The sequence below is a fragment of the Lycorma delicatula genome, chromosome 2, assembly GCF_047948215.1.
Source record: "Lycorma delicatula isolate Av1 chromosome 2, ASM4794821v1, whole genome shotgun sequence".
In the NCBI taxonomy this organism is placed as follows: Eukaryota; Metazoa; Arthropoda; class Insecta; order Hemiptera; family Fulgoridae; genus Lycorma; species Lycorma delicatula.
Genome location: NC_134456.1, coordinates 191,493,012 through 192,069,727, shown reverse-complemented (window position 1 = coordinate 192,069,727; position 576,716 = coordinate 191,493,012). Strand labels below are relative to the sequence as shown.

General features: G+C 30.1%; 6 protein-coding genes across 12 annotated transcripts; 3 read left to right on the top strand and 3 right to left on the bottom strand.

The window, feature by feature from the left end:
- Positions 1-8,586: 8,586 nt before the first annotated feature.
- On the bottom strand, positions 8,587-47,961 carry LOC142319531 (uncharacterized). The gene is made up of 7 exons (XM_075356917.1): positions 47,561-47,961; positions 40,500-40,617; positions 36,920-37,081; positions 24,940-25,170; positions 23,286-23,417; positions 13,225-13,394; positions 8,587-10,320 (listed from the first exon to the last, which is right to left on the bottom strand). Exons 1-7 carry the CDS (start codon positions 47,704-47,706, stop codon positions 10,227-10,229), a joined length of 1,053 nt encoding a protein of 350 aa, XP_075213032.1. The 5' UTR covers positions 47,707-47,961; the 3' UTR covers positions 8,587-10,226.
- An 8,270-nt stretch (positions 47,962-56,231) lies between these two features.
- On the bottom strand, positions 56,232-89,665 carry LOC142319530 (uncharacterized). The gene is made up of 7 exons (XM_075356916.1): positions 89,318-89,665; positions 81,201-81,318; positions 78,572-78,733; positions 67,649-67,879; positions 61,370-61,501; positions 60,050-60,219; positions 56,232-56,498 (listed from the first exon to the last, which is right to left on the bottom strand). The coding sequence occupies exons 1-7, from the start codon at positions 89,461-89,463 to the stop codon at positions 56,414-56,416; spliced, it is 1,044 nt and encodes a 347-aa protein (XP_075213031.1). The 5' UTR covers positions 89,464-89,665; the 3' UTR covers positions 56,232-56,413.
- Positions 89,666-109,870: 20,205 nt separating this feature from the next.
- On the top strand, positions 109,871-356,255 carry LOC142319528 (aquaporin-like). 7 transcript variants are annotated; one of them, XM_075356908.1, is made up of 7 exons: positions 109,871-110,207; positions 223,793-223,946; positions 325,084-325,283; positions 327,914-328,057; positions 330,884-331,114; positions 350,865-350,945; positions 353,974-356,255. In XM_075356908.1, exons 1-7 carry the CDS (start codon positions 110,178-110,180, stop codon positions 354,172-354,174), a joined length of 1,041 nt encoding a protein of 346 aa, XP_075213023.1. In that variant the 5' UTR covers positions 109,871-110,177; the 3' UTR covers positions 354,175-356,255. The 7 variants fall into 7 exon arrangements, with proteins under 7 accessions (XP_075213023.1, XP_075213024.1, XP_075213025.1 ...); XM_075356909.1 differs by lacking the exon at positions 109,871-110,207 and adding an exon at positions 177,860-178,005; XM_075356910.1 differs by lacking the exon at positions 109,871-110,207 and adding an exon at positions 186,761-186,778.
- Positions 356,256-370,883: 14,628 nt separating this feature from the next.
- LOC142320018 (aquaporin AQPcic-like) lies at positions 370,884-387,517 on the top strand. The gene is made up of 5 exons (XM_075357699.1): positions 370,884-371,072; positions 375,419-375,581; positions 380,007-380,089; positions 385,379-385,459; positions 387,359-387,517. Exons 1-5 carry the CDS (start codon positions 370,884-370,886, stop codon positions 387,515-387,517), a joined length of 675 nt encoding a protein of 224 aa, XP_075213814.1.
- A 29,133-nt stretch (positions 387,518-416,650) lies between these two features.
- Positions 416,651-477,110, top strand: LOC142319529 (aquaporin-like). The gene is made up of 6 exons (XM_075356915.1): positions 416,651-416,772; positions 457,545-457,732; positions 462,963-463,106; positions 468,308-468,517; positions 472,501-472,581; positions 476,501-477,110. The coding sequence occupies exons 1-6, from the start codon at positions 416,754-416,756 to the stop codon at positions 476,702-476,704; spliced, it is 846 nt and encodes a 281-aa protein (XP_075213030.1). The 5' UTR covers positions 416,651-416,753; the 3' UTR covers positions 476,705-477,110.
- A 62,130-nt stretch (positions 477,111-539,240) lies between these two features.
- Positions 539,241-557,957, bottom strand: LOC142320017 (E3 SUMO-protein ligase ZBED1-like). Its single transcript, XM_075357698.1, has 4 exons — positions 556,298-557,957; positions 556,036-556,239; positions 554,263-554,281; positions 539,241-539,310 (listed from the first exon to the last, which is right to left on the bottom strand). Exons 1-4 carry the CDS (start codon positions 557,955-557,957, stop codon positions 539,241-539,243), a joined length of 1,953 nt encoding a protein of 650 aa, XP_075213813.1.
- Between the last annotated feature and the right edge of the window lie 18,759 nt (positions 557,958-576,716).

Genomic DNA, 576,716 nt, shown 5'->3' with positions numbered 1-576,716 from the left:
CAAATATAGAGCTAAGAATTTGACGTTTTGTGGCAGTGAAATGTGGTGTGGATAATGGAAAAAAACCAAGGGTGAAAAAATAGAGGAGGTATTTGTTACAGGATGTTGAAAATTAGATTGGTTGATAAAATTTAAAAAAAATCAGAAATACGCATGCAATTTATTGTTGAGAAGAGTAAATGGTTGGTGCGAGACAGAAAAATGGAAATTCAATGGACATAAGTATGAATGGTAGAAAAATAGAATGAAATAGAGTAGAAGCATTTAATTACCTGGTTATACATTTTTTCTATAGACGGGAGAGCAATAAGTATAACAGTAGAGAAAGTCAGTGGATTTTATCAGGGTGTAAGAAGTCTGGTCTGGAACAAGAATGAACTTTTGCAGTGTAAGAAAGTTATGTGTAAAGCATACTTCATGCCAGTTCTTAACTACGTGGCAGAAACTTAGACAAGTGGTAGAAAGATGAAATGTCGACTACAGGCAGCAGAAATGAAACTCAAAAAAAGCATGCTATGGAAGACAAGAAGATAAAGGAACAGTATGATTAGAAAGCCTTGTCGAGTTGACTGAAAGATCAAAGCTCATGTGGTTTGGGCATATTGAAAGGATGGATGAGGAAAGATTACTAAAAAGAATGCTGCATGTAGAGGAAAAGGTAGAAAACCAAGGGGTAGACCAAGAATGAGAAAATGTGACTGAACAAATATGTGAACTGGGTTGTGGTTAACCTCCTATATAACAGCAAGTACGTAAGGTCCTAAAGTGACTGCATCTTATGATTTGTAAATTCTTCAATATTTAAGGTGAATCAACTGCTCTAGGCTGTTGTCCATAGTAAAAATTCTTCGTTTCGTTTCGCCACTTATTTTTGTTGGTTCTTTGATTTTTCCCCTTTTTCTTTGTTTAGTTGGCATTTATGACTAATAAAACAATTTTTAGGTGGTTTCTTTGGTTTTTATGTTCTGAAATTTATCAATGTTCTGTGGACTCATCTTTGTATGTACTTATTTATGTTTACATATATTTACGTATACTATATAAGATATGTATACCTATAAAATTCTTTGAGGGATTTCAATTGAAATCTTACATGGCATGTCATTTTTTTTGTATCCAAATTCACTTATCGTTCCAGTAAATTGAAACGATTGTAAATTAAACATTTTGGCAAAAAAATTCTCTTCTGATAAATATATTACACTGTTTTTGTATTCTCAATTTTACGATTACTAATTCACGAATAATTTTACTAATTTTGCAAGTTTTTTTTTTTAAAAATATTTTCCATTAATATAATGTTAAATAACATTGATGATTGATATAACGTGGTCCTGGATTCAATCCAATATAAAATCTGAACTGGATGAAATAAAAATAATAAAATTGAATCGAATAAGATCTATCTACAATAGAGTGTGGTTTACTGGATTAAAGGATTCAAGGATTCAGCCTCGATTGTGATTTTGATACAATTGGTATATCAGAAAAATGGAATTCAATATATACCACCCTTAAAGAAAAAAAAGTCCCAAATCTAATAGGAAAAAGGGGGTTTAAAGAAATATAATACTATTTAATTATTTATGAAACAGAATATTAATTTAGATTCATATTATAATTTAGTTAAATATTGTATAAAAATGTATTACATGTATAAAAATTAACGTAAATTATAACGTTATTATTTTTTTAACAATAGGTACATTAATGTTAAAAAATACTCGTAAAAAACACGTTAATTTTTGTCCTTGATGTTAAATTAACAATCGATTTTAATTTACCGGAACGATAAGTAAATTTGGATACGAAATAAAAAGAAAAGCAGAGAAGGGTTTCCATTGAAATCCCTCTCTACAAGTGTATCGCTCTCTATATGTATGCATACGTATGCATACATATAGAGAAGGATATAGAGGGAACTGTATCTTATACAGTTTATATAAAAAAAATAATAAAAATTAATAAGGACATACAAAAGTGAGTCCAAGGAACATTGATAAGTTCAGAACATAAAAAAACAAAGAAACAATTAAAAATACTCTTATTAATCACACATAATTAAATAAAGAAACAGTGAAACAAATCAACAAATCGCCAACAAGAAGTGGCGAAACGAAATGAAGAATTTTGACGATGCACAACACCCTAGGGTAGCTGATTCACCTCAAATCTCGGAGAACTTACAGATCTAATATACGTAATCGCTTTAGGCGCCTTACGCCTCGTTGTTATCCAGGAGGTTAACCGCAAACCAGTTCACATATTTTTTTTTCAATCTCATTTTATATCTCATATCAAATCGCCGTATCTCCTTTCGAAAGGTTGGCAATCTCAGATAAAATCGTGTATTTCAGTGTTTTCACAAACCACAGATTTTCTGTAATATTTCTCATTAGTTTGTTCTGGAATTACTGTACGACTTTGATGTTACTTTCACTTGTCGTGCCCCATATTTGGATTCCGTAGGTCCAAATCTGTTTTAAGAACGTTCAGTATCTTTGCTTGTAGGTGAAATTTGTATCAGTACATTTTCTTGCAGTACGATTGCTTGTTAGGTAATAATAGTTGCGAGTCCCTGTCTAACAATCAGTAAATCTCCCTGAACTTAAAACACGTTAATAATGAACAAAAATGTACGATTAAAATATAACAAAATCTTAATAATAACTTAAAATTTATACATGAAATTAAAAAAGAAAAAGCTGTTATCTAAAATTACAAATTATAAAATATAATAAACTTAAATTTGACATTTTCAGAGAATTAAAAAAATTATTGCTTTTAAAAATAAATTCCCAATTTACTTCCTATTATTTAATGTTATATTTTTTTCATTCTTTAATCTATTTTAAGCGTTTTTAGAGAGATCTCTACTTCGTCACAACATATGAGAATATGAATATATGATTAAAAACACAATTAAAAAGTTGATATATAGAGTCACGGGACATAAAAATAGTCTGTCCGTGAAATAAAATGAACTTTCCTGTTACTATTACAATATGTGGCAAACTGCTGGAACTATTATTTATTAGAAACGTACTTTGAATACATTAAATTAAATACTGGGTTTCTACTTTCCTAATCCAATCACCATGTTCAAACTTTACTTGTTCATTAATTAATTAATTATATAACGTACTGTTTGCGAATACAACGCTGTTTAAATGTATTTTCTAGAGAGTACGTATTTAAATTCTATTATTATTTATTTCTGATACATGTTATTAGACTTGAAAATATATGTTTGTATCTCTAATAATATCGCAATAATTAGGTTTATGTTTATTATATTTATTTGATTGTAAATTATCCTGAAAAGGTTTTATAAAATTTATGTTTTACATTTATTTTACTCTTTGCATTCAACTTCATAAATTTCTGTTTTCTTTAATAATTACATGTGTAATTATTTGATAATTAAATTAAATTAGATTAATTAAATTTTTATTTTTATAATTACATTTATTAACTAATTATTTAATTTTTTATTGTTTGTTTTAACGTCAATTTTATGGTTATTTAATTTTTTTATACCTATTTTATTATCATGATTTAAAAGGTAAATTATTAATGTTATTAGAAATATTGTATATTTTAAAAAAATTAAGTTTTTAATACTGTTATTTAAAAATAATATAAAAATTCCCATTATTCAAATGAGAATAAACATTCCGCTGTAATATTCATGTTTCATAAAGTAAAAGATCACAAGTTTTGAAAAAAAAATTATAATGAAACATTACAGTGATATTAAAGTATGGATTCATATATCAAAACAGAGGATACTAGGAGATAGAAACATGTGGGGATCTACGTAGTTACAAAATTAGTACTTTATGGTGTGTTTGAAATTTTTGTTCATCATCTTGTATCCGCCTTATTGAATCGACCTGTTTTTTAAATCATTTTTAAGTAGATTTCATAACAAAGCTACCTATTGTAATGAAAACCATGATTCGACTTCCAGAAAATTTCGACATATCTTCGCGTTTCACTTTCCCCAGACCCCAAAACTACCCTCAGTTAAAACGTTTATATATATATATATTTCACTTTTTTGTGGATAACTACTGTAATTTTGCGCCAGTCATTTCCAATTGATGCATAAAATACAACGACCCCAAAATCTCGGTCGAGTTCGTTAATGAAAAATCGGACCATATGGAAATGAGGTGCTTTTTCGAAAAAAAAAAATATCGATATTAACTTTCTTATTAAGTAAAATATCGAATTCGTTTAAGTTCCTACTATTCTTTGGATAAGGGCCAAAAAATTATTTAAGTAAAGGTTTTTTGATATCATCAACCATTGGCCCGGGGGTAGAAAAAATTGAGTTTCGAAGACAAAAAAAAATCATACCTCTCTTAATAGGCACAGTATCGAATCGGTTTAAAGTGGTCGTTAGTCCTCTAAACATTAATTAAAACTACTGTCTGAAAAAATGTTACATTACCAACCATTACGGCAAGAGATGACCAAAATATTGCTGGAATTGTAAGGTGGGGCTTGTCGTAAGCTAAACAGGTGAAATGTTTTTTTATGCAACTATTGTCGTATTGAGTAAATTTGAAGTTTTTCTTTACTTTAAGGTGGAAATCTTTTTTATCTCCTTCTTAACACCGGTGAAATCCACCTTCGCCTTCCGGCGAGACGAAAGGGATTTTTCTTTTTTTAACAGCAAGGCCTTTGTATTATACATAATTGTAACTTAAACTTTTACGAGAAAATCGTTGGTAAAATCCGTTTCATTTGTTCACGAGTTATAAGAAAAGTTGAAAAAACAGAAAAATCGTAGTAGTAATAAAACGAGGAAGTAATTTTTGTATTTCGCATTACCTTCAGAATTACATCTAATAACAGACTTAAACAGTTAAAGTTGGAAATAATGGTTCAAACACTAATAATAGCAGCTTTAGCAAAGATAAATAACACTAGTAATAATTAAAATATTAAATAATAATACACAATATTCTATAAACTGCAACACTAATACAAATTAAATGTCTAGGTAAATGATATAATCACCAGTTTCTTGTTCACCTTCCTATTTAAAAATCTTTTTTTATAAACCCAAATCTGTGTAGATATTAGTACATGGATTAAAATTCGTGGATACGGTGTTCTTTAGTGGTTGGGTTTCAATTAACCATACATCTTAGGAATGGTCGACCTGAGACAGTTCAAGACTACACTTCATTCACATTCATATATATCATCCTCATTCATCCTATGAAGTAATACCTTACGATAGTTCCGGAGACTAAACAGAAAAGAGAGAGAGTGAGAGAGAGAGAGAGAGATTAAAATTCGTGTACTGAAATTATATGGGGGAAAAAACAAGTATGGAATTTCATTCCATAATTTAATATCACTCTGTATTTAATACAGCATTAAAGATTAATTTTTTAGAAATGAAATAAAAAAAATAATAATAATAATATGAAAAAATAATAGAATTACGAATTTAAAATTATAAAAAAAACAAATTACCTTTTATTATTTAATCACAATAATAATAATACTTCAATAAAACGATTGTTAAAAAAAACAAATACAATGTTCAAATGTTCATGTTTAAAATTAATAATAATAAAAATAAAATTTTAAACAAGAAGTAATTTAAACCATAAAATGTATCTCTGTGTAACTGATCTATTCAAATAAATGTATTTGTCAGGAAGGTTAAATCCCTTCTAGTAACGAAGAGATCCAGCAATAATTAAAAAAAAAAAAATATTGAACAAATCAAAAATGTAATTAACATATTTGGGTACAGTTATCGATTCCATTAAAAACTACAATACTGAATTTAAAGAATTGAGTAAGTGGAAGTAAGTTTCACGAAGATGAAAAAAATACGTTTTAGACATTTTAACTTGAATTTAAAGGTTCGTTTTGTGAGATGTACTTGTCTAAAAAATGGAGGTATGGTCCGTAATCTCAGCAATCCTTACAAAATTCAAGTGTTATTAAGGTTTACTATACTATATGTTATGCGTTTCGGAATAACTTCATTGACAAAATTTATTGTATCCTTAAATATTGTACCCAAAACTTAGAGTACAATAAGTTTTGGTAATAGATTATTCTGAAACGCGTCAACATATAATGAGAGAATGAAGCTAAGATAGGTGAACAATACTCAACATAGAAAACTTCAGGTATTTGAATATCAAGAAAATCTTGGTCAAATCAGGTTGTAAAGATTGAAATTTTAAGAAAAATTGGAAAATAAACATAAATTATAGAAATAGAGGCAGGTATTATATCTCAGTTACATAATTCAAAGGATAAAATTGACTACTGAAGAAATAATAATGCAAGGAAAGATACAAAGAAGAAGAAATTTAGGAAGAAGAAGAATATCGTGGATGTGTAATGTAAGAGAATGGTTTGTATATTTATGGAGTGATTAATTTCGTAGCGATTAACTTATAGAATTAACATCACTATGATCTATAGAAAGATATCGAGATTAATACAAAGCTTAGAAAAACAATAAGTGAAATTCATTTAATATAATTGAAATTCTATCAACAGTATTATAATACGGATATAATATCCTTAATATCGATTGACAGAATGATTACCATTGACAGGAAGTTGATGGTAAGTCAGATTTACCAAATTTTCTGTTAATAGTGAAGGATCTGAGGATCAAATCCTAGTAAAATTTATTTACTTTTAAATGGATTTGATAACTAGAGAGGGGATATCGGTGTACTTTGGTGGTTGGGGTTCAATTAACACACGTATCAGGGGTGGCGGCCTGAGTCTGTGCAAGACTACACGTCATTTACATGTTATATATATCTTCCTCATCTCATTGTCCGGGGGGAGGGTTGCTTATTTTTCACTAGTTGAACAGATTTTAAAGTTCACGTTAGGAAAATCAAAAAGTATTAAAAAAATAAAATTCATAAAAAATAATTGTTCACATTATTTATTTATATCATTTCTAATATTTTATCTACATTAAAGAATATACACAAATTAAAAATTAAACTAAATTTCTAGTCAATATATATGTTTCTTCACTACTCACAGACAATATGGTAAATGTGACTTTACCATCGACTTCCTCTCAAATCGTAGAGTAGAAACGTTTTTATTTTCCTTGAATTATTTCCTTTATGTACTTCACGATTTCTACGCAATATGTTTTATATATCTGTATTATGAAGTATTACTTAATAATTAAGGTTTTTTTTTATGAAAAAGTGGGCAGCAACAGCTATTAGTCCGGTGGAAATTGGTAGCATATGAAAAAATGTTATATCTAACCGAGATTACAATTGAAAGATATAATTAAAGTGTGAAAAATAAATGAAAATTATAATTTACTAAAATAAATTTCAGCGTGAAATAATAATACATTACCATAAACTATTTTTCTGTTTCCAGATTATTTAAACATATATATATATATATATATATATATATATATATATATATATATATATATATAAGCTACATTTCTATTTTAAGATATAATATAATCTTATTATTATCATTTAATTAAAAATGATTGTCATTAAAAAAAAATAATAAACAATTTTTTTCCTTTACCTTTTATATATTTAAAATAAGTGCGGTTTCTAAATGAAAAAAATAAAAAATAAAAATAAAAATAAAATTATTAATTTTTGATCCAATCATCATTTTTAAAAAATATTTAATATACTTGTATATAATCTGTTACACATAAAATAATTAAAATTTGTTTAAATTACAACAGGATTATTAATTAAAATCCGCATAACCTGATTATTACGTTTATTTTATAAGGTAATGGATTTGTACAGGAAATTAAAGGAAAGGATTTGTTATATTTTATAATTAATTTTATTTAAATATGCATAAAAAACAAATATATAGAAAAATACATTTTCGCTCTTTTTTTAAAATTCAATATACAGTAAATCTACTTAGAGGGATATATTTATAATCAGTTTTGATCGTTGTATATGAACATAAATACCTATGATCAAAATGTATTATTCTATTTATATTTATTCTTTTTTTGAGATTTTTTTTTAATATAAAATATATACCCAACTACCCATGTCTTATTTTATATATCTGGTTTAATATTTTCATGGAATTTTCAATGTTTAAACTTATATAATGTGTTTAATTGATTTTTCTAAACAAAAGTACCGTAAATATTTTCGGTCGCACGGTGGGATTCGGGAGCGAATCCCACCGTGCGACTTAAAACATAAAAAAAATGAACTTTTTTTATGTTTTTATGTACGTGATTACGGAAATGTCATTCATGTATAAAATGTTTTGCTCGAAAATCTCCAAAACTAATCAATTTCATTTACATTTAGATATGCTGAAGTTATGCTTATAAAAATTTGATGCTATTGGTTGATTCGTCCTTTAATTACGCTAAATTTCTTTTCCCTTTATGGTAAAAAAGCTTTTGATTTAGTATCACTTGCCCATTCCACTACCAAATCTATTGAAGCTTTACAGATATTTTAATGAAGGTTCTAAAAATATTCTGTGAAAATTTCAATTAGGATTTATAGAAACAAAATGACGGCTTTAAAATAAAAACATCAATTTCAGATAAACCACATTTTTTATTCATTAAAAATACCTGATATAATGATTAAAAACAGATGATAATTAGAACTAGAATAATTAAAAACTGATAACTGTCATGGTTATGACTAATTATTAATTTCTCTTATTCAATTTGAACAGCTGTTATATGTGAACAATGTATCGTCAACATGTGTGTGTGTGTGTGTGTGTGTGTGTGTGTGTGAACTCTAATAGTTTTATTATTCTTACCAGTAATCAGCATTAACCCAAATGTTGAGAGAGATGAAGTGATAGAAAAGAAATTAACAAATATACTCATAATGTGCAAACACTCCTACCCTGATACTATGATTTTTTTAATCATCTAGAAAGTATCAGTGTAAACAAAAATTACACATGCACATACAGAGTGTGTGTGTTTGTGAAAATTATTTCAACATCTTCAGTGAAGTTAAAAATAAGTGCGACTGATTATTTTTTTAATTTCAATCTAACAAAATTATAAAAATTGACATCAATCTCAGAGTTCATTTCCACGTTATTGATCCATCTTCTCCTTGGGCTAACTCTCAGTTTCCTTCTGTAAACTTCATACTTCTTGCATCACTCATCAGCTGCACATGTTCCATTTAACTTATTTCTTCAACTTCATTTCTGACAGTATTTCAGGCCTGCCATACAACTTCTACAATATTATAAAAGAAGGGAAGCTATCCTCCCTTCTCCATAACTGACCATAAATTTTCCAGAGGGTTTTCCTTTCCCAAACATTAAGAGTACTCTCTAGCTTTGTCAGAACTTGTGTTTCTGCCCCATACAGATCTAATGAAGATTCACGTGCTTCTTTATGTGCCTGGGCACAGTCCTTGATGAAGAAAACTGCTCTAACCATAAAAACTGTGATTTCCTATATTTACGTATATCATGTTTTATCATTTATAGTAGCTTTCAAGTACCTAAATTCGTACTTTTTCAAATTTTATCACCCAGTTCTATGTATTGCTTTGTTTTTCTGAGAGTTCTTTCTACTACTGTTTTTATATTACATTTGGTTTTCTGATTATTTACTATGAGATCAGAATTTTATTAATTTTTTACCTGATCAAAATCCTTTCTCAAAGCTCTGCTTTTAGAAAATGATACTAAATTAGCACGTAGTATAACAATGAGCAGTATAAAAATTCCTTTTTTTTATAGTATTCTCTGGCACATTTCCATTTCTTAATCCCATACTTGCATGAAAGTTACCTGAGAGTCATTTTTTACCCTTAGGTAGTGAAAACCTATAGGGAGACCCTTGAATTAGATAAAAATTCTGATCATTTAATACGATAGATATTTGACCTATTAGGTTATGTTGCTATATCCTGCTAAAGCATACGATATAAGTGTAGTTCATATTGTAATATCTAGTGTTATTTGTCAAACAAAATATTTTGAAGAAAAGGCTTTAATACGTAAAAGTTAAATGAAAAATATGGGATAATATAATTAACAGTTATTATTACAATACACTTTATTAGTTAGACATTGTGTTTTTGTAAATGAGTAATGTGTAGTAAGTTTTTGTGAATGAATTGTGAAATTTCATTATTTAAAAGTATAGACCCAATACCACCTTTTTATACAAATAAAATTAAAATATTAAGAAGATAAATTATTCAAGAGGTTTTTACATTTTCCAAATATTTTCTATATTTTTCTTGTTTTCCTTTTACTTCTTCCCAGTGGAAATTTTGACCAGAATTAAAAAAGCTGAAACATTAAATCCAGAATAATTATGTCTCAATTAAAGTTAACAAATTAAATCTTTTTGATTTATATTTATTATTCCTGGTTAATAAGACTTACTAAACCAATATACAGTTTGGAGGATCATCTCAAGAGCTTATTCCTTTTAACTGTAAGGTGAAATTTATAGCTTCCAACTTAATGTTGACTGGGCAATATTGAGTAAGTTTTCCTGCTGAAGCTACAAACGTGCAAGAGAAAATCAAATTCTTGAAATTTGATTTTCAAGAATGCTGTGATTATCTTCAATGCACAATAGTTAAAACAAATCTGGAATAATTAAAGTAGAGTTTACACATTGTAATGCTTTTCCATTTTATTGTTCTAACTTTTTTAAAAAGTTAATATGAAAATGAGTAATCTGTAAGTTTACAATAAACATTAAAATGTAATTATTTATGTACAACTGTTTTAATCTTACTAAAAGGTATACAAAAGGAGTTGACAAAAAAAATACAAAAAATAAACAATTATTTTAATCTATGTCTATGCCAAAAGATTAATTAATGAGCTGCAAAAGAAAAAAAACATTGAAATAGTTTTAATCAATCTTCAATTTAATAAACTATCTTAGAGTAATTAGGTTAAAAACAACAATAAAAAAATGACATAATGAAAGTAATAAAATTAAAAAAATAACTACACTTAACCCTCTAAAAAAAAAAAGAAAAAAACAAAGATTACTATACAAAATATTATGGGCCTAGTAAATCGGTTACATACAATGAATAAACAAAAGGTTGAAAAAAAACTCAACTCTAAATCAGCATTCTCAGCCTGAGGACTGCAGTGACATGAAAAGCGGGTTGTGAAATTAGCCTACAGCTTTACATGTAAACAGTAATGAAATCGTTTTATGAGAAAAAATCATTTATTATAAACACTTTACTCACATTTAGAAACATACAAAAGCAAATTGTTTTCAAGTAATAAAAGATGATTCCTTTTAGTACAACCATAGACGAAAAAACTTTTTCACACAGGTATGATGTGGTGAAAGGGATTAATATTCTCAATGCTTCTGTAACTAAATTTACATATTCATTTTGATGAGCAAGCCAAAACACATCTAAATCTTAGTAGCTGCAACAATGCTTTCACTAAATCGATTCAGTACCCATCTCTTTGAGAAATCATTTTTATGTTCTGGGAAATACTTCAACTGAATTTTTAGCACATCCAAATGCATCTTTATGTTATCCAAATTGTGGTGAATAATAGTGTCTTTTTCATCAAAATTTTTCTCTATATAATCGGAAATGAGTGGAAACATAAAAAAAATGTTTGCTTTGAAGGCAAATAATCCAGATATAAAGCTTCTTAATGAAAGAATGAACTTTGTGAATGAAATAAAGTGTTTTTATCATGCCCTTGTAAATTCACATTCAAGTTTAAATGTGAAAATACGAGTACATCAGCTTAGTAAGCCAACAGTAACATATACTCATTATTCTGTAAAAACATTGAGAATGGTGTTTGTTTATCCTGGAAATATATTACTAATTTATTTCACAAGTCCAAAAACTGGGTTGACATTTCCTCTGTGATAACTCAACTACAATTAAATATAATGTAATCAATTCAAAAATATACATCAGTTACACATATACTAATAAAATATATGGATTAATAACCATGTATGATAGAAAGAAAAATATGCTACAACTTTTAAACAAATTAATAATATATGTAAATATTTTAAAACAAATCAAATGAAGGATAAATGTATGGTTGTGGTGGAATGTGCAAAATAACATGTAATGATTGTAAGAAAAAATTAGGAAAATATGTGCGGCTGATTCAAAATGATTTCTTTTGACTATTTCAGTGCTATAAAAAAATTTTAAAAATGATGCATGCATATGAATAAAAATCTTTCTTTATAAAACTTATAAATTTTTCTCAATGCATGTGATAAAAAATTCTTTAAAGTAGTAGAACACTTTCAAAATAGAAAACATCTATTTTAACCTCCAGAATAATTGAGATATTCTATAAGTAAATAGTGATAAAGGAAAAGTAGATTTTAAGTATATATTTATATATGTACTTCAGAAGCACAAAGAAAGTTCAGCACAATCCACCAAAGTACAGAATCAATAAGGGTTTCTTACCTTATCTTATTATTTTTCGTTTCTATATATCAAGCGCTTTCAAGGAAATTCCTCATCAATAGTTGATTAAAATTAAAAATTAATTACACATTAAAACGCTAAACATAATATTACGTATATGACATAATATATACAGTCAAACAATTAATTAAAAAACATTAAAATTTTTTTAAACATCTGGTGGATTGTGCTGAATTTTGTTTTTTTCTTTTGGAATTAATTATTACAGAGAAAAATATGGGGAAAAAAGATTTTTTTAAAAAAATTAATATAAATTAATACAATGGTTTTTTAGTTTGTATATAATTACATTTAGTTGCTATAGGATAGTTCAGTCTGGTCCTAGACATAACAGTTTTAATTATGTGATGAAATATATATATATATATAGATATTTTTTTGTGTATTTTAATGTTATATTTTGAGATAATACTGCATGAATGCAGCTAAATGATGCTTGCTCATAGTTAAGTAATACAATCGCTCATTTTAGAATTATTGTGAATATTTAATTCATGTAATATATATATAATGAAATAATAAAATATATAAACAAAAAATTCCAAACAGCTGAAGTACAAAGGCAAATTAAAAAAGGGTTAAAATCTGCTGACTTCCAAGTCCTTAAAATACAACTAACATTTCTTATTATTCTGTCAAAATATAGAATGCTATCTAATTGTAACTAATTTAACTTAAACTACATAATGATTTATTCATATACATAAAATATATCTAGCAAAAATATACTTACATTTGTTTTATTTCTCTTAATATGTTTTTCTCTTCTTCTGAAAGACCTTTGAGTGTGTTTAGATTTTTCTGTAATATTTTTCTGTCATTCATACCTACAAGATGTGTTTGTGCACCTGGTTGTTGGAGTGAATATCCTACTGACAGATTGCCTAACTCAACACCTTTTTCCTACAACCAAATATTAAAAGTAATATAATTAATTAAATCTCAGTTTTTAACTTTATTACAGTACATTATATTTTAAGAAAGTTATAAAACCTTTTTTACCCAAACCAAGCTTCTTCAGAGATTGCGTGGTAGCAGTGTGTACTGTGTTGATGGAGATGGTGCTTGTATTCAGATTATGTTATTTATTTGTTACATTCAACAGTCTTACTGAGTACTTTTCATGTAAATAAGGATTTTTCTTGTTAATAAGTTTAAAGAAGGTACATGGTTGTTCATTGAGAACTTTGTTTTCGTAAGTATGGGTTTTTATATATTAAAGTTGTTCATTATATAAAATCCATAATTTTCAGTTATTAGATAAATAAATAAAATGCATGAAAATATATGGTAAATGGTAATGGGGGTTTATGGTATGGTATGGAATGGTGATGGTAATTTAATTTTTATTTTAATATCTTTGAATAAGAAAATTGTGGCAATCACATAAAAAAGACAAAATCAATGTTTATGTGTTGATAAACACATTTTTTGGTATGCAAAATAATATTATACATTAATTAATAATCAAGTTAAAAAAATTTAATGATAATTTGTCAAGGCACCTAATTTGATATTATGTAACCTTCAAGTCTTGAATCTAAAATAATTTCAATATCTACATATTCAGAAGGTTTCTTCAAACAGATCTTTTAATTCTGCACTCAATGGTTTTGTGTTTAATTAAATTTTTGCTATAAATATTTAATGTGATAAATTTAACCTAATCAGTAGAAGTACTGGTATTGTTTGTAAAAGAATGTAATATAAAATCTGAAAGCCAAAACATGTTTCACTTTTAATGGAGCTGTTTAGGTATGCTTAAAAAGACTGAAACTTTTCTAAAAAAAGTTCCAATCTTGTAATTTATGAGAGTATATTCATACATCAGTTATCTCTTGGAACTTTGGAATTAGAGTCTAGAGAATTGTGAATAGAAAATGAATATAAAATTGTGAATTGTATCTATAAATAGGAAATCCTATAATGGCCCAATTTCCTTGTATAAATGTGAACTTGTATCAGTAGAAGAATGTGACACCAAATTTCATTTACTATAAAAACCATACTTTTACTACTTTTTTCTGTAATGTTTATTGCTCATTCTTCTACTTGAATCATGATTTCAATTTCCTTATGGCTATCTTTACAACTTTTGAATACTTTGGTTGGCAGAGTTAGGTTTTTTGTTGCATATAATTAAGTTGTTACTGCTTTTGAGTGTTAATTATGCTTAGTTTTTTTACAATATTTTATCTAAGAAATAAAAGAGGGTGGTGCTGTCTATAAGAGATACAATTAGAATTGTAGATCATTTAAAGACATATTTAGCATATTGGCCTCCAAATTTAACATCTGAAAATAAATGATTTCAGTTTTTAAAAGGTGATAATGCTGAATTTTTTTAGTGGTAAACTAGAATATGAGGAAGAGGTAATTTAAGAAAGACAAAAGCAGCTGATAATACAAATTAGATGAAACAGTCTATACCGATGATTGTGGACTTATGACCTGCAGGCCACATACTGACCCACATAACTATTATGAATTACCCACATGTTAGATTTTAAAGAATTTTCAGAAGAGTTTACAATGGAATATTTAGTTTCTATGTGAATGCTAAGTTTGTATCTTTTCATAAATTATTTTTATAAATATTTAAATATTATGTTAAAATTTCTTCTTATAATTAATTATAAGAAGAAATTATACATCAATTATAATTGAATTTTTTTTAAAGGTATGTCAGAACCAGTAGCTAAGAAATACATAAACTGAAAGAAACAAAATCAAGGCCTTATCTTTCAGATTGTGAAAAATTTGGAATAATTGAGGTAAAAACAAAACACTTTGCATGCTTTATAATGAAAATGTTACACCTTGCTCTTACAACATAAAGAGATCTGTTGAAACAGTATACAAAAATCTTGTTTCTTTAACAGAAGAAGACAGAAACAAATTGTTTTCTCAAAAACTCAAAAAATATAATACGCAATGTAATATTTTTGTATCTTAATAATTTCTTATTCCTAAAAACAATATTACAGCTGCTAGTTTTAATGTAGCACCCAGTATTGACACGGAAACCTCTTTCAGGGGGTGTATTTTTAAAAGAAGCATCTCTGTAATGTAGTGTAACATTATTTGTTGATTTCAAAGATAAAGATTCAATAATGAAATGTATAAATGAGTTACCAATTAGTTGTAACAGTAAAAAACAGAGTATTAGCATTAGAAAAAAGTACTACTTATCAAGTTAAGTTAATATTGATTTAAAATGTGCTGATATGAATTCATTTGCTTTAGATGAGAACACAGACATTAGTGGCCATGTACAACTTGCTGTTTTTGACAGATATAAATCTAAAATTATAATTAAGGAAGAATTAGTAAAATTAATAACTTTAAAAGGCAAAACAACTGATATGGATATTTTAAAAGAATTTATTGGTGCATTTACAAAAATAAATATAGATTTGAAAAAAATTGTTTCTGTATCAAGTGATGGTACTCTGAGTATGGATGGGAAGAATGTTGGATTCAACAATTAAAAAATTATACTAAACATTCTTTAATTGAATTTCATTGCATCATTCATCAAGAAGTGCTATGTAGAAAGTGAGGATTGAAATGTTTTCAAGTATAATGCCAGTTGAAACAAAAATTGTTCATTTTATCTACGCAAGAGTTCTCTACATATGAGAATTTGCTCAATTATTGAAGGAAAGATAATCAATATTCCGGACTTTAAATGTAATGTTCAGTGATTGAGTCATGGTCATGTTATATGTCAATTTGTAAATTTAAATTAATTTAATTAAAATTAAATTATTTTTTAGTGAAATTATATTTTAGTGAAAATGATTTAAAAATGTTTGTAAGTGATATCACTCATCATTTTAATGAATTGAAAAAAAAACGTCAAGGATGTGATTAAATTGTATCAACCATGTTTGAAAATATTTATGACAAACTTGATATATACAAAAATGATTTAAAAATGAACATATTGAAATTATTTTCTATTCTTACAGAAACATTTTCAAAATTTGTGTATTTTTGGTAATGGATAATGATACTCAGCAAGTTGCATTAAATAAATATATTATAATTATGAAATAAATAAAACAGCCATTTATCAATAGATTTAATAAATTTAAATATTTGGAAAATACATTGCAATTTATTTTGTTTCCACATAAAATTGAATTTAAAAAATGGTGTTGACCTTCATACAGTTAGGTATTGATAATTTACAAATGTGATTAGTAAAATTCCAAAACAGTATTATACGGAAAAGCAAATTTGCATTTTAATATCAGAGTTTCTGTGTAATAGTTACAAAATATCAAATACAATTGATTATCATAGTCTAAAACCAACTGTTACTGATAAATCTAAGAAACTTTATTTCAAAAATATGAGTATGAATAATTTTCTGGTTAATAACATGACTGAAAGAAGTGTTTGGATAGACATGGAAAATTTCTTTAAATGGTTCAATGATGTATTTGTTCTTTCAGTATAGTAAATAAAATTAGAAAGTAAAATTAGTAGTTTATATTGTTGCTAGTAGTAGATATTGCTTCTGGACACCTTTAACTGACGTTATCTCAGCATAAGGATTCTGACATGATGGTTTTTCAACTGAACAGCGCTTTATTGCATACTGCTCTAGGATACATAATATTTAGTGAAATTGCCGAAGGACTCAAAGACTTAGCCTGAGGTAAAGTAAAAACCAAAAATCTGAAAGCATAGCGAGAACTTAATAACGTTTCACATAAACAATGTGTTTTGACAATGATCTGATAGATCACACGATAACATGAATTTATAGAATCTAATGCAAAAATGATATTCAGAAATTCATGCATGTTTTACCAAAAGGATAGGGTGATCTACCTTGTTTCATAGCATAGTCTAAAAAAATTATTCCAGCAATATCTGCCTAAGCATTTATTTTCTATGCATAATGGACACATTTTCATGTATGTAGAGAGGATTTCGATTGGCCCAGTACTGATAATTACAATAATTAACAGTTCCAAGTAGTTTTCAGAAAAAAACCTATGGGATTAATAAAGATCAAATCTTCTTCATTTGCTCAAATATTATTTAAATTTCCTCTAAGGATTGATTGATTTTTGATAATTCCTAGTACAATTGAATTTTATAGGGATGATTCAGTTTAAGGAATTTTTATAATGAACTTTTATAAATATTGTGTTCTTAGACATTTTTAAAGATATTTAGATTTTCAATAATAGCTTGGCTTTAAAGTTTGTCCTTCTTAGTTGTTATTGAAACTCTAGGGTTTTTATAAAATTTGTTTTTAAAATGCATTTTTAACAGATACACTATGTCTAAAATATCTAATCAGATCATCATTTAGATGGCTAGTAATTCTTTCTATTGCACTCTGAGGAATCTGACGTAAAGTTTTAAAGATATTTAATATAATATTCACAGTTATAGAGAACACATAAGAGATGAATAACATTTGGTTAAATTGTTTTACTGTAGGGAACAGATCTCAAATATTTGGAATAATCTAAGTGAAAAGTCTGTGACCACTTAGTAGGAAAAGGATTTACAAAATGTCAGTAATAATAAGTGCAAATAAATGTTAACACACTTAACTATGTTCCCTACGATCAGTGGAAAAAATAGTATTTTTAATTATACACCTTCAATGGGCTGATCAGTATATGATAGAATGTTAATTTTAAATGGATAAGCAGCATCTTGTCAAAGGTACAGACAAACAGTATGAGTAAATAAGGATTCTTGAAATCAGGATATCTTGGTTAACAGTTGGGTGGTGAAAGTGGAAAGAAAATGTAACTGAAAAATTTAAGTAATCAATTACGTAATTAAGTAAATGAAGTTAATATTTAAATTTCTTGTATTACTTCCAAAATATGCATGAGATAAAGTATTAATTTATTTCATAATCAACAGTTAAATATTTTTTATACAAGTATATTTTATATAATTTCAGTTTTCTATCTTTGGTCAATAAAATGTTGTGTAACAATTCTGGGACTATCTGGAGACAAAGTATACACATATATTATAAAAATGACTTAGGGTGAGGATGCAATGGCACCATAAACACGTGGCCTTATCATTGCATACATCCTCTTATCTGATTCAATCTTTCTTTTTATGAAAGATAGTAGTAAGAATATATGTTTTGCAAAAATTTGTAAACATTTCACCAGCCATGTAGAGAACAAAAATTCTTAAGTGAAACATTGCAAAAATTGCTATCAACTTGCATATAATAAAATTACTTAAAGCACACTAAAAAATGCATAAAATAGAAGAAAATAATACTCTTCAATTTTTTAGTTTTATCTTTTTGAGTAGGTACTAAATAAAGAATAAACTTTTAAAGAATTGAAAAAGTAGTTTTCTATACTTTTAGAGGTTTTATGTTATTAAAAAGTTTATTTACTTTTTTGGTTTTATTTATTTATATTTTTTTGCTTTATGATATTGTCACATAAACTTAAAGCTGATGTCTAGGGCATGGAAATGGAATTATTGTAATGTATAAAAAATGCTGTGACTGACTGGGATGCCAGATGGAGGGCAGAGACACTACGACTCTACCAGGGAGATCGGCAAATTATTTAAAATAAGGATGCACTTATAAGTTACCCACTTAGCAAAACGTCAGTCTGAAATGGAAAACATGTATTATATTTTTGACATTAATTTTCATGAAGTTTTGCATTAAAATACATTAAATAGAGAAAGACATCAGGGTGGTATATAATTACACTATAACAATTCAATGATAAGCAATAATTTTGCAAAAAAAGAAAAAATATATTTTTCAATTATCAATATAGACATATATATTTTTTGTTAAAAAAAATCCCATTTAAAAAAGAAAAAGAATTAAAACTGGAACACCTCTACAACATATCTGGTGTGTTTCGAAAGTACAGCTGGTACATCATTAAAAAAAAAGTAAAGCTGACAACACAGTTGTAGGACTTTCCCATCACATGGCTTTTTTCTGATGCACAGCTTACACATATACCTTGAGATATGAATGTCCTAACATACGAATGTTTTGAGATACAACATGAAATATTCTAAAATTTATACCTCGACATACAACGAAAAATTTGAGATACGATTTTGCGATGTGCGATAATTGCATAGGTGATCCCTAGATGGCAGAGCGTTCGCTCAGCTTTCCTCCCGCCGCTTCTGCCCGCTATGTTGAGACCAGAGTCCTCTGTATGGTCGCCACGACGTGTTATTCGCTTTGTTTGTGCCTGTTTTTCATGTCATTTTGGATAGTATATTTACTGTACTCTGCATATTTTGTTATTTTAACCATGGATACCAAAGTTAAAGATAAAACTGGTAAAAAGAAAAAGCCTAAGAAAATGATCTCAATGGAAGTGAAACATGGAATTATTGCAAAGCATGAGCGTGGCGTTCGTATCATCGACTTGGCAAATGAGTATGGCCGCAATCCTACTACAATATCCACGATCATCAAGCAGAAGGAAGCGATAAAGAAGCTGCAACCTTCCAAAGGCGTCACCATTATTTCAAAGCTACGAACTAATATACATGATGAGATGGAACAGCTACTTTTATTATGGATTAAGGAGAAGCAATTGGCAGGTGACTCTGTTTCTGAAGCGATTATTTGTGAGAAGGCTGGCACCATCTTCCAAGACCTCAAGCGTGATGTAACCGAGACGGAGGGAGAATCATCGCAAGGCGGTGAGGGGTTCAAAGCTAGTCGTGGCTGGTTTGACAATTTTAAGAAACGAAGTGGCATTCATTCAGTTATTCGTCATGGAGAAGTATCTAGTGCAGATATTAAGGCGGCTGAAAATTTCATTAAGGTTTTTGAAAAACTCATTAGTGAAGAAGGATACCTACTGCAACAAGTGTTCAGTTGTGACGAAACAGGGTTATTTTGGAAAAAAAATGCTTAGGCGCACGTTTATCACAGCTGAAGAAAAGAGTCTACCCGGCCACAAGGCTATGAAAGATAGGCTAACACTTGCCCTTTGTGCTAAGTAGGAAAAATACTTAAGCTTTGAAGGCCCTTGGGTTTTCCGATTCTACCACTCGGAAAACCCAAGGGCCTTCAAAGCTTATAAAGTTATGAAAGAAAAATTACAAGTTCTGTGGCATGCAAACAGTAAAGCATGGGTGACCCGTCAGTTTTTTATTGAGTGGATGAATACAGTTTTTGGGCCTTCAGTGAAAAAATACTTAATCGATAATGGTCTACCGCTTAAGTGTGTCCTGTTGGATAATGCTCCCGCTCACGCTCCTGGCCTTGAGGATGACCTTTTAGATGAATTTAAATTTATTAAAATTGTCTATCTGCCACCCAATACAACGTCTACCCTTCAGCCCATGGATCAACAAGTTATCTCCAATTTTAAGAAACTTTTCATGAAGCATCTTTTCAAGCGTTGCTTCGAAGTTACTGAAAATACGAACCTAACATTGAGGGAGTTTTGGAAGAATCATTACAACATTGTGATCTGTCTTAAGCTTATAGATATTGCCTGGCAAGGTGTTACCAAAAGAACATTGAACTCAGCTTAGAGAAAATTATGGCCAGATGTTGTTTTAAAATGAGAGGGATTCGAACCTATTGAGGAGGAGATTGTATCCATTGGTCGCTCCATGGGTCTAGAGGTAGACGAGGGAGATGTTGCTGATCTCATTGAGGAGTATGCTGAAGAACTCATGACGGAGGAGCTGAAGGAGTTACAGAAGATTTCCCACTCGGGGGTAATGATGGAACTCAGCAGTGAGGAGGAGGTCGAGCCAGAGGAGAAACTTACTTCACGTGAAATTAGTGATATCCTTGGCAAGTGGCAGGAAGTGTCTGATTTTGTGGAAAAAAGACACCCAGAGAAATTGTCTACAGGGAGAGCGAGTGTCTTATTTGATGATAGGTGTCTCACATTCTTTCGTAACATTTTAAAAAGAAGGCAGAAACAGACCTCTCTTGATCGTTACCTTGTGAAGGTCTCATGCAGTGAAAGTCAGGAAAGTGAGGCCAAAAAGGCCCGACGTTAAAGTGATGATTAATAAACATTGTGTGTTATTAATATATTAATAAATAAATTAATAAACATTATGCGTGTTATTACTTGTTTATTTATATACAAATTGTGTATATTATATGTAATTTAACTGTGTTTTGGGTTAGTTTCATATCGCTAGAACGCATTAATATATATTACATTATTTTAAATGGGAAAAATTGCTTTGAGATACGATTTTTTTGCCATACGACAATGATCACAGAACGAATTAAATTCGTATCTCAAGGTACCACTGTACAACCCAATTTAAAATATTTATCATTTTATTTAAATATAATATTTTTCTACAATAGTTGTACATTCAGTGCTACATTAGCGCTCCTTATGGTGACAGGGGTACTGTTGACATAGTATACCTACCTAGCCACTAGTTTAGAGGATTTTTTGGGGGGGAGGTGCGATTTTGCAATTTAGTTATTTTTTAATTGTTAACAAATGTGCCTAAGAAAAATAGAACCTCAATCAGGTGAAATCTCGAGATACTGAGAGTGTCCTAATTCTACAACCTCACCCCCTTGACCTTTTAAGTTGAAAATTTAATGGCACCATTGCCCCATATACAGAAGTAATCTGACCAAGTTTGGTCAAAACCAGTCCAGTAGTTTTGGAAATATAAGGTGTGTGACACTGAACACATACATATGAACATCTAGAAAATTTCCATCTGGTTTTTTGGGTTCCTTAGATGTCAAAACATACAAGATCTGGTGAAAACTGCATGTGCCCAAATTGGATCGATTACAATACTTTCCCTTCTACAGCTATAGCACTAGACAGGAAAGTAAAATCAAAGTAAGAAAATAAAAAAATTATTACACGTTATAAATTTTGTACATATCTATTTTATTATTCTACTTGGTCACCATTCTTTTTTAAGCATTTCTGGTGTTTAGGAGTAAGCTTTTTAATCATGAAAATCTGCTATTGGACATTTCAACCACTTCAACCTGCTGTTTTCACAATTCATCATTGTCTTCAAACCACTGAAAACCAATCCTTTTTTATGTGAAGGAAGACACGCTAGTTACTAGGTGTGAGATTTGGACTGTAAGGGGAATTATTGAAAAGTTCCCATCCATATTATTGAATTTTCTTGACAGTGCAGGCGTGTGTAATCATCATAAATGAGAACATCAATCATTGATTTTTATGTGGATCAGTCAGTACTCTCAGAACTCATTTTGCATACAGTTTACAGTATAGTCTAGTACTACAATTATAATCTGTGTATGGGTTCCATGAAACGTGTTACTGTAAGGTACTAATTTTATAAACCATCAATTTTTATAACTTTTGTATACACTTGTTCAATAAGATCATCTTTTTAAACAATACATCTCCCATTCCTCTTTTCATCATAAACATTTGTATAGCTGTCATTAAATTCACAAAACATTATTACTGCTTTAGCTTTCTTACAGTTATTACTGTAGGCCTGTAAATTTCACACAATTCACAATGAATTTCAGAGGCATTATGATCTTAAACATTGAAAACTTGAATCACACTCTGGATTTTATAACAGGTGTGATTTTTTATTGTAGCAGCCATTACTAATCACTCCCAGCAAAGAACAAGATAACACAAACAACAACAGACAGATGACAGTTGATGCTAATAGATGAAGTTACTGTATGTGTGTAATACAATTCATCATTGACAACCACTTTTTATTAACAATTCGTCTTTCTTTCAAAAAATATATCTTATAAAAAGATTCATCAAAATCAATCCACTAAATAACCTTAGCATATTCTGCAGCCTTTTTACATATGGCTATTAATTCTGTAGTAGCTGGGTGCCAAGCAGGAGGACCTTCTAGTGTTAATATGCCCATTCCTGTAATAGCAGCATTGATGATTCCAATACCTCTTGACTGAAAAAAATAAAGAAAAATTGTCAGTTATTGATGATAAAATTATTAATTTAAAGAATCTTTTTCAATGATTTTATTTCTTATGAAAAAATAAAAATAATTGTAACAAGGGGTTTTCCATATTTCTCTGTGAATCCCAAAATAAGGAATTTAAAAAAAATTATATTAAAATCTTGATTTTGTTAATGCTTTTAACTTATCTTCCATTTCAGTCTTCATAGGCACAATTAAGTTCAAGAAAAAAAAATCTTTGAATAATAAAAATTGTAATAAAGTCAAAATTATACATATGCCTATGTGAATTACAGTGGCATTAGCTATGAAGATAAGAAAATAATTACAGTGGCATTAGTTCATAAAGACAAAAATATTTATTATTTCTAGCAACAGGTTTATTCCTCAATCAGCTAATAGTATATATATATTATATATATATATATATATATATAATCTCTGTAGTTGGGTTAGTTACAGAAAAAGAACAACTCTTATAAGTAAATCTCAAACAATTGCCTCAGCTCTTAAATGAATTGTAAGGTCAGATTAAATTTTGTGATAGAGAAAAATTTCAGCAAATAGTGAAAGGTATACCCAAAACCAAGAATAAATTCGGTTTTAGTTCCAGTTAAAAGTTGAATATTGAAGATCCAACAACTATAATTATTTACTTTTTGTAGTATTACTAACAACTCAAGTAAATAATGTAGCATTCTCATAGCATTGGTGGCAAAAAAAAATAATAATTTTTTATTTAACTAGGTATTTGACTATTTGATCCAAATACCTAGTTAAGTAAAAAATTGTTCTTTTTGACCCATATATGTTGTATTAATTCATGTGCAAGGTTGGGAAGTGAAATCTAAGTTGTTTACTCGAAAGCAATAATCTCAACTGAAATTATGTAGCAAATATTTGTAACAAGTTATTTATTTTAAATACTTAAAAAGAAAACAAAACTAAATGTAAAAATTATTGTATTTTTTTTAATTTGAGCTTTGAAAATCTATCAAATTAAATTAACATCTCCAACAATTTATACTAATCTTAAATTTAGTGCAGTCTTGAAAAATTTGAAAAAATTATTAAAGAAAAACTTAAAAAAATATTCTCAAATTTTTAATTTTATTTTTAAGATTGATAAGTTAACAAAATATGCTGGAATGTTGAAAGGAATAAATATAAATTTTTTACCAAGTTTTACAACAAATTTTCCTGATTTTGGTTGCTAAATCATTCTTTGGCTACCTGAATGTTTATTTATGTCATTATTTATAACGGTCAAATATTAAGTAATAATGACATGAAACAAATGAAAACATCTTTAAATCATCAATGTAGGTAATGTAATTTTTTGTTTTAACATTACAGGGATATTAGTTAAAACAGTACTGTGAGATCAGATTCCTTTTTAAAATGAAAAAGTATCATCATCTAAGGATTAAACTTAGGATCTCCCCCTTTTTTTTAATGTTAGTTTAAAAGATACAAAAAAATTTTAAATAAAATTTGATTTAAAAATTACCTGAAAGAATGGGATGTATTCTTGTAAAGAGCTATCAAATATTACATCTCTTGAATATGATATGATAACTTCTATAGGAATGGCAGATTTTTCAATAATTTCACACATAGGAGATATAGGATATGCTGAAAGTCCAAGGTGTCTTGCCTTATTTTGTTTAATAAGTTTTGCCAGTGCAGGAATAAACATATTAAGAACCACCTCCATTGGGCTATATTCTACATTATGTACCTATAAATAAAATATATATTATCCATGTATTAGCATGAAAATAAGTATTACAATAAGTATAGTTAAATAACAGAATAAGTATTATACTTTACCTATACACGTACTACTTCAGACAATACAAAGTTTTTTTGTAAATTAAGGCATCTTATTTGTACTGTATTATACAAACACATTAAACACATACTTCCATGCTGATAACCATAAAAGATAAAGTTTTCCTAAAATTGTTAAGTTGATCAAAGAAAAAACTAATTTTTGAAGCTGCTCTTTTGTATCAAAATGTCAGAGGTATTCAAAATTAGACTTATCAATGCAATGATTGTTATATTTAATAATCAAAAAGATAAATACATTTTTGTAAGATATGGCTATTTGCCTGAAACCGATTCAAATCGGGGACCATATAAATAAAAAATTTTACTTCATAAAGAAAAATATCATCTTTTAGTAATAAAAACAACATTTTAAGATACATTGGTTTCTGGTAGAGCTTTTAGGAATAGAGGCTTATCAATCACTAATTATGTATGTCATTCTCCTCGCTAACTCAAAAATTTTCATTAATGTAATTATGTTTTTCATTTGTAACATTATAATTGCAACATTCACTTTGCAATGATATAATTATACATTAAACCTATTTTCACATTCTAGTTATTATGCTGAAATGTTATTAAAATTTTTTCTTCTTGAATAATTCAATAAACACTAGTGAGAATTGTTTAGTTGTGGTGGTTTTTGAAAATACTGTCATGCTGTTTGTTTTAACATACCTAGGATTGAACAATGAAGCTTAGAGACCAAGAATATTATATTCTAATGTTCTGATTATAAAAATGGTATTTCTCAGGTACATCACTTAATCAGTGTTGTTGAAATACTATCTACACAGTTAGCTAAGATAACTAAAAAAAAACTTAATAATAGTAACAAAATCTTAATGGGGATTAAGTATTGATCAATTCTTTGAAAAAACTCAACAAAGAATGTTAAGACGTAAAAAAAATAATTAAACTAAATTTAAATAACAATTATGATTTATAATATCTCATTATTCAAACGATTGAAATTATTAAAACCACAACTGTCAGTTTTAGTAAGAAACAAAACTCATGATTTTAACTTAGCCTTGCAGATTATTTTTGAAAATGAGGAGATGAAAAACTATTGTTAAAATAAGTAAACTTGTTGATAATGGATATATTGTAAACAAATTAATGGTTGCAAAAAAATTTTTAAGGATTTTTGTATTTTTTTTATGATGAACTAAATACAAATAAAGCCTTTGGTGAGAATGGTTGTAAGGTGAATAAAGTTTTCCTAAAATTGTTAAGTTGATCAAAGAAAAAACTAATTTTTGAAGCTGCTCTTTTGTATCAAAATGTCAGAGGTATTCAAAATTAGACTTATCAATGCAATGATTGTTATATTTAATAATCAAAAAGATAAATACATTTTTGTAAGATATGGCTATTTGAATAAATTAAAAATTCTAAACTTTGGATTACTGACAAATATGATGTGTTTTATTGCAACAAAAAGCTAGACTACTTTGCTCAATTTCTGAAATATTTGTGTTAACCACAATATAGATTTTAAAATTGATTTTTAGGTGTGTTAATGTGCCATCACATTCTAACCTTACAAGTTATGAATCTCCACATAATAATAATATTGATATTATCTTATCCAGGTGTTGATTAATTAAAGTTTGTTTATATGTTCAATACTATATTGAGCTTTTACCTGTAGACTTATAAGTTTATTTGGTAGCTCAATAATATTGACTGGTCTCAAGTGATGCATGTGACCAAACATGTTGATGACAGCACAAAGATCTTTCAAGAAATTTACATAAATTAATATCTAATTTTCTGTTTGCCAGATGAAAAAAAAATCTACTTTTCCTTCTTGGGCTGCTCAAGTCGATTAAAGAGATTAATGAAAGACAAAAATGATTGTGTATTTACAATTAAAAAATTCCATTTCTAGAGTAAGAACTTTCTGTCAGGTGTAAGAGGGAGGAGTAAAGAATTTTCTGATTATATTGAAGTGAAAACTTCTTTAGACACGTTGTGCAGAGATTTTGGGATAGACCTTTGCATGGGAAAAAAAGAGCTGACTCGTAATCAAAAATCGTCATGAGGTGCTAGAGCTATATATATTATAAATGTGTTAGTTCTCACAAAATACAACAGATGGTGCTGATGTGTGGCCATGTACTTTAAAATAGTGTAATACAGGTTTTTAAAAATTGTTGGTTTTAGCTAATTTAGAGATGAAATTTTTAACAATTAAAAATTAGTTTGAATTGATAAAATATTTATTTTTAGCAGTAATAATTTATTTTAATTAAATAAATACCTGCTTAATAATTTTTAACTCTATTCAAATAATCTCACATCAATCAACGCCATCTCTTGCATTTTAAGAGAACTAACCAAGACCAGCACTATGTATATTGTACATTCTAAAATTTTAATTACATGCAATACAGTACATTAGTACATAATAAAAAGAATGCAATAAATTATAGTACTATTAATATATATATAGGCATAGTACATGAAACGTAGTAGATAAAGCATATATTTTATACACCGTTTGGGATATTCAAAAGAATAAAAATTATTTTTTTACATTTACAATTCTGAATAATTTACTTACAGTTAATTCACTAAATTTTAATATATATTTTTATTAGGATAATTCAGTTATGGGGAATAATGTAGGTCAGAATTCAATTAACAGTCAGAAAAGAAATACAGGTGAAGAAGGCGATGATGATACTTATAAAATGAATAAAAAAGGTGAACATTCAAAAGTTTTACGAAGATTACATAAGCAGCGATATAGGGAAAGTCAAAAGAGAAAATTTTCTGAAACAGACATGTCCGATGAAAAAAACCAGACAAAAAGAATTATTGAAATTGTATTCCAAAAGATATAGAGATAAACAAAAATAAACTCTTGATCAAAAAAAAAAATATTGACAGAAAAGAATCATTAAAAAAAATTCTCAACGATTTCGAGATAAAAAAATTACAAACAATTCATACTTCACAGATTGCTGGTCCATCAAAGGATGTTCTAGTTATTTCAGAGAATATAAAATTGAAAACAATTCATACATCACAGATAGCAAGTCCATCATGTGTTAATATTTCATTTATATCAGAAAATACAAAAAAAGTTAAGCATTCACGCGTTCCAGAATCTTCAACATTCAATTCTGATAGTGATTCCGACTCATTTACGCAAAATATTAACAATTTTGTTACAAAAAATAATCAAAATTTCTATTCTAATCATATGATTTCCATAAGCAATTTCTTCAAAACGATTTTGGTCATGTTTATGATATTTGTAATAGATTATGGTTTAAAAATGAAGTTACATCAAATAATAATATTCAATTTATAAGAATGCTGCTCACTAAAGATAAGATACCACAATTTAAGATATGCTCAACTTGTATATCTGCAATTAATAAACAATGAATACCACCTTTATCTGTTTACAATGGATTCAAATACCCTCCTATTCCAGAGAATTTGAAAAAAATTTCCATTAAATTTAGTATCAGAAAGATTTATTTCACCAGGAATACCATTTATGCAGATTAGAAGATTAAGGCATGTTCAAGGACAATTTGGCATCTATGGACAAGTTATTTATTAATGTTACTATAGAAAATAATACAATGGTTAATCAATTACCAAGAGATGTTGATGATAACCATTCTATTATTGTTCATATAAAAAGAAAAAAAATCATAAGTCAAGTTATATATATGGATTGGTTAACAAAAGAGAAATTAAAGAATGGTTAAAATATTTAATAACAACTCCTCTTTATGAAGTCTACAACATTAGTATTAATGACAAATTGTTTGAAGAAAATTATCCAGCAGTTAATGAACATGAAATTATTGAAGATATTCCAACTGAAGAAAGTTTAATGTCACAACAACAGACATTAATGTGGGATGAGATGTATTTACGAATAGCTCCTGGAGAAAATAACATTCCAATTAGTATTTTGTTTGACGAACATACAGAGGAATTATCATTTCCACAAATACGCTATGGACAATTCCGCAATTTTAGAGATGGTATTAATGTTATGCCATTTATGATGGCAACTAGCAAATTAAGATGCTCAGATAGAAGGGGAGTTAGCCCTCACCACCTTTTATATATGGATATGAAAATAATAAGAATCAGAGTACGTGATTCACTGACAATTGAATTTAAGCACGTTGATAAAGATACAAACATTACAAAAGAACAGATTGAAAATGAAAATTACATTGAAAGTAATTTGGCTTTTTTGCATTCTATCCCAAATTCAACTTGGTATTGGTCTGAAAGGAAAAAAGACCTTTTTGCTAAGATCAGACAAGTAGGAAAGCCCACAGTTTTTTTCACAATAAGTGCTAATGAAATAGGATGGCCAAATTTACTTCAACTTTTGTATAAACTAAAAAATAAAGAAGAAATATCTCTTGAAGCTGTTGCAAATTTACACTATATGATAAAAAGTACATTAATTAATGAGGATGTAGTTACATGTGCAATTTATTTTAATAAATTAGTTAATGTAATTCTCAAAATATTGCAATCAAAACGGTCGAGTCCTTTCAAAAAATACAGAGTAATTCACTATTTTAAAAGAATTGAATTCCAACAGAGGAAGCCCTCATACTCACATTTTAGCATGGCTTGATAACGCTCCGAAAGGGGCAATTAATGAAGACTATAACAAGGCTATAGAACTTATAGATTGCCTAATATCCATATCAGAATCATCTGGTTATATTACATTGCAAACACATAAACATACTTTCACATGTTATAAAAAATCTGTAACGTAATGCAAGACGCTAAGTGTATATAGATATATGTGAAAGAGAAAAAGGCATAGAGTGAGAATATATATACGCATATGAGTGTATAGTATAATATGTAGTAGCAGAGGATGGGAGGTGATGAAAAACTGCTGGTGATTCACAATTCTTCCTCTCTACTGCTCATAATAATAAAAAAAAAATTATTGTTTAAATTCAGTTTAAGTGTAACATATTATAATATTTATTGATTTTGGATAACATATGTGAAGATTTTCAACACCTAATTTATATGCATTAAGAAATCATTAACCTTGAAAATAATGTCGGTAAAGATTGCTGTTTATTGTTAAAAATTACTTTATATGAAATATTTTGCTCCTGCAATTCTGTGGGGTTGAATTTCGCTCGCGCTAGTATCTCGTGAACGGTGACCGTTAGACGCATAGGTCTAGGACCTATCGTTCCGGGTGATCGCAAAGCACCCCTTTTGATCAAGCCTTTCAAAATTGCGTTAAAAATGCCCTAGGAACCACCGTTTTCGAGATACACCTATTTTTATTTAACGAAAGATATGTCTGAGAAATGCTCTTGTGTGAAATATAAATAAAATAACATAAGCTGTCAATAATTAGCTATCACAACTATAACAAATTAAAAATCCAATACACACGCTTTCGCTGAAAGTAATGATGACTGATTGATACAGAACATCATTATAAATGTACAGCTTTAACTGAGTAGCTGTTAGATTATAAAAACCAACAATAATTTTGAAGTTTGAATTGTAAATAATTATCATTGTATATATTAAATAATGATCAATGATACACACATATCGCTGAAAGTAGTGATGACCTACATCGTCATCATAAATTTAAAATTAATTATACTGTTTGCAGTTAAAACATATGTTTTACTATGAATTTTTCAGTACATCAACTGTTTCAACATGTGAACACACATTCATGATTGAAAGTAGCCGTTATTTAATGTATTCGAATAAACCCGTGAAAAGAGACGTGGAGGTTCAATAGCCAATTTCTTTGTTGTAATTTTGGGTGCATCTCAATCCGTGTTTTACTACATATTTTGCAGTAAATCCACTCTTTCAGCGTGAAAATTTAACTACAAACAGGGGATATTCGTGGAAAACACATGTTCAAATTGGTTCTAGGGGGCAAAGTTTAAAGTGGCTATTGAATGTAAACATTATATGCTACTTGTAATATATATCAATTCGAAATGATTGCGATCCCATACAAGTTTTCACTTCGACCGTGCGGTCTTAAGCATACACATTTTTTTTTTTATTTCTAAGGCTGAAAAATTTATTCTGAGTGATTTTTCTAAATTTTGGAGTTTTATCAGAAAAAAGAAACTTCTGAAAAAGGTCATGATGTACTTGTATTTTGACCATCATTTTGAAAGTAATTACTAGTAATAATAAAGTGAAATATACTAATGTTGCTTATACCTCTGATATTGACCTTAATTTTAATTCATGTGTGTATGTTTTAAATAATTACTATGGACACGAGAGTTCTTGTAGAGTAGATGATGTGTTCGGCCAAGCTCTGCGATTTGCTTCTGTTAACGTGATCTTTTTATATTATCCTTGTTTTGTTTTGTTATTGTGTTCGTCGTTTGCGTTTTTACTTCCTTGTATGAAGTAAAGGAAGTACTGTGATCGCGACAAAAATTTCGGTTTTCAGATTTTAATGAAAATATTCATTTTGACCATACCCAAATCCATTTTGATTAGTTTCGGCGTAACGACTGTACGTATGTATGTCTCTCTCATAACTCTAAAACGATCAGCCGAAGGATGTTGAAATCTTGGATTTAGGACTGTTGTAACATCTAGTTGTGCACCTCCCCTTTTGACTGCACCGAAAGTGTCCAAAAAAGCCCAAAATCTGAAAAATTTTGATTTTGGACTTTTTCTTAAATGCAGTAAGTCCTCATTGAGAGCTTTTCAACAATATATCATAAATGGTACTTATTTTCATTGGTTTCAGAATTATGCCAAATAAAATTTTAATTTATTAAATATTTGGATCTTACAAGGGGAATGTATATGTTTGGAGCATAGCTTTATATGGAAGTGAAACTTGGACGATCGAAGTACCTGAGAAGAAAAGATTTGAAGTTTTTGAAATGTGGTGCTAGCAGAGAATGTTAAAAATCAGATGGATGGATAAAATGACAAATAAAGAAGTTTTGCGGAGAATCGATGAAGAAAGATGCATTTGGAGAAATATAGTTAAAAGAAGAGACAGGCTTATAGGCCACATATTAAGGCATCCGGAATAATCGCTTTAATATTGGAGAGACAGATACAAGGGAAAACTTGTGCAGGCAGACAACGTTTGGAATATGTAAAACAAATTGTTAGGGATGTAGGATGTATATCGAAATGAAACGATTAGCACTAGATAAGGAATCTTGGAGAGCTCATCAAACCAGTCAAATGACTGAAGACAAAGAAAACAAGGGGAAGGCACATCGGTAAATCAGACTTCATCTACTTTTTTTTAATTTAAATATATTGATTTATTAATAATTATTATCCTCCGATTGTAAAAAAATTATAATAAATAATAATTAAATAACAAAAAAAAATATCAGAAATTATTAGCGAAATAAAATTTTACGTATTTTTCATTTAAAAAAAAAAAAAAAAAAAAAAATATATATATATAATTTAATAGGCGTACAAGGAAGTCATGTGGTGTACACATCAATTTTTTTCTTATTGTTTCGTTATATTTTTGATTGTTTAGAATAACCTAAATTGGTCGCCATATTAGCCATATGGGCTATCACTTTTTTCGTTATTTTTATGTAGTTAAGCAACGCTTTGTTTACAAAAACATACTGTGTGGTGATGAGCTGTGTGGAAAGACTGGGGTAAAGTCTACTCCCAAGAGTACCACTAAGCGGCGTAGATCGCCTCCTCTGAATTGCAGGGGACGGAATAAGTCAAAGCCAGGCAGTTCTGAATCTTTCTCTTTACAGGATGATGGGGGGGGCGGAACATCTGTCTATTGCCGAAAGGGGAGTGGATGATGATTTGGTTGACCTAATCACGGAACTTGGAGGACTTTCGAGGGTGTTCAAGAGGTCGATAGATAGGAACACCAAAAGGGAAATCCAGCCGGTCGAGATGGATATGGCTGGCTTGGTTGGAAGGATTGCGACATACAAGGAGGTTCTGGTAAAAAGGGTGCTGACTACCACCCTAGAATCAGCCATGAAAAAACAGGTAAAGGTAGATGATGGCAGAATCCTTCAACTAGAGGAGGAGGTGGAGGAAATCGTGGGCTTCATAATGCGGAGATGGCCCAAAGAAGCTTTTAAGTTTATGGTGGATAGGAAGGAGACATGCTTTGAAAAAGGGGAAGCGGACGTCGCAGTTCTGTTGGATCCAAGGAGCCCTTCTCATCTAAAAGTTTTAAGTGGGCACCTCACGTAAAGACCCTGGCAGAAAGGAATAAGCTGAAAGCGGGCCAGTTCTGGCTTGTAGCCCTTCCACCAAGGCCCTCATGGGCGAAGAGATTGAGGAGACTGAAAGAACCATCTATGTTGTGGTGATCGATTCGTCCTTCATGGTGAAGAGGTTGTAAGGTGACTTGACGAAGAACTGCCTGGGTAGGGTGTTCGAACTGGCACAAAGAAGAATGGTCTTTGGGGCTTTGCGGTTGGTCGAGCCGGTGACTCTTCTAGGAAGTTTTTGGAGTACACTAGAAGACAGAGGAAGGTCAGGATAGAGGTTCATCTCGATCAAGGGGCACAACGTGCTAAATCCGTGGAGAGGACCCCTGCACCGCCGCCGAAGATGGTTACAGTTTTGGCGCAGAATAAAACGTACGCTGATTTCCTATGGCAGGTCAAGAGCGGGGTAGGTACTGAACGTCCGTAGATATTGTATCTCAGGAAAGGACAAGGTGGAAAGGTGCTCATACGGGTGAGAGATGTAAACCATGGGGCAGAGAGGCTCTAGAGGAAGATTAAGAAAGGAGTGCAGGATGTTAAGGTTACCTGTCGTGGTAGTGAGAGGTCAAAGAAGGTGGGCGTGAAGGATATTGATGAGCTCGGAAGAGGAGATCAAGACGGCTCTCGAAACTGAGCCTGAATTTGATCCTACGACCGGCTTACAGTAACACCAAAATTGCCAAAATGGTTGTTCTGGCTGCAGTTGGGGAGATACTTTGCCGGAAAGGCAGGGTGAGAATTGGTTGGGTGTCTTGTCGAATGGTGCCTGACACAGAGGTTGACCGCTGTTACAGTGTTGGGTGACGGGGCACAAAGCTGCCAAATGTGATGGGCCGGACCGCAGTTGAGTGTGTTTCAGCCGCGATAAAGAGGGCAATTTTAAGGTGAATTGGGGAAACCGCATGGTTGGCCACACGCAGGGAAGCTGGCCACGTGGTAGTGTATGAGGCTACTCCAATTAAATGTTAAGAGGAGTAGGCCCTCGCACGATCTTCTTTGGGCGGCAGCGAGAATGATGGGTGGTGATTTCGTTGTGGTGAGCGAGCCAAATAAAACTGCCATTAAAAACAACGGATGGTTTGTTGATGGGACCGTGGACTGTGCTATAAGGAGGGTTTCTTCTACCTTTCCTATGTCTAATATTGGCCATTTGCCGGCGTGATTTGGGCTCAATTGGGGAAGTTACTGGTGTTCACTTGTTACATATCTCCTAACACATCGATAGATCGGTTCGCTCACTACGTGGATCAGCTGGCTGGGGCCGTTAGAGGAAAGAGGAAAACTGTCGTGGCTCTTGACACTTCAATGCCAAGTGCATTGAGTGGGAGGGTTCCTGCGACCAGTGAGAGATGGGCACTACTGGTGGAGATGTTTTGCATGCTTAGGTCTGGTCTGCCTTAACAGGGATGAGAGTTCTACCTTAGAATGTTGAGATCAGCAATCCTTCTTAGATCTCATCTGTGCAACGTAGGATATCGCGGGAAGGGTTGTTGCCTGGCGGATTCTCTGACCTGGTGATTGAAAATTTTAAAGCTGGCCTCAGGATTTCCACACCTGCAGAAGAGGGATGGATTACTGGAGCAGCAGAGGTTCAGGGAGACTCTGACTGCTATGGCCAGATGTTACGCCAGAGGAACTTGCAGACCTCATTTCCGAAATTTTCGGTTTAAGCATTGGCAATCTCCGCAGACCACAGGGAAAGCCAGCTTACTGATGGACATCAGAGATAGCCGGGCTCAACTGTGCTTGTAGGGCTGCTAGGAGGAGGTATCAACGGGGTAGACGTAGGAGACTGATGGACCAGGCTGACATTGCCCTGGACGGACTGAGGGATTCTCATAGGAAGCTGAAAGCAGCCATCCTGCTATAGAAGAGGAGACGGTGAAGGGGAATTTGTGACAACCTGAACAAGGATCCCTGGGGAATCGAATATATAACTTGGCGACCAGCAAGTTTGGGAGGTCACTACCTGTCCTAACAAAGGAAATGATCATCAGGGTGATGGATGCTCCGTTTCCTAGGGCCAGGAATAGATGGAGGGAGCTGAGCTGGTGGCAGACGACATACATGCATGGTAGTTGGTGCCCTTGGGTCACTGCTATCGATGATATGTGATGACTTCTGGAGCTGTTCCCTCAGTTAGATGTCAGAAGATTCTGCTACCAAGGAATAGGGTTGATGTTGTCTGCTGTAGTGAGTCCATCTGCCCCGTGGTGCCAATGGATTCAGAGAGGCCATCAGCAGTGTCTCTTCAGTAGTGGCTCCTCAGATTCTGCACAAACCCCCATGGATGAAGGCAATAGGGAAGAAATAGAGCCACAAAGATATATGGAGGTTTCGACAGTTGCAGTTTTGCCGGAATGCACGGTGAGGGCAGGATAGGGACAGCTTGGACATGGAGGTAGTTTGGGGCCTTCAGGTCACTGCTGCTGATGATGGATGTGTGTAGGACTCCTGAAACCATCCTGTGTAACCCATCGGAATACAGCATGCCCCAAGTAATGCCATTACGGTGGGTTATTAGGGGAGGTTGTTTACTGAGTCCCTGTCTTCTGTGGGAAACCTCACACACCCAGTAGTGGGACTGCTGGGCATCTGTGTCCAGAATTTTCCTTCTCCTGTGTAAAAAAAATATATGGCCTTTTATCATATCCATTAATTTCTTATTTAATAATTAATTATTTGTGATGCTGCTGTGTTCAAGGTTTTAACATGGTTTCCTGTTATCCTTCCAGGAAAATGCTAGGGTAGTTCTTTTCTTTTTACTCGTGAAGTAGCATATCTACCTATTCTGATGAGATATATATAAATAATATTTTATATATATATATATAATATATAATATTATTTGAACTAATCAGAATAAAAAATTTGTTTATCTATTTTTCTGGAACTAGTTTTAAAGGGGAGGAGTAACTAGAGAATGGGAGGTGTTGTATGTGTATTCTTATCATAGATTGCACTTATCAACATATATAATTATGTTATATGTACATGCTTGCTCTTACAACAATATCTAATCTACCACATATGTACTTACGTTTGTATATAATGTTTGTACATAGAGTGTTTTATTACCTAGTTGCTTTAGTGTTCTGTACAAAACTAAAGCAAAAGGATTTTTGCTTCAATGGCTTTTTTTTAATTTCCATTTATGTCCATTATCTAGATTTGAGTTATTTCTACCATTTGTAAAGGATTATACATATACAACGTAACCTACTATGAAAAAACTTAAAAATCAATTAATTTTAACTTGACAGCAGTTTACAAAATGAAATCTTAGTAATGGCTGTTAATTCTTCATCTGTAAAAAAATTAACAACAGTTTATTAGTAGAAGCTTAAAATTATTCTTAAATTTGTTAGTAATACTAAAATAAATTACTGCAATTAATCTTACAATTACAATATCAACATAATCCAAGCCTAGATTTTTAAGAGTCTGTTCAAATCCAGAAAATATGCTCTCCTCTGATTTAACTAACTCCTTGCTCCCAAGTCTTTCATACCTGCTTACTTTTGATGAAATATAATATGCTTCCCTGGGTACTCCTGCCAAAGCCTGCAGCCAGAGATGAAATACAATCATTTTAAAAATCATTCCATTTTATATATCATTACAATAAACAATACTTGACATATGAGTAAGAATAAATGAAGTAGAAAAATTCAATGAGGCTTACTAAGTCAGATTAAATGTATATTGTTTTATATAAAAAGAAAAACATTCCATCCTTCATAAGTAGAAATGCTTTTTAAATTAATATTATAGTGAATCAATTTTTCAGTTTCATTTTATTGACTATCATTCATTTTATTAATTATTTCATTTAATGTTTCATTTTATTGATTATTAACTGACAGGCATGAAGAAAAAAATTGAAAAATGATATTACATTTAATTACTTAAACATAAAATTCCAATTAACGATGAAAAAATATCTTATAATAAAAAAATCATAAGTACAAATACTGAATTAAAATTTTTGAACAAGAAATTTTTACATCCTAAAACATTATTCAAATTTATATTTATTAACCTGCAATCTCTGGAAATAAAATTTACTTTAGAACAATATTTCATATAATAATTACTTTAAAATCCCTCTACAGTTAACAACTATAGTTGTAACTAGGGAGTAATCCCAACGTTGACAATCTATGACAGTCAAATATGTAAAGTCTTTTAAGGAAAAATCTGCCATTAAGCAAAGACTTGAAGAGACTGCTCTCGGATTCGGCGGGCAGTCACTTAAGAGATATGGATGAGTCGAAGCATCTGAACAAACCCAAAAAATTGAATCCACGATAAATAAACTACCTAGCAACCTACAATGTTAATTCTTTAATAAAAGATGGAAAACTCAAAACACTTATAGATACATTAACAAAACACAAAATATTGATAGCAGGACTACAAGAAATGAGAAACACTTTCCCAGAACCATTGAATCACAAGGATTCAGAATATATAATGGATTTCCTGGTAAGAAAGTCATGAAAAACTGCTCTACCTTTGGGACTGGATTCATAGTAAGCACCAAAATCCTAAACTCTGTTATTGACTTCAGAGCAATATCCCCCAGAACAGCCACACACTTACAATAAAAGCATCTAACAAAATATACACAATAATAAATGGACACGCACCTATTAACGACAAAAACAACAAAGTAAAATCAAGACAAGAAGTGAATGAATTTTGGGAACTACTAGACCAAACAACAAACACATCAAGATACTGATAGATGATTTCAATGCCCAACTAGGCAGAGAAAAGAAATACAGAGATGTGGTAAGAGAACATACAGCATATAAATGTACAAACAAAAATGGAATGAAATTAATAGAATATTGTAGAAACCATGGAATGATATCTAAATCTAGATACTTTTTGTGAAAAACCTGTAAACTCAAAACCTGGAAACACTCTGACTGGAACAAAAAAGACCCACCACACATAACAATTGAAGCAATGAAACATGTAAATCATATCAAAGTAAACTGTCTAGGATTTGCAGATGACCTAGCGTTTCTTGTCAATAACATCGCAGAAGCTAGAATCCAAGTAACTTCATTGGAAGAACTAGCAGGAAACTGGGCCTAAGAATATCATATGAAAAGACTAGATTAATGGCAGTGGATCCCTTGGTATTGAACCACATAATCATAAACGGACATAAAGTCGAGCTAGTTGAACGGTTTAAATATTTAGGAGAAAATATCACACATGACCTCAAAGAAAAAATAAACTGGAATGAAAAAATTATCACAAAAGCTCAATTACGCAAAAAATACCACCAAAACAACGGATAATAAAAGATGAAGCTCAATAAATACCACATTACAAAACTGTAATCAGACCTATAATATCATATGGAAGCGAAACACTCTTCAAGCTAAAATCCAACATTTCCTACTCAACAGAGATGCAAAGAATAGAAAGAAGAATTCTAAGAACATGCATAAATAAAAGAAGACTTACTGATGGGGGAGAGTGGAGACTCAAACCAAACCAAGAGGTACATAAAGACATAGAACCAGCTCTAGGCTACTTTAGAAAGAAAAGAATCGTCTTCTTTGGACACATAATAAGAAAAGAACTGAACAGGCTCGTCAGGAAACTGGTCAAGAAATACTGAAAACTGTCCAAAACACCAACCTAGAGAACTGGAATTAAACAAGATATGAAAGAACTAGAAATCACAGTAGAAGATTTACGAAACAAAACTGACAATATAAAAATACTAAAAGAAGCAAACTCCAGATTTAAATTTAAAGAAAAGAAAACAAGGGTTTTGTTCAGAAGAACTCAAAAAAGCAAGATCTTACAGAATGGAGAAGTATTGGCAAGCAATCAAGAAAAAAAGAAAAAGTAAAGACGAACCAGAGTTGACTAAAGTGGTCCACTGTGACCTCAAACTGCAGAGATAAATATTTATGAGAACATATGTTTTGTATTTACTCATTTAAATTACATTTGAATTTTACTTGTATCAAACTTGTATGAGATATTTTCATTATAATTTGAATAACCACATGTAATACCATACACTACCAATTCTAGTTTACAAATTCATAGTAGACTGTTCAAAAGTAGAATCTCCTATTTTTACGTCAGTTGAAATGGAGACCTTATTCAGAGAAATCAATCCATAAAATATATAAATGTTCATTTATTTATTTAGTTTTCTTGATCTTCAAATTTGATTTCTCCACAATAAATAAAATAATAAAGAGTACAGAAAAAATTCTGGGAGGAATTAAACTATCCATCAAAATATCAAATGTGTAAATAATTGGTAATTTCAGATGAATGCAATAAATCTAAGTTATAAGTTGAATTTTAAATCATCATTTCATTTCTATTTTCATGAGCTTTTATTTAATTTTAATTAAAGTTATTTGAATCAATTGAATATGTAATAAAATGTGCAGTAAAGGGATGCAGTTCAAAAAAGGAAAAGCTTCAATCAAAATAACCTTAAAATAGCCTTGCTGAATCAAAATAACCACCAGAATTAATTTCAGCTAGAACAAATAATTTCAATAACTTAAATGATAGTAGCCCTAGTAACCGAAGAAAACTACAATACTTAATACAGATCATACAAATAAAACATTTAATGCCATATTTTAACTTAGTGTAACATGCTATTGTCAGTAATATTGTAAGGTTAATTGGAAAAAAGCCTTCACTTCTCTTTAAAGCTATAAAAATCTATTGTAAGCCAAAACACACTATTGGTGATCTCTAAAAAAATTATATTTCAGATAATCCTTAATTTTATTTTACTACTTTGATTATGAAAGTAAGTAACAATAAGGTTAATTGCCTTAAAGTTGGTTAAAGTTTTCACAACCACCAAATTCAAAGTCATTTTAAATATTCCTACAATGCAGATAATAAAGCTTTAGTTGATAGCAAATAAAATTAACTCACTCAAAAAAATAATGTTATTGGTTAATTGTCTTCATACCTTACCAAGGAGCTCCTCTGCACGACCCTGACCATAAACTGGAGCTGTATCAATATAATTAATACCTTTACGAATAGCTTCCCTCACAGTATTTATTGCTTCTTCTTCCAAATACTCTCTATAATTAATATGCAGTATTACACATAATAACTAAATCATAAACTAATCTACATATAACTAAATAATTTATATATAATGCAGTTTTTGTAAACCAATTAGAACTACATTATTACTTCTAACTTCAATTAAACAAGTGTATCCTGAAGTTCTCGTGGGACTTTCGTAATCTATTATATTCATGAAAATAATGGAAAAAGTTCATATAAACATAGGTCCTAAAATGCTTTGTTCGCGAGTTATGGCTACTTAAAGATTTTGCTCAGATTTCAGCTACTCTATGAAATGAAGTCGTACTGAAATTTTTAGGATGTTAATTAAGGGACAATATGGTGATTTCATAAGATCTTTGACCTGAAAAATCGAATGAAGTAGGTCCCAGAAACATATCTGCAGTAGTTTTTGAGAGATCTGTGGTAAAAACCAATAAATTTGGTAAAAAACCTATTTTTTTATATTTGACATATAATAACTTTGTTAAATGGATAATAAACACATAAAACTTTTAAACAAATAGAGAATTTAATTCTTGAACAGAGTCCAAGCCATTCTGGGTCATTCATGCCAAAGATATTCGAGCGCTTGCTACTGCAGAGGCTGACCAGAATTACTGAAGACTTTCGGATAAACAATTCAGTTTTCACAGAGGAAGATCTGCTTTGGACGCGGTATCAGAAGTTGTTGGTATGGCAAGGAGAATCATTGGAGGGAGGAAGATCTGCGTGCTCGTGGCGCTTGACGTTCGCAATGCATTTAACTGTATGACCCATGATGCTATTGGACTGCACCGGAGAGTATGAGAGTCCCCCCCTCCCGTATCTGAGAAGGATAATTCTCTCCTGTCTCAGTGAACACAAACTGATCTGCTAAGTGAAGGATGAGCGGTCGAACGGTGCGTAGATAGAGAGTTCCATAAGGGTTGATCCTTGGGTCGGCCCTTTGGAATATAGTGTATGATGGCTTATTTTGCACTCCTTTACCGCCGGGCATCACTCTTGTAGGTTACACAGATGACTTGGTCCTCGTGGTGGAGTCGAGTACCCTGAGAGAGTCCATCGCTCAGATACAAGGCTCATACACAACAATCAAAACTTGGATGGCCGGAGTTGGGTTAATTATAGTTCCAGAAAAGATAGAGATTGTTGTGGTTACAACAACCAAGTGAAGGCCAACATTGAAGATGGTACTTGAGGGCCAAAAGGTAGTTTCAAGGACTGCGATAAAATAACTTGGAATATGGGTGGATGCCAGGATGCATTTCAGCACCCACGTCTTGGGAGGCCTGCTTGAAGGCTGAAAAGGTCATGTGTCAACGGAAAGGTCCGTGTCTGTTGACTGTGGTGTTTGAATGTGTGGCAAGGTGTATTGCCCCCTTTCTGAAGTAATGCACACCAGCTGTACCAGGAAGGGTGTGTAGCCAGGAGTGAGGGTTTACTCGGTAGTGCGCAGAAACACATACGCATTTAATAACATCTTGCGAAACCTGTTAGCGTTTGGCAGATTATTTACAGACTTATATTTTCACAATCAAAAAATTTAAGTTATTAATGCAACACTGCCAAGACTATGATGATCATACTAATTTTTTCCTGTTAATGAAAATGAAGACCAAGAATAGGTGAGCAACTAATTTATATATAATGACACTAATTTTAATTTGCTATGCTTTGTAAAAAATAAAAAACGCCTGCTATTGATCTCCAAGAAAAGCTACAGTAAATGTTATGGAATTATTGTATCTTATGTTTATGAAATTGGTTAAAGGCTATGACTATCTAGAGGTTTTTAAGTTCATATGTTACATTCATTTTAGTCCCTGAATTTGTCATCCAATAAATGAGGAAATATTTTAACAATAAGATGACGCAAAACAAGTTTCCAAGGTATTTGGCAGAATTTTTTCTTAATATGAGAAGATCATGTTGTCTGCTAGGTCATCTGAATTTTCAGTATGCATTTCTTCCTCTGGGAGAGTATGTATAAACTTAAGTGTGTTGAGAACCAATAGCCCATACAATTCAGAAACGGAAACAATGAAATTAATCAAATTCCTATACAGTTGCTGCAAAGAGTGATAAATATATTGTGCAATACCAAATAACAGCAAAATGGTGATGATTGTTTGAAGGAAATTTTTAAGCAATATTATTATGTTGATGTAATTTAAACTCTTTTCTGATTAACATTTGTTAGTACATTTAAAAATTAAATATATGAAAAACTTATTTCATTACATTTTATAATTACCAGAATTACTGAAGCACTTTGTTATTAAAAACAGTACAATTATTTAAAAATTAAATGATTTTGAAAATTTTATTAAAAAAACAATTTTCTTTTTACAAATAATTTTACATAGAATTAAACATAAGTATTCAATCTCACTGATTGTATAGAACATTCCCTTAAACATGTTTCTCTTTTACATAAAATTTGGTTTACATAAAAAAAAAATTAATATTCAAAAGTAAAAATAATTTTTCACTTAATCACACACTCTGCCAATAAAGGGGAATCTGGATCTATCTTTCTCAATGATAATGTTTGTATTTTTTCTCAGGAACCAATAAAGATACAGACTTGCGGTTAGTATTATTTTAAAGTCTGTATTTTTAAACACATTCCGAATGTACAGTTTTAATTTTTAACAAAAAATAAAGTTTTCAGTAATTTAAAAAAAAATATATCAAATTTTATTTAGTAAAATTCAGACAAAACGTTTTGTCTCAGCAACTACAAGATATATCTAAAACCTGTATATTCAGTAGCTACAACTGGGTGAAATAAAACAAAAAGTTAGAGCTCTAACTCCTATGGAAGCTGAGAAAAAAGTACATGAAATTAAAAAACCAATGTTTTGAGAAAAACAAATTTAAAGTTTATTAGGAACATGTTATTACTGCAACATTTATTTACTTTTAATATTGGCCAGGACAGTACAAAGGATTTTCTGGGTCTTTTGGTTCTTCATATTTGTCTTTTAATCTTCTTTGACAAATAACCACTTTGGTTTTAGTTTTTCTCGAGACTGGTAACAGCTTTCTCACTTTTCCACACGTGCTCTTTGTCTAACTTTTTCAGAGCTTCTATCATGTTTCTGCCAGGATCTAATTTCACCTCATCCAAAACTAAATTTTTAGGAAATGCCCTTCATTAAATTTGCAAGCCGCTTTAAAAATCCTAAATGAAGAGTAGCCTCCAATAAAGGTACCAGAAAAATCACCACATATAGAGATACCTGAACAATCACCATTTTGCTGTTACTTTGTAATACTGTACCAAAAAGGAGCTTTGTTGGCAAAGGTCCTTTTTGGACCTTACAATTGTCTATTGTCATACCTTGTCATTTCCCTATACATTGTCCATATCACATTGTTTAAACTCTCATTCGGATTTTGAGACCTACCAGATAAACATTTTTCTAGTAATGCTGGATCTGACAAATGCTTAAAAATCTGTTTAATCTCTTGCATTACATATTCAGGCAAATGAAAGTGTCATTGTGGTTATAACTTTTTCCTTTCCTTCTGCATTTATTGTATTTGCACCAGCTATCGTCAGAATCTGAACACAACTGGTGCTTAGGTGCTGTGTTACTAGAAGAAACATGGAAATAATCAGCCCAGATAGTCTTTTGCACCTCAGAACACTGGTATTGCTTTTTCTGATACCATTACCATAATAGGTGGTAAGTTTTTAATAGCTTCATCAGTCAAATAGTTCCAACCTTCTACTTTAGGGAGTTTTTACATTCATCCTTTATTTTTCTGTTTTGTGCTCATACATTTTTCAATATGATTTATCAAGTTTTTTTATTCCATAAACTGGACCATATGGCTTGGTTTCAATGACACTCTTGAAAGCCCTTGAGTCACCATCTCCAAGATATTTATATATCTCACATCATTAAAGTTTTCTGAGTGTTGAAACATTTCTAATGCACCAGCAATCACCATCCCACCCAGTTGTGCCGATGTAGTTTGCTCTGCATACCTTTTAATTTTTCAGGGCAGTTTAGAAAGAATAGAAATATCTAGAATCTTACCCGTGCCAACAGAAGTTAGAGACACAATCCCATTGAGGGACGAGGCAGCTTTCTTCTGCTAGCTACCATCTACTGCAACAAATAAATTTCTTTTGCCTACTTTATTTACCAAGTCTTCTACTGCATCTGTCATACAAATTTTACAGATTTTTCCACAACAGCACTTAAATACACTTAATGATCATTGTATCTGTCAGGTGGGGTTGGCAGATTCAACATTCCGCAAACAACTATGGCTGCTGTATAGCTTTTTCAGTTGCTCTAAAACAATACGCTAATCTAAGATTTAAACCGTATAAAATTTTCTCTTTTTTATTTTCTTCTTCTACTATAATTTTACTACAATTATAAAATTCAGTTGAAATAGCATAAAGACCAAAAAACTTACTTTGGCTGAACATTTAGAGTCAACAAATCGCTAAACAATAATAATGATATTTACACTTATAAAACTTTAGTTGAGAGAGTTGAGAGGTTAATAAATCAGCTGATTCGTTGCCAACTATAGATTTGCAAAAATCAAGTCCTAGTAAAGCCAGTTATTTTTACACGGATTTGAATACTAGATCGTGGATACCGGTGTTCTTTGATTCTTTTAGGTTTCAATTAACCACACATCTCAGGAATGGTCGAACTGAGAATGTACAAGACTACACTTCATTTACACTCATACATATCATCCTCATTCATCCTCTGAAGAATTATCTAAACGGTAGTTACCGGAGGCTAAACAGGAAAAAGAAAGAAAGAAAGAAAGATTTGCAAAAATTAATTAATAGAAAATGTATAAAGGTATAGAAATTATTCATGCTTAATCTGCAGTATAGAATAAGAAATTAGACATGAAAATATTAAATACATGTGATCACAAAAAAAAGTCTAGTTATCATAGAAACATAGGTATCATTTTAGAGTGAAATTTCATAGTACATTTTAAGCAAAAAAACCAAAAATCAATAATTTGTTCATTCCAGACACCTATAAGAAAAAATTAATATTTAAAAACATCAAAATGAAACTGTCAAACAAAAAAATATAAAAACTATCACCTAACAGAACTACAAAAAACTATAAGAAGTATTATGATACAAAGTATTTATAAAATGTACGAAAATTAAGTTAATGTACATTAAAAAAAATAGAAATGGTCAAACCATAAGGAGAGTCTCTTTTTCTGTTTAGCCTCCCGAGTGATTTGTTGTTCATCCTCTATTAGTTCAGAGGATGATATGCAAGAATGTAAATGAAGTGTAGTTTTTATGTAAATGAAGTGTAGTTTCAATTAACCACATGTCCTGAGACATGTGGTTAATTGAAACCCAACAACCAAAGAACACCAGTATCCATGATCTAGTATTAAAATTTGTATAAAAGTAACTGCCTTTACTAAGATAAGGGGAGTCTAGAATGAAAAAATGACCCCCTTAATTAGTTTCTTCCTGATGTTTTTAAATGAATCTTTTCTTCTTCTGCTTCTTTTTATTTAATTTGAAATTTTCTTGCAGTTTCTTTCTTGGCTTTAGTTTTTAGTTAAACTTTAAACCTTTTTTGTTTTCTTTGGAGGTGTCTTTAACAACTTTTATCTTCATTCCTTAATAAACTTTTGGTTTGACTGAATCTGTTTTAGTTCTTGAGTAAATTTTAGAAAGTTTACTTTTACCTAGAAATTATAATAGAAGTGACTGAAATATTATGAATGTTGTTAAATTACTGATTAAAAATTGTTAAAGATTTTTATGTTATTTTTTATAATTTAATGCATACTCAGTAAGCATGCTAAAATTGTACAATCTGAGTACCTAACTGAAGGACTTTGTATGAGATTGCTATGTACCTTAAACAATTTACATTCACACTGTTAACCAAAATACTTAATATAAATATTGGTTTTAGCTTCAAGAATAATCAAATAATATATAAGTTTTTATTTATATTTTGTTTCATACTACTCTGGCAATCTCCATGGCAAGGTTTCTCTTTCAACAGGGGATTTTGGTTTGAGTCAGGCATGAGATTTTCTACAAGCCAAAAATATTCATTTTCATACATCAGTAACACTTACTGAGCATCAACCTTACATAATTGTTTTAAATTATTAAAATTTTGTAGAATAGAAAGATTGAGGAACAACTATTATAACATATTTTGTTAAACAATCATTGATAAATAAGAGTACAGAGGAAAAAGAATAAGAGGGTAAAGCAATCTTGAATTGCTTTCCAAGACCTCTGACTACATTTTCTTATTGCAACAATTAAACTCTGCATTACTATTAACATGTTTTCAAGTCCTGGGTGTTTGATAATCTATCAACTCAACTGTGAAAAACAACAGATATTATTATTGAAATAAGGTAAATATTATGATAATATTACACATCAAAAGAGCTTTCTAAAACCTATACTATAAACTGTTTTCTTATTTAATTAAAGGATCTGTTAGTTCATGATAATTACTCAGGGATACATTACAAATGACAATATCCATCTTTATTAATTAGAGTTGTTCTCATGTAACTTAACACAATATTTCAGATTGTGAGAAAGGGCCCTATTATGCCATTTCTAGTAAAATATCAAACAATTTAAAAAACTTTTTCCACCGGTTATCTTAAATATGATTAGAAAGTTTTCTTTAACTAAGCAATAATATTTTAAATGATAGTAATTAAAAATAAAAATCCTGAATTTCTGTACATTCAACATGTAAACAAATGTATGCTCAAATAATTTTCATTAATACCTTTTGAATTATCTCACAATTTAAAAAAAATTATATCTTTATGTATTTACCTTGACATTATTTCATCCGTTTAAATTTTAAATAATTTATGGTCTTATATCAAATTTATTTATTTTTTTTATCTAATTGTGTATTCTGCTTAATAAGTTTAACTTACCCATATGTTGCTGCACCACCCAAAGGGGCAGCGCCGAAAGCAAGTTTTGACACTTTAAGACCTGTTTTTCCTAAAGTAGTATATTCCATTTGAAGCACGGATTTCTTATCATGGAAACCTTCTACGTAAGTGGGCGGGAGAGACATCGAGGAAATTATAATACGAACAATGTTGTGTAATGAAAGAATTAACACTTTAATAACTATAATTTACTAGGCCTAGCTCATATACGCAACTATTGAAATGAATAAAAAAATTAACTTATCACAAATGATAAGAAACTGTCAGGCATTTTTAAAATTACAATCTTTGTAATATTATCCGATACTACAAAGAATCGATCTTCAAACCTACTCGTATCGACAACAAAGCGATCGGCAGCGCATTCATATAAAATACTGGTTATAGTACAACCTGGTGTATAATAATGCAAGGCTGCGATCGGCAACGCTGGGGACTATTTTTGTTGCAATCACCTCGTGTCTGTGCGTGCGAGTGCTCACGCAATGTTACATTGAATTCCCAAAACGCTTCGGTGAAAGTAGGTTTTCAATTCGATCTGTATGCATTTTTATTTTAATATATAAAGAGTATTTCTTTATACTTTAATGAACCGATAGTTCTTAATCTTTCTAAGGAAGTTCCTCTGGCGGTCCCGTAGTATTTTATGAATAACTTTCTTAGTGATGTTAGCCTATGTTTCTCACCTTGAGCGAAGGCGTTTTGTCAGCGTCCCTCTTCCACTAAAACTATGTATGTACAGACAGTTCATCTACATTTGCACAAATATACAAAGCAGAATGAATTTTAGAAGAAATGTACAGTAATAAAATTAAACATAATTGATTATTTCATACATTATTATGATTAATTTTGTTTTTTCAAGGATGTAAATGTTCAAAACTAACTGTTACTATTTATTTACAGTTACATGTGTTTTGTGGTCAAATGGATTTTCAGAGTGTTGTAAAATTTTACAAGTAAGGTTGATAGGTATAACGGAATATACTTAATCATGACAGTCAATAAAGCTATTTTGAAGGGCACCGACTGTGAGACCGAACTTACGGGATCGCCCGATGGCGTATGCTGTTTTGTACATACTCTTTCTAAAACAGCACCCTTTATTTATATTTATTTTAGTTAATATAGTTAAAATATAAAAAAAAAAAAACATGGAATGTATTGAAAGTACCTCCACGACAGTTAAGTAGTTACTCTGTAGGTATCCATGGAATCAAAACAGTAATTATGCCAATTTCGTAAGATATTTTTTTTTTGCACCGGATCATGACTCATAATCAGCTAATACTGATGTTCAATTTATATGTTATTTTAATTTTCACTTCATTAATTTAGTTTCATTTTAGACCTAAATTAAAACACAAAAAAGTTAAAAAGAAATGTCTCATACATTTTTTTTGTCTGCATAAGTATAGTAGGGTATGATAGAGAATTAAACTATACTTATGTTTCACTTTAAGTATGAATAAAAGTTAACTTCATTATCTTTTTCTGTTTTTTTTATGTCATAAGATAATATTGAAGTTAGCTCTTTTTCTATTATGACGTTATGAATTGTTATTTGTTTTCTGGGTTTCAGGATTATGTTTTTATAACTTATTTTGATAAAGCTTCATTTACATGAAAGAAACTGGAAATATTAGTAGAAAAATACAAGTTCAACAGTTGTGCTTCTTTTCACTCTAACTTTCTTCTGATATTTGACGTCAGGCGGTTTATTCAAAATTACTACATTCATTCTCCAATAAAATTTTTTTTCAAATTTTTATGTCTAAGGTAGTGAGTAAGAAGTAAATAGTTGTCCATGTACATCGAAGCAGGTATGATCTAAAATACAATAGCATTCTTAGTGAAAGTTTTGAGAATTGAAGGGTCTAATCTCACGTGAACTCTACTAGAAAATTTGTATACTTATAACAATGTATTTCTCTGCTTAAATATGAAGGTCCTACTTTCTTTTTATAACTTTCAACTGGAGATGCCAAACATCATATTATGTATTCATTCCTGTGTACGCATGTACATGAGTTCTGAAATATATTGGGTAGTTTTTTATAGATACATTTCTCCCCCTTCTCTAACTTTGCACTATTAGCACTTTTTCTCTTACAACTTATATTATCTAATGCTACATACAGAGTTGCAATAAAATAATTTAGTAAATCTAAATTGCACATGTAATGTCAGGGTAAATATATAGATCTATGACACTAAGTTGCAAAACTTTGGTTATTGGTTGTAAACCATCTACAGTCTTGCAATATAGTAGCTGGTGAACCAGATCAACCAACCTATGTTGGTAGTCTTTTGTCATCCTGCAAAGTTACATAGTACAATGTTGCAGAACTGTTCACAAGCCCGTATTCAGCAAATGATCAAAAGAATCTTTACGTTGTATGTTGTGCAATCTGGTTGCATCGTTTAAAAATACATTTAGTTGAGATAATGAGTATAAATAACTTTGAATGGATATAATTTTGAATGTCCATTCAGCCCTCTATGGTTGACAAAGACGCCTGCGGTCATGAGTTACCATGAATTAACAGGAGACAGTCCCAAAAATCTGTTGAATACCAGGTTCCATAGCAAGGAACTGAAAGTGAAACAATGCAGGCTTCCCCTGGTAATGGATTTCTCCACAACTAGGTGTGCATCCTTAGGTAGAGCTGTGCGATCAGACAAGTAGTCGTCATTTACTATGGCCTGGAGCTACGGGAACATTGCGGCATTCCAACTGATAGAGGACAGAACTGCAACACAAGGAAGCAAATGCTGCCTCTATGTCAGTAAAAATTGCCAAAACATATTTACAGTCGGCGCTTTCCACCTCGGCAAGAGCATTTAAGATGCAATCCTCAGTGCCAACTCCTTTCATGAAGCCATAGTGGCCTTGATTTAGAAGTGAGTATATATCGATGTTTTCTCAGAGTCGTTCCACAACTAGCCTTTCGAGCAACTTGCGAATTACCAGCAAGAGGCTGACGGGTCGATAACTGCTGACTTCACTTGGATCCTTTCTTGATTTTAAGAGCACACCAAAGCCACCTACCAACAAGTCGGAAAGCAACCCCAGTTTAGGCACCCTGAGAACAGCCTGTCAAGCGGCTCTCTTATGACAGGCAGCAGAAAATATCCAGGTCAAATTGGTCAGTCCCCAGTGCTATTCGAGAAACCACTCGATTTATATCTACAGGTTACACAGCCCCTGATTCCATCAGGGAATGGTGTCTCACCTGCCCTAACGCCGACTTTTGCTTCACCCTCCGGAGCTTCTTGAAACAGAGTATCCAGGAAGGCCTGGTAAGTCACCACAGATGTTAAAGTGTGGTCACGACCACCAAACCCGCATTGAACACTGGACAGGATGTGCAATGGCTTTGACCGGTAACATGACTTCACGAGCTGCCAGGGATTGTACTGCAACTCACGCATGGATCTTGTCAAAACGTTAGTCTGGCTTCCTTGATGACATAAATGTACTCATTACGGGCGTGCTGGCAGATCTGTAGACCCTCAGCGCTCACATTATCAACGATAATACACATATACCCATTAGTGGGTGACACTGGTATCTTCTCCTTGCAGACCTAACTCTTGCGCGCAGCACGATAAGGTCAGAGGACCACCACTTTTTCCCAGGTTTCTGTCTGGGTTTAACAGATGGCTCCCCGGAAGCAGCGGTCATGATGGCTCCAGGCATTCTCTGATCAGCAGATTGGCCACTACCTAGGGTCTGTCCACTGGCCGAGGCTGCTGTAGGACCCTATTGTAGCCAGTCTTGAAGGTCCGGTCAAATTGTTCAGCCATCAATTCCACCTCCTCCTAAATAATAAAATGTCAATACAGATAATATTTTTTAGTATTATTAGAAAATAACTTAATAAAATGTCTGCCTAAAAACACTATAGTCCAATGGTGCTTAATTTAAATTTCTATGTACACAGAAACAAATACATAATTAATTTTTACTAATTACCTTCTCTTTTCCCTTCCAGAGTGTTTTTGGACAGATTTAGCAATCAAAGAGCCTTTGCTTTCCGCCATCTTCTGATCATTACTGAAAAAACAACTTAACCACTTTCATATTCCTTCCACCTACTAAACTAGAAAAGGAAACAAACAAGGAACGTTCCATACACACGAGGAGTAAATAAAAAACTACCTTCCACCAGCAGTGGAAGAGACAGTGCTCTCTCTCTCTCGTGTGCGTGCGCACAGCAACCAAATTATGTGTGCTTCACAGTTCCATAAAAACTGTGAAGCACACAGTTTCATACAAAGAGTTTTGTATCTTTTTTATAAACTGGGGGATGGCTAATGACAATAAACTTAAGGATTATATATTGTACAAGTATAAAGAAAAAAGGACTGATGATATTAAATGTTATCGATAATATAAAGTTGAAATAGGGGGTGCTGCAGTTCCTCAGTGTCTGCGAGCTGCCACTAGATTCTAATCTTAAATCAACACTGTACACCTCATCCAAGAGATACAATGAACTAAAAACCCTGCTATTCTTTTTTGTACACCTGGTGTTGTAAATCAAATGGTTTTGTTTAGATCTGATTTGGGTTAAGTGTTGTTATTCAAGAGGTGCTCTATTAGTTGACGAGTTATAAAGATGATAGTTTTTTTATAATGTTATTAATGTGTAGAGATTGGTTATATTAAATGATGTGAATGTAGAGTATATTTTCTTTCATTAAAGATATCTTATATAAAGATTATAAGTTACAGCAAAATATTAATAAAAACAAATGGTGCTACTCCACATTTATCTTTTCAGAGATCTGTTGTAATATTTAATGGGTATTTTAAAAAGGTCATGTTCTTAGAATGAGGGTGTAAAACTTATGCACAGTTTTTTTTATTTAGGAGAGGCATACACATACATAACCTTTGAAAGGAAAATTTCTTTCCTTTCAAAATCCACTCATTTTTTGTGTCCGCTATTTTGTTACCTTTTCATGGATGTGCATATAGATCATAAATTTACTTGGTGTAAGAATAGTTCAAATGTATGAAAAACATCTTTTAGCTGAAACTTTTCCAGTTTTCAGTTCCATTAAGTCAATAAGGCCATGTTTAATTTGAAAATTTCATATGTATCAAATTAAAAGGGTTCAACCTGATTAGCAATGTTAACTGTGTGCATTTTTTGTAGAGATGGGAGTTATTTCCACAGATTGAAATTTTAATAGCTACTGGTATTAAGGGTATAATAAAATATTAACTGCATACATAACTACATATAAATGAATGAACAACCAGACAGTGAGAAACAGTTATACAGAATAGTTATTGGTTTCAATTATTAATTAATGAAAATAGGATTCAGATGCAATATGTGTATTTTCAGGAATGGGCTTGGTTTCACCTGGGTGGCTATGTGATCAGTCAAAAGTAATTGAATATGGAATAGCAAAAATCCTCATACATTTTAAGAATAACAATTATCTAAAACAAAATAGAGTAAGTACAAAATAGCACAATAGTAGCTCTTTCAACACAGGGAAATTTAAATATTAAAAATTTCCCATTTTATGGTTTTTATTCAACTCTATAACAGCTGTAATCACTTGATAGTTGCATAATTTGTGTTTTGTAATCTGGAAGCTTAATTCGCAAGTGATTTAATACAAAAATGTCAAATTTTAAAAGCAGATTAGGTGGAAGGAAAGTAATTTGTGACAAACAAGAGAGATTTGTCGCTTAAAAATTTCTTCATTAAAAAACCTGTGTCTGCAACTGGTATAAACACTGAAATATAGAAATACTGGAATGGGCACTAGCGTTAGAAATCCGTGCCAACAAAGATAGCTGATTTAGAGGTATACCTCTCTTTATCTACAGTCCGCTCAAAAAGTTTGTGACGATCTCTCTCATCACAAATCACAAGTTATCTTTCATAATTCAAGTTATTGTAGAAAGTTTTTATAAAAACATTTATATGATTCAATGATTAACTCAACATTTATTTAATATTCATAAGCATTGAAATTTTTCTATTAATTAAATAGAATTATGAGATTTTATCACTTAATATTAACTACAATTAAGTTTTATGGAATCACTTTCTGAAGGGACGGTACGTTAGGTACAATGCGCATGCGCTGCGCGACACTGAAAACTATACCTCTAAATCTATCTGTCTCACGTTCGTTTTCCGCTCACGTTGGACATAGGCAGTGCCCATTCCAGTATTTCTATATTTCAGTGGGTATAAGTGAACCCCTTTGTCTGGAGAATTATAAGTGAATCCTAAACAACTGGCAATTCATAATTCCAAATCCCACACATTAACAGAAAAAAGTAAAACTTAATTGATGTTCGGTAAATTTGATGAACAATAAATGAGATACATATTACAGAAAAGGTAAGACCATCTTTATCAAATGTTTACAGAAAGGTAGTTGCAGAGATAAATTTCAAAGGAAGCAAGTCATCTTAATATATTCTTTTGAAGAACTTGGTCTTCAAATGGAGTAAATTTACAAATATTAGTTGTTATTTCTTTGAAGGAATGAAATTCAAATTATTAGAGTTACAACATATAATGCAATATCGACATGACTGGAATATAGTTTATGTTGATGAAACTTACATGCATACTATACTGTAAGTAAAGGCTGGTCAGATGAGAGTAATAAGGGATATAATATATCAATTTTGAAAGTAAAGCGATTGATTATTGTTAATGCTGGTGGTGAAGATGGATTTGAATCAAACACTTTACTTATTTTTAAATTGGGCTATAAATCTGAAGATTACCATGATTATATGAATTTCTCAAATTTCAAAAGATAGTGAAAGAAAATTTCATTGTGAACCTACCAGATAATCCACTAGTTGTTCTTGACAATGCCTCATTACAATTTAGTATAAAACCCCTATCCAAATTATTATTATTATTTATTTATTATTATTATTATACTTAATCAATAAGAAGAAATTTCAATAAAAACGTATTTTAATTTATGTTTATAGTTAAAACTATACTGTTAATTTGATCCTACTTTTTTTTGTTTGTTTACTGAATTGTTTTTTGATTTGAAAATTAATTTAATTATTAAAAAAATAATTTGGAAACATCTTCATTGTTTAAGTTTTAAAAGCTATTGAAAAAATATCTAAAAGGAAAAATAAAAACAAAAAAAATGTTCATTGTTAAATAAATGATAACAACCATGCCAAGGGAATTTTAGTATCAAAATAATAACCAAATTTCCCTTCAGTGGTAGTATTGCTTGTTGAGAAAAAAAATTCCCTCTTCTTGACATCCCATTTAACTAATACTATTCTGTAAGTATTGTAGATGTTTAATGCAATCTTCTGTTATATGACAGGCTTATTATTTTTTTTATGAAACTTTGTATGATGAAGTTAATCTATTAATTTATTGCACTGTTAAATGAAAATGTATAAGAATGTTGGTTACAGCAAAAGTGGTGCTATTTGCCTTATTTCTAATGAAACAATAATCAAGTTTCAAGAATATTTTGGTATTGATCTCAAAAAACTTGTGAAACACTTGATGGGCTGAAACCTGACAATGAAAACGAGTTTTCAAACATTTGAAGTGGTTGTAAATAATATGAACTGGGTAAGAATATGCATTAAGTTTAGAGAAAATCATATTTAACACCTACTGTTAAGTACATGATGGAATAAGTAAATCACACATACATGTGATTTAAATATGTTTTGTAATTTGAGTCTTACATTACGAAAAAAGACACTCGTCACCACCAAAGGAAAACCCAGACAGGGATTGCTTTTGTTGAATTGCTTTGACTCATCTTCTCGTCAGGTGACCCCCCACTTCCTTATGTTGAATTTTCTCTGCGTACTTACTTCACACTTTGCATGCTCATCTACTCCTCCTGTCACATTCAACTTGTTTATCCCAGTTCAATTTCTATCAGCATTTCAAGCCAGCCATAGAGCTACTGCAATTTACACTGAAGACTTCATCTGTTTTCCATATCAGACCATAAATTTTCCAGAAACCTTTTCTTTTACATTTTTTTTCAAATTCAGAATAATCACATCTTTTATCATTGTTCACTTGTCTGAACCATATATCTTTTTTCCCATTTTTCACAGCCATTTCCCATTTTTCAAGTACCTAAATTTATACTCTTTCAAATTTACTACCATGGAATTCAATATATTTCTTTGTTTATTATATTTATCAGACAGTTTCTTTTACTACTGCACTTGTACTAATTTTATTTTTTGATTATTTATTATGAAATTAAAACTCCTTCATTCACACTTTAAATGATCAAAACTCTTTCTAAAATCTCTCTTTTTTTAATATGGCACTAAATCATCAGTTCATCAATCATCAATCCCACACTCATATGAAGATACCAGTGTCAAAAATTGACCCTCAGATAGTTGACAGGTTTTGGGTTAAACCTACATAAAAAAATCTCTTGAATTAGATAAAAATACTGATCACTTAATATGTAATAGATCTTTAACTTATCAGGCTGCCTTGCTGAACATTCTTTAAGATACTGCCAAAATGCAAGGTGTGAGTGTAGTGTAAAATTCTAAGATCTAGTGAATAGTATCTGTAAGTTGTCAAAGAAAATCTGATTTTAAAGAAAAGGCCATAACATCATGTAAAAGAAATAATAATATAACAATTGTAATTTTTATTATTTATACATTGCTTCTTGAGTAATATACATGAAATTTTTGAGTGAAATTTGTTCTTTTTTTAAAATCAAACTTCTTGATAAATAACAAAAAAAAAGAATATATTTAAATAAAAAAGACTATTAAAATATTATTTTAATATTAAGATATTCAGTTCTTCAAGAGTTGTTACTTTCCAAAAATTTTTTATACGCTGAGATTTCTTTTCCTTCCCAACAAAGATTTTTACCAGAATTAAAAAAGCTGAAACATCAAATCCAAAATAATTATGTTTCTGTGAAATTTTACATGTAAAAATTTTTAGTTTGTTAAATCAGTGCTACAGTGTTGCATAATAATACAAAAAACATGCATCTATATTCTGAAATAAATAAATACAGTTTAAATTATTAATCAATAAGAGATATTAGTTTTATGGTACCTTTACATAACCGTAAGTAAATCAGAAATATAACATTTTTTAATTGACTATTACCACTTTCACATGTGTTCTAGAATATTTGTAACAAGCTACTGATATAAGTGATTGAAATTTATCACTTTAGTATGCTAAAAATATATGTTCTCCCTTGTTCAATTATATAGATTTCTGATGACAATCTGCAATCATGATTGCAACAAGGGTTCAATAATGCACTAGTAAATGTGACTCAAATTGTACCACCATAAATAATGGTAATACCTTACTTACTCTGCTGGGCAATACATCAATGCCTGCTGTCTATTGTAGAGTTCTACAAAATTTGCCGCTATAATGTGTACCAAATCTTTGATAGAGGTAGTTTAGAAGGTGAAGTGTAAACAACTACAAGAGACTAGTGGTGAATCTATATTCTAAGATATAAATCTAAAAGTATAAAACTAACTGTATTTCCTAGCTAAAAATGTCATTGAAAATATTTCATTGTCTAGCAATGAAATATTTATAGATATGAAGAAACTTAGTAGTTGACAGGTTTTGTGTTAAATGTGTACAAAAAAAAATCTCAACTTAGATAAAAATATTGGTCACTTAATGTATAATAAATTTTTAACTCATCAATAATTATATTAACTATTCACCTTCTGTGAATAGTTAATATAATTCCATAACAGCACAATAATAATATTCAGCTTATAAGTGAAGTGCTGATTTATATATCTCTAATTTTTACTGCCTCAAGATTTAATGGTAATAAAAATCAAAAACAATAGAAGAAAAAATTAAAACTTAATATTTTGTATTGTTCCTAATCCTCAGCTTAACTTGTAAAATATTTGATTAGTAAACAGATTAGAAAAGAGTTTTAATTACCCTTACACAATCTAAAAGTTAGTAATGTTTTTTTAACTGAAAATGTTATCAGACTGTAAATAATACTGTTTACTTAATTGTAGATATATATACTTATGGTCAAAATTTTTAAGAATTTCTACACTTAGGTCCTGTCAGTTAGGTAATTATAGAAGGATAGAAATTATTTGTTAAATTAAGGAATTATGTTGTATTAGTTTATCAAAGAGCTTGTACAGTTTTATTGTATTAATAGTAAACAAAATTTTACTTTGTTCATAGATAAGAATACCTGACATTCATCTGGTAGAAAGTAATTTTTCCAACTCATGTTCTGCCAGATGTATCTACCAGAGTCACATGTTTCTACTAGAATGAATATGGTTTGTAATTCCTCATTTCCAATTATAACTTTCATACAAAAAATTGAATAAATAGTTAAGTATGAAGGAGGGATCAGGCTACTGAAAGATTCCATAGTTGAATATAGTGTTAACAAACATTGTGGCAGAGTCATAAGCTATGTGAAACACTACTACAATTGATTAGATTGTTTAAATGTATCTACTGTCAGTTGATTGAATAACTAATTTATAATTTTTCCATAATAATATTGATGTATCAATTTTATTACTGACAATTTTGATTAATTATATATGGATATTCTAAAGTGGTTATATCTTATGACAAACCATGCTTCATTGTATTCTTGCATCAGCATCATCATTCTCAAACAATATAATTTATCATATTCACTTATAACAATGATATAACAATTGAATACTAACAAATCAATCCAAAAAGATACATCAGTTACAGATACACTAATAACATGGGTATTTTGTTAACATGTAATGAACAAGACCAATTTAAAGGAAAAAAAGTGTAACTGATTCAAACAATTTTTTCTTAACAATTTAATGTATATAAAAAAATAATGAATATGAATTTGGGAAAAACATGCTTAATATTACAAAAACTACCCCTGAATAGTGATGAGAAAGAAATAGATTTTCTGGAAAATAATGCATCCTGTTTAATTATATTCATATTGTCAGACCTCTATCAATTATTATAAATACAGTATCAATGTAATGTAATTGGAAAGTAGGTTTTTTTAATAGTATTGTTATAACTCTGTCAATGTGCTAAATGTATATTTGTATAGCAATCTTTATTTTTATTACATTTTTGGTTAAAACAAACATAAGCTTCTTATCATACATTCTCAGTATCCCATAGTTGACACATATATTTAAAGATAAATACAAATTAATAAACCAGCAGAAAGATTATGAGACTGTTTGTATAAACATGTATGTGATATATCTAGATCAGCCTTGACCTAATACACACACTTATTTACTTAACCATCTAGGTTAGAATATTGAGATAAGACATATCTTATTTTAATTTTTCATAAAAGTATATTTCCAGGATCCTGCATCTTCAGTCATAATTGAAATAATTTAATTATTACTTAATAAGAATCTAAAAATAAAAATAATGAAAATTGTGTATTAATTTACATGAATGCTGCTATCTACTTAAGTTTTTATAAGACTGTGTTCCTCAAACATCCTTTAAAAACTGCAACAGGTAGCAGCTGTTGTGTAAATTAGTACACAATTTTCATTAGTTTATTTTTATTTTTAAATTTTTACTTCGTCATACGAAGTAGTAAATGAAGTATTGTAATCGCGAAAAATTTCGGTTTTCATTTTTCAATGGAAATATCCATTTTGATCATTCCTGAATCCATTTCGACTAGTTTCAGCATGACTTCTGTATGTATGTATCTTGCATAACTCAAAAACGATTAGCTGTAGATTGTTAAAATTTTGGATTTAGGACTGTTGTAACATCTAGTTGTGCACCTCCCCTTTTGATTGCAATCGACTTGACCAAAAACGTCCAATATCCAAAAAATTTGGATTTTGAACTTTTTCTTAAATGCAGTAATAAGTTCTCATTGAGAACTTTTCAATGATGTCATAAGTGGTACTTATTTTTATTGGTTCCAAACTTATACCCAAATAAAATTTTAATTAATGAAATATTTGGATCTAGGATATGAAATATTTGGGAAGGCACACTGATTCGAATCCGACTTCATTCCTTTCTTTTTTTAACTTTTTTTTTTAATTTAAATATATTGATTTATTAATAATTATTAACCTATGATGGTAAATAAAAAAATTACAGTAAATAATAATTCAATAATAACAATAAAAAAATAAAATGAAAAAAATCAGAAGGAAGTCATGTGATGTCCACATCTGATTTTTCATATGTAATAGCAGAATTATTTCAATTATGAATGAGGATACGGGATCCTGTGAAAGTAATTTCATGAAAAATTATGGTAAGATATTTCTTATCTCAACATTCTGTACTAAGTGGTTTATTTAATGCAATTTAAATATAATATAACAGTACAGAGGAATAATATGAATCTTAAAACGATTAATTTCAGAAAAAAAATGTGTATATATATATATATATACACACACACACTCACATTTGTTTTATTTCTCTTAATATGAATTTTTCTTCTTCTGAAAGACCTTTGAGTGCATTTAGATTTTTCTTTAATATTTTTCTCTCAGTCATACCTACAAGATATGAATGTGCACCAGGTTGTTCGAGTGAATGCCCCACTGACAGTTTACTTAACTCAACACCTTTTACCTGTAATCAATTTAATACAAAGAAGCAGTATTAAATCTAATATAATTAAAACACAGTTTTTAACTTGATTACACTACACACTATATCTTAAGGTAAAAGTTAAAACAGAGGTAACCCTCCATATTTGATGTTGTTCATGGGTTTGAAGAGCTACATGATTTAGTTGTGGTTGTTAATTAAGAATCTTGTTTTTATAAGTTTGTAAGTTTGGAGTTATTTGAACATTTTTGGAATGTTAAGGATAACAACATTTAAACTCATAGCTTCTAGTTTCATAGGTAAGATAACAAAATAATTAACTAGACTTATTTGATACTTGTTTAAATATTTCAAAATATAAATTCAAAAAGGTGGCAGAAAAAAAATCAATTTTTGTATTTTTGAAAAACGTGTGTTTTAATATTTAAATAAATAACATATAATAATCATAATAATTCATAATATTTTTTGAACAATAATTTGCCCAGGTGTTTAATTTTGTATCATGTTAGGATTCACCCTTTGAAGTTTAAATTATTTAATTATGGACATTTTCAGCATATTTCATACTTTGTATAAGTAGAAGTTTTAATTCTTGTAGATAAAGGGTTTGTTTAAAAATAATTTTGTTTTATAAATGTATTTTGCATGGCTGTGTTTTTCTAATTAGAAAAATTAATGGTTATTTATTTATGCGATAATGTAAAACAAAATCTGGAAATCATAAAAATTGTATAATTAATGGTGGAACAACTAAGAAATGGGCTTAATAAATATTGAATTAATTATTTTTAGTTTCTTTTTCTGTTTACTCTCTGCAACCACAGTAAGGAATTACTTCAGAGGATGATATGAATGATTGTAAGTGAAGTGTGTAGTCTTAGTACAATCTGAGGTTGAACATTCCTGAGATGTATAGTTAACTGAAACCCAACCACCAAAGAACACCAGTATCTACGATCTAGTATTCGAATCCATATAAAAGTAACTGCCTTTACTAGGATTTGAACCTTATAACTCTTGACTTCAAAATTAGTTGATTTGCGATGATGATTTCACTCCTAGATCAACCTGGTGGGTTCCTTGAAATGGACTCCAATTATTAAAAGCAGTCTTCAACTCATAAGAAGGTGATAATGATTAAATAAAAGGAAATTGTTAAGTAAATAACCTTAGCATACTCTGCAGCCTGTTTGCATATGGCTTTTAATTCTGGACTAGCTGGATGCCAAGCAGGAGGTCCTTCTAGTGTTAATATGCCCATTCCTGTAATAGCAGCATTGATGATTCCAATATTTCTTGTCTGAAAAAAAAAATTGATCAATTAACAGCGATAAAATTATTATGTTTACAAAAACTTTTTAATGTTTTTTATAATCACGTAAAGTAAAATATTTATAAATGCTAAAACATTTTTTCAAAATTATTCAGTGGAATCCATAGTTAATAATTTTCAATAATTGTAAAAACCTTTGGTTTTTTTCATAACTTTTTTCAATATGTTTTACCTGATATAACAATAGTATGGATAATACTAAAATCAAAATTATCAGTATCCCCATGTGAAGAATGTTGGTCATGAATAAAGAATGTAGGTAAAGTACATAATCACCTGCAGCCATCCACTGGTAATAAAGAATGACAATTCCCCAAAACAATTACTTTAGCTATTAAAATAAACAAAATCAACTTAAATTTGGTGATCAGAGAAAAATTCTAAAAACAATAAAATCGGAGAATGATTTCAATTATCATACCAGCCAAAATTTAAAGGTTGAAGAGACATGCGTTATACTGAGGTTATTAATATTAATAAAAAAATCTCAATATAGTACTTCACCAATCTCATTGAATTATTGCCTAGATAAATAAATGACCCAATATTTACTTGTTAGGTTTTAGGGTAAAATACATCTTTGTGTTAATTCATGTGCAAGTGAGTGTGATTATTACTTAAAAGCAATTATTTAACTTTCAACTAAAATTCTGTACCAAATGTTTGTGCAAGTAATAAGATTTATCTCTTTAGAAATGAACTAAAATAAAATTATGATAACTAAATTAAAAACAATACATTTTATCAAATTTTTATAGAGTATACAAAAAAGAATGCAGGTTTTTAATTTGTTAATAATATATAGATGAGGTGGAGAAGTGTTGATTTAAGGCTAGACTCGACAGTAAACAGGTCAGTTTTAGTTACATATATGGCCAAAGGTTGATTCCATATCTTTCTGTTTGACAGTGCTACTAGCAAAGATGGCAACTCTTGAACTGTGTTTTGCAGTTTGCTAAATGTGATCTGTAGTGAGTTCAATGTACATTCTGTACAAAGTTTAATTGTGATCCTCTAAATGTCAATAACATTTGTTGATAGTATAGTCAGTTTGAAACAACAGAATATAGAGGAAAGAGTACAGGATGACTGAAGAAAAGGTTGAACATGTCAGGGAGTCTTTCCTGTACAGTCCTGAAATATCTGTTAGGAAGACTAGCAACAGACTATCAATGGAAGTCAAGAGTTTCAGCGTTCAAGTCCTAGTAAAGTCAGTTATTTTTATACGGATTTGAATAGATTGTGGATACCGGTGTTCTTGGATGGATGGGTTTCAATTAAACACACATCTCAGGAATGGTCGAACTGAGAATGTACAAGACTACACTTCATTTACACTCATACAAATCATCCTCATTCATCCTCTGAAGTAATATCTGAACGGTAGTTACCAGAGACTAAACAGGAAAAAGAAAAGACTAGCAATGCCAGTGTGAAATGTTTTCAGAAAATACTGCTTGCACATGTGTTCAAATACCTTTGACAGCTGTTACAGGCTTTGAAGCCTACTGACTATGCTGTGAGTGCTGACTTCCTAATCAAAATGTGGCAGTTTGAAGATGATGATTTTCATGATTGTATTTTTTTTATAATACATCAACTGGAAGATGAACAAGAGAATTTTATTTAGTGTAACAAGATGGTGCACCTCCTCAATGGCATAACAAACTCTGTATGAGACTGACTGAATGATGTTTTCACTAATTGCTGGATAGATCGACAGAGACCCAATAATGACAGAGCTTGTTTGAGATGGCCCCCAAACTCATCTATCTGACCCCATGTGATTTTTTTTTCATTTTGGGTTTTATAAAAGATCTTGTGTGTGTGTGTGTGTGCCTCTGCTACCTACTGAGCTACTTGATTTCAGGCATAAAATTGATGAAGCTGTCACTTCCATTACTTCAGACATACCAGTTAAAGTATGGGACAAACTCTCCTATCGATGAGATGTGTGCTGTGTGATATAAGGTGCTCATATTGAACATTTGTAGGGAAAAATCTGTTAGAGTTACTCTTTAATTTTATTTATGATTCATTACTGTAAGTCTCATATAAATAACCCCAACAGGCCGGATCCAGCCCTAATCTATTTCAGCACAGTCTGGTTCATGGTGGGAGAAAACACAATGTGTTCTACTAACTCACATTAAGCTGATGTCAAATTATCTGCCCAAAACACACGTGTGTTTTCTCCCACCTTCTTTCTCACTTTGTCTACTGGGATGTGTGAACATACTACATGTCAGTTCGATACTTGCATTGGTGTTGTGCTTTATTCAGTGCCTGTATTGATATTGTGTTTTGTTCAGTGCCTGCAGAGTAGAAGACAGTTTTGTTTAATAGTTTTGAACATTGCTTATAAATCTGGAACAATGTCACAAGTTATGTCAAAAAAAGAAATAAGATACAGAAAATTATTAATTTCAGGACAGTTGAACAGAGGATTATTATTTTATTTTGAATAAGTTTGTCTGTTTGCTGTGCAACAAATCTGTATGTCAACAAAAGATACAACTTTGAAGAGACAATTTATTTAAAGACATGCTGATCACCAAAAACTGATTGATAACTACAAAAAGATGAAATAGAGAAGTTGAAGAAGAACTTGGGTATCTAGTATCAAATAAGCAAAGAACACAGTACCACAGAATTGTTAAGGCCAGCTTTGTGGTAAGTGAAAAAGTTGCTAAGCATTCTAAGTGATTTGATGAAGGAGAATTTATAAAAGAATGTCTGATGGATGTTGCTAATGTAATAGGTTCTGAAAAGAAAAAGGCTTCAAAATTATTAATTTGTTGAGATGTACTGTTTATCAACATATGAAAATTATGACTGATAATATCAAAAATAGTTTAAAAAAGAAGACTGTTAAACTGGAGGATTTTCAACTGCTTTCGATGAAGGACTAATGCTTTCGCCATGGCACAACTAACAAAATTTATTCAAGCTGATAAGGATTCCAACATCACAGAAGAATTACTGGTGCTTTGACTGATAAAATGAACAATTACTGGTGAAGATATATTTGAAATAGCCAACACAGCCTTTGACAAATTTGGGCTTAAATGAAGTTCACTATCTAGCGTATACGTTGATGGAGCCTCTGCATTGGTTGGCGAATGGAAGGATTTTATTGGAATAGTTCATGAAAGAACAGTAGAACCATCCAGAAAATTTAACAAATTTTCACTGCATTATCCACCAACAAAATCAATTAAATTCACAAATTTTACAGAAGTTTAGTAGTCAGTATTAACTTTATTAAGTCATACGCACTTAATTATTCCTTATTTAAACAGTATTTGGGAACTTATTTTTGGATTACCAGCTGGGTTAGTCTAGTAGTTAGAACTTGTCAGCCCAAAATCAGTTGGGCGTTCTAAGGTTCTAATCCTTGTAAAGGCTTTTATATAGATTTGCATGCTAGACTGCATGCATGGTGGTGTTATTTGGTACTTGGATTTCAATTAACCACATAGGAAGGCAATGGCAAACCACCCATAAAACCTGCCAGGAAAATTCCAATGGAATAAACATCAACCCCTATGGAATTGCCAAGGGTTGAACACAACCAAATGGTTAAATTTGGTTTTTGGACTATGAAGATGTGCTTTACAATTGTGAAGTGAGGTGACTAAGAAAAGGTAAAATGTTAAAATGATTTTACGATCTGAGATAAGAGATTGCAGATTTTATGGACATAAAAGGAAACAAAATTAACAGAGTAAAAGATGATGAACAACTGTGTGATTTAAGAGCACTCCTTGTAAATGTCATAAGTTGCCTAAACAAACTATATCTTAAATTCCAAAAACAAGGACAATTGGTTCATGAGCTGCATGGATATGTCAAAACTTTTTGTAATACACTAAGATTGTTGGAAAGTCAAATAAGAGCTAAAAATTATCTTTTTCCTATTCTATAAACTCATAAAAATATCCCTTATAATTGTTACGAAGATGAACTGAAGACACTAATAGAGCAATCTAATACAAAATTTGCTGACTTCTAAAACGAAGACTCCACATTTGCTATATTTGCTCGACTAAAGGATGCTGATGTAAATAATGTGTCAGAAAACTTGCAGATGGAACTTATTCAGCTTCCGGCAGATTTAGTGCAAAAATCACAATTTAACAACATTGATTTGACAGATTTTTGTAAATTTTATTATGTGGAAGAAAAACACACAAGTTTACGCACCTTTTCAAGAAAAATCATTTGACTTTTCAGCAGCATTTATAAGTGTAAACAGAAAATGAAATACAATACATTCTTTCAAGGATGAAATACAATAAATCAAAGATTCTGACAGGAATCTAAAACCTTGAAAATTCTATGTGATTATTCTTTTTCGTCAATATTGATAGTCTCATGGTTGAAGTACAAGGCCAATCTTCACATATTAAATAGATTATCAAATATTAAATAGCTTTAACACCCTGATATTCCTTTTTTTGTAAACCAAGTATTTTGAATTTTGTAAGTTAATTCAAAATTAAATAAACATCCACTAACCATTTGCTTACCTCATAAAAAAATTTTATTTCACTAATAACTTCTGATTCTGTTTCATATTTTTTTTATATTATTGAATAATTATTTATTGTAAATTTTTACAATCACAGGTTAATAAATTATTAATAAATCAATATATTTAGATTAAAAAAAAAAGTTAAAAAATGTAGATGCGGTCTGATTTGAACCGATGTGCTTTCCCCTTCTAAGATACAAATATTTAATAATTAAAATTTTATTTGGTTATAACTCTGGAACCAATGAAATACCACCTATGATATATCATTGAAAAGCTCTTAACAAGGGCTTATTACTGCAGTTAAGAAAGTCCAAAATCCAAATTTTTGGGGATTTTGGGCTTTTTTGGACAGTTTTCGTTCAGTCGGTTGCAATCAAAAGGGGAGGTACTCATGTACATGTTATAAAAGTTCTAAATGCAAAATTTCAACATCATACGGCTAATTGTTTTTGAGTTATGTACATACGTACGTATGTACAAATGTCATGCCAAAACTAGTCAAAATAGATTCAGGGATGTTGAAAATGGATATTTCTGAAGAAATCTGAAAATTAAAATTTTTCGCGATCAGAATACTTCCTTTACTTCGTACAAGGAAGTAAAAATAATGTAGGGAGAATATTTAATTATAAGGAAGTATTGTAATCATGAAAAATTTCGGTTTTCAGATTTCAACAGAAATATCCATTTTGACCATCCCTGAATCCATTTTGACTAAATTCACTGTGATGTCTGTATATACGTAGGTATCTCACATAACTCAAAGACGATTAGCTGTAGAATGTTGAAATTTTGGATTTAGGACTGTTGTAACATCTAGTTGTGTACCTCCCCTTTTGATTGCAATCGACTGGACAAAAGGTGTCCAAAAAAGCCCAAAATAAATAAAAAAAATTGAATTTTGGACTTTTTTTTTAACTACAGTAGTAATAAGCCCTCATTGAGAGCTTTCCAACAATTTAACCTAAGTGGTACTTATTTTCATTGGTTTCACAGTTATAGCCCAATAAGATTTTAATTAGGGAGGAAGCACATCAGTGAGAAATTGACTTAATTTCCTTTTTTTTTATTTAAATATATTGATTTATTAATAATTATTAACCTAAGATTATAAAAAAATTTTACAATAAATAATAATTCAATAACAACAAAAAAGAAAAGAAAAAAATATGTAATAAAAATATTTATGTAATTTAATAGGTGTAAAGGAAGTCATGTGATGTCCATATCAGATTTTTTTAACCTTGGATTTATTTTTTTTTTAATTTTTGAAGTCTGAATATATGAATGATATCATTACATTATATTAGTCCAATATTAAGCAAAAAATAAAATAAAAAAGCAGTCTTTATGAATCATCAATGTAGATAATGTAATTTTTAATAAAACAAAAAAAAATCTTCTACTTACCGCAATAAAATTTATAATGAGATTGAAACTTTCTTTAGAAAAAAAAAAATTAAAATTGTTCCAGTTGATAGTAAGTGTGAATATAAATAAGAATCATTTAGACTAAATTGAGAACTTCTTCCTTTTTAGTTTGTTTAAAAAATAAAATTTTATTTAAAAATTACCTCAAAGAACGGAATATATTCTTGTAAAGTGTTATCAAATATTAAATCTCGTGAATATGATATGATAACTTCTATAGGAATGGTAGATTTTTCAATAATTTCACACATAGGAGGTATTGGATATGCTGAAATTCCAAGGTGTCTTGCTTTATTTTGTTTAATAAGTTTTGCAGCAGCAGGTATAGATTCATTAAGAATCTGCTCCATAGGACCAAATTCTACATCATGAACCTAAAAATTAAACATACATTATTCAAGTACTAGTGTTAGGTAATTACTATAACAATTACTTCAGATAATCGCTTTTTAAACTAATGCATCTTACTTGTATATTATTCTATATATAAACCAACTACATATTTCTATGGTGGTAGCCTTATAAAATATATTCCTGCATGAAATTGGTTCAAACTAAGAGTTCATGTAACTGGAAAACATTATTATTTTAAAGGAAAATAAATCTTTTAATAATAACATTTTTTGATACAATGGTCTTTGTTAAGAGCTGATAAGGAATACAGGATTATCAATCACGAATCATTATGTTTCTCAATTCTCCTTGATGCCTCAAAAATGTCCATTATCATATTATCCAGAACACTGTAACAACCTAAGTTGTAAAATGAGTTGTTTGCACTAATTTTTATTATTTATTTATAAAATAAAAACATCAAATCCAGATAAATAATTATATACCTTGTCCCATATTGAATACTGTGTTCTGCAAAAATTTCATACCCTATGAATTAAATGGAGTGGTATTTTTGCAGTCTAAATCAAATTACCAGATAATAAGTTGGTTTCAATATTAATGTATGAAGTCATTAATTTTCAACAAACTGTTACCTAACCATTCCTTTAATTAACTTTTACGTTCAACATATTTTGTAAGTTCAGTCTCATCTGCCCCAGTTCTATGACAGCAGCTAATAGAAGTATATCCTACTGTAACATGGTCATTCATTCTTTGATCAACACACATTGTACCAATCTAATTAAACTCTATAAACTCTTTCAAACTTGATATTTTACACAAGTCCTAAATTAAACAATTATCAAACCAAAAAATTAAAGTTAAAGAAAAAAATTTTTACTCTGTTCTTTAATCTTGAAATATGGGGAGGAAAGACCCCTTTGTCTTGTAGCTGTGCCTAATCTTAATTTTTAATTAATAACATGTTACGTTACAGAGGAGCCTGATTATCAAAACCAGATAACTGAAAGAAAAGATTTTTTATAATTTGAAATAAAAAAAAAAAAAAAAAATGAGTTTGAATAACACATTCCAGTACATGAAGTAGACACAACCCTAGTTGGGGCTGGGTGGCTGTGAAGTTTGTGGCCAAGGGAACCTATTATTACATTTTCTGACTGGCCCTAAAGATAGAACATGTTTTGAAAAACAATAGTTTGAGTACCACAATATTTAATTTTTGTATATGAAAGGAGTTATGGGGATTGGGCTAGATGACCAAAAGCTAGGCAATATATGATTTCATACCTGTCCCTAATCAACAAATGTATTTAAAATAAAGAACAGTTTCAATATCATAATACTTTAATTTTTGTTAATTTAAGGCCAAGGGTCTAGAATGATTAGAGACAAATGTGAACCCAACTAATGACCATTTTCAAACTTTTTTGATCATTTGGACTAAAACTTATTTTTTTAAATAATATTTTTAATTTTAAATTGCAATTTTTATAATATATTGTTATTAAGTGAAGGAGCAATAAGGAACAGTGCTTGGGGAGTAAAGGACCTGAACTTGTATGCTATAAAGTTTCTTTTTGTGTCTGAAGAAGTTGTTTAAAAAAAAAAAATCAGTTCAAATGTTGCTGGAAGTCATTTTCTCCATCTCAATTATGAAGCATATCAGGATTTTGAATCCCCACAAAATTTAGAGATGATCTAATCATCATGATCACAATGTCCATTAAGAACTGATATTAAAAAAAAGACTCAAGAACTAATAAGCTAATCTGAATCATTCTTTTATCAATGCTTTCACCGAAATTTTGGGATGGTTTTAAGCTTAAATTTATCCAGATCACTCCATCACTAAGAGAGCAGTAGAGCTTAAGTAGAGTGTAATTTTATTATTATTTTTTTTGAAGTAATTTTTTGATTCTATTACTAAATCAAGTTCTGTAAGATAGAATAGTGAGTAAAATTAAAAAAAAAAAAACTGACTCTTGCCTTTGTATTTCATGTATAAAAATTGGACAAAGTTTTGTAGAAACATCTTCAGACTTTTAACTAAACATTTTGTTGTAAAATAAATTTTATACGAAAGCATATAGAAATAAAACAAAAGGGCTTTTGCTTTAATGGCTTTGTTTACACTGATAGACAAAAAACTTTTTAATGTTTCTCTAAGTGTGATACCATTTCTTGAATTGCTTTTTTGCGTACATTACAGATCTACAAATACAATTTTTCTATCCCCCGACGGGGAGTCTTATTCTTTAAGACTTTGGGGGTTGGCGTCCCCACGGGCCTAGCCTCCGCAGCTTTTCTTCCCACTATACAATGAGCTGCGGAACACTTTACATTTTACACATATACTACACCAAGAACACTACATAAATTACAACATACACACATACACAATTACACAACAACAACCTACACTGATATTTCTTACATTTACACTCGGTGGTGTTGCGACATCTTACGAAACGCAACCGTAACCCAAGGTGGGAACAAATCGTGCCGATGGGTGAATGGCTCTACGTAGTGAGTCTCGAACGATGTCCTCTGGGCACCAGGGCGAACCCAGTTGTATTTAGCTCTAGCTCCAGTACGCGTGCGCTCTGCTGGAGTGGTCCATTTTTCGCCGGTACTCGTGGGACCAAAATTTCAGTTCCAATAATAAACACTATGATGGTTGGTGGTCCATCTGAAAAAACCACCATTTTAAGTCTTGCGAAGAGACCTCGATCAGCTTCGTCTGACGAGGATAAAAGTCCTACTGAACAGAATTTCTTAAAATCAAAATATAAAAATATCAGATTCGTTGTTCTCAAAAATAGTCAGGAAGGTGGCTCCCTTCAAAAGGTCTCACCGTTTTTAATAAACAAAACCATAACAGGTGCAAGTGGCTCCCCGAAGAATATCAGGAAATTACGCGACGGATCGATTCTGGTTGAAACATTCAACGATGAGCAGAGTCGATCTATCTTACGTCTCCGTAGTATGGGTGGCATAAATATAAGCGCAGAATGCCACAAAACGCTAAATACGAGCCGGGGTGTAATTTTTTGTAGAGACCTTCTGGATATAGATATCTCTGAAATAGTTGACGAGCTGTGCCACCAAGATGTTGTTGAGGTGAAACGTATAATGAAACGGCAGAACGGAACAGAAGAACCGACACCGTCTCTTATATTAACATTCAGTCTCCCTGTTCCACCAGAAAAGATCAAAGTGGGTTACCTCTCGGTTCGGGTACGACCATTCATACCCAACCCACGGCGATGTTTCAGATGCCAAGGTTTTGGTCATACTACAACATCTTGCACGAAAACTGAGATCTGTGCTCGATGTGGTAAAGAAGGTCACAACGACACTAACTGCGAAGAAAGTGAAAAATGTGCAAACTGCAGTGGTCCACATACAGCCCGCTCCCGAGATTGCCCAACTTTTAAAGAAGAAAAGGCAATTCTCAAAATCTGTACGGAGCAAAAACTATCTTTTCCGGCTGCACGTAGAGAATATAAAAAGATAAACAACTCACGGAACCTGGTTAAACCAGACGTATCTTTTGCCACCGCTACAACTAAACAAATTCCTACAAATGCTAATAATCAGCAGTGCGGATCCTGCAATGAGCTTAAAAAACTTGTTCAGATGCTATCTGAACAAGTAGCTTCACTTACAGCCACTATCTCAGAGCTGACAAAAATGAATAAAAAGTCCTCCATCGCAGCTAGTGAATCAAACAGTATGATACATACGAAAGTTCCTATTCCCAAAATCGTACCGCCACGAATAGCGACTATCACAGCTGGCAGTAAGCCACCTAATAAGCTCCCCATAAAGGGAACCCATGTAACTATCTCTTCTGGGATGTCAACTTCAGCATCCCATTCAAATAAATCTCCTCCACCATCTCCTCATATACTGGAGGATATGGTTGAAGAACCACCCGACCCTAGGGCATCGGAGTTCTTTAAAATAAAAAATTCAAAAAAGAAAAACCGAATCACGTACAACTAATTTTTATTTAGTTTCCGAAATTCATTTTTTTATTTGCTTTTTACACTTATGAACATTATTCAGTGGAATGTTAGAGGTATTCGGTCCCGCATTGAAGATATTAGAGTACTGGCGCACACACATGATCCACTAATCATGTGTTTCCAGGAAACTCACCTCCTACAACATGACCGAATTACATTTAGAGGATACTTCTGCGAGAGATACGACTGCCTAGTAGACAGTAGGGAGAGTGGTGGAGTAGCGATTTTCATGAAGAATGGGGTGTCAGCTACAAGAATTCAACTAACCACTGTCATTCCTGCTATTGCAGTAAAGGTCACTATTCCCTTCAAATTGCATATCTGCAATCTGTATCTCTCACCGAACACTGTGTTCAGTGCTTTAGACGTCTCAAATCTCCTTACACAAATACCATCTCCATCGTTAATAGTAGGAGACTTCAATGCCCATCATATTTCCTGGGGCTCAACCTTCTGCTCCACTCGAGGAAATATGATAAACAGATTGAGACAAGATTTTGACCTTTGCCTACTGAATAATGGATCACACACATTTATGTCCTTATCAACTGGTGCTGTATCTAACCTTGATCTTTCCATATGCTCACCGAATGTACTCCCTCATTTTAATTGGTCGATTTGTGATGACTATCACGGCAGTGATCATAGACCAATTATTATTAGTTTCGGTGTAGACTGCGAGATTAAAAGAATGCCACGGAGATGGATTGTTGAAAAGGCAGATTGGAACGGATACTGTAAAGCATTCCAATCTCAGTATGACGATGGAGCGAACATCCTCGACCAATATTCTTCTTTTACGTCCATGATACTTAAGAATGCCAACAGGTATATCCCACAAACATCGGGTAATCCTAGACGTCCTTTCGTTCCATGGTGGAACGATGAATGCAAAATTGCTATTAGGAATCGACGGCAGGCACTACGTAAATTTAATCGTAGGCCCACAACAGAACATCTAAATTTATACCGCAGGGCTAGAGCGGTGTGCCGTCGAGTATTCTTGGACGCTAAGAGGAATTCATGGACGAAATACGTGAGCACTATCTCGCGCACTACTTCCACGTCTACTGTATGGAAGAAAATTCGTGCAATCTTCGGATCACCGAAACAATCTATTCTTGGTCTTATTGATGAAGGAGAACTCCTTTCATCATCCTCGGAAGTGGCAAATAGTCTAGCAAAATCTTTCCGCTCGGTGTCTCTCACCTCATCATATAATTACGATTTTCAACGGTACAAGATACAAATGGAGGTGTTGTCGTTAAACATTGGTGATTCGGTTGGTGAATTAAACACTCCATTCGTATTTAAAGAATTGTTACATGCACTTAAAAATTCACGGGACACTTCCCCTGGACCGGACAACATTCGCCTTTCCATGCTTTCACACCTTCCTAATTTGGCACTACAACAACTTTTGAATATTTTCAACGGTTTATTCTCCGAACAAGTCTTCCCACCCGGCTGGTCAGAAGCATTTATTATACCAGTACTAAAACCTGGTAAAGACCAGAAGAACCCCTCAAGCTATCGCCCTATTTCATTAACAAGCGTTTTGTGTAAAATAATGGAGAGAATGGTAAACCGCAGACTTACATGGTACTTGGAGAAACATGGCTTTCTATCTCCAGAACAGTGTGGTTTTCGACAAGGACGATCTTCCATTGACCATTTAGTGTCACTAGAAACAGCCATACAAAACGCTTTCCTCAATCGGCAACACCTCGTCGCTATCTTCTTTGATATAAAAAAGGCGTATGATACAGCCTGGCGACGTGGTATTCTTAACACTCTCCAAAAATGGGGAATCAAGGGCAATATGCTTGCTTTTATCCGGGGATTCATAAATCACCGAACGGCTCGTGTTCGTGTAGATGATTCGCTCTCAGATAGTGTCATCTTAGAGAATGGAGTGCCCCAAGGTAGTGTATTAAGTGCCACCTTATTTTCTGTAGCCATAAATGATATTACCAAATGTGTTCAGGCTCCTGTCTCATGCTCTCTATTCGCTGACGACTTTGCTATCTACATTGCAAGCCGTTCGGCACCCACAGCAGAGAGACTACTGCAGAACACTATATATCACCTAGAAGCTTGGTCCAGGATTACTGGTTTCACATTTTCATCCGAAAAAACAAAATGTGTAGTTTTTTCTCGGCTACGAAACCCTTCTATTCCGCAAATTTTTCTGAACGGTGAGACTATTACTATCTCTAATTACGTTAAGTTTTTAGGTTTAATTTTTGATAGTCGTCTTACTTGGGTCAAACATTTAAAAGAATTGAAAACAAAATGTTCCAAAATTTTAGACATGATGCGAGTCCTTACTAACACCAAGTGGGGAGCCGATAGATCATGTATGATACATTTTTACTATTCCTTTGTTCGCTCCCGTTTAGATTACGGTTGTGTGGCCTACTCATCAGCTCGTCAAACCGTGCTTAAAATGCTGGATAGTGTACATCATGCTTTCCTTCGGCTTGCTACAGGCGCGTTTAGATCAAGTCCTGTCGCAAGATTACTTGTAGACTGTGGTGAACCATCACTTTGGGATAGACGAGACCAGCTCTTATTATCTTATTTTGCTCGTCTCAGAGGACAGCCAAATCACCCGGTTCTTGAGTCAGTCCTTAAAAATCCTAATCTAGGAAAGTATGAGGATCATCCACGACGTACTGCACCTGTAGGTATCCGTACCTGGCGTCTGCTGCAGCATATAAATGTTGACACACCGTCATTCTTTCCTATGTACCCTTGCTCATATCCTCCATGGGGAATAAACCTCATAAATTTTAATTTTGACCTGACTACATGTAATAAACAATCAACACCATCTATCGTCTTTCAGCAGATGTTTCAATGTGTTCTCTCCAAGGCGAAACCAGACGCGGTTGTATACACTGATGGATCGAAACAAAATGATACAGTTGGGTGTGCATTTGTTGTTAATGAGAGAACTTATATGTTTGGTCTACCCGGTATTACGAGTGTGTTTACCGCTGAACTATACGCTATAAATAAAGCTCTAAACATCATTAACCCTAAATATAGAAAAATTCTTATTTGCAGTGACTCGTGTAGTGCTCTCCAAGCCTTAAAAAACTTTTATTCCAAACATCCTATCGTCATTGAAATTTACAACGCAATCGCTGAGTTGAATAATCACAACACAGAATTAAGTTTTTGCTGGGTCCCTAGCCACGTAGGGATTCCAGGTAATGAACATGCAGATTCCGCTGCCAAAGAAGCATGTAACCAGCCTCCTTTCACCACCCGACTTGCTACTTCTGATTTCATTAACTATGTAAAACAATTATTAAGAACAAGGTGGCAAGGTGATTGGAAAGCTACCGTTGATAATAAACTCCGTCACATTAAAGATTCTGTGTTACCATGGAACTCCTCATACAGAAAACCCCGGCGTGAGGAAGTAGTTCTCTGTCGATTGCGGATAGGACACACGAGAGTTACACACGAGTACCTCTTTACAAGAGGACAACCACCTCTATGCGCAAGATGCAACTGCCGCGTGACTGTGCGCCACATACTCGTGGACTGCATATGTTATGCGGCATTGCGTCGTAAATTTAAAATTCCTAGTAACATCCGTGGTATCTTGCGTGACGATAAGGAGGTTTTAAACCGGATGTTTATATTTTTACGTAGTATAGGGTTAATGCAAAAAATTTAATAAGTATGTATTCTTTCATAATTGTATGTATTGTCCTATGTATTGTTTTTGTTATCCGAGTAGGGAGCCTTTTACACTCCCTATCGGATTTTTTTTGTTTTTTTTGTTCGTTTTTTAAATTCGTCTGTGATATTAGTTGTAAGATTTTTGTGATATTAGTTTTAAGTTTTATCTCCTTTTTTAGTTTTAAGTTTTATTTATTTTTAATGTGATAGATTTTAACATAGTTTTAAGTTTTATTTATTTTTAATGTGATAGTTTTTAACATAGCTTTAAGTTTTATTTATTTTTAATGTGATAGTTTTTAACAGAGTTTTAAGTTACATATTAGTGTTTTTGTTATCCGAGAATGGGCCTTTTACACCCATTCCGGATTTTGTTTCTGTGATAGTAGTTTTAAGTTTTAATTTTATCTAAAAACCTAAAATTATTTTTATTTATTTATTTATTTATCTATTTATTTATTTTCCGAGCGATGATAACGTTCAACCGTTTTTCGCCCTTAAAAAAAAAAAAAAAAAAAAAAAAACAATTTTTCTATCACCCTTAGTTTTAAATAAATTATGCCTAAAAAAAATTAAGGGAAAATATAGTTAAAATCTGAAAAAATTTATAATTTTACATGGCCAGACCTGTGTTAGAATTATTTCACTGATGCTTTTCTTTTATAAATAGCCTCAGGCACATCCCAAATTAATGTCCAACAGTAATCGGCTAGCATGTTAGTATTCCATTTCTCTTTAAAGAGGCTTTCCATCACTGAAATGTCTTGGTGGAAACGTTCACTGTATTTGTCACTTACGTCTCTGAGGTTGTCCGGAAAAAATCCAGATGTGAATGGAGGAAATGTATTTTCAAAGACATATTACATCCCATAGCTCTGTATGAAGTAAGAAGTTGATTAACAATATTGTGGTAATTGTTGGATTTTTGCTTGCCAAGAAAATTTTTGCAAACATCTTTAAATGAAGCCCAAGCTGCACTATTTACACTATTCTTAACACTGAGTTAAATACATCATCTTTGACCAACTCAAATTTGAGGACTAACAAATATTCCTTCTTTAATTTTTCCTTTACTTACATTCAAAAATTTCTGCCTAATGTACAATAATAATTTTTTTTTTGGGTTCAACTAAGGGCTCATGAATAATATTTTAACCATTTAGAGTTAAATTGTCTTGTTTCTTTCATTCTTTGGTAACATAATGTTTATCCTTAGCTTAGCTGTCCCATTCACAAAGAAAACACATGTACTTAGTATAGCCTAACTGCATGCCTAAAAAACTAGTTATAACTTTCAAATCACCACATATGTTCCAGCTACGTTTTTTATAATTTATTTTTTCAAGAAGATCTTTCATCACATTGTATGTCTCTTTCAAATTAATACCATAAACGATTGGTGTTGAAGGATATTTGTTACCATTTTGTAGTAGAACCACTTTTAAACTATACTTGGACGAATCTATGAAAAGGCGCCAGTCCTCAGGTTTATGAACTTCTTCTAAGTGCAACATAAGCTCATGAATAGTTGTGCTGTAAACCCAAATTATTTTCATCAATAAAGTACTGAGAAAGTTCTTTTTGTCGGTTTTGAAAGCCCAAACTTTTTGTATTTTTTTTAAAGTAATTTCCAACCCTGCAGTCTTGATCCTAGCAGTTCAGCTTGATTTTTTTGATAAATTTAAATCCCTAACCAAGTCATTTAATTCACCTTGTGATATAAATGTGGCTTATTGGAAGATAATTCAAAATCAAAATCATTGTTGTCTTCTTCAGTACTTCCTGATTCTTCATTGCTGCTTTTGAAACATACAATAACAGGTGGCTCAGGAACTAAATAATTTCACTGTGAGGTACAGGCCTGATTGCAGATTGCAATGAAGGATGCTAATGAAGTATGTTTAGATTTTTTAGAAATTCCAGACACACTTGTTAAACAAAAGTAACAGTCGGTTACATGATCCTTTGGTTCACGCTAAATCGTAGGTACACCAAATGGCAAAGCCATCCTTTTAAATATAAAGAACAATTAATGCATACTATATGAGAAGCCCACATCTTATCCTGATCACGAATTTTACACTGAAAGAACAAACGATATGGTTTTTTAATTAAAGGTGTAATGTTTTTCTATCTGATTTTATGGTAAACTCACATACATAACAAAAGGCATCCACATCATTTACACAATTCGAGGCATTATGACACTGCACTGTTAACAAATTTAAGGCAGCAATAAGACTGAACAAAATTGATTCATTCCTAAATCCAGTGCTTAACATAAACAACACAGCTGTGTTTTCAGCTACATATTTTGACCTGCACAGACATGATTAATCTTGTCCATGAAGGCTCGATCTTCAATATTCGAAATGTCATAATATGTGTCTATGATATGATTTAATTCTTTGTCTAGTATTGCTTATTTATTGCTTACAAATTATGTTAACAAAGTTAAATAATAAAAAATGAGCTAAAAAATGCAATATAGGAACTTAAAATGCTAACTATTCACTGAAAAATGAAAAAAATTCTTTAATTAAAATTTAACAATTTTTCAAAAATTATGGGTGATGAAAGATTCCAAATTCATATTCGTTTTAAGCATAAAAAATCAGATTAAAATCATGTATGCATGTTAGGAAACAAAAATTATGTTTATCAGTGTTATTTCAATTTACCCTTAGAGTTGTGACTTTTCTGCTGTTTGCTCATCATAACTCATACATAAAATAATCTTGAATTAACCAAACTTGAAGTATGAATTATTTTTACTAGACATAGCAGTTTACACAGTTGAAATTTATCCATGTTTTGCTCTTTTACTATATTAGTGTAAAAGAGTAATATATACTCACACATACATATAACATTAACTAACTATAATTTAACAGTTAAAAATGTTAAGAAAAGTGTTCAAAGCAATGTTTGAATTTGTTAGTTATTACTGAAATATGACAGTACTCAAATTAATCTTACAATTACAATGTCAACATAATCCAAGCCTAGATATTTCAGACTCTGATCAAATCCAGAAAGTATGCGATCTTCAGATCTATCAAACATCTCACTCCAATGTCTTCCATATCTGCTTACTTTTGTTGAAATATAATAAGCTTTCCTGGGTACTCCTGCCAAAGCCTGTAGCAGAGATGACATATGACAGTTAAAAAAGAATCATTCCATTTTATTTACTCATTACAGTAAATAATCATAAAATATGAATAAGAATAAGTGAAGCAGAAAAAAGTATGAATTTAAATAATGTCGTACAATATAAAGTCAAAATAGATTTTTATATTCTCTCACGTATGAGTAAAGAGAAAATCCTTCCATTTTCTGCACGTAGGAATGTTTTTTATGACACAATCTTTATATAATAAATAAATTTTTCTCATTTAAAATAATCAAATTAATCTCATTTAATAACTTAAATAAAAAATTAAACAGTACTTAAAAATTAAACATTATGTACTTGAATGAATTTAATTTTTATGGAATAATTTTCATATGTTAAAATATAAATTCAAGTTCATATTCTATTAGCAATTTCCAAAAATAAAATTACTTCAACCCCCGCATAAAAATTAATTATAAAATACATAAAATTAATTTATTTTAAATCTAAAAGGTTAGCATTCCATGAAGCACAACTAAACCGTAAAATATTAGATGAACAGGAATGAAACAGAGTAAGTTTCAATATTAATCAAAGGTATATCCAAATATGTCATAGACTCATCAAAATCAGTTAAGCTTTTCTTAAATTACTAAATTAATACTGCAGACTTACTGCAACATCTAGAAGTTAGGTGAACGTCAAAAAGAAAAAAATGGACATCTACTTTTGAATCAAATAGGGTATATTCAAAAGCAGGATAGAATAACTGAAAATGAATTAAAAATTTACATTATTGCACATTATCTGTGGAAAAATAAATAAATTATATTTCAGATAAAAAAAAAAAAAACAGTCTTTCATTAGTCTTGAATCAAGGTTTTGTCAGAGGAGTGAAAATTCTGTACAACTGCAAAGAGATTAATATTTATGAGTACGAATGCAGTGGATTGTATCAGTTACATTAAACATGAATATGTTTCACATCAAAACAGTTGAGACTGATTGCTTGTGTGTAATTTCTGCCTTAAAAGTACACACAAACTGTACAACTTACTTAAGTTACAAAAATAAAGCAAACTAATCAAAAACAGAACCTACTTTTTTAAGTTAATTTAATTAAAGGATACATTTAGAGGAATAAATTTAGATAAAATATAAATGCTTATTTATTTAGTCTTCATGATCTAACCTATAACTCATCTATTTAGGACTATTGTCAATGAATTGAATTATCATGAGGTACATGTTTAAAATCCAACAGATACACTTTTGAATATCTGAAACCATTGCTATAAAGAATAAGGCAGAAATACTAAAGTGCAACAATTTAGGACAGATGTATTCCTACTTTATGTATAGATAACTATGAATATCAAACCTGATAACAGATTTACTTACTCATAACAAAAGACAAAAATATAACAAGACAATGTAAACAGAAAACAGGTCTAAATCATAAAAAAGTCTTTTCATAAAATTAATAAAGTAGGACAAAAATGACTTGCAGAGCAAAAAAAAACAACCACATAAACTTTTACTATCCAACAAACCCATTACACCAGGAATATACAAAAATAAAATATTAGTATTAGGTAAAAAGGACACAGGCAGAAATAAAGATACAATCAGCAAACAAAACACTCAGTTATCCTGATTTGGCATTAGTGATAAGCCTAGTAAAGCAAATAAGAATACACAATAACACACACATATATATATATATATATATTTAAATATACTGGAACAATACAAAATATCCTGCCATACCAGCAGGGATTCAGGCTTCCTATCCATCACAAGGCACCTTAGGACTACTGTATTTGAATAAGAATGCTAATTTATAGATTGTGCAATATGTAAACTCCTACAGGAATTCAAGCCATAACCTTCGAGATGAATGCCTTTAATGCGATCACTACCCTGATATGAAGTATTTGGAAGAATACTCAATGAGTAAATTTGATACACAGTTTTGGCTTCATCCTAAAAAAATGTCTTACAGACCCAAAATAACCACCAGCAATAACTTCAGTGGAATAACTAACTTTAATAATTTAAATACATTAATAACAGCACCTCCAATCACTAACAAAACAAATAAAAAACAACAAAACAGTTAAATCAATTAACACAAATAAAGCACTTGAATCACATGTTAAATTTAGTCTAACATGTCTTTATCAGTAACAATGAAAGATTTTTGGAAAAAAGGTGATCTCTTCCCTGCAAAGCTGGAAAATTTGTCACAAATCAAAACACACAGTTGGCAATCTTTAAAAAGTTATATTTCAGACATTCCTCAACATATTTAACTTTATTACTTTGGTTAAGCAGGGCTAATGTTAATAAGGTTAGAAGGTGTTTTCAAGACTATCTAATACAATATCAGCTTAAACACTCCTATACAGCTATAAAGGTTAAATTCAAAGCAAATAAAATTAGCTCATTGATTAACAAACAGATGTTCACTGTTCATTATCTTCATACCTTACCAAGGAGCTCCTCTGAACGGCCCTGACCATAAGCTGGAGCTGTGTCAATATAATTAATACCTTTACGAATCGCTTCCCTCACAGTATTTATTGCTTCTTCTTCCAAATACTCCCTATAATTAATTGCAGTATTATAGATAACAAACTACAAATGCAGTTTTTCTAAAGCCAATTAGAACCACATTAATATTTCTAACTTCAATATGCATTTTGTGTTTATGGATTAAGTTATGACATTTAAAGATATGCTACTTATAAGAAGTGGTTAAAGAACTGATTAAGAATAAAAAAGTCATTAAGGTACAAAATTATTATTTAAAAAAATAGTATTTATTTGAACTTTTGTGCTTATCTATCTTAAAAGTTGGATGTTCCAGTCAGACAGTAAAACTTACTTACTTCCCTACGGGTGAGAATTTGATTAACACTACAAAATTACATTATTATTTGGTAATTATACACATTAATTTACTCGCATTCAATTTTAATGAAATTTGGAATATACTTTACTTAGGACCTAAGTTATTCATTATAATTTAAATTATTTTTGGAAAGGCCTTTCACGTGAGTTAGGTCTTTTGTAAGTTATACAGTATCCTCACCTAAAATTTCATAGTTCAGCTCTGTACAAGCGTAATATATTTTTGGGTTAAATTCTGTTATATGCCTGGCAGACATTATACTAAAATATACTCTGAACAAAATGACATTTATTTTTTAAAATCGGTTAACAAATGGTCAAGTTATGACAAAAAATTTATGTAATTTTGTCTGTTTTTAGTCCTCCACTTTACGTTCAATTTGATTAAATATCGTTAATTCTAATAAAGTAATAATTTTCTCATAACAGACCTAATAATTAAAAAAAACAAAACAACTACATGTGATAATCTTACTTTAATTGTTGTAGAACATTAGGTATACTTTTTTTTTAAATAAACAGTTAATTGTTAAAAGTTATAAGAGATGTTCAAAGTGTCCACCATTAGAAATTACACATGTCTCCAGTCTTTTTCTGAGAGATTGTCTTAACCGTTCAAAAATTCCGGGAGTTTTCCAAATTACCTGAAATCCATTTTGAATCCTTTGCTGAAGATCTTCAATGTTGAGTATTGAGTTGAATAAACAATGTGTTTCGAATGGTCCCACACATAGAAGTCAAGTGATCGGGCAGGCCAGGGCACTGGCCCTCTGTGGCTTATCCATTTTTCATGGAAAGTTTCATGCAGGAAATCTGATACCGACTGACTGAAATGTGCTTGAGCTCCATTGTTATGAAACCACCTATTTCCTCTTAATTGAAGAGGTTCCAAAAAATGTGGAAGATTTTCAGCAAATGAAAAAGATAATTTTCTCCATTTAAATGATTTGGTAGAGTGACAAAACCCAAAAGATAGTCATTAAAAGTACCTGCCTTTCAGGAAAAACCTTGTTAATGGCTACTTTGGAAGGTACCATGAGGATTCTCATTGCTCCAAATATGCTGGTTGTAATAGTTTTGAACACCATTCCTGTTGAAAGAAGCTTTATTTTTACAGTCAACACGATCAACAGTAACAGTTGCAGTATAAAATTATTCCAAAGTGAAAAATTAATATAAATTGTTTTATTATTATGCAATGTTAATTTTATTTTGAGAAAATTATTACTTAATTTGATACTAATTTACAGTATTAGAATTAATATAAAAACATATGTATAACATACAAAAAAAAATATATTTATATTAATATAATATATTAATTAAACAATAAAAACAATTAATATTAGGTTCAATCGAATTTAACGTAAAAGAGGACATGAAAACAGACACAAAATTACAACATAAATTTTCTGGCGTAACTCGGCTATTTGGTAATCGATTTAAAAAAATAAAATGTAAGTTTATTCAAAATAAAAGGCTTAATATTTTAGCAAAAACACACTTTTGATAAAACTTATATCTATGGAGATATACGGAGATAACGGATTGAAAAATAAAAATGGCCGTCATTTTTTAATTTGCGAAGGTATTAAGTCCTGATTTTTTGGTAATTTTAAAACTTTACTACCAAGACGCTTACCAAATATTAATGTGATGTGTTTATCCGAACTTGAGGTATATATTTTTATATAAAAATAACAAAATAGTGGACAGGAGGGGATATCGCCATTTTTCCGAAGGATAATTTTTGCTTAGTTTTACCGAAAAAGTATAGCCAGCCCACCATTTTAGAAAAAGCCTGTATAACCTTAAAGCAAGCTAACCGTGAAACTACAGTCAGAGGCATTGTTTAAAACAAGTAGTGCAACAGGGATTAACAATTGAAAACTTGGATGATTTTACTAAAACGGCTATCAGAAAAAAAAATTATTCGTTTTATTTCAATAACGAGCTTCTTAACTCGAACAAAACATTAAATGCCGAGAATACCGACTCTGAACTGCCGAATTTTTCTAGAAGTACATCACGTCGTGCTTTAAAATCAATCAACTGTCGTTTCACGTCCAAAACCCCCTTTAATGGTTGAATGTGAAGTTATTTTATTTCATGGCACAGGGAATATTTAAGAGAAATTATGCGATATGAAGAGGGTAAGACAATTTATTATCTAGGTGAAACTTTGGTTAATGCGAGACATGTGCGGGAAAATATATGGATAGATAAAGAAATAAAGAGCTTAAAACACACTTATATGGAAGGTTTCTCAACTGGGTTGAAAACCCCGGCTGGAAAAGTAAACGATTAATAGTAACGCACGTAGGAAGTGAAAGTGGTTATTTAAACGTGGTTTATGGTTATTCCAGATCTTCCCAGGAGAAGAGTATTACGATGAAATTAATGGTAACAATTTTATGCAGGGTGTAAAAAAGTGTCGAAATTGTTGCTGAAGGATGCGTCACATTAATGTGATGAATAATGCGCCTTAATATAGCGGTAACGCACTTTCTTAAAATTTTAATGTCATTTTCTCATACTAATTTTTGTATTACAAATCATCTTCATGTTAAAAGTAAAGAGAAGTGGTTTTTTCTCGGATGGATAGAGCTAAATCAAATTAAAATCATCGTTTTGGTTTCATGAGACAAGGTTTACGCCTAGATCACATCTTAGTTTTGTAAGACTCGACTAGACTAGCGTTAGTCGAATTTTTTTCTGTTTAGCCTCCGGAACCACCGTGTGGTAGTCTCAGGTCGACCATTTCTGGGATGTGTGGTTAATTGAAACCCAACCACTAAAGAACACCGGTATCCACGATCTAGTATTCAAATCTGAATAAAAGTAACTGTCTTTACTTGGATTTGAACGTTGGAACTCTCGACTTCGAAATCAGCCGATTTGCGAAGACGCGTTCTTACCACTAGACCAACCCGATGGGTTATCAACATATATATTTTTTTAAACCTCTGGGTCTACCGTTAGGTATTGCTTCAGAGGATGAAATGAATGATTTTTACGTGTATGAAAATGCTATGCCTGACCGGGATTCGAACCCGGAACCTCCTGATGAAAGGCCGAGAGGCTACCACTCGCGCCACAGAGGCCAACAATATCAACATAATCTTTCTTTTTCCAGTTTAGCCTCCGGTAATTACCGTTCAGATAATACTTCAGAGGATGATATGTATAACCCACCGGATTGGTCTAGTGGTTAACGCGTCTTCCCAAATCAGCTGATTTGGAAGTCGAGAGTTCCAGCGTTCAAGTCCTAGTAAAGCCAGTTATTTTTACACGGATTTGAATACTAAATCGTGGATACCGGTGTTCTTTGGTGGTTGGGTTTCAATTAACCACACATCTCAGGAACGGTCGAACTGAGAATGTACAAGACTACACTTCATTTATACATATCATCCTCATTCATCCTCCGAAGAATTATCTAAACGGTAGTTACCGGAGGCTAAACAGGAAAAAGAAAGAAAAGTCTTGTACAGTCTCAGTTCGACCATTCCTGAGATGTGTGATTAATTGAAATCCAGCCACCAAAGGAACATCGGTATTCACGATCTAGTGGATAATAATCTATAATATCAAAATAATCTAATCAAACTTAACCTAACGCTTGCTAACTTCGTCTAATAAACATTAAATATACAAATTACATACAACTTATAAATAACAAAAGTGATATTTAAACTAAATACAAAATAGTATTGAATTATAAGATGCATTTAAAATTATAGTGAATAAACGACAAAGAACAAAGTTAAGTTTAAGTTAATTTTACCGGGTAAAGTAAGAGTCGCTAACTAAGATTGAATTACATTAATAAAACGTGATAATGCCATACCGTCGACAAACGAACCACGAGTCATTACTAGATGACTAATGCCATCTAGTGGAGACTAACAGAACTGAGATGTCTAGAAGTAGTACAATCTGCCGGTCATATAACGAAGTTAAACCTATTTTTGACTAAATAATTTGGTTTAAGTGAAATTAGATTACGAATGAGATTAGATTCGCTTACGACTTAATTACGTTAGATTAAGCTTAAAGTGTGGGATTTGGTAAATCTGCAATATACATTTACTGAGTAAATAACTTGGTTTATGAGAAATTAAACTGAGTTTAATTAGGTTTAGGTAACTAACGATTCCATGTACTGAACTTTTTTTTTACCTCTTAGACCACCGTTAAATATTATTTCAGAGGATGAGATAAATGACAATTTTGTAGCGTGTGAAAATGCCATGCCTGACCGGGATTCGGACCCGGGACCTCGAGGCTACCGTGTCCTCAAGGTCGTGCTTATGGACCACAGCTCGCCGGCCCTCTTAAGACTGCAGTCCACCGCAATCCCGCCGTACTACCATGAATTGCATTCAGTGCCGCAGCCCTGTCGGCACCATGCATTTGTAAGTATAGTTCGCCCCCACCGCCCAACCACAAAGACAGAATCACTCACTTCCTGATTCTCTATGGACTGTTACACCTGCTTTACGAGGTCAGCGGACGACCGAGCAACGACCGTACTAGTTTCCTTCTCGGCCGGCGTGGAACGCCGCAACGGGGTAGGAACCACAAATCGCTCTCCGGCAGGAGCTTGCTTCCCCACCACCATGACGCCAGATCCCTCCCAGCTACGTACAAGGCCATCTGTTCGAGGCACTTCCCATACCGACCAGGCGGAAGAAACATCGGGTCAACCGACTCAAAAGTTTGTAACATTAACTCTTGCTTTGCTTGCTAAACGCGTCTAATTAACCTCGAATATTAAATTGGAGAACTGTTAGGCTGGATCCATAACTGTATACAATAACCAATTATTTAGTTCGAAAATAATGTATATAACACTTGTACAGTGCTGAATTACGAAATTTTTGGTGTCGGTACTGCGTACCTTACGAGGGGCAACTCGAGTGAAAGGTTTTTCCGAGAATAAGTTCAATTGTATCGAATAACTTAGGTCCTAAATAAGGAACATTCCAAATTTCATCAATATCAGAAGTTGTCCATAATTGTGTATAATTACAGATTATTTAAATTACAGATAAATTTCTGAATTATAGCTTCACAAAAAATACAAATTTAATAATAACCACATTTAAGGAAACTGATAAAAATAGTTTTTACCAAATCCTGCAAAATTTTTTTGGTATCAACTAGCTTGCCACCAAAGTAGTGTAATAATTTTTTATTAGCTTTACAGAAATACAAATTGTTTTAAATAGTTTTAAATTTAATATGTAAATATCCAGTTTATAGCTGCTTTGAGCAATGGGATTTTCATTTCAAAAATAACAGGAAAACTATGAAAACCAATTCTTCAGTATCCTGAAAGGAGGTTTCCTTAATATATATATTTTTTTCCAAGAGGTTTTTTTAGCCTCTGGGAATCACCATCAGGTATTACTTCAGAGGATGAATAATTTGTATATTGAGTACATTTATCTACTTGTGTTAGGTAAAACTCACTGTACTCAATGAGTACAAAGGGTAAAAGGTGGGTAAATTAATTAATATAGAAATTATGCTGACCTTAGCAGAAAATGTATATTTTTTAATAATAATTTTAATTAGATTACCTTACTTTATAATCTATATTGCCTAAGATTTCTACAGCAAATAACAATTGAAAACAAAGTAAATTTAAAAAAAACACAGTCACAAATTTACTGCAATGAAAATATTTGGTTTAATAAATCTAACATTCAAAAATAATATTTGTTAAAATATTTCAAATAGTGCACTTTTTGAAATGCATTATTCTTATTTAACCTCATCTAAAATCTACGCATAACTAATTTAATTAATATATGAAAGATGTAACTGATTTTGTTGTATTATTTCAAATGATTTTTATGAATATCCAAGGTTCTTTATCAGAATCAGCTTCTGATAAACAAAATATTTAGTATATTTTATCACTTTAAAACAGTATTATAGCATGGGTGAGGAATGACTAACTACATGTAAGTTTTCTACCAGTATTAGAAATAGACTATAATAGGTAATAGAAATCATCACTAGTATAAGTAAAAGGTATAACTTAAAACCATGTAACAGATAAATTATAATGGATATATAAACCAGACTGTGATCTAGTAGGGTGGACTGCAATTGAATATATTTTGACTTTAGGGATAAATATTACAAGAATTGTCAGATTTTTATAGTGTTTATATATATTAAAAAAAAAAATAGCCATACAGTATTATATATGTTGAACACATTTTTAAAATATTCAGGCCCTGAAAGATTTTCCAGGTAAATTCAACAATTTTAATGCTCTGATTTCAGTTGTTGAACTTTGTTAAATATCTTAAACTGGACTATAGCTAGCAAATTCCATAACTAGAGTGTTTCAAATATTGAAGCATTATTTATTATAGTGTTTTAAAAGAATCTACTGAATCTCATATTACTTTTATATTTTTCAATTATTATTTATACTTTTCATGATGCTATACATCTTACCCCAACTCACAGAAATGCAGATAAATCATTCTAATGAATTTAGTTTTAAATGATAAATTGAGGTTACAATGAGATTTTTTAGTATTACATGGACATTGCCAGATTTTTTGAGCACCCAACTTTATATCTGCAAAGATTACATTTATTTTTAAACCTGAATTTTTAAAGCTGTAAGAGATTTAGTAATTTATGAACAATTAGAGGTAAAATCTTCAGAATCAGAGCTCTAAAAACAGTTTTTCTTTTCAGATTCAATTAAATCTGCAATTAATATCTGAAAAAAATTATATGCAATTAAATAAACATAAAGATGAACAGGCTAAGTGATGTATCGTATCAAGGCTATTGCGACTTCTTATAAGATTAATTAAGTTTTGCTGTCAAATCTTGAACCTAAAATTAGGTTAGAGATAAAGTTATTCACAAACTAAAAAACTGATCCAAAATTTAGAAGATTCTTTACCAAAAATTCTTTACCATTATAACAAGAAAATGCTTCTTTTTTTAAAGTCTTACTTCCAATAAAAGTTCCATTCTTTAAACAGCATGAAACATGATGGCATATAAATAAAAAAATTATAAATAATTTTTTTTCAGATGACATGGAAATTGTTCTTCCACAGGACTTTTGGAATTCCTTCAGTGGACATACCAGTGTGATACTGTAACAGTAGATTTTTTCAAACTCAAACATAAAAGCAACAAATTTATTCAATCTTATTTTTCCTATTAATTATAAATCTGAGTAATTACCACTGTGTACATCAGACTAAATGCGTATTACACGTAAAAAATTTAATTTCTGATAAATAGTAAATAACAAAATATAAATTTATTTAAAAAAATTCTACACAAATATAATCAGCTGTATAGCTGCAACAAGTTTTCAATTCTTTTATAAGCTCCAACTCAATTATCAATGACTTATAGACTTTACTGCTGTTAACATCAACGTAGTGAAAACTATTTGTACCTTATGAAGTATTCTGTTAGTCATCATAAGAGAATTAATCAAGCAGTATCTATTAGTTATTACAAGTGAATAACAACATAAGTGAATAAAGACCCAACCTAAAGTTGGTTCTACAGAGCGCTCACAAAATGGCCAAAGTGCTTTGCATTTCGTAAAAAAATACACATATAAATACTTGCATCAATAATTATAAATGATATCGAAACAAAATATGCTGATCAGTAAGTATTTAACTTACCCATAAGTTACGGCACCACCCAAAGGACCACCGCCGAAAGAAAGTTTTGATACTTTAAGACCTGTTTTGCCTAAATCAGTATATTCCATTTGAAGCACGGATTCCTTATCATGGAAACCTTCTACGTAAGTCGGCGGAAGAGGCATCGCAGAAATTATAAATAAAAACAATGTTGAATGTTGAAGTGAAAGCCAAAAGAATTAACTGCAGTTTAATAACAATACAATAACTACGCCCAACTCATAATAAAATACATTTTTACTAATGAAATCAATAAGAAATTAATCACGGAGAGAAGATAATGAACCGTTAACATACACAAAAAATAAATGATTACTTGTTACTAAGTAGCCTCCCACCATATAGAGTCAATGTCGAAGTGTCTGTAGGCGCATGCGCAACAGCGCTGATTAGTGATTGGATGTCGCATATGTCAACATCATACAAATCTGTTCAGTGAGTGTTTTGTATGAGATTATGATTCTTAACCGACTTCACAAAAAAAAGAGTTTTTTTTTCGACCCTTAGTATCTTTTGATAACTTCCTGGTGGTGTTAATCTTTACTCCCCAGGGCAAAGGCCTACTCTCCCCCCATAACAACATACATGCATGTAAACAACCGATTAATAATCACATATATACAGACCACAAAAATTTTTATATTGTATATTTTGTAACGTAATTACGACCAAATGAATTTAGCGATTTTCTTGAAATTGGTTCCTAAGAAATAGGCGGAACAAATTATGTTAATGATTTTTCATAAAATTTTCTGTTTCAAAATAGCAGCCCATTTAACCATTTTGAAGAACGTCGGTTGTGAGACATCTAATCATGGAGTCCCGCCTGAAGATTTTATTGCACATAATACGTACTTTATGAACTTTATGCATCTTAACTTTGTTAAGATTCTAATATTTATTGTAAATGCTATAGTTAAGAAAAAACAAAAAAACATACTGAATTAGTCGTCGTACAGCAAATATTAAGAAAACTTTTATTGCAATGTGCTAAACCTTCTACTATCGACTACGATTGACAGTTTCAGTCGCTAACTTATTCCAAATTCACTTTAATAATCCAGTTTTTTTGTAGATCTCATTTTGCTAAATTCAGTACGACATGAGTACGGTGTATACTGTTTATAGATCTAGTGGTAATAATTAATTATAATAATATTATTTTTACTTTATTTTATATTTATATAATTATGATCATTTCATAGATTATTATGTGGTTGTTAGTGAAGTTGAATTGTTTTTTCTCTTACGGCAAAAAAATGGTTTGGAACAATGAAGGACTTACTTTTTTTACTGTTTAGCCTCCAGGAATTACCGTCAGGTACTACTTCAGAAGATGAATGAGGATGGTATGAGTGTAAGTGAAGCGTAGTCTTGTACAGTCAGGTCAACCATTTCTGAAATGTGTGGTTAATTAAAACACAACTACCAAAGAACGTCGGTATCCACGATCTAGTATTCAAATTCGAATGAAGGACTAAATATTATTTAACTACAGTTGCTGCTTAATTACGAGTAGTCATGTGTTACTTTAAGTATGACTAAAATTTAACTTAACTAGCTTTTCCCTGTGGAAATTTGAATGATGTCATCAATGATAATATGGAACTCATTTGTTTCCTGTGGATACTGGTGACAGTTGTTAACCCATTGGTTTCGGTGATAAGGTACGTTTTAATCAACTTTATTTTGGTGAACTTTAAATGAAATAATGAAGAAAGAAAGAAAAAAGTTAAATCGTTGAGCTTCTCTCTATATTTGGCACCAACTGAAGACAAAAATACTGCAACATGGTGTCTAGTTACAGCAAGCTTCAAGCAGACTAATACGTCTTGGTCAACTGCTTCCTGATTACGACTGTACATTGCTAAACTAATAACCTATTGCTTCTTGATAGAATTAAAAACATGTCAATTGTAATACTTTTTATCTTACAGTATAAAATGGAAAATATGATTTCAGAAGTAGAACCCCAACTGAATATCATCACTATTGTTCTTGCTTATTCCCGTTAGTTTTATGTACTGCCTAGTGCAGTAATTTAAAAAAAAAGTCATGATCACTGTAGAACAATACAGGAGGGGTAAAATGCAATCAATTGACTTTACGCTGAAAATATATTGATTTCAACCAAAAGGTAGTCAAACTTGACCAGCATTTGTTCCTATTCTTTATTCCTTAAAAAAACCTATACAATGAAATTGATATTTTACCTTTATTTAATATTATGTCATTAAATAAGTTACCTGTCTTAACAAAAAAAAATCTTTTGTAAAACAAAGGCCAATAAAACATTCCTAAATTTCAATTAAGTGACTTGATTTTATCAGTCTCGGTACATTTACAGATTCTTTCAAATATACTATAATAAGCAGTTTTACAAAAGAAATTTAAAAAAAAATCAATATTCATCAAGAGAATAGAAAATTATTTTGAAATTTTGCTTAGATACTGAAATTTGTTTTATGCAGTAAATAAATAATCAATTACAAATGATAAAATGTAAAAACAGGCTAATGCCTAAGGCTCATGAGGAGTGTTACAATATTTTTATAATTAGGCAGTGACCGAGTACGGAAGTACAGTATACTGTTAAAGCGTATTTTCCTGATATTTTATAAAATATAAACTATGTTTGATTGCTTAAATAAATTCTTTATAAAGTAATGTACAAGAAAACAGCCTTTAATTTGACAAACAGTTGTTTCTTGTAGAGGATTGTTTTACAAAATCAAAAACTCAAGCTTGGGAGTTCTCATTAGCCAAACTATAATTATAAATTTCAGTTAAATTTAACACAATCAATATATTGATGAAAGCTATAAAACGTTCACTTCTTCACAAGTAAATCTTTTTATCTTCACAAGTAATAATTTCCTAAATGTAATAATGTAAGTGTAAGTAGTGATATAATAATAGAATTTTATTTGCTTGGCTATCAATACAAAGATAATATTAAATAAACAGAATTTTAAAAACATAATCAAGCTGTTTGTCCCCAGCTGAAATAAAAGTTGACTTGTTAATAGCTACAAAGAAGCCTACTTTAAAATTATATAAATAAAAATGTTTAATATACTACAAAAACATTCATGGTAGACGTTACCGTATATGGTAGACCTGAATGAAGAGTAATTAATTAATACCAGCGATAACTATATTTGACGTGAGGACTAAATGTAACAAACATAAATAAATCAAATATTTATTATAAATTAAATACTGGTAATGAAAATGAATTTGTTTTATGCATATGCATTCCACATAATCACAATCCGTAGATGAGGAATGAACGTAGGATTTTCCGTAATATAACTGATATAAAACACCACTGAAATAAAATTAAAGTTAATGCAACCCAAATATATGCATATATGCATTAATATAATCGAAACATACTACTGCAATATAATTCATACCCTTAGGCGATCTATAATCAAGGAAAACACAAGAACTCTTCTGTAAATATATTACTTCAAAATAAATCAGTTGATAAACAAATCAAAATAATTTTCTCCACACCATAGGTGGGTGTAAGATGGTAATTGATCTACATAAACACGCCTGTGTCACACACATATACACTCATTCCATGTATATATACACAAATTAGTGATACTGAAAAAGGGCCATTATTTTGTCATGGATGAATTGATATTTGTTGATAAAAAATGTAGTTGGTATGAACAATGTTCAGTAAGTCTCATAAGAAAATATCCAGCACTTTATTTTTATGAAAGTATTCCATGATAGTAGTCAATATTATTACATGCTCGTTATGTCATCTATGTAACTTCATAATTTTTCTATAGCATTTAATGTAGCAACTGCATTTAAAAAAAAAAATATATATATATATATACACATATTTATATGTATATATTACTCATGGCATTTTACTACTCGGGTTATCAAAACGTACATAGTTGATTTTCATTTTTTTAAATAATCATTCCTTACTAAAATACTATTATGTAACAAAAACAATTGCAGATAACTGGAAAACCGTTCATCAATAAAATGCCTAAATTGGGTGAGGACAAGGTTGTATATTATTAGTTAATATAGTTTTTTATTGAGCTTATTTTTGGTGAATTTTGTAGGGGTGTAAAATTAATTTAGATTAAAAAGTTCTCAAATTTTCTTTTGATCTTTTGAAGACAAACTTAACTAATGCAATGAAATTGCTGAAGGTGACAGAAAACTGATTGGGTAATAAGAAAGATGAATTATGATTTTTTACTGTAGTTTCCTTTTTTAAGCAAGTTATTAATCTATAAACTTATCGGAATAGATACAGCGCAACTAATATAGAACATGATTTATTTTTTTGTATTTTATGTTATCTTGAAATATTATGTTTTTGGCATTATTGGAGTTGATATTCACTCTCACTATGAAGCATGTCTATTTTATCATTTCTTTAATAATCATATTTTTATCCTAACTAAAAAACAAATAAACGTAAAATTTAATTCAACAAAAAAAAAAATGATCTGACATAAATGATGAGTAAATAAATGAAATTAAAGACTGTAATAATAACATAAACACAGATGTATTTACAAAGATTGAAATATGACACCATTTATATGTATATTTTAATGAGTTGATGTGATGACCTAACTGTTTAGGCATTTCATTTCTTCTGTCATCCGATAGTGGTATACATGTTATTAATGGGTATTATTACATCAAATGGAAAAAGATTATTAAAATTATTGCGTTTTAAAAACGGGTAATAATTTTAGAAATGAATAACAATGAGAAGAATCTATTTTAAAAATAATAAATTCTAACATTCTGCATTTGCAAAGTAATCACAAATACTAAATCATTATACAGTCTGATGTTTTTGTATACACACTGTAAACATAAAAATTTGATGAAGGCTGTCATTACATTGTAATTAAAAATAAAAACAAGATATTAAGCACAATTCCGACCCCAAGGGAAAGATCCCACCATGTGACGATTCCGATCGCCATGCCACCCTCTTCGTACCTGATGGGCTTTATTGGAGGTCATCTTCTGTACCCACAGGCTGAATAACATCTCTCAGTTAACTGCTTGGCCACCGTCAGGATGCCACCGATGTAAATGCCACAAATAACATTTTCATCGGTGTAAGAACGTACTAGCAGTAAACACAAAACAAAAAACAAACTATTCAAATGAACAGAACTGAGTAGAAATAAAATATTTAAATTTTGAGCTATAGCCCTAGCAACAAATAAAACGAACAACATCACAAAATAACAGAACAAAAATGAAACTACGGAGAGCCTATCTTGGCGGCAAGAGAACGCCCAAGAAGTTTTCTAACCACCCGGGTAACTCAAACTCCCCATCCTACACACCCTCCAACTCGCTGAAGAACCAGATATTTCATGAAGTTCTCCACAATTGACCATTCGGTCCGGCTTTTCCAGTTAACACTTAAAAAGTAGCTATGCATTACCTGCATTTCATTTTTGATATACCCATGTCTCTGTAAATGGAATAAAGCAGAAGGCCACCACAGATTGTTAGTACCCCGGATATGTCAAGGAAAATCCCCAAGACATACCAAGAACTATTAATTACCATTAATAACTCCATTAATAATAATTGCAATGTTAACCTCTCATTAATAGGCAGATATAGTAATTTCTGGAAGACCTTACCAATAACCAGCAATAACCTAAGAGGCCGATATGAGGAACTAACAGTGTGATCCTTACTGCCACCCTTAAACAACAGTTTAACTATTGGAAAAAAGCCCAAAAATAACATTTTGTTAAATACTTTATGAATATTTCCACACTAGCATTCACTGAACGGTTGCTAGGAAGACCTGATTAATGAATTAAAATTATGGTATAGAAGAATTGCATGTCTTGAGAAGGGAGACTAACCTAAACATGGGCGTAGATGGGTTAACTATGTGCAATCCCAACATAATGCCAAATATATTAACTTTGCTAGAAATACTAGCTGCAGTCCCAGTGGCCACATGTACAAATGAATGATATTGTTCAACATTACTTTGTCTAAAAACGTATTTGCATAATTCTACTGGAAATACATGTTTGAATGGATTAGCATTCCTTAACAAATATAGAAAATACACTCCAACTGCAGAAGTTGTGTTAAATGAACTAATGAAAAAGAAACGTATGGACATTGTATTGTGAATGCTGAAATTTCTGAATGTAGTAACATAATATTCTGTAGGTTACGTACTTTATAAATACTACATTAATTTAGCTACCAGTAATCCTTTTAAACAATGATTTTTCAAAACAATAACACACTATAGTAGAGTACTGATTTGAACATTTGAGACAACTATATTCAAGTCTTTATTCAAATTCCTTCATAGAATATGGATTCATCAGTGCCAGTTTCATTCTTCAACCTCGGTGAATTCCATATTGACATGTGTTTAATTAAATTTATTTCATTACATTTGATTACTTCCATAGATTTTATATGTTATGTAAAGTGTTTTACCTATCATATACAAATAACTGTTGACTAAAATATATGATATAGTGTAGCCTAAGTGTAATAATAGCATGTGGCACTGGCACAAGAATTTTTATTATACAAAATGAAATGGGGTAAAAGTTGTTAAGAAAAAATTGTAGCCTAAGGCTGTGAAAAAAAATATGTTATAGAAGATTTTATTAGGGTGTTTATGAATTTGTTATATTCAAACATTGTAAAATAAATATATCATAACATGATATAATAATAATGATAATAATAACACACAAAATTTAAAATACTGATGTCAATTGTAAACAATTTTAATAATGATCCCTTTAACAAAATTCTGCGTATGCCATTGTTGTGCATGCAGGAGGCAGCAGAATCTAGTTTCACACACCATTCATCTGAATGAAGATGAGTCCAAGATGCTAGTGGTATTAACTGGTTATTTATAATAGATATAAGTGTAAACTGTAAGTTATAATTCCTTCCTTTTCATAGTTCAGAGTTTAACAGATACACAGAAAAACAATGAATTATGGAGATAAACAGTTTAACTGTGACTTCATCCAATCAAATCATTTCTTACATATTTTATTTACCCTATTATAAATAATATTTGAAAAAAATAATATTGTGCTGAACTCCATACATCGCTAAAAATTCCTTTCATTTCACTATTATAGCATTACAAGGAACTAATATTAAAAATACAAAAGCAGAAAAATGGCTGGTCAACCTTGACTGGAATTACGTTATACATATCAATGTAAAAAGACCAATAAAGTGTCCCTGAACTCAACAGAAATTGAATGATTGTATTTTAACAGTCTCAGTATACTTCTACATACTTAACTTGTATTTTAGCAGTTCTAACATATAACAAAAGAAATTTGAGCAATTAGAGTTTAGCAATTTTAACTTAAGACAAAAAAATGCCAGAAAAGATCTGACACCCTTAATATCTATGATTTAAATATCAACTGCTAAGTCAAGGTTGACTGGCTTTTTCTGAGTTCCTTTATTTTCAGCATCTTGTTATAATGATGGAAGGTTTAAATCAGACAGCTGATCATCATTAAGATTAGCAGTTTACATCATTAATAAAAAAAAAAAATTATTAGTGATTTAAAGATATTTTTATTGTATGGATATAATGAAATAAATGATATTATTGGATCAAATTACAACTGACCAGATATCTTTGGAACATGAAAGAACAGTCTGACTTCTCAAAGTATGACAGAGGTAAAAATTAACACCAAATTACACAAATGTAGTTTAACATCAAGAATTGCTTTTACAGAGCATCATAACATAGTGCTTTATTTTACAAGTTAGAAATGTTACTTTTCATTTTTGAATTTGTTATTTTTTCATTATCAAATACATTTAGAAGACTAAAACTAATTTTTATATACAGTATTGGATTTCTGGTAATGGATTTTTGTAAATTATATCCTGATATCAAGTTTTGTAATACAATTAATTTTAATTCTAAAATTAATTTTAAATTTAATTGTGGTGCTATTACCTTAGTCATTTCCAATCATAAAAACAAAGATTTATTATTGAGAGCAGAATTTTTAACTTTGCTAGTAAATGTGTGTTTAGGATATTCAGTCTCATCATATAAGTAGGTAGTTTGATACTACTATTGGTTGGTCATATCATTGTTTCCTTTGCCTACTAACTAAATCAGAACTGAAGTCACATTTTCCAAAACTTAATAAGTAAACACTTGAGAAATAATAATTAGTCAATTTCAAAGAGGATTACGTTACAAAGCATTAATTTCCTCATAAAATATGAACCATACAGAACTAGGTGAAAGAGGTCACAGCACTGATTGAAAACAAATTTTTATACCTTTATTCAATCAGTTTGAGCTGACATTTTATGTATTATTTTATCTAAGAATAATTAATGAAGATAAAAATACAATTACACCATAATTTAATTATTTTGGTTTCTTGCAAAGTATGATCTTGAAAAGAGATGATTTTTGGTGATTGATCATAGAGGCAATACCGCAAATTTTAGTGATGTAACTGAGTCATTAGAAATGATAATTGTGGTTATGAAATGGTAATTCTATTGATAATTCATACATTGGATTCATTACAGTAATATAACAGGAACTATTTCTTTTACTGTTACATGAAAACAAAATCAAGATCACATTTACTGAGTGAGTTAACTGAAATTAAATAAAATGATAATCCTGAATTTTTCAACGTTTTTGAGAACCAAATAATTTTTATTATTTTTTTATAAATGTGTTATAGGAATATCACAATGCAATATTTTTAATTTTTAAACAATTTTTGTCAAAAGTTTCCTGATTAGCATTAATGTTAATGCTATTCATGCTATAAAATTATTTGTACAATTACTAATCAATAACTACTATGTCTCTTACAAATGTTTAATTCTATTACAGTAATTAATAGCTTTGGTTCTTCTTCTGACACGTCCACCAATGTTGAATTCTTTATTGATTAAGCCTTTAACAACATCTGTATAAAAAGTGTACAGTGCTCATCATTTGTCCATTTTCACCATATGATTTAGACAAGCATCCACCTCATAGGGCGTTGAAAAGCGATCAAGTTTTAGTTCTAAAAGGCATATGGGGAAACAAAGTGACAACAACTGCTAGTGTAAGTACCCTGTAACAAGCAAGGGTTCGCCCAGGTAGGGCTCACCCTAATCCTGCTTGCACTCTTTTTAGAGTAGGGGCTGTAATCAGGTTTTCATAACTGCTTGTACTTGCATAAACGATCCAGCAGTGGCGAAAAGGTGTAAAGAGTGAAAGGAGGACAATCAGGCCTCCAGCTGTCTGTATCGTGCTGCAGGCAATTGTCACATTTGTAGGCTTACCTGGTACAGTAGTAGATATCAGCAAGTAAGTAGATAGATTAGCTTAACTTATTTTATTTACTTATGGAAGCATTAGTGAAGATGTCTTCTCCGATAACAAAAGCCAAACTAGTCAGGCAGGTACGACTACCCAGGTACCAAAAAGTAGTCTGATTGGTGATTTTATTAAGGCTGGGGCAGGGTTGGTAGTTCTGTTCCTCTAGTAGCACAATTTGAGGAACAATATAAGCAGTTATTGGGGTTTCTTTAAGGCCCTTGAAATGCCTCTGCAGAGGTTCGCAGATAAGTGATCCTGAGGCTTAATGAGTTCAAGGCAATGTTCTCTGCTTTGGCAAATGGATTTGAGGCACCTTTTAATTTGCTGTATGGTTAAGTTTGGACAGATAAATTCTCAGGGTGTTTACATTGCTCAGGTTGAGTTAGGTAAAATTGTTAAAAGGAAGTCCCTCAATATAATACTTCTGCAACACCCATATATGGTACAAGGGATTGGCAGGTTTTAATAGTTGGCAAACATTTTGTATTGGAAGTAACAGTACATCCGCAGTTCTGTGTAGGAGAATTTTTGATTCTGTCTTTTTGAGGCAGGCTACTGATACTCATCATGTCACTATTAAACTGGTTATTCATGGTCTTGATTTCTGTGTTGTTAGTTTGTATTTTCAATATAGAGATCCCACTGAGGAACATTTAGATAGAATTCTTGGTCTTGTTGGTAACTATCGTATTGCTAGGTGCTGATATAAATGCTAAGTCTTTCTTTGGTATAATGGAGTCACAGATGATTTTAGTTAAATCATTGTTGTACAGTGTGGATTAGAGGTCTTTAATGTGTTAGGTGAGTTACCAACACATGCTGGAATGGTAGATGAAAGGAGATTGTTTGCTGGAACAAATATTGATATTACTGTTGATAGGAATATTCCTAGTAGGGTTGATGCTTGGTTTGTTGTTAGAAACAACAAACCAAGTTGTTTTTTTATATTTTTTTTATAATTAATTCTTAATTCTTTTATGCTTTTTTTTCCAAAATCTTGACTAAAAATGTTAATATTAATGAAGTTCCTATATAAATTATGTACATTACTGTTTAGTGTAGTTGTCACTCACTAATAAATAAACTATAAAAATCTCTCATCTTCTTTTTAACTTGAAATGACCATCATAGTACAAAGCATATGGATAATGCAGGAGATTAATAATATGATACTTAGTCAAATAATCGTAATGTGTATTTTATATCTGTCAGTCAAATGAGTAACAAATTGTATCAGCAGAAAAATATGTAATATACAGGAATTTAGATAATATTTAATAATTTACTGGGGAAAATACATTAAAAAAATCATATGTCATATAACCAGTAATAACAAATCATCAGAGGTGTGTTGGAAAGGATACAACTGGAGGCTCTTGCCTTTCTATTGTTGAAGATCAGTGCTTATCTATATCGGTTAAACTCAAGTTTAATACTGTCAGTTCTTATCCCAGCAATTTTTTTGTGTTCTAATTAAGAATGTATCCTGGCCGGGTGAATTTAGGATGTAATTTTGCTACATATTCATTGTCACAAGGGAAAGTACTAACAGATCTCTAAAGCTATATTAGATATCCTTAAAATTTTTTAGTTTTAATTTGACTCATTCACTCATCTTAGAATAAAAAATAAGAATTAAACAAATTTAATTTTAGATAATCATTTGAGTACACATTGCAAGTCTTTTGTGTATGATAAAAAAGTATGGTGTTAAATTAACAAGTGATTCATTTATTTTTATAATACTTGAACCAATTTCAACCAACTTTGCATATTTCTATCAAAAACGTTTTCAACAATAACATATTTTGTTGTTGAAAACTAACAAAAGAATTTAAAATGAGATTTAAAATGTAATGTTTATCATAGCTAAAAATCTAACTAGATTGTGATAATTTAATTATCAAAACACACACACACACACACACACACACACACACACCAAAAAACCCTATTATTGTGGGATTTCTCTACTGTTGATATTTTCTGTTTGTGGCAATTTTTTCTTGTTTTATTACATTCTTTCATTACACAGAAGTTTTAATTTCTGTATTGTTTTAGACAATTTTTTGTTTTTGTTTTTGTGGAAGGAACCTTCCTTTATAGCAACACATTGAAGCTGCTTAGCTATATGACTATCCACAATCATGTATGTAACATATAATAATCATAAGAAGAATTTTTAAAATTAGTGTTCTGAAGCAGAGAGTTTGCATTGTCATTTGATAATTGAATGAGTTACTATTCATTCAATAATAATTTTTAGGCATTACAAGTATGTAATCTCACATCCTCATTTTTCCAAAATGAATCAATTTCAATTTGTCAGTTGAGAAAAGAGTATGATATATTGATTTGGGCTTTGTGTGAGAGTTCCCTGAGGATCTGTATTACTTTAATATTACACTTTTCTTTTTTCTTATTGCATGGTCTCTTTCTTTTGTTCTTAGAAAAATGTATAAAATGAAAAAATCATAAATCAATTGTTATTTTCAGATAAAGAAACTAAGATTCTAAAATCTTATCTAATCTATTCTTTAGTTAGAGAAAGGTAACAAGTTAATTTTTGATGAATTTCCAATTAAGCTGATTAATCAGCTAAAATACTGAAATCTCAATTTCCAGATTCCAAAATTAGAATTTAAATTAATTGACCAAATTGCTCTGTAGTGGCTTTTGGTAAACACATTAAATGAGATAAAAACAACAAATAAACACAGAACATATCAAACGCATTATTTGATTAAATACTAAAAGGCTTTCCTAACCAGTTCAAAATAGTCACCAGTTCAAAATAGAATAGTCATTTTTCATCATCATACTTATTCCCATTAGTAAATTCAAAAATCCAATGTTACACCCACTGCACGAATATTATTTATTACGTTAAGGTTATAAATTGCTTCATAACAGGATAGAAGATTTAGTATTATGCTCCTGGAAGCATAATACTAAATATTTAGAGAAAAAATCATTATTTGAAATGTTTTATTATTATAAAAAAAAAAAAAAAAAAATACTATTTTACATGTAGTTACATTTATTAATGTATTATAACCTTGAATAACTACTGATTTATTATAAAAGAAGGGTGAGATAGATGAATTTATATGTAAAGAAATGCCAGAACCTTTACAGGAATTGAACTTAAGACAGTTGATCTAGAATCAAATAAAAAAAGAGTTTAACATTCACTCTTCTTGATTACTAATTATTCTTTTTTTTACTGGTTAACAAGGTGAAATCCATGACAAACTGTCCACTGTTTACTGTTACTGGGATGAGAGTGCCTGTTGATTTGATTTAATTTCTTAATTCTTCTTGCTGGCAAAATATGTGTATAATGAATAAATATTACTTTATTCTATACACATTTTCTCTTTTCTTTTTCTAAAAATAACAAAGAATTACTCTTAATTATCCTAATTTCATTTGCAAAATGATGGTCACAATGTTTCATTGCTTTATGTATCCTAATCAAGCTACTTCCCAGTAGCCAACAGCTGCTATACCATATTTTGCTTTCATTTTAACATTTTTAAAATGATGCTATCCTTCAATGTTATTCCTTAATGTTCATGTTAATTTAGGTACTTCCTAATATCATTTGCAAAATGATATTACAAAGTAGTTTGGTTGTTAGGATGTAGTTTGATTTTTATGTTTGATTGCAGTGAAAATTTTGTTTGATTTGTAAGATAATATCTACTTACATGGAAGATCACCTGCTCATTTGTTCATCCATTACACTTACTTCCACTAATAAATTCACAAATTCAATGTTACACCTACTGCACGAATATTATTTCTCACATTAAGGTCATAAAATGCTTCAGCTTCACGTAAATTTCAGTTAGTATTATCCCTTTTGTCCACATAAACTGAATAACAGATTGGAATTCTTTTTATGTAAATTTCCTCTACTGAATTATCTACCACAGAAGAAGGATGTGCTGGAAGTTTGTTAGTCACTGTACCTAGTTAACAATGCCTTATCTTAGTAACCTTCTGAAAAAATTCTTCAAAATGGCTTATGTAAGATATATATATATATATATATATATTAAACATTTTTATTATACATTTATATATATATATATATATATATATATATTGTATTAATTTCAGTAATATATATTCTGAAATTAATCTTTTAAGATTCATATTATTCCTCTGTGCTTTTAAGTTATATCTAAATTCTATTAAATAAACCTCATTGTACAGAATATTGAGATAAGAGATATCTTACCTTAATTTTTCATGTAAGTACTTTTGCAGATCCCACACCCTCAATCAGATTGAAATAATTCAATCATGGATGAGATATGAGATACCTCATCATAATGAGATATGTCTTATCTCAATATTCTGATATGAGATATGTTATATCTCATATATATCAAGTATACAAACTTGCTCCTCCTTTTTTCTATAATTGATCAAAGTTTATCTATCAGAGTCAGTTATTAGTTTTGATAAACATAACATGCAAGCAAGCTATTGACAACTGATTTAATCATTTATTCTCGTAACCTACCGTCTTGTTCCAAGAAACTGCACTTCTTACATTATTTAATATGTTAATTAATAGATATTTTATTCTTTCTCAATCTATCCATACATATAGCTGTCAAATCTACATCTTTCTCAAATTTTCTGATATTAAAATAAAATCTGTTTAAAAATTAAGATTTAAAAAAAATAATAAATTTCAAATAAACAAAATTTTTTACACTTTTGTGTACGTTACTTTCCTCTTAACTTATTAATGATTAAGAATAAAATTATCTTCAGCCTAAAGAAATTCAGGAAATTACCAGACTTATTGCCTTGTCTACTAACAATTTTTCCCTCTACAAAACAGAGAAAATGGTTGAGTTGAGGTAAGAATTATCTCACAAATAAGTAATTATATTTTTGACAGAGGTTCCAGTGAGTTAAGTGGTAACCTTCCCCGTAATGAAAAGAATAGTTCTATGAATATCAGGTACTTGTAAAGGTATCAAAAGTTAATTTAATCTTGGATTCATTCAATCAAGGTAATGGAGTGATTGAAGAAGAGAAATGTAAAAATTAAATCTTTGAAAATTTTATAGTAAACACAGCAACAGTCCCATCTGAATCACTCAGTAACAATTAAAACTATCTCTGAAACTTTGGGTAATGTTAATAATCATGAATGATGATGGATAAAAATGCTGAATAAATCGATGAAACAATTGATGAATCAATTAGTAAATCATTAGATACAGGATACTCATCCTGGTGTTCTAATAAGGCATTAAAAATGAATCTCTAAGATCAGATTACCTGGTGAATAATAATAAGATAAGATAGGAAAATGGCTTATAGAAACCATTAATAATGCTTTAATTAAATGCTTAAATTTAATGCTTTAATTTAATTTTAATTTAATGCGTTAATTTAAATGCTTATTTTTAATGCTTATAGAGAAGCATTAATGAAATCATCATTATCATGACTGATTATTTGTCACTCGCATTTGTGGGTGAAGTTAGCAATGTTTATCCACAAACATCCACAAATAATCTGGTTGACAACAGTATATATTGAATGCCATCTATGCTACTCTTTCAAACTAAAAATGCAATTTATCCACCCAAGAAACATTCTAATAAATTATTAAATCATAAGGAACTGCCCCAAAACTATTTGAATGATTTATTCACAAGACATTGTTTCAGAAATTATTTCTAAACAATCTTTAGTTAGTGTTAATTATGTCCTGCAGTATTTCTTTCTAAAGATCAACTTACTAAGCATATACATTGTCATTACAAAATGGATAATTCACTTAATTAAACAAAGTTAAAGAAATGTATAATAACAATTTTAAGAATACAGGATAGTAATTTAAATTCACATATATTTAAATAAAACAAGAAAAATATCAACAGATACCTTGCGTTTGTACTAAGAAAAGTACTACTATTACGACGCTATTCATTATAATAACAACAGTAATGATATTTTAAATATAGCTACTTCTACTATTACTCATTAGTAAAACCATTGTATTAATAACCATTGTATTAATACATTTGAATTCCAGTTTTATAATGTAGACATAAATAAAAGGTTATTAAATGGAGCAATTGATAAAGATAACAAATTATTCACGACAAATATATACAATAAATTTAAATAATAAAATAATATAGAATCTATAAATATTATTCAAGTTAATTAATTCATTACATTGAATTAAACTAGCTCATGATAATGATATAATAAGCAAGCATTAATCCATACATTTGATGCAATAATAAAAAATGTTAGAAATATGATGTACAGTTACACCATGAAACTAAGTGATTTGATGAACTAAAAACAGCATTTGATTATTTCACTGGAAGCTTAATGAATGCATTAATAAAATGTGTAATTAAAGATTTGATATCAAGGCTTGTTGCAACTATTGGTTTACCTATAGATCAGCCAGATTCATTTGATGTTCATAGATTCTTCCTTGCTATTGTTAAATCAAGATTCATTGATATAAAAGTATAGTAAAACTGAACATAATTCTGTACAATTGATTAATGATCTGTTTTCTAATTTACTTGAGTTTTTTATTTGTATTTATGCTTTGATTCCATTTAAGTATTTAAATATATTTATTTGCAATGAATTACTAGATAGAAATTCTTCTGATTCAAAGAATGACATTTGTATTATATTTTATTATTTTAATTCTGTACAATTGATTAATGATCTGTTTTCTAATTTACTTGAGTTTTTTATTTGTATTTATGCTTTGATTCCATTTAAGTATTTAAATATATTTATTTGCAATGAATTACTAGATAGAAATTCTTCTGATTCAAAGAATGACATTTGTATTATATTTTATTATTTTATGCACTTACTCTAATATCAAATACGATTATGTTTTATCAAAAAAGGATAATGCTAAAAATACTATAAAATGTAATCTTAAATTGCATTTCGGTTACTACTTTCTCAAGTAATTCCTTCACCAACATTTTCTGCTTACGCAGTAGTCTTAATAAACTAATAATAATTGATTATGGCGGGCAGAGTCTGAGACTTTGACTAACCGTATGATTCATTATAGTAAGCAGAGTTTGAGGCTTTGATTAAACCATACCATCACTCTCATTCCCATTTGATGATTTATGGAAGAATGCAATTAAAGTTTCAATTATCACTTAATAGGACAGACAATCTTGTCTTTAAGAATTATACACCATTGTTCCAAACAGAAGTCAGTTTCAACTTCATTCTACGTTCATTATTTATATAAACAACATGCAATTTCATTTGTTTGTACTCATTATATGTTATTCATATTTTTTTAAATATTGTATTAATGTATATTTTAAGATTCATAAGTATAATGATGTAACTGTAATTTTCACTTCATATTGCTCCCATAATCCTGTATAATATTCAGACTGTTGTACGACATACAGATACAAATACATACAACATAAAGATATGTACAAAATACATAGCAAATTGGCTATATAGCCTATGTAGGGTAGAGACTACTTTGGTTGCATTGAGGCACCAAGATGGTATATCCATCATTTGCTTGAGGTTGGACTCCCAAGCTTTTGTACACCTTGACACATAAGGCTTCACAAACAACACTGTTTAAGAAATACTTGTTTTGTGACTCTAGGTAGAATCTGCCACTGGCATCATGATTGCTCTGGTCAATGGATACATCTTGACGGATAAGGCTTCACAAAAATTACCAAACAAATCCTAGATCTTTGTAATGCTAGGTACGATCAATCTAGAGGTTTAGCCTACCCTAGAACACATAATTTGCTATTGCCATCACGATGGCTCTGGCTAATGGATACATCTTTATGCATAAGGCTTCACGAATATTACCAAAGAAATCCTAGATCTTTGCGATACTAGGTACCACTATTCTAGAGATTTAGCCTACACTAGATAATGTACACATAATTTCCATTGGCATCATGATTGTACTGGCCAGTGGATACATCTTAATGCATAAGGTATACAACATTATAGAGAAATCCTAGATTCGTGCGATGTTAGGTTCATACTGATTAAGATGATCAGACTACTTATTGAGTTATGTAGTTACATAACTATAAGTTATAACTTATAGTTATGTAAGTAGTAAAAAGGATTTAGAAGAAACAATGAACGGCATAGATGAAGTCCTACGCAAGAACTATCGCATGAAAATAAACAAGAACAAAACAAAAGTAATGAAATATAGTAGAAATAAGAAAGATGGACCACTGAATGTGAAAATAGGAGGAGAAAAGATTATGGAGGTAGAAGAATTTTGTTATTTGGGAAGTAGAATTACTAAAGATGGACGAAGCAGGAGCGATATAAAATGCCGAATAGCACAAGCTAAACGAGCCTTCAGTAAGAAATATAATTTGTTTACATCAAAAATTAATTTTAATGTCAGGAAAAGATTTTCGAAAGTGTATGTTTGGAGTGTCGCTTTATATGGAAGTGAAACTTGGACAATCGGAGTATCTGAGAAGAAATCGGAGTATCGGAGTATCTATTAGAAGCTTTTGAAATGTTGTGCTATAGGAGAATGTTAAAAATCAGACGGGTGGATAAAGTGACAAATGAAGAGGTATTGCGGCAAATAGATGAAGAAAGAAGATTTGGAAAAATATAGTTAAAAGAAGAGACAGACTTATAGGCTACATACTAAGGCATCCTGGAATAGTCGCTTTAATATTGGAAGGACAGGTAGAAGGAAAAAATTGTGTAGGCAGGCCACGTTTGGAATATGTAAAACAAATTGTTAGGGATGTAGGATGTAGAAGGTATACTGAAATGAAACGACTAGCACTAGATAGGGAATCTTGGATAGCTGCATCAAACCAGTCAAATGACTGAAGACAAAAAAAAAGTTATAACTATAGTCATAAGCAACTATTACATAAATTATTTTATATATGAGCTTTATGATTTATTGTATAACTGTATAATTGATTGTAAATAATATGATTCATTGTATATTTAATTAATTGAATGTAATTACAATTTTTATGTTTTGAACTTACATTTATTATATAATTAGGTAACTGTTACATACTATTTGTATATTTGTGATTGATCACAATTTTGTCTAAACAAGAATTTGGGTATTTATTTCCATGATATTGTGACAGTATGCACTTTGTAACTTTTTTATCTTGATAAATACTTATATTATGATCTTATAAGTTATGTAAAATTACATGTAATTTTACTAACATCATGATGTTAGTATATTTATTGTTAATTGTAATTTGTTTGTTATTAATATATGGTACTGTGTAGATTAATATTTTACGTTACTTCATTGTCTACACTGTACATATATATGTACAATTATATTATTTCAATTGAATTGCAATTTAAACGTTGTTGATATTGTTATCATTGTTATTACTTGTAAATTTTGATTATAAAACAAAGGAGGAAAAATCATGTTCGACTTTTTGGCGGGCAGTATGATCAGTCCTGTATGTTTTCCTCTCCACTTTATTTTCAATATAAAGATGTTTATTATTCTTTTCTATAAATATGAACAAGTTTGTTATCATGATGCTGGCATGGTTACCCAGCTGTTTATATTTATTGTATTATGTATTATTGTTTCAATTAGTTATTCTTTAGACATGAAACTACACAGACACGAACAGTAACAAGTGGTTGAAACGTTATAAAAAGAACTTACTTTTATCATTCACTTTTACAAATAGCATAAGCATTTCCAAGCTTAATAAACATCATATGTTAAACTTCAGGACTTCACCTGTCACATTCCATAATAAGTGATGAGAGAAATTGTTTCCTATTGTCTTTTTTGCTGAAATGAATATACTGTATTGTAACCCTAAAACTCTCAACATCAGTCTATATATCACAAGCTATGTAGTGAATATCATTACTCTCAGAGTTAACAACTCTGACTACGGCCACCTTGTATCTCACATCCTTCAGTTTGTTAAAGCAGTAAGAAAGGACGAGGCATATGGTGCAACCCATCAAATTAATGTACACCTTTCTACAGGAAATTATGTACAATGTATGTTTCCAATATGTTTGTTGAACACTATTTCCAATGAGTATGAAAAACCATTATGTGACACTCTTAATGTAAATTCATTGTTTAAATAAAAAATAGTAAATAACTTTTAAATTTATTTAAAAAATGAAAAATAAAAACAATAAAAATAGTAAATAAGTGTGCAGCCGGCTTCTGTGGCGCGAATGGTAGCGTCTCTGCCTTTCCGGAGGTCCCGGGTTCGAATCCCGGTCAGGCATGGCATTTTCACACACGCTACAAGTCATTCATCTCATCCTCTGAAGCAATACCTAACGGTTGTCCCATAGGTTAAAAAAAAGTACGTATATATATATTTTAAAAATAAATAAAAATAATAAAATAAATATTGAAAATAATGTTACAAGTATTAATAATAATGTAAATATAATTTTAAAAATTATAAATTTTTAAGGGGAAAGGTAAATTATTAAGGAATTATTTTTCCTATGTGAATTGCAGTTTCCAAAAATATAATGAAAAACTATCTCATAATTAAAACATAATATCAATTTTAATTATTCATTTTAAGTTTTATCAAAAATTATTAAAAAAATTCATGATCTACGAACTTAATTTGTAAAAAAAATCAAATTAGTAATCGGTTATTTGCTCGAAATATACTGGAACTTTAATGTAATTTTTTTATATTTTTGTAATAATTAGCAATAGCAAACAGAAATATATTACAACAGATTACTATAATTTTTGCAGAGATTTATGAAGTAAAATTCTTTTATCTAATCTGATAATATTGCTATTGATACTAAAATAAAAATAATATTTGCTAAAATAGTTAGTCAACAACTATATAGACTAAATACAAACAGTTAAAAATTAAATCACAAATATTTAAACAAATGAAATGATAACAAAATTATTTTAAATGTTTACAAACTTAACATAAATTACGAAGTATTAAGCAGTAGCTTGCTTTACTCTACCTTTGTTGCTTAGCAACCCGCAGTAGTGGTGGCAGATGTTTTTAAATCTGTTAATACTTTAGTTTCTGTTTCGTTGCTTATATGAGAAGGCTACTCAGCTTTCGATACAGACAGCGTGTGTAGCAGCACCAGCAGCTGAGTGCAGATGTAAAGGGCATGCGTAAACAGGATCAATGTGGGAATCTTGCAAATCTTAACTTGTACAAAATAATTATGTGTACATTATAATCGTTTAATAAACTATTTTTAATTTAATACCTTTATTTAGGGTAAAATAAAATATTATTTTTGTTTATCTACGTTATTGAGTTTTCTATAAATTTGGGTTGACGCCAGATCGAACTCAGTCTGTGCCGCGAAACTGTGACTATTGCCAGGACAGGTTAACGAAATTCTAACCTCTAAATAATGGATGTAAACCATGCTGGAATTCCACAGGTAAGAAAATTTCAAAGTAAATTTAATTTGAACAAATTTTTATATAATTAATCAATAACGGTCTTCTTGAAAAAAAAACTACCACAGAAAGATTAAATTTATTAAAAATTTAATGACTATATTTCTTGCATAAGGATCTGCTCAGCTTATCCTGAAGTATTAGCGAAACATTTACGTTAACTTATATTTCTCGAACGTTCACTTGAAATTTGAATATATGCTATATTCCCATTATCTATTTATTAACATATATTACTTTGACTTATATAAAACAACTTTTTGTAAAAAAATAGTATTAAGTAATATTATTTCATAATTACTATAAACGTAGCATTAGAAATAAATACCAGTGTAGTAAAAGTAACGTAATAGTTATATCTTTGTAACTTACACTGTATGAAGTTGCCGGTTCAGACATCGCACTTGACTCCTCGTCCTAAACGAGCATTGTTTATCTTTTATTAAACTAATTGGAGAATCGCAATTCTAATCCGTTTATTACCCAACGTACTGATCATTGTACCTTAAAGCTGCATTATTCATTTACAGTAAATCTAAAAGATTAATCAGGCCTTTCAGTAGACAAAATAGCTTAATTCATCTTAGTCTATGTTTTAGTTCAATAGCGATTGTATCACTGATATTTTGTTTTAGTAAAATATTTGCTATAAATGCAGTGGAATGGTATTTCAGTTTATTTATTGTACGGTAAAATAAAACAAAATGGAATTTACAAATTTTTACTATTTTATGGGTTTTAAAAAATATATATTCAGGTTAGTTATGATAAATATTGTGGTTTGTGATAATAATTTTAAAATATCCTTCACACGAAAATTATCTTAAAATTTATTTGCCTTACTACCTGATCACTACAATTTTTTTACTAAAATGTATCTAATATTAAACGAATCACGAAAAAAAAACAGTTGTTTCCATTAGAGAGGGTGGGTGTAGCCTCCAGTTGAAATATATATGTTTTATTTTATTTTTTATGAAAGTTGGTTAAAATTCTGTTTGCTCTAATTTTTTTCATTTCCGTTCTTTAAAATGCATAAATAAAAATTAAATAAATAAAAGTTGTAATTAAAATTGCTTTTTTTTCAATAAAAAATTAAAATTGTTTTTCAATCATACTTTCTGCTTACTAAATGAAACATAGATACACAGTAAATGTATCCAAGAAGGATGTTTCATATATTATAATCAACCAATGAAATATTTTGCCAACATGCATTATAAAGTTGTTTTTTTTTTGTGCTAGTAAATTTTTCAAAAAATAAAAAAAACCTTGCCCAAGAGATGAATAGATATGCCCGTTACAAATTAAAAAAAAAAAATTCGTATCTGCATCAGTTTTTGCAAAACCTTATTCTCTAAAATAAAATTATACCAAATTTTATAAGGTGCAATTTTTAATTATAAATACAGAATATAAATATTCAGCGATAAATATTACCACGCATACACACACACACACACACACACACACACACACACACACACACACACACACACACACACACACACACACACACACACACACACACACACACATTATTTATTTTAGTTTTTTGTTTATCGCTGCCTAGTTCGTCATTCAAAGGAAAATTATTTTTAAGTTTGAAGTGAATATAGTAAGAGCATTTAATACATTTTTGCTTTTTTTTGTATATCATTGAAGTTATTAAAAAGTATTACTTAGGCAGTTAGATATTTTGATTTTTCTACGTTAGCTTAGGTATAACAACATTATTAAAGACTGACTGTTTAGTACATAATATGAAAATTTAAAAACATTAAGATTATGAAAAATGTAAATAGTATTAATTGTCAAGTTTTACAGATATTACATTAAATAAATTATTGTTTATTTAAAATAAAGTACAATCAGTAATATTTTTTTACAAGTTTTTAACTTAATGTTATTTTAAATTAAAAATCAACTCTTAATGTAAAATACTGGTAACTTTAAATATTGGTACACCCACGAAAGTACAATAAGTAGAAAAGCAAAAAAAATGTAACTTGCGGAACGGATATATTTTAATAAATTGTTTAATGTACGTTTTCTTATTTATATAAATACCAAAAATTATTTTTAAACTTTCTTAATAAACCTTAGCTTTTCAAGTTTAACAGTCTACCTCTATTTATGTTCGTGGTTAGATTCCAAAGGTTTGAGCTTGAACATAAATATGTATCCAAGTAAGCTGCAACATGTAAAAGAATAGAAGTGTAATAGTTTTTATTACACAAATAAATATATTCTTTTTATTTATTACATAAATAAATCACATCAGCAATTTCCAAATTCAAACAGGGGATCTGAGAAAAGTAAACTGGACGTAATGGTATACATTTTTAAAAGATTACACTAATCTTTTACTTTTCTCTCAATTTTTTTTGTTAAATATGTTAGTAAAAAAAAATTATTTCAGTATAATTAAATAATTCGTATTAATTACTCAAAGTTTAATTTTTTAAATTAGTCTGTTATATCTAGTGGCACGTAGATTTTCTGAAAGTTTAAAATTGTGTATGTAAAAAAACAATACAAAAGATATTTTTTTTACAGAGCCGGTATATTGTAAATAGTTTGTTGATTTTGACATAATATACTTTTAACTAACCGATGATGGAAATTACAAATACACATGTTTAAATTGGGATTATTCAAACAAAAGCGAATAAATAATATTGAACATTTTTATACAAGGAACAATAATTTGATTAATAGTTACAGATGCGAACGTAGTTTAAAATAGAATAATGTAATATGAAGCTGTTTAACATCAATGAACGATTTACTCTAAATACGTTTAGAATAAATTAACATGGAGCGATTTGGTGAATGAGATAACGAAGTTTCGAGTTTCTAAACAACATAAATTATGAAAAAGATTGCGGATTGTAGTATTCTCCCTGTAATTTAAATCATTAAGAAAACTACTGTATAGATTACGAGAAGAAAATGTGAGTTTCAATTTTAAATTTTGTTAAAAAAACTGATGTTTAAAAAAAAAATACCAAAAAAAAACCATACAGTTTTCCAGTACTCTCATTTGGAGAAACTTGTTACTGGCCATTACTTCTGCGGCCAAAAAATAAAAAAATCGTGGGTAAGGTCAAAACTTAGTTTAGATTGTAGATCAAATTGAGAACCTCTTTTTTGCTGTCTGTTAAAAAGCATGTCATCTTGTTTAAACAAGCAGATACGATTTTTTTTTTGAGAAAAAAATAATGCAGCAAAACATTTTTACCTTGATATGATGTAGATTTTTAACCTCCAAATTCTATAAAACCTTTCCAAAATAAATATTATTATCGTAGTTTAATGAACTTATATATTAACAATTATAAAATTTCATCCCCTTAAATCTGTTTTTTATTCCTTGGTAGATCTTTAAAATAAAAATTTATATTTATATCCTAAAAGGAAAATATTGTATCAAAACGATTCTTTCAAAGTAATAACGAGTTTTACAATAGTAATCTAAAAAGAAGCTTATGTGGGGAATTAATTCATCAAGCAAAAAAATAAAAAAAATATATATGGCGATTCACAAAATAACAGTCAGTATTTATCAAGAAAGTGGAATTACGTTTTATACAATTTTGTTAGATTCTAAAGTTTGTTTATGTGCAGTTAAGAGTCAAATATACTCGATAAAAGCGTAAATATGGTAAAATTCTCTTAAATAGCATATCCATATTAACGAGCAGGTTTTAATATTTTTATCATTAGACAGATCTATAGATAATGAGAGAAAACGCTATGCTGTTATGACTCAGAAAGTTGGTGAGATTGGAAATCATGAGTCCGAAGAGACCTGTTTTTCTGTTGTTTAATTGAATCCTTTCAATCCTTTTAAAAGGATTCAATTAAAAGTGCAAAAGAATAGGCTTTAATTTCGTACAGAATATTACTTCTTGAAAAGATTTTTATAAAATTAATAATTTGTGTGTTATTGTTAGCAAAACTAAAATTATAGTTGTAAATTAAGGTCAACTCTAGTAAAGTCCCGATCATCTCCGGACTCTAGAGTTAACTGGAAATTTTAATATTTCTTTTATTGGTAGTACTGGAAAGAATAGTGTTGAACATAAATATTGTTTTACTATGTTACATGTAATTAAATATTCTTCGTTATCAAGATATGAAAGGGTGAGATATTATTAAAAAAAAAACGCAGATCCAACAAAAAATGATAAAAAAGAAAATCTATTCTGTAATATAAAATAGCTTGGTATATGTATAAATATAATAGTGCAGGTGGTTACGGCTAACCGTCTTACGCAAAAGGTTAACAGTTCGAACCCCGGCCTAACCATTTATATTTTAACTCTAACGGCTCTTTGGTACTGTTTTCAGCCACCATTCTGTTGTGAATTTTAACTAAAAACTCGTACTTGCCAGGTCATCCATACATGTAACAAGCTCATTACACAAACAAGCTCCAAACTAAAGGACAAGCTGCCTACAAGCTCCAAACCAAAGGTAGCGGCCATACATATCTAGAAAACTATCAAATTATTCATAAAATCAATGAGTTTATTTTTTTATTTTGTGTTTTAAATTTTGAAAATAAAATTATTTACCACTGTCCGAAAAACATTAACGAATATTTACCCTTACTTCTCAACCTAGAGCTTCACCCCTTATTTATTAATTTTCACCCAATTAATTAATCGATCTAAAGAAAATCAGTTCTATCCACTGTAAAATCTAAACCGAAATAAAAACTTGATTTAGCCGAACTACTTTATATCAATGTATTAATAAACATGTGCTTCAAATTCACCCTTAAAAAGTAGCCATTTCTAAATTTAGGTATAACTGATAAGAAAAACAAATATTAATACTTCGTGTATGAATTGATATTTGTGAACAAAAATATAACTAAGTATTGTGCATCGGTGTGGGCGATGTTCAGAATTCTCGTAAGAAAATAATTAGCCGTCAGTTTGTTTATCTGAACAGCAGTCAGCAGTTTTCAATGTTATTACTTGACCGTTATTCTAATTTTTTTTCTGCACAAAATTTAATGCAGCAGTTTTTAAAATAAAATAATTGATAAAAAATAACTTCAACAAACAGTAGTACTAAAATGTTACAAATAATTATTTTTTTATTTATTAATTAAAGTAAAAGTATTTACAACAAATAACTATTTTTGAAGTCGGAGCCAGCCAACACAAATTATACTTAAAGTTAGTACCTCAAACGACCGTTAGGCGGCTAAACGGAATTACTTCATGTAAAATGGGATTTCAAGAGCATATAAAAGCGTTTCACGATTATACCTCATCTTAAGTTCGCTAAGGCATACATACTTGATGATAATGTATGTACCTAAGCATAAAGTGCTTAGGTACATACATTATTGATGGTTGCGTAACCATTTCACCATTTTGTACAACATTCCAACCGACAAAGGGATACGGAGATGTCGAGGGCAGAATGCTACCTCTAATATTAAGCTGGGCTGTAACTGTTCACAAAGTGCAGGGTAAAACTCTTGACAGGGTAGAGATAGACCTGTGCAAGAAATACTTTGCCAAGGGGCAGATTTATGTCACTCTTAGTCGAGTTAAAACTTTAGAGATCATCGCCTTGTCTGATTTGGACCCAAATAAGTTCACGTGATGAGAAAGCTGTGACAGAAATGATGAGGTTGCGTAATCTATCCAATTTATAGGTTTAATTATTGCGAGTTTGGATAAACATTTGAACAAGGTTTGCTAGTATCCGGTTAAAAAGAGGTTTTTATAATAGCTATAGAAAATTATTTATTGCAAAATTATAATATTTAACTTGATTCATACAGAGTGATGTCGGTTGGGAGATTGTTTTGTGACTATTTATTTAATATTGCAAAATTAGAAGTTGTTATTGCATAATATAAATATTTATAATTTTGCAATTAGGGATAATACACTTTTTCACCATTTTATATAAATGTTAAATGCAGGTTTAATACTTACGTGGAGTTTAAAGGAAAGTAGCCGAGAAAAAAAGGAATGATTATTGTTTAAGGAAGAAAAATAGAGAAAGAAGTACTGTGGAGATCATGAATATCTCCCCAGTACTATGATAACATAGGCTAAACAACGATAATATATACTGTTATTAATATTCTAGTCATACAGGGAACAGAGCAACACGGACTAGTGCGAGCGAACAGCGGGTAAGGGTGTCGAGCCGTTCGGTTTGTTTTGGTATTTTTCCTACAATTATCATCGGATTTGATTAAAATTTATATGGGACCATTCCGAAAGTATACTCTTTCGATTAAAAAACATTATCAAACTCGGTTTACTAACGTCGGAGATATTGTGTAACATGCATTAAAAAAAAAAAAAAAAAAAATAGTCGAATTTATAACCTCCTCCTTTTTTGAAGTCTGTTAAAAATAGTATTCAATTACATATATTCCCTGTCGTTATAATGATTAATTTTGATTGCCATTTTCTCATTCAGCTTATTAAAACAAACATAAAATTACTTAATAAAAAATGATAACCGATATCTGGAAAGGTTTGATAACAACTGGTTAGGTTTTATGCGTGCTTCGAAAAACGACAGGTTTGAAGGGGACAATGAGAAATGGTCGGTCATTAAACGGTTAATACGATACATTTCTAGAATTTCTTGCGATTTTCACGCGGGTGTAAAAGCTTTAGTTTTAAATATAATCTATAAAGATTTTCTTTTGATTTTTTTGAAGACAAATTTCATTAAGTGTAATGAAATTGCATAACAGAAAACTGAATGGGTTATAAAATTGATGACCGTGATTTTGTACAGTTTTTTTTTATAAAGGAAGTTTATTAAGCTTCCAAATTCATCTATAAGATACAGCATAAATAGTAACTTTTATAGGTAGAACGTGATAATAGAATTTAATGTTTTTGAATTGTGGTTGGAATTCGTTGTGAATATGATTTATGTTTGTTTTATCATTTCTTTAATGGTCAATTTTTAGTCTTATCTTTGTTCCAAATTAAAAATAAATAAATGTACAACAGAATTTAAAAAAAAATGTTATCTGAAATAAGTAACGATTAAATAAAATGTTCTGCAATCAAAGAAATAGAAAAATATATATAAGTTACAAATACATCCGTATTCGTACAAAGGCTATAATAAAAGTGTTTATGTAATCTTTACACGACTGCCAAAAAAGGAGTGTTGTATATTTAGGGTGTATGTGTTCCAGAGTAGCAGCTCAAGCCTGAACCGATTTAGATGAATGACCCCGCGTTGTAATCCTTACGTTACCGGGAGTGTCATAGGCTATATTATATATATATATTTAAATAAATTTAAAAAATTAGAAAAAAAATTATACTACATACAAAATTGTCATCGCACGCTCTTTAATTATCCTATATTTGTAATTATCCTGTATTAAAGATTAATGTTATTTTTTGGTAATCGTTTTTTAATTTTTAATATTTACCCCTTGTTTAATAAGCTGCTGATATGATTTGAGTGCTTAGGAAGTGATATTATTTCTTTCTACTGTATTGTACAGTAGTATTACACATTGTGTTTTCTGTATTTTTTTTATTAATGTTCAAATTGGAGGTTAATGTTCTGGCTATTGTTGTGTAGAATAGAGGACAATTATTATAATTACAGTGTTTGATAACTGTAACATTTTTACAAATGAATAAAAAGTAATAAATTCTTTAAAATAATAAGTTCTGACATTCAGCAGTTACAAAGTAATCATATAAACTCATACTTAACAACATTATAAGTATGATGTTTATTCTCGTACATGTTGTAAACATAAATTTGACGAAGGCGGTCATTACATTGCAATTAAAACATAAAAACGAAGATTAATCAAAATATTAAATTTGATTTACGTTATGTAAAAGAGAAATATCACTCCTTCACTTAAGTTACCACTTTTTAATTCATCCATTACAGTAACTCTGAAACCTATAATAAATAATCTAAAATTATCAATTCATCCTAAAGTGTAAAATAAGGAATGACCTGACTGACTGAGTGATTTTTCATTTCTGAAACCGCAAGAAAGTAGAAATTTTGGTTAATATTTTGATCAATTTTTGATCAATTATTTCTTTGTAGTATCTTTCACGAATGAAAAAAAAATTGAAGATATATCTTTCAAACCGTTTCATAAAAAAACTAGGTTTTGTGCTATGTTAATTTTTGTATTACGATACAGAGTCTTATTTTATTACAAGGGAACTTGTTAGCATTATAGCAAATGACGAATAAATATTTCTGTTTTTTGCCAGTATTTTCCGGTTGTGCAGTTTTAACGCTTCATGAAATAATTAAGAGATCATATAAAGAATTGTGTTTGTAATTATCTTTACAAAAATAATTTTTTATGTAGTTTAAATACAAAAAAAAAAAATCCGATGATCGGTTTCATTATGATGTCCATTAAAAAATGTTTCACTTCTCAGTAAAAGCAGGATTTTTTTGCATAAATTGAAACTATGAATCTATTTTACCTACTGTAATATTCTTAAATCAAATAGTTAAGTGCAAAAAACATATTTTTCAGAGAGCCGAAATAGAATTAGACAGAGAGCGGAAATAGTGATTTTGGGGTCTGGGGGATGTGAAAAGCGAAGATATGTCGAAATTTTCCGCAAGTCGAATCATGGTACTCATTACTATGTACTACTAATAATAGGTAGCTTTCTTATAAAATCTACCTAAAATTTCATATCCCTGACTAACTTACTGTATTCTGAAAAAATGCTTGCACGAAAAGAAAGAAAAATTAGTTTAACTATTTTTTTTGTTTTTTATAATTATCGAGATGTGAATAATTAGTGGTCGGGTTTTTTGTCTTTTAATAGTTATTTTATGAGTAAGTTAAACGTTAAAATTCAAAAATTACAAATTTTAAATTCACTCAGATAATACTTAAAAAAATTTCATAAAGAAACTTTTGGTATTAACCTAATTGATTTAAAAATAGGGTATTATCATCCGGTGAAATAATTTCTTTCAGTCAATATGTTATGTGTACTAAAAAAAAATTGACAGTGAAAGAATACGATTAAGAAAACAAAGAGTCATTCTAATTTCATCTAAGTTAAAGATACTAACGTAATAATATTCCGAGTGCCGTCTGAAATAAGATTGTTTAATGTCTGCCAAACGGGTTTCCGACAATCTCTCTTTCATGGTGCAGTATCTCAAATGCTTTTTAATAATTACAACGAAAGTCTATTCAATTTGGGAGAGATTCTGTAAATTTTTTTTTTCTTGTATTACAGGTGAGAGTGCCACTTGCAGACATTAATTCAGATCATGGTACGCGTTTCCAATGTAGACTGTTAGAAATAAGTACTCCTTTCACCTACTATTTTATTTTTCGTTTGAAAAAAAATATTTGTTATTTATTAGAAACCCGTAGTGGAGAACCGGTAACTTTCTAGTTGTTTAATGCTTAACAAAATGTAAGTTATTTTTTGCAAAAGTTACAATCAACATGCTACTAAGATGCAACTATAAGTGCATCTATATTGTATGCCCGTGTTTTCAGTCTGTAATAACCTTCCAAGTTATTAGTGTCCGTAAAAGAAAATTGCAGTTTCTTATTTCAAGTGACCCGTATCATTATAGATAAATATATTGGATTGATAACCAAAATTTATTTACACCACGTATCCCGGTTTGAAAGAGAAAGACGATAAATACGTATGTTCTATCACACACATTATGGATATGATCTAAATAGACCATATTAAATATGGTATTGATTAAATAATCAATGCCATTTATTTAACTGTAGCGGTAGGTGTGAATGTTATAGTCTTTATCGCCAACTGGATTGGTGAAGATCCGGTTGCGTGATAAAAGTACAATTTTGAACGTATTTTAATTATAATTTATAACTTTTGAACAAAAACCATCTACGACAAATTTTTAATTTATAGCTTTATTCAACTAGTTTTAGATTCATGACAAAGATGATATATTTAATTTTTCATGAATTTTAAGTTTCTGGAAATTGTATTTATATTTGCTTTCCATCTTCAATATAAGCTTGTAAACGTATATGTTCGATGACATAACCAGAACGACTAGCGTTGATATTATTGTAACCGTATTTGTCATTAACCATGGTTGTTATAAGTGTTGTTGCGACCTAACATGAAATAGCAATTAATGACTTTGGAAAATGCCTCAGCCGTACACAAGTATCTTATGCAGGTTTATTAAGAAAAGCGAGGAATGAAATGTTTGCTTTTTTCACCGACTCGAACATATACTGAACATATAGTGTCAGTATTTCAAGTACATCGAAATGCCGTTGATATTTAGTTCTGTAAATAACTTCTTTCTTTTCACCATAGGGATTATTTTATAATGGTATAATGAACGTCATTATGAACTCTTACAGAAAGTTAATCTGATTCATATCACTTGTACATTAGATGCTTTACTTTTGTCACAGCCATAAGAAAAATAATTGTTTCAGATGTGTAATTGTAATTCTTAATCTAATTGAATAAAACCAATATTATTATCCCAAAAGATTTTTGTAATGTACTTCAAATTGATAGCTTGTTGCATCTTATACACACTCGTTTTTTTAGGTCAAGTGTAATTACGAAAAATGTACTTAGTTGTATAATAGCTATATAAAAAAAAAAACCCCCAAAAAAAAAACACTTAAATTTTAGGTTGTTTTGAATATAAAAATCGAATATATACGAGTATAATAACATAATCTTAGCGCATTAGAAAGATCTTAAGATTTACTCATTTTTTGTCAGTTGAACTACTTTGACAAAGTTTCCATTCGATCACAAAAGATTATAATTCGCCTTTAACAATTGAAAATTTAGAATTCCCCTTATATTCAACTTATTAAGTTGAACTTAATAAGTACATCTACTTTTGTTGCAGTTTCTAACAGACTCCTATTAACTTCTCAAAATGGAGAAAGGTTTTCTATAATTGGTCGTTACGGTAGTTAAAAACTTCTTTTGAGAAGTTAAAAAAAATTGTTGTAATAAAAAAAACAAAAAAAACTGTAACCCTTAATATTATTGGTTTTTCGGGACGTTTCTCCTAATAATGAATAAATGATAAATTTAACAACTAGTCTTCTTTTCTTTATTTATTTTACTTGTTCATAAAATACTATAAAGCTGTGAAAAAGATTATTTACCTAGAATGATTATATTTTTCATTTTCTTTTAGTATGTTTTTAAATTAGTGATTAAATAACACAAATAGATATTTGTTTGAAGTGACTAAATATAAATTTTTCCGATGGAAGCCCTCCAAGAAGTAATTTTAGTGTTTGTGGAAAATTATGATATTAATGGTAATTTAATCGAAGAAGATTAGGTTGTTTAGAGCAGTTACCTCTAGAACCATATGTATGAACGTGAAACTCTTCATATTTCATAAGAATTCATGACTAAATTGGTTAAGTGATTTTCAAGGTATCCAAAAATTGGATAGATTTATAGACGAACTAATACGTATGAGTATCTTTTATCTCGTAACTTAATTCGCTTCTATAACATATGATAACCGCACGTAGTTTAAAAAAAAAAAATTATTACTATTTTGCAATGGATTAAATTGCAAATAGGTAATTAACGTTTTAAAATCAATATAAAATCTCTATTTTTTTCCTCGTTGATTTTCTGTGAATAAATTGTAATCCCCTACCCGGTACGTTTGAATACATAATATTCTATTTCATCACAGAAAATGGAATCTTCATCGGTTGTTTTACATTCTATTTCCCTTTCCGTTTCTTAATTCTGTGACGTAGAATAACATTTGAGGTTAATCAGTATCTCTCATAGTTGCTTTTTCTGTGAACGTTAATTATAGATTCGTATTGTGAACAAGTTTCATATATCAAGAGAACTGAATAATACCAGCCAGCATTTCGGTTAGATTGGGACACTGTTGAACGGTAAAAAAAATACATTTTTAAAATTATATATATATATATACGGTGTATTTATATTCGAGGTGCGACAATAAAGTAATGAGACTGATTTTTCTTTGCAAGATGTGGGAACCCTGCAGCTTGCGTAGGCACACCATCTTTGACTTTGGTCTATAAGCTACTTCTAGTCCAAGCGGCACATTGATGCAACTGCTCAGTCGTGAGTTGTGCTGTAATAAGTGAACACGTGTTTGTGTCTCTCGTCACAGAAATGAAACCGCAAAATATTGCGCAACGGTATGCCATTTCTTTTTGCGTTAAATTGGGTGAAAACGCGACGACAACTTATGGTAAGCTTCAGAAGGCTTTTGGAGAGGAGGTTATGTCAAGAGTTCAAGTTTTTCGGTGGCATAAAAGTTTTAGTGAAGGCAGAACGAATGTTGAAGATGAAGACCGCAGTGAACGACCATCAACCTCACGGACAGAGGACAACTTGACCAGGGTGCGTGAAATCGTACGATCTGATCGAAGATTATCCGTGAAAATGATTGCAGAAGAACTCAACATCAATCGAGAAACGGTTCGTCTAATATTAACTGAATATCTTGGTATGAGAAAGATTTGTGCAAAAATGGTCCCCAAAAATCTCACACAACAACAGCGATAAACACGGAAAAATGTGGCAGCCGATCTGTTAGAGCAAACGGAAATCGATCCAGATTTGTTGAGCCGTGTTATCACTGGTGATGAAGGTTGGTTTTTTCAATACGATCCAGAGACAAAACGCCAAAGTTCGCAATGGTGCTCAAAGGGATCACCCAGACCAAAAAATGCTCGCCTATCAAAGTCAAAAGTGAAATGCATGCTTGTGTGCTTCTTCGATTCCAAGGGAATTGTTCATAAAATGTGGGTGCCTCCTGGACAAACAGTTAACTAATATTTCTACAAAGAAATTTTAGAAAGACTTCGTAAACGAGTTCTTCGTGTCCGTGCCAACATTGCTGATAATTGGATTCTGTATCACGATAATGCGCCATCCCATACTGCTCTGTCAGTACAGCAATTTTTAACCTCAAAACAAATTTCAGTACTACCACAGCCACCTTATTCACCAGATATCGCTCCGTGCGACTTTTTTCTATTTCCAAGAGTCAAAATAGCGGTCAAGGGACGCTTGACCGCTATCATCATCATCGTCATTTTCAAACAACACAAGATGTCCAAAAAGCTGTGACGAGGGTCTTGGAGAATATTACAGAAGATGAATTCCAGAAATGTTACCATCAATTGCAGAAGCGCTGGAATAAGTGTTGCAATCAGAGGGGAACTACTTTGAAGGAGACAACACTAAATATGACTAAAACGGTGAGCAACATTTTTTTTCACATTAGTCTCATTACTTTATTGTCGCACCTCGTATAATATGTGAGTGTATAATACGTGTCTCTCTTTCTCTCTGTGTTGTATGTTTTTTATACGTATACTTGATGTCTAAGAACTGAATTATTTTACAACAATAAGAGGTAAATTGATCTGTATGTCGTTTTAAATGTTTTTTAAGATGTGCAGAATCTGAGGCAATAAGAGGCACAAGTCAAACTTGAGTTCTTTATGAAAACAAGTTTGATTAAGTGCGATTATGAAATCAAGTTTACTGATATAGCCATTGTCTGTGTTGAATAGAATAAGTATAAATTGTAGAGTTAAATATCAACTTTTTGGTGGGATAGGCATACTGATATGAAACAGTAAATTCAGATTATTAAAAAAAAAGAGATCGGAAACTATTTCAGTTCTCAATCCCCTTAGCAAGCCTGCGTAGGTTTTTTTTATTCTTAAGAGTGCCTATATGTTTTTTTTTGGAAATAATTTGTGAAGCATAAGATTACGTAAAATCGTTACTATTATCAACTTAACATAGTTATACTTAATATCTTTGTTATTAGTGCTGCAATTCAATGTCATTAATGGTGAATGAATTGATTACTTGAATTTTAATATGTTTTTATCGAACATTTGTCCTTGGTATATTTTATGTTTTTCTTATCTAACAAAAGGACTGTGTTTTTAATCATTTAAATTTAGTAAGTACCGTATTTCTTTCAAATATGTTATGCTACATATTAACAAAAAAAAACTGCTTATCTTGTTATTAGATATTAAATAAGACAATTTTTATAAGCTGTGTTTAGCTAATAACATTATCTCGTAGTACTATTTCGGGACCAAATTTAGATTTAGTTAAAGGTATATTTAACTTTAATAACGTAATTTTCTATTTCAGCGATGAGACAGACATTAGAATTCAATTAAAACTCCTCTTTCATGTGTAGTCGATAAAATTTGAACCTCATGTGTTCAGGTCATACCTTATGTGTGTAAGAGATCATATTAATATGAATTGTTTAAAAAATGGACAGAATTTTACTAAAGTTGCCCTGCTTTATTAAACATAAAAACTATAATAAATTAAAGTACAGAAATTTATTTTAATATCCCTTAGGGTAACAATCACTTTTTACATGAATAATTACACGGTTTCACGTAGTGAATTTTTAAATATAGATTACTGTAAATATACATGTTCTGTAAACTAAACGTGAACTGAAAAAAAGTAAGTTAATCCATATTTCTTTCTTAAAAAATTTAAATAATGTCCTTTAAAGTGGTTGAATAAGATTCCTTATTTAAGCACTTTTATTAATAGAGTATTACTAATATTACGTCATAACTTATAAAGCACGCAAGTTAGCATCAAAGAATAAATAATTTGAAATTATAATAACTGGTCGTACTCAACCTAAAAATAATTTACATTATTCATGAAGCATTATTGTGTTTATTATGAAAAAAGTTTTGATGTATAAAAAATTAAAACCAACATTATCTCACACTGACGAAAAAATACAAATTTATTTCTAAAATTGGATATTACCGGACATTTTGGTATACTTTAGAAATTAAAAAAAAAATATTTTCTTACTTTTTATATATCTTAAAGAAAATAAATAGGAAAATAGAGATAAAATAATATTGATTCAAACTGGACGATATCAAAGTACTCAAATCATTGAGTTTCGAATCGCAAAAAGTTGTGTTAGAAGGTGTCATACACACTATACTATTCACAACCCAGAGATGTGAAACGCTAATCACTAAGATAGTTTCAACCTTACCCATCTAACCTACTATTGGCTTTACGGTAGTCATACTTCTTCCTTGGAACATCTTTAATTATTTACTTTATTAAGTTATGTAAGTTGGTTGTGATAGACCTCCTCCGCTCATAATGATACACTAACCTAAAAGATTAAGCAGAATGAAGAGGAATGGATCCGTTTAGGCATCAGTAGGATTTCCAGTATTGGTACTTGCAACAACAGAATCCTTACAATAATTATATTGATGTCCAGCGTTTCTTTCTAAGTACTTTTTATTGATCCAAAGTAAGTAATTTTTAAGTATTGATCCAAAGAATACTGGATCAAAAATCACTTTCAAGTTTTAATATGCTAATAATGCCAGTCGCTGTAAGACTAGATTTGTTGTATTCTTTATAAATTTCTTATTATTCTGCTTTTACTTTCCTGTCTATGTAGATTTACTGTAGGCCTATAGCTATATATTACACTGTACTGTCTACTATTTGAGCCAAATTCTTTTTGTTGGGGTTTTTCAGAGCTTGACATTTCATGACTTCCAACCCAAAGCACAATTTTAGCATTGAAAAATTCCGAAATAATGTATGTACGTACGTTAGTCTTCTTTTTTTTTGGTTTGATATCTCCAGACTGGATAGACTGATTCGAATGAAATTTGGCAGAATGATTTGTGCCTAAAGGGCATACTAATGATATTTAATTAATTTTGGCCAAAATTGGTCAACGGGAGGCGGACTTTAAAGGTCCCGTATCTTAAAATTTTACTCAAAGATTAGAATAATTTTTTTACATAATGCTTTATTTGCATATTTACGTACTTTAATGTCCCACTTAATTTTCCTCGTAAGTAATACGATGTGTGTCGAGGGCGGAGGCCTCGGTACCAGCTGCATAAAGTTTCAGGCTTTGCTAGAAAAGTTGTGCAACTCTTTGCCGGTTTTTTTATTTTCTGTAATATAACGTTTCAACGATTCTGAGGTTTGTGAATACGAAATTTGTTTTTCTTAGTTGAAGCCCACAGAATAATTTATGTATTATATTGGATCAGCGCTTTTTATGTGTAGCGTCTTGAGTAATACGTAAATTACTGATAATTTTCGTCAACTGAAAAACTGAAAAAGCTTTGTATTAAAAGATTTTATAGTCATAGAGATCATGAATTTGCTTTAGGTGATACTGTTGAAGTTTTTAAATATTTTTTTTTTGTTGTAATTATTCTTTTAAGGAATATAATATGCTTTCAAACAAAATAAAACACTTGTAAACAATAATGCAGGTAATTCGGTAACAATGATGTTGTTAGTAGTATAGTAATCCTTTGGTTTCGTGCATGTGTTAATTTTTGACATTTTAGAGTTACACAGTTAATAGTTTTAAAGATAACTTTTGTTTTACTTAATGTGAATATAATTTCTAGACTAGGCTAGACAAGAGTAGAAACATGTAAAAAAGAAAAGAAAGTGGGTCGTCTCTGTTTAATTGAAAATTTTCTTACCACTTTTGACAGAAATTAAGATGAATACCACTATTATCTAGATTTAATAAATAAAATAACAGTAAATTTTAAGCTCGCTTTGAAGTATTTTCTAAATTTATTGGAGTCAGGAACATACAAATTTACTTATTTGCGGACCTCGCAACACCTAAGGATTTGTATTTTTTATTCATGTATATATATACAAAATAAATAAATATATATTTATTTTCTAAACAACAACAAATTGGGCTCAGTTACTATCACTCTTGTGGTAGATGAATTTTATAGCGTATGAAAAAATGTCAAACCGAGATTCGAATCCAGAACCTGCCGGTCGAAAGGCAGAGACGCAACACAGACGACATAAGTTTACAAATGTATTGTTATTTATACATGATGGTGTAAATAATAGTAATGAGGTAAGAAAAAATTATTCAATTCTTTTTTTCATAACGTTTTCCTAAAAGGTACATAAGTTACTATAGATTTTTGAACTGATTATCAGAATTAAATTAATTGTTACAGAGCGAAATTTAACCTACCGTCGTTTCCTCCCACAATAACGCCTATTTCATTGTCCTGTTGCTTGTTGACTAATTAGGGCGTTGTGTATTGCAACGATGATAGGATCTAATTACCGGAATAAAAAAAAATTAACTTTCGAGTTACATGATACCATAAAACACTGGCAAATTAAAAAGATAAATAAAAATTAATAAAATAATGTTTTATCGAACATCTCTGTTGCTCGCATATAGGTCATTCAAGCAGAACAAAATGCTATACGTTTTTGTATATTGTACTCCCTACTTTGCCCTAATAAAAAATTATATGTAATTATGCGTACTTATTACATCTTAATTTAAATTTATGTAGGGTATCTTTTGCATATGGTACAATAACGACAAAAAAAGTATGTGTAATATCGACCAAACTTTTATTTTTATTTTGAAGCTTATAAGATTACATTATGTTCGAAAAACAGTATCATTCATATGGCCGTATCATTCTCTATCAGCAAATTTTTTCATGATTTTCGCACAAATCAGCTAATAACGCATCGAATATTTACTTTCATGTCATCAGTCGTTCATGATTTGTAGTCATAGAATTGTGATTTAACGTAACCCCAGAGAAAAAAATCTAAGGGAGTCGATCCGTCAATTTTTTGCGCTCAATCTGAAAGATTCCTTATTTATACTATTATAGAAGCTTATATATTTGTACAGCTAATATAACTACCACCTTGGACCCGGCTTCTCTCGGATTTATTATATCGTAATAAAGAAATGGTTTTATGTTGGATATTATCCATCGTATTTAAATGACTCTTTTATACAGTAAATGTGTAAAACACACTATTACATAGTTTAAAGTTATGGTAAAAATAAAAGTAAAAAAAAGTATATAGTGAAAAGACAAGTAAAGAGACTTAACTCCATAAATGAACTTAGGCACTCTGGAATGTGGAATCTATATTTTTTTCACTTTATTTTTGTAATGCACTAGATTTTTGCAGAAATAATTAAAATGCTTTACTCTTAAATGTAATATTTTAATGCAGTTAAGATGTATTTAGAAATTAATCAAAAATATTGTTATTGAAAACGACAAAAAATTAAATCTATCTGGAAATATATTTTAGAATAGATATTTGAAATCTAACTGTTGAAAGGAGAAATAATTACAAGGAAAAGTTTTTTAAAGTAACAATTTATTTGTTAAGAGATAAAGATTTTAAAAGAATAAAGGTAGATAAGATAGAATTCATTGTATTATATCGTTCACTAATTTATAAACTGTGTGTTTTTAAAATTCACGTACCGTTTCTGCAATTAATGTAATCTAGTTTTATTAAAATTTGAAAGATTTAGCGGGTAGAATTCATAAATAAATGTAGAATTCATTGTAATGTATAATATTCAGAAATAAATTCCGTAAATAAAAAAAAATTGAAATTAACGGGACTATGTGCCGTTGATGTAATTATGAAGAAATCACGTTTTTACACAGATTGAAGATATTCTGAAAGAATTAGATACCTAAAAGTTGTACCATGTACAATTATTATGTTGTCGGTTACAAATTTATTATTTAGATAATTTTTTATAAGAGCTAATCAAAATGCGGATTGCGTTAAGATACGCTGGAATCCAAGTTTATTGGTAAAAAAAACCAAACATAGGGATTGGATGATTGTGGAGAATCAAAATAAAACCATTTAATGTAAAAAAAAACAAAACAAGATAGTTACACGTGCAAGGTAACAGTGGGGTTGCAATATAGGAGGGTTGCAAAAAGAGTTTTTCATTATGTAACTTTATCTTCAAACAAGTTTATACACGCTTGTTAGTAGTCGAAGTATGAAACGCTAAATTATGTGCAGAGTGTACTATAAAAATTAGTAGTACAAGTATTTTCTTAAATTAAGTTGATTGTTTATGCAAAGATTACTACCGTTGTTGATTAAAGTAGCAACAGGAGCTGTCTAAACTAATCGTGCTTCTTCTTCATTGTTCTTGTTAAACTTCTATAAAGCACATTCTAATTATGTATTTAAAAAAAATACCAATTCATTCGATAAAAAATCTATCTATCTATCTATCTATCTATATATATATATATATTTTATTTTTTTATTATTATTATTGAATTATTATTTATCATGAAACTTTTTACAATCAGTGGTTAATTATTATAATTAAATTATAGATTAAATATAAATTAAATTATTATAATTAAATCACTATATTTAAATTAAAAAAATAGTTAAAAAAATTAAATGAGATAAGTCTGATTCGAACCGATGTGCCTTCCGCTTCTAAGATCCAAATATTTCATTAATTAAAATTTCATTTGTCTATAATTCTGGAACCAGTGAAAATAAGTATCACATCATTGAAAAGCTCTCAATGAGGGCTTATTACTGGAGTTAAGAATAAGTCAAAAATCCAAATTGTTTTGGATTTTGGGCTTCTTTTGGACTTTTGGATGATTGCAATCAAAAGAGGAGGTGCGCAACTAGATGTCTCTACAGTCCTAAATCCAAAATTTCAACATCCTACGGCTAATCGTTTTTGAGTTATGCCAGATACATAAGTACGTACGTACAGACGTTACATCGAAACTAGTCAAAATGAATTCAGGGATGGTCAAAATGGATATTTCCTTTGAAATCTGAAAACCGAAATTTTTCGCGATCACAATATTTCCTTTACTTTGTACAAGGAAGTAAAAATGATATTATGAAAAGAATTCTTATCATACAGACGCGATTTAAAAAGTTTGTTTTCTGTTGGATATTTCAATTTTTAAATATTGCTATTAAATTAGAATACTTCAGATAACCTAATATGCGTAAATAGTTTTTGATAAACGGGTAAGGAATATTAAGAAAACGGAGGATTTTTTACAGTTACGTAATATTTCTTGAATTGTTTGAATGTATTAGTTACGATTACACAATTATAGTATGTATAATAAAATAAGAAGTTTGACTTTAAACATAAAGTAAATCTTCATCGATGCAAACTAAAAAAAAAAACTTTTTTACGGTAAACTTTGAAGATGGTTTTACGTGTAAATCTAATGTTACCTCAATTATCGGATGCTTAGTAACTCTTAAACGACAAAACATGTCTTATTTTATAGTGTTATTATTGTTAAATTTGTTTGGATAGTCACTTTTATTGTAGCATAATTTTCATTGGTGGGTGAGGACTTTCGCTTTGATGGCTTCTTTTAATTTTTACCCGAGGGTTTCTCGATTTGTGTCTGTTTTTGTTTTGTTGAAATTTCATATGAACCGTAAAACCTGTTTTAATTAAAATGTAACCAACAGGAATTTAACCGATTAAAATGCCTGCTATTTTTTTATTTGTTATACTTACCAGTAGATTAACAAAAAAGCGGTTGGGAAACAAAATTTTTTACCGTCATTAGTAGTACAGTTGTAGATTTTGTGTGTTTTTAGGATTTGGTTTTTTATTATTTCTCCAGTATTTATTTTTCACCGCTCAATCTTTATATAAATAAATTATGAAATTTTCTTATTTTATAAGATAATCCCTTCACAAAAACGGTTGTTTATATATTTTTTAAATGCTTGGCTTTTTATAATTTCAATTTAAGCAAAAAATTTCATACTTCTTAAAAGATAGTGGCAATTAAGGCTTAAAACTACAAAACTTTCTACTGAGGTTTCAGGATTCTATTTTTTGTTATTTCACGTTGATTGCTTACAAAAAATACAAAACAATGGCGAAAGAAAAATATTAAAAAATGTTATAAAATTAATGTATTTCCAGAACGTATTTCCTAATTTTGGTAAATGGAAAAACAGAGAAAACTATTTTTAATTTCATTATCGGAAAAATAAAGACATCTCTTATTAGAATATCACAAATTAGTTAGTAATGTAAAGCGTGTAAAGTGTAAAGGGTTAGTAATGTAATGCAAAGCGAGGATTTTGTACTTACGCGTAATTTTTTCGTAAAAAATTACGCGTACGTACAAAATCCTCGCTTTAAAGTTTTGTTTAATTATTTTTTCTTTCGCTATCAATTAAATCTGGGTTAAATAAATAAATGAGTGATTTATTAAATACTTGTTAAAGATCAAATGTCAATATTATAAAAATACACATAGAAAATTGATTCATTTAATTTTAACCTAATTATAAATTTATTTTCTTAAACAAATATAATCTTTAGATTAGATTTTTAAATTTACGTGTTTTTAGTGAATTTTCCAAAATTTTTGAAAGGTAAAATTACACCAAAAAAATTATTTCTTTAAATGAGGCACTCAGAACCCCATTTTTCTGTTTTTATTCAATGAAATCTGAACTTTATGGTTTATATTTTTGTAGTAAAAAGTAAAAAAGTAGACTGCTTGAACCTGGGAGGGAAACAAAATGTTCGATGAAACGCTTAAGATTTTGTAAGATGTATATAAAGTTAGTTTGCATTCACGATTTGTGAAAAGCAATCAAAGCACCCATAAGAGAAGGTCTGAATGACTTGAATGTTTACTTATGGTGTAAATTTATAAATGAAAAAGGTAAATTCCCTGACAGAATAAACTGAGGAGAACCTCTTTATTAGGTCGATACTCTCACTTTGACCGAGGAATTACGGTCATTACTTTGATATGAACCGTAATAATAAAGTTATCTGTAAACATAACGATTTTGAAATAAGTGTAAATTTATTACTTAGCCCCATCCATAAACGTAGGTTGCCAACTGAATCAATAACTGGCTAGTCAGACGTAATGTTTGTCAAATCGAAAATAATAGTCAAAAAATAATTAGGTTTTACGTAACGTAAGGTCGTAACATTTTCTGAGTTCGGATCTCCTAGTTCATAATCAGTATATAAAAATTAAAATAGAAACATCAGATCGGGAATTCGTATTTGCATCAAGTCTATGACAACGATAAACTGAGGAGGTTCTAGAGTCTATAAAATAGATTCCAGGTTGAAAAATGAGTTTGCTGTAATAACATAAAAAGTTTGCTATGATATTTATTTTAAAGGATGATTTACGAAGAATGTAAAAAACTTTCAGGACATTTTGTACTGGTGAAAATAACGAAGAAAGTTCATATAAACGTAGGTTTGGTAACGCTTCGTTAGGGAGTGTCGTCAGCTGGCGAAAAATTTCGCCCTAATTTCTCCCCTTAGGTATAATTAAGCCAGACTGTAATTCTTTGGACCCAAATTAAGTGTTAAATTTAGTGGTTTTATATAAAATCTGATCTGAAAAATTGAAAACAAATAGTTCCCAAAACTGTATTTTTAGTAGTTTTCGAGAAATCTGATATAAAAGTCGAAAAATTAAGGTCGAAAATATACTACTTTATGTTTGGTGTAAAATAAATTTGTTAAAAATGGGTAATAAACAGATAAATATTAAAAAAAAAATTGATTCTGAATAAAATGAAAAAGTATGAAAAAGTCGTTGTGTGTAATATGATCTGTACCGGTGTGATGGATCACCGTGTCAGATTTATTCAGTTTTCATAATGACTTGAGCTAGAATACTGTATAATATGAAATTAATACAGAAATATCAGTAACAATTTTTAACATAATCAGTGAAACTAAAGTAATCGAATGACAAATTAAGCAAATAACGTAAAGAAGTATTAACATAATTTTTTGCATCAGTTAGGTAAATTGTTAAATGTTATTAAAATTTTCCGTAAATTCATGCATAAAACATATTATGTTATGAAGTACTATTGTCAAATGGAAGTTTATAATTCATTTTTTAACATTCAGCAGTCTTCTTTGACAGAGCTAAATTACAGCTAATATTTCTTTTATTGTTAATTACAAAAGAAATCAGGTCTATTTCTATTTTGCGTCATTAAGTGTGGGTTATTAGCTTCTATTTTGTTATTTAGAATTAATTATGTAGAAAAATCTTTAGATTTTCGCTAATAAGAATTTTACATATTATATTTTACATTTTTAGCAAAACTGATACATTCCCATGTTAAAAAACAGTAGTAATAAGTAAATTAAGAATAATAATAATAATAATCAGACTAGAATTATGCATGTAATTTTATGAAAATTAGCATTACAGTATTAATAACAATGTTGATAATTACAATGTTAATGGGTGTGTAAAAACCTATTAACTGTCCCCTCATATAAATAAAAAAGAAATTTCATAAACCGCCTAGAAACTGTGTTTTCATGGTAAGTTAACAGATTCGAGGCGGTTCATGAATTTTTTTTTCTAATTATATAGCCTATTTATTTATATGCTATCTAGAGATAGATACGCAAGCCAGCTAATTTTTATTTAGTGATAATGATGAAAAATCCTGATCGCTATTGGAAATTGAAACTAGGAACAGCTGATTAAAAAAATTAGTGTGTTGATCACTGTTAAACAAAGATTACTAAATTTTTTATAATAAGTAATAGAACAAATCATAGTTGAATATATTACAAAAGAAAAAAATAAATAAATAAAATTGAGGAGAATTAAAAGAAAAATACATGTTGTATTATAATATTTCATATTATGAATACACGTGTTATCTATTAAAAATAGTTCAATGAAACGGTAGACCATGCTTATTATGTACTGATTTTAACTAATTGTTCTCTATAACTGAATTGAAATAGTAAAGTGAAATGGAATTTTCGATTGATAATAATTTTGGAAAGTTTAGCCGTATTCTACTGCTACTTAAACCAGCACGATGCAAGAACTGAAAATTGCTAAATGAAGAGTGGGCAGGAGCCTAGTTCATACAAGAGTGAAATGAAAAGCACGTGTTCAGTTTCTTTTACCATTAACATCACGACGGAAACTTTCCTCTGCTTACATTCTTCTCCAATCCTGAAGATTTTATGAAAATTCGTTACAGTACCGGTCTTTTCGGCTAAAAGCAAGGAATCTTACAACAAAATTCCATGAAAATCGGAATACGCGTTTGGCCGTAACTCCCGTCACTATTTCATAACAGCAGAATATTATGTTAAAATAAATCTTCGCTTTTCTCAGTCAAATATTCGCTGATACGTAGAACACTACTATGTTGCTTTACGGCTAACATCTATAACATCTTTGCTTCTTTATTTACCGTAAATTTGCTAGTTGTAAAAATATTAAAAAAATCTGATATTAGTGAACGGAGTTTTGTAAGAAAACATTAGTTTAATTTAATAATTTATTAACAGTCCATCGATTTAAGTTAGATATAACATTAACAAAAATACATAATTATACATACTGATTACTTCTAAGAAAAATCTGTAGGAATATATTAACAATGAAGGAATTTATTGTTATTTTTTTTTTAATTCTTTGAAATTATACATTTTCCATTAATGCTTAGTTTAAGATATAACAATTAATTTAATTTAAAAAAGGATAAGAGTGTTGGGAGTATATCTTCCAGTTTAGTTTGCTGGGTAGCCTAATTTAAATATTATAATAAGGGATAGAAGTGTGAATTAATCCTGATTAATGCATAAATTTTTTTAATTTTTAATTGTTCTGTAAATTTTTATCAGATTGTATACAGATAAGTATAAAAAAACCGGGAATGAATTGGAAAACTTTTCCGGCTACGTAAGCCAGTTATGCAATTCATTTTTGAAAACAAATTCTGGTTTCAATTCAGTCATTTAAAACCGTATTTGTATCTTTAGGAGAAAACAATTATTGCTTTTAACTGAAAAACAATAACTAAATTTATGAATTCTTTTTTCTCACATTTCTATGTAAAAATATTAATATCTAATTTTATGGTAACATTTAAATAAATAAATAATACAAAAAAATATTATTTCTAATTTTAAGCACATATTATGAAGGTAAAATAATTCATCTGTATGACAGTTTGAATTATTGGCCTTGAGAAGATGGATTTAAAATTTTTATTCAAATCGAACGATAGAAATAATATGAAAACAACATGTCACAAAATTCAATGCCAAGCCAATGCTTACGATTATAGACTCTTTACTACAGCCTTTACGACGTCTATATGTTTTGGAAAAAACCGGAAGAGGAAGGTTATGATGAATCACAACATTCATAAAATATTAAACAAGTAATGCTTTTATAAGTATCCAAAAAACTCAAAAATACGAACTTCGATAGCCGGCAGAAAGGAAAAATACAACGTACGAGTGTGTCACAATATATTAATAAAAAGTGCTCAATTAGCCAGTTTCACTTCTTTCTTCATCGACATATTAAAAAAAAATAATAAAACCCTTGTAATAAATTTCAATGTACCTGATTATATATATATTATTATTATTATTATTATTAAAAATATATAATTATTATTTTGGTTATATTTGAATCTTTTAATTTTTGAAGTCGAGATGCTCAACAAAATAAAGCAATAACCAAAATTTGTAACACTAGTATAACATAACAATGCCGAAAAAATATGTTTTCGACTTTTTGAAAACTTGTGAGCTCATGAATAAGGGGTATTTTTTAATGATTAAATATTTACTAAAATAGATTTTAAATAAATTAAATTCGAAATTAAAAAAAAATTCGATTTTTTAAAAAAATTGGGAGTATCCCATCAGGAGAAGGGATTAAGTTATTTTTGTAACTTTATTGAATAACAAAATACATTTTTATCTTTAAAAATTTGAAAGTGCGAACATTTTTTTCATTTTGGGGTCCCCTTATACAAGGGGAAGCAGTCGGGTAAAATTAATACTTTACATACTTTCCCGATGTAGCTATAGCAGCAGCATATTATACGGTTACATCAGGGAAAGTAAATATATATTTTTATCTTAGAAGAGCCTCTTTGTCATGGAGTTCTTATTTCGATGACATTTCCGCGCAAAGATTAGTTAGATTCGGTTTTACTTGTAAACGTGAATGAGATTTTATATATAAAACTAACTTTCACCTACTTGAACATGTTACGAAGAAAGAATCCATTTTTCATGGAATAATTTTTCTGTAAGTTTCCTTTAAATACGTTATATAAATAAAGTTATATAAATTAAAATCTTTTTTAAAAAGTTATTTCATCAATTTATGTCTGCACAACCTGACTGAAATTAAAAAAATGCATTATATTTTTCTTTTTAATTAAAATTTTATCATTGATAAATTGAGAGATGTGAGTTTGAAGGGTATATTTAATTTTTTTTCCATTCTACTGCTTTTAAAACTACCATAAAACACTTTTTTTCCAGTATGTGAATCTGTTATTTTTCAAGGTCATTATTACATCATTAGAAGACTTTTTTTTGTTGAGTTAATTATTATTCTGATGTTTAGGGTATCTGACAAGTCACGGTATTTTAATGCATTTAACTGAAAAATTGTACGTGTTAATTAATTATCATTATTTCGATTGTAAATAAAATGCTTTGCTCATCATTTTCCACCTTTGCTAACCTTGCAGATTCAAATGCTAGTTTTATAATTGTTCGCAAGAACAGCACTGGCGAGGTTATTCCTCTTTTAATCTTATTAGAGTTTAGCGGAAAATTTTAATATGAAAGTAAAATACTGAGCGTAAGAAAGTTGAAGAAAAGAAATTACATTGACATCAGTAAACTCTAACCAATGAATAGGCTACCATCAATGTGTTTCCTTATTGTTTTTTTAGTTTTTTAAGGAAAGTACGAAAAGAAAAATTAAATATAAGAGATAATGTATATAACTAGTTTTAAAACGATCTGTAAACTTAGAATAACCAAATCTACGATAGTCTGCAGTCCTTGCATTTTGAGAGGATGTTAGGATGAGTAAAAGTAAACAAAGAAGGACCGTTAGAATGAGACAAATTTAAAATTTGAATAGATTTAGCACCTAAGTTAATCTTATTCTTAGAAGGAAACACAGATTGTGTTAATGAAACTATAAAGTGACCGAAAGTAAGTAAACGCTAAACGATGAACAAACGAATTAACCTATTTTCATCCAAATTTGATCACACTAGGGGCCATCAACTTGACGGAGATGTGTTTCACAAAATTGAAAAAACTATCCGTTGTCCAGAACGTCCAAAACATGTTTAATCGTTCATAATGAGTGATTCGTTCATTATAATCTTAATCGTAAGCAAAATGAGTAAATAAATGAAATAGTTGTACTGGAAAGAAATTCATTTTCAAATAATTATACGAATACTCGTATAAGAGATGTAATTTATTTATAAACTAGGTTTTGTATGTAAAATTATTAATTTTGATAAGTTAATTACATTAAAATCAGAGCGTGCTTATTACTGCATCTATTTTTCTGTTTAAAAATATTTTTCACTGACGACTTATCAGCCATATCTTTATAACTTAACAGCCAGGATAAACGAGATTACTCTATGTTTAAAAAAAGTTTATGTTTTAATTACGTTTTCACTGTTAAAAGGTAGATGTGTTTTTATTAATAAAAAAAACATTGGTTTGTGTGGAACTACGTTTCGCACGAGATTTGAGCGTGACAACGTCTTGCAAAGACCGACAATGTAAATCGACCCCAAAGAGCTGAAGGCATACTAGACGATTATTAATAAACTTCGTCATAAACAGAACCTTATAGCAAACTTAAGGAGTTCGATAAAATACACAATAGCGAAATCATAAATTTATAATTTATATTTACAAAAAAATGTTCATTTATTATGTTTTTTAATCAAAGCTATTATTATTTATAAAACTAACGCTGACAGATTTTAAATTAAACTATTTAAAAGAATGATTTAAAAAAAACTGTAGGTAATTGTTTTTATACCACACAACACAAATATACTGTAGAAATTTAATAGTAAATCAGGCTTTTGTTGAAAAATTACTGAACTGGGACAGAGGCAGTGTTTTTTAAACGGAAGTAACATATTTACTTCCGCAATTTTATATAATCACTATCAATAAGAAAATAGAAGGGGTTTTAATCTTGTGAACAACGGAAGTGGGTACTTTTCAAAAAAAAAGAAAAGAAGCAGTATCGGGAACAAATACTGTTTTATATATATATATATATATATATATATATATAATGAAAAATTGTTATAAAATCTCAAAATTTCTTTTATAATGTATAAGACCTAGAATACATAAAAGGCCAACCGCATAATCTGAAGAACTCTAAACTGAAAGAAAGCTATTTTATCTTCAATACTTTTCTTAAATTTTAACTTCAGGTGCTAAACACATTTGAAAAAATTTACTTTTTTTCGTAAAAAACATTTTTTTAAATGTTATCAAAATCTTATAAACTTTTTTTCAAGACGTTCATTTTAATATTTAGTATTTTCATGGAATGCATTCTGATAATTTTTTTTAAAAAATCGTTTACGGAAACTAAAAAATAAGTTTGATTGTTTAATTAGTTAATGAAACACGTTAATATTCCATTTTTCATTTCATTTAATAATAATAATAATAATTAATATTAATAATTTTTGCAAGTTTAAATTGAATGATTTGTTCAAAAATAATTATGAACAATTTTTTATAGAAATAAACTTTAATCAAATCAATGTTGATAAAGTGTCAATTTAAAACGATGAAATTGAAATCATAAATCAAATTCATGAAATTGCTGTTTTTGAAAAGCCCGCCAAAACTTGCATGACATGATAGTATATTCCATTGCACGACGGTTCGGCTCGGCTCGGCTCAGGCGGAACGGGACAATTTTTCGTGCGTGCTGCCGGCGTTCATCGATTTATAAGACGTTGTCACGTCAAAAAATTCTAGTATATAATATATTCGGAGTAACAGTTTGGTCAGTACAGGACCAAAACTTTGAGTAATCTGAAGAATGCTGGTTTCGAAATAGTAGGCGTCTATCTTAAAATAGTAATTATAGCTGGTTACCGTCCTTCGTACGAGTGAAAATGTATTTTGTCCGCTTCTTACCGTTACCCGACAAACACCACTAGGAGGTGACTGTACTTCGTTTCTCATTTTTAAAAAAAAATATTTTATTTATTTATTTTATGTTTATCAGTCATATAACAGGAGGTAAGTGCGTCGCAAATATAATAACACAGCCACTGCCGTGTCGCTGTGAGATGCGCTGCCATGTAGCTATGAGGTGGTGTACGGCACCGTCTCACCCCTTATCTAAATTTAAAAATACCCGAAAATGGTTATTATATATATATATCTGAAGAGTATCTGCAGTCCCAAATCTAGTTAATATCTCGTTTATTAGTGGGACATGGGGAAAATTTTCAAAAATTCTTAAATTTTTTTACCTTTCTTCACATGTTTCAAGGTTGAATTTTAAAAAATCTACAAATTGTTTAGATATTAAAATGAAAATTACACACAATAAAAATATAGTTGATATTTTAATTTATTCTGGAGAAATTTAAAAAAAACCGGGTTTAAAAAAAAATCAAAATCATCTTAACCCTTTTAAATTGGCATTTCAAAAAAATTCTTCTTTGTGTGCACTTACATCGTATGAAGAACGTATATACAAAGTTTCATAGATTTATCTTCAATAGTTTTTGCTAGGCATTGATTATAAGTCAGTCACGACATGTTTTGTAAAAATACAGATGAATGAAAGAATTCATTTGAATCAGCTGTTGTTTTGTTACAACTAATCATCCTCATTTTATTGGTTCGGGGAAGGGGTTGCTTATTATTCACTAATTGAACAGATTGCAACGTACACATTAGGAAGAAGAAATAAAAAATATATTTTTTACTTTACTTGTGTGTAATTATGGAATCTAGAAGAAGGTTGATGGTTCCTGTACTGGACAAGGACCACAGTACAGGTTCCTGTATTGTAAAAATGTATATTGTGCCGATGTTTTGATGGAAAATAAGTAATTGTTGTGAAATTAACTCTATTTCTTTTCCCGTCATTAACAAATCTTACATTTTTTTTTGTCTGTTTCACCGACGTAAAATTTTTTTAAATTTTGTTCGCTCTTTAATACACAAAAAAGCAGTGGGGAAAAGACTGTATACCTATTTTATTTCTTTCTACAGTCTGGATTACTTTGTTTTTCTACTTTTGTAGCCAGACATTACCTGATTCTAGTAAAAATTGTAATTATCATTTCATTCTCTATATTTCAATCCTATTTCTCTTAAACTTTCAAAAATTCTAATAATTTCTTAAAACTATTAATTTTTGAAGTCATCTGTCTTGTAACATTAAAAATTATAAAATGAAACTTGTAAATCTAGTTTTAGAACACTTTGTTCAGATAATTTTAAAAGGGGAAAACTTAACAGGATTTAATTCTGCATGGGAGTAATAGACTGGTTTAGACAAATTATAAAAAACAAAAAACAAATTGGGATGGAGTGTAAATAGATTAATTATTTAACCTGTTATTTACACTGACATTATTGTAAAAGTCAGTGTAAATGAAGTATAGTAATTAATATGAAAATAGTTGTGTGGTCAAAGACAACTACTTAATGATAATTGAAAAAATGAAATATTGATTATATCTCTTCATGTAAAACATTTCAGAACAATTATAGGGGGAGGGGTAGAGGAAATCGAGATTTCTAGATTCAGGTAATTTCATACAGGTATATTATTGTGTGGTTTATAAGAAATCTTATAAACCACACAATAATATACAACCCGCAACTGATGAAAATGTTGGTTATCCCAGATAATTTTTCAAAATACAATAGTCCAATTTTACTAATAAAACTACTAGTTAAAAAAAAAAAATGAAAATAATAATTTTACGCATTATTTTACAAGAAAATCTGTAATATATTGTTAAGTGTTATTTGATAAATGTACGAAAAGTTTTTATCATTGTTTATTTTTATAATTTTGTTTACCATAATCAAGTACTTTAGAATGTTCTTGAACAGATTTGTTTTATTTGGGTGTTGTAAAACAAGTAAACAGGTAATAAAATAATAAGTACTACAATTTTTTTTTTTTGCATTGCTCTTTAGTGTTATTTATACAGTTACAAAATTTTATATTATATTATTTTAATAAAATTTATATGTTTAAAATGTAGAATTAAATATCTGAAAATTTTTGATACCCTTCTTTTATTGTTCAGTCAATGTATAGAAAAGGTCAATATTCTGTGATTACCATCATTCATAAGACTCTTGTCCTGTCTGATGTTTGTAACATTCTTCGTCACGGAATAAAATCATTTTTCATTCTGGCAGTAAGAATTATTTATTAGAAGTATTACTTTCTTATAAATTTTCATCACTACATTAGTATGCTACAGTTAGTTTTGAGTTGAACTTTAGATTGTGATGTGTTGTTAAGTATAAAGAAGTGAATAAAATATCAGCATACATTTAATATTTAATATCACATTCAGCATAGGGGTAAGTAAATACTACCTCAAAAAACACAAGTTTTTTTTACGGTTGACAGTCAACAAATAAAATAACTTTAGTGTTGTGATTATTTTTTTTTTTTAGGTTCTACGTTCCTATTTAGAACTAACATTTTTTTAAAAATAACTATGCATGGTGCGCAAACTCAAAAACCATCGCTTTTAGCCAGACAAGTGATAGTTTAAAAACCACCCAACCACCGCTTGATGTGAGTGAAAAAAATGTCTTATCAGCAAAAGTTTTTTTAACATCACTGGTAACCCTGTAAAGATAAACCAGTGTAATGCGATTTCATACAGGAGTCTTTAAATACGGTAGAATAGTTCTCTTAAAAAAATGTTCATTCTTCTGAATTAATGACAAACAGGTAAAGTTGTATAAAAAGAAAAGAATTACGAGCGATAGATATTAATTGTGGGGTTAAAGGAAAAAGTATCAACATGTCAGTTTTCCTGGAAATTATTTTGCAAAAACCTTGAACGTGACCTGTCAGAACAAAACAATTTCAAGAAATAAACTGTTATTTGAGAGCGAGCATCGTACTGCTGACGTAAGTAAAACATGCAGAATTCCCATTGACTTTCAATGAGATACGATATAAATATTCGATAACGTAGAAGTGCGCGCGTGCAAACACACACACATGCACTCTCTTGACCGATACACCAGGAAGTGAGTGCTTGGGTGCTACCACAATAAAGCCAGAAAACACAGAATTAATGAATCACCAGCCTAATTTTTCGCTACAATGCATTTGTATCAGAAGAGAGTTTGTCTCCCTGTACAGCAAATGCCACATCAGATCCTACTTCTAAACTTTTTCCTGTCGACCTTTCCGCCCTAACCTGATAATACATTATATACAGTTCTGGCCCGATAAACTTTGGATTAAATATAAGTGCTTTTTCTTGTAATATTAACCATAAAACTATCTCATTTTAGGCCCTTTATTATTTAAACAACAATCTTACTGTTATTAAAAAACTCTTAAAAAAAGTGTAACTTTTAAGATGATTTGAAAATAAAAAGTATTAGAAAATTTCTTATTGTTATTAAAATATTTGAAAAGATTTTACATTAATTCGCTACGATGTTACGAGTTAATATATAATAAAAGATAAATTAAAAATACAAAAGCCTAACATCATTTTATACCAAATATTTTTTTTTTTACCAATACAGCAAATATACAATTTAAATAAATAGTGACTCTTTTGAATCGCGTCTATCGGCGCTGAACTCAACCGTCTTCGAATTTTCCATCGATTAACTACGCAATAATCATCAGCAACTATTATTTTTTTATTTTTTTTTCGAATTTTATTGCCAACTATGAGGAAGCATGAGACCTAATGCATGTGAAACCTGAACTCGGTTAAGTTAAGGCACACAAAATTAGGTTTGTAATATCATCCCAAGTAACATTCTTTAATTTCATGTTATCTTAAAATTATTAAAATTGCACTAATCTTACAGAAAAACAGGATTGAAAATCTTCTATTATGACCAACTAAATTTTAACGTAAATCTGATCGTTCAAAGTTATTTGGAAATTTATCAAAATTCTGATTTTGTAAAAGAATAACTCGAATAATCATTGTAGTATTGAACAAGCTATTAGAAAGCGGTGAAATTGCGTGTATGTATTGATGTTATTACAATACAGGTAAGAATAATTTTAATAAAGAAGGATTTTTGTTTATGCGTTTGAAATACAGACGGGTTTGTTTTCTCATGTAACACTATGAAATTTAAGGAAGAATCTACAATTTAAAAAATTATAAAAATATAATTACGTGAATATCTACTGTGAACTCCCTTTAAATCAGGTGGGTGGGCGATGGAGTAATGCAAAAATTTAGACGGACGTATTTTCATCTCTCTTCTCCTCTCGCTCACCCATTCTCTCTTTTCCACTTAGCTTTGTCTTTCTCAAATTGCGTGAATCGACAGAAATCGAGCCCCTTTAAAAACATATACGGGCATGTACTTTTCTTATACGTATTTTTGGCATTGAATATGATATCTTTAAACTTCGATTCCTTGGAAGACCCCCCGATGTTTCAATCCAAGTTGATGTTTTTCGTAAGACGTTCCCTCTATTTATTTTATGGAGAACCCGAATCAGGTCTTAAAACCCTCAAAACAGAAATTTAGTTCTGTGTAAAGAAATTAAGTTCAGCCGAACTTTAAGCACTGTGGAAAATTGCACGGGCTATAATTAAAATTTTCTATTTTTTCTTTGAAAGATTTTGATAAGGAACAAAAAAATAAACTATATTTTTTCTTGGTATATTTTTCTTTTTTATAAGAAAAAACAACCAAATTCACCTAAAAAAAAAATTAGCTGAGATTTCAGCAATTATTCTCGATAAAAGATGTTACAACTTCTACGGCGTTTTAAATTTTATTCATTTTATATTTTTTTTAATATTCATAATCAGTGAGAAAATGATAAAAAAAAATACTTTTCATTGAACAGGATGTAGTCTGGAATTGAGGTTTCAGAAGAATGTTCTAGAAAAATATTGAACATTTCATGTACTTTGACGTCCTACCCGACAAATGTTTTAAAGTAACGGATTGAAAAATAATTTATAAAGCGCTAGAAAACTATTTTTTATTATAAAAGGAGCTGAACATTAGTGGATATTTTTAGAACTATTTTAGATACAAGTTCTTCTGATATTGCATGGGCATTTTTTTCTGTAAATAGATCGATAAAATGAAAAATATTGTTTTAAAAAGAAACGACGCATTAGTCGGATATTTCAAAAAACACCTTTAGACAAAAGTTATTGCAAATTGTATTTATTTAATTTCTCCGGGGAAATTTTTTGTCGGATGAAAAGTAAGGGTAAGATGATAGAAAACAGTTTTTGTCAAAGAGCAGCATCAGCCAAGGCCATATTTTTAAAATGCTAAATACGAGTAGCCTATCATAGCTTCTGATCATAACAATTTCCATATATTAAAATCGGATCGGTGGTTAAGTTACTGTGTAACAGACAGGAAACTGTTGCAAAAATTCTAAAATTAGTGGAAATCCACTCATATGTGATAAGATGGCCAAATAAAAACTTGATGACTCAAAACTTTCAGTGCATAATATTATAGACTAATTCGTTTATTATTAGTAAATTCGTTTCTATTAGTATTCTAGATTAATACGAAGTACTTGTATTACCTTATAATACAAAATCGTATGAAACTTTATTTCAACATACTGTAAAAATTATACGGGTGTGTTCATCGTTTGTTGGAGCCTACCATGTATTTTACTATAATTATTATGGAATGAATGAATGGAAACTTAATTAGGGATAGAGAAAGAAGATAAAGTGGAATGATACTTTGGCCTTCTGCTTTTAATCAACATTAATGAAAAGTATATAATTTAAAAAATTGCTTGTTAACAATGATTTTCAGAATATTATATAATATAATGAAATTGGCCTTGAATTGTTTCAATTAAAAAAATAAATACTAAAAATGGTAAATAAACAATAGTAAAATTAATGAAAATTAAAAAAAAAAAAAAATAATTTACATTCATTAGTTTTACGTTGTATTTAAAGATGAACAAAATTTTAATTCCTATAATTTCCTGTTTGTTGGAGCAGCATTTTCTAACTACGCGCACATAATCATAAAATCCTTCTACCTGAAATATAAGGCGTTTGAAAAATCCCCACCAAAAAACTAAACTTATACAGTGGTACTCAGTTTATATGATAGTCATGTTTCGGTTATTTTTAACTAACTGAATTAAGTTGAATTTTATGCAAGCCGAATGTGACTTTCTAGTTCAATGGAAAATGTACTAATAAATGAATATTTGCGATATCGGAATTAAATTTAGGGTTATTTACTGTGTTAATTTTGCTTTATGTATCTACAAAATTATTAAGTTAATCTATGAACGCACAACATTCTTCTATTAACTTTCAACTATCTTCAGCGCATTATCTTTCAACATTTTTCAATTGAATGCCCTCTATCTTTCTTGGTTTTGAGTATCTTTCTAGGTTTTTTCAGTTTCTTCCTTTTATAATGTGAGGGCTGTGAGGCTGCTCAAAAGTACCCTGTTTTCTTTTACACACGCTTAGTGTCATTGCACACGTTTCATTCCCTTCCGAGCATTAGTAAGTAGAACACGCGTCAGAATTTAATGAAATTCAGATGTTTATTTTAGTATTTTTTTAATTTTAGTTAATGTAAAATAATAATTACCTAATGTTAGTAGTAAATGTGCTATATAATATGAGCTTCATTATATATTTATTGTATTAGGCTGATAAGAATTAGTCATATGAAACCTGAACTCCTTTAAGTGAAGGAACTCAAAATCAGGTTTGTACTCTCATTCTAAGTAACATCATTCTTTAATTTCATGTTATCTTAAAATCATTAAAGTTGCACGTATATATAACCTGAAACTGAACATGAAATCGTAGTCGGGGACATAGCTCGGAAAGCAAGTAGTACAACAGGCGTTAGCGAAGGAACAATTTTTAATATAATAAAGAAACATAAAATTTATGGTAAACATTTTAGCCTTAAAAGACTCAAAAGCGTGTGAAAACGATTGAAAAAGTTGGATAATTTTTCTAAATTTTCATTCTTTTTATTTCAATAACGAGCTTCCTAACTTGAACAAAGTATTAAATATCAGAAATACCGAATTTTTCTAGAAGAACATTAAACCATCTTTTAAAATTAATCAATTTTGGCTTCATGCCCAGAAAAAATAATTCTTTATTGATTGAACGCGAAGATATTATATCATTGCATAGGGAATATATATTAAATATTATATATATATATATATATATATATATTTAAGAGAAATTAAGATAATTTATTTTCTAGATGAAACTTGGGTTAATGCGGAACATGTATGGGAAAAGCAATGGGTGGATAAAGAAATAAAGAGTGCGAAAGACGAATTTATGAAATTTTTGTCAACTGGGGTGAAAATCCTGGCTGGAAAGATTTTTCCAGCAGTTTTCCAAAAAAACGATTACGCACGTAGGAAGTGAAAATGGATTTTTGAACGGTGATTTAAGGATATTTGAATCCAGATATTCCCAAGAGTATCATGATGAAATGAATGGTGGTTTCAAAAAATTGCCAAAATTGATGCTGAAGGATTCATACATAGTAATGGATAATTACTTGAAAACTGATAAAATTCCACACTCTTCGATCCGAAAATAAAAAATTGCGTACGAAAATACGCAACGATTTTCGATCTGAAAATGGTTAAAAACGAAGAAAATTGCGTACACCTTTAACATGTTAAAAGTAGAACTTATAAGAATAGTAAAATCAGTCAACAAAAATGCATTCATTATAAAGTAGATGAAATAGCAAAATTAAAAAAAATTGTGTCGTGTTGAATATGAAAGAAAGGATGCGGACACAAGTCAAGGCTACATTGGGACTAATATTTAAATTATGTGGTGCAAAAAATCAGTTGGCAGAAGGTGTTAATAGAGTAGATGCAAGTACTTGGGAAAATTGTATTCAACATGTAATTAAAGAAGAAAAATCATGGGAAGTCATGATTTCTGTCATTTCTCAAATTTTTCAAAATTTGAGAAATGACAGTAATTCAACAGACAGCAGTTTATCGGATAATGAAAAAATAAATCGAGGTAACATTTATTTCTTACTGTCCTATTTCATAAAATTTAAATATAGCGGTAACGAAAATGTTCGAGATAAATGAACCATTTTATCACGATATTCTAATTGTTTATTACAAGTTATTTTTACTTCATTTTTATGTTAAAATTAAAACTTTTTTCTCGGATGGACTGCACTACGTTAAATTAAATTAGTATTATCGTACTATTGTGTTTTTGTTGGCTGCACGCTTTCGTGAAACAGATTATAGTTTTCTTGACGAGATAAAACTGAATTTTCGTCAAAAAATAAACTGAAAATATGTGGTGTACTTACGAAAAAATTTCCACGGCCTCAAAGCGTGTAAAAAATATAACGTGTAGTACATTTATTATTTATTAAGAGATAGCTACCTTTATGTGATATTTAAATTGCGCAAGGAAGATTGTCTTAATTACACAATCCTTGACCTATTTGCAGTAAGAATGTTATTATTATTATTATTGATTAGATCAACTTATTTTTTCAGTTCACGTGTTTTACGACTAATTCTTCTAATAAAAAAGAAACACTTTCTCATTACTTCACACAATATCTACCTCTATTTTTAAATATTTCCTAAAAAAGCAAAAATTTGATGGATATAATCTGTGAGAAAGAAAATTTTATAAATTTTCAATTATTTAATATTTTTTCCTTCATAAAATTGACAACAAATTGTAAAACTCTCCTGGTCTTGTTTATGTATTCTTATATAGTGTTAAGATTAGTACAAGAAAAAAGTTACCAAAGATTTATTTTTTTGTTGGAGGCAATTTATGATCAAGTTTTATTGTAAAATTATCATTATATGTTTAAATAAACCAAAAAACTTTTAAAAATTAAAAAAAATCGGTATTTAAAAAATTTGTTTGCTCTTCTACCGTCAAAATCATCTAAGAATTTTTTCGAGTTTTCTACGTTTACCGTGTTAAATGAAGAAACGATAAAAACTATAAACTATAAAAAATTCTACTAAAAAAAGAAATCCAATAAAAATTTACCGGAACATTTTTTTTTGGGGGTGAATGAATTATGATGGTATTTTATTGTAATATTATTACTAAAAGTTTATTATTTAAACTTTTAGTAATATTAATTGTTAAATTTAAAAATATAGATTTTTCCTATATTTTTATTCAATAAATCAAAACCTTTTGAAAAATTGAAAAAATCTATATTTTTAAACTTTGATCGACTCCCCCATCCCTAATATTGCGCCCAAATTTTTTTTGAGATCGATTGCACTACTACTATGACTTGGAAGGCATAAAAAAATATGCAATAAATAATAAGATAACTTTTCGATTTTTTGGACAGGTGCAATTTTGGGACAAAATCTTTTAAAAGATGTAAAATAAACATGCAATCATGTACTGAGCTTAATATAAAGGGGGGGGGGGGTATGTGTTGCAAAATGTTTAGAAAAATTATCCCGAAACCCCCCACTCTCTGGAGATACTAACCCCAAAATTTTACCAAAAAAATTCCCCATATATACGAGTCTCTGTACAAAATTTCATCAAAAATCAAAAGTTATTAAGTTTCAAACACGTTACACACGTACGTATAAACGAAAATTTACCCCTCATTTTTATTTTGGGTTTCTGGATCATGAAAACGAGATCGAGAAATTCAAAAATACGTATATATCCATACCCCATTTTTTGACTGTTACCATACTTTCCTTCTTGTAGCATAGCTCTAGAGTTATGATGCCAGGAAAATAAAACATTACATTTTAAACTAGGAATTGACATCATCTTGTAAAACGTATATTTTTTGAGCCAATAATTTTGAGAACAGAAAAATTCCAACATTGGAAATTTTTCGAAAAAATGAAAAACTAATTTAAATCGATACAGTTATTTTCTCGATATGGTAAAAACACAACAAAGGAAAAATAAATGTATAAAGAAAAAATAAGATAGAAAATGTAGAAGGAGAATGGGAGAATGTTAAAAAGGAAATTCTTAAATCAGCAGAAGTAAACTTAGGCGGAATAAAGAGAACCGGTAGAAAACCTTGGGTTTCAGACGATATATTGCAGCTGATGGATGAACGTAGAAAATATAAGAATGCTAGTGATGAAGAAAGTAAAAGGAACTATCGGAAATTAAGAAATGCTATAAACAGAAAGTGCAAACTGGTGAAAGAAGAGTGGATTAAAGAAAAGTGTTCAGAAGTGGAAAGAGAAATGAACATTGGTAAAATAGACGGAGCATACAGGAAAGTTAAGGAAAATTTTGGGGTACATAAATTAAAATGTAATAATGTGTTAAACAAAGATGGTACACCAATATATAATACGAAAGGTAAAGTCGATAGATGGGTGGAATATATTGAAGAGTTATACGGAGGAAATGAATTAGAAAATGGTGTTATAGAGGAAGAAGAGGAAGTTGAGGAGGATGAAATGGGAGAAACAATACTGAGATCTGAATTTAAGAGAGCATTAAAAGATTTAAATGGCAGAAAGGCTCCTGGAATAGACGGAATACCTGTAGAATTACTGCGCAGTGCAGGTGAGGAAGCGATTGATAGATTATACAAACTGGTGTGTAATATTTATGAAAATGGGGAATTTCCATCAGACTTCAAAAAAAGTGTTATAGTTATGATACCAAAGAAAGCAGGGGCAGATAAATGTGAAGAATACAGAACAATTAGTTTAACTAGTCATGCATCAAAAATCTTAACTAGAATTTTATACAGAAAAATTGAGAGGAGAGTGGAAGAAGTGTTAGGAGAAGACCAATTTGGTTTCAGGAAAAGTATAGGGACAAGGGAAGCAATTTTAGGCCTCAGATTAATAGTAAAAGGAAGATTAAAGAAAAACAAACCAACATACTTGGCGTTTATAGACCTAGAAAAGGCTTTCGATAACGTAGACTGGAATAAAATGTTCAGCATTTTAAAAAAATTAGGGTTCAAATACAGAGATAGAAGAACAATTGCTAACATGTACAGGAACCAAACAGCAACAATAACAATTGAAGAACATAAGAAAGAAGCCCTAATAAGAAAGGGAGTCCGACAAGGATGTTCCCTATCTCCATTACTTTTTAATATTTACATGGAACTAGCAGTTAATGATGTTAAAGAAAAATTTAGATTCGGAGTAACAGTACAAGGTGAAAAGATAAAGATGCTACGATTTGCTGATGATATAGTAATTCTAGCCGAGAGTAAAAAGGATTTAGAAGAAACAATGAATGGCATAGATGAAGTCCTACGCAAGAACTATCGGATGAAAATAAACAAGAACAAAACAAAAGTAATGAAATGTAGTAGAAATAGCAAAGATGGACCGCTGAATGTGAAAATAGGAGGAGAAAAGATTATGGAGGTAGAAGAATTTTGTTATTTGGGAAGTAAAATTACTAAAGATGGACGAAGCAGGAGAGATATAAAATGCTGAATAGCACAAGCTAAACGAGCCTTCAGTAGGAAATATAATTTGTTTACATCAAAAATTAATTTAAATGTCAGGAAAAGATTTTTGAAAGTGTATGTTTGGAGTGTCGCTTTATATGGAAGTGAAACTTGGACAATCGGAGTATCTGAGAAGAAAAGATTAGAAGCTTTTGAAATGTGGTGCTATAGGAGAATGTTAAAAATCAGATGGGTGGATAAAGTGACAAATGAAGAGGTATTGCGGCAAATATATGAAGAAAGAAGCATTTGGAAAAATATAGTTAAAAGAAGAGACAGACTTATAGGCCACATACTAAGGCATCCTGGAATAATCGCTTTAATATTGGAAGGACAGGTAGAAGGGAAAAATTGTGTAGGCAGGCCACGTTTGGAGTATGTAAAACAAATTGTTGGGGATGTAGGATGTAAAGGGTATACTGAAATGAAATGACTAGCACTAGATAGGGAATCTTGGAGAGGCTGCATCAAACCAGTCAAATGACTGAAGACAAAAAAAAAAAAAAAAAGAAAAAATCAAACTTAGGACATCGTTTATGAAAACTGTTATGAAGACTGTTGAAAAGAGAAGTAATAAACAGGAATCCTTTATTTGTTTCATGAAATCTTTAATAAATTTGCTTCTCGCTAAAATTACGGTATATTCTTTCTGACTTCCGGTCATCGTGCAAAATTGTTTTTTTTTTATAAACACATAATATTATCAGAAATTACTATCATAATAATCTATATACAACACTCACGACCTACATTACTAAAAATTAGTACCTCTCTAAGTTCTAAAAGATGTTTGCAAGTATAATAATTTGTACAGAATTATTTTCTTTTTAATACATTAAGTACGTAGAAAGCGTATACATTTTCTACAGTAATGACTATAAATTATATGTATGTTTGGTGAAAGTAAGAAAAAATAATAAAATATTACTGGTTTGAAATGTTTTTATGTTCCAATAAAAGAAATATATATATATATCTTTTACCTTTGAACATACAATATATACATAACCACTTCGCTTAGAAGCCTTTTGCTAGACGTTTATAATTGTTTGTCTTTTCTGATCAAATTAAATATAAAATAAGAATATTAAATTATATACTGTACAATAAAAATAAGGTTTAAACTTTCAGGGAAAAGTTTTATTGTCTACAAACTTATCTTAAGAAACAAATTTTTTTTCACTATTACCCTTCCTTCTATATCATGGATATTTTATAATATTATTAAGCAAATATTTTTATTATTTTAATATGTGTTGAAAATATCTATACGAGTTAGAACTTTAATATGTATTATAGTAAAAATATGGTTTTTCCCAGACCTCATTAATATGCATGCTTGCAATTCCAGTTTAACTTCATATATATTTCTCCATACTTAGCCTATAAATTATTTATATACTTTCGAAGTATACGTAAATTACTATAAAAATATCCGAAGGTTAAATGAAACAACTTTAAAAAGATTCAACATTAAAACATGTAATTGTATTTAAAAAAAAAATAGTTTATTTATAAACCTTTGTCTTAAAGCTTAATTAAATTTTATTAGCAAAATATTCTGCTACGTGAATAATACATAATGACTAAGATATCTTAGCAAGGAAATAAAAGAATAATACCAGAATCAGATCAGATCTTAATTGGATGCACGTTGGTTGTTCTTGGATACAAAGGTTTGTACTTTGGAAACGTCCATAAATAAAACTAAACACAGGAAATAGGTACTTCATGAAGCCATAAAATTTTTTAAAAATATGATCGATCAATACGTTATTAATTATGGTCTAGTATTATAATATAACACAAAAATGCATAATCAGCCTAATAGAAAAAAATCGTAAAAATAAAATCGTCTAATTTGGCTGTTGTAATTTAAAAATAATAATAAAACATTTCTTAACTAGTGTATAAAATTTTATACAACATTAAAAAATTGACGGAGAGTTGGTAAGATAAAAATAAATTATAGGAAGGTGAGGGTAACACCATTTTCGTAAGGAATTTGTTGCAATCAGAAGAGATGCCCCCTTTTTCTTATTCCTTATTTCATCTTCTTCTTTAATGTTGTGTAATATACGTCGGAACCAAGGGCGGCGATGTTGAGAATGTTAAAACATGTAGTAAACTCCATCCTTTTTGTTATAAGAGGCAATCTGTTATTACTGCACAATTAAACTTCTGGCTGAAGTGTTTTTAGTGTTATTCACTGCGCCGTTATTCAATTTAACCTACCGGTCACCTGGCACTGACCTAGGAACTCTCATACGTAATTGTTCAACAAATATAGCACTCGCTTACGACGGTGCTTATTTTATTACGTATGCACACATTCTATTCTTCGACCGCGTCTACGTTTCCAAGGTCATAGACTGTGGTTGCCATACGAGTTAGTGGCGGCAGAGCGAAGAGATGGGTGTACAAGTCCTTTCTAAGAAGAATAGTAATAAACACCAGACCCTGGGGTTATTGTATAAATTTTTAGTAAACAAATCAATTAAATGAAGTAAGGTTGTCTTACATTTGAAAATAGTTCATGTGCAATTACAAGACGGTTTGATTTTTCTTTTAGTAAAAAAATTTAGATTTTTTTATTTTAAATAGTATAATATGCATTCAGGAAAATTATTTCAAGTATCATTTCATTATAACTTAGCTAATCACAAAAAAGATCTTCCCACCTATCAGTTTATTACTAAATTAAAAAAATTCTATTTTCCAAAACGATATGACTCTGTTGGGTTTTAAAATAATAATAAAAAAATACTTTTATTTTCTATATAATAATTTAAAAGATTACGATATATTTATAAGTTAATTTTCAATTAATACCTTCTAAAATGTTTCTTTGTTCTGTAACATTATATATATATATATATATTTTGTTTACTAATTTTATATTTTTTAAGCTAATATGATTGAGGTTTTTACCAAAGTTTTGCTTCGCCCTTGTAGGCAGTTTTCCGAGAAATTTCCTTTTGTTTTCTGAGAATTAACGCGTCGTTTATTTCCTGACAAGATTTATATAATGTGTAATTGTCTACAGATCTAAATAAAATATTTATTTATTAAATCAAATATTAACTTGTAACTCAACGATGTAGAATTAAAACAATCGAAGTGTTAGTAAAAATTGGTTGCCGATATAGAAAATAGAGGGGGAGAAATGAAAAAAAAATCAATTTTTTAGGTGATTAGGAAATTATATAAACAGCTAGGCCTAGTTATTAGTTAGTTTTTCCAGTTTAAAGAATAAACATATTTGATTCTATACCAACTTCAGTACTTTTAAAAATAATCTTATTTAAAAAAAATGAATATTATTTATACTTTCGAAAACTTGTCACTTTTGAAATAGAAATATTATTTTCTATACATGTGGCAAAATTGTATTTGCAAACAAGACTTTATTTATTGGTGAATGGTCAGATGCGATATTTTTTGAACATAACAGTTACATAAGCATCACTATTATCCATTCATTTACGCGAATTGTATGTTAAATATAGTAAAAAAATATGTTCGAGCTTACGTGCGATATGTTAAATAAAGAAATCATATAAAACTAATTAACTAATCAAAATATTACACAATAGGAAACTAAATTTACTATAAATACTTTATAAAAAAATTCATGAAATCAGAGTCTGTTTCCTAGTGGTATTTAATGGAACTTAAAATCTCTAACTAGATTGTCGTACGTCTGTCTCTTTTGGTTCGAGTGGTATGTGGCGAATTGCCAAGTGGATATTGTACGACACCGCATGTAATAAAAAATGCAGTATATGTCTGGATTAAATTTTTTTTAAAGTTTTGTTTACAAGCTAAAGAAAAAGGTGTAATGTAGTTTTATTTTAAAGAGCTTGTACATTTGAAGAAGATTAAAGAGAGAAACTAATTTTCCTGATTACTTGTAAATTAATAATGAGCTAAACAAAAAAAATTGCTATGAAAATTAGAATAACACCAAGTTCTGGAACGAAAATTGTTCTTATTTTTAAGAAAACTTTATCGTTTAATATTTTATTTATTATTTTTTATTGTATAATAACCACAGAAATCGTCTCAATCTTAGACGATTATTATTATTTATTATTTGTTTTAAGTAATTAGGTGCTGCATCAATTTCTATGTAAATTAAAATGCTTACTTCATGGTATTATAAAAAAAAGGTTATTTATTTAGCTTAAAATTTCAAAAGGAAAATAATCTTATTTTTTAACATCGGTTTAATTTATTTATATCAAAATTTTTATTTCATTTCTTTTTTTTTATCTTTTATCTCTATTAGTAATTTTTGCCTTCAAAGTAACGCAAGCCAAAGCTGTTGAAATAGTTCTGTGATTTTTACACATTTACCTGAAGATCTAAAAAAATAATAGTAAACATTTTTAGAATAATTTCCTTTACCTTGGAAATGCGAAATACATGAACGAAAATAAAATTTGGTCTTTCTTTCTAATCTCTTTAATCTGTTAATGTTTCAATTCTCTTCAGCTATTATGAGATTTTTAAATTCAGAATTTTCTAAATGAGTATTTCAAGATTTATGAAACCGCTACCTTTGTTGTATTTAGATAACCATCTAAAACATGGTTATTATAATAAAACCTGGCATCTCATGCTGTTTTAGACAACCTGACATGAGATGCCTGAAGTCTAAAGGCTGCTAAGTCAATCACAAAAATTACGTAAAAAAGATAGTAGTGAAAATGAGCAGGTAAGTGGTTTTTTATAGCTTCTTCTTAATAATAACATAACCATAGAATAATAGGAAGTAACAGATTAATATTTCGCTTTCTATCGTAAAATAATTCATTTTATATATACTATCTCTATTCATGAACTCGGAAAAGTAATTTTAGTTAAATAAAAATTGACCAATTGTAGGTTCGAACTTTTACCGAAAAGTTAAATATATATAATACTTAAATAGTTAAATATATATATAAATACTTGAAAAGTGTTCGAACACTTTTCAAGATTGGTTTAATTCTTAAATAAACTTCTAATTTTATAAAATTAATATGTTTAACCATTATAAAAAACCGTAAATTGATGCAAAAATTTTACAATTAAAAAAAAAATACTTATTAAACATTTATATAAGGAGATGATTACATTATAACGTACGGTTTTTTTTAAAATGAAATTAAAAAAAAAATTATTTTATTTTATTTTTCCCGTATTTCACCGATCTTTCTCTAAATAACAATGAACATAAATTACTTAATAGAAGATAAAATGTTTGTATTAAAGCGACTCCTCTTTACGAGTGCAAATTTATTTGCTTAGTCGTGGCGCCAGGCTATATTTACTTAATTTCATCGATAGACAGATCTAACTAAACGCTGCTGAAACGCCATATCTTTCCAGAAATTTTATAAAAACTGTTTTATAGTTAGAACATAAGGGTTATTTCATTACACATAAAATTCTATTGATAAAATGCTGAAATGTGATATTAATTATGTGAGTTAATAATATTTATACATTTCTTATTATTTTGTCGTCAAATCCATTTATGCTCAATGAAAGTGTTCATCCAGATAAGGAAGCTGCACTAGTCTACATATTTGTAAGAAATAGTCTTACAAAGAGTGTTGCCAGTCGTTAATGTTGCATGCATACGATTAGATTTTGTCTCAATCATTGGGTTTAATAAATTCTTTTTTTGTCCTGTAAAGTCGGTTTGTATTCTATATTCACATATAATTTTTTAATTGAATTTATGATTAGTAAATTATAACTTTCTATTTTGCACAATACTGGAAGAACACGTTATATACGTAAATAACGATTTAAAAACAATACGCTGATAAGTTTTTAAATTAAAAAAAGCGATAAATCAAATTATATGTTATTAATATTTGGAGTTTTTGAAAATAATGATTAGAAACGTATTGTCGCGTGTTCGCGGCTCGGATATTGAGAGATTGACAAATGAAAATGTTAACATAATTACAATTTATTGCGTTAATAACATAAATAAAAAAATCCAAATCAATAATAAAACAAATAATGAAAAAGTAAATAAATAAATATTAATCATAATAATAGTAATAATAATAATAACAATATAATAATAATTTTAATTTTAACAATATAACAATATAATAATAATTTTTTGCCCTGAGGTAGATAATCCCCACGTCCGGAACACAACATCTATGTTCCACGTCCAGGGCGGCAACAGCTGTACCTTTGTACATCACATATAGCTGGCTAACGGGGTTCCGAGTAAATTCCTCGGTTATGCCTTGTTAAGTTTGACCTGGTTCCAACTTCAGGTCACTAAACGGACTGGATTTTTGGCTACCTGCAGGAAATGGAACAACAAACGATTTTGGAAATGGATTCATACCATTCTTAGAGCTGGCGATGTGGCGGCCAGGGTCAATGTTATTGCAGGTGTAACGGAGACCCTTCCGTTGTCCACATGCCCCCTGCGATGGCAAGCATGTAGCAATGGTGCCCATGTATGTCGGTGCATGGGAGCTCTGAAAGCTTCGGTGAGTAGGAGCCTGGAGACAGTGCAGAGACTGCGCATCCGCTCTCTGCCAGGACATATGCCGGTTCCACCGGAGTACCGGATAGGACCTCCAAGGTTAGTAGCCCTGGAGTGGGGGTGTACCCCGGCGGCTAGCCTTGCTACAGAAGGGATCCACTGTTCATGAATATTGAACATTCAAACGTGGCAGAGGGTGCACGTAAACACCCTCGTTTAGAAACCTCCGATTCGCCGCAAGCGAAGAGGAAAAAAAGTAAAGAATCTGATAGGATAAAGAAAGATGCTGATAGAATCAGTAAAGAATTAAAGAAAAGTCTATTTGGCTATAGCGCACCTAAGCCAAGATTTTTAATTATTACAAGGGAGAATGGAAACTTTCAAAAAGTTAGTCCATTCCTTATCGCAAGAGAAGTTGCAAATTGTGCTGGTGGTCCTGTCAAGGATATTCGTAAAACTTTTAATGGATTGCATGTCGAAACCATCAACGACATGCAAAGCCAGAAAGTTTTGGCGTTGAAGAAGATCGGTGAATTTGCGGTTTCTGTCCAACCGCATAGCACACTGAACTCATCCAGAGGAGTTGTTGTTTGTCGCGATCTTCTTAATTGTACAGAAGAAGAAATTGTACAAGAAATGTCGAGTCAGGGAGTAACTCAATGTCGCAGACTTACTATGAGAAGAAATGGTGAGATTCTTCCTTCGGCCTCGCATGTTTTGACATTTAATAGGCCGAATCTTCCTGAAAAGGTACGAGCTGGCATCCATCGGCTTGATGTACGAGCTTTCATCCCGCAGCCGATGAGATGTTTTAAGTGTCAACGATTCGGACACACAGCAGCAAGATGTGAAGCGCAGGAAATATGTATATGTGGAGAGAAAACAAATGAGGGTTACCCATGTAAAGACCCTCCAACCTGCGTTAACTGTAAAGGGCATCACAATTGTCGTTCAAGAAACTGCCCTACATATAAATTAGAAACAGCAATTCAGGAAGTTAAAACGCTTCAGAAGGTAAGCTATCCTGAAGCAAAGAAGATTGTTAATAAGCGTACACCACGACCATCGACTTCTTATGCAGAAGCAGCGGCTGCCCCTTCCACATCTAAAATTAATGTGGAGCAGTTGCTTAACACGATGGCACCAAGTCTTGCGACGATGATTGAAAGAATCATTGATTCAAAGATTGAGTCGACTCATCAGAGAAAACAAAGTAAAGATGAGAAGGCTCATCCCCGGACTGACGCCGTTGACATGAGAGACACACCAGCGCCGTTTAAAAAACCAGCTAAATCTGCGATTGTAAAATCACCAACTTGTGTAAGAATTAAAAATCTTGATTTATCTGACAAAGAGAAACAGATCGCTCCGTCGTGTAGTCACAAATCTAAAGAAATTGTGACAAGAAAACCTGAATCTGCGGAAACAGAGGTGCAAGTTATTATAGAAAAAGCACCAGGCGCAGATGAAATAAAACCTGTACCAATAGAGCCTCCCAAAGCGCAAAGACCAGCTTCGGTGAGAGCATCTATTTCAGCCGGACCCAGTACTGCAGTAGAGATAGAGTCCGGCTCATCCGCCGCGGAGACATCATCGCACATTAATTTAGATTCTTTAGCAAAGATGCTAACAGTGCCGGTGAGAGTTTCATCAACTGACGTCAGCCGAAGAACGTCACTGGCATCCGAAATAGAGGAAGACGATGCCATGTCTGAGGCCTCAGATACGCTGTCATCAGAGGTTGAGGCCGTCAGAAGAATGGAGAAACGTAAAAAAGGTTGGCCGAAAGGAAAGCCTAGAAAGTAATTTTATTGGATCAGAAGTTATAAGAAAAGTAAAATATTGATCATTTTTTTTGACACATGAAAATGTGAAATTTTGAACCCTTTTTTTATTTTTTTTTGAAGTGGGATGGGGCTAATGACCAAAGTAGTCGATGCCCCTAAAAACCTCAAAAAAAAAAAAATAAAAAAAATAACAAACAATAAAAATCTCACAATAATAATTAGAATAATGCCAATAATGGCAACAGTAAACAATTATAATATTAAATGTTAATAATAATAATAATAATAAAAAAAAAAACAGAGATTACATACAAAACAGAATTTAAAGCAATCATCAGGATTTATTCATAGGTAGATAAATAATGAAAATCAGAATTCAGTTGTCCCATTGACAAACAACATAGCATGAACGCTAGTCTTAACACTTCTAGTCTTGTATTAACAACAATAGTACAATAGATAAGACAAGTATAAAATTCCTTCACAGCAAATACCTTTGCTGTTCACAAATAAAACAATCTTAACAGTTTATGAATAAAATTTAATACATTATCACTTTCACTTATAATCTTACAGTAACTCACCGCACCATTACTTGTGAAGTCACCTTAATCGCGTCGACTTAGTTCACTTTGAAATTCACTCCTTCACTCATCGCAAACTCACATCATAACATCTCGGTGAGACTGATTCGCAGGACTCACATCTCGCAGACTGACATCGCATACTCTCCTCGCGGAACTGATATCATAACGTCTCGCGTAGACTCATTTCGCAGTTCTCATTTTTAACTGGTCTTCCGCGGAGTATTTACACTTCCATCTTCTTGACCTGCTGGACCAGACCCCAGTTGAGCGTGAGAATGATCGTACGAGCCCTTTCGATCCAATGCATTCCAGACCTTGGTCCGGTAACTCTTCTCACGGAACGACATGTGTTTATTGTGTGTCGGTGGGCAGTATTACAAAAGACGATTGTTAAACTGACCTGTTACCTTTACTAAAAGGGTTTCTTATGGCCCCTTTCTGGATTTCTCCTATTATTATATTTTCTACTACTTTCTTCTTAACTGGCAGAAATCCGTTACTCAGGTCCGCTATACCGGTCTTGTTATAGTATAATAAAAAATTAAGTTGAAAATGATGCTGAGTACTAAAAGGTATCTCTTACAACAAATTTTGTAGTGGTCTACTTACCATGACAAGTTGTATTAGATTAGAAAGGGTTTGAAAAGAGGCCGGTTTGATGTTTGGGTTTATTATTTACATCGACTTTATGTTGAATAGAAAATCCTAAAATTGAAAAATGAATAACTCGAGAGAATAAGAGGTTATAAGCTGTATTTAAGATGTGATGCGGAATAAGTAAAATAATAATAATTTTATCGCGCAGAACACGTGAAAGTAGGGACATTATCCTTGACTTTGTAGTACTAAAACAAGGAAATATTTTATAGTTAATTCGAAATAAAATAAACTTTTCAAGAAAATATGTGGAATCGATTGTGGTTTGCGTGTAGAAAACAGCAATTTGAATATTTTTGGGAATGTTATTTCATTTGAAATACAATATATACTGTACGTAAATAGGGCACTAAAAATATATTAAATGTTGTACACAAGCATTTAGTTATGAACACTGTTAGTTAATTTTTTATGCTTCTACAACCTATTTTATAATTCATTGCTAGCATTTTTAATATACTTAAACAAACTGATCTTTATTTTCATTATTTTGTTGTTATTTATATTTTAAATATTGTGCTCACTTTTAAAGGGAGCTTACACGTGCAGCCAGATGAAGAAACTGACATAGATCTGGATGGAAGCACGCAGTGTTGGCATAGTTGTTACAATTTGGATAACAATTCTTGTTCACTACTCATATAATTAAGGCCTACAAGTTAGATTATTTCTGACTTTGGAAAAATTATCAGTACTTCAAATTTAGTCAATTAATTTCTACTACACGGTCATGTTATCGGTGTTATATCAAATTCTTGGCGGCATGAGTATTTGTTTATGTTACGAGAAATAAATTATTGTTAATAAGCAGTAGTTCCATTGTGAATCATGCATCGTTGTTAGTACTTCCTGTAATCAGCCAGTTACTTTATCAATTATTCTTATTCCTAGTTACGATTTATTAATATTGTTAGATGTCGTGGAACTCGGTAAATGTGTGAATATAAATTCTAAAACAAAATCTGACATATCTTCTTCCAAAGTAGACAAAATACCGCTCATTAGTTCACCGAAAATTATTAGACAATTCAAAATAAGGAAAGGCAAAATTGCGTGGAAAGTGATAGATATATAAAAACTAAAAAATAAACAAAACGCGATATTCACAGTTAAGGGGGAAGATTCCAGCTCTATTTATAAATGAGAAATATATCTGGTTCGTTATCTTTTTTAAAAAAGTTTTTATAGTTAATTAATCAAATTTTATCTTATTTTAATAAAAGCTTAAAATCATATGTCATATGAGTAAATAGTAATAAATATGTCATTCATACAATATTTATGTCTGAAGTAATATTCTATAAGTTCCAAATTGTATGTAGTTGTCTCGAAATATCAGGTTGGTATATTCATTTGAGAACAAATAAATGATTTTCCTAACCTGAATTTATAAATGGTTTTATACGCTTCTTTAATAAAAACTATCAAATTTTAGTAATCTATTTTTATAAAATTTTGATGATTTAAAAAAAATTAAATTAAAACAATCAAAATATTTATTACACTTGTTTCTATATTAAATAAAAAATTATATTCGGAATTAACGAATATCTGCCGGGTGTGATTTGCTGATAACCAATTTATGGCTTTTGAATTTAAAACTAGTACAAAATACATACAATGTAATAAATAATAAATAATTTTAGCTAATAAGATTGAATTTTTCGTATAAAATTCATATATGCCAATCTTAAAACGATTTTTAATATATATCAGAGAACATCCTGGTCATCAAGTAATAGTATGGGCATTCACAAGCTAGTATAGGTCATCACGCGGCTTTGTTGATTCTTAACCGTTTATTTTTAAGAATTTTTATAAATATACCATCACAGCTTATTGAATTTTGGTTTATTTAAACTAAATTGAAAACATACATAATTTCTATTTTGAAGGAAATGTTTGTTATTTGTGATTCCATCCAGGTCGTTCCTCAGCAATCTATAATTCATGAATCTTTTATAATTATTTTATAGATTCTGTTATAAATATCACCACTAAAAATACAAGAAAAAACCAAACAAAACAGAAAAAACTCGACATATCAATATCTAAAAATAAGATTATTTTTTTTTAATTTTAGAAGTGCGGCAATACCTAATTCATTTTACTAAAATCTTCGTTAGGTTTTAAATATTAAGTAGTTATGCAATATAGAACCCACCGGGTTGGTGTAGCGGTGAACGCCTCTTCCCAAATCACCTGATTTGGAATTCGAGAGATCAAACGTTCAAGCCCTAGTAAAGTCAGTTATTTTTACAGGATTTGATCGTGGATATCGGTGTTCTTTGGCGGTTGGGTTTCAATTATCACATCTCAGGAATAGTCGAACTGATACTGTACAAAAACTACCCTTCATGTACACTCATACATATCATCCTCTGAAGTATTACCTGAAAGGTAATTACCGGAGGCTAAACAGGAAAATGAAAGAAGTTATGCAATACTGATTGTATGATAAAATAGCCATTAAAATAAAAACGAATGTTCTGAATTTTTTATAAGGTTTGTTTTAAAATATCAAATTACATATTCGGAACAGAAGCTCTAAATCAGTTATAAAGAAACTACGTTTACCAAAAATATTGAACGACCTGAATACAATCACATATACCGAAAATATTTTATTGTTTTCATATTTTTCTTTAATTGAACCAAATCATACGTATTTTTTTATTTAAACGACCTACAATAACTTTATATATCGTGCCATTTTACAAAGATATTCAAAACCGAAGCTGTAGATAAGTAATTAAAGTCTTCAAGGAGTTTTGAGATGCGGATCATAAATGTTTTTAAATTATTAAAATGTAATCACTGTAATTTTATTTAATCAATTTACGTTTTAGTTAACATAAAATAAATAGGTGCTAACTATTTTTAAACAGTTATTTAGAATAACCTACTAATCAGTTGTAAACAAACGCTTGTTTTAAGACAGTTCAGATAAGATATCATTTATCTAAAAGGTTATTTTAGTTAATTATTTAAATAAGAACGAATGTTAGCTATTTATTTTTATGTCTGTGATTAAATGAACGGTAACTGAATTTGATTTTATGTATATTAAAAACAAAAAAATTGATGTTGACACCACATGACTTCCTTATACGCCTATTAAATTACACATACACATTTTTAAAAATGAAAAGTACAAAAAATTTTATTTCATTAATAACGTCTGATATTTTTCATATTCTTTTGCTGTTGTTATTATTATTGAATTAGTATTTACCGTAAAAATCTTTTTATGATCAGAGGTTAATATTACTATAATAAATCAGTATAATTAAATTAAAAAGAAAGTTAATAAAAAAATATGAAGTCTGATTCGAACCGATGTGTCTTCTCCTTTTAAGATCCAAATATTTCATTATTTAAAATTTCATTTGGCTATAACTGTGGAGCTAAAAGCTCTCAACTAGGGCTTATTACTCCAGTTAAGAAAAAATTCCAAAATTCAGTTTTTTTGATTTTGGGCTTTTTTGGACACTTTTTTCAGTCGATTGCAATAAAAAGGGGAGGTGCACAACTAGATATTAGAACAGACCTAAATCCAAAATTTCAACATCTTACGGGTAATCGTTTTTGAGTTACGCGAGATACATACTTACATAACGTACGAACGTCACGCCGAGAATAGTCAAAATGGATTCAGGGATGGTCAAAGTGGATATTTCCGTTGAAATCTGAAAACCGAAATTTTTCGCGATCACAATACTTCCTTTACTTCGAACAAGGAAATAAAAATATAATTCTGCTTTCTGTAAAATAAGTCTACCAATTACAATAGGACAACTTCGAATCAATCTTGTTTGTTAACCACATACAGTATTTCGTTTTATTTATTATATAAAAATGAATGTTATGTCGTAGTTTTTCTGCTTAGTATTTAATAAAATTTCATTAGACAATCACATTTACATATACCGGGTGAACATTTGAAAAGTTATTCAACAGTCATCAGTCCCATGGAATTTTTTTTGTAGGCATGTACACTATTCTCGGGGGTGAAACTTTTTTAAAATTATTCTCAAAGGAGTGGAACCCACTCTCTTCTCTACAACTACCCCAACTGAAAAATCTTAAATGGCAATGGTAACATTTAATTACATCAATTGGCAACCCGAAAAAAATAATGAATTTTGGTTTAAAGAAAATTAAAATCCGTCCACCCCTACGCTCGGTAGTTATGAAAAACTATTTGGAGTAGTACTTTTTTAAATTTCAGTCCAACTAAAATAACTATAAAATTACGTAATATTACTTCTTAAACCATTTGAAATAATCTTAATCTGTGGATTAAAACTGTGAAAATTATTTTTTAAATTACAAACTCAAAATTCGCCTTTAAATGTTTTCTAAATTCACTAGGGTTGAAAACCTATTTTATAAATGAGACGATGTAGCTTGTGATATTACATTGGAAGGTCCTTCGAATGACAAGTAGTTTGGTACAAATAAAATAAAAATTGGTTCATTGGTGTTAAAGTTATGATTAAAAATAGATCGTCCTCTTTGTAATGATAATTATCAACGGCAATAAATTACAGTTATAACAAAATTCTAGTGGAAATGATTTGTACGTAAATAAGTTTTTCTGTATCCATCATGAATTTAAAAAAAAACTTTTCATCAACCTTTATCTTTAATCACCCAATATACGAATAATAGAAATGTTTTAAAAACAAGTTTTTTTTTAAAAATTAACGTTAAATTTTTAATCTTATTTTTTAAATATTTCGAAGTAAAAATGTAATGTTTTATATGCATTGAAAAATTATATCACAATTAGTACTATATATTCACATATATTTATACATGATTAATGTAATTGATTATAATGAAAACCTTATTTTTTGGAGATCACAAATTTGTAATCCAAAAAAATTTTGTACGATTTTAAGTACTTCATTATTTGTGTATAGACATGTGAAACAGTTCGAATATCGAACTTTTTTATACTGATACAACTTGACAAATGTAGAATAAATAATCGAACCCAAACATACATACATGAATGTAATATTTTTAAATATAGACAAAGAAATATTGTCATCATAGAATCAAGTCGGAGATAGAAGTCACATTTTTTACTGTTTTGGCAACTGCTGAGTTATAAGCAATCAATATGATAACGTTTTACTGATAATAAGCTCGCAAGAGTTAAGCGTAGAGAGATGTTTACGCACCTATAAAAGTGGTGGTATTCCGTCATTTTAGTTCTTTTTGAAGTACTGAGTTAACAGTTTGTATTTTGAAATATAGTACACTAGTATAGTTTTTTTTTGTTTTCGTGTGAAATCCGAGTGTAATGTTTTATAATGTGTTTTGCTCATTTTTAATACCAGTAAAACAGTTTAATCGTCATATATTTTTGGTATAATATATTTTTATCATCTAAGTTCAATTTTACACGTATTATCTATTTTTTATTATTGCTGTAATAAAAAGTTTTAAATTTTATGGTCAATAAATATTAAAACATTTGTAATTAAAATAAATTTTTCTATTGTGACAGAAAGAGTTTAGCAAATAAAAATAGATACAATTTTATAAAAGATACAATTATAAATAGAACATAATTTTAATCATCTTGATTAAGATTAAAAATTGCAATAATTAAAAAATAAAATTAATTAAAAAAATAATTAAAATTAATAAAAAGGTATTAGTGAAATTAAAAAAAAACTAACCATTTGGAGTATTCGGTTCGTCATAGCGTACACAGTTTGGATTTATATGTATCTTTTTGCTGACCATTCTATTCCTGCTAATAGTAAGATAGTAATCATTGTATTAAAAAATAATAATTAGTACAATTTATCAAATATTCGGTATATTCTACAGTTATGATATTTTAAATAAATGGATGAAAAAATATAACTTAAAATATTGTTGGGCAGTTGGTAAATAAATAATATCATGTACTCCAATTTGTTCTGACTTACTGAGTATTTGCATTATTTTACGTAAGATTTAAAAATATGTATTATGTCCTTGAATGTATGAACTACTGTTATTATTTATTTATAATAGAAATCAATACAGAAGCGAAAAAGAAATCCATAAATCATTTAAAATAAAAGAATATTAAAAGTCAAATCGTAATAACTAAGTACAGAAAAAATAAAGCATCGCAGTACTTGGTATCAGTAATAAAACTTAAAATAGCTGAAGAAAAACATTTAAAAATGGAAAAAACATTAATTCAACTTTAACAATAAATCTGAGACCTTGATTAATTCAATAAATACGAAATTGTATTTCCTTATAAAAATCATTTACATTAGAAAAGTACAAAAAGAAAAACCCTGAAAATCTTTAGTGGTTCTTAAATTTAGGAAAAATATGATATGCAAAATGATATTATAGATACTCCTGTAATATTTGAAATGATTTGAATGGCCCTTACACTTATTCCTTCGTTCGATATAAAATTGGACGCTATCATTAAAATTGATTTTATCAATTTCACCGTTATAGTGATCTGAAGTTCATTTTGAAATATTTTATTAAAAAAATGTAACATTAATATCAAATATTACTTAGGATAAAATTCACATAACCTTTAAACTATTCCCTTTTTTCTCACTCATATCTAATTGTGATAATTGCATACAGTGAAAATTAGCACAACATACTAAATGATTTAGTTCGTTTATCCAGAATTCCTCAATATTGTAAATACTTATCAAACATTTAAAGAGCTTGTGTTTTTTCGTTTTTATCAAGAAAAACGTTTATTTTTATTTACTTTTAATCTATCTATTTGAAAATGATCGATGGGTGAGGTCACACACTAATATCCGTCCATTTTTATATCCCCTCAGCCGCTTTTAATAGAATTTACGTTAATATTAAAAATTACGTTTTTTAATATAATTTTTTTTTTATATATATAAAATGTATGATTTATAAAAATATTTTTTTTTGTCTTCAGTCATTTGACTGGTTTGATGCAGCTCTCCAAGATTCCCTGTCTAGGGCTAGTCGTATCATTTCGGTATACCCCCTACATCCTACATCCCTAACAATATATTTTACACATTCCAAACGTTGCCTGCGTGCACAATTTTTTCCTTCTACCTGACCCCCTAATATAAAAGCGACTATTCCAGTATGCCTTAATATGTGGCCTATAAGTCTGTCTCTTCTTTAAACTATATTTTTCCAAATGCTTCTTTCTTCATCGATTTGCCGCAACACCTCTTCATCGGTCATTTTATCCACCCATTTGATTTTTAACATTCTCCTATTGCACCAGATTTCAAAAGCTTCTAATCTTTCCTTTTCAGGTACTCCGATCGTCCAAGTTTCACTTCTATATAAAGCGACACTCCAAACATATACTTTCAAAAATGTTTTCCTGACATTTCAATTAATTTTTGATGTAAACAAATTATATTTTTGAAGGCTCGTTTCGCCTGTACTATTCGGCATTTTATATCCCTCCTGCTTCATCCATCTTTAATGATTCTACTTCCCAAATAACAAAATTCTTCTACCTTCATAAGCGTTTCTCTTCCTATTTTCACATTCAGTGGTCCATCTTCATTATTTCTACTATATTTCATTACTTTCGTTTTGTTCTTGTTTATTTTCATGCGGTAGTTCTTGCGTAGGACTTCATCCATGCCGTTCATTGTTTCTTCTAAATACTTTTTACTCTCAGCTAGAATTACTATATCATCAGTAAATCGTAGCATCTTTATCTAGAAAAAAAATTATCATAGTTAAAAATAAAACGTTAACTTTATTATCTACATTATTTTTCGTTTCATTTCCTTTATTTCTTTAAATTAAAGTTGTTAATTTGTAGGTCGTATACTTAAACGAAGAAAATCTCCAAATTACAAAAACAAAATTATAATGATTTATATATATTTAATTTCTCTATGAATTAATGATTTTAAGATACAAGAGAAAAACCGAGAAAACTATTTTAATAGCAGAAATATAATCGCAAAATAGAATAAAATTGTTACCATTATGTTTATAAATATATTTCGACGTTAATCCTTGTGGTACATAAGTAACAAATACAAGTAAATTTCGCTAAGCAAAATGTATTAAAGTTTTCTTAAGACTGTGTCACAAAAAAACATTGAACACGGATTGATCAGTATAAATTTGAAATCGACTGAATATAATTTTTGAAACCTGGATAACTGATATCATCCTGGGGTAATTGTTAATTGTACTATATTGTTACTTATTATATTGTTATTATTATATTTATTTATTTTTGTATTGTTAATTGTACGGTATTTAAACGGTACTGATTTCGAATTATGTAGATAGAACCGGTGTGAAGAAAATAATATATAATAATTGTTTTTAGTTTATACTGTATTTATTAATTTTGTTATCGCTTATCAGTTATCTATTGGAGATTTTACTTATTGAATTATATTATTTATAATCATATCTCATAGTTATATGAATGTCCACTATATATTCTTAATGTCTTGTTAGCTCCCAAATGAAATTAGGGTTGTGTAAAATGAATTCCGTGTAATTTTTCTAAAAATTGAAGATCTTAGCCGACTTTTATTGTATCAGATTTAGGAAGGGCTATTTTATACAGTGGAAGCAGTTTGTTAAATATTCATATTTTTTTATGCAAGTATTATCTAATCAATGCTTTTGGAGGAAAATCTAAGAGTTAGGTTTAGTATCAGAATATAAAAATACGTAAACGATCGTAAGTGTGTGGTTGCAGTGTATGTTCGGGTTGATTTATTTATAGTCGATGAAGGAAATTCATCGCACTCGATCTCATGCCTTTTGTTTGATAACTATATTGACGAAACTTGTGTAAAAAATAGAACGTTGGTGGTGGCAACGGTATCATCGTCAAAGTAAAAGTAAAACCTCTCGTATTGTTAAAAATACATTAAGAGATAAATTTCTGCGAATAAATGAAATGCAAGAGACCCTCTAAAATTCGTTAAGAGTATTTGCTACAGTTATAAAAAATGTTAGTTATATAGAACATACTTATAAGGGTTAACTAGCGTTTGAGTATTATTTGATAACTCAGTTTGATTTTAGTGTACAATCATTGATAAATGATTAAAATGACAATGAAGCTGATGGATAATCTTTTTCAGTGCTGTTTATAAGGTAAGCTATATCAATTTCTTTTATATTTTTCAATGTATTTACTACTGCCCCATCGTGATATAATATAAGTCCAAATTATAAACAAGCTATTTGAACTACCATGCCACCACTTCAGATTATTTGTTATGTTTCTGACATTAGAAAAAATAATTTTTTAGATTTAAAATAGAATAACCTTAACAAAAACAACGTCTATATGTATCTTAGTCTTCATAGAACAACTACAACAGAATAATCAAGTCAAAACAGAGATGTTTATTACATTGAGAAATGTTAATTAAATCTTTGAAAAAAAAAGAAGCAAATAAAGTAAAAGTAGAACTATTTACAACTAATATTAAGTAGATCAAGGAATAACCAGGATTGGTAGGGTTGTAGAGGGTGAGGAAGGTATGTGACCTTCAATCACCAATATTTCAAAAATATTATTTACATAAGAATATACGTACTTTTAAGTTAAGATCTTATTTTACGTATTTTTTTGAAAGAGTATACATATGTATACTCATTCAAACATGTTGATGTGTCTGAAATTGTCACAAGCATCAAAATATACTGAATTGTTACCTAAATCCTGTTAAATGCTATCGTTTAGATATTTAGATTCAACTTATCTATTACAATTTATAAGCTAAACCTGTTAATAGGAAGAAGGTGATGACAAGTTATTGTCATGTTAACAAACATCAAGAGTAAGCATCAACCCACCGGGTTGGTCTAGTGGTTAAGGCGTCTTCCCAAATCAGCTGATTTGGAAGTCGAGAGTTACAGCGTTCAAGTTCTAGTAAAGCCATTTATTTTTACACGGATTTGAATACTAGATTGTGAATACTATATCGTGTTCTTTGGTGGTTGGGTTTCAATTAACCAGATATATCAGGAGTGGTCAAACTGAGAATGTACAAGACTAACACTTCATTTACACTCATACATATCATCCTCATTCATCCTCTGAAGAATTATCTAAACGGTAGCGGAGGCTAAACAAGAAAAAGAAAGAAAAGGAGTAAACATCATGTTGTGATGTTAATTTAGAATACAACTAACAACAATTAATACATTAAAATATTTAATAGAAATGAACAGTTTGACCTGAAGGTAAAATTAAAATTACGAATTTAACAATTTAATTTAGATTTTAACTATGAGTTTACTAAACACATAATGCTTGTAATCTTTCGAAGTTAACTTATTTAAGTCGAAATAAACTTATAATGATACATTAAAAAATTTAATTCATTTTTGAATAATGGAATAAAAATACATTTTTAAATAAAGAAAAATATTTTCTGTAATTACTCATGCTGTTAATTGATACTTATTGCTATGTTTTGTTTTTTAATATTTATTACATTTTTTTTGTTTCTAGAATTAAGGTAACTATGACGAGTTATACGCTAACACGTTACATTTATGTGATAAATAAACACATTTTGACCAAATTTCCTTTTACGTTATCAGTAATTAATTAATATGTAAAAAATAAATTGGCTTCATAATTGATAAAAAAAAAACGTGATTATTGATTAACAACGTTTTTTTTTACTAAAATTGGTCTTCTGTTTTAGTTGGGTTTTGTTTAATTTGACCTAGAATTACAGATTTAAAATATCTAATAGATAATAGTTTGATTAAAAGTTGCCAGAAAATTTTTTGCTAACTACGTATGCTTGTAGTGCTTGTATTATTGTAATGATCATTTTTTTGCAAGAGTTTGGGAAGACAATTCAATCTATAAAAAAAATTCCATGAAGCAGAGAATTGTGCTTCTAAAATTTGTACTTCTCATGATGTGAGATTAAAATTATAAAAAATAAAATAAAAACAGATTACTGAATTTGTGAGAATATGCGAGGATCTAAACCTGATAGTTTGTACCATATACTATGGCTTAACATTAGTTTTCAATTTAACATTAGTTTACAAAACATTTGTTTTGTAACATGATACTTCGTCAATTTCATTAACGCGGATGGTTCCGACTGTCTTGAACTACAATAAGCTACATTTTTATTATTACTCTATTTAAGTAAAACCTACTTAAATAAATAAAACCAAAATCAAATTCATTATTTAGAAGTCTAAAAATAAATAAATGTAATCGTTATTGAAAAATTTGAAGATAGAAATCAAGCAAGAAATTCATTGAAATGTTTCAGTGGTTTTAAAAGTAAAATAAAACTGTCCAAAATAACTAATAGACAGAGGAAAAAGTGACAAAAAGTAAGTCAGAGGATGATAGATTACTGGACCAATAGGGAATCAAACAATCAGGATAAAATTTTCTCAGTTGTTCTTAGACGGCCATACAGAGAAAAAGTTTTCTCATCAGAGTTTGGAATACAGAGCATCTAAGTAACTTAATTAAAATACAGTCTAACTAATATTCATTGAATACAATAGATTAGAAAATTCACAATACTATTAGCATTAATATTAACGGAATTAATTCCTGTAATTAATTAGTTTTGTTAATTTTGCATTAATTCGCGAAGTAAATAAAGTAAACATGATCACTGCATTCCTTGTTTTAGCAAACAAAATTCTAATTATTTCTGAGACATTTTTTCTTTTAGTAATTAATTCACCACAAGCTTGTGGGCGGGAATATGAAATGGAAATTTTGTAGCTTCTGAAAAAGTACCATTTTACTCATGAAATAGTAAATTAATCAGATAATCAATAGTAAGCTAGCCCATCTTGTAAAATAACTTTACCTGTAGCAGTACAAAGACTTTTACGGTGTTGTAACCTGCGTTCAGATAGAGCTGTTTTCCGATGACTGATAATTACTTGATCGTTTGTTGACAAACGGCTCCAATTTTTAAATAAAATGTTGCACTAGCACAAATTACGTGACGTACCTTTTGACGTCGGTAATGCAGGAGAGCGCGTGGCGGTCTACACCTCAAAGTTTTCACTCAGCCAGAGACAATACTTATCCGAGGGAAGTGACAGAGCTAATTGTCTTGAATCAGCGTTTCAGAAGGCCAGAAGACAGGACTCGTTTTAATAGAACGGCGTGGAGACTGAGAAGGTTTTTGAGACTATCAGAGACATTCAAGGAGTATATAGGAAATCTTTCTTACCTGAATGGGGACGGATGCTCCATATGGAAGGCTACGAAGGGACCGCAACGGTCCCTAGAAACACTTCCCGACCAACAGAGGCGTACTGGATCGTAAGCGAGGACTGACAAAGAGAAGGCTGATCTGTTTGCTTTTCTCCTAGAGGTAACGTTGCGAACCCACGATGAAGAGGGCCTCTTAACAGATCTCTGCAAGGGAGATACCGAAATTGGTCAACGAAGGAAGGCCCCGGGCTTTGACTTAGTGACGCACAAAATGCTTGTCATGCTACCCCTTAAACGCATTGCGTACATTAGGAATCTGTTTAATGCTGTTCTGCGGACGTCTTAGTTCCCAGTGGAAGGAAGGTGTCGCAATTGGTGATGATATTGAAACCAGGGAAGCCTGCATAGGAAATTTCTTCTTACAGACCAGTTAGCCTATTACCGGTCTTGTCCATGTTCTCGACTTAGGGTCTCCGTAACAGTTTGGAGTCTGACAAGTTTAGTAGTATCGTATTTAATTTATTTTGTTTTTACTCTTTCCTTTTATTCTTTTTTTTCTTTTTCTTTTTATTCTTTGTTATCAGTGTTTGCTTTTGTGGACTATGTGGTGCTGAAATTAATGTTTTGTGATTTGTGACTGAGCTTCAAATTTCATATTGGACTTTTAAGTATACTTGCAACTATTTATTGTGTGTTACTTATTTTGGGGACCTGTGTGTTACTTAAGGACCTCCTTATTACGTGCTTTTGTCAGGAGACGTACTTATGGCTTCGCAGGAGAGTCAATTGTAATTATAATTGTTATTGAATAAAAAAAAACTAGTAGAAATTGAAGTATAATCGCAAAGTTATCATTTTTGGAAGAAATTTTTCAAAAGAAAGTATTTCAGTTTTCTCCAAAATAACTGTGCTTTTTACGGTTTTTTTTCAATCTCTCTGGAACGGAATCTATTGTAGGACTTGAATTTAAGTTGTTGCCTTTTTATTTTTTAATACACGGTAGTCTCTTTAAGGCTACTGTAGATATTTATACTTTTATAGGATTTTAGTTGTATTTTTTTAATTGGTATTTTTTTTTTTAGTTTTGTTTTGGAGTCAGTTAATTGAAATAAGTAACTTTAGATCGTGCTAAGAATATTGATTCGGCATCTTCCCAGATCTAACTTTGAGGACGGGGAACTACCCCAACGATCAGGCACTTTCTGAGAAAAGTACCTTTCCTACCCAGTAAATTCTAAAAATGTAGCCACGTTTTTCTTAGGGAATAATGTTGCCTAATGTCTTTGAATTTTACGAGACATATTTATAATTTTAACTCTTACTAATAGGTGCTTCAGCTATTATTAGAGATAACGCGTAATACTTCAGGGCCTATACTAGCAACCGTCTCCACCAATTTACATCAAGGAAGCAGTAGCTTTACATTTCCCTATATCCTCAGCGTCGACCTAGTATGACCTTTTCACCAGTAGAACCAAAAATGGAGGAGAAAAATCAAGAATAAAGAAAAAAAAAAGAAAAAAGAACGATTTCATAAACAAAACAAGACATAAGCCGAGAAGCCGTATTCAGAATGATTGCTTACAAGGACTTCTTTTTGCACCAGATAAACCCTTCGGAAAACTGAAAAATGTTAACCAGAATGAGCCAAATGATTTTTCTTTGGCTATTTTAAATAAGTTGAAACAAAATTTTTTTGTCTTCAGAAAAAATATTACCTGAATACAGAATCAATTTTTCTAAAGGAACACCCACACCGGACTTATGAGGAAATATAAGAAGGGACATGTAAAATTATCCGACTAAATCATCAATCAAAAACCGTTAAATATGTAATTTTACTGTAGGGGTCGCTGTCTTCTTAATGGTTCCAAAATAGTATCTGTTTATTTTCGAAGTTTTTGATTGTATTAACGAATAGATAAAACAGAATTTCTGAAATTAAAATGTGCTTTACTTTATCGAAGGTCAACGAATTTAAGTTTTAAAATTTTATTACTTGATATCAGTTATAACCTGTAATTAATTGTTAATTACAGTATCACTATTTAATTAAACATAATTAATGATAAGTTCATAGAATTAAGACTGCCTGGAGAGATCGGTTTTGATTAAAGTGTATACAATATGGGTATTGTCTGATTTAAACCGTGTTAATGACCTTTATATAGCGTTTACCTCTTCGAAAGCAGGCTTATCGGTTCTACGAGTAATAATTAACCAGTTAATCAAACGTAAGTCGGATCCTAATATTGTACTTCCCGATTATTAGTCATCGTAATTGAAAATTATATATATATATATATATATATGTTAGAGTATGGTATTTACAATACGTAAGCACTATAATTGAAATGTGTTCCTGGAATGTAATTTTTCTAAGAATTGTTAGCATGTTGAAGCCTTTGTCTTTTATGTAATTAGACTCATATTGTAACAATGCAATTCTCTTTGTAGTACTCAACCTGTTAGCACGTATGCTTAACATTGCATATAAATTTTATTGGAAGGTATATCTAAAAATAATTAATTAATAATAGAATGAAAAAAAAATAAGACATTTGAAAATCTTCCATTTCGCACAATCCTCAAATTTAATCTACGTTAAGGAAGAAATTCTTTTAAAAAATCCAAATTGAACCGAGAAAAAACTAAAGAGAAAAACACACGTTATAAACCAAAAAGCTGATATAGTTTTTTCCTTATAACCTCGGATTAGCTACGTGTGTATTTTAACGAATCAAGCGAATTGAATGAAAATGAACTGTATGAAAGTGTAATGAAAAATATCTGTCCTTGCCGGAAATCAAACCCGAGGTCAGCTAATCTGGAAGCCAGCATGCTAGCCACTACATGTAGTGGTCAGTTGTGAATACATTTTATAATTGATTTAAATAAAGTTTAAAAAAGTTTTCTCAATCTTACGAATAATATTTATATTCTGTTTTGAAAGAAAAAACTTTTAAAATGTAATTTAGTTGGTTAATCACAATATTTAGACAATCATTATTCATCATGTATTCCACCATTTTTGATATTTTTACTTATTTTTAAAAATAAATAATGATGATATTTACCCTTTCTGTGATTGTATTGGCTTAATTATTATGGCAGCCTGTTGTAGTTCTACGTGTATCTTCAGCCGTAAGCAGAATACCTAAATCTGGAGAAATTTTGTATTTACGGAATAATATTTTTGATAAAAGTTGCAAAATTTGTAAGAAAATCTATTAAAATTTCGTTAAATCTTTGTTAATATTTCACTAAAACGAAATTCAAGCAAAGCGAAAAAATGACAAAAAGCCTTTGTGAGGAAGATGAAGACCACATTCTCCAGTATATTTTAGAAATTTTGTCCAGTTTAAATTTGAAGAAGGCCATGACCAAACCAACCGTCGAGTTTCAGAAACAGACAAGCCGTTCAAAGGCAGGAAAAATTATAAAAATTTATAAAATTAATTTATTAAATTTTTTCACAAATAAGTTTTCATGAATGTATGATATGGTAATAAGACCGTCATCTGTTGCCATTAAGGTTAATAGCTCTCTAATTAATGTTAAGTAAAACAAATAATTTACGACGTGATATGAAAGACAAGCCATTTTTTATATAACAAGCATTACTCCGCGAAGGTTAATAATAAGCATTCCACACCAAATTCACTAAGGAAAGTGAGGGAGATGTGGTCTCCCGTTGCATTCTATACTTAACCCAAAATAGCGCTGTACTAAGCTATCAAGGCCACTGAAAAGCAGTCATCACTCCTAGATTCTCAGTAGTTCACCAAAGGTCTTCATAGTAGAGATTTCATTCAAAAGCTCTGATAGATCCTTCTCATCCTCGAGAGTGGTTTACATGTATTAGTCACAAGAAGCACTATGACATAGTTAAAAGCAATGCGTTGATGTTTTCTTGAAGCAAATACATTAAGTATTCCGAACTCCGTAGCGCGAGTGGTAGCGTCTCGGTTTTTCATCCGGAGATCCCGGGTTCGAATCCCGGTCAGACATGGCATTTTTACACGCTACAAATCAATCAACTCATCCTCTGAAGCAACACCAAATGGTGTTCCCGGAGGTTTAAAAAATGCATTAAATATATTTAATCTATATCTAAACAGTACTGGGAAATAGAAAACTCAGTTTTTCTATAAATCCAACACTAGAACCTAGCTTCTTTTTTTTAAAAATAAAACGGTTAAAACTTTGTTCAAAAAATAACGCTATGGAACATCCTAGTATCTTAATACAATTTTATTTTATTCTTATTATTCTTTGAAGATTGTGCCATTTGTTTATCTTTTACTCAGTTGTACTGATAAGCCGATAATCAAACGTTCAGTTAACAGGTAATGGACGGATCAATTAAGGAAAATATCAAAGCAGACTAGCGAGTTGAAAAACAATTTTCATCCAAGAACAAAATCTTCAGGTTTCAAACATAGTTCCAAAAATTAGAGAGAAATTTAAAAATGCACAAGCAAAAATGCAAATCCTTCTTCTAGAAAGTCAAAAACCTGAATATTCTATATCATTTCCGACTAGTCTTACTAAAATATAGGTGATACTCACTCCTTTAAGTGGTACTTTAAAGTTGAACCTGCAGTTTGAAATGAAAAAGGTTTGTCATTTTTCTAAGTGAATTTTTAAATTTCTTTCTAATTTTTATAACTACGTTTGAATCTTGGAGATTTCGTTCTTGAATTTTCAAGATGAAAACTGTTTTTCATCTTCTTAGTCTGTTTTGATATTTTCCTCAGATTTAAGAATTATTTTCTTTATTAGTTTCCTTATTATAGCTTACTGTTATTATTTTCCTTTTTAGCTTTATTTTATTGAATGGATAGAGAATTCTTCAAATTCTGCTAAATTATGTGTCTAAAATTATAATTCATTATTAGTTAATTTTTGTAATTATTCGTTTCTTTGCTTATCAGACTGAAATACACATTTTATAATTACATATTTATTATTACAGAAAGTAAATTTTAATTTTTAACCTGAGCTATATCAATGGTTAGTCAACGACCATATATCAGTCCTTTCTGTACTGAAAGTTTTTCTAAAATAATGCAATCTCATGTGAGTTATGGGTGTTTATGTGTGTATATTGTAAATATGTTTGCAAATGTATATACAGAAGTTTATGATCATTAATTTGTTTTTAAATTTATTTGAACGAAGTTATACTTCTTTCACATTATTTCCTTTCAGGTTTAGATTTACATTAATTTTACAACATTTCTACAATAATTCGTATACATTACAAAAGTTTGATTGCATTATAATAAGAACATAACTCTTTAAGTTTCACGGTCATCTTTTCACTTGTGTTAAGTTGCCGACAAGCAATCTCATCGATTGAGTTAGTCAACTATGAAGGAAAGCTATTTATGACTTGAGTACTGAGGGATCTTAACTAAACATATCAGTTGTAAAGCTGACGTAAAGAGAAGCGTAGCCTGTGCTTTAGTATTGTTCAGTTGTTCAATTTAAAAAGTACATAAAAAATGAACGGATACAACACACTTTCACTGTTTACATTGCCAAATTGATTATTTCCAAAAGGTACGTCTGTTTTATTAAATTACTATACAATTTTTTATGCTAATAAACTTTGCCTTGATAACAACGGAATTTATTAATATAAAAGAATAACTTAATAAATAAATAGAATATATATATATATATATATATATATATATATATATATACACTCCATTTTTCAGCTGCTTTCATTTAACAGATTATAAATAAGTTCACACTAATGCTTAGTGGAACAAATCAGAATTAAATATGAAGAATTTTCTAAAAAATCTGATGGGCATTACATGACTTCCTTTTACGCCTATTACATACACACATTTTTTTTAAAATGAAAGTACATAAAATTTTATTTCATTAATAAATTCTGATATTTTTTCATATTTAAAAAAATTTTTATTATTGAAATATTATTTATCGTAAAACGTTTTTTACAATCAGAGGTTAGTATTAATAAATCAATATATTTAAATTAAAAAAAAAAAAGGCTAACAAAAAAAGGAGATGAGTCTGATTCAAACCGATGTGCCTTCCCCTTCATCTTAATATTTCATTAATTAAAATTTTATTTGGGCATAACTCTGGAACCAATGAAAATAAGTACCACTTATGGTCTGTCGTTGAAAAGATCTCAATGAGGGCTTATTACTGCAGTTAAGAAAAGTCCAAAATTCAATTTTTTTTAATTTTGAGCTTTTTTGGTCACTTTTGTTTCAGTCGATTGCAATCAGAAGGGGAGATGCACAACTAGATGTTACAACAGTCCTAACAAAATTTCAATATCCTACAGCTAATGGTTTTTGAGTTATGCGAAATACATGCGTAGATACGTACGTACATAACGTACAGACGTCACGCTGAAACTAGTCAAAATGGATTCAGGGATGGTCAAAATGGATATTTCCGTTGAAATCTAAAAACGGAAATTTTTCACGATCACAATACCTCCTTTACTTCGTACAAGGAAGTAAAAATGTTTTCAAAATCCTTTTTTTCTGTAGTGGTTGTTATTTCTTTAGTTTTTAATTGAATTGTAGTTTAAATTTTACTATGAGATTTGGTTTATTACGACTAACTTTATAAATGATGAATATGAGAAAACATACTATGTAAAAATTACGTAATATGTATTGTATAAATAAATTAAAAATGTGGATTGTGAGAAATTTAGTAGTTCACTCGTACGATAGTACTAGTATTGTTACTACCTAGCACCAGCTTGTTTAATTATTTTATTATTCATATAACATGAGAATAATATAAGAATTTGGTCTTGCATGTTTTTCTGAATACGATTCAGCATGAACGGTATAATTGATTTCAAATAATATTTTCGAGATTTTTGCATAAAGTTTAATATGGAAGCAGTTCGTTATAAGAAAAAATCCGAAGGTTTCCTCAAAGTCATTCAAAAGGACGAGTTATGATTTTAAACAAGATTTAATTTCACTCGGTTTATATTAAATAAAATATTGAACACACTTGCAGTTTTTTTTTCTAGATTTTGTATCTTTTTATTTATTTATTTTCTTATGTGTACATCGCAATCTGTTCAACTAATAAACAATAAGCAACCTCCCCCCCTCACAGCCCAATGAGTTGTGGATACTATAAATTAAATGTTAATGAGGTATAATCTTGTATAGCCTCACGCCGACCTTTCCTTGTATACATGTGTGGTTGCTTGAATCCTAACTTCCAAAGTATACCGGTATCCATATTTCATATTTATCCATACTGTATGCAAATTTGTTAAAGAGCTACAAAAATGAACGGAAACTCGTAATTTATCAGATGTTTGCGTAGTGTTGATTTTTATTATAATAACAATAATTAATATTACAATACAATTAATATTATTGTCCATGACATTTTTCTAACGGGCCTCCACGTCTCCGCCCGCGGGGTTGGATTTTACTTTGCGCCCGCCTCAAACCCCAGAGTAGGATCTACCAGGCCCGGCATGGTGGATCCTATCCTATTCTGGGGGTTTCATAAATCATTATAGTACAAATCTACTCTGGGGGGACATAAGTTAAATGTCAGTGACATTTAACTTATGTCGAAAAACGTGGTAGAAGGGAATGTGTGATGTACTGGTATAGGTAATAAAGAGCGTTCTAAGCAAAAAAACATTTAACAGTAAAAATAGCTGAATTGAAAAATAATTACGACGTAATTATAAACTGATTGTAAAAACTGATAAATATTAAACAACGTCTATTTTTTTAAAAGCATGGGAAAATTATAATTATTAGGTTATTGATTTTACAAAAGAATAATTACGTAACTTTAATTTAACAATGCTATAAATATTCTGTTGAACTAGATCTATAATTTATAACATTTAATAAGTAACAATAATACATGTAATTGTATCATAAATTATCGTTAATAAGTATTATTTACATTGCAGAGGAATATTTAAAATATTATTTACCTTGCTTAGCATAATATGAATAAGTGTAAACTATATAAAATGAAAATGACTTTTGTAAATGAATACATCTTTTATTGATTAAATTTAACTTATAAACACACACACACACACACACACACACACACACACACACACACACACACACACACACACACACACACACACACACACACACACACACAATACAAACATATATATATATATTATCCTACTCTGATCAATACATATCTAGTTTAATTCAAGAAAATTTACAGTAAAGCAATTTTCTGCTCTCGTTGACAGATGAGACCAAGAAATTATTTCTTATGAGCAAATTATTTCTACATCATATTTATCTCATGGGAAAAGATAGATTCATCTATTTCGGCGTTCAAAATAGGTCCTCCAATTTTCCTTCAATTGTTTAAAAGAAAGGTAATGCAAACTATTTTTCAACCCAATGAATGCAAATCGGCATTGAATTCTAGAATAATAAATAGTTATTATTAAGAATAATTCGTTAAAAAATTGATAAATAATAAATCGGTCTACTTAAGAAAACTTATATCATGGGGAAAACAAAAGTCTCCGGTTCTAATTAATAAATAACCTAATCTAGTGAAAAAAAGTTTATAACACACGCGCGTGCGCGTGCACATTCAATTTACGAATAAAAAACGCAGCTTTTTGTGAATCCAGCTAAATAAAACTTTACCAGATATTCCGAAGATTCACGGATTTTTATGTGAATGAATTTGGCAAAACAAAAAGCGTTTGTTCTTTCTATCACTAAAATCAGCTTGTTAACAATGTTTACTGTTACTGAGATTTGTTTACAAAATGTGATATGTAATACTAACTCAAAAGATTTGGCTAGAAGCCAATAATGTTTTGAATTAGAAACGAACTCTACCTATTATAAAAATTAAAAATTATTACTGATGAAATCGCTGGGGAAAAGCATTAAGTTCACTACCGAAGTTAACGACGGGTTGCATGCTCTTACGAAGTGTTCTTGGAAAAAAAGGTCTTATAAAAATTCTGAGAATTTTCACGATACTTGCACATGCACTTTAAAGGATAATCTATGTACCCGTATTTTGATACCAGCCGATAAAATATTTATGCTTATCATAGTGACGCTCCTCCCTCCCAACGTAAAGCTTAAGAGCAGTACTTTTTTCAAAGTTTATTTTTTGAAGACGATTTGATAGATGTTCTACGCAAAGTGTATAGAAATACACATTAATTACATAATACTCATTAATTATCTAACAAAGCTAGAGTAAACAAACTTGTTCGGTATTCATGAAATAGATACTTAAAAGATTTCCAACTCAGAATGATCGACCTTGTCTGTTCTGAACACAATACGCGAGCTCTTGGGCATGTTTGTGAGTTTAGTAGCATATTGTGGACATTTAAAGTAAATTAATTATAAACCTTGAATAATTTCCCTTGAAATATTAATAATAATTTTAAAGTTAATCAGTCATTTTTAATTATAGTACAAATCTAATAAAATACATTATTAACAAAAAAAGTGATTATGATGTTATTGTTGTATATATATTTTGTCTTCAATCATTTGACTGCTTTGATGCAGCTTTCCAAGATTTCATATCTAGTGCCAGTTGTTACATTTCGGTATACCCTCCACATCCTACATCACTAACAATTTGTTTTACATATTCGAAACGTTGCCTGCCTGCACAATTTTTACCTGCTACTTGTCCTTCCAATATCAGAGTGACTATTCCAGTATGACTTAAAATGTGGCCTAGAAGAGATAGACATCTCTTCTTTTAACTATATTTTTCCAAATGCTTCTTTCTTCATCGATTTGCCACAACACCTCTTCATGTGTCACTTTATCCACCCATCTGATTTTTAACATTCTCCTATTGCACCAGCTTTCAAAAACTTCTAATCTTTTCTTCTCAGGTACTCCGATCGTCCAAGTTTCACTTCCATATAAAGCTAAGCTCCAAACGTATACTTTCAGAAATGTTTTTCTGACGTTTAAATTAATTTTTGATGTAAACAAATTGTATTTCTGACTGTAGGCTCGTTTCGCCTGTACTACTCGGCATTTTATATCGCTCATCTTTCGTTCATCTTTAGTAATTCTACTTTCCAAATAACAAAATTCTTCTACCTTCGTAATCTTTTCTATTCCTATTTTTATATTCAGTGGTTCATCTACATTATTTCTACATTTCATTACTTTCGTTTTGTTTTTATTTATCTTCATGCGGTAGTTCTTGCGTAGGACTTCATCCATGCCGTTCATTGTTTCTTCTAAATCTTTATATATATATAAAATGTTCCTTTTTTTGTGAATAGACCATCAAAGGATCACTTAAATATCAATTGTTTGGCTTTTTTCTCACCAGAATTTGTTCATCTGTTCTGATTTAACCATTTTTTATTTTTCAGTCCACTTCCTACCAATGGGTTTTTTCTGTTCCACAGGTGTGTTCAGATTGCACAAGAACATTCTAAATTCATCTCTGTTTGAATAACTTTCATGCGTTAGATTGAATTTTTGCTTTCATATTTACGATGGTCTGTTTTAGGTACGTATATTTTTCTGAGAATTCTCCCTTCTATTTTTAACATTTTCTCTAGATGGGTAAATTGTTTCCACACTATAAAGAATGACAAATTTAATTACTGTGCATGGTTACGGATCATTGGGTTTATATGGACTGTTGTTTGGGTTTCAATTAACCACATATCACAGAAATGGTCGACCTGAGACTGTAAAAGAGTACACTTCATATACACTTATACATATCATCCTCATTCATCTCTGAAGTATTACCAGACAGTGATTCCCGGAGGCCAAGGAGAAAAAAATAGAAATTTAATTACTGTATTATGGTATCTAATTTTTGCATTAATGGATGAATTTTTTATGTTATAATCATTTTTAGTTAAAAATGCTAATTTTGCCAGTTTACTTTCTAAAGAAATTTTATGTTCCATTATTGCCGATTTCCCCTAAATATTTAAAGTTTTTAGATATTCTAACATTTTCAAATTTGGTGTGGATTATTTTTTTGTTGAAGTTCTTAATGTTTCTCATGATTTCAGTCTCAGTAACCTTCAGCTATAATTTTATGAACCTAAATTTTGGCAGTTGCGTATTCTGATTCCTCTAGCAAAGTTAAATCATCAGCAAATGCTAAAAGGTTAACTGTTATCCCCCTCCTTTTTGGTGCTCAGTCTTATTCCTTTGTTATTCTTCTCCCAAGATGATTTCTTAATTTTATCCAATACAATATTGAAAAGTATGGATGATGATAGACCATCTCTTTGTCTTAATCCCGTTTCGATTTGGAATGGTTTGCTGATTTATATTTATTATAGTAACATAATTTTTATTTTTATCACATACCCTGGGGAAAAACTGTGTGTAATGTGAATACTTATATTCCCGTATTTTACTAAATGACGAGAGAGCAACGAAATGTAAAGTTATAAGCATGTATTTAAAATGTTTGGGAAGGGGATTAAAACACGAAGTTGTCATAAAATAGAGAGTTATAAATTGTGAACGCAGCTGCTTCGTCCTTGACTTTCGCAAGCTACAGTGCTGCTTTTTCATAGAGATTCGGAAGAATATAAAGTTGTGTGGGAAGAATGTGCAATCGATTATTTGTTTGCGTGCTAACATCAAGAAAAGAATTTTAATTCAACCGTTTGTATTTTGATTCTATTTTATACATTTTACTCTAAATATAAATATTTACATATATTAGCCTAATATTAGGAATCAATACATTATTGATTTAACAAACCTTTCTTGAAATTTAGCGATGCAATCGAATAAATCAAGCAGATTTGTTAAACAATTGACGTTGTAGTGACCTGTGTTAACGAATTATTGTCGTTGTAGTGAAGTGGTAGTATCTATGGCATTAGAGAAGGTAATCTATATTCTTTTGGAAGGTGATCCGTGATCGAATCCCGGTCAGACTTGGCATTTTTTTCATATACTACAATAACTCTTCTTGCATCCAAAGAAGAGTAAGAAAATTCTAATGGGTGTCACCGATAACTGAAAGCGTAGATAAGAAATAATTCTTATTGTTATTGTGTACGAAATGAAAAACGCAAAACAAAATACTAGTAGTTGTTTAAATTAATGATATTACTCTATAATTATGCCTACTTTAAAAAAAAATCCTTACTATTTTATTATATCAGCAAGAGTTTTCCTGAAATTATAAATTTAATGAAATAATTTTTTTTACTGCTGAAAGTTCCTTATTTTCAGTCAATAAAATTTGATCTTGTTTCATATTCGGATAGAAATATGCAACAATTTGTACCAAGTGTAATTATTATGGAAGCCTTTAGACGTCTAGTGCAGCTTTCTTGATTCTAGGTGCGCAGGCAGCTGTGTCCTTCATTAGTGTAATCCACTTTCCTCAGTGAGAAATCTCCAGAAGATTAGTGTTTATGTATGTGATTAGTACAAAAATCTCCTTAATTAATATTTGCTCATCTTTTTGTATTTCCTGTTCGCAAGGCTAGGATGTGTTTTTAACTCAACCGAGTGGTTTTTAATTTGAACGGAGCCGGGTCAATGTCAAGGAGTAGTTTGCGTTAAAATATAATCATAGGTTCGGCCGGTCTCCAAATATTAATCTTCCAAACGGCAAAGCTAGTGCTTAACCATCAGCACCAATCTGGTACAAGATCTGCTAAAATAAGAGTTTAGTTATAATAAGGACCATTTAAATCGTGAACTTAAGAAATTACACGATAATCTGATGTAGACTTAGTTTAAAACTAAAAATCATTTTTTTAAATATACTTTACTATAGACAGTCCTATCTTGTTTTATTATTCGCATATTTATTTAACAATCAATTTATTGTTTTTATTTTGACGGTCGAGAGTTCTCTATTACTTTCATCGCACAAAATATTCGAAACTTATGTGGATATTACTAAGTTCTAAATACTGTTCGTAGTCGTAAGAAGGAGATTTAGGAACTCAGTTAAACATAACACAAATTTCATATATATATATATATATATATATATATATATATATATATATATATATACACGAGTATATATGTTTATAATTAAAATCGGGAGGCCCATGTTTATAATTAAAATCGGGAGGCCCTAGACATATATAAAATCATCAGTAACAGTAAATCTATGAAAAATGCAAAAATTTCTGATATAGATCCGAATGTTATGTGTATTTGAAATTGAAAATTGACATCCATTTTTTCAACCAAAATATGAATACTCAAATGGAAAATAAAATAAATTTTAAAAAGAAATCAGAGTTACAAAACAGTAAAAAAACATTTGTTCACTCATCTTGAAATTTTGTTCGTAATAAAGTAAGTTAAGCATCGACTTTAAAACGTTGACGTTTAAATAAAAGAATAACTGAAAAACAATTGAAGTTGTGTTTAATGCTTTTTAAAAGTTTTATTTTATATTTTTAATTTAATTTTTATTCAGTGAGTGTACGAAAATTTTATTTTAAGGTTCACTATCTGGATGTGGGAATATGATTTGTTTTTTGTATTAAATTTTGTTTTGCTTAAAAACGTTGTTAATTCTTAGTTTATCTGATTTGAATATTAATTCGATTCATTAAATTAATTGCTAAAAGTTGATTAATATCTCATAAATTACATTTTACTAACAATAAAAACGTATACCAATTGAATTTTTATTTCATTGTTTAATATTGTAATACTTTCATTTGTTTTTACAAAAAAAAATTCTCTTGTTACTTCTTCATTTTTGAGTAAATATTATATTTGGGTTAAAAAAATAAAATTATAAAGTTAGTATTTACAGTTACAGTAATTAAGTTAATTAGTTACATATATTAAGGTTCATCTTATTACTATAATAAACGTTGTCAAAAAATATTGCAGTTTATGGGTATGATCCGTTCAGACAGATAATAAATTCTGAGCATCCGACAATGAACTTTCATCAAGTGCAAGGTTATATCTATTACTACTACTGGCTCTCATTTTTATTGGTAATTCATTTTTTTATTGCCTCTAACTGTATAAAGTTATTGCTGTTCCAATGTGTACAATAAAAATAAATATTTTCTCACTTAATTTTATGAGTTTTATAATAAAGAGAATACTTTTAACATTTTTGGAATTGCTATTAATTTAAATTCGTTATTGTCATATTCCGGTTTAGAGGTCTGTTCTAGGACAATATAAATAATCTAAAATTTACTAACGTCCACTTTAAAAATAAAAGTAATCTTGAATTAATTCACCGCCTACACAGCACTGGGCTTTGCACAATAAAGGTCGTCTGGTGTAGATTTGCATTCTGAATTCTCCAAAGGATTATCATTCAACTACAGGTTAGTCTTCTTTGGTTTTGTACGTAGGATATAAACATCTATTTATAAAAAATAATTCTATTATAAAAATACAACGTAATCGAATTAAAAGTGAAATTTCACTTTCATATTACACTATCCGCCAACTTCCGAAGAGAGTGGTTGGGACTAAGGTTTTTATGGTGAAGGTCACGGATTCGAATCCCACCAGGCTTCGCATTTTTCATACGCAACAAAGTTCTCTTATCACTGAGTGACTGTTTTCGGGATTAAGCGTATTGTTGGTTGTAGGATATATGAATAAATAAATGTATAAATATTTTTATAAATAAATACATATAAATTCTATACATTTTATACAAATATATGAATCAATATATATGTATAATAATAGTTTGTTTTTTATGATCAGTTCAGGGCGATTATGTTGAAATATTATACAGTAATAGTGTTAGTTACGTGCAGTATAATCAAATTTTAATCCAAAATAATAAGCATTACCTTGGTTACATACACAAACAATAAAAACAAGATTTTTTAATACTGTAAGGCTACATACATACATACATATATCGGTTGTCCTTAAAAGGTGAGACCAAACTCTAAAAAGTGATTCTACTTAACATTCAGAATTTCCAGTGAATGTTGTTCCGAAAACGCACATGCTTCTGTCTGTCTGCCGTTTTGTGTTTTTAAGAAAAAGATTATTTTTCAAGAAGGGTTGGAGATAACGCAATCAAATTCTGTACTTTATTTTGAACTAACATTTTTTAATAGGAAAAAATATTGATACTCTTCGTTGACTAATTTCAAAATGGCGGTCATTTCAATTTTTCAGTCTTAAATATTTTAGGAATTATTAGATTTATCAAATTGTGTTGTATTATAAAAATTATGAAACATTTTTTTTGTTGAAATAATGGATACCTTAGTAGTAAAAATCCGAAGATAAACAAAAGCGTTATTGCAAAAAGTAGGCCTCAACCGATATGGCGGCCATCTTGTTTTTTATGCCGCGACTCACTTGGTAACTAAATCAAATTTTCTGATTAAAATTGCTTAAAACTCAAAATTATTGAACTTTAATAATGATTATTGCAAGCGCTAACCTAGAAACAATTAATTTTCAGTAATAAAAAAATGTGAAAATCAAATGCATAATGTATTCAAATAAATTTTGAAAATGAAAAAAAAAAGTAAACTATTTATTCAAACAAACTTTATTAATCAAAAGGGCTATAAATAAATAATCTGTGATAATTGCAACTGAAACAGCTAGTTTTTTTTTAATACATCGTTTTTATTTCACTTGTAAAAATAACAGTTTCACGTTCTATTACTTCCATTGAATCGTTATATCTGTGCTTTGAATTTTGAAAAGCTTTGTTTTTTTATTGTTAATTGTCATTTAAAATGAATAAAAATTATACAATAATGAACTCGCTGATATGCATTTTACATACGGTCTTGCCAGTGGCAATGCGAGGGAGGCAAAAAGGCTTTACCAAGAAAAGTATGCAAACCGCCATCAACCAGATAAAAAATTAAATTTCACATCTTCATGCAGGTTTAAGTGAAACTGGGATATTTAAATCCGTCTTAGTTGGTAATAGTAGACCTAAAACGATTTCAACGCCGCAGGTAGAAGAAAGGTTTTGAACACGTTTGCTCAGGATTCAGAATTACCGTGCAGAAAAGTTGCTATCTAAGAAAACGTATCTCGTAATACAGTACCGAACAAGCTCTTCTAGCCAGGTGATAACCGATCAAGGAATGCATTCAGTCGGTGGCTAATTAACAAGTGAGCCCATAACCCGGAGTAGATATCTAAAATTCTTTTTACAGGCGAGGCGTCTTTCATTAAGGTTGGTATAAACAACTTCCATAACCGACATGTTTGGTGTGAGGAAAATCCTCATGAAGTATTTCAAGCAGGAAGTCAAAACAGATTTACTCTGAATTTTTGGGGAGCAATCTACATGGATAAGCTAATCGAGCCTTTCTTTTTGCCACATAGATTGACAGGTGACTTTATTTGGAATTCATAAAAAAGGACCTACCTGAACTTCTACAGGACGTTTCTTTGCAAAGCACAATGTACATATGGTTCATGCATGATAGTGTACCTACCCGCTTTGCAATTGGCGTTAGAGAAAAATTAACTGATCGTTTTCAAGGAAGATGGATTGATCGGGACGGTCCCATTCGTTGATCTGCACGCTCCCCAGATCTGAACGTATTAGACTATTATCTATGGAAACATGTAAAGTTTCTTGTTTATTCAACACTAATTGTCGATTTTCATCAGTTAGATTATAGAACTGTCCGCTTTTTTCAACAACCAGAAGTTTTTGAGCGTGTACGTCAGTCACTAAACTGGGATTGTTGATCCATAAACTGGGATTGTGGATTGTGTTAGAATGAATGGAGATCACGTTGAACAATTATTTGATTCTCATCAGAAAACAAACAGAATTTCACATGCTCTTACAATAATTATTATTAAATATTCATAATGTTGAATTTTAATCAGAAAATCTGATTTAGTTATCAAGTGAGACACGATAATAATAAAACAAGATGGCCGCCATATTGGTTAAGGTCTACTTATTTCAATAATTCTGTTGTTTGTCTTCGGATATTTACGACTAAGGTGTCGATTTGTTCACAAAAAAAGTTTCATAATTTTTGTAATAAAATTTGATAAATCTAATAATTTCTAAGATATTTAAGATTGAACAATTGAAAGGGCCGCCATTTGAAAATTTGTCAACGAAGAGTTTATTATTTTTTCCTATTAAAAAATTTCAATTTAAAATAAAGTACACATTTTTATTGCGATACCTCCTACCGTTCTTGAAAAATAATTTTTTTCTTAAAAAACACAAAATGGTGGACAGACAGGAGAATGTGCGTTTTCGAACCTATGTTCACTGGACATTTTTTTCTTTAATATAATAAGTAGAATCACTTTCTGGAATTTGGCCTCACCTTTTAAGGACACTCTGTATATATATTTATATGTATGCGCACACTCATACAAATTTATATATATTTCTGAAAATATCATGTAACTTTATACTTATATTTTTAGTAATGACATAAGGTCAATCCGACACCTAGAATTAAATTTTATTAAACTATTCGTATATATATATATATATATATATGTAATATACAGACGACCATAGGATGAATGAAAGTTGTTGAGTCCATTTGTTAAGTTTTCATTTACTGACGTCATCTTGTGGTAAAAATGTAGTAATTATATAAGTAATAGTAGTAATTATAATGTATTTATAAAGGAAAGATTATTTGTCGGTCAAGAAAAAATCAATTTCATATATTTACTTAAGGCGAAGAATAGGTTAGTACTAGTAAAAAAGAAGAAAAATATGACGAACCTGTTATTTTCTAGATTTACGAGTACTAGGTTTTAGATTATATAGATAATCTCAATAGATAATATTATAATAGATTTGAAATCATTTTACGGGTAAAGGTCACACGACGACTTCTTCAGTTCTCCACCCCCGATCTTATTCTGCAGGAGTGCGAAGCGCTTATGGTCAGTACATCACCACATCCATCGTTAACTGCGCATCAAAAATCTAAGTCCACACACAAATATAGTATTTTCAGTAGATAACTAAACCACAAAAATTGAAATCAAACTTTTCAATAACCCCGCTTAAGGTATTTTACGTACACAATCAGATTATCTCACTTTTTAAAAAATGGAAGCGTTTTCCCATATATATCGCGATTCCTACTTCATTCCTTTTTGTGTTTTATTGAGCAGCAGTCAAGTACAGAGAAATTTTTTGTTAAGTAAAGAACTGGCATAATTTATATTATTAAGTTTTATTGTTATTTTAAATAGTCTATGTTTACTATTTCAAGACGTTGTTACATCATTATTGTCTCCGTCTTCGCAACTTTTGTTTTGTAATATAATTTCGACTATTTTAAATTACAGTTTTTATATCAATCGGAAGTGCAGTTTCTTTGGCTGATCTTTAATTGTGAAAGTTAACGTTATTTTAGTTGTATAAGAGTATAAGTTAAAATAGCAGCAAACAGTACTCATCTTCGGAAACAATTTTAAAAAAATCTGATGTGGACACCACATAACTTCCTTGTACGCCTATTAAATTACATATACACATTTCTAAAAGTATATAAAATGTTATTTCATTAATAACTTCTGATATTTTTTTTAATTGTTATTATTGAATTATTATTTATTGTATTTTTTTTTACAGTCAGAGGTCTATTATTAATAAATCAATATATTTTTAAAAATAAAAGGAGATGATGTCTGATTCGAACCGATGTGCCTTTTCCTTGATCCAGATATTTCATTGATTAAAATTTCATTTGGCTATAACTCTGGAACCAATGAAAATAAGTGCCACTTGTGACATATCGTTGAAGAGCTCTCAATGAGGACTTATTACTATAGCTAAGAAAAAGTCAAAAACCCAAATTGCTTTTGGATTTTGGGATTTTTTTGGAAATTTTCGTCCATTCGATTGCAGTCAGAAGGAAAGGTGCACAACTAGATGATACAACAGTCCTAAATCCGAAATTTCAACATCCTACTGCTAATAATTTTTGTGTTATGCAAGATAGCTACGTACGTACATACATATATACGTACGTCACGCAGAAACTAGTCATAATGGATTCAGGGATGGTCGAAATGGATATTTCCGTTAAAATCTTAAAACCGTCATTTTTCGTATTAAAAATTCTTCCTTTACTTCGTTTAAGGAAGTAAAAATAATTTACAGAGTGTATACAGAGAACTTATGCATAGCAAACCTAATGCTACTATTAAGGAGGTGTTAATGCAACGCAGGATGTGGCCGCAAGCATGAGTGCTGTATCAGTGTGTTCTGTACAAATGTTTGTCTTGAAGGTAATGAAAGTGCATCAGCCCAAGACGAATATGCGAACATTCTTTCGAATCGCCTCGGAAATAATGTCCTCGTACAAACTGGATAACCGATCATGACGATTTTAATAAAGATATAGTTCGTTGTTCAATTCAAGAATTTTACGATGGAGGAGAGTGTCCAACGTGCAGTAAAATGAAATATTTTGAAAAAAAAATTACCGGAAGTGCGTATTCCTCGCGGAAAATTGTGAGACAATTAGGGTTCGCTTTCCTAAGTGTAATGGCAGAAAAGTTTTGATAGAGAGGTGTGATATTGTTCTTGCTCGAGTAAAATTCTTAAGGAAAATGCTGGAAATTAGATGAAATAATTCTTTAACTAGATTAATTGTGGGTAAACCAGAATCATTCCACGAAATACATTTGGCAGAATTCAACAAACAGTGCTGGTCTTAAGATTCCGGTTGAGAAAGGGTCCAGTTTAATTATTTGCCATGCTGGTTGCTATCAACTTGATTTTATAAGAGACTGTGTTCTCGTTTTTCAGTCGAAGCGTACGGGGGACTTCCACCAGAAATGAACGGTGGTGTATTCAGAGAGTGGTTTGTAAATTTGTTACGATCTTTGGAAGAAGGCTGAGGTATCGTGATGAATAACGTCAGCTATCATTCTGTGCTTAAAGAGAAAGTGCCAGTGACCAATATAGAAATTGTTTCATGGTTAGAAGAGAATAAAATGCCACACAATTCCTGAATTACTGTCTACCTTTAACGAACACAGAGAAAAATACAGACGGTATGAGATTGATGACATTACAACAGAAATAGGGCATAAAATCATTCGACTACTGCCTTATCACTGCCAATATAACCCAATCGAGCTAATTTGGGCGCAGATGTTTTATAATGTTTTATGTAAAATAAAAAGTTTCAGATGTGAGGTTTCTTATACGCACCAGAGTAATGCATTAAATATTTTTCTAATAAATACGTAGATGAGTTGATGAAACGATGGCCTGTGAAGAGAAAAAAATGAACGATTCAGTTTTATATTATTACCGTGGTGTAGGGGAAATGACGTGAAACCTTATGCTGTGAAAGGAGAAAGAGTGTGTGACCTTCACACGCAAGATGATTTCAATTCTATATTAGTATACGTGTTTTACCCTCAGTACCTCTTGATGGGAATCCTAATGTAGTTTACTTAATTATGAAGGTCTAGTCCGCTTGAATTATATTTTTGCATGTATAATTACAAATACAAAAAAATTACTTTAATTTAAGCATTAAAAACTTGCCAAATTTGTTGAAAAAAAATTAAACTTTTGTTTAATAAACATATGATATTACTGGTCTGTTACATATAGATTTTTAATCTTTTATTACTTGTATATTCTTTTATTTTGTGAAAAAATAAAGCTATTATTACAGTAAAAGAAATATTAAATGGATAAAAAACAAAAATCGTTATTTAAATTCATCGTTTGTTTTAAATATATAACTATTTAAGCAAATTTAGTTTAAAACCTAGGTATAATTCAGGGAGAAAAAATAATTCTTGGCATTAAATAATTCCTTCAATTTTTATTAAATAATCTTTTTTAATTAAGACTTAATTCCAATTTCCATTATTTTATTATATAGTGGGAAAATAAGTAATTTTAACTGTTTTAAGTTATGAAAATACATTCATAAATGTGTGAGAATAATTGTGATTATAATGAATTATATTAAAATTATTCCTAAATTTTCATGAATTCTATTAACCGATCCTAAATATGAGAAGGTTACATTTTAAACAGTTCTCATTCTTTCGGCGTTATATATGTGTAAGATGATTTGTGTTGTGTTTTAATATTACAGTACGTAATAGAATATGTTGAGGTTGAAAGGTCGGTATAAAACAGAAGAGAATAGAGAATAGCATCAATCAGTAACATGATTTACGACAAAAAAAGAAGTATATATGTATTATGTATGTAGCTAATAATACTTTCTAGGTAAATACGAAAGAAAGCTATGAATCTTGTAGTATTTCTTCATAAATAAAATGAAAAATCTTTTAGGAATGTACTTACTTAGATATAATTAAATTAGGAAATTCATAATTTACGGTAAAGATGTCAAGAGAATTCTCCTTTTAACTTATTGATAATTTCAACCTTGTGCTAGACAGTTTTACAGGCCCTTTATGTTGTATGTATTCTATTTATTATAGTATTAGCTGCAGAGGCGTGCCTACGGCACGCCCTGCAGCTAGTATTATAGTAGGGCGAGTTGCCCTAGCGGGCAGCGTCTCGGAATGGGATTATTAGGTGTCCAAAATTAATTAAATATTGTGTAAAAAATTTTTGTTTCAATGATGATAACTGATTTAATGAAAATTAAATTTAACTCTAGAAATTGATACTAATGAATCGGCATTTTCCGTTAGTGATCGGTACATTCCGGTGCCTACTTTTAGGTTATGGTTCATTATTTTATAAAGAAAAACAATCACATAAATAAAAAATTCTGAGGATACAATATGTCTTCCTTGTACGCCTATTAAATTACATATACACATTTAAAAAAAAAAAAAAATGAAAAGTACATACATAAAATTTTGTCTCATTAATAACTTCTGATATTTTTTTTATATTTTTTTATTGTTATTATTGAATTATTATTTATTGCAAAATTATTTTAAAAAAATCAGAGGTTAATAATTATTAATAAATCAATATATCTAAATTAAAAAAAAGAGTTAAAAAAAAGGAGATGAAGTCTGATTCGAACCGATGTGCCTTTTCCTTGATCCAGATATTTCATTGATTAAAATTTCATTTGGCTATAACTCTGGAACCAATGAAAAGTACCACTTATGATACATCGTTGGAAAGCTCTCAATGAGGACTTATTACTGCAGTTAAGAAAAAGTCCAAATAAACCAAAATCCAAATGTTTTGGGTAGGTGCGCAACTAGATGTTACAACAGTCCTAAATCCAAAATTTCAACATCCTACGGCTAATCGTTTTTGAGTTATCCAAGATAGATACATATAGACGTCACGCTGAAACAAGTCAAAATGAATTCAGGGATGGCCAGAATGGGTATTTTTGTTGAAATCTGAAACCGACATTTTCGCGATCACAATACTTCCTTCATTTCGTACAAGGAAGTAAAAAAAATATTTTTAATATATATTTCGCATATATATCGATGTATAATAATATAACAATTATACACACCTGAACACCACGAGACATGTACTAACCAATCGGGATTTTCCGCTAGTGATCGGTACATTCCGGTGCTAAGCTAAGGGGGACGGACACACACATACAAATTATTCCCATTAGTAGAGTATGATAATTATATACACAAAAAAGATTTATAAATTCGAATGTACACACGAACTTGTGAGATCGAGATCCTTTTATCTAAAAAATGTAATGAGAATACAGTTTATTTCATTTGGGATTAATTTTTATAATTTCTTACGACTTACTTATTTATTTATTTTTTTTTGCTGATAACATATCAAACACAGCATAACAAAGTAATATTGACTAATGCTTTGAGGTACTATATTTAATATTGTATTTTATTTTTAAATAATACTATTTATGTTTATTTAATAAAATAATGTCGTGTCGTGACGTGCCTGTTTACAGGAAACTACAATTTTACGTCAGAATTAAAAAAATACTGAAAACATATGCCGTGAAAACCTAATAGGTTGGATGAAAGAAAAGATTCGTCAGAGACGTAGTTTGAAGAGGAAAATAAATTATTGCTTATATCCACAATTAAGACATATTTATTTAAGAAAATAGTGAGGAAGAGTATGTCTGGGAAATTATCTAACTTAAGGAAAATAGATGAAATAATATAAACTGAATTTTATTGTATTAGAGAAAAAAAAAGCTGAACTGATAAATAAAGGCGTATTAAGACGAATTCTCTAGCTTTTCGTAGAAAATGAAAAGAACAACCAGATTTAATGCAAAAAGAAAATAACCCTCTCCTTAAAAAAATAAAAGCTGATAACTAATGAAAGAAAAACTCTATTAAATTAATTTTTTTTTAAATTTTACAATGTTTTACATTTTACGTGTTCCTTTTAAAGTGTCTGCAACATGTTAACACGTGAAAAAAATTCTTACCCATGACGGTAGTGTAAATGTAAAAATAGTTCTTTTTTTTACTAATTTCAAAATTAGACTTCATTATTGATTTTACATTTATTTTTTTGTTCAATTTTACTAAATTAAATTCTGTGTTACTGAACTTCGTAACTGGTCGTTTTTACCATTTTTTCTTTTCTATCTTATTGATAATGACGAATTATGAAGGTTCTACTACAAATATTCTCTTTTCCAAAGGCTTCCTTTATATCTATATGTATAATCAGCCTACACAGCTAAATATTAGAAGGGGAAAAAGTGTTCCCAGTTAGAATGACATCTAGGGCACGCTGTAACCACAATATGTTTGTCCTTGTAGCGTTTCCGTACAGACAGCACATTTTTGGCGATGGTGTTTACATTCATTCAGATGCTTTATCGCTGTCGTAATGTGTTTATTATTGTGTCTGTATGAGTTTGTGTCTGTCTGAGTGTATTATCTTAGTTTTATGAAAATACCGTATCGTGTTTTGTTTATGAAAATTATCGGCGTCGTTACAATTTTAAAATTTTTACCTTTTCTGTTGTTAACGGATTCTGTTTCTTTAGATGACAAGTTTAACGTAGGATGTATTATAATTCCACTCTATTATCATGAAAGGTGAAAGCAGTGAGGTGTACAAGAAAAGAATTGAGGAACGTAAACTTATCCAAAGCCAAATATTAAAAACGATTCAAGAGAATCGTTTTTAATATTTTAAACTTTATTACAAAGGAGACTAAAGGTGGACCGATCCTTCTTAAATAAGTTCAGAAATGTGTCGCCCAAGCTACAGGAATTTCGACTCAGTAGTGTTCAAAATGTTTTTAACAAAGCAAAAACTAATCCCGATAAAGGGTTTAGTACTCCGAAAAAAAATAACAGTAAAAAATTAAAACGTCCTGAATAACTTTGATAAAGTGTCATTCGTGAAACGATTTATATAATTTTCACATTGATAAAGGTGAACGCGTTACTATTCGATCTCTAAACAATCTCAAAACACTGTGATTTTGAGATTGCCCCCTGATTGTCCAGAATTAAATTCTATTGAAAAGATTTGGACGGTTTTAAAAGAGATTCGCACAAAAAAATGTTAATTTTAAATTAGATGATGCTATTTCATTAATTGCATAACAAGGTAGTTCAGTTACTATTGCCGAATGGAAATCAAGGTGTGACCGTGTTAGGAAAATCTGATATGTCTCGGGAACCTTTAATTGATAATGCAATTGAAAATGTCGTTATTACGGTAAATAGCGATAACGATGGTAGTGATTTAAGTGATGATTATGATTTAAAAGATTAGCGTGGTCGATATAAGCGATGATGAGTTAACCAGGAATTGAAACATTATGATTTGATTGGTAAGTAGCAGTTCAGATCAATGATCGTAAGTAGTATGGTACTTTCCGCGTCACTCTCCTACTTTGTTCTTTCTTCCTTCTCCTACGTCAGTCACTTCCCCTTCAAATCTATTGTGGTTTGCAACAAGCCCTACCATTATGGCCAGTACCCTAGATGCGATAGTAGTGATTGATGAACGACTGGAATCGTCACCAAGGTGGGGTTTTACCCCCTTTAAATTATAGATGGACAACTTTTTTCGGATAAAAATTATTTTTCTTCTGCTTAATAATAAGTGGTCTCTCATGAAAGCCATCAAGTTGATTAATAAACAAAAATATTCTAAACTTATAGTGAGATATTTCAAACTACGTCATTAATTTATTTCTCAAGCATCGAGACGACATCAAGTGTGCAAGCAATTCGAGTATCAATAAACTCAACTAACGAAACAATTGAAGTATTATCATCTTTTTGAAATAAAAAAAAAAATAATCACTCTTTATCATAAGAGTTGTTTTGATATCATGTTGATAATATACAGTTAAGAATTTCAAGTGTTAAAAATACAATTTTATTTGTCATTACATAATGACGTTATACTCATTCGATAAAATAGTACTTACCAGAGTTGCCGTATAGTAACAAAATAGGGATGGATTTATAAGATATGTATTGTTATTATTACTACATTTTAAAATTTATAAATAGATTTACTCTGTTTTGAACACGTTCTTTTCGTGTCAAGTGATACCGATTGTTTGATGCTTGTGGTAGTATTTTGCTACTGCTAACAACGATAATGTGGTTAAATCTAAATAATTTACTACGTAAATGTGCTAAAAAAATGTTTGCTATGTTTGTGCTTATTCGGTATATTGAGGTAATCAATTAAAAATTTTTACTAATATTATTAGGTTATTTCTTTTGTTTAATATTAATAACCAATTAAGAAAAATCGATATAGCTATGAAAAAAATAATTGAGTGTACTTTATAAGACTACGTTCAATCTACAGAATAATTTTTATAAAAAATTAAAATTTTGTCCGTTATATCTAGGGTACAATATTAATTTATAGCTTTTTATGTTTAAACGGAAATAAATATTTTAATGATATTGATATTTATATTTATTACATTTAAATATTGTGATTTAGTTTAGAAATGTTCTAATTAAAAAATGCTGAAGTAATCATTACTATCACTTTATAAAAATTGTAAGTTGCACAAGTGAATAATGAGTAAAATAACATATTTTTTATTTCAAACAAAAACATAATTTGTCACCTGAAATTTGAAATACATATTCATTTTTTCGGTAAATCTAAAAAGCTTTGAAACTGTGATCGATCCCTATTAATTAAACAATGTTTGATAAAAAAAAAATAACGAAAGCTAATTATTTATTAAGCAGTAATTAATCTGCAGAAAAACCTGTACAAAATTAATTTATCAGCGTTTATTTTATTTTATTTTTATTTTTTTTGTCTTCAGTCATTTGACTGGTTTGATGCAGCTCTCCAAGATTCCCTATCTAGTGCTAGTCGTTTCATTTCAGTATACTCTCTACATCCTACATCCCCAACAATTTGTTTTACATACTCCAAACGTGGCCTGCCTACACAATTTTTCCCTTCTACCTGTCCTTCCAATATTAAAGCGACTATTCCAGGATGCCTTAGTATGTGGCCTATAAGTCTGTCTCTTCTTTTAACTATATTTTTCCAAATCTTCTTTCTTCATCTATTTGCCGCAATACCTCTTCATTTGTCACTTTATCCACCCATCTGATTTTTAACATTCTCCTATAGCACCACATTTCAAAAGCTTCTAATCTTTTCTTCTCAGATACTCCGATTGTCCAAGTTTCACTTCCATATAAAGCGACACTCCAAACATACACTTTCAAAAATCTTTTCCTGACATTTAAATTAATTTTTGATGTAAACAAAATATATTTCTTACTGAAGGCTCGTTTAGCTTGTGCTATTCGGCATTTTATATCGCTCCTGATTCGTCCATCTTTAGTAATTTTACTTCCCAAATAACAAAATTCTTCTACCTCCATAATCTTTTCTCCTCCTATTTTCACATTCAGCGGTCCATCTTTGTTATTTCTACTACATTTCATTACTTTTGTTTTGTTCTTGTTTATTTTCATGCGATAGTTCTTGCGTAGGACTTCATCTATGCCGTTCATTGTTTCTTCTAAATCCTGTTTACTCTCGGCTAGAATTACTATATCATCAGCAAATCGTAGCATCTTTATCTTTTCACCTTGTACTGTTACTCCGAATCTAATTATTTTATGTTAAAATAAAATTAATTTGTGTTTCGAATTAAAAGAAAAATCTTATTCTAACCAAGAAGGATGAAGGTCCACACATTAAATTAAAAAAATAATTATTTTAACCGAATTACTAGTTATTATTTCAGGTACTAGTTTTTATGTTTTTAAACTAAATTACTATTATTTCCAGTTATTGAACAGCATAGTCTGAAAAAATTATGCCTTGGCGCTGTTTGTGTGTGCTTGGAGCATGCGTGGGTATAGGTTATGTTTAAAAGATTGAAAATTCAATCTTTTAAATCATAAAAAAAAAAAACGAAAATATGCGAGATTTCAGTATATTGAATTGTTTAATTATAAAGAGATAACATAAAAAAAAACTTTTTTAAATATCTAGGGTAGAAAAACGATGATGACGATGCGGGGGGCGTATCCAATTTTACAATAAATTCAATTTCGCGTTTAGCAAGGTAGTTTTCCGGTTTTGCGTTTAGTTAATCAGTTATTACAGAACATTCTGTGTTAGAATCATCTTGGTGAAAATTTTAGAATTTAGAAGAGGCTTGAAACGGCATTTATTTCGTATAAAGAAATTTTTGAGAAAATTACAAAAGGGAAGAAAAAAATTAAAAAATTACAAGCTTTTATCGGGAAGTCGATATTTACAATTAAACTATATTTTAATGTTTAGTGTAGGTCTAAATAATTTATTATTTACTTTGATTCGTTATTTTAACGGGGCTTCCATCTAACCCTAACCTAGTTGGTTATATTTTTTCGCAGAAGTTATGTTAATATTTTATACATATACAGTTATACGTTACTATTTATACAAATTGTTAATATCATTAAAAATTTGTATAAAATTATGTTAAAGTTATAAGTTATAAGTATTCCATAATGCCACTAATTTTAAATGTCCCATGTATATTGAAGTAGGCGTATAGAAGTATTGAATATAGAAGCGTTCTTAATGTGTGTATCTGAGTACTATAGTGATTAAAACTCTGTATACTTTGCACTCTCTTTTACTATTTGTCCTCCGGAACCACCGTAAGGTATTACTTCAGAAGATGAATGAGGATGATATGTATGAGTGTAAATGAAATGTAGTCTTGTACAGTCTTAGGTCGACCATTCCTGATATGTGTGAATAATTGAAACCAAACAACCAAAGAACACCGGTATCTACGATCTAGTAGTATCCAAATCCGTGTAAATGTGCTTTACTAGGATTTGAACTTTAGAACTTGGATTTGAACCGTACTCTGCATTCTGCTAACAAAATTTAAACTGTCTACTCACCAAAAATATATTACTCCGCTGGATCTTAAATCTTAAATATCGGCATAGTTTTCGTAACATTCTGATTGAGTATCAAAATTATATAATGATCACACGCTTACGCGCGTTTTCAAACATTACAGATACATATCTCCCCCCTTCACAATCACTATACTACTAGTACTACTTCCTCTCACATTTCATTTTCTAAATGTACCAAAACTTTTTTTTACGCTAATGCAAGCGCGAAGCCATACATACGAGGGATGTGTGCCCTCGTATTTTTGTTTCGTGTTTTTTGTTTCTATTTTGCGAGATGTGTGTCCTACACACCGTAACTTCAGTAGAGTACTGTAGTACTCTCTCTATTTAATTTATTTCATGAAGTCGGCTCATGCTAGTTGCCTTCTAGCTTCGCCGATGCATCATTATAAAAAATTTTAACATGGTTACTGTTTTGTTAAACTGATAATTTCTTCTGATTACAATCGTATATGGCCTTCTTTTTACACGACTGCCCAAAAAGGAGTGTAATGTATTTAGGGTGTATGTATGTTTGTTCTACCGTAGCTGCTGAAAGGCTGAACCGATTTAGACTAATGACCCCGCGTTGGAATTTTTACGTTACCGGGAGTGTCATATAATATAATATAGTAGTAGAGATTTTCCGCTTGAGCCTTTAGTGAACTGAATTAATGAACTGTGAACTGTGGCCTCTACCTGTATGTGAGCTGGGTTTGAAATGAATGATTCGAATCAATTGAATGAATAATACTTTTTCCCCCAATCATGTCTCCATTTAATATTTAATATAATTTTATTGCTGAAATTGAAAAAAAAAAAAAAACTAAAATAGGGCTCATGAATTAAAATATAGCTAATTTTTTATTATTTTATTTTTCGAATTTTGACATTATTGAATCAACATTTTTCAACTGTCAGCCATCTAAGAGGATTAGCTATTCCAGTTAGGAATGGATATTTCAATAATCTGTAATAAAAAAGTGGAGACTAATAAAACATGAAAAAACAGGTTTAAAATGGTACTTGTAAAAAATTCCTTTTAAAATAACTGCTCATTAAATCCTCGTATTTCATACTAGAACAGGCAACATATACAAAATCAGGTATGAAAATAATATACTCGGCGGCTTTTTTCTTGCAGCAACTGACATTTGTATTAAAAATCCATATTAAAACGTGGTGAACAATATTTCAATCCGTGCAGTAATCATTACATTCTTATCTAGAAATTTCACTTCAGTCACTATAACGGTTGTTTTTAATTACAGTTTTTTTTTATTATTTCAAAACTTCTTAGTTTGTCAATTTCAGTTAAATCATTACTGAAAATAACCAATACTGCATGGTACTTTAAATTTCCGCGTCTTTAAGTGATATGAAATACATTAATCGCTTTGTCTTTGTAGATTGGTTAGAACCTTGACAAATTTCTACGTAGTAACGTTACAAATCAAGGGAAGAGTCTTATTTCAGTTCTCAGTTTCATTTCTGTTAAGTTCCGCAAATTACTTAATTTCAGAAATTAATCGTCAAAAAACTAAAGGAAATACAGAAAAGTTTTTGTCTATATTAATCTAACTCGATGTCCTGTAAAAAACGCAAGAAAATTTTAACATTTACTCTTTTAATTTAAGTGATATTTTTTTAACTATTAACGAAATCTTCGTTCAGTTTTCTGGTTGTTAAATTAGTAAATATGAGAGATAGATTTCAATAAAGGTTAAAATAAATATATCTTGGTGGTATTATAAAAATTGTGTTCATCGATCTTGCTTATTTATTTATTTTTTTAAATATTTTTTTTATTCCTAGTTTTATACTACGTTTCATTCCTGTTGTTTACTGCTGACCTTCCTTGTCTAGGACTTGTTGCAGTTGCGTCGTAAGCGGTTGATACGGCGATCTTAGCAGTTGACAATATCCGGGTTACAGCTCGGAAAAGCTTCAGTCGGCGTTGTATGCAATCAGTACGTGGCTGTGCAAATGGAAGATTAAAGTCAATCCGGAGAAATCTACCCACGACTCATTTACGACTAGGATAGGAGACTGCCATCCAGTCTACTTGGATACAACTAGAGTGAGAGATACCTTGGCTTACACGTAGATCGATGTATGACGTGGAAAGATCATGTACTAAAGAAGAAGAAACAGATTGACTAGAAATTCAAGCGTATGTATTGGCTAAGAGTCGGGCTTCTCAGTTGCCTCTCTTTAATAAGGTCCTTCTATATAAGATCTTCTTGAAACTGATATGGACGTATGGGATTCAGCTTTTGGGGACGACTATTGACAGCAATATTTGAATGATCCAAGGGTCACAGAACAAGATATTGAGGAAAGTGACCTTGGTTCATCAGGAATTTTCAAATAAACCTGGAGATTCTGTTTGTTCGGGATAAGATTATTAGTTTCAGTTCTAAATACACGGTTAGGCTAAATAGACACGTAAATCTCCTTGCTTTAAACCTGCTAGACAACGGTGATTACAGGACGACTGAAAAGAGTTCATGGGCTGGGACCTTAGTAATGGACGTTGAAGAAACTCTATATTTATGTTTTTTTGATACTTCTGTACCCTGTGCATTCACTTGTTTCTGTTACTATTTTTGTTTCCATTGTTATTACCTATCTACTAATGTCATTATAATGCTATTACTGTTTGTCGTATTCTTGCTTTGCATTTAACTATATTTGCTTATGTTCAGTTTTTTTTTATATGTCTGTGTTTAAGTTTTCATTCCTTCATCTACTTGTATTCATATATGCATAAGGATTTTCTGTTTCATAAAAAACACGGGTGCAAACTGAATGTGTTGGACACATGTGGTCCATAGATTGGACAAGTTATAGAATCCAGTGATGATAGTGCTTATGATATAATGATTGTTTACTAGATCTTGTTACTTTAAGTATGTTTGTTAACATGGTCGTTGGGGGGGGTCATCATTGAATGGGCTTCTTTTATGTGGTATTTTAACGTATTATTTACTTGTGGTTTCATCAGGAGAAACCGATTTAAAATTTTTGTTCTACAGCAAAAAAATATACCTATTAGAAATTTTTTTACTAAAAATATTTTTTTTTAAAGGAGTTTGATTTTATTATTTTTAGTAATTCTACTGATATTATCTTACGTATTTTTCCTTTGGTTTAAATATATTAATTACTATTATTATTTTTGACTCGAATGGAATAATTAAGTGGATAATTTAATGTTGTAAATCCCTCAGAATAATTAAACTAGCTTGAGGGATAAATAAGTAACTTTTCGTGAAAAAAAATTATTGTAAGAAACACGCGGGGGAGTGATAGCGTCTCGGCTTTTATCCGAGAATTCCGGTCAGACATGGCTTTTCCATACGCTACAAAAATATCATTTCTATACTCCCACGTTACAAGCTTCTCTGTAAGGTTCTGTGGTGAATTAAATTAATCAAGAAAAAAATAATGTAGAATTAATGATGTTAAAAATTACTTATTACTGTTGTATGGAATTGGTATTTTTATCACTGTACAGAAAAAAAAATCAGCATATGTTAAGAAGTTTTTTGACTTGTTTGATAACTTGTACTTTACAGAGTGATAAAAACAGAGGGATATTAGGATTTAAAAAGAAATGCAGATCTATATAATTACAAAATTACTACTTTATGGTATGTTTGAAATTTTTGTCCACCATTTTAATCCGTCATATTGAATCAAATTCTTTTTAAGTAGGAAGTTGGAGGGATGAAAGATAATTTTAATTAAAAATTTTAAGAGAAAAATAATGGCAAAAAGCGTTCTCGATAAAGGTTTTCTAGTTGTAAGCAATTAAAATAGAAAAAAAAAAGAAAGGAAAATCCCGGTAATAATAAAATGAGGTAAAACTCTCCGTAGTATCGTTTTTATTTCGTATTACCTTCAGAAATACACAGGTGCAGGTATTACAGGTTCTGGCTGGACGAGCTAGAACGTAATGTAGAGATGCTGTGAATACAAATTTGCGACTGGCTAGCTAGTCTCGCAGTTAATTGGCCGCACTGCATAATGCTCGGAATAATCGGTAGCAAAATATAGTAGTAGTAAGCTACAATGCACGCCTAATGTGTAACAACGGGTATTTCATTCCAAATACTCGAAAAGTGTGGTTCTAATTCCTAATCTGTTTTTTTTTCTTATTCTATAACCCAAAATATAGCATTATTAAAAAAATTGCTTTATGCAACATAAAAAATAAAATTACGTATTTATCTACTTTAAATGGTTTTAAAAACATGTAATTTACATAAAAGTAATTTTTAAACAAAGAAGTGTAAACGCAGGCGTTACGTCATAGATAAAAAAAAAAAATAAATAGTAATTGATTTGAAAATTACGGTAGTTTCGAATTATTTGCTAATCAGTAGTTAACAAAATGAGTTAGAAGAAGGCATTTCGCGGTTAATACTCAAGTACTGAATTCTAAAGTTATGTTATATGTCGATACATAAATAACAACTGTACGTTAAAACAAACTCATTAAAATATTAAAAATATTATCAATTACCTTGTGCCTATGAGTAAAACGTACTAATTTTCCCTACTACATTGTTAAAGAAAGCATACCCTCCTTTTTTATATTACATTCAGTTTCATTATTTACAGTAAACTACTATTACCTAATTTTGCGAATGGCGAATAATTCTACAACTTTGGTCTTTATTTATTATAGAATACGCGATAATTACTATTACTATCATTATTAGTACTAATACGTATGCCGCATATATCTGATTTCATAAAATTTAAAAAAGTGATTTAAAAAAATAAACAAATGGACAACATTTTTTGGCAACATTTTTTTTGTTGATTACAGAATGACGTTTTACGAAGAAATCGTACAGTTTACTTTATTACTTTTTTTATTACAGTTTTTGGGTTTTTTTTTTTACTTATTGCCGATTATCGTTTTTCCTGTTCACATAAATTCAAACTTTGTGTCTCTGTGCGAGTGATGTAAAATTTAAAAAAAATATTTTATATTTTTTAATACTGTATTATTTAATTGTGAATATGTGGTGTGACGATGATCTTTTGGCAGCGGTTGCAGCAACTTATATCATTTTGGGCAAAAACAAAAGAAGAAAGCGTAAATGTTGAAAGAGACCAAGCCTTTCAGAGAGAAATCAACTCGGAGTTTCACCTTTCATGGATTCCTTAAAGAAAGATGACTCACAATTAGAACATATTGAGAATAGAAATATAGGAAACTTTATTCGAATGAACAGTAACGACTTAAAATGGTCACTCTCTAAAAGTGGACCGTTAATCCAAAATAAAAACACAAACTACAGGGCCTCTTTGTCTCCATTAGAACGTTTACTAATTATATTACGGTTTTTTGCAACAGGAAATTCATATACTAATTTGATGTACCTGTTTCGGATTTCAAAACAGTTTATTTTTACAGTTGTACAAGAATTTTTTGATATTGTTACGCCGGATCTTCAAAAAAAAATACAGGTAAATACAATAAAAATAAGTAAAATCTCGCTAATTCGGATTGTTTGAAGAGAAGATTATTCCTCTCCCATAAATTCGGTGTTAATATATATTAATATTAAAAAGAAAAACAAAATTTTACTTAAAATAACAGTTACGTTTAACGTTTTTTCTCTTATTTGCGGAGGGTTAAGAAAATTTCATATGTCTTTATCGCATAACTTAATCTGTAATGACATTTAGCAAAGATAAATTCCAAAAAATAAGTCATTCATATACTAAACAGGTTTCATTTATGAATATGAGGCATTTTATCATAATTGAGACACCTTTATCTCTGTATAATTGCATCAACGTATTTATTTATTTTTTCCCGCTACAGCTCTATTACAGATAGCTATAAAGTGAAAGTATAGTAATCAGCCACAGTTTTGGGTGGCTGAATTTTTGAAAATGTCAACATGAAGTTATGAAATATTTGTGACCTTTAGTTACAAAAAAGCTATAGAAATTAACAGAAGGTTTATGCGTGTACGTTTGTTGACTTTATTTTGATTAATATCTACGGATTGAGTCAACATAGATTCTTCGAAAGTTGTTAAAAAATTTCCATATAAAGGGCATTGATAGCATTAAAGTTTGGAAAAAATTAAAGAAAGGATGGGTTAGTTTTTCTTAATTTTTTGACTTTGTTAGTGGTCGTAGAAAATAGAAATTTAGTACAAAAAAAGTACTTATTAAGTTATTAAAATATCACTTTAGTTAGTTTTTTAATTTTATTTATTTATTTTTTTTTGCTTGATAAAATTTATTACAGAAACTCTTAGCTTGCGCGTTCCTACGCACAAGCTTCGAGTTTTAAAAACACATAAAACTACATTTCATATTCCTATATGAAATCTATTTTTTGTAGCGTATGAAAAATCCCATGCCTGACCGGGATTCGAAAGACCTCTGTATGAAATTAATATTAATAATATTCATTAAATAATATTAAATATTAATTGATAATATTCATTAAAATTAATATTAATATAATTAATAAATTAATATTTATTAAATTATTTAAAATTTAAGTCACTTAACGTTTTAATTTAATAGGATTAAAGGGTGGGGGATATCAAATTTTTCCTCATATCTCAAAAACAAGTTGACCTAAAAGGTTGAAATTTGGCTATATTATATCTCAGCTTTAGCCTGATTTTTGACCCATCGGATAAGGAGACATCACCGTAGCCATATTTTTATTTTTTTACTATACTATAATTTTTTTTTAGCCTTTTTCAATAAATTTCCATAAAATTGGCCAGCTTACTGAAGTAAACATAAATAAAATTTTAAATCCCTAAAAATGGTGACTTAATGGGACCCGTATTTAGAGTATAAATTTTTCCAAATTTAGTTTTCAGAATAGAAAATCGAGCATTATCTAGAATTAATATAGAAGACGACATGGACGATTTTTTTTAAAAAAGGGGACCTCATTGGACCTGACTAAAAAATTAATTTTTTTTTTTAACTTTTGATACTTTATATTTTTTTAAATTTGTGACTAATTAAAAATATTATGTGAGGTAATTTTCAACCAAGGGGATCAAATGGAACCCAAATTTATGTACTAAAAATTAAGATTTTTAGTGATTATACTCTAAACACAAGTAATAATTGTGATATTAAAAACGTCATTTTAAGGGAGCCAATTGAGTCAAAAAGGTTTCTATTGAGAATTGTATTTTTTCCAGAATAATACTAAATATGGCATTATTAAATCCTTAATATTTAAGAATTCTACAGCGTACTTGAAATAAAAATCTTTCAAGGGCAAACCAGGTAACTTATGGAATTCTGTCATAGTTTTATCTTTTTATTTACTTCACATCTGCGCCGTAACTTTCTCAATATCTCTCATGAATCGTTCTCTTTTACTGATCTTTGTAACTGGAATCAAATGGATTCCGTAAACACTCCGAATTTTTGTGCATTCGATAAGGTTTATTAAATTTTCCTTATCTCACATTAACGATATTAATTTCAATTTTATGGACGCAATTAGAGCTACAAATGAAACGACCAACACATACCGGATCAGTAAAAAGCAAATAAAAGGAACAGAAACGAAGATGTCCACACCTAGCAACAAAAATAACAGTAAAAAATATTTTCTAATTGTCCTATAGTTCCCTTCATCTTTGCTGCTTTTTTTGGAAACAGGTAACTTGAGAGCAGGTTTTTTCTGTACCTGTAAACAATAAGAATATTTAGGAACTTTACAATGATAAAAGAACAAGTTTACAGAATAATCAACATTAACAAAAAGTATATATATATATATATATATATATATATAGATATATATTTTTTTTTGTGGATATACCGTTTGATTTTCTACTTTCAAACGTTTTATAACAGAGAAAAATTAAATTCCTGAATTATTATTGAGCGTTTTTTATGTTGTCGAGATGTGGTATGAATTTTTGTAGCTCTTTTAAACTAAATTTTACTTCCGTAAGCAAAATACATGTTTGTTTCCATCAAAGAACATTTTAAATTCATTTCAAGTACTTTAATTTTGGTTAGAAGACTACAGTAATAAAATGAATTAAATAACTCCAACATTAAGTAAAAAGAAAGAAACAATAAAAAAGGAAAAAAGATAATTTAAACAAAATTAAAGTAGACAAAATAAATTTTTAAATTATTTTGATATTTTATTTAAATAAAATAAAAAAAATCCACTGTAAGTTTTAAACAGTAATCTAAAGGCTAATTGTATGCAAAAGATTAGTCTATTTAATAAAAAAAATCTAATATATGTTTGAAGGTTTTATATTTAGAGGTTAAGTTATACAAATTAATCCTTTTGTTGTTTAGCAAGTCTTTTAACAAGATAAATAACATTCTTTTGTGTGTTGCGTATTTCTGTTACAATATTCATTTTAATGGAAAAACGTGTTTTCATTTACGAACGTGCTAAAGAATGCGACTTTAAATTTATTGTTCGGTTTTAATCCTTTTTGAAGAATGCTTCAAAATGACCTTCTATTATTTTCCCCTTACGAATTTTTTAATTTTTAATTCAACCTGGTTTTCTGGAGATAGAATTTTCCGCTGACTTTATGATTTATTGATAAATTCTTCTTTAATTTTAATAGTTCTTTGTTGTAAGAGTAAAACAGTAATTCACACTGTTCATTTAATTAAAGATTTTATGAACTATATACATACATTATTACTTACTTGCACGAAGTAAAGGAAGAAGTATTGTGATCGCGAAAAATTTCGGTTTTCAGATTTCAACAGAAGTATCCATTTTGACCATTCCTGAATCCATTTTGACTAGTTTCGGCGTGACGTATGTACGTATGTATGCATTCGCATAACTCAAAAACGAGTAGGATGATGTAATTTTGGATTTAGGACTGTTGTAACATCTATTTGTGCACCTTCCCTTTTGATTGCCAAATGCCTTTTGATTGCTCTTTTGAATTGACTTGAACAAAAATGTCCAAAAAAAGCCCAAAATCCAAAAAATATATATATTTTTTAACTTTTTCTTAATTGCAGTAATAAGCTCTCATTGAGAGACTTATAACGATATATCCAATATACATACATAAGTCGATATATATAAGTGGTACTTATTTTCATTGGTTCCAGAGTTACAGCCAAATAAAATTGTAATTAATAAGATATTTGGATTTTACAAGAGGAAGGCACATCGTTTCGAATTCGACGTAATTTCCTTTTTGTTAACATTTTTTTTTTTAATTTAAATATATTGATTTATTAATAATTATTAACTTGTGATTGTAAAAAAAAATTACAATTAATAATAATTCAATAATAACATAAAAAATATATATATATATGAAAAAAAATTCACTATTTCTTAATTGTAGTAAGTTCTCATTGAGAGCTCTTCAACGATATATAATAAGTGGTACTTATTTTCATTGGTTCCAGAGTTATAGCAAAATGAAATTTTAATTAATGAAATATTTGGATCTTACAAGGGGAACGCACATCGGTTCGAATTAGACTTCATCTCTCTTATTTTTTTTTTAATTATATTGATTTATTAATAATACACGTCTGATTGAAAAAAAAAATTACAATAAATAATATTCGATAATAACAACCAAAAAAAAATATCAGAAGTTATTTGTGAAACAAAATTTTATGTACTTTTCATTTTTTTTTAAAATGTGTATATGTAATTTAATAGGCATGCAAGGAAATCAGGTGGTATCCATATCACATTTTTTTAAAAAAAGGAAAAAGAGGAAAATCTTCTCGTTCTTTAATTGCGAAAAATTCTTACCGAACATCTTACCGTACATCATACATCTATTGGGTTACATCTAGAAGTTTATTATTTATCTTTATTACCGTTTGATCAATAACAAAAATATTGATTGAATTTTCCCTATTCTTGGAATACAATATTATCTTCGTATCTTGTACTAAGAAATACTTAAATTTTTTTTGTTGAAATCGGCCTGATATGCAGTGAAAAAATTGTGACGTAAATTCTCTCTCATCACTGAACCATTAAACTCGCCTTCGATTGGACCTAGTAGAGCTATGGGCCTGAGTAGTATCTTTTTTATACCCTAAGATTATTTTCTAAGTTATCTTTACAATTCATTCAAAATAATTTATTTACCAGTATAACATTAGCATCATACGAAAGTTATAACCTTTATTTGTAAAAGAAAAAAAAAATAACGGTACGTTCCAGAACTCTATAACGGTTATGTATTATTTATTATTAGTAATATTCTCAGTTATTTATTATTAATGCTCCAAATTAACGTAAATAATTGTTTAGTGAAATAATTAAATTTCTTTTTATTTTTCGACTTAGAAGAAGATAAAAGGTAATTAGTAATATTATTTTTCCCCATTTCGTTCTTTTTTCGAGTTATGGGAAAAGAATCTAAGTCTATTATATGAAGGAAGGCACTTCAGATGTAGAATTTTTGTTATTCTAAAAAATGAAATTTTTATCCTTATCGAATCATGTTTTTCTTTCAAAGTACAGGTCTACATATGAACGTAAATCTTCTTATACTGCAATTACGTTCTCCTTCAGCAACTTATCACTGAACCCGGCGTGTTAGGGTTAAATTAAGTTTTACTAAATGAAAAGTAACCATTACTTTTTTTAGGACAGTAATTTTCTTTTTGTTTATTTGAATTTCTCAATTTCTTTTGCTTCTCATCATGAAATTTACTTTTTCCAAAGGTTGTGAAAAATCTTTGAAATGAGGCAGTATGATGCCTAGTACTTAAATATAGCGGGATACGCATCATTTCTTAAAAACGTTGCTGTTTTCAGGTCATCAGCCATGTTTAGTCATCATATTACTGAACATTCTGTAATTATGTTGTATAATGCAAAATTTCCATCGCTGGTTGCTAACGCTTTCCTTGGTTAAATGTTCTTCTCATACATCGCTTATTTAAAACATATTTTTAAAAATATTAAATTATGATACTATTGTAGTTGCCAGTCTTAGTAAAATATATAGCTATATAATGATATATAAAACTAAAATGTTTTGAAAGCATCAAGAAATACTATCTTGAAGATATATATCATAAAGGTTGAAAAATTAAGTAATGAAACAACAGACAACATACACGAACACTTTCTATAAGCGACTGATGATCAGGTGTATACGATCACTACTACAGAACGAGCAACATAAAACCGTACCTACAATGAAACCGTTACCCAACACTATTTATGAAAGACTCTCACACAACTAGCGCGACTAGTCGATGTATATGGTATATTACTACTGATTGTTGCTGCCGTTTGTCAGGTGGTTACGTAATAGTGCAGTATACGTTTTGTTGCAGTGCAATATTGCGAGTGCAGTTATGTTTGTGTAAAATGCCTTATTCAATTCAGGAGAGGATAGCTATAATTGAGGCCTATATTCGTTCTGGGTAATTTGAAGAATCACGTCGAGTTTTCGTAGAAAAATTTCCCTATGCTGTATCCCAGAAAAGAGTAGCATACACGATTTAGTTAAAAATTGGCATACAACTGGTTCGGTTTCAAATGCAAAACGAAATAGGCAACCTTCCGTTATAACTCCACAGGCCACTGCCTATATTGAAAGAATTACTGCCAGTCCAAAAAAAAAATCACTTCACAAGTTATAACAATAATCTGATATTAAATAACATCTTGTTGTAAAATTCTTCATGAATTAAAATTGAAACCATATTGCCGTTACAACTGTTTAACAACTGAAGGAGAGATACAAACCGAAACGGTTTAATTATTGCAACTGGCTTCTCGAAAACATTGTTGGTGGACAGATAGAATTGTCTACTCGCGATTTTTTCCTTTGAGGTTACTTAAAGGAGGAAGTTTATGCATCTAATTCTCACAATATTGATGAACTGAAGGAGAAGATACAACGAGATTCAACGTTGTTATCAACCAATTGACAACAACGTTTTGCATCAGACGACTCTCAATATGATCAGTCGAGCACAAAGCGGCATCGATGCCTAGGGTGGCCATTTTGAAAATCTTTTGTAACAATAAGGTAAATAAATGCTACATTTAAATTACGTTTTATGTTTTTCTTATTTAATTTATCCGTAACATTCATAAAATTTTATTTCAATATAACCTACCGGCTCCGCAGCGGTTACGTTATGGGTTCGGCTTTATGTTGCTCAATCTGTATGTAACAAAAAGATGGTAGCGAGATTATGCACGTAGACGTTAAGTACAGCAGAACCCGCTCCGGTGCTATGTGAGGCAATGTGTCCATTCCAACTACTTAAGTAAATTCAGTCATCTTTGCTTCTATTGGAAAAATAGAAGCACTTTCTTTCAACAAGGTGAAAAGATAAAGATGCTACGATTTGCTGATGATATAGTAATTCTAGCCGAGAATAAAAAGGATTTAGAAGAAACAATGAACGGCATAGATGAAGTCCTACGCAAGAACTATCGCATGAAAATAAACAAGAACAAAACAAAAGTAATGAAATGTAGTAGAAATAACAAAGATGGACCGCTGAATGTGAAAATAGGAGGAGAAAAGATTATGGAGGTAGAAGAATTTTGTTATTTGGGAAGTAGAATTACTAAAGATGGACGAAGCAGGAGCGATATAAAATGCCGAATAGCACAAGCTAAACGAGCCTTCAGTAAGAAATATAAGTTGTTTACATCAAAAATGAATTTAAATGTCAGGAAAAGATTTTTGAAAGTGTATGTTTGGAGTGTCGCTTTATATGGAAGTGAAACTTGGACAATCGGAGTATCTGAGAAGAAAAGGTTAGAAGCTTTTGAAATGTGGTGCTATAGGAGAATGTTAAAAATCAGATGGGTGGATAAAGTGACAAATGAGGAGGTATTGCGGGAAATAGATGAAGAAAGAAGCATTTGGAAAAATATAGTTAAAAGAAGAGACAGACTTATAGGCCACATACTAAGGCATCCTGGAATAGTCGCTTTAATTTTGGAAGGACAGGTAGAAGGGAAAAATTGTGTAGGCAGGCCACGTTTGGAATATGTAAAACAAATTGTTAGGGATGTAGGATGTAGAGGGTATACTGAAATGAAACGACTAGCACTAGATAGGGAATCTTGGAGAGCTGCATCAAACCAGTCAAATGACTGAAGACAAAAAAAAAAAAAAAAAAAAAGAAGCACTTTCACACAATTTTTAAGTAGTTGATGGAAGAAAAAAATCATAGTTTCACATGAAATAAATATTTAATTATTATTTCAAAATTTATTTTTTTAAAGAAAAATCAAAGAAAACATTTTTAAAAATTCATTTTTATAATAAAAAGAAAAAAAATCTGATGTGGATATCACATCACTCCCTTGTACTTCTATTAAATTACATATATTTTTTATTACCTTTTTTTTGTTATTATTGAGTTATTAATTATTGCAAATTTTTTTTTCAATCAGAGGTTAATAATTATTAATTAATCAATATATTTAAACTAAAAAAAGGAGATAAAGTCTGATTCGAACCGATGTGCCTTCCCTTTGTAAGATACAAATATTTCATTAAAGTTTTTTTGGGCTATAACTCTGGAACCGATGAAAATAAGTACCAATTATGATATATTGTTGAAAAGCTCTGAGTGAGGGCTTATTACTGCTGTTAAGAAAAAAATCCAAAATCAAAAAAATTTGGATTTTGGGCTTTTTTTTGACACTTTTGGTTTAGTCGATTGCAATCAAAAGGGAGGTGAACAATTAAATGTTATAACAGTTCTAAATCCAAAATTTCATCATTCTACGGCTAATCGTTTTTGAGTTATGCGAGATATATACGTACAGACGTCATATAAGAGACAGACGACACGCCAAAACTAGTCAAAATGGATATTTCCGTTGAAATTTGAAAACCGAAATTTTTCGCGATTACAATACTTCCTTGTACTCGTACAAGGAAGTAAAAATTAATTTTTTGTCTAAATGTTTAATCGGTTAAATAATGTATTATTGTTAAACAGATTTACAATAATTTATATAAAAATACACAACGCACCGCCCAAGTTGAATTGTACTGGCGACAGTATAGCCATCATGTAGACAGTTTTCTTAACCTTCATTAACGTCATTAATCTTATCAGTAAGACAAATTTTCTTTTAAGGCAAAAGATTTTAGATAAAATTATTGATCACTGGCTTTATTCAATATTGAATAAACTAACAACCCGTAAGAAAAAAAAAAAAAAACGGACACTTAAAGGAAAAAAAATTCCTGAACCCTGAAGATGATTTTATTATATTAAAATTTCAAATTTATTCTAGAAATTTTATAGGAAATAAATGGGGAAAATGGGAAAAGTAAAAATCAGAAATCATCGTGGGGTTGGGCCTCCATGATGATTACTCAATACTCATGACCAATTTTCCCGTCAAATAAATATTTTTTTAAAAATTCAAGGAAAAATGTAAAATTTCATTAAAATGAGTCCCTACTCTGAATTGCTGCAGTAAAAAAAATATGAAGAATGAAAATGGCTGACCTCGCCTCTGTCGGTAAAATTTAGTAATGTCGGTAATTTTACCGGTAAATTAGAAATCAGGGAAAGAAAAATTAGTAAAGTTGTTTGAGCTATTTTTGTTTTACTTTACAAAAAAAATAATATGTTTGTTCTGGTCTACAGAGCTATACCAGAAATACAAAAAGTAATTAAAAGAAAGGATGAAACCTTAAAAACTAAAAAGCAATACTTTTTAATTTGATTTGGAAAATATTTTGGTAAAAATTTCCTAAATTTTTAAAGAAGAAAAAATGATTCATTTTTAATAATTTGCATAATATATGAAATTTTTAGTTATTTTCAGCGTTTTCAAGTACCTTGCAACTGTTGAATATTTATAATTAATGTTGCAATAAAAATATACGTGTTTTATCTTTGACAGTAAAATGATAAAAGGTATTCAATAATAGGACAAGCGACTAATATATCTTAAACGTGCTATTTAACTATAAGCACGATCAGTTCATGTCGAACTCAGTGCATTTAAAGGAATGGTTACTCTTGTAACTTATTATGTGCACTTGAAGCCTCTACCCTAAAAGGAAGTAATCCAAGTATTTAATAATTAATTAATTTAAAAAAATCAAAAAGTCTTGAGATATTTATTATCTGAAAGTACATTTTTTAAATTAAACATTTTTATCAAAATCATTTTTAAGTCTTTATTCAATATTTACGAGGATAAAACATATTACGATATAAGATGATTTTTAAGTGTAATTTATATACGAATACTCCAGTTTTACCTCTATTGAATTAAAAATAATGTTTCGCAATATTAAAAACTATTGAATCGATATTTTTGAAAATTAAAGAATGCTGACTACAATTTAATTTTAAATTTAATGCGATGTTTAATTTGATTAGGATTTCCATGGCGGAAAGATGGCGTCTCAACCTTTTATTCTGAACGTTCCAAGTTAGAATCTAGATCAGGATTGGAATTTTTCTTATACTAATTTCCAGACCAAGAACGTCCACATCATATTTCACGCACAAAATTCGAGTTTATATGTTGACATACATATCTAGTAAAAAATATTTGGGTTTAGAACTACAGATCTAAAAATAAATATATGAATTGTTTTAAATTCTATCTACAGATAGAGATAAAACTACTGACCAAAAAATATCTTTTTAATGTATGTAGAATGATAATCAGTAGCATGCGTGACTACAGTTTGGCTGATCGACATTGTATGATATAATAACACAATATCACATAATTTATTGTTCCCGGTCAGGCTTGACATTTTGCGTCATATTTATCAATATAGGTGTAACCGTATTGATTTTAATAGAAACAGAATAAATGAGTGGACTAATTCAGCAATCATAAATTTTACCAACAATGATAGTCCAACTAAAATATGACTTGCCGATGTATCTAGGGAAGTTTTTTAAAAAAAATAATTTATATTCAAATCTGAAAAATTTTCATGTAAAAAACTTACGATTTAAAAACTAAAAAAAATATTTTTTCATCTCTTTTCAAATTTGAAAATTTTGAAGTAGAAGCTAAATTAATAAAAATTACCAACAATTTAATGACGCCTAATTTAACACCATTTCATAAGTCAAAATTTAAAGAAAAATTAATTAAAATTATACTTATGTGCAATACATACAGTGTTAATAAAGTATAGGAATCGTTAATTAACTTTTCAATTTTTAAACATAGAAAAATTAAATTTAGTAAATGCTTCTATCTAGAAGTGATGTATTTTTTCTGTATGAGACCACTGCAGCCCAAACCTCTAGGGAACCCTCATTGAGGGCCACTCAAAAATTTTAAATGGAATGTGTAGGTTTGTAACACACCATTTTAAAAGGCACTGAAAAAACAATTACATAAAACACATCTGGCTATAACACCTAAGAGAGAATTGAGACCATTTATATTTTTGGGTTATGACATCATTTTAAAGGGCGCTGAAAATAAATCGACATAAAAGACATGGGGTTGACAGCTCTAACCAAAACGGTGGCCATTTACTATTTTTCACAGCTAGTTCAAAAATGGTCCACAGTATATCCAAGTACTACTGATATCATACAAAAAAGGTCATTTTTAAGTAGTAGAATTTCCTAATTTCTATTGTTTTGGTGTTTCAATGTTGTGTAGCTATTTAAAAGATACCTAAAAAGTGTTTTATAATTGTATAGATTAATAATTAATTGTTGACTCTTAGCTGGATAAATATGTTATAAAAAATATTTTTGTGTGTATGTAGCCATCCAGTTTTCCATCAGATAAAACCATAAATAAAAAAGCGAAATTAGAAGAACTTCATTATGAAGAGGGTTCACTCAATTCTACAAGAAACAAATTGAAACAGACAGAATACTTGAAAGAGATTTTCCGCTACAACTCGGTTGTCAGAAATCAAATGTTATACAAATGAAGGGCGATTTTGCTTGTAAAAACTTGCTTGATAATTTTGACTATTATGGTATGTTTCAGCATATTAGCATGTATATATATTTAGCAGGTATATTCAGCATTTAGCATGGTATTAAACCATGCTTGAAAAATTGTATTTACTGAGATATTAAGGACTGAAATAGCTGAATATCTGCTGTTTTGAAATTTACTACGAAAAATATGAAATTTTATTTTTTCTGTTTAATATGTCGTTTAAATATATCAAATTTGATCGGAATATTTGAATTAATTCTCGAGGTATGAATTTTTATTGCAAAAAAACAAACTGGCGGAGAGCTTGAAAAAGAAGCGAAATGCATCTATTCATAGTATATTTGCTTTTGTATATTTTGAAGTTTCAACAATTTCCCAAAGTTTATTTGGAACCTTATTTACTGGAAAACCGATATATGTATAAACGTATTTTTGTGGTCTTGGCTTCCATAAAATTTCAATCTTGCTTAGTAGGAAGCATCTAAATATCTTAAACCAAAACATTTAATAAAAGGTAATATTTTTTGTGTTAACTCATAATAAAAGCTCGAAGCATATGGTTGGAATGTGAAATGAAAATTTATTAGCGTAAGAAAATTACCTAACCGGGATTCGAAGACAGGATCCTTAGGATTGAGAGGCTGTGATGGTACTACTCTGTATATTTTTTACTGAATAAGAACGATTAGGAGATAATAGAAATAAATAAATGAACAAATTACGCTGGTTAGGTAATTTTAGATAAATGAAAGTATTTTATATCAGTTTATTTATACGTATAACACAGATTTAAATAAGTTACTACTTTTCAAGATTAAACACTGTTTATATTTTTAGTATGTTTAAAAATAGTATTTTTAGACTATTCAATGAAACTGTATTCCTTAACTACATTATTTAATATAGGAGTTACAACTTTTCAAGATTAAACACTGTTTATATTTTTAGTATGTTTAAAAATAGTATTTTTAGACTATTCAATGAAACTTTATTCCTTAACTACATTATTTAATATAGGAGTTTTCACCCTTTTCTTTCTTTCTGTACATGTCTTACACGTTAAAAATAATTTTATCTTAATCTTTCTTATTGCTTTTTTACTATTCAAACAAACTGATTGTGTTCGTTGCTTCATATAACTTTGAAATGGAGCCTTTTTAATTATGATGAAAAAAGATTTTTTTACTTTTAAAAATAAACGTGTCTGTTAAATATATGAATATTCATTTGCTTCTTTCAATTTTAATTAAAAAGAGCAGACGCTGTGTGAAAACAAGACATCTGCCGTACAGATGATACGCTTTGTTGCCACTGTAAATCAGCTTTGTTTATAGCCACTCAAAACTAATCGGGTTTTTCAATTATTTATTTATTTCAAAATAAATAAAATATTTTGTTAGATAAAAATTGTTAAAACATTTATGGAACTACGTCGCAGTGAGAAGTTGTCTTTCCACTAATGTTTTAATGAAAGCAAATTAAATGATAAATGTCAGAAAACAATTTTTCTGACAAAGAGAAAGCGTGCTCTATGTTTATTTTTTTAAAAAATAAACGAATTTTATATCTATCATGTCTTCTGTAAATCAATATTTACTATTGTTAAGATTGCATTCAAACTGGTCAGTGATTCTGAAATAAAATATAAAAAAATTAAATAGATAATTAAATAAGTTCAGTAAATAGATAAATCCCTTTCGTAATTGAGTTATTACTTATCAAAATTTTGAGGTGTAAACACTTAGATACGTAATAGTTCTACCTGGTGTATCCAAAGTAATGTTGACGCTTCTAATAGTACAATGGAGGTTATAATGTACCGCGACAGAAAGTCGTAGGTATACTAAAACAAGTAGTCCGTCGGTCTAGCTAGCAAGAAGTTAGTCAGTCACTTGATTCCACTCCTGTTGTTAATTTTGCCTTTTTCGATTCCAAATTTTACAAAAAGTATTTTTCTCAGCTTATTTTTTTTTGCGTTTGGTAAGTAGTATTTTTCAATACTCATTACCAACTATCCTTTTTAATACTACTTTCTTACTCACGTTTACCTTTTAGTACAGGAGTACTTTAAAAAGTCAAAGCAAATGTGTAATTAATGAACGTTTGTAACAAAATAACTTAAGAAAATCCATCAATTTTGCGTTCATAAATTCAAGCACATAACTGATTTTTGCACATATGGTGCGTAAAATTATAATAGAATGAAATTAACTTGAAGAAAATTAAAATTTAAATACGCCTAGAAGATATCGTAAAAGAATATAAAAGAAAACATTAATAACATGCAAAAATATATGTTAAAGAATATTATTTATAATTTTCATGTACGACACAAAACACTGCCAACACTAAAGAAGTAAATAACGGTTTTAAAAAATGAACACCTGAATTTACAAAAAAATTTCACCCACGAAAATTTACGGAAAATTCTGAGGAGTGTGTGTTTTAGATGGAAGAAAACTGAAAATAAGACAATTGTGGTACAAAGCTAGATATTCGTTTCAGTTAAGTAAATGATTTAGAACAAATGAAGATATTCAGACGGGAAAACAGACAAATTATTTTTTAAGTCTTCATATATTAGCACAACACACGTAAAAAGTTATGGTCGGACTGATGACTATTGATTGATGACTGATATGGATTGATGACTGTTAATAGTTACAAAATACCATATCGAAGCTGATGTTGGTGCTTATTTGCAATGCTGCATTTTCTGAATGGACTTTTGCTTTTTAATTTGGCTAGAAACAAGGTAAGTACAGAAAAAATATTAATGGTAAAAATTTCAAAAAATAGCTGGAACAAAGTTAATACTAAACTTTTCACCTCGTTTTGTTCTATCATGCTCACTATCATAACGCACGCCCCAAATTCAAATTAAGAAAACAAGAGTTCTTACAATGGCTGAAAAGTAGAAATATACGCTATAACTTTCTTATTAAGTAAAATATCGAACTCGTTCAAAGTTTCTACTATTATTTGTCTTCAGTCATTTGACTGGTTTGATGCAGCTCTCCAAGATTCCCTATCTAGTGCTAGTCGTTTCATTTCGGTTTACCCCCTACATCCTACATCCCTAACAATTTGTTTTACATAATCCAAAAGGTGCCTGCCTGCACAATTTTTCCCTTCTACCTGTCCCTACAATATTAAAGCGATTATTCCAGGATGCCTTAATATGTGGCCAACAAGTCTGTCTCTTCTTTTAACTACAATTTTCCAAATGCTTCTTTCTTCACCGATTTGCCGAACACCTCTTCATTTGTCTCTTTATCCACTCATCTGATTTTTAACGTTCTCCTATAAGATTGAAATGTGATGACATTTCAAAAATTGTAATCTTTTCTTCTCCTCGCAAATTCCTACTACATCTACATTTATCCATTTATTCTTTGGATAAGGGCCTAAAACTTATCTAAGTAAAGTTTTTTGATATCACCAACCACTGGCCCAGGGGGTGGAAAAAATGGGGTTTCGAAGACAAAAAAAACATACCTCCCTTAATAGTCACAGTATCGAATCACTTTAAATTTAAAGTGGTCGTTAGTCCTCTAACCATTACCTAAAATCTTTATCTGAAACAAGCTTTGATATGATCAACCCTTACGGCCAGGGATGACCAAAATGTTGCTAGAATTGTAAGAAGATGGCGCTGTCGTATGCTAAACATGTGAAACGTTTTTTTACATACAACCATTGTCGTATTGAGTAATTTTGAAGATTTTCTTAACTTTAAGGTGGAAATATTTTTTATCCCCTACTTATCATCGGTGAAATCCTCGTCCGCCTTCCGGCGTGCCGAAAGGGATTTTTTCTTCTTCTTTTATTTAGTCATTAAAATAAGTAAATGGCCTTAAGTGCACTGAATATACGAGGGTTATTTTTTTTTCAAGATCCGATCAGTCACAAAATTAAAACCACAGTGAAAATAAAAAAAAATTATTTGTAAAAAGTATTTACATAGTTACGCTATTTCTCTACATAGTCGCTACTACGACTTAGACATTTGTTGTAGCGTGGTACCAACTTTCCAATACCCTCGTCATAGAACGGAGCCGCCTGTGTTTTCAGCCGTGTTTCTACGCTGGTCTGTAGCTCGATGTCGGTGCAAAAATATTGTCCTCCTAGCCAGCTTTTCATGTGAGCAAAGAGGTGAAAATCGGATGGAGCCAATTCCGGGCTGTATGGTGGGTGATCAAACACTTCCCAACGAAAACGCTGTAGGAGCTTCTTTGTTACAGCTGCAATGTGCGGCCGAGCATTGTTATAGAGAAAGACAATGTCTGATGACAACATTCACCTCCGCTTATTCTGAATTGCCCTTCGTAGACGTTGAAGAGTCACGCAGTATGAGGCTGCAGTGATGGTCGTGCCACGTTCCATGAATTCTACCAAGAGAACTCTATTCCGGTCTCAGAACACAGTAGCCATACACTTTCTGTTGGAGAAGGTTCGCTTGAACTTCTTTGGTTTACTGGGAGAATGAGAATGCATCCACTGTTTGGATTGTTATTTTGTTTCTTCAGTTTCGAAATGGACCCATGTCTCGTCCCCTGTGACAATTTTTTTCAAAAAATCTTCTCCTTCATTGTGGTAGCGCTGGAGAGATGTTAGGCTCATTATACACGTTAGGCGCTGGAGAATCGTTCATTCTCATTGTTTTGTGATGGTCGGACAGCATCTTGGGAACCCATCTCGCACACAGTTTGCGGTAATGAAGACTCTCACTCACAATGGTGTAGAGAGCTGACCTTGAAATTTCAGGAAACGAATCACTCAATACAGAAATTGTGAACCGACCATTTTATCGAATTGCCTCAACCACTCGTTCAACGAGATCATCGGTTGACACTCGCTTCCTTCCCTGACCGCCTGCATCATGAACATTTGTACGTCTTGCTTTAAAGTTCCTGCACCATTGTCGCACTTTGCTGTCACTCATTGAAGTTTCATCGTACACATTACTTATTCGTCGATGAATTTCAGCTGCATTACACCCCTCAGCCTGAAGAAATCGAATTACCGCACGCACTTCACACTTGGCTGGAGATGCTATAGTTGTAGACATGTTTACGCGCTAGCTGCGTGTTCAGAACTAAACGAAGTGACGCGGCGTGATTGAAGGCCATACTAGAGACGCTGCGCAACACATATGCGCAAAGGTTCATCCGATTTTTCGCGGGTTTTTATTTCGCGACCAATCGGACAAAAAAAAAATAACCCTGTAATTTCTCGCGCGATGTTAAAAGTCGCCACTACCAATTACACAGCTTATAATGTAAGTTCGTCTCAGAGTTACGTGACAACAGAGTAATTTCTTTGTTCCTCCGGCCGGCAACTTTTAGCTGACGAAATTATCACTTTAAATTTACAACAATCTGCGCACATTAGCGACATTTTGTCATTGTTCGCCTGCCAGTCTTCGTTAGGAAAATCGCACTTTTAATCAATTTTATTAGATATTTTTTTTTTTAAATAATGAAATTTTCTTGATTGTTTTATAGCTTGAACATAAAAAATACATAAAATAATAATATTATTACTTTTATAGGCAATATTCTGATTTGAGCGGTGTATTAATGCCGCTAACTTTAGTTTGTCCCAAGGCAACCTTTTCATCTGCAAACAATGAAGAATAAAAATAACCATGATGAAACCTACATTTTATTTTATTACTTACTATTTAGGCAATCAGTTTTTCAGTATTAAAAAATCAGTGTTTTTATGAAATTAGTATCTTAATTATAACGAAGTTCATAGACTATTTTTTCGTATATCTGTGTAGTAATTGTAAAAGTAAAGTATATATATATATATATATATATATATATATATATATATATATATATATACTTGTAAAAATAAGATAGAACTTTTATTTATTTAACTCTCAAAGTAAAAATAATATAATTTTTTGATTATACTGTTATATTTTTGAATTTTCCTAATAAAGTTTTTTCTTTTTCTGTTTAGCCTCCGGAAGCACCGTCAGGTATTAAGGTATAAAGGCAGAGTTACCTTTATACGCATTTGAATATCCTTATAAAGTTTAATTTTATTTTAATACTATAAAATAAAAATTAAATTGAGGAAATTATTTTTGCAGGAGAGTGCAGATACTCTTCGAGCAGGAGATATGTCAGTCGGGAAGTTGGGACCAATTCCTATGTTGATATCGTCAAAAGTTCCCAACAACGGACAGACTACTGGCATCACTTCAGTTCAAGTGAAGGCTGCTTCGAATGGTAAATCTCTATCAGGTAAGTGCTATTTTAATAAGTTTTCAAATTTATAACCTGAAATCAAGATATTACGGTTAACTGGGATGTCAGCTGTTTATAAAATAGAGAGACTGAACAACGTAAAAAAATTTAATTCTAAACATAGGTTTCATCATGCTTATTTTTATTCTTAATTGTTTGCAGATGAAAAGGTTGCCTTGGGACAGAGTAAAGTTAGCGGCATTAATATACCGCTCAAATCAGAATATAATACTTTCTTGGTGTTTTAAAATGGCAGAAAATTTAAAAAAGAAAAGGAAGAAGGCAAAGGATAAGCAGTCTTTTGGTTTCTTTAAAGCATCAAATTTTACATAACATAAAAACATGTAGTACTGATTTATTTTCTACTTAAAATTTTTTATTGGTAATCAATTAACCTTGGAGCCATCTTACCGTTAATATGAATGGGATAAAGTAGTGTTTGAAAAAGAATTCTTTTAAAAAGTTACATGATTAATAACGGAGAAAAAAGTACCAAGTCACTCTTGCAATAACAAACTATGTGTTTACTACCTTCAGTGAAAAAAAAAGTGTTTTAAAAATCAGTTCAACTGTGATATCGAGTCTAACAATGAGAAAAGATTTGATGTTAGGCAAAGGTTATGATAGGAAATTTTTAGAATATTTTAGATATTTCACGTGGGCTTAATGTCGAATTAGATATAAAAATATTTAAATAATTTATATTTTTATTTTATTATTACGATTATGTAAATTTTAATTTTAATATAAAAAAATGCTACTGTTAATACGTTACGTATGATGTTAAAGTTTATCAAGCTTCAGACTCATCGGCAAAGGTATAACATGAGTAGTGTAAATCGATAAAGTAAATCTATTTTGGAAAATAAAATAGTTAAATATTTTTAAACTGTATTTTTGACAAAAAACCATTATTTCATTTTTTAAATTACTTTCTGAATCCCTAGATTAAAATGGCAGCGATATTAAATTTTACTAATTTGTATGAAGTAGATGTGATCGTATGAAAGCACATAAGTCCAAAAAAAACATTATTACACTGAAAATTTTGAGAGAAATAATTTTACTAAGTCGATCTACAGCAAAGAAAATAAAACTAAGAAACTGTATAACATTATATATTCTGTAAAGTAAATGGTTATGAAAGAAAACAGTCTTTTATACCGCTGATATGATTGGTATTCGTAAATTGATTACACGTTTAATCAAAAGTAGAAATTCATTTAGGGCTTCTTTAAACATTGCAGTCTTCTTAGTAAAAAGTTGCAATCATTTGTTTGCTTTTTAAAAATTTTACAATGGTAAATTCACAGTTATTGGATATTACAAATGGAGTTGTAGACAGATGTCTGTTCTGATTGAAAGTAAATATTATACTTTAAATTGATTTATTATAAAATAAACTATGTAATTTTGCATCTTAACTCAGCATACAACAACAGTATCTACTGAAACATTTTTTAATAGCTCCTTCAAAAATGTTATTTTATTCTTTACTGATTTTCCCTCAGTTACATCGCTGTAATTGTTATTATGAACTATAATAACTTCTGACTTTTGTAAGTTTATATATATACATATAACAATACATGTTATATGTATGTGTATGTATGTATAATGTATATATATATATATATATAAAATACATATTTTACTTAAAAATATTACTTAAGCTTTCTCAGGTAACAATACACATTCATACACATATCATATAATGATGCTTAGAGAATTCTAAGTCAAATGTTATATATTTAATTTATAAATCTGTGTAATTGATTGGTTAACCCAAGAAATTAATGAAGGTAATATTTTTTAGTAAAATATGTCTTTTTATTATATTTAATTCTATCCAATCAAGAGGAAAATAAACTTAAATAAATTCATTTAAGTGAATATATATATATATATATATATATATATATATATATATATATACTCGTATATACAAACATACATATACCTAACCTAACATATATGATAACATATACCATATAACCTAACCTAACCTACTGCTCTAGTAAAGAGCACCGTTTTTCTTAATCCTTGCGGGCAAATGTTAAGGCAATCTATTTTTTGTCTCCTTCCTATTTCTGATGTGATCCAAATAATGTACCAATTATTTACTAATTAGAATAAAATATTATTATTATTAGCAAATAAAAATATTGACTGATAAAAAATAAAAGATATATACACATTTTTTAAAATTTAGCCAGATTTATTACCAGATTTTTTTTTGTCAGTTCATAGGTTAAATTGGTAATTTATAAATTGTTTAATTGTCAAGCATTGTTAAGCAATTGTTTAATTGCTTTTAAACAATTTAGATGTTATAAATACAATAAAATCAAATTACAATAATATAGCTGTAGAAAATTATACAAAATCCTGAATAAATAATAAAATGACAGTTGTTTATTTGTTAAAGAATTTATTTACTGGTATTTTACGGATTGGATCTTGAAAATGATAGACTAAATTTCGCTTTAAAAGTTTTATCCATTCTACACAATTAACAACCGAGATTATAAATACATAATAATTGGTTTGGAGAAATTATTTTAAGAGTTATGAGAATTACCGTAAAACTACAGAAAATTTAAAAACTCTATTTTGAACATATCTGAGGGTTATTACAAGTAATGCATTAACTGCTGCTTGAAAATTAAATATTTATTCGTAGTTTGCTGTTTTGTTACACGGAGCGCTGTTACACTGTTTCAATCTTCTTACCGATACTTTCATTGTAGTTCTACAATATTTCACTAGATAGCGTCACCTTCTTTATTTGCCATGTGTTTTTAAGTACAGCAGGTCTACAATAACAATACTTAGAACTTCGTGCAGTACTTGCGACTGCTGCTGCAATAACTTCTGCTTTATATTTATCTTTGCATTAAATATTTTAATTTCTACAAAAAATAAAAAAATAAATAAATAAACATATATGATAACATTTTTCGTTAATTTATTTCAGCTTGACACTTTAATTTGTATTCCTTTAAATATAATTATTTTATTGCTTTTAATTAATTGTCACCGCTAATAATGAATGGTGTGCAATTCTACTAAGTGTAATGTCATAATATTTACCTACCCCTAGTTCTTGTCATCCGCTTTTAAGTTACAATCAAGATTTATATTTAACTATAAATATAAAATTAATAATAAATAATTAAATTATTAATAAGATATAATGTATATCATAATTAATAACCATTACTTAATTAAATTTATGACCACACTTTTATTTTAAATCGTATTCTAAAACGTCATGCAAAAAAAAATAAATGAAATAAAATAACGGATTTAAAACTAAACGACTAATTAAAAATATAAATTATTCAATTTTCACCTTTTTCGTAAACACTGTTCAATGTTTCGTATAATTTAATGTTATTCGCTATGAAAATCCTACGTTCAAGTCACTGTCAGCAATACAACATCGAAAAATGAAAAAAAAAAAAAAACTGTGAATTTCGTGGATTTTCTTTTAATACGACAGATCATTGTCGAGAAGATTGTAAATCATTATAATTAGTCCACGATTTTTTTTAGATTTCTTTTTGAAACTTTAAAGAATCTTTGAAATACTTTAGGCAGCTCTGATAGTTTGTAGCAGGGAGAAATGAGTTTGCGAAAAAACTGATTTTGTTAGCATTTAATTCCGTTATTGAAAAATTTGTTTTAATAAATTGATGTAATTAAAAAAAATCGTTTTACTGTTATCTCCATTAACGAGAAAAATTTTTACCGAAGAAAATCTACGTCAGGACCCAAAATTTCATTTCTCCTCAAAGCAACAGTTTCCTAAAAATTTATTTGTTATAACTCAGTTTGCGTCATTCTCATCGGAAAAGAGAAACGCTGAACAATATCTTCTGAATAATATCAGAAACATAAATTCTTATTATTATTGATTATATTGTAGTGACTGCCTACATAAATTTAATCATTATTCGGTCGGGTGAATGGATAGAATCAACGATTTTTCAGTTGGCAAGTTACTTTAGAGAACCTTAGTGTAAATACAATTAAAATATGTACATGCGGAATGGTCATTAATCTGAAGGCCGTTCTCTCCACTGTTGCCTTTACCTGTTAATCTCATCTAAATGTCTATGTTTACCGGTCTACTTACTCAGGTTCAGTTAGTTGTCAGGAACGATTATCTTATCCAATTTTAATTAGGACTAAAGCCAGTTGTGAAAGAAAAATTCGAAAATAGTGTACGATGTAAAAAATAAATCATGGTTGAAAAAAATCATAAACAAATATGATTTATATAATCATGAATAATGTGATTAATATTCCCTCAATACTCCTACAGTAGGAATAATAATAATTCAATATTAAGCTAAAATTGACTAAGTAGATAATTATGAAGAAACTTAAGCCCTAAGTCGTCTTAAATGAGTAAATTTAAAGTGATCGAGTTTAAGATTTAAAAATTACTAATTTGATAGCTGCCACTTGAGATACATGATATATCACATCATTTCATCGTAATACAAAAAAAACCTTAATTATATTCTAAAAATAACTATTCTAAGGTGTGTAACCTCTTATAAGTTGTTAAACACGTTGATGATAGTAGAATAAAAAAAAAGAAGATTAATCATTTTATAAATTAATTTGTTTTATATATATATATATATTAAAAAAAACATTACAGATTGATATGATATGATTTATTGTACAAATGTACAATTATAAAATTATCTAAATAGCATCATAAAAAGGCTATCAAACCAAATCTACTTTATTATACATTTACTTACCTCACTTGGCGATCGTTTAAATTAATTTTTATTTGATTAAAAGAATCATGTAATAATGATCATTAATCTAGTCGTTAGCTGAATTCTTGAACACGACATTATAACATTTAATCATCACTATATATGCCGAAATAATTAACATTGATAGCACATAACTAATAGTGATGAATGCGCTGACAGTTGATTGTTAATAACTGCCTGAAATCCGTAATTATCTGATCCCTTTTAATATAAAGTTCCAGATAAACTTATTTTAAGCAGCAAGCCGATCAAATAGCCTGTTACATTTTAAAGATAACACAGTTTGCTCCAGCGTCGAACTAATAAAAGTATATTAATTGTTGTCTTACGTCTTGAATATGAGAAATTTTCTTACATTTTTGAAAAAAGCCGCTGGAGTTGAAAAGATAGACAGTATTCTTCCACAAAAATATCTAGTATAAAACTAGTTTGATAGGCAGGTATAAAAGTGAAAGTCCTTTTTTTATAATAATGAATAAACATTTTTATTGAATTTAGGTATTGACATTTGATGATAATAGTTACTGTATGCCAGTCTTTATGAATTTGTTCCATTAGATTACAATATTCTTATATTTTTTTTTAATTAATTTTTCTTTTTTAACTCCCCCAAGACGACCCGTCCACGCTAAAAAGCTTAACACAGTCGCCTCAGGGTTTCATGGCAGCGCCGTCTGCCCTCCATAGCTCGTCCGAACTCGGACATCCCATCGGGATTTCCCGTGCCTCCTCGAAAACATACTAATCACCTTTCCGGTGATCAGAATTTTTCTCCGCAGGAGAGCACCCTTCCAGTCCATATTGTACCTGATCAAGACACACATTTCGTTTGCCCTTCACAGTTACGCGTCCCCCCCCCATGCACACCTCTAGGGTCCCCCATGCCATCATCGGGGAGCTCCGACCCACCCACTCTTGCGCGTGAGTAGGCCCGAACACCCTAGGCATAGAGGCGCCTCCCTGGCCCCTACACGCATCAAGATGGACTTGTACCTGTCCTCGATCCCCCACGCATTCCCATGACCCCTCATTACTTGTTGCGCCATGTCTCGCTCGCCGTCAGCGGTAGAGCACCGCACATAATATCCCCCCACTCCATGTCCATCGGTATATCCGGCAGCATAATCCAACAACAACATGAGCAAAGACACATAGTAAAATCATAAATTCCTAACCTAGCAAAGTACATTAACAACTACAAAAACAAAACACATTTCGACGCCTCTTTTGACATCGAGGGCCGTGTGCACGTCAAGAGGGTTCCTCCTGCCTCTTCGCTGTTAGTACGAGACGAGCCATTCTCTCCATCCATTCTCACTCTGGAGCATGTGTCAGACGACGTTATCTGGTGTTAAGGCCACCGGAATGTGACGTCTCTCGTTCTCCCACCTGACACAGTCGAATCAGGTGTGTTCGGCTGTGTCAACTGTCGCACAGTACCTGCAACCCGCCGTTCTCCTCCTCTTGAAGCGATGCAGATAGCTATCAAAGTTCCCATGGCCCGTAGTGGCAAAGTAGTTGAGTGAGGCAGTATCCAACTTCACCATGCTTACTTCCCACCCAAGCACTCACGTCCGGAATCAGACGCATAGTCCACCGTCCTACCTGGCTCGCTTCCCACCGTTGCTGCCAGATGGCCATGATCTGCGCCCTTGCATTCTCTTTGTTTACACCTTCAAATCGCAAGCATCGTTCCTCAACCAATAGGTCTATTGGCGGCGTTCCCGTAATGACGCAAATCGCGCCATAGGAGACCGTCCTGTAGCCACATGTCACCCGCAGAAGCAGCCTCCTATGAGTGGCCTCCAGCTTCCTCCTGTACTTTTGAACTGCCACTGCCCTTTTCCATGCAGGGGCCGCATACAATAGGACTGATGTCACGGTTGCAGCTATGACTCGTCGACGTTTCTCTCGTGGCCCTACTGTGTTCGCCAACAGCCTCGAGATAGCCCTCAGCTGTTGTTCTGCCTTCTTTATTGCTTCCTCCACACGAGGTCCGAATGAACGGCGCTTGTCCATCCAGACCCCGAGGTATTTGGCCCTCGAGACTTGGCTTATCTCTGCACCATCGATGGTGAGGCGCATCTCCCTTAGCTGGCATCGACCTGCAAGCCCCAGCGCCTCCGACTCTTCTGGTGCTATTTGCAGACCGTGACTCACCATCTAATGGTGCACCATTGCCAAGGCAATGTTTCCCTTGGCCTCCACCTGCCTCTCATCCCTTCCTTTGATCAGTAAGGCCAGGTCGTCGGCGAATCCGAAGACTTCAACCCCCTCCGGATAAGCCTGGCAAAGAACTCTATCATATGTGATGTTCCACAAGAGAGGGACCAGCACAGAGCCTTGCGGGACCCCCGCTCGCATCTGAAACACCCGTTCGCCAGTATCCGTGAACGTGCACACTTCCCTGTCACTTAATATTCTTATATTACCGAATAATATCGAATAATTTTAGATGAAAGTATATCCGGATTGCCAAGACAATTGTTATACAAACAGGTTTTATAAACTTGAGTACAGACAACGATCTACCATAACTTAGGTTATTGTAATATTGTAAATTTAACATCTGAACTACAATTATCGTAACATCTGAATAAATTTACATTTTGCAAGTCTAAAATTTTGTACTGTAATAAGTACAACGGAACATACTATTTCCACGACTGCCCAAAAATGAATTTAATGTATTTAGGGTGTGTGTATTAATGTTTGTTCTACCGTAGCAGCTTAATAGCTGACCCGATTTAGATGTATGACCCCAGATTGGAATCCTTACGTTACTGGCAGTTATATGTATAGTAGTGGAGATTAGCCGGTTGAAGCACTAATTTTAATGAATTGAATTAATGAACTGTAACTGTGAGCCTCTGTCACTGTGATAGCTCTCTCACTCAGTGTCTCTCTCTCTCTCTCTTTTTCTGTTTAGCCTCCGAAACCACCGTAAGTCATTACTTCAGAGGATGAATGAGGATGATATGTATGAATATAAATGAAGCGTAGTCTGGATTTAAACTGAATGATTTGAATCAATCGAATGAATTATATTACAAAATTAATGTAATTAAATTTACGTTAAATAAAATAATATTAAATAAATTTAAAATTATGTTTAATAATAATAATGGGCTTCCCGTGGGGAAGAGCAATGTTTGTCAGCAACGTTTTTAATATGTATAACGGTATATATTTGTACTATTTATGATAAATAGATTTATGAATATCGATTGTTAATTATATTCTATCATAAAATAAATTTTGCAGCTCATTCGGCAATCATGTTTGATAAAAACTAAAGGTTCTTGCTTCGATTCTTACCAAAAATTTGTTTTTTTAGCGAAACTGAACTTCTGTCAAGAACCTTTGTTATTTATTAGTTTCTATAAAATATTGTGATTAAATACTAAATACTAATTATTTTTATTAAATTTTTTTCAATATTGCTGAGAAAACTTATGTTAGAAATTAAAAAAGTTATCAGATTATTTTAATTTAGAATAATAAAAGCTTTATCATTTAATTTAATTTCTGTAGATGCAAATTTTTAAACAGCCTTTTCCATAAATTTCCTTTTAATTATATAATAATTCACGTTGAAGATGAAAACTAATTCAAACTCCGATGAAATTACATCTATTGAGGTAACAGGATGTAATGAAAATTAACTGGCCTACTACCTACATTGTAACTAAATTCATCGTTAAAACAGAAGTGACCTACATTTCCGTATCAGAATTTTCAACGAGGTAATATTTGCCTATATTAATGTACAAATAGATTTTTAATGAGTTCATGAATAAGTACAACTAAAAGATAATTATTTAGTTCGTAAAAAATGTAATCTAACATGAAAATTACTGAATTTATTTTATTTTTTATATTTTTTAAATTTAACTTAGGAAATTACCTTTTTTTTTTTTTTTAATTTTCACTCATTATTATAAATTATGTTACAACGTTCTTTAATAATAAATTTAGAATAAAATTCTATTATAACGTTTGAAATGAAGCGAAATTTGTTTCTTAAAGACTCCTCTTCTTGCTTTTCTGCTTTTGTTAAATAAAAGTAAGAGTAATAACAGAAAAGTAATTTCCTCTTCGTGTAAAGTATTTTTAGGTTGACTTATGGTTAAAATAAATGATACATCTTAAATGTTTTGTTTGAAAATGAAAATTATGCAGATTAATTTTTCGTAAATTTTGACAGACGTATCCTTTCTTATAAATTATCGTATGTCTTGTTTCATTACAATTAGAATATGAAATAATATAATCGTTATTTAATAAAACAATGCAGGAAGTATTATTCAACGTTGTCATTTAAGTATACATATTTGCTTGAACTATTATTTTGTTTCACTGGCGATAATGATTTTTTTTTATAAATTTTATTACAGAAACTTTAATACATCAATTTAAATCTAATAATAATCGATTTGTAACGTCGTTACCTATAGATTTGTAATGTTTTATTCTCCAAATACTATTCTGTTAATCTATGCAATTTATTTATTTATTTTTTTTGGTGTAATTAAAAAAAGAATTGATATAAAACTAAATAAACTTAAATTTATTGATTGCAATAACCTAACTGGAATTAAATGGGTGTGAAACGAGAAAAATTTATAAAATCTTTCCTTTTTAATTGATCAATAACTGATCTTTCCTAAAAGTACTTTCTTAATTTAGGGGGATGTTAGATCAAATAAATGTTAGTTATCAGTCTTTTTGCGAATAACAGCTATTTTAGCCAGGAATGGATTTTAAAAATGGGGAAAAATTGTTACGCTTGTTTTCATTAGCTGAATAAAAAAAATGTAAAGTATAATTAAAAATATGGTAATTAATTATTACAACGAGGACGAAATGGCATTTAAAAAATAAAAACGAGTGCGTCGGGCCTGGATACTCGACGGAAGCGAAGCTTCTTACGCAATATAATTAATCATATAATATGAATTATTAATGTTGAAAATTTATGTATACGCAATATACTCAAATGATAATAGTTTTTAAGTTTTATTAATAAGAAATATGAACTAACAATGAAATACATTGTATACAACAAAAATATTGTATACTATAAGGAATGTACCGTTAATTGAAGTAAAAATAACAAATATGAGCGTGATCATAAACCGTTCACAGAGTAAGAGTATCGTTCTTTGAACACGATTCTTGATTGAACTGTGTTATCAGCTAGTGCGGGACTCTCGATTTTTTTCAGATGATTCCCCATCTCGAAGCCGGCGCTAAGAAGCTGAGAAATAAACAAAGATTCGATTTTTTTTCTTAAATTATAAAGCGAATTATTAACCTAAGTACATGGGAAAAATGTAACGCGACTCGTTTTCATAAGGCATTACCCATTCTATGGGAAATTATCGTCAACAAGTTTGTTTGTATATGTGTGCTGATGAATTGTAATTAATAACATACATGTATAGATGATCTTAAAGGTATTTTATAAAATTCTAACGAGAATAAAAAGAATTCTCAAGGAAATTTTACCGGGATGATTTGCTATAAATTATAATTCAGCGAATACTAAAACATAAGACTTGAATAAATTACATTTTCTCCAAATGTAGTCTATTTAAACACTGATAAATTGAATTTACTTTTATAAATAAAATATAAATATTTATACTTTTTCCTGTTAACTATTGACACATTTTTATTAATTATACCAATCCACAATTATTTAACATTGTTAGATAACAGAAATAACATTATTTTTTGGCGATTTTCGATTCTTCTTCTTCTTATTTCGCCTTTTAATTAACTGAGAGTGAAGTATATTATATATATATATATATATATATATATATATATATAATGATCACAAAAATGTTAACATTAAGTCATTCTGCATTCTCAACATTAAGAAACATCTCATGTCAAGATTTTCTCTTGAAAAAGTGGAGATAACAGGTGATTTTTCATTATTACCTTCTTCACAGAGTAGGATATATTAATGTATATCAGCAAACCAAGTTTTCAAAAATGCAAACGTTATATAACTTTAAGAGACATTTTACCTTGTCCACGATAGGAACTGGTGCTCAAGACATCATTACTCACAAAGTAAGGAACTTTTAAATAGTTCCTCTTGTATTTGAAATGCTTTATGTTCCTCACAGTCATAAGATTTTAATATTATTAATAATAAATGAGATTAAATCTTATTCCTTTTGTAAATGTGTAAAGTAAAATGGTTTCAATAAAAAAAAATTGTTTGTATTTGTTCAATTATTTATTATTTATAATTTAGCAGAAAATATACATAAAATGGGAAAAATACTAATTGGAGTTTAATACCAAAGGATGGGTTCATAATTAAAAATTTAAATTTTAAAATAAAACAACTGATTCCGACTACAATTTACAAAAATATAAAAATTAGTATAGACTAAATTGTATGTTATTAATATCATATGTTAAATTATGTATTTTACGTATTTATATAATATATAATGAAATAAAGTAATCCGCTCAGTGAGTAGAATAGAATTACAATAATGATATGAAATCAAGAACTAGTTGCTTTAGAAAAATTGAATATTATGAGATGAGACCATAAATAAATGATCACGTGCAAGATTTTATTTAGTTAATTCATTGTATTACTAATACCAATAATGATTTCAGATTGATGAATCTGAAAACAAAATAGATTATTTTTCTTGAAGGAACGGTTTAGGGTGATAGTTAGTAAAACAAAGTTTGAAAATTGTCTTAATGTAGAAAATAAGTATTTCGCTTACAAACCGTCTGCGTACATAAATAAAAGGTAGTTGATATTCTTTTGTAATTCCTAATTAATCCTGACTTGTTCTATATTATACTCCTAAATATTATATTGTTATCAGGTCTCCTGTACCCTTTAATTAGTAAAATTTTAAACAATTTAACGAATTATCTCGGTTCCTTAATACTTGTAAATTGAGCTCATTTAATTACTTAAGAACCACTGAAAAATAATTTAATGTAAGTAAAGGAAACTTAATTTAATTCTTTTTATATATATATATATATATATAAAAAAAAAATATTACGAGATATTATATGCTATTTTTTTATAATACCCATTATTTATTACTTTAAGAAAAAAATATTCTTACAGAATTATAAAGTAAGTACAACCATGTAATACTCGTATATTTTTCTTACATTTTAAGCCTATTTGAGTACTATAATATTCTGTCTCTAAATAATTTTAATGTAAATTATAATGTTTTGTTATCACTATATGTAACATGAACGCAAAAGTCTCAGCGCTGTATCATGATGTTATTTATTGTAATATATGGGAAAAATGGATTAAAATAAACGTATTCCTAGGAAACGAGATAAAATATAAAAGAGCGAAGATATGTTACTGTCCCGCAAAATTTACACACATTCATATAAATAAAAAATGAAGCCGAACTTATTTAAAAAACATACATCTTAACCATGCATGTCGTAAATAAAGAGCAAAAATGTAAGGGCTAAATTAATACCAATATTTAAAAATATTGTAACAGATAATGAAGTTGCTTTTTTTAAAGATAATTCATTATTATTTATTGAACCATATATTTTTGGAAGTTAGGTTTTACTATATATTTTTAATACTGCGTTGTTTTATTATTTTTATATTCTATTTTTCTGCGTCAAGATTAAAATGGAATTCCTGGTACCTATAAATATGGTGCTAAAAAGTACTGCTTATGTAATTTTATGTACCAATATATATATTATATAGATGTAAAATTTGTATATATTTATTATTGAAAAAAAAAATACCGCTGACTTCTTTAAATATTTTTATACCATAAATAAAAAAAAGAAGAAAAAAGCAACCAACAATCAGTAAATCTCTGCCTTATCTTGTTAAAGAACGTACTCGTGCGGTTAAGCAAACATCAATTAATTTAATTAAAAAAGAGTTAATATCTTACAAAAAGATTAATTAATATAAAACATTATACTTAAAAAAGTTATACAATTCTTTTTTACCTTTTCTTGTCTATTATGAACATTTTATTTTATGAGAATGTAAATTTCATTCACAAAGTTATCTACATAAAATACAAATCAAAAATTAGTCTAGTTCTCAGTTTTCAAATATCAGTTATCAATATCATCATATCACAAACATCTTTTTATTTATTATTATTTTTTAATAAATAAATAACAATTAATTATTAAATACGAGATTAATAAATACGTATATTCTTATTAATTAATATTTAATTAACTTTTTTATTAATAAATTAATAGATCTAATATACTTTTACTAGATAAAATATATTTTATCCGATAAGTTTGAAGATTCAAAATGACGGTAAAAAATCGTTGGTGGTCGAATTTTATTCCTCAATCACTTTTCTGTTTACCTATTTGATACTATTAGTCACATTAGTATTAAAAAAAATAAAAATAAAACCGAAGAAATGTTTCTTTTTAAAGTAAATTTTTATTTAAATTTAAACTCATGTCAAACGTGGAAATTTAAAAAAAATATATATAATGTTAACTACTTAATCTATACTATTATATATACAGGAAGAGGGTTTTTGTTTATTCGGGATAATAAAAAAAACTGCTCGATCAATCGAATCGAAATTTTTACCCATCTTTCTTGGCATAACTGAGAAGGTTTTAGATAATTCATCTCGAAAAATCTCAAAAAAATATTTATCTATATGTAGTAGTGGAGATTTGCCGATTGAACCACAAACTTTAATGAATTAAATTAATGAATTGTGAGTTTCTATGACTGTGTGAGCTGGGTTTGAAGTGAATGATTCGAATTAATCGAATGAACAAAATTTACAAAAGTTACGTTAAATAAAATAAATTAAAAAAAAAATTTCTGTTTAACAATAATGGGCTTCTCGTGGGGAATGCGTGTGAGGCCTAGAGTGGTGAGGTATGCGAGCACGTCGTGGGAGGCTAGACCAATCATCACCAACTGGTAACAAACAGGATGACCCTGGGGCACTATTTTGGGAGGTGCAATGTTGGGGTGCTTTTATAATATCTCTGCAAACAATCGTCCGATTTTCAAAATTTTATCGGGCAATTTATATCCTTTGAAACAATTTTTAGTAATCTTTTATTTAGTAATCACGTAATATTATTTCTACGATGTATTGTTAAGGATTACAGGCTTAGATACAAGCATAAATGTAGCCTAATGTATTTTACTATTAGTAATTGACGATATTTTAGCGATTTATGTGAAATTAAGTGTTCAATTTTATAAATAACATTTATTATTATCCCTATAATAAAAAAACTTCAACAGTATTCTGTAAATATTTTCTTAATGAGTAACTAAAATTGATTTCTTCAGACTAATTACCGTATTTATATGCGTAATTCACGCACCGGAATTTTTAAAAAAATATTCAGTCAAATAAATGTAATTTTCTCACTGATTATCACATTTTAGTTTCATTGTAGACCTACGTAAAATCGTTTCTTTGCATAAATCATGCACCTGTTTTAGATAAAATGTTTGTCAAAATAGTGCGTGAATTACTCGAGTAAATACGGTAGATATATACGTAAAAAATCTCTTCTTATTTAATTACATATTTATTTTTCAGTAAGATCTTCATGAAGATCTTTTCCTATGACAATATATTTTATATTAAGTATAAAACGTCATTAAATTTATTCTCGTCATTAATAATAATGATTTCTAACATTGTTTATTATGAATGATCATGCTGTAAGTTTGTCTAATCAAAAGTGATTTGAATATTTATATAGGCGTGTATGTTAATGTTTCTTGGTGTTGTATGAATGCTATACAGTAGTATGAATACTACCGCAGTATTACATTACTATGATTACGCTATTGATATTATAATACAGTAATATTGATAATACTAGTAATAATATTCACAAGTAACAGAAACAACAGTGATTTCATATCATTATATTATTCATATCATTCGACTGAAATCCGATTAATATAATTAAGTTGTGCTATATTTCCTTCTGTTTTCCCGTTATCTTCCCCGTGAAAAAACAGCTTCTAGATGTTTATGGAAGTAATAAATTACTAACGACTACCGAAGGCAGGTTACTGCTATTACAAAATTCGATTTTTTAGGGCGAAATTCAAATTTCCTGTGGCTATTACTCGTACATTTGGTAATTGTAAAAGGCTGAATGTGACGTTATGCAAGGAACTCTGCATTATCTTTTTCAAATTAACTGTGAACAAAACTGTTTAACAGTAACATTTTCCATTCCATAACGCTGTCTAACATTATCATAATTATGGAACACGTTTTAGCAGTACGATCTAGACGAAGTTCTTCCATTTCGATGACAATTTCAACTTATCCGTTGAACTGGTCTCCAAATAGTAGAACTCTTGCAAGTTTTTTGTTAGGTTTCCTAATACACACACACACACACACACACACACACACACACACACACACACACACACACACACACACACACACACACACACACACACACACACACACACACACACACACACACACACACACACATATATATATATATATATATATATATATATATATATATACACACAATTCTATATGATATAGAAATATTCATAATTTTTTTATATTTGCAACCATAGTAAAGAAAAGATTTATATTTTTGATATTTATTTTATATATTTAAATGCCATTAACATAGAAAAATCAACAAAAAAAATCTATAAAATGAACAAAAACAGAAAATTAATCTACGTTTAGGAAAAAATAATAAAAACAATGGTAATCAAAAGGCATGAAACAAGAAATTAGTGACTTTCTTGGCACTGAAGTTTGTCTGCTAATTCTTCGATTGCAGGTTCATACTTGGTGCACTTCAAGCCCAAGTAAGCGACACTAACTTCATCTGTTAGCCGGTTTATTTTTTTGGTTTAATATTGAGAAGCAAAGTCTCACAAAAATATGTTGATGAAAAAATTGTTAGCAAATAAATCCATCGCTAGATTTTTTTATGTCGCTAAAAGTGTCAGGTAATCTGTTCCAAGGACTCAAAATATCTTGATCATATTTGTGCTCTTTTTCATTATTCAATCGATTTCGTTCCAGATTTTCAAGTTTTAACCTTAAGTCGACAAACACATGAGTCCAAATGCTATCTTGAAAATTTGCAAGTTGCATTTTTAAATTGTCAATTTGCATCCACTGGAAATCCTTTAATTCCAACGTACTGTAAACAAGTGCATCCGGATACTTAATTATTTTAATGGTCTGTTCTAGGCTTCTAAATTAGTTGAATCTTTCGCTAAACTGATCAGGTAACGAGTTTACTATATTCTGGTACATAGGTATGAACTCCATTATACTTATTGTAATGGCCTTCCTGAAATACTTTTTTATCCGAGGAAAATACTTATATATTTTAGTTTCAATATCTAGCTTATAAATTTAAAGTTTACTTTCAAAAGATTTAATGTATCCAAACATAACTTCAATACTTTTGTCAAAACCTAATAATTTTAAGTTCAACTCATTCATATGAACAGATCTGTAAAAAACATCAAATTGCTGACCCACTTATGATTATTGATCTAAGGAAAGTTTTCCAGATTCTTATTCTCAATAAATATCGTAATTTCTTCAAAGCACTCCACAAATCGCCCAAATAGTTTATCTCGACTCAGCCATTTCACATTATTGAAATCAACTTCCTGTAAAAGTGCAGAAAATTCTCTCTTATGAAGAGGTCGAGCAGCTATAAAATTCACAATTTTTGTTACAAGTGACATAAGACATTCAATTCTGAGAATTCCGATTTGGCACACAACACCTCCTGATGGATAATGAAATGCAAAGATACAACTGGATGTCTAATAGCTTCCATAAACAAGTTCACGAATCCCACATTTTTCCCCCATCATATTTGGTGCCCCATCTGTCCTGACTGACACAATTTTAGAGATATCAATGTTTAGGTCACTGAATGTTTTAATAACAAAATTACATATTTCGTTTCCTGATGTACTTATTGATTCTAACTTCATTCTCTTCTCTCATCGTAAAACCATCAGAATATCTAGCAGTAATAGCCAACATTTGACATTTGATGTGACGTCAGTAGTTTCATCAAGAGAAAAATATTTACAACTATTTAAGTCTTTTTTTAATTGATGTAAGTTTTTGTTAAGATCTACTATTCTGTCTTTGATAGTATTTCTACTGAATGGTAACTCGGAAATTCTTTTAATAATATCATCTTTACTTTTCATATCGTGAAATAAAGCTGGTGCACATCTTAGAAATGTTTCTTTGATAAATTATCCGTCACTGAGGGCTTTTACATGCCGAGGTATGGAGTGCGCAATACAGTAAATTGCTGATGTTAAGTTTGTAAAGCAACTTACAAATTTAATGATGGAATTTGATTGACTTTTATAGAGGTGTAGCTAACTAGAAATATATTCCTTTCTTTCATCGATACATTTTTTCAAGAGCTGACAATGATTAGTATCAAAATGTCTCTTTACATTATAGTTCTGCTTACTACCATTTCATTACACAGTATGCACAATGATCTGTTGTTTCTGTCGACAATCCCGTACATCTTGGTCCATATGTCTTGAAAGGGTCGGCTACTGCTACTTCCACTTCCTTTATCATTCAATCTTTCTTTTTTAATTTTCTGATTCTCCATCACTAGGCTGCAAAAATAAATATATAAATAAATCACGGCGTTTGTTATAAAAGGTTGATAGGTTTCTTACTTATTAACTTTTTGCAGTGTTTTGTACTGATTCCTGGTACAAAACAATTCAAAGATTGTATGTATCACCAACAAATATATGGTGCTGTAATCAATTATCCGACACGCAGAATGTCTCGTCGAGCACTGTATATATTTTTCTTCTAATCCTCCCACTCCTGTCTCCTAACGAACATGTCGATCAAGTGCGTCCGTTTGCCGAATGCACGCGAAGCTTACCTGAGGCACATGTTGACAACGACACGGCCGTTTCCGGAATTGGGCATTTTGTCACTCCAATAAAAATAAAATGCCACGAGTAAAGATTAATCTCTTTATAGTACAATTCTTAATTTTTTTTTTTTACTTTTAAGACCATAATGGATCACTTTAGTTCATTTTTTTGGCAAGTTTTTTCTTTTCTTGCTGATTTGTTGTTTTTCAGCTTTTCTTTTTTGCCAGTAGTTTCTAAGGGTTTCAGATCTTCTCGTCCTTTCTTGTTCAGAGTACACCCGGCTTATTGTTTTGTTGGGTTTTGATAGGAATCTTGTTTCTTTATTTTTTAATTTCTCATAGTTTCCGGTTTTCGTTTTTAGGTTTTCACGGGTTATATCTAATTCTTCCATGTCTTTCTGTACTTCGTATAACCAGTTCGGTCTGCTTATCTTGTTCCAGAAAAGTTCGATTATCCGTCTGATAAGTCTGGTCTCTTCCATTCTGAAAATATGTCCTAGAAAGGAAATTCTCTTCTTTCTAAATTTATTAGTTATCGGGATGATCGTTTTGTAAATCTCTTCGTTTGGAATAATTCAATATTGGAACAATGTGTCTTGATTGTTTTCACTATGTATCTTGGCTACGCAACACATATTACTCGAGTGATGCTCAACTCTGGCCGTTGCGAGAGACAAATATTTGAATTATGCAATTTTTTGTCTCTGTCGGTGCGTATTACCCAAAATGAGTTCGTGTGTCACCTCTGACACGCGTGTCATAGATTCCCCATCACGGATTCTTTACTTAGAAAAAGAAATTATGGAACTTCTAGGTATGTGTAAATTGTAATACATCCTTCAAACTAATCTGTAGAGCAATATTCTAAGACAGTTGTTAGAAATGGAAATGAACTAGCATTAACTTACTGAAAATATAGTGTGGATTAATTATTTACATATTCAGTGCTAATTTTGCATTATTTTTTAACTTACTTTTATTTGAAAAAAATGTAATTCAATGATATTAAATAGAGAAAAAAACAATTCGAGAATATGAATATGTTAACTATATTTTAATAACTTAAATTGTAGAAAATTAAAAATTATATTCATGAAATTATTACAGAATTCGATTCATGAAGGATATTGGTTAGCGGGGTAAATTAACCTCAATATTTTTACAAATTATATAAAAATATAATATTTTACATCGTCATTTTTCTATCAGATTCAGTTAACTTGATAAATCAGTTTATTAAAAAAAAAAAAAAAAAATGGAAATATATAAAAATGTTTAATTTAGAAAATTTAAAAATCAGTTTTTAATGGAAATAGTTATAAAAAATTCTAATCTAGTGCGAAATTTGTTTTTTATTTCATTGTTTTTTATTAATACCGACGATGTTAATTGATAATGTATACTTAAGTCACTCTATCATTACAGATTATGTCGAATTGAAAATACTGTTAAATATTTTCTTACTTTACTAGATATGTTCATGATATTATCGATTAGGTGCTAAAAATTTATAATTAAAAAACGTATACGTGCTTGCTTGATTGATATGATTAAAAGGTTCCAGTGTTATGCTGTTGGAAAATTAATGAAATATAATAATTAATAAACAATTATGTCCTTCAAGTAGAAGGTTTTATTTTATATTTTAGAAACAGTGCCGAAAGTGTGGTTAAGGTCTGTATTTATTTGATCATGAGCCCTTGTAAGTGAAGACTATTGTTTAATTTACAATTAAATAAAATAATAATTATTATTTAATTATAAATTCTAAGTACTGTACAAATTAATGAAGAGAAAGTTAAACATACATACAGCAATTTTGTTAACATAAACTTCATAAATGAATTATTCACGCAGCTGACAGAGTGTGTATGTGTATGATAACGTATGCGTACACTAATAAAACTGTAATAATATGCAATTTAAATTATGTGCAAGGTGTAAACGTATTTTTCAATGTCATTATAGGGTTGTACCGTATATACTGTATTGTCATCAGTTTTTGTTTTATACGATAATGTTCGATACATTAATTGTTTGTACCTATTTTTTAAATTAGGCTTATAATTTATGTAACTATAATTTAAGAAGTAAAAGTGACTAAATGAATAAATTAGATATTATTACTGTTGATTACAATAGGATTTGATGTAGATGATAGTAAATATAAAACAAAAGAAAAAAAGATCACGTTTAAAATAAAACCAAATAAAAATTAAAATCGATAATTCATTATGTAATCAAATAAATACATTTTTAAATCTTTTATTGCAGTTGGTACACAGTAATATATTTTATAGATAACGTAGATATTTGTATTTAGTATCTTACTTCACGAATAAACAAAAGAAATTTCCCCAGCATTTTCCTAAATGGATCAAGGAAACCCTGGTAGACCTTTGATTTCAAGAGCATCACAAAATACAGAATGGGTTATAAAATAAAAAAAATACCTTTCGGCACGCCGTAAGGCGGAGGTAGATTTTATCGGTGCTAAGTAAGGGATTAAAAAGATTTCCACCTTACAGTTAAAAAAAAACTTCAAATTTACTCAGTACGATAATGATTGTATGTAAAATAGTTTCACATTTTTAGCATACGACAACTCCATCTTCTTACAATTTCAGCAAGATTTTGGTTATCCCTTGCCGTAAGGGTTATCATATCAAAACTTGTTTCAAAGAGAATTTTTTGGTAATTTTTAGAGGACTAACGATCACTTTAAACCGATTCGATACTGTGCTATTAAATGAGGTATGATTTTTTTGTCTTCGAAACCCCATTTTTTCCATCCCCTGGGCCAATCTTTGGTGATATCAAAAACTGTACTTATACTTGTCTTCAATATTTATCAATGCTTCGTTGTAAATCCCTTCTGTAAATTCCATGGTCATATTGGTATTTTCTTGGCGTACTCTATGCAAAATATCCTCAGCCATATGCGATCGATATCTTTCCCATAACTTTGTGGGAGATGAAGGGAAGCAAGCGGTCAGTATAATTGCGAATAATGCGCGAATTTGGTTTGCATGTGCAGTGTTGCACGCGTCAGTAATATATATATCCCACTGTTGGTCGTTTTCTAATAAATTCAGAGCTTGGTGAAAGGCGCAGCTCAATCACGACACGATCACACAAAAGTACCTCGATTAAAGTGAATATTTAATTCAGATTGTATAATAATCTGAATCAGATGCAAGTGGATAGGTTTTTTTTTTGTTAATAAACAATGTAATTGGGAACAGGTATTGTTTCACATGTGACTGCGGTTGTCGTTAGCTAGTATGGCGAGTGTTCCCCTCGCTTCCGGCAGATGGCGCGGTCACTGGTACACAGCTGACCGTTAAAAAAACTGTTTTCTCGCGTTCGCGGGTATGTGACTGATGCGAAAAATAGATAAAAACAATCTTTGATGCGGGTTATATATCGTGCCAAAATTTGAGCTCAATCGGTGCAGAACATTTTGAGATTTTTTGGTCATTATGTAGGGATATTATTTTCTGTGTATTTGGTTATTTCGATTTTTTTTGTTTGCATAGTCTTAAGTCTATCTGAGCTATAAGAAAGTTGGGTGTTTTAATTTATTTACTGTAAGTCATCCTTCTTGGTGGCTTTTCTTTTTGTTTTGGTGTTTTTTTTTAAAAATAAAATACAGATGTTTTAGCTGTTGAATATAATTCAATGAAATTTGTTACTTAATCAGTTGTGATTTTGTTTACATTGGCAACGGCCATACGGGCTCGTTGTGTTTGACAGCGGCCATCTTGCATTGATCTGAATGGTTTTTCTTTGTTTACATTTCCATCTGATTTATTAGCCTCTTATTTATTAAAAAAACTGTACAAATTAAAAATAGATAGATAGATTTATTAATAATAGATGAAAACAATCTTTGATGCGGGTTATATATCGTGCTAAAATTTTTTTTGTCGTGTTTTAAAAAAAAATAAAATACAGATGTTTTAACTCTTAAATATAATTCAAAGAAATTTGGACGTTGTGTTTGACAGCAGCCATCTTGCATTGATCTGATTGGTTTTCCTTTGTTTACATTTCCAAATTAAAAATGTACAAATTAAAAATAGATATTTAGATTTATTAAAAATAGATGAAAACAATCTTTGATGCGGGTTATATATCGTGCTAAAATTTGAGCTCAATCGGTGCACAACATTTTGAGTTTTTGAAGCCGTACACAAACGAACTTAACATTTTTATATATATAGATATATTTACTGTTATTTTAACGATAGTTGTGTACAAATTGCGAAGTAAATAATTCTTATAAGTTTAAAAATTTAATTCTATTAAAAAAATAAAAATAATAATTCTAATAAAAGAATTTAATAATTCTTATTCTAAGTTTATCGTAATCATTTAAAACTAAATTATAGATTTTTAAGTTTAACAAAAAAGTAATGAAAAACTTATTCCAAATGATTGAGTTCAATTGATCCTAATTATTTATTCCTATGATATTTAGGAAGTTAACCCGAATAATTTAGCGCAGTTATTGAATCGAGGTCTTAGGCAACTGCATCACTTATTAGTATAATGACTGTACTTGCTTATTACATCGCTTGATCACCAGCCCTGATTGTGATGTCAGTTAGAAAACAAACCAGAAGTGGACCAGATGACAATATCTAGGAACTGATAATATAAACTGGTTCAACTTAGGTAAATTCTTTTTTGTATAAAATATGGTCAGATTCAAACCGGTAACCAATTAAGTACGAGTGAAAATATCCAGGAAAAAATCAACGATGTTTACGGTTTTATTAGAATAATATGAAATGAAAGAATATCTTTTTCATTACATATGTGAAAACTTTTTTAGTTTTAAAAAGGAATTTTTTGAAATTCTGAGTTTAAAGGATTAAAGTGGAATAAAGAATTATCTTTACTATTTTAGAAATTTCTTTTGTAACAAGTGAGATATCAACTTGATTTTTGGTGTGTGTAATTTTAATGTAAATATTTAAAAACTAGTTTATAGATTTTTCACAATTCGACCTTAAAAGGGGTGAAGGAAGGTAAAACTATTTGAAGAATTATTGGTAGATTTCCCCATTTCCGACTTTGTAATAAAGGAGATAATTACTAGTTGTGGGCTTGCAAATACTTTTCAGACAAATATCTAAAAAAACATTTTCGGTTTTTTTTAATTTTGATTTTTTAAAGGGTGCTTGTATATTTCTTTTTTAATTCAATATATTTAAGATTTATTTTATTTTATTTTTTGTTACCCTTTATTTAAGGTAACAAGCAAGTAACCAATGTATTTAAGGAAAATAAGAGTGAACAGTTTGTGATAAATTTATAACAAAAGATGTAAAGTGTAAAGATGTAAAATAAAATTGCAAAATTTTATTTTAAAATATCAATAACTGGTGTAACATTTGTAAGCTGTTTTATAATGCCTTTTACGGAATGATTATAACTTGGCAGAATTACTACTTTGAATAATAATATTTTCGAGTAACACAACGTACATAATATATTCGAGTAACGAGGAAATCGAATATTCTATGAATTTGTTTGATAATTCTACATCAGCGAAACAGTATAATTTTCTTACAGTAATTATTAATATTACTCCGAAGCATTGTGTAGTGTTTCATTAATCATATTATATGTTGATAATAAACATTATATGTTTATTAAAAAACGTAGGTATTAAAATAATTGATAGATTATGGGTTAGATAAATTAGCTGTGAATATTATTTGTATAGATCAAGTTTCATTTTGTTGTAATTGATTTAACTGTGCTAGTGTAGCGTAATAATTTTCTAAGTTACGGAACCAATCGTTTTAATTTTTAGTTTCTCTTTCATGTAGATTATTTTTTTAACCTGATTAGTGCATGATTATCTGACGTCGGTGTGCCTATGGTTACTACAGAAGCATTTCCATAATAACAACATATTTAATTTGTCATATTCACCTGAGTATTATGTTTACTACATTATTTATGGGAAATATACCTATTATAAATTGAATGCTCTACTTTTCTAAATTTGACGCATATTTACGTTGATTTTAGACATATGATGAAATTAATAAGCAATATTAATATTACAGAAAGAATTTAGTGAACTGTAAATTCAACGTAGTAATTATTTATATGTAAAAACAGATTATATGCTTAAAATAATTAATTACAAAAATAAGATAATTGAACACATTCAGTTTTCTTTAGTTGATTATTCTCATTTCAATATGAAGTCATTATAAAATCTTTTATAATAGGTATTATATACCTTTACTACATTCCATTTTCAGATGAATTTTTTTACATCTTAGAATATAAAACAAGACAAAACACATTAAAATAAATAAAATAGGCATAAAATTCAGAATTCGGTTTCGACGCCGGTATTTTTATTTTTTTCTTATTACAATTAAATTATATTTCAGTTATTTGACAGTTTAATAACTGTCAAATAATAATATCTCACGAAAAACATCAATATTGTATTAATTGTACAAACTTATTTTAGTCGCTGTTACTTAACAAACGATAATGTAATTCTTTCTTAACTATTTGCTCTTCCCTTTTTAAGTTCAAATTAACGCTTGATTTAGCTTACGTTATAGATTAAGAAGGCATTACAAAATATTATGACCGAATCATCATGTAATATATGAAATATTACGGAAAAAAATATATTATGACCGAATCATTGTGTAGTATTTCATATATCAAAATAGAGTAAATTCATTACCTAGGAAAAAAATATTTAACCATTATATAGATAAAGTAGATTGCACTAAAATATATTCATAAGTAGATATTTAAACTAGATAGCAGTGATGTAGATTATTGATGGATGAAAAAGTTAAGTTAGGAAATTATAAAAACATTCTGCAGGAATTGCTAATTATGTAACTACAATCATAATTATTTCGTCGAATCTTATTTGATCAAGATTAAAATGATATTTGATTATGCAAATATATTAATCTTAAATTAATAGATAGCTAATAATAATGATAATAAGATAAAAGAAAAAAAATTGATAAAAATAATATTATGAATTGTTGCTAATGCAGTTAATAAAATTGCTGCTGGGTGCTATGAATATACTTATCAGTAATGAGAAGAGGTTATCTTAATCGTAAATTAAACAAATTAACCTAACTTCCTTGTAAATTACAGCTTAAAACATAACAAAAAATAAAATTTCATTTTTTTTGTTAACGTGATCGAAGCGCACGTGGGAGCAAGCGAAAAGCGGTTCTGACGTACATAACTTACGTGTAACCTATTTCACCTTATGTTATCCGGGATTATTTGCTCAGATTTAATTTTGGTTAGTCTTCCATTCCATTTCAATTGATCTGAAATTTGAAGCTAATGAATCTCTCATTGGTATCCGACTTGAAAGTACAATACAATTTTGTCCGATTATGTTTATAAGAACTAATATGTAATGATCTTTTTTTTAACATCTACCTTTTTTCATAAAGAAATCTTGGAAAATTGTTGTATCTCGCCGTGAAAATTCAGATGGACTCAGACGAATTTGTCGAGATCGGAACCTGGAGCAGGTTAGCAGTTTAACAATCATTGATGCGACTGACTGAACTACATTGGTAATCTGGATTGCGGTAATAAATAATTTAATAAACACATGAAATAAAAGGTTAAATTACCTTAACAAAACAGTGTTAAATTCCGTCACTTTGTTTTGTGTACTTTATACTTATAATGGTAATAATAATGAATGGAAATGTAAAATGAAGAGTATAAGATCGTAGTACACTTCAACAACACGTGTAATACAATTAAGATTAAAAAAAGAAAATGTTTGATTTTGTACGCATTAAATTAGGATAATAAACTCGTGTGGTTCAACAATATGGATCTCAGCTGTACACGATTTTTTAATTTCAAATTTAACTAATTAATATTATTTTATTTTTGCACATGCGTACTAGCAGTTACGTACGTCGTTATTTTATTTATTATTTTTATTTTTAGTTTTCCACTTGGGATATGATAAACACGTATTTTAACTAGGAAGATGAACCGGATGAACGATAGGTGAAAAATCTCAGAATTTAAAACCACATGCCCTGTAGAATGGACGGACTGAGTCTTGTGAAAATGAGAAATGTTGAGCTGTGAGACAGGAATAAAAAAAATAATAACATATGAAAGGCAATAATCATTAAAGTGTAACTAATACAAAAAAATATTTTGTTTGCGTGTACTTCCTCGCTCAGCCGTGGAAAAGTCTACTCCTCTTTGAAGATGATGGATGTTAGCATGTTGGAATTTAAAACCAAACTGTCAACTGGAAAGTACTTGAGACTACTCTGCAGTAGATACGACTCTGCGAAGGTGCTTTTGTACAGTTTGAAATTCAGAGGAGGTCGACTTAATGGGTAATTAGGATTAAGATTTCGTAGAGAATACCAGGCTTTTAGACTCATTTTGATATCGGAAAATTTTCACTGCAAGGATATTTTTGTTGTCCTTATTTTGTTATTAAATATATTACTTAAAAAGAGAACACCTCTAATTATTCAATTTTTTTACATTGATCTCACTAAATCTCTCTTCGTGATTTGTGTGGTTTATTTATTTTTTTTGTCTGGAGTCTAGAACAGGTAACCGATTAGCTTGGAGTTGTATTTATTATCTTAACCACGACGGAGATTTTAAAGTTCCGCAGTAATAAGTTATATCCGGTGATTTCTGTTTTCCGATATACTTGATGAGATTGTTACCTCTGAACTTTTGAAAGTAATAATAATAATTCACTTAAAAAAAGAGTTGTTCTGGGTATTGAAGATACTCACTTTTAGATCAGAGTGTGATCTAAAAATTGGTAAAAGATAGAGGGCAAAAATTAAGGTTTGTTAGAGATTAGCAGCTCCAGTATCACCTGTGTAATGAAGAGGAAAAAAGTGTGCTGTTTAGCACACCCTTGGTTTTTCGTATTTAGTCTATTACAAGTTACTTCAATAAATTAATTACTAAGTAATCACTGTAAAACTTTGATTCAACTTATGTGATGATTTCAAATATCGTTAATGATTACACAACAGTTGTCGACTATAATATCTTTAATATCAAATCTCGTAAATAATGTAATGTCTGAATTTTCCCCAAGGCAATTTGAATAAGATAGGTCTAAAACTATCCTAGAAGAATTTTCTCTCTCAGTTATTCCATACATCGTTTCAAGTTACGGAACAGTACAAGCTAAGTTGTACTTAATTGATTAATTTTTTTTTTTTAAGAATTTATATTGGTTTTTAATTGTCTGAACTGCTTTACGATAATTCAATGAAAAATTGCATTTATACTTTTTAAAATAACTTAATTCCAAAAATAAAGAGTTCCAAATGTTTATTACTTAATTAAAGCAGTTTGTAAACTTTTATAATGATTCCATTGTAAAGTTAATATAATCTTTAGTGAAAACTCAGTAAATGCTTTAATATTCATAATCTTTTCCGCTTTTAAAATTTATGAGATTGACAAACGAACTTTCACTGTAATTTATAATATCATAATTGAGTTACATTATAATCGTAGTTATATTAATTATAATATATAATCGTTAGATCTTTTACACGGGAATATATTTAGAATTCGAATCGGATGTTGCTTGGGCAACAGAATATAAATGCTACAGACAAGTTGATAATTTACAATAAAATTACATAGAAATAAAGAAACTGGGGATTCTTCTATTTCATGTCCAGTTTTCCTTGTTTTCTATGTTTAAATAACAGGGATTTGGAGAACATTATTGGTGGAAGAATTTCCTTTCCTGTCTTCAGTTTACTAAAGCATGTCAAGTCAAATCAATGAAGTCATTCAACGGATTTCAATCTTGTTTCTAATTATGTTCGATGCTACTTCAGTTCGTTATGTTCACAGATCAATAAATCCCAGGAAAATTTTAATCAAAAAATTAGATGTTACTAACATATTACAAAATCTAATATGCAGTTAGTTGTTAGGAGTATAAACAATCAATAATTAATTTTTCATTCATAATTCATAATTATTAATTATTCATTCATAATTAATTTTTTTAAGCTTAATTAGTAATTAAGAATTTAGTCGAGTTAACGAAAAAAAATTAACAAAATTTATTTATAGTATTTAATTGTTGTTTATTTAATACATGTTACTTAAGTTACTTGTTATTGATCTGTAAATTCGCTGAATACGATAATTTTGCTGACTAATTGCTAACTTAATGAAAGTTAACAGAAAAATATTTCTTAGATGAGTGAATCATCAAGTTCTATCTGTGAGTACTCAATGGAAATTAAATATAGATGTTAACAATAAAAAAGGGATTAAAATTAAGTTTCTTGTATTTTCAACAGGTTTTTCTAAAAATCGTTCAGCTTTCCTACTTTTACATCCTTAGCTTCTTTCAGGCAAATAAATTACTCTTTCAAATATTGTGGATAAAAACTCATCATATTTTATGATGTATACGTTTTTATTTCAAAAGTGTGGACACACACATACACACACACACACACACACACACACACACACACACACACACACACACACACATACATACCCACACACACACACACACACAGAGAGAGAGAGAGAGAGAGAGAGAGACGGATTTTTTTATTGTTTGAAATGAATCGGGAATATAAAAATTAATAAATTACTCAAGAATTAAACATAGAAGACATAGATATTAAAATATGTTATTTTAGGAAGAAAGTAAAAATGACATGGGAAATCCAGTGTAATAGTAATAAGTAGTACATATGCAATAGTAATTGCACATGCAATAGTAAATGTACAGTGTAATAGTGACAAAAATTGATGTAGATTCTACTACAAAAATACAATACTTAATAAAAAAATATGTCTCCGTTAATTAACTGATAGTGATTATCATGTAATTGATAATTACATGCAATTTTTATCTTGAATTGTAAATATTAGATTTTCTGCCTCCTTTGGGTAGTTCATATTTGGTTTTGTCATTTCAACAAATAAGCTTATGAACAACCTTTCTGGAATCTAGTAGATATATAATATTCCAAGGTTGCTCACAAGTATGTGACCTTTTCCATCACAGAATATTACTTTTGGATCGAGAAAATGGTTAGAGATTAGCTTTATTTGTCGTTAGCTATTACTTTCGTAATATGCCTTAAAGAATTAAATGTTATTTCGTTATGGTTATTCAACAGATAATTTATTAAAAAAAAACATTACATATTAGATTATCTTACATTAATTCAAAACCCAAATTGGTAATGCCAATCGACATTATCTTATTTTATATAGTTTTCGATAAAAAAATGTAAAATTTTCTCAATTTAATTCAATAATGTTTAATAATCTATTATTTCCTATGATAATAATTAAAAAAGCAAGTTGTTTGAAAAATAAGATTATAGATTTTTATGAGAAAAAAGGGAAGTTTTACTAGTTTTTATCAATTAAATATTAAACAATTTCACGTTACATTAAAATTTAAAAAAATCATTCATGACTAAAGCAGAACACAGCATTAAAGAAAATCTACCACCAACTTTAGATTGAATCTGTACAGAGTATACATTATTAAAAGTTTTTAAATTACAATGTTTTGCCTCGGTTCGTAATATTTGTTACGATTATTCACGTAGTCATGGAAAAATGACAAAATGACTGGGCTGTTCCGTTTAATTAGGAATTATTATTATTACTAATTGGAAATACTGGTTGAAAGTTTAATAATTAAATTTTATACTTACAATATTATCGGGCGTGATGCTTCATAAACAAGAACACTTAAACAGAATTCTGTAAATTGAATTCAGTAATGTATTTTGGCTTTTTATTTCACTTATCTTAGGTTCGATTTCTTTACGTGTATGTTTTTTCCATCATTCATTTCATTATCATTATTATTATTATCATCACCATCATCATCATAAAATAAAAAAAAACCTATATCGTGCATTAATTTGTGTCGATTATACTAATAAATAAAATTTTAAGTTTTAATTAGAAAATAAGAAAATAGTTTTAGAATTAATTTTGACACGTAGACTTAATAAATATTTTATATAAATTCTGATTAAAATTTACTGTTTCCTAATTTGCACATAGTTAATCTTCTCCATTAATCACGGAATACGTTGAATTTCAATTTTGTAAAATAATTTGGTATTCGTGATATAAGACAAAAGTAATAGCTAATAAATCTATCACTAAAGAATGGGAATAATTAATGTTTTATTCTGCCACTAATAAAGTATTAATGTACCGAAGATGATTCTTTATAAAGAATGGAGAGCCTGAAACATCTATTGAATTCTTATTGTTTTATTATACTCTACTGAAGGCCGTAATAAACGGCAATGAACTCGAATAACATATCATGAATTTTATATAATACATACGTGAAGAATAAAGGAGGGAAAAAACTTTACAAAGTAAGCTAAAAAAAAAAATAAAAATAAAAAAAAGACATTAAGAATGAATAGCAATCGTGGTCATTCACACATGAATTGCGATAAAGTATCGCGCTAGTTAGAACATACTACTGCAAAGATAAGAAGGCTGTTTTTCACAAAATAGTTGATGCAACTAATTTTCAAATTAAATAATCAATATTTAAGTAATAAAACAAGTATTAGATTGATTAAATAGCTAATTTTTAACATTATTTACAAATTTTTCAAGAATTTTATTTGTAAGCTTCCAAAAATTAAAAATCAGGTGTTCAAAAAAATGTACTGATAAATATAATATTTGATCTTAAACATGTGATTAATAAATTCAGTCTGTTTTGTATTGTTAAAACTATCAAAAGATCACAAAACAAAAGTCAGAATTCTTAAAATATTTTTTATTAAAAAAAAAGTAAAAAAATAACAATAATTTATATTAATCCTCTACAAAGCTGGAAAGTAAAACATCAATAAAAGACTCATACTTATTATTACAAAATATGCACCAAAGTATTTAAAAGAATCTTGCCAATATCTATAATGCATACGGTGTATGGATTAGTTGGAAATAAAACATCGCGTAAGCTATTTTATTTCTGATTAGGTAATATCTCTGCAATATTAAAGAAATCTAAACCTTAATAAAATAAACGATTCGTTTATATTCCGGGAGTGACGTCAAGAACGTGTAAATTTGAAAATAACAAAATGTAATCGGTGTACACTAATTTTTCCAAACTAAAATTTATTTTAAACTTATCGATTAGAATTTATTGAACCATTAATAAAAATATATCTATTTTAGAGTTTCGTAGCTATACAATGCGTAACAACATATCATAAATAAAAACCATAAAATATTAACAAATACAATTAAATTAATTTGAGATTGATAATCATTAAATCGATAATAAATATATATTTGTGCGAAAAGATAATTAGAATAGTACATTTAAGTAATTGAACTACAGAAAATTCTTTAGAGAAATTTTATTAAATTTAGACTAACCAAAAATAAAAAGTACCAAAAGCTATTAACCTATTTTATATACTATATATATATATATATATAAATAAATAAATCTAATAGTTTCTATAAGTGTGATGATCTTTCACATAAGAACTACTGTACCAATTAAGCTGAAATTTTGCATGAACATATTTTTATACCTGGAAAGAACATAGGACTATTGCCGTTACGAAATGTTTCGTGGTTTCAAGATGGTGGCCGTTTTAATGACTTTTGGTAACAACCAGATTATATTCTTTTTCGATATTCAATTTTATTACAGCTGGTAATAAAATTGGTCAAATCGAATTAAACACCAGGTTTGCAGGTTGCAGGTTTCTTTGTCTTTTTGCGGCTAGTTAAATTAATAAGTGTGACTTGAATATTGATTGATTTACAACATACAACATTTTTCATTAATAAAGTATCAAACACTTCCTATTAATTTATGAAGTGACTCACATCCTATGAGAGGCACAAGGAACATGCCTGCTAAAAAAAAAAAAACTTATTCATGAAACCTCTTTATCTCCGCACTTGTTGACAATTATTACTGGCATAAAAAAACAATCAGAAATTATTTAGTTTTATCCTATTCTTTATAAGAAAAATAACTTGTTAGAGAGAGAGAGAGCGAGAGAGAGAGAGAGAGAGAGAGAGAGAGAGAGAGAGAGAGAGAGAGAGAGAGAGAGGCGGAGGGAAAGAGAGAGAGTGAGAGAGAGAGGGAGAGAGAGAGAGAGGGAGAGAGAGAGAGAGAGAGAGAGAGAGAGAGAGAAAGTCAGAATAAGAATAAAATAAAGGAGCGATAATAGTCATTTGTTCAAGGTCTTTATGGCGACAACGGTGACGCCTAAATACATTGTTTTTAATAAACTGACCATAACTTGCAAACTGAATTATGTGCGTCTAATTCATTAATGTACAAAAGCAAGTTCGAAAAAACCGCGTATGAATTCTATGAAAACCGAGAGTGTAATGAATATTAAATTGTACATATTTGGTTATTTTACCTCAAAATTGGCAGTGATATTTTTCCTAAAATATTATGACATTTGATCTCATTTAAGATCAAAAATTACTGATTCACTTTTTAAATGAAAATCTCAACCAACAATTTGTTGCTCAGGCAGCAAGAAGTCCCTTTATTCATCTAATATAAAAAATATGGAATATCAATATCATTTAATCTTACATTTATAACGAGGGTTACGTTAAAAAAAAGGTTATGAGGGAAATGATAATGGATTAATGAGGGCTACATGGTAAGTCATGGTGATCAAGCGTACACAATTTATCTGCTCCACACAATATTTATGTCAATTAATGGTAAAATATAAAGACTAGAGTAGGTGACTGACTACAAAGTGCTGTGTCGAGTGATTTGACTGCGGATCTGGGAAGTCCCGGACCACTCCTTGCAATCGATAAAAAGTTTATTACTTTTAAAATTGAGCACACTCGAAGCAGGGAGGGTTACCTTACATTTCTGTCGGGTGGGCATGTTGAATGCGGTTGGACCTCTGATTAGTAATTGGGAATGGTGATAGCTGAACAATAAATCTTGTTTCGTGATCCAATGCAACACATAGGGGTCAAAAAGACAGTCACGACCAACGAAGGTGGCAACTGACGCTGATTTTGTCAGGTTTAATATTTGGAAATGTTAGTGATCACTTTCAAAGGTACAGAAATTTTTGTGGTTGTGTATTCAGCGTGAATCGTGACGTGATTTAGCCTGATAGAGCTAGGCTCTGTAGATAGTGTACCGTATTGTCGCCCGCACGGGAGCCTACAAGTGGCCATTCTGTTTGTGTATGTGTGTATGCCCCTCTTTCATTTACTTTTTAAAGATTATCTTAGCAAACTGTAATAGCGCTAATCTATTCATTTTATTAAAAATCCCTACAAAAGTTTTGCTTTAATTCTTTTAAATAATTAGCGTAAGCTACCCACTACAAAAAGTAAGAAAAAATTTATTTTTATTTTTTTCAGGGAATAATTTAGTTAAGGTATAACGAACTGCGGTAATGTACATTTATAGTACCGTAAACTATTTTTCTTTCCTAACAAATATTAAATATAAGTTTATTATACCTTCGAATAAAATTTTAAAACAGAATAAATGAGAAATATGGCATAATAAAATAATTATTATAAAAAAAATAATTAAATAATTTCATTAACATTATTTTTCCTGATAAGTCTTAGTTAAACATTTAATTTTTAACTACCATGAATATGCTTATATAATCCTGTACTTTACCACATATTTTGGCAATAATAAATTAAGTCATACAAGATTTTTTCCTATAAAGACAACCAGGTGACGCTCATATCGATTTGAATAAATAAACAACTACGTTAAAATATTTAAAATTGGCTCCAGGTAGGTTCGATCCAATTCAGAGTTAGTTAATTAAAAATTCTTCCTGCCGTTACTGTTCTAAACTGAATAACTGCTCTTTACCGCTGTTGTAAGCAATAAAAATAAACATTAAAAAATCATCAATAAAATAATACATGAAAAAACTGTTTTACAAAATAGTTTTTTTATGAAAATGCAAATCTGGATCTGTTTTTATCGTTAAGGCACCATTCCCTGCCAACATATATTGATTTAATGATTTAAATTAGATTTTACTAGAAGTGGCTTTAAAAGCCACTTCTGTATAATCATTTATTAACTATTGTAAGTCAAATAACTAAATAGATACAGTGATGTATCTCTTATTAAAAATAACATGTCATGATTTACATACTTTACAGCAGCTAACAAACAAATTCCTCGGATTTTTGTAGTATTCAATATTTGAAAAAAAAACGAAGAAAGTATAGTAGTTACAAACTTGTATGTGAATGATTAATATAGGCAATAATTGTTTTTTATTTCTCAATAAAAGAATAACTGACGATCATGAAATTTAAAGTAAAAGCTTGTGTGTAAAAAAATTAATTTTAATAATTTTTTAAAACTCGGGTGAGGTGATCCAGAAGGTATCTTAAGTTTTTCGAAGAAATTTTATTTGAATAGATTTCTTTTTTTAAACAGAAAAATTTGAGTTTATAAATCTGTTCTACAATTTACTCTCAGTATATCGACCTGAATGTTTAAAAAAAAAATATTAGAAAATAATTTTCAGTCTTTGCCACAGTGTTATAATTTAAATATTTTATAAAGTATTTTTTTGTTTTGTTTTCAAAAATGTTCATAGGGTTGAATTTTTTATATAAAATTTATAGAAATTAAAAAATGTTTTTCATATAAGAAAATGAATTATTAGAATGGCAAGGTCTAAGGTTAAAAAATAATTTTTAATTATATCAGTGACAGAAGAATCAGATACTGGTAACAAAAAAATTACAGAAGTATTGAAATGTTTTTTTATATTTTTTTATATATATATTAATGAAGTTTTATCTTTATGTAGTCCTGTGTTAAGGACCATTACAGTAATGATTGTAGGCAACTTGATACAAATCATATGCCTCTCTTGAACCTATTAAGTTATTCTTAAGATAACAAGCTCATATTATTCCATGTGAAAATGAAATGTGAGAAGGTTTAGATACATCACATCCGTAAGACAGGCTGGGAGAGTAATGTAAAGATACATAGTTATTTATTTACATTGAAAATGAAATAATTATTAAAGTGGTATAAGTAGAAATGAAAATACACCAATTTTTGGCGATATTTATTTATATTTTAGCGAGAATTTTTTCGCTTGAAATTTCCTTGTTTGGTACATTTTCTTTTTTCGAAGAAAACTGTATCAATCTCAGTCATTTTTTTATCGGTTACAGAAACTACAAAAACTTCGATTATATATATGTATATTATTAAATACATGATTGTGTGTTTTTTTTTTATAATACTTTTGTATACACCAATAAATAATCCTACCCTACTAAAGGGCATTTGTATGTGTATCTGTCTGTGTGTGTGTGTGTGTCCGTACCCCTTAGCTTAGCACCGGAATGTACCGATCACTAGCGGAAAATCCCGATTCGTAAGTACATGTTTCGTGATGATCAGGTGAATGAATACTTGTTATATTATTATATATCGATATGTCGTATATACATGCAACATATATATATATATATATATATATAAGATAAATATGCGAAATATATATTAATAATATATTTTTACTTCCTTGTAGGAAGTAAAGGAAGTATTGTGATCGCGAAAAATTTCGATTTACAGTTTAAACGGAATATCCATTTTGATCATCCCTGAATCCATTTTGACTAGTTTCGGCGTGACGTCTGTACGTACATACGTATGTATCTCGCCTAACACAAAAACGATCAGCCGTAGGATGTTGAAATTTTGGATTTAGGACTGTTGTAACATCCAGTTTGCACCTCCTCTTTTGATTGCAATAGACTGAACCAAAAGTGTCCAAAAAAGTTCAAAATCTGAAAGAATTTGGATTTTGGACTTTTTCTTAACTGCAATAATAAGCTTTCATTGAGAGCTCTTCAACGATATCAGTGGTACTTATTTTCACTGGTTCCAGAGTAATAGCCAAATTAAATTTTAATTAATGAAGTATTTGGATCTTATAAGGAGAAGGCACATCGGTTCGAATCAGACTTCATCTCCTTTTTTTGACTTTTTTTTTAATTTAAATATATTGATTTATTAATAATTATTTTTCTCTGATTATAAAAAATAAACTTTTACGATAAATAATAATTAAATAATAACAATAAAAAAAAGCAAAAAATATCCGAAGTTATTAATGAAATAAAATTTTATGTACTTTTCATTTAAAAAATAAGTGTATTTGTAATTTAATAGGCGAACAAGGAAGTCATATGGTGCCCACGTGAGATTTTTTTATTTTTGTGTATTGTTTTTCTTTATAAAATAATGAACTATAACCAAAAAGTTGGCACCGGAATGTACCGATGACTAGCAGAAAATATCGATTTTTTTATTATCAATTTCTAGAGTTAAATTTCTAAAGTAATTTCGTTATATCAATTTTCATTATTCAAAAAAAAAATATATATATATATTTTTACACAAGCGGTAATAAATTTTGGATAGCTAACAATCCCATTCCGAGACGCCGCCCATCAGGGCAACCCGCCCGGAGGGTCTAGCTGCGGAGGGCGTGCCTACGGCACGTTTCAGCAGCTAGTTAAATAAATAAAAAGTAATTGTTTTTCAGTATTATTTTCTTATAATCTAATATTACTTATTTCTTTAAGATTCTCGTATTGTTTTATTAAACTAATAAGCTTATTTTGCATAATTAACCGTATAGTATATTACAGTATGGAGGAGTTTTTATTATTTTTTTTTTTTTAATTGATAACATAATGATAAAAATACTGTTATCTCATTTACAGATGATCTCCTTGAACTCATCAGTGCTGTTGCAGAAGAAAAAAAATTTGAAACGGAAGTTATAAAATTAATAAGCGTTAATACAATACAACATTACACTCGGATAAACTCTTTTATGATATACACCTACGTGGATTTTATTCCGCAGGAATTATGCGTTAATAAAATAAACTGAAACATATTGTAACGCAGTGAATTAAATTTTTGTTAGCTTGCCCGCACGAATAAAAAACGACAAGTTGTACCAACTTAATAAAATAAAATTATCGTGTACACTGGTATACGGAATATAATTTTATACAATGCTTTGAAACATTGCCAGTAGGACAGTTAACCATATTCAATAATCCAGCCGGTGGACTGAACATTTTTGAAATATAAAACTTCGCGTAATTGAGAAAGTGCGCTCTTCCATATAACTAGCATCTATTATAATAGCGGTAAATGAATATTCAGTTCTATTCATTGTGTATTATTAATTCGAATCATTTGAATAATTTTTCTGTCGTTACATAAAAGTGTCTTTTTTTTTTAAATTATGGAAATCAACGCTATTAAACTCAATGAAAACAATTCATTTGCAGGTAAAAATATAATTACAAATAAATACAAAAATTAATTTTGTTTAACAAATTAGTAAATATATGTATATATATATATATATATATTTTTTATTTTTATTTTTAATGAGACGAGTAGTTAAAGATTTGTAAAATTTGCATTCCAATAATATTAATTGAATTTCAATTAACATGATTGGTATTACTTTATTTAAATATAATTGAATAATTTTAATTTTTTCAATCAATAAAAGGATATTGGTTCTTATTTTAAAATTGCGTCGGTTATTTTGCAATCTGTAGCTTGTTATAATAATAATAATAATCTAATATAAATTAATTTCTATTTAAGTTATTTATTTTGTTTAATGAACGTTTATTTAAAAATAGAACCGGTTTAAATTGAACTTAAATAAATCAGACTTAAAAAATAGCATTGAAAGTTTAAAACAAATCCTTTTTTTATTTTTATTTAATTTTGACTCTTAGAAATAGGCGGAAAATTTAAACAACTACTATCATCAACTTACTGGCCGATTACGAAAAATTGATGTTTAAAGATTTGAAAAATTACTTTTATAATTTTAGTACTGTGCGTTTTTTAAGCCGATTTTATTAATAAAAATCGCTAATGAAGCCACTATAATAAAATCGGCTTAAAAACGCACAGTACTAATATATATATATATATATATATATATATATATATATATATGCCTATGTATAAACTTGTGCAGAACTGCACAAGAGTTCTTTTAGTTATTTTATATATGGATAAGAGTGAAAAAGTCGTTTGGCTGTATAAAAAACACACCGTTCTCAAGTGACGGATAAACGAGGAATTAGCGATTTGATAAAAGCAAAACAAAAGTAAAGGTAGAAACGATGAATAGAGACTATTACCGAGAGAGAATTAAGGCTCTCTAAAATGCAGGAATGTGATTTATTTTTATCTTTTGTTTTCCTTTTCTTTAATTTATTACGAAAATAATTTTAAAATCAGAATTACATCTTTGTTATATATCGTTACGCTATAAAAACCCAGTACAAAGCAATGTAGACGACAAAGAAACTGAAAAGTATGTAATCAAGTGTGTAATTTTATCCTTAATAAAAACTGATCGATGTGATCAATTCAGTAAAAAGTAAGGAGTAAATCTATAAAAAAAGAAGAAAAATACGGGTAGGAATGAAGACCTATTTTGAGATCGGTTTATATATATATATATTTATTTTATTTTATCAAACATTTTTTCTACTGTATTGAATTATTATAATTTAATCAGTAATAAAATATGAAATCAAAATCACCAAATACAGTACATAAAAAAGTAAAGGCACTTACCAACTGTATTGCTTTCGAAGTCAGTACTTCATCGGCAGCAATTAAAATTAAAGATTATATATAAACAATATCCGCATGTAGGGTTTTGTCATTTACTATTAAATCCTCTATCCTGTACCATGACATGACACGAGTGATACTTCTTTTTGAAATATTATGATACTATGATATCAATTCTATCAATTTATATTTCGAACCATCGTATTCTATTGATTTATTTATTACTTTATATTTATTTTTAAATTTGTTGGTATAGTATTTTTGCAGGATATAAATTTCTCTGTTATTATTATTATTTATTTCTACTATATCAAAATTATTGTGTATATCAATAATAATGGTATTTTTTGATATTTTTAAAGATGATCCGTTACATTTGAAAATTGACTATTACCTCTTTTAAAATTATAAAAAAAATATAGAGAGATAGAGGGTTTAATAGTAAATGATAAAGCATTTTAGGCGGATATCTTTTATGTGTAATTTATAACTTTAACTGCTGACGATAAACTATTGACTTAGAAAGCGCTACAGATGGTAGATCTTTTACTTTTTAATGTTCTTTATCTGATGGATTTCGTTTTATAATTTTATTATTATTAAATTTTATATTTATTCGTATGTGAGTGTGTTTTCATTGTGTGGTTTCTAATTTCTTCTTGAGATTTTTTTTTAATTTCGTTTACATTGTTAATACAAGGTCAGTATTATTCGTATCTTCGTGAGTTGCTGATTAACAAAAGTTTCAGATTTCTGGTGTGTTGTATAAATAAAAAATTAATAATAATAATAATAATTAAACTATTCCGTTTAGTGAACTCCTGTATACTGGTTACAAATGTTAATTTCGACCTTACGGTGTAAAATATTCAGTTTTTATTATTGGATTATTTGGTGAATAATCAAAAATGAAAAAGAAACAATCATACAGGAAAAAGAAAGATAACATGAAGAAATGTATCTCAAAAATACGACAAGAAGATGAATATGAAGAGGAAGAAAATGTTAAGAAAAAAGGAAGAATACAAAGATTAAGGGAAGATGATATACATAAGAGGAAGAAAATATTAAAACCAAAGAGAGAATAAAAAGGAAGAAAATGTTACAAACAAAGAAATAATAAAATCATCAAGAGAAGATGATAAATGTAAAGAGAAGAAAACGTTAAGACCAAGAAAAGAATAAAAAGATTAAGAGAGGATGATGAATATAAAGAGAGAGAAAATTTGAAAATTAGAGAAAGTGTACACAAAATAAGATCAGAATTATATAAAACCAAAGAGCAATTTAATGATTGACGACAAAAAACAAATACACGAAATGGTGATCTACCATTTCGGGATTTCCCATTTAGGGATTGTCCAACAATATCAGAGAAGTAATGAACTAAAAGATAAGAATTTTTTGCAATTTATTAAAGATCCGGCATGTATGCCTCAGTATATGTTGTACTTGTGAGGATCTAATTTTTAGTCACTCTGTAGTTTTAATTTTAATGCAGATAAAAAATTAAACATAAATTTCAGAATAATTAAATAAAATTAAACAGAAATTAAACTAGAAAATCCAAAAATAATACGATTTTAATTATAGTTTTTAATTAATATTAAATAATCACTTGTTTCACCAAATCTATTACATATAAACATATGTAATATGCATATTAAATTACATATACACGTTTTTAAAAGTAAATAAAATTTTATCTCACGAATAATTTCCGATTTTTTTCATATTTTTATTATTATTATTGAATAATTATTTATTGTAAATTTTTTTTACAATAACGGGTTAATAATTATTAATAAATCAATCAATATATTTAAATTAAATAAAAGTTAAAAAAATAAACTAAAAAAAAAAGTTAAAAAAAGAAAAGGCGATGAAGTCTGATTCGAACCGATGTGCCTTCTCCTTATAAGATCCAAATATTTTATTAATTAAAATTTAATTTGGCTATAACTCTGGAACCAGTGAAAATAAGTACCACTTATATCGTTGAAGAGCTCTCAATGAGAGCTTATTATTGCAGTTAAGAAAAAGTCCAAAATCCAAATTTTTTCGGATTTTGAACTTTTTTGGACACTTTTGGTTCAATCGATTGCAATAAAAAGAGGAGATGTGCAACTAGATGTTACCACAGTCCTAAATCCAAAATTCCAACATACTACGACTGATTGTTTTTGAGTTTACGAGATACATACGTACGTACATACATAAATAGGTACGTAAAGACGTCACGCCGAAACTAGTCAAAATGGATTCAGGGACGGTCAAAATGGATATTTTCGTTGAAATCTGAAAACCGACATTTTTCGCGATAACAATACTTTTTTTACTTCACACAAGGAAGTAAAAATGGAGGTTTAATTTAAGGATCAACACGCAATCGCAGAAGTAAATATACCCGATGACGATAAATTTAACTCGAGCTATTTTTTTTGTCGGAGGAAGGAGGTGGAGGAGAAAGGAATAAGGTTTTGATTAAAAACAATGTAGCCGATTGAAATTTAACGACTTCCATATTCTGATTACATCCTATAAGAAATCAAAGGAAGTACACTACTTCCTCTGTAAAAGTATATGGGAAAAATTTAATAATCTTATGGGAAATATCCTCCTCTATGAATCATGAGACCTTGCCGTTGGTGAGGGGGCTTGAGTGTTCAGGGATACAGAGTAGCTGGACCGAAGGTGCAACCATATCGGAGAGGTATCTGTTGAGAGCCAGACTAAGGAATGATTCCTGAAAGAGGGCAGCAGCTCTTTCAGTAGTTGTTAGGGGCGTGAGTCACAATGACTTAAACGGCCGTATCAACATCACTCAGTTCTCTGAGTACTGCGCAGCTGAAAGCAATGGAAAACTACAGCTGCTTTTTTCCAAGAAAATGTGGCTCTCTGCATTTTCACATAGCAATAATGGAGGCGCCTTCCTTGGAAAAATATTCCGGAGATAAAATAGTCCCCCGTTCGGATCTCCGGGTGGGGACTACTAAGGAAGGGGTCACCAGAAAATTAAAAAATAACATTCTACGAGTCGGAGCGTGGAATGTTAGAAGCTTAAAAAAGGTTGGTAGGCTAGAAAATTTAAAAAGGGAAATGGATAGGGTGAATGTGGATATAGTAGGAATTAGTGAGGTTCGGTGGGAAGAGGAAGGCGACTTTTGGTCGGGTGATTTTAGAGTAATTAATTCAGCGTCAAATAATGGGCAGGCAGGAGTAGGTTTCGTGATGAACAAGAAGATAGGGAGGAGAGTGGAGTATTTCAAAACGCATAGCGATAGAATCATTGTAATAAGGATAACATCAAAACCTAAACCGACAACGATTGTTAACGTTTATATGCCTACAAGCGCCCATGATGATGATGAGGTAGAGTGTGTATACGAAGAGATTGATGAAGCAATTAAACACGTAAAAGGAGATGAAAATTTAATAATAGTTGGAGATTGGAATGAAAGCATTGGAAAAGGCAAGGAAGGAAATATAGTGGGTGAATACGGGCTGGGCAAAAGGAATGAAAGAGGGGACCGACTTATAGAGTTTTGCACGAAGTATAATTTAGTAATTGCCAACACCCAATTTAAAAATCATAATAGAAGAATATACACTTGGAAAAAGCCAGGCGATACTGCAAGGTATCAGATAGATTATATCATGGTTAAGCAAAGATTTAGAAATCAACTCGTTGACTGCAAAACTTACCCTGGAGCAGACATTGATAGCGACCATAATTTGGTGATAATGAAATATAGATTGGGGTTTAAAAACCTGAAGAAAAGTTGTCAGATGAATCGGTGGAATTTAGAGAAGCTTGAGGAAGAGGGGGTAAAGAAGATTTTTGAGGAGGACATCGCAAGAGGTCTGAGAAAAAAAGATAAGGTAGAAAATGTAGAAGAAGAATGGGAGAATGTTAAAAAGGAAATTCTTAAATCAGCAGAAGCAAACTTAGGCGGAATAAAGAGAACTGGTAGAAAACCTTGGGTTTCAGACGATATATTGCAGCTGATGGATGAACGTAGAAAATATAAGAATGCTAGTGGTGAAGAAAGTAAAAGGAACTATCGGCAATTAAGAAATGCTATAAATAGGAAGTGCAAACTGGCGAAAGAAAAGTGGATTAAAGAAAAGTGTTCAGAAGTGGAAAGAGAAATGAACATTGGTAAAATAGACGGAGCATACAGGAAAGTTAAGGAAAATTTTGGGGTACATAAATTAAAATCTAATAATGTGTTAAACAAAGATGGTACACCAATATATAATACGAAAGGTAAAGTCGATAGATGGGTGGAATATATTGAAGAGTTATACGGAGGAAATGAATTAGAAAATGGTTTTATAGAGGAAGAAGAGGAAGTTGAGGAGGATGAAATGGGAGAAACAATACTGAGATCTGAATTTAAGAGAGCATTAAAAGATTTAAATGGCAGAAAGGCTCCTGGAATAGACGGAGTACCTGTAGAATTACTGCGCAGTGCAGGTGAGGAAGCGATTGATAGATTATACAAACTGGTGTGTAATATTTATGAAAAAGGGGAATTTCCATCAGACTTCAAAAAAAGTGTTATAGTTATGATACCAAAGAAAGCAGGGGCAGATAAATGTGAAGAATATAGAACAATTAGTTTAACTAGTCATGCATCAAAAATCTTAACTAGAATTTTATACAGAAGAATTGAGAGGAGAGTGGAAAAGTGTTAGGAGAAGACCAATTTGGTTTCAGAAAAAGTATAGGGACAAGGGAAGCAATTTTAGGCCTCAGATTAATAGTAGAAGGAAGATTAAAGAAAAACAAACCAACATACTTGGCGTTTATAGACCTAGAAAAGGCTTTCGATAACGTAGATTGGAATATAATGTTCAGCGTTTTAAAAAAATTAGGGTTCAAATACAGAGATAGAAGAACAATTGCTAACATGTACAGGAACCAAACAGCAACAATAACAATTGAAGAACATAAGAAAGAAGCCGTAATAAGAAAGGGAGTCCGACAAGGATGTTCCCTATCTCCGTTACTTTTTAATCTTTACATGGAACTAGCAGTTAATGATGTGAAAGAACAATTTAGATTCGGAGTAACAGTACAAGGTGAAAAGATAAAGATGCTACGATTTGCTGATGATATAGTAATTCTAGCCGAGAGTAAAAAGGATTTAGAAGAAACAATGAACGGCATAGATGAAGTCCTACGCAAGAACTATCGCATGAAAATAAACAAGAACAAAACAAAAGTAATGAAATGTTGTAGAAATAACAAAGATGGACCACTGAATGTGAAAATAGGAGGAGAAAAGATTATGGAGGTAGAAGAATTTTGTTATTTGGGAAGTAAAATTACTAAAGATGGACGAAGCAGGAGCGATATAAAATGCCGAATAGCACAAGCTAAACGAGCCTTCAGTAAGAAATATAATTTGTTTACATCAAAAATTAATTTAAATGTCAGGAAAAGATTTTTGAAAGTGTATGTTTGGAGTGTCGCTTTATATGGAAGTGAAACTTGGACAATCGGAATATCTGAGAAGAAAAGAATAGAAGCTTTTGAAATGTGGTGCTATAGGAGAATGTTAAAAATCAGATGGGTGGATAAAGTGACAAATGAAGAGGTATTGCGGCAAATAGATGAAGAAAGAAGCATTTGGAAAAATATAGTTAAAAGAAGAGACAGACTTATAGGCCACATACTAAGGCATCCTGGAATAGTCGCTTTAATATTGGAAGGACAGGTAGAAGGGAAAAATTGTGTAGGCAGGCCACGTTTGGAGTATGTAAAACAAATTGTTGGGGATGTAGGATGTAGAGGGTATACTGAAATGAAACGACTAGCACTAGATAGGGAATCTTGGAGAGCTGCATCAAACCAGTCAAATGACTGAAGACAAAAAAAAAAAAAAATGGGAAATATAATCTTATAATATAACATATACATTAAAAGATTCTTGTCATATTTATATAATTAAAAGAGCTTTGTTAAAAAAATAAATAAAAAATTAATATCATCAAAAATCGTATACAACTTATTTGTATAAATATAACAGATTTCATCGTACTTTCTGGTATGGAAATATCTTTAATATTAAAATTTTGTCTAAAATTACGAATTTAAGAACGCATGAAAGTGGAAGATTGCTAATGCCCCCAAATACTGACAATTTATTATATGTGAAAGCTTAAAAAATATAAGATATTAAGCTAAAAGTATATTTTTAAAGAGAAAGGAAAAAGGATTCAGTAAGAATATTATTGAACTATACCTTACATGATGCACCTTCAGTATCATTTCCTCTTTCGTTGCCTCAAAACAGAATTCTGTGAGAGTATAACAAGGGAGGAGACTGGAACTTCCATTTCCTTTAGAACAGTTACGTGAATATTAATTAGCCTGCGGAAGAATGCGGGGGATAGAGAGAGAGAGAGAGTGAGAGAGAGAGAGAGAGAGAGAGAGAGAGAGAGAGAGAGAGAGTGAGAGAGAGTGAGAGAGAGAGAGAGAGAGAGAGAGAGCGAGAGAGAGAGAGCGAGAGAGAGAGAGAGCGAGAGAGAGAGAGTGAGAGAGAGAGAGAGAGAGAGATTGTGTGTGTGTGTGAGTGGGATAATGCAATTGTCTCACAGGTATCTGGTGCAGTTTGCACAGAGTGTTCTGTTATTTAGAACCCGAAATCTATGATGACCAAGAAAGAGAGAGAGAATAGAAGTCAAAATTTTAATGGAGTAATTATATTTCGAGTTCTACCGGAATTGTCAGTGATTAACTGCAGCATCTACGCTTAGGCATACAAATATTATTTTTAAAATGTGGATGGTGATCTACGCTCATCAACTAGCGATGTAGTATATACTTCTGTAACTTTTCAATAGTTAATCCCTTTTAAAATAAGTAAAAAGTTGAAGAATCCATTACCGAAGAATCTAAAAATTTCTTCAGGTATGAAAATGACATTGATAATTATAGATCTGTTCCGTCGACTTTTTACTATTATAATGAATCAGCTATCTTTTTTGCTAAGAAATTTAGAAGTCTCTACACTTCTAATGATATGATTTCAACAAAAGTAAATTTTAATTACGATTGTCTCAGTGACGGAACTGTAACAAATAACGAGGTTTTTTCAGCAGTTTCTAGTTTTAATGATGTGTGGTACGGGTCCGGATAATATCCATCCGACATTTATAAAAAAATGCTCTTCTTTTTACTTCTTTGTACAACGTAAAGGAAATATTGTGATCGCAAAAAATTTCGGTTTTCAGATTTCAACGGAAATATGCATTTTAACCATCCCTGAATCCATTTTGACTATTTTCGGCGGTATGTATGTATGTATGTATGTGTGTGTATGTACGTACCCTTGCATAACTAAAAAACGATTAGCCGCAGCATGTTGAAATTTTGGATTTAGAACTGTTTTAACATCTAGTTGTACATCTCCCCTTTTGATTGCAATCGACTGAACCAGAAGTGTCTAAAAAAGCCCAAAATCCAAAAAAAATTGGATGTTGGACTTCTTCTTAACTGCAGTAATAAGCCGTTAAAGAGAGCTTTTCAACGATATATCAAAAATGGTACTTATTTTCATTGGTTCCAGAGTTACAGCCAAATAAAATTTTAATTAATGAACAAGGGAAGACACATCGATTCGAATCAGACTTAAGCTCCTTTTTTTAAATTTAAATAGATCGATTTATTAATCCATTCATATAATTCATTAATCCATGATTGTAAACATTTTTTACAATAAATAATTATTAAATAATAACAATAAAAAATATATGAAAAAAATCAGAAGTTATTTGGGAAATAACATTTTATGTACTTTTAAAAATTGCGTATATGTAATTTAATAGGCAATATTACATATTTGTATATGTAATAGAGTTGGTGAAACATTTGATTATTTAATATTAATTGAAAATTATAATTAAGAATCGTATTATCTTTGGATTTTCTACTTTAATAATCTGTTTAATTGTATTTAATTATTCTGGAATTTCTGTTTAATTTTATGTACATTAAACTTATCTACAGAGTGACTGAAAAATAGACCTTCACAAGAACAAAATATGCACGAAGACTTACATACGCGATCTTTAATAAATTAGAAAAAAGTCTTATCTTTTAGTTCATTACTCCTGCTGAATTAATAATTGTATAAATTTTTGATGTTAATAAAAATTATTATTTCAGCAATTGTGTAATTGTCACACTTTATTAAAGAATTGGAGGATCGTATCTCACTTTCAAATGAAATAAGTTTAAATGAAGTGCAGCAAAAAATGTGTATATGTAATTTAATAGCCGTACAAGGAAGTTATGTTGTGTCCAAATCACATTTTTTTGTATCATTTTTAACAGAACTATTTAATCTATGTCTTTCAACTAGAACATTTCCTTAATGTTTAAAAGTTTAATTTATTACTCCAATACATAAAAAAGGTGGTATTTGATATTAATAATTACCGTTCCCCATTAATAAGTGTAATGTTTTTGCTAAATTAACTGACTACCTTGTTTGCAATAAAATTAAATCATATAAATCGAAATTGTAGCACAACATAATGGATTTCTTGCACTTCGAAATTTACTGGTACGAATCTAAGCAAATACACTGAAAGTATTGTTAACTTTGTTACCAATGGTTATAAATTGGATACAATTTATACTGACTTTAAATGTACCTTTTATGTGGTTAATATTGATTTACTTGTAAGAAAGATAGATATTTTTTGTATTCGTACATGCTAATTTACTGACTTGGTTTGCTTCTTTTCTTGTTATTAGAATTCACTATGTTAAATTAAATAATTTCATTTCCGATCCAATAAAAGTTACTTCAGGTGTTGGGTCAAGTCCACTCTTTTTCATTATTTGTATAAATGATTCTTGTCAAAAACTATAACATTCTAAATGTTTATTTTTTGTCGATAACTTGAAAATTTATTAGGAGATTGCTAATCTCAATGATCAACAATTTTTACAAATTGATTTAAATTCGTTAATTGAATGGTGCAGAGAAAGTGGACTTTTATTGAATGTTAACAAATCCTTTAACATATCTTTAGGTAGAGATACTTCACATTTTAATTATAATTTAGATATGTTTCACGTGTTTCGAATATCAAGGATTTAGATGTTACTTTTGATAGCAAATTTTTTTTTTAAATTCACATTGAATTTACTGCACCAGAAAGTACTAAAAAAATTAACTTTATCGAAAATTCTCTAAACATTTAAAAAATATCGTTACATTTAGGACAGGTTTTCTTTTGAGAATAGATTACTTTTTTAAAATAACAGGTCAAATTTGTATTAATAGCAACTTATTGAAGGTTATAGAGATACCGGGGTTTATGGAATTTTGGTACAATAAAATTGTTTTAGACATTTCCATTTCTGGTGACCTTGTTATTACTTGAGAAAAAAAACGCCAATAATGGGAAAATCATTGACCTAAAACTTAAAAATTGAGGGAAGGTATTGAGAAAAGATTGGTTAGTAATTATTTAAGAAGGCATTTTAGGTTTTTTTTTTGTGCGGATATAAATTTAAGTTAGTTGATAAAGCTGTCAACCAGGATAATCTTCTTTAACCTTTTTTCGGTTTTTTGACGAAAATTTTCAATTGCGTAATCAAATTATGTTGGTTACCTAAAACCATAGTTGAAAAAGGATCACCACTCAACATCTTACCATTATTATGCGGCGAGTAATAAACGTCAATCTGCAAACACATTGTTACTTGTCTTAGGTACCCGTGTATGCTATATGAATTATACAAAATAAATTTCATTCGTATTTGAAAGACTGAATGATACATTTACACCAATTTTACTACGTATTACAATATGCAACCGTATATATGTTTTATGTTTATATGTATATATGTGAATTAAATTGTATGATAGTAAATTAATAAATTGTCTTTTATAATCATATTTTTTAATTTATAATATACATTTAATACGAAATCAAATGAAATGTTATTTACGAAATGATTTATTTCACTTTTCTAAAAATGTTTACTGTAATAAGTAAATCACTAAAGCAGGCTAATTATATTTAAACAGTATCAATAAACAAAACTAATTTACAAGTAAAAATGCCTTAAATTTTTATACCTTTTAAACATGAAATTAATATAAATACTAAAAAAAATGTTATGGGAATTATGTAAATAGTGTTTAGTACGTGCTTACTATCATAACCAACGGCATAGTTCTATTTAGCGTTAAAACTAAAGTAAATAATTAAATTAGTCGTTTAAATGATAATTATTTTTTTATTGTTTCACTTACCGGAAGTGGATTTACAAAGGGCTTTTTTAAGACCTTGATGCTTTTTGTTCAACGCTATTCTTTTCAAAAATATTGTCTTTATTGCATTACTTAATTCAGTTACATAATTTATTGAAATTAGTTATGGTATTTTAAAAATTTTTTACATCTTTTTAACGGTTATATCCGGTTATTTGCTGTTTAAATATGCTTATTTCTTTCTATAAAGAATGGTGCATATAAAATTGAAAAGTAATTTTGAAGTTAAACTGGGGTTGTACGTACATACACGCAGGTGCGCATATGTGTATTTATATAAAAAAAGATCTTTGTATTCCTGTCAGGAAGAACATTTTTAATAGCTTTTGACTATTTGGTTTATGTCAGGGTTATTTTTTATATTTTTTATTTATTTATCTTTTTTAATATAACTGTTATCAACAGTTATCTTACTTCCGTTCTCTGATATATTTCAAAGCTGGTTCAAGTTCGTGTGGACTAAAAGGTTTTCTTATTTTACAGGATCCGAAGGAATTTTTATAATTTTTTCTAAATACACCGAAAGAGCAAGAGGCGAATATTTTAGAATATTTTTATTATAATACAATGTATATTTTTATAAAATGAATTAAAAAAATAATTAGCTGCATTCTATTTGTACTTGGTTACCAATAAGAATAAATAAATAATTTATCATTGACTTGGTTGAAACAATCAACCGTTTTATAAGTAAAAAAGGAGTATTTAGATAAAAAATAAGTAACCTAATATTTACATATTAGATTCATTCTAGCTTCGGCTATGAATCAGCTAGAAATTTTTCAAGGTAAACTTAAGTTTTTTTTTCTTTTATATTACAATTGCTTTTATAGTAAAATTACAGGAAAGGAGATGACAATAATTTAGCTTAAAATTTTATTTAAAAAATAATTTAATATAAAGTATGGTTTACACCAAAAATAATGTATAGGCGCGACTACCTTTGGTAAGGCGACATTTTACTGTACATTAAAAATATTAAAATTATAAAGAATAAACAATATTAAACAAATCAATTAAAACTCATTATTTTACTGAAATTAATATTTTAATAAATTAAAATATACTTATTAAGAATTAATTTCTAATATTTCTAATTTTAAATAGGATAATCTAAAATAAATATGTAATTTATAGGAGCCAATTGTCATCCTTGAAATTTTACTGCTAATTTTATTGTTGATTAATTTTCGTTGTTGATTTTTTTTTCTATTACGTACAATTTTTCAAGGGTATAGATTTGAGAATGTGTTTATTTTTCTTAATGTGAACAGAGTAATTCGATTTTTTGTAAATCTATATTACTTTCAACGAATATAGCTAGAATAGCTATATTAAAATCGGCGATCATGTCGAAAATGGGGTATCGGGTTTATTGTAAATGTTTACGTTTTAGGGTCCAATTACTTCATCTAGATCAAATAAACATATGTATGTGCGTACGTATGTTTGTCGCACTGCTTTGGCCTTACATCTTAGAATTGGTCCGAACCGATTTTCTTGAAATTTGGCTCAAATATTTTATATACTTGATCATATTAATTGATATATAAATGAATATATATTGATCATATTAATTTTTTCAAAAAACTCGTTAGGTGGTGGGGAATATCACTAAACCCGATTTCGTTTTTCTTCAGAGGGATTTTGGAAAAAAAAATTATTAAAAGAAATTTGTTACCTACAATGCATAAATAAATAATCCAAAAACATAAAAAATATCAACCCTTACCTCTTAAAATTGAAATATATGTTTTTTTACCTTCGGTTTAAGTACTTTTCAATAATTAGTTGATACTTTATACTTCATATCTATAGCTATCAAGAAATGTCCACAGATTATTTAAAATTAAAGACTCCGGACCTAAAATTCAGAAAATTCTTTTGCAAAATTTTATTTTTCTTATTTATTCGCTATTGAAAGAAATGTTAGATTTAGAGAAAACTCTACTTAAGCAAATTTGTTAATCTTAACCGATATATGAATAAAAAGTTTTCATAAAATTTATTTCCCACCTCTAAAATACATATAATCTTTTTTTTTTTGTTTTTTGGTTCTATTTTAAATTTTATTATTAAATTTTGTTTTTTGTTTTTTCTTCATTACTTAAGGGGCTATTAAAATTAAAATAATCTTGGCATCTACACTATATTCCGGACCCAAAATGAGAAACAATTTTTTCATTATTTTCATAAAAGTTATACTTTATTTTTTCAATATTATTAAACAATTATCTTTTAAATTAATTTTTTTTTTTTGCTAAGGATGACTTCTTTATAAATAATGTTCTCTAAATTTTTCCCACTGAGTAAGGAAGCTCCTAAAACAATTCTTTTTTTTTTTTAATCGAAATTTGGGATTTTTGATGCTTAAATCTTATTTTGGTTATCATAGTTTGATCGGAGTAGCCGGGAAATACCTGAATATATATTGTCATCGCATACTTATATATACAGTTTAAAATCTACGATTTGGTATTTTATACAGCGATCAACTATTGCAGGCTACGAAAGTATGTAATATTAGGAGCGATCATGAGATTATTTTTTTATGCTATTTATTACACTTCAGGATATAAAAAAAATTTATTTAAAACATACTGTAATCAATTCTCAAACTATATTGAACAGAATCACAATTAATGACATGGTTTTTATTTGAGATTGTAGTAAAGGATTTTTTTATCATCTTTTAATTCTTTTACTCTTTCTTCAGTTAATGTAATTGATGACCTTTATGAGAATAGAAATGTGAGTAAGTTAAAAACTTTAAAAAATATAGTTGAAATTCTCAGTAGACAATGCCGGTAAAAAGGACAAACCCTCAAACCATGAAATATTGAAAATTTTTACTAATGGCAAATCGTGATATTTGATATTACAGATGAACTAAGGGTGAAGAAATTAAAAAAAATATATACAATAAATCCAACATTCTTAAGCTGAGGGGATCCTTACATAAGAAAGTAGACGAGCTAGTTACTAATATAATATTAGGTTGTACGATATCACACCTTAAAAGGTGTGATCTGACAAATGTTACATGCTTTCAAAAAAAAAGAAAGAAAAAAGCAGTTGTAATACTATCTCCGCCTACTTAAAACAGGCCTGAAACCTTTTTGTTTAGGAGGTATTAAATTTTAAATAATTAACTTTGTATAAAGATATACTGACACTACGAAAACTGTGTTATTACAAATACAATATTGTAACTAAGTTTATATTAAAAAAATTAAGTATTTAAAAAATAAAATAATTTAAAAATCTAATAAGTGATACTGACTTCTGGATGAGTCAGTTTCCTAAATTAAAAATAAACGTCCCTGGTATAATCTATGAGTTTTATTACTTTAAAAAGAAAAAAACAATTTTTTTACATTCTTTTTATAAACTAATTCTCTTTATGTTATACATTTTTTTATTTATTTGGCTAGTTCTGAAGGATACTGTCAGAAAAGTAGTTTATATTAGCTGGTCTAATGTAATCATAATAATAAAGTCCAAAATTAATTATTTTGAACGATAATTTTGTAAATACATGTAAGAACTATTTTTATTCTTTGAACGCCATATTTATGTATAGTGACGTAAATCCGTGCGGTGCGGCGTTTAAAAATTAAATTCAGTAAACTGTATAAGAATAATAAATATATAACTTCATATATTTTTGTTTGAAAATAATATTAATTAATGATTAACGAAATAATTAATTATAATTAACTAAGTAATGTTTATTTTAGTATGGTCGATATGAACTGTTATTAAATATTAAAAATAAAAAGTTTATTTACTAACAGATAAACAGATAAGATTTACTATTTGCCAAGTCTTAAAAATAAATAAATAAAAGAGTAAATAAGTAAGTATAATCAAGAAAAATTAATATCAAACACTTTTAATTATTATTTTTGTATTAGAATCGACTTCAAATTCAATAAGTAAAATCAGATTGAAAAATCAATAACAAGGACAAAAAAATCATGTATGAATATTTCTGTACTGTTAAATCATATTATATTATACCATTTATTAATAGACATACACACACATATATATATATAACAAGAGGAAGAAAGATTACAGAAATATTTTACGGCAAGAAGTTTCCTCACTCAAAAAACGTATAACAATAATATTACAATGCGCACTAAATATACGATAAATATATCTATTTATTTATGTTATATGAATGTGAGTACGAATATTAAAAAAACTAAAATTCAAAAGGCACCATTCAAAGTGCCTTTATCTGAGAATGTTAATGTCCACTACATCGCAAATATCTTTGGTAACAAGACTGAACATTTCACTTTTACAGCTAAAAATCATTTGAATTTCGATAGAATTGATATAATGCTACACAAAACTGTGTATCATTCTCACAATCCTTCGTAAGGCCTGATACGGTGAATCTATTGTTACAAATTACTTAAGTACTTAAAGGGTTAATTTTACAAATAAAACATAAATCGCATTTAGAGTTTTTATGTTATCTATCGCAAAAGTTGATTCGGCGGTGAAAAATATTTGTTTAAATCGACTTCAAAATGGTAGAACTTAATCATCCAATTAGTGTTTCTTCTATCTGATTACGGAGGTGTTTGACGATCTTTTTTGGTATAAAATTGTTCAGTTTTTGGTCAAGGTCGCAGACACAACGTTGTTTGACAGCCATGTTTAATTTAATAGTGTTCTAAAATACAAATATTGTTTCAAGTAAACCACACGGTAACTCATGTCGTAACTACATGTAAATTAACTCTCACCTGATCTCAGTCCTGTAAGATAGTAATTTTTGCTTTAAGTATGAAAAATGAAACTAACTTATTCATTTTTGCTTATAAAAGTATATTTTACAAGTATAAATGTTACAAAATATGAAATGTTCACATATATTAAACAAATTTCTACAACAACGATATTTAGTCACCGTTTGAAGACATTCTTTATCTCTGCTTTCAAGTAAAAAAAAGAAGTGTAGTGTAACTATGGACACATTCTCAGTTTGTTTATTTCGTTATAAGTAAAAAAATATACTTAATTCAAGACTTATTTTTTGTGTTTCAAAATGACTTTAACTGTTTTCAAGTATATATATTTTTTTGTAATTGCTATCATTGAATTTATAATGTTATCTAACATATATATATTAAATTATTTTTCTTTGTGTTTACATTTGACTTGTGTTACGTAACCTAATAACTGAGTTTTAATTTAATTTAACTGAGTTTAGTGTTTTTTAATTTATTTTCAAATCACTACCTCAGGCCAGACTCTCGATTTCTCTCAAACATTTTTTGGTCCCCGGGCCGGATATGGGTAGTGAATTTTGAAGACAGTAATCGTGAAATTGGAAATAAAACACAGTTACCTGACAGCTTGTGTATTCGCGTCAGCGCTAACGTACTTACTACGTAGTTCGCCGGTCGGGTTTTGCTCCAACGAAGTTGGGCATCATTTATTCAGTTCGTGGCCAATGAAACCAAGTCGGTCACTTTTCTCACAATGGAAGCGTCGGAATACCAATCCAAATTAGATGTGCTGAAATCCACGTAGTCTCGATTCTACGACCTCCACGAGACGTTGCTCTGTTCAACTGAACCAGCTATCACCAACGTTGCGTATCTCAAGGACAAGGTTTATGAGACCTGCATGATTAATTATTCACTCGCTCGGGCCTCGCTCATTCAAGCTAACACACAAAAGGGTGAGAATGTTGACCTCTCAGAGCCGTTTCGGCGGGATAACACCCCCTCTCCGCAGTTCAACAATCCGGTGATTAGAGGCACCCTTCCGGACATCGCTCTACCTCAGTTCTCAGAGGAGTTCTCAGGATGGCTCTTTTTGCGGGACCTTTTTAATTCATTAGTGGCCTACAACACGGAACTGCCCAGAGTTATAAAAATACAGTATCTAAGGACCAGCCTCAAGGGCGAGGCAGCTCAATTGATGAACCAGCTCAATTGTGATCGGTAGATCACAGTTGACTTATTTAATATGGCCTGGGGATTAGTCTCTGCTTGCTACGACAACCCACGCCTGCTCATCTCTATTCAAATCACGAGGATGCTCGATTCTCTACCCATGGGCATACTTATCACCGTCGACAGCTCGCATCACCAGGTAAGAATTTTACTGGACTCCGGTTCAGAACTTTCATTTCTCAACAGCTCGCTTAACGCCTGACTCTTCCTCACATGCAGTCCTTGGTGTTGATCACTGGAGTTCATGGTGTCTCTTTTGGGTGCTCTTCTGATTTGGTTCAGCTCACTCTTTAATCCCGCTTCTCGAACTTTTCCTCATCTGCACAGCGTTCACTCTCAACAAGGTCACTTCTTCTCGTTCTCTCTCGCTCTCGCTTGCACAGTGTGTACATGAATGTCTTCAATTACTTTTTATTAATGCCTTCTGAATTGAAGCTCATGATTTGGCTGCATCATACATCCAACAATGGACATGTTTTATCATAAGCTTACTGAGTCAACTCCAGCAATTCATAAGCTGTATGTTAATAAAATTCCTTACCTTTTCTCTACTCAAGTTTTTCTTAGTTTACTCGGTTTTCTCAGTTTGCTCAGTTTTCTCTTTTTGTGCCAAATCTCTAAGGATTAGATGTCGTGGATTCTGGATTCCTTTGGTCGGTCTATAAGGTCTCTTCCTCTCTGCTCTCTTTCTCGGTTTTCTCTGTTCCTCGAGGTTTTCTCAGTTTGCTCGGTTTATTCAGTTTTCTCGGTTTCTTTAGCTTTCTCAGTTTGCTCAGTTTTCTCTTCTCGTGGCCATATCTCCAAAGATTTCATTTCGCGGATCCCAGATACCTTCCGGCTTGCTCAATGAATCCACTCATCTCTTTTCGGTCCGCTTCATTCAAGCCACTCATTTCGCTTCTGAGATCAAACTTCTCGCTCAGGGCCATAAACTATCAAAGTCGCACCTATTCACCCGCCTCACCGCGTTTGTTGATCAGAGTGGGATACCCAGAGTTGGTCGTCGTCTCCAGCACGCTCCCATCTGGGAATACTCTAAGCATGTCATCATATTACCTCGTCACGTTCGACTCTCTTATCTGCTTATCCAAGATGCTCATCTTCAGACTCTCCATGCAGAAACTCAGCTCACTGTAGCTCAACTTCGTCGTCGTTTCTGGATTCATGGTGGCCGCGTGCCGGTTCGCTTTTTCATCATTAAATATGTGGTATGTGTTCGCTTTAGGGGTCAGAGAGCTCAACGACTGATGGATCAACTTCCTGCTTGCAGAGTGAATCCCGTTCGTGCCTTTCTCTCCACAATTGACAATGCAGGTCCAGTTTTCATTAAGTCTGTGTTGCAGACCGAATATCTTAAACTCCGTTGCTGACTGCTGGGGGTAATGTTCAGTTTTTGGTCAAGGTCGCAGACACAACGTTGTTTGACAGCCATCTTTAATTTAATAGTGTTCTAAAATACAAATATTGTTTCATGTAAACCACACGGTAACTCATGTCGTAACTGCATGTAAATTAACTCTCACCTGATCTAAGTCATGTGTAAGATAGTAATTTTTGCTTTAAGTATGAAAAATGAAACTAACTTATTCATTTTTGCTTATAAAGGTATATTTTACAAGACAAATATTACAAAATATGAAATGTTCACATATATTAAACAAATTTCTACAACAACGATATTTAGTCACCGTTTGAAGACATTCTGTATCGTCTGCTTTCAAGTAAAAAAAAAAGTGTAGTGTAACTATGGACACATTCTCAGTTTGTTTATTTCGTTATAAGTAAAAAGAATATACTTAATTCAAGACTTATTTTTTTTTGTGTTTCAAAATGACTTTAGCTGTTTTCAATTATATTTTTTTTTGTAATTGCTATCATTGACCTCATAATGTTATCTAACATATACATTAAATTATTTTTCTTTGTATTTACATTTGTACTTGTTACGTAATCTAATAACAGAGTTCAAATGTTTTAATTTTTTTTCAAATCACTACCTCAGGCCAGACTCCGAGGTTTTAACTCTGTGGGGTTTTAACTTCATATTCAGATCATTTATAGGATTTTTTTTGTTTGCTTAGAATTTCTCCCGCCACCACCCTATTCAGTCACCCTAAAGCATAAGACCGAATATGTGTGCCACAAACGGCTACTGAACCTCGAAAAAGTTTAACGACCAGTTTCCTAAATAGCTCTAGAGCTTCCCCTAGAGCTTACCTAACAGCGTGAGCGGACTAAGCGCGATGCCATACACCACCGGCTTACGTGTCCCAACCGCTCACTTGTCATATATTTACTAAAATGGGTAGGCGCATCCCGTCAACTAATAAAAATATACTAATTAAAATTTACTTAAACAGCTATTCGCTGTCACGCCTAGGTCGCTGAATTCCAACAAGTACCTGTACACCATATTAAAGCGCTTGGAGCATTAATTGGCTGGTGTTCAGCCATATATATCTCTAGGTTAGCTTCACACATTTATAGGTATGAAATGATATGTTTTGATCGGGAAATTTACACTGACTTTATTTTCTTTTACAGCATTAATCTTTTCCGCCTCAAAAAAACTTTGTTTTTTCGGGTCATTTCAAGTTTCTGTTTAACTTAGTACTTTTCAGCTACTCTTGAAAGACGAAAATTTTTCATTTTCCTCACATGTGAAAACCATCTGTCCTTTTCCCTAATAGTCATCAATAGAAGAAACGTTCAGATAATTCCTAATTCTTCAATCTCTCACTCATTTACGTATTTTACTTATTTTCTTTTTATAAATCAAACGAAGGAATGTAAATATCACTTTTTATAAACTGAGAAACAGAAAATTTTGCGTCTTTTACGCAGTGCGTAGAAGTAATACTACATAAGTCTCTTGAAAAGTATTTGAGAATAGGACTGTGGTCTATAATATTACTCACCATTCAGAGTTGTTAAAAATAACATTAAAAGAAAGATAAAAATGTATTAAAATAATCACGAAAATATTAAAAGTAATTTAAGCAAACTTGAAGAACGTTTGATCTAACTATTACATTTAATAAAAATCGTGGTATAACATTTTTTACACGCTTCTCTAACGTTGTCAGAGGCGACTCTCTCCGGCGAAGAGAGTGCATTTCATCCTCCAATAAATAAAGTCCCATCAGTCGCATTCCTACAAGACCGATAGACACTAGGGGTACTAGAACTGACAGGACTTCAGTGGACGAAATGAAGGGAAATCGCAAATCGGAAAAAGAAGAAAATACATTGCTAGACTCGCAAGGCCAGTTCAAGTCAAGATTTTAAAATTGATCTGAAGGATAGGAAGCGCAATCCACAATTCCGTTCATAAACAAAGACAATGTACAGATTGTCCCAAGAAGAAAGTGAGAAACTTTTAGACATGTTCTACTGATGAAAATAATGAAAAGAAGTCCTATACTGGTCTGGAAATGCTTTGTTTTCGAGTTACGGCTAGTAAAACATTTCGCCCGGATTTCAGCTCTTAATAAAAAGAAGCCTACTGTAATTTTTGGGACATCAATTAAGGAGTAAAGTTGCTGGTTTCTTCTGTAATTTGAGCTTTGAAGTAGGATAAAACAGGTCTCAGAACTGTAATTCCAGTAGTTAAGATATCAGACGAGTTTGTAGTTAGTACAATAGTTTTATTAAAAGATTAATAAATGTGAAAAATTTAGTAACAAAACTTGTGGAGAATTTAATTATGAGAAAATTGATGTAAATTCAGCCAATAAAAAGTAAACAAAAACTTTTAAAATCGGTTTTTTTATTGAAGCAAAATAGGTAAAAAAAATGGACAGACAATCGAATTATTCTTTCTGTACCTAATAAACATTATTCTTAATATAGCAAAATAAAAAAATACATGATATCATAAACGATAACAGAATAACAAACTTCAGTTTAGAGTAACTGTTAGGAATTACCTCTATCACAATTTACACAGCACTCTGCCCGACGTAAAATATTTCCGGTGGCTTTCCGTATCATCTCAGGATAGTTTCGTATAAATTCAGTATCACTTTGTTGGTATACTAAACTTTGTTGGTTCATATAAACCCAAATGGAATAATCTAGTGGCGTTAAGCCAGGTGATCGTGGTGGTCAGTCGATTGGTCCATTACGGCCAGTCCAGTTTAAGAAAATATCAAGTGATATAACTACTAAAGAAAAATCTGGTGTTGCACCATCGTGCTGGAAAATCATTACAATTTAGTTTGTAAAGGTACATCCTTCAAAAGAGCCGAAAAATTATTCAAGAAATGAACGTATGCATCTCCTGTAAGGTTTCATTGAAAACAGATGGTCCCAGATATTTTTGTCTTAAATAATGCCACACCAAACATTAATTTGAAATCTATGTTGTAAACTAGTTTCCACAGTACCATATGGATTGTCTTCGCTCCACAAATGACTATTTTTAGAATTGAAGACTCCGTTTTTCGGAGAAGCGGCTTCATTATTCCATAAAATTGAATCTACCTTATCAGCATTGTCTAGAAGCCAGGTTGACAGAAGTTTAACCACAGGGGGTAATCCGTTGGACGCAAATTTTGAACCTTGTGCAGGTGGATTTTCTTTCTGTAGGATGCACTACACTTTGTTTTTTGACAAACCAGTGCGACATGAAATTTGACTTGTACTAGTGCTACTGCTACAATGAATATGTTGAATCGTACAATCTTCAACATTAATACAATGATTTATTTGGCGTTTAACAGAAAACGAACACGTTGGAAACGATCCTTTTGTTCGTAAATGCTGATACACCAAGAAAACGTTTTCGTATTTGGAATCCGCCTTCCAGAAAATCTTTCTTGGTATTCACGTCGAGTAGCTTAAGAATTTTCGTAACACAATCCATAAACAAAAATTATACTGGCATATTCCTCGTTAGAAAACTGAAACGCTATTTTTACAGTATAATGATAGCTTCTTTAACATTATGATAATTTATAAAAACAGATTTAAATGAAGTACTCAATTTTCATTGTTGACCAGCTGTTAGAATTGCGAACTAATACAATAAAACGTTTTATAAATATTTCTAAAATAACATATAATTCAATTTATTTTTTACGTAATTATTTTATTTTTACCTGTGTAAATTATTCAATATACACAGCTAAAATATATTTCATACGTAAATTTCATTAAAATTTAATTTCATTATTTAGCGTTTTTGTTCTTAAAAATATTAGGTACAGAAAAAGTAATACGATTTTTGGTCTATTTTCGTTTGTTTTGCTTCAATAAAAAGCCGATTTTTAAATCGAATTTTGTGTTTACATCAGATATCTAATAACTACTGAAGCTGCAGTTGTGGGACCTGTTTTATCCTATCTCCTAACTTAAATACATAAGAAACCAGTGTACTCCTTAAGTAATTCCCAAACATTATACAAGAGTTTTCTTTTAATAAAAAAATATGAAATCGGGGCGAAATCTTTGGCTAGCCGTAACTCGTAGACAAAGCGTTTCTAGACGTTTGTTTAGACAATCGTTTTCCATTAGTTTCATCAGTAGAACATCTCCTGAACGTTTCTTTTGTTTCTTCGTGGGACACTTTAACTGACATTAAAAAAATACCCGCTCGATAAGAGACCAAGCCGCAAGGAACTGTCCAGATTCTGCAATTAATAGGACATGTATCCTCCACCATTCTTAGTTCATTTCCGTACACGCTTCAAGTATCCATCCTGTAATAAGTTTATTTCCGTAAAGGCAACAGACCAATAAAAGACTGTTGGACCCATCCACCTACCTCGTAAAACTAGAAAAAATTGTGAAAGGTAAAAAATAGTTAAATAAGAATATAAAGTTTAATTAAATTACTGGTAATTACTTGAAAAATAATTTCTAAAAAATAGTAATTTGAAACATTTAATAATGTTTATTCTTATTTTTACAACAGTTTTTTTTAATTTTAAAGATTTGTCCAAAAATTTGTAGTCTTGATAATGGTGTAAAACCCGAAGATGCTGAAAATATATTTTATACTTTGTTGGTAAGAAGAGGTAAATTTTTTTTTTTATTAATACTTTTATGTTACGTAACCATCCAATTACGGCTATATCTCAGAAATATTTATATTTTTGCTTTTAAATAATAATATTATTTTAAAGGTGTGAGATTAAAATAAATAAATGTCATACTTTTTATAATAGTGCATAATAAAATATAAATATTTATTTCACAACACTAAAATAATTACATTATAAGAATACGTGGATACAAGGACATCGTCTTGGTTCATTGCTTAAATACTGGATAAATTCCAGCAAATAATTTTGTCATTAGTTACAAATAAAATTTAGTTGTAAGTTAAATTAAATATTTAAATTCATTTAGAACCGGTTATTAAAAAAAAGAAAATCATAAACATTTCGGTTACTGACAATCTATGCACCTCTTTAGCTACAAGAAAAAAAATATGTTAACGTTAAAATATTATGGTTAGTTTAATAGAAATAGTCATGTTATTCGAATTAAATGTTAACGATTTAAAGTACTTAAGTTTATAAAATTTACTGAAAATAATGTTCACCACTCTCGTAGTACTGCAGTTGATTTAAAAATGCCGGGTTGTTTCTGTTGGTAGTACTGACCGAGATGAAGTAGAATAATTATGATGCGTTGTGTTGGCAACTCGAGGTGAGCATGTGGTTCAGGTTGCCTGTTGTACAACAATGTCTGGAGTGGGTCGTTATTTGATTATGCCGTGACCGTGAACTTCTAAGACTAAATAATTCCAGTTTTCTTGTAATTTCTTAAGTAAATAGTGAGATGATTACATAAATGAGTGCTCAGAGACAGTACAACACGTTTGATTCGACTGGAATTATGCCAGAGTTAGAAAACATTAAAGAAAATTTTCCATTAACTGTAAAGCGCCAAAATATATCGATTGAAAGTGAGTATTGTACTCTATCTCTTGAAGTTTTACAATGGGCTTTTTTCAGTAATAATTATTTTTATTTTCTTTTATTATTAGTTGCTTTATTCATATTTTTGTTAAATTTTTATGTCATGCTTAAATAGAAAATTACATATGCAGATAATGGCGATCTCCCATGACGGAGAGGTAGCCTCTCGGTCTCTTTCCGGAGGTCCCGGGTTCGATTCCTGGTCAGGTGTGGCATTTTTCTTACGCTACTAATTCTAATTTTCATAGTCTCACGAAAAAGCTTCTTTGTAAGCTTTTGTGGCGAATTAATAAAGTTAAAAAAAAGTTATTTGCTTTGGAAAATATTTTAAGGCTTCGTATATGTTTTATTGGTGTTTTTTTTTTTGTTTTGTGATTGTTATATTTTCATTTTAAAGCAATTTTATTTCAGCATAAAATTATGAGTTTGAAGGATTGTAAATCTCTAGAGGAATATCTAAATATATATCATGAAATAAAAAGTAAAATAAAAAATAATTAAGCGAAAAAAACAATTTAATTGAAATAAATTGAATCATTACAGAATAAAATAAATTGCACGAAATAAATAATAAATCACAGGAGGTTAAACTGACTAATAGGCTAGTTGACATTTTTTTTTTGGTTTTTTCAATTAGAGTAAGTACCGAATAGGTTAATGTGGGAAAAACTTAATATTTATTTTTAAAATATTACTGAAATGTTTATTAACAATTTAGCAATATCATTTTCTTTTATATAATCAAATTTTAAATAAAATTAATTTAAAGAAAACTATTAATTACTTTACTGCAAAACTGTAAAGAGCGATATCAGTGAATTATTTTATGCTGTTGTGAACACACCATCTCAGTTCTATTGATATCAAAATACGCAATTCCTTCAGTTTCCGCTCTAGTGGTTATATCGAGAGGAAGTAAAAAAAACTGTTTAAATCTCGCTCAATTCAATTTTACGCAAACATTCATTAATCTTCTATTTACAGCAACGTATGACGTGTGAAAAAACTTTTATTACATGTTATAAATAAATTGGCAATCTCTTAAATATAGAAATAATGAATTAGCTACTTTAGATTAATTAAAATTGTGATTGGGCAATAAATAAATAATCTTATCTCCAGACAGGATTTAATATTAAAAATAATGCAAACAAAACACCTACGAATGGTATATTTCCACAAGTAGGTTGACTTTTCCTATTACGTTTTCAACTTTCCATCTGTGAAATTCGTTCGAGTTTTAAATAATAAACTCAAATTATTATTTAAATCAAATAATTGTCTACGACTCTAAAATGTTTCTACAGTTGGGTAATTATATGAGATTAATTTTATTATAATATATAAATAATATTGTTATCTTTAACAAGTTATTAGAAAAAAAATCTTCATAAAAAAAATGTAGTTTTTATGAAGATTTTTTTTCTAATAACAATTAATCACAATTAATGAGTTAAATTTTTATAAAAATATATGATGCAATAGATTTGCTAAAATAATGTTTTGATAAGTTTATTAATCTTTAAATTATAATAAATTTTAATGCTGAAAAAATTGTTGTATTACTACAATTTGATAAGTGGAAATGCTACTAATAATTGTAAAAATAAATATAAAATAACATTCCTCCAGTGAGTGGGAGAGCCACTCATTGCTTGTAAGCGATACATCTTTTCAATGGCAAATAATACATAAATTTTGGTTTACACTATCTGTCTTTATTATGGCTTTAATGCGTACGCGTATAAGGCATCTGAGATACAAATGGCATAGATTGGAAATTAACGGTGTTTGTCATATACCCATTCCCTATGGTGAGAGGAGTAGTGGTGTCAATGGTCGGGGAAGGGGAATGAAATTGTACATTTGGCACAGTGAAGGAACCCACTCTACTACTCACATTCCATTGTTAGCATAACATGAGGTACAAAATATTCTTGGGAGTGTCTGTGCCGCTTTCGGGAAGAAGTTTTAATATGCAGTAATCGTTTGACAAAACAAAGCCATACATAAAATCAGAAAGAAATAAGTTAATCAGCAAATTATAGAGGAGTAGAAATTGTGTGTGTAGGATTACGAAATTGGTCTAAAAAGATCTAGTATCAATTCTATCTGTTAAAAAAGAAAACTGTTTTAACTTCGTTTTTACAGTACATTTACACAGCGAAAAGTATTTTTATTGTATAGAAAAATAACACTACGATTTTTGAATTTCCTCTGTCTCAAAGAAATACTTTTGGTTAAAAAAACCTTTATAAAGTTTTAATCTATAGTTTTGAAATTAGATTTTAGGTAGCTTGATGTTAAGAAGATTAAACCTATTAATTATTTTGTAAAAACCAGATAAAAAATGCGAAGACATTGAGTGAGTGAGTGTGTGTTTAAAAAATATATCGTAGGAAATACCATCATTAATATTGTGTAGTAATATGAAAAAAAAATATGATCATTTCATAAATTTTCCCCAATCTCTAAAATATGTTTTTTTCTAGCTTTTCATTGTTTTCTGTCAATTTCGATTAAAAATAATCTAAATTAAAAAGATTTTTAAAGTTTCCTCGCCGATGTCTGTAGCAGAATGGTAGCGTCTCGGCCTTTCCTTTGGAGATCCCGGGTTCGAATCCCAGTAAGCATTTTTCATACGCTATAAAAAAATTAAAAGGCTATAAAAAGGTTCGAGCTTATGTGATTTTAGTCATAAAAAAATGAGGCGTTAACAAGTTTGAATAATTTTCGATTCTCTGAGACGATTAAGGTGCTAACACATTACTTTCAACCAGAAAAGTAAAATTTCTAAATATTTACAAATTTCAAAAATAAAGAACTGTTAACAAAGAAACAAGACATATTTTCAATATTTGAAAATTTTATTCAACGTAATTTTTTATTCCAATACAAAATATTCTAATTAGAGAGGCTTTAAGTATTAAGGGGCTTTTCGATAATTTAGGAATAATAGCTTGGAATAAGTTTGAATTAATGCTAATTTTTATAAATTTGTATTTAAAAATTTGTTATAAAGAAAATATGTAAATATTTTTCATTTTATAAAGAAAATATGTGAATAAATACTTAATATAATGGTGTAATTAATTACAATATAAGTGATAATAATTTTCAATTTTATTATTTGACGAGTGTTAAATGCGAGACAAATGTATCAGTAGTTCAGTATTATTATTAAAAAAATGATTTTTTAAATAAGTATTAACTATAAATAAATTTTATCGTATTTTAAAAGGTATTTTTGTAAACCTTTTGAAATAAAAAATCACTTATCGAGAAGTAGTTTTGGAAATAAAAAATTTTAGATTAAAGGTTTTCTACTTAAGTGAAGTGTATGTCAGAATGAAGTACCAATTTAAAATATTACAATGCACATTCTAAATTAGTGAAATTATGCTTCTTACACAAATACACTTTTTTAGAGAATCAAAAATTTATTAAGAAATAAAATGTATTACATTTAAATTAAAGGTTTTCGACTTTAAGGTTCGAAAACCTTTAATGTCATACACTTTGTGTCAACTTGGAATGAAGTACCAACTCTTTTGGAATACTATAACGAAGATTTTAAGTTATTGGAATTGTGCTTCTCGATTCAGAGTTTCCTAATAGAGCGATCTGGTACAAAGTACTTTTTCTCTTCCTGTTTAGCCTTCGAAACCACCGCAAGATATTACTTCAGAGAATGAATGAGGATGATATGTATGAATGTAAATGAAGTTTAGTCTTGTACAGTTTAAGGTCGGCCTTTCTTGAAATGTGTAGTTAATTGAAACCCAACCACCAAAGAACACCGGTATCCACGATCTAGTTTTCAAATCCGTATAAAAGTAACTGTGTTTACTAGGATTTGAACCTTAAAACTCTCGACTTCGAGATCTAGTTAAAGTATTTAAAATATCAATGAGGGAATGGTTTTTCAATAAAGGTTTTGACTTTTCGGTCATAAATAGAACAATGGTAAAATTTCTTTGTCGATATACGAGGAATAACTGTGAGTTTATTGTCAAGACATCGTTCCTCTCCCATTTTCTCAAGTCTGCTAAATTCTTAAAGGGTATAGATATCGTACTCTAATAATCATTTCTGTATTTCATAATCCCATTTGACGAAAAAAACGTCGGGTGTATGTTTTCAAGACACCTTCCAAGATAAACTAAAATCTCACTGTATTAAACATTTTTTTTTTAAATGTCTATTATTATCAATGTTTTACAGCTGAAATTATTGATATTTTGACTCTATCAACGAACATTCACACGTACACGCGCGTACGCGTTGATAGTTTAGTTAAAGATTAAATTCATTTATGGATTCATAGACCACTTTCTTTTATTTCTTATTGTGAGGTAAGAAAAAAATACATTTTATTTATTTCTTTAAAAGCTGGAAGTTAATGATAAAAAGTGTGTGTGTATAATGAATTAAAAAATATGTTTATAAAATACTTCTATAAATACGAGATGTATTTATCTAATAAATATTTTCTCCAAGACCATTGAACTACAATTATTATAACAAATTAATCAAAATGTTTGTAATATAATTGTTTGTTTACAATTATGCTTTTCAACGCAATAGTTAATAAGATAATTCCGTTAAAAGTAGATCTTGCATACATTTCATATAATTTTATGTCGTATGATATGGTATATACTTATCAGTATAACCGATCGTAAAAATCATGTAACAAAAAAATTTATATATCGTAGAGGAGATAACGTCTTCTCTTCGTAATTTTTTAATTACCAGATACTTTCACGAGAAAGGCTTATTTATTTTTAAAAGGGTTTAATGATAAATCATATTTGAACGAAAATAATAATAATAAGCGAAATAATAATAATATTGGTAAAAACATGAAATTGGAATAACATTCTTTATACACAAATCTCTCGTATTTTTCATCTCGAATCAGTTCATTAATTCAAAGAACAGTCCTTCAAAGTTACCTCGATTAGTTGTTTGAAGTATTCTCTATAATGCAAGATATCTGATGTTACAGATACCTGTTAGATACCTATACATTTCGTTAAATGTATAGTTTCTTCAATTGAAATTTATCAGTTTTAGCAACTGGGATTTCATCTACTACCCGAAAAGTAAATTACTTTATTCGGTCAGTGTTAGATGAATTTACAGCTGTATTATCTATTAAAATAAGATAAAGGAGTGCAAAGTGTGTGACTTAAGTTTTGGCAAAACCCAAGTTTTTTTTCTAACTGTTATTTTTTTTTTAACAAATATTTTTACGGTTATTATTAGAATGTAATATTTATTTTGTTATACATGTTTTATTGCTGCTGATAGTATAAGCGTAAAAAAAAAAACAAATGATATAAAAATCGAAGAGGGGTTTCAGTAATATCTTGTGATCTTTTTGTTGAATAGAATTTTAAGTGGAATATGGTTAGATACTTCAGTAATTTAAAAAAAAAATTATAACAGGCGGCTTAGTAATATTAGCAAAATACTTAAGGTTTTACTGATAGCTGGTACTGATGTTCTATTCTCTTAAAAATGGAATTTATAACAACTTGATTTATTTAAAATTATTCTCACATAAAGTACTATAAATAAATAGGGAGTTTATTAACAAAGATCGATTAATCCTGTAATTCGATTTCAGTTCTTTTGTTTTAAGGTTAATATTTAGTCAAACTGTTATATCTATTCTGAATTATAATCATGATTATGATGGTGGAGTGTCACTCCGATACTTATTATTGCTTAGAACACTGATTGTTCAACATTTTTCTGTTCAGCATTTCATTAACAAAGTTGATAATTTATTTTATAAATAAAAACATTTTACATTTTTAATAACCCCCCCCCCCCTTAACAAAATTCTGCGGACGCCACTTTATGCATCAGATCTTAATATCTTTTTATTATAACAAAATTGACGAAATCATTTTAGCTGAAAAGAGAAAAAAACCCTACAAAACATTTAAGGCAGACAAAGATGTAACGAAATCACAAAATTTTTGAAGTTTTATAAAATGTTTTATAAAACATTACAATTGACATGTAATATGTTATATGTTTATTTTACAATGTTTGAATATAACACATTCATAAATACACTATAAAATCTTTTTTCACAGCCATAGGCTACAAATTTTTTTTAACAACTTTTAATATCTTTCATGTTTTGTAATAAAAATGCTTATGCCAGGGCCACATGCCATTATTAACCCTTAGGCTACACAATAATCATATATTTTAGTCTACGGTAATTTATTTTTGTCAACATTATATTAGGCAAATTTTTATATAATACTAAATTTTTACACTATACTAATTAGTACTATATACCCGTACTAATTATTATGTAATTGGTTATTATGCGTATGATATTTATAATTTTATTAAGATTCCAGTCTGTTTAAATTTCCCCATAAAGTTCCGTATACCGCAACAACTGTATAACGACGTGTACTGTTTGATTGTACGCCTAACCGGTGGTACGAAACCATAACGACTGAGATGAGTACTCGGCCCGTATTTATAAGATATGTGATCGATTCAGTTGCATTAATAATTTGACGGAATTTTATAGCCGGACATTGATTAATGTAGTAGGAATAAATTCGTTATATTTTCATGGTTTTCTAATTGACAGGCAGCTAGCTATTAATTACTTGAGATAATGGATAAATTGAAATCTGATTGTCGGCGATATATTGTTTTATTTTTTATTTTCATTTAGTGTTTATGACATAAAATTTAGTAAACTATACTCGACATGAGAAAAGCTAGTCTATATTGAAAATATCAATTATTAAATCTGAATTCATTAAAGTTGTTACTGAATTAACGTTCAAGGTCGGTAATAGCTGACGTATGAACTTTATTCGTTAATTAAATAATTTTTTTAATGTCATTATCAATTTCGGCTTACGATGCACATCTTATAAAAATAAATAATCCACCATATGTCTAGTACTTGGTAATTAACGATACAATGATGTACAGTCAACTTGACAATTTTTAATATTGTCATTTAAAAGTCTGGATGATGGGCGTAAACTTTTATATGGACTGAATGAACGGATGAGACAATACATTATCTCATTTTATTCGGTCAGGTAATTATAATTTGGCTTTAAATTGTGTTGTGTGTTGTAGGTATTTTGTAACGATCGTAACGGATCGTTAAAATCAGTTTCATACAGTTAAACGTTGTTTTTTAACCTCTACGATAAGTAAATGTGTGTAAATTATCCTCCAAACATTGAATATATCCCGACATAACGTTAACTTTAAAACCAAAGAAGGAAAAAGTTTCCAAAAGAGGACTTTCCTTTCATTTACTTCGTTCCCCAATATAGATGGACGTAAAAGTAATACAAAAAAGTATAAGGAATTAAAAATATTTAGTAGGTAAGCTAATATGATTGGTGCCACGATGGTGTTGCTTGTCTTTATATTGTGTATAAATTCAGATTTTTGCATTATTCTTATGATTTGCAATTTATGCGAAGATATAATTGTTGGTAACATGGAAAAAAATTAAAGTATCCTATTTTGACAGTTTTCCACGACAATTCAGTGTAATTTTAACGTAATATAACTTCGTTGCTGTCCGTGGCGCGAGTGGTAGCGTCTCGGCCTTTCATCCTTTACCACTTTTCACACGCTACAAAAATCTCATTCTCTGAAGCAATACCTGAACGGTGGTCCTGGAGTTAAAAAAAAACTTCGTTAAGAGATATAACGAATAAATATAATTAAGGAAAATAATTTTAATTATCTTTTCGGTATTTAAACAAAATACTCTTTACTTGTTGGCTTCATTATGGGATAATTAAAAAAAAATTGTGATAGTTTGATATTATATTATTTTGTAGTACTGTAGTACATCCACAATCTGTTCGGAGAAAAATAAATCGATGAACTGGATGTTGTACATTTTAATTCAGAAAATATCATAACTGATTTTCATCCTTAGTGAATGTATTTGAATAGTTAAAATAAGCCTGAAGGGTGTATTCATTTCAATCTTCCAGGTGTTCCACTGTTATCAGTGAAGTTTACAGCTATTTGATTTTTTAGTTTTCTTTCAACGAGTATATTCTGCTGAAGAGTCTAATTTGTTCATGAATAGTTGGAATGTTCATACGTCTATATGCATTATTGTATTATTTATGTACCAGTGATTTTCGACTTAACCTGTGATTTTCCAAGTATTTTCGACTTAACCAGTGATTTTCCAAGTATTTTCGACTTAATCTCTGAATCCAGTATGCCGTGACTTGATGTACCCTAAATCTGTATGGCTTACTTCCAGACGGATAAATGAAAATAGGATTTGTTTTTAACATTGAACCGTATTTTAGTAATAGTATTATGTTAGTAATTATGCAATTTTAGTTAACAGGATGTAAAAAGAGTTGTGGAGGAAAAAAGTATTTCTATTAAGTCTTGAGAATCTCTGTTTTTTTTGTTTGTTTGTAGAAAGTAAAAAAGTTACTGAATTCTTTTCAAGCCTAAATTAGTTTTAGTCTTTGTAATTATAAAATAATTTAAGGAATAAAATCGTAAAGTATTATTTTTGATGCAAATGTCAATAGTTTTTCAAAATCACATGACATCGATTTAAAATAAATTATTTGTAAATATTTAATCCGTTTAAAACCTTTTTTCGTAACTAATACTAACTGAACAGTGGAATGTTCCATACATTTTTTGCAACTGTTTCACAAATAATTATATACGCACATTATTTGCTATATAATTTCTTAATTATTTTTTATCAAATGAAAGATTCGCGGATTCTTTTTTTTAAATTGTTATTCCCGTTATAATTTTTTCCATTTAACAAATCTGGAAGATTTTTTCAACAAAAAATTTTTTTTTAAATTTATTTTATGGTACTAAGTTATTGGGTTGTTATAACATGATTTTTATCCAGAAGTCATTCTGATAATTAAAATATTGAGTTCTTTTAAATCGGCTCAGACTTTCGAAAGTTGCAATATAAATTACTGAAAATTATTTATTATTATTACTTTTTTCCTTTCAAGTCGGTTTTATATTAAAAAAAGGTTTGTTTTATTTGTAATGAAAAAAGGGTTTAATGAATTTGTCTTTCGATAAAACGCGCTCATTTACTATATATAGTGTACAGTATCATGTAGATGTATCAGACCCTCGCCTGTTTCTTTCGTTAAGGTAAATTAATTTCACTGTAGAGGAAAAAACTTTAAAAAAAAGTTGAACCTGAGGTAACTCTAATTTAATTTATTTAATACGTAAACTAAGATGATCCCCCTACATAAGTAGTATCTTGTATATCTGATGCTGAAGGAAATAATTTTAACCGTACTTCCAGTAGGATTAGAGAATGGGTATAGCTTGAGGCAATCCCTTGTGGTTTACAAACGTTGTAAGGGATTATCTAACAACCCTCATCTATACTTGTACCGAACTTCGAAGAAGTGCTAATTAACAATAGTTTACGTTCATGGTAATAAGCTATCTCTATCTTCCACTTAAGCGTAGGGAACTGCTTGAATATAATTTTAAAATAATAATCATAATCGTGAACCTTAATGTTGAAAGCAATTACTCGAGTTGTATATTAAGGTCTAAAATCTAATGATACAAGATTTGAACTGGGTTGTCGTTTTACCTTCAGGGATAACATAAATCATTGAGTTACACGTATTATTTACGTTTAATCCGCCAGTTTTCAAACAAGTATGAAAAAATAAAGCTTCTGTTCAAAAGTGTATGTATATACACAAGTGTATGTACGCATGTATTACGCATACCACACTAAGTTATTTATAATGACATGAGATTTATGTATTTAAAAAAAAAATAAATGGAATGTAAAAATGATTTATTTTTGAGGATTTCATTATTAAGCGGTGGATTTTGATTGAGAATTTTTCTGAAAAGAAAAAAATATTTAAATTATTGTAATTTCGGTAGTTATTTATTCCAGTGAATAAAAACTTAATTAATCTTTTTCATAATAAAATAAATAAGCTCTCCCTTCAATATAAATGAATATTTTGGGGGAATCATTTATAGATGTTTCGGTATATACAGGTCAACACAAAAGACGATAACGGTATTAGCTTTCTTACTTAAACTTTCAATAATAGCTAAATTAAAGTACTTTAAAGTTTGTAGAAAATGTCTTATCACGTTTTGATTATTTTATAAAATTCTCGGTGAAAGTAGTTTAAAAATACTTAGCTGCTGTAATAGTCGTGCTATATATTTTCCGATGAATTTGAAACTTATTAAATCGCTTACTGATACAAAAATTCACGGCGTGTTGAACAATACTGTTGTAAGTATATCTTTAAGTTTTAATTTAAAATTTTTTAAATTTAATATGTAAGTAGAACTATAAACCTGGCAAGATCACAATGATGCCCTAATTGAGAGGCAAGTACGTAGCTGTAACGTGATTGTATCACTTTGTCTGCCTACCTTATTACTAACTCATCATGTACCTGTTACCTATTTGTAACTTCTCTGGATTATAGTTTCTCTTAAAGAATTTTTTTTTGTTGGTAAATTTATTTTATTTACAATCGGTTCCAATTAACCGGAACCATAAGTAAATTTGATTACATGAAATAAATGACATGCAAAAAGAGGTTTTCATTGAAATTTCTCAGCGAATCACATATTCATACGTATGTAGGCGTATATTCATACGTATGTAGGTGTGTATAAGTATACACAGCTTATACAGTGATATATCACAAATATATAACAAAGATAAACAAGTACATATGATGATAAGTCCAAAGAATATTGATCAAGTTCAGAACATAAAAAAACTAAACAAAGAAAACACAAAAAAGTAGGTCATCAGTCACAAAAAGAATCATAAAAAAAAAATGAACAGTGAAACAAAAGGCGAAACGAAGTATTTTGAAGACCCATAACATCCTAAAGTAGTTGATTCCACCCCAAATCTCGAAGAACCTCACAGATTTAATATGTGCAGCTGCTTCAGGCGCCTACGTCCTTGCTATAATCCAGATGGTTAACTGCAAGCCATGTCTACTCACTCTCAGTTTGTATTTAGTACCGAATCGATGTATCTCCTTTCGAACGTTGGCACTTCCAGATAATCATGTATCGCTGCGTTTTGTGCAAACCATGGTGCTTCTGTTATCTTTCTCAATAATCTGTTATCGAGTCACTGTACGATGTTAATATTACTCTCACTTGCTGAACCCCACAGGTGGATCCCTTAGGTCCAAATCGGTTTCAGATCCGTTTTGTACAAAAACTGGTTGTTGGATGATAATTGTGACCCCCTGCCTAGCAACCAGTACATTTCCCTGAACTTAATGTTAAGTTTCTTTCTGACGTGAATCTTCCACGTCAGATGGCGATCCAGATGCAACCCCAGGTACCGCAGCTATTAGCATGCGGGATGAAAACGCTATTCATTTGAACTCGCGGGCAATCACCCTTTCTCATCTTAAACGTAACATGTGTACTCTTAGCCGGATTAACCTTCATCTTAAATTTAGGCAGCCGTTCAATTATAAATCCAATATAATTGTATTGTATTTATTATTGAACGGATATAAATTGAATATAAATTTAAAAGAAGCTACGATAGAGTCAGCATCCACTGCCAGGATTGCGTGTCATCCGCAAATGATGTGCCCTTTGCTCTGCTTCCTCTTCAAGAGTTCTTTGTACACCCTGCACCATCTGTAGTTAGTACGGTAGTGTGATTGGTAGAGCGCACAGGTTAGCGAGGTATTTATGTCCTGTTTGGGACAATCCGCAGTTCTGTGGCCCTCCGCAGACTTAACATAGCAAAAAGGCCGCATACAATTATTTTTCGTATGCCCATGTTACTGGCAATTCATGCACTGGATCAAACCGGAAGGTTTACTTGGTGTTTCCAACCACACAGTTGGCAGTATATTTCAGGTTAAATATTTCTTTGTTTGGTTCTCATTTGGTTCCAAATTGACAAAGAATTTCTACAACGGTTCTTTTGTCATCTGGTGGCGTGCATTAATTATACTTCTTACCCATGACTGTTGACCTCGATCGGGATCGAGTAGTGCAGATTCTTCACAACTACTTGGAACTACTTCCGTTTTATGGAGTGAATATTTGATCAATTAATCCTTACGCACGTACCAAATCGATAATCTTGTAAACGTGAACATCTTTGGAGACAACATGTAGTTGCTTAGTATTAATCATTCTTATGCAGTATTCAGTCTGTCACGTTTAAAGCAGCTTGTGAAGTCTCATAACATCTGTTACGCCGTATAGCACAATCGGCGGGGGCTTAATATAATTCTTCTGGCTATTTCCAGCAATGTCATTTTCCATGGGAGGTTTTCGTATTTATTAGATAGAAACAAATCACTTGAAACCTTTTCTGGATTTCGCGACTTTGAATATGCAGTATTAATTTTGTTTAGCGGTCAATCTTGAGAATCCAGTAATTTCAGCATTAGTTTCGCTTTCATATATGTCACCCATATCGAACGCTTGACTATTACAGATTAATTTTTAGCGAGAAAGCTTCTTGAGGTCCCTTTCCGATGGTACCAGGCGACCTCTACTTAATGTAATGTCTGTTTTTTCCTCTACTAAATGTAATAAAAATGTATTAATAGTAAATTAATAAAAATTATCATCTTGCATTATGGTGCGCAAGCGTACTGCCGGGTTAATTGTCTTTAATAACTCGATTGTTTGTCAACGGATTTTTAAAACTGAGGTGTCATTTCTAAATATAATGCTTATTAAATTTTGTTATAAAATTTATAAAAATACTTATAAACTTATAAAACTTATAAAAATTTAATCAAGCAAATAATTACAAAGATATGGAAGATTAAAAAATTAAGATAGCTGCCGTTTTGAAATCTTTGAGCGCGCGCGCGCAAATTTAATTTTAGATTTGCCAAATTTAACTAAAGTAGACTTTCTCGTTCCTGAGAAATATTTTTTTATGTTGAAAATCACAAAATGGCGTCTAAAGGAAAACAAAGCAAAATAGGACTTATGTCGATGTGAACTTTTTTGTTTATTTTGGTGTTCTTGATTCTTGAATAGGAAATAACAAAATTTATATCGCAACTTTGTTATTACTAGTTTTTCATACTCCATTAAGATACAGTTAAATTTTTGACCCATGAGAGTTCGTTTACCTATTTATAACCGCTAAAATTTTATTAAAAAAAAATTTTTTTTTTCATAAATTCGATCTTAAACTAGTGGAAAATTTTAATTCATTGTTAATTTAATTTTTATTTTTACCATTTTTACACAAATTAAGAAGTTTTTAGAAAAAATTAAATGAAAAAATCTGATGTGAACACCACATAACTTCCTTGTAAGCCTATTAAATTACATATACAAATTTTAAAATAAAATTTTAAAATTAAAATTTTATTTCATTAATAACTTCTTGAGATATATATATATATATATATATATATATATATATCAGAAGTTATTAATGAAATAAAATTTTATAATATATATATATATTTTATTATTACCGAATTATTATTTATTGTAAAATTTTTTTATAATCAGAATTTAATAAATCCTAATAAATTAATACATTTAAATTAAAAAAGAAAAAAGTTAAAAACAAGGAGATGAAGTCTGATTTAAACCGATGTGACTTCCCCATTCTAAGTTCCAAATATTTCTTTAATTAAAATTTTATTTGGCTATAACTCTGGAACCAATGAAAATAAGTACCACTTATGATAATCGTTGAAAAGCTCTGGATTTTGGGCTTTTTAGACACTTTTGGTCCAGTCGATTGCAATCAAAAGGTTCAATCAAAAGATTGCAATACAACAGTCCTAAATCCAAAATCTCAACATCATAGTTATCAACATAGTTTTTGAGTTATGCGAGATACATACGCACGTACAGATGTCACCCCAAACTAATCAAAATGGATTTAGGGATGATCAAAATGGATATTTTCGTTGAAATCTGAAAACAAGAAATTTTTCGCAATCACAATACTTCCTTTACTTCCTTCACTGCTTACGCGTAATTGATTATAGTCGAATTCTCTCTCGCTTACTTATATCTTACCTATTAAATAAATTTCTATATAATAAATTTTTAAATTGATGCAAGGAGATGTACTGTACTTTATAACGGAAACACTCCCTTCGGTTTCCAGACTTAACTAATATAATAATCCAACTTAGCTCAAAATGTTGTGTTTTCTATTATAACTACACTGTGATCTCAAAATGAAACGTACTTTATACAGATCTCATTTTACTTCAGTTTTCAGTTTTGTCTTGCTTATGACCTTGAAGATATCCAGAATAAATAAGTATTTATAATAGTATAGTATGAAACTGAAAAACCGATTTAATCAAATGTATTATTGTAAAATTTCTTTTTTCTCAGAATGTTAGCATAATGTCTTTATTAGCATAAAATTCTATTTTTGATAATTATGTTTCTGAAAGAGGGATGGCCAGGTTAATTTGTATACATTTACGATGATACTTGTAATTTATGAAAAGTGGAATTTTTTCACTAAAGAGTATAACTGTATGAATGCATTAATTTTAACACTATAATGATTTTCTTATGTTTAAATAATATTTAATTTAAATAATACACGAGATAAACTAAATTTTCTTCTAAACCTATAATAAAATTTCCCTATAAAAGCCAACAGTTGTATGACTGACCAATTTGTTATTTTTTGATGAAAATATTGCCGTTTAAAATAAAATTAAAATACTGGAACTTTATTTCGTTCATTATAGTTAATGCGTCCTAATCGCAACGCATCGCATGCGATGCGATGCAAAACCGCGAATGAGTATTACACTTTTTGAAGTAGGTTAATACTTTCCAAGATCAGAGAAAAATTAAGTCAAAGAACAAAGTGTACTAAATTAATATCGTTGGAATCCGATAAAAGTAATATTATTTAGGAAAAATCATCGATGTTTTATAAATATATGTTAATGAAAAAAAAACAAAAATAATTCCTTTGACAGTGAGATAGTATGCATGTAGGCATAAAATAAATGTAATTGTAATCAATGTTGTGTCGTACTGTCATCTTCATTTTGAAAATTACTTTCCGCTGCTTATATTTGTTATTTATTAGGAAGACAGGCGTTTTTTTTTACCGTTGAGTTTTCTATTGTGGTTGAAACTAAGGTATAATAAATATATGTTGTTACATAATATTACTTACGTTACAGATAACTATATTTTTAATTTTTTCAAATTACATACAAACCGAATTCATTCAATTCTGTAATTTACATTTTGTACTATCTACAATCACTCGCAAGTGAACTGTCCAGCAGTCAGGTAGTGTTTAGTTTTTCGTTATAAATATTTTCGATCTTCCAGTTAATGAAGGCGTCGTGTGGTTTCCTGCATGAACGCGAAATCTTGATAGAACTGGCGTAATATGTATTGTATCAAACAGACGATGTCGTGAGGAGGTGAAATAAAGTAATATGTCGTTCGAAAGTAAATATACACATGGTCACACATTCAGAAAATTCCAAATTCTCATTTGCTACCATAGTCCGATTCTTGTGCCCTTGGAATTTGGAGCTGCCGTAAGCAAAGTGGTATGAGTATGTCGCTTTCAACAATCGTTGATCGGATTATTTTCGTGAGGTGTGCTCTAGTTACGTGTAAAATCGGGAGAGGGCAAAATTGGAGGCGAAGGGAAAATTGCTGAAATAGATGAGAGCATATATGGAAGGTGCAAAAATCATACCGATTGCAAGTATCCCCAGTAGTAGGTATTCTTCGGAGGAGTGTGTAGGTTAGTGATTGGGTATTCTTTATAAAGGATTGACCGCCGACAACAGGTATGTGACTACGTGAATCGCATCAAAGTGACCTCAGTATATTTCATTTCACGTAAGTAAATCGAAAATTAGTGTTAAATAACCAATTGTTTGTATTATTTATTAAACATTAGAATTGTTAACGGTATAAAAAATCGAGTGATCTTCTTAATAAGTACCAATTAAAAAATGTAACGCATTATTGCATGTGTACACATCATGAGTACTATATGCATGAGTAAATTACTCGTGCATTTTCATACACCATAGTTTTTTTTTTTTTTGGTTTTTTCCGAATCGGATTCCACAGTGAAGCATAACACAATCCAGGGGAGTGTCCCTTTATAAGCCGAAAGATCTTATCTACTAACGCCTACTAATATATTGTTTTATTATACGTAGCTATTATCACTATCCTTATTATTTTTATTGTCATATTGTATTTCGTTATTCATTTATTTCCTTATATTTTCAGTTTCATAAGTTTGTGAAACAAATTTGCTAGATGAAGTAGTGCCCGGATATTGTCTTCATCTAGTTAATTTCTTTCCTCATATTTAGTTATAGTTTTGCGTTAAACTAATATTTAGTAGAATCAATTGTAAAAACAACTAATTGTTGTTTGTTTAAAAGAACTAACAACGTCTTTTAAAAACTTTAATTGATTTATGAAAAGCACATTCATTTTACAAAATCAAAGCGAAGTTCAAAAAATTACTTTAGTAAAATTTCAGCGTGATTAAGATGATTATTAAAATTGTAGACGAGTGATACAGTTAAAAATGAATATCAATCTGTCTGAAACGTAGACTATAGAAGAATTTTTATTGATACCTGCTGCAAATTTAAATCATATTAGGAAATACGGATACAGTTTTATTCAGTTATTCTATACGAGTTTGTGTTTCTATGTTGTTACGAATTTTTAATTATTATTTATTGTATGCACATAAATAAAAGACATATTACGATAAAACCTCCATGGAAAAAAGTTGCAAATTAATGAATCCCTGAAAATTAAAAATTAAATCAGTGGTCAGTAAATCGTACGATTAACTGGTATAGTTTTATATTTATTTTTTGTCAATTATTTATTCTTTTCATTGTATTTAATATTTAATTATTCATAAACTGGCGTTATTTTATGTAATCACTTACATTGATTTTTTTGTCAACTAAGGAATAATGCTGATCAGAATTAATCTTGTTGCATAATGATTACATCTTGAATTAATCTTTAATATTATCTAATATATATTTTTATACTGAAATCTACATCAAAAATCCCTGCTTCTAAGTAATACATTTTATAAATAAACATTATGATAACTAAATAGATAAGTATGACATCAAATTCTGGAATAAAAATTCCAGAATTTTATAAATAGAATTTTTTCATGCTCCATTAAAAAAAATCATAAGTTCTGTTATTATAGAATTAAACAAAAAATAGCAAAATTTGTAATTAAATTTGAATATAAATAACAATTATTTATTGAGGATGAAAATACAGATATAACTTTATTATTTTCAGAAAAATATTAAAAACTTTTAATGAGCACCAATTATTAGTCGTTATAAAGATATTAAAGGATTTAAAAAAAAATTAATTATATTGCGAATCGTTATCGATATGTTACTGTAACATATGCGACATTAATATAACAAACCGTACAATCTCTAACATGATTATGTACCTATTTTAACTTATAATGGCCGGGATCGAACCCAAGATCGGCTGATCTAGAAGACGGTATATTATTAATCATTACAACTGGCCAATGGCCAGTTATTTTTTTAATACAGAATTTAAAAACCAATTTTTAAGGATTTTATTTTAAAATGAGATTTAAATCATGTACTCAGAAATAAAATAATGAACTCTGTAAAGAAAACGAAGTGTACAGGTATAAATAGAATTCGAAGTGAATGAGAAATAATTGGAAGTGAATAATGAGTAAAATGTTTTCATACTTAATATCAACGATGTTTAATTAAATAGCTATGCTGAATATTGTATGTCTACCAATAATTATTTATATATATATATATACATACTAGTTTTTTTTTTACTGCGATAAGAAATTGAAATATAATTAGATTTTTAGATTTCTTATATTTATTTGAAATATATTTATTTTGAGAATAGTAGAGATATTGAAAAAAGGATTAGGTATCCTTGTATCAAAAAGGGTGAGTTGTTGACATACTCATTTACCGGGCAGTCAGTTCGCGTTATCTTCTCCTGTCACTCTTAATACCATTTTCTCATGTTTTCTTTTTTACATATACATGATTATTTTTTTTTGTAATGCATATATAGTGATTGAAATAATAGTGTACTATATGAAATTAAGATTATATATTATACACATATATATATATATATTTTTTTTTTTAATCTATATATATATATATATATTTTATATGTGCGAGCGCGCGCGTGGCATATATTTTGCGCATTAACCCTTATTTAATTCCAGCTTTAAAACGTCTTAATCTAATGCCCTTTTTTTAAGACTGTCTTATATTTTTGAATTTAATTTAATTTTTTTAGTTTTAGTTTTACTTTTACTTTTAGTTTTAGTTTTACTCTCATACAGATAGTAAAAAGCTGTCTGTTTGAGAAAAAGATCGTTTGCGAGAAACGGAAGGGCATTGTGTTCGCGTGATAAAAATATGAAAAGTAATGCACTGAATTGACATAAAGACATTGATCGAGCGTGAGAGGTTCTCCTGAATTCGGGAAAACATCCTTTTCTTTAGGTTTGCCAACAAATTTTATTAAATTTTTGCGCGAAAATTCTTTTGGTATCAGAGTTGTTTAAGGCTATCATTTTTGGCTATAAAATAATTCCACTCAAGATATCAAGAAAATTTAACTGGAATTAATTTATTTCTACATTATTATTATTTATTTAGAAACAAAAAAATAATCTGAACACACATTAAAAACCAAGATTTGAACCTTTATTATAAAAATGTTTAACGATCAAATTGAGATTCTTTTTTTTATGTTGATTAAAAAGTATGATCTGAGAAAAAGATCGCATAGGCTGCTTACGAAATTTCTCATATCTTTAAAATACACCACTTACATAGAATTAATTTAATTACGAAATTATTCATACATTATTACTTAATTTTAGTCAGTTTCAACTAATTTATAAATAATCTTTAAACTTAGTAACACGTAAACCAGATTTTACATTTTGTACTTGTAATATTTAAAAAAAAAAAAATTAAGTATTACTATATTATTAGTTTAGTTAATATACAAAAAACCGCTTACCAACAATTGAATTCAACGCGTTCAAACGCTTTCGAGGAATTTAATTCCGAAACTTTAGTATTCGTCCTGTTTATATTATTAATCAAAACTTCGCATTTCTGAATTATAAATAAAATCTTGATGTTTGGTTATAACATACAGTTGGTCGTCACATGTTTTAAAATTATGTCAACGTAAACATACTGTCAGTTTAGTGATCTCAACTGTTGCTGTCTCAATTACAATATAAATAGAGATTTATTCGGATAAATGTTTTCAAAATAGTGTTGTTAGATAATATGCGAGAACTATTATATAATTTAAATTAAATTGAGCTAATCATATTAACTTTATTGAATATTTTATATGTATATACTAGCATCCCCGCTGCGATCAATTTTTATTTTATGTTTTTTAGTCGAGTAACAGGAGACAGGTGCAACCAGTCGCGTCGCACGTATAAGTAACAGTGGCAGTGGCTGTGGCTGAGTTGGTTGAGCCGCCGTGCCGTACACAGTCTCAGCCCTTAAACAATCAAAATTAAAAAAAAAAACCGAAAATGGTTTTCATATATATATAAAGAGTATTTGCAAATTTAAATCTAGTTCATTTCTTCTCGTTTAGTGTAGTCAAAAATAGGAAAAAGTTTTCATTTTTCTTCACCCTTTTAAAGGTCGAATTTCGAAAAATGCGGAAATTGGTTTTCAGATATTTACATGAAGATTACACACGCCAGAAATCAAGTTGATATCTTGTAGTTAATATCTTATTTTTGACCGAGAAATTAAAAAAAAAGTCGGGTTTCAAAAGAAATTCAAAAATCCATTTTAACCCTTTAAACTCTGAATTTCAAAAAATCCTTTTTAGTGCGTATAATTTTCATCAATTTATCTTCAACATTTTTTGCTGGGCATTGATTATGAATCACTCGCTACATGTTTTATTTATTTAGATATTTGATTATACTGAACACATGACTGAACACTGCAGTACACAGTTGTATATGTGGAGTATTTTTCGCCTGCTTGTAAGAAACAGAGTTTAACAAAATTTCTATACATCTACTTATTAGGTAGATGTTTCGAAAACTGAAAAAAATTGAAATCCGTATACGGATTTTCGAACAAGTAACAATAATGGAATAATATAGATATGTAGTTATGTTGTAATTAAAAATAAATTACTAATATAAGAAACGGATTAGATTATTGTGTGGTATTGATCGTTGATCAAAATTGTTGTGTATTCTTTTTCCAATTTATTAAATAAATAATGATTGCAGTTAGATAATTGTTATTACCGACCTTTGTGTTAAAGTGATAACGTCTCTGCCTTCCGATAGGTCCTAGGTTCGAATCCTAGTTAGGCTTGCGATTTTTCAGACGTTATAAATTTATGTCTCAAAAGCGTATTCCTGTTCATAACCATTATAAAAATCCACTGAGAGCAAACTAATCCACTATTCTCAGATAAAGTATTTAAAAAATAGGCGATTAGATTCGCTGAGCCGATATTTTTTTTTATAACAATCTTAATTATTATATAGATCCGACAGTACATTAATAATGTTGATGTTGGCCCATTTAGCAGTTTCCACTTATTGAAGTCGGTTTCGAATTAAAATTAAAAAACTTTACTCTTAATAAATACCGTTAAATTTACCCTTTTTTTTTCTTAAATTTCGTACATTTCAAAACGTCGAAATTAAGAAAAAAATGAGAAAGTATTATTTTTTTTTTTACTGTGTTTTTTGTCGGTTTAACTATTAAAATAAAGGTTGATTGTAGAGCAAGTTTACAGTTGTGGGTTGTTTCTGATGCACGGCTTACACACACATACACACAAAAACTTAATTTAAAATATTTATCATTTTATTTAAATATAATATATTCTCGTTTATTTAATTCAATGATTCTAACTTAAACCGTGCGCTCATAGGTATTTAATTCGCGCGGGTGTGGCGGTATTAGCGGTGACGGTCGGCACTAATTAAACTAATGTAATTTCACAACTTACATAGAACAAATTTCACTTGTACGGTCAGCAGACAGGTGCAGCAGCGAGGCTTAACGTACCAGGTACCGAGTCAACCGGGCGATCGAATTTGAGACCCAACCAGACAAAGCTATTTTTACACTTAAAATATTATTCGTTTTTTAATTCTACCGCTCATCTGTGACGTCAAAACAGAGCAGTAGTTTGGAGCATTTTTTTGGGTGGGGGTGCAATTTTGTAACAACCTATTTTGCAAATATTGTTATTTTTTAACTGTTAACAAATATATTTAAAAAAAATATGATGATCTTAATTAAGCGAAATCTCAAGATACTGAGGGTGACCTTGCTGTACAGCCTCACCTCCCGTGACCTTTTAAGTTGAAAATTTATTGGCATCAATGCCCCATTTACAGACGTAATCTGACCAAGTTTGGTCATATACAGTCCAGTAGTTCTGGAGATATAAGATGATTTAGAGACCAACATCGAACATATACACGTACATGCGAACATTAAAATCCGGAAAATTTCCATCCTGTGTTTGTTTGGGTTCCTTAGGTGCCAAAAAACGTCAAGATCTGGTGAAATACTTTACAATACAGATTATAACACTTTCCCTTTAACTAAATACTCTGCTATAGCGCTATCTAGACGGAAAAATAATAATTTTATTTTTATTTAAATACGCGTTGGCCTAAAAAACGCTGTTCTGTAAAAAATGTCATTAGCAAGAAACGTAAAAGGCTAGAAACGATGTAAAGAGACTATTACCGTGGGTAACTATGGTGTTATTAAGAATGCAGGAATATTTTTCAAATTGTTCAATCTAATATTTACATTTACGGCTGATTAATACAAACTTTCCGAACTAAAACTTTCTTTAATTTCACGTGGAGATTGTTTTAATATCAAAATAACATTATGCTATGTTTTAAAAATCCAATTTTATGAAAATTTTTACTACAAACTATTTAAAAAAATGGCTTAAGATCATTAAGTCGTTTTTCTAGATCGAGTAATTTTTTTTAAGATATTCAAATTAATTTACGTAGAATAAACTTACTATGTAATCACTAGAAAAATATCTTTTATAAACAAAATAAAAACATCGAAATCGGTGCATTTGATAAAAAGTAAGGACTGAACAGGCGTAAAAATAAAAATAATTTTATTAAAAACTTGTCCGTAGCTAATCTCTACATTGAATCGGTGTTAATTGGAAAAAAAAAATTGTTAACACGTTTATGGAAAGAGTAAAATAAAAATCATGGTGGGATTCTCTAGAACGAAATTAATGTGAAGGTACTTAACATATACTAAATAATGTGTTTTAAAGCTTTAAAATGTCTTTACCACTTGTGATTTGTAGGGGAAGAGTACGCCTGAAAATTAAAATCTGTAACCGCAGTGATTATTTATTTAATTTACATGTGGTATTTTTTGTTTTGTTTTTCCAAAACCAATTTCGAACAATTTCTGTAAAAAAAACTTCCATTAATTAATTCAATTTACATCAATTTTAAAGGTTTAACTTCCTACTAATTAACAAACATTAATAATAATTTTCAGATTCGTTCAATTATTCTTTCTTATTATTTTCGTAAATAAAATCTGAAGCCTTCTGGTTTTTTAGGTATATGAACAAACATAATCTATTCTTATGTACTCTTAATACAAATATTCAATTGAAAAAGAATATTCTTAACAGAAACTGAAAAAATTGAACGTTAATAGTTTTAATTTTGTATTTCTTTTTTATCAAACATGCTAGTGTGTTAATCATGTTAGTATTCATATCAAGTGTTTATATTATTGATTTTTGAAACCTGTCGCATTGTTATAACTGAATGCAGTGACACGTTACAAAATATAATTTTGTATTCTTTTATTTAGTTATGTACGTGTTTGTGTAAATAAAGGTGTGAACTTTATTTGTTCAAATGTACAATACCAAGATTTTAAGACATGTATTTACAAGATTTATGTATTTAGTCACTACTAATGCAAATGGAATATATTTATATATTAACAAGACAAACAGTAAAATTTGATTAAAATAAAGTGTAATATTTAGTTACTATTTCTTCAATTTCCTACGGTCCGCTTATTAGAATGTATGTATGGAGCAGTATGATGAATTGAGTTATTTTTCGGGTATGTATTTATGATTATATATTTCTCCATTTATAAACTAACAAAATTTGATTACAAGCGTAGTTTATACTGCGAAGTTGCAAATATCGTGGGTTTTAAAAAGATTTACGCATATACATATTTATTAATAAAACTTAAGGAAGTTTAAAACAAGAAATTTATTTGAGATAAATAATAAACTAGTAATTTTACACAATTTGTAATTACGTTATTACTTAAAATTACATGATTTTTCATGAATTCTTATTCGCATTTATTGATAATGATCATTAGTTCATTTAGTTTATTAAAACTATCAAATGTGAATAACTTACGAATGCTAATCCCTTCAAGGTAATCTTTGCTACCACAAATAAGATTCAAAGAAATTTCTTTGTCGCCAATAACAGCTTTTTCCAAAATAGGATTTTATGACTAATGAACTGTGAACGCAACAGCATCATGATGGAAATGGGTTTCGTGTGTTTTCACTTTAATTATCAAATTTTATCCCTATATGACAGCTATAATTAGATCAGGTCGGTAATGAATCCAAACCATGACATTGCATTAGAACATCGCTACTTCAATTCACGTGCTGTTATGTACTTTAAATATTTCAAATATCTCTTACTGTCTCTAGCCCTGTTACTCTCAATTTGGCCTGTAGTGAATATCGTGGTATTTTCAGTAAATAACAAATTGGTCAGTAAATAACGAATTGGTCAAGTTCTTTAAAGAAATAATTTTTTTGTTATGTGTTTTTCATCTTTTTATGTATTTTTTAAATGAAAAATTATTACACATTAATCTTAAACGTTTCTGTTATGGATATTTACCAGCTGCAACTAAATTCATTTGACCCCAGTAAGGAGAAACGAAAAAATCCCATTTTAAAAATATAAAAGTATAATTTTTTTTTCGGACAATAATAAAGAAGAAATCATACAAAAAGGAAATTATAAAATATTATTTTATTTTGGAAATAATTTTATCAAAACTTTATTTACCGGTCAGTGATATTCGAGAATCAGGTAGATAGTATTGCTTAAACGTCTGTCTTAACATCTAGCAACTACATTAACGTATTAGTTCTAATTACCTTTCTTCAGTGTAAATTGACAAAGTTAGTTTTTTTTATATGAATCTATTTATTTTAGTACCATTTTAAATAAATGTGGGAAGATTTTCAGCTTTGTAATGTATAACTTTTCGAATTATAGGTAATAAAAAATAGGAATATCTTGCAATGTTGTAAGCTCTTTGGACCTGCCTCATTGACTAAAAAACTGTTCGTAAATTAAGATCAATATTTCCAAATTCTACCTACTATTAAACTGTTAAATGAAAGTTATCCTTGTTCTTAGAATTTAAAATATATTATTCTACATGAAATAGGTTAATATATAACTATTACGACACATTTGTACAAAATGTGGTTGTGATACATCTTTGGATATTTAATGAGTTTGCCAGAACTCTGGGCAGCAAATAATTGACAAATAATGTAGATTATTATTGATATTTGATCTACATCAAAGAATAATAAAGTTTTGGAAAAAATCGTTGCTTTTACAAGTTGTTATCCTTTATCCTGTAAGAAAAAAAAAAATATGGAGTTCTGGTAAAACAAAAATTATTACCATATATTTACGTTCAATTTGAAAAAGTCTCGTAAACATTTACGAGATTTAACTATCCAAAATATGTCTCATAAACTAGATAAGTAAAAGGCCAGCTTAGCGACTTACGAAAATTAATTTAAAAAATGACATTTTTTGTTTGAAGATTAATTTAAAAATTAATTATAATTTAAATTTTGTTAATAATAATTTTCAATAATTTTAAGAAAAATATCAAATGAAATGTTAAAATTTGATATTAAGATAAAAAAAAAAAACAATAAAAATGGTTTAAACTAAATTGTTCTATTTTCTTCTTTCTTTTCTGTATTATCATCGTATGCTGCAAGATAGTTTGCACTGTGTTCAAGGATAGTAAGCGGTAGGGGTAATGCAGCTTTCATCTAGACGAAAGGTCTGTGAATTCAGGTTAAGTTTCATAGATTTTTCTAGAGACGATTAAATAGAAAATAGAGGTTCTTTTTATTTAAAATTTACTGAATTGTCTCTTATTGTTTTTATTTAACGGTAATGTTTCGATGAGAAATTTTTCTGTATTGGTTGCGACAGAAATCTAGAAGATAAATTAACGCTTTGTCAAACTATTCAAGAATTTTTATTGTGGAAGTTGATAAGACCTGTTTTTAATGCAGGTCTACTCACAGAAACATGGAGTAACAGAATTAAAAATTTATTTTAATAAATAATTCCACATCTCTTTTATGAACTCATTAAAAATAACTATACATTATTATAAAAGAATATAAAACGTTACATTGAAAAGTACAATATAAATTTTGATACGTCATTCAATAGACGTACTCTGATAAAATTTGGCAATATATTCAATCAAAAGTTTATTTTTATACAGTGTTAACAATTAGACCTACCGGCTGATTGGCCGATTAAATTGCTTATTTTTATTACTTTACTATCCCGTCTAGAATAGACGGGATAGTAAAGTAAAATTTTCAACTTTAAAGTAAAATTTTCAACTTAAAAGGTCAAGGGGGTGAGGCAGTAGAGCAAGGTCACCCTCAGTTTCTCGAGGTTTCGCCTAATTAAGGTCATACGTTTCTTACGTACATTTGTTAACAACTAAAAATAATAATATCTTCAAAAAAAGTTTTGAAAAAGTCGTACCCCCACCCCAGAAATGCTGTTGTAGTCGTCTGCTATGTTGTGACGTCACAGGCAAGCGATAGAATTAAATAAATTAATAATATTTAAAGTATATAAAAGTAACGCGATCTGGCTGAGTCTCGAACTAGATCGCCCGGTTGACTCGGTACCTGGTACGTTAAGTCTCACGACTACACCAGCTGCCGACAATACAAGCGAAATTTGTTCGCTTGTACGTATGTAAGTTGTGAAATTACATTAGTTTAGTTAGTGCCGACCCGCTCACCGAGCTGGTCTAGTGGTTAACTTATCGCAAATCAGCTGATTTCGAAGTCGACAGTTCTAAGGTTCAAATCCTAGTATAGGCAGTCAACAATACTAGATCGTGGATACCGGTGTTCATTGGTGGTTGGGTTTCATCTCAGGCATGGTCGACCAGAGACTGTACAAGAGACTACACTTCATTTACATTCATACATATCATCCTCTGAAGTAATATCTTCTGTGGTTCCGGAGGCTGAACAGAAAAAGAGAGAGTTAGTGCCAACTGTCGCCGATAGTACCGCCACACCCACGTAAATTAAATACGTATGTGCGTGCGCATTAGTTAGGATCATTGAATTACATAAATTAAAAAATGTTATATTTAAATAAAATGATAAATATTTTAAATTAAGTTGTGTGAGTAACCAGTACAACAGAAACAACTGTGTTGTCAGCTTGTTTTAATGATGAAGATGAATAATTAATTAATTTCTAGCGTCTGAAAAATTTCCAAAAATGACTATGATTCGAATCCAGAACGCTTGGATTAAATGCGAAGACGCTAACACTTCACCACGGAGGTCGGTAGTGTGTACATACGAATTACATGTGATACATATTTGTAATGCAAATAATAAAATCAAATACCAGAGCACAAGTGTATGATTTTGTTACCTTTATTTAATGTTTACTTATTATTTATAACTTTTTTCCATGTTTTCTTAGTAATTTTTAATTACAGTAAAATCATGAATTTTAAAATGTTTTATCATATTTGTATTGTAATTTTGTTACGGTGAATGTTTAAACTTTGTCATGTAATATCAATTAATGTCCGGTTAGAGTTATGTAGTACGTAATGAAGTTCAATAATGTAGTAGTATTTATTGTACCAAAAAAATGTTACGTTAGGAATAGGCTCCAAAATTTTATTTTTGTTTATTTTATATTTGTTCTTAGTTAATATGTCATTAATCTATAGACAGTCAAATTTCTTCCTCCTTAAAATACGCGTATGTCATGTTTGAAGTCGTAATAGTAAAAATATATATATTACGCTACACGTATATTTTCTCAGATAAACTCTAAATTCAAAAAGAAAAAAAATATTAATACGCTTTAAGTAGAGTTTTTAGTTTTCAATTTTTTTAAATTTTGTTACAGTTATCGGCTTATGCATGTAACTTTTATATGTAACATTACGTAACTTATTAAGAAAACAATTCTAATAGTTTATGCGATTACTTTTCTCCTACATTAATCCTCGAAGTTATTTCTTTTGAATGGAATTATTTTAGAATAAAAATTAATTTTTTTATTAAATTCACTAACCATTAGAAATATATTATGATAAGAAATATATAAATTATGATTAAAATTGGTTCAGCAGTTTTGTAAATAATGAAGTGAAATTAAAAAATAAGTCGTTGCTAGCAGGAAACTAAAAGTTTAGACAAATTTCTTTCTTCGTTAAAGTGATGTAATGGACTTCATTCCATCCTGTTTGCCGATCTCTTTGCTTCAAGTATCTCCTTCATTCGACCCCTATCTCCTATATTCCCATTTGCCTGTTTTATGCATTCCAATCTTAGTTTTTACTGTTTTTATCTTGAAAATCGCTAACCCTCTTTATTTTAATACGTGGGCTATCAAGCTAGGTGGTTTTTAATACATTTTTACTTGCTTGTACGAAATAAAGGAAGTATTGTGATCGAGAAAAATTTCGATTTTCAGATTTTAACGGAAATATTAATTTTGACCATCCCTGAATCCATTTTGACTAGTTTAAGTGGATAGCGTAAGTGGTACTTATTTTCACTGGTTCCAGAGTTAGAGCCAAATAAAATTTTAATTAATGGAATATTTGGATCTTAAAAGTGGAAGGCATCGGTTCGAATCGGATTTTATCCCCGTTTTTTTAAAACTTTTTTTATTTAAATATATTGATTTATTAATATAAATCTCTGTAAAAAAATTTACGATATATAATTCAATAATAACAATAAAAAAAATGAGAAAATATCAGAAGTTATAAATAAAATTAAATTTTACGCACTTTTAATTTTAAAAAGGTGTATATAATATAATAGGCGTACAAGGAAGTCATGTGTGTCCACATCAGATTTTTTTTTACAAGAGTCCGCCTCCACATAGTTCTATATTATATAATAGGTTTTAAAAGATTTCCATTTTGTAGATTCCTCACATAATTTTCAGTGTTTTTCCATAATATACATTGCGTTACATTTATTTATGTTGTAAGCCAAAATTATTTGACGACTCATCATTAATTGCTGATTCTATAGCAATTTTTTAATAACTGGATGGACTTTTGTTTTAATTATAGCAAATTATTTTGATGATTCATTTTTTATTTGGGTGTAAAACACTCCATATTTCGTACTTTATATTATTTTAAACCTTCTTGTATGTGTTTATGTATATACGCATGTTTGTAGCGTGTACAATGATTAAATAATATAGTCAAATATGCCGTCAAGGTGGGAGTCGTATTTTAACGCTGTCGGTTCACTATTTCCAGGCCTCCTTCTATTGTTAGATTTTAATTTACAATAACATCCTAGCCTATCGTCCCGGAGTTGCAACAAGCTTCAGGTAAACTCTGTAACAAGGGAAAAACTAGCCCGCGCGACTCTATTCAACAAAACTGTTTTAGATATCTAGAGAATTTTATGAATCGGTCAATCAATTAATAGTAAAATCTGTCTCTTTGAATACTAATTTATTGAAAAAGTAATTAGTAGAATTATCTTAACATAAGTTTATTATCATCATCAAAGTATTTAATTCTTACATACACTATTTAAATAGTTTTGATCTTAATGCAAATAGTATCACCACAGTTAAATTAAAATATTTCCAAAGTACTTATTTTAACTTTAAAACCGGTTTATATGTTGCATATTCCCATTATATTTTCCTAAAAAGCCTACATTTTAATGAGCATAAATGTGCTTTTTTGTGTATTACATAATTCTTCTTTTACACTTTTGTTCTAGTTTGTAGTAAACGTGAAAGTGCAAACACTTTCTTATTTACTTCAGAAAGTGTTTGCAATTTCTTTTTTACTTAAAGCTTTCAATTAGAGAGTAAATAAGTAGATAAACGTAATTACAAAAATTATTACTGGAAAAGCATAAGTTCTTTAATTTGCTATGAACAGAGAGTCGTGTAGAGTGTTTAAAATATTTTCTTGCAGCTTATAATTAAAGTATTCTCCTTACTAATACGTACACGATCAATAATTCTAGGGGGTAATACCAACTTTTGAATATTTTTACTATTCAGTGTTTCAATAATTTTATAAAAAAAGGTACATAATTTTTTTTTTGCATGATTATATAAAAATGACAATCTCGTATAAAATTCCTTTCCTTTTTTAATAAAATTCATGCTTTATAAACGAACGTAGGCTAAGTTATAAATATTATAAATTTAAAAAAACTTGGGATCTAAATAAATGAATTTTGTTTTCCTGACAATTACGTTCTACGTAATGAGCATACATTTTTATTCATATAATAATTTGGTTATTTTTAATTAAGCTACATTATGTATACAGGATTCTAACATTTGAGATATTATTCATGCAGGGTTGGTATTATTCCGTTTACAATACTTGAGAAAAGTTATGATGAACTTGAACTATTTTACAAATTCTGATAACAATATAATTTCAGATTATTAACGATGTTTTTCTCATCGACGTAGGACCAATTTTCAACATTTCGTACAAACATTTATTTTTTATTAAATAGATTCTTTATAAGTATGTTGTTCTTTATAAAGAGTATACGTTAAGAAGTTAACGTTATTTTTCAATGTGATTTTCTTTTTATGAATCGCAAAATTAGGATACCACTATTGGATACATATCTTCAACGCAAATGATGGTAATATATCATAATAAGATTCCATTCTTGGATTTTTTTTGCATGACGATTGTGTATGTATTCATTTTTATAAAAGCGGTAGAAGACGGAAGGGCCTGAAGAATTAAAAAAATTGCCAAAATTCTTGGATATCCCGTGGGTTTTCGGGATGCTGCTTTTTACATACCTGATGATTTTTCGGATGAATTTATATACCTGATGATTTTAAAGAACATATAGATTATAATAAGGCGTTTCTGATTCAACAAAAATAAAAATCATAATTACGCATACGGAGTCAAATCCACATAATCCAATGGTTACTATGTTATTCTAAGTAATAGGAATCTGGTAGGAAGTGCGTATCGTCACTTACAGAACAAAGTTAAAGTTGCGCTCACTATGCCATCAATTGTTGCGGTCAACCTCATTCTGAACCAACTTAGTTTGTTTTATTACCAACTTACCCTTCTATCTCTTTCATTTATTTACCTTCACTAAATCTATGTGGAAATGAAACGATGGAGAGAACGTTTCTGTAGTTAGTGGTTATTTGGGAAGCCACATTTGTACTGGATTTGTTTACGTTGAAGCTTTTCTCACGAACCTTTCAGTTAATGAAAAATTTAGTTATTTTTAAAGCGTTTTGTATTGCTTTTAATCTTCATGTATACATTTCTTTTAAAATGTTATTATTTCTCTTAGCATTAGTGAAATGTATTAGTTAATTTACTTTTCTGTATATTAATATTTATTTTGATACAGTTACATCAGTAAAGTCAAATTATAAACAAAATAATATATTTTTCTTTTTACATAAATGTATATGTATTCTTACATATAATGTATAAATGTATTCTTTTTACATGTTAACAAAGTAATTATAAAAATAAAATAACTGAAATCTGAAAATTAGTTATATACCTATATACTCGTATTTTGTCAGACATTTTCTTTTTATTTTAATTTACAGTTTCGGTAGTATATTTTTGATAGAAATAAATCATCACAAGTACTTATTTTGAATATTGTTACATCTTATATTGTAATGATTTTACCTCAATATGTGATTAACAAATTTTAATTAAAAAAAGTATAATGTATAAATATTTATTTATTTCATGAAAGAAGATATTCCGTAAATATTATTAAGTAGTTGGGTAAATAAATCATTTTTTTCATAAAGAAAAAAAAATATCTATGGGACTTATAAATATAAAAAAATAAATATAAAACTAAAGTTTGGTTAACAGCGAGTTTTGACAACATATAAACTGTCGTAACATTTAAGTCGACATATAAGGCGTCGTGACATTTTTCGATGTATAAATTTTTCTCTTGACTGTTCCACCGAGTGTAAAACTTACAGTAAATACCATGTGACAGTGCTATTAGCTTTTTTTCATAGTGGCCTACATTTGGATAGAATCCTATAACTGGCTTTTCCGTTTTCTATTTTTTTCGCGAATATGTTAGTTTTGAATTTGATTTACAGATATTAGATAAATAATTGTAATAATTTAATGATAGATAAATTAAATAATAATAAATATATATTGTGAAATATATGCTACATTGTATTCAGCTATTGGTTAAGATTTGGGGGCGTTCGTCGAACCAATACCAATATCTATATAAATGGATCACCAAAAACTGACTGAAGTTCAAATATCATTTCTTTACCGAATTTTACGCTTTTCTGTTTCTAATGCTGATTAATAAATGGAAAATAATGAGTTCAACTGTCGATGTAATACAAACCTAAATAGACAGACAGATATACAGCAAGCAAACCTACAAATTAAATTGAAAATTATCCCTTTTTTGTTGGCGAGGAGTCGCAATTCTTAGTAACAATAATAAAGGTGGTAGGTAGTTCTTCAGGTGTTTAATCAGTGATGAATCATATTTCCTATTATGTAGAATATGAATAATCAAAACTTCCAGTATCAAGTCAAACAACCGTAATGAAATGTATAAAAAACACTGTACAGTATTAAAGTCCACTGCAACAGTATCCTCTGTAATAATTAGTTCATAATTTTTTTGGGGGGGAAAAACAGAAATGTTATTTCATTACTACAGAGTGATGTATCTGAATGATTGAGAAATTTTTGTCTCCTCAGATAGTGAAAAAACCATCTGATAAGATGGAGTGATTAGTTCGAAGACATGGATTTAATAGGTTGGGATGACCAGTCATACAGCTAAGTATGATCAGTGAGTCCATAGATTTTAGAAAGATCTAAAGGTTCCTAGACCATGTTTTTACCAGAAACAGCGATATTGCTAGCGCTATGATAATGCTGGATCTCACAGCATGCGTTTTTTCTTGGAAGGTATTTTATGGAGTAAGCCAATTCAGTCATCCAATTGCATGAATGATGAAGAGTTCAAGGAAAAAATTCTTCATGAAGTTACTACAGTTTCAAAAGATATGTTATGCAATGGAAAAGATAAAACTGACTTTTAAAATGTATGAGATATGATGTACGTTCCAAATTTAGAATTTTTAAGTTACAATAAAATCTATTTCATAAATTGGCAATTTGTAGTAAATATTATTTTTGAAATGTATAGATAAAGAAATAATTATGTTAAAAATTTAATTACTGACTCATCCACTATTTTAAGTAAATAAACATATGAACTACACTACAAATTATGTTTGAGAAATAAACACTTCTAAGTTAAGAAAAGATTATCAAAGATCTTAAAAAACTTGGAAACAAGATTATTGGTTTATTTTATTTTATTTCCCTTTACACTGAATCGAGGAGAAATAATATTATATATAAATAATAATTAATCTAGTAATTAATAATAATATTATTATTATCTAATAATAATTTCTAGAATCTTCTAAAACAAAGAAAAGAAACCACTCGAACCCTAAGGAGAATAAAAAGAAAACACCATAAAGACACAATAGAAGAATTCAATAAGACATAATTGAAAGACTACAACAAAACCTTTGAAAATCAGCTCCAAAAATATGAACTCCAACTCTACTAATAAAGAATGAAAACGGTAAACTGGCCCATAACAATAAAGAGAATGTGGAAATTTTAGCTAAATTTTTCAACAAACTCCTAAATTATGAAGAACCGACAGAACTAAACTTCAACACCAACACCCCAATAATAACACCACCTGAAAACATCAATCCTCCCACAAAAAAAGCACTGGGTGAGATGAAGAATTGCATAGCAGCAGGAGACCATCAGACTTTTGTGGAGATATGGAAACATGCAGGAAGATCAGAAAAAATTCTCCTTCATAAACAGCTTGTCAACATCTGGGTCAAAGAAGAACTACCGGAACACTGGATGACAGCTCTCATCCATCTGCTACATAAAAAAGGGGACAAAACAGACTTTAACAATTACAGGGGAATCTCACTCCTTAACACAAATTTATTTCAAGAATTATCCTCAACAGGATCGGTTCACAACTTGAGAAAGAACTAGGAGAATACCAGGGGTATTAGACCCTGGAGGATCTGTCCAGACCAGATCATGAGTCTCAAGCTATAATGAATTACAACATGAAAAGAAACAGACAAATGGTGATAACATTTGTAGATTTCAAGAAAGCTTATGACAGCATTCTCAGAGAACCCCTACTAAAAATTCTAAGACACCTTGGACTACATACTAAATTAATAAACATGATGAAACTAATACTCACAAACACTAAATCGAAAGTAAAATTTGGAGACGAACTCTTGGAACCATTTGAAATCAAAATAGAACTGCACCAAGGCAATGGGCTTTCACTGCTATTATTCAACTACGCTGTAGAAATGGTAATAACTCAAAAAATCCTCCCAAAAGTAAAAGTAGGTTGAAAAATCAAAACAAACTGTCTTTGTTTCACAGATGACTTGACACTGGTAGCAAATGACATCGATGAAGCTAAATCACAAATAATTGAACTTCAAAACACTGAGTAAACATAAAGTCAAAATAGTAATCCAATTTAAATAACTCTTGAGAAATAATAACAAAGAACCTAAATGGAAAAAAAACTGCAATCCAAATAGGAAGAAACAAACTAGCTAACGCTCAAAAATTTACCTGGCACACTTACAATAAAAAATGCCTATCAATAAATGCAAAAATAAGACACCACAACACATTTATAAAACCAGAAGTCACTTATACACCAGAAACATTCTTCCATCTGAATGAACAATCAAAGACAGACTCCAGAAAAAGAATTGGAAGAACCTCCTACATCAATAAAACATACCAGAAAGATGGGCAGTGATAGTTTGTGTCCAACAAAGTCATGTACAAAGAGTTAGAACCTGATAACAAAGTTATCACTGATACCAGTTTATAAGAGGAGACTAGGAGATGACACCTTACACCAGATGACACCACAGATAAGATAAAATTAAATAAGAAAATCAAGAACAAAAAAACTCGCTTCACACTCACAAGAAAAAACACACAACATAAACATTTTCTACACTAGAAAGGGCATAAAGATCAGAACATATGAATAAATGCTGGGAGGACTGCAAGACCCAAATAAAAAGTCCCATCGAAGAGACTTGGATATTGGACTAACTAAAGTGATCATATGCAATCATAAAAGATAATAATAACTAATTAATTGATGGGTGAAGTCATTACTTGATGAGAATCCTTGATAACAAAAGAAAATAAACAATATGTTAACATATTTTGTTTTGAAATAACTAATTATATAATATTTTAAGTAATGATGTATAATTTATGTAATAAAAGAATTATAAAATAGGTTATGTGTGTACAAGAAATAAAAAGTTTTCACTAAATATTTATAAGAAATTCATTTTTGTTTGCAGTCATTCTGGTTAATAAAAATAAAGAATAGCTGATATCATACTACTTGACGTAATATTAATAAAAGTAGGCCATGATTTTCTGTGACTGTCTTTTTCAAGTCTTTAGCAGTGTCGGTATAAATAACAGTATGAATGTTTGAAAAACATAAACGTGTGCCTTATTCATACTAATTATGTAAAGAAATAAGGCATTGGTTATGAAGAAGGATATAAGGACAAAAGGTTATAAAAGTAGATAACTCAAAAACGGAGGAATAGAGGAGTTAAATATTCAATTATAAAAAAATCCAAAGAAACACATGCAAAATAGAGTAGCACATTTGATATTGTAGTTTAATATTCTGAATATACTCCATAATTAAATTTTAACCATATTAATAAAACCCATTCAGTTTTTCAGTTAGTTAATGTTATATTTCTGAATGATAGTCTAAATGTCATGAAATTTTTTAAAGATAACCTTAATTTCTAAGCAATAAAAATATTGTATATATTTTTTTATAAAATATCTGCATTTATAAAAAAAATAGCTATATATGTATAAAAAAATAGTTGCAATATGTACTGTTACATAGCAATATTTATTGTAATTTTTTGTTTTGTTATATTGCATTTTATTAATATTGTGCAAGATTAAATTGGATACTAGTTTATTATTGCATTTATTATTCTGTTTTGTTTATTTAGCAGTACATTTTATTGCTTATTAGAAACTCACTCGACTCACACATACTCTACACACTTAACTAAAACTAACCTAAACAAAACTTTGAAAAACAGAACATTATTATATATAGCCACATTAATTTTTATGCACATAACAACGAGATATTAACATTTAGTATGAATAGGTAGTACCAGATCGCTATCTTATCTGTAGGCATACAGACCAACACAGGTAACAGTTCTAAAAAATTATTTAGCTAAGACTTTAATAAAGTCTAAATCATCATTTAATATGATGATTTAAATTATATTGTAATTTTTTATAAATCAATGAGAAATAACAAAAAAATGTTGAGTCTTCTCAGGGTGCAGGACACAACAGAGAAGACCCAGTAAATCTAATGCAATAAAAAATTTAACTTTCGATGTTTATTTGTGGTTAGTTTTAAGCAATATGGTTATGAATGCTAGTGCTGTGAATTACAATTCACATGTTACTAAATAGCATGGTTTACTATTTTTTTTAACTAGCAGCATTATGTATTGAGTAAATGAATCATAACAGGCGATTCTAGTTAGACTGTTTATTTCACATCATTTAAGTGAAAACATATGTGTACAGCTTTTACAACGGCCTATTGTTTTCTGTCACCAGTTAGCAGGCATATTACTACAATAAGTTGCCTAATGCAGATTTTGATGACACCTTCTTAATGATAATTATCCTGTAATTAAATTCCTTCTTAATGAATATGTAATGCCACCTTCCCCAGTTGCTAACTGAATGAATGTGTAAAGTATAAAAAGTATAATTTCTTCAGTTCTACAAACATAAAACTTATCTTAGTATTATTTGAGCCAGTGTTACACTTATGAATTATGCTAGCTATTAGGATGAAGTTAAAAATAAACACTCATTAAATAATAATTTCTTTATAAAAAAATCAATTAACTAATAATTAATGATATGATCTGGAAAAAAATATATATACATTTTAATTATGGTAAGATAATTCTTGAAGAGTGGATTGTTAGTGTATTAGGTCAACTCATTTTGTTATAATTGTTCTGGTATTATTTAATTCAGAAAAAAATCATTTTTAAAAAATATTATCTATGCTCATTATTTATTAGTTAAATAAAAGTTTCAATGTCAGCCCAATCTATTATTTTTTTAGTTTTAGTTTAATAAATTAAATAAAAAAATAATAATTTAATTCTATTTTTAGAATTAATCTGCAATTTCTATCTTTTTTGTGCTGTAGGTCTCTAAGGTTTTTCAATGATTTCACTTGATGCTTTCTAGAAAATGCTAAAATTCTAGGGGAGTTCCTATTACAATATATATATATATATATATATATATATATATATATATATATATATATATATATATATATATATATATATATATATATATATAAATTATGAACTGCTCTGAATAAAATGTTTATTTATACAGTGTTTCAAAAATAACTGGGAAAGCGCTGGTTCCCCTCTTGGTTAAAGATAGTTTTTAACAATTTTCTTGCTTGAATGTCATTTGGAAATAAAACTAATCTGGGCATAATTTTATAAAATATTGGGTGCTATATAAAATTTCAGTACATTTACAGAAAAATTGAATAAGATATTTATTATGAAATAAAAAATAGTAATGATCTCGTACGGCAGTTTTTCTAGGTTGTAATAGCAATTGATTTGTACTGACAGTTAAAAGTCAAAACATTTTAAATTAGTCAATCACTTTTATAATGAAAAGTTAGATAACATTATAATTGTTAATTTTTTAGGGATCACTGATGATGCACTTTGATTCAATTTAATTAATAATTAACTGAAAATAACATTTTAATAATTTTAAAATAATATAATATAAAAAAAAGTTAGGAAATCTGCATTTAGTAGACATTTCATTAAATGTTTGGAGATAATTATTGCATTAAATAATTGTTTCTTTTATATAATGAAATCAAAGATTAAGCAGTTTTTTTAATAAAAAAAAAATATATATATCAAAAAGTATTGCTTTTTTATTAGTTTTTGTATAGTTATAAAATAAATAAACATATTATATATGTTTCATTTTTTTTCTTTACAAGATAAGTCTAGAACATATTTTTTAATTTTAATAACTTTATCATAGCTCTTAATTTTTATTAATTAGTTAACCAATGAATGACTATAATTATATAATGTAGATACTGTGTTATTGCAATGTAGAAAGTATTAAAATTAAAGATAAAAAATAGCAGCAGTATTGACATTTGGGGGGGGGGGACCCCCCCCCCCCCAAATGACTTTTTCTATTACAATAAATTTAATTTATACTATTTTTAAAACTGTCATATTATTATTAAAACACTCATAAGATCATTAACAAGTTAATCTTATTTAACTATTCCAACAAAATTATTATTGTGTAAAAGAAAAAAAAAATATTTAAAAAATATATCAGTTTTGTAATATAACAAATAAAATTAAAAGAGAATAAAGCACAACAGTACACTATATATTCTTCTATAAAAAAAATAAAAAAATAATTTTTTATTATAAGATTCATCAGTGATGATACTAAGGTGAAAAAAATAAGTAAATTTTAATGTGAAATATTCATAAAAAGTTTTGAATGAGATTGAAGTTTTGAATGTGAACTGTTATTGTAACAACTTGTGGAATACCTAAGAATGGTATTCCATAAATAACATGATGAAAAGTAAATCTATAAATGGTAATGTTTGAGGTAATTTTATAATACTGGAGTTAAATAATGCTTAGTGTGAGTAGAAGTTTACAATTCCCAGTCCCTTGAAATAAGATCTATTAATAAAGTATTACACATGGTGGACACTCCAGATGATGTTCAAGATTTGTTTACTTTTATTTCTTTTCTTTAAAAAGTTACTTGATTTTTTACTTACATTATGGTGTGGTGGCAAAATGTTGAATGATGTGGCTTATTGCATTAAATATTACATCTCTATAAAAATCTGAGTTTGTTTATTGAGCCAGTGCAGACTCATTATCATTGATTTTGTGTATAAAACTAATCAAAAGTAATTACATAAACATTATATAATGAAAATCAAGATTTTTGAATGCACTAAGTTGACTGATAGCTTTAGTTAGAAAGTAGAAATGATGTTTTAATGATTGATTCCAACACTGCTATAAAGCGCTGAAAATGGTGATGAGAAATTTATAGAAGAGGTTATAGTGATAGCTTACCAATAATTTATTAAAGATTATACTGTCTCTGAAACTGTTTGTTTTATACAAATTAATAAAAACCTTTAATTTTTATCAGCGTATTTTTAATCTGAATTTTTTTCTGTTTGAATAAGGTTGTGTAATCCGATTATATTCTTAATTTGTTTTAAATAAAATTGAATTAAGAACTCTCTGAATAATAATAAACATTCAAGTAAGTACTTTTGTTTACAACATTTTGTAATTGTTCAAAATATGACTGAGACTGATTAAAATGACTGAAACAATTAATATGACTGAAACAGCAGAAAATGAACAGATTAAATGTACTGCATTCAACTTCAAATTATTCATAAATTAGAGCTAATATCTTGACTGTAAATTAATTCATCATGTATCGTTTGTTTGCCAAATGTAACATAATAAAAATGGATTACAAATTAAAGTTTGCCATTTAACAAGAAAATATAATAAAATGTTTTTTTTTCTGGCAGGAATACTAAATGCTGTTTGAAGGTGTTTCACTTAACTTATATGCATAGAAAGACTGCCCAATAACTTATTAGAATTTCTTTTTTATTGTTTCAGAAACTGGTTTGTCATTAAGGGAAGAAGGAAAAGTTGGACCATTTAGTGCCTCAACATGGAAATTAGTAGAAATATTAATAGCAGAAGTTGTAGGTACTGGATGTCTAATGTTTTTTGGTTGTATGGGATTGCTCGGACAAACTTTACCACCTCTACAAGGAGCTATTGTTTTTGGAATGGTTGTTTGCACCATAATTCAGGTGTGTTTTTGTAGTTTTTAGATTTAACAAGTTTTATAATTAATAAAGAGGTACTCTTTTGTATGAGAACAGTAAAATGCTATGTAAATTTCTGTTAACATCTGTAGTATAAATGTGATCTGAAGTACGTAATAATAATCTAGGAAGTAAAAAGGGAAAAATTTTCCTGTGGTATCATTTACACTGAGATTACTTTCAACTAGATATAACTTGCAGTACACATTATTGTTCTGGAATGAAAATGAAATCTTCTGCAAAAATGTTATAACTGTTGCTTGCTATATTGGCTTGTAGAATAAACAGTTTTGTTTCTTAAAAGCACATTGAACAATTAATGCAATTAATATTATAATGGTTGGACACAGTAGATGTCAATATACAATTACAACTGTAGTCATTTCTAAAAGCAATAAAATGCCAATTTTAACAATTTGATGTTATTTTTGTAAATTGTATTGTAAGTAAGGGATAGTCAGGAAGAAGTCCCTTTATGCTACCTTCTATGGATCCTTATACAGCTTACCTTCTATGGATTTAAAATATCTGTATCAGTTCCACAATGTTCAAAACACAGCTATGGGCGCTTCTGTGTCTGGTTGTTCATTCGCAACAGCATATCAGGGGTAATCATTTTAAATGCTTACTAAACAGCATCTTGGAACTGCTCTTTGTTGACGTATCTGCATTTTTGGATTTCTTCTTTTACAAAACTCCAAAGCGCATTGTCAGGTGTGGTGAGGTTAGGGCTTCTTGCTGGCCAGGGTAATGGAGCTGGTAACTCTTCTGACCTACGTCCGATCCAATGAGTCAGAAAAATTTCATCTGTCTGTGGGTATTTAAAGCAAAATGCGCTGGAGCACCATCTTGCTGAAACGTAATGATTTTAGCGATCCCTTTTGCCATTAATTTTGTAAGTAACCACTTGTCAATCATTCTCAGATAACTGTGTTGATTACCTGTGCCATTGAAAAAATAAGGATCAAGGAGATGTTCACCTTTCATTCAAGGCCAAATTATAACATGAGGAAAAAATAAGGACTAAGGAGATGCTCACCTTTCATCCAAGCCCAAATCAAAACCGTTAACTGATATTCATAAACACGTCGATTAAGGTAATTGTTGCACAACACATTAACTGTGGCTGGATGAAAACATTTAACTTCAAGTCCTTCTGCATACAGTCTTGCATTGTTATCTTGAAATGTCTAACTCTGCAGAGAGTTTACGCATTGATTTTGGTTGATTGTTGAATCAATGCCTCTACAGCAGTACACATCTCAGCTCGAGTGCTCGTTCTCCCATTGCATGGTGCATCAAGAACACTTCCTGTTGCAAAAGCCTTCTTCTTCCATATCAGTAACGTTTTGCTGTGATTGCGATGATTTCTCAAAATGCACAAAGAAATAATTCATTATGTTCTCAAATGTTTTACCACTGTGTAGACAATCGTGGACCCATATAAAAAAAAATGTCAAAAGTGACTGCAGCTGGAACTGTTGAACAAGAACCACAGCTGCATTGTTACTGATGAATAGCATCTTGATTAACTGAAAGTGTTATAACATAAGAAATAACATTTTTATATTTAAACTTTTAATTAAAATTTTTAATTATTAAACTTTTACACAGCTTTCATTGCTTCTCATCACAGACAGTCAAATCACATTAATTAATAATAATCACTGTTATTATAGCTAAGCTGTTTGACTTGGGTTTGTTATTTTTAATCGTTGATCATCCACTTGGTCCATCCTATGTACAATATTGGATTGTGCTGTTGAACATATTATACTATTAAACTATTATTCTATAAAAAAGCAGAAGTATCTATTGAAACCATTTAATTAAAAAGCGATTACCAAAACAAGGAAAAAAGTATTAAAAAGTGGTTGGTATTATATTCATGTCTTTACTTATACATGCAACCTGATTGTAAGTTAAAATTAGTTATTAATTTTCATTTATTTCATGTGGTTAAGACCACAATGCAGGATGATCAGTTGTATCAAACAGTCATACATCCACAAAATGCAGATGATAACAACAAATTAGCTTTAATATTGATAATATATCAATAAAATTACTAACTTTAATAATTTCACGTCAGTTTTTAATTCCAAAAAATTATTCTACGGAAAACATTTTTGGAAAGAAAGAGTGGGATTTAGAGACAATATTTTTTTATGTTAGAAATCTAGTAAATCCTAGATTTGTGTTATGCACTTTATTTATTGTTTTTATAATAAAATACTTCTCTGTAGTTTTCAGTTAAATAATAGATATACAGCTCATTTATGTATTAAATATGTTTATTTTAAATTTATAACAATGTCTAAAAAAAACAATTAGATGAAATAGATCAGTTTAAAGTAAATAAAGTTGAGTATATCAAAGTAGTGAAATGCAGAATTAATTTTTGATATTAATTCTTACTTTATTGAAATGAATCTTTTTAAGATTCACTTTATTCCTCTGTATTGTTAAATGATTATTTCTGCAAATGATTATTTCAATCATGACTGAGGATATGGGATCGCACAAAAGTACTTTCATGAAAAATTAAGTTTATTAGGTGGTTTATTTAATAGTTTGAATATAATTCTGTTGTATATATAACATTTTTCTTTCAGATATTTGGCCATATTAGTGCAGCTCATCTAAATCCTGTTGTAACAGTAGCAGCGATTATTCTTGGAAAAATAACTCCAGTAACTGCCGTAGTATACTTTGTGGCAGAATTTGTTGGAGCTATTTTGGGATTTGGCTTATTGAAGGTAATTATACTGATCACTTTTTTTTTTGTAATGTTGTAATTTATTAGTATTTTACTAGTTTTCATCTTAATTTTCATTTTGTATTAAATAGCTAGAATCTGTTCAAGAAATTTCACAAGATGGTTAGGCCAACTAAAATGCTTTTATTTAATAAAAATCAGTACTATATTTTTATACAAAGGTTTTATACAAATGTAGTTACTATACTATATATTATAATAAAAAAGCTCAATATACAGACCTTGTTTTATTTCTACTATAAGAATGAACACAGATCATTTTCATGCTGCAAGTTCATTTAGTAAATTTGACAGTTGAAAATATAGAGAACCACAAAAATTGTTTATTAATAAATTATGGTAAAACAGTAAGGCTTATTAAAGGTATGACCCACCTTAAGCTTATTAAGGCCTATTAGGTCACTATTGTGGTTGAACTAAGTTAAGTAAATGGCGGCAATACATTATTATACCTAAGTTTTCAAGTTATTAAAAGTAATAACTTTTGTGATAAATTTGAATAATTTGGTTGCTGTAGTATTCTGGCAGTAAAAGGTGTTTGTGTTTTTCATGATAAAAGTAAAAGGTAAACCAATACGTCCACAGAAAGTTTAATTGTTTAATTTATCTAGACAACTAAGGATGTTGCCAGATAGGTTTAACAAAGCAGGCTTGTAGTTTATAGTAAGTCTTCCAACATGCTTGTCCACAATTTCATGGTTTCTGTTTTATCAGCAAATTAATGCCTATTTGCTGATTGCTGTTAACATGATCCAGTTTGGGTTAGCCGTGACAACACAATTACGAGTGGGAACAATTTAAAGTCTTCTTACAATAAAAAATTAAGGAAAAAATCATTTGAATTATTGTAAGAAGTTTATTTTAAGTTATTTTGGTTTTAAAAACCCAGATAGATTTTTTCCAATAAAACATTCAGCTTGTAGTATTTTAAAAAAAATACAATTAAAAACATGGTAAATAGTAAAAACATTTAAAAAGGGATATAACGATGGATATTTTTTTTTACCAAATTTGTTACCATAATTTTTCTTTTTTCTCTTAATAGTTTTAATTTTTATAATTTTTTTATATTTTTACAGTAGAAAAGTTCAATTTTTGTATTAAATAATTTTTCATTTTACAGTTATACAATTAATTGAGTGTATCAATACTATGTGATAATAATTTCATACTCATGCAAATAAAAATAAAATAACTTTAAAATTATCTTTTAACTGTGATAGCAAAATGCTGTTTAAAAAATGCATTAATTATAAGATTATTAAAAGTTATAGATGACACAATTTCAAATTTACGAAATTTATTTGTCCTTCCAAAACTTTTTAGATCTAATAATTATCAGCACCTTCTGTGGAATTTCTATACAACACAAAAAATTAAGATGACTAACTTTGCCAGAAAAAATACTAAGTTAATAACGACAACATAAACAGAATATATTATCGGATTACATACATAGTTTGGGTATTTACTAACCTTTTTAAGATTGGCATTATCAACAATAGTTGTTAGAAACTGCACTGAAGTAAGTACTGATAATTATATCCAGAAGGGGTTTAGAACAACTTCCATTGAAAACTAATAATTACAATTTTTAATAATTTTACAGTGTTATCGCATATCAACATGCTGTCCATTGGCATTATTTATAATCTACAAAATTAGCTTATTTAATTTACTTTTTATAACTGTATGGGGTAGATAGTGTAACATTTCTTTTAAGCTAACTTTAACACCCACGTTAAATAGAAATATGATAATGAATATATATTGTATATTAGCTGATCAGTGAAGATAGATTATTCATCCAATCAAATGTTTATTATTGTGGTATAGGCACTATTACAATATAGGCACAATATATATCAATACTGTTAAATTGTGCCTTTATTTAACGATATTATTTCAAAAGAGTAATAATTTTTCTTTTCTGATGGAAAGGTAATTTAAATAAATTAACTTTTTTTGTGTATTTCTTTTACATGTTGAATCTAAATGTTTATATTGTATTGCAGACATTATAATGAAAGACATTAAAAATAACAAAGTAAACAATTTTGAAATTAATTTTGCATTATTTTTTTACTTAATATAATATAGTAGTACTTATTTTCAATTAAAACTGATCAAGTGAAAAAAAAACTATTCATTTATTAACCAAACATCACATAACTGAATATCTCTGGAGATAATGTGCTCGTAAATAACTTTTTTTAAATTTAAAAAGTTATTTGTCTTCTAATTTTGTACATATTTTGTCTATTTGGTGATTTACTAGACATTTTGTGTAATTCCAATGGGCAATATTTAGCTAACATCATTTAATTTTGGATATCTTATTTAGATTACTGATTTTGATGAACCACTGAACAACCTTATATAGTTTGAAGGTGCTCCATCTGAGGTGGGATTGAATTGTATGATAATTGTAACATAAAAACTACCTAGATATAACATAAAAGATAAACATGAAAGAACTGTAATTATGACCCAGCCTTTTACATAAACCCAACCTAAACTGTAACATCACCTTACTGAACTAACTACAGTTGGCAATTCAATATATAATTAACCACAAAATTTTACAAAGTATATTAGAATTAAAATTATGTACAGTTTTAATGAGTTAAATAATCTTTCCTGTCCAGAAAAATTGGGCAAACCAAACAGAAAAATGTACCAATAATTTACAAATTATTCATCTTAGTTCCATAAATTAATAGGTAATGGATGATAGTTAATGGATGACACCATTAACTATCAGTATGATATACCAATATTCGTTAATATTGATTTTTTGTTGTAGATTGTAACACCTTGTGATTTATGGTTGGTGTCATCAGGAAATGGAACAGGTGTTTGTTCAACTATACCAGTACCATCATTAAATGATGCTCAGTCATTAGCCCTTGAGTTCCTAGCAACATCGTTCCTAATTCTAGTAGTATGTAGTGTATGGGATGCTCGAAATGCTGATAAAGCTGATTCAACTCCATTAAAATTTGCAGTTACAATAACTGTTATATCTATTATTGTGGTAAGTTTACATTATATATCATTAATTTTAGTAATAATGTTTTAATTTAATCTTAAAAAAACTTGCTTTGTATTTTGTCATTTTTGGAAGTTTAGTCTACAGAAGATTCTGTATATTTTAAAAACAGAAGAAAATTATTGAAAATTGAATTTTACAGTCACAGATAAGATTTATAGCTGATGAGTAGATAGATCTATTCTCCATAAAATTGAATACAATTGAAATTTCAACAAATGACATACGCGCTAGTATGATTTATTTCCATTTTTTTGAATCATTGATTCATAACATAAAATTTGTTACAATAACTAAAAAGAAATTATCAATGAAATTATGTTAAGAAGACAACATATATAAACATTAAAATTATACAATAAAAATATTCTAATTCTCAGTAGACGGTTAATTTTCCAAAGAAAAATCTGATAGTTACTTGTGAGTTAAAAATCTTCTATACTCTAGATTATCCTAAAATGTAATTCATTTATTTATCAACTTCAGGCTAACCAAACGATTACATTCGGGTCAATCCATTTGAAGTGTCCCAAAAAACATAAGGTGGTTGTTTGACCAATTAAGAGAAAATTGAAACTTATCCATGTCTCAGGACCTTAAAACTATTTTTATTTATTTATTTTTTTTTTATTTATTTAAGCAGCTTACCTGTGGTGACCATTTTTGTTATAGTGCACACACCTATTTTTGTGATTGTAAGGGTTTACGAAAAAAAATCATAAATAAAAAACTATTGGTCCTGGAAGAATGAAATACTTGAAATGTACTAATAAAAATGTTATAACCTCTGAAAAATCATGAAAAACCTGTTAAAAGCAATACCATTTTGACTCCCTAAATAACTGCTGCAAGGGGGTTTCTTGTGTTCTTTGCACTTTACATATTTTTATATATTTAGCCCCATGTTTTCAATTTGAGTTGATGTTGATGTTTTTTGATATTTTCAAATTGCTGTTTTCAATATTTTAAAAAAATTATTAATGATAGGTCGTAATTTAATGATAACGTAACCAATATCAGTAACCTAATACAATTTTGATTCAGAAATGCTTATAAAACTTGCCCAAACTGAGATTTCAATGAGTAGCCTACATTTTTTTTCAAGAATTCATTTTTATTTTTAATTGGTTTAATTTTGTAAACACTATTGAAGAAAAAATGAATTATAACAAAATTTTAATTGTTATTCAATGAAATAGCCTGTTTTTGTAGCAATGAATGCTTATTATTTAATGTGGTTAATCAACAGCTGTGATATCTCTTCTGATAATTCTCTTGAAATTGTGTGAGAACGATCCGTCACTGTAGTTAGTTTTTCAGTTTTGAAGGAGGTGATATACCCAAAATGCTACAAGCAGCAACCAATTTTTCAGTATTGTGATGTGGGGCAATATATTGGACTTGGTCTTCATATTCAAATAGTTCTTTGTCCTGCTGAGGAAATATACTCTTTGTGTTAAGAGACGTTCCAGGAACTAAATTTAAATTTGAAAAAATGTGTTCCTTGAGAACTTGTTCTAATGTTATTTGTCTTAAGTTTTTTTTAACTGTCTTTTTTATTTGTTCTCAAAGGATTTTAACAGAACTGTCCATACAGGTGAGTGAATTTAGACAAAAACGTTTTTTCATTATATTTACAAACACTAGTGACAACTGAATTAACATGTAAAAATTGTAAAGTTGGTTTTCATCACTAAAATTTTAATGAGTTCTTTTGGCACTGTACCATATACTATTTTATGACACCCTTCATTTACATAAATTCCTATGAAACATTGTTCTTTCATTGTTTTATGTGAGATTACTTGAAAATAATAAAAAAATTGATTTAAAAATTGGCAAATATAATATTATTAAGTAAAATTTATTTATTTAATAAACACTTCCAAACAAACACAGGATGAAATTTGAGACAATCTGTAGATATGAACAGGTCACTGACTAATGTCAGACTGACCAGTCTATAACTGCAAAGCTAAATGATGCAACAAGCATAAATAAGCATGTTGCAACATGAATTTTCCTGATGATTGGAAAATGACTTCAAGCGCCTGTTATAACATGAACATTACAAATAAACATTACACAACATTCAAACAAGTCTATTTCAACTGTAGTAATAAGTCTAAAAATATTGAAGTGCCAAGAAGACAAGAAACCCTCTTGGAGCACTTATTTAGTGAGTCAAAATGGTATTGCTTTTAACAGGTTTTTCATGATTTTTCAGAGGTTATAACTTTTTTATTAGTACAATACCTAAGAAACCTTTTTATTTGCCATAGACACATACAAAAACACTGCAAGTTGTGCAAATTTGAGATTATCACCAGCCCCATCAGAGTTATATGAAACCAAAATTTGAATTTAAAAAAAAATTAGTTTTTAAAAATTGATAAAAATTTAAGTATATCACCATTAATATTATTTATGGTAAAACTACTAACATATACCTACATATAAAAGAATAATTCAAACTGTGTATGCCATCCCTGCCTCTTGGAAAAGATTACCAAAAGTGAAATTTCACTGTTTTTCATGTTCAACTTCATTGGTAATTTTCTCATAGAAAGAAGAGAGATAGATAAATAAACTACTGGACAAATCTTTCATTCTTAGGTCACTTCAAATGGATTGACCCAGTTGATAATGAAAGATGAAGTTGTAATGAATGAAAAAAAGCCAGTTAGAATTTGACTTAAAGCTGGCAGAGATTTGAATCCAGAACTTTCTGGATGAAAGAAAGGTAGATATATAATCACTACATTGTCATGGAGGAATGTGTATGAGAAAAAATATAATGTTAAAATATAAATAAAATATACCTACATATACCTAACAAAAAATAAATAAATACATTGTTAAAATTGTTGTAATAGAAATGGTTTTTATTCTGGTTAGTATTAAGGTAGTTTTTAAGTAGGGTAGCAATGATGTTAAAATTACAATAGAACATTACATTTACAAGTAACAAGATTACATTAGAAGTTTTGAGAATTAAAATAAGATTAAGCTTCACTAAAAATTATCTGTGGATTGAATGCCCATTCATTTGAACCAGTAAAAAGAAATTAAGAAAGATTGAACTCTCATTTAAAGCCGTTAATTACTTTTTGTAAAACTGCAAAAAAACCAAAACATTTCTGAGATTTTAAAAAATGACAGCCTAAAAATAACTTTTAAATGAACCAGTGCTTCATCCAGTACATAAAAAATGAAATTACAAAGTATTGTTATTACAAAACAAAGAAGAAATAGAAGAAATAAGACCTTTGTACTGGTTCTGCAAGGTGGCAACAATATTCAAGAGTTTTAAAAAATTAACTAAACCATCTAATAACCTCATTTCTGTGGATCACTAAAGTTTACTAAATATTGAGTATAATTGCATGCTGCTTGTATTTAATAATGCTAGTACCTATGCCATTGATGGTCTGTCTCTTAAATAAAAAAAAGAAGTAGAGGTTGCATGAATTCAGTTTTTACCAATCCTCTGTTATGAAAATCACAAAAGTTAAAAAAATATTTAACTAATATATAAATGTGAAAGTTTGTGGCAATTCGGTCTGTTTGCAACAGCAGCATCATGCAAAAACCAAGCGACCAATTACTTTCAAAATTTCAAGATACATTTGTGTTATCCCAAAGAAGGTTTTAAGCCATAGATTTAGGCGCTACCCTGTTGGGGATGAAGTGAATTTTTCCTCTTGGATGATGACCTAATACTGTTTTTGTTTTTTGACATAAAAATAATAGACTATTTGTTTTATAACATATATGATTTTCAGTCTCTTATCTCGATCCCTTTCTGAGATATAAGGTATTCTAGGGTAATGGAAAGGGGTATGATCATCTACTGCAGGAGAATATCAGAGCTTCTATGTGAAGATGAGGAAAATGTTGAAGGAAAGAGAGCTTTTCAGGCTTTAATTTTTTTTTCAGTATTATTCCCACAACCATGAAGATAATGAAGAATATTCCATAGGGCAGAGCTCGCTTGCTAGACAGGAAGGATGAGTGGAGTGAGCCCTGACCAGCTCATTACACATAATTGTAAGAAGATTATTAGGTTGGATTGGGAAAAGGCAGTTTCAAACAATTAATTTATTTCCTTTTGGTTGTAAGACCCATTCAAACAGAAAAATTCGAAGTTACATTTAATATTTTCATCATCATATGATTATCTATCCTGAGATAAATCCTTTGCATCATGTTCATCTTCATTCTCTTATATTTCCAGCTAAACTTTTAGTTCTTGTTTGATTCAATTTCTCTTTAGATGTTATCATTTTTAATCTTCTAGCCTCTTTTCTTTGGACCTACTACTGATCTTTCTAGCATTGTTTTAATTAACTATTCTCTTTCATGATAGGTCTAGGCTAATTAGCCTTCCTTTCTTAATTATTCTGATTAAGGTTCTATTTTTGTTAACATTCATTATTGCTTCATTTTTCATTTTTCTGGGTTAAAAGTACAACTTATATAACTCAACCTAGCTCTCTTTCTCTCTCCACAATTTTCTTTTCTAATAACTTTCTCTACTTTTGTAATCTTTTTAAAATTTTCCTTTAAAAATATGTGTAGGTGTTTCTTATCTTCCCATAGTTTTTCTTCCTTTTGTGTTTTAATTAAAATTTTTTTTTTTTATTTTAATCACTTGGCACTCTATGTATGTGCCTAAACCATCCTAGTTTACCATATTCAGTTCTCTCTTCTGTTACAACAAGCTGTGGCATATTATTCTGTTCGGAATTGTGTATTTAAAATATACATTTTCTAAACAAAATTAGCCAACAGATGTATATATATAGTTTCAGATGAAATTAATTGTCTTGCTTGAAATGTAACAAATATTTTTATTCACAGATTTATGTAACTAATAGTTTACAAGTTCATGTTGATAACCACGAGTTGAAAAGATCATCTTGAGGGGCAGTTGTGAACCTTTAAACTACATTTCTTACTGAATTGCGGTGAATGAGCAAAAATACTTTTTCCATAACTCTATTGCTGTTGATAGGAGTAATCTTCAATAAATTATCATGCCCATTAGCATATAGGATTATACAACAATCTTCTGATCTGTAGAAATCTTTTTGCAACTTTTTCAGTTCTGATAACTGCAACCAGTTTGAAAAAATTCTTCTTAACCATGTAATTAAAGCGCACGTATGAGAATAATTAAAACAACACTAGATGAAGGATAACATAAAGCTGTATTTTCTTAAAAAGTAGGCTGATGTTTTCAATACTCTTAGATAATATGGTATGTGAAATAAAGCAAATAAAACATATCCATTGATTAAATACTTATTTACTGGACAATATACATCAACCAGTAACTGCAAAAAATTGCCCACATTTTTATGAAGTAAGGCATTCTAATTTTTGTTTTATTTTGTTGTTATTCAAGTTATATAACTGGACAAAGACCCTTTGTTTAATATTGGATATAATTTTTGGTTATTTAAAATCTTTTATTACTTAAATATTATAAAATAGTGTGTGTGTGGCTTCATCTATTCCAAAAGTTATAATTATTTTTCCATGAAAAGAAGTATATAGAAGAAAAGAAGTTTCTCTTATGTATTATTATATGTTCTTCATACCGGAATCTCAAAATTAGCCCTTTTCTCTTATTAATTTTCTCACTCTTTTATGTTTAAAGTCACATGTAATGTAATTTTTATAAATGTTATGTAATTTTCGGGACTAAACAAAAAAGTGTACTATACTTTTACAGTATACAAGTAAATCCAACTAAATTCAATTACCTTTTTTTCCTGTTTAGCCTCCGGGAATTACCGTTCAGTTATTACTTCACAGGATGATATATATGAGTATAATTGAAGTGTAGTTGTGTTCAGTCTCAGTTTGACCATTCCTGAGATGTGTGGTTAATTGAAACCCAACCACCAAAGAACACGGGTCTAGAACACAATCTAGTATTTGAATACTAAGTATACTACCTTTAGTAGGACTTGAATGCTGGAACTCTTGAATTCCAAATCTGCTGATTTGGAAAGATGTGAATCGAGTGGTAAATTTGGTGCTTTGGTAAATTATGGTCTTTGATCTAAGAAATCGAATAAAAGAGGTTCCAGAGCTCTATTTCACTTAGATTTTAAGAAAAACGGGGTAAAAAACGAAAACGTTTTGTCGAAAAATACACTTTTTTAGGTTTGGAATAAAATAATTGTGTTAATTTACCAATAAACAAATAAAAATCTCTGGCTAACTCTGTAGAGATTTTAATTCTGAAAAAAATTTATGTAAATAATGTTTATTAAACACAAATTTGTGATGTTCAACTTTAATAAAAAACTGAATTGAAAAAGAATAATTTACATACAAATGCTAAAATTATAAAAATAGATTTGAAAGAAAATATATTACAAAGTTTTACTTTTTCTTAGGTTGGTAATAACAGCTGATCAACATTAAGTTTACCGTCTAACATTTGAATATTCGTTTAAGCTGGTGTTTGAGCTCTTACTGTTCGGTCAGTCATTCACACTGGATGATACCACAAATTTGTTTTCATTTAAAGAGACGAACGTGTTGTCAATCTATGGTAGGGTAAATACAAATGTTTACCAGTGTATGCCATGTTACGTCAGGTCACATCACTAAGGGAGGCATTCGGAAACACAAAAAATGCCACGGTGGTCACAAGTCAAAGGAATGCAACGAAATTAATTGCAGCAAGGCTGAGAGTAGGGTGGGTGAGTTGCAGGGCCTACATCCGGACGGATATAGAGAAATGTTATCGATGTTGGGATGTCGGTCACAGCAGAAGAGAGTGCAGAGGCCAGGACCGTTCAAACCTCTGCTTCAACTGTGGTAAACCCGGCCATGTAATTAAAGATTGCAAGGAGGCGACCATATGCCTGGACTGTGGAGCCACTTCACATAGGACCGGGAACCCGTGCTGTAACAAAGGTCATGACTAAAGTAATACTAGTTAATAATAACAGGAGCCTACTCTCTAGTGATTTGAGCATAGAAATAGCAGCTAGATACGAAGCGGACTTCCTGGTGGCCACCGAACCTAATGTGTATTCGGCGGCCAGAGAACAGTGGCTGACCGATGGGAATGGTGATGTGGCAATTAGAAAGATCGTTGGAAATGTGGATTATGATCTGTATGGTAGAGGTGACGGACTCATTGCTGTTGAGGTAAGCGATAAGATTATAATAGGTGTATATATCAGCCCTAACTGCAGCAGGGAATCTCTTAAGAACAGACTCCTTGACCTCCAACAAGTCATTATACAAGCTCGGAAGAGAATAGTAGTCCTTGGAGACTTTAACTGCAGGACTGTTCTAGCTGGAGCGGTCTCCTCGAACGCTAGAGGAAAACTCCTGGAGGAATTGCTGACAGCGACAGGAATGACATGTATAAATGACGGGACAGCCACCTACCAAGCAAGAGGGCATCAATCGGTCCTGGATTTAGTTATAATTGATGGAAGGATGCGCACTGATGCAGCTGATCTCATGATTCTTAATGACGAAACAGCCAGCGATCACAGAGCCATCTTTGTTAACTTCAGAGAGCAACGGCCAGAAATAAGACAGATAAATAACAATATCAGACTGTCTGATCAACAGATATATAGAGTGGCTAATAATGCGGCAAATAGAATTAGAAATAGTACACAGATAACACCTGAAATATTCCAAAATATAGTTAAAGAAGAGATGGCGAACATACCGAGGAGAAATAATATTAAACATAATATGGTCTACTGGTGGTCCAGGGAGATAAGAGGAACAGCGTAGAATTATGCAAAGACACAAGAGGACGCCCCAGAGGTTGCGAGCTAGAGTTGGTTCGGAAATAGGATGTAACATTGCGACAGAGCAATATAGGCAAGCGAGAAAGACGCTTAACTTCCTCATAAAGCAGGCCAAAAGAAGGAAATGGTTAGAACTATGCGAGGAGTTGAATGCTGATCCGTGGGGAAAGGCTTTCAAAATAGTAACCAAGCGGCTTGGGAGACAAGCTCCGACACTGAATGAAGAAACGGCTGCGTTGCAGATCAGAAAGTTATTCCCCAGAACGGAGGAGCAATATAATAGGGAGGTGATAGAATGCCAGGGAGGAAGATTTACACAAAAAGAGGTCATGGAAGCTATAAATAAATTAAAAAATAAGAAAAGCCCCGGCCCAGATGGCATCCCAGCGGCCATCATTAAGATAATAGCTAGGATCGTACCTTGGGAAATAGTCGATGTAGCCAGCTACGGCCTACAAAATAGAAGCTTCCCTGAATGCTGGAAGGAAGCAAGAACAGTCTTCCTCCCAAAGGCAGGACAAATTCAAGAGAACACAGCATATAGACCGATTACGCTCATAAATAATATGGGAAAAGTAATTGAAAGGTTGTTAGAAAATAGACTTAGAGAGGAAATAGAGGAAAAACAATGTCTACATCCGGAACAATACGGATTTAGAAAGGGACGGTCCACGGTGACCGCAGTCGAGAAGGTAAAAAACTGGGCATTAAATTGCAGAAGCGGTACATGGAGGACTAGAAAAATCCCCATGATCATAATGCTTGATGTTAGAAACGAATTTGGTACGGTCCCCTGGACAGCCATCATTGAGGCGCTTCAAGCCATGCAAATAAGTAAATACTTAGTAAATCAGATAGATCAATATCTGCAAAATAGGTTCATAGAGGTCAAAACCCTAGAAAGGAAAGCGATATTTCAGGTATTCGGAGGGGTGCCGCAGGGATCTGTCCTTGGCCCAACCTTATGGAATGTTTTCTATGATAAAATCTTCAGGCTGAACTACCCCGAAGGGGTATCGATACTAGGATACGCGGATGATATCGCAATATTAGTAGAAGACAGAGATATTAATGAACTGGAGAACAAGGCAAACCAAGCGCTTAGAACAATAGATGAATGGATGGAGGATAACAAATTAGAAATAGCTCCTAATAAATCCTGTTGCCTGGTCCTTTCGGGTAGAAGACCATTAAGAAGTGTGAATCTAAATATCAGAGGACAGAGAATTGATGAAGTAAAAGAAACAAAATACTTGGGGGTACTTCTGGACAAAAGTTTAAGGTTCAGCAAGCATATTGATATGATTTGTGGGAGAGTTACTCCTGCTGTAAAGGGATTAAGAGGATTATTTCAAAACCACGGCACACCTAAAATGGTTATTCGAAGATTGATAACCGCGGCTATCACTTCGGCGGTACTGTATGCGGCTCCCATATGGGGGGCGGCAATGAACATACAGCGAAATAAAAAGAAGTTGAGAAGTGTCCATAGACTGGCATTGCTGCGTGTAGCTGCTAGTTACTGTACGGTATCGTATTACGCGCTGTGCGTACTGACCGGGGTCCTACCCATAGACCTTCAGATAAAAGCCAGAACCCTCAGACACAGCGGTATGTCGAAAGAAGAGATGGAAGGGATTATAGAACAAGAATGGCAAGAAGAGTGGGCAGGGTCCAGAGTGGGAGAATGGACCAGACGCCTAATCCCTAATATTAAAACCTGGAATAACAATAGACTCGGAGATGTCAATTTTTACATGACACAGTTACTGTCGGGGCACGGTTCTTTCGATCAGTATCTGTATAGGATCGGGAAGAGAGCCACCCCGCAGTGCATCTATTGTCCAGAGAACGACGATGCCGAACATATGTTGTTTATATGTCTAAGATGGGCCGTTAACAGAGGTCAAATAGTAATTAATGGTCTTACACCAGAAAATCTCATAAACTGGTTGGGGTACAACAATGAGAACTGGGAATGGTTCCGCAGGTTCGCCGGGGAGGTCCTGCGGGCCAAAGAGGATGAAGACAGAAGAATGGGAGTATAAACAGTAGGGTAGGGCGGACAGTCACTCCATGGAGGGCCTGGACGCCTTGGTGTGCGGGTACCTGAGAAGGGGGTGAACTCCAGGGGAGTTTGAGTTTGAGTTAAAATAAAAGACCAAGTCCCGGTCGGCGGGGTCGTCCCTGCGGGAGCCTAGGCTCTTTGTGGGGTCGGCGCTGTCGATTAGAGGCCAAAGGCGTAAAGACCGAGTCCCGGTTCCCTGCTGAGGCGCTGGGGGACGGCATAGCCGGACCTTGGCTCTAAAGCGGGGGATTAGAGGCAGGCAATGTAAAACAAAAGATCCGAGACCGGGGAGGCCAACCTGCCGTGCCGGACGTATAGCCGGCGGGTGGGGGACGCCTCCTTTGAGAGTAAAAGGACACTCTCCCCGACTGAGTACTTAATTGGATATCCGGTCGGGGAGAGTAGGGGAGAAAAAAAAAGGGTAAATACAAATGGACTGGCTGCTGTGAATACGGGGAAATTATCCAGATCGAAGAGTACCGGATCGTAAAACGTTTTGAGACTTTGGAGAGGCAAGTTCGAGAAACAGGTATGCTTAAACTGCAACGATTCGATACTGGTGTGAATGTTTTGTGAGAAATGCCAACGCTGAAGAAGTAATATTGAATGCTGTACAATTATTTCCTAGCACCAGAAAGTTGTCACATCGCTTTCATGTTTTGCAATCAAGTGTGTGGCGAACTTTACGAGAACAATTATACCCGTTCCATACAACACGTGTACAAGAGTTATTACCACCTGATTTTGATACAGATAAAATTCATCGATGGTTAATTAGAAAATTTGAACATCATCCTGATTTCCTAAGTAATATTCTAATTACTGATTTCCAATCCGGTTTGTGTGTTTTGTTTTTCATTAAAATTGAAAGTCTCACATTTATGTTTAATTTTAACAGACGTTATTTACATCAATTTTTTTCAGAATTAAATACTCTACAGAGTTAACTAAAAATTTTTTTTTGTTTATTGATAAATTAACAAAGTTATTTTATTCCAACCTAAAAAAAATTTATTTTCCGACAAAAACGTTTCGTGTTTACCCCGTTTTTCTTAAAAACAAAGCAAGATAGAGGTCTGGGACCACTTTTATTCAATTTCTTAGATGAAAGACCATAAATTACCAAAGCACCAAATTTACCACTCGATTTTTATCCAGAATTTTAGTACGGTTTAATTTCACAGGTGGGACAGAGAGCAAGGCTAAATGTTTTGCGAGCCGAATCGTTTTCTGACAGGTTTATATGAACGTTTTTCTTATCTTTTGCAATTGAATCATCTCCCCAGAGATTGGCATGCAATTTGGAATCACGTATGTATTCTTAACTACATGTACTTCAGGACTAGTGACTTTTAACAACAAAACTATAACGATAAGAAGCAACTATAACGATTATCTCTCAAATCTGAAAATATGTTTTCATTTTTGAAAGTTCAATTTAGTTTACTTGTCTAATCTATTACCTTATTTTGGTGTAAATAATGGAATCTTGGTATATTCCAGCGAGTTAAATTTTTAGATCAGTTTATAAGAAATAACTCTTGAACTCTTTAAAACTGAAAATTAATTGTTTGAAGAGTACACAAAAATAAAACAAACAATAACAAAAAATTTGTTTAATAATAACAATTATTAAATTTTATCATCCAAACTAATTTTTGAAAATTCCAGCTTAGGATATTTAACAAATTTAAATAAGTGTAGTAAGAGTATAAGATTATTCTTTTTTGTTGTTTAATAAACAATGAAGTTAAATTTTTTATTTTATACTATTTTCGCTATTCAGTTTAATTTAAATTATTTCTATAAATTGGGGTTATTTTTGTAGTCATATTTTGTGAAAACTATTTTAAATGTTAGGTTTATAAAACCTAAACATAAAATTAATATATATCAACCAAGTAGTCTAAATTAGAAAGTTGCATTCTTTGAATCAGTTTTACGTTTTGAAAGAGAAGGGTTGGTTTTCAGTTAAGTAGTTCTCATTTGAAAAAAAAAAAATACTGACATTTTCTACAAAGAATTTTAGAATATAATAATGATGAATACAAAATTAATTTTAAGTTAAAAAATACAATTTTAGATTCGATTTGATGATATGTTCGTTGTACATAATAAAAATTTCAACAACATACAATAGAATACTTACATTTTAAACAAACAATAACAAAAAATTTGTACTTAAAAAAATACTTAAAAAACTTAAATTTGTACTTACAATACTTAAAAAATAAAGTATTCTAAATGTATTAAGATTTTACTTTTGGATATTGACATAAAAAAATAACATAATACTGGGCATTTATTGAAAATTAATTACTTACTATTAACAACAATTAAAAATAAATCTATATTCATACCACTGTAAAACTAGTCACAAATAAATAATTCCTTTAATTTTTAAAGTTAATGTATACAAAAAATTATCTAACTTTAAAGATGTTTTAAAAGAAGAAAAACGTTTAAAAATAATGAATAAAAATAACTCTAAATCTATTTATTCTAATATTTATTGGAATGCAGTAATCTAAAAAATTGAATGTGGAGAGAAAAATGAAAAAAAAAAATAATCTGTACTAGAATGACTGATAGAAAATTTAAAAACTGTTATTAGCAATATTTACAAGTTTGTAAATGTAATAAACAAAAATATAATTATATAATCATATCAGAATAAGTAGGCAACAATTTTCTAATCAAGAAAATATTAAAATTTTAAAAATTTAATGCAAATATAGAAACAAATCTAAATACCTCAAAAAACAACGGATAAAACATACTAATATTAATGAATATTAATATTAAACATATTAATGTTATAAGTAATATTTGACGAAGGAGACTGAATTTATTTCATTAAAAATTCATAATTTAAATTTAAAAATATATTAAAATTAATATTTGATACCAGAATAATTTAATTATCTACCAGTGGGTTATAGTAACAGAATAACTAATTTATCTCCCTGATAAACATGAACATCCAACTGCTTCTACAGTTTTAAAATAAGAGTATATTTTTTACAAGACACCAAATCAGCAAGAAATTTTCCTACTTAGTATGTAACGAAAAATCGGCTGTGGACACCACATGACTTCCTTATATACCTATTAAATTACATATACACATTTTGATTTTATCATTTTTTTTTATTTATTGTTATTATTGAATTATTATTTATTGTAAAAACGTTTTTACGATCAGAGGTTAATAATAATAATTAAGTCAATATAATTAAATTTAAAAAAAAAGAAAAGGAAATGAAGTCAGATTCAAACCGGCTTCAAAGGTCTAATATTTCATTAATTCAAATTTCATTTGGCTATAACTCTGGAACCAGTGAAAATAAGTACCACTTATGATATATCGCTGAAAAGCTCTCAATTAGGGCTTATTACTGTAGTTAAGAAAAAGTTCAAAATCCAACTTTTTTTTGGATTTTGAGCTTTCTTTAATCAAGATGGTACTTGGTCTATTTAAACATTTACATGCTGTAAGTTGGAGAAATTAAAATATTTAACTTTTAATTTGTTAACTTAAAAAGCAATAAAATAATAAGTTCAGTTATTTTAATTTTAAAAAAATGTTTGCATATAAATTAAAAACACCATCGTTAATTAATTTTTTTTTAGTTGCACCATTCTCCAAGGTCATCAGCGATTATGCTGGGGGTTGATTTATATATTCTAAACTCCTTAGTCGGAAATCAAACCCGATATCTTTAGTGTAGAGGCAAACGCTACCATTTATGCAACCGAGAGTAAATTAGTATATATAGATTTTAGACAATATAATTTGGACACGTCTTCTAGGTTGATTAATTACAGATTTTCATAAACTAATGTAAAGTTAGTTAAACTCATTTTAAGTAATAACTTTTACTCCTAGGTCTTGAAATAATCGAAGAAAATGCTTCTATGATCAGCACGGAACCCTTTGAAATATTGTGACTTTTAGAATTGCTTTTCTTTCGGTAGATTGATGGCCATTCCTGATTTTTTGACAATTTCTGCTTGTTGATAATTATTAGTTAATAACTTCGTGATTTTATTAATTTTCCTAAATTACAAAAAATTAATCTCACATAAGCGTCTGTAATTAGGCGTTAGCGTATAGTTAATAAAGAGGACGTAAATTAATAATCGGCGTTACCTCGTCACATTTAAATCGTTCATCAATATTTTCGTCCTAAAACTTCACTTACTATTTGCACCTAAGTTGCAACTTCAATTGAATTTATCAACATTCGTCTGCAATCTTTCTTGTAAAATTGTTTACTTTGATCTAAAAAATGTAATATGTATAATTTTTCCAAGTCACAGAAATTTTGTAGATCGCTTGAAAAATAGCAAAATCTTTATAGAATGATTTCATAGTCTTTCCTTCTTTATTTTGAATATCTAAACAGTATAGTAGCTTAATAGTTGAGTTCTATTGGCTGCAAAGTAGTAAATATTTCGTAGTTTCGTGCAATGGCTGTACGAAAAGGAGCATTAATTTTCTAATATTTTTCCGTTGAATGCGTTATTTTGTAGTATGGTTTTCTTTTTCAGATTTGTTGAACATAATCTGAATTATTAGTTATCGTGATTTTGTATTAACGTCGTTATAGACTAAACGTTAAATTGATCGATAGAGTTTGATCTTATGTTTATTTTTTCCCCGTATTTATTATATAAAATATACTCTTATGTGGTTTTAATTATTAGACGCTGGTAATAAGACTACCGATAGATAAACTGTAGTGTGTTAATTAGAATAAATGTTACAGTCGAGTTTGCCATTTTACAGGTTTATCAATAAAATGCCTATAAGATGACAAAGTGGGTAATAAGATAAAGGTAGAAAAAGATAATGAATGATCTTAAGTACAATCCCTCGTTTTCTGTGCAGGTGAACATATTGATGTTTTACAATGAATCTCGGAACCAACTGGGCTTTTTAAACGGCCTTTGGGATCATAACTCTTAAAATTGCTTCTGAGCTTATCATTGCGATATATGTATGTAGCTTACTTTCGGTTTTCGTTGCTAGAGGAGTATGGAGTGTTGTTTAGTACTAGAGGGGGAAGTCGTCGTAAAAAATAAAATATCACCGAGTCAGTCGCTCTTCTCTCGTTGACTGGATCGTAAACCCAGTTATAGGACGACACGACGGTTGCTACCGTGGTACTTAACCGGGGCTTCACATAGCACATAAAACTCTGGACCTCTAAAATCGATATACCTTGAATTTTAAAATGGAAAAGAGACTTGTAAAATATTTTTCGCAATTTATGAATAAAATAAGAAAATACTGTAAATTCGACGCTGATTTTTGTGTCGAGTAGACAATATAAATTACCCATTGTAAGACCTTTTTCATTTCCATCTTTGTAATTAAAACAAATTTCTTTTTTAACAAAATTCCGACGAAATTTTATTAGGTCTATGTTTGGGCAAAATTACTTCAAATTTTACGGATCTGTATGCTATTCTACAAGGCTGTAGAACTCTTCTAAAGCTCTATTATTGAATTGCTTCTCCCTGAGCAGTTCCGTCTCTTGTTTGAGTAATGAATTAACATATATTCTGAAATATTATTGTCATAAACGTTGGAAGTAATGTTTATTTAGGAAGTGCCCGCATCAAGTACAAATAAATGCCCATTTTTTTCGAAATCAAACTTACAACGTTTGACGGCATTAATTATTAAATGCTAAAATTGAATACGTTTTTGTATAAGTTAAAGATATAATCTGAAATGACTTAATGGAAAGTACGTAACTGAGTTATGCAAGTTAGTTACCTATGAGAACAATTAAAGTTTTAGTGTTATATTAATGCACTGAAAATGTCTTGTCTACTTGATTCTTTAATTACTGTAAAAATATGTTGTATTATTTAATATTATTATGCAAGTAAAAGTTTAATTTTGGATATGATTCAAGGGATCTAATTATGATTCTCAGGGCAGCCTACCATGTGATTAAGTGAAACGTTATGGGTTAGCTTAATTAATCTGATTGATTTCTTCATTTGAATTATATTTTATTATGTCAGTATTTATTAAATCAAACCATTAATTTTGGATTGTAGGAAAGTTACATACAATTTCCTTCTCGTTCTCTTTCTATACACACACGCATACATGAAGGTTAAATTTATCACTGTCTCCTTTTTTATAAGTTAATTAATTAAAAAAGAGGCAATATTCATAGCTCTATGGAAATATTTCTAATTTTTTTCTATAAATTCAGTATCTTTTAAAGTTTGAATAAGAGGTTTTCCTTGATAACTGCCTTTTTACTTCTTTGCACGAAGTAAGGAAGTATTGTGATCGCGAAAAATTTCGGTTTTCAGATTTCAACGGAAATATCCATTTTGACCATCTCTGCATCCATTTTGATTAGTTTTGGCATAACGTTGTACGTACGAATGTATGTACGTTCATATCTCGCATAACTCAAAAACGATTAACCGTAGGATGTTGAAATTTTGAGTTTAGGACTGTTGTAACATCTAGTTGTGCACCTAACATTTTGAATGCAATCTACTGAACCAAAAGTGTCCAAAAAGGCCCAAAATCCAAAAGAATTTGGATTTTGGACCTTTCTTAACTGCAGTAATAAGTCCTCATGGAGAGGTTTTCAACGATACGTTACAAGTGGTACTTTAATTGATTTATAGCCAAATGAAATTCTAATTTATGAAATATTTTGGTCTTACTAGGGGAAGACACATCGGTTCGAATCAGACTTCATATCCTTTTTTTTAATTTAAATATATTGATTTATTAATAATTATTAACCTCTGATTGTAAAACAAGTTTTACAATAAGTAATAATTCAATAATAAAAAAAATCAAAAAATATCAAAAGTTATTAATGAAATAAAATTTTATGCACCTTTCATTTAAAAAAAAATGTGTATATATAATTTAATAGTACATGGAAGTCATGTGGTGTCCACATCAGAATTAAAAAATAAAAATATTCAACTGGCAATAAAGTATAATTATTACTCAAAAAGCTTTAATTTAATCAATAAAACAGATAATGCTATATTTAATAATTTCTCTATTTAGTTAAAGAGCTGAATTTACAAGCAAGAATTAAATTAATAAAGCCTGTCTTTTCTGTAAACATTTTAATAAATGAATCATGTTTCTTAGTATTGTGTTGGGTAAACAAAGCTTTTGGTTATCTTCAGATTTGTTGTTTTCATTTTGGTCCACAGTATGAAACTGGATCCAAATGAAATTCAGTGTATGAGTTTCATTTCTCCTCCTCATTCCTCCTATTTCAATCTCACTTCCAATTCATTCTTTCTATTCCACTCTACTTGTGCAACCTTTCTTTAAATCTTAATTCTATTCTAAAGCCAAAATAAATGAAATGTACTCAGGTTTCTTAATTTTATTTCCGTTTTATTTTTCTATATTAAGTTTCGAATAAGTCAAGAAACCATTTGTTTGCATTAAATGAATAAAAAAAAGAGTTTGAGTAATTAGATTTTACAGTACGTAGTTCTTATTTCTGTGCAAATAAATTGTCCATAGATAAGAATAACGTTTCCTAATAATTTAAACATTGATTTTTTTTTTATCTTTTCAAAGATTTATTTTATTTCCATATTAAAAAATTTTGATCCTATTTGAAATTAAAAATTGTTAATTTTCTGGATAAAATAAATTTGTGATTATTATTTATAGTCTTACTTAAATCTAATACATCTCATTTTGCAATCAGTATAATGAAAATAGATAACACATCTTGTTATTTTATGAAAACTGTATTAAAACCATGATTGTATACATGTTATGATCATAGCTAGTAAAATTCGTTTCATCTAATGCAGATCTGATACACCTTATTATTCATTATAACCTAACCTTTTAGTCCATTTTTGGTAGAAAATATTGGTTTGCAAGATAAAGAGAAATTATATGTGGAGGTGTAACTAAAATATATTGCACAGAAATCCAAATTATACAGAATACAGCAAAAAAACGATTTTAGTTATTTGGATAACTAGGTTCAGTTAATAACAGCATTACTACTCTTAAATGTAATAATGAGAATTTTTTATTTCATTTTATTAAACGGTAAAACTGTAAATAAACCAGTTTTGGAAAAAAGGAAATCCAATTATAAGCACCTAGAAAGTATGTTTGTTAGTCACATCAAAAATAAACTCACCGTTACAGTTGGTAAAGCTGTGGAAGTACATGAAGGGAAATGGATACCGGTGAGAAAGGAATTAGGTGAGCTGAAAATAGAACAAACCCTCTTTGTTATTTTTTTAAGCATTTCCAACTAATATCTGTCAAATTTTAGGTATTTGTCGTTCAGTCTGAAGTAAAATTTATTCAGATCTGATGCAGTGTAATGTAAGATAATCTTAAATTATATCTTTCAGTTATCTAAGAAAATTGTTAGATAAATACCTGCTATTTCTATGAGAAAAGATTGTGCTAATTGAAATCTTTTCAGAAGAATTTTATTCTATCTACACTTTATTGGTGAAATAATTATTTTTGATAAAAATATTACATAAGCTCAGCCTTATGCAAACTGGTTAAACAAAATTAACGTTTAATTAGTTTATTTACTATTTAGGGAAAATTTTAAATCATGTTTATTATTATAAATTTCTTTTAAAAATATATTTTAATTTTATTGAACTATACGTATGTAGTTCATATACAGTTTTATATCAAAGATAAAAGTATAAGAACCGTTTACCACCAAGAATACAGAATTTAATAATGCTTCTTACCTTATGCTTATTATTTTTTAATAGTGCTTTCGAGGTTTTACCTCATCAGTTAATTTTTTTTTTTCAAATAACACATTAGAGAATACAGTAAAGTACTGTATGTGTGGCTGCCACATAATAAAAAATATTTAATTTTTTAACTTTATATTTTGACAACATATTATTTTTTATGTTGTAATTTTAATGTTTGAATTTAATGTGTGATTTGAGAAAAAAAGAAAAGAAAAGTTGATGAGGGAAAACCTCGAAAGTGGTACTAAAAAATAATAAGCCTAAGGTAAGAAATATTATTAAATTCTGTACTCTTAGTGGTAAACGGTTTTTATACTTTTGTGTTTGACATATTAGTACAGAGGGGAATATGGGCAAATACAATAACAAAAGAGAAGTTAATTAATAGTTTATATATACTAGTGGGGTTGGTTATTTTGCATTGAACATTTTTTCAAAACAGTGTGGTGATTTCTTTAAATCGGTTAAATTAAATTTTTTTCTTATTCAATTTATACTTCAGTTACTATCTGATAAATTCTCCTGAAAAAAAATTCAATTGTAGCTCTGAGAATGGTATACTTTCATTAATTTTTCATGTGTGTAATAAAACAGAATGTATTCATTTTAATTTCTGTTTTAAAATATTATTATATTACCTTTGTGTAATAACTCAATGGCATTAGAATAAGAGAATAAAAAAATTCAATAATTATAAAAACTTGTAATAATAAATTATACATTTTATTAAAAAAGAAAATTTAATTAAGGAAAAGGTACCACCAATGTAACTTTTGATTTTGTGACTACTTGAATATATAACATAGTATTATTCAATGTTACATATAATATTGAATGAACATATACACAATAATATATAACAATTTAGAATAATGTTAAAAAATATTTCATGAAATATTATACAAAACATTTTATTTGTAAATTATTTTCCAGCATGTTATGAAAAATTGTACAATAAAAAATTTTCTACTGATAGTGTTATTGTTTTATATTTTTAATTATTGTTTAGTTTCTTTTATTGACTGATGTATATAGTTAAGCATTTAATATCAATTTTAGTAATTTTAGTTTCAAATTAATTTTTTAATTTTTTCAGGGTCCACTTACTGGAGCTAGTATGAATCCTGCAAGGACATTAGCACCTGCTTTAATTAATGGAGTATGGACTAAACACTGGGTAATAATTACTGATGTTTAATTTTATTCATTTCATAATAAATTAACCTAACAATCTTGTGGCTAATAAAAAATAAATATCCGGCTGAAACCCAACTTTTCTGTCAGATTGTTAGAAGGCAATGTTTTTTCTAGCCCAGAATGAATGGTCAATGTTTTCTCTATGGACTGATATTAATGGTAGTTTTCTTATATGCAACAACATAAAATGTGTTCACACACACACACACACACACACACACAGAGAGGGAGAGAGAGAGAGAGAGAGAGAGAGAGAGAACAATTATTTTTTTATGTTTTCTTTACTAAATGAAGCAGTAACTGATGACAGACTATGAAATTCTTTAACACCCTGTTCTGCCAGAGTGTTTTATATATATATATAATAATGATACACACTACACTAACAGAATTAATAACAATAGTTATTATTATTAATAATATTTACTATTAGAACATGCATAGAATTGTCAATTGCATAATTTTTTTTATCTACTTCAAAAATTTCAGTTATATTTCAAATTTGAACAGTATAAGGCTTAACATTTCATTTAATTAAAGATAATTCAATAAAATTAATAGTTACAGAGCTATTAATGACAAATAAATTTTAATGATAATAATTTTGGAATTTTCTTAGGTAAAATTTGCAAACTTGTTTATTTTGTGTAAGAAGTTGTTGGGTAAATATGTACAGTAAATTTCACTAAAATGTCTCAAACTGGTCTTAAGATATATATTTTTATTAAAAAACACAAAATGGCAGATAGAGGGAAATGAAACAATGTATGGCATTTGTCCATGTTAATTTTTTGTTTATTTTAATGTTCTGAATCATCCCTTTTGTTTCGTTAACTTCTCCTGGTACACAGTCTATATATATTTAAAATTATTTTATAGGTTATAAAATATTATACTATATTTAATTATTTTTCATAAAAAAAATCTAAGTCCATTAAATAATTAATTTTTGTTTTCCTTCCTTTTGCAGTTTGGTTTAGGATGCAAATTAATTTTATCAAGTTCAGACTTTATAAACATTCAATCTTTCCTGTTTCAGGAGAATAATGCTGAGTTTCCATCTACCTTTATTTCTGTCAAGGTTTCTTAGTATATTACCTTACCCATTATGCATACCTTTACGTAGTAAATTTATCTCATTGATGAAGTAGATTTAACTGTAGTACAGAAGATAAATCATGAACTAATTTTTGATTATGATTAAAAATACTTGGAATGGTTGACTTGATTATTTTTAAGTAGCCAGACTACTATTTGTACTGCCTCTTTTAATCGGTATTTTATATCTATGAGACAAAAGTTATTGAATATACCTGAAGCTTATCACAAAAGTTATGAAACTCATTGCATTTGATTCGTTATAAAATGTATATATTTTTTAAAAACATTTAGTTCAATAAGGTATTTCTTTATGAAAAGTCATTTTATCTCCAAATGAAACCAGTGGCATTCAAAATTGCTCTCAAGTGTCACATTTTTTTTTTTGTATGGGTAATTGCCATAAATTTGAAATAAGATTTTTCCATTGCATTTATTTGAAAAATATCTGCAGAAATTAAGAAAAGCTTCTTGTTTAATTATTGATGATTATTCAATGTTTATTAAGCTTAAAAGGCTCAACTGCCATATTAAATTTAAAGCAAGACTTATGCTTTATCATTACTTAAACAAATTTTTAAAGAGAAATAGCTCAAAAAGTTTAACAAAGTTATAGAGTTTATGAAACTCTATAACCACTGATTGTTTTTGATAGCACTTATGAGTATAGAATAAAATTAAAAAATACAAAACACTGTGTTTTTAGGAAACCCCAATCACAAGCTTAAAGTTAGTAAAAAAATATCCAAAACTTTGAAATTTACAACTCGGATTACCGAACACATGTTCCTCAAATGGTGGGAATGTATAAGATAAAAATATCTTTATATTGGATCTGTTTTTTTTTGGTTTTTCTTTCTTTTTTTTTTAATGAGATGAATGGATGGCTTATGGTAGATTAAGATGATGCTGCCAACTAATTGTTTTGTTAAAATAGAAAGAAAATAAGTGACATTTTACATTGAATGCTGTATGTATTAATAATCATTTAAGTATTTAGGATATGCTATATAGAGCAACATATATATAATAACCATAAAATATGGAAGTATTAGATAAAAAATTACTGTTACAGATAAATAATGTTTATTACATACATTAGTAATGAGATGGGATCTAGTTACAAACTGTACATGTTTGTAACTGTACTCAACAGGTATGGGTGATCTGTGGAAAGTGGAATAGCTAGTAACTCACATTTTTTCTGCATGTGATGTTAAGTTGGTCGTTCAGCAGGACTCTATTGGTTGTTAAAAGACCTTTCTTTAATTGTTAAGTTATGTGAAAATGGAGAATATATGGGGATAAACTGTTTATTTTTTACAATTTTATTGATTTTGCTTTTACACTACTTATAAACTTTTTGAATTTGTGGTACTTGTTTGATATTTGAAGAAATAATTGTTATTTCCTGTATGATATTGGGGAAATGCACCAAAGTAAAAAACCTACTTAAGATATAATTAACTGTTTCATAAAAAGATATTAAGTTTAAAAAAATATTACACTAATATGATTCTGATGTAATAATTACTAAATTTTTTACTAGGAATAATATTGGGAACAATTATTTAATGGTAGTACTTAAATCAAAAAATTGAAAATTTGTTATCACTGTGTTACACTTAGAGCTTGAATTAATAACAAATAAATATCTTATAGTTTAATGTTTTGAACTCCATATGAGAATTCCCTTAATGTAAAAATTTTTATGTTGTTTTCCATTTAAGTAAAAGAAATGTTAAAAAGTTAAATTAACAAATTCCATTGTTGATTGTTTAATAATAAATATTAAATGCTACTTAAATAATAATAATTATTATAATAAAACAATAATTTATAATAATAAAATTAATTTTTGTTGCTATGATCAATTTTTTTTTATTGCTTTACATAATTATATGTTTCAGATTTACTGGGTCGGTCCACTGAGTGCAGGATTTTTAGCAACAGTTTTTTACCAGCTTGTGTTTGATAGAAAACACCCATCAAAACCTGAAATTGCAGAAGAAGTTCCATTGACAGGAGTGGCAACTGGTGACAAAAATACAAGAAATTCTATGGCAGCAAATACTGATACGAAACAAATTAGTGAATCTCAATCTCAGTAGGAATCGAATGATGTGTTTGTTCACATACTTAATCTGTGTGCTGTGCACATTTATGTAATAATATTAATTAGTTTATTTTTAAATTAATGTTTAGCCCTGTGACATTAAAAAAAACTTCACTCATGACATTTAATTTCCATTACTGTACTGCACAAAACATCCTTAAAATTACAAATCCCCGATATAATTTTACTCTGTTGTTAGAATTGTACATTTAATAGACATTACAATAATTACAAATTAGTTTCAAAGAATTGTGTATTTATTTTAGAATAAACTGATGAGGAGCTTTTTTTTTAGAAAAAAAAACCCTGATTTTGTTTGTTAATTTGTGTATATGTGTGTGCGTAAATATGTGTTTAGATAATTAAGTACTTTATATAAAACGAAATCTTAAATTATAACCATTATTGTTATAAAACATTACAGTCACACTAGTGAGCCCCTTTTCATGTTTTGTCCAGCAAACACAAATCATACTCCTTATCCCACCTCCTCCCTCATCTGTCTTCTCCTTTTACTCTGTTTTTGATCTGTTCTCTTCATCAAATGTCCTGTGTTCAGCTATTTAGTTGTATTTTTTTACAGTTATTGTCTTCCACTTGTGTGTGACCTTCACAATTTGCCCCTTATTCGTGTACTTTTTTTTATTATAATACAAGTCCTAGACATGTTAAATGTGAACTTGTCCTAGACATGTTTTAAGGGTATTAAAAAGTTTTAGAACAACTTAGATATTTGATGTGTAACATGTTAATTTTAATTAACTAATCTATCCTAGTCTTATGAAAAAAGGAATTCATCAACTGAACAAAATTCTTATTTAAATATGTTTTCATACTCTGCAACAATTATTCATTACTCTGAAAAATCTTGCATATTATAAAAATATAAATTTATTTGTTTATTCATCCCTTGTATGATTGTCAAGTATTCACTACAGTTTTCGTAAACCTGATCAGTGTTTGTGGACGATCAGTGATAAAGAACTCTTGAGTTTTGCAAGTTAAAATAGCTATCTAACATTTAAAATAGCTGATGTTCATTTAAATTACACTCTGATTAACATCTCATTACCTGATTAATAATTTTTCAGTTTTTAATTGAAAGAATTGTTTATTAAAGATCAAACTATTACTTAGAAAAAAATTTATTTTGAGTGTTGGGAATTTTTTTTCTTTTTTAATTTACAATCTACATTAGATTAGTTTTAAGAATGTTTTTCTTAATCATAACTGTAATTGATTACAAGATTTTAAAATTAATGTTTTGGAAAACTCTTCTTATATATATTTTTTTACTATTTAAATTTTCTTCCAAATTGCTTTGCAACATTGTAAGGTAATAATAAATATACTTAGCTTTTATAAATTAAAATGAGTAAAATTATACAGCTTAGTTTTGACATACACACATGCAATTACTGATAACATAAATGTAAATTTTTCTAAATTAGTTATGTACAAGTGATAAACTAAAAGAAGACAATGTAAAAAAATATGCCTACACTTTTTTATTTATTCTTTTTACCTGTATTTGTATGAGAACAGATTTCTGTACATGATTTATATTATAAAAATAAATTACAGTAATTTTATAGTAATATGTGATAATGTATAATTTATGTAATTATCTTTGATTGAAGTTGAGATTGATTGTAACAGATTTCTCATTTAATTTTTTGCAGTATAACTCACTTGATGTTTCATAAAAATAATTATCGCTACAAGAGTTTTAAATTTGCAATTTCTAGTGCTGTATTCAGCACATTTTTTTTAAAAATCCATACATTATTGTTTATATAATTTATTTACTAGAGTATAGTAATTTATTAACTAGAAATTATTATTAATATTTATTGTAAATAATTTAAATGTGTATATCTATGTTAACAAATAAAGTTAATATGTAAAAAAAAAATGTTTATAAATCTCAACCCACCAATATTATTTTCATAAACTGTTGTTTCTTGTACCATGTATAATAAAATATCTTTGAATCTTAATATAAGTGATACATTTAATGTTGATGTAATAATTTTATATCTTGTGATTATTTTGATAATAAATTATTATTTTTTAATAAAATGTCATATCTTTTACCTGAATTTACCTTTAGTTTAATAAGCTGTTGTAAGATTATAATTATTTTTCATATTCATCTTTATTTAAGTGTATTACATTATTGATTATGAGTTAATCATAAATAAAAGAAAAGAAGAATGAAAAGAAAATAAACTTTGGTTCTTTTAACTTTTTATGCTTCCTTGTTTAAAACAACTTTATGACAATAATGTTTAGCAGGATTTAAGTGAAGGGAAAATTAATCACAAAGTGGACTGTAATTTATAAGGTTGAAATTGATATCACAAACTTTTTAAATTTTATTTGGTGTTATCAGAATGATGATGCAACTTTAGGTTAGGTAACAATCCATGTACTGAACTTAGAATGATATCAACATAACCTCTCTTTCGTTTTTTCTTTCTTTTGTTTAGCCTCCGGAAGCACCGTAAGATATTACTTCAGAGGATGATATGTATGAATTTAAATGAAGTGTAGTCTTGAACAGTCTCAGGTTGAATATTCCTGAGATGTGTATGTGTGGTTAATTGAAACCCTAATCTTGTGTTATGGTTATAACCAAACCCTTTTTATTTTTTTTATGTGTACAACCACGGATCTAAACCACCTTGTATAACTCAGATGTACAATTCTTACCGACCTACCTTCAAGGCACCTTTCTTCTTACCAATGTTTTGGCTTTTATGCATCATCTATCTCCTCTGACATCTTCTTTATTATGACTGATCATGCCACCAATCAGGTTCCAGTTTGTTGAGCCATGGATCATGGCTTTGAGTACATTGTTTGGCATCACCTGCACGATTACATTATATACATCTATTCTTGCTTCATCCCACTGTGTACAGTTGAAGATGGTATCGTCCACTGTATCATATTCACTGCCGTAGATACATGCAGGGGTCTTTCTTCTACCAGTTTCATCCATCTACCAGTTTGGGACATTGTCCACTTCTGTTATCATCACTTTATTAGGTTCCTCTTCGTTTGGTTCCTAGGTATGCTGAGTAATCTTAACATTACCTCCTCAGCTAATAATTCCAGCAGCGGAATTGCCGCAATCACAAAAATTGCCTCTGTCGAGACCATCCTGTATGCACACGAACTTCAATTGCAAGCCAACTCTCAATCTTGAACAACGCCACTTTTTTACTTAAGGCCTGCCTCCAAACTGGCACCTCATAGAGGGTGATTGACCTCGCCACTGAAGCAAACACTTTTCTTTTGGATGTGCTTGGTCCACCAACCCTACACATTAGCCTGGGGGCGGCCACTACGGCTTCCTTGCCTTATCGACGGTCTCTACAACTTAAGGCTGGAAATATCTTATGTTTTCCAGCCAGAATCCGAGGTGCTTGGCTTTAGTCACAGGAACAGATCATCAACAAATCCTGTAGAACATACTCCATGAGGATATTTACGCATGAGGAGACTGTCATAAGATATATTCCACAGGACCAGTCCAAGCACCGATCCCTGTAGAACTCCACATTATATCTCCATCTCCACATTTACTCCTTCGCCATATCCGATCATTGATCTACCTCTAAAATAATCTTCAATTAATCGCAGCAGATAGGCTCTTCAATTCTTGGACGATCCACCCGAACAGCAGCAAATTGAAGGCACTGCTCACGTCCAGCAACATTACCGCCGGGATGGAACTTCTTCGCCAAGTACCAATCGCTGCCTCGTCCACCAGCTTCATTACCCTGTCAATCGCCATGGTTGTGGTGTGACCTCTGCAAAACCAAAACTAATTTTGGCTAAGATCCTCACCACGACCAATTTCCTCTATAAACCTTGACACGATTAGCCTCTCAAAAAGCTTTCCATGCAGCTAAGGAAGCACAAGGACCAATAACCAGCAGGTTCATCCTGTTTTTCTCCGTTCATCTTCAAAAAGATTAATTTTGCCCTCTTCCATCCTTGAGACCAAACTCCCTCCAGGATAATCCCATTGAATGCCGAAAGAACTTTGCCAGGGAGTTACATTGTCACTACCTAATTTGGAACTCTATCCAGTTCAGAACTCTTCTTCCTCATCAGCCCTGCTGCTGCACGCAATAATTCTTCATGGGATATCGACCGCTGCCAATTCTTCCTCATTTTCATAATGCTGCATGGGAAACAGTGAGGTAACATATCTTTCTAGCAGTTCCTTCTACAGCGCGAGTAACACTTTACCGAACTTGCCATTTACGATCTTAGAGGCATCATTCTAATAATCATTGTCAAGCTTATCTCACAATTCAATTTCGCCTGCTTGCTGTACCCTCTTCTGTTTTCTTTCAGTACTCTTTGGGCCTGGGGTATAACCTCCAGTACATCTCTCCTCATAGCTTTTTGAACACACCTACTGACTCTCATGCATAGTGCCTTCGCCTCCGCTATATAATTTGACCACTAGTATACTCTTCTATTGGAAGGATCCCTGCTCACCAGTAAATCCTCACACAACATAGACAGCACTTCCGTAAGGAACCTCAGTGATATTTCTTTTATATGACCCAAGTGCTTTCATTTTAGCTCTTCTTTTGGTAGTCCAACCTCATGACCATCTTTCTTAAAGGCATTTCGACACACCCACCTCAAAGCAAATCGCCTTATGATAACGAGCACATCCTTCTGGAGTACCTCCCACAACCTTATTGTTTGAACCAGTCTCCATGATACGAATGTGAGGTCTATAAATGAAGATCCCCTATCATGTACAAGGGTTGGCAACCCTGATCATTTAAGCTGATGAGCCTCAACCCCGCAATCACCTCTTCTAGAAACCTTTCTGTAGCATTCATAACTAGGCCACCCCAGTCAGTATTATTTGTGTTAAAATCAAATGATAACGAGGTCCTTAAGGAAGGAATGTCCTATGCGACTTAGGTTGTTCAATATTGCTTCAAACTCATCATAGCTGCAGTTGGGTGAAATATATACACTGCAAACAACAGCATCAGTGCCTAACCAAATCCTTTGATTCTTCTGCTCTGCAGAAAGGGCATACTCTGGTTTATCTTTTATATTGCAGCACCCTACAAGTTATCGTTTAACCAACCTTCATTTTCCAATTTCCTAAAGTTGGGCTCTGCTACTTTGAAGATATCGGTACCCAAGCGTCTTGAGATTTCAATAACTGCGTCATGAGATCCAGACCCCTTATTAGTGTTGGCTTGTAAATACTTAACCATTTCTCTTCTGGCATTGTCTACGACCGGTCCTTTGTCCGGCATTCCCGCAATTCAGGCATTTCGGCTTCTCTGCATCTGTTGGCTTTGTGCCCCTCTCCGTTGCAATTGAAGCAACTGTTAGAACGATCCGGGCTTCTACATTTGGCCGCAAGGTGTCCCACCTCTTGGCATTTATAACATTTGGGCTCATATTTCCTCACCTCTACACAAATGACCTTGATTCTTTCTTTCTTTAGCAACTCGTGCTGCCACTGATGCAGTCAATGCCGCAGTGGCATTTTTTGTGTGACTGAAGGCGGGTTTTATAGATGTTCATCTCCGGTGACATTTTCCTCAAGATTTTTGATATGAAGGTGCGTCAATTTGGTCCTTATCCCCTAGTTACAAACACTCCCGTTAGCTTCTTTTTAATGTTTTGTTGTACTATATTCCTTTTTCGGGACCTTCACTCTTATGTGGAGCGCCTCGCCTGCACCCTTCTTGACTAATAAAGTTTAATAGTATATCCCTTAATTTCTCTTCTCTTACTTCCTCCTTGAACTTCTTTACCAGGTCGGCATAGGAGGTACTCCCAGCTTTAAACACAATGGTGCTCGAACGCTCCATACCAACCTTGTTACCACTCTTACTAGCTACCTGAGTTATCTTATCATCTTCCTACCTGATGATGGTCACCTTCTTACCTGATCGTCTGCTCAGATACTCGAGTAATCTCTTGAAACTCCAAACAAAATGATTTGTCATTGCATCGTATGTAACTTCAACATTAAATTCAATTCTTTTTAGTGCCCTGTATACATCCTCAATGACTATTTTGTCACCCTCTGCAGAATTACCAATTGTATACACACTTCCTAGCTTATCTTCTAATTTATCCAAAAGAACTGTGGTGTGGCCCTTCTCCGCCAGCACCTGCCCTCTACATAATTTGCCTAGCTTATATAGGCTTTTCACTGATGACACTCTCTTAAGCAGTTTGTTACCGTAGTGCAATGAGCCCTTCACAAGATAAAAAACAACTATATTTTCTTTAACAGCATCGAAGACCGATCCTCTTTTCTCTTCACATTTAACGAAGATTTCGGTCGGCCATCTTCTATGGACCAAGTCCGGGATAGTCTCTTTGAGCACACCTTCTTCTAATTGCGCTAGCAATTCTTTGTTTTCCATCCTTCTGATTTGAGTGACAGAGCCCACAACAGCCCCACCACTCTTTTCGAGGCAGCTCCTCCTTAGACGCCAGAGCCAACCTGAAAGAGTCTAAAAGCTCAGGAATGGTCGTCCTGAGATTGTACAAGACTCCACTTCATTTACATTCATATACATCATCCTCTGAAGTAATACTTTACGTGGTTCCGGAGGCTATAAACAAAAAAAAAGGTTATGTTAACCAACCCACTGGGCTGGTCTAATGGTGAATTTGTCATTGCAAATCAGCTGATTTCGAAGTCGGGAGTTCTAGGTTCAAATCCTAGAAAAGGCAGTTAGTTACTTTTATATGGATTTGAATACTAGACTGTGGATACCGGTTTTCTTTGGTGGCTGGGTTTCAATTAACCACACACATCGCAGGAATGGTTGACCTGAGACTGTACAAGACATTTTCCTTTTCTGTTTAGTCTCCAGAACCACCGTAAGATATTAATTAAGAGGGTGAATAAGGATGATATGTATAAATGTAAATGAAGTGTAGTCTTGTACTGTTTCAGGTTGACCATTCCTGAAATTGAAACCCAACCACCAAAGAAAACCGGTATCCACAGTCTAGTATTCAAATCCGTATAAATGTAACTGCCTTTACTAGGATTTGAACCTTAGAACTCTCGACTTTGAAATCAGCTGATTTGCAATGATGAGTTCACCACTAGACCAACTCGGTGGGTTAACTGTAGACTTCATCTACATTCATACATATCATCCTCTGAAATAATACCTTACGGTGGTTTTGGAACCACCGTTCCATTCTGTTTGTCTTTTTAACAAAAAAGAGAGAGGTTACGTGGATATCGAACTATGTTCAGTTCACGAAATCGTTAGTTATCTAACCTAAATTTGTGTCATCTTTCTAAATAATTACCTCTTTGATGGTGGTAGCATCTGTGCAGTGGCAGCTTGTAGCTAAAATTAGTGGGGATGCTTTACCAGAAAATTTTTTTTTTTGGGTCCATGGTCAAATAGGTTTCTGTAAAATAAAAGAATCGAAAAAATGAATCAAACAGAATAGCTGGAAGCAGGATAATAAACTAATTTTACACTTTTAGAATTCTTGTATCACATTCAAGAATATGGTACACGGCTTTTAAGCACATTACGCTTAAAAACCAGATTCGGTTTAACAGAATAAGTAATAAAATTTCAATACAGATAATGTTAAATTATTATTAGATAATAACTTAATAAAATGTCCGCTTAAAAACGCTGTAGTCCAGTGGTGCTTAATTTAAACTTCTATGTACACAGAAACAAATACATAATTAGTTTTTACTAATTACCTTCTCTTTCACCCTTCCAGTGTGTTTTTGGACAGATTTGGCAGTCAAAGAACCTTGGCTTTGTGCCATCTTTTGATTACTACTGAAAAAACAACTAAAACACTATCATATTCCTTCCACTGACTAAACCACAAAAGGGAGCGAACAAATAACGTTCCATACACACGCAGAGTAAAAAAACTACCTTCCAGCAGCACGCCAGCGTCGACACTCCAGGAGCGACAGTGCTCTCTCCCTCGTAGCGTCACCTGCAACTTTCCATGTGCGCATGCATACAAGTGTCAAACATCTCGCCACTGTAATTGTGAAGCGCACAGTTCCATACAAAGATTTTTCACTCTAGAACCAAAATATTCTGAAAAAAAGAATTAAAGAAAAGAGGACTCATTATATTAAATGCTATCGATATCAAGTGGATGTAGGGGGGGCTACAGTTCCACAGTTCCTTTACCCGAGCCGCCACTGCATCTCTGCCTGTTATCTGAAAGGTTTTGAGTTTAAATTCAGAGGTGGCATTTTTGTCACAAGTTAGAAAATTCATTTTTTATTAAAAAAAAACAGTAGTGCGACTGTAACTGTGCACCAGACGATTGAGTTACATTGTGAGTAAACCGATTTATTTTAATAATTAACTACAAAGACAAATTAACAGATATTTTGTCTTAAGAAAATCAGGATTTAAGATCTGTAAATAATTTTTCTAACAAATCCAACTTCTACAAATACAAATTTTATGACCCAGTTTGTGTCAATCTCCTGTATGAACAAATCTGAGATGTAATAATGGCTGATCATCAATATCATTACTCGTCCATGAGTAATATGTTTATCTTAATGATAATATTATTTAAGATTCTACTAGATATGTACTAAAATTAAATTTATTTTTAATTTTGCTAAAAGGGGAAAAATATCCTCTAAGTATTTGTTCTTTTGTCTTTGGAATGTAACAGTATAAATTATTTCCTATAAAGGATAAGCAACCTCAACCAGAAAATTTATTTTAAGTTTGTTTTCTTGAATAAAAAATAAACGTAACAATTTTTTACTAGATTAAAATCATTTGTTTATAAATAAAAACAACTTCGCCTTTATTTTACAGTCACTGCAGAGGAAATTTTTTTAAAAATATCTACAAAATGTATAATCCACAAACCAGACATTGACAGCTGATTTATTTACTATTTAATTTGTTTATACGTTCTGTCTGATAAACAACTGGGAAATTAATATAAATTTTTTTTTTTTAAATTTATTTTACATGATTATATAAAAATTACATAAATTACATAAAAAAAAAGTTTTTTAATTTAGGTAATTTTTCTTAGTTTTTCAACCTTATAACTGTTATAGACTTCTATGCAATTATATTTATTTATTTTTGTATCATATGAAAATTAAATTGTTATGAAGAAGAATATTTGTGAGACATAATTCTGATAAATCTTATTCAATGTAGTCTATGTTATTTTCATTTTTATTTAATTAAACTATATTTTAAAATACATGCATTTAATTAAATAAAATTAGAAGTTTGTTTTTTAATATCTTTATATTTAATAAAGTTTTATGTTAAAATCTTTGTGTACACATTAAATGTTATTTATGGACTTACTAAAGAATATTTATAGTTTTGTTTCATTAATTTCAGCTAAATTGTAGGTAAGTCATCCAATTAATATTTTATTTAATTTGATTTAAATGGTTTTTGGTGGCTACATAAATGTTTTTAGTCAGTTTGGGATAGTGGCTCTGTAATTATTGTCATATTAAATGAAAATATATTTTATTTGCAAAGTGAAGAAATAACATCAACAATAAAGAATGAAGGAAACCTTCTTTCAGAAAAAAAACCCTTAAATTAAAGTAATTATACAATATGAAGCATTTCATTCTGCAGGATTTCTTTTTATACTTATTAGTTAATTATTACTATTATTTGCTTAATAAATACTAAAAAATCTCACCCAACTTATAGCTCCAACAGATTACTTCACTTTACTGATTGCATATTGGGTACTTTTCGGAATTTCACAAAAAAAAAAGTTTAATCAATGTAAAATAACAATTACTAACATTATTGTATTTAATTGAAATATCACTTTTATTATTAATAACTAGTGTATAATTTGAATATTTAACGTTACTTAAATGAGGTTAGAGAGCGAGGCGAGTTTACGTTATGTTTGGTTAGGTTACATTGATATACGTGTGATTCATCTGTACACAGAATCAACATAATCTACCCAAACATAACCTATGCACGCTTCGTTCACTAACCTCCCCGTAATTAATGAAAAAAAAAATTACATACAATAATGGTACATAAAATTTTGGCTGAAATTCCGAAAATGTTCCTTTTATTGTGCCACAGACAAAATGTTTCGTTAATAATAATATAACAAAAGACACAAAATTTTGAGGGGCATATCTGAAGTAAGAATCGTATGCGTACATTATTAATAAGCTGAAGTTTTGATTAATCGAGTTGGGAACATGATTTACCTGTGATGCTATCGGTTATATCAAAGTGAAGTGATAGCATTAGGCGTTGTAATCCAGTAGGATTTCATAAGTCATGTCAAGGGCGTGTTGTGATAGATTCGTTTTTAATCGATTAAAAAAAAAGGAGATTTCAGTTTTACTGAACTTTTTTTAATGTACGTTACGCATTTGATATGATATTAGGAAAAATTAAAAAAAAAAAAATTAGTAAAAATTTCAAAAACCAAACGGTTTTTTTGGTATTATAAGGCCAAACACCCTTAGCTGCTGACTCCTCGCACCAGTACCGTGTTGCTCGTTTTCTGTATGACTATGATATTAATAAGAGTCTATATTATCGTTGTTTGGTCTCCGTGGAGATAATCATGGCATTTCTTTCATCTATACCATCATTTCTTTTTTTTCTTTGCTACTTTCCTCTAAACTCCACATAAATATTAAACCTACATTTAATATTTATATAAAATGATGAAGTGTATTATCCCTAATTAGAAAATTATACTATAACTATTTATATATTAATGCATTAATAATTTTAATTTTGCAAAAGTATACATAAAAGTCTTCAATTATACTTTTGGATTTGTCACATTCAGAAAATAATAAATAAAATCATTTGTTTACTTAAACAGTGTTATTATAAAAAAAAAAAAAATCAAAAAATAAATAAAAAATACTTTCAAATGTAAATTACTTACAATTACAATATCAGATATAAATTTTATTCAGTGCACACTTATTGAAGACTACTTGATTTATGTGTTCATAAGTTTAAAAAGTACTTGTAAAAATGGTATTTAATATGAAAGTTTATTTACATAAACCTCGAACATTATTTCTAAACCTCTAATTTTGCAACTATCTACCGCTCACTTATGTTATTAATAAACAACTAAATTAAATTTACAGTTATCTATATAATAAAAACATTACTAATTCTTATGAAATAATTTAAAGTAATTTTTTCTTTATTTAGACATAAATTTACTGAACATTTCTCACACGATATAATTGTATATCCTTTACAAATAGGAAATTTACAAATTTACAAATTACAAAATACAAATACAATGTAATTACAAATTACAAATTTACAAATAGGAAATTTAGGTTGTTCGTTTTTCATTGTAAACTGGCTGGTGTTAAATTCTATCAGTTCTGACATCTTTCTGTGGTAAGGAAGACTCTATTTTTCCTTGGTTTGTTCTATCAAATCTCTTTCCCAACATGGCTGTCCATGCTTTGTTTTTCGACCAATATGACATAATGCCTGTGCTAGCTGAAACCGGAATATTTAAAATTGTTTGGTTTTCTATACCATCATCTTTGATTTTACAATATATAATATCCATGCATTTACAACTACCAATTTAACCAGGTGGTGAAAATTGCCTAAAGTGTGTACCATTTTCTTAATTTTATACAAATGTGACATCTCACAATATTACTATCTAGTGCATCAACATAGCCCATATGTTTATTATATTCTACAACTGCAGCTGGAGTAGGATTGTCTATACGATGTTTTACTTTACTATCATAACGTGGCCTAGTTCTCTTTTGGAAGCTCACCAACAAATGTAGACAAGCATAGAACATGGTTGTTGTCTTTAAATAAAACAGAAATAAAATTTACTTCATTTACAGTGCAGGAATTCTTTTCTGAAAAACCAAGCAGTTTTTTCATTAGTTTGTCACCTGTAAGAGATTTACAGTTAGAAATTTAGAGATTTACAGTTAGGAGATTTTAAATGTATCACTAAATTTAAAGAGGTGTAATACCGATCAAAAAAAATTTTATTATTTTGTGTCGTGGTACTTCACGAGACAATCGCACAACATTCCCGCTGGCCCCAAGATCCGATTCCCCATCACTTTTGAATCTGGACTCATTTTCTTGCCCACTGTATATTTCAAATTTATGGGCATAACCTTTATAACCAACAGTACAAAAGGTTTAGCGCGCACGTGTGTAGCTCCACATTGATCCACATCTTTCATGTAGATCTTTAAATGATAATGAATCTTTGTATGACGGATTTGCTCATCTATTGAAATGTGCTTGTTAATAGACACAAAGATTTTTCATTTAGGTGACTAATTACTGATTCTAATTTATAAAGTTTGTCTTTGGATTTTATAGGTGGCTGTTGGCTGTCTGCTGTTGTAATTGAAGTTTACAAATCTGTGGTACAACTCAAATGATTTTAGGGACATTTTAACAATATAGTTAAACCAAACAGATTACTTCGTACAGTAATCTCTCACATTTGATAAACAGGAGACAGATATCAGTATGCAAATGCCTGAATGTTTCTACAACTAGGAAATATATCAATTTGTTTCCCAATATCAGTTTGATGACAACACAAATTGGTTTCATCTACAATGTTTTGTAATATTGTATCAAAAAAGTACCTAAAGCACTGATAAGGCGTTTGGAGTTTTTTTATAACATTATGCAGACAGGTATCACAACTAAACTCAATCTTTATTATAAACTATTGTGGCCTTTTTCCAAACAACTGACCTTTTTGACAAGGCAAATTTATTTGCTGAATTAGCAGGCTCACAAGGTTTTTTTACTATTTTGTTTTGGTTTATCCACAATACTTACTGCTGGAGATTTTGAAGTACCAGGAGTAGTTTCATAACTAGTTTGTGAAGAAATTTTTTGGCACTTACCTTTAGATGTAATTATTTTGTTACCTTATATCATCATCATCATCATAACCTTCTTCATCAATAATATCCGGATAATAAAAAGTTGGGTCTTCATCACTGTCGTAAAATTCAGTATCTACACTATCAGAAGGGTGTATAATATTCTAGTAAACGATTTTCATCAATTATTTTTTCACCAAATTTGCTATTAATATATAAATCAGACATTTTATACGCTTTATACAATAAATAAATACTAATTTATAATGAAGTGTGGCTTAGAATATCACAAAATTGTAGTGACAGTAAAATCAGAAAACAAAAAAACATAACCTAAAACTGTTGTGTTATACAAAAATGCACATGCAAAGTCAGTAAAACGGAGTATTATAACAAAAATACTACAAAACTAAAAATTTCATTATTTTACAATGTAAATATACACACTGAAAAAGCAAGAAAATAATTTTCCACAAACTAGTATCACAGCAAATAAAAAATAACGCTATTATAAAATTCCGAAATCCACAACAATCACAGAAACCTGTTGCAATCTCAAAAATATACGTGAACATTAATCCAGTGCACTCTAGCGTCGAGATATGTAAACTGTACGCAAATGTACACTTTTACAGATTTGCAAAGGAGAACACGCCGGGTTGGTCTAGTGGTTAACGCGTCTTCCCAAATCAGCTGATTTGGAAGTCGAGAGTTACAGCGTTCAAGTCCTAGTAAAGCCAGATATTTTTACACGGATTTGAGTACTAGATCGTGGATACCGGTGTTCTTTGGTGGTGGGTTTCAATTAACCACACATCTCAGGAATGGTCGAACTGAGAATGTACAAGACTTACACTTCATTTACACTCATACATATCATCCTCATTCATCCTCTGAAGAATTATCTAAACGGTATTACCGGAGGCTTAACAGGAAAAAAAGAAGATATGCAAAGGAGAAAATTAAGCATTTTAATTCATTGTAAACAAAAATAATGAAGGAAAAAAATTCCTTTGCAGATGTACAAAGGTACACATTTAAGGGTAAATTGTTGTACAAGCTCCCAACCATCACCACTCTGTATGAAGCGAGTTGAATATTATAATTTTGTAATAAATAATATTCTATAGCTATTATAAACACTTTTTTAACCGGGTACTGGCAAAATTTGTCCAAATTTCTTTCTCTTTCCTGTTTAGCCTCCGGTAACTACCGTTTAGATAATACTTCAGAGGATGATATGCATGATGTGTAAATGAAGTGTAGTCTTGTACAGTCTCAGTTCGACCATTCCCGAGATGTGTGGTTAATTGAAACCCAACCAACAAAAGAACACCGGTATCCACGATCTAGTATTCAAATCCGTGTAAAAATAACTGACTTTACTAGACTTGAACGCTGGAACACTCGACTTCCTAATCAGCTGATTAGGGAAAACGCGTTCACCACTAGACCAACCTGGTGGGTTTGGTCCAAATGTCTACTCGCAATAATGAAACCTATAAATTGCATAGATTACGCAACCTCATGATTTCTTTAAGAGCTTTCTCTTAATATGGTCCATTTAATAACTTATTTCGGTCCTAATCAGACAAGGCGATACCCTCTGAAGTTTTAACTTGACAAAGATCGACATAAACTGCCCCTTGGCAAAAATTTTTTACCGAGGTCTATCACTGCAATGTGATTTTATTTATTAACTAAATTATATTAAAATTTGATTATAAAATAAATTTTATTTATTAACTAAAGTAAATGTATTTACAACAGATAACTATTTTTGAAGTCTGTGTCAGCTAAGAAAAGCTAAAAAAAAAACCTGTGACCTATATAATACAAATCCTACTTCAAACAATGAAAAATTGCTAACAGAATTTTTACTACAGTAAAAAGATCTAAAAAGATATAATACAACAATAAAATGTGACATGTAAAAATATGATATTAGAATACTTTAGGCACATGTATTATCACCCCAAGTACACCTTAGCGAACTCAAGATGAGGTATGATCGTGAGACGCTTTCTCTTATTTGCTCTTGAGATCTCATTTTACATGTTGAAATTCCGCTTAGCCGCCTAGCGGTGGTTTGAGATAATATCTTTAAGTAACATATATTTGTGTTGGCTGGTACCAAATTCAAAAATAGTTAATTTGTTGTAAATACTTTTACTTTAGTTAATAAATAAAAATGTAATTATTTGAAAATTTTTAGTATTATTATTTTTGAAGTCGGATTTTTATTTTTTAAATTATTTTATTAAATGCAAACTAAATGACTTTTGGCCAACTAAAATTACTGATTACTAGTTCGAAGTGTATGGAGGTGTGATGTCGTGATAAATGAGTGGAAACTGTGTCTGTAATTAAACAAAGGAGAGAACTGATGTACACAAAAAGAAATATTTTACGCTTATCGATCTTTCAAGAGACCAGAAAGGCTTTCTAACTGATTTTTCCACCTAAAGGAGAAACTATTAACGAAATGTTCTACGAAATTTGTAAAAAGTTGTGATGGCTCTTAAAAATCATCAAAATGGTTTGCTCATTAAGGGGGTGTGTCTACTCCACAATTGTGCGCGACCTTCTCTATTAAATAAAGACAGAATAGTTTTGAATGACGGAAATGTATTGATCGGAAATACTGGCTGAAGTCTGGATTTGGCTTTAACATAAATGAAGACTGAAGACAATGTCATTAGACCATTCAAAAACCAGCCAGAAGAGATTTTCGAGTGAAGCTCGGTGTCCTGATATAAAAAATGTTTCTTTTATTGTAAAAAAATAACATTTTTAATTACAATAAATTATCAGTTTATGATAACACTTCTAACTTAAACAATGACCCTCGTATTATTGTTGTACAAAACTTTACATATCTTTTCTTGAACGCAATTCCCTAATTTCAACCAAAAATGAAGTACAAAAAGTTAGCTAAAATTGTCAGTTTAAAATTAATAAACCGAAAATATTAACCTGCAATACCCATACACTCGCTCACTATGATTATTAAACAATCGTATGAATGAACTGTTCAATAATATTACAGTGATTACACTCACCAACTCGTATAATCAACATTCTGTAAATTCCGATAAAAAAAAATCGAGAAACATTTTTTTATCGGAATTCGGCGTAGGCCTAAGTACTTAGTATAGCAACCCCGTGAGGTATGCAGTACAAAATTATACCTAAGCCATCAAGCTAAATTATGTAGCTAAAGGAATCCATTTTGAGACGGGGAGGTAAGATATTCATAATTAAACAAGTTAATCATGTCTAAATACTGGGAACGATACCGGGAGTCATGCATATATGGAGAGAAATCATGTTGTGCCTATATTCATTCCTTTCCATATTTTCTTGGAAGGACGTACGAGGTATAAAAATGGCGATGGACACTTTTTGACCCAGTTGAAAAAGACTTACGTTACAGACTATGTTTGGCATTAGATGTAATTTCGTGTAATTTTGTATGCTTTGTGTTAATTCAACGAATGACGATAAAAAACACATCTTTTGCAAATTACTTTTTTGATCAGTTAATATATAAACTAACACATTTTTTTCTTCATATTTCCAGGTACATTGTGGTTTCCTCGTTAAAAATATTTACTTAGTTTAACTTCTAGTAAAAGCTATAATGAAAATTTATTCCTTAATCTGAATACTGATAAGGTTATGCTAATCCATGCACCACATTTGCCTGGCTTGTTATTTTTTTATTGATTAGCTCCTAAGTTGTGAAATCTTCACATAAAATTTTATTTGTAGATATGTCATTGGACTGCAGTAAAGAACGCTTTATTGGCCTTCCTCCGCTAAAAACACTCATTGCAGCATGCTTAGCAGAACTAATTGGAACCTTATTTCTTGAGTTTTTGGGATGTTTGAGTTTGCAGAAAGGATTTACGCTGCTGCAGGTTGCAATTGCATGGGGTTTCATTGTTAACAGTATAGTTCAGGTAATCTTGAATTAATAAATGTATCTCGCTCAGCTGTATGTAGAAATTCGATTAATGGAAAATAGTAATTATTACCTACTATTTATTAACAGTAATATCAGTAATTAGCGGTAACCTAATAACAGAGTAACCTTTGTCGTAAAAATATATATATTAATCATACATAGTAGTTAATGAAAAACCAAGTGTGAATAATAATAATAATGATTGATTGATTATGATCAATTGATCAATGGTGGTGATGATGATGTGATGTGATTGTGATTGTGATGGTTGTGATGATGACGCCGACGGCAATTTATAATATTAATTAAAATACAGTATAATAATAATAATGATAATAACATTTGGTTAGGGAACGATTTGAACCCCTACAACTTAATTCTTTTAAATTAGGTTTAGTAAACTTTAAAATTAAACATTATTTATAATTAACGTAAATAATATTAGTTGACCTAGCAATTTAATTTTTAAGCGTTGCAAATTATATTAGTTATTGTGTATTGTTATTATTATTATTGTAAAGGCTATTATTGGAAATGTTTTGACCATTAATTCCAACATTAACTATTTAAACTTTGTTATAAGATTTAATTCTGAAGATAATAAAAAATAGTTTTATCTCGTTTTATTACTACCGCGATTTTTCCGTATTTGCAATCGTAAAATTCTGTATTAAAATCATTATCTTCCTATTTAAAAAATGTAATATAACGGATTCAAGATGGTGGAGAAAAGTTTCAAACGCACCATAAAGCAGTAATTTTGTAAATATTAGATCCGCGCTTGTTTCTACCTCCTAGTAATCTCAGTTTTGAAATATGTAGCTGATTCCATTCTTTAATATCAGTCACCTATATATTTTTAAAAAATTTTGAAGTTGATTAATCTTGCTCACACCCGCAGTTGTGTGACAGTGCAACTGAACGTAAGTCATTCAGTCAGACTCCAACGGAGGTGGCCTTACTAACGGAGTCTAAATTTTATGAGTTATTTTTTTTATATAATCGGCTATACAGAGTTATCATAAAATAATGGTGCGGTTTTGAACATGGTTTAAATTGAAACAGAATTACTTACAGTTTGTTTTTTATTTTTCAAATTTGTCGTCTCAAACATTTTTTTACATAATTAATAAATTTCAATATGTGCGCCCTTAGTCACTCGACAAATGTCCAAACGATACTCAACTTCTCTCCAAACATAAGTTAACATTTCTTCGTTAATGGTTGCATTAATCTGTTTTTTAAGTGGTTTAGGTCGCGAATTTTTTGTGTATAAACAACGCTTTTGATGTACCCCCACAAGAAAATATCGCAAGGTGTCAGGTCTGGACTCCTTGGAGGCCAAAGTATGGATCCTTGCCGGCCTATCCATCGATCTCCAAATTTTTCGTTCAAAGCGTCCGTGATCAATGCATTGAAATGCGGGGGAGCACCATCTTGTTGGAAATGAACTTGATGAATGTTTTCGAGTTCATCCGGCTGAGGAAAGCAATAATTGGTTAACATGTCAAGATACACAACTCCATTTAATTGTTTTTTCAGCAAAGAAGAAAGACCCTATTCCACGATTTTTCATCACACCACACCAAACATTAACTTCAGGCGAATCGCGTTGTTTCTCAATAATTGCGTGTGGGTTTTCAGAGCCCCCATATTCGTGAATTGTGTCTGTTAACGCATCCATTCACATGGAATGTAGCTTCGCCTGTAAAAATTATCATCTAAAAATGATTCGTTTTCACTTATTCTGTCCAACATTTCAACAGCGAAATTGTAACGTTTTACACCATCATCGGGTTTCAATTCCTGCAGTATCTGGATTTTATAAGCGTGTAATTTCAGTTTTTTATGTACAACTTTGTGAACTGTTGATTTTGGAATACCTAATTCATCAACGCTTCGCCGGGTTTGGACTTCCCAGGACTTCTAATTGCCGATTGTCTAATTAGATCAACCGTTTCGCCTGGTACACTTGGTCTGCCGGTTGATTTCTGTTCCTTAACCGATCCAGTTTCTTCGTATTGTTTGAACCAATGTGTTATGTTATTTTTGTGTGGGGATCTCTTCCGAATTCAGTCGAAACGCACGTTGAACTAAAATTACGGATTTTAATTCAGCCATCAATAAAACACACTTTGCTTTGTCTTTATCCGAGAACATAGTAACTCATTAAACTCACCGCAACAACAATACAAGAACTGACATTGTGGTTACAACTGCTGATAAACAAACTTTTGGGTTGGAGGCTTTCAGGGATACCACTATAACATCTAGAAATTTCCCTATAATCATCCTATGAATTAGTGAAACAGCACCATTCTTTTATGATAACTCTGTATAATCAATTTTTTTTTCGTTTACATTTTATTCACAATAATAAATTGCAAATATATTATGACAACATTTTTTCACAATATTAAGGAATTGGGTATTCGACTATTTTATATTAAATATACGATATTTTAGCCAAAAACTCTGATGTGGACACCAACCATAAGACTTCCTTTACGCTTATTAAATTACTTATACACATTTTTTTTTTTTTTAATGGGAAGTACATTTAATTTTATTTATAACTTCTGATATTTTTTCATTTTTTGGTGTTATTGATTTATTATTCATCATATACATTTTTGTTCAATCAGAGGTTAATAATTATTAATAAATCAATATATTTAAATTAAAAAAAAAGTTAAAAAAAGGAAGTGAATCTGATTCGAACCGATGTGCCTTCCCTTGTAAGATCCAAATATTTCTTTAATTAAATTTTATTTCGGTATAACTCTGGAACCATCTGAAGTATACATCTGTATACTTAGATGTATAGTTGAAAAGCTCTCAATGAGGGCTTATAACTGCAGTTTAGAAAATGTCCAAGTTTTTTTGGATTTTGGTTTTTTGGACACTTTTGTTTCTGTCGATTGCAATCAGAAGGGATATGCACAACTAGATGTTACAACAGACCTAAATCCAAAATTTCAACATCCTATGGTTAATCGTTTTTGAGTTATGCGAGATACGTACATACGTACTTACAAACGTCACGCCGAAACTAGTCAAAATGGATTCAGGGATGGTCAAAATGGATATTTCCGTTGAAATCTGAAAACCGACATTTTTCGCTATTACAATACTTGCTTGTATTTTAAAAACTAAACAGTTTTTAAAATTACGAAGCATAAATTAAAAATATATTAATATTTCTATATACTGAAGTTTTAATTTAAGTGAAGAACGCTAATACAGGCATGCCTAATATATTTTCTTTGTCGTAACATCTTAAATTAAAGATATGTATAAACATATAAGCATTTTAAGAAATTCTATAAACACATAACATATTTGTATATAATATTTAGAAGTTTAACAGTAAACTACATTACCGATGTTTTGCATTAATAACAAAATGCATACTTACGTACGCGCAACAACAAAAACAAAAGAAAAGCAGAGTTTGCTTTTCTTTTCGAGGACACACCCAGATTTCACACACATTATGAGAACTAATGTCTATCGTGCATTAGTAATTAATCTGGAAAAAATCTTAACTGTAGGTGAACTCAAGAGATGAATACTGAATTTGACTAAGGTTGGACAAACCACCAAAAAACCGAAACAAAACAATTTTCTACAGGATCAGTAAAAGGTATATAAAATGTGGTAAATACTCCATCAAAAGTAAGGAAGGGTGGTTTTTTTTTAAATTTACCCTTTGTTGATGTATTAGACAGGTAGAAATATACATCTATATTTAACAAAAAATTACTTTAAGAATATAAGAAGATAGGTCATCAAAGAGAATCTGTTAATAAAGGACGATGACCATCTTTGTCCTTTTTTTCATATCCATATTTTTCTTTAGGAAACTAAAAAAACAGTTTTTTTGGGGGGGTATCTCTTCTCTTCTAAGCATTTATGCTAAAAAATACCTTTTTTTTCTGTATTAATTTTTTCAATTTTTTTATCTTATTTCATTACCTTCTAGAATGTCGCTTTCCTTGTATTATTCTGATTTTTATTTCCTCTTTACATAATCCATTACACATATTCCTTACTAAATACGTGAACTTTGCTGAGTTGTACAGTTATTTTCGCCGTTAGAAATATTTAAAAAAATTAAATAATTTTAGATGGAAAATGAATACAATTACCTAAGGTCTCCTGGAATCCGAAATATGAATATTAGCGTATATTTTAATACACACTTATACCATGTAACCTCTGTTATATGGCAACGAAAAACTAATTTTGAAAGCTATTGTAATTAGAAAAATATGATAATGTAATTTAAATTTAATTCTATGATAAACTAGTCATTTAAATAAATATTTTGTATTTCAGTGTTTTGGACATATAAGTGGAGGGCAATTTAATCCTTCGGTTACGACTGCATGTATGGTACTTGGATCCGTTTCAGTTGTTCAAGGAATTTTGTATCTTATTTGCCAATTCATTGGCGGGTTTATTGGTTTTGTCCTTTTTAAGGTAATAAGGGATTTTGAAGGTAAGGAATTTTATTTTGCTTGAGGGTATAGCCACTTAAGCTTGAAGCTTGTGCGTGGGATATGTAGATGGAATTTTGTAGCCTATGAAAAATGTCATGTCTGACCGAGATTTTATTCTGGACCCTACCATTCCGACACGAAGATCGGCGTCATTTAATGATCCAAAAATAAATTTTTTGAAATGGATTTTTTTGTGTAAAATAATAGTACGCTTATTTACTCTAAGGTGTATACAGATATACATCAAAAGGATAGAGATCGATACATATTTATTATTTTAAGCGAATTATGTAGAAAAAATATTAAAATTTCTTTACGGATTTTAATACAAAGTTTATTTCAAATGACGAAACTAACCAGAAAAAAGTTCCTTCGGAACTTCCTTCTATATTATGAATTTCCCTCCGAAAATTCGTAATAATATAATTTATAATAAGACCGATTCATAATAAGATAATTCACAAAATACGACAGAAAGTTTTATAAAGTAGAGATTAAAAAACTTAGGAATTGAAAATGTTATACGAATTAAACGACACATCTGGACATTAGTCACTAGCATCTAAATTTACAAGGCACTGGTTGTGAGTCTACACAGAAGTACCCCATTTGAGAGTTTATACTTAACGCATACTTGGTGTCACCGTGCACAAATTTACTAAGCCACATCAGATTTAAATGAAATATAAATACATCTGTTCACTTTTGAAAACTTTTAGTACTTATGCAGTTTAATATTAGTATTACTTAATGATTGTAAGAACATATTTTAACTGCTACATAAATTATATTATTCTGCTAAGACTTTCTTTCCAGTAACTTCTAATTTTATTTGTATTGTCTCATCCCCAGAAGATTATAAAAACTGGAGTGAAGAAAGAATTTCTATAGTAGGGCTGTATTTCAGTTTTTGCGTTCATATTTCAGATGCTGAAAAGCGCTGTGTAATAAAATGTATTCAGCTGTGTTTTGTCGCTTAAAACTAATAATTTTCACTTCTTGCCCTCCTTTATGAAAACGTATTTTTAATGTTATGTCTTTTTGTCGTTCTAAAGAAGGAGGTATGCCTCGGAGTTAGTGTCACTCTTTAGGGAAATGAAAGTGCATTACTCATAATTACCGTGTAAGAAATGAAGATTAAAGTCGCTTAAAATTGTGAACAAATGTCGCCTAAATGTTCTGTGTCCAGATTAAAAATGTACATTAAAACGTACTAGCTTATGAACAAGAGGCTTCTTAATGAAGGTTAAAACTTGTTATGTTTAGTGCTTAAAATGACTTTCACAGAAAATGAAATATGCTTAAATACAAGTGGAGTTAAGGTAAACGCGTAGATACACAGGATATTCACGAAGACAAACCAACATTGTTTCTCTATTCTCATGAAGAATTGATTATTTTGAAGCTGATGAACGGCTGTACTAAATATATGGGCTAGAAAGGTCACTATACAAAGACAGGTCATTAATGCAGATTGTTACCATACAATCCTCTTAACGTTGCAGGTTTTTTTTTTTTAACTTCTCTACTCCCCTGGGCCGGACCGACTTGATGGTATTACGCCACCCAGGGGAGTGTCCGTTACTCTAATAGGCCCTCCCCACCTACCGGCTATATACCGGCATGGCAGGTCAGGCCTACCGGTTGGCTCTTTCGAGATTTTTTCCCCTTTTTTAACTTAGTTAAGAAAACTTAACAATCAACCCAAGGAGTCCTCAGCGGCTCATCGAAACCAGCACACCTCAGCATGCTGGCTCTCACCGCTGGGGCTGTCCACCCAAACTACAATCTAAAAACCCATATTCCTTTCATCTATAATTTTTTGTTTGACTGACCTTATGAACTCGTTGCAGGTTACTGGGAAGTATTTGACTATGGTTTCGTAAATGAGCCTACATGATCACCTTAATATTTTAAGTTTATTTAAATTTATAAACAAATTATTTATTAAATTTACAGAAGCTAAACGTTTTTGTATTTATTTTGGGTGTTTATCCAGTCTAGGAAATATTTGCCCACATAGAAGCTAAGTAAGTCACCGGGCATTTTATACTGTTTTTCGTTTTGCCTTCTAGTTGTTGCCCTCGTAGATTTAACTAACTCTAAGTATGAGCGCTTGTGTGCAGATATATGTTTATAAACATTTTACCAGATCTTCACCAACTATTTCTTTCGGAGAAATGCAAGATTACACAGACCGTCTATTTTCATGCAAAACACCTTTTTCTCTTAAAAACTCGATCCATCTTACTGTACAGTTCACGAAAAAAGTTAAATAAAGATAAGTCGATAAAGGTACTGCTAATATCTCAGTGAATATAACGGAAGGAAAATTTTAAAAGTAGAATAAAATATCTATTTTTATAGTATCAGTCTGCTTAAAATTTACCATCTTATAGTAAGATAAATAATTTCTTTCCAGAATAACTGAATTTAATTTTCCACTAAAACAGATGATGATCATTTTGAGGTGGTATAATAACGAACTGCAGAAAATGTAGCATAAATTAGCATAAAAGCGTTTCGCTTCATAACTGATCCTATTTAACAAAAAAGGCACTCTATCTATCTTCAATGTTATATTTGAATGAAATTGGAAAGTATGCATATATTTTGCTCATTTAAAAACAATCTGATTTCTGCACAGTTAACAAAATTAAAAAAAATAAGTGAATATAATTTAATATAATATTATGCTTATCAGTTAATTAATCGTATTTTTAAAACACGTTTTCAACTAGTACATGCATCATATAGATTTTTTTTATAAAAAAAAAAAAATTGTTTTATAAATGTTATAAGTAATTAATAAAAATTAAATTATTATTATTGTTAATAATAATTTCTGTAAAATTAATGTTTAAAAAATGATTCAATTATTCCAAGCTCCAAATAAAAAAACTAAGATCTGTTAGTTTTAGTTGCCCACGAAATAATAAGTTAAAATAGTTCTGATGTTATCAGTCACAATAGAATCAACAGTTGTTTCGACAATACAAATTTAACCTCCTACCAGAGCAGGGACTAAAAATGAGAGGGATAAAGGAAAATTCAAAATTTTTGTGAAGATGTTATATATGCCGAAGTACATGTTTTAATTAAATTTAGATATTCACTTCTCTCTAAGTGCAAGATATAAATTACTGTATTATGTATTTCCTGTATTCTACTGTACAAAAAATAATGATTATTAGGACTAATAATTACTAAATCACTTTTTAAACAAAATTAACTAAGCAGGAAATTCTTGTGCACATAAATAACGCGCTGACTGTCTCAGGTCTTTAAATCACTTTGTAATAATAATTGCCCTTGTTATAGTAATATAAAGAAGTCTAGTTCTTTGTCAAGGATGGTTAATGGTGTTGATGTAATTCTCATTAAGGTAAAAAGTAGTCTGCCGCAAGTTGCTGTGTCTGTAATATGATTACCATTATTAGTTACTCTACATTGGTGAAAGATTTGATTTTGTATGAGTCTAATACTACTACTGCTTTGGAAGATTATGGGATTCTCTGGCGGTATGTGATAATTGAACTAAGTACCTCATCGAGAAACTTCCACTAACTTTGATAATGCAAGCATTTCAAGAAAACATTTGAAAGATGGGTTCTTCCTGACTTTGAGGTTTAAGGGTCATGAGGTCTTTAGTTCCTTGTGTTTACTGCATTAGCACTGACTGTCATTACTCAGTCGATACACGAATCATCAGCAAGTATGCCATACCTTTTCAAATTCAGGGAAATTCATCATAGAATAAGGGACATAACATTTCTTAAATTGGATTTTAATGAGTAGGCTTTCCATAATGACAGATGTTTTGTGTAATTGAGGAGGTTCCAGAATGATGTTTTATCCCCTTATTCTAAAAGAGAGTAAAGAGAAAAAAGAAAAAATTTAGATAAGCATACTTATAGTCAATTTTCCACCTGGCTATAGCTCAACCAATTGTGAGGCGATTGCTTCATTTTCTATTCTCTTCAAAATGGCAGTCCAGAATGCATTCTTTGCATTCTTTGTTAACAAATCAGCAAGGGAAGTCCTTCCCAGTACTTTGGTAGATTAGTAAAACCATGCATTAGATGATACAGAACTCACAGTCGAGGATCAAGTTAGACAGCAAATTTGAAATAATGCTTTTGCTTAATCCACAATACGATTGAAGTTCAAACTGGTTCTAACTTAAATATTGATAAGATAAGTATACAATACTTAAATTAGATTACAACATTAATACAACATTAGGTTACTCCTTTTTATGCAGGTACTCTTAGGGAAGGAAGTGTACTTGAATTCATCAGTTATTGTAAATGATAGAAATTATGGATGTTGCTCGACTTTTCCAGCGCATGGGGTATCAGCAGTGCAAGCATTTTTTTTGGAGTTTTTGGGAACCATGTTCCTAATTTTTATTGTCTGTTCAGTTCATGATGATCGTACTTTGGCTCACAGAGATTCATTTTCAGTGAAAGCAGGTCTCCTCATTGCTTGTGTTGTTGTTGCTATCGTAAGTAAAATATGGTATATTTAACTATAATTACATAAAAAATTTAAAAAAGTTTTTTTTATGGGTGAAACCAGTAAATTACTTCTAAATTTATGGAGTTTAGTATTAAAAATAAGTCAATGTTAATATTGCACAGAAAAGTAACTTGATTTTGGTATATTATAAAAAGGCAATAAAAAATACATGATCATTTTATGGTGTTGAGGAGAAAGCAAAGATAGATATTTTTCAATCTTTCTAGTTTATATGTGTATAGGAGAGAAAATGATATGGATATTCAGCTAACTTAATTTTCTGACATTACTTGATGCTTCCTTAATTCATCTTTAAAATCAAGATATCTATTCCTCCTTGGTAAGTTAAGACTGTACTCATAAAGATGATTATAAATTATTACCACTCAGTAATTTTAGTCTGACCTTTGAAGTTCTTTCATTTAACAGTGCTGTGTTTATAATACAAAGCTGTGTTTTTGAATATCTTGAGAATCTCAAAATTTAAATAGGGAGAACTGTAATTCATCTGCAGAGTTATATCCTATGTCCTATTCCAGTGCAAATGAATATTCACACCCAGCCTAATTCTTACAGTTTCTATTTCAATACTGAGGATTACACAACTTAGTTCACGACTCTTAAAGACATTACTTACATGCAATTTTGCACAATCAAATTGAGTTTTGTACATATGAACAAAGTTCAGAATTTTAGCGTAATAGATATTAATATGTAGTAAAACATATAATAATTTTTTTAATTTAGGAAACTTTTGATGCACAATAAAATATTTTGCCTCTGAACACAATGAAAAATTTTATTCTTTGCAATCTATCTACCAAATTTTGTGTTAAACAACTTGAAGCCTATATGTAATACAGGGTTTTAAATAGTTCAATAATTTTAACAACCTATATATAATATACATTTTAAATTAAGGAGAGGTAATTGTAATTGCCCTATTGAAAATCTGGTGAAAACAAATTCCATTCATTAATATCCTACTCAGTTTCTTAAAACATTTGTATGAACTGATGGAGCAGAATGATCTTCTACATCAAATTTACAACAAACCTAATTATACTGCATAATCAGTATTGTAACCCTTGCATAGCCATCCTATCAACTGTTTCACAGGCTAAAAGTCTGATAATTAACTGATGTTCTGTCAAAAGACTGCAATTATTTCTCTTAAAATGTCATCGTGATGTAACAGGCAGACAGAAACTTAGAGAGATTGTTGTGAAAATTACTTTCCAGTTTCCTTGTATTTTCATAAATGTGTTAATTTCTTTAAATACAAACTGGAATTTCTTATTGTAGTGTTTGAATGATTAAAAGCCAAATATGAAATACTGGAAAAAGCGCCCCTACTACTATGTTTTCTTCTGTAACTTAGAAGTAATGTTCTTATATTAAATCATGAGATGTTTCTCTATTTTGTTGCATGAAAACCTGAGACATTGTTGCTGAAGTATGAGTAAAATAAATAACCGGGTGAGGATTGTGGTTACTGATCCTACTACTAAAAAATTATTGTTGATCAACTGGTTCAACACTCCGTACTTTGTAGAAACCACATGATTATAAAGTATAGTCACCTCATACTCATTCAGTTCAAAATCCACTCCACTACGAACTGATTTAGCTTTCAGTAATAAAAAGTTTACATTCGGTTTCACTATGAGTTTCTACAGTTTTTAGTTTTTTTACGTAGTTATTTTTTGGTTGAGGAAAAGAAATGAAATAATTTATGATGATATTCTGTAGAACATCAACATAAAATCAAAAAAGTCAGATGAGAATTTAAAAAAAGATAATATTTTTACATGGAGATGGTTGATTGAAATATGTGAGTAATTTTCTTTGAAGACTTCATTAATTTTATCCCAACAAATTCACAATTTTAGGTGGTTCCAAACAAAATATTTAAACTCTATTATTGATTATGTAATTCAATCATGTCAATAATACTGAGTGTAAGATTTTTAAGAAGTGTGCATGCAGTGTGGCACTGAGCACTTCTTGCTCAGAGAATTATATATTTTAAAACTGCATAGAGAAGAGGGTAAAGAAATAGAAGATGTTTGCTAGTGCTAAAGTTGTTTAAAATGTTAAAGTAAAATCTAGAATGTTATAAGAGGAAACAATTTCTTGATAAATTCAACTGGCTGGCCAGACAAACTTTGGGTTGGAAAGGTGCGATGAGCGTAAATATCAACATCTGAAAAACCAAGTGCAAGAGGCTTCTTAGAAACAATTAGGAGTGATGTACAACAAAAACAAATGACAAAAGCAAATGACTGTGCTGGTGGAATAAGGATCTTGTTAAGGTGATATGTGACAAGATGATCTCTATTACAAAAGATTATCAAATAAGGATCCTGAGGATAGTTAGGAGTACAGAGTATTATTATTTTTTTAAGAAAGACATCAAGAAAGGGAAAGATATTACAAATTTTTTTTAAACTTTCTTTTGTTCTTTCTTAAAAACCACTTGAGGGCTTGTAAGCAAATCAACAGTTTTCTTGTGAAAATGTGTTCTAGAGAACACACTTAAACATACTTAAAAATGAAAATCAGAGAGATTGATTGGGACCATTAGACTACATAAATGACAAATATACAATACAAATTTTTTAGTTAAGATCCTCCCAATGTACTTAATATTATACCGCAACTGATGTAGACTTGGAGACTTTGAAGAAATTAAGATCTGAAGAAGTGATTCACTGCTCTTGAAATAAATAAATAAATAAATAAGCTCCCAGGTGAAGGAGAAGTACTGATTAAGCTGATAAAGAATTCCCTTCCTGGGTAACAGATATTTAAGATGTCTTTTGAGCAGTGCATATGAGAAGGTGGTGGACATCTAAGTCCTATCTACGCAATTCATGTTCCATCTACGACAGTTTTATTGTATTACAAAGGATCAAAGTAATATTGAAGTATTAAGTTGAGTTTTATCTTCATGGAATAATAAGCAATATCTTATCTTTATTTTATCTGTTTTATCTTTATTAATAAGCAATTTATGAAGAAAAGTGGTGAACATGGAGCAGATTACAATAATTTTTATAGACCTTCAGACGTCTTTTGGTAACAACCCCTTAAACACCCCTTGTCTGGAAAACACTCCAGGATCTACGGTTTCATATTCTAAACGCAGTTGAAAAGCCTTTTGAGTGGGCGAAATCTTGCATTAACTAGGGGAACAGTTATTCTTGATTTTCCATAAAGGTGTACTTCAGGGATGCTGAAGTACATACCCCTTATCATCTCTGCTGTTTAAAATGTTCTTAAATTTATGCAGAGCGATATTCTCTACAATAAATTGATGTTTCAAGTGTCTAGTAAAAACTGTAGAAAGAGATTTTTCAATCTCAATAAATTGGTGTTTTTAATAATAAAAGACTTGTAGGAATTTATATAAGGGTATCATTGTCAAGTTTGCTGTGACTGACTTTTGCTATAATTTAACGGAAAGGTAACCTAAAAGACAGTAGTTCAATCTACTTTTTTCTCTAATTCTGTATCCCTACAGATTACTAGCGAGATTTTGGGCCAGTGTGAAGAATAAGAGCTCTTCTATCCGATCCCATTCAAACCATTAAAATTATTTTAAAATACTAGAAATAGCATAGATCAAATATTTAATCGATACAGATGAAAATTCCAGCCTATAAAAATTATTTCTAATAAGCAACGTGCCTAAAATTTCTGAATTTAATATATACTTCGCAGAATTTTATTTTGTAATCTGCATACAGATTACAAAATGATTAAATGATCAGTTCTCTGGTTTCTTTTTTGAAATTGTTGTTACTCTCGTATCATTAAAATATCAAAAAGTGTAATATAGAGCTTCTGAATATGTCACACACACGCATTTAAACCTTGCGTTTTCATCGTTCGGAATGTTACTAGAAAACTTCACCTGGGGTTCCGGGTCGTTCCTTAAGAAATACCCTCCTCTAATAAAGCAATTGGGTTGTAAACAGCAATTGGAATTATTTTTAAGTAGATATTAGACATGAATAACGTAGGCGATAAGTACGTATTCACACCAAATTCAATGATTTGATATTTGTAAGGATATTCGATAATCCGCTTAGTCGCAATGGTACATCTCATCCTGGTGAAATAACTTATTACCTCAAAATACTCTACTCGCTCGTACGCACGGACACACGTCCATATGATATTGTGTTAGTTGATGGTTGATGAATGATAATTTTATTGTGATAGTTTATGGTTAATGAATGATGATTTTTTATGATTGATTGACGGCGGCGGTGATATGGTGATTACCTTAAAATTGAAGAATATAGAAGCCAAAACAAAAAATAGCACAAAACCCATCTGTTTTACGTCTTTTTCTATACATTGAAATACTGATCACCAGTGTGCAAATATTAACTTTATAACGATAATATACTTTACAAAATATTTACTTTACATACGTAACGTAAAGTTTACTTTACATCGTAATTTACTTTACGATATTTTACTTTATAACAGATTATTATAGCTAAATAAAGAATTTATATAAAAATAAAACAAGATTAGAAAGGCTGAAAATCTGAATTTAAAATGTAATTGATAATGTATTTTAAATATAATTTAAAATATAATATAAAAATGATAATTTGGTTTGTTTAGACATTCAGATACAGTAGTAATATCTTAGAATAATAAGTGTATTAAAGAAAAATAATTTTTAACCAAAGGTTTAGTTCAAATGTCAAATTTGGAAATATTATTTTGAATTGTCTTGTAGAAAACTAGAAAAACAAAGTTGTCAATTTTACGAATTGAATTTATAAAACATATGATCAAATAAAACCTGAAAAGGTTGTAAATATTTCATGAAAATTTTTAAATATAACTATATATATTGCAAAAGAATTAAGTAAAACAAAAAAAAATGTTCTTAGAAAGCTAAAAAACGTCTTTTCCAAAAAAAAAAAAATAAAAAGAAAGCTATTGTTTGATAGGTCACTACGCCAATTCGATTACCTCGGTAAGCTAAATTCTTTTGTGGGTTTAAGGCAGATTTTCCCCTTAAGATAAATATTTTGTAAGTTGGATTCGAGTAAGCAAATAATTTTTATCATAAAATGATTAAATAGATTTAAAGTCTGAATCAGTTGGCGAAATTTAGCTCCTAATTATTTTATTTTTACAACTACGGTATTCAAATCTTAACTGCTTCATTTAAATTTTAAAGTAATCAATTTAACGTAATTATGTTTACTATTTCTGTTATCATAATTTAATTTTTATATTTCAGGGACCACTGACCGGAGCGAGTCTAAACTTTGCCAGAAGTCTTCCACCAGCTGTAATAAATCAAGTTTATGATTCTTTCTGGGTAAGTATAAAATATCTTAACCATTTCGTCAGTCGATATAGACATGATATAGACATGAACTGTGTGAATTATATGAAATTTATATTCTTTCTGAAATTCTTTTATAGAATTAATGTAAATAATGCTATTATTGTACGATAAAAATATAAATAAACTTAAAAATTCAACTATAAACTCACTGACTTGTAGACTATGGGTCAGTGGTTTCCAAACTTAAGAGTTGCGGAGCCCTTTTTCAATTAAAATTTTTCCATGGCACCCTACCATAAGTAAAAGTATGACTATTCGTAAGTAAGAGATAAAAATAACTGAAACCAGTGTATCTTCATTATTTTTTTTACTTTATTAATATTAAATTAATAATTATAAATACCTTGGTTCAATTAATTATGAAACTTTACAAGATTTCGTGGCGCCTCTGTGAAGAGGCCGCGGCGTACAGTTTGGGAATCACTGCTATTGGTAATTCCATAATTTACAGTTCGAAAATTAAAATTAGGTAATAATACATTTTTAAATTATTATTACGTAACAAGATAAATTACATAATCATTAATCTTTAACTAGAATTTCAGCATTTCCAACGAAAACGTAACTATATACATCAGGTGCACATTTTTTTAGCGAATTAAAAAAGTAGGACTATCTGAGGGTTTTGTGATTTGAAAATTAAGTTTTTAATACATTCAAACTAAAAGTTTGAATGTTTTGTGGTTTGGAAACATTTGGTCTAAAAAATATTTTTGGCCGGTGGGATTAAGTTTGAATTATTAACTGAAATAAAAATTAGAGATGTAATTGTGTAAATCAATGTCAAGATATAAATAAATGTTTATATTTCCTCTGGCCCAGTAATTAAGCAGTATTGTTTATATGTCTTTTGTATGTTAATTTAAAGATAAAGGATTTTATATTCTACTGTATACATTATTGTTACCTTTTGCTATAAACAAATTTTTAAAACAGTAGGCAGAATTTGATGCCGATTTTAATGGTGTTAAAATATGCTCAGAATGGCTGTATGATAAAATGAGATACACGGTGTGGTGTTTCATCAGGTTAATAGTGACGATTCATCAACGAAATCATCGGACGAGGTCATCAGGTCGATGTAGCTGATTTACAATTTATCTAAAACCTTTCGATTTTTATTTATACCTTCAATTTTAACTATCTCAAAAAATCCAGCGAACCAAAATTTTACAAACGCACAGAAATTCCTCAAAGTTTATTTTTATCTCGCCCCAAAAAATTTGTGAACAAAGTTATCACCACGATTTCCAATAATATGTCCTGCTCTTATAATCCCGGATAAAATATTAAAAATTTTTCTACTTTGTAGTATTTTATTCCTAGTCCTCTTTGTGAGGCTTAATATTAAGTAGCACTATAGAATCGCTGTTAACAGTATTCTTGAATAAAAATTTAATCATATTTAACGAACACCAAAAAAATAGCTTAATGTAAACCGAATAATCCAGATACAATCTATTTCCACTTACGGAGTACAGAAAAAATATTAATTTAAATTAATACCGTTTAAAGAAAGGTTGGTATTATTGGTCATATTTATGTATCATCTTTTGCCTCATTAAATGGTTAATACTTTATACTAATACTTACTGACATTTTCCTTCTGATCACTCTTAATTGATAAAATTGAAACGAAGATTTAATCAGCTAAAAAAAGTCATGGGACTATAAAATACAATCCATTAAACTATTAAAATAAATACATTTTCTATGATCATCGATTAATGGAATCTGATATCTTTGTAATCGCGAAAACACGGTAGTATAACTAACTGTTTTGGCTATAAAAAAAATATATTATCAGTATTGTTAAACTGCTTTATATTAGCTTATAAAGTGCTTAATTTAGATAATTTTATTTTTTAGGCCTACGTGTTCGGTCCGATACTGGCAGGAGTGGTAACACCAATAATATATGCAGCTCTTCTCAGAGAGCCTGCAAAAGAAGGAGTACCACAGGAAGCAATAAACAGCGTTATGAGTAAGTATAAATACATTTTAGTCAAACTTAAATCCAAAACTTAATTATTAAATCGTTGAGGATATTAGGATGGTCCCTGTTAAACCCTCTTAGGGCATTTAGGATTTACAGATACCAAATAATCAATAAAAATAATCAAATACTAAAAAAAAATTCTTTAAAAAATTTTCATATTGTTAATTTTTTAAAACGATTAAAAATCAAGTGTATTTACGAAATTAACATTTATTTCATTAATTTCATATCATACATCGGTCACATTTAACAGAATTTAATTAAATAAAAAACAATAATCGCAAATTTTAGAGGTATTCGTTAAGGACTTTTAATGCATTTCAAACTCCTCTATAATTTATCAAATTATAGAGTTAATAGAGTAAATATCAACAAACATACTCGTACAAATCTAAATGTTTTAATCTCCCGCCGTAATCAAATTAAAAACAATGAGTCTGATGTAATTGTTTTTGGGACAAAAACTGTACTAAAAAAAAAATATGCTAATACTGATAATATCAAACTGTTTAAAATATAATCTCGCAGTATAATATAATGTTTTTTATATAAGATACAGTTCTTTTGTACAAAAATAATAATAGAAAATAATTTTCTTTCTAAGAAGAAATCAAAATTTGCAGTGAAATTTGTATGACAAGTTTACCACTAGACCAACCTCGTCGTTGTAAATCGGCTGCTTTTGAAGTCGAAGTTTTCAGGTTCAAATCGTAATAAGGTAGTTGCTTTTATTCGGATTTGAATACTAAATCGTGGATACCGGTGTTCACTGGTGGTTGGGTTTCAATTAACCACATGTTTCAGGAATGGTCGGCCAGAGTTTGTTCAAATTACACCTTTACCGGTACAGTTAAATTACACTGATAAGTCGCTAATGACTTAAATTGTTGATGAAACTAAATAAAAGTATTAAAAATAAATAAAAAATTCACTACTTCTGAAAATAAAATATGATTTTATTTTGTTGTTGTATATGTATGCAAATTCATTATTAGTTTCATATAAAATGTTTACGGTAAGATGCATTTTTTTAATTATGAATAATTCATTCAAACAAGTAAATTCATTCAAAAATTCAATTTTAATTAAAAATATTTACATTGTGTTTTTACTGATATTTTAGATTACCCAAATTTTTTTGAAATTTAAATTTTTTTGAAAGTGTGAGATAGGTGACACTTTGTAATAAATAAAAATCAGACTTTAACAGAGTCAAATCAAGATACCGGGTGTACAAAAAAGAATATCGAGGTTTCAATATGTTATAATATATTGTCACGTGTTAGCGGGTCGTCCAGGACACTGAGAGATAACAAATACAAATGTGTTTATATAATTACAATTTACAATTTATTAATTTAAGAATATAGAAAATAAGACAAATAAACAACAACAACTATAATAGTAATAAAAATAAAAATAATAATTTTTATTATTTTTTTTTTTGTTTGCTTTGTTTGTGCAACAGAACAGTTACACAAAACCTTTGTATATTGCACAATACCACATAAAGTCACAAAAGAAGAGCCACAAGTCAACAACCCACATATAAATTAAAAATACAATATTCAAAACACAATAATAATAATAACAATTATTCAGTCAAATACAAAAAAAATAATAATTAGAACTTCAAAAACGGTAGCCATGGAGTGATAATAAAAACACATAGATGAAAACATACAAAAACAAAAACACAATAATACTAATACATTCCAAATAAAACAAGTTATAAGCAATAATCCCTAAAAAACAACAATAATTTTAAAATCATGAAACTGAGCATTACATCAAGGACAATAATCCATCGCCACGTAACCCTCTCAAATTTTTAATGAAGGTTGCCTCATCTTCCCAAAAGCTTAGCTTATCCTGGAACTCCACTGCAACACTGGTACACCGCTCAATCGGAGACACGGTGGAACCAACCGGCGTCACAAATTGCCTAAAAGACCTCACTGACCTGGCCTGGTTCTGCAAGACAACATGGTAACGCGTCGGAAGTTTTATAAAAGCGTGCAGAGCTTTATAAAAGAAAACCAAGTCAAAGTACGTTCTTCTATCAGATAACCTGGAAAGGTCTAATCGCCTCAACATATCCTCTCTACTAGCGCCAACAAAACAACCTCCAAACTTAAAACGCATCTAGTTCAAGAACCTATTCTGAACACCCTCAACCAGATCAGAGGCAAACACTCGTGTACTATTCCACACCATGGTCGAGTACTCCAAGCGACTCCTCACCAAAGATTTGTACAGCAGGTTACAAGTGGAAATATTGTTAAACCGTCCACAAATCCAAAGAACAAAACCAAGGTCCCGGCGTGCTTTATTGACAATCCGAGCAACATATTCGTGAAAATACAACTTCGTGTCAAATAAAATCCCGAGGTCCTCAACCAATGTCTCAGCGAAAATAGCGTGCGTACCAATCCTATAGTTGAAAACAGAGTTCGACGTCTTACGAGACAAAGTCAAATGTTTCGTCTTTCGAAAATTCAAGGGCATACAATTGCGGTCAGCCCACTCAACAACCTTGTTAATATTCAATTGTAGCAACAGGTGATCCATACTATTCCTGATCGGACAATATATTTTGACGTCATCCGCAAACATCTGAAAATTGCATGTCAAAAGATCCCCGATATCATTTATAAAAATAATAAAAAGAAGGGGACCCAAAACAGAGCCTTGGGGCACTCCAGACTTAGCCAAGAAGGATTCCTCAGACATCTGTCCACCAAAACGCACCGAAAAATGCCTGTCACAAAGATAAGAGGACAGCCAGTCATTAAAACGATCGCTGAAGCCGAAGCCCTTGGTCTTTGATAACAATAAATGATGGGGCATCTTGTCAAAAGCTTTGGTAAAATCAAAATATATCACCTTTACTTGACCCCTATGCTCAATTGCATTAACTGAATCCTGCAAAAAGCGGCCAAATTAGAAGCTGGTGAACGACCTTTAATAAATCCATGCTGAAATGACGATAACATCGGGAGAACATGGTCATAAATATGTCCAAATAGACTCCTCTCGAAGACTTTGGAAAAGGTACCGATGATAGAAATAGGCCTGAAATGATACAGGGAAGGGACACTAGGCTTAGGTATAGAAGTAACAACTGCGTGTTTCCTTAGGGAAGGAAAAGAAGAAGACGACAAGCTCCAATTAAACAGGAAAGCCAGGATAGGAGAAACAATCTCATTTAAATCTTTGATAACAAACGCAGGAATCCGATCTAAGCCGACCGCCGATCTAGCGTTAAGAATGTTTATAGCACTGGATACGTCAGAAGATGAAACCATCGGAATGTCAAGAATCCGATGATTGTTGATACAGGCGCCACCAGACGTAGTCTGCGTAGGAAAGTTCTGGTATACTGATTGAAAATATTCACCAAAATGCTGACAATTCAACCGAGGATCAGAAATAGTCTGTCCATCGACAATAGAGGCTGGAGTCCTCACATAGTTAGACTTCTGTATAGAAATATATTTCCAAAAATTCCTCGGATTAGAACAAAGGCCAGATTCACACTTCCAAGCCCAAACCACTCTGGCATCCGCTATCGCATACTTAACATCTCTACGCAGCCGAGAAAATAAGAAATAAACATTCGACAGACCAGAAGATTTAAACCTGCGATGAGCAGCCTTCTTCCTCTTAAGAAGATTAACAATGTTCCTATTGAAACAAGGTTTTAATTCGGTTGACTTAGGACGAAATGCAGGAACATGTTTATCAATCGCTACAGTAATTATTTTCTGTAAACCCAGAACTGATTCCTCCAAATCAACGGTTAAGAGAATATTACACCAATCAGCAAACCTCACATCATCATACAACGCACGATAGTCACCACGATCATAGCGAAAAACCAGGCCCGTTTCCGCCACATCAACGGTTGCGACTTCAAGGAATCCAATTTCAAACGGAGGATGGAACTTATCAGGGCAAACAAGAACCGCAGCATCTCTAGTAAAAACCTGCAGTCAGTCAAAATTAAATCCAAACCATTATTGCAGAAGGAAGGATCCGTTGTTTCGTGTGTAAAAACGTCCAAGTTCATCATGTCAACAAAATCAAAAACCGATCGTGCCTTACATTTAGCATAAAACCCAATATTTGCAGGAAGACTTCTAGTAAACCAGCACACTCCAGATACATTAAAATCGCCTACAATACAAATATCAAAACTTAAAATGTCTACGTGCCTATACAGAAAATCAAAATATTATTCGAGGAGACTTGAAGCTAAAAACGGAGCAACATACATAACACAAACCAACAAATTCTTCATGCCTGGTCGAATTAGCTCAACCCACACAGCTTCAGGAAACGTCTCGAGGTCCTTCCTTCTCGTACACCTAATGCTTGATTTTACAAGAATAGCCGAACCACCACCACGCTGAAGTAAAGAAGCAGCATAATCCCGGTCAGCCCGAAAAACATGGTAACAGTCTGGAAACAGATTGACATCACAGTGCTCATCGCTAAGCCAAGTCTCAGTCAAGGCAACCACGTTGAAGTGAAAAATCAATCAAGGACGCGAAAATTTCATCCTGCTTAGTCCTCAAACCACGAACGTTCTGGTAGAGCATCCTCAATTTATCCATCGCTACCGAGCTGCAATCCATCCTCCCGTGAACCTTTTTCTACAAACACTGCATCAGGCCTCAACGGACCATAAAATGGAGACAACAGCGTACCAACAGGCCAGATCTCAGGACGAACTAAGCTGTCAAAATCCGAAGCACAAACTTCAATTTGAAACGAGCTATACGAATCGTACCTAGTCTTCAGCACTGAAGATGTTGAAAGTTGTGTTTTTCAAGCAACTTGGTGATATCACCAACCACGGTTGAAGAGTTAAACGTCGAAACAAAAAGAGCTTTAGTCTTGGGCTTAACCAAATCGCAGCATACGTCGCCTTTCCCAAAAACAGCATTTCGAGACCTCACCCTTTTCTTAGGGTTAGACGGAGCAATGAAACCCTCAAGAAAAGACTTTACTTTGGGGCCTTTACGCTTCTCAGAGCCAACAACAGCCAAACAGTTTTCTTAGCCATATCATGGGAGGCTGCAGTCAAAACATCATTCACAGGGTTAGCGGATTTATTTACAGCGTCAACTGTAGCAGAAGTAAGCCCCTCAGCATTTTCGAAATTCACATGCAAAGCGTTTCCGGAGGACCTCACTGCATCCTGAATACACCCAGTATCAAAACTCCGCACTCGTGTCATGTTGCCATTCCTCTTAGCCGCATTAACTACAGAAGTAGCACAGTGAGATGGCAAGGAGAGGTTACTATTATCGTCACCACAACGAGGTCTAACTGGATCAGGAATAAGGTTAGCAGGCAAAAGAGAAGAAGAACCAGAGGAAAGAACATCCTTGTGTAAATTTCCATCTTGAACAACCATGCCAGTCACGACTACACCTCTTATTTCGCTAATCGAAGACTTCAATTCAGAATTCTCATATTGAAGACGTTTAAGTTCAGACTGGAGGGCGCGAATTATTTCCAGAACTCCCTCGTCAACAGCAGACCGCAGAAATTGAAGCAAATCCATAATAATAATAATAATGCCTATTATCTCCACGTATGGAATATATCATGTACATAAGTACTATATAAATTGGATAACGGAGCTCAGAGTTTTTTTCCTCGAAATACTAATTTTTCTTGGACCTAATTCCATCTACAGGATTGGATTTTTCGGCCATTTGCAGATATGGGCATTTTAAAACGATTAGGAAATTGATTCACACGATCTTCAGAGCTGGAGATGTGGCGGCCAGGGCCGAAGTGATTGCAGGGGTAACTGAGACTCTTCAACTGTCACCTGCCTCCCATGTTGGCAAGCATGTAGCTAAGGTGTCCATGTATGTCGGTGCATGGGAGCTCTAAAAGCTTCGGTTTGTAGGAGCCTGAAGTTAGTGCAGAGGTTACGTATCCGCTTTCCGGCAGGATATATACCGATTTCACTGGAATAACGGACCGGACCTTCAGAGTTGGTAGCCCCTGGATACGTGGAGTAATGAATGGAGAAGGTTAAATACGAAATTAAATGAGATTAAAAGGTCTATATAAAAATGGAACAGTGATGTGAAACTGATTCGCTGAGAACAAGTGGCGGTGACGAGACTCAGAATTGGCCACATATGAATAACAAACAAAGACCAGTGTATAATGTAAACAGCTTAGTCAAGCATCTATTGGAGCTAATACTACGTATAGGGACCTCGGAAAGAGGTACTATCTAATAAATAATATTGCTGCTGATTTGGAAAATGGTAAAAAAGAAAAGATTGTTGCTTATTTATACGCTAGTGGACTATTATTAAAAAGTCTGTAAGTCAGTACAAGTTGTTGCTTAAGGATTCTTTATGTGAAGATGTTTTTTCAACGAACACGGATGTTTTTTAATCATCTTGGTATTGTCAAGACTTATAGATTTTTATTCTTGTTTTTAATGCGAAATTAGTGTACTATTGTATGAGTATTTAAATGTTTCGTATATTGTTATTCTTGTGTTTTTAAATAAAATGTAAGGGCCGTTTACACCCTTACATATGACGAATCTGCTGGTGATTTGAACCGTATTTTAAAGAATGTGGTGAGGCATAATGACCTTAGCAGTCCATGCCCACATAAACAAAAAAAATAAAAATAAATAAATAAATAAACAAATAAATAAATAATAGTACATTTAATAATAATAATAATAATAATAATAATAATAATAATAATAATAATAATAATAATAATAATAATAATAATAATAATAATAATAATAATAATAATAATAATAAATAATAAAATAAAATAATAGTAATAATAATAATTTACATACAAAATAGTATTTCAAATAAGGATAGGATTTACTTAAATAATAAAAATCAGAATACAGTCCCATTGACTAAAGACATTATAATGATTGCTAATATTAACGTCTTTAACTACTGGTATTGCATTAATAACAAGCAAAGATTAGGCAATTCAAAACTTCATTCAATTCAATTTCCTGCTGTAAATACCTTTGCTGTTTACAATAAACTACCCTAATAATTTATGGATGAATTTAATACTGTCACTTTGACTTATTGTCTATCAATAACTCGCCGAACAACATCCTGCATTCACTCATTGTCCACACTGGAATGCTTGTGACATCACTTTACTCGTTGTTCTAGTATACGCTGACTGAAAACACCGCCTTACAATCGCATTGAACACAACCTGCAGCACTACGCTTACACTCGCTTCATACTGACTGTCCTACTGGCCCAAGCAGTGTTTACATACCCTATTGAAACATGAGAATTCTCATCGACCCTAGTATTTTTCCATGAATTCCTATTACGGTCCGGTAACCCATCTCTTCGAACAAAAGTTGGAGGTGTGTCATTGATAGTATTACAAAGAACTATTGTTAAACGGACCTGTTAGCCTGAGAAAAGGATCCTTTTTATTACCCTTCTGGATTCCTTTCATAAATATTTTCTCGTACTTTCTTCTTAATTGGAAGGAATTCGTTACTCAGGTCCGTTTTACCGGTCTTACAATATCGTGGCTTAGATGTACAGTGTTGATTTAAAGCTGGTATGAAAGAACAAAAAGAACAATTTTAGTTGTATATATGGCCACCGATTGATTCCTTATCTTTCCACTTGAATTCTGATACGCCACTAGCAAAGATGGCGAGTCCTAAACAGAAAGCTTTCTTTCTGTATTTTGCAGTTTGCTAAATGTGGATCTTTTTGCAATGCGACGTACTTTCCGTAAATTGTGTAACCGGTATGAAATAACCGGATGTATATGTAAAGCGAAGAGTATCAGAAGATCGAGTGTATCTAAGGAAAATATACGTGTCGGGAATCTTTCCATATAGTCCTAAAACATGTTTTGGAAAGATCGAAGATGACGATTCTTTTGATCGTAATATGTTTAATGATGAGTTAACATTTCATCTTTGTGTAAAGTTAACACATAATGTCCGTATCTGGGGGTAAAAAAAATCCCATGAACTTTTTTCGTTGTCACGTCCGTTATCCTAAATACGCTGGTTATATTATCAGACGAACTCACCTATCGGTTGGATGTATGCCGTTTGATGAAAAGTGCTCACATTGAACACTTGTAGGGGAGAACTGTACTAGTTATTCCTTCATTTTATTTGGGATCCATTACTGTAAGCCTAAGTTAGGAGATATAACTTTGAAATTCAATATTCTTTTTAGTACACCATGTATTTTTAATTTTTTTCTTATCTAGTGCTAACGAAAATATAATACTGGTTGCTCAATTTAGCCTTAAACAACTTGAAAAAACGATTATTTAGAAATCTCTGATGGATAATTAATAACTCTTACATTACTCTTATATTAGTTACAGAAATAATAATGCAACTTTAAAAATAAAACCCGGCAAGATGGGATTAGATTACTTAATTAAACTTTATTAATATCCTATAAAACAAATACATGAATTACGTATAAATTCAAGTTGTAATATTAACACACTGGTTGTATGAATAAATTCAAATAGTTTTAAAAGAATTAACTGTTATTAAAAATTTGTGTATTGCAATTAATAAATGCACTTATTAATTAGAATGATAAAAATTCCAAATACTTTTAAAAAAGTTAAAAATATTAATAATAATTTAGTAGAAAGAAAGAAAAAATCTTAAAATGTTTGTTGCTTGTATTAATAAATGTGGAAAGCAAATGACCCCAAAACTGGTCTGTAAACTTGAAAGATCCTTTTATTCTTGATTGGATCGTTCAGTCAAAAGTTAAAAAAGATTCTGTTAGTCCATTACCTGTTAAAAATAAAATAAAGTAGAACACAACAAAAATGAAAACGCAAGATTTTATATGGGTAGTTAGGCTTGAAAAGAGACACCTAAAGAGCTCTTTTTTGAAAAGAGCCGTGGTTATGGGTGATTTTTACTGCAAGGCCACGATTGCTGGTAGCAGTTATACTAACAGAAGAGGGCAAATCTTTACAGAAATGATGGCGACTGATATGATCTGTCTAAATGACGACTCTTATACATTTGAAGCCAGAGGTCATAGATCTGTATTAGACCTGACATTGGTTGACAATAGTTGGAAGTGCTAAATTACCTAATAAAATCTAGCAAGAGAGCACGTTGGAAGGAGTTATGCTTGGAGCTGGACTCGGACCCGTGGGGACGTCCTTTTCAGATCGTCATGGGAAGACTGGGTAGACGTTTGCCTGTCCTTACAGCTGATTCTGCTGGTATACAATTGAGAACACTTTTTCCGGTGGCTGAATCGGGTCTATCGGAGCTGGTTGAATGCGATGCAGGTCGATTCACACAACATGAAGTCACTTTGGCGGTATCTAGACTCAGGAACAAAAAGATTCCGGGTCCAGACTGTATTCCTGCTGCGATCCTCAAGGGACTTATGATGAAAGCCCCTTGGGAAATGACAGATGTGGCAAGTTATTGCTTGCAGAACAGGACCTTCCCTAAGTTCCTTGTTGGAGGGAGTCGCGCACTGTGTTCTTGCCCAAGAAGACTGCTAATGCAGAAGTGGTTGGTTACCGCCCGTTGAGCCTCATAAAAAATATGGGGAAAGTGGCTGAGAGACTGATCAGGCGATTGAAAAGATAACTAGCTGGGCTATAACAGTCAAGGCTGGAACATGACGCACCAGGAAGATTCCTTTACTGGTTATGCTCGACATTAGAAATGCTTTTGGGACCGTCCAGTGGGACTCCATCATGGCGGCTTTAGTCAGAAGGTGAATAAGCCCTTACATTAGGAGACAAATCTCCGAATACCTGTCTGAAAGATGGACTACGGTTAGCACGTTTGATGGTGACATACGATACCAAATTCATGGTGGTGTCCCCCAGGGGTCAGTACTGGTACCATTACTTTGGTTACTGGTCATTGATGATGTATTACGACTACAGCTACCTGAAGAGACGGAAATAGTGGCCTATGCTGAGATTTAGCGATACCTCACCTCTGCGAGATCAGAAGATGTCCTCGAACAAAGGAACAATGATACTCTAGAGATCGTAAATAACTGGCTAACCGACAAAGGATTAACACTTTCAGTAAATAAAAGTCAATATATTATGTTGGCGGGAAAGAGACGGCTGCGAGATCTTGAACTTATGATAGGGGAACATAGGCTTGAACGTGTCAATCAGGCTAAATATCTGGGAGTGATAATTGATAAAACCTTGAGCTTTAGTGCTCATATAGTATATAGATGCCAGAGAGTCGAAGGATTACTACAAGCCCTCATAAGGCTATTAGCTGGCCGAGATGCCCCAAGATCATCTAAACGTAGGGTTTTAGTCTCCGCATGCACCTCGGCTTTATTATATGCTGCACCTGTTTGGTATAGAGCCATATTCACGCAAAGGAATGCTAAGCGATTGAGGAGTCTACATAGACAGGCTTTAGTTGGGGTGATGTTCGGATACCGCACAATATCATATGAGACGGCGTGCGTTCTGGCGTCCACAAAACCCATAGAACTCCAGGTCTTGGATCGCTGGCTTCGCTTTCAGGGCATGGAACGGGGTGATGCTTCTGAAGTGGTTATACAGGCATGGCAGCGTTGATGGAGTCAACATGAGGGGGCTATGTGGACAAAAAGGTTGATTTCAGACATTAGCCAATGGGTCAAACGAAAGCATGGCGAGGTCAGCTATTATGTCTCTCAGATGTTCTCTGGACATGGAAATTTCGAGCAATATTTATTCCGCTTTGGCAAAAGAAGCTCTTCACGTTGTCGGTACTGTGAACGCGATGACACAGATGAGCATACAATATTTGAATGCGATAAATGGACAACACTTAGGTTTCGCACGGGAATACAGAATCTCACACCCGAGGAACTAATCAGCTTCATATTGAGTTCTAGACAAAATTGGAATAATTTTGAAAAATTCTCCTTTTTAGTTTTAAAAGAGAAAAATGATACTGAAAGACGTATGGGGTACTAATAAAGACTGAAGTAATTGTAGAACTAGGATATTCATGAGTATTGTCTCTTTATGAAACCTACGACCTCGAGTAGGCGTTACGAGATCGGACTGGGAATGTAAAGACCGAGACCCGGCTTCGTAGTTTATGGTTGGGAACGACATAGTCGGGCCTGGCCTACCTTCTGCGGGGTTAGAGGCAGGCAACACCAAAAGACCGAGACCCGGTTCCCGGGGCTGGGGCTGGGGACGGCATAGTCGGACTCGGTTCCTGCCCTGGGAATTTGAGGCAGGCAATGCAAAGAAAACAAAAAGAAAAGATCCGACCGGGGGGGCTGACCTACTGTGCCGGACATACGGTCGGTGGGTGGGGAGGCCTCCTTTGAGTAAAAGGACACTTCCTCGGGCTGCGTATACTTACTTAATTGGATAACCGGCCCGAGGGAGTAGGGGGGGGGAAAAAAAAAGTTAGGTGGCTTGAATAGGTTTGATTTCAATATTTGGTTTCTCCAGTCCTTTTATGGGAAATTAAAAATTCAATTTTTGTTCTTACACAGATGTTAGGCATTTCCTCTAACATAGTATTATAGTGTACTATATTATAGTACACTGAGGCTTCTACTGAGGGTATGTGGATTTTATTAATGTACTACTCACACTTGTAGTAGCTGTTATGTAAGTAATTTTAATATATTACTGCTGATGTTTGTGTTATTTCAAGATTTCCACATCATGTCAGGATACAATGCTGTGATTCTAGGATTATTATCGACTTATTTCCGTAATGTAGACGAAAAAAGTAAAGTTTGCTGGACCTTCTTCTAAAAATGCTATAAATTTGTATAAATTGGTTGAAAAAAATGTGTTTTTTTTCTATGGTTAAGCCATAGGTAAGCTTAAATTGTGCATAGAAATAACATTTCACAATATTTGTATCATATGAAAGATTCAGACTCTGAACCTTTTGGGTTAATAGCGGAACGCTGTGTGCATTCATCACACAGTTGGACACAATGATAGGTATCAGTCAACAATCTTTTTTCCTGCATTTAGTTTGTTTCCTTCTTAACTAATGGAACAATAATAATAAAACATATGACATCATAAAAATGTAGATGCCTAGATTATGTTGTATCGAAGATAAAAAGCTATACTAATTTCTTTGTACAGGTAGCTGGAAAGTCACGTACCCCCTAAAGTTAGAACTAAAAATTTGTAATCAGTTGTAAATGAAATATACGATATAATAATGAATTATTTTATTTACTCATTTTATACATAGTATTAATTTTAATAGTCCAGTGATCTGTGTGTTCGCCCTCATGTTGCACGCACAATAATATACGTCGCCACGTTCTCTGTGACATGCGACGGAGGATTTCTGGTGTTACGTTTCACAGCGTTAGGCAACTGATAATTTGTGGTATAGCGACATGCAGATACGTAAGCCTTGATAATTCCCCATAATGAATTGTCTGGTGTGGTGAGATCAGAACTTCGTAGTGGCCATGATAACGCAGCTAGTGACGCTGGAGTGCCGTGGCCAATGTAACGTCCTGGAAATTTTTCATTCAGAAACGCGCGGACTTATAGAGCAAAATATGTAGATGCTCCATCCTGCTGCAGCCATACTCGTTCCATCAGATTCTTCTCTTAAAGCTGTGGTATTAACCATCCCTCCAACATCTCTAAATAAGTTTGTGCATTCACTGGGCCATAAAAAAAAAATAAGTACCAAATAAATGACGAGCTCTCATTCCAGCCTATATCATAACGTGCGGTGCATTTTTTCCAACTCTTGTCGAATAAGGATCTTCTTTCGCACAGAATAGCACATTTCTGGGACACAAACTGCGAAAGATTGCACATTTGTCAGTAGTAAAAAGCACATTTCCTCGGTGCACTACAGCGGAATGTTATATGTCTGCATCTGACAGTTTATCGGTGAACATCGGATGAAATGGCCTAACATTCAAGCGCTTTTTCATATGGCATTACATTGTCGTCCGCGGTATACGAAGTTCAGCTGACACCGTTTACGAGTTGATTTCACTGGGGGTTGTTCAATGGAAACTATAACAGCAGCACATGTTTCTAATCGCGTTAATTTTCGTCTACTCCGCGGCCTATTTCTAACAATGGACTATTTTTATGCTAGATTTCAAAAATTCAAACGCACGTTTTCCATAAGCTAACATTGCTGCTTTTCGTGGTGGCGGCTTATTAAAGCGTTGCCGAAACATGTTACTAATCAACTTCATTGACTAATATGTTCATGAATTCATACACTTGTCACTAACCGCTCATCGACGCTGTAACTACTCGTGTCAGCCATTTTAGCACAATTTTATTTTTTCAGAGTATGTGACGTTGTAAAAAACTGTTACCAACCGATCCCCAACGAAAATACCGTATGTTCTAAACACATATCCTAACTCATATTTTTCATTAACTTTAGGAGTACGATGTCTTCTCGGTCTTACTTTCTATTCTAGGAGGAAGTGGGAAGTCCCGGATTTAACCGTTAGGCATAATCGACATCGTTTTATAATGCAGCCAGCAGGGAGGAAAAAAAAGATTCTCTGAGTCGCTCAGCAGGCAGTTCCTCTACCAAATTTCCAATGATGCACTGGAATTTCAGATTCTAGCATCCTCAACGTGGAAAATTGTTCAGGGACAGATGTTCACCGACGTACTTGATAGTGGGTTATAGAAGATGTCAAAAAGAAGGAAAACATGTGGATGCTGAAAAATGAAGCTGTAAAATCAGAGGAAGAACAGTAAAAGTAGTATCTTCCGTGGATTTCTTAAGACTCTGCGAGATACCAGCTTCTATACCGTTTAGAATCTGTCAAGAGATCGAGGAGTTTTTCACAGATGGGAACTATACATTATGATTAAAGATTCTGCGTCAGTTAAAAATATGTACTGTGATAATCCAGCAATAAAGAGATCATTCAAGGACAGGTACAGGATTCCTAGAGAAACAGGGTCTCCTCCATTTGTTGCATGTGGAAGTACAAATTGTCCAGTCAGACCGGAAGTAAATTTCCTTGTATGCTAATCATAAATATATGAAAAGAAAACTACAGATGTCTCGATTAAAAATTTTTATGGTTGTATATGTATCTATTAGTATGTTTTTTGGCTCTGTATCACTAAAACAGTTCAACTATTATCATGAAATTTGGTTTAGTAGCTTCGGATCTAAGAACATTGATTATGATAAATAAAGAAAATAGGTACAAAGCAAGGAGGTGTCACAACGAAATGCATTGATGTCATGAATTTTTTCCCCCCAATAAAACCGATATGTCAGAAATAGCAATGAAAATAAACTATTAAAAACATTTTAAAACACATAACAGCTTATTAAATTGAATCTAAAACATTTTAAACTTTTAAATTTGTAATTTAAGCTTTAGATTTCAAGTGAACTTAAGACTATGTATTAGATAAATTTACTAAATTACCTTAATACTTAAACATTTGTTTATCGCTTTTACTAATATCTTCATTATCGTCTGTTTTAGAAATATGGATATAATTTAGTTTAAATAAATGATATTAATGTTGATTAATCTAAAACATGAAATATTTTACAGATGCTCTTAAGAAGATACCTGTGGAGGAGCCGCCGCCAGCTTAATATGTTATGCAAGATAATTAAAAACTCTTTTAAAAAAAAACTCTTATAACCCTTATAGAATTATTTAAATAATATGATGTGGAGAGTAATATTTTTTATTAATGTTTTCAGGTAGTTTATAAAATAATTATAAATTGTTTGATACCTACAAATTCTATAGCGTAGTGGATTTAATATTATACTAAATAACTAATTTACTAATATTATTTAATATTATATAAAGAGAACATGTTTTTAATGTACTATATAAAATCTTGTAAAAGCAGATAATATATTTTATTTTTATAGTGATATATATTATTTATTTACTCTGAGTAGGTTCTAACTTTGATTGGTGTTTTCAAAACATCCCAAAAAATGACGAAGGTTAGTTATAAAATTTCTAAACCGTGTATGTCGATATATCCTCTACGACGATTTTCCACTTTATTACATCGATCTAACCAAATTCTTTTATGAAACTTAAATAACGTTTTTATTAAAATTAAATAACTAAACTGCGTAAACAGTGTCCGTAAAAATACGTTCTCGCAAATTCTCACGATTCTGTTCTGTACAAGAAGATTTATGTGCAATTGATTAACCATATCCGTGAATCAAATAAAGTATTTTTCATTAATGAAAACCATTATTTTAAAATATATATTGTCGTTAAAAAATTATATTTTCATTATCTTATAAAAATCCTCAATTTTTACTCTGTATTCTTAAATAGTAATAATAGAATTCTGAAATTACCAAATATTGAAATTAAATAGCGTTAATGCAACATCATTCTTCTTTTATTATTTTAAAATGAAGAAAAATCTATGTAGAAATTTCTTGTGGTAAAACTGTTACTTCTAATTTGTACAGAAAACAATTTCAGCTGATGGAATAAATACAATCTACCGATAATGATAAAAGTAATGAGAAACTATTAAAAATAGAAAAAAAAAATACTAAAAATAAGGTAACAATTGCAAAAATACTATTAATAAAATTTTTGTAATGGTTCTAAAGAGGTCATGTTGTATAAATAAATCCAGAAATTTTTATAATAAACATAAAAATTCTCGAGAGGGAAAGTGAAAAAAAGAGAATAGTGTGTTAGTGAGTGTGCGCACGCAAATTTTTCGACAAATCAGTTTAAACATAAAATCATGCACAAAATTATCTTTGTTAATATTTCCACTAGTGGAGTATATTCAAAAGAGCATTAGGTGTAGAAAAATTACTTTTGCCTTCGATAATACAGAAGACAAAACCAAACACATTGAAAGGAGAGGTATTTATAATTGATAATAGTTGCAATTTGGTGTAGGTAAAGCAAAATAAATGAAAAATTGAAACTGGAATAAAGAAGAATTTGGCTGATAATAAATATAAAGACTAGAGCGATTTGTTACCCGTCAACGTCGTCAGCAAATTCGTCAAAAAGTTAATTTATTAACTGCTAATTAAACAAGAATTACAGTTTAAAAATTTATTTCATCAAAAGCTGATGGAGAACCTTAGTCTCGGAATAACGATAGGGGACTAATATGAATTTATAAATTTTAAATTTATTAAAACTTTTTCTAAGAACGTTTTCAATCATAACTTTAAACGGGTTATACAGTTTTTATTAAATTTTTTCACGGCTAGGAATTTGGTTGGTGTAAGATTCCTTCTTTTTATTTTTAAATAAATTTTTATCTTATCTATTCTGAATAAGAGGTGGCGTGCATTAGATTGCAGTAGGTTATCCACCTGGAAATTTCAATGGTGTAATGTTATTTTTTTAAATATTATATTCTTTACTTTTTTGTTTTCTAATATATGTTATTGTTTAAATTTAACATTAGTTAGAAACTAAGCGATAAATTTTTTATTCACTTTTTCTGGAAGTATAACTGAGATTGATTTAAAAAATATTTTAAAAGAATTATAAATAAGAAAAAAGAGAATTGTCGAAGGAAGAATAAAAAAAATATTAAAACAAAAAACTTTAGAAAACTTAGAAATTTTAGTAAGAACTTCACCAGAAAAAAATTTAACTGAAGATAATTAAAACTAAAAAAGAGAGATTATATAAATAAGAAACGGAGAAAGAAAATGCAATATAATGTAGTTACAGGTTATTTATATAAAAAGTGATTTAACTTTTTTTAAATATTGTTAATAATAAGAGTGATATAAACATAACATTATGATGGATGGGGTCGGAATAGTGCGGTGGGGAAGTGGACTCTGATCTCATTGACTGCTGCTGCTGATGCACAAGACGTATTGCAATAATGGTGTACGTTACGAAGATAGTAATGGTTGGATTATAAGTTTTTGAACTGAAAAAAAAAATCTAAAGTAAATCATTATTCAAAATGTAAAAAAAAGTTTAACAACAGTTTTAGTATTCAATTAAATTTGATTTAAGAATATTCACATACGTTTATAAATATTTTTTCAGTTTGATCGTATATTTCATAGTTAAAACGCTTTAATAAAACACTTTTTTCATAGTTAAAATGTAAAAAAAAGTTTAACAACAGTTTTAGTATTTAATTAAATTTGATTTAAGAATATTCACATACGTTTATAAATATTTTTTCAGTTTGATCGTATATTTCATAGTTAAAACACTTTAATAAAGTGATAAATTAAAAATATTAATTTTTTTAATGCTGGTAGGATACTGTATTAATATGTTTAACATGTACAAAACCAAAATAAAATATTTAATTTAATTTTTAATATTAACAGTAGTTATTTCATTTTGTAATTATTCTAAGTAAATTAATTCTAAAAAGTATCAAAACGATTTTCGCTAAAAGGTCCTAATTTTGACTTTGAGAAATTTAAGTCAAATTACAAATAAAACTAATTACAACTTAACAACCTTTAATTTAGTCTTCAAAAAATCATTACGAAAAAAGTAGTATTTTTTCTCTTACTATTTTTTTATTATTTTATTTTTACTTGTTTTTAACTTAGCTGTTTTTTAGTTTTATCTTGCAACAGCACATTATCATAAAATTTACGGCATGAGAATGCTGATTTACTTTTGGTAAAGAGACTAACAGAAAATGATAACGTGGTTTAAAGTTAAAATTAAAGCGATTTTATTAATGCCTAGTTGGTTTTAACGATAACGACCATTTATGTATGTATTTTTGTATGATTTTTCACCCCATTCTATTTCATTTTTTATTATTATTTAAAAAGAAAAGATGGCCATTTTAAAATTTTAATACCAATTCTAACTGCAACTATTTTGTAGGAGAGGTTTTACGTATACTGAAAAACAATTATTAAAAAAATCTCATCTTCAAAAAGTGATTTCGGTTTATTTAAAAAAAAAAACTCCGAATAACTGAAAAAGATAACGCGACAGGAAACACTTAGAAGTATGGTTTTACATGTTATAGTAAAAAAGTACCCATAATTTAGCCGATTATAATTATATGTTTTTTTATATATAAGCTAATTTTAAAGAGTCTAAAAATTTTTATCAAGACAGGATAATTACTAAAATTTTAATATAAAATATATGATAGACGGAGATACTACCATTTATATATATATATATATATATATATATATATTATATATAAATATTCGTTTGTTCAAAATCTTAAATCTCCAAAAGTTCTTCAAGTTCGTCACCCATTGTTTTGAAATTTTGACAACGTTACATTGGAATACGGGTGTGTTTTTATTTTTATTTACCTCCAATTATATACCTAAGATGTCACACCTGCGACAGGTAAAAACATGCTTTTTTTGAAAAACAGCGTTATGTTGAAGTTTGTTGTTGACCTAAAAACAACACACGCTATACTAAATATTTTACGATTTCATTTCGGTTTTTCTGTTATGTATGTCCGCTACAGATTTAAAAACTACTGGACCCATTTACGCGCGGGGAATAAGGGAGAAAGGGAAAATTCGTAAAAAAATAAATAAGGAAAAATCGAAAAAGGTAAAAGGGAAGAAGGGGTAAATGTAAAAAGGAGGAAAACGGGGAAAAGGAAAAACTGGAAAAGGAAAGGGGAAAAGAAGGTGGAAAAGGGTGAAGGGGAAAGAAAAAAGGAAATAAAAAGAGAAAAAGGAAAGAGAAAGGGAAAGGGGAAAGGAAAAGAGAAACAGAGAAAAGGCGGAAAGGGTAAAAGGGAAAGGTTAAATTTTGTAAAGTTCCGTAAAGTTCATTTTGTTAATGTTTTCAAACGTGTTAATTTAATCTATAAATGCACTCAAATCTAGTAATAGTGAAGCATTGCCAGGTGTGCTAGTTATGTAAATATATTTTTTGTGTAAATCGTCTATTTGCAGGAGAAATTTATAAAAATAATCTATTGTTTGTTATGACGTAACGGCACACATTGGCAACAAAATGTTTCCAGGAAATGAGATCAACTCCAGCAATATACAGAAGTAACGTTAATTATACAAACAGTACATTTAATGGTTTACTTCCAAAATTTCCGTCATTTGCTATTTATGAAAACAATGGTTAAATAAAAAATCCTATTTAGTAGATGAAAAATTGGATAGAATAGATGAAATTTAATTAAATTTAGCTTTGTTTTCTAAAAATTCACACTATTTAAATAAAATCAATATTGATCAACCAAATAATGATTTTTAAAGAAAAAGTATAGGATTATCAAATTAGTTGGTAGATCTCATGACAACATAAACAGAAAATTATTAATGATAGTGCAGAAAAACGTACTTTTGTTTGGTTTATAGTATCTAGCCAAATTGTTAATTTTCAAGCGTACGTATTGTTCGAGTGTTTGAATTATGGCTTTATATAGTACGGTAATATTTTCCAAATAAATGATTAATTGAAATATCATTGCCTATAATGAAAATATATGTACATATACATGGACATGTGTGTATATATAATATATATATACACACACGCACACATCGGAAAATGCAGATTATTACATCTGTGAAAACATGGATAGCTGGTTATGTGTTTAGTTGTAAATTTATATTAGCTTTGTATTACAAACAGTCATGAATAATAAAAAAATTATGTTATTAACAATAAATTCTTTTAAAATCACCCACAATAAATAGGCTAGTAATAGGAAATTACACATATTTGTCAACGTTAAATTAAAACAATTATGTAATTATATAAATATTATATATTACTTTTAAAAACAGCTTACCAAATTCCAATTTGATCTCCTCGAGCGCTTTCGGCCATTCTGCCATCTTCAAGAGGAGTATAATTATCATTAACATATAAAAAGTTATAATCTTACACAGATTATAACAAGATACTAGATAGAAATTGAGAAACTATTACAATACGGACGTAGAAACATCGACTTAAAACTTTAACTATTGACGAATTTTAATAAAATGATGATCAATTGTTATACATACTGGTATATAATTTAATTATGTAAGAATAGCTGAAAGTGCTCGAGGAGATCAAATTGGAGATCAAAGTTATATATAATAGTTATTATACCAAACGGTGCCATGTTCTAAAAACTAAATTATATAAATGCATCTATTTAATCCAGAAACATGGGTCTAGTTTAGGATAGGATTTACTCAATACACTAGTAAAAAATTCGTTACAGGCGACAATGAATTAGCCTAAGCTATTATCATTTAAACAACAGTGTAGTTAGATTGATAATGGTTAACGACGAGGGTTGTTCAATAATGGGAATCGAGTGGTAACAGCGGAAAAACCATTTTTAAAAAAATATTATTCCTAATTCACCAATAATAGTGTAATAACTGCAGACTCCGGCCGATCGTTCCTGAGTTGTGTGGTAAATTGAAACCAGGATTCCATGTTCCCTGACTGAAAAATTGGCTGAAAATCACAATGAAACCTGAATTCACATTTTTAAAGAACTTAAACAACGACTTTTAACGGAAGATAATGCAAACAAGACTTTTAGGGAAACAATAATTTTTAGATCGCATATGATGAAACTTAGATTCATAAATTTGGGTCTGAATCCAAACGTCAAAGTACAGAATGGAAATATCAGAGTTTACTCGCATGGAAAAAATGTCAGAACCTTCGTGTTAGTTGGTGAAGTGATGCTAAAGGTATCTGAGATTATAAAGTCCCCGACTATTGCTATTAAATGAAAGAACAACATACAGTCAACAGCGAATATCATTGTGACGTGGAAGAAAATAAAGTGAAACTTGTCAGAAGGAGGAAGCATCCTGGTTCTATCTCAAAAAACGTAATTCTTATGCATGATAACGCCCAACCCTATACCTTTTAAAAGAAACCGGAAGCTATTCAAAAGTTGGGACAGAGGGTGTTGGAAGGACTAAACTCAAAGGTTTACACGTGGCAACAAGTTCAGCAACAATAACCAAGAATTCGATCAAGAATGCGGTACAAGAATGGCTTAGAGAAATGGTGAACAATTATTTTCTACTGGAAAAGAAATCTCATAGAAAGATGGAACACGTAACGTTTCTGAATGTAGAGTATTAGGTTGAATGGTAACTTTGTTTCATTTTCATTGAAGAAATAACAACTTTTCTGGAAGTAATTTGTCATTTTAATTATTTAACGACCCTCGTATATCTTGGTGTAATAACGCTAAACTCAGATAACCGGTTTTTCGAAGTATTATGTATTTGGAGTTGGTGAGATAATATGTATGAAAATAAATTTTTTATAAAGAACTCTTGAAACTTCTAAATCCTAATCTGAAGACTTATAATATCAAATATAAATGAATAATAACAAAAAATTCTTTTAATAAAAAGTTTTCTTCTTCTGAGTAATTGTCAAATATGATTTACATATATTTGTTACACTTAAGTTGGTAAATACACAATAATCTTTTATCTATACTACCAGCAAGTATCATTCCTTCTTTTGTTTAACACTTTATCTTCTATTTTATTTATCTCCCTTCCAAATGTGGAGTAAGACAAAGAAAATTGTACTTAAAATTATTACGCTTTACTTTTTGTTTGAAAATTAAAATTTATTTTAACATAAATTACAGTTTATAAAAACCCGTAATTTTCATTATTTGAATGTTTTTACTATTATGTTTCTTTAAACTCATTAATTATATTTAATACGTTTTTCATATTTTATTAATTAATATAAATTATATTAAACTATAATTATTAAATTAGTTTAAATTAAAATTTAAAGTAAACTACTGAGCGTGATTATAATTAAATCTTAAATTTGAAATAGAACACAGTTCATATTATTAGACATTCATTTTTTTTTTTTTTTTTTTAATAAGTCCAGAAACTGAAAAAAAAGATTTTTTTTAATCAATTAATCTTTCTTAACGACACCGAAATAACCTTTAGCAACTTTTATGAATTAATTTTAAATCCATTAACCTGTACGTTTTATCAAAAAAGTCGAATATTGAATACAGTTTATATCAAATCAGAACCCAGTTGATTACGTCCAATAATTCCCCTGGATGTTTTCTAAGGACTTGAGATACTCAACAGTGATTACAATTGATATACTCAACTTTGTACTCAATAGTACATATTGAGTATACTCAATAGAACGGTACTAACAATTCCGATTATAGAGCTACAATATCCTTCTGTTGAGAAGAAACTTTGAGATCGGTCCACACGATAAGAAATACACCATCCATGTAAACATTTCCATCTCTTCATCTCGAATGGCATTTATTTCATTTAGGTAGATTAATAAGAAAGCTACCTATTGTAATGGGTACCATGATTCGACTACCAGAAAATTTCGACATATCTTCGCATTTCACATCCCCCGGACACTAAAACCACCATCAATTCAAAAGTTTATATACATATATATATATTTCATTTTATTGTGGACACGATAACTGCCGTAATTTTGCGCCAATCACATTCAAATTGATACATAAAATATAAAGACCCAAAATCTCGATCCAGTTCGTTAATGGGAAAAATCGGACCATGGGGGTGGAAATGAGGGCTTTTTCGAAAAAAACAAAATATCACTATAACTTTCTTTTAAGTAAAGTATCGAATTCGTTTAAAGTTTCTACTATTCTTTGGATAAGGGCCTAAAACTTATCTAAGTAAAGTTTTTTGATACCACCAACCATTGGCCCAGGAGGTGGAAAAAATGAGGTTTCGAAGACAAATATATCATACCTCCTGTAATAGGGACGGTATCCAATCTGTTTAAAGTGGTCGTTAGTTCTCTAAACATTATCTAAAACTCTTGTCTGAAACAATTATTGATGTGACCAACCCTAAGGGCAAGGGATGACCAAAATGTTGCTGGAATTTTAAGAAGATGGATCTTGTCCTATGCTAAACTTGTAAAACTTTTTTCGCATGCAACCATTATCGTATTGAGTAATTTTGAAGTTTTTCTTAGCTTTAAGGTGAAAATCTTTTTATCCCCTACTTAGTACCGGTGAAATCTACCTCCATTGTCAGGCGTGCCGAAATGGATTTTTTATTAATGGGCTATGTTATGTACACAAAATCCCCACCACAATTAAATAAACTCATTTGATGATCCAATATTTGGAGAGTGACAGTTTTTAAACAGTCGATTTATTCACCTTATAGACTGTGAATTTCATTGTAATGCGTTGCAATCAAAGTCTAATCTTTCAAACTTCTGATGTACTCTCCGTTTACGTTAATTAAAAAGTACTCTCCTGTATTGAAACAACCTGAAAGGATTTTTTTAATGGGAAAAATCCCTAGTCAACGACACCAATTGTGCTACAGCAACATCCATCGCTGAACTGATAAATAATAATTCTTCAGCATTTTGTCTCCTCTCCGTTTTAATACGATTTAATGAAGGTCGTATCCACTATAAGGTCCCAGAAAAGATCTTTGGACCTTTTCATCCTTGGGATTTTAATTACCGGTAATTGATGAATTTCTTCCAAAGGAAGGTATAAATGGGGTTAGATATCTTTAAGCTTGGATACCATTTTCTAATATATTTTAATTTTTTAAATTGTTTAATAATAAATGATTAATAAAACTTATTATTAAAGAATATAAATATTCACGTATTTATAGTAAAGACGCTCATCACCATTATTTGTAAAATTAACTAATATAAAGAAAAATCTGTTTAACGATGACATAGATTTTTGGTTTCTCAAGGGTAGTTTATTTAGTTATTTCACAGTCTACAAAGTAGGACAAATTTTGGAGAGACGTTTGATTTTTAACCGTTTTAGGTTCAATTTCAGAGGGAAATATTTGAATATGCTATCGATTGATGTTTTTCTATCAGGATTAAGAAAAAATTTACATCACAGTTGCTTGTTATTACAACTTAGTTTACCATATTTAGAAATACATCAGTATTATTAATATTATTAATTTTAGTAGTTTTAAATAATTAAGTGAAAATGAAAATCTATATATTTCCTTTCTTTAAAATTCCAACCCGCTGAAAAAAATAAGTAGATTTACCTAAATAAACAATCATAAAGCTTTAATTTTTCAAATTTATTATTAACGTTAGTCTAATGTCTAACGTATGAATTGAGCATTAGACATTTAGATGAAATGGAGGGAATAAAAATCGTTCTCTAAATAGTAAATTTAGAAAATGATATAGAAACATTAATGTAGGAAGATTTTCTTAGCCTGTATGACTAAGAAAATTCTCGTCAAATTAACTTAACGCCAATCAAGAAATCTTTTGGATCTTAGATTAAAGCTTTCTAAATATAGAGTATGACTTTATAAGTTTCACAATTCATTTCAGAGGATTTTAGTGTACAAAGAAACTTCATGTTTCTAGTAATTCATCTATCAGTAATTTTGGTTAAGAATTACTTCTGAAAAGGTAGGTTTTTATTTCTGAAATAAAATTTAACTTTACTGCGTTTTAATAATCAATAAAAGAATTTTTCTTTGAATGTGAAGCAGAATTTACCACTTGTATCAAAATACTGTAACATTGACCTTAGTTTTAATGCGTATTTATTTGTATTAACTTTTTTTGAACATTTAAATACATCCTTTTAAAAATAACATTCTCATCTATCATAATAGATGGTACTTCAGGGAAAACACAGATTAAAATAATAATTAATATATACCCGGTTTACAGAAAAGATTATCGGGGTTCTAATTTATTATATTATGTTGAATGAGGTGTATATTGTTTATTTAACGCTAGAGAAAAAAATACAATTTTAGTTACGCACTTGGCCGTAGATTAATTCCCTATTTTTCCGCTTGATAGCGTCATTATCAAAGATGAATCCTGAACAGAAAGCCTTTTGTATTTTACAGTTTGCTAAATGTGAATGTGTTGTAACAGTTCAACGAGCGTTTCGTAGAAAGTTTAATTGTGATCCTCCAAGTAACAATAACATTCGTCAATCAGATAATTGGTTTCAAGTGACCGGATGTCTACGTAAATGTACAATGTAACAAGTAACAATAACATTCGTCAATCAGATAATTGGTTTCAAGTGACCGGATGTCTACGTAAAGGGAAGAGTGCGTGAAAACCAAGGGTGTTTGCTAAAAACGAACGTGTCAAGAAATCGTTTCTGCTTATTCCTAAAAAATCTGTTAGGAAGGCCGGCCGTGAACTAGCAACGACGGTGATTATAATGAAGAATGTTTTAAAGAAATGCTTACATATGTGTCCATAACAGCTGTTACAGGCTTTGAAGCCTACCGTCTACGCTGTACGTGCCGACTTCACAATCGAAATGTTTCAGCATGAAGATATAGATTTTCTTGATTCTATTGTGTTTAGCGATGAATCAATATTTCAACTTACTAAAAAAAATAACACAGACAATTACCGTATCCGGTGGTAAAAAAATTCCCATGAGCTCTTATAATGTGAAAGAGGCTCTCCAAAATTGTATGTTTTCTGTGCAAAATTCCGACGGCAAGTTTACGGTAAATCAAGTGTAACAGGAGTTAATTATTTGGATATCCTGCGTACACGGCTCTTTAGTGAACCGCAAGATGGACCAGAGAATTTTATTTGGCCACAAGATGATGCCCCTCCTCATTGGAATAACTGTATATGGGATTGGTTGAATGATATTTTTCCTAACCGTGGAAAACGTCATAGATTTCATGGGTTGGTCAGCATGGACCCGATGACAGAGCTTGTTGCGGTGATATCCAAGGTCTCTAGATGTGATTTTTTTCCTTTTATAAAAAGGATCTTCGCTACCTTCTGATCTGCCTGGTTTGAGGCACTGGACTGGAGCAATTGTCGCTTCCATAACTCCAAATATGATGGTTAAAATATGGGACGAACTCTACTATCGGTTGTTGGATGTGTTCGCATGATGAAAGAAGCTCAGATTGAACATTTGTAGAGAAAAACTGTACGAGGTATTCCTTCATTTTATTTGTGATCCATTACTGTAAATCAAATTTAAGAAATTCTAAATAGCTTTAAAACGCCGGTACTTTATTTTCTGTTTAGCCTCCGGAACCACCGTAAGGTATTACTTCAGAGGATGAATGAAGATGATATGTATGAATATAAATGAATTGTAGTCTTGTACAGTCTAAGGTCGACCATTCCTGAGATGTGTGGTTAATCGAAACCCAACCACCAAAGACACCGGTATTCACGATCTAGTATTCAAATCCGTATAAAAGTAATTGCCTTTATCATATATATTTCTTTGGCCAAAGAGAAATACATTTTTTAAATTAAATATTTTTTCTTAAATTTTTACGTGCAGCCAACCTAAAAATTATAAAAAAATAATATTTTTTTAAATTGCTACATTAATATGTCTAAGGTTTTTTTATTGTCTAATAATAAAAATATTTAATTTAACATTTTTAACGTGTAAATAAAATTTTGGGTTCAAATTTAATGAAATAGATTTAATTTTTCAAGGACAAATTAATAATTTATATTGTTATCTTATTAAGTCTTATTAAAAATATGTAAAATAAATTTAAAATTTTTTTCGAAAATAACTTCACAAGTGCTTTAATGTAAGTCACTTGTATAGTTTTTAAATTGCTAACTGAAAAGCATTTAATTAACGTCAGATAATATTTTATTATCGTAAAATTAAGAAATGCAATACCGATGATAATTAATTATTTTCAAATGAAAGTAATACTTCAGTGAATAAATCTCTTGAAAGCAATACTTCATTAAGTAATTCTCTTACAAATATGTAAACAGTGTCTCACGTAGTTTAGGTTTGTTACTGACTGTTAAGGATTTATTTACTTACCGATTGACCAACATTTTTGCAGTAACATGGAAACAATATTTTTAGAAATATACCACAAAAATATCATCCTTATTTTTTTGCGTTGAACTGGGATCTTCAAAATTAAATTCACCTTTTAAAATTTGATTACCTAAAATTGTTTATTATCTTATGACTTATCCGATAACGACGACGATGTTACTTTTCACTAAGAACTTATAGTTCGCCTTATTCTGTAAATATTGAAAATCAGTACTGCCTAGTAGTTAGAAGGAGTTGAATTTTAGACTGGCCGTTAATATACCACATTAAATTGTTCGTCCTGTTTCTAATGAGATTTTATAATGATAATTATTACTTATAATTTAAATACTGGTAAGATCATAAAGAAAATTGTCAAAAAAGTTCTTCAAAACTTGAGGACCTTTTTCCGACATGGTTATACTTCATTTGTGAAGGATTGTTTTCGATGTGTAGCTGTTATTAAAATTATGGGAGAACTTAAGTTTATAGATTCGGATAATTGCAGCTTATTTGATTAGTAATAGAAGATTTTTTACAGCAAAATAATTTCCTGTACTAATTAAAACCGAATTATGTTTTTAAAGTTAAACATTTTGTTTGTATACCACAGCAAAAGATGATAGATATTGTACTCGTACAGTTTATATTTTGTTCTGATGTCCACGCAAAGTTTCAATTTAATAGCAAATAAAATACCTACAATGTAGTACATAACACATAAAATACTAGGAAATTTGGTTTACATAGCATGTATATACAAGAATATTTTATTGTATACTTTACAAACCTGGGTACTCGAGCGCGAGTGTGTGAAAATCAACACAATACAACTTAAGCGTCATCTTTTATATTATTGTTTAGTTTAACAGCTGTATAAATACAGTATAAAAACAATATAAAAAAAAAATGAAATTATGTTAAAAAACCAAACAAAACAAAAAAAGAAATGGCTAGGATTACAAGTCGTTTTGCCTGAAATAATGGGGCTTTTCAAGTATAAAATACAGATCACACAATCACTACCAACCATACTGGACTAATTACTATTATAATTTTAAAAAATACATGTATATTCAGACACACACACACACACACACACACACACACAAAGAAAAAAAAGAGCTTACGCATGTAGAAGAGGGAAGGGACTTTATAGGACTTATATAATGATAGCTGAGAGAAAAAAAGTCCAGTTAAAAAGTTTTACATGTTCTGTCAATGAAGAAATTGGTCAAATACTTAAAATGTAAAAATGTTTGAAGGAATTTTGAAAAGGAAGTTTACATTAGATTCTGACGATTGAAGAAAAATAGTTAAAATTATATTGTTCACGTAACAACATCATATAATAAATCTTCGTTAACCTTAGCTAGGCAGAAAGCTCTAACATTGAAATTATTAATGTTAAAATACAGTACGCTTAAAATTGGGATATTAACTATAGAAAATAAAAAGGTTCTTTAAACTTGTAAGATCACAAAATTAATACATTTCGCGGTGAAAAATAAATGAATGTATGAAATTTACCATTCACTTTTTAATTAGACATTACGTGTTAAATATTGATTTCCGTATAAAGAACAAAATGTTTTTTTTTTGGGCGGGGACAAAATGTAGAAATCTGATGGTGACGCAATTTGTTTTTTTCTGTATTTGTGACTGATGGTACAAAAAACTAAATGTTTGTTATTTTCTTAAAAAACAAAAGATTCTTATTTTTAAAAATATTACAAATTTTTTGAAACTATTTTTATATGAAATGCTCATAATTTCTTGTAGAAATCAGCTAAATTAGAATAATAAATTTCGAATTTTCTAATTTAGACAACATGGGTCAAAATTATGTGTACAGAAGGATGGACCTTTTGATATTTCTATAACATTTTTCTCTAAAAGATATGCAAAAAATTAAGACGGGCTTCGCACTTTTGACGTAAGAAAAGCAATTTAAAGTACTAATAAAATGTAATAATTTGCGAATCTTCATAAAATTTTATTATGTATAAATAAAAGTGTATTTTGAAAACTAGATCAGTGGTGCTGCACATAAATTAAGGCGATGTTGGTGTTTAGTATTTTACATATGAACCTTAGAATAATAAAATTATAGTAAATAACAGATTAAAGTACTACTGTACCATGTCTTTTTGTGTGGTAAACATCATCTGTCCTGAATTCTAAAATAGCAGTATTTATATATTAAATTTATGTCACTAGAAAACAATGTTATTTATTTTTTTTTGGGATATTTTATAGGTCAACGATGTTATTACTGGACCAAATTGTTTAATAATATAGTTTTAAAGCTTCGCTGCGCGCGCAGCATACACGTCATAACAAGACAGTAACTTGATTCATGAATTCAATATTCCAACATTTGATTGTTGTTCACCTATGAGTTACTAACAACCAGTTTAATTACGCTTCTAGTCTGTTTTATATTATATAATTATGCCTGTTAGTCAATTTGGTAAGTTTAAAGAATTTATATTTTAAAATATTATAGTTTTATAGTCTACGTTATATTCTTACAAGTTGAATTCAAAAAGTCAATAATTCACTATAAATTTTTCATTAACATTTTAATTATATATAATATTAATTTAAATTATTATTATTTTAATTTGATGATATACTGCCTCATAAGATGCTTTAGTCCTATTACAATTTAATATTCGGTATCATGTAGAAACAAAATATAATTTTTAAAAACGTGCTGCACAGTGAAAGTAAATAGTATGCTAACACGGCCTACATTACATTTTTAATTCTGTTTATTCGGATCAGATTGAAACAAGGAAAGGTATGAGAGAGAAAGAAAGAGAGAGAGTGCGCGCGTGTGAGCACACACACACACGCATATATATATATATATATATATTAAGACTCAAAAATCGTTTTTAATTCTGTTTTCATTTTAATAGGCTTACAAAAAAAAATATAGTGTAAAATTATTTAAAAATATATTTTATTAATAATATTAATCTATTTATTAAGACGTTTAATAACGGTTGTAATTTTTTTTTAATATGATTTTATTATTCAGGATTATCAATAACGACTCTGATCAATAAATTATAAAAATTTCAACCTTTATTCATTCGATACCCACAGTGTAGTGAAAGTAATTCAGATTTCTGGAGAAGGGAGGGTAAAAATGACCTAAACATAGAAGTTTACGACTTTGAAAAAAAGGTGAAGTATCTCTTCGTTTAAAAAAATTGAGGAGGTCGCAGTTCTAAGCGGGTGCAAGTTGAAATCTTAATTTTTACTAACTACACGAATTAAATTTTTTTTTTTAATTTTTAAAATATTGTAGGAAAGTTCTACTTGCGGTTAGACAAATGGAAACTATACATTTCTTTTTAAAACGTAAGAATAAGTGTTCTTATATAAGACTTGAAGATTATTTTTTATTGTCATTATTATAGTTTACCCATTATAAATTGTTACATTGGTAGATCAGCTAGTGTTATTATGTAATATATCCTGTCCAATGTCAGTCAAATATTAAAATTTCTTAAAGCAAGATTTGAAGAAAATTGATCAGGAAATTGGGATTAATGTGCTTTAATTAAAAAAAAAAAAAAAATGCTTTAATATTAAAAGATTCGAACAAATACGGTAATAATAAATATTAACGCCACACAGTGATCCTTAGCATACTTTCAGTAACCCATATTTTATATTTATCAAGACCCAAGTATCTCATCTTTTGTGTTTCTTGGAACAGTTTTTTTTTCATGGATAGCGTTTTATACATATTTTAATAAAAATGTAACCAAGGTAGTTAATAGCAAAATAAATTTCAAAAAATCCAACCTTACGAAATAAACGCATTAAAAAGTGTAAATTAATCTTTTTAAATTTCGATTTTTGAAAAATTCAAAACTAAATTAAAGGTAAGAGAGTTTGGTAGTTGTTTTTAATTTGGTGCTAACTTCAAAATGTCAATGTATGTTTTAAATCTGAATGGTATTTGATTATTTGATTATATATATATATATATATATATATATAATTAATTGTTTTTAATTTAATAATAAACTATATCATGACTTTAAATTTTAACGACTATGCAACATACACTTTATTCTTACAAAAGATTTTCTACTCTTTTAAATAAGAACTGTTTGAAAGTGGTAATAATTTAAAAAAGGATTTCATTAGGTGTAAGATAATTTTCTCTGAGTTATGATATCAATTAAATTTTCTTTACTTTAAAAATATGTGTTCTCAGGTATACTGATTGAATACATTGATTTTATTATTGTTGTAGTAAAATTTTGAGTAATTTTTTCACGTATGAAAATGAGAAGGTACGCTGCTCTATTTCACAACAAAACTGGGGTGCACTAATTTTATTTTTTCATTGCCTATCCTATTCTCTTAATATATTGTATATGGAGTAATAAGCACCTGAGGTACAATCATTCACGTTGAACTCCAGTTAAAATTTCAGTTAAAATTCTATACATTTTTTTTAAAACGAAAGAATAAGTGTTCTTATATACTGATTAAAAAATCCTTTAATCAGGATTAAATTGCTTATCTTACAGATTTTATAAGTGCAGTACTACATTGTCTGATCGCCAAAAAGAAGGAAAATCTTTCATTAGCTGTAACTCGAAAACAAACTGTTTTCAGACGTAGTTTTTGTGATATTTTTTCGGTATTTTAATCAGAGTAATACTTCTATAAAATTTAGCAGGAATATCAAAATTAAAAAAATACCAGAGATCAGAATTTATTCCTTTAAATCCTTTTCTGGCAAGTCAGAAAACCATTTTAATTAATATTTTATTTATTCAGGTGGTTCTGAAACGGAATGCTGTATCATTTTCGGATGTGGCCTACGTCTAACATCATATCACTTATGATTACTCAGATTACACGTAACACTAAAAGATAGGCAAAGTAGAGCAGTACCATAAAGCAGTAGGCAAAGTACCGCAAAGCAGGTTAGCTTCGGTTATATTTATCAAGATTAATAAGGTTTACTGTGAATTAATTAAAATGCAATATATCGGTTATAAATAGATTTATTTATCATTTATACCTTATTTTTTCCGTTTTTTTGCGGTCAGAAGCCTTTTCTGATAACAACTTACTAAAGACTACTAAATAAACATTTGTTCAATTATGTTTTTGTAGTGACCTATGATAAGTTACATCTATGCCCGGAAATGATACATTAATACGGTTAAAGCCAATGACCAGTTAAAATATAATAACAATTTTATCATTAATTACATAACATTTAGCCTAATTTACGTAAAAAATAAAATACGTACCGAAAACACAGACTTTGAATTACAATCTATCTAAATGTGTCGTCAGTTAAGGTTAGTTAGTTGGCATTAGTAATGCATCTAAAATATTACATCCAAGTAATTTAAACAGAATTAATAAACTGACAAAATTTCTCTAATGTAAAGACATCATTAGATATAATTTAACAAAGAAATAATGCACTAAACTATATTTAGTATTTTTTTATATAATTTTAAATGATTTGGATTTCCTATTGCATTGGTCATTCAGGTTCGCTTACCGACACCGTTTTACAACAGAGAAGAATCTGTATAAATAAAACTCGTAAAAAAATACATATAATATAAGTGTTTCAAGATATTCCTTCTAAAGTTTATGGGGGTATTATTCTGATTAAAATGCCGAAAAGATTCCACAAAAACTAAGCCTGAAAACAATTTGTTTTCGAGTTACAGGTAATGAAAGATTTTCTTCCTTTTTGGGGATCAAACAATGTAGTACTGCACTTACAAAATCTGAAAGTTAAGCAATTTAAAAGGATAAATTTATGATCTTAGTTATATCTTTCCATAAAATATTAACAAAATTGTTCCAAAAATCGTGCATTAAATACTTTTTGAGAAATCTTTGTGAAATATTGCAAAAAATATCTTAAAAAAAAGATAATTTTTTCATATCTTTATGAAAAAAGTTTCCAAACCCTCAAGAGAATGAAAAAAAATTACTATAAATCATGCAGCTGAACTTTTATACAATAAATTTAAAATAAAAAAATACCTTTTCTATAAATGCAAAATTAAGGCAATATAACACAGTTGTAAGGCCAATAACCTTATACAGCATGAAAACTACAAATATAACTGGAATAGAAAATCCATTCAAGACAGAAAGAAGAATTTTAAAAAGGATTTGTGGTCCAAAAAGAACATAAGAAGGCCAGAGACTGAGATACAATAAAGAGATATACGATAGAAGTGGAAACCTGGAAGTAATAATAAGAAAACAATGACTAAAATTGTATGGACACATGGTCCAAACGACGAATCGTTTGGACCATTTTTAACTCAGAAAAATTGTACAAAAAGAGTAGTAAACGTGCAATAACAGTAAATGAACTATGCGTAATTATTTATTAACTTCAACAACTTTAGGCTGATATACAATTACAGCTAACTTCCTTCTTTTTTTGATGAGGAATGCATTCTTCAGCTTATGAAAAATGTCTAACCTGATTTGATCCTAGAATCTCTACCATGTAAAATGCACGACCGTTATTGCTTCAATAAAATCAGTAATAATAGAATAGAAACATTACGCTGAATATCAGAACCTCTGCAGCCACTGAATGGGTATCGATTTTACTGCTATAAGTGCTAAAAGTCTGCATATAATTAGTATCCTGTGGAATATAGTACTCACAATGAGATAATGTTTTATCGACTTTTCGAAGAAAAGTACGGTATTACTTTTGGTCGCATGCAGGGAATGGGAGTGAAAATGAATTCTCTTTATTTTTTGAGGTATGAGGAGTACGGAAATCATTTACTTAAAATCAGGTCTCCTTATATATACACTCTATATATATATATATATATATAGAGAGAGAGAGAGAGAGGGGCATTTGTATAAAATTTGTGGCACGAAAATCTCCTAAACTATTAGATCAATTTCATAAAATTTAGGTATGCTATAGTAATGCACCTGAAGTTTGAACATTTTATGAAGATTGGTTGAGTCGTTCTTGAGTTGCGCTCAAGTTAAGGTCGAAAAAACTGATGTTATGTTGACTGTATAGTGATGTATTTTTCATACGCGCTAATGGAGTGATCACATTGGTGAGTGAATTGAATTTTTGTAATGTAACAGAAACTGTTGAGGGATATCACCTCCGATTTCCCAATCGAAAGATTTCTAATGGACAGTTATTCATAAATATTCATAGGCAACAACGGAAAAGTTTTTCCAAGTTTACACTACATCAGAGCCGGAGATTTACAGCAAGATCACGTGCAAGTTTTGTCCTCCTTGATTAGTAAAGTTCAACTGCTAATACATGGCAATTATCTGTGCTTTTACAATTATAAAATCGATTAAATTATTACCAACAGTTTATAAAATGTAATTAATGTATATTACTCCTCGCAAATTTTCTTAATAGACGAAATTACGTTTACGCGTTGTGGTAATAAAAAATTCCAAGAACACATATTTTGAACGATATGAGTCCTCGAGTAGTCATCAAAACTAATTAATAAGCTCGTTTTTCAATAAATATGCAGGGTGTTATAATACGCAGTGTTCTAATCTGACATATTTTCAGAGGTAAACTCAAGAGGTAATTGTTACATTACCACTTTTAGAGAACGTCTGCTCTCTAGATGATAACGACATATAAGTATCACTAACGTAATGGAACACCAGCTTGTTTCTTCGGTCTGATTATTCATAATCTAAATTCCTAACCGGTGGTGACCGAGGTGGACCAGATGTATAGCCAGTCACATCACCTGATGTGTATCTTCTAGACATTAGAAAACGCAAATGAGTTTTTACAAAGAATCACGCTGCTCAAAGAATCATGCCCAAGAAATTTGAAATCCAAGAATGTTGGCGAATCCGTTCCACCAACAGAAAACACATCACCCTGAAGTGATTCAATTTGTTGGTAAATAATTTGAATAGTTAATGCAACATTTTAATGAATGCAGTCATGAATGAAATAATAAAATTTCACATTTAAAGAAACTGTTTTAATATAAGTTTCAATAACACAGATTTTGGACTGTATTTACAGTAATTTTTTTTGTGTTATAGTTACTGAAAAAAATAATTTATTTACTTTTCTTGTTTGTTTGCCGTTGATTTTTTTGGTTCAATTTAAATTCTTCACAAGAATTTTTTAATTTTTATTTTTTATTTTTCACTAAGTATTGTATTTGTTTTTTCCATAAAATTTACATTTTGGATTGGTTTTATGGTGTTTTACAAGGCTTTACAAAGAATATATGCCCGTTACTAGGACCAATTTGAATTTTTTACGTTAATTTTTATGTGAAATTATAAGTTTAACCTTATAAATTGGGTTTGCCTAAGTGCTGCTTTGCTTTACCTTTCTAGCAAAAAAGGGGGAAAATGTTTATCCGAAACTCAAAAAAGAAATGTTTGCGGACGAATGTTTATCCGAAGTTTAACAGGAATTTTCTGAAACATCTTGTCTAATTACGTATATAATTAGATAAAAAGTAAATAATAAAAGTTGTAAATAGATAAAGGCTATTTATAAAACTGTGCGCTGTTATTACAATTATTATTAATATTATGACGTCTTAGTCCGTTAGTAAACTTGGAGAGACAGTTAAAAATATATTAATAAAAGAAGTAGTTATATTTTTATTATAATTAACATATTAGTACTGGATCAAGGAAATAGGTAAAGAAGATACAAAGGAAAAACAGGCTAAAGAAATCAAAATTATTTAAAAATAGTTACTTAAAATAGTAGTTAGTTATAGTTACTTAAAATTAAAATCCAAATTTTCGTAAATGTTTTATGTACTCGTATTATAAAACAATACATCCTAATGAATAAATTTCTTAACATAAAATAAAAACCAAGTTTAGCAGGTAAAATTTGTTTTTGTTTTACTTTTTCTTCTTTAATTTAAAATTAGCGTCAAAAAATTTATTGTTTTAAACTTTTTACCCCATACTTGGATATGTGTTTTCAAACATACGAGTGTATGTATGAAATATTTTCAGTACAGAAGAAAAAATATACATGGAACAAGGAAAAAGAATCATAAAATTGTACTTACAGGAAAAACATTAAGTCCATCGTTACAAAAGCTCTTTTACTGCATTTGCTAGCCTATCATGATTGTTAAACTTTATTAATATTGGAGGTTAACCACCATAAGATATTTTCTGTTTTTACTTCCTTGTATGAGTACAAGGAAGTGTTATATCGCGAAAAATGTGTTTTCAGATTTCAATCGAAATATCCATTTTGACCATCCCTAAATCCATTTTGATTAGATCGGCGTGATGTCTGACGTACGTACGTACGTATTATGTACCTCGCATAATTGAAAAATGATTAGTCGAAGAATATTGAAAATTTGGATTGTAACATTTAATTGTGCAACTCCCCTTTTGATTGCAATCGACTGGATCAAAAAAAACAAAATCCAAAAAAATTGGATTTAAACAATATATCATGAACGATATATCGTAAGTGGTACTTCTTTTGGTTCCAGTGTTATGCCAAATAAAATTTAAATTAATGAAATATTTGGATCTTACAAGGGGAAGCCATATCGGTTCGAATTAGACTTCATTTCTTTTTTTACTTTTAACTTTTTTTTTTTTAATTTAAATGTATTGATTTATTAATAATTATGAATCTCTGATTGTAAAAAGGTTTTACAATAAATAATAATTCAATATTAACAATAAAAAAAAAAAAAAAAAAATAGAAAATATCAGAAGTTAGTGAAATAAAATTTTATGTACTTTTAAAAATATGTATATGTAATTTAATAGGGGTATAAGGAAATCATGTGGTGTCCACATCAAATTTTTTATTTTCTTAATACAATCTGATTAATATAACTTTAATAAGTACGAGTAGTATTTTCATCTAAATCTATCATTTCGACAACAGTAACAATTTAATAATGTTCATATTAAGAAAATAAAATTTAAAAAGATTAATTGAATAATTGCATGATTTAAATAAAAAAAATAGCTTAATAATGACAAAAATATAGATTTTTTCCAATAATCAATTAAATACTACTTTTTCGATTGCGGTTTGAGATAAAACACCAAGGTAATTGACCCAGTTATTACTTTAAATATCTTAAGATTAACAATAACACTTAGTACGTTTTGTTTTATTAATTTAATAAATAAAATGTCGTAAAATTTCATTACTGAAAGGAAGTTTTACGTGTTACATTATTGAAAAAATAAAAAAAGACAAAAAAAAAAGTATATCCTATTTACATTCAATAGTATATTAACCTTATTAATAAAATAATTTCCCATATTAAATCAAAATAATGATTTGCATTTTATGTATTTTTAAATGTAAGATTATTAATGAAAATATTTTGAATATTTATTGTTTTCGGTTCATTAAAATTGACTGTAGATAAATATCATTTACGCATTAAATTATTCTTAATTTTAGATAGGAAAATGAAAGATTTCATTCATCATTATAATACGTCTCGTTGTACTTTTATGAAAATTAAATACACAAATTGGAAAATGCATTTATTTGAAAACTTTTAATGCAGTATTAGTTGCGAACTTAATGGTATTTTTTATAATTAAGGAAAGTTAAACATATACTCCTTATTTGGAATTTTATGTAGTTAAAACTGATAATTTCTAGTAATAAGATATTTAAAAAGTAGAGATCGCTTAAGAATAGGAATGTACAATTAAAATCCAAAAGATTATATTTCTGATTCATTGATCATATTCAGATCATGTATGTACTGAACCTCTTGATTCTGGAATATTAAAGATAGACTTATTTCATTCTAGGTCGTAGAGGTCCGTAAGAAGAGATTTTTATATTTTCTCACAGAAGATTCAGACGGAAGATTAAAAAAAAAAAACACAGATTATGAATTTTTTCTGTTACATATTTTTCCATTTTCCATACGGAGATGTTTCAGATTCGGTAGAAAGAATAACAGTATTGAAAAATTAATGGGTGATTTATTTACTTAATAATAAAAAAAATATTCAGGTATGTTTGGCCAAACTTATTCTGGAGCAGAATAGCGTGCGTACAAACTATTTAGTTAAACAGGAATATATAATTAAATTTAAACGATGTTTCCGTGTGTTAACTAGTAATTTAGCTTTCTTCGTAGTAATCGATATTATATTTCACATAAGATTTAAATTCTCAAAATTCATTCATTTATTTCTTGCCGGTTTGTTCAGTTCTCCATTTTATCCAATTCCGAGGCATTATTTTGATATTTCTGAATAATTCAATTTTGACGTGAATAGATTAACAACCCAACCTGCAGGACCCGACAATATTTAATCTGGGTTTTCCTCTCATAAAATCCAAGGTTCTTTTAACTGTTAGTCAATAATTTAAGTTTTGGTTTAACTGATTACGGTATTTTATTAACGCAATATCCACAATATTTGGTGAAGGTTTTTAATATATTGTAAACCAATTTCCCAAGTTAAATGAAATTTGTTACTGGCATTTATATATCGAATCGGGTATTAATTTTTTTTTTTGCTTCCGCGCCTTGAAATCACTTTCCAAGAAATTTGTTTGATTTTTCTACGTTTACTATGTTGAATTGAAGAGACTAAAAAAAACTCCACTGACAAATGTTTAACCAAAAAAAAGTTATTTAAGATTTATTTTTTGGGTTTAATAAACTAAAAATAAATACAAAAAAATCGGTATTTTTAAACTTTGATTTGTTCCTCCACTCCCAATATTGCCCGAAAAGTGTTTTTTCGGTCACTTGCACTACTATTATTACCAGGAAGACATATAAAAAAATCGGCTAAAAATATTCAATAAATAAGCTTTTTCGATTTTTGGGAAGGGGTATTTTTAGGCAAAATCTTTTTAAAAATAGTAAGATAAGTGTGCACTATTCACTGTGCTTAATAAAAAGTGGTGTTATGTTTGCAAAACGTTGAAAATTGACGGGATGTTAATATATATATATATATATATATATATATATATATATTACGGGGCTCTGCCTCCTGGACTTCTCTGCGTTCATTAAACTCATGCTTGTGAGAATATTATGATAAATAAAAATCAATCTGTTCATTTTGTAAAAATTATCAGTGTGTTGTAATTTCTTCAGAGCAACATTTTGGTCAGTGCAAGCAAGACCCACTAATTGGTTTTTAGATTTTCTGTCACGGTTTCGTTCGCGAAATACATAATCAGAGATCAGAGTTACAATATTACTCACAATATTACTAAATTTCATAAAGACTGATTCAATAACAATAGCATAAAAGGGTAAAAAAGTAAAAAAAAATTGTTTTTTACCGCCTAAAATACGAGTCAAAAATTAAAAAATCCCGAAAATGGTTTTAGCTATTTAACTGAAGAGTAATTGCAAGCCCAAATTTAGTGAATATCTCGTTTAGTACAGTCGGAAATGGAGAAAATTTGATACATATTAAAACCTCTGTACAAGTGGTCACCCAATTAAGCGACTGGTTGATTAATATTGAAGAATATTCATTTAAAATTAAATATTTACACTTTCTAAACATTTATATTTATTACAGTAATATTTTTATGATAAAATATGTTAACACATTAGTTATACATTTAGTAAACTATTTCTCACATACTCTCTGTGTATTTAGAATAAGTAACTTGCATTTATAGTTTTATTACACCCAACAACTCGGCAAATGTGCTATAAGTTTTGGCACTCTTCGCTAAAAGTTTGACAGCCTACGCCTATAGCATTAAAATCCCAACAGTTTTTAATTTTTATATTGTATTGTATTACATGTTATTCAAAATGAACTTTATTGCCTTATTAATTCCTTTTAAATTTACGTTGGATTTGTGATTTCATTTTATTCGGTAATATGAGTTTTTGGTTTTACAAATTTTTCTTTATTGTAAACTTGAAATCTTTTTATGTTTTTGGAAACCTCGTTGATTCTATTCTAAAAGGCATTTTTTTTTTTTTTTAGTTTAAATAATCCTAATCTACAAATAACATTGTTTTATTTGTAAACGGATTTATGAGTGATTATGAGTGTTTCCTAATTCCACAACTATTGTAATGCATGAATCTGATTATAGCAATTACAGTTTAAATGTTCTGTACCAGTCAAGTTCAAATTAAACGAAGTATATTAAATTGTTTTTAAGAGATTACTTTGATTAATATTTATAAACATAATTCTTAAATAATTGCTTTTTTCCTCTTTTCAACTAATCAGGATGTAAGAAAAGATTTAAAACGTAAAGTAAGATGGACTTATATATCTTTTTAATTAGATTTTAAATGTTACTTACTACATTCTCCTAGTTAGATTACTTCAATAAATGGTATCTACAGAGACAATTACATTTATAAGTATTACAAGTGTTCTTAAAACATTCTTTTTACCCTTAGAAAGCCAAACCATTCCTACAGTTTTTTATAAATTAGTTAACGTTGCACGCAAACCTCCGTAAGTATCTTTGTGAATTACTGGCAGCTGTTTCCGCACACATAACGGATTACTGAATTCTACTTATAAGCAGTAAAAAAGAAAGAAAATTATGTGGTAAGGAAAGAGGATAGTAATGAGAAAGAGAGAGACAGAGAATGAGAGAGATCAGAAAAATAAAATGCATTCGTATATCTAAAGCAAATTATTTACAGAAATAGCTAATATGTATTTCTTAAGCCTTGACAGCCTAAAAGATAAATATATTTATCATGAGTTCTATTAAAGTTCAAATTTTATTCCTGATTTCAAAGAAATATTTTAGTAATCGTGTAATATCTTCAAAGTACTTGATAAAGTTTCAGAATTTTTCTGGTTTGTATAAAGCATATATGTATGCTTTATATATATATGCATATATATATATATATATATATATATATATATATATATATATATATATATATATATATATATGTGTGTATTTATTATCCCGACGTTAATTATTTTCTTACGTTTGAAAATAAAACTATGCTCATTCCTTAAAACAGTAATACCTATTAAATAACTTATAAAGTACTATTTAAAACCTTTTATAAAAGTACCCTTTTAATTGTATTTCAGTTGTATTTTAATAGTATTCCTTTTTGAAGTAGGAAAATATTTCTTGTTTTTAAGTATATGTGCAAACATTCAAGAACGTTAATTGGAAAATTTAAGATAGAAAAATAATACATTCCTCACATAATAATCATCATTTAACTCGATACTAATCTTTTAAAGTCATTTATTAAACAAATCAGATTTTTAGATTTAAAAAAACTTTTTTTATATATTTTTTTTAAGTGCATTTATTTTTTTAAATTTTTAAGTCAGGTTTCTCTCCTTTGCGTTTCTTGCGAATAACATCTACGTGACACAGGTAGCAATTTTTTAGGACTACCCATATTTAAAAAAAAACACAGGTAAAAAAATTAAAACGACCTCAGAAGTAATGAAACCGAATTTATGAACGATTAAAAATAAAAATAACGTTGTTTTACAAATTCTTCTTTGAACATTAACTTTCTGAAATCAATAATTTTTTTTTTAAATGGAAATTTCTTGAAAATTGTGAACTTTCTAAAACATTTCTATTTATATCGGTTAGCCCATAAATAGTAGAGTACAGTTTGAATTGCCATAACTTAGCGTAATTGCATTTTCTGACAGGTTTAACTTTTAACATGTAGCAGAGGTATCATATTGCAATGTTCCAAAAGGGTTTTTTTTTACTGATCGCCACCTGCAGTTTGCTGAAGAGGATCAATTTGGTGAACCACTGTTCACCAAGTTGGAAGAGGACCCACAATTGGAACAAGAGAGTGGTGTGGACTGATGAAAGTCAAATTTCATCCAGTTATAGATGTGTTTACTGGCGTACGTTGAATTCAAATATGTTAGTCGAATACTATAATAATAAAAATAGTATAATAAAAGTCCCGCCATTGTGGTCTGGGGAGTTTTACGTACCAAGGAGTCCTTTCTTCTTTGAAGATGATGTCAATGGTGAAAATTACCTGGAGCTCATTAGGGATACTGTTTACCCTTTACTCCAACAGAGAGATCTCTTTGATCAGTTGCGGTAGCAGCAGGATGGAGTTCCCCCTCATTATGCCACAACAGTACGGAATCGGTTGGACCAGACATTCCCTGGACGTTGCGGGGCAATCGAATGGCTGGCCCACTCTCCTGACCTCATCTTACCAGAATTTTTTCTGTGCGGCTATTTAAAGGACAACATTTATTCCCGCAATATAAACCACTTTAAAGGACCTCAAGAATGTAATTACTGAGGAATTTACTGCTTTTCCTCATGAACTATGTGGAAAATCGTGTGAAAATATGTTTGCGATTACAGGCCTGCATTGACGTTAATGGCATGCAAGTCGATCACACAATGGAAAACAGATATTAAAGAAAGTTTGTGTTACAAAATAAGTCATCTGATTTATTTTCATGCCTACACTGCTAGACGTTGTGGCACATTAAAGTGCGGTCTACTACTTATGGGCCACTCTGTTTAATATAGACCAACTAATAAAGCAGGTATATAAAGATTTAATAGTTTTTAAAATAGTACATTATGCAACGAGCGTATAATGATAACCATTGATGCACGAGTGCGAAGTAAGTTACGACACGAGCCTTGGTAAGTTACGAAACTTCGCAAGAGTGCATTAATGCCATTATAGAGAGTTGCATACCATATTTTTTCTACGGGTGGGAAAACATTGGGATTACTGATTTAATACATTAAACACATTACATCACATTTAGAATACATTGTTTACAAAATATTTTTTTTTTAATTTTTCAAAAAATACTTTAAACAATACGTTTTGTGGCAATAGGTTATTAGTCATAAGCTCTGCCTTTTTTTTAATATCGATCAGCGTTAAAGAAATTTCTTCCTCATAATCCGAAATAATTAATAAAAGGATAAACAGTATAATATAAAAATTTGTTACCTATTGGTGTAATTTCATATTAACCTCTTTTATATTTTTTCCTGTTTAGGCTCCGGAAATCACCGTCAGGTATTACTTCAGAGGATAAATGAGGGAGATATGTATGAGTGTAAATGAAGTGTAGTCTTGTACAGTCTGACAGTTCGACCATACCTGAGATGTGTGGTTAATTGAAACCCAACCACCAAAGAACACCGGTATTCACGATTTAGTATTCAAATCCGTATAAAAGTAACTAGCTTTACTAGGATTTGAACGTTGGAACTTTCAATTTCAAAGTCAGCTGATTTCCGAATACGCGTTGACCACTAGACCAACTCATATTAATCTCTGTTTGTTGACCCGCTTCTGATTGGTCTTTGGTTGAAAAGTGTTGACTGTTGATTGGTTGAACACTTGTATCATAATGAAAATCTGTTTCATAGTGACCCTCGTTATGATACAGATTCCAGGCACGTAATTCAAACATTACAATACAGTCGTAGGAAAAATATATTTTATTACAAATTATTAGTTTATTTAATAATATTTAATTGACTTTAAAGACACCTTAAGTTTTGAACACTACATACTGATGGTGACAATAATTTCGATTCACATATTCTTTAAGTGGAGTTTTTATTTTTTTTCCATACATGATCTAATATATCCATTTACTGCGGTAACTTTCTGACAAGTTTTTATTTTGTGAGAATATATAATTGAATACATTGGTCTTCGAATAGCCCTACAAGAAAATTGCATCCTGTGTGTTCCAGCAATCTTGCGGGCGTGAAGGTATATTGACACACATTGTATCTGAAGGTAACTAGATCTGGAAACAATCCTTTATCTGCATTCATTGATTACAGTCTGGGTAAGTGGTAGCCCATGCCGTTAAAGCCATATGATTTATAAGCTGTATGGATTAATTTCAGATTTCTGTTCTGTTTAAGAAGATAATAATTTTTCAATCGCTTTGATATGACGATAACAGTGAATTTCCATCATTGTCTTCAAAGTATGCGAGCCAATAATTTTGCGTAACATTTGACTTTAGTACTGTGCAATAATTTTTAGATGCTTTAATTTAGGTAATTTCTTGACAAATATTAGAAGTTTTATTATTCACATATCCGCATAAATGGAGAAAAATGTGATTCATCATTTATTAGATAGTTGTAATTATTTTTTTTTTTCATTTTTATATCCGGTAATATTTAACCTTTGTAAAAAAAAGTTGTCGGCAAGAAGTGTTATGATTATCTTGATCAGAGACATTTATTTAGTGGCTGAATTACTTGAATTTTAAATGGACCTATGTTTAATCCTGGTAAAATAACTGGCGTTTGAGAAGACAAGTGAAACTGACAGACCATCTGGATCTTCGTAACATTGTAGCTATTATGGCGACTGTAATTGAAGATAAAGTAGTACTATCTTTGTTTACCAAGAGGCTTCTTGTTCAATGCAATCTCGTTTCATCAAAATTCTGCACTCAGACTTAAATGGCATGGAATCTGTGGATTACTTCCTTGACTATTAAATAGTCACAACCAATGTGTAGCCTATGATTATCCCCATTTTCAAGCCGTAAAAGTAATCGCCTGTCTCATTGGCTCATCCATTATTAAACATTTTAACATTACTGTAAAAGAAATTATGATTTTTGTTTTATTCAAATTTCATTTTATAAAATATAAAATTAAAAAATGCTTCAACCTTCGTTCTTTGTTTAAAAACAAACTCTCTACAACAGAATTATCTTCGAAAATGCACACATTCTTCTGTAACGATATTCTTTTCCTTTCTGTTTTTCCTTTTATTTATTTTCACAATAACAAAGAGTTCCAGAAACATCGTAACTCTTTTATTTTTTTATGTTAAAGAATAAAATATAATTTAAATTCAGGGAATTTTTTAAGCAATTAGGAATCTTTTAATAACAGCTTTTACTAGAATCAACGTTATTTTATACTCTCAAAAACAAAAACACCTTTTTATCTCTCTTTCGCAATTACAACCATTACACTGTCTGTTTTTATTGTAAAAAATAGAATTTCGGCTCAAATTTTATGGATATATATATATATATATATGAAGGTTAGGTAAGTTATTATGTTATTATTAAACATAAATAAATTACTGTGATATTCAACTATTAATAATAAATGATTATTCTTTTTTTTCTCAGGCAAAATATCTAATGCACGTAGGTGATAGGTGTTACGTAAAATAAAGTTAAATTAATTCGGTAAATTATAACTATTTTTGATTCATAATTAGTAGTAAAAATTTATTAACTCATAACATTAACTAAAAAGCCAGCATATTCAATTCTATATTTCCTACGTTGGTTCAATTAAATAAATAAATAAATCGGTTGAGTATACCCCGATTTAGATTGATCTTAATAATAATAAGACACTAAATGCCTATTATTAACAATTTTACATGAAACGTATATGTATCTCAATTTAAAAATGATTAACCTATTTGTTAGTCGGTCAAATAATAAGAGATTAATTTTATGGTCAAATAATAACAGACTAATTTTACTATTTTGGCTGGTAATTTATGTTTTTCTTTTCTTACTTTTTTATCATTTTCATATAGGCAAAATAAATATCTTATAAAAATAAAATTGTCAGTTAAGCTGCTAATTAAATAGATTGCTTTTTTTGTTATTGTTCTGAGTTGTCTAATAATCTACTTGTTAAAAAAAAATTATACTAAATACTAATCGCAGTGAGAAGCCCAAAATTCAAGAATAACAGTCTAGTTTAAGAAAAAAATTCATAAACAGGTTTTATTAAAATACGCAAATCCAACTGGTCAGTATTATTTTTTTGTGATTAAACAAATCCTTTGTTGCATGATTATCTTAAAAATACAAGATTTCTATAGATAATAGAAAACATTAATTATTTAACTGATTACACCCTTATATTATTTGAACTAATGAAATTCTGGTAGAAACAAATTCTATTTAAAAAGAAAGTGAACAAATAAACAATTTAAAGGATTATTTACTGTTTGAACAGAAGTGGAACTTATGCCACTCCTCGAATTAACCAGTATTTTTGACGCCTTACCATTAAATCGGCTACGTTCTACACGACATGGCCTCATTTGCCGAAATGGATACGTGCTTTTTCACATGTTTTTTTATTTCTTTCATAAATATTTTATGCTGTAAGCAGAAAGTAAGTATTTTACAGCTTCAGTCGCAATTATAACATTTATTCGTATGTGATTAAAATTTATTCTTAGAAATCGATCATTCAAGGTTATTTGCTCTGAACTTAATAAAGAACTTTGTACGCCCTTTTCTATAATTTATGTAGATTATTATACATAAATAAAGAGCTATGTTAAACTCTTATTGATAGTAACTCAAATATTATGCTCAAAATATTTACAAGAATTTTACTTAAAATCTGAGACTACATGGTTAATTCGACTATTAAACAATCAAAATAAGTAGATATGTTAAAAAGTAAATGAAAAACAGCAGTCTATAAAACGAGTATTTTGTAATAGATTTTTAAAGAAGGTATTTATTATTCTTTATTTTATTAGAATAACAATAAAAATACAGCTAAAATCATGCAGTTGTAAGAAAACTTGATCTCAGATTGCCGACTAGAAACAGGAGAGTTGGAGATCTCAAGGGTTTAAAAGTTTTAAAGAAAATTCTCACTTTTTCTCTTGTTTCCAGTTTATTTAAATTATTATAATTAGTAACTATTAAATATCTAAACGACTCTGATTTGATGTAAATAAATAAATCTTAATTCTGATCCGTATATCAGAAAAAAAATCATAGAACGAAATCATTATTACTTATTTTTTAATTGTATTCGAATGTACATGTTAACCGTACATACATACATAAATAACACTATCATGTATAGTCACGTATGGTTATTATACAATATATAGATCACGTCAGTATAAGATATATTATAAATATAAAACAAATTATAAGATAAGTAATAGATGAGTTTAAAACATATTAATTATTTACATCGAACACATGAAGTAATGTTTAGGCAAATAACATTAAATACAACTAATATTACAATACAAACCACAATTCGATTTCTGAAATATAGAATTCTCATGAAAAAAGTTGCCCTCATTTTATTCCGCTTAACCAAATTATATTTTTTAAAAATGGTGAAGGATATGTCAGTTTGTTTTAAACAACAGTTTAAATAAAATTTATTAAGAAGTTTAACGTTTTTGTAGAGTTTAGTTTTAAATACCAATTTTCATGACTAACGACTTCTGCTGCCGAAATTTAGAATTTTCATAACAAAATTTTCCTTACCTTTCCTGCCCCGTGAAGACGGAGTTTTCCAAAAACCTTTCTTAGGGGGTGCCAAAGGGTACGTGTAAAAATAATGTATCCTGCCAAATTCAACTACTTCGGTTAATTGATTTCAGCTGTGCTTTGATGAATCAGTGAAGACAGTTTGTTTTTTATATGTATCTTTATTTCCATTACTTTTTATAAATAACGACTGGATAAATCACCCACTTACAGTCGCTGATCAGAGATGAATTTAATAATTTATATATATTTATATTAGTATCCGCGTCGCGGCTTCACCTGCGTTCTATGGTTACTTAGGTTTCCCATCGCGGTCAGGGGACGTGTAGCCGCTCAAGAGTCGCTTCGCTAGCCCTTCCCATCTTTCTCGTCTGGACAACTCTTCGTTCACTGAAAGTTATTTTTAAAGTACATTTCTAATTTTTAAAAAAATAATAATTTTATGTTAACCAGAGACAGGTGCAGCCAGTCGCATCACACATATAGTAACAGTGGCAGTGGTTGTATTGGTTGAGCCGCTGCGCCACACATTGCAACACTCCTTAAAAAAAATCGAAATTTAGAACGCCCGATAATGGCTTTTACATATTCATCTTATCAGTATTAGCAAGCTCAAATCTATGAATTCCTCGTTTAATATAGTTGGAAAAGGGGAAAATTTGCAATCATTGTTCAAATATTTTTTACATCTCTACAACTGTTTCAAGGTTGAATTTCGAATAATCTAGAAATCAGTTTTTAGATATTCAAATGAAAATTACACACACCAAAAATCAAAGAAATATCTTCATTCGTTACCGAAAATTTCAAAAAATATCCGAGTTTCAAAAAAAATTCAAAAATCCATTCAGTCCTTTAAACTCGGAATTTCAAAAAAAAAGTTGAAATTTCTTTTTAGATATTCAAATGAAATTTACACTCTCAAAAATAAAGCTGATGACTTCATTTATTACCAAGGAATTAAAAAAATAATAAATTTCATTGTTACTTCAATTTAACCCTTTAAATTCGGAATTTTAAAAAATTCTTTCTTATTGCGCACTTAAACCGTAACAAATTTTCATCAAATTATCTTTAGTAGTTATTGCTGGGCGTTGTGAATCAATCAGTCAGGATAAGTTGGTTTATAGGTACAAATAAATTAGCGTACCTCCGTCGCAGCTTCACCCTTAATAGTTTTTTAATACAAATCTTATTTGTTTTACATATGAGTGCTAGTATTTTACGTCGCGACATCGGCCGCGCTATATGGTTACTTGTGTATCCCATCGTGGTCAGGGCGAACGAAGCGAGTCCTTTCCGTCTAGACAGGGGGTTCTGCCCACTAGATAGATCTTCCTGTGTTCATTAAACTTAAACTTGTGAGAATAATAATGATAAATAAAAATTAAGCCTGTTCAACTAATAAAACAATATGAGTCTATTTAATTTCTTCAGAGCAACAGTTATTTCAGTACAGGAACCGAAACTTTGAGTTATCTGAAGAGTGCGGGTTTTAAAATAGTCTGCCTCCATCTTAAAAATATTACTTGTAGTTGGTTACTCCTCCTTCGTAGGGGTAAAAATGTATTTTGCCCGGTTCTTAGCGTTACACGAAAAACACCGTTACGAAGTAACTGTCCTTCGTTTCTCATTTTTATTTCTTTAATTACTTTTATTTTATGTTTTTTAGTCAAGTAACAGAAGGCAAATGCAGCCAGTCGCGTCGTATATACAGTAATAACAGTGGTTGTGTTGGTGCTCAACCAACACAGCCACGTATACAACGCCGCACCTCTTAAAATATCGAAACTCAAAAAACCTCGAACTAGTTTTTAAATATTTATCTGAAGAATATTTGCAAGCCCCAATTTAGATAATATATTTCTCGTTTAGTATATTCGGAAATGGGGAAAATTTTCAAGCTTTGTTCAAAGTTTTTACCTTTCTTCACTCTTTCAAGGTTGAATTTCGAGAAATTTAGAAATTGGTTTTTGGATAAAGTAAAACATACTATAAAAATTTTTATCATGTGTATATTTCTGCATATGATGGCAACAGCATTAAGAATAGATGACATAGGCAGGATGCACAGACACGCTTTATATAGTTTCACTGATAAGTCACACTGATATGCAGTAATTTTTCAATTTTGGAGAGGTATTTTTACTCGTACTTTTGTTTTCCTTACTTTAAACTGAAACAAAGTAAATGAAGTAATACTAATAATTATTATGTACAAATGAAAAGAATATAATGAAAATATATTATGTTAAAAAGAGTTTCTTCCCTTTAAATATAAATTGAATTCAACTGTCTTAGGGGGAAAAAGAAATACAATTATCCTTTCTTTTAGTTTTCATTCCTAGAAGAGGCACTTGTACATACCACCTACACCAATACGGGAAACTGTGTTACTCAAAGTTAACATCCTTTGAAATTGAAACCAAATTTTTATTTGTGTTGTCCTTGGAAACATTTCTTATTGTAAGATGAGAGCCAGGCTTCTGATATCAAGGAGTTTAGAAATTTTATTCAATTAATTAACATACTTTTTTTAAAATTTAAAACCCCGAAATATTTATTAAAAATACGAATACCATAATTCAGATATATCGGTATATTAAAAATAAAAATTAATGCGTAAGAAATTAAAAATTAAAAAAAAGGTTTCACGCTAAAATAATGAAAACGATATTACAAGGAATGTAATCCTAATCAGTTAAGAATGGGCGTGAGTATATAGAAATGAAATTAATTCGTTAACTTCACTGATAAGTACAAAACAAAATATAAACTGGGAATAAAAACAATTTATTAGAGTTTAAGATATTGAAACATGGAAATTTTAAAACGAAAAAACAATGAGTTCATGGAATTTTCCGAGGAGAATGAAAAAACAATCATGACTAAAAAATATAATCACACAGTACTGATAATAAAACGAAGGAAATAACGTCGATCAGAATCAGAAAAAAATGAGATGAACTTGAAGTTATTTACCAAATATCGTTATCGATGCTAATTTTGCAGATTTAAAAGGAAAAAGAAGGGTGCATCTGAAGTAATGTGAGGTTTAAACATCTTTTCGTTTAAAGAGAAGCAAAAAATAAAGGCATATTGAAATAGCTTATAAGAGTTTTACCTTCAGAACATCGTGTAATACTAACAATTCAGATATTATTATTATTGCAATTACGATAATACTTTTTGCCATATAAGCATTATTTTGATTTCTTATAGATGTAGAATACCTTCAGTTATGGCTTATGTAGTTTTAAATCGTTGCACTTAACTGAAAAATTATACTGAATGTAACAATGTATTCTAATTTTATATGAATTTCGATTTCTCTTACTATTATTTTTAACGCACAGTCGTAAAAATATTTTCCAATTTTATTTATATAATCTGAAGAAATTCTTCTCTTGAAAATTTGTTTTTATCTAACTTCAGTGTTTTATAACACAATAATTTGCAGAGTAGCGACAAAACGAAAATTAACTGATCAAGCAAGTTTGACAACTTGCATGACGTATCATTGAACTGGTTAGTTGTTAACGCGATTTTACGTATATTATAAATTTAGGTAGAATAATTGTATATTAGTTCGTTTTTAAGCAAAGGTATTACTGTGAAGGATCATTTTACTACTAATATTTCTTTAGTTTACGTTATTTCAAACTACAAAAATCTGGATATAATTAATATTAAAAAAAAAGAAAGTATATGCTATATATTTATGAACATTATTTCCTTGTTTTTCTAATCTTTAAAATAATTAAGTCAGTATGATACAATATATGATTATAGATGTAATTACTTCAGCCACTGTGTCTATAAAAAACCTTTTTCTGAATAAAAATTAATATACTTATTGTACGCTATAATTATTTTGCAGTACTTTTCTTAAATCTTGGAAAAATTTTATAAAAGCTACATTTTTGATAATGCTTTAATAATATTAAAGAATTATAATATAAATATAATAAAAATAAGATAATAGTATTAATATTAATTATCTCTATCCCTATCCCTACCGTTATTATGATAATTATAATTAATATTATATAGGCTCTACTAATGCTTATCCACAAAGAGTAAATTACTTTAATTGTCCTGGGTAGTTGAAGAAAAGTATTCCACTTGAAATTTCAAAAAGATTAAGAGAGAAACTTAAAATTCGAACCTTTTTCATTTTTATGCTAAACCTTTTTAATTTTCGCTAAAATGCATCCTCAGGATGTAAAATGTAAAATACAGTTACGATTAGAAGGGTTAATTCTCCTTTTGAAATACAAAAGAAGACTTTTCTGGAATTTTTTTGCTAAGTTGCAAGCTAAGAGTTTAAAAGCATTACTTTTAAAAATCTTACTAAAAGTGAAAGAGAAAGTTAAACTAATTCTTTTTTTTTGTAAGAAACATTCTGAACGAGTAAATGCCAGAAATTTATATTTGGTTTGTAGGTATGGGCCACTGAATAATATTTCAAAAACAAAAATCTTGGAAAGTGCTATGCGTGTAGGTTGATGTCATCAATCTACACGTTGGCCGGCCTCCGTGGCGCGAGTGGTAGCGTCTCGGTCATTCATCCGAAGGTCCCGAGTTTGAATCCCGGTCAGACATGGCGTTTTCACGCACGCTACAAATCATTCATCTCATCCTCTGAAGCAATATCTAACGGAGTATTACTTTAAGTATTACTGCTCATCCGATAATGGAGCTGTCTGGAATTAATTTACGTTCGAAAACCATCCTCAAAGTTGAATTAAAAAAGCTATAAAGAAATTACTTAAACCAGCTGAGCGACTTTTGAGTTTTAATAGAGTATCAGTACAAACATGCATATAAGCATTTTCGTTTTGATAGTTTAATGATTGCCACATATCTATGAGAAACTTTGAATTATATTTTACTGATGTGAGGGGAAGTAGAATTTTCTTTATCAGAGCTATCGAAGGTCGAGACTTACAGAATCTACTCACAATTGCGATTACAGAATACTTGAAATAAGATTTAGTACCAAGTAAGAGGTTTATTACTTAAAACAACGTATCTCAAACTCTGTTATTAGTGTTAAGCTAGGATATACTGTCGAGTGTTTGGGATCACTTGGATTACAACATTGATATTTGTCATGAAATTATCGGATTATACACGGATCACAGACAAAAACTTAAAAAAACTTCCTGTAAAATCGTGTAAGTTATAATTTCTATAATTGAAAAATTTAAGTCTTTACAAACTAAGTTTCTACTTCATTTGTAATGGCTCTGTCCATTCAAAAATTCAAAGTTGTCCATTGCTCGTTATCCATCTTTAAAATGTATAATTCAGAAAATTATTTGATATATACTAATGCAAGTTTGTAAATAACAGTGTTAGTTTAAATCACAGGAACCATTGAGCAGATTTAAAATTTATTAACATATTTAATAAAATCCAGTTTAATTTAAAATTTAAAACAACTTTCTTTGGTAAATTCCTTAAAATTTCAAATGGAGCTCTATTTTCGATGCGAGGAAGTTTTTTCCTGTAATTTAATAACTGGGATACTTAATTAGTAAGTATATTGCGACAAATGATTTCAATTCAATAAAAAGTTAAGAAAATAAAGAATGAAACAACTTTTGTAGGAACTATTTTTAAAATTCGATCGCGGATTCTCTTTTGGGTAAGAAAGAAGAATTTTTTGCCTGGGTAAACCTGGATAATTCTGCTGTATTTCTAAAAAAAAAAAACTTCCAGATAGATTCTTATTAGAGACTTTTTCAAGCATGTTTAATCACTCACAGATGACTTAGAAATTATGATAATGTAATAAGAAATCAAAAAAAAATCTGTAACATTATATAGTTTCGTAATAAAATTCTAGCAAAGTAATATTATTCCTGTGTCGTAAGTTGTTTAAATTTGTTTGTAACTGCTTTATTATATTCAGACTAATTAAACTTCACCCTAGCATTTACTTGTACGAAATAAAGGAAGTATTGTAATCGGGAAAAAATTCGGTTTTCAGATTTCAACGAAAATATCCACTTTGACCATCCCTGAATCCATTTTGACTAGTTTCGGCGTGACATCTGTACGTACGTATGTACCTCGCATACATACGTACAAAAACGATTAGCTGTAGCATGTTAAAATATTCGATTTTAGGACTGCTGTAACATCTAATTGTACACCTCTCTTTTGATTGCAATCGACTGGACCAAAAGTGTCCAAAAAAACCCAAAATCCAAAAAACAAAAATTGGATTTTGGACTTTTTATTAACTGCAATAATAAGCCCTCATTGAGAGTGATATATCATAAGTGGTACTTATTTTCATTGGTTTCAGAGTTATAGCCAAAAAAATTTTAATTAATGGAATATTTGGATCTTACAAGGGGAAGGTACATCGGTTAGAATCCGACTTCATGTACATATATTTTGTTTAAATTTAAATATATTGATTTATTAATAATTATTAACCTCTCATTGATAAATAAGTTTACAATACATAATAATTAAATAATAGCAACATAAAAGAAAAAGAAATGGAAAAAGATCACGAGTTATTAGTGAAATAAAATTTTACGTACTTTTCATTTTAATTAAAAAATTTTTTACAGAGGTTAATAATTATTAATAAATCAATATATATTTAAATTTAAAAAAAATAGTTTAAAAAAATATATGTATATGAAGCCGATTCCAACTGATGTGTTCATGGTTACGCATCCGACATGTCTCACTTACTCGTACACCACATAAGTACTTGAGCGACATTAAACAAAATTAATATATAAACTAATATAAAATACTGATACGGATACCACAAAATAATGTGATGTGATGCAATTGCATTGTGGTCCATCATAATGCAATTATGTAACTGTCCAATTTATTAAAGAATTGGAGGATCGTATCTCACTTTCAAATGAAGTAAGTTTAAATGAAGTGCAGCAAAAAATGTGAATATGTAATTTAATAGGCGTACAAGGAAGTCATGTGGTATCTACATCAGAATTTTTCTTTAATGATGGTTTTAAGACTTCGTTTAGCAGTAAATTTTCTACATATAGCAATCTAGTTCCGCAATACTATGAATAGCTTGTTTTATAACCCTTATAAACTGTATAAATTCTAGGTGACAAAAACAGGTGTTGCAGCCTACGTGATCTAATACATGTCACTTCCCGAGACGGGACTAGCCATTCTGGACAACAAAAATATACTACATGCCAAGTTTGCAAGAGAAAGTAAATAGTAAAATTGTTTCCTGATGCATTGTTCTCCAAATATGGTCGAATATTAGCATATCAAATACCGGATCAAAAGAAGTTAAGGAGATATTTAGCGGTAAAAATAACTCATTCATTCTGTTTTCAATAAGAGCTAATAGTATAAAATGAACGTTATTATCCTCAAATTAATAATGACTAGTCCCGATTGTATTTCAAATACCTTACACGAGTAGGCAAAAAAAACGAATGTTATTTATGTAAAACGAAAATATAAATGTATAGTGTGAAATTAATTTTCCGATTTCCTAAGGAAAATAATGCATTATATACTACATTATCACTAGATTAAGAAAAAATCCTGTAATTAAAGATTTACCTCTCTTAGTTGTATTCCTCTCTAGTCACTTGAATTTTTAAAAAATACAAAAAAAATGATTCGGGCTTGTTATGCCGTCAGTGAGATTCCCGGTAGGAACTCTGCAGTAACCCACCGGGTTGGTGTAGTGGTCAACGCGACTTCGCAAATCAGCTGATTTCGAAGTCGAGAGTTCCAACGTTCAAATCCTAGTAAAGGTAGTTACTTTTAAGCGGATTTGAATACTAGATCGGGGTCGGTGTTCTTTCGTGGTTGGGTTTCATTCAATTAACCACACATCTCAGAAATAGTCGATCTGAGACTGTACAAGACTACACTTCACTTACACTTATACATGTTTTACTTTACTTACTTTCTCATACCTATTTACACTTTTACTCTTACTTTACTTACACTCATTCATCCTCTGAAGTAATTTCTGATGGTGAGTCCCGAAGGCTAAACAGGAAAAAAAGAATAATAGAAACTGATAATAGTTTAGATTTTGTATTGATGTTAGATTTGAAGTTAATTATTTGAGATTATTGGAGATAAAATGATAGAGATTTAAGATTATATATTATTTCTAGATTTCACGGTCATAAAAAAGAATAACATTTAAATGTAAAATTAAAGTTGAATAATAGATGTTATTAATTCTATTTTCTTTCAAGCCAGTTTTACAAGATCAATTCAACAAACAATTTTATAGTACCGGTTATTTAGATTTAATTTTCAATAAGTAAATATAGACTATGTATTTATATAATACGCATATTTATTCAAGGTTTACTCTTTCACGTGTTACGTTAATATAAAACGAGTTTTATTTACTAAATAATAATAAAAAAAAAATCACACAGTTATTCCTTCTTACAGCCAAGCACAAATACACACATCCTCTGGAACTGTCCAAAAACTATAAGTTCGAAACAATTACTCTAAATGGATGTTTATTAGGTCAAAAAGTAAAAAGTTTGCCACGATTACGAAAGTTTTTCCTTTTCTTATCTTAAACTTCAATTACAATAGAAGATGGTATTTTTTCTTTTTAAGAAGTTTTACAATTTACCTGAAATTTCTGATGTATCCTGCTCAAAAACATTTTTCTTTTCGAGACCATTTAATCTACTTCTATAAATTTTTAATAAAAATTGGAAAAATTAAGAAATGTAATGTTTTATATATATATATATGCAAAGTAACTGTACTTACTGCTTACCGTAAAGTAAACTTACTGTATACACTCACGTAATTAATGTACAGTACTTTTAAATTAAATTCGCCTCCTCTACTAAGTGGAAGCACTATTTTTAATGCATACCTGCTACAGAAAGGGGACATTAATTTTTTCTTTACACAATCGATCCAATCTTTTTATGAATTTAATACTTGTAAAACATCTGGCTTAAAACTGGTGATTAATGATGTTCATTGTGTAATCATTACCGTATGGTAAACAGAGTACAGCGTGTGTGCCACTTATAGGGCTAAACATCATTTGAATTTTGGCAACTTGATATCCTTTTATACAACAGTTTATTCGGCTCAGTGATAAAAGCAACAAAATCATTTAATATTCTCTAATTAGCTTGAAATGGGACATTTATTATTATTATTACTGAAAGTAACTATATCATTTTTGGGATTTGAATTCACGTCAGGTCGTCTAAAACCTACAATTTATAGATAAATTTTAAATACGTTTTTATATCCTTATATATAATTTCGTATTGAAATTTTATTTTTTATTTTCGGGGTTGTAATTAGTATTTAATTCATACGAAAATTTCTCGTAAAAAGTTATTTAGAACATATTGTATAACGTAATAACATTTAAATTCGTTGGAAGAAAAAAGTGCTTGTTGAAGTGTTTTTTTCATTGCTGGTTTTAAGTACTGTAAAACTGTTTTTAACATTAGATCTGTTACTGTGTAGATTAATTTGATCTGAACCATCCCATATTGACACAAGTATCCTAAATTTTCACGTATAACTAGTGAACACAGTTTTTTTTTTAACATTAAATAACATTTATGATACTTAAAAACTTAATGAGTAGTTCTATGAACTATAAAACTTGCTCATTCTTTACTGAATTTAACAAACTCAATTCTAGCTTGAAACTGAATTAATAAAGTGAAAATTAAAATTAAAAAAAAATAATTCTTGCAGAGTTCTACACAAGAAGACCGAATTTTAGTAATTTTATTTTGTTTCCTTTAGAAAAAGTATCAATGCATTCTGATCTAAATTTTACAGAAAAAACCTCCGATTATAAAAAATAGTTACACGACAAAAACGCACTAAAATGAAGAATAAAAAAACACTAAAAAAAAAAAAAAGTTTCGACTCACCACTGTAACTCACTGCATAAGCGCGTATGAAAAATTCACCACTGCAGTCAACATAACCTCAAATTTTTTTGACCTTAAATTGAGCTTAATACTAGAACGAACCAATCTTCATAAAATTTTCACAAAACAAGTTCAGATACACTAATCAGTATGCATAATTTTCAATGAAATTGATTAGTGGTTTTGATGTTTTCGAGGAACAAAATTTTATACATAGGCATATATATATATATATATATATATATATGTGTGTGTGTGTGTGTGTGTGTGTGTGTGTGTGTGTGTGTGTGTGTGTATAAGGAAACCCGATTTTAAGTAAATGGCATTTTTTACTCCTCATACCTCAAATCGTAAAGAAGATTTATTTTCACACCAGGTGACCGAAAGCAATATCGTACTTTTTTCGAAAAGTCGGTAAAAACGGAATCGTCGATTAGAAGATTTAGCCAATGACAAGAACAATTTTACTTTATTAGCATTGTTGTGAGTATTGTTCAAAGATATTCATCATTATTGACCAATGGGCTGTCGAAGAAGTACTTGCACTAAGTCCCATATTTTTTTGTATTTTCTTTTTACTTTGCACATTTTTTGTATTTTTCAATTTGCGTAGTTTTTTTGCTAATAAGGTACTAGAGGGGGAAAAATAAAATATAAATTAATCGAAAATCAATCTTAAATATTAACATGATTAAATATTTTATAATAATGATTTTAAGTATTTAATACTTTTTCAGCACACTATTACTGAGAAATATACAAAGCTAAAAAAATTTACTGAAAAAGGTACAAAGTATTAAGAGAATGACCGAGAGACTAACTTTAAGCTTAAATATACTGTAAAACGTGAATAGCGAGTTATATAACGCGTAACTGATTGGAAACAGACTTAAAGTAGTGTGTGACATCAGAAGGGGGAAGACTACGTATTAAATCTTCGAAGCGACGGCATTAAAATGAAAACTTCCCTTCCACCTTCTCACTCGTTCGTCCATGTGTAAGAAAGATGAAACCGTAATTACGACATGGAAAATTTCATGAAAACTAGGCAAGACATATGTCTTTCCACCTTGTAAGAAGGATTTTTATAACAAAATTTAATAAAGATGGAAAAACGCATTTGGCCTTATTTGTGACAAAAAAGAAAAACTGGACCTCGCTTCGGTCAGTCGCATATGGGTTCCAAAATTGTAGTAATAGTACTTAATAGTCAAAAACCCTTTCTGCTATTGAAATAAACAAAAATAATACCAAACTGAAATCTTTTTATAAAGAAGACTAAGTTTAATAACTTGCTAATTTGAACTTCTTTAAAACTATCCTATACTTGTCCTAAAATCGACTATCAAGTACAAAAGGTTGTTTTGTACACGAGTGATAAGTTATTAAAAGAATAAATTTTTATTTTGAACTGTTAAAAATTACTTTCAGTTGTTGTTTTTAATCCATTCGATACATTTTTTATTGAGTTTTTTCTCTAGCTTAAGGTTTTGTCTAAAGTTACATTTTCAAAAAATAATAACAATAATAAAAAATTAAGAGACATACAGTAACACCATATTTACAGTAGCACAATCAAAATAAACAAATATTTCCATGCAAATGAAACGTAGTATTTTTATCGGCGTTATTGTGAAAGCTTGGGTTTGTTTGAATAATAAATTCCTGGGGGACAATGAAAATATTTACGCCTGAAAAAAATTAGACTATTTGTTTTGAGTTGCTTTTTCATAACATAAAAGTGTAATTTTATAAGTAATAACTATTTATATTTCTAATTCTAAATTATTAATTACTACTTTACATACTTATATTTTCATAAAAAATATATTTTTAGCGGTTCTTCAAAGTCGCAACGACTTTTAGGATACAAAAAATGTTGGGTTTCTGTAAAAATTTTGATTTGGTGCCCTCAAATATGAATAATGTTGTCTAATGACTATTAAATCAAAAATTCTGACTTTTATGCGTTTACATTTACTAATGTGCTGATTATGCTTTAAAAAAGATATTTATTTCTAAAAAAGAAACGAAATTCCTTTTATTAAGCTAGGAGCAGAGTTCATTTTTACATGCTTAGGCCATGAGGTCATCAGATTACTTAGGCCTTCAAGAAAGGCGCTTAAATACACGTCTGTCATCATTTTTAATAAACTACCTAAATATTTAAAATATATTTCCAGGAATTTAAAAATATTTCCAGCAATTTAAAATTAAATTAATCGTTTTTTCTATTACAGAAATAATAGCTGATAATAAGCTGATTTCTGCAGGTATCTGTTTTTTTTTAATAAAACTCGATTTAAATGAATGATTAATGCTAATTTAATATATTATTGCCGGGTTGCCAAGCAAAAATTACCCACAATTACCTTTAATTAAATATATTGTAATTAATTTATTTTAACGAATTGCAGGTATATTATTTTTTCAGTGAATTAAACGTCATTTGAAAGAAAATGATATGAGAAGAATGTAAAAAAAAATGGTTGCCACCTATCAGCCAGCCGCAACCTCCAAGTTGCCATGTGTAAACAGATATATTATTGTTAATTATTTACGCTCATCGTGCTTTTCATAAAAATTATATACTAAATTGAAGTTTAATTTTTTCTGTACATAACAAATGGTTGCCTGTAAACAAAATGGCCGTAAGTAGTGGTTACCATTATTTGAACCTATTACTTTCATCTGGATGAGTGTGAATGAGAGAGAAATAATGCGCGCGCTGCTTCAAGTTGTAAACAAGAACGCAGCGCGACTATCGTGTACAGAAAAATTAAACTTTAATTTTTTTAAACTCGATGAACGTAAATAATTAACAATAACATACTTGTTTACACCTGCCAACTTGGAGGTTGCGGCTGACTGGCAGTTGGCAACCAATTTTTTTTTACATTCTTCACATAATTTTCTTTCAAAAGAGGTTTAATTCACTTACAGTTGTAATTAAAATAAATTAATAAAAATATACTGTTTAATTTACTGTTTAATACGTAATTCGTTAAAATTAATTAAATACAATATATTTAATTAAAGGTAATTGCGGCTAATTTTTGCTAAGCAATCCGGCAATAATGCATTAAATTATCATTAATTAATCATTTAAATAAAGTTTCATTAAAAAAAACAGGTACCTGCAGAAATCAGCTGCCGGATCTTAGACTATTACAACCTGTAAATTTTATTTATGTGTTTTTTATTTAAAAGTCTCTAATTACGTTATTTTTGTGTTTTTTAAAATGTAAGGACCCTATGTACCCTTACGTATGACAATCCTGCTGGTGATTTAATTATTTTTTTTAAACAATGTGCCAACAGCAATGACCTTAAAAGTCGATGCCCGTATAACAAAAAAATAAATAAAAATATTAAAAAACCTGAACTTTCTCAATTTTTGTTTAATATGCAAAAATAATGTTTATACAAATAATTTCGACTAAATCCTCAAATAATTTTATTACCTTATTCATTTATTATCTTTATTCTGTCATTATTTTATCACTTCTTATGGTTATTATTTTTATATTGTAAAAAATATAAAAATAACCACTTTAACCACTTCCCTTTTTATTTATTTTTTTTCGTTAGTCTGTTAAAGTTTCTTTGAACTTTCCGAGGAAATGATGGTATGTTCCTTTTTTATTTGTGTAATTATCTACTATGTCATTTCTAATGTTTTATTCATAATGTGATATTTATAATTATTTACCCATCTGAAAAAAAATCTGTTGTTACCACCCTTTTTCATAATTTTTGGTAATATTTCTTATTAACATGTTTACCGAATTGAAAATAGTATTTATTAGTTATTAATATCTTCTTCGCGTCAAATAACCCAAGTTTTTGAAAAATAACCTTCAATTTGGATTTTTTTACAATACTTTTGAATAATTTAATTTTTATTTAAAAACTGAATAGGAGTTTAATGGTGAATTAGTACACCTGTATTTGTTTAGAAGATATTTTTTGAATAACATAGAGAAATCCTGCATGTGCTGATTACTAAGTATTCGTGTAGTTCATGTTTGATAACCTTGTTAAAAAGAGTCCTAATTAAGCAGTGGAACTTAATAGAATTATAAAGCTTACTAGAGGAGAATAAATTCAGTTAATATTATTGTTAGAGAAAAAATTCTTTTTATAGATTCATATCTAACTATTTGTAAGACTTGATTAAATAAAAGAAAAATTATAAAACGAGGAATTTTCCATATAGCAGAAAGTAAATCATCATCATTAACGTTTTTGTGTCGAACTGAGAAAGAAAAACATTTTCACCGATTTATAAACAAATTTCAATTTTTTGAGACATATAATCAGGTTTTAAATTTCTCTGTAGAATAGTCAAGAGTAAACCCTTCGTTTATAACTTTTATGAAGCAAACTGGTAGAGATTTAAAAAAAATCACTGCAGCAAAAACCACTGTATGGAAATGATACAAAGAGCAAATTTTATTTATTTATTTATCTATATTATCTATTTATTTATTATTCAAACGAAATAGAATTTATTTAAATAGGTATTATCATTCACAAAAAAAAAAACACTATCTCCAAAACGTTTTAACGGAATAGACTATAAACCTACTGAACATTAGGTAATTTGTTTCCGTAAAATAAAAAAGTACTTTTTAATCGAATTTTTTTCTATCCGCTATAATTTTGTGAAGTGCCAAGTAGAGATGACATGAAGTTGGCAACAGAACGAGATAGGAAAACGGATGGTTGTAACCTAAGTGTAACTTTTTTTTGAATAACTCGAGATTTACGAGTGACCCGATTGTCGCATTGTCTGCAGTTACGAAGCTGCTGTTCGTTTCGAATTGGACGAGTACCAGGCGCAGGAACAGAGTTTTCAACAAAACTAAATGTATATATCTTGAAACATATTGTATTTGCCAACCGACATCTTACCAATTTATTATTTAATCATTTATATACACCTTTTGGTATATTACTTACAAAACAGTAAATAAATACGTGGGTGTTTGTTTTATTTCTAAAATTAATATCTTTTTAGTTAGCTTTAAAATATATACTTAATTTATTATTTACATTTGTAAATTTTTGAATGCTTGTTATGTTTCTATGTACAAATAATTACGTAACCTTTGCAATTATTGATAAATAAATATACAGGATTTCCACATACGAATTCCTAAAGTCACTGTAATTTTTATTAAATTACGAAGATAAAAGAGTAGACTAAATTTAGTTAAACATAATTCCGTTCACATCTTGAGTCTTCTAATTTAAATGTTTAATAAAATTAAAATTAAATTATAAAATTTAGTTATAATTAAATTATTTTAAAAAATCTGTAAATAATTTTATAATCAAATATATAAATTCAGAGTCAGTTCTCATTTTAATTAGCTGAGTTTTATTAGTGGGTTCTGTCTATCCGTTTGTAACAGCATCACGCGAGAACCAACCCACCGATTGCTTTCGAATTTTCATGATAAATATATGTGTTATCCGAAGGAAGGTTTTAAATCATAAATCGAGGTTCTAGCCTCCTTGAGCGTGAAATTGGTGAATATTTCCTCGTCAAAAGTTTATGTACTTTAGTTACTACTATTCTATTTTGTAATTTAGTTTCTTTTTCCAGTATTTGTACAATCTGTATTTTTTAATTGTTATTTATCAGTATTATTCTCACCATCATGAGGATAACAAGTACAATGTGGGTCCCTGGCTAGACGGAAGTATGAACGTAGCGAGCCCTGACCTAATGTATAATTAGCAAATAACATAAAAAAATAGTAAATATAAACATCAAGTAATCATTTCGATATAAATAACAGTATGAACGTTCAAACATTCCTTTTCATAATAGTATTATTTTGTTAAATTTTATTTTTAGAATTAATTACATATGCTTGAACAAACCGGTTAATATAAGTTTGACCATTTTATTAGCTGAGTAGAATTAGTTGCTTATGTAATATCTACATGTTATCATAGGCTGAAACGTTTTACAAACATTTATTGGTTTTTAATAGTCAGTAACCCAGAAATTTTACAATTCAAGATAAAATCAAACTCCCTACGCTGCCATGTTTTCTTCATATTTTGTAAGTACTTTATATTTGTTTTTTTTTGGCAAACATCATGAATCGTTGCACGTCAACAATGATACTGACAGAAATATTCATTTAATAAACAAACGCCTTTCAAAATTGATTTAAAAACTGTTTGTGATAGATGACCTGGTTAATTAATAATTAAAAATTTCAGTTTTAATTTTCTTTCTTTAGATTTTTCCAGTAATTATTATTAAAATTTAATTAAGTCCTCTTTAGTTTCTACTAAAGAGATCACATACAGTAAGTTACATTGATATCATTTCGATAATAACACACACATGCGCGCACGCGCACTGAATGATATTTATGTAATTAGTTGAAATTTATGAAATGAAACGGATGAATATTAAGAGAACGGTAAAAGTATTATCATTTCAGTAAAACATTTCTCCTTTATTAGAAGTGAAACAACATGAACCGAGTTCAGTAAAATCAGTATATTTACCTAAAACTCAGAAAGGAGAGAGGCACCGCTTCCACTTTTAGTAGGCATAAATCGGGAAGGGAATTTGGCTTTAAAATTCCCACCCGTCTAAGCCCATACCTACCTACCTAAGCCCATAAAGCAAACATAAACATCGGCTTACAGAATTCCTAGATAAATGGATACATAAACACAACAGATTTTTCGTTCAGTTCCGGGAGAGAAGATATTTCTTTCGTAACTGATCACTTTCAAGAAAATTTTATTCGTTGTGATCCAATAAAGAGTATAAAACGCTTTTTTAAGGAATCGGTTTTACTCGTAATGGGGTAAAATAGTATATAAATCGTTGCTGTAAATGAACCGTTATCGAAAGCACATACTTAATCCTCACGTATTAGCAACCTACCACTATAAACTCTCTCTTACTTTTGATGTCAATGTACAATAGTCGTCACTGAACAAACGATTACGGTTGTGTGAGAAATCAGTTGTATCAGACGGGTAAATTTAAAAAACAAATTTTACTATCTATTGATAGTTACTATTGTACAATGTTAATCGTGTGTAATTTTACCTTATACTCGTATACAATGAAAGAGTTATACGACAATATGATTGAAGTAAACTTGAAAATAAAAACCGTTCAAAAATAGTTTATATGCAAAACAATAATACTTAAAACTAGATTATAATTTCTATTATTTACAATAAAGATTTAATAAATAAAATGAAAAAAATATGTATTTAATGATAAAATAATTATTGATTGAATAAACAAAACTTATGAAATATTACAAAAGAGTATTTCTATCTTTGTTTATAGGATAAAAATAACTGTTAACTCAAACTGTGCAGTAATGTATTGAACTGTTAAAACGATATTACTTATTTAGTTAATATTATTAACATAATTACCATTTATTTTTTTCATTTGAATATATTAAGCATTTGGTTTATTTTTTGTACTTATTCTCAATACCTTCTGAAGATAAATATAGGTAATAGAAATAGCGATTTAATTTTAGATTTTAATTATTATTATTTTATTAATAGTTTTAGAGCGTTTTCTTTTTTGAGTTTACATGATACATTTTCTATAGTCTTCAAAATTAAAATCGATATTTCTCAATAATATGTCTTATAAATTTAAAATTCATGCATGGTAGGTGGTTTTTCCCCTTTAGAAGGTTTGATTTTTATTTGATAATTAATTCTAAATTAGTTTAAAAGTGATTCTATAATTGAATCTTTTTAAATGTATTCATATTTAAATTCAAGAGGATTGGGACCATATAAACTAGTTAACTGGGTATTCACTAATTTTTAGCATTATCCCTTATTCATTCCTCAGAACACCATTGTATTATTAATAATGTTAAAACCATAAATTATAATTTTCGAATATATTCGTAAATTTATTTTTGGTTCTCTTTTGAAGGAGATGATTTGAACCTCTCTCTCTCTCGGAAATATTTGAAACACCATGAAGATTAAATATTATTACAATGACGGGAATGAATTAAGAGTTTATACAACTACAGTTACATAAGTGTAACAATAAATGAAGATGGACATACTTTTAACATATCATTTTATGAAAAAAGCTATTTACTTTGGGATAAGTACAAAATCATGGACTATTAACAAACAGTACAGGCCAATATAAAAGCAGAAAAATTAGCATCTTTGTAAGATTATCGTTAATTAAAAAAAATTGTTTAATCGCTAATTTTAAAAATGTCTATTACAGACACTTCAATATCTCAGTATCTACAGTATGTTTAATACATAACGTAGATATTATTTTAAGGTTATTTGCATGATCAATACAATTTACTCCCTCAATAAAAACAAATAATATAAGTAGGTTATATTTTTAATCGGTGAAAAAATATAACTACTGAATTGAATTGTTAATTAACTATTGAGCTTGAATTTGTTTTCTAAAGTGATGACCTAAAGCCGAAATATTTAATTTACTATGATTAAAACTCCATTTGATTTTAGTTAGTAAATAGGAACAATTTTATTTCTAAATTTTTATAGACAACACGTAAAAACAATATTATCAGTTTCGTTTGTGTATATTGAGTTAATGTGATCTGTGTTAAAAGAAATGTGTTAAAAATTAATGATCAATAAAGCTTTATCGCAATGGATATATCATTAAATTATTTTATAACGATCGTATCTACCTATAAAATGAATCTTGTTCTGTTTAAAGTTGTACAGTGATAAATTGTAATTAATCGGTATCATATACGTAAATTATTCATTTATTAATTAGAAAAAAAATAGAAATAAAAAGTCATGCTTATTAATAATAATTTATCCGTTAAACACTTAACAAATGTGCCTTAAATGCTATAAAAAATCACTTCGAAAAACACCTTGTTCCTTACGCAAACTGAATTCACAAATATCATTTTAATTGACTTATAAATATAAAAATTGATTTGATAGCTACTATGTCGAACGATTTAAAACAACGTGCTTTCAGAATTGCCTTAGAATATCCTACATTAATTAATGGTTTTCAAAATTCTTTTTGCGGTTTCAGGATTTTGATTTATCTATTAACGTAATAATTTTAATAAGCAGTAATTGTGTACATTTCATTTCTTGGAAGAAACATCCTTAAATCTTTGAATAAGCGATACTTTGTTCCTCAGCAGTTATTTTGCGGAGGAAAAACGTATAAACAGGCAATCGTAAATTATAGATATTATTGGAGATAACATTTTCCACAATTGCAAAGTAATTAAAAAATTTGAAATAGATACTGCTAATACGAATAAAATGCATAGAAGGTAATAATAACAACTATATAAAATATATTAATGATGTATTAAAAAAAACATCTATGTATTGAATAAATATTTTTTGATTTCAATAACGACCATCTTCATAATTATTTAAAATGACTTTAAAAACATTGAACGTTTTTGTTTATTTTTTTACAAGTAAAATAATCTACGTAGTCCAAATGAAATATGACTGATTCTACTGCGAAATATGAAATATGATTCTACTGCTCATGAACCAAAACCTTTAAAAAATTTAAACAATCACTACGCACATTGATTCTATTGTATTCACGAGCTCCAGCATGGATATTTTAGAAGAATTACTATATTCTAAATCGTTCAAACAAATAACAAAATACCGATTTCCAATCAGTCAAAGTAGAATACTTTTTTTAAGTAATCATAAGCTAATGCATTTGAACGATCGTAAAACATCATGTTTAAAATAATCACACCAGTATGTAGTTCTCATCGATTGGAATACACCAACTCAACGCAAAAAAAAACCCTTTCGGCACGCCGGTAGGCGGAGGAAGATTTCACCGGTGCTGAGTAGGGGATAGAAAGATTTATAATTTAAATATAAGAAAAACTTCAAATTTACTCAATACGACAATGGTTGCATATGAAAAAAAGTTTCACGTGTTTAGCATACGACAAGCCCCATCTTCTTACAATTCCAGTAACATTTTGTTCATCCCTTGCCGTAAGGGTTGGTTATATCAAAATTTGTTTCAGACAAGAGTTTTAGGTAATGTTTAGAGGACTAACGATCACTTTAAACCGATTCGATACTTTGCCTATTAGGGAGATATGATTTTTTTGTCTTCAAAACCTCATTTTTCCACCCCCCTTGGCAATGGTTGGTGATGTCAAAAAACTTTACTTAGATAAGTTTTAGGCCCTTATCCAAAGAATACTAGGAACTTGAAACGAATTCGATATTTTACTTAATAAGAAAGTTATAGTGATATTTTGTTTTTTAGAAAAAGTTCCTCCATTTCTACCCCTATGGTCCGATTTTGCCCATTAACAGACTCGACCGAGATTTTGGGTCGTTATATTTTATGTATCAATTTGAAAGTTATTGGCGCAAAATTACGGCAGTTATCGTGTCTATATATATATGAATGTATATATAAATTTTTAACTGAGTTTTGGTGACTGGGGGATGTGAAACGCAAAGATATGTCGAAATTTTCCGAAAGTAGAATCACCCATTACAATAGGACAATAGGTACCCATTACAATAGGAAGATTTTTTATGAAATGTACCTAAAAAAAGCAGTACGTCTATTATAGAATATTATAATTTAAGATGCAGTACGCTGTTCGTGTAATTACTTTTATACCCAGGTACTTGAAGTGAAAGTCAGAGCTGCTGCTTTTCACTTGAACAATCTGGATTTCGGAAGTCGATCCGTTTCGGCAGATTTAACATTTTGTTTGAAATAAGCTTACTGTTGGATTATTTCTGTCTTAAAAAAAAGAGGTTGAAAAAACTAGCAACTACTTATTAATACTTTTTATTAGAAAAAACAAAGCATTTTTTCTCAACTTTTTGATTCGAAAATGAAATACATTATTGTGTTACAGATAAGTATAAAATTAATAGTACGACTTTTGTAATCTTAAAACCAAACTGTCCACTGCCTAAAAATTAATGATTATTGTTATGAAATTTAATCTTCAAATTAATGCTGTTTTTTTTTTTTTTTAATTATTTAGTAATTTTCTTTCAGATTTTTACATTCGGTACTGCTAAACACGGTACGAATGGGTTAGGTAGAAACTGGGTAGGAAGTCGGGCGATCGCCATTTAAGTATAAATCAAATCGCCATTAATCAAATCTCTAAAAATTACTTCGAATTTTTTTTTTGTAATTTTTTTTGTTTATTCATTTCGAACTTTATTTAAAAATATTTTCAACTATTAGATTAAATATATGAATACTGTCTCGGGACAGTCATGACTGTTTTTAAATTTTAACTGTAATTTTGAACTTTTGACTTTAATAACTAATTTTAGCACCTGATGATAGCTTCCAAGTAAGCCGAAAGATCTAGATAACATATCAACGTGCTGGTAAGGTAGATTATATTAATTGTTAATTTATTCATTTAACATATCAGCGGTACCATGTTTGAGAAATTAACTGGATAAGTCGATTAAATTTTAGATGTCAATGAGATCACTTTTGTCGAAAATACACCAAAAACGAATTCAATTCACTGAAATCAAGGTGGATTGACGGTAACATAGGAGAAAAATGAAAAGAAATTCCTTGAAAGATTTAAAAAGACTAATCGCAATAAGCTTCCTATTGTTAGTTTAGAATATGTAGTACAAAAATATTTCCTAATAATCGTTTTAAATAATTCTTTTGTTATCATGAAAACGTAAAAAAAAAAATGTTTGGTTATTATGGAATTTAGAGTATTCGGGAAACACTATTGTGATATACGGAGTAACTTAACAAGAAAGAAAATTAATCTGAAAGTAATATTGAATGTAAAAAATGGAAATTTTATAATAATTACTTTTTTTAAGGGTAAAAATAAAAATGAGATAAGATTGAAGTACAAAGAAATTAAAACTTTTAAGTGAAATAAAAAGTTTTGTCAATATTACGTTTCACGTAAAGTTCTCTATGCCTATCCTATTTCCTTTATTAAAAAACTCCAGTAAAGTGGTCCCTAAACGCTATACGGGACAAAAGGCGGAGATACTAATATTTTTAATTTAGATTTTTTTCTTGTTTCAGTTATAATAATAGCAGTAGTAGAAATGGTAATACTGAAAATAAAGCTTGTGGTATTAAAATATTTTATTATTATTTCAATTATTTTGCTTACTTTCTATTTTTTTATCGTAAATTAAAATTAAATCAAACAGGAATGATATATGCTTGTAAATATCTGTATCGTCATTCTATACCTCTTCCCTTTCAAGTTGCAACATAGTTCATTGCAACATACTCAACTTTCATGTTGCAGTGAACCTTTGAGTACGTTCTGTACAGAACGTACTCAAGGTTCGCTGCTGGTTTCATTAATTTTACTCGTTCTTTGCAACCACTGTCAAAATGTATGAATTGTAATATTTTTGAATTTTTGTTATTAAAGTATTAATATATTAAAAAATCATTTAGACATTATTATTGCAAAGTAGTAGTATGTATAATATTTTTTTTTTCATATCTCACTAAAAAAACCGGAAATTTGATAAGCATATTGTCCATATTTTAACAAAGATTAATAGCATATTTTACAGAATTTTCCGTCGAAGTTTTAGAAATCATGATTTACATATTGAATTAAAATGGGGTAAAAACCGTATTTTTCTGGCAATTTAAACTACGAATCAAGCAAGGTCTCAATAAAGAACGGTAAAAAAGAACGGTCAATAATTTTGTATGTTTTTTTTTACTGTTGGCTAACTAAGACAGCTTGAAGTAATTATCAAAACTATTAAGATGGCTAGAATTAATACAAGTATTAATAATTCTGTTGCAGTATACTTAATTTAATTTTTTAATTGTCTTTTCTTTATATTATACAGGGCATGCAATACATTTTACGTTTAAATATCTAATCGATCTTATCCTGTAGCCCTTAATTTGTCTGCTGTAACAATAACTAATTTTTTTTACTACAGGATAAAATTTAATTTGTAGTTCACTAATTTTTCTCCCCTTTAACAGGAATTTGGGATCTAAAAGGTCCAGATAAGTTATGGCAACTAGTTGTTTTGGGGACAGCTGAAGCTCTTGGAACAGCAACTTTATTATTTTTAGGATGTGCTAGTGCTTTGCCAAATGCTGATAACTCCGAACCTTCGTTATTATATGTAGCCATTACTTTTGGTTTTGCCATATGTATTGTGGTCATGGTAAGTAATTTTCATTTTTATAATTATTGGTAACAATTTTAGTTCTTAATTCTTAATATTTATCATCTATATCCTACTATAAACGAACTATTAAAATTATAATTTTAATAATCTAAAAAAAACAATTTTTGTTTTAATAAATTGGATTACATGAGGTTGAAAGCCACATTAAAGTTTTGTAGATTGATTTAGGTCTACTATATTTCCAGATAGACCATTACACCAAGTTTCATATTCATACTATTTTTTATGCCATATATTTTATGTAAAATTAATCAGAAAAATAGAACAAAAGGAAGAATTGTAATATTAGTTTTCATTCTAATATAAACCACAAGAAAATGAATTAAAATATATTTAATTAAGTATTAGGAAATAATAATCTTGGGTAACAGAAAATTGTTTACCCTTAAAGTGATTATATTATAATTAGAATATCTTAAGGATAGAAGCATTTTGAAAAATAAAATGATGTGATTAAGATTTAAATGCCAACTACCAAAGTCATTTTTAGTAAACTGATTCAGCAAAATATCAAAGGAACAACAGAACAACAATGGTTGTATCTGCTGCAACCTGCTGTTTTTTTGCGATTATTACTTTACCTACAATAAAATAGCAATTGTCATATTTTGTGTAATAAAATCACACAAGAATCATTTACTGTAAAAAGCTGTCTTTAGTTATTTTCTGTTGTGTGTCATTTTAAATAAATACATTTAATGTCAAAATTTTAATTTTTATGTTGTTCATAGCATAAAAAAAATTAAAAGAAAAGAAGTAAAAAGAAAAAACAACATTTTTTTCCATGCAGTGTATTATTATTATTATTGCCAAAAACATAAACTTTTATTTTACAAATTTCAATTAAACATTGACTTGGTTGTAAAGGAAAGGCAAATCTGAGTAATAACTGTAATCTAATTCTGAGAGAAAAAATTGCTGATAGTAATTAAGTGCAGAAGATAAATTGGCTTAATAAAGACATTTAAATGAATAAAAAATAATTCTATTAACGGGTATAACACTTAATGTATGGAAACTTACCTCACAAATAAAAAAATAAAGAGTAAGGAGGGATAAAAAGACACAGGCAGTCATAAAAAATGTTATAACCAAGAAAACATTATTACACTGATTCACATATACATATGTTAGTTAATTGTTATTAAGCTTAGATATTATTTTATTTTAATCATGGATTAGTATTTGAGAAAGATGATGATGCAGAATGATGAGGTATTTAGGTAATTGAAAGAAGTAAAAAGACATTATACGAAACTGTCTAAAAAAGAAATAAATGTATTCTTTCAGAATAGATATACTCCTCCAGCAGTTTTGTAGAAATCAAAATTATTGAAAAAATTACTTATTAATGACTAAAATTTATTAATTTCATGAGGAGTAGGATCCTTTTAGGTTTGGAAAACTTTATTAAGAATAGTTATAAATAAAATGAAAAATTATTCAAACAATAGATGAAAATTACTAAGGCTGCACAAGGAATTCAGTGTAGAATAATTACAATGGATTTTAATTCAAACTTTGTCTCTGAAAAAACAATATAATATTATTTCAATGTAATATAGCAATGCTATTTTGATATAATATTTAACTAATTTGGTGGCTTACTGATTTACTTGTCATCTCTATAACACTAAGTATCCAAAAAAGAATGTGCTCCAGTGATTAAAATAATCATAAAAATGAATGAAAAGTAAAAAAATAGTAATTTATGCAATACAAAGATGTCTTTGATATAACATCTTTTCTGAAATAAATACTTTTGTAATTTTAACCATTAAATTATTAATTACTTCGGGTTTTTTCGTGTTTATATGCTTCATTAAAAGCAAAATACTACACCATAACTGAAATGAGAGTATTATGAACAGGGTTATTACTGAAATAGATTTTGCATTACGTATTGTAGCCAAGTGAAGGAATAAGTATAGTGATGTAACAAGTAATAGTCAATGAGGACTAACAATGGTAGATATTAGAAGTAGCAAATAATACGAAATAACAATAATAATAACAAATTTAATATTAGTAAGAAGTTGTTAAAGAGATCTGTATTTTTAAAGTTCTGTAAAACAAAGAATCATCCAAGAATTTAAAAATAGATCATCTACTATAGTTGAGTGTTGTATTATAAAATCTTAAACTTAGAAAAAAATTGTTTCAATAAGAATATAATTTAAAAGATGTAAACATAAATTGAAAAACATTCTCTTTTAACAGTTTTAATTCTTAGTAATTTTTCTAACTTTTCTGTATTACAGAAACAGTGTTACAATATGAGATTTTTAATCTCTATCAAAATTTAAGCTGGAAATATCAGTAGAAGTTTTAATTTCATAAATGCATTCATAATACAAATTTGTATTTGAATATGTTAATTTGTTACTAAACTTGGTTTTTCATCTAAAGGTTCATTACAAACACAGTAAAGAAATTAAAATGATGTTTTGATTAAGCCAGTAAAATTTTCTCTAGTAATATTAATGCTGTGTTAAATTTAATTAATATATTATGACCATGGTCAATTAATTAACAAAAATACACATGGTTATACGTGTTTATTATGATATCCTTTGTTTTAATAATGAATAATTTATGAGAATACATGCTTGTTCATTGTTATTTATTTTATCAGTATGTAAAAAAGGTTTTTATTATAATTGGTCACTTTAAGCAAGATTAAAATGATGCAGCTATGAACTTAGTATACAGAAGATTTAGTAAAAAAACTTTGTCAATGCTGGTCTGCCCCCAGGCCTAAGTTACAAAGTGGCTGATTTCTGAGCTGTAAGATTCCAAGCAATCTAAACCAATAAGGATCAAGAAGTGTATCTTTAACATTTGGGTACATCTAGCTACTTTTGAAACCATAAAATCCTAGTACAGTGTAAAAGAGGGTGTGTAACAACTAAGTTACCAAGCGATAAAAAATAAAGTAAGGGCTTTTGTCTAAGGGAAAAGAGTTTTGTTGATTATGTTAAATTTCCAAATGTGGGAAGTTTTTCAGGAAATTTTTGAAGGAATTTTAGGTTTCAATACAGGATTAAAGTACTGGGGAACAAAAAAGGATTTTGTTATGATAGGAATGTAAGGGGATAAAGGTGGTTTTTAATTACAGTATAAGTGAAATATATTGTTGATTCTGTAAGTATTAATCACATGCATGTGTTTTTATTTATATATTTATAATATATAGTCAATGCCACAGTAATATTCTTGTTAATAGCATTTTAAATGGTAGTGTCAGGTCTGATGGGCCAAAGAGTACAACTGCTGAATTAATTTTAATTGGGTTTACATCTGTTGAGATGAAGTGTAATCTTGGAATATAAGAACTAAAAATTATTAATTGTAACAAAGTTAATAATTGTATTAATACATCCAACTTCATATTTAAATTTATAACATTCATTTCAAATTATCATGTTTTATTTAAAATAAAACAGTAATTTTTGTTATGGTCAGTGATTATGTTAACAAACTATGATTATCTTTCTTGTATATTGGATAAATATTTACTGACGTCCATAATGACAATAGCATTTAAAAGATCCCACTCAGACTAAGTATTTACATGTTCTAAAAACTTTTCATAGTTCATTCTCTTGCACAATCTTTGAATTATGTGGTGAATCAAGTGAAGCAATAATTTTACAAACAAAAAAATAAATTAAAAACAAAAGATTGTATGAAATTAAATATAGGTGTTTGAAAAAGGTAAAAATTTTGAAAATCAATTGGGAAAAAGGGTGCTAGAACAAAGGGAATCACATGAAAAGTAAGAAAAAAATCTGATGTGGGCAATACATGTCTTCCTTATGCCTATTAAATTACATTTACACATTTAAAAAAATTAAAAAGTACATAAAATTTTATTTTATTAATAATTTCTGTTTTTTTTTTTTATTGTTATTATTGAATTATTATTTACTGTAAATTTTTTGTACAATCAGAGGTTAATAATTATTAATAAATCAATATATTAAATTTTAAAAAAAATTAAAAAAGTAAATGAAGACTGATTCAAACCGATGTGCCTTCCCCTTGTAAGATTCAAATATTTCATTAATTAAAGTTTTACTTGGCTATAACTCTGAAACCAATGGAAATAAGTACCACTTATTATATATAGTTAAAAAGCTCTCAATGAGGGCTTATTACTGCAGTTTAGAAAAAGTTCAAAATTCAATGTTTTTGGGTTTTGGGCTTTTTTGATCATTTTTGGTCAAGTTGATTGCTATTAAAAGGGGAGGTATACAACTAGATGTTACAACAGTCCTAAATCCAAAATTTCAAGATTCTACAGCTAATCATTTTTGAGTGATGTGAGATACGTATATACATACAGGCGTCACACTGAAACTAGTCAAAATGGATTCAGGGATGGTCAAAATGGATATTTCTATTGAAATCTGAAAACTGAAATTTTTTGCGATTACAATACTTCTTTACACTTCATACAAGGAAGTAAAATCAATCCAAGAGTAACTGAAATGAGAATTACAACCACCTTCAAAGGAGTTCTTTAGGTCTTCAGGCAGTAGGAGGATACATCCTATACTCATTTAGTTGAGAGATTAAATTATCTTTACACTTGATCAAAGCAGCACATTAGGAATTAATCGTCTCGACAAGCTTAAATCTAAGAGCTATCTGTAGACAAACTTAGTTTTCCTTAATAAAAACACTTGGTTAAGAAAATCCCTTGTTTTTCATGGAAGTATCCAAATGAACTAAAAACTATTCAGCAAACTCCCTACTAGAAAACATATAATAAACATAACTAACTACAAATAACTACAGGTTTATTATATAAAACTAAATAGACACAAAAAAGAACCCTACACATACAATATATTAATATTAGATAAATAATACATTTAATACGTTAATATTTAATTATATTAAATGTAAAAGTGGACAACATTGATGAAACAGAGAAACATAATTCAAATACACACAGTATTATGTAAGAATATATAATAATTCAAACACAACGTTTTTTACAACTTCCAAAAATATTTTTCTGTCCAATAATAAAAAAACAACATGTGTAGTGACTCAAAATTTACTGGAGTGATAAAAACAGATTTATTTTGTTTAGAACTGTCATAGTTAAACGCTAAAAAATCTATGATTTAAAAAAAATGTTATTTTTGATTCAAACTCAAACACACAAACATATATGTATATATTATTTTTTCAGGGAATAGGACACATATCCGGAGCCCATATAAATCCAGCTGTTTCAACAGCAGCGCTTGTTCTTGGCAAACTTTCACCTGTAACTTTTCTAGTCTATATTGCCTCACAATGTTTTGGAGCTCTTGTAGGAATGCAAACTATAATGGTAAGAATTAAAACAAACTAATATAATATGATATGTTTAGTTATAATTTTCAACACTCAATTAGTAAAATATTAAATTGCAAATTGAAGAAAGAACAATTTGCAACAAGAAAAAATTTATGAAGATTTTAAAAGGAGCAATAATTATTAATTTCCTTTTACAAGCGGTTATATTTTTAACAACAATATTTAAAAAATAATGAGGATTTCCTTTAGTAAAATTGGTTTTTTGTGAGAAAAAATTTGACTATGTATGTATAATATTTTTTTAAAAGACATCCACAGAAGATTGATAAACTGAAAACTATCATTTATAACCTATGGTTTCACTGTATCAGCAGCATCTCAGGAAGTTATATTTTTGGATATGAAAGGATATAAACTAATATTTTTCCATAGAGTGTGGAGTGTGTATAAAATGCAATGTTTCTAACAGAGTAGCATGGATTAATTTGTTGCTTTAAAATATTCACCAAGTCTTTTTTTTATGGCTGTGACACAATCTATATATGTGAGGAAAAAGTGGTATTATTCAGAGTGAATTTCCCTGAGCTTAAGCCATTCCTTGAATGAAATAGAATAAAGATATTACTTGCAGGACTGAATATTATCTGTTTCAGTTGGCTTGGTGCACTGGATTGAAAAATATAAAATTACTAAAAATTGTGAATGATTTACTTTCAAATTACTTATAAATTGTTCTACTTAAAGATCTTTTGAAAATAATTAGTGATACATTTTTCACAAGAATATGGATAATGTTTTCAGCTATGTTGAGTTTATTCATTTAATATGTTCTTTATGCTAAATTTAGTAGGTTTATTACTTTTATGTTGTTCAAAATTTTATTTACTCTGATAAAATTAGTTTATTGTGATTTATGTCATTGTATGTGCATGCTGTAAGGAGCTTATTGGCTACCCATCTATACTTATAGACAACATGCAAAACATAAAATATAGAAAAAACCAAACCTAGTGATAGAAAATACACTTATGAACATCAATCAGTAGTCATAAAAAAACTCCAAACATTTTCAAGAATGAAGCTGTTAGTTTTGCTTTTAAAATTATAAAACAGGTACACAAAATCAAGTAATTAACTAACAAAAAACAAGAGGGTGCTGACAAATGCAGCAACTCAGGAGGAGTACATGAATTAAAGAATATACTAAATATTACAGAGAAGATTTTGCACATTTTTATATCCGCACATTCATCTGAATGTGCGGATACAAAAATGTATCGTACCTGTAGATACAGGTACGAAGATTACATACAAGTGTTATAAACAGCAGATGAAATTTTGCAAATTAATTTATAAAAACAAGATTACAAAAACATAAGTGTCAATTTTTTACATATAGCACATAAAATCAAGATCCAATGAGTGCCCTTGAACAATATAGAATGTATAAAAACACTAAATTTGACAAAAATAACTTCTTGAAGTATATTGAATATTTGAAGTATATCAAATATGAGAATATTATTAGAATGATAAATATAACATTAAATGCATTCTAGCAACAGAGTGTAGTAATAATAATAAAATAAACATTTAATTTTTCTCATTGATAATATTTTTATTTTATATTTTTTAATGTCTTTATTAAAGTTTTGTTACACTGGGTTTTTAAGTTGAAAATAAGTGAGAAAGCAACATTATTTTATCTAGCTATGTTTTTAATTAAAAAAATTAAATTTTTTATTTAAAAAAATGTATTCTATAAGTCATTGAAAAAATAACAGCTGTAGAATATAACAATACTCTGATGCAACAAATATAAAAAAAGGAGTCACTGATGTAAGATAAATCTTCTTACCTTACACCAATAATAACAATGTTATTAATAATAACGGTAATAATAGTAACTACAGAAAAGGTTATGTTTGCTCTCAATGCGTACGTGTTTTTTCCCGCTCCGTATTTCTGTAGTGTTCTTTACGGTTTTGTATTATAATTTAGTTGTTTTCTTCCGTTTTTGAGATATTTTTATTTTATGTTACTGTTAGTCGTTTTGTTTCGTTTTAAATTTTACTGTCTGCAGTTTGCTTACGGTAACCAAGAACTGTGTGCTTGGTTGCACAGTTGTTAGTATTAATTTATTCAGTTTGTTTCATTTTAAATTACTTTTCTCTCATTTATTTTTTGTTTTGTTGTTGGACTACGACCGAGCTAGATCGGTCCGGGGGCGTGTCCCCACCTGTTGGAGGGGATTTTACTTCCGCTGCGGGAAGACGGTCAAGAAAGAGGGGGGCTTCTCGGGTTTTTGGTACGGGAGGTCCCCTCGGACAGCAGCGGGGCCAATTGTGTGGCGAAAATAGAGATTGCGGAATTTCGTCATGAGGTGCGACTGATTGAAAGACGCAGACAAACAAAGAAAGACACATAGGCTCGGCGACGGGACAAGCTGTTGCTTCACCGGTTTTAGGTTGCTTCACCGCTGCGGGTTTCGAAGGTGGTAGCGGCTTTGAGGAGTACTTCCCACTTCTTCCGCTATAGTCTAATGATGATATGGTAGTGGGGCAGGGAATTCCGAAGACATCTTCTTCCTCGTACTCCTCAGAGGAGGCCTATGAAATGGAGAAGTGTGAGTTATAACAAGACATCTCCCGCATGGTGGTGTTGAAGACTGAGGGAGAGGACTGCAACTGGTGCAAAGAGCATTAAACTCCGGAAGAGACATTTTATTAATAACATGACCTTTTTGTTTAATCACGTTAGAAAATTAAGCTCGCTTGTGCGGCAGCATACGAACAGAAAAGTAGAAATCAAGGAATGCTCCGAAGATATGAATGCCTCTGGTCGATGATGAAGGTGTTTCAAGATGTTCTTGATGAAATAATTGTAGAGGGACAATCAACTCGGTCGGGTACGGTAGAAGAGACATATTTCATTGTCACGGACACGGCTTCGCAGACTCTAGCCACGTTTCTTGACCGCGCACCTGCCAGGGCTGCGTCCTGGACAGATGCGAAGCTCTGTCAAATGATTGATGATGGTGTTGCTGACGGAGATCTTGAGAGACTGGTCGTTCGGGGCTGGCCTGAAGATATTTTCTAGTCTTCAGTCCTGGTGGAGTACACCGCTAGAATAGAAGAGGGTATTGAATTTGGATGGATAATTGATGTTGCGGATCGGATCGACCATCCAAATCATACTTCGTATTTCGTAAAGCACCATGGATTGGGGACCTGGTTCGTTCCGGTAAATTGACGCTGGGCTAAGTCCTTGTTGTAGAGTTATCTGCTCGAGACCTGTCCAGGGACGGCGGTGGCTCCAAAATTGTCCTTGGTCGTACTGATAACGCCCTAATAATTTACTCGGCGGCTGGGCTCCATGAGGTGGCCTCCATTGTCTGCTGGTCGGTTTCTCAGGTGATGAAGGATAGGCATTGTCTGGTGGTGTGTTATTCAGGACCATCAGGGCGAGTTGGGCAACTTTTGTGCCGCACAGTTGAATATTTCAGTCGACGGGTAAGAAATACTTTGTGCACTTGTTACTGTTGATGCAGAAGGATGTTGGCAGGAAGCGGCCAGTAGACCCGATGACAGTGAGCTGATCTCCTCTGCTCAGTGAAAGGAGCTGTGTCACCAGCTGAAGTCATGGCCCTCTCTGCGCTTAAGGGACAGGGTGAGCAGTTCCACATCTGGGTGCGGGCCAATAGTGGTGCTGCTGAACGGATAAGTAAGGATATTTCTGCAAAGGTCGAGGGCACCACTTCAGCTCTGACAGGGAGGGGTGGTAGGAGGGTCCACATCCTTATTAAGGATGTAGATATATTTACCACTCAGGATGAGTTTATTACAGAGTTACGGAGAATAACAAAGGAGTCTGTATCGGTCAACGTTATGTCCATGTGATCGGCCTGTTGTGCAACGCAGGTGGTCATTGCGGCTATGGCGCCCATGTTGCGGATAGATTATTGGCTGATGGATGTGTCCATATTGGAATGGGTGGCTTGTAGAGTTATGAGACGTTCATTTGAAGACCTTTGTTTTCATTGCTGGAAGCCAGGCCACAGGGCCAGTTTGTGTACTAAGCCAGATCGTAGTGGGCTGTAGTGAGTCTGGTCATCTATGAAAGGACTGATGGGGAGAGGTTCAGTGTTCTTCATGCCGGTTGTATGGTCATGCACCTGGGCGTAGGGGATGCAAGGCTTCACCTGTGACGCCTGCTCAGTACTGATTGGTGTCTATGGGGGCAGCCCCCTCCAGGAGGGTGGGAGGCTTCGGTGTCCCACCATCAATGATTGGATGGGACCTTCTTCACAGCACCTCTGGGGGAGAGAATGTAAGACTGTAGCCCCAGTGGGGGATCCCCTTGGGGGTTCCACATTAAAGGAGAGCATAAGGTTGAAGTCCTGGTGAGGGGACCCCTTTGGGGTCCTCTCATTAGAGGCAGGAATGTACTGCAATACAGAGATTCAGGCCTGGTTCTGTTGGTACGGTAAATGAAGGTGAAAAAAAAAAAAATAGATATTACAGACAATAGTAATAATAGACAATAATAGTGCTATCAGTGACTTCTCTACAGAAGGTGATGATGCTAATAGTTTTTCAAGGATGTTTGGAAGAACAATTTTGATATAATTTCAAAGCAATTCATTTTTAATTTTTGTGGCACAAACGTGATATTTTTAATATATGTTGGGTGTTATGTCATCATATGTCATGCTATCATATGTCATGTTTAACACAGCAATATATTCAAGAGGGAAATGATAACCACTTCAGTGTGTTAACTTAAATAAAGCAAGACAAAGTTGTTTTATTAAAATAATTGGAGAATTTAAAAGAAAAATTTTAATGTTCTATAAATGTTGCTATAGATTTTGTATACTTTGATTTTTCTTCTAATTGGTTTGTTTAGATAATTCCAAGTAACTAAATAAATGAAAATTTGTCAAAAAAGGAATCTCCCTTACTGTAAATATTCTATATTCAAAAATTGAATAAATGCAATATTTTGATTATGGTTAAGATTAATTTTATCCAAAATTGATTTTAAATAAATTGATTTCGCAATTCAGAGATGAGAAAAATTATTATTTCATGGAGAACACATTTGGTAAATTGAACTTCTTAATTGTTTGCAAAGCCCTATTAATGTTTAAATATGTATTAAATATTTTATTGAAAATGCTCTTTTATATGCTTATGATAAAATTCTTAAGATCATATGCTTTATGAATTTTAGGTGTCTACTTCAGGAAATATTACAGCTGAATACTGTGTCAACAAATTAAGTAGTGATATAAGTCCAATTAAAGGAGTTTTAATTGAATGCATACTGACAGCTATATTAGTTTTGTTAGTATGCAGTGCTTGGGATCCAAAAAATTCTGATAAGCATGATTCTGTGTCTTTACGATTTGGAGCTGGCATTATTGCTTTAGTTTTAGCAGGTGTAAGTAAATCTTAATTATTAAAATAAATCTTGTTACATTTTAATAATTGCTTTATCATCATCGTTGTCAGTTGCTTAAGCTTTACAGCATTTTATTTTATAATTTTAATTTGAATAATTGTATCATTTTGAGAGATTTAACATTCATCTAAATATGTTATATATTTTTTGTATTATGTTACATGAAAAGAAACCTCTATATTACTTAGTGAAACATATTTATTAACCAGTATATTCTTTCAGTTTATACAAAGGATTTACAAAATCATAAAAAAACTTATAACATAAGTTGCTGGCAAATCATGGATTCAGTTTCATGGATTAATAACATATCACAGATTGTTATCTGATAATGTACAAACTAAATTAAAAGTAAAATTTGCTTAACTGTATATTTTGGTTATGTCAACATTTTATTTTAATTAAATTTAACTAATATTATGTTTGTGAGATCAGACTATCTTTTCTTAACTATTATAAAATGAAAATTACAAGCCCAGTTATAGCTGCTTTCCCTTTTTGTGATTTTCTTCTAGATGACAGGCTAACAAGTTATATTTCAACATAGTCTCTAAAGAAGTTGTACCAATTTCTGTGTACAACTTCTTTATAATCATTATTTCAACCATCCTGGCCCCTCCTGTAGGGGAAGACACATGCCTTGTGGCAACATACCTTGTGGTGCTGGGGGGAGGGGGGTTGCCACACCACCCCCTCCATTCCTAGTCCTAAAGAGCTTTTCCAGAAGGTCGTCTTTTAGACCCTCTAAACCTAAAAATACATCACAGTCAACAGTTTAGGTTCTGTCAGGATGCCACTGATGCAAATGCTTCAGCAGACATTTCCATCAGTGTGTTTACACAACCTATTATGGTCTCTTCCAACCGTGACTACCTACCATAACCTACAACCCTCAACTATCAAATTAACCAATTCATGGAAGTGCAATTCCCTCCCCCTTCATCTAACATCAAAGGTTTCACACAAAAACTCTTCCTGTTCATAACTTCAATTAGACTCATTAGATCATTACTTGAATGAGTCTTTAAACACCAAAAATACTATCCTAATACAAACAAAATATGTGTTGATTGCAACAACAACAATTTACTGAAAGTCCTCTTCATTTACTTAAAAATCAAGAAAAAATTCACAAATTTAATAAGCCTCTATTGAAAACATACCCTACCTTTTTCTGCTCTGGTACACTTTCAGGAGTGAGGTCAATGCCTGCACCGTATCACACCACACCTCTATCACATATTTTTCCACATATCCATTCTCATCCTAACAGCGAATAACTAACTAGGGCTCGATGCCAAAATCCATGCCTATCTTGGTGAACTAGGGACGCAGGCAGGTTGCTCCTTTTATATTTAATCATCTGTCTTTTATATACATCTGTTATGCCTAGTTGAACCTATTAACCACAACAATGTGTAAATCAGGTACTTGGGTAATACGCCATTTAGACTGAAAGCTACTTTCAGAAAGCTAATTCTTTATTCCAAATTTTTTCAGTATCTAACTGTTTTAGATGATAAAGTGTAATACATTCCAATCTCTATTAATTCAACTACCTGGTGGTATGTTTGATACCTCACTAAACATGAGGTTGAAACCTCACTTTGTGTTTGGTCATCTAATATGTTCTTCATGTCAAATTTGGTATGTTTGTAAACTTTTTTATTCAAAATTTTACATATTCTGTAAAATTATCATGTTGTGATCTATGTCTTTGTATGTGCATATTGAGGAGAACTTACTGGCTTATTCACTAATACTTATAGAAAACAACATGCTACATAAAATACAGAAACAGATATTGACAGAAAATACTCTAATGCAAATTCTAATGTGATGATGAATTCTGATGTGATGATTTTAATGTGTTTTTTTAGTCACTATCTGATTCCGGAAGGAACAATTTTATTTATAACATTGAATGTTTCCATTTGAATTCACTAATTACATAGTAATGGAAATGTGATTTTTTTATTTGAATTTGAATTCATTACTTTTGAAAATGCAAATGAAAAATATAGTTTTTATTTAGATTTATACAGTGAAAAGAGAAGTGTCACATATATTGATTACACTATTGCCATACCATACCATTTATTCTCTCCCTCAATTAAGTACTCATTTCATAAATATGAGAACTCTAAATGGAATAGCAATAATCTGCAATAGTTATCTAAACATTACAATACCTATAACAAGATCAACTACATGACTGCTAAATTTAGCAATATTCTCTTTCACAAGGCAAGAGCTTAAATCAGTTTCATGTATCCAAAATCAAGAGAATTACATCGTTTTCAACTATCTTTAAAGTAATTATGAATTGAATACTTTACTAAATTTCTTAAATTGTGAATCTATTATTACAAAGTTCAAATGTTTACTGGATTAAACAAAGTGTTACAGATGTTACATCAGATGCAAAGATGTAAATCAATACAATCACACACAATACTAAAAAAATACAGGAAAGTATGTAGAACATACTATCCAAACTACAAAAATGATTATTTTAGATAATGATTAGTGATTTTATTTATTTTTTTGTGCTCTAGTATTAATTATTTGAAAAAGTGTTTGTTTTTTTAATTAAATTATATAACAGCAGTGTAATGGGAAATAAATTAAGTAAAGAAGAGAAAAAATGCTGTAACTTGGAACTGAACCTAGTATGTACTTTAGATGATCCAGCATCTGTATCAAGTGAGATCATTCACTGAGAATTGACCAGAATAGTTAGCTAACCGTTAAACATATGTTTCACACTACAATATTTATAAGTGCATATAACTTTTGAAAAATTATTTTCCCTCGATAGAACAGATAAAGCTTATTGTGAAGTTTTAGTGCAATTCAATATTAATGAAGACATATTGACTAAATACGTCTGTTTCATAGAATATGTATGATAAATCTAAATTACCTAAACTGAGCTTGTAAATATTTTAAAATTCTTCTAAAATCAATGATTAATCATCTATTTTGTAATTTTTTTTATAAAGTAATTATCTTTTTTACTTGATTAAGATGTACATTCACAAGTGAAAATATGCGATAGGTATTAAATTCTCTTAATAAGATAAAATATTTGTTTATTTTGTGACGTTATTGTAATACTAATTGAATACACTATGTTTTTAGTTCAAGTAAAATAACATAAGACTGATTTAATTTAAAAACTTAGCTGTTTCATTATTGAACATTTTTAAAGTTATTTCTTTAATAGAATATTAAAAACAATGTGAAAAATATAAAATTATACAATCATTTAACTATAGTTGCCTTTCTTCTAATGGTAAAAATATTGTTATCATTGTTTGAAAATTTTAGCTAAGATTTTTAAATGCCAGTATTATAGACCAAGCCTAATAGTCCATTTTACTGATTATATAATAAAGTATACTTTAACGTAAAATATTTACAATTATCTTTTATTATCAGGATTGTTTAGAAAAAACAGGTATAAATCACAGCTGTGAAATAGGTAACTCAAAAGATAAAATTGCTTCAGAAATTACAAAATATGAAAAAGTCTTAGCTCTTGCAAAATTTTAGATGTATATGGAAAAATCTCTTAGTCCAGAATTTGATTTATTGGTATCCAAGTTATGATAATCAGACAGTGGGATATGAGCACTGTCTCACATGTTACAAACTTATCTGATTTAAAATTCTACAGAAATAGAGATGACAGAAGATGTGATAGTATGGATAAAATCCCTTTAAAGTATAAATTTACTTATAATTTATATAAGTTATTCATACCATGATTAATAAAACCAAACAAAAAGGACTTCACTAACCTCCGCATATACTAACCTATCAAAAAACTGAGATATTTTCCAAGAAAACATGAATTTTATTTTTATGTTATGATGTATTGGTTATTTAAATGTAACAGTATGTTTTTATTTTTCACTGATAAAAAAATAAGACTGACCTTAATAATTTTCTTTCAGGCAAGATTTACTGGTTGCAGTATGAATCCTGCACGCAGTTTTGCACCTACTATCCTCTCAGGATATTGGAAGGATCATTGGGTAGGTGCTAATTTCACATTTTCTTTTTTACCATTATGGCATGGTTGTAAAAAGCATGTATTATTCTTTTTAAACAAAAGCTGAATAACTTGAACAGTCAATTAATCATTCTTTATAGCATTAGGACTTTCTGTTTATAGAGGAAAATATTAGGAGTAGCTTAACTTTGTAGTCATTTCATCCCAGATTGGACTTTTTATGCAGATATCAGACAGCAAATAAACCTTGGATGGTACTTTCAGTAAACCACACAAACCCCAAGAATACAATTATTCTAAAGGTCATATATCCTTTAGAATAAGCATTTAGCTATTAGTCATAGAATGTAACGAGGGATGAAGAGATAAGGATAATGAAAAATTGTATACAGAAAAGATAGTTTACTAAATACAGCTAAATGAGACAATCATTAAAAATTAACATAAGGGCAGTTGGGAGAGGGACATCCCCCCATCCACTATAAAGAAAAAAACTAAGATACCAATAGGAAGAGCCACAAACAAACAAAAATTCAGTTCTGTAAAAGATGAAAAACCCTTCAGGGTTCTCAGAGACTTCTAATGAAATCTACTCTAACATAATCAGAGGATGAGATACATCTTAAAATCTATGATCTAGTAATATTTTGTTACTCTTCATTGTATTGGCACTTCTCTTAATAGAACTTTGATCGAAAGGACTTTTATTCTCTCACGTGAGCCCCCATGTAATTTGTTCCCAGGGCCTCTTAGGTCTAACAATGGAAAATTGGGATCAATCTTTTCCATACATTCTCAGCATATTAGGGTTTTCTTATGCAGGAAAGAAAAAAGCATATATATTTTAATTATTTGCCTTGACTAGCTCAAACGTATGCTGCAACAAATTACTTTCCTCTAAAAAGTGATCAAGGGTTTTCCTTCAGTCATGTGCAGAATTATGTATATTAGCGTGCATTTAATCTGAACACAGATGTTATTTAATAAAAAGTAACTTTATTTAGAAAACAAAAAATCATACTTGTACAATTTGAGAATATCTAGAAATTAATGTGTCCTTTATTCTTAATTACTTTGATTTGATATTTGATTCATCAAGCTACTTGTTGTTGTCATACTGGAATGCTCAGAAAAAGAAATAATTTTTGAATGCTTCAATTTTTGAAGGCATTAATTATAATGAAGTTATGTCCATTATTATACAAGTATATTCATGACACAGAGAACAAAAAATATGAAAATATGATTTTGTAATAAAAAATGAAATAAACTTTCACAAAATTGTATTTATAACATGAAAATTGCAAAATAATTCAAGAACAATAACCTCACATTACATAGACAACTTGAAGAATGGGGGTGGTCAAGCAATGTAGTCGCAACATAGAAATAAACAAAACATTCCCTCTGTTCGGATTAGTTTGTATGCTAGTGCAAACTAACTTGTAGTGTATGTAATTGTGTGTGTGGTTGAATTATAGACATTTCAGCCAAACCCAAACTAGAGGCTTACAGAAAGTAAACTGATACTGAAAACATATAAATGGAAAAAAAAATCTTTTAGTTTTATGAGGATCATATCATTATTAAAGTAAATTAAAAATAATCTATTCTAAATAGATGGAATGGTAAAACTTATTTTTACTATATATTATATATAAAGTATGTAATTTCACCACCACACTTAACATTTATAAAAAATTGGGGTCAGGATAAAACTTAAAGAGATATAAAGATTCATGATTTGTTTTCTCATTTAATAGTAAAGAAAATAAAAAAATAGAGTGACAAAGGCTGAATCACGAGCAGCTTGTTGTTCCCATGGTAACATGGTGGTATAACTGACTGGTAATATAAATGGCAGGAAGGGGAGTCATTCTGTTATTGAATCTACGGAATACCAGCCCCTCATAATACATATATTTTATCATATAATTTCATTGCTTATATCCTTTATTTTGCATTAAATATACTGTGTTTACATTACTGAGATATTGGAAGTTGACCATTCCTAACATTATGTTTAGTTTATTTTCATTAAATATGTGAATAATAACATTAAATATTAAAAAAAAATAAAATTATATTTTAATAAAATTTTTGTTTTTGTAGTTATATATGGTTTTGAAGACTTTTTCCATTTGATTGTTTTAACAACTAGGTTTTACTTATTCTCTAATTGATTAGAATAATCTATTTCTGTTGATTAATTAGGTGTTATTGACTTGGGAGTTTGTTGTTAAAGGCATAATGATATATTTTTGTAGAGAACTTTCATGTATAAATTTAAAAAGAAGCTTTTTAAATTTTTTGTTCGGAATTTATTATACACTTATAATTATATAGTGGAAAATAGAAAAAAAAATCCAAAAGAAAAAGAACAAAGACTTTTAAAATGTGGTCTTATAGAAAATTAGGTAGCTTGATAAAATTAGAAATTAAGACATTTTTAGATAAATTAAATGAACATAAGTTTGAAGCACAAGCAATGTATTTTGAGTAGAAAAGAAAGCAGCATAGAAAACATAAACTACCATCATAAACTACCAGCATAAACTACCATCTAAGATAAAACTAATAGGCTAAGAATGTACCAATCCTTTACTTTTACTTAGTATCTATAAAGACCATGGTATCAGTATGAATCAAACTGATCCAATACTGTTTCTAAAACGGAAACAAATTAAAATTCATAACTGGTATATGAAGTATAGCTGAGCCCAAAATCAGATTTGGTTACTTAATTTTCAGAATCATGACTTCCACCAGAAACAAACATCTTACAATATCAAAGTTCAGGTAAGTAAGTACTTGAAGCTTAAGAGACTGGACAAAACGTATTTTGACCCTGCCATGACAGTCCTTTTGAGATGCTGATCAGTACAGCTGGAAGTATTGTTAACTACTAACGACTTAAAAAATAGCATTTTATTTAACTATGAATAATATTTAATTTTAACTATGAGGCAAATGATTTCATTTATAGTTGAATCTTTGTAAAAGCAAATTTTTAATTATGAAAATATAAATATTTTGTCATTCATTTCATACACATGCTTTTAATACTTCTTAGGCAGAGCTTGATCTAATAAGTTCATTAAATACTATACAATTAAATATAAAATCTACAAACTAGAAACCAATAAAATGCACAGGATAAAAATTAATGAACAAAATAAAAAATCAATTGTACTCCTTGATAACATTCTCCATGAAGATTCATATATTAAAAAGATCTTAATATTTTAAAACACCCATGATATGAACTTATGTAAACTGATGTGAATTTAAAAATATTCTTACTAATAAAGAAACCAATAACCATATTAATTTTGTTTTTGAAAGACATATTTAATTTCAGGACAGATAACTTCATATTTGAGGAAATTGGCAATATTTTATTCAAAATGAGTAAAAGCTGTAACAATAGGAAATAAAGTAATCATTTCACACCTTGCATCAGTGAAATGTAAGAAATATGAAAATTACATCATTTTAATTTGAAGAGACAAAAAAAAAATGGATTTGTTTATATTACCTTTTAATGTAAAAAAATTGAATATAACAAGCTTAGTCTCTTCCAGGTTCATTCACTTAACTGATTTTTGTTATATATAAGATCAAAAAGGAATGGTAGCATTTTATTTTCTGTTTATGGCAGTTTATGTGCCATTTTCTAAACAATGATTCTATGCATTATTACATAACGTACATTCCGTTATAAATTAAAACTTCATTTTTAATATAAAACTTATGTCATCACAAAATTTAATAAACTGAAAATATGAATGGAATGAGTGATAAAATATTAATATAAAGATAGATATAATGTATTATAAAATATCCTTGCTCACCCCTACAGTATTCAGTTTTTTCTATTAAATTAATTTAATAATATTATTATTTTTTTGTTTATTTTATTTATTTATTTTTTTTTTTAGGTGTACTGGATAGGACCTTTGAGTGGTGGCTTATTAATGAGCCTTTTATATAAATATATGTATATGAAAAATGATCCTATTTGTAAAAATAAATTAAATGAAACTGAATTTGAAAATGAACCTCTGACAAAAAAGAATACTATTGCATTAGAAACTGTTGTTTCTAATGACAATTGTACAAAACCTTCATCTGAAATTAAATGAAGTTAACAATCAGCTAATATGTATTTTTTAACAAAGCTCAATAGACATATATCAGATTACTCTGAATTTTTTTCATGATGTTGAACTTACAGTAAAATTTGTTGCTAGTGAAAAAATATTAAAATGTTTCTTACATTCTTTGATTAGATTCTGATGCCTTAAAAAGTGTACTTAAACAATTAAAAGTTGTGTTTTAGCTTAATAACAATTTTACAGATATTATATAAAAAAGACTCAAAATAGTATTTTTTTATTATTTATTTTTTTAATTTACATTGTGACTGAATATGTATAAATAATTTAGATTTAAGTTGGAACTGGTAGTGTAATATGTAAAAAACTTCAATAATTTAAATTTGCTAACAGTCTTGATTTGCGTTAATAAAGATTTAATTATTTTCATATATTTATAAATTAAATACTTAATAATTATCCTTATAACTGTAACATAAAGATAAAAAAAAGAACTTTTTTTTGCCTGGTTGGTTTTTCAGATTATGTTAAATATTATAAAAACTATTATAATTTAATTTACATTAATAAAGTACAATATTTATTATAAATTATTAAATATATTAAATCTGATCTATGTTAATATTTTTTAAAAGAAATTTAAATACTTAAAAAAAAGCCAAATTATTTTTCTTTTATTCCAGAAACTGTTAGCACTATTGATGCATCATTAACTGAATAAATTAAATTTCTTTGATTTGCTATTATTAGACTTATTTTTGACTTTTAGCTGAAGATGCCCTGAAATACTGTGAAAGTTCTCCTTTAATAAAAATTTAAGAAATTTTTTTTCTACTGATCTGATGTTTATTTAAACTACTTAAAAATAAAACGTAAGACATTATGTTTAATAAAATACATTTCTTTTGATCTAGCTGGAAATTTTTAAATAAATGTGAAAAAATTAGAATTTACTTTGTTATTAATGATGATGTATGGTGTAGATGAATGACATTAAATGTTAATAATAGCCTTTATATTATGTTAATAACATTTTTGCAGATTTAAGTAATTATAATGATAATAGCAATAAAAAGAATAAGAATAGTAGAAAGAATGAAAAACTAAACATGAACAGTTACTCAAGAATTTAGTAGCTTTTGAAGACAAGTATGTTGTAATCAGTAATAAATTATTAGAGCAGAAATAGTACAAATGGATCAGCTTTTTTTTTTTTTTTTTTTAAAAGGCACCTGGCTGTATAAAAAACCAACAAATGATGGAACATAAAGATTCTTTACTCATTAAAAAAAAAATTATTTACAAAAGGAAAAAAAATGCAATGAAGCTAATAGGTGAAAATTTGCAAGATTCTTAACATTGTGATGTGTAAAAGATTTGTTGATCAGCATGACATGACAAAACAAGAAAACAATTAATAATGAGCTACTTTTCAATTAGTTGATAAATGTGGTTCAGATCTTTTCAGAACTAATTATAAATTTCTTTGATTAACAGAATCATTAAATGGCAAATGGCAACATGCTATTTTAAAATGGTTGGGAAACATCTTCAGTATGTGAATGAATAATAAAACATATGATATGATCTGTATTTATTTGTTTAGTGTATTATAGACTAACAAATAGTAAATTTCCTACCATTCAAATACGTTGAGAACTTGGATTTTAAATTAAAAATTTTAATATTTTATTAAATATTTTTGAGTATACATCTTCTCCCTGAAAAGTGATCTGTAAAGGTTACTTGTGTATTATATCGTTCTTTAAAGTAGTTGTGTTTGAATATACATGAAATCAGCCCAAGATTATTCTATTTATTACATAACAGTACCAATGGTAATTCCTGAGCTATATGTAAGCTCAGAAAAAAACTTCTGGAGCTCAATTTACACAAAATATGAAAGTGAACAATTAGTATTTTTTAAAGTATAAAAATATTAATAAATAAATTCTTAAAATACAAAATTAAAAATTAGGAATAAAACTAAAATTTAGAATTTATCTAAATTCTATAGAATAAAACATTATTTATTTAGATAAAATAAAAGTGTTAACCTATTCAGGCAAACCAGGCCTACTGCTGATAGAAGTATGTCCAGAGCTATTAACAATAACAGTAATGTTAATTTCTAAACAAAATGGGATGCCAATCTACATAAGCATTCATTAATCAGGACTAATGTATTATGTTCTACAGCTTGTACATATTTAGTAATTAAATTCAAGGATTAAAAATATAGTTAGAGTGAAAATACAGTTAACATATAATATTGAAAATGATAACTAATTCTGATATCTTGGACAGAACTGCTTGTTATGAAAATAAGAATAAAAAATTAAAATGTGATTTTATTTAATTTAACAAAGATGTTACTTATACAGTTTTATAGATTATAAGTTTGGAAAATCATGATCTAAATTTTAATAAATGTTTTTACAATACATAATAATCATTTTGTAAAGTTTTAAAAGTTTAGTGAAACTGATTTATCTATATTCTGAGATTATAATAATATGGAAATATTTAATATTATATGCAAAGTAGATTTATATCAATGTATTAAACAGATTTATTAAACATTCATTGTTCTTGTGGCAAAATTATTGTTATCAATGTGCTATAATGTCTGACTTGCATAATATAAATCCTGACAATGAAACAATAAACAATTGTCTATTGCCACGTAAAAAGGGTAATAGCTACAATCATTTTATTCTTTTATATATTTATAATATTGATGAATGAAATTTCAAAGTATCATATAATAGTGATAATGTTTTTTTTTGCAAATATGTTATTAGTTAGTTACTTTTATTTCATATCATAATAAAAATATTAAAATGAAATAAATGGAGAGTGTTTGATGTTAATAAAGATAAAATGCTTGTAAATTTATTTTAACAACATACAAACTTGAGATAAAAAAATTATAAGATAATTATTATACCAAAAAATTTAAATAATAATAATATATATTTTTTTAAAAATATTTATTTCATTAAATTTAAATTTTTATATGATCCCTTAAACCGACACAGCAGTTTGTCAGCAGTTTCCATAAAAATAATAAATACAGAGTTAAAATAAAAAACAGAAATAATTCCACTGAAAAATAAAACATAAAACAAAACTCATAACTTATGAAAAATTAAGATAAACAAAAAATCTCCTTATCTTCATAAACATTAATATTCTGCTCTCCAGTTCTTTCCTTCATTTTATTTAAAATTAATTAAATGGTTAAATATTAAGAATGTTTCCTGCAACTTCTTCATAAAAATGAAGTTTAATGTGCCTGGTGACAAATCTGTGAAAATCTTTGAGAAAGATATGACAACGGACAACGTACAATAGCCATACTTGTTATGAGGCTGGTGTATAAAATAAGGTGAATTATGAGTTTCATGGTTCATATTTTTTATTTTTAAAAAGTTTGGTGAGAAAATGTTATCCATAATAAAATTTTGATATTATTAAATAGAAGTGCTGACTCAATAAAAACCTTGGATATTTGTTGGAATATGTCTATTGTTTTTAGAACAGTTTTAATTACTTGTTTTTGAATGGAATGGATTGCATCTAAATAATAATCCTCAGCATGTCTCCAAGCAGTAATACCATATCTTAAGATTGAAGTATCAATACCAATTACACAAATTAAATATAACAAAGGTCCTAAGATGGATCCCTGAGGGAATATGGGTTCATTATTATTATTAATAATAATATGATGATGATGTGGAAATGACCATGGCAGTTGATGTCCCTAAAATCTTTAAAAAAAAATTCAGACTTAAAAACTTAAAAAGTCTCTTGGAAATATAATTTTATGATTTATAATTAAACTTCATTGTGAATAAATTTAGAAGTAGATAGACTTTTTGTATTTCAATTTTTGGTGAATAACATTTACTTAGTTTTTGTATAATATACTTGTAATTAGATTATTTTAATAATAATATAATATTTAAAAAAATGTTTAACAATATTATTATTTATATACTATTCAAGGAAATTTGATACTTTTTTAATATTTTTTTTATAATTCCTGAAAAATATAAAAAAAAAAGAACTAATAAATATGAAATTAATTTAGATGGTGTTTATTTTTAACTTTTTAATAAGACTAGATGCAATACCAGCATGAAAATGAATTCATGTATGATATCAAAACTTTTTTTGCTAGTAAAAAAATCTCAAGACTTCTAAACACATTCTCTGTTGTAATCCTAAATTCATAATAAGCTAATAGTATGTACGTAACCCTATACATAAACTACGACAAGGGAATGTATAAACTCCCAATATAATGCACAACATGGGACACAAGTTATCTATCTAATTCAATAACATGGACAAAATATATATATATATATATGCTTACACATCTACTCTAACACTGCTGACAGATGCTATAATATCTTAGCTTGTACAAGCTGACAGGAAATTAGAGGAATAACCAATAACCAATGGGCAATTGTCAAATTAGAGAAGAAGGTTAGGACCATGTAATGTAATATTATCTAAATTACCAAAATCATAGAACAGTATATTTAGTAATTAACCATTACCGATATTAATAACATTTTAGAATCTGGAACCTGATATATTACAAAATGTATTTATACCTCAAAAAATATATGTATTAAAAAATTTAGTTAATAATCCTATGTAGCTCACTCAAAAGTTCTTCATCAAATAAATAATTAGTGGTATTTTAAATATTTCTAAAGAAATAATTTTATTTTTAATCCTGCTTTAATAACTTTTTGATCAACTTTTTTTACATAAAATTGATAAGATATTTAAGTTGTATCTTCAACATAATTTATTTTTGTCTTTTAATTTCTAACTGATGGTGAGTAATCATATATTAAATATAAATTTTTTCCAGCAGGGATTATTTGTATGTATTTTAGTGGCCATAAGCTTGTGTTTATAGGTTACCCAATGTGAGGTGAATGTTAGTATTGAAAATAATATAGTAATTCTTAAAAATATGAATATGAGATTAAAGAATTTTCCCACTGCCTTCTTTATTGGCTTAAATATATTGTTGCATATCAGAAATCAGATTACATATCAAAATGCAGGTAATAATTAGCACTGCAGCTGACAATTTGCTCCGTTAATGACTGTTAATGTAGACTGATTATCATTACTCTCTAGAAATTAACTCTGACTAATAACTAGCCCTTCAAATGCGTTACTTGTGTCACAGCATAATAAAGGCTGGAGTAAATAGTGTAAAGAGGAAACTAATGTACTCAGTAGGAGAATTATGTATATGGAATAATAAAATGATTTTATTTTATGAAGTAGTGAACTTATAATAAATAATTATAGAAATATAGCAATTACATTGAAAAAAAGTTTTTAATTATCTAATTTTTGTTTTGATTATAACAATTAGGAATGTGATATAACAAAGTTGAATTCTCTTAAAGTAGAATTTTGGTAAATTTTTTAATAAATCTAATAGGTAATGTGGTGATTAACAATATTTTATGAATTTAATTGTTTAATATGGTAGCTAGACTAGGTATGTTTAAACTTTCTTTAAAATATAATTCATAATATTTTGTGTCTCTTTAAGTTTAAAATAAAAAATCAAATTGCATTAAATTTTACTTTAACGAAACAATGTAATAAATTCAAATAAGAAAAAAAATCTCAAACATAGCCTTCATAAAATTTACATGTTATTATTTAACATTGAAGCAAGTTTACTTACCTCAAAAAATTTTAAACTATTTCTTATATGTTAGAAATGTATAGTTCATCCTATGAACTATAAAGTGGAGTACAGTGTTGGAATAAAGTAGGTAATTCTATGTAATTAATTTAATGTTAATAGTAGTTAAGAAAAATTAAATGGCATACGTATGTACAATCAGTTGCAACTAACCCTTACAATTTTGAATTATTTAAGCATAATAAATTTTTAAACCTTGATAAGTGTACAATAATTTCTGGTTGGACAAAATAACATCAGGCCCATATATGCTTATTGTGGATTGGTCAACAGAATGGTGAATTGTGATAAATGAAAGTTATGAGTTTGGTAATAATCAAAAATTGTTTCATAAATTTGTCTAGTCAAAATTATCAAGTTGAATTGGGAATGGGTAAAATTTGATGGCATTTGATTGGTCCAGTAGATTAGACATTGTACATCAATATCTGACCACAGAACATCACGACAAATCATCGAAATCACCACAAACCACAATCAGGACCGTCACCGGCGGAGGGAAGCCACGTCCCCGGTCGCATGGGTTAACATACCCCGGCAGTGCGGCCAACCCTACCAACGGGAGCCCCAAATCGAATCACAAACAATATCAATATAACGTGGCACGATGCCAGTGTACCTCCAACCAATCCAATGCCTAAGGCGGAACCCTAGCCACCCGGGAAAATACCACGATCGAGTACCTCGATTAAACTCCCTCTGCAGACTTACACACCGCAAGGGCGCGAAGAAAACCAACCACTATAGACCACTCCTCGCGGATCATGCAGTTAGTACGGAGAGCCAGAAAGAAATGTATTCTCTCAAATTACCTAACAGTTCGTGAACGTTCGACCTCGTATCGGGGACAGACGTAGAGGACGTGGTCCACTGTATCATCATCAGTCCCGCAATCCGGGCATTAACTCGAATCCACTAAACGAAAGCTAGCCAAACTCGTCCGAGAGATACCATGCCCGAAGAGAAACTGTGTGGTATACCCATTGGGGGAGATCCATTCAATCGCACTTAAATCAGACGCTACAGGAAATATACCATGCGTGTAGCGACCTGTGGGGGATTCGTTCCGCCTGACCTGCCAAGACGCAAGGCCCCGGTCTTCAATCTCTTGCTTTCATTCTGACGTCAATATTACTTATGTTGGAAATCTAGGGTTCCTTACGCTTATTAGCCAAGATATCTATTGGTTTGACTCCCACTATAACACAGACTGCCTCCCGCGAGACTGTTCTATAACAGCCAGCAAGAGGAGTCGCTGGGCCCGCAGCAAAATATCTACACAATACCTAAAAGCCATGCGGTGAGCCCAAACAGGCACAGCATTTTTTTCCCCTACATCCCGGAGCCGGACATACAGGCACAACATATAGCATAACAGATTCACTGACACCCTTGTAGAGGATACGTATGGTACGTTAATTCAAACTCCATTCGGGATGAATGACTCTATGGATTCCATAAAAAGCATCAGTGGCCTTTTTGCTACACACTGTAGATGTTCCAAGAACCGAAAATTCTCATCAAGGATAGATAACACCCAGGTATTTTTGAGCCGTAACGTACCGAATGGGGAGACCAGCCATCCGAACCCGGATTCGTCGGGAGGCAGCTAATCGGCCCTTGAGCAACGTTGTGGTATTCTCTAGGTTGAAAATCATTTTATGTTGGAGACTTCACAGTCAGAGTGCTTCACAAGCAAGAGCAGCTCAGAACTCTAACTCGTTACGCAAATCCCCCTCAATCGGTAGCAGCGCGTCGTCAGCATAAGCGACGACAATACAAATACATTACAACCTTAAACGCAACATGGAATCGAATTATATGATCCAAAGGAGGGGACTCAGAACACTGCCCTGAGAGCATCCTTTAGTTAAGGTCTTACGAACCTCCGAGCCGCCATCACGGCATCACGGCACAGCCGGGCCAAGCCCGGCTATGCCGTTCCCAACCACCCCCCCCTGACAGGAACCGGGTCTCGGGGTCTTTATGTCTTTTCGCCTCTAACCGGCGTGACCAGCACAGGGGGCGCACGCACCCCCAGAACCAGCCCCGCCGGCCGGGTCTAGGTCTTTTTTTTCCCCACGATTTCTCCCATGGAGTCCCCGTCCCCTCATTGAAACCCGCACACCAAGGCATGCAGGCTCTCAGAGACGGGGCTGTCCACCCTTCCTTATCACTGAATACGCCCACGGTTCCCCCGTCTTGACTCCTCTTCTTTGGTTCGAAGAACTGTGCTAGCAAAGTTTTTGAAAACATTCCAATTTTGCTCGTTGACTAGCGCCCACTCAATTATATTGTTAGCATCCAAATTGTTGTCTACAATAAATTGTCTATATTGTCCCCACCTCCAGCAGTCAAACATCGTGTGATTCACATCGTCCACCTTCTGGCAGTAGTCGCAATAAGGCGTATCTCTTCTGCCAAATCTTTTAAGGTAGTGTCCAGAACACCCATGACCGGACATAAGTTGTGTAATATAAAAATTTACTTCACCATGTTGGCGGTCCAACCAAGCATCCAAATTGTGTATGAGCCTTCTGGTCCAGGCCGCCACATTGGCCCCATCCCACGCCTCCTTCCACCACTGTCTGGTCATTGCTTCAGCCTCAGCCCTACTGCGCCCTTCCACTCTTAGTTTCATACTTCTGACCTGCAGGTCTATCGGCGGAACCGACGCCAAAACACACGATGCCTCATATTGTAATGCCGTTCGATGCATACTTCTTAGCTTCTCTTTGTTCCTTCGCACTCTAACTGCCTCTGCCCAGACAGGTGCCGCGTACAGCGCTGCAGACACCACTGCAGATGTTATCAGCCTCCTTTTAGATGCCCCCGGTACTGTATGCTCTGTAAATAACCTTCTTATAACTTTGATAGTAGAAATAGTAACTTTGATAGTACAACTCTCTTGCACACCTTATCGATGTGCCCACCAAACTTGAGGCTCTTATCTATGGTTACTCGAAGGTATTTAGAGCTGCTGACCTCTGTTATATCCTCTCCACGGATCGCAACTCGAACGCTACGAAGTCTTCTTCTGCTTTTGGAAGAGGATACACCTGCTTTTGGCCGGCGACACCTCCAAGTTGTTGCTAGTCAGCCATGCATCTATAAGCTGTAGAGAGCAGTTTGCCTTGTTCTCCACATCATCCAACTCTTTGTCTTTCACAAGTATTGCAATATCATCGGCGTAGGTAACCACGTCGACTCCTCCCGGATACAGTAACCGTAGCACTTGATCATAGAAAATGTTCCACAACAGAGGCCCTAAAACGGACCCCTGCGGGACACCTCCAAAGACTTGAAATTTCTCCACTCCCTCCACTGTACGGACCTCCGTCCATCTCTGTGCCAGTAAGTTGTCTACCTGATTCAATAAGTTGTCGCTTATGTTCATTTGTCCAAGCGCTGTTATGATGGCCTCCCACGGCACCGACCCGAACGCATTTGGCACCGACGAACGCCGTGCCATACTACAGATCACCTGGCGCACCTACGCCTCAGTGATCTCAGAAGATTGCAAATCGGTCTCGAAAATCACGAATTTCCGCCTGACACGCCGGTGGTATGAAACCTCACCCACCATAGTGTCATCCGGGAGCAAATCATTCAGCAAAGTATTGGGATACGATCCTTGTCATTTACCACACCCTTGCGGGTTGACAAAGCTGACAAGAGGACATCTTTCCTGCGCTTATGTCAAAGGGCTCTATACATAATGCCCCAAGGGTCTCTATTCCCTTGTTTCTAAGAGGGCCCTTGTTCCCTTGTACGAAGGAGCGCCAGGAATTACGCTTGGAGGACCTAATGCTATGAAAGTACCTAGCCCTCCTTCTGCGGTAATCGCAGTTCGGGCCGCACGCCGATCGGTTTTCACCCTTTCGTTGCGCAGCCCTTCCGAGTCGATTCACAGACAGCTTCATTGCTGTCAGATTCCGAGACCATCAACCAGATATACGTTCCCGGCCCAGAAAATTGTCCTCTAGAAATGGCAGCTTCAGCGGCCGCCAACACCGCAGGAGTATAATTTTCTACCAGGACATTTAATGGCAGGCCGTCAAGGTTTCGAGAAAAAATCTCCAGTCTGGACTCCAAAAAAGAGGAGAATTTCGACCAGTCCGCCTTCCTATGCGGACTAAACCCACAAATAGACTAGACACACAAATCAAACCTCAATTCGGCTGAAATGGAATGTCTTATCATAGACCTTCGTTAATGATAAGACATTATTCACACTTTTTGGGGGCTAGGGCCACCCGGAATACTAAACATTCCGGTCAGATTTCAAATATGAATGGACAGCTGGATGCATAGTCGAGCCGAGTGCTTCCCGACTTTACTAACCTGCACGGATTTTTTGTGAAGACGAATGTTGAATATTCAGTAATAATCTTATCTTGTTACTAGTATAGATTTTTTTTTCATTTCGATTGCTTACAATCATCATTTGTATACAAGAAGATTAAAACACCAATATTATAATGATTAAGTTTCCATGATAATAACAACTTTTATGTAGTTTCATTTCTAAAACAAATATTTTCCTAAACATTATTATTTGTTACGTAAACGTAATCTGAAAAAAAGAGGCAAATGAAAGATGAATTTGTATGATAATTAAAATAAGTCTATTTTTTGTTGAGTTTATTATACGTTAAATTTATTTTATAATTTTTACCTGTAGAATATTATTATTTTATTACATTCAAGTTCCGATGTATGAATGGAAAAATATTATGTAACTGAATAAGAGAAAAATTTTTGGTGATGAGTATGTTAGTCAAGTTTTGCTTGTCAGGATTTTTCAGATCTTGAAGTTTCATGGTCTCCTTTAATCAAAAACACATATAAGTTTAGTTTTGAAACATTCTGAAAAATGTATGTACGTAAGGTGTTATGCATTTATCTATGGTGATAAATGTGATTTCATCCAAATCGGTTAGATGAACCAATATGGACGAAATTTAGCACAATGGTTTATGTATACTAGAAAAAGAAGGCAGGCCTATCGCCCGCCACGAAAATTTTCCATTGGTTTATGTTTCATTACACATGATTTTATTAAATATTTTGCAAATTTGAACTAAATAACGTTCATAAATTCAGCGTACTAACAACAACAAAAACGTTTACAATGAAAATGTCAAAATCCTGAATATTTTTAGCTGTTTCTTGAGTTGTAATTTTTTAACACAGCTCTACCTCAATGTTTTTTTTTATCCCCAAAACACAAATATAATTTCAGATAATTCGTTCGTATAAAGAAATGCAAATCGTTCGAACGGATGAATCGTTTGTGCGCTGCGCGCAGCAGCTGCCCGACGCACCACATGGTCCGCTCTGCGCCAGTAGCAGTAAAATAAAAATTTGAGCACATTAAAAAAAAAAACAAACCCACGCACCATCCTGTTTTATGGGAAAGATTAGGCACTGATGCCATTAATTTTGGTCACAATTGACCGGAGGGACATGGAAATAAATTTTTCCATATATTTACTGCCCTTAGTTGAGACTAAGGGCATAAATGATTGATGATGAGCTTTAACTGCCATAAATGATTAACAAAAAACCTTTTTTTTGTCGTTTCCGGACTGAAAGTTACAATTCACTAATTAGATGATTCTATTAAACATTAGTACGTTACTTTGATTATTTGTTAGGTTAGGATAATTTCATTCAGAGGTGAGGAGGGGGGATAATAATAAGCCTGCCAAATTTCTTCTTGTCATTTATAAGTTTGACTTGGTATCTTCATATACAAGAAAATTAACCAATTTTTTTAGCAATTCTTTACGATGACTTAAATATGAGTTGTGCCATTTAATTTTAATTACAATTTGTTTATTTGTTATTTGTTTATTTGGGGAGGTACGATCACCATGAGTTCTGTAAAATAATCTAACTAAAAGATTTAAAATTTTTCTCAAAGAGTAAAATAATTTTTTTAACATAATTATTTATTTACATAATTACGTACTTTAATGTTCCATTTAACTTTCCTCCAAAGTAGTACTCTATTGAGGAGCATAGTACTCTCTCCAGTACCGTAGCTCAGCAAAGCCGGTGAAGTTATGTTACTTTTTCCAGCTTTTTTGTAAAAATATATCTTTATATGGATAATAGTTAACTTTATTATATTAAAACAGAACTTGGAATCCACGGAAAATAAATTAGAATAATAGAAAAAAATTCATTCCAACCATCAGTTTTAATTCGTTGAGTATGTCGTGAATACAAATATTTTTGATAATTTTACATCGATCTAAACAAGGCAGGACTTCTTTTTAATATCAGAATCAATCAATACTTTTTATATTAGAGATAGTATGAAATGGTGATCATTATATTTATAAACAAGTGTTAAAAATAAAAGAGAAAAAAGTATTGATAATATTTATAGAAAATTGTACTTTCTAAAAGGTTTTCATAGAGATTTGGTGCCCAGGGAAGTTGTTTGTTGCATTCATGTCAACTCGAACCCTGTAAATGGATTTCATAAAATTTAACGTTACAGTAATCAGTATTTATTTACTTACACTATTGTTATTCTTTTTTTTTATAGAGACAGATGAAATGCATTATTAAACTTTTCAGTGTGCTATTAATGTCGGTGGTACACGGTACAAACTGAAGGTCATCTATTGATTTACTGATAAATTTTATGATAGAGATAGCGGGAAGTGATGCATGTATACGGTTAAGGTCACACAGAAACATAACATTTAATGAAATTAGTTTAATTTGCATCCTCTTTTGTATTAACGTTACTGAAACAGGATACAATATTTCCTCAATTTTAATTTATTACGTAAAAAGAACAATAATTTTTAAAAAAATATAAGAGGATATTTTTACTTAATTTTTACAAAACTTTGATTAAAAATCATCTTCAATTGCCTCCTGTCCATTTTCCTGTTTGCTTTTCACTCTTTCTCATCACTATATTGCCCTTCCTACTCATCCCACTCATTTCCGCTTGATTAAGCGCAGCTGAGGTACACGGTCCTAACATCACCCTTTAATAAAAGTCGATCAATCAGTCTTTCAGAATGTGTGAGTTGGTGAGTGTTAAGTGTGGGTATAGTACACGTATATATACGAGCATGCTTGAACACTTGCTAATAGTATAGTGATCCAATAAACATTTATTTCTCACAGATTTATATTGATAGACTATTTTTTAAATACTTGGAAAATATATAAAAAAATTTTTAATAATTAATCAAGGGATAATATAAGATATAAAATTAAATGTCATAAGTAGATATCTGAATTATGTCAGTCTGATAAAATTAAAAAAAAAAAAAAAAAACAACAAAAAAACAAAACACAAAACGATTATAGTTTGTAATAAAACATTGCACCTAACAAAAACGATTTTGATAAACTTGCGTTGTCAAATTTCTATTAAACTGTGTTAAAATTATTATGTAGGTTTAACGTCAAGTGACTGTAAAAATACAAAGGAAGGAATTGTTCTATTGGTAAAATTAAAGAAAAAAATATTATAAACAACAGTTCAAAAACGCTTTACTTTAGAAAATAAAAAAAATAATGAAATTAATGATTTTGTAAAAATAATGAATGAAATTGATGCATTAAGCTAAGTATTTTCACAATAAATAAATTAGAAAAGATGAACTTAAATATCCAATTTCAGTAATTTATGTATTAAAAAGTTACAAGCTTATATTGAAAGTGGACCTAAAACATTCCCGTATTAAAGTTTAACACCGAAAAAATGTAAAAATTATCCGAAAAATAAAAACTGAAAATAATAAAGAAAATATAACCATTATGGAATTTATTCAAGCAAGTGAATAAAATAAGTTTAAAATGAAAAAATTGTGCTATTATCTGAAATAAACAAAAATATAAACAACTCTGAGGGCTATAAAACGCTAAAATAATTTACCAATGGTTGAGGAATTGTGTAGATTATAACTAATAAAGCAAAAATAAAAAGAAACTAAATTTTAACAGAACTCAGAAAAATCTTCTGCTTATACAAAGAATGTAATTAAAAAGTACTTTCATAATAGAAAACTACGTAAACGATTAACAGAAAAATTTACGTTTCATTAGTTTTTAATTAACTGTGCTTAACATTTGATTTTTATGTAAAGTATTTTAATAAATTAACAAAAATACTAATAACAGCATACAGTATGCGCCGCGCGGCTGCGCGTAGTGCAAGAATGATTTGTACTTCTCGAACGATTCATTCGTTCGAACAATTTATATATCTTGATACGAAAGATCTATCTAAAATAATATTTATGTTTTGGGGATAAAAAAGGAAAATAGTGGGGTTAGAACTGTGTTAAAAAATCACAACTCAAGAAACAGCTAAAAATGTTCAGGATTCTGAAGCTTTTCGTTGTAGTTAGTACGCTAAATTCATGAACGTTATTTACTTACAATTGGGAAAAACAATTAACAAAATCATGTGTATATGTAACATTTTCGCGGCGCGCCATAGGTTTGCCTTTTTTCTAGTCACAATATAAAAATGGTTATTAAATTTAATAATGTACATGGTTGTAAATTTTATGAATGGGTTTATTAATGGAAATATCTTGCTGCATATTACGAGTAACAAGAACATTTCTTAACAATTAGTTTTCAGATTACGAAAAATTTCAGTATTTAATTATTTACATACAATGGACTCATTATCGCCATCTTTAAACTTCGCTGAATGCATACTGCAATATCGTGTCCAAGAAGACGGAATCACAATTCAGATGATTTAACTTAGTCCTCAGCTTAGTAATGAACGACTAATTATGCTTCCCACATTAAAATATGAGAAATAATAATTTAAAAAAAATCCTGAACCGTTTCTTCCTGCAGAAGATTTAACAGCTACGGCTTGGGAGGCCAAACATTGGGGTAACGGTTCCCTCACTAGGTCTGGGAAATCATTACACAGTAAGTTCCTTTCTATTTAATAATAAAAAATCTTTTACAAGAAATGAAATAAATAGTTCATGCAAATTATAGTTGGGATTTCGGAAATGCTTACAGAATAATATTTTTATCACACGTTTACTGTTTTTTGTTTAGTGTATGACACAATTATTAGAACGTTCATTTAAAAAGAAAAAAGATGTCTTACACGAAATATATACGTAAATCTTGCATTTAAACTTTGCAGTAGTCAGACATAAAGTTAATACCGACATTTGAAAATTTTAGTGTGTGAAAAAAAATGATTACATATAAGTAACTAGAAACTGTAAATACTACTGAAGTTATAAGAAACAATCCTGTTATAAAAAAGCTACTTCGGTTTTTATATGAGTGGTACTATGTAGACAAGGCGTTGGACATTTTTGAACAATCTTGATTAAGTTTATAAAATTTCTTATTTTTTGTGTGATTAATACAATTTCTTACAAAATTTATATCATTCATAAATTACTTTGGCAGCAGCTAGTATATTTTTACCTTTACATTTTTGAAGTCTTTATTTATTTCAAATAAAAAAATAAATATTTGTAGTTAACGCTAATTTTTTTATATATTTAGTTTACAAATTAGTTGGAAATCTAAATTTTTAATTATTTAGTAAAAATAACGGGTTATTTTTTTTGCGAATTAATTGTTAGTAAAACGTTAGAATTATTTTATTTAAGATCCTATTCCGTATAAACTTGCACGTTTTATTGATTATAAAAAGTAAAGTTTTGAAACATCTTATTTTTTGAATTCCCTGTTTCGATTATTGCTGGAATAATTCATTTTTTCATGAAATTATCAGTCGTTGCAAAGTTTGAATCAATAATGGTGCTACTACGCTAAAATTTAAATCAAGGTTTTCCGGTAGCAGTAACCTAACGACAAAAACTTTTTAGACCAATGATTATGAACTTCTCGCTTTAATTTTATGATAAAAAAACTATATGAAAAATGCTTCGTATTAAAACATGTTCCAAAGGCATCTTTTTTTTTACTTTCTGATATATTAAATTACAACATTATTTACTAAAATTTTAATGAATATATGTTAAAAATGCAAGATCTAAATTACTTAATATTGATAAATTAATACTTACTTAACCTGTACATGTGTGTTTAATATTCGTAGTCATTAAAGTACTTGTATTCAAGATTTGTTTTAATACGTTTGATACAGTTTTACAGGATCTCACTTCAATAACGCCAATCATTAGTGGAATATTTGTACTCTCCTTCATAAAGTTCTTTCATAAGTTCCTTCATAAAGTAAAAAAAAAACATAAAGTTCTGCGTTTAAATATCACTGTCTTATTCCCTGGAATCTAGGTAATTTATTATCTAGATTAGAAGAATTTGGGAAATATATGAAGAACTATTTTTAAAACAGACTGAGGTGTAAGGGTGGTTTTATACAATTTGTCCAAATCTTTCTCAAGCCTGTGATAAATTTAAAGTACCGAGATGTTAGGGGACGACGTCCCCTAATATCTAAGTGACTTATATATGATTTCTCTGAGAGTAATGATGTTCAGCCAGTCTCGAGGTGAACGGAATAACACCTGTAGTGTTGAATATACTTTGAATCCTACATTTCAGTGAGATAATGTGTAACAGTAAATTCAGTTTAGTTATGAAAAAGGGGAAATCATATTAAGCCTAACATGGGATGATTTTTATTCTTTAGGATAATCATGTTATTTTTGGGATTAATCTTTGATTTTTTTTACATCTATTTCCTTACATGTGTTATGGTTATTGAATTTAATGTAGACTATGTTAATATGCAGTTGCAATAGCGATCATGAGAGTAATTTTTTCTCAGCACTTATAAATATTACTTTCTTATTTCAGTATTTTTGTTTTTAACCTCCGGAACTACGGTTAGGTATTACTTCAGAGGATGAGATGAACGAGAATTTTTATAGCGTGTGAAAATGCCATGCCTGACCGGGATTCGAACCCAGGACCTCCGAATGAAAGACCGAGACGCTACCACTCGCGCCACGGACGTCGGCAAATTTCAGTATACATGCAACCAAGTTCACTTTGCGAAAATTCAGTGGAAGTTATTAAAAAGTTGCGAATAAATTACAAATAAGACTCCAAAAATAGTTTTAAGTAAATATTAATACAACAGAACAAAAGGTTTGCAATAACTTTTCCAAAATTGGATACTACTCTTTGAAAAGAAAAATTGCAGGTGGACGCATGTTAATCAAAAGAGAAAAAATGAAAACGGCTTAACAGTAGATAAGCTTCTTTTTCTTTCTCACTCTTGTAGAAGGAAATTGGAATGTTCCAGCTCGTTGTTCAGTTCTATACCTTTGACACAAAATTTACCTCCCGTACTATTTTTAGTAAATTTGTATCTTCTTTTGGGTTATTACTTTATTAATTTAAAATCTTTGAAATACATTTAGAGCCACCGACCAAAACACACACACACACACACACACACACACACACACACACACACACACACACACACACACACACACACACACACACACACACACACACACACACACACACACACACACACACACACACACACACACACACACACACACACACACACACACACACACACACACACACACACACACACAGCCGTGTTTGTAGGAAATAATTAGTTACATTAAGTACATTCGTTTCAATTTATTTCTGTCAATATATCATGGATAATGGATCAATAGATATTTCAGAACGGCAAATTAAGATAAACACATATTGAATAATAGAGTTTATAAATAATTTAATCTGATTTTCTGTTTTTTAATTCGACCAGATAATAATTTATTCCTAAAATATAACTACTTATCGATAATAATTTTAAAAAAATTATTGATTTAGATAATGGAATTAAAATTTCATAAGTTTGAGAGAAAATAGAAAATCCATTATATTTTTTCAGTATAATATCTACTGTTATATATATATAATTATCTACTGTTATATATATATATATATATATATATATATATATATACACACACACACACACACACATATTTATAACTTTTTCTGTTGAAAAATTTTTAAATTTACCGTTCCTAATCTCTGGTATACCAGAAGGAATAAGACTGCTACGTCATTATGGTCCCGTCATCCATACTGTTTAATATTCATCTTTTGATCCTATATATTCAATTTTTTAATATTTATGTAGTTCTTTTAGTCCTGTTTTATAAGCAGAATGTTAAGATTAGTTATTTTTGAGTAAGTGAAACTAATCATTTTGAGGCATAGAGTGTTAATTTTATGTGATGTTTAAATTACATACTGCCAATATGTTTGTATTTAATAATGGCACAACAGAAAATTAAAAAAAAAACAAATTAAAATTTTTTGACTTTAAATTTTTAAATAATTAATTAATTACACAATGCACGGTGCATAGTAACACAGTGCGTTACAACAAGATCAGTTCATTCCAGAAAATTCCCTAGAATCCATAGTCCTTACCTCTATTTATGAAGAAGTTGAGACAAGTAGAAATATTTTTTTTTGTGTAAGTTAAATTCTAAGCGTAACCAGAATTCAAACTAAAGGCCTTCCGAATAAAAGGTGAGACCACTTCATTACCGCTCCACCACTGAAGTCAGCAGTAAATTTAAGTAATAGTGGAGTAAATTGATTTCAATTACCGTGCATATCTCGAATCCATGAAAAACTTGTTCTCTTCTTCGTGATTTTTAAGTCTTTATTTATATAAAAATAGATAATATAACTTGATAATGTTCCATTACTAGATTAAAATTTCTAAATCAGTGAAGGATACAGTTAAAAATGTGGCCTGCGATTTGGAGGAAACTCCGTTCCGTATCTTTTTCTGTTGTACGAGGTTCCAAGATGCACGGAGGTGCATGCTGGATGCCCTAGGTCGGATGGACATGTTCAGACCTGAGAATTTTCAGCAAATAATGCTTCAGGGTGTGAAGCAGTGGTCTATTATTGGAAAATATAATAGAAATGTTTTAGAATAATTTAGTAAAACAGAAAAAACTCGTAGGAGATGGCGAGAATTGGCGTGGTCTGCAAGGGAATGAGACGTCGGAGGGTGCCGGGTTGGACAAGTCTGCGGCTGAATGCCTTGGGGGCCCTCTCGAGCATGAGCGGGTCGCTTTGGTGCGGTGATGTCGTCGACACTCCACTTCCGGTGCCTAAGGGCGTTGCTCACGTTTTTAATGATTATGGCTGACGGTCGTATGGGTAAGTGATAAGTGGTAAGTAGTTGTATATGTGTGTGTGTGTTAGTTGGTGGATGTGTATTTTGTGTACTCCGGGTGAGATTGTGGAAATTTAATTAACTTTTGAGTGTACTTTGGTAGATTAAGTTATGTCTTGTGGCTATGTCTTCTTGATTGTGGTGCGCTTGAATGTATAAATGTGTGTGGTACGTCTTAGTACCTGTTAGGTATTCTATTTTTTCTGAATTTTTTTCTCTTAAGGTATTTGTGGTGTGCGGTGTGTGTGTGTGTGTGTGTGTGTATGTAGTGGTTTTTTTTTTTTGGGCGAAAAACGAATGATCGTTATCATCGCCCGGAGAATCGATAAATAAATAAAAGTAATTAAAACTTAAAACTACTATCACAGGAAATCAAATCCGGAATGGGTGTAAAAGGCCCATTCTCGGATAACAAAAATACTAACATGTAACTTAAAACTAACTACTATGTTAAAAACTATCATATTAAAACTAAATAAAACTTAAAATTAAAAAAGGAGATAAAACTTACAACTAATATCACAGTCAGTCTTTAAAATATTAAAAAATAACTTATAAAATTTAACAAATTCCGATAAGGAGTGTAAAATCGGATAAAAATATCAAACATTCAGAGAAAAGAAAAATATAATAAAAAAAATAAACTTATTAAAAAACTAAAAGTATTAAAAAATATAAGCAACAGTATTAAATTTTTTGTGTTAACCCTATACTACGTAAAAACATAAACATCCGGTTTAAAACCTCCTTATCATCACGCAAGATACCACGGATGTTACTAGGTAATTTAAATTTACGACGCAATGCCGCATAACATATGCAGTCCACGAGTATGTGGCGCACAGTCACGCGGCAGTTGCATCTTGCGCATAGAGGTGGTTGTCCTCTTGTAAACAGGTACTCGTGTGTGACTCTCGTGTGTCCTATCCGCAATCGACAGAGAACTACTTCCTCACGCTGGGGTTTTCTGTATGAGGAGTTCCATGGTAACACAGAATCTTTAATCTGACGGAGTTTATTATCAACGGTAGCTGTCCAATCACCTTGCCACCTTGTTTTTAAAAATTGTTTTACATAGTTAATGAAATCAGAAGTAGCAACTCGGGTGGTGAAAGGAGGCTGGTTACATGCTTCTTTGGCAGCAGAATCTGCATGTTCATTATCTGGAATCCCTACGTGGCTAGGGACCCAGTAAAAACTTAATTCTGTGTTGGGATTATTCAACTCAGCGATTGCGTTATAAATTTCAATGACGATAGGATGTTTAGAATAAAAATTTTTTAAGGCATGGAGAGCACTACACGAGTCACTGCAAATAAGAATTTTTCTATATTTAGGGTTAATGATGTTTAGAGCCTTATTTATAGCATATAGTTCAGCGGTAAACACACTCGTAATACTGGGGAGACCAAACATATAAGTTCTCTCATTGACAACAAAAGCACACCCAACTGTATCGTTTTGTTTCGATCCATCAGTGTATACAACCGCGTCTGGTTTCGTCTTGGAGAGAACACACTGAAACATCTGCTGAAAGACGATAGATGGTGTTGATTGTTTATTATATGTAGTCAGGTCAAAATTAAAATTTATGAGGTTTATTCTCCATGGAGGATATGAGCAAGGGTACATAGGAAAGAATGACGGTGTGTCAACATTTATATGCTGCAGCAGACGCCAGGTACGGACACCTACAGGTGCAGTACGACGTGGATGATCCTCATACTTTCCTAGATTAGGATTTTTAAAGACTGACTCAAGAACCGGGTGATTTGGCTGTCCTCTGAGACGAGCAAAATAAGATAATAAGAGCTGGTCTCGTCTATCCCAAAGTGATGGTTCACCACAGTCTACAAGTAAGCTTGCGACAGGACTTGATCTAAACGCGCCTGTGGCAAGCCGAAGGAAAGCATGATGTACACTATCCAGCATTTTAAGCACGGTTTGACGAGCTGAAGAGTAGGCGACACAACCATAATCTAAACGGGAGCGAACAAAGGAATAGTAAAAACGTATCATACATGATCTATCGGCTCCCCAGTTGGTGTTAGTAAGGACTCGCATCATATCTAAAATTTTGGAACATTTTGTTTTCAATTCTTTTAAATGTTTGACCCAAGTAAGACGACTATCAAAAAATAAACCTAAAAACTTGACGTAAGTAGAGATAGTAATAGTCTCTCCGTTCAGAAAAATTTGCGGAATAGAAGGGTTTCGTAGCCGAGAAAAAACTACACATTTTGTTTTTTCGGATGAAAATGTGAAACCAGTAATCCTGGACCAAGCTTCAAGGTGATATATTGTGTTCTGCAGTAGTCTCTCTGCTGTAGGTGCCGAACGGCTTGCAATGTAGATAGCAAAGTCGTCAGCAAATAGAGAGCATGAGACAGGAGCCTGAACACATTTGGTAATATCATTTATGGCTACAGAAAATAAGGTGGCACTTAATACACTACCTTGGGGCACTCCATTCTCCAAGATGACACTATCTGAGAGCGAATCATCCACACGAACACGAGCCGTTCGGTGATTTAAGAATCCCCGGATAAAAGCAAGCATATTGCCCTTGATTCCCCATTTTTTGAGAGTGTTAAGAATACCACGTCGCCAGGCTGTGTCATACGCCTTTTTTATATCAAAGAAGATAGCGACGAGGTGTTGCCGATTGAGGAAAACGTTTTGTATGGCTGTTTCTAGTGACACTAAATGGTCAATGGAAGATCGTCCTTGTCGAAAACCACACTGTTCTGGAGATAGAAAGCCATGTTTCTCCAAGTACCATGTAAGTCTGCGGTTTACCATTCTCTCCATTATTTTACACAAAACGCTTGTTAATGAAATAGGGCGATAGCTTGAGGGGTTCGTCTGGTCTTTACCAGGTTTTAGTACTGGTATAATAAATGCTTCTGACCAGCCGGGTGGGAAGACTTGTTCGGAGAATAAACCGTTGAAAATATTCAAAAGTTGTTGTAGTGCCGAATTAGGAAGGTGTGAAAGCATGGAAAGGCGAATGTTGTCCGGTCCTGGGGAAGTGTCCCGTGAATTTTTAAGTGCATGTAACAATTCTTTAAATACGAATGGAGTGTTTAATTCACCAACCGAATCACCAATGTTTAACGACAAAACCTCCATTTGTATCTTGTACCGTTGAAAATCGTTATTATATGATGAGGTGAGAGACACCGAGCGGAAAGATTTTGCTAGACTATTTGCCACTTCCGAGGATGATGAAAGGAGTTCTCCTTCATCAATAAGACCAAGAATAGATTGTTTCGGTGATCCGAAGATTGCACGAATTTTCTTCCATACAGTAGACGTGGAAGAAGTGCGTGAGATAGTGCTCACGTATTTCGTCCATGAATTCCTCTTAGCGTCCAAGAATACTCGACGGCACACCGCTCTAGCCCTGCGGTATAAATTTAGATGTTCTGTTGTAGGCCTACGATTAAATTTACGTAGTGCCTGCCGTCGGTTCCTAATAGCATTTTTGCATTCATCGTTCCACCATGGAACGAAAGGACGTCTAGGATTACCCGATGTTTGTGGGATATATCTGTTGGCATTCTTAAGTATCATGGACGTAAAAGAAGAATATTGGTCGAGGATGTTCGCTCTATCGTCATACTGAGATTGGAATGCTTTATGGTATCCGTTCCAATCTGCCTTTTCAACAATCCATCTCCGTGGCCTTCTTTTAATCTCGCAGTCTACACCGAAACTAATAATAATTGATCTATGATCACTGCCGTGAAAGTCATCACAAACCGACCAATTAAAATGAGGGAGCACATTCGGTGAGCATATGGAAAGATCAAGGTTAGATACAGTGCCAGTTGATAAGGACATGAATGTATGTGATCCATTATTCAGTAGGCAAAGGTCAAAGTCTTGTCTCAATCTGTTTATCATATTTCCTCGAGTGGAGCAGAAGGTTGAGCCCCAGGAAATATGATGGGCATTGAAGTCTCCTACTATTAACGAAGGAGATGGTATTTGTGTGAGGAGATTTGAGACATCTAAAGCACTGAACTCAGTGTTCGGTGAGAGATACAGATTGCAGATATGCAATTTGAAGGCAATAGAGATCTTTACTGCAATAGCAGGAATGACAGTGGTTAGTTGAATTCTTGTAGCTGACACCCCATTCTTCATGAAAATCGCTACTCCACCACTTTCCCTACTGTCTACTAGGCAGTCGTATCTCTCGCAGAAGTATCCTCTAAGTGTAATTCGGTCATGTTGTAGAAGGTGAGTTTCTTGGAAACACATGATTAGTGGATCATGTGTGTGCGCTAGTACTCTAATATCTTCAATCCGGGACCGAATACCTCTAACATTCCACTGAATAATGTTCATAAGTGTAAAAATTAAATAAAAAAATAAATTTCGGAAATTATATAAAAATTAGTTGCATGTGATTCGGTTTTTATTTTTTGTATTTTTTATTTTAAAGAACTCCGATGCCCTAGGGTCGGGTGGTTCTTCAACCATATTCTCCAGTATATGAGGTGATGGTGGAGGAGATTTATTTGAATGGGATGTTGTAGTTGACATCCCAGAGGAGATAGTTATATTGGTTCCCTTTATGGGGAGCTTATTAGGTGGCTTACTGCCAGCTGTGATAGTCGCTATTCGTGGCGGAACGACTTTGGGAATAGGAACTTTCGTATGTATCATACTGTTTGATTCACTAGCTACGACGGAGGACCTTTTATTCATTTTTGTCAGCTCTGAGATAGTGGCTGTAAGTGAAGCTACTTGATCAGATAGCATCTGAACAAGTTTTTTAAGTTCATTGCAGGATCCGCACTGCTGATTATTAGCATTTGTAGGAATTTGTTTAGATGTAGCGGTGGCAAAAGATACGTCTGGTTTAACCAGGTTCCGTGAATTGTTTATCTTTTTATATTCTCTACGTGCAGCCGGAAAAGATAGTTTTTGCTCCGTACAGATTTTGAGAATTGCCTTTTCTTCTTTAAAAGTTGGGCAATCTCGGGAGCGAGCTGTATGTGGACCACTGCAGTTTGCGCATTTTTCACTTTCTTCGCAGTTAGTGTCATTGTGACCTTCTTTAGCACATCGAGCACAGATCTCGGTTTTTGTACAAGATGTTGTAGTGTGACCAAAACCTTGGCATCTGAAACATCGCCGTGGGTTGGGTATGAATGGTCGTACCCGAACCGAGAGGTAACCCACTTTAATCTTCTCTGGTGGAACAGGGAGATTGAATGTTAATATAAGAGACGGTGTCGGTTCTTCTGTTCCGTTCTGCCGTCTCATTATACGTTTCACTTCTACAATATCTTGGTGGCAAAGCTCGTCAACTATTTCATTGATATGTATATCTAAGAGGTCTCGACAAAAAATTACACCCCTGCTTGTATTTAAAGTTTTGTGGCTTTCAGCACTTATATTTATACCACCCATATTACGGAGACGTAAGATTGATCGACTCTGTTCGTCGTTGAATGTTTCAACCAGAATCGATCCGTCGCGTAATTTCCTGATGTTCTTTGGGGAGCCACTTGCACCTGTTAGAGTTTTATTTATAAGGAAAGGTGAAACCTTTTGGAGGGAGCCACCTTCCTGACTATTTCGGAGAACAATGAATCGGATATTTTTAGTGTTCAAGTTTAAAGATTTGGAGTTCTCTTCCATAGGACTTTTATCCTCGTCAGACGAAACTGATCGAGGTCTCTTCGCAAGACTTAAATTGGTGGTTTTTTCAGATGGACCACCAACCATCATTGTGTTTGTTATTGGAACTGAAATTTTGGTCCCACGAGTACCGGCGAAAAATGGACCACTCCAGCAGAGCGCACGCGTACTGGAGCTAGAGCTAAATACAACTGGGTTCGCCCTGGTGCCCAGAGGACATCGTTCGGGACTCACTACGTAGAGCCATTCACCCATCGGCACGATTTGTTCCCACCTTGGGTTACGGTTGCGTTTCGTAAGATGTCGCAACACCACCGAGTGTAAATGTAAGAAATATCAGTGTAGGTTGTTGTTGTGTAATTGTGTATGTGTGTATGTTGTAATTTATGTAGTGTTCTTGGTGTAGTATATGTGTAAAATGTAATGTGTTCCGCAGCTCATTGTATAGTGAGAAGGAAAGCTGCGGAGGCTAGGCCCGTGGGGACGCCAACCCCCAAAGTCTTAAAGAATAAGACTCCCCGTCGGGGATGTAGTGGTTTGGTATGAATGGTGTTTGCTAGTGGAGACTGAATGTGTGTGTGGGCGCTTATCCCTCTCCTGAAATAATGGTTTATTAGCGGTTTTCCAGGAGGTGTGGTCGCCAGGGGGTGGAGGTTTAGTCGGTAATGCGCAGGAATACATACGCATTTTCTGTAACAGCTTGCGGAACCTGTTAGCAAGTCCGACATTGCTTCGGCACCCGTAAATTGGGTTCCTCCACCTCAAAAAAAAAGAAAAAAAAAGTTAAATCAAATGTAATTAATAACCCACTTTCTGTCATCAGGGAAGTTAAAGGTAAAAGACCCGCAAACGAGTGAAAGTCACGCTACCACATAGTCGACTTTTGGTTGTGAAATGAAATATATCTACTTATCTCAACCCCTTTGATCGTGCAGAGATCGGCCCATTATTACGGATTTTGAGCTACGGATTAATGGGAATTTTCTGGAACCAACTGATCTTGTCATGGGTTAATGTATATTCTTTGACACAGTGTAAAACACAAATGATTCCAACAACTTTTCAGGTTTACTATGTATTAAGTATTGAAAAGTAATTTGTTATTTTACCCTGTTAGGATCTTAAAAGATTCAAAAACGATACCATCAGTATTTGTACCTCATTTCACTGATCGCAAAGTATGATTGGGCATATGCTTATGTGAAGAAATAAACACGCAGCAGCTGTGAAGTCCAAACAATTAAATTTTTTCCAAAATTAACTTAAACATCTTCTCGGTAAACTGGTGTTTCATTGAATACTGAACTAATTCACTGAGAAATGGAAAAGAGAAAGGACTTCACTTCCGTTAGGTAAACTTTTATTTAACAAAATGGGATAGCACTGTCTTACCTATCTTACAAAATAAGCTTACTATCTTACCTGATATCTGAATAAAAGCAACTAAAGTGTCTAAAACTGTGCCAAAGAAAAGCAAAACCTGTAAAGTGCCTTGAATTATTACTTTCATCAGAGATAGTACTCATTGTGAATAATTATCAGATTTATCTCGACAAGTTTACGCCGCGGACAGTCACAAAGACGTTCACAGAGAAAATAGTTAATTAGCCTCCCTCCAGAATTTTAATAAATTAAAATCATTTTATTAGTATATCAAAAAATAAGTCAACTGACTAATAGCCCAAAAGAAAGGGGTTGGTTTGTTTTAATTTTAAAAATAAAGATTTTAAAATTGATAAGTTGGCATATAGTTGATTTGTCATTTAAAATTCAACTTCTCTTTTCATTAATATGGAGAAAAATAGTATTCTTTCTGTTTTTGTCAGTTTTTACGTTCTTATGCGAAGTAAAGGAAGTACTCTGATCGTGAAAAATCTCGGTTTTCAGATTTCAACGGAAATATCCATTTCAATCATCCCTGAATCCATTTTGACTAGTTTCGGTGTGACGTCTGTTAGTACGTATGTATCTCGCATAACTCGAAAACGAATAGCCGTAGCATGTTGAAATGCTGGATTTAGGACTGTTGTAACATCTAGTTGTGCAACTCCTTTTTTGATTACAATCGACTGAACCAAAAACATTTAAAAAGGCCCAAAATCTAAAACAATTTGGAGTTTAGATTTTTTTTATACTGCAATAATTAGCCCTCATTGAGAGCTTTTGAACGATATATCATAAGTGGTACTTATTTTCATTAGTTCCAGAGATATAGACAAATGAAATTTTATTAATGAAATATTTGGATCTTATAAGGGGAAGGACATCGGTTCGAATCAGACTTCATCTCCTTTTTTAATTTTTTTATATTTTTATTTAAATATATTTATTTATTAATAATTATTAACCACTGATTGTAAAAAAAAAATTACGATAAATAATAATTCAATAATAACAATTAAAAAAAGGTTATGAAGAAAATCAGAAGTTATTAACGAAATAAAATTTCATGTACTTTTCATTTAAAAAAAAAAAGTATATATGTAATTTAATAGGCGTACAAGGAAGTCATGTGATGTCACATTAGATTTTTTATATTTTATTGGATTCACTGAGGGACAATAAAATTAATTTACCAAATTACACATTACAGTAAATTTATTTTTACAATTATTATATTCTACTAAAACAACTCAGCAAAACTGTTTGGTTTTAATTAATTCATTACACTTTTATTAAAGTAAAATATTTTTAAATTGAAGTATTCGTATAAAGATATTATACAATAATGCCGGTTTTACGATGTTAAATTTTCCTAATAAAAATAATATTTTATAATTTTGAATTTAATAAATGTTGGTTGTGGACTAAAGGGTTACTTTTTTATTGATTAAACAACTGAATTACATCCCAAGAGTAAAAGGTGTGGAAAAACAATCAGAAACTGCCTTTTATAAAATTCACAGGGAAAAAGTATTACCTCCCAAGAAGGTGACTTCAAAATAAATTACTTCCAAGCGTACGAAAAGACTAAAAAAAAGCGATTTTTCTTTTTTAGAATAAAGTAGATTTAAATCTACGGAAAAACCATCAAAAATATAATAGACTACATCAAACTTTGAATAAGGTTAGTTAAGAAAAAAGACTCTAATGACAGAATTTTGCTTTAATTTATTTTTTCATGTAAAAAATTATAATTACATTAATTTTTATGATAAATTGAAAAAAATAAATATATTACTAGTTAAAAACAAAATTAAATTACTTTTATCTTTAGTTACATAACCAAATTTTATTTTCTGAGAAATTAGGAAAGTAAAAATAAATAATAAAAGGTAACGAAAATAATTTTTTTTATTACACAAAAAAAAATCAATTTATTTATCAAAGAATAAATACTTATGCTTTTATTTTAATATTAAGAAAGAAAAAGAAAAAAAAAGAAAATTAAGTTACATATGAAATTAATAAATTATAATTAATTAATACAAGATAAAAACGAAAGTTTATTTATATTAAATAATATGATATTACCCAGTTACCAGTAATAAATATAAACTCATTTAATCACTGGAATTATGATGAAGTACATACATCAATGACATCAAAGTGACAATTTTTTTTATAACGAATGATGTATTAGTATTAAAGTTATAATCTGTATTTTAATTACAGAACAATGGTGATACCGGTTTATAAATTTGTACATATATATTGTATTAATTATTACAAAATATTCATGTACAATATAAACCAAAAACAACAATAAAATAAAAATACTTTAAAACACATGAATAATAGAAAACAAACTGCAAATCTATACTTAATTTCCGTTAGCGTATTGTAGCAAAAATGGATAAAAGTAATGCCAAATATAAATCCGGTATTTATCATGATAACATTAGAATAGTGGTTATAATTTCTATGAAAATAATTACTGGACAGCCTTTTCGTGTAGTGGCTTCTAATTACCTTGGCCTCAGACTTTATTCCCGGCAAGAGTTCAGAATTTTATCATTAATCATTTTACTTACCACTATCACTTTATCACTATCATTTTATTCATCTCAAACGTCTACTTAATTATATGCGAAGAAAGTTAGAAATCGTAATACAGAACAACATGAGGTTTTATTAATTTCAATGAGTTTAAGGAAATAGAAAAATTAAGAAATACATAAGTAGTTTAAATAAACACTATAATTTATCTGATTCCGTGATAAAGCAGTAACATGCTAATAATTACAAAAGAAACTAAAAAAAACCTTTAGGACGAATGAGAGAATTTAAAAAATAAAAAATCGTTTCGTTCGATTATTGAAATTTTCTGTCAGAAAAAAATTACGCATCTGGGCGTAATAATTCTGTTGAAATCTAGGAAACTCATTCGCCAAATGTAAGAAACCGAGTGAAAAACGAAAGCACCAAAATTCAGTTGATTTTTAAAGTATATAATTACAGTCAAACGTGGTAATATTACGTTAAGAATGAGACGGAAGGTGAGACGCAACCCAAAGGGAATTCCCGCTAACGTCGCTGGAAATTGGGGCAGTTTTTTATATTTAAAAATCTTAGTTATTACGTACCAAGTGAAAATAGCTTTAAACGGATGAATAAATAAAAAAAGAATACATTTTTAATTACATTATATATATAAAATATCAAACAAATACCACTCATCACGGTTTCGAATCGTGGAATAGAAATTGAAATTTTTCAAGTGAAAGTATTCACTTGAATTCTGAGAATCCGATAAGAAGTTGTTTTAAAATTGAAATCATCGAAGGGTATAAGTATGAATTGGTGTGATAACTGAATAACGATAGCTCGTCTTCCATTCTGTAAATATTGAAGAAGCAGAAATTGTGCATTTTGAATTATTTTACTTCTCCTTAAGCTGAATATATTTTTAACTATTATTTCTAAGGAATTCTAAGATGTTCAATCCGTAAATAAATATTTTCATATACAATTTTTTTGCGCGCGTTGAATGCTTTCTTTAGTTGTTATTCAGAAGAGAGTAAGTACGCCAGAAAACCAGACGTTTTATACCATCCAAACCTCTCTCCCTTTCTCTCTTTTTCCTTTTTAGCCTCCGGTAACTACCGTTTAGATAATACTTCAGAGGATGAATGAGGATGATATAGTATATATAGTATGTATATTACATATAGTGTAAATGAAGTGTATAGTCTTGTACATTCTCAGTTTGACTATTCCTGAGATGTGTGGTTAATTGAAACCCAACCACCAAAGAACACCGGTATCCACGATCTAGTATTCAAATCCGTGTAAAAATAACTGGCTTTACTAGGACTTGAACACTGGAACTCTCGGCTTCCAAATCAGCTGATTTGGGAAGACGCGTTCACCACTAGACCAACCCGGTGGGTTACCATCCAAACCTAATATCGGCAAACCAAACATAAATAATATTAATAAATATATTGCAGAAATACCGTTATTTTAGAAAAGTATAGATTTTTTATTTTAGTAATACGATCTCGAATTTTCTGCATGTGTTGTAGTTAAGTAGGAGTTTGATGGATAAAATGACAATGGGAAATTCCGAACTCTTGCCGGGAATCAAGTCTGAAATCAAAATAATTACGAGCCACTGCACGAAAGGCTGTCCAATAATTATCTCAATAGAAATTGTAAACCCGCTGAAGTATTACAATGATAAATAATGACAGATAGCAGGGATCAGTTTGATCTACTATATTTACAATACCCTAATCTGTCTATATTTATAAATTAATTTTTTGAAGAATTTTAATTTCTAAATTAGTATACTTTAATTTTGTATAACTACTTAAAAAAAATTAGACAAACTGGAATACTGATTTTTTGTTTAACATTATCTAATTGTGACCTTTACATCAGGGAGGATGGTGTAAATGTATTTTATCCATTTAAGAGAAGAAATTATGTGTTTTTCTATCTACATACATACCATAATTTTTTAAATTCACGTAATTCCATAATTTTTTTAAACGTATATGAAAAGAAAAATTTAATTTAAAAAACTCATAAATGCCTTTACTGAGTAAAGGGAGTGTAAATAATGAATTATTTCATAAATGAAAGGATTTAATTAATTTTTGTTTTACAATGTTCTATCATCTCGTTAACATTTTTAACCCATGTATAGCACTGTAGTAAAATTGGTATTAATTCTATGTTACTTTACTAAAAATTAATGGTATTCATTAATGATTCTGTCTATATAAGTAAGTGTATTAATAAAGAACTACTTATTGTGAGTAGAAGACAAATTACTTGCAATTTGGTGGTTTTGGTTTGCCGATGAGTTATTTTGGCAATATAAAACCTCTTTATTTCTCGTTTTTCTTAACACGTTTAGAGTGGGATTCTTATTCTTAAGCAACATAATTTTCAGAAGCGAGTTGTTAGATTGCCTTCAATTTTTTCGCTTGTCGTACTAAACAGATGCAGAGACAAAAGATAAATTAAGTCTGTTAACAATTACTCTAGAACACCACTAAATACTGTCTTGAGAAGAATAAGGCACTGGTGATAAAAAAACAACAAAACGTATTCCTTATCAAACTTTAATTGAATATTATTATAATCGTGTACTAAAATAATTTTAATTAACCGAATCAATAGAAAGTTGAATATTTTCCTTGTTAAAAATCAGCTCGATTTATACTGAAATTTAAAAAAAAAATATCACTCCAGACACTAGGATGTCATCAATGTAAACAAAACTTCTAATTGATAAGAAAGTTGGATGGTGTAATTCAGAGGTTCCCAAACTTATTTTTCTCATAGACTTTCAAAATTTTGCTGGTTCCGGTGGACCCCTGCAGCTACATTTCTACCATATTTCCAGTCGACGGAAAATGTGAAGATTAGATCTAACTATGAAAATTTGCGTTACGGCTGAGTTCCACAAACTAACAGCTTCCGAAAAAAATGAGAATTGATTGGTTAATTTTTGATTGACTGTGCTGTGAGTGGATGTCAAAAAAGTAAAGTTGTCCAATCAAAAAAAATGCTTACATCCAACTTTACATTTTTGACATCTACTCACAGCACAAGAAAACAATCAATTCTCACTTATTTTACTTAGAAAACGTCCCATTCAGAGTGGTAAAAATCAAGAGAAAAATAGTATATTTTTTTGTGTTGCATTTATTCAAATATGTAATCATTACATTATTAATTATTATTGTTATTATATTGCAATGTAATATAATAAAATTGTCGTAATATAATTAAAATTAAACATTAATAACGTAATGTAACTTCTACAATGACAATCACAAAATAGTTACAATTTTAATGGGAGGGATGTGCTTGATGGATTGACAGCAAATTATCAATATTTGGCTTCAGTTTTGTTAGGAATAAGCGCAATTCTCCCCGTTCTGTGATATTGAATCTGCTCCTTTTTTTGATAAAAGGTTTGTAACGACACTAAAACTTTTTTCGACAAGATATGACGAGGGAAACGCTATCAAAAGCTTTCTCGCAATTCCCCACAGTCCAGGATATTTTTCTGGTATTTCTGCCTGCAGCCAAAATGTTTGATACCCTCTTTTAAATTTCACCTTCAGCTCCTCATTAGTGCTAAGCTCGAGTAGCTCCTCTTGTAATATCACATTCTCCACTTCCGTTTCATCAAATGGATTTATGATCCATGGTGGTATTTCCATCGTCAGAATATCTTCAAATCTGATTTTGAAGTCATCATGCAGGGCAATTAAATGTTGAACGTATGTCTGAATATCCTCATCAAGGCATTCTATCTGTGACAAGTCTGAAAACTGGGAAAATACGCGCCGACTAATATTTTGCTTCATAAATTTCAATTTTCCAAGAAAAGCTGAAATTACACCTTTTGTTTTTATTAAACTGAGACTGTCCCCTTGTAATTGTAAGTTAATATCATTAAATTTTTTGAACAAATCTGTCAAATACGCGATGTCAGCTTTCAAAGTGATCAGGTTTTCTTTTTAATCTGAATCTTTACCTTCCAGAAACTCTAAAACTGTTTCAAAAAGTGAGTAAAATCTTGTTAAACATGCACCTTTCGACAACCAGCGTACTTCAGTATGTAAGAGCAATCGTTGGAAGTCTTCATCATTTTCATCGCACAATTGGGCAAATAAACGCGTATTCAATGCATTGCTTCTTATCTTGTTAACAGCATTAATTACAAGTTGAAGCAATTGGTGCAATCTATCACTCAGATTTTTCGCTACTAGGTGTCGTCGGTGGATGAGACAGTGAATTGCAGTTAGCTCTGGTATAATTCTTTTAAGATGGCTTATAAACCCATGATATCGCCCGACCATGGCAGGAGCTTCATCTGTTGCACCGAAATGACGTTTGTGAATGGAATTGATTTTTCGTTAAAAAATTCACTCAGGACATTAAATATTAATTCACCTTTAGTGTCTGTCTCCAAAGTTTTCGCGAATAGTAGCTCTTCATGAATTTCTTCGTCCATAACAAATCGAACATATGCCAATAATAATGCTTCAATACCAGGTAAAGTTGACTCTTCCAGTTGAATAGAAAAATGAGTTCTTTGCAGATAATTATACAAGAAACTTTCAAAATCAGAGCTCATTTCATCAATACGTCTTTGTACAGTGTTGTTACTCAAAGGAATTCTTTTGAGTATGTCAAATGGAGACTTGTGCAGAACAGTTTTTAAAACCTCTTCAACAGCGGGTAAAATTAACTGTTCTCCAATGGTGTGCGGTTTTCCAGATTTCGCTATAAGTACTGAAATTTTGTACGATGCCCGCAAGCCATCATCGTTACTTTCAGACGTTGAAGCGAACATACTGTGCACGGTAGGTCTCTTTTCATATTTTTCCTTCAATGTTTGAAAATATTTCAAATCTTTACCTATTTTATCAGGATGACACCTTCTTAGATGATCTTCGAGCTTCGATGGTTTCATAGAGTCATTGCTTAAAATTTTGCTGCACAAAAGGCATATAGGCAATCGCTTGTCTGCCTTTGATGGAAGAAATCCAAATTTTAAATAATCATACTGTACAGTCGACATTTCTTCTTAGATTCAGCCATGTTTCGTATCAGTTACCTACCGGTAAATAAAAAAAAAACTTTGTTTTAGTAATCTCATGGCGGTCTTACTTAACAGGATATGACTATTTTAACAGAATAGGATTAATTAATTATTGCAATGAAATAAAGTACCAGCGGCAAACTGATTCTAATTATTAAAAGCAATAAATCGGTAAAATCCATAATAAAGTTTTATGAAAATGGCTGAACCGATTTTAATGTGATGTAAAACATTTTTTCATTAATTATATTTTGATATATTTCTGTAAAATCTATAGAAAATACTTTTAAATAACCAATATTTTGATATCACAACTTTGTGATTTTAATCATTTATTTATTACTTTGATGCACGTTACGAGTATGTAAAGACAGGTACAATTTATGAAAATATACAACGTGTAACAGAATAAGGGTTACAACCGGGAAATGGTATGTTCAGGATCAGTTTGTAGGTCAATTCCAATAATTTTTTTTTATATATCTGAAAAAAAATTTAGACCAAAAATTAATAAATCCTTAAACGGAAAAGAGTTCTTTTAGGAATAAACCTCGCCTTTTGTACCTACGTATTTTTTGTAATTTGTGCATTTTTTGTTTACTGACGTGTACAATAAATTGTCAAATAAATAAATATACAATAAATAAATAAAAGTAAGTATAACAAAAAAGCAGGTAAGTACTTAATACTTTTTCCGACACTGGCAAATGCTAACATCTATTCACTTTACTTTTCTTTTCGAAATTCCGGAAACAAATGAGTAACATTTATCCTTGGAAGTCGTATTTATATTAGTGAAGAATCAAAAAGTTCATGCAAGATTGCTAGCACACACACCACAAGTCGTATTTCGTCCCTTTGGACGTCTGAACAAGCGTTGCGGACGGCGGCGGCGGCAGCGGCGGCGCTTTGCAAGTCTCGACACGTTCGTTGTACTGAATGTGGAATATGCAGGTTTTTACAATTAACAGTCGCTGAGCTTCTCAAAACATTATCTGCCTAGATTGATACGCAAAGTGAAGCCAACATTTTAGTTCTTCAGTATCGAAACCAGATGAATTTTCGTGGACCCCCGCTTACGAATGGTGAACCCCCATTTTTTTGTCACGCCAACGACCCTCCCCCGTCGAGAAAACGGGAGACTCGACGGGGGTCGAGTCTCCCGTGGACCCCTGGGGGTCCACCTGGACCACTTTGGGAATCAATGGTGTAATTTATAATTAAAAATTGTAGCAAAAAATCTATTTAAAACTATAAACTTTTGAAGCTACAATTCGAATAAAATTTAATAAAGACATTTTTAATAACTTAGTCAAAACGCTTACCGTTTCAAAAGTTTTTAATAGTTTTAAATGCCACTGTCATTGATATTTCCAACAATGACAATGGAAAATTTATGATTATACATTTTCATTAACACACAAGGTACAATTATGAAAACAGATTGAAAGATAAGTGCAATTTTGCTTTAGAGAAAATGATGAAATATTAAAAGTGTATGAATGGAAAGAGCTAACCAACCGTGTTTCATCTGGATAGCATGAAATGCATGGAAATAAACGATTCTGTTTCCTGAAAAAGTAGGAAGAAAAATTGCAGTTTTTAAGATCCCGTGGAATCTTACTTCAGAAAAAAAATTGAGAACAAATGATTAACGTTTTAAATTGGTAGGAATGAGTTAAAATGGTTAATTATATAAGGGGGATCTTAATTGTAACAAATAATTGGTTAACAACAAATTTAAGACGTAGAGATAAGAGAGTATATTTTTGCACGTTATTCTTGTATCTTTGAATATTTACAAATTTAGTTACCAATTTCTATTAATTTATAATTGTTAATTAATTACAAATGTTCATTTAAATTTAATACAACAACTGAAGTACTCATTACGTAATGAAATTACCATTTCCTGAAATTATATTTACCATTAATGAAATCACAATTTCTATAAAAATTCGTAATTTTTATAGAAACAAAGACGACTATGGACAAATTGATAGCACAGTTTATTGTTCAAGGTTTATAAAACGAGACGAAAACGGTGCGATAGATGAAAACTTTTACGTACATGTTGGAAAATATAAATAAAGTAGGTAATCAAAGTAAATCTTATAATTTATGTTAGTTCTTTAAACTATATTTGTTATAAAAATCTCAACGTTTATGCGTGACTGCATCAACAAGGATCTTTTGTATTTCATATCCTTGAGTAAGCGTGTATATGACAGAGAAAATACATGTAAAAACACACTTATTCATACAACATACCGTATTGAACCACATTGTGTTTATCATATATAATTTCATAAATCATACACGGTATAATGAACTGGATAATGAGACCGAGTATTACCAGTTTAGTCAGTTATTATGCCATATAAATAATTTACGTAATAAAAGATACCTTTTTACCTTATAATAGGCCATAGTTTCAGATTATTATATATTTAGATGAGGTGTATGGAAGATTAGTTTTCATACCGTACGTAGTTCGGAGTAGCAAGTCGTAAACAAGAGTTTACGACTTCTCGCGGGTGAGTTAGGGAACAGCTAGGCATAAGTGAGGAGGGCGCTGTGCGATGATGATATTGCCAAATGGCCTTGAACTCTTATACATTACAACCTTTCTGATGGTAGACCCGACTGCTAGTTCTTATCTTTTCTATTATATTATATCTGTTCTATTACTTTACTTAAAATTGAGTTCAGTGACGTACGTTTATGAGTTTCATAGCGGTAATTTAATTAAAGATGAATATAAGTTGTTTTTACCTCTTCATTTTTAATTTAATTATTCTAATTAAATGACAAATCATCTCTTAGGAATTATTGTAACAGATAAATATGTATCGAAAATTTATTAAAATACTGCAAACTTGAATAATCTTCCGTATTTAATCATACATCTTAAAAAAGTTATGATTATAATTACAATATAAATTAGTAATAATGATAACTAAAAATTAAAGAAGTGATAAAATAATCGATGAAAGTGATATTCATGAGAATTAGAACTCTCATAAACTATTACAGAAATAACTATTATATTTTTCGAGAATTTATCTAAAGAAAGAAAAAAAAATTCCGGCTAAAAATTATTGAATTGGTAATAATATGACAGATGCTTTATTAAAAATTGTTTAAAGAACAGTTTAGAAATATTAACTTTTTTTTTTCAAAGAACTAAAAATCTTTTCTAAAGAAGAATATTTTTATAATAAAAATTTTTTCAATCACTCCAATTTTCTCTTTAGCTATTCTTCAAAGTTTTGATTACCAGTTTTTGAAATGCTATTATTATACATAGCATACGAGTGCTGGTAATTTTATCTCAGTAATTTTTTACCGACTTTTCAAAGAAAAGTACGGTATTACTTTCGGTCGCACGGTGGGATTGGGAATTGAAATTGAATTTTCTTTACGTTTTCAAGTTTGTTGAATACGAAAATATCATTCACTTAAAATGTGATTTCATAATATATATGATAACATAACCTCAAGTTGAGGTACTTTTTTCGATCGCATGGTGGGACTGGAGGTGAAAATGAATTTTCTTTACATTTTGAGATATGAGGATTCCAAAAATGCCATTCATGTATAACATTTTGTGGCTTGAATATCTGAAAAATAACATTCGTGTAAATTCGAAAATTTCCAAACTATCAGATCAATTTCGTTAAAATTTAGATGGGTTACATAATAAAACTGAAATTGTGCATATGAAAATTTGATGACGATAGGTTGAGTCGATCTTGAATTACACTCAATTTAAGGTCGATAACAAACAATATAACTTCAATTTGAGGTTGTGTTACCTTAGCATATTTTTCATACGCGCTTATGCAGCGAGTCACAGTGGTGAGTTAGTTCAAACTTGATGCTTGTGTGTAAGGTCTATTAGTTATTTTTGAATATTTCATAAAATTACAGTTTTAATAATTTAATTTTCTTATAAACAAATAATATATTTTAATATTGGTTAAAAAAAAATCCTACCTTTCAATTTTCTCATTTAATTTTTTTTTTAATACTTCTTGCGCAAAAAAATTATAACGAATAAAACAAAACAAAATAACGAATAGTTGATGTTACTGCGTAGAATTATGCAAGCATTTTTAAAAATATTTGTTCTTTCTTTTATACAAAGAAATTTTAATATTCGTTCTCTTTCTGCATAGTATTTTTTTTGAATATTGCTATTATAAAAAGTCTCGTTTGTCTTTTGCTTTAAAATGAAATATTACAAGTGGATATGAAACATCATGGAATTCAAATTTCGCCAAAGAAAACCATGAAACGTGATGGAATTTAATTTAAAAGTTTTTTCTTCTTTATAAGAAGTGATTAGAAAAAAAAAAATACGAAAAGACATGCTAGTTACTGACTACATTTGAAAGTTATGTAGTAATCGTGAAATAAAAACAAGTTTCAAGTTAACAGGTTTCATTCTCATGAAAAAAATTGTATACTTCAATAAAAGCTAATATAATAAGCTTTTAAAATGTTTAATGAATAGTGATTTGAAATATATCATATTTGTTCTTATATAACTATTGTTATTATTATTATTACTGTTGTATTTATAGTTTGTTTTCCTGATATTGACAATCATAATATTGAAATGTTAGGTTAAATGTTATAATGTTGATATAATATTATGTTATGTTAATTGTTAATAAGGTCGGTTGTTATTAATAATATTATTATCGTTTATTACAGGTATCAATTGTGAATGCAAAATTTCTCTCTACCAGATGAATGAGTAATTTATACAGGTATATACTGTATAAATTACTCATTTATCTGGTAGAGAGAAATTTTTAGAAGACATTTGTTAACATTATATGTTAAATATCTACAATGACAGTATTTATAACACAAGATATAATATAAGACTGCATCTATCATGCAGGAGTATTATAAATAGTATAAAATAAAATAATTTGCGATCGCTAATTCGATAATATTTTTTTCAGTGTGGTTTCAAAACGGTTGGTTTTAGGACTAGAATACTGTGATTATCAAACCTATTTATAAATTTATTTTTTGACTGAAACATTGTACGGAAATACACTCATTTATTAAAATGTATTAATGGTAATACTTAATTCTTTTTTTTTCTAGTAGTTAATGAAGATGTTGTAATATTTAGTGTAATGAATATATTAAATAACATTACCTTAACAAAAGTATTTTTAACGGCTAAAAAATGAAAGTGGAATGATTAGATCTCACCATAAATATTTTCAGCTTTTTATTGATTTTTTAGATATTTTCCTAAAAATTCCCAAAATCTATTAATAGTAGGATATTTTGTCCGTACTTTTCAGCTTATAAAATGGCATATTTAAAAAAATTTTTTAAATATTTTAAACTAAATTATTACTTATTTCAAGTAGTCTTAATAATAAATTATAGTTAAATAGGTTTAGCAGCAACAAACTTAAGAATAAGAATAAAAATAATACCTCAGAACAACTATCATTAGCGCTTAACCATCGGCTTCTGCTAATTGTACAATAAGCGAAGGAATTTTCAAAATGTAAAATCTTTATTCTACTATATATGTTTAGTTAAAATATCTTTGTTTTGTAAATCTTTATGTATTTATTTAGCTAGCCAAAAAGTTTAGTAAGGCAAAAAGACGAGTATCTCTAAATGTAAACCTGTAAAAAAAGATGAAAATTCGAACTCGTTATTTCTTCGAGGTTAACGATATATCTCTTATACTTCATAATCGTTTAATATATTGATTGAATAGAGAAATAAAGAAAATATTTCATACAAGCTGTATGAAAAAAATATTAAATTTATCTCAAATATTCAAATAATAAATACCTTTCGGAACAAATGTTACAAATAAACGTAAATTAATAAAGAGAAAATATTAATTTTTTTTTATATTCAATAAAATGAATGGGAGTACAAGCAATTTTTATTTAGCGATTACAAGAGTAACTCACCGTATTTCTATCCATTAAAGTGACAAAGTAGACTATATGGTTGGTCACTGATGCAGGGTGGAGCTTTGGAAATGGGTTTAATTTAGAGGGTAGATTTCAAGAGAGAGGTAATTTTTTGTCATACGCTGCAATTATTTTCTCTGGTCCAGAAAACAGCAGTACCATTACTCTATGAAAAGATGGATTATTCAAACAGAAGGTACTCTAACTCTACTGATTGCTTTATAAATATTTTGCTATTTATTCCTTTCATACCAGTATGAAAGTAGTTTATCAGAGAGTAGAAACCCATTTTTATCTGTAGCATATCGTTAAAATTATCTGGGATATATAAAAAAAAATATTAAGTTTGTGTTTTATATTTAATGTTAATACACAAGATAAATAAAATTAACATAAAAAAACCAATTTCAGAAAATGTACAAAAGTGTAAAAAAAATGTTTTTCAGTTTTTAGATTTTGGTTTTTTTTAAGTGGGCAGGTTTTTTGGCACCGACATCAACAATTTAAAATTTAATGAACTGGAAACCCCATTTTTCCGTTGGTTAAACAGTTTTTAACATTCTACTTCACGTTTTTTAATTTTATTTTTATGAAAAACGAAGCATGTCGATAAAAATGCTGCCTTTTATATAAAAAATACTGTGGGTACAAACAAAGCGTGCTGGATATTGATAAAAATTAGAATACTGCACAGTAGTAGTCTGAGCGATGTGACAGCTGTAATATTTTTTTAATATGGTTTAAGGTTGTTTTATTCTCTAGCATAAAATAAAAACTGAATTAAAAATAATAAAATTTTGGATACCATGATTGCAAGAATTTCATTATTGAGCGGAGTTTACTAGAAACCGCTCTACTGAAACTACTGAGTTTACAATGGTCTCAAATCTCTGTTTACACTACATTTTTGTCAGCATCAGATCTGATAGGCTTAAGAATCTGTTGAATGGAAAGTAGACAATTCTTTTTCTTCAATGTTACCACTTTAATCAACGTTAAAACTTCGTTTCGTGAATTGTTACAGCATGAGCCACGATTAAAATAAGTTATTTTTTTGTGCACTAGTCACACACTTACTTGATTTTTGCCAAGTAGGCTTGACTGTAAAACATGAATGATGAACTTATGACCTAACAAAGTTGACGATTTCTACTAAGATATACAGAGAAAGTTCAGGAGGACGCACACAAGGTTCCCAAATAATGGACTTAACAATTCCCAAAGACACTAACTGAATAACGCACCGTCGGACGATAAAATTACCCATAACATTACTCACAAATAAAGTCCGATAGGATATCATCTAAAGCTCATATTGTAACAGCTGTGGTACTGACAGAAATGATGTGTGCGACAGACTTATTAGCATCGCATAGAAAACTTGCATTTATTTCCTATACATCATCATTTCTAGAGAAAAGATTTATTGCGCTTTTGAATTTATTTTTTCACGATTACTCAAAATTGCTTACCTGCGAGAAAAAATGTTGAAAGATACGATAATCTTTCAACGAGAGAATCTTGTTGAAAGATTAATTGGTCGAAAATTTATGGAAAAGATCCTGTACCTATCTGTGGAAATCTTGTAACTCGAAAAGTTGGAAGGTCTCAAATAACAACTGCCTTGGGAAGACGCAGAATCAAAACACTGATTACAGTACGGAGTAGAGTCCTTTACTGGTGAAAGCTGTCTATAGTTGAAAAATAAATAGATATTTATATCATAAAATGGCACATAGATTAGCGAAAATTTTTACACTTTGTTTGAAACGATATTAAAATATATATATATATATATATTCTTTGAAATTGAAAATCATGACCCGAGTTATTAGCTGCAAATTGAAATCTTAAAAGTGAATTGAAGATTTTCCCTCGACTATTTATTAAAGACTGAAATTTCTTATTAGAAGTTTTTTTTGGTGACTTGGAGGGAACCCCATTTACGGGAGAAGTCTCGGACTCGCTAACAGGTACCTCAAGATGTTATTAGGCAAGTTATTGGCACTGAGACCAGAAAGGTTTAATTGTTCTACGCTTATATTTAAATATATACAGTTATTTTTTAAAGCAGAAAATGGTTGTTTTTTAGATAACTATCTAACAGGTCTACCATTAGCGTAAGCATGGAAAAAAGCAAGGAACACAAGGAAATTTTTCATCTCCACATTTCATTAAGTATTTGTAATATTTAACTATTACTACAAAACTATTTCTATTTTACAGATCACCTCTTTAAATTTTAAAAAATGCTGAGAATGAGTATGATGTCTGTTTTCTTCAGAAACAAATTAATGGGAGCTATGTTATACAGACTACTCTACATGAAGTTCGTTATTATTCAGTTACTGTTGGTCTAGAGTGTCAATCACAAGGACATAACTTCATCTCTATTGTTTTGATTTTTTTCTCCTCTTTAAACAAATAGAAGTCACGATGACAGAAATATTGCCATCGTTTGAAAGTCAAAGAAGGGTACCTCTAATTTTTTAAACTCTAGCCCTGAATTGGAGAAGACCTGCTGAAGATATTATTTTTTTTTTAAGTGAGTGTAGGTTTAGATTGAAGATTTGAAGTACATCTACTTAATTTTCAAATCTAAAATTAATTACATTTACTAAATATGAATACTATGTACCCTATTTATTAAAAAGATGTAACAGGATGTACCTGAGAAACATTTTCTCAATATAAATAAGCTCAGAAAATTCTTATGGAACAAGACCAAAATCGATATTATTTAAATGAGTAAATTTAAACCGATTGGTAGGTTTGGCCTACATTTTTCCAAATAATCACAAGATATGAAAAGCAGGGATGAGAATTATCACATGATAACCACGATATTGAGCTGTATTCAATAGATAAAATCGTAGTTGTTGTGAAAACAATTCTGTTTAAATTTTATGAAAAATTTAATTTTAACTACGGTACAAATATCTATTTAATATCTACGCCTTAATTCAACTAGTGTACGAAATACGCCTATATAATGGACATTGCCACTATGTGGTACATCTATTGCTAATATAAATAAAATGCATTGCTACCAAAGTAAGTTCTTTGTTATACAATTTCCCGTATGTTCATAATTTGATATAATTTTCTCATCATTCCTGAACATTCGGATCATTTCCTGATCTCATGAGATCATCCTTCAGACATTTATACGGTTACAAATTCGATGTCAATCGGATTACTGATTTGTTTATTTTCGAGTTTACAGGAAAATGAAGTTCTGCGTCAACTTTACTTAAGTTTTAGTCTTTGCTACGCTTTTTTTACGAGAAAAAAAATTAGAGAAGCTAGTTGAATACTTGTAATTGTTACCGTCCTAAAACTTTCTGCAGTGCGATATTATGTATTACCTATACATTAGATTTTCAACTAAATCTTTTATATACCATTCAATCTCACAGTATGAAAATTCTTGTTGAAATATATTCCGAGTGACGAAATTAAATAGTTTTTCAAAACTGGAACAAATCTTGTTTTAATTACAAAGATTTTTATCGCGTTATATATTACACAGAGTTAAAACAATTTTATTCATCAAGTTTGGTTTAAAGAGATTTATGTGTAATTCCGAGTAAACATTCTAACATAAATCGAGAAAATGGTCAAAAATTGAAATAGGCAAATCTATTGAAACGAAAGTTCTTTGTCAAACTTATGTGCATCTTTATAACTTGCGATTTCAGATGCAACATTAATTATATAATATAATTTTTTTATACAATTTATGCGATGCATGTATTATATGCATTACATATAATATATATATATATATATATATATATATATATATATATAAAACTTAAATGAATTTATTTAAGTTTATTTTCCTCTTGATTGGATAAAATTAAATGTAATAACAAGGCATATTTTACTTTAAAATATTACATTTATTAATCTCTTGTGTTAACCAGTCAAATATACAGACTTATAACTTAAATACACTACGTTTCACTTAGAAATCTCTATCTTGCTCAGGTGACAATACGCATCATACAAAATTCTCTTACGTACTAAGAAATTAACTTGTCTACTCTTCCTAGATAACAATATTTTATCCCCACTCTTGTTGTAATTGGTCCCCCTACTCATACAGACTCATCTTATCTTTAGATAATTATATTTATCTGTTTATATAACCTGATTGCTATTTCCTATGTATTGAAACCTTTACAATGCACATATTTTTCTCAAAAATTACACTTTATTTTCCTTGAAACTAAATTTACAATATAAATACGAGTTTTAAATTAAATTAACATATATGTTACTTAATCCGGCTATCTCCGTTCTATTGTTGACAGCGTTTGTATTTTTCTTGATATATATCATTTCTAGAGCGGTGCTTTTTATATGCATTTTGTTTTGTCTAATATTTTAATATTGTTGAAATCGAACGAGTGCTTATGATCTATTGTATGTTATGTGAGCGCTGTCACTTCCTTTTTTCTATATTTATGGGCTAAATTCTTTTTTTAAGGTATTAGATGTTTGTTCAATGTACAAGGTGTTAAAATCTTTACACGGAATGCTTATATTATGTTGGCTTGTTGATTTTTTTCTATCGGCGATTTTAATTTAGAAAATATACTATTCAGATTGTTGTAATTTTGATGGACCATTGCGAAATCCTTTTGTAGCAATTTATTGATATTTTCTGACAGATCTGCAACATATGGTAATGCAACGTAATTCTACGATGGTTGGCTGATATGTTATTATAGTGTTCATGTATTGTATTTTTAAATATTTTATTTATGAATTTTCCGGATAATTATTATTTATTAATAGATCTTTATGCTTTTTTTTATATATATTCTGGTCTATCTTCGGGGTTTGTAAATTTTATTACTCTGTTTGCAAGATTCTTGACTACTAATCTTTTATGTGATATTGGTGTAGTTGATAGGAAATTTAGGTATCTGCCTGAAGATGATGGTTTTAAATACCATTTTGTTGATATTTTCTTTTCGAAATGAGTTATTGTTAAATCCAAAAATTTATTATTGTTAATTTCAACTTCCTTTGTAAATTGCATATGTTCTTTAAATAGGTTAAATTATTTTAATATTAAATCAATATCCTGCTCATATGTACATTCTAGAATGTCATCTACGTATCTTTTATAGAATGAGACCTCAGTATTAATTTCTCTAATACTTTATTTTCTAAATATTTCATAGTTAGGTTTGCTAAGCAGGCTGAGATTGGTGACCCCATCGCTAAACCATGGTATTGTTCATATATTTTATTTTTAAATTTAAATACATATTATCTATGCAAATATTTATACATTTAAAAATTCTGTTTTTTAATTTTAGTTATCTTTTCAATTTCACTCCATTTGCTTTCTATCGCATCAATTACTGAATTCTTCGGATTGCTGGTATGTAATGAAATGACATCCAACCATATTAATTTGTGCTATGTGGGTATTATTTGCTTATTGATAAATGTGTGGAATTCCCATGAATCTCTGATGTATTTATTTTTTCCGATTATTTGCGGTAATATTCTAACTAAAAACTTTGATAGCTTGTACGTCGGACTACCCAAGAGATTAATAAAGGTAATATTTTTAAATAAAATAAGTCTTGTTATTATATATATATTATTTATTTATTTTAAACAATATAAATAAACTTAAATTACAATTTTATTGTATTTGTTTAGCATAACTGAAAAATCTGGTTTGATGCCCTCTGTTAATGCAATTCGAAGATCTGGTCCTAACTCTTAATTTATTTCTGTAATTGTTTTCTTTGCAGAAAATGCAGCTTCAAACAGGTATATAGAACGAATTGGTAAGATTACATTCGTTGCTGTGCTTATTAAATCTGGATATTTGGTTTCCAATCCTATCCACCAGTTTTGAAGAAATTTTCCTTTAAATTCGGACTGTAACGTTTTTCTTTCTCTCATGTCAATTAATTTTTTCTGAGCTGCAATCGAAAGATGATGTATTTTTACATTTTCAGCAAATGGGTTCGTGATTCGTTGAAATTCTGTTTTAATACTAGAAAGATTTGTAAATATGTTACAAAATTCTGTCTCTAAATTTTTTTAAATGCGTAGATTTTTAATTTGTTTCACATTTACTTTATTTTCAGAGGCAAAATCACATAATAATGGAAATAATTCTAAAGATCCCGTTTCTAAATTCTCACTCCATAGACGATTTTCTTTCGAAATGCGGTTACTTTCTCAGTCATTGTTAAAAATGTTACCTTTTCCTTGAAGAGAAGAATTGAGTGTGTTACCTTTTTTAAAAATATCAGCTAAGTAAGATACTATCAAGAGCCACTAATCGTCACCGAAAAAGTAGCCAAACTTTGAACTTTTTATCTTTGTCCAAAGGATAAATCGCAATTCATCTTTCAATTCAACGACTCTTTTCAGCATTTTCCGGCGATATAACCGACGAACTTCAGTGTGGAACCGGGGATTTTTAACACTACTACCCATTTCGTTGCATATTATCTAAAATATTCTACTATTCAAAGATCTTGTTTTTACAAAATTAATACGCTGATAACATTCTGCAGCACAGGACATATTTCTGGCTCCAATTTCTTTGCTGCAATAGCTTGCCGATGGATAATACAGTACAGGAATTTCATGCAAGGTGCTATTTCAATTACCTTTGTCTTGAATCCTTTTTTCTTCAAGTTAAAGAAGCTGCTCCTTCATCAGTTACACTTACATAGTTTTCCATAAAATGTTATTTGTAACAAAGAAATTATTTACTATTGAAGAGATGTCTTCACATGCATATTTTTTTTTATGTGGCTCACAAAAAAGTAGTTCTTTACGTAATATATTATTAAAAAAAACATCTAATAAATATCATTAAGTGAGCAAAGTTGGCGACATCTGTGCTTTCATCTAGTTGTATAGGAAAATTTCCACATTGAGTAATTTGTTTGAATAATTCTGTCTAAATTATCAGCAATAATTTCTATACGCCTAGCAACGACATTTGCTGACAAGAGAGTACATTTTAGTTTCTCATCATATACTTCCTCGTGAATTATTTTCACCATTTTTATTGCAGCAGGAAGGACAAGTGTTTCGCCAATGGTGCATGACGTTTTGTCTCTTGCCATTAAGAAAGAAACCTCTAGACTCCTAAACATTTATCATTAAGTGAAACAATTTTTTTTAAACGACTTGGTTGAGAATTATATGATTTTAAACATCGTTCAAAAAAATTGCAGTAGTTTCTGTTCATGATTGGGATATTTTTAAATGCCTTATTAACATTGATAGCTTCATATAAGCATTAGATAGCATCTCATAAATTAATACGCATGTAGGACGAGATTTATTGGCGACTACCTTTGATGTAAGCCCAAATTTTAAGTCATCTGCATGATAATTTCGAACTTTCTGGTGCAGTGTTTTTACACGCCATATAGTTAATATTTTTATTTCTTGGGCACGATTGCTAATGAACAATAATCAGTATCAACATCATTACTTGATGTTGATCATTACTTTTGCACACCAGAAGTAGAAGCACTATCAGAATAATCTTCAACCCGCGGTTTCTTTGCGGGTAATTTATTTAACCGTTTAACCATTTTATGAGGGGTTTAAAATCAATAGCATTTAAAAGTCAATTAATTGTAGTTATTATAATACACACTGCTATCTACATTAGTTACGTACTGCTCAAAAAATTCTCTCGATGATGATACAGATACCCTACCTACCAGCCACTTACACCATGGTGGACTGAGCGGCTGGACGTGAAACCAGACACTAAGATCTGGAGAGCTCATCACAAATGCAGCGGCTTTAAAGCGCTTGCGCACGAATATAATTTTTTGTTGAACGTTCAGAGGTAACTTTCCGTCAAAGGGAAGAGCGATTTGCTTCCGATTAGTCTTCGTGCGCATGCGCTTTAAAGCCGTTGCATTTATAATGTTGAGCTTCACAGACGCTAATGGATGCAGACACAACGACCGATGAGAGAACCTCGCATTCACATGGTACACGATCATACACTAGCAAGTGGTCGTGAGCCTACTTCTTTGGCGTACCGTCAAATATGGGGTACGCGTACCCCACTTTGGAGACCTCTGATATAAAGGACCATAAATAGCTGTTATTTTATCAGTCACTGAATCAGAGATTTGAAAATTTATTGATTTTTACTTAACTGTACACTATAAATAGTGTAAGTTCCCAATTTTTATATAGTATCTTTAAGTAATAATAGTGTAAATTTCCTCTTAGCTTTTAAGAAGAAATTGACTGTTAATAAATTTAGTTTAAAATATGTTGTGGCTTAACCTAAACCTCTGGAATTAACAAGAAATATTGATAAAAAATAGAGGTTATTAGTTTAACGTTTCAGCTTTATTAGTTTATTACTCAAGTTAACAGTAAAATTTCTTAAAGGATAGTGCAACCAAATAATTATGAGAGTATATCCATAAGTGCTTGTATTTTTATGAAAAGCGCATATTTGAAGTTATTTTTTTCTAATACTCGTACTTTGTTCTTTTAAGTTCATTCCAAGAAAAAAAAAGCAAATTGCAAAATTCATGATTACGTATATTCAAATTACTATTTATCTTGTCATTAATATCTGTTTGAATATGTCTGCTTTCTCGCTCAGATTTTCTTTCGCGCTTTCTCATTTTTGCTCTCCTCCACTTTTACTGGTTTGCTAACATATAGACTTTACATCATTACTGTCCCGTTATTTACTATCTATTTACAGTTAGCGTATGTACTTTCATTAGTCTAACGTTTACCTACTTGTCGCAGAAGAGCTATCAGGAAAGATCGATCTCTCTAATCTTCTAATCTATTCTTAAATATAAATATTATGTAAACCATTAAATGGTTGGTTTTGATTAATTAATGTAAACCTTATTCTAAAATTCATAAACTAATTTCAGAATGTGTACCGATTATTAATATTCCAAGGTAAGTTTCTTTCAATATAAAACTTTTAAAATAACTTTTTAAGTTATAATACCTAGAAATATGTACTTACATACGCAGATCGTATATTTTCATGTTAAAATTGCGATTAAAAGACCCTATCTAGTTCATGAAGATAGTCTGACATCTTCCACCTTCTCGTTTGCAAAAATTGTAGGTAAAAGATGTGATATCGAAATTAGAGTGATAGTAAATTTGATAGCATTGCTTGCTCAATATTTTTATTTATTATAAACATATTTGTTGTAGGTTTAAATTTAACTCTATTTAGGTGATCATCACAATTTTTCCAATATTTTTTTAATATTTTTTACAACTGAAAAATACTGGCACTTCTAAATTAATATGCAGTTTTAGTGTTTCCTTGAGGGATCCCCAATTCAGCAACAGTACCTTATAAGAAACTTTAAACAACCTCAAATTAGGTGGGGTTTATCGAGCCATGTGACGCCTGCGAATCCTTGATTGTAATACCCAAATCACCGATTTAACGCTGAGTGCAACTAAAAATGGTGAGGTGAGGTTTGTTGTCTTTGAACTACAGGAAATCTCACAATGCAGCACCAGTTATACTCTTAATTGTCGAAAGCATTCCGCTGATAGTCGCATATCGTCGTGAATCAGGAACAGTTTATTGTTTTTCACCCAGAGTATTAACAATAACATTTTTAGATATTCCCGTTTAATGTTTCTTTATAATATTCTCACTAAAAATGACATTAAATACTTTAATCATCATGATTCTCTGGAACGCGCTAATTTTTCACATTCTTGTCACTTCTTCCATACATTTTTTTTTGTCTGGAACCAACCTATTCCCAGAACAAGCGAACAAGCACAAATTTCAGGGACGGTCAATTCAAACATGGAGCAGTCACTTGCATTAGCTTACAACATGGGAGAAACCTGCCAGAAAAAAGCTATTAGCCGTAGCAACTACCCGCTTGTGGTTTCGGAGCCTAGTTATGGTGCCTGATGACATTATTACTTAAGTCAGGTCGATGAAACTCTTATTGGATTTGCAGAATTGGTTGAATTATTATTTTTTACATTATTGAATTTATCTCTGAGGTTAGAATGTTGACTTACTAAGATATTTCAGAGGATCAGTTTCACTAGGCGGAAATTTAAAATTAAAACTCATCAGTTAAAACTCAGTTAAATAACACGATGGTATTTATTATTAAAATATTACGACTTTACCTAGAGATAAGACTTCATTGCGCTTTCAAAACATAATACTGATAAAAAATAATAAATAAATAAATGTTCACCTATCTTTCGTACTTTTATCTGTGAGTGCGTAAACCTATACGAATATGTAATAGCGCATGAGGCGCGCGTGTATTCTTGAGAAAGAGTTCACAATGTAGAAGTCAATCTATCGTAAGGGAGGGATTTCCCTATGGGTTTAAGACTTCCCTGCTCAATTGATAAACGTTTTTATTCAGATAGGTTTTAGTAAATATTCTACTACCCACGCCAATATTCAATATTTCACAACTGAAATGAACTCTTTCTATTCGCATAGAGCAATAAATTTTTTATTTACTTATTTCCATTTTACATTATTATTCAACAACTGAAAGAGGTATTCTTCTTTCATCTTGTATTCAGAAATTAATTAAAAATTGCCACGGGTAGGAAATAAAATTTTGGGATAAAACAGAATTATTCATTAACCCGTTTGTCCGTCGTGAAAGATAGGAAGATAAATTAAATTTTCTTCTTTTACTCAGTAAGCTGTGTTTAGCGTGCGTGAGTTTTTACAAATATTTTACAATAACATTTTATACACAAAGGAAATAAGGTGGAGATTGAATACAGTAGAAAAGATATTCTCGTTTAATGATTTTTCATAATATTCTCACTAAAAATGACATTAAATACTTTAAATATTTTTATCTAATTCATTTATTTACTTCAAGATTTCTTTCTAATTAATAGATATCTTACTTAAATCTATTTTATTTTAAATGAAAAATAAAAGAGAAATTATTCAGTTTTTGGCTAGGTTAATAAACAAAGATAACATCATTCCTGGTTTCATTATTATTTTCACAATATATGTGATTATTAAAAATAATTCCAGAAAATGATTTCAACAAAATTAAAAAATAAAAAGTAAATATCTGAACAAATTATAATAAATCCGAGATATATGAAGCGGTAAATTAAACTTTCATAATGGCAGATAATATAATTATTTTTGAATTTCAAGATCGCATATTTTACTTCTCAATTAAGGGAAAAAGTTAGAGAATATTGAGTATATTAAAACATATTCTGATTAATGCCTTAATTTCGGGAGGCAAACGTATTGTTGCATACGTTGATAACATGAAATAAAAATATAGTAACTAAACAACTCTAATTCTTGTTTTTAAAATATATGATGGTAAAATCGAAGCAGGACGACATTATGTTTATATTCAGCAATGTCTAAATTAAATAGAATTATTATTAGGAGTTGATCGCTGGATCTTGAATTAGAAGTAAAAAACTTCTTGATTAAGCTTCAATCGTGGTGATCGATTGATATAAAAAAAAATATTGTAAATTGCTTAATGGCAGGAGTAAAGCGCAAAATTTTCTTTACCCAGCCTAGATAATGAAATATTTTCAAACTGTTTTATGCTGTTACATTGTGTAGAAAATATTTTTGTTAGTAAAAGTTAAATTCGATTCTTATTTACTAAGAGGAGGGTAGTTTTTATCTTCCTTAGAGAATTAAGAAGCTAAAATGTAATATATTTGATTTTTCTCAACTTGAGGTAGTTATAGGAGCTACATAAGGTTTTGCTAAAATATTCACCCTCTACCATATTACTTAATATTGTAAAAATTATTTAGAAGTTCACAGGCCAATTTTCAACCATAGAAATGCGAGTGTTGAAGTTTGTTTTTTAGCTTGTCGTTTTATTTTACTCTAAAACCTACAAGCATAGCAAATTTTAAAGTTGCTTCTTGTTTAAAAAGTACAGATTTTTATTACATCTTCTAAGGATGTTGAGGTTTAAATTTCCCCATTGCGGGATTTTTGTTTTCCACAAATGGTATTTAAGTTCTTTTGAAGCTATCAGCCCTTTAGTTTATTAGATAGCACTTAAAAAATTACCGGAAATACAAACACACTAATACCTAAATGACAATTTTTATACCTTTATATGATACACTTGTAATATTTTTTAAATGATAGGTCTCTTGGTGTAGTAGCTAGCATCTTTCGTTAATTCTCAGGTTTCTGAGTTAGCTATCCGGTACAAATTTTACTAGCAAAAAAATTTCCGGATAAGAACACTTTCTAGTTTGCGAGTTGATCTCATTTGGATCCGTTTGTGTGTGTGTGTGTGTGTGTGTGTGTGTGTGTGTGCACGTGCCTATCCTTGGGTTTTCCTACTATAGAAAAGTCTTCCGAAATACTTTAATGACAAAAATAAACTTGGAAAGTATCAAACAAAATAAAATACCCAAATTATAATATCCCTATTTTAGTATTATTTTGTTCGTACTTCAACTTATTCCTTCATTTACTAACGTCTGGCAATACAGGTCACCGTTCTAAGGCTACGGGTAGTCATTTTCACAAAGCTATGTATGCTTGCGCCAAAGGAAAATCTATGGAAGTCGGCAGGTAAATGGTGAAAAACGGGTTATTTGATTAATTCTAAACTGAGTCCTCAATCAACGATCATTATACTGGTTGCAGAAAAATAACCACAAATTTTACGAAATTTGTTAGAAAATTATATCAATAAAGCGGCTTGAAATATTCATCTTGTTTACACGTCCCACAAATTGAGTTCACTTCGAATACCTCTGAACAAATAATTTTTATATTTATTAACAGATATTTATTTACTGTTAATAAATATAAATTGAATCCAAAATGTTTAAAACCCTTCCCTTATTGTTCTTTCCATTTACCAGAGCACATTAAAATTAACTGCAGTTGAGCCGTTTTTAAATGAATCACTCCGTTTTATTCCATAAGGATATTAATATTTTTAATTTCTTATATTTTGATGAAGATCACATAACTGAGTGAATAGAATGATAAAAAATGTAAGCATATGCTAAATTTATAAACCTTAATGTCAGAGACTGAGGGAATATAAAAAATAATTTTTCTAATACACACAATATCTCTATTTATATTGTATTTATATATAAGCATTACTTAACAAACCACTTTCGTAGCTATAAAAAATAAGCATATGTAAAAAAAACTACCAACGCTGTGGCGAGTATAATGCTCTCTCTGTGCCATTATTTATTCACTCACACATCCACTGATAAATATTTTTAAATACAGTCTCATTGTTGGAGCAGTAAATAGAAAATAATTATTTTTCAACTTAAACGTTTTCCCCAATCAGACTGAGTTATTCAAAAGGTAGCAATTAGTAGTTGACTAATATATTTATTATATATTTATACAAATATATAAAATATATATTTATATAAATAATAAACATATATAATATGTTCTGTTTTATACAGATTTTAAATTAAATAAAAGTAATGATGCGCTTAAAAACAAATTTGTGATACGTATGTTTAAATAGACGAAGTACGGATTATCTTTTAATAACATCATCAAATCATATTAAAATATAATGTAAAATTAATTATTCTAAATCCGTTCCAGTTTTTATACGTTTCGATAATTTTGAAAGACTAATATGTAATAATATTATGCATTTGTTTGCTATAGCGATGACCTATTAAAAATTTATATACAGCTCCTCTTAAATATTATTCCGGATTAGATAGTAATTAAATTTCTCTTTATTATTTGCGTCATTTAATCAGTGTCCACCGGTAGAGTCATTATCATGGTTTTTATAGAAATAATAGTGATGGTGTAATAAAATACGTTATTTTTTTAATTGTACATTATGTTATTTATATTTTCTAACATAATATTAGAAAAAAACATATTTAAATTCCAGTTTTTGAATATACTACTGAAAATAATGGGCCTTTTTCCTTTTGTTTAACATAAAATATAATTCACACAAGTTTTAAAGATCAAATTTAGTTTGTAATTACAACAGTAATAAAATATATATCTCACAATTTAGTTTAATTTTTTAAGTTTAATTGATGTAGGTAAGTAATCCTTTTAATTATTAAATTTAAAAATATTTGTTATTTCTTTAATTTAAAAATTGAGAAAGCTGAATCTAATGTCTTAAACGCAAGGTAATTTTTCTTTTAATAAAATAAATTTTCTCTTCATAATACAAGTAAATAAAAAAAATATATCTAATTTTAAATTTGCCACTTAGTTTTAATATAATGGGAAACGCGTTTGCTAATTATATAAGCAAATACATTTTTGTGAAGTTAATTAAATTATTTATAATAAATTGTTTATAAAACGTTTGATTTCTATGTTGTAATATTTAAAATTAACTGTAGGTTTTTTCTTATCTTTGCTTCTATTAGTTTATCTCTACCAATGCAATTGTAGCAACAAACTACCACCATTGTTTTTATGGTTCTATCGAATCACTAAACAGGGTCATTTCAGGCCTTTTCACTAACCAGTCGTTAGGATGTAGCCCTCAGAGAAAGGACATTCAAGAGGGGGAAAGATGTAAGAGTGAAATACGTCACTACCATTCTGACTGGCAAATACGGATCAAAAAACTCGTTCCTCATTCCTTTCTGCTGTTCAGCTTCTGCTATGATATGAAAGTAATGAAAATTTTTGCAGAGCATTCAAAAAAATTTGTTAAGAATTAATTTACATTTAAAGATGCAAAGATGGCATATTTGAATGTAGGAAGTTACGTTACAACTTTATACAGTACGTTTTAACAAGGTTAAGGTTATAAACCTTAATAATTTATTAATAAGCTGCGTAAATAATAAACCGATTGGCTATTTGAAATGTGAACGAGAAGAATGATAAGTCGGAAGTCTCCGATACATTAGTGCTGATTTATACAGTAGACTCAAACGTAGATGTGATTTTGCTCTTAAAGTAATAGTGTACTTGTTGCTCCTAAATGTAAGGTACGTTAGATCGATTGTCTGCTGTCACACAGACTCCAATATCAGATCGTAACCTACGTAATATTTTGAAGTGGTCAGTAACGGATGAAGAGTTGGTCGGTGCAGCGACCAGGAACTGGCCAGCTAGAGTAATGAAGCAGCTCGTCCGCATTGATGATTAATTGAGGCTGATATCTGTCGTTTTGCTGATTTGCCGGTGACCCGGCCTGTGGCGGGCTCTATGTTGTTGCGTTCTGGAATTGAACCGGGTGATGTGGTGGAGGATATCTTAAAATTTTGTGATGCAGAACCCCCTGTCGATCGGCGGTTTTGCTTGTATTATGATTAATCGGTGGATGACCTACATATATTGGGGATAATTCTGGCGAAGGATACAGCGTGAGTTTTCAACTCCGTTGTTTATTTTGCCAGGGGGCCGGATTGGGTTATGCGTGGAGCGTCTCGTGTTGTATGTTTCTGGCAGAACGGGATCCCCGGTTAGGATGGTGGTACCCAGAGCCGCAACGGGACAACGAGACGTTGCGGTTCCGGCTGAGAGACGATCAACCCCGGCGGTTTTAGAGAGTGAACACATCGTCGTGAACACGGCTTGGCGTTTCTTTGCTGCTGAACGGTGGTCCATCTTCGAGACATCGAGAGCGATATCAGCGAGACAGAGATTATAAAGGCAGTGAGGTAGGAGTTAGATGAAGCTGCCGACTTTCGGGTGTCCTCGTTTCGCCCGGCATTCGGCGCAATCAAGAACGCGACTGTTGTAACAACATTTGGTGCGGCGAAGAAGCTGGTTGAACACCGGGTCAAGATTAGGTGGGTCCAATGTCGGGCCCGTATGAGGGACCCCGAGAACAGATATTTGCAACATTGGGGTTTAGGTCATATATCCTCCAACTGTCAAGGTGTTAACCGACTAAGCCTGTGTTTTAGTTGTGGAAGGCCAGGCATAAGCGGGCTCAATGCATTCACCCACGATTATGTGTGATCTGCGGGAAGGAGGACCATGTGTGCTCTGGCCGGGCAGGAACTTTCGTCCTGCCGATGTTCTGGTTGTCATGGAACAACTGTGGTGGCGAATGAGTGGGGTTGCAACGGGGTGTCCGACAGCCTTCTATAGAGTCGTCGTCCGTCTGCGATTGTGCGGGTGGGTGACGTCGATGTAGCACGGGGACTCTGGCATCCCGGAGCAGTTAAGACTGCGTCCCGGCAGGGCGCTTCCGTTAGAGGCAGGCACTACAAATGACCGAATCCCGGCGGGGATGACTCTCGGGTTACCCCAGGCAATAAAAGACCAAGACCCGGCTCCTTGGCGGGGTGGTCGGGTCCAGCATAGCCGGGTCTGGTAGAATCCTTGCACTGGGGAGGCGTGGCACCTCCCAGGACTGTTATGCTTAAATGCAGCTTCGGCCCTGGGAGACTTCGAGAAAAAAAAAGAAATAAGGTCCGTTAGATCAGAAGTCTATTGTTAGTAATTATAATCTAACAGTAAATGATGCCTGGGAAACAAAACAGGAGTCAATAATGTTTTAAATTAATTGGTACGGTTAGCTTTCAAATAATTGATATTCCACACAAAATCCCGCTCCCTGATTACTCCATTACATAGAATTTTAGTGGTATTATAAGTGAATTATATCTTTGAGACAGGTTTTTCTTATTTCAATTTTTTTATTTTAATAAATTATATCAATCTTTATATTTCTTCTTACATTAAAATGACAGCAGATAATATACTTTTAATGATTCTTGAAATATATATATATATATATATAACGGATTGAAAAACTTCCAGAAAGAAGAAAGAGAGAAAAATGAAGAAAAAATCTAGAAGAAATGACAAAGGAATTTTTTCTAGAAAAGATTTTTTTAAAAAACGTAGAAGGTGAGCAGACGAAATTTATTAATAAATTTATATATTTATTATATAGAAAAGCGAACAGGCGAAAATTTTACGTTGATGAATATTTGATTTTACGCACAGCAGACGTACACATATATAGCCTATACTAATTTCCTAATTAAGGCAAATAACTTTTTATGAATAATGTATAGTATTAGCGCTATAAGATCTGAACAATTAATCTGAAAAGAAAGGATTAAGGATAACGAATGAAGTAGAATAGAGGGAAGGAACGAACGAGTAACCCTCATGGAAGGGACGCTGAGGGATTTCGAGATAGTTCTACCCTCTTGTCGGATCAACTTTACAGTATACGGAAAAAAAAAACATTCTTGCTGTTTAAGCTAGAAACTTTAAACTTTGTCAGTCGGGTAACATGACCAAACGTTTGTAGGTGACCAAACATAAGATGCATTACCAAAAAGAGATACATTAAGAAAAACAAACAAATTAATCTCATCAGAAATATGAACGCTTACTTGAAAAATAAGGAGTTTGTGATTCCCGTTGCTTTCTTCACCGACATGAATATTCTTATTGCAAATTAGAATTGAAAGACTATCAATACGAAGATGATATTCAGCACAAGTTACACCACTCTTTTCAACGATGAAAACAGCGGTATAGTAAATACCATTAATCTATGAGAAAGTATTTCTGAGTGGATAAAATTATATCGTATCTAGCAATATATATATATATAACGCAACTACTTATTGATTACGTCACACTAAGATATAAATTTGTTATTAATATATATATACTTGTGGTCATTAAAAAAAAAAAATTTAATTGTATTTTTTAAACAATAAAACCTGTTGGTAAATTTTCGAAAACATTAAATAGATTAATATAATTTATGTGAACTTTCTTGAAAAACAATTATCCAATAGCATGGATATTAGTTACTAAAAGTCTGCCTTACATTGTCTTTGTCTTTTATTCCATTTTTCTCAGAAGTTTGCGCTTAGACGGGAAGTATTTGGCAGAAAATTTATCGTAAGCAAATACCCTTTCTAATAACAATCTGCTATGTTATACCAACAGTGATAATTTAATTTCGTTTTCTAATTCCCGATATCATTTAACTTCGATGTTTATATGGGAACAAATGCATTAATTTGATTAAGGTTGCTGGCTGTGAAAGAAACGTTTGATTAAGATGGCATTTCAGTTAAAATGGTAATCATTAGAAAATTATGTCGCTTATGTGACAGAAAAATTGAGATGGACAACAACAGCAATAGTAATAAAAATAAAATAAATAAAAAATAACTAATAATAATAATAATACTAATAATCATAATATAATAATAATAATAATATTCTGAGTGTATTAGAACCTGTAAGTGACATCTCTTTCAATAGAATATTAGTGAGATAGGATTACAAGATGACAGCTACGTTATAGATGTGAGTCCTTTGTTCTTGTAGAGTTTGTAGTTGTGTTGTTGGTAGAGGAGGTATGGGGGGATTTTGTAGAGGGTAAGTTGTTTTATCCATTCGGGGATGAGTGAAGGTTTAAGAGATGGGGGTGGTGGCGCGGTCGGTTCAGAATATGATTAAGGTTGAACTGCAAGCAAGATTCTATTGTGCCTGGGACGCCAAGTTGATTGATAACAGGATCGTGGGTAGGAGTGGGGCTGAAGTAATATATATATATATATATATATATATGTGTGTGTGTGTGTGGATTCAACGGGCCGCATATTTTATATGGATATTTGCGAGTCTCTGCAAATTTATAGCGATGCTTTTCATTAATATCCAAAATTCTTACCATTTAAATTTACGAAAGTGATTTATATAAGTGTCAGAAAGCGGATTTATTACCAGTGATTTAAACTGCATCTAAAAATGAAAAGGGATTAAGTTTAATTTGAAAGATTTACGAAGGAAAATAACCCGTTATATACTAAAATATTCGTTAAATAGGCAATTTTTCTCTTTTTATTAATTAAAACCCATTTTCCAATTTCACAGTAATTTTAAGAAAAGATTAGTTGTAACGTTTATACAGAAGTAAGATTCTTAGGAATCCGACAATAATTCATTTTATACAAAAATATTGTATTACCTTGTATGAAATTAATTTATTTACTGTAATATAATAAATTACTACCGAAATGTTTAAGAAAAATATAGACCAGTTGGTACAGCATGAGGATTACAAAAAATTAAATGAGGATTGTGATATATTCGAAAGCATTTAAAAATATGTTTGTAGCTCCTAGTTTTCTGACTATCTACTAAACGTTTACTATTTGTAAAGCGTTTATAAGAGACTAGACTGGTACTGAGAATTCTTTAACGGAACATCAAGTCTAGGCTGCAGTTTGTAGATTCCAAATTGTCAAGATTCTTCGACATTGTTCAAGTTACGTTGTTCAAATTACGTTTATGTATTGCTCAGCAGTACGTTGCAGAACAAACGAATCATCTTCGATAAGAAAAGGTCAGCTGTACGAATTCACACCGGTTTTAAGATGATGATATGTTGTAGTTTATTCAACTTCAGGGAATCGTTCAATATTTACAGAGTTTTGGCTTAACAGGTGATACATTTTGTGTCTGCAGAAGGCTACTTCAATGAAACTGACATCTGATATTAGACTGCAGGGTTTTAGAGGGACAAAACCATACTGGAACAGGTAGGACAGGATGAATCTAACTTACTAATGGTAAGGCCTTGAAGTAAGAGGTTCATTATCAAAATTTCTATATGAGATGACTATAAACATCATCAACCGGACTGTGAATAAGAGGAGATTCATATCGTACCGTAAAAAGGAAGCATTCGTAATTAAAAGTTACATCATTTATCGAAATAAAAGGTTGAAATTAAGGTGTTTACAGATACTTGCTCTAAGAAAAGAAATCACGAGATTTTGAGATTTTAGATAAAAATCGGTATTTTTTTAGATTCTATTTTAATCTGTAACTCATAGGTCAACTAATTATTTTTAACACGTTGTGATTTAACTTTAATAAAAGGTAAAAAACGCACATTATTTTGGGCTAAATATAACTGAAATTTTATTTCAGTTTTTAAGACTTTAAGAAAGAGAGTTAATTAGTTGTGTTCTACAGAATACATTCCGTCAGTAAACCTGATAAAATAACCAAACACTGGGTAAATAAAAAATAACGAGTATCTTGATAAAAATAAATATATTAATCAGAAAATTTAATGGACGTTTGTATAAACTCATCACTGAGATCATTAATAGACGGATTGGTTTTAATGCGGTTATTCGGTGAAGAGAAGAAAAAATAATTTATTTAGATAAGTGATAAAGGAGAAAGAAATTGCTGAACTATACAAAAACTTCTATAACTAAACGAACCAAAAATAACTGAACAGATTCAAACCATACATACACATTACATTTTTAAAAAAGTACACCGTGTAGTAGGATTATTGATAATCAAATTTTGCAATATCTAACAGATGACTCATCGAAAAAGTAATGAAAGAAAAATTAAATTTTTCTCGTGTATGTTTTAAACGGGTTATTTTCTGTATTTGTGTTTGTTTTTATTTATTTGCTGTAACTAAGTTAAGTTAAAAAACTACATTTACAGACTACGTCAGTAAAAAGTATTCTTTTATAAAGTGACAAGACTCAAAATTGATTGCAAAGCTCCCGGTCACTAAGCTTTAGTGTGAGAGGTGAATCTTCACAAATTGGATTAACGAGGATTTCTCAATCAGAGATGCTGCATTTCACTCTATTCGGGTAAAGGGAGAGTATGTATGTTTTGCACATTCGTTTGCAAACGTGAATGAGATTCATTTGTACGTGTGTCGTACGATCAGACGATCAAATGGGTCTTTCAATAAAAAAATAAATAATAAATAAATAAAAATCGTAACTGAATTATTTATTATATTTTTGCTAGAGGTCAAGGTACCAAATTTACGGCTATGATACCAAACAGAAAAAAATGGAAAATATTATATTTGTTTTCTTTCTTTACTGTATATTATTCTTAAATTTGATAGTTTCAATATTGAAAGCCTATCAGATAAAATATACAGGATTATGCAGCGAACTAACAAAATACTCGCTATCGCAAAAACCCAGGAGCGTAGAAAATTAAAATATGGTAATTGTTTTTAATACTAAATCGGACAAACGTTCAGCCACTGATATAAAGAATACATTCATAAAAACAGAATTAAACTTTACGAATCACCGAATCTGCAAACATGTACGAAAACAATATCCATTCACACACTTTATGCTTGGGGCATAAAAATCATAATTTCGACAAATTTGAACTTGAAATTTACAAAAGTACTTAATTTGTTAAACAAAATAGTAAACTTACTAACACAACGTAGATCTGACATTTTATTTGACTATTTATTAAATGTGTATCCTAACCATTTTATATGGAGTGATTAACAATGGTGACATAAATTTTCGGTCACTCCATAGAAGAAAGACTGCATAGATGAAGATGCGGAATAATTACCTCTAAAAGTTCTTCTGAAAATGCAATCTGAGGTAATTTTAAAGCGAGTCTAATATTTTATTATTATTATTATTATTATTAATTCCAGTAACTAATTATTATAAGTGAAACATGTTTTACTATTATTATGGTTAGTATTATTATGGGTATTGAAAATTTACTGAAATCTGAATAAACTTTATTTGTAAATAACAAAAAATCAATGAACTGTGTTAGTATAAAGTTAACAATCATAATAGTTGAACTAATTATTCCTGAAGTTTTACAGAAAATTAAAAAAAAATGCATACGAATAAGTGTTTTTATAAGAAAGTGCTTTAAAAAAAGATCCATCAAATAGCATAGAAATTTTAAAATAAACGTTGCACAGTTTACACGCAGAAATAAACAAGCTAAATTGGTTCACATTGGACGGAAGTAGCAACCCAGGTGGTTTGTATGGGCATAGCTTCTGGGAGTCCATTTCTGTTTTCGGCCTCCAGGGAAATTTTCGTGTAGTCTGATGGCCCGTTCGAATGTAGTGTTTAGTTTGTGTTTGTTTTCATCTCGCCGGCGAATGAAACAGGATTTTAATATCATTTGGTTTTGCATCTCGTTCTACAGCCTATTTATGAGTAAAGTACAACTTTATAAAACTTTCCTAAAACATTTATGTTACAAAATGAAATTCGCGTGGTTTACTGAAGTAAAACTGGTATATTATAAAGAATATTTTTAATAGTTTTTTTTTCTTTTACGTTGTACTTTCTTTTTGTAAACGCATCAGAATTTAAATTAATTTTGAGAAAATGTATATAAAAAGTTTTTAATTTTCTAACGTTACAAACATTACCCATCTACTTATTATTCTAAAATCATGTGAAACAAAAATTTGTTTGAATTTAAATTTGGTACTGAAGTTAACATTTCATAATTTTTTAAATCTAAATTTAGTTCATAAGCATTTATTTATATAAAAAAGAAGAAATCACAATTTATACAAAACGTTTAGGTGTGTGAAATTTAATTTTGTAAGGTAGCAATCACTATATATTTGATAAAATTATCTTATGGAAAAGATTAAGGGGAGGTAAAGTACTGCGACCGCATTGAAACTTAGAAAACTTGTTTGTTTACGTCATGTAAAAAGGTTAATGTGTATTGCTATAAAAATATTTCAATTTACAGTATAGAATCCTCAAAGGGAAGTGTTTGAAATTATTTTTAAATTCAATTCTCTAGTAACCATTTAAGTACAATGTTTATGTAATATATAAAATAACCTTATTCTTGAACCTTGAAAAACATATTGGGAATTCAGTTTTTGTCGAAGATTTTTTCTTTTCAACTGGATCGGCTTTCTTAGAAAATAACGTTAATAATATTTACATATTTCAAGGCGTAGGAAATACTTTCAAATTTAGGCCCTGGATTATTATCTTAGTAACATGAAATTTATTTAACAGTTTAAAGTAAGTTCATCCTGAAATTTTAGTTTAAAAAGAATCAGCTATTTGCTGGTAGTTTTGTGTCAGAGCGTTTAGTAAGTCACATGGCATCGCATTTGGTCATATTTCACCGCAGTGGTATTAGTTATTTACTTATTTCACTCCGGTAACTACAAACTTTCATCCAACTGTAGACAGTCTTCTTCAACTTTCTTGTTTTTAATCATAAAAAATGGATTTCTGTAACAAGTGAAAAAATCCTATGGTTCATTATAATTTGAACCCAGAACCTTCCGGATGAAAGCCAGAGGCGATAAATTCCGCTTCTAATGTAATCATTATGCTGTATTAAAAACTTCAGCAAGCGCCTAGATAAATAAAGTATTCTTCAGTGACCTAGACCTTGTATATTATTAAACCTTCTATTTTATCCAATTCAGCGTGCTGCAGGAATGATTCAGCGGGCAAGATGGTTAAGACTATTTTTTTCCTCATAAAGTCGTGTACACTGACGTAATGGCTATCAAAGGGTTTATTAAACATAATTCTTAATAAATTAAAATATTATTTATTTAGTTTTTCTTGACTAAATTTTAAATTAACGTGCTATATAAAGTTTAACTGTTTAGTCTTACAGTAATGATAGCTATCTCATTAAAAAAAAAAAATCTGAATAAATTATTATATAGATTTAGTTGTATCTGTCTTTGACTTAAGTGTCTCTTTGTTCTGATGTCTTTCTTCTGATAGAGCAAGATCTGAATAAACATGGGACTGTTCGATCACGCTGGTTTAGCATGCTGACCTCTACATTAGCCGGTGTCGGGTTTGACTCGCGGCAAGAGTTGTCTTTTTTCACATATATTTCTTCCATCTCATCTTATTTGTTAAAAAAAAACTGATCCCAGGTTTTAATAATAACAATAAATTATATAAAAAATAGATAGGCATCTACTGTATAGAAGCGAGAAAGTGTCTTTTATAACACTCCATAGATTGATATCGATCCGGTTACTTGAATTTAATTTAATACTCATGAATTTCTGATATTATTCACAATAAACTAATAATTTTAAATCTCTTGTTGAATAATGTTCCTTGTATTGAAAAAAAAAAATCATTCGGACATTAATAGGTAAAATGGATTAAAAAAATGTTCTCGATTACTTTACTGGGCGGAAAATTCATTTACAACGACAAAAAAAGTCTATTCTCTCGCTAAATTCAACGTCGATTCGATTTATTTTACGTCGTCTCTACGTCTATACGTGAAGTCCAAAATTTACTAGATTCAGATTTGAACAGGAATGTATATAACGTGTACTACCAATTGTAATAATTTTTATGATTGATGAGCTTCTTGTTTTTAACTATCAATAAAAGTAAATCACAGGAAAAAGTTTAATTTTTCTAGTAGTTAGAAAAACAAATTTTTCGTAAGCAAGATCTTCTAAACTTAAGTTTATTTTATGTTTCCAATAGAAGAGAATACATTGTTTTATATAATATGAAAATAATATTCATATTCGAAAAAACTTAGAAAAAAAGTTTAATCTGGTGCTAAATGAAACTTCTGTCGCTTGTTTAAAAAATAAGTGTATCTTGAATAAACAATTATTAAAATTTTGAGTATATATATATATATATATATATATATATTCAGAATCCAGGGAATTTTTTATGTAACTTACATTCAGATAAGCATCCATGTCTGAAAGAAGTGAGAAGAAAACGTCTTCTAGAAGACCATACAACGTTGATATATAAAGTAACAAAAATTAGTTGAAACTGAGACTATTTAGAAATACTAGTCCTTAAAATTGAAATATTAACCGTATAACTTAGATATAAAAGAAGATTTATATTTTTTGAATAAACAAACAAGGTATGACCGGTACCGATTTTTTATTCACTTAAATTAATTAATTTTTATTTCAATCATGAAGATATTTGGTCAAAGCTCTAGTCCTAGTCTAGTTGTTTTTTACTTTCAATAGTTTTTAAAGAATAAGGCAGCAAAACTAAGTAAAACATTTCACGATAATACAAAGCATTTCAATTTGTTTTAATTGCAATGGGCACGAGTGAACAAGGAGAACCTTACAGCTTCAAATGCTTTGAATTTGTTATCCTTTGTAAAACTAGAATTTTCTTTCTGGTGAAACAATCCTTCAGAAAAAGCAATATTCTGTTGTTCTCTTTTAATATAAAAAGATCAATGAGATGGGTGGCATATATAGTCCGGACAGCGACAACACCACTGAAGGTTTTAATCGTCACAAAAATAGACAATTATTTGAAAAAGTTTTTTTTATCCCGACTAATGTAGATATCTGGTGATTACGGAAGGCTAAATCCGAAAAAGATCTAATGAAGACCTGATTTTTGATCCGTGAACCAAATTGTGATTATCCCGTCCAGAATTAGATAAATTTACGATCAGCGGATCTATCGTGTATAGTTGACGCAAGATCCAAAGAAAGAATGATTGAATTTTGTTGATGTTTGTAGAGATTATTTTGCATTTACGTATATCTTGTATTCATTAAAAGTAATAATTAAACTAAAACACAACATACAAAGACTTTTTCGATTGTCGAATTTGAATCCTTTCATTCGTTCATTCATTCAAATTTTAAATTGTAAATATATATGTATGTTTTTTTAAAAAATATAAATCCTTCTATTTATAGATTAAGTAAAATAGGAAGTCTGCAATAATTTTCCTTTTTTTACCTTGGAATTTCCCTATATACGGCACCAATGATCTGTAACGAGCTCCCTGGAGTGGAAACTATGCTACGCTCAAACGAACTCTATCGGAAAATTGGGGTTGGAAGGTAGGTGGATAAGATAGGAATTGAAAAAGTTATTAAAACAGTTTTAAAGCGTTCTTTGTATATAACCCCTCCACCAATTCGGAACAAAATATCCATTCTTAGGTGGCAGTAGAGGAAAGATAATTACTGTATTGCGTTATATTGGACGAAGGCTTCTTTTCAAAAAGTTTTCTGACAGAAAAAAAAATTTTTCACGATAAAAACACTACTAGTAAATATCAACAAGAATTACTGTGATTACTGCTAATTATAATACATATTATCGCTTTTATTAATTGAAATTAAAGATTATGGTGAAAAGGAAGTTAATAAATTATAAATTTATTAAAATTGTTAATTTTCTTCCAGACAGGATCTTTCCGGCAAGCTCCTGGATAATACAATTAAGAATTATGATGAACATACTGTTAGTTCCAATTTGTCATACTATAATTCATCAATAAAAATCTATAATAATATACCAGAACAAGAAAAGGGATGAAAAAGGTTTTCTTGCCATGAAAATATTTCCATTACATTATTTGTACATCAAATTATTTCAATTTTTGTGAACCGTTGGTTTTAATCCGGTTCATCCTTATATTTTATCTCAAACCAGTCTGTTAGTAAAATTTTCACTTTTAATCATAAAAATTAGCTTCTTTTACTGAATATCCCAGAATTAATAACACATTGCTTTTCACAGGAAGAAAATCAATTTTCCTTATTTTATCTTTGAATTGCCCTATATACGTACCATAGATCTGAAACGAGCTCTCTGGAATGGAAATTATACTTCAAAATATTTATGCCAGTCTCTTTTATGGCTGTGATTCATGTAATACAGTAAGCGACACGATTTAGAGTTACTTTCTATGAGAGTAAGATGTTCATCAGTTAGTCCTTGTATGAACAGTATGATTGTTGTCATTTGAAGGACTGGTTTGAAGGTGCTATTGCAATGCTATATGTAACATTATATACAACTTTGTAAGAAGACAATTGAAAATCACTTAACTCCTCAATCGGACGAAAAGCCTGGCACGGGATGCTTGTAATTGCTGGGTAAGACTTCTCAATTGATCCTCTGAAAACTATTGTGCCTCTGGCATGTAACATATATATTTTTATATTTTGTGTCTCATTGATCGTTAGTTTTGAATTTTTTGCTTTAACATTATTTAATATTTTGATGGTGATATTTTATTTGTTGTTTGTTAAAATAATTGCAGTTTTATATAAAATTATTGGACAAATTTAGTTCAGTAACTAAGATAAAAGAAGATTTTATAGTCATAATATAGTTTTCAAATTTAGGCAACAGTTACTAACGATAATTTTATTTTAAATTACTTGTGCTAGTAAGATTAACACAATGTATGAATATTTCTGTGGTACGGGTTAATTTAAAATGTAAAACAATTATACACAAATATAAAGACAAACACACACGCGCGCGCATACAAACATACATATATGCATACATGCATACATATATGCGTGCATGCGGTAATGTTAATAAAATTCTAAATATTCAACTGATATTCAGTTGAATTTTACACGGTACCTCTTCTTTCAGCATCATTAATTTAGGTGAAGTTCATTCGCATGCGGAAACACTGATAATGTAGTTTTGTTGCCTCTAATGGTAAAGTCCTTTCTCTTTCTTTTTCTTACTCTCTCGCTCTTCTCCCGCCCCGCCATGTCTCTCTTCATTTGTGTCTCTCTTGTACTTTTAAGCACTAAGTACACGAGATAACTACATAGTAGTTGTTACAAACTAGCGTAGGATAATGTCAAACAATCTGAGAAACTTGTTGGGATATAATTCCACACGTCACAAGGTGTGTTAAAGTTCCTCTGTTGGATATTAGAGGTAGTAGGTATGCCCTACTCTGAGACAGACTTTGATAAGGGTTAGTTTTCTGGAGTAGGGGTTAGAAGGAGTAGTCAGAGGGAGGTTTAATTATGGGGTGGAGCAGATGAAGCGCCTGCTTGTGAGATAAGCCTCTAATCCCTTCGTCATCTTTGTCTATTCAAAATCCGGATCCAAAAGGTCTCATCAAAGCTTAAACATCAACTGACACCCTTCAGATGTACGATGAACTTTCAGAATGAAATTCTACGCAAAATGCAGTCAACTGACTTCGTAAAAATTTTGTTTAAGTTATAACTTTAAGTTTACCTTTTTATATTTATTTTTTTTACCTATATTTAAATTTGAAAAGACATAAAAAATAACGAATAAGTTATTTAAAATAATAAATAATAAAATAGTGTTATTAAAATATTCTATTGAAGATAGCATTAAAAAGTAATCTATTTAAAAACTTATTCCATAATAAAACATAATGTGGTTTAATCTGCTTCATGAGTTTTACAGAAAGAAAAAACTGACTTGAAAAAGATCAAGGCTTTTGGATGCAATAACAAAAAGAAATCTTTAATATGTTAACATAATTTTCGATTATAAACCGATTTACATTCTTATCTTTTTTTTACTTATTTGACCTTTAATTGTGATTTATTATTTTTTTTCTTTAATTTTTACGGGCATCGACTGCTAAGGTCATTAGCCTTCGTCACATTCTTTAAAAGAAATTAGTATCACGATCGGGATCGTCATATCTACGGGTGTAAAGGGCCCTTACATTTTATTTAAAAGCACAAACTACACAAAACATTAAGACACAAAAGACAAGTACAACACACAACACTTACGGGGTAAGGGTAAAGGGCCCCGATATTAAAATTTGAGATAAGGTTCTCAAAAGACCATGAAATTAAAAATTCAACTTATCAATACCACTTCTTTCTTTCTTTCTTCTACGAGTCTCGTTTATAGTTTGTTTAAGCACCCTCGGGGCGACAAGAACCGCCGATAAGCAGTATATCAGTCGCGCCAGGGTGCCGTGGCAGTTGATTCCTTCTTATAAACAGACTACAGGCATGCACCGCGCACACCCATAGCCTCGCGCCCTCAATCCACCCTTGAGGGTCCCCCATGCCATCATCGGACACACCCCGACTCACTGCTCTTGAATGCAGGTGAGCCAAAATGGCCTAGGCAAGAGGGCTACCTCCCGTTACTACACGTGCCACGCTTCGAGACTTCCACATTTAAATGAAACTACCTCTTAGAGATTCTTTAACACAGCTTTAAATTTTTCACTTTTACAGACTTCTAAGAAGTCCACTGGTGTGTAAAAATGCAACTATCTTTTCTTCATTTCCATTATCCAGATCAGCAGTAATATCATTTCTAAGACGGAACCTCTTTCTGAGGTCCTCATAAATGGTACACTCTTCTATTAGATGCTTGATTGACAGTGTTTTATTACAAACATCGCACATTGGCTCTCTTCGCTGGTTAAAAAATATGAATTTGTCAATCGCGTGTGACCGATTCTAAGTCTGGTCACCGCTACTTGTTCACGGCGAGTCAACTTAAAGTCGCTTTTCCATTTATATGGAGAAGTTTTTACTGAGTTTAATTTTGTATTTAAACTCCTCCATTCAGTATTCCACTTGTTTTTTACTACGTTAGTTAGACAGTATTTAACATCTGCCACTCTTACAGGAAATGCATACAAATCATCGCAGACTGTTGCCTTTCTGGCAGCTTCGTCTGCGCTCTCATTACCTGTAATACCAGCATACCCTGGAGTCCATACAAATACACATCACTGTTCTCGTTGATTTAGAACGTATAAAATGGACAGGATGTTTGCAATTAGGACATCCTTAATGTTCTTTTTCCGAATTGCGACAAGTGCACTTAAAGAATCGGAACATATTAACACTCTCTCTTAGCAATAGTATTCAGTGTAGCGAAGAGCTTGCTGAATTGCAGTAAGTTCTGCCGTGTAGACACTGGCCACATCTGGCTTCTTCATTTACATATATTGAGCATCCAACACCATGTTCGGTTTTAGAACCGTCAGTATAAATTCTATTATGTTCTTCGTAACTACTGACGGTTGCCAAAAATTACTGTTGGATGATCACTACTGGTTTCTTTTTTATTTCTCCTTGAGAGAGATCCAACCTTGTAGTTACCGCTAGCAAAAGCCATGGTGGTATTTCTCTAGTAGAAATTGCTAATGTATCTGGAATGTCAATTTCGTATTTACTTCTTAATTCGTGGTGCCTAATTCCGGCTGGTTTGGAATAGGTAGCACAACGTTGGTATAATGCAGCCATAGGATGGTTGTTGAAAAGTTTATTATTTATATGGGCAGGATAAGCCCATATATTTGCTGTATCTTAGTAAAAGGATCTCTCTTCTATAATGTAGTGGTATTATTCCGGCTTCGACATCAGACTTGCCGCCGGACTTGTGCGGAAAGCGCCTGTTGCATATCTTATTCCGCTAATATGAATTACGTCTATCTTTTTTAAATACGACTTCCTAGCGGATGAATATACAATACATCCGTAGTCGAGTTTCGATTGAACCAATGCCTTATACAATCTCAATAATGTCTCTTTGTCTGAGCACTACAAGTTCGATAAACATTTTATAATGTTTAGGGCTCTTTTGCATCTATCACTCAAGTCCTGTATATGTAATCCCCACGTAAGGGATTTATCCAATACTAGTCCTAAATAACTTACGTTGTCTTTATATTGTATTGGATTATCACCAATTGTCAACGCAGGACTTTGATGAGGAATTCTCTTCCAACAAAAGTGTACACAGCACGTTTTTCTGGTGAGAATTGGAATCCGTTATTCCTTGCAACTTCATTTAGAGCGTTGATCGCTCGTTGCAATTTGTACTTCACCATAGCAGTCTTGTTGCTGGCATACACAATTGCCAAATCATCAACATAGACGCTTTTGTTGATTTCTACAGGAATGGCTAATATCAATTTATTAATGGCGATGGTAAACAAGGTACTGCTCAATGGCGAACCATGTGGTATGCCATTTTCCAAAATTCTTACAGATGAATATTCATTATTGACTCGTACTTGGAAAGTACGGTATTCATATAGTTTCTCAGTAAGACTGGCAGATTGCCACAAATGCCCCATTCATGTATCTGGAGTATTATACCATGACGCCAGGTCATATCGAAAGCCTTCTGAAGATCAAAGAAGACTCCGACGTAATGCTTCCTTGTGATAAAGCTGTTATATATAACGTTCTCTATGTTGATCATTTGATCAGTGGTAGAATGGTATTGTCGAAAACCTGCTTGATACGGTGATATCAGGTTTTCTTTTTCCAAAACCCAGACGAGTCGATTATTAATCATTTTTTCCAATATTTTCCCCATAGCACACGTCAAAGAAATAGGACGGTAGCAATTGGGGTCTGTTAAATTTTTATTTTTCTTTGGTACTGGAACAACATGAGCTTTTTTCCACTGCTGCGGGTACGTTCCATCCCGCCATATTTTATTATAAAGTTCTAATAATCTACACTTTGCAGTGGTATTCAGCTGCCTGATCATATTATAGTGGATTTCATCCGGACCAGCAGCTGTGTTACCTGCTTTTTCCAACGCTTTCGCGAATTCTTCCATTTTAAATGGTACATTATATGAGTAATTATACTCAGTTCTAAAATTTAGTAGACCTTCGAGTTCTTCTTTTTTGGTTCGAAAACCTTCCTCGTAGTTGGCCGTTTTGCTGGCCTTCTCGAAGTGATTGGATAATATCTCTGCGATTTCGTTTGGAGTGTCCTTAATATCATCTTCATCTTGAAGGCTAGATATGGGGGCAAAGTTTTTACGCCCACAAATCGCCTTCACTTTCCTCCAAACATCTGATGCAAAAGTAGTTCTATCAACACGTGTTGTTGCCAGGATCGTTTCTTCGAATCTATCATAAGACGTTTTGCATACGCCCTGTATTTTTTAAAGGTAATAAGATTCTCTGTGGTTGGACATTTCTTAAAGGCGTTATACGCTCTTTTCTTTCTTTTAATAGCTTCATTAATGCCATCGTTCCACCATTGAACGGGTTTCTTTGTAAGTTTCCCAGATGTTTTGGGAATAAACCTCGATGCTGATTCAAGTATCGCATTTGTTATGGCATTGACATCGTCTCCGATAACTCCAGTTGTTTCAGGGAGTATCGTTCTAGCTGTGAAGCTCGTCCAATCTGCCTTTCCAAACAACCATCTTTTAGAGATGGGATGTATTTTTCTTGTAATATCAGTAACAATTTGCACCGGGAAATGATCGCTTCCATGCAAATCTTCTATAACATGGAAGGTGTACCTCGGTGCTATCGATCCGCTTATAAATGCAAGATCAATACAGGACGTCGATCCATTTCTGGCATTAAAAAAGGTTCCTGACCCGTCGTTTAAAAGAATAAGTTCAGAATTCATCAGGAACCTTTCTAGTTCTCTTCCACGGGGATCTACTGTCACCGCCTGGCGGTGATTCACCGCCAGGATTTTTGTGGCCTCTGTGGTTTAGAGGCCACCTGAGTTGCAGGAGGCTTGGGAGCCTCCATAACAGTCTGTGTAGGTATCACCTTTTTCTTGTCATCAAGAATCTCACTGAGACGGACTTGGCATTCTGCTTTGGCGTCCGTTTTCTTCAGAACATTTATCTTCAGGAGGCTGTACTAATATCTTTGGCTTTATAGGCTCTTTACTGTTGAAAGGTTTCATTTTATTGTCAATAATTCTTTCAATCATATTAGCCAAGGTCGGAGCAAGTTTACTGATGAGTTGGCCTTCATCGACAGCAACTGGAGCAGGAGCAGGAACAGCAGCCGCAGCCTGAGCATAGGTTGTCGTTGGTCCTTGCCTGCGGGCATTAACAATCTTCTTAGCATCGAAGTAGCTTACCTTTTGCAGGGTTTTTACTTCCTGCACAGCTACTTCATCTTTGTAGACAGGACAATTCCTTGATCTACAAGAATGTGCTTCTTTGCAGTTGATACATGTAGGAGGCTCTTTACACGGCTCTGCCTCATGAACCTCTTCACCGCACAAGCAGATTTGCGGTCTTTCACATCTAAGAGCGGTGTGGCCAAAGCGTTGGCACTTAAAACACCTCATTGGCTGTGGGACAAATGCCCGCACATCCAAACGATGAATCCCTGCTCTTATCTTTTCCGGCAAAGTAGGCTGGTTGAAAGTGAGGACATGAGAAGCTGAGGGTAAGACCTCACCGTTCCTTCTCATATTCAACCGACGGCACTCTATTACTCCTTGTGCTGCCAGTTCCTCTACAATCTCGTGCTCCGAACAATTTTAAAGATCCCGACAGACCACAACACCTCTTGAGGTGTTGAGTGTGCCATGGGGATCAACACTTACAGCCAGATCTCCTATTTTCTTCAGTCCTAGGATCTTCTGAGACTGTATATCATTTACAGTCTCTACATGAAGTCCCGTGAAAGTTTTTCTTATTTCCTTAACAGGGCCTCCAGCACATTTGTTTATTTCTCGAGCGATGAGGAAAGGACTCACCTTCGAGAAATTACCTTCTTCCTTAGTGATAACTAAATACTTTGGTTTTGGAATGCTGCTCTTGAAAAAAGCTTTCTGCAAGCTTTTTCTAGCCTCAATCTCAATCCTTCTATTTTCAGCACTCTTTCGGTGTTTCGCCTCAGGCGAAACGGCCGGTTCTAGACGAGGGTGTTTACGTGAACCCTCTGCCACGTTTAGTTGTTCAGTTTCCATGAACATTTAATCCCTTCTGTAGTAAGGCTAGCCGCCGGGGTACACCCCACTCCAGGGCTACCAACCCTGGAGGTCCGTTCCGGTACTCCGGTGGAACCGGCATATGTCCTGGCAGAGAGCGGATGCGCAGTCTCTGCACTGACTCCAGGCCCCTACACACCGAGGCTTTCAGGGCTCCCATGCCCCGAACAACATTGGCACCTTAACTACATGCTTGCCATCCTTAACTACATGCATGTGGACAACGAAAGTTGTCCGTTTCAACCGCAAATAACTTCGACCGTGGCCGCCACATCGCCAACTCTAAAGGTGGTATCATTCCATTTCCACAATCAGTAATAATTTCGTATCTGCAGGTGGCCGTGAAATCCAGTCCTCTAATTCGGCCTGCAGATGAAAATCGGCCGAAGAAAAGTATATCCGAGAAACAATACTCGGAACCCCGTTAGCCAGCTATATGTAATGTACGTGAGTACAGCTGTTGCCGCCCTGGACGTGGAACGTAGATGTTGTGTTCCGGACGTGGGGATTATCTACCTCAGGGCATTATTATTATTATATTATTATTATTATTATTATTATTATTATTATTATTATTATTATTATTATTATTATTATTATTAACCACAAAAAACTGGTAACTCGTTTATATTTTATATGAAAATAATAAGTTTATTTTTTGTATTAATCGGCAATATTGCTTATTAATTAGGACATGAACTAAATAAATAGTGTAGGAGGTACTTTTTATTCTGTGAAATTTTTGATCAAGTTATAAACAAAGTAAATAAATCTTTTATTTAATTATTGATAATTAAATTACGAAATTAAAAGAATAAAATCTTCTATAATATAATATAATTTTCATTCATTCAATATTACTATAACATGGTTAATGCTTTTAAAACTTTTGTTGGTTAGAAGGAAGAAGTCAATCTATTCATTGGAAGAGATGTATAATGAAATGAAATCAGAGTTCTCAAAGTTTAAATGTAATTTTTGAAGTAAATTTAATTTCACTAATACATTTGTAAGATTCGATATGCTATCTGCTAAAAGTTAATTTCACTAGAAATCAAATTGTTCTATGCTTTTTTCATTTTCCTTTATACTTTATATAATGAAGTTGAAAATAATATATTTTAGTTAGATTTTCATTATTTTATTAAATTAATACAAAAAAGTAAGTTTTAAAAAAGTATCTTTCCGCATATAATTAAATCTTGGAAATTCTACATAAATAATATTATTTCACATAAGTAAATAGGTGTTATTATTTATAATAATACTTTATTTCCCTCAATGCGTTACAATCTTTACATGGAATGCTATATATTATATTGACTTGCGGTTTTTTTCCTATCGACGATTTTTAAATTTAAATCGCCGGTTGAAAAAATCAACAAGCAAACGTAATATACAGCGTTCTGTGTAAAGATTGTAACGCGTTGTACATTGGGCAAACAACTCAATACCTTAAAAAAAGCATAGAAGCCCATAAATATAGAAAAAAGGAAGTGACAGCGCTCACAAAACATACAATAGAACATAAACACTTGTTCAATTTTTACAGCACCAAAATATTAGACAAAGAACAAAATATATATAAAAGGATCGCTCTAGAAATTATATACATCATGAAAAATGAAAAAACTGGGAACAGTAGAACGGACATAACCGGATTAAGCAACATATATGTTAATTTAATTTAAAAAATCATATTTATATTGTAAATGTAGTTTTACGGGAAATAATGTTTAATGTTGGTAATTTTTGAAAAAAATATGTGCGTTGTAAAGGTTTCAATACACAGGAAATAGCAATCAGGTTATATAAAGAGATACGTATAATTATCTAAAGATAAGATGAGTCATGTATGAGTAGCGGATCTATTACAAGGGTGGGAGTAGAATATTATCTAGGAAAGATAGACTAGTTAATTTCTTAGTATGTAAGAGAATTTTGTACGATGTATGTACGAATGTGTATTGTCACTTGAGGAAGCTTAGACGTTTCTAAGTGAAACATAGTGTATTTAATGTATAAGTTTGTTTATTTGATTGGTTAACCCAATAGATTAATTAAGGTAATATTTTTAAATAAAATATGTTTTGTTATTATATTTAATTCTGTCCAATCAAGAGGATAATAAACTTAAATAAATTACATTTAAGGTTTTATATATATATAAAGTATTATGATAAGGGCCATGACAAAACTTATACGTGACCCGACATTACACATCAATCATTTAAAAAAAAAAAAATGGCATAGTATTCTTCAAGAGTAAAAGAATCTTATGCTAGTCACACTAGGAAAAGTGGGAAGTTAAGTGAATGGATATTGTCTTCTACACTGTCCTGAATGTATTCCAGCGTATTAACATATCAAAAAGAGTAATTAATACAAATGATATTAAGGCATATGTACGACACTTTAGACTCTGTTCAGTTAAAGGACTAGTTATGTTAACATTACTACATTCGGATAATCAAACTCTAATTAATCCTCTCTCGCGTGTTTCAGATCGAAAAATTTGTATTTGTATTCATTTTTTTGCAGCTTTTGTTTTTTTTATTTTCTCTCGAGTAATTTTACAAGTTTAATCGACGATAACAGAATTGAGTAAAATCTTAAAAATTTAACATTTTTTATTGTAGATAATTTGTATTATTCTTGGATGACGGATTTGTGATTAATGAAAACGTACTACTCTTGAGAACGGCGATACAAAAGCAGGTAACATCTGAGCAGATATTTAAAATAAAATTATTTTTTGCTTCTAGAATGAAATTTATTATAATAAATTTCATTCTTAATTTTATTAAGAATGAAAGTGTTATAATAAAAGAAAAATGTAAAATACATCTAAATTAAATATATAAAAAAATTATAATATATATATTTAGATTATTCATGGACTGCTTCGTATAAGATTTAAAATAAGTAGGTGATTTTTACATCAAAAGCTGATTTTGTTGCAACGCTTTTAAAAAAAAAGTGAATAAAAAATAGATTTTACTACTTTTGAATGTATGCAATATATTTTTGAGATGATAATTATAAAATTATCTTTCTATTATTTATTTAAAATTTGATTAAATCTGTATTATTTAAAAGTAATTATTTGGTTTTACTTCAGTACTACATCTCTTAAATATGAGTAGGTTTAAAATGAATGCCAGGAATATTCAAATTCATATAACGTACGGGAATCTGTATACAGATAACTTTGGGAAACACAAAGCACAACAAGCAAAGCCTGCTTGTGTTTTGATTTAGGGGAACTGCGAATAGTGACGATAGGGACAGGGAAATCACCCTAACAGTATGGGGTGGGGATCCCCTCATTGCCCCTGTTTTCAACCCTTAAACGGAAATTGGGTTTTAAACAGAATTATGCCAGCTACCCTTCAATCCATCAGTAATAACATACAATGTTTCTAAAATACAATTTGATCAGATATAGGGAGAGTAAAGGAGGTTGGTAAATCTTGTCACATCATGTAAACTTAGAGAAAATTAAGCATAACAAGTGACAACAATTTAACTAAATTCATTTAGTTTTATGAATAAAAGTAAATTAATCGGAAGTTAACTTTATAAAAGCCTGTAAAATAACTTTTACTTGTTTACTTTTTAATTGTAGAAAACTTCCAATGTATTAATCAACTTTTTATGGCTCATTCAAAAATAAAAATAAATAAAAATATTAATCGTATAAAATCGATACGAACTTAATTGACAAAAGGAGAGTTTAATTAAAGCTTATTTTTGACTACAGTAAATAACTTCATCAGTGATAGAAGAGTAGTAGTATCTTCATCTTTCAACCGGAAGATTCTAGCTTTGAATTCCGATAATGCCAGTCATTTTAATGTGCTGGAAGTACTAGAAATTATGTTCTCACACTCAAGTCTAGATTTGGAATGATTATAAAAAAGTTAAAATAAAAATTCATATTTAAAATGTACGTCTATTTTTGTACAAGAGAATTTTTCTTTTTGCTTCCCTCTATGCATTAGTTCCACTGAGGAAATTTCCCTGGACATCAAGTTTATGTCCAGTGCCGAGTTTTATGTATCTGACAAGGATATTAAATAGTGCATGCGTAAAAATGATCAAAACTGCAATTTACTATAGAGCAGTGGTCTCCAAACTGGGGTACGCAAAGTGATACTTGGGGGTAGGCAAAAGAAGTAGGTTCACGATCCCTTGCGATTGTATGAACTTGTATCACGTAAGGGCGAGGTTCTCTCATTGGTAGCTGTGTCTGTTTCACCAGTGTCTGGGAGCTCAACATCGTAAATGCGCACGAAGACTTGGAAAGCAAAGCACTCTTTGAAGGAATAATACCTCTGAACGTTCAACAAGGATCTTTGTGCGCATGCACTTTAAAGCCGGTACATTTGGAATGTTCCCATACTCTAGTGTCTGGTTTCACGTCCAGGACACAAAATTTTATATTCTACTTACAGATCTTCCTAGTATTAAAAAAGAGTTTCAATGGGTCATGAACCCATTTTCTGTAAATGTAAAAATAACCATTTTTCTATTGCAGCTCAAGAACAGTTAACTGACATGTGAGAAAGAACAACGTTGCAGTCCGAATTTAAAGGATAATATCTTGGTAATTTGTGGACAGGATTTGGACAAAACCAAATATCCAGATTTAATAAACACAGAAACGAATGAAATTTTACCATTTCGTTCTACATACCTGGGTAAAGTAGCGTTTTCTGTAATGACAATAATTACAGAAATAAATTAGGGTTAGAACCAGATTTTCGAATTGCATTAACAGAGGGCATCAAATCAAATTTTTCCGATATTACTAAACAATCACGTTAATGAATACAATCACATTGCTCGCATTAGATTCTAATTCAAAATTTAAAATTTTATTTTAAATGTATGTGTATATTGTTTAAAATAAATAGGTAAAAAATAATTTGATTTTATTAATTTTATCAAACATTTCCCGTTGGTATTAATATACATATATGTATAAATAATTTATATAATTGTTTCCATTTACAAGCAATCTTTAATAGTAATGTTTGAGCGCTTTCGGATTATTAATCTATCCTCAGGAACATGATGTGTTGTACATTAGATTATTTATTTTACATATCATTAATGATACTAAAATGAATTTAAAAAAAAATATAAATATAACAATTGATCATCAAAAGGTAAAATAACGTTAACGTTATCCGTCATGTCAGTATGAAGGTCTCAATTGTACTTCATTTTTGTACTTATTTAATTTGTAGTGATTTAACCAGAGGTTAGGTCAAGTCAAGCGATTAGAAGTGTTTTTCCCACCTCGTACTAAGATTTCCTTTCTTCGTATTTCAATTCGTTTTTATGTTCTTATTCGTTTTTTTTCTTTCGGTTGCGTTATTTAATTATGTTTTCGTTGTGTTTTTAGTTAATATTTATGTTTGTTGTGCCGCTATTTAACTTTAGGTTTAGTGTTGATTCGTGTCGCTTTGAGTACCTGTATTACCTTTTATTTTATGTTATTTAGTTATTTCCGTTGTTAATTACCGTTTTTGTTGACTATCATTATTATTTGTGAGCTTAAAATTATAATTTTTTTTCCAGCCTACGGTTGCTAGGACTTGTTTATTGGCAACAGCTTTTGCATTTGTTTACCTTCGTGGTAGACAGAATAAACAGTCATTTAATTCATTAGTTTAACTTAAAATGAATTGATTATGTCCCGATTTGATGAATCGCAGGATGTCTCCCGTACCCTTCGTGATGGGTCATAAGTTCGGGCGGGGGAGTCTGTCAGGAAGGGCTCTAGGAATACTTTGCGCAGAACTCGAACGGATATGGTCATTGTAGGAAGAGAGATAGATGACTCTTCTGTAGAGAGTGTATAGGAGGAGACATATGAGAGAGAGTACCCGCTGTTAGCACCAGAGGCTGTACGGGGCGCAAATTTGGTTCCGAGTGAGGTTGAGATGAACAGTGATTATGTGGAAGAAATTAAACCGACTAATAAATGGTCACAGTCGCGGTCTCCGCCACTGGCGGGCCACAAGAGGAGGCAGCGTTCTGTTGGAGGAAGTTCTGATGCGCCGATCTTGGAGTTAGAGGATGATTCATCAGCTGGGAGCCTTGACGGGAGCCATGCTGTGCTAAGCGGAAAGGAATGTCCTATGTTGACGGGCTCTGCAATCACGACCGCCCTTCAACAACTTTTTACTGGGGTCGGGATACTGCACTAGTGATGGACATTAAAAAAAAATCGATGTTTTTTTCGATTGGATGCATCGGATTGTTGCATCGATGTAATATCGATGTATCAAAAAATACATCGATGTTTTCTATACATCGATTGTTTTTCTATAAGTTAAATATGTATGTGGTTTAGAAATAAAAAGCAAGCATCTATTAAAATAACTTTACTACCTTTACATTTATTTTTAATATATATCCCAATAATTTTTATCTATACTTTGTAAAAACAAAATTTTACCCAATCTTTTATCCTTTAATCTATTCCTTTGTTGAGTCATTACCTGCGCCGCTTGCGAAAACAGTCTCTCTGATGGCACTGATGTGCCCACCATTATTAGATATTTAAAGGCAATTTTATGCAATATTGGAAACTGTATTTTGTAATCTTTCCAAATTTCTAGAGGATTGTCGTTAAGTCTTCCAACAGGACTTGTCAGATAAACTGAAAGTTCATCCGACAAGCTATCTTCAGATTTATTACTCTTCCAATTGCGATGTACCAGTTTGTGATGTACCATCACTCCATAATGAAAATGTCTCTTCACTTTTATCAGACTTATCTGAGTCTGACTCGATTTCTTCAATTTGACGCAAATGAATCTTCATTAAATCTTTGATTTTCGATACAGCATTGCTACAAGCTATTGCATCGTTAATGTGATTTTTTTTAAAACGTGGGTCTAAAATGTTTGCTATAGCAAGAGGAGTTACATGTTCAATGGAACCCATTCTTTTCGTAATTTCTTGCAGAGCCAGTTTTTGCACTTCTCGTGCCACAGGTTCTCCTGCGACGCCTGCTGAAGTAATTTTGGAAAATATGCAGCGGACTAAAGGTATAATTTTGCTGGTTGTGCAATATTTATCTGCAGAAATTTCTTTTGTGGCTACCTCCAAAGGCCGCAATATCAGGAGGACGGATGAGGCAATGGATATTTCTGAACTGCTGAGCATTGGGGGTGCGGTGGCGTGTCGAAAAAGAATATCATTTATGACACTCCGCAGTTCTAAAAATCTTTGTACCATGTAGTAAGTACTATTCCAGCGCGTCGGTACGCTTTGTATAAGTTTAGTCTCAGTAGAAGTAGCTTTGCGCAATTCGTCACTAGCAACGCAACTTTGTTTGAACCAGGTCACAATTGCTTTAATTTTAGTAACAATTTCTTGCCACACAGTACATGCCATTGTGCCCTCAGCCACCAAATTTAACGAATGAGCCAAACATGGAATGTGTTTCTTCTTACCAAACGTCAATTCTACAGCTTTCACCATATTGGCAGCATTATCGGTTACAACAGCCGTCACATTATCTTTTTTAGTACCCCATTCTGCACAAGTTTTTAAAAGCATTTCAGAAATATATTGTGACGTATGTCTTTCATCGAGTTCGTACACGCCGAGAGTAACTGAAATGAGTTCAATTTCTATTCCAAAATGAACAGTTACGCCTATAAAACTTTTCATATTTAATGTATCAGACCAAATATCTGTCGTCAAGGTTAAGTCTTCTATCGAAGACAATTTCTTTTTAAAAGTCTCTGAAACAACCTCATATTTATTATCCAACCATCGTCTTAGACTTGTTCTACTTGGTATTTTATCTTGAGGAGCAACTGATTTCATAAGATTTTTGAAACCTTCATTCTCGACTATTGAGAAAGGCTGGTGATCTTTACAAATCATATATAACAAACAATTGTTAAGTTTTCTTGTTTTCATGCCGGATTCTGAATAAGATGAGATTTCTTGAAAACTGGTCTTGATAGATTTTTGACGTTTTATAGGGATTACTTCCGAGTCAGAATCTAAAGCTTTATCCAACGGTTTTGACGTACTTTGAGAACTACTCGTCGAAGGAATAACGGTTTCGGAATCAGATTGATTTGATTTAAGTTCATCAACACTACCAATGCAAGGTGTCTCATTGGAACTTGAAGCAGCTGGCTCTAGAACTGATTGCGTGATACTTTCTTTCTCCGATGTAGTCCTTTGAAACGGAACAATTTCAATGTAAGCAGCCTTGTGGACATTACGAATATGCCCAAATAAGTTTGTTGTATTTCCAGTACACTTGATAACTATTTGACATAACTTACATTTAGATTTATTATCATCAATTCTGTCGTAAAACTTCCAGACTAAACTTTTCTTTTTAGGCGCCATTATATTCTGAAATAGATAAAAAAGGAATGTATTTTCAATTAAAAAAAATATCGATAACATGGAATCACTAGTGATATGATTCGTTATTAACTTCGGTTTATCTATTTATCTTCGGTTTATCTATTAACTTCGGTTTATCGATTACCGTAAGTATCATTTGTTATGATAAATAATTACTCCCTTTAAAGTAAATAATTGGACATTTACATGATTACTTAGATTAGACAGATTAATATGAACAATATTTTTATATTTCTAACCTAGAAGACTAAAACGCGATGTAATGTTTTACTTAAATAGGTACGACATTAAGCACGAAATACAATTAAAGTATTAGTTACGGAATTTTTGTTTAATTTACAATCATGCTTTTACGGAAATCTCGAAAATTGTTACTTATATATTATTTAGATGCACGCACTTACCTTTGTTTACTTGTCCAACGTGTTCACAGACTTATTATGATATTAATATTACATATAACGTGTTGTTCAGTTTAACACTTCGATTTATAAATATTATTGCTAACACGACACAGCAAATTTTAAAATGAATTCTGAATCAAGCTGAGTAGGTAATTAATTAATACAAAAATTAAAATAATATGATTTTTGAAGCCAGAGACTGCAACTAACTGTAAGTAAGAGAGAGACGGCGGGTCAATTCAGTCGGCCATTTGCATTTATATTTTTTATAGGTTGGTTGCACTGACCTCTATAATATTGGCTGCCTTTTCAACCAGTGATACCACTTTTTGAAGAAACACCTTGCGAGTGCTAAATAATGTAATTGAAAAAGACAAAAAAATAGTTATTAACCGTAGAGAGAGAGAGAGAGAGAGAGGAGTAGGTTTGATTGTTTGCCTTTTCGATGCATCGAATAAAAAAACATCGATGTATACTCGATGTTTAAAAGTTAACAATACATCGGTTTGATTCGATGCATCGTTACTATACATCGAGTATTTTTAAAACATCGATGTATATCGTCCATTCCTATACTGCACGGCTTGGTGCAGGTAACTCTGAATACGAAGCGTGAGATCAAAGAGGGCTTGGAGACGATGGTGGATTTAGTGAGTTCACTGAACATGGTTGCGTGATCTGGAGTACTACAAGAGTCGCTGGGGGGGAGACTGTGGAGCTGCTCCAGTTGTTTCAGGTTCTGTGACGCAAACCCCCCCCGCGAAGGTCTGTGATCTGAATGACATCCTGTCGCTCACAGACGAGGAGTTGCTTGATGTCGTGAATGTGAACTGGCCAACCAGTGTGATGGCGCTAGTAGATCTGTTATGGAAAAGGTTGCGGCTGCGGTTGATACATGTGAATTTATTGATCTGTCTAAGACCAAGCCGGGAGTGGGTCATGGAATGTGCTCTGGAGTTGCAAAAGGAGATATTGTAGATGATAGTTCCCGATTTTTAGGACGAAGTGAGGCCATGTCGACCAACAGATGTTTCACTATAAACTATGATTCTGCGGCCGGAGAGACTGCGGTCTTGAAGACAATCTTGGGAGCATTGAAGGATATTGGAGGAGTGTCTCCCGCACCTGTGTTTCTCCTACCGGTTCGTAAGATTGGTCGATGTGTCGAATAGCTAGTTTTATATTTATTTGGTCGATTGGGGACTGGGGTCAAGGTGGTGCAGCACAAACCTACGGTCGGAAGGCGTGATATAATTCCCCCTCCTATACGACGCTCCACCCCGGCAGTGACGGAGATCGGCAAAATTGTTGTCCGTGCTACCGGACAACAATTTTTCATTTTTATCTTTGGATTGCTGATGTTTGCAGTATGAAATTTACACCACTTTGTGAAAGTAAAAGCTTTCCTAAAATATGTTGTTAATTTTCATTTTTTTCATCGTATAATGAACAAAATAAATTATTTCTATTAGATACTTAAGTCTCAAAGAAATCCAAGCGAACTGGGTCCACTTTAAGCCAGTTTTATGCAGATAATGAAATTGTGGGCGCAACAGCTTGGCTGTACAATCCAGTTGTAGAAATATCTGTGTAATCTAATCAGAATTTCCAGAACATAGGTTCTAGACTGTTAACCACCACTTACAAAATAATAGCTTCAAAATTTTTCTGTGTTACCTGATTAAGATTTAGATTTGTGAGAATAGCAATTTATTCCCTTATCGCTCTGGACAGGTGGAAACTTAGAACTATTGGACCAAAATGAGTTTTTCTCTGCCAGGATCATCCTGTTTTTTAATTTACCTTTGTGGATGGTGGATTCTGTCTTGCAGCTTTAAGTCAAGATTTGAGAAAAAAGATATTAGCAAATTTATTGCAATATCTTCGTGCTTTTAAGAAATCTCCTTCTTTTTTGTACACGTGTTATGCATACAAGCAATCTATCTGCAGAGTAGAAATGTTTTTACATAATCAGTAAAGCTAATCGATTTTCTGTATTATTTTGTTTGAAGTTTACGAATTACAAATTATGCAAAGCGTATATATATATATATTTATATATATATTAATACCATTCAGAATTGATTTAAACTACCTGCCTCGTCTTATGGATTTTTCTCAAAATTTTGGTAATGGTTTATTAAGCATTAAGAAGTGTTTAAATATAACTTGAACCTGTTTAAGTAAACAACAGTTCTTAAAAAAGTTACGAGTTGTTTGTCCTTATTCAAACTTGCTTTTTCTTTACAGATCCTACTTATCTTTTGTTAGAAACTTTTAATCTTCTGTTTAAAATGTTACATACAATTCACTAACCGTACTACTTTCTGTAACTCTTTTATTTGTTTAAATTCATTCGCTCAGCTTTCTTTTTGACAAAATAATAATGGGTTTTAATTCAACAACGATCATTCACGGAAAGTTTTCTTTTGTTTTTATCGTTACTGAAAATTAATGATACAGATCAGAGAACAAATACAATGCCAAACAACGCTGAAAATAATAATTTGGAGTGAATACATTAAATATAAAAGCTCCAATTATTTTTTAAAACTTTATAAATAAGCTTCATTAAATAATTAAAACAAAACACTAAAATTGTAAGAAAATTTAATTAATAAATTATATAATAATAATTTTTATTATCATTTTTAACTTTTTTGATTTAATATTGGCTTTTTAATTACTTTTCTAGCTTCCGATTTTTCCACAGAGACTGAAAACTGCCATACAATACGGAATGGAGACTAATCGAGACAATAGAACTGTAAAAATACCTTCAATTAATGTATACATTAGTCGAAGTACAATAAAATAATTCTACCCAATAATGATAACTCAAATAATTAAAATAAAAAAAAAATCATAAAAATAAAAAGAACAGAATATCTCAGCGATTTCTTAGAATATCCAAACAGAAATCAAGTACTCAAGAAATTAGAAATCAAGGAAAAAAGGTTCTTCAAAATCTTACCCTAAAATCTGTTGAATTATAAAAAGATCAATATTAGTATCATTATATCGTTATTCCCTCCTTTATGAATCATGAGACCTTGCCGATGGTGAAGGGGCTTGAGTGCTCAGCGATACAGAATAGCTGGACCTAAGGTGCAACTATATTGGAGAGGTTGAGAGACAGTCAAAGGAATGATTCCTGAAAGAGGGGAGCAGCTCTTTCAGTAGTTGTTAAGGGCGTAGGTCAGAACGACTTAAACGGCCATATCAACATCACTCAATCCTCTGAGTACTGCGCAGCTGAATAAATCGAAAACTGCAGCTGCTTTTTTCCCAAGAAAATGTAGCACTCCGCATTTTCATATAACAATAATAGAGGCGCCTTCCGTGGTAAAATATTCCGGAGGTAAACTAGTCCCCCGTGACTACTAAGGAAGAGGTCACAAGAAAATTAAAACATAACATTCTACGAGTCGGAGCGTGGAATGTTAAAAGTTTGGTAGGCTAGAAAATTTAAAGAGGGAAATGGATAGAATAAATGTAGATGTAGTAGGAATTAGCAAGGTTCGGTGGGAGAGGAAAATGACTTTTGGTCAGGTGATTTTAGAATAATTAACTCAGCTTCAAATAATGGGCAAAAAGTTATAGGTTTCGTAATGAACAAGAAGACTGGAAAGAGAGTAGAGTATTTCCAAATCCATAGCGATAGAACCATTGTAATAAGGATAAAATCGAAGCCTAAACCGACAACGATTGTTAACGTCTAATGCCTGCAAGCGCCCATGATGATGATGAGGTAGTGTGTATACGAAGAAATTGACGAAGCAATTAAACACATTAGAGATGAAAATTTAATAATAGTTGGAGAGTGGAATGCAAGCATTGGAAAAGGCAAAGGAGGAAATATAGTGGTGAATACGGGCTGGGAAAAAGGAATGAAAGAGGGGACCGACTTATAGAGTTTTGTACGAAGTATAATTTAGTAATTGTCACCACCTAGTGTAAAAATCATACACGTGGAAAAAGCTAGGTAATACTGCAAGGTATCAGATAGATTATATCATGGTTAGGCAAAGATGTAGAAATCAACTCGTCGACTGCAAAACTTACCCTGGAGCAGGCACTGATACTGACCATAATTTAGTGATAATGTAATGTAGACTGGGGTTTAAAAACGTGAAGAAAAGGTGTCAGATGAATCGGTGGAATTTTGAGAAGCTTGAGGAAGAGGAGGTAAAGAAGATTTTTGAGGAGGAGATCGCAAGAGGTCTGAGTAAAAAAGATAAGGTAGAAAATGTAGAAGAAGAATGGGAGAATGTTAAAAGGGAAATTCTTAAATCAGCAGAAGCGAACTTAGGCGGTACAAAGAGAACTGGTAGAAAACCTTGGATTTCAGACGATATATTGCAGCTGATGGATGAACGTAGAAAATATAAGAATGCTAGTGATGAAAAAAGTAAAAGGAACTATCCACAATTATGAAACTCTATAAACAGGAAGTGCAAACTAGCGAAAGAAACGTGGATTAAAGAAAAGTGTTTAGAAGTGGAAATAAAAATGAACATTGGTAAAGTAGACGGAGCATAAGGAAACTTTTGGGATACATGAATTAAAATCTAATATGTGTTAAACAAAGATGGTACATCGATTTATAATACGAAAGGCAAAGTCGATAGATGGGTGGAATATATTGAAGAGTTATACGGAGGAAATGAATGGTGTTATAGAGGAAGAAGAGGAAGTCGATGAGGATGAAAAGGGAGAAACAGTGCTAAGATCTGAATTTAAGAGAGCATTAAAAGATCTGAATGGTAGAAAGGCTCCTGGAATAGACGGAATACCTGTATAATTACTGCAAAGTGCAGGTGAGAAAGCGATTGATAGATTATACAAACTGGCGTGTAATATTTATGAAAAAGGGAGAAGTTCCGTCAGACTTCAAACCGAGTGTTATAGTCATGATACCAAAAAAGTAGGATGAGATAAATGTGAAGAATACAGAATAACTAGCCATGCATCAAAAATCTTAACTAGAATTCTGTTCAGAAGAATTGAGAGGAGAGTGGAAGAAGTGTTAGGAGAAGACCAATTTGGTTTCAGAAAAAGTACAGAAGAGAAGCAATTTTAGGCTTCAGATTAATAGAAGAAGGAAGATTAAAAAAAACAAACCAACATACTTGGCATTTATAGACCTACAAAAGGCATTCGATAATTTAGAGTGGAATAAATTGTTCAGCATTTTAAAAAAATTAGGGTTAAAATACACAGATAGAATGCTACCATTTTCTGATGATATAGTAATTCTTTGATGATGAGAGTAAAAAGGCATTTAGAAAGAACAATGAACGGCATGGATGAAGTTCTACGCAAGAACTACCGCATGAAAATAAACAAGAACAAAACAAAAGTAATGAAATGTAGTAGAAGTAACGATGATGGACTACTGAATGTAAAAATAGAAAGAGAAAAGTTTATGGAAGTAGAAGAATTTTGTTATTTGGGAAGTAGAATTACTAAAGATGGACGAAGCAAGAGCGATATAAAATGCCGAATACCACAGGCGAAACGAGCCTTCAGTTAGAAATATAATTTGCTTAGATCAAAAATTAATTTAAACGTCAGGAAAAGATTTTTGAAGTATTTGTTTGGAGCGTAGCTTTATATGGAAGTGAAACTTGGACGATCAGAGTACCTGAGAAGAAAAGATTATAAGTTTTTGTAATGTGGTGCTATAGGAGAATGTTAAAAATCAGATGGATGGATAAGGTGACAAATGAAGAGGTGTTGCGGCAAATCGATGAAAAAATGCTTCTTTCATAAAAGAAAGAAGCGTTTGGAAAAATATTGTTAAAAGAAGAGACAGACTTATAGGACACATATTAAGGCACCGAGGAATAAGTCGCTTTAATATTGAAGGGACAGGTAGAAGGAAAAAATTGTGCCGGCAAAAATTGTGCTAGCAGGCAACGTTTGGAATATCTAAATCAAATTGTTAGAGATGTAGGATGTAGGGGGTATACCGAAATGAAATGACTAGCACTAGATAGGGAATCTTGGACAGCTGCATCAAACCAGTAAATGACTGAAGACAACAAAAAAATCGTTAATCATTTATAATAATACTACCTCAAAATTTATTGTAATTTCTAAAAGTGTACCTAGACACAATATCCGTAGGGTAATACTTTCTCTAACCAAAGATGTAACATCAATAAACTTTCTGGGTTTTTTAATTGCCGGTATTTTCAAGTCTTCACTTACATCTGTATAGTCTGTTCTTATTTATCAAAGAGGAAATTGCGTTGAATCTCCTAGCCTACACATCATTTCAGATGTATAGGCTCTGTTTCTATTGAAACGTCCTCTTGGTTGTTTAAAAAAAAAAATTATAAAAGATTGATCTAACCTTGTCCCTCAGAACAATGAGACCCGCAAGAGAAAACAAGCTACTGAGTAGAAGCAGTGGAGTTTCTGTTCATAAAATCACTCTAAAAGATGAGATAAACTTCTGAATACAGGTGTACATATATGTAATACTTATAAGTAACTGTTTTAAAGAACTTTGGTACAATAAATAAAATATAAATAGGTTGCAACCGCCCTTTTTAGGAATGGAAGTAATATCCGTTTGCTTTGAAAGTAAACAGAAAGCAACAATGTTTAAGCTCCAATTGAATAAAGATGTTAAATTAGACGCCATAATAGATATCTGATATCAAAATATGTTTTTTCACAACTGATTTAAGGATTTTCTGTTAAAATCGGAGAAGTAATATTAGATGTTTTTAAGGAACTGGGGAGTAGAACCACCTTAAGGTAGGATACTGGGTCAACTGAGGTGGTTCGATACTGAGTCCTATCATTTATTGTACTCACTGTATTGTATTTTTGAGTTAATATTTTAGAAACATATAAATATTTAGAAAAGATCTAAAGCTGTAAAATGGACATGATAGAAAATGGACTGATAATTAATGTCAAGAAAACCTTGATTGTGACGTATTCAGGAAGATGAATGGTTTTCCCATAAAGAATAAATAACAAATGTATCAACAGAGAGATAGCAATGAAAATTCTCTTAATAAAAACCGTATTTGCAGAGAGAGATCAATGAAAAATCTCTGAGTTCTTTTGATTCAAGATTGTATTTTTGTAATCTTGTCGAATCTATTGTGGTGAAGAAAAGACGTAATTTAGGATTAGTCAAATAGTCAGAGAAATCCTCAGAAATGTAAATGCATGTACACTCCTTTAGAAGTCGTTAGTTCGTCAGTTATTTTGAATACGATTCTGTCATATGAAACACTTTCGACAGTACTTAATCTGTTCAGAATAATTTTATACGCTGGCTAGTAATAAAGTTTTAAGATCAGTTACCTCTATTTGATATTGTAGGTATTCATTTGTGTTAGAGTTTTCTTAAGTGGCAATCAAGATACATTATCGATGGTATAATATTTTTTTACAAAGTACTGTACAGAATTATCATTCAAGACATCTTAGAGGGAATTTGAGTGTCCAATTTCCATCTGAAAAATTACAATCATTTTATACAATTGATAAGATCATACGTATTTTAAGATATACTACTGTAGCTAACTTAGTCAAGAACAAGTAGTATAGGTATAATATTAATTTGAAAAAGATATTAAGAAAGAGTTTACTAATTAGATTGTATTTATCATAGCGCATTTATTTTTACGTGAAATTTAAATGTAGTATATTACTTTTAACAGAACTAACACTCAATAACGGGTAAAGAAAAAGTTCAGAAGTTATTTCATAAACAACTTTGGAATTGCTTTTCATGTTTGACAATGATTTTGTTTGATATTTTAATATTCTATACTTCTATGTATAAATATCGAAGTAATGGAAACGTACTAAGTCAAAAATTTCTGTTCTACTTGTGAATAAAATAAAATAAAAAAGGAAAACAGAACATAATATTTACAATAAAAACGAAGGTATGTCATCCAAATTTATATACTGAACTTACCTAAGCTCCTATTAGGCACCAGAATAGATATCTGATATCAAAAAATGTTGTTTCACAACTGATTTAAAGATTTTCTGTTAAAATCGGAGAAGCAATATTAAATGTTTTTAAGGGAGGGGTGGAACCACCTTAAGGTACGATACTGGGTCACTGAATAACTAAGATAACCTCCTCGACTCGAATGTAAAACAGGAAAATTGAACTTATCACCTCTAAAATAATCATAAATCTTCACAATATTTATTAAAATTCTCAACTTACTGATCGTAATCACGAAATATCCCCCGAAGAGACCACGCATTTAATCATTAACAAGGACAGAAATATCATATGTCATATTTTTATTCGCAAAGTAATTTCAGAAAATTGCCAATATTCATTGATAATTCTTGTTTAACTTTCAGATCAATTGTATTTTATTTTATATCTTTAACATTTGTAATCCTGTCCTTTATTATAATATTAATAAACATATGTATGTATATACGTACATACGTTATAAAGTATGGACATGTATTATATTATACTCGTCGTAATATATTCCTTTATTTTTTTTTATTTTTTATACGACTGTCCAAAAATTAGTGTAATGTATTTAGTGTGTATGTATATATGTATGTTTGTTTTACCGTAGCAGCTCAACGGCTGAACCAATTTAGGTGTATGACTACGCATTGGAATCGTTAAGTTATTGGAAGTGTCATGCTACATAAATATGTTTAAATAGATTTAACAAATTTGAAAAAGTACGAGTATATAAAATTGTCACCCGCACATTCTTTAATTACCCTATATTAAGGAACAGTATTTGTCAGAAATGATTTTTTGGCAGTCGTGTTTTGTAATTTTTAATATTTATCTGTTGTTATTTATTTTTTATATTCAGACAATGAATAAATTTTAACGAAAATCCAACTTGAATATCTCGTTGGTTTAGATATTTTAATGTGGATATTATTCTCGTTAATTCTGTGTATGATCTACATTCTGTCAATAATCTTATTCAAATTAGTAGAAAGAAGTGTATGATTCTAATTACTATTCAAAAATTGCATGTGTGGGCCGAATCATCGGCCTACACATGCAATCATATCTAAGAGCCAGTAATTACTTGAACAATTTAATTTCAGTCCAGGCAAACAACAGTCCAAATATAATATATATCTGGTGAAAGTATATAATACTACATACTCTTATCTACTGTGACGTTGCTACATTGCAGTGTTGCTTGATTATAATCAAATTAAGCACTTGACAATCATCTCTACTCAACCTAATCTGATCAATCTCCATATAATCCACAAAAAAAAAAAAAATAATAATAATAATGATAGTGCTTTACGTATGGCTTAAGTATGAACTTTAGTCAATAAGGAACGATCCTGCCAGTTTATATCAGAAACACTCAAATTGCTTGACGTAACAACATTGTACATACTACAGTCTACTTCTACGACGCACTATTCTAAGAACTGATTGATCGTGTCAGGAGAATCAAGAAGGTGAAAAATATTGATTACAAAGCAAATCCTCTATTAGAAACGGCGATCTATTAACTTGCACATTAAATACTCTTTACAAAATACTTCAAATAATGTCTTCTATGACGAGGAATTCAATTCTGCTAGATATATAAACTTGATAGGATTCAGGAAAGTAATTGTAAATACTAAAATCATCATTCAAAATGTTTCCTTACGAGCACTTACATCCTGTTGATAAGCCAACAGGTGAGGCATACATCTCGGACACGATTCTTACACCCCTAGCTTTTCGATGATAAATAATTCAATTTATCATGGGAATAAACAAGGCTATTCTTCACTGGATTTCTTTTTTACCATAAAGTAAATTGAATCCAGTTTTAATAAACCATAAAAAGGACCAATCAGCACACCTTCTGGTCATCTGTCAGGGCCATTAATTAGAATAAGATTCAACAAATGAAACATGAAACAAATTCTAACCGCTATATTTGGTTCAATCACATCATTTGAATTTCCAAGAACTTTCTGATATCTGTAGTAGTAATCTGTAAGATAAAGTGAAAAACGAAATCAAAGTATTTAATTTGGCTTTCCAAAGGTTTCCACCCAACATTTATCTTATTACTGATGAATTTACCCTTAAATTAATTTTATTTGATACCTGCACTGGCCTAGCTTACTTTATTCTCACCGCTGGGATCCAAAATGAAAGCTTTGTGAGAGTGGATTATTGCAAATAATTTTATCATTATATACATTGGATTACACTTTTCACCTACAAACCATCTTACATTTTTCCAAAAGTCAGCAGTTTAATTGTATGTTCCTAAGATTTTTGACAACAAATCTATTTGATTGTGTATTTAATAGTATTATTCTCTCGCTCTAAGAAAAATTTCTCTGAAGAAAATCTATCAAAATTTCGTTTTCAGTCGAATAGTCATCTTGACCTCTCGATAATCTGATTAATTTTTGTATATATAGCTTTTATTTTGAACAAATATTAATAAATAATTTAAATGCTATCTTCAACTGAATCCTTTTCTACAATCCTTTCCGTTTCTTAATTCTATATAATTTTTCAGAGCTCTATCTTTCCTAAAAAATATTATTTTCTCATGGATCTGTCTTAATTAAGGGTAATTTTTTAGTGGTTTTTTTAAACAGTGGTGAACCTAAATTTTTTATTAAAAGTTATTGTTTTTAGTATATTCGCGTCCTTATATTAATTTATGATCTATTATTATGATTACGATAAGAACTTTGCTAAAGTTCTTACTTCTAGTAGTACTAGATAATCATCTTACACATGGTGTCAGCACATTTTTACAGATATTCTGTTATCAATTACAAATATATCATTAAATTAATTAATGTACGTAAACTGATTTTATGTTTCTGACATCCGTCATGTATTTTATATGATAGAGCAATGTGAAGGAAACCATGCAACGTTCATTGCCTTGCCCCTGCGGAAATACATAAAATTCATGTTTATTGTGAATACATCGGTTTAATTTTACTGAACTTGATAACACAACGTAGTTATGTTAACTAGTTGTGGGAACCAGTGATAGAGTGACTGTTTGTCGGTTTGTTGGAAACGGTACGGTGTGCGGTGATCAAATCAATTGCGGCATACGATATAGTGGCAACATCGAACAGTGGCATACGCCCTGTGTTAACAATTCACACAGTGAACTAGCGAACGGATACATCTCTTTGTATCCACTGAATCGCGAGCACTTCCTGTGCCCTAAACGCGATATTGTTTGGAATGGTTGTGCAGGGCCGGTCGGGTTGGATCGCTCCAAAATACAGACTCTCATTTGTGTTACAGCATTCTCATGATTTACAGCCTCTTTGTCTTCCCGTCTTTTGTTATATTGCAAACAAATGAGGTACTGTATTTTCATTTTAACGAGGATTAACCGCTAAATATAAAATATATATATATAAATAACAAATATATTATTATTACCTATTACTAAACTTATTAAATTGTTTATTTAAACTTATTATATATGTATATATAAAAGTTATGTATGTATTATATTTAATTAAATTATATATATTAGATTATTTTTTTTAAATAAGAAGGAAATTATCTACAATAATTATCATTAAATACAGAAAAACCTTTAGCCACAGTTAATTCAGTTAATTATTCGTAATCAGTAATGTCAGGAATGGAATTTGATTTATTAGAATCCTTTTTCTTCTTCGTATTATGGCACGGCTCAGGTCTCCTAGCAGAATACTAAAGTAACGGATTGTGTCAAATATGTGTCTGAAAGGTTTATTAGGCAAACAAATCTGTTGATCAATACACACCAAAGAATCAAATTAAATTTACTCCAACTGGGTAAGCTTTAATTACTTTTAATATAGTTTTAAAAAAACAACACCGAAAGCGAAAAAAAGCTAGCAATTCATTATCAATTCAATCATTTAATCTCTATTTGTATTTTTACAATAAAATAATTTCTTTTTATTCAAAATCAATAACTAAAATTATGAAGTTTTTACACGTTTTTATGCACAAATTTTATTTCTAATTTTATGATACGTTGATACGTTGAAATATCTGGCGGACGACAATTACTCGTCCGCCAGATATTTCAATAGAAATTGTTAACATTTATTATGAAAATAAGAAATGAAATGTTATGTTTTTTTAAAGTAAACAACAGAACATACATGGTGTTGAAGAAACACAAAGATTAGCAGAATTTTGAATTCACACTTTTAAGCTAATTATATTTTATATCAGTATTTCTAAATATTGTAAAAATGTTTACAAAGTTTGAACATAAGAAACATATTTCATCCAGTTTCCTTAGTATTTAAAATCAGAGTCCTTTAAAACTATACAAAAATCATAACAGTTTGATAGCGAAAAGGACATAGAAAACAATTTCTCCCAGCAGTGGTTAAGTACATATTATGATGGTAAAATAATTCATGTATATGACAGTTTGAATCATTTCCGCCTTAAAAAATGGATTTCAAATTTTTATCCCAATTTACGATAGAAGTATGAAAACAACATTTTACAAAATTCAATACCAAGCCATCGCTTACGATTGTAGTTTTATTGCTGTGACCTATATGATGTCTAAACGTTTTTGAAAAATCAGAAGAAAGTTATGATGAGTCAAAAATACAACAATATTTACATAAAATATTAAACGTAAAAATGTTTTATAAATATCCAAAAAGGTCAAAAATGTAAAGTTCAATTGCCGGTAGAAAGTAAACTTACAACGTACGAATGTGTTAAACGTTAAACAAAAATGTTAAATTAGCCAGTTTCAGTTATTTCATAATCAACATACTATGAAGACTTACGTCCTAATAAATTTTAATGTTGTTTGTTTTATTTAATATAAAATTACTTGTTTGATTATACTTAAATATTTTAATTTTCATCTTTGAAGCCAAAATAAAGCGAAAACCAAAATTTTTAATAATGATATATTAACATTACAATTGTAATGTAATGAAAAATATGTTTTCGACTTTTTGAAAATTTGACGCTTACACATCAGGGGGCTTGAATCATTAAAATCGATTTTAAATAAAAAATAAAATTAAAAACAAATGTTCGATTTCTTTTTAAATTTTGCGAGCTCCCATATCAGGAAAGGGATATTAAGGTATTTTAGTGACTTCATTGTTTAACAAAAAAAATTTGAATATTAAATATTTTAAATCAAGAAAAATACTTTTTTTTTTCATTTTGGAGGATTCCACATTCAAGGGAAAGCAATCGAATAAAACTAATTTCTAAGAAAATAATTCTTAAGTGGTTATAATAAAATTAAAAAAAGAACTTTTTAAAATTATTTAAAAAATAAAAATGATGCAGCCATAATTTTAAATAAACAAAATTTTAATTTTCTAGCAAAGAGGTGAAAATGTTTAGCTCATTTTTTTTTCAACTAATAAAGACTACGGCTATCAGAAAAGTAAAATTTTTATTTTTTATATGCAATAGGTTACTTGCGAGATGGATTTAAATTAAATAAATTTAACAAAAATCTTTTAATAACTAAAGAAATATTTTTTGTTACCACAGATCATTGGAGTGGGATAGGCAAAAACCTTTTACAGTGATTTGAAGACCAATTAATTAAAAAAATATAGATGCAAAAAAATCCTTATAACTTCCTTTCTGAAGCAATTACGTCTTCTAAAATGCATTACGTCATTTTTGGGGGAAAGGGTGAATATTAAATAAAGGTTTTTGATAATTTATGATCTTGATAAAAATACTTCAACTTTTGTAATTTTTCTGCTAGTACCCCAGTAAAAATTTGATATTTTATTTTGGCCAAAACAACCTCACCACATTTTAAAAATTTTTGAAAAAATTTAATACATTCTTTCCCTCCGAAGATTTATTATTACCTGTCCTCAAAATTGAAGAAAATCGGTCATTGGAGTCCACAGTTATAAGGTAAAATACAGGTCAAAATAAATACATACATACGCACAAACATCCGTCTGACAAAAAATAAATTGTTTAAATTTGGTTCAAACTGTTTTTTGTTAGAAAGTTTTTCTTTAACGTCTCCTTGCATAAAACATAGCAAAAGACCAATCTTTTAAGATTCTTTTTTTGACGATCTATATACTTTTCCTTTATATATATATATATATATATATATATATATATATATATATTTATATATAGATATCTGTTGTAGCAGTATATATCGCTATAGCCGGGAAAGTAAAAACCGCTTTTACAAAGACAAGCGTAACTCTTTAATGAAAATTTGTCCTGTTTAAGGTAAAAAAAACACTATCGGCACGCTGGAAAGCGGAGGTAGATTTCAGCTACTTCCGCAAAGTAGGGGATAAAAAAATTTCCACCTTAAAGTTAAGAAAAACTTCAAGTGTATTCAATACGACAATGGTTGCAAGTGAAAAAAGTTTCACATGTTTAGCATACGACAAGCCCCATCTTCTTACAATTCCAGCAAAGTTTTGGTCATCCCTTACCATAAGGGTTGGTCATATCAAAAATTGTTACAGAAAAAAGTTTTAGGGTATGTTTAGAGGACTAAACTAAAGACCACTTTAAATCGATTCAATACTGTGCCTATTAAGGGACGTATGATTTGTTTGTTTTCGAAACCCCATTTTTTCCACCCCCTGGGCTCCTAGGTTAAAATATTTAATATTCTGAGTGATCAAAAAACTTTACTTAGATAAGTTTTAGGCCCTTATACAGAAAATATTAGGAATTTTAAACAAATTCAATATATTACTTGATAAGAAAGTTAGAGCGATATTTTTTTTTTTAAAGCCCCCCCCACCAAATTTCCACCCCATGGTCCGATTTTGCCATTAACGAGCTCGACCGAGATTTTGGGTCGTTATATTTTATGTCTCAATTTGAAAGTGATTGGCGCAAAATTACGGCAGTTATATTGTCCATAAGAAAGTGAAATATATATAATAAACTTTTGAACTGATGTTAGTTTTGGGGTCTGGAGTATGTGAAACGCGAAGATATGTCGAAATTTTTCGGAAGTCTAATATAGTACCCATTAAAATAGGTAGCTTTCTTATAAAATCTACCTAAAACTGAAGTTTTTTTTACGGTATAGCTCTTTGGTGCTAACTCATGTAAAGGATGCCCAATTATTTTAGGTGAACTGAGAAGTAAAAAATTCTTAGGTATATATTTTGTTTTTACATTTCTTTTGGATAAAGAATTTTCCTTATTATTGCACCAAAAATAAGTACACTTTCAAATAAAATAACATATATTATAATTAAAATGCACAAAGAAAGTGGTAAGCTAAACGGCATCGAAAAAAAACAGAAAATGCTCATAAACTATTAAAAGAAATTAATTAAGATGCAGACATGAACCCCATTTCGATTTTTAATCACCAGTAGAAAAAAATGAGGAATAAGTATATTTTAAGAAATCCCAAACACTTAATACATGTATAAATGAAAGTGAACTTAATAAATAATCACTAAATAGGCTACAATTATCAAACACTACAATCCTGATAAATATTAATTGTTTATTATTATTATTTCATATCCCGTTAGATGTTATGTATTTATATTTCAGCGCTCAAGCGTTAGTTTATGAAGTTCAGATTCAGTATAGATGAAAATTTAAAGATTGAAATTTTGAAATGATTTTATTATTTATTATTCTAACCTGATAACTATTAATAACCTGAATAAATATTACATTATTACTAATTATTAATTTGAATAAACATGAATTGCAAATTAATAATAAATCTATAAAGAATTACTGAGTCTCATAATCAAGACGTTTACATTTATTCTTTTAGGGAAAGTTGCCATTATTCGTTTAGAAAAGTAATCATTCAAATTAGTCACAAGTGAATAGAAAACAGTGATTTATTATCACTAACATAACTTATTAGTTTTATTGGGCAGGTATAAAAATACAATTTAAAAAAAAAAACATTAGCAGGTAACTGGTGACACAATATTTATTTTTATTCCTTCATTAGTAAATGAAAAATCAATGGATAGCAGAAATGTTATTATTATTATATCTCTATAATTGGGTATTATTTATTAAATTCTTAATAAACGTAAGAATTTATTTTTTCTTTGTAAAATTAATTAATACAATACTACGAACACATTGATAGATTTAATTAATAAATCTTTATGAAATAGTAAATAGTACATTCTCATTTAATAAAATTGCTGATGCAGTATACTGTATTAAAAATTTGCACTTTTAATTGAGAAAACGCAAAAATAACACCAAAAAAATTGGAAGCCTCGTACAGGAAGAAGAAGTAGTATAACGAATTTTATACGTTTTACTAAAAAAGTTTGTCGTAATATGTTTCAGTCAACCTTTAAAGTTCCCTCTATTTTAGCTTTATGATCTTGAATTTGTTACTGTGTATATCATAGCTCACATATTTTTTGTTTTGGTTTTTTAAAATAATTTTATTACCGTCAATTGTTACGGTCGTAAGCCACTCACAAAAATGTCAACAACTTAGAATGAACTGGCGAGCGTTCATTCAGTGTTCTATGCGATCCGGTTAATTAAACGCGACTTTATGCTTTGGATGTTTATTATATTTCACTTTTTTTTTGTATTCAGAAAGGCTGCTACAACCTGAGACATTTTAGTTGTTATGAAACCAACCGTTGTTACTTAAACTCATTTTTACTTAAATTCATTTACTTAAAATTCATGTTACTTAAATTCATTTACTTAAAATTCATGTTACTTAAATTCATTTTTTTACTTAGAATCACACATATTTTAAATAGGAACATGAGTTGGTTAAAATGATAGATGAAAAATTCTAGACGCTTCCCCGAAATCCAACTCGATACTAGATGATTTTTTTTCTCCTGCTCCTCTGGGCCGGCTCAACAATCAAGTATTGCTCAGCCCAGGCGTGTCCTTGTGAGTCTAATGAACATCCCCACTTACCGATAGTACGTCCAGCATGGCAGGTCGGCTCACCGGTTCCGGATCTTTTCCTTATTCTCATCTTGCCTCTGCCTCTAACCGCTAAGGCCAGGGAAACCGGGTCCGGCTGTACCGTTCCCGGAGCCTGCTCCAGCAGCCGGGGTTTTTCCTACAATAAGTCCTCCCACGTCCTGTAATCTACTTCCTTTGTTCGTATAACCTCAGCCACGAATCTCTTTATTGTCAGCCATTCCTCTTTACTTGTCAACATGTTGTAGTTTCCGGGGTAATCTCTTTTATGTTATATCTCGCTTTTAGATACTCCCAACGTGCACAATCAAAAAAATGTGTGGCAGGGAGTGTCCTCTTGACCGCGGTACACACAATATGGGAACTCCCTTCTATTAAACCTGTGGAAGTATGCACCAAATCCTCCGTGACCGGAGAGGAATTGTGACACGTCGCCGTGTTGGTAGATGATTTGAGTTATATAAACTGAATATCTTGAAAATATTGGTGAACTGACAATAACTTTATTTGTGTCATTGATTTGGATATTAGAAGAATTTTTGAGTTCATGGTATGGACGCGAATGTCATGCGCACCTGGTAGATGGAAAATCTGGATGACTACTTTTGAAAGTTCAACGTGTATTTATACCATACGTGTTCATGCTATGTAAAGTATTCTTATTAAATATACTACATAAATATTCAGAATCGTGTACATGTGTACATAATAATTAAAAAAACCGTTTAGTGTTCGAATATATGTACATACACACACACACACACACACACACACACACACACACACACACACACACACACACACTATATATATATATATATATATATACAGAGAGAGAGCGAGAGAGAGAGAGAGAGAGAGAGAGAGAGAGTGTGTGTGAGTGATTGGGTTAGTGAGAGGGGGCATGCACAACTTTGTTAAAAACCTTCATATATATGTATATACACGAGTATAAACAAAGTTTTTATAAAAATATTTTCAATTGTTAGCTGATGGCTCCCTAAACTAAGAGCCATTCCTAATCACAATAATGCAGGAGAGAATCCCAGAAATGTACTGCCATTCAGCATACCCTGAATGCTTTGATACCATCTACACGCTTAAAATTGTATCTACCAGATAATTTCTCGATCACTTTTTTGAGCGAACCTTTTTTTTGTAGACCTAATTCATATATTAAAAATACATTCTTAGAAGACAAACAGAAAGTTTAAAAAAAAATGGAAATGCAGCATCTAAACAAAACCGAAGTAAATAAAAAACTCGTAATTAGTACGTAAGATTTCACGATAACATCCATTTATTCTTTACCGACTATAATAAGACTAACTGCATTTGTGATGTAACAATGTAGACTTAACATTTTCAACTGAGAATGTTGCATTATGTTAGGAGCACAGAATTATTTACGTA

Coding starts and splice junctions, on each gene's coding strand:
- LOC142319531 (XM_075356917.1), bottom strand. CDS start 47,706: ATGTCTCTCCCGCCCACTTACGTAGAAGGTTTCCATGATAAGAAATCC. Junction 23,418..24,939: donor AATACATCCCATTCTTTCAG/GTAATTTTTAAA, acceptor TATTTTTTTCAG/TCAAGAGGTATTGGAATCAT. Junction 13,395..23,285: donor AGGCTGCAGAATATGCTAAG/GTTATTTAGTGG, acceptor ATTTGGTTGTAG/GAAAAAGGTGTTGAGTTAGG.
- LOC142319530 (XM_075356916.1), bottom strand. CDS start 89,463: ATGCCTCTTCCGCCGACTTACGTAGAAGGTTTCCATGATAAGGAATCC. Junction 78,734..81,200: donor CAGAGGAGCTCCTTGGTAAG/GTATGAAGATAA, acceptor TCTCTGCTACAG/GCTTTGGCAGGAGTACCCAG. Junction 60,220..61,369: donor AGGCTGCAGAGTATGCTAAG/GTTATTTACTTA, acceptor AATTGATTACAG/GTAAAAGGTGTTGAGTTAAG.
- LOC142319528 (XM_075356907.1), top strand. CDS start 197,956: ATGTGGTTAAATCTAAATAATTTACTACGTAAATGTGCTAAAAAAATG. Junction 328,058..330,883: donor TGGGATTTGGCTTATTGAAG/GTAATTATACTG, acceptor TTTTTGTTGTAG/ATTGTAACACCTTGTGATTT. Junction 331,115..350,864: donor CTGTTATATCTATTATTGTG/GTAAGTTTACAT, acceptor TAATTTTTTCAG/GGTCCACTTACTGGAGCTAG.
- LOC142320018 (XM_075357699.1), top strand. CDS start 370,884: ATGTCATTGGACTGCAGTAAAGAACGCTTTATTGGCCTTCCTCCGCTA. Junction 371,073..375,418: donor TTGTTAACAGTATAGTTCAG/GTAATCTTGAAT, acceptor TTTGTATTTCAG/TGTTTTGGACATATAAGTGG. Junction 375,582..380,006: donor GGTAATAAGGGATTTTGAAG/GTAAGGAATTTT, acceptor TTGTCTGTTCAG/TTCATGATGATCGTACTTTG.
- LOC142319529 (XM_075356915.1), top strand. Junction 463,107..468,307: donor TAGGAATGCAAACTATAATG/GTAAGAATTAAA, acceptor TATGAATTTTAG/GTGTCTACTTCAGGAAATAT. Junction 472,582..476,500: donor GATATTGGAAGGATCATTGG/GTAGGTGCTAAT, acceptor TTTTTTTTTTAG/GTGTACTGGATAGGACCTTT.
- LOC142320017 (XM_075357698.1), bottom strand. CDS start 557,957: ATGGCGCCTAAAAAGAAAAGTTTAGTCTGGAAGTTTTACGACAGAATT. Junction 556,240..556,297: donor TGATGGTACATCACAAACTG/GTACATCGCAAT, acceptor ATGAACTTTCAG/TTTATCTGACAAGTCCTGTT.